The sequence below is a fragment of the Planococcus citri genome, chromosome 1 (genome assembly GCF_950023065.1).
Source record: "Planococcus citri chromosome 1, ihPlaCitr1.1, whole genome shotgun sequence".
NCBI classification, from domain to species: Eukaryota; Metazoa; Arthropoda; class Insecta; order Hemiptera; family Pseudococcidae; genus Planococcus; species Planococcus citri.
In genome coordinates this window covers 31,138,586-31,592,510 of record NC_088677.1, presented here as the reverse complement: position 1 = coordinate 31,592,510, position 453,925 = coordinate 31,138,586, and the positions used below count along the sequence as shown (strand labels likewise).

General features: G+C 34.2%; 10 protein-coding genes and 1 long non-coding RNA gene across 15 annotated transcripts in view; 9 read left to right on the top strand and 2 right to left on the bottom strand.

Annotated features, from left to right (window-relative positions):
* The window catches only part of Pdzd8 (PDZ domain containing 8), a 5,906-nt gene extending 312 nt beyond the window's left edge, over positions 1–5,594 (bottom strand). The window contains exons 1-14 of the mRNA XM_065343763.1: positions 5,137–5,594; positions 4,869–5,057; positions 4,602–4,797; positions 4,366–4,523; positions 4,099–4,297; positions 3,939–4,018; positions 3,637–3,757; positions 3,393–3,523; positions 3,109–3,311; positions 2,726–3,023; positions 2,458–2,655; positions 2,207–2,383; positions 1,933–2,124; positions 1–1,844 (exon numbers count right to left, since the gene is read on the bottom strand). The exon at positions 1–1,844 is cut by the window's left edge and continues 312 nt beyond it. Of these exons, the coding sequence (XP_065199835.1) occupies positions 1,632–1,844; positions 1,933–2,124; positions 2,207–2,383; positions 2,458–2,655; positions 2,726–3,023; positions 3,109–3,311; positions 3,393–3,523; positions 3,637–3,757; positions 3,939–4,018; positions 4,099–4,297; positions 4,366–4,523; positions 4,602–4,797; positions 4,869–5,057; positions 5,137–5,319 (2,538 nt within the window). The 5' untranslated portion in view covers positions 5,320–5,594 and the 3' untranslated portion in view covers positions 1–1,631. The remainder of the gene's footprint in view (positions 1,845–1,932; positions 2,125–2,206; positions 2,384–2,457; positions 2,656–2,725; positions 3,024–3,108; positions 3,312–3,392; positions 3,524–3,636; positions 3,758–3,938; positions 4,019–4,098; positions 4,298–4,365; positions 4,524–4,601; positions 4,798–4,868; positions 5,058–5,136) is intronic.
* A 166-nt stretch (positions 5,595–5,760) lies between these two features.
* Positions 5,761–6,966, top strand: LOC135831355 (uncharacterized). Its single transcript, XR_010556179.1, has 2 exons — positions 5,761–6,122; positions 6,528–6,966. It is a non-coding gene; the product is annotated as an uncharacterized LOC135831355 (long non-coding RNA).
* A 2,038-nt stretch (positions 6,967–9,004) lies between these two features.
* On the top strand, positions 9,005–26,577 carry LOC135831352 (uncharacterized). The gene is made up of 6 exons (XM_065343761.1): positions 9,005–9,113; positions 23,245–23,390; positions 23,463–23,617; positions 23,698–23,822; positions 23,902–24,060; positions 24,226–26,577. The coding sequence occupies exons 3-6, from the start codon at positions 23,479–23,481 to the stop codon at positions 26,227–26,229; spliced, it is 2,427 nt and encodes an 808-aa protein (XP_065199833.1). The 5' UTR covers positions 9,005–9,113; positions 23,245–23,390; positions 23,463–23,478; the 3' UTR covers positions 26,230–26,577.
* A 14,609-nt stretch (positions 26,578–41,186) lies between these two features.
* On the top strand, positions 41,187–180,613 carry LOC135831353 (uncharacterized). The gene is made up of 6 exons (XM_065343762.1): positions 41,187–41,318; positions 46,479–46,552; positions 130,931–131,081; positions 154,603–154,732; positions 162,699–162,760; positions 177,441–180,613. Exons 3-6 carry the CDS (start codon positions 130,967–130,969, stop codon positions 177,623–177,625), a joined length of 492 nt encoding a protein of 163 aa, XP_065199834.1. The 5' UTR covers positions 41,187–41,318; positions 46,479–46,552; positions 130,931–130,966; the 3' UTR covers positions 177,626–180,613.
* Positions 180,614–187,740: 7,127 nt separating this feature from the next.
* On the top strand, positions 187,741–189,051 carry LOC135834454 (uncharacterized protein K02A2.6-like). The gene has a single exon (XM_065348336.1). It carries the CDS (start codon positions 187,741–187,743, stop codon positions 189,049–189,051), a length of 1,311 nt encoding a protein of 436 aa, XP_065204408.1.
* Positions 189,052–189,865: 814 nt separating this feature from the next.
* LOC135831351 (uncharacterized) lies at positions 189,866–263,830 on the top strand. The gene is made up of 4 exons (XM_065343760.1): positions 189,866–190,320; positions 248,661–248,850; positions 250,883–250,940; positions 258,425–263,830. Exons 1-4 carry the CDS (start codon positions 190,248–190,250, stop codon positions 258,776–258,778), a joined length of 675 nt encoding a protein of 224 aa, XP_065199832.1. The 5' UTR covers positions 189,866–190,247; the 3' UTR covers positions 258,779–263,830.
* A 790-nt stretch (positions 263,831–264,620) lies between these two features.
* Ogg1 (8-oxoguanine DNA glycosylase) lies at positions 264,621–266,417 on the top strand. Its single transcript, XM_065343759.1, has 5 exons — positions 264,621–264,979; positions 265,069–265,386; positions 265,468–265,750; positions 265,823–266,017; positions 266,088–266,417. Exons 1-5 carry the CDS (start codon positions 264,906–264,908, stop codon positions 266,187–266,189), a joined length of 972 nt encoding a protein of 323 aa, XP_065199831.1. The 5' UTR covers positions 264,621–264,905; the 3' UTR covers positions 266,190–266,417.
* On the bottom strand, positions 266,338–268,706 carry LOC135831349 (small RNA 2'-O-methyltransferase-like). The gene is made up of 7 exons (XM_065343758.1): positions 268,451–268,706; positions 268,249–268,361; positions 267,930–268,177; positions 267,680–267,859; positions 267,463–267,604; positions 267,164–267,390; positions 266,338–267,074 (listed from the first exon to the last, which is right to left on the bottom strand). Exons 1-7 carry the CDS (start codon positions 268,521–268,523, stop codon positions 266,909–266,911), a joined length of 1,149 nt encoding a protein of 382 aa, XP_065199830.1. The 5' UTR covers positions 268,524–268,706; the 3' UTR covers positions 266,338–266,908.
* Positions 268,707–268,831: 125 nt separating this feature from the next.
* On the top strand, positions 268,832–272,720 carry LOC135831346 (U4/U6.U5 tri-snRNP-associated protein 1). Of its 2 annotated transcripts, none has more exons than XM_065343752.1 (16): positions 268,832–269,139; positions 269,213–269,569; positions 269,636–269,829; positions 270,032–270,160; positions 270,230–270,346; positions 270,419–270,566; positions 270,644–270,813; positions 270,889–271,078; positions 271,159–271,286; positions 271,351–271,506; positions 271,577–271,661; positions 271,735–271,936; positions 272,008–272,148; positions 272,216–272,297; positions 272,389–272,507; positions 272,595–272,720. In XM_065343752.1, the coding sequence occupies exons 1-16, from the start codon at positions 268,965–268,967 to the stop codon at positions 272,620–272,622; spliced, it is 2,421 nt and encodes an 806-aa protein (XP_065199824.1). In that variant the 5' UTR covers positions 268,832–268,964; the 3' UTR covers positions 272,623–272,720. The 2 variants fall into 2 exon arrangements, with proteins under 2 accessions (XP_065199824.1, XP_065199823.1); XM_065343751.1 differs by having other exon boundaries at positions 271,732–271,936.
* Positions 272,721–273,434: 714 nt separating this feature from the next.
* Positions 273,435–437,204, top strand: exd (extradenticle). 4 transcript variants are annotated; one of them, XM_065343753.1, is made up of 9 exons: positions 273,435–273,940; positions 274,302–274,375; positions 391,117–391,367; positions 408,454–408,644; positions 416,966–417,101; positions 421,981–422,077; positions 425,896–426,044; positions 427,432–427,479; positions 434,107–437,204. In XM_065343753.1, exons 1-9 carry the CDS (start codon positions 273,744–273,746, stop codon positions 434,254–434,256), a joined length of 1,293 nt encoding a protein of 430 aa, XP_065199825.1. In that variant the 5' UTR covers positions 273,435–273,743; the 3' UTR covers positions 434,257–437,204. The 4 variants fall into 4 exon arrangements, with proteins under 4 accessions (XP_065199825.1, XP_065199826.1, XP_065199827.1 ...); XM_065343754.1 differs by having other exon boundaries at positions 434,102–434,307; XM_065343755.1 differs by having other exon boundaries at positions 273,436–273,940; positions 425,896–426,009; positions 434,107–434,307.
* Positions 437,205–439,791: 2,587 nt separating this feature from the next.
* Positions 439,792–453,666, top strand: Raf (Raf oncogene). Its single transcript, XM_065343744.1, has 2 exons — positions 439,792–446,152; positions 446,260–453,666. The coding sequence occupies exon 1, from the start codon at positions 439,945–439,947 to the stop codon at positions 442,018–442,020; it is 2,076 nt and encodes a 691-aa protein (XP_065199816.1). The 5' UTR covers positions 439,792–439,944; the 3' UTR covers positions 442,021–446,152; positions 446,260–453,666.
* The last annotated feature ends 259 nt before the right edge of the window (positions 453,667–453,925 follow it).

The window sequence follows — 453,925 nt, the reverse complement described above, 5'->3', positions numbered from 1 at the left end:
AGGGTCCGGACTTGGTTGTAAATTGAACAAAACACCAGATGCTAACAAAGTAATTACAAACTATTACGTAACGCTTGAACAAAATAAGACTATTTTTAATTATCACTACGAATATGGGTGAAATTGAAATCACAGTAAGCTATACTATATAAATATATCACAATAAAAAACATTTCAATAAAAAGTGAATAAAAAACCTACACAAAATACGTAATCCTGAAATAGATAGGTAATTAACATAGGTACGTTTTCGATTGAGAAAAAAACTAATTTCTTATTAATTAATTGACAGAGATACTTTACTTATTTTTTTCACATAATTATTACAAACTTAGTAATGATTGAAAAAATAATATCGAATTTTTTTTTAGCTTATCTATGGATTTGTCTCTTTTCACTACAAGTGCCAATAGAATTAGAAGGATAATACTGTAAACAATACAAGAAAATTTGGTCGACATAATAATTTCGGAAATTCAGTTCATTGTCTAGGAATGAATATTGACCGAAAATTGGAAATGCTTTCCTCTTAATCTATTAGTAACACTTAAGCAAAATTATAGTAACTTTCGCTACGGTCAAAAAATTTCATATCATAAGATCAATTTTTAGCTTGGTAGCTGACACGTTGAAAACTTAGCATACAAAATGTTCATTAGGCTTTCTCGAGGAAACAAAACAATACATTTTTACAAAACAAAAAAAAAAATGGAAGAAACTTCATAGGAACGATATACATTAATGTGATGTGCAAAGTATAGATATTGGCACAATTGAGAGAGTCGATGGCAGTAGCTTTATACTAACTGTTACGACTAATACGTACTGTCTAATTTCTATTATATTTAATAACATCTAATATTCTCTAATAGTAAAACAAAATTTATTAATGATAAAAAAAAAATCAAACAACGTACTCAAATCATTAAATAATGATAAATGCAGTTGAGAAAACAGAAATATTTTTGAAACTATTTAGATATGTATGGTAATCTACAACTAAGCCGTTCAGTACTTTTCATCAGTCAAATTCTTTAAAATATTTCATAGTTCCAATAATAAACAATAAAACTTAACATTCAAATTAATGACTTAATGATATAAACAATGAAAAAAAATGGGAAAAAAACGTACATATAACATAATTAAGTACCGAAAAATGAAATCATTAAAATTCTAGATAAAATAATAGTGACGTAGGAATCAAGCAAAAACTAACAACGTGAATGGTATTTTGCTTTTGGTAATATAACTCGATGAGACATTTAGAGTTATTTAGAATAACTTTGAGAAAAAATAAATTTGTTAAGCTAATTACAAGAAATTACGTATTGAATTTCAATCAAAAAGACCAAAGAGAAAATGGAAACAAGGTAAAATGGAATGAATACTGATGTGAAAATGAAAATGAGCATTAGTATTGCTTCTGAAACAAACTATAACAGCTTTCAATCTTTTTTCTCATCTTCTTAGCTTAAAACGTACAAATACTTTTAGAAGTTTTAGAAAATCTTTGGTAGAAACGTTTACGAAGCGAATTCCTTCAATTAGCAATAACTATTCGAAATACGTCACACTGAATCAAAAAAAGAAAAAAAATCAGCTCGCATAATCATTCAATCAAGATCATATTAAATTGGTGTTCGCGCTGTATCTTGAGAGTCTTGCAGACCAGAACAGCAATGTAAAAGTAAGTTGGTTAAAGCTTGCAAACGATCTTCGGATTTTGCTACCAGCAGTACCAATTTCGCAGCTTCGTGATCATTTTCTGCGTTTTTCTTCTTTTCTTGTAATTCTTTATAAGTTTCGTTTTCGACGTCTATAGCTGCTTTTATTTTAGTTATCTGTAAAACGATATAATCCGGATTCAAAAATACGAAAATACACACGAAATAGCAATGTAAATTGAAATTAAGTCGAGTGAAAATTTACCATTTCATTAATTCGAAGTTCCCTTCTTTTGGGCGACAAATCCATGCATAACTTTTTACCACTGTTCTTGATAGATTCTAGAAACTGTTCGTTTTTCGGAACATTTAACAAATAATCGAGAGCTTTTTCCAATTCATCATCTTCTTCTTCGTCTTCGAATAACTTTAGGTCATCAGCAGCGAAAACAGAAGACTAAAAAAAAAATAAAATAAAATAAAAAATAAAAGTTCACATCTATAAAATATAAAATGGTGAAAAAAATGAATGTTCATACTTTTCGACTAGGACTCGGGGAATGATTAGGAGTTTGAGGTAGACTATGAGCCTGATTGGCAGAAACATCGGTACCGCTTGGAGGAGTCAAACTGGAAGCTGATCCAGATCTACGAATACCTTTAACGTTGGCTAAAAATGTACTTATTTTATTTTTACTTATAATTGGATTAGGGCTCTGGAACAGAAAAATTGAATTTACAATGCGGAATACTTATTTTTAAGCACCATACTTTGAAATACAATACTAACCCCACAATCTGGCGCGGTGGTAATGATTTCAGGATTTATGTTTATTGCTTGTGATGCTATCTCGATGCCGTCATCGTCTAGTGATGTTAGATCTGTTGTAGTAATGCGACATTCGGAGGTTTTTTCGCATTTGGCTACACATTTCTTATGACAGATTAAATGGCATTTCGAACACTGTGAAGCTTCTTTTAACCATATCTGGACAAAAAATAAAAGTTCGTAATATATTTCAGCGAATAATACGTTCGCCTAATATATAATCGTTTACCTTTTTTTGACAAAACTCGCATTTCGTCTGCTTGGTGTTGATGATGATTTTTTCAAATTCGTGTACACTTAATATTAATTCTGAATCAATATCTGATAGACTAGCGGTGGTTTCCAACAGTATCGGAGGCTGTTTTACTGATTTCGTGGGCGATAATGAAACAGGGGTGCTTTCATTTGATGATAAAGTAGGTGATAAGGCGAAAGAAGATCCAAATCGAACTCCAATCGTGATATCTCCGTAGCACAGATTATGATTAAAACCAGGATGCGTGGACAGTGATTGATACGCATGATTTCTACATTATACGAATGAAAAAAAATTATCAAGCGTAATCCTGAATCCCGATTTTAAGGACATACTTTAGAACTTGATTCACGAACCTGGCTGGACCCGGTGGATTGAGATGAAATATCCTACGTTTTTTTCCAATGCCAGGTGATATCAAGTTGACAAGCGGTACACTGATGTATCCAACAACGTTTTCAAATAACTGTCCATCTTCCGAATGATTCCATACAAGTATATTTGCGTATCTCGTAGACGGTCCAATATTGAATTTGAAGTGTTCGTTGTATGTGATCAACTAGGGGGAAAATGACGTTATAGCAATACATTTGTAATATAAAGTAAAAGAAATGTCAAAACACTAAACAAATAAACGTACTTCTGAATAAGGAAGTCTTTTAGTCTGCTGTATATTAAGTTCATCATTTTCAACTTGATTTATATTGTCAGCACTTAATTTATGCGAAGAACTGCCACTATCGGCGAATGATTTTCTACGAAAAATATCGTCTAGAATGATAAGGAAATATCGACAGTTGAAAAACAAATATTACAAGATAATCACGTTTTCAGCGATAAAAAATTCAAGTAGCCAATTATCAGCTTTTCATAGGCTTCCTTACCAATATTGGAGGACTCGTCCAATACAGTCATGGATTTCAAACGTTGCCTCAAACCATCTTGGTGTTTATCGAACCAAATAGAACCAGTTGATAATTTACGATTTTCAGCATTGTTTACATCCTGTAAATTGAATAGAGTGTTTACACTATGTTACTTGATATTTTGCAATACAATATTATAATCAAATAATATCCGATATCATTATCTAAGCGTTTTATTTTCTTCATGCAACAGATCGATATTAAATACAACCGTATGTGGTTTGAATAAAGAAAAAAAGTAATTACATAATATTGCTCACTTTATTAGATCTTCGGAAAATTTGAAGAATGTACATCTGATTATTAGTCGACTGCACATCTTCGATCCATGGACTATTATCTACGTACAAAAATATACCAATAATGAAACTCAGAAGAGTAAATAAATACCAATGATTACGAAATATTGTTTCAAATTACCCATTATTACTGTACATGAAATAGTGCCCTCTTGCTTCGCTATTCTTGAAACTGTCAATATTGTAATATGTAATTTACCGTTCGGAATACTTTCATTAATATTATCTTTAAAAGTCGCAAGGTTATGAGTGGGTAAAAATGGCTTCGAACGAATCTTGTAATAAGGCATGACGAACTTCCTATTGATTCTTCTTCTTAACTGAAAATTACGCAAGGGGTAAAATCCAAACGGTGTTATTTTCTTGATGCAATAAAGGGCAAATTTACCTGAATTCCAATAATTCTATTTAATTGAGGGACGCTATGTCCTTCCAATTTAGATTCTACCGTCAACTCTAATTCAGGTGGATTAATAAAGCTCATGCACCAGTACGTATATGGGATACGAGTAAACTCAACTCGAACTCTACCAACACATTTCACGACTGAAATGAAAGAAATTAGATTACCATTTGTAATGCATAAACTAAACTAAATGCATGCATGTGTACAATGTTTATTACCTTTTACAGAGACAAATGCAGCATTCGAATTGAATTTCATCACAGCATCTATAGCCATGTAAAATCCTCCAACATAACTAATATCAAATTCAAATACAAAATTATTCAAAGTGCTGAATTCTTTCCGGACATCGAATTTTTGTAACGAGACACAACTAATTGTCGGAGATTCGCTGCCCAATTCCACATCGTGAATCTGTAACACATTTAAATAATTATTTCATCATATACATATAAACACACCAAAGGTAAATAAAGCATTAGTACCTTCAAACTGCTGAAAATTCTTCCTAGAGAAGTGTTAGTAAGAAGTTCTGTTAACTCGGAATTAATTCTATCAGCTATCGACGTTAAGGTATTAACATCATATCGATTTTCGCGAAACCAAAACTGCAACAGCAAGTTTAGAAGAACAGTGCCTTCAGATGTGTTTTCTCCCAACTTTTCAGAGATTAGCTGCAAGAAATGAATTATGTAAGCATGCAAAATATTGATATGTGAATGTTATAAAGAGTATATACAGTGTAAAAATTACTTCAAGCAATTGCTGAGGGAAAGTGTAGCCATCGACTGAAGGAGTACTCGTCAAATGAGGATGGTTAGTTGTGTTTCGAAAAAACAAGAAATATATGATGGTAACTTCGATTACTAACAGAACAACTGCTCCACATATGAATGCGGTGATAAAAGAACCGGAAACCCAAAGTAAATTGATCATTTTCAACTCAAAAGAATTAGTAAAGAGGAAAAGAAAACATTTTAGAACACCGAAATGAGAGTAGATTCAATTTAAACGATATAACAATATAGCTCACGAAATGAATCCATGGAAATGGAGCTATGATATTCGCACACGTATAAACACATGTTGAATTACTTAATTAATGAAAAAATTCAAGAGATTAAACGCGAGTCTTATCATGATGACAAAGATAAAACAAATATTCTGAAAATTCAAATTTTCTTCGTGTGTGGTTAGTGTTTTTATCACAGAAAGCACGAAAGCTACCGAAAGTTCAGAAGTTCTGCCTTCAGCTGCGTGCCTTCTTTTCTTTTCTTTCAACGTTCAAGGAACGTGATAGAAATCTTGAACGTGTATGAAGACAAACATTAGATTTGCAGTTTTTAGAAATTATTTCACAGTAGAACAACAATTATATGTAAAAATAAATAATTTGTACAATTTTCTTCACAAATACATGCATATAAACAAAATAATTTATAGGTTGTTTCAATTAAAACTAAAATTGTAATTTCTTAAAGTTAAGACTATCAAACCAAATGACATTTTTCCTAATATACGCGGACATGTTTTCACCGGTTTATACTTGCTTATCAGCTTTCCTAAAAATTAAATTTTTTTATATTTTCGAACCACGTTGTTTGCAGTGCACTTTGCGTTTGAAAAGGCCCAGACGAAATTTTTTCCTTTCTTCGTAGTAATTTTATTCACGAAGTAGGTCTACATTTTGAAGAAAGAAATTGACTGCAAAAGGCGAACTATCGCAATAATCTTATAAGGTGAGTGAGTAGATATTATCGGTTAAGTACACATAAATGAATAGAGAACACAATTTTTCTGTTCAACTTGGTGAACAATGAACATAATTATTTGATTAGTGTTTCAATGATATTCAATTTGAATTTGAATGGATTACTCATCAGGCGAGTAAAACGGATTGTAGATGATAAGATGATAAGGATAACTACATATTGTCGTACTCGTCATTAATTTCGCTTGTCTACCTATTTTTCTATTGCTATTTCATTTTCCGTTCGTTTTGATATGAGCATACTTATAGAATATGTATCTATCTGGTCTCTGATCCATCTTCAATTTTCATTATCTTTACGACTTACAGACTTTGTGATCAAAATTGAATCAATTTTTTTTTTAATCAAGTATTTTTGTGTGTTTTTTCTTAGGTACTTACTGCTTACGTTTTACGATTACAAGCCACTGGACAGAGACGATATCAAGAAGACCTGCACAGTGCCCAGCACATCAATCAAGGAACGTAACCAATAAAGAGGCTAATTGGAGATTTTATTCATCTGTTTTTGTTCAAGTTCATTTATACATTTTGTCAAAATGCCAGATCGGAACGAATTGGAAAGACTGCTCCTCATTTGTATGGGATCTCTTGTGGTCGTTATGGCTCAACAAATTCAGCTAAACAAAAAGTTGTGTTATCTTGTGCTACAAAAGAAAAGACAACAGCGGATCACTACAAATAAACTTAAACGAATGCATCGTAGAAGGCTTTTCAAAAATTAATATTAGGTACTCGTTATTTGTATCGACGTTATTATTCAAAAATTGATATATTTATGATTATGAATAACTAATTTCTTTTTCTATTGATGTTGTTGATTTTGTTCACCTGTGATGTATTTCTCATAGCATTTTCCTGTTCTAATTCAACTGGGTAACTAGGTACTTCAAGATCAATCGGTGTTAAAATGCAAAATCCTGATGTGTCAAAATACAACTAAGGTATAGAAATAATTAATTGATTCATTAGCTCTTAGCTAGCTGCAAAGTATGTGTAAGTACATAGCTTGCGTGCTGATATGACGTGTAATTCCAAACCTGAGTTTCAAAATTTCTGTTTTTTTCTTGTTTTCAACCCTTGAACAATTTTCACTAAATTTCAGTCTTTCTTCTACTCTTCGTGACATAGGTAAGTTCATCCTTTACTACTTGCATGTTCTTACGTGGTCTTTTTTTGACAAACAGAATTGGTGTAGAAAGGTACGAGTAAATAGTTGATTTTATTTTCTGTAGGTACTCAAGTACAAGGTGCACATTCGATATTGAGTACGATTTGAAACGGAGTGGAAATACGAATATCTGTTTGGCTAAGCGTACCAATTCGTTCACTTGGTTCAGCTACTTTGCTTTTAGGAACAAAGTTCCAGTTATCAAAATCCATTGGTATGCTCGTCCTTAAATTATCGAAGTACCTACCTAAAGCTTTTCGAAGACTTGGATGAGTGTTATTACAGGTTAAATTTTCAATTAAATGCAGGATTAAGTCGAGTTTTTTTTTTGGGAGGATATTTTCAGAGGCTTAACTAGATATTTTTCAGAAGGACGCATGGCTTTATTTCGATACTTTTACTCCGTAACGGTCTTTTTGAAAGTTTGATAATGTCATTGTTATCGAAAGGTGAACCTGAGAGGCGTTTTTTCTACAACCTACGTTTTTCTTTATCCTTTTAGAAGGTGCTAATGTTAATTTTGTTAACCGTTCTGTAGCCTTACAATTCCTTTGGTAGTTTTTATTCCCAACACGTTAAAAGAAATGGCGTAGGCGGATGTGGATAGACAGGTACTTGTTTTTAAAATTTCACACTACTGGGCTACCTAATTAATATCAACTATCAAGTAAAGGGTAGGTAGTTTTTTTTTCATGGGAGATTTATATTTACGATTCACTTACTGGGCTGCAAACACTCAAGAACAAAGAAAACATGTAGGTAGGTATTTGTAGGTATCTCTTTCAACACCAATTTACAGCCACTTTCACCATCAGCTAATGATTTATTTCTGCAATTATTTGAAACCTTTATTATTTAACGTGAAAGGATAAAAAGATTTGCAAAATTTAGTACTAAATTATCACCAGAGTTAAATTTCCTAGTGATATATGCGGAACTGTAATGGAATTCGTATCACGAAAATCGTTTCTTGTGGTTAGCTGCGAAATCCCTTAAACGAAATAGCTGAAACCGAAAGCAAAAAAAGAATTATGACTCTGTTTAAACAATTTATGTGGTCCATTGAGAGATATTACCGCATCGGTTTCGTTTTTCTTGTACAGGTGATAATTTCAATTCTACCTACATTTCTTCACATATATTTTGGATTCCTTTACACCTTATTTTATATTTTGATACTGAAATAAAACACTCGTTGGTACGAAAAATACGTCTATAATATTTTAAAAATTATTCGCAGATGGAATATTTTCCAATACCTACGTAGTGCATTTTTAAGACTGAATCAAAATGTTGAATTTCAATTTACTTGGTCGATAATTATAAAAATGATTCGAGACTTGGCAAAATTACCAATTTTTATTTTTAAATGGGTAATAATTTTACATTTTAAAAGCAGAGGTCAAGCACATGTCAAACTTTTTTTTTTTTTTTTTTTTTAAATAAAATTTTTAGGCTAATTTAATTAGCAATATAATATATCGTCTAAAAATTATTCTATCTAATCACACGTAAATTTTGATGACAACAAATTTAAAAGGCAAAGAAAGAGTACCGTACTTTAGGATTTTACGAACATGCAAGTTCTGTTTATGGGGGTAACTGCATCGAGATTCTGCGCTCTATTCTTTCACGTGTTCGAGTGCTACGTCAACTATAGTACTTAAGAATCAGTAAGTTTTGGGTATTTCTATCGGCGAATTGTGTGGTATTTTCATTCAGTAGTGAAATAAATTCACGACAATCGCGTAAATTTATGTATTTTAAATTTTATCACCCCGAGCACAGGTAATTATTTATTTTTCAAAAAACATTTTTTAAAATAAATTTTTTTTAGTTATACGTACTCCTATTTACCTATTTACTTCCCGCTTTACAAATATTTTTTCGAGTTTGAAAAAAAAACGATCACTTTTCCCGGCATAAATTAACTGCGAATAATTAATTTGAAAATGTTCCTCCGATGGACCATTATAACTTTACTATTTTTTCCCCTCGGATCAATTATTACACCATTACCATAACGAGTTATTTATTACGAATAATTTCAAATTAAATGATTGATGGTGGCGAAATTTATTCGTGTATCGTTTTCATTTTTTATCGTGACAACTTTCAAGTGAATGGTTCGTTTGCGTTGGAAATATTTCCCTTTCTTTTTTTTGGTTTGATTTTAATCTAGTTATCAGTTATATGTTAATATTACGGTGGAATGTTTATTGTGAAAATTTGTGTTCATATTTATGTAAGCTTCGTTTCTTAAAAAATGAAAGTGATCCGAAGAGTTGACGAATTTTTATTTCATCGAAATGAATAATAAGTAAGTGTTTGAAAAAAATTATGGAGCAAGTTTTCCCTGAAAGGAAATGTTTTTGATATCACTAAGCTTAAAGTTGAAAAAAAAAACTTGGAGAAGTGTTATTTTTAAAGAATGTGAATTATTATTAACATGTACATATGATTGGTGGATTTCTAAAATAGAAAAAAACCAAATTGTTTCCGAATTTGAGTAACAATAACTTTTCAAATTTAAATCCTGGGTAAGAAATTTTCACGATAAAATTTATTCACTGTTCGATCAACTATTCGTTCATTTCATTAGTTCGATAATTTTTGGAAATCACGATATTTTTTGAAAGTCTATTCACAGCCTTTTCAATTTGTAATTTTTTTCAAAAATTCATTTTACCTGTTTTTTTTTTCTATTCATTATTATTCATGCATCATCATGGTTAAAAATTAATTTTCTCTTTTTTTTTCGTTCTTTATACAGAGTGTTAGTTCCTAATAGTTTCAAGATAGGCAACATATTCATCTTCACATCAAAACTGTAATTCCATTAATCCAGATTTTCAGTTTGGTTTTTACTCCCAGGACGTTCTGTATAAATTAACACTCGTTTCTCGTTAGAAGGAAACATAATAAAACACAAAATACCCAAAATAATTATCTCTTCATTAAAAATTCATAAGTTTCCCATTCCTCGTATAAAAAAAAAACTATCTTCGAGTTTTTTTCGAAATTTCAAGACATCTTCATTAAACTGATACAACTTTCGGTTGATACGTTTCCCTTATAAAATATCGTCGTGTTGTTAAAAATAAACATATAAAATTAATTATTTGTATCCTTTAAAGCGATATATCATTGCGAATCTGAATTCGTTTTTCGCCAGACTTGTGGTCGTATTTCCTGTTACAGGAATGTCGGTTTAGAGGAAACGAAAGAAATAATTCATTTTCTCCGGTTGGCCTTAAAAGGAGTGGGTACTGGATACCTACCAGCATGCTGTGTTCTGTATGCATATAGCCAAAGAAAGTCTTTTGGTTTTACCTGTTGTTTTATTTGAAAATAGGGTTTTCTTGCTGAGTTCAAATCTGCTCGTAATAATTTTCTTACCAAGGCGAAATCTTCTTAAAATTTAAGGCGTACAGCCATGTATTCCGGTTTGAGATTTTTTTGCCACAATCTTGCGGTGGTTTATTCTCGTTTAAATTTTCATGAAAGGCGGTCGGTATTTAGAGCTGAATGGGGGCGAGAAGTTTCTCCTAGAACGAGATATTGAAAGTTACCCATGTGGGTTTTAATTAGGGTTTTGTTCCAAATGATGAATTTTTTGAAATGTAGATATGCTAATTTTCCAGGTATACCTACACATATCTATTATTTTATTCGCTGATTTCTAGCCTAGTTTTGAAAAATGAAAAATGAAATAAGCAACAACATTTTAATGACCCTCTAGGAAAAAAATTGAGAAAATTGAACTAAGAAAAAAACCATAATAACACCGCATCAATTCTTAATTTCGAATAATCCAATTGCATCTTATTTGTATATTTATAACCGAGCTCACCTACTTTCTTACTATACTTTTTCAGACGTATTTCTTCTCAAAATTCACGAATACGTTCGAAACTTTTAATGCTGTCGTGCCGAGTGAAAAAATTGACCCGTCAATATTTTATGATAATTTCAAGAAAAAGGCATTTGTGTTGTTTCACTTTAATTTATTTTTGGTTTTACGCTCAAACTCGGCGGTAGGTAAACACAAGGAAAAAATAAAAATGAGAAAACGCGAAACAGTTCAATAAAAGTCCTCAGCGGTAGGTACTTATGCGATGGAATGGCACAGAATTTTCGTTATTTATTGACAATTTTCCTACAGTGAAATTGAATTTGGGTAATTTTTAATAGAACCAACGTGCGAATTTCAAAAATCAAAGGAGGTAATACATCATGATAAAATCTTAAAATGCTTTCAAACGATGCGATGTTTCATTATGATTCACCAAGGCGGATTATTTATCGCAAAAAAGTCAAGAATTTAACGCGGCGTTTTTTATCTTGCATTTTTTAAAATTATGAGTAATTACGAGCGAACAACGTTAAATCATTTTTCTTCGCATTGTTTCATTTTACAATTTGCATTTGTATAAGTTTTTAACAATTAAAAGTTTTCATTTTTTTTATTCTTCTTTTAATTGAATTGTCTTTGTTTTTTTGGGGGGTTTAAATTTGAATTTTGTTAACGTGAATGAAATTATGCTCGATGATTCTCAGAATTTAAGACCAACTGTTGATGTGTATTTTTATCAAATGAAAGAACCGTAAAATATTCTAAATTTAACGGTGTGCGAGTACATGTAATTTTTCAAACTGAAATGATTAAGAAGAGCTGAGTTTTTACTTAGGTATAGATACCTACTTGTAATTCGCTATTGAAAATATAATTTTTTGAAATAATATTGTGTCGAGTGCAAGAACATGCAGTTTGTAAAATCATTTGAGAATTTCAGAAGAGAAGCTGTTCGGTAAAATGTTGATACAAAAATCGAAATTTTAGGTATCTAATCAAATTTTTATTGGGAAATGTAAAATAAAAATAAACAAATGAACAAATAAAACACCTAAATATTAAAATATAAAGTACAAAAATCAACTTGAAACCCAATTTTTAGTACCTATACATATGGAATCAGCGGCAGGTACCTATATATTTACATCTTACATATACTAATAGACGATGGAGAGGGGCGATTTTATCGATATTTCTAAAATGCTCACGAAAAAAATAAGACAATCCATCGAAAAACTCAATTCATTTTTTCTACGAATAGAAACTATTCTGAAAGTACATACTATATTTTAAAAAAAAAAGGTACAATGAAGGCCAAATCTTTTCAAAAAAATATTCTAAAATTACAAAATGTTCGGTTAGGTGATTACAACGTTGGGAACTACTTTGTACACCATTTTCTAACTATACCAACCCGATTCATGAACCATTTTGGCGGGTGTGAACATAAAAAGTAGGTAGGTACCTATTTTATAATAATTATTTCACCGATATTTAAAAAAAAGTGTTGGCTCTGTTTTTTGCCAGTTAGGTACCTACCTATGTCAAAATGAGCCATTCAATAGTAATTTCAATTTAAATATTACACCAAATAAATGCAATTTTCTTTCAATTTTTTCATCAATTTAATATGCAAAACCTTTTGGGTAGGCATTTTATTTGTGTTTTGGAAGCTGCTCCAAAGGTCTTCAAGCGATCGGAAAAGAAGTACAGAGTACGTAAATGACTTTTTGAAGGGGGAGGGGGAGAGTGAATAGAGATGAATGTTTGATTTTTTAAATACTCAGAAAATTCTGTAGCAAATGCATGTTCCAAACCCAAACGAAAAGTAATACATAGAATAAATAAATATACCCAACTCAAACACAATAATATGCAAAATTAAATCCAATAAATAATAATGCTTGTATAAAAAATTAATAAAAAATGAATCCGAATTAAATACAATTATAGGTAGGTGCAGCCGTCAGTTTATAGTTTACCTACATATTCCAACGTTTATATGAAATTACCTTCTTTACTGTCTACGAATCTTTTTATTATTGTTTTCAGTAGAATCTGCTTCGGTGTTAGTGGATTTCTTGGGAGCGGAATTTTCTTCGCTGATATTCTCAATCACTCTTACTTCTTCTTCTTTGATGGGTACTGGCAAAGGAAAATCGTCCACTTCTAGGTTGTACAGCCTTGCTATAGTTCTGACAGCATCCTTGGCTTTGCAGTGAAATACACGCTCTTGCTGTAGCTCCTCTTGTAAATTTTTATTGCAGTTTTGCAATTCATTTTTCTCGGTTTCCAACTCTTTAATTTTCAATTTTAAGGTTTCGTTGTCTCTTTGTAGATTGTATTCTATTTTTTGATGTTTTTCATGTTGCTTTTTTAACACATTTTGTTGATCAAGAATTTTTTTTTTAGCATCGAGAAGTGTTTTGGCCGACTGGTCGATTCTCGCACAAATATCCATGTTATATTCTGAAACAAAAAAAAAAAAAACAAAACAAAATGAATAAAAATTGGTAACTGAAGAAAACCACAAGTCCATTTAAAAAAATTGAAAGTTTGCGAAAAAATGTGATTTTTTGATTTAAAACATGAAAAAAAGTTTTGACTGGTGAAGTTGACCCATTTGATCCCTATTTTTACGTATCCGATGAAAAAGTTGAAAAACCCCCTTCACTCGGCGAAATTAACTCATCACAAAAAAATCAAAATTCGAAAAAATTCAAAAAATAACGAATTTCAATTTTTTTGCGATTAGTGTGATTTTTATCAACTTTTTTATAAAATACGTCACAAAGAGGTCAAAATAAGACAACAGAATTTTAAACTTTTTTAAATGTTTGGATGGAATTGAAAATTGAATATTTTCAATTTTCAATTTTTTTGTGATGCGTTTATTTCATTGAGTGAAGTTTTTTTCAACTTTTTCAACGGATACGTAAAAAATAGAGGTCAAGTGGGTTAACTTCACCAATCAAAACTTTTTTTCATGTTTTAAACCAAAAAATCACGTTTTTTTTTCGCAAATTTTCAATTTTTTTAAATCGATTTTACGACACAATGCCATCCCAATTTTTTAATATGTTGTTCAGCATGAAAAGTTGCCCATAATATATTTTTTTCAGATTTTTTGAGAATCGGAACGATATGAAAACTACGTTTTGAAACTTTTCGAGATAATTTTTCGTACGAAAAAAAGTGGCAACACTGATTTTCACGATATCATCAAAAAGCCTTTCAGAACCCCTGACTATTGGAAAAAGTTCCAATTTGGTAGGTATCGCGGTTATCGAGTAATCCACTGCTGAAATGGATGATATTTCAAGTTCACTGAAAACTTTGACACCCCCTAGCAGCCTTTAAGAAAGGGCTAGAAGGCTACGATTTGCGCCATTGGTCATCCCTTAGAAAGGACTTTCCACAGGAAAAATTTCGAAAAAATCGCCGACTCTCTTTACCACCTTGGTCGAATTTACGATGAATAACCCTCTAAATAATCAACAATTATTAAAATTATAATAAGCACACCTACATACCTAAATAATGAGGGTTCGCGATATTCTGCTGGTTCAAGCTGTTTGAAACACCTATTTTATCAACAAAAATCTTCAGAATTTCGTCGTAGAGATCTCGAGTACCTTGTGATCAATTTTCTGCACTTTCTTAATTTTTAAAAATTCAACGAAAAATAAACTGACACTGAACTCGCGTTCTCCGGGTAAAAATATCTTGATGAACACCTTTCACGTTTATTTTAAGAAATTCTCAACATTGATTATTGCGAACTGATTTTAGAATTTGTCAATGAGACTGAATTGAAACTCATGATCTATTCTGTTCATCAACTTGTTAGCCATTTCCCCTCTTAAAAAGATAAGCGAATTGTTATCTTTACTATTATGCCATTCTTACTGTAATCACCCAGACTTTAGGCTTTTGTGTAAGGTACCCATACCCACCCACATACGTAGGCGATGGGAATTGGGAAAATATCATGTCTGAACAGATCTAATCGAAGCATCTGCAGCTGCACTAAGTACAAAGAAATATTGATAAGAAATTCATGGTAGGTAGTGGCACCTAGTACCTAGTCTACTTATGTACAGTTTGGAACCGTAGAAATAGCTCAAATTTTCTGATTTTTTGATATGTTATGTTGTAGCCAAGACCCTTGGGCACAACATATCGAAGGTTTCCATTTTATACCGGTCTACTTTTTATTTATTTTGAAAAAATTTTCATTTTTGTTCATTTTTTTTGAAGTCAAACTTTGTACCTAATCAATGTTTTATTTTAGGTTAAAAATATGCGCTTTCAAAGTCTACCTCATAGGTTAAACTAGTTTTTCACCTCATCCTTCGTACTGTGTTGACTTACATTATACCTTATTTAATTTTGTCAACTTGTTTGTTTGTTTTTTGAAAAAACAAAAATCTGATCAGATTCAGAAATTTTATGGATTTAATTTGACCTGTCCAGAACTTAAATCTAATCAGCTAGATCTGGTCAGATCAAAGTTTTTATTGAATTTTGGGACTTGATAGGATCTTCGAGATCTGAATGGATTATTAGATGCGGGCATTTTCCAGTGTACCCAATTTAACCTGACGAGATCTTATCAGAGCAGAGTTTTGATTGGATGACATCTGTTCATATTTCCAATCATTTTCCCCTGGGAAATCATAATAGATGCTTGAGAGAACCCATGAAAAAAGTCAATTTGGCGAATTTGCTCAAAATGGTGGTAATCCAAGTGGAAATCGAAGCATTAGAGCATCATAAGCGGAGCTGCATGGGATTTTTATGCAAAAGTATAATGAAAATATTATGAAAAAATTCCAGTTTGAGTGACGTATCTCTGAAAAAGATTTTTCAAGCTGATATACCTAGGTACATGAAAACTGTCAAGTAATTCAAAACAAAATGAACCCAGTGATCGAAAAATACATTTTTCTTTTTAAAAAATAGGAAGAACAAAAAGTCATAAGTAAATTCATAAATTATTTCGCGGAAAAAAATATTCTTGATGACATTTTAGCAGTGTTACGATTTTCTGAACAAAAAAAGTCTTGAAAAATCTAAAATATGCAATTTGGTGTGAAATATGCGGAGGGGAACGAAAAGTAATAGAATAAGTACGTAACAAAAACAAAATAAGTAAGTATAAAAAATTAAATCAAAATATTTTGTTTAAAAAATTAATAAAAAATGAAACCGAATTGAATAGGTACAATGAGGTAGGTGCAGCCTCTAGTCTAATATAGGTACATATTCTAAAATTTATATGAAATTACTTTCTTTATTGCATACGAATCCTCTTGTTGAAATTTTCAGTGGAGTCTGCTTCGGTATTAGTTGATCTTCTTGGGGTGGAATTTTCTTTGCTGATATTCCCAATCATCGTAAATTCTTGTTCTTCTTTGACAAGAATTGGGATAGGAAAATCGTCCTCTTCAAAGTTGAACAGCTTTGCTACAGTTCTGACAGCATCCTTAGCCTTGCTGTGGAATACCCGTTCTTTCTGCAGCTCTTCTTGTAAATTTTTATTGCAGTTTTGCAATTTATTTTTCTCGGATTCCAACTGTTTAATTTTTTGTTTTAAGGCGTCGTTTTCTTTGTTTAGATTATATTCTATTTTTTGGTGTTTTTCTTGCTGTTTTTTCAACTCATTTTGTTGATCCAAAATTTTATTTTTAGCATCGAGAAGTATTGCAGCTGACTGATCGATTCTTTTACAAATATCCATGTTGTATTCTACATATAAAACAAAAGCAAAAAATAAAGAAAAATTAGTAGCTGAAGGAAACCACATACGTAAGAATTTAGCTTGTTGAATTTTAAAAGATTTTTGGAATAGATATATCACTATATGTAGAATTCTGCAAAGAAACAGAAATCTATTCAATTACCTAAGCACTAAAAATATAAAAAATTTCCTTTGGAGGGACGAAATGATAACAAGGATAGGTAGGTAAATGGTACTTAATTTAACAGTCACATGTCACATGGTAATTGGTATCTATAGGTATAACATTAATTACTGTAGGTATAGGTATAGGTACTTATCTCCAATTAATCATAAATTTATCAAAATTAATACGCCTACCTAGTCTCGAGTTCCGTGTAGTCATTTTCTGCACTTTTTAACCATTAAAAACCCAATTTTTAAAAAAACGTGACACTAAATTCGCGTTCTCCAGATAGAAATATCTCAATGAACACCGTTCACGATTACTTTACTTGATTATTGAATTCTCAACGATTGATTTTTTCAAACTAATTTTGGAATTTTCCAACGAGACGGAATCGAAATAAAACATTAATCTATTTATCAACTTGTTAGCAGCATTTCCCCTCGTAAGAAGATAAGCGAATTGTTATTTTTACGTTTTTGCCATTCTAACTGTAATCGCCCAGACAGTCGTGTTACCAACATCTGGTACTTATGGAAACAAAGGGATTGAATAGGTACTTCTGAAGAGTGTGATCTTATTCGTTTTAAAACTCAACAGATGCTCAAAATAGAGGGTGTGGGCTAATGGGAAAAAATTTAACCAGTTACTTTCCAATGCCATATAAGTAAATATCTGACATGTTGTGATTTACTGAATTCGTACATTATTTTGTTGAGTTAAATCATCATTCTTTGTAAGTTGATCATTAATTTATGAGACAATATTTACCGATGAAAGCGAGAGAATAAAAGTGAAAAAATTGAAAATAGGTGCGACCTACTTAGTCTTTTTACAAGGGAAATGTATTGTGATGAACTTATTTACATTAGGTACTTATTTAGTTTTCTTAACTTGTTTGTTGTTGTTGTTTTTTTTTTAAAAAACAAAAATCTGATCAGGTTTGGAAATTTCATGGATTTAATTTGACCTATCCTGATCTCAAATCTAATCAGATCTGGTCAGATCGAAGTTTTAATTGGATTATGTCTATTCAGACCGGAGCAGATCCAATAGAGGGATTTGATAGGATCTAACAAGATCTGAACAGATAGATGCGAGTATTCCCCAGTACCCAATTTCACCTGATAGTCCAGTCATTTTAGCAACATTTTTAGTCGAACCTCGAAAAAATTGGGAGCAAGCTGAATTTCACATTATTTGTTCAGATTGGTCTCTAAAACAACCCATTAAAAGTTGCACCCCCCAACTTGCCGGCTACCCCCGCAAGAGGTCATTAACCTTCTTTGCCGATACAGGTTTTTCGGCTGTATCGCCAAAATGAAGGGTCCGAGAGGAAAAATGTTAGGACAAAAATTGTTCTACGCTAAATTTCCTATCAGCATGACCAGTCCAGCTTTTCCCAAAATAGTCCAGGAGAATTAACATTCTATAGGGAAAAGTTTGATAACAAGCTGAATTTTGGTATAGGGGGGTTTTTTGATACGCCGAACACGAATTTTGGGTGTCCGGGTGAATCCGGTGTACGCTTCCCCCTTTTTTGTGGACCTTTTGCCCCCCAAATTTGGTTTTTGGCGTATCACTCCGAAAATATGCATTTTAACGAAAAATTCCTTTCATGTTTTTTGTTCTCCTCTAAATTCCGCGTCGAATGAGGGGTCAGCGAAGTTTCCAACCCCAAGGGGGGTGGGGCTAGAACCATTCAAAAAAGGGGTTTCCTGAAAAATACATAATGGCTATGGGGGCCTAAGAGGGGTGAAATGGTCTCCAAAAGCGTTCGAGTTGATATTAGCATGGAAGATGGGTACCATTGAGAAACTTCCGCGTGAAAAATTTCAGATCCACACCACCTCCCCTTTTTGGGAACCCCCCTTTTCTGAAATTTCAATAACACTTTTCTCAGCCCCATTTTAACCGATTTTGAAAATTTTTCAGTATGTTATGTATATCCTTAGTAGGTATCCTCACAAAAATTTTCAACCCCCTCCCCTCATATTTACCCCTCAAAATGATGTAAAAATGAGTCTTAGGGGAAAGACACATTTTTACATCATGAACTTCATTTGATGAAATTTTGTGGAAATTTCAAATTTCAAAAATGTTCTGGAGGCTCCAGAACTGCTCAAAACGGTTTGAAATTGTTTCCAATCGATTCAGCAGGTCGAAAATAAGATATGTCCCAAATTTCAGCTTTATAGCTCAATTTGGTAAAATTTTGATTTTTTCCTCATTTTTGGCCTAAATTTGATTTTTAAAAATTCACCAGAAATTGAAAAATATATTTCAACTGAACTGGTCATGCTTATAGGAAATTTGACGTAGAATAATTTTAGTTCAATCACTTTTTTCCCTCCGACTTTTCATTTCGGCGATATAGCCGAAAAACGTAGATTGACAAAGATTAATGACCTTTTGCGGGGGGGGGGGGTAGCAGACAAGTTGCAGTGTGCAACTTTGGTCAAAATATTTTTGAATCTACCGTAAATCGGGCTCACGTTTTAAATTGCCGATTTTTATTTTTTAAAACAATTTTCATAAAATTGACAACTTTACCCCCTCCTCAAGTAAGGGTAAAATCGCCATTTTGGGAAAAGCTGGACGGGTCATGCTGATAGGAAATTTAGCGTAGAGCAATTTTTGATGGAACATTTTTCCTCTCGGACCCTTCATTTTGGCGATACAGCCGAAAAACCTGTATCGGAAAGGTTAATGACCTCTTGCGGGGGTAGCCGGCAAGTTGGGGGGTGCAACTTTTGATGGGTTGTTTTAGAGACCAATCTGAACAAATAGTGTGAAATTCAGCTTGCCCCCAATTTTTTCGAGGTTCGACTAAAAATTTTGCTAGAATGACTGGATTATGACGAAGTCTTTTCAGAGCAGAGTTTTGATTTGACATCTGTTCAAATTTCCAATCATTTTCCCCCGGGAAATTAGGTACTGTAGATGCTTGAGAGAATCCATGAAAAAATTTCTGCATTTATGGAAATCGAAGCAAATTGCAGCAATTGATTATATGGATAAAGCAGGAGTTAAATAATTGAAAAAATCATAGAAAAATTACTTCACATGTTCACATTGGTTTAAAATCTTTGATCTGGAATAATTTTTATTGGGGTCTAATTTTTTTCACCTTTTTTATTTTATTTTTTTAATTTGTCTATGTGTGTATTGTGAAAGTTATAAAAAATTCCTTGGAAATGAATTTGCTAGCTCTAAAAATTGAAGAGAAAAATTTTCGGTGTGTTTAGTGCTGATTCTTTAATTAGATCAACAAAAAAGGTCCTTTTAGATTCCAACTTTGTTTAGTGAAAAACGTTGACTGATGGTAATTCTAAGTATTAGGTAAACAATTGTCCTTTGCCGTCTACGTATTCATGCCATGATACCAAATTGAGTGCATGAATGATGCAAGCTGTTTTTGGAATAATATTGAATTATGTAGGTACCGGATTTTTGGCTACTGGCAGACTGCAACGAATTCTAATCGTATAGGTAGGTAGGTACTTCGATAGATACATTTATTATGGATAAATAGAAATGTCGCATGACAGTTATCATTTTCATATTTTAAATACGTTCCTTATTACTTCTCTATCATCTTTTAAAACACGCAACTCAAAAGCAGAAGTAGGTAAATAATACACCAAGAATGTACCTACCTGCCGATATTGGATAGTTTACATATATATGTAGGTAGTTAGGTATCTACCTACCAATATACCAAATTCGGTCAATCGATTCCATCCTTATTAGATGAATCGAAGGATGAAAAAAACGTACATAGATATACTTATCTTTCACATAAAAATCTGATACCCGTACCTCATTAAGGAAAAAAAACGACCAACGTCCTGCCGAAAATTAGGCGAAAAAGGAGCAAGGCGTAAGGCGATTGAAATTGATACATGTACAAAGTGACCGTTTAAATTTTATACTCGACGAAGAATGTGAACGATTCAATGTTTAACGAAATCTTCGTCTAATGAAGAACATATTTTGGTATAGGTACCTCGTACATAGACATAGGTACATGTGTGTAGTGCCTATATACAGGAAACACTAATAATTGATCCGTTGGAATTCTACTGTATCGGTACTCGGTGGTATAAAGTTTCGTATAGGTAAGCATTATTTTAGGTATGCGTTTAGGTGTAACGCAGCTCGTAAATGTTTTATCTGGCATCTAAATAGTAAGCTCGCTCTAAAAGGGTTTACCCTTTCACGAAATATGTATACGTATAATTTTGTCTTGTTTTTAAATACAAGTAGGTAGCGTACGTAAATTTCCTACTTTAATTTCTGCGAGCTATTTTTTCACGTGTGTGTAGAAAAAGTCTCTATATTCTTTCCGGCAATTTAACGTTCAATAAGTTTCACTCCATGTTCTTTGGTGTTGTCGCGTATTCGCAACCGCATGTGACGTTTTTCCACCTATAAGGAAAGCGTCATATCATACACAGTTGAAAGGAAAATTCATTGGCCAAATCCTAGGAGAATCGCAATAGGTAATTAGCTGATTCTGGAAATTTTTTGTAAATAATTTGAGCATTTAAATTTTTTTTTTTTTTTTAAATTGTAAAATTTAGAGAGAAAAACGAAATTTTAGGGCAAGTCTGACGTACCCACCCAACTTCCCCCCGAAAATTGCCACTGCACGAAGAGTACTTAATCGAATTACACATATACTCGGAACATGTTAGCTTCGAAATTTATGTACCAAGTTTTTCCATAAGCTGACAAATGTTATGCCAAAAACTTTTTCCCTAAAGGGGATACCCTTATTACCATATATTTTGTTACCTACATACATGAAAAACTTTAAACTGAAAATTAGAATTCGAAGGTAGCGCCTTTCATGTTTGGTTTAACCGAATATTTTCACCGTCTTATTTCATATAGCCTAAGTTATTACTCACCTACGTTATAGGGACATGGACTACGGGTATTTTCTTAAAAGTTTCTAAATAGGTAACTGACTTACCGACAGGTGTTTCAGGTTGTGAATCCCGCTATCTTTCTGTAAATTGTATGAGATTTAAGCTTACTTACCTATATTTTAACTAATTAGATGATTTTTTTAAAGTGATTTTTTAGAGTTCTCAGATTTTGTAGAAAGAAAATGAGGCAACGAGGTACAAACAAATTAAACTTTTAATTGGAAACCTCAACTTTACTTCTTGAAAATTCAATTTTTCTATTTTTCAAAAAGATTGTCGTTCAAACAATTTTTTATTTTTCTGCAGAATAATTTGCAATTTTTAAAAATTATTATCATTTTTGAAAAATTACCTACCTATCCAGGGAATGTCTGGATCTGATCAGGTCTCTCTGGTTTGGTCACGTGATCAAATATATTCAGATCTGATCCCATCAAATCAGACATTCCCTATTAGATCTGATCAGTTCTGAACAGATTTAGTCTGATTAAAACATTTGATCATTACCATATCGGATTAGATCTTATCAGCTTGGTTCACGTTGGATTGGATCCATGGAATGTCCGGATCTGATCACATTTGATCAGATACGATCACTTTTCTGCGCTGCACTTCTTCTGAGAAATTGAGCAGAATTGTATAAATACTGTATAAATTAGATAGGTATGCATCAAAGCGAACCAACAAAAAAATAATAAAACTTTAATGAGTAAGTAGACAAGTAAGTAGGTAGGTATAAGAACCTAAAACTGACAAAATTTACAAAAAAATGCACATATTAACAAAAACATTAAGATTACTTTTGTTAAAATTGTAGAAAAATACAATAAAAAGCATTAAAGTTAATAAAAATGACTAAAAACTAAAAAAATCTCAGAAAAAAATTATGCAAAATGTAGTAAAAATTGCATGAAATTTTGTTTGAATGACTTTGAAAAACGAGTAAGCATCAAAACTGCCACAAATCATTAAAAACTGATAAATTTGCTGTAAAATTTGGCAAAAATTGTACAAAAACTACTCAAAACATTTCTAAACGATATAATAAGTCCAATGAAATTTTAGTTGAGATATGCACAAAATGTTGCAATAATTTTAAAATCAATAAAAATCACCAAAAATGGTGGAATTTCAGTAAAATTTGTTATATTGTGCACTTTTTAAGCGGTCAAAAATTGGGCATCAGTCACTAGGATAGAGATGTTCTATGTTCACAGCACATACGGAACATGAACGAACGAACGATTGATTCAAATGTTCGATCACTGAACGTTTGACTTTGAACGTTTACATTATCAAATATTTACAGAGCGATTCAGCGAATTTGTAAAAATCATCGAAGCGTGTTTCCAATTTTCGAAAAGTGAGTATAAATTATCATTATTACGAAGTTGAAAAATTAGCAGATAGTCATAATTGACATTGACTTTTGTAGGTGAAAATGAAGAAAAATGGAGTCCACAAATCCAGATTCACCACCACAACCACAATTCCTCGAAATTGAAGGCCGGGAAAACTATTCAGATTTCATCAAAAAACAGAATAAAGATGGTTTCAACTTCTCAAAAAGAACTTCTAGGTTCTTGGAAGGTATGTGAATACTTTTATTTTATTTTCAACACAGCACACAAACCAAAAGCATTTAATAACTTCAATTTTCATTTTTAAAGGTTCCGTTCAAACGGAATGCAATTCCGATCCTAAAATTTGTTATTTTGGACATCCGTTCATTAAAATGTACACCAGTTATTCCCAATGTGCTCATGGACAGAAATATTATAAACTTAAAAATCAGGTGAGTACAATTTTTTCATCTGGTAATTATTATCATCATAAATGAATTTCTAATGTTCATACATTCATAATTTTGATAGAAACACCGCGATCATCCGATTGGTAAACAAAAAAGATTTCGCATCCAAAATACTAAAAAAAGGGACTGTCTGGCAGCGTTGAAAGTTTGCAGAGTAATATATTTTCCGGAATTTCGTTTGAACAAAGATGTGACCTGTTTCAAGAGAAAGAAAACTGAGGTAAAAAATATAATACATTACCTACGTATATATAGTCATAAGTAGATTAAAATAGGTATGCTGTGTAAGATATGAAGCCTTTAGGTAGGTAGTATATTGTTAATTGCAATTTATTATCGATCTTCTGACTATAATTTATCGAAAATTTTCTCATGTTCATTACAGATGATGAATAATCTACGAAAAAAACTGATATCTGGCGAAGTTGAAGGCAGAGAAAAGTATTATATATTCATCTCTCCTCAGAGTGCTCATAATCACCCAGTTATGACAACTTATCTAAACCAGAAATTAGATGATGGCGTAAAAAATGAAATTAAGAAGCTGGTAGATAGCGGCATCACAAGTACATTCTTCATAAAAGCATCATTAAACAAGTTCGTTTTGGAGTTGCCAAATGGCCAAAGTATTTCGAAGATGTCCAAAGCTTTTTACCCATCTAAAAAGATAATTGCAAACTACATCGCAAAATTCACCTTACAAAACCGAACTAGTAACATAGATCAAGTTGCTCTTCAGTCAAAAGTTGATAATTGGGCAGCTGATGAATCGGCAAATATTTTTTATCGTCCTCATGACACAGAACATGATTTTTTGTTGTGTTATCAGACAGCATGGCAACAGAAACTGCTGCAGAAATTCGGAAATATTGCTCTTTTAGATGCAACGTATAAAACGGTGAAATATGCATTACCAATGTTCTGTTTGGCTGTGAAAACGAATGTTAATTACTGCATAGTTGGAATGTTTATTACTTTATCCGAAACAGCTGATAGAATCGAAGAAGCACTTAGAATTTTCAAATCATGGAATAGTAGCTGGAATCCGCAATACTTCGTGGTTGATTTTTCGGAAGCAGAAATAAACGCATTGAAGGCAGTATTTGGATGTTACGTTTACTTGTGCGATTTTCATCGGGAGCAAGCGTGGGGAAGATGGGTAAAAAAGCGTGAAAATTTGGATTTTGTTGCTGACGAGAAAAAAATATTGGAAATATTTCGATGGATTGCGAATAGCCGTTCTGAGGTGCAATTTGAAGATAATATTGAGTCTTTGACATCCAACGAAGTTCATTTGCGGAATCCGAAAGCCTCTCGATACTTTGAGAACACCTGGCTAACTGTAAAAGATATGTGGATTCGTTGCTTCTTTCCAGAAGACTTTATTTTCAAAATCGTAACCAATAACGGAATAGAATCGCAATTTAAAATGTTAAAGTACGGTTATTTAAAAATTCGAAACGTTAAAACGCTCAGCGAATTGATGACTTTAATGGTGGATGACGTTTTTCCTGATTTATTGAACAAATATGTTCAAATGAATTCGGTGCTTGACTCAAATTACAAAGTGTATAATGAAGAGATACCAGCTTTTCTGCGAAATCGACCTGGACCATTTATTGAACATGTTTATGAACGCTATACTGCTGCACATCAGTTCTCTCTGAATTCAATTTTCTTTGAAGGTGATAAAATAAAAGTCAGAAGTGAAACGAATCCATTGCAGTCTTATGACGTGAACTTCAATAAGCCATTTTGTAGCTGTGAGGATTTTTGGAGATTTCGAATGCCATGCAAACACTTTTGTGCTGTATTTTTGCATTTACCTCAAGTACTTTCGTTCGAAGATTTGCCAATTGAGTACAGAAACCATCCTTATATTACAATCAATGAAGACTTCAACGCATTTGGCCATAATCAATTTATTGATAGTATCGGCGCGGATGATATACTTGTCCCAGAAACCCAGAAAGAAAATGTAAACCAAGATTGCAACCCTGATCAGCTTCATCACGATGTTGTGAATACCAGACCTGACCTCGGAAAAAAGGAATTATTCAAGATAAGGGAAACCTGTAAAATTCTCATTGACAAAACGTATAACATACAGATTAATGAACCTGAAGATGCGTCTGTACTGTCCGCTGTTGAAAATATGCTGCAGGAGGCGAGTAAAAAAATGAATGAATTGCAACGTGTCGATTTTCTTCCACTTCGAAGTTCTACCAACGATAAGAAACATCTTTTGGAGTTACCTACTCGTAGTCGTAAGTCTAAAAAACTTAAAAAATCCAAAGAAAATGAATGTACCCTCAACATTTTAGATGAGAATGAGAATACTATTTTCAATTCGATTGAGAATACCCTTATCGATAATACGATTTTCTAGTTTTCAACATTTTACGTAATTTGTGCCTATCTCTGTTTGATTACGTTTTATAATTATTATAAGCTACCAAATAACCAAAATGCGTTTACTCGGTTGATTATGTTTTAAGTTACTTTACTTTTACTCCTTTAGTCTTAGCGTTTGTACTTGTAGGTGTTACAATGGTACTGCAATTATTCATTTATCGTGCTTACCTTTCGCCTTTCGGCAAGTCAAATATTTTCACGTTTTTAATAATTATTTACATTTACGAGAAAATTAGGTATAGGTATAGTATTAAAATACTATTGTTCATTTTTCATTTGTTTATAAAACATAAAACTGAATAAATTTTCGTTATGTGCGACATACTTAGTTAATTCTTTGGGTATTAGGTATATACATAAAGAAGTCGTATTTATTTATTCAATCTCATAAAGTGCTTAATTACTTTCAATAGAGAAAATTTTTTAAAAAATGCCCTAAAAGTAAAAATGTACGTAAATCAAATCGTAATTATGCGTCGAATCATTTGTTCGAAGGTTCGAACAGAAAGAACGAATATTGCGTGATTCTTTAGAGTCGTGTTCCGTATGTGCTGTGAACATAGCACATCTCACTAGGATAGGTCGTCTTCGACTTTTTCTGGAAAATTGGAGGGGGATTCGATCAAAAGTTGTATGGAGACCTTAAAAGACGTTGGGAAAAATTTTGGATCTCTGACTTCGAGTCATCAATTTTTACTGGGTTTTCAAAATTTTAGGAAGGTAAGATTCACAGAAGAGAGTTTTTTCGAAATAAAAATTGTTGGTAATGATTAATCATACATCCACTTGTAGATGAGAAGACCATCTTTGAAATTTTTTCCAGGGGGGGGGGGGGTGAGGAGGAGGAGGAGGAGGAGGAGGAGGAGGGAGGATTATTTTAGACTACTTTTACATACTCGTAGGTTCAAAATCTTATAATTTTTGTAAGTCACGCAAAAGCCATGGAAAAATGTAAAAATTCAAAAACGATTTTTTTTTTACTTCCAAGTGGATGTACAGGGTGTACTGTCCATATGGAGTGGTGATACAAACTTCAGATTTGGATACAAGCAGGTATATACGAGTAAAAAAAAACATAAGTTCAATAGGTTGCATATCTTGAAAATTGAAGGGACAAAATACGTTGCCAAAATATGTACAAGAGCCCAAATCCAATGTTGACCATGAGGGTCGGTAGACGTAGGTACTTTGAAAAACGAACAAAATGGTTACCTAACCTACTTATTATGACTTTTTGTCTAACTTGCAAATTGAAGGGATTACAAATGATTTTAAGTACAAAAAATCGCAATAAAAAAATAAATTCGGAAATGAATATACCCACTACTTTAAAAACTAAACAAATTTTGTTATGATAATTTTTTTCTTACTCTAGAATTTGAAAAGTTTTTGAAGTTCAACAATTTTTAATTTGCTAAGAATCTCATTAAATTTGCAATTTTTGATCTTCAAAAACTTATTAAATTCTAGAGTACGGAAAAAAATGATAACAAAATTTGCTTATTTTTTGAAATTAAAAATCATTTGTAGACCTTTCAATTTTTAAGTTGAGCAAGCAGTCAAAATAGGTAATTCTGTCCATTTTTCAAGATACTACCGACCTTCACGGTCAAAATTGGATTTTGGCTCTTGGACTATGAAAACGTTTTGTACTCCTTCAATTTTCAAGATATGCAACTTGTTCATCTTAAGTTTTTTTTTACTCATACTCGGTTATATCCATATCTGAAGTTTGTAGTGCCACTCCTCGGACACCCTGTATGATAAATTGCCATCAAAAAAAATCAAAAAAATTCTTCAGAGTCCAGTAAAAAAAATTATGGTACAAGTCAGGAATTCAAAATTTTTCTTGCAAACTTTTGAGACCCACCCACAACTTTTTATCGTACCCCCCTCCCCACAATTTTCCCCAAAAAAGTCAAAGATGACCTATCCTTATTAGTCACATTTTTAGAGCAGCAATAAAATAGGACTTTGGCGCACATTCCTCAGGCACTGGCAATAAAGATGGGGCAGTCAAGAGTCCCATTGTGCACACGTTTCTCTGCAGTGAGAAATGGGATCTTTGCACACATTTCTCAGACAGCAAAAATGGTACACTTGGAGGGCTACGACGTGGGGAGTCTAAGTAAGATAAAATCAAAAATAAACCTCAAGCAGAAATTTAAACATTTCATTTTGGTTTTCCGTTACCTAGTCTATCAATAAATCGTAGGTATATAACCAGCTCTCTTCATTTCCAAATATTTAAATTCACTGCGAGCGTTTTCAAACAAACCAGATTTCAGAAACTTGTGTGAAATTTTCATTAGGTACATGCACAAAACTATACAAAATACAACACTCGCTACGAAGAAGGCATACATAATTCTAATGAAATATTCCAAAAAATACCCGCCATGCACCGATAACATCACCACTTATAGCTATAGCAAAGGTCGGTCTAGGGAGTCGCACAAAATCGTCGACTGTAGGTTAAATTTCATTAACCGGTGCGATGAAAGTTGGAAGTTTTTGAATCTTCGTGCCTATATAAATGTATACCTTATGGCGAAAGGATAGATATCAAATAAACATAAGAACTCGCTTTAATACCGAATAACTTAGGGGTCGACGAAATCCCATAAATAATGCAACGGCCAAACATACCGTTCTTGAAAAAGTCTTAATTTCATTTCGCACAAAAAAAAGCTACACCGCAGGATTAAGTTCGGCCTCTTCTCCCATTCTACCAGTATACCTCGTAGTAAAATACTTATCGCAATACACATGCGTGGTTTTTATTCCTCAGTTGTTAGCCAGCCTTTTGACGTCATAGTTGCATATACAAGTACGCGAATATTAAAATTTATAAGAATTAAAAATACGTTTGGAGCATTACACTTATGGTCTCGAATTTCATCGATATAATCTATACAGTTGAAAGTCACTCGTAAAAATAAATCATCCAACATCGTACTACATCATTCTCGTGTTCGATATCAATTTATTTTTAACTATGGAAAAAGCGAGGAGAAAGAGAGAAAATCACGACGCGTGTATTTCGTTGATAGCTCTACTTGGAATGTACCTACTTTATAATAAACTACATCGCTGTATCAATGTAACTTCGATTCGTTTTCGTTCCTGAAGCGTGAAAAAATTCCAATGATGTTGTTATTTTAAAGGTAAAAACGGCCGCATTTTCCAATTTTATACCATAAAGCTGTACCACTGTATATATTGTCGATTCTTTTGCATCGCCATGCGAAAAAAGAAAAACAGATGAGCGAATAATTTCTTCGTGAAAATGTTGCCGGATGTATAAGGTGTACGTAGAACGTGTACGTATGTACTATGCATGATATTTGTATCTCTATAGTAGTAGGTAGTAGTCCAAGAGCTATACCCACTGCGATTGCCCTGAAATAACTGAAAGTTGGGACCGGTCTCAAAAGTTAGTATTCATACCTCTATTTTGAAAGTACTCGGTCTGCCAATCCGCAGCTGCTGCTTTAAAGCTCAGCGAAAGCTCAAAAGTTCACAGTTTTTCTGAACTTTTGCCTGAGAAAACTGATGGCTCAAATTGGTGCCAAATTATAGCATTTTTCACGCTGAATCCGAATATGTAGGTCTGCCGACCCAAAAGTGCTGCCAAAGCCCCGCCAGACTGGTTCAAAGGGGGGGTCAAATTTCGCAAATTTCATCTTTTTGGGTTAAATTTGAATAAAAAGCTATAAAATCGGTTTAAAAATGATTTTCAAGCAGGTTAACTAAATGCTCTAAGGGTAAGATGATTTTTAGGTGCCAAAATTTTTCAAAATTTTCATTTTTTTGGGGGTGGGGCATGAGGGGAGTATCGATAAATTCACCAAATATGGCCTTGTGATACATCAAAATATATGTTCCTTGGGCCGTAGAATTCAATTATGGCAATATTTTTCACATTGGAAGGTTATTTGGTGAATGTATCAATACTCCCCTCATGCCCCACCCCCCATGAAAATTTTGAAAAATTACGGCGCCTAAAAATCATCTTAGCCCTACTGCATTCCGTTAAACTGCTTGAGAATAATTTTTAACCTAATTTTATAACTGTTTATAAGGATTTACCCCAAAAACACAAAAAGATGAAATTTGCCAAATTTACTCCCCCCTTTGAACCAGTCTGGCGGGGCTTTGGCAGCACTTTTGGGTCGGCAGACCTACATATTCGGATTCAGCGTGAAAAATGCTATAATTTGGCACCAATTTGAGCCATCAGTTTTCTCAGGCAAAAGTTCAGAAAAATTGTGAACTTTTGAGCTTTCGCTGAGCTTTAAAGCAGCAGCTGCGGATTGGCAGACCGAGTGCTTTCAAAATAGGGGTATGAATACTAACTTTTGAGACCGGTCCCAACTTTCAGTTATTTCAGGGCAATCGCAGTGGGTATAGCTCTTCTACTATAGGTAGGTAGGTACAGTATAATTTAAAAAGAAATTTTCCGCTTCCTCGTTCGGTTTGTGTGCAGCATGTAAATTAGCTAATTCTAATATTTACGTTGCATTCCTCGATTCTCAGGAGGATCCTACGTAAAATGTGTGAGTTTTAAATCTTCCTTGAAACGCGATTACTTGCATCATAAATTAAACAAATAACATTTCGCGCATATTAAATTATAGTCTGCGTATAATATCGCGTTACTCGCGAATATAATTTTCAAATTTTTCCTAAATCGGATTATGCAGCCTGTTTTCTACACCACCGATATCGCGCCGAACAGAATTAAACGGATTTTCTTTCTCTTCATTATGTCTCACTATACGAAAATTCAGAATGTTACAATGGATCAGCCAGTGAAATGAGGAAGAGTGTAGACTATAGGTAACCTTTATTCGTCATCTTAGAAATCTGTTTTGACAATTTCCAATCTTATTTGTTATACCTATTTACTACTCTACTCATCGTAGTAGGTATTAGGTTTATTTTTAATTTCTTCTCCTCCATATAAGCTGCTGAGAAGGGATGATCATTAGCTTCCTGGTCCCTTTAGACACATCATTAGTAGGTAACGAACCTATGCAGAAGTAGGAATTTTCCAGGTCACATAAATAATTTTAAACTTCATATATGTAGGATTTCGTACAACAGTTTTATTTAAAATTACAATATTTTTAATCAATCGATTCCACTTTCACATAAATAATTTCCCAATAGGCTACCAAAGGATAAAGTAAAAATTTCATTACCATAAATGAGACGTACCATAAAATACGAGAATTCAATTCTGACATAAAATATTTTATTACGTAATCTGTACGCAGCATTATATTTTCACCTGTTTTCAAAGGCAGGTATTAAAAAAAGAGGGATTACGAGTTAGCTACTTACTAGTAAAAAAAAAAAAAACGTAATTATGCGATTAAATTTAATCCATTAATTAAAAATGAACGTTTAAACTGGCAAATTGGGCGCATAAATTATTTTTTCTATTACTTTCTCGAGCTTAATAATTTTTTTTCACGCTGCTATAACAGCAAACTTCCGCGGGTTAAAACGAGCCATAGTTTTGATTTTTCAATGTTTTCTCTACACCCATTATCTTAAATCAAAAATTCTATTCGGTGCGATGAGGGTGAAGAAATTTACGTTTATTTGATTTCTGCATTCCGTTATAGTACTATATACAGTGTCGAAAAGCGCCGAGATATCGAAGCTTTAGGGATAGCGAAATTTTACTCAAACTCTCGACAGTTAGTAAAGTAGAAGTCTTTCGCGCTTTATGAGTATTATTATTAAAATTCGCCGACGAAGATTTTCAACAACTTCATTAATAATCACAAGCGTTTAATAAACGTCACGTTTTCACTTTGCCAACTTGAAACATGAACTTAATATATGCAATTATGATAATTAAAGAATACAAGGGTTATTCGGGGTTTGGTTTTGGTTTTGCAATACCCATTCGAAATATTCCCAGTGCCATTTTCTCGTATACTTATACGTATATACAGAGCTGTAAAAGAAGAAAAAAACCTTTTTACAATTGGGTAACCTTCCAAAAAACTTTTTCAACCTAAAAGAAATGCCAAGTGAAAAAAAGAAATTAAACCAAAAAAAAAAAAAAGAAAAAAAAAAAAAGAAAATGTACAGGAAAACTAGCGAAGTTTGCTCGTACATGTGCATTATAGTAAAACGAAAATTCACGATTGAAAAAAAAAACTCGTCTGATATTCATTCGGAGTGGCGTTGGTGGAGGATTATTTCGTTGGATTTTCTTTAATGCACGTTTCTAAATGCATATGTAGCTTTTCGACGAAGAAAAAAACCCAAAGTGGGGATTTCTCATAAAGAGCCTAACCGAGAAAGATAGTGAAAACAGACTTTAAAATCGTAAATTTCGTCGAAACTGGTCCATAATGTTATCTTTGTTGTGTGTAAACATTTCATTCAGATTTTTCGGCTTTAAATCCCCTCCCACTTTTTTATCTCGAAGAATAAATCTCGAGGAAAAATTCAGGTTGGGAAGTTGTGATTGTTCTCGGTTATTGGAGATATTTTCGATCGCTATTTTTTCCCCGTCTGGTCTGTTTTACAAGTTGACTATTATAAAAAGTTATACTCTTGACTTGGGGTTTTTAATTTGTCGCATTCCGCATCGAAAATGACAAGGGAGATATTTGTACTGCAATACAAAAATTCTAAGTAACAGTCGATTGATAGGATTTTTAGAAAACACTCAGTACAAAATTTGAACTTTTCGGACTGATTGTGAGTTGAGAAATGTGGAGTTTTTGGTCTTAATGAATGAGAGACAGTTTTAAATCATAAAATCGATCAAAAAATATTTGAATTGAACAAAGAAAAATGGAATAAACGGCACCCCAAAATACACCTAAACGCTGAGTTAGTTTTTTAATTTTTTTGTCAATTTTGGAAATTGAAGCACCATTTTCCATAAAAAAAAGAATTTGATTAAATCGAGGTAGCAAGCTAAAACATAATTTATACTCCATTAATTTTCAGTTTTTGGAAAAATTGTCATAAAAAGCATGGAAGGAAATTCTGCACTCATGAACTCTAACTCGAATTGGCCATCCTTGTGCCTTCTTAAAATAAGGCCAATTTGAGCCCATCGTTTCTGTCGATTCGAATCCATTATTTTGATTTTTTGTTTAAATGTTTAGGAGGAAAAAATTGGATTTGATCGGATCAAATAGGAATAAGAAAAAAATTCATGAGAGGCAAATTTTTCATTTTTTTTTCAAATCAAAAAACCTACGTAATTTCTCTGGTAAAAAATTTTGGATTTGAATCGGTGGTTAAAGATTTCAAAAATTTGGACTTGAATTTATCAAAAAGGTCACAAATACAATGAAATCTGAGTTTTCGTTGGTATTAAATTTCATTTTGATCGTTTTTATGACATTTTTTCCAACAAATTAAAAATCTGAACTCCACTAGAGGTTTTAAAACCTAATGTTCATTTTAGAAAATCTCACCAAATTAAGTAGTATTTTTAAAAGTAAAAAAAAAAAAAAATGAAACTGATTACATTTTTATTTTAAAAAAATATAAAGTGAGTTGGTGGAATTTAAATAATGAAAAATTACATGCATAAAAATTGAACAGTAAAATTCAGCGTTGGAATTTTGCTTGATGGTGCATTGGATCGTTTTCGGTTTTTCTGCCTGGTTTAAAAACTTTTCCATCGATTGGGATACCTCATTGTCAGAAAGCGAAAGATTGAAAAATTCAATAGGTAATGTTTGTAGGGACTTTGGAGCTGATAAGTTGCATATCGGTTGGTTGCAGGCGCAGGTTGAACGAAATTTTCATTTTTACAAAGCATGGAAAATAAGCTTTTTGTTAATTTACCGAATTATTGTGATATTGAAATATTCAATTGTTTTGTGGTCTAGGAGCTAAGCTCAGAATTGACCTTTTAAATGCAAAAAATTATTCATTTCTCAAAATAAAACACAATATTTTTTTTAGGTAATTGTTGTTGTTTTTTTTTTAATAAATGAAGTGAAGCTTTTCAGAAACTGGTAGACAGCATCAAATTATGTATTTTCAAGTAAAAAACATTATTCAAGTTATTGCAGAAAAAAAACTAAAAAATTGAAAATCAATCGATTTCTAAGAGCAGTTTTTCAAGTTTTGCTCCATTTTACCCTACTTCTTCTTTTGCAACCATGCAATAAAAATCCAATATTATTGCAATATTTTCATAATCAAAGTAATTGCTTACGTGAGAAAATTTACATAACTAGTTTTCGTTTTTTTTTTAAATTTTAATTAACTTGAAGCTCGATCAAGAAAAACTTATAAAAAACCTCGAGCCCGAAAACAATTCATTAGAATAGGACAGCGCAAGAAAATAAACAATACAAGATCGGCTCATTACATTTTCGCCGGTTAGGTAGGTACTTTTGTATAGTTACAACTTACAAGTTACAATCGATAGAAAACAAAATAAAATAGAAATTCCCATTCAACTCGCCTACCAAGTTAATCCCATAAAGTTGTTTTATAAGTTACATCGTTCATTAAGAAGACATGCAATAATAAACGCGTATTCAATGCTTTCATTAAAAACTTTTGACAACTCTTAATCGAAAACATTTCCTACAATTTTCTATTTGCATTTTAATCTACTTTCAGATTGCTGTAACATTTCTATTATCTTGTCGTTCGGCTTGAGAAACTTTCAAATAACGTAGACACGATCGTTTCGCAAATGACTTTTGCAAAATACAACCGAAGAGCAACGTAACGATTGATTGTTTATTTTATTTAATAAATAGATTTCAACTAGGACTAGACGAATGAAAAACATCCGCGTTCCTCGATTTCAGAGTATAGGTAGAAGATATACTCGTGTGTATTTTATTGTTTCTTTGCTCTTGGGATGTAAGTTTACAAATAACTTGATATAGGAAAAGAAACATTTCAACTCACTTACCTGCCCATTTAGTAACACTTTCATTTATAATTTAACGAAAAAGTTATAAGGAGTTAAGCATTTTGCAATTTAATACCCTAAAGTAATTCAATTTGGCGATGAATTTGAACAATCTTTCTTTTTGATTTTATTTCGTGCTGCAATTTTTGTAAGTACTTTCTCAAGTGTTTTAAAATAAAAGAATTTGATCTATTTTTTTCACATCCCCCTTCCCATTTAAGAAGTACCTTACCTACCTACCCGAACACTGAAATTCTTTTACAGAACCAATCTGTACGCGAATTCTTTTATATTCTTCACCTCTTTTTCTAAAATCTGCGCTCAAAAATATTCGGTGTGCATCGAACTAAAAAAATGTTAGCAAAAAACAATGACAACAGAAAAAAAATAGTTTCACGGATAAAATTACAGTTTAAAAAATTTTTCTGCCCTAAATTTTAAAAATTCCAATTAAAAAAATAATTTTTATACTTACAACAATTCATAGTACGAGTACATTTTTCTCGTTACATGGTTCAAAATTCACTTCTACCAGCGCCACTGATTTAGTAGCCTACATGTTTCGTTAATTTACGAAACAATTCATTTTTGATACTGAAAATATGTTTTCAACAGCCTTACCATACTTTATTATCCTCAAGTATAATTTTTCCAGCAACATTCATTTCAATTTTCAGTCATAAATTGAATTTCATTCCGGTACAGCGAATCATTTGGTTTTATGAGATTGCACTTAATAGCACAAGATGCACTGTTTGCGTATCAAAAGAGAACCAACATATCGAAGCGTAAAATCAAAAGCAAAAAATTTTTTTTCAACATTATATAGAGTAAAACACTCGACTACTCTACGGCGTTATCCACGAGGTCTCCCAAAGAGAGAAAATCAAAAGGCACCTTTGTGAGATAATAATCGTGTACGGGTACCTGGCCAGAGATACAGTAGCTCATAAACTTTGAAGTAGAATTTTTATCGAAACAACTTTTGGCAAATTGGAACAGGTAAACCGTTAGTTAACCTCGTTTACAGAGTTGGAGAGAAGCTTGGGTATATGCACTTGAAGTATCACTGGAATACGCTGCGAGTAAACTTTCATCTACATAGTTTACTATGCAGCAATCTTGTTTAAAACTTTTTAGAAAAAATTACAGCTAGTTTAACACATTTGGTTCATTTTCTCATTAAATGCCTTGAATAACGAAGGTATCCTAAAATAAATACAGTACGAACGTGTGTGTTTACATAACGTGTAGTTGGTAGGCACTGTGGCGCTATGTGTATAGGTAGGGGTATGAATGAATAATTTTCAAAAGCGTGTCTAAATGAAATACCCATTAACTCTCTAAGGAACTATTTTAACTCATTCGAATTACTATATTGTAACGACGCACGACGACCAAGGAATTCCTGGTGCAATAATTTCAGAGAGGGGACAATGGTGTATTTTATATCCTCAATTTGTTCGAAACGAAGGAATTCGCGGTGCAACAAATTGGAGGAAAATAACACGAGAGCGTTTTACATTTTATTCTCTTTATATATGGTGTTCACTTTAAAGCCTGCTGAGTGAGGCAGCACATTTACTTACATATGTGGGTAATCAATTGGAAATGTTTCCATATTTCTATCAATATCTTCCCAGGTGAAAAATCGGATCTGATCAGATTGGGAAAATAATCATCTCTGAGCAGATCTGATCACATATGCAATTATATCTGTTTGGATACCCACTTGACAATAAATTCGCCGCTTTCAGCCGAAACGCCGGTTGTTTTTGCATAACTGCCACTTAAAATGCGCTCAAAAACGACAGTGAATTTGCCGGTGAAAAAAACGCCGGCTACTTTTAAGAAAACAGCTACTTAAACAGCCAGCGAATTACAGTTTTTTTTTATTTGCCGAATCGCCGGTTAGCCCTAGTAAAAAGTCGCCGGCTACTTTTATAGAAACAGCCGCGTGTTGATTCGCTGATTACAATGCACATGCGCAACGTATGTTTCACAACTCATTTTCACAAAATTTAAAGGAAAGTACGAAGTGCGGTACATGTATACCGCTTGAAAACAAACATTTTAAGGATGCTGTGATAGCTGAATGGTGAGCGCTCTGGACTTCCACGCAGGAGTCGTGGGTTCGATCCCCGCTTGGGTTCAAAATTTTTTGTAGTTTGGTAGATTTTTCGGCGTTTTAATGAAATAAACAGCCACTTTAAACGGCCGGCGTTTTTTTACCAGCAAATTTACTGTCATTTTTGGGCCGGCTTTTTCACCGGCTTTTCAACCGGCGAATCTATTGTCAAGTGGGTATAGTTTGGATGAAAAAGTGGTCTAATAAGATCAAAAATCCAACCAGACACGTTCATATTTATTTTCTTTTGATATGTTTGATCGAATCTGGGTAGGTCAGATTGAAACGTTGGTGTATAACACATACTCACAGAGAATGCCCGGTTCCTGACGGGTCAATGACCTTAACAGGCCGGCCAGGCAGACAGATGACCTCCGGAAGCCATACCGACAGGTCAGTGACATTGAGATGCAATACTTACAGTCACACAAAAGAGCTTGAGAAGCTATCTTGACGGATCAATGACCTTAAGAGGACAGTCAGACAGACTAACTTAGCCACATCGACAGGTCACTGACCTTGAGAGGCTATATATGTTGACTGGTGACTTTGAGAGGCTAGACAGGTAGGTTAGTGACCTCAGGAGGCGAACCAGACAGGTCAATGACCTAAAGAGGACAGACAGACAAACAGACAACCTAAGCCAAGTAGACAGGTCAATGACCTTGAGAGGTCAGATAGGTTGACAAACGTCTTTTGAGAGTCCAGACAGATGGGTCAATGATTGAATAAGAAGCCAGACAGGCAGACGGACGACCATGAGAGAGCAGACAGGTACGTCAGTGATCGCAGAAGGTCATTCAGTCGGGTCAATGACCTTAAGAGGACAGACAGCCTTACAACTGTTTCACAGAGGAGAAAAGCTGCAATTTTGAAACTATTTATTTTGAGACGATTTGAAACACTTCTGGTACTTATTGAAATAGTTTCTATTGCATACGTTTCGAAACAGTCTTGAAACTGTTTCAAAACCGTGTTGAAATTGTTTCAAAACTGTAGTGGAACTGTTTCAAAACCGGTTTTGAAACTGTATTGGAACTGTATCAAAACCATATTGGAACTGTATCAAAACCACATTGCAACTGTTTCAAAACTGTATTGAATCTGTTTCAAAACTGTATTGAATCTGTTTCAAAACCGTATTGAAACTGTTTCAAAACCGTATTGAAACTGTTTCAAACCCGTATTGAAACTGTTTCAAAACCGTATTGAATCTGTTTCAAAACCGTATTGAAACTGTTTCAAAACCATATTGAAACTGTTTCAAACTGGTTTTGAAACTGTATTGGAACTGTATCAAAACCATATTGGAACTGTATCAAAACCATATTGAAACTGTTTCAAAACCATATTGAAACTGTTTCAAAACTGTATTGAATCTGTTTCAAAACTGTATTGAAACTGTTTCAAAACTGTATTGAATCTGTTTCAAAACCGTATTGAATCTGTTTCAAAACCGTACCTATTGAATCTGTTTCAAAACCGTATTGAAACTGTTTCAAAACCGTATTTTCAAAACCGTGTTGAAACTGTTTTAAAACCGTGTTGAAACTGTTTCAAAACTGTATGGAATCTGTTTCAAAACCGTGTTGAAACTGTTTCAAAACTGTATGGAATCTGTTTCAAAACGTATTGAAACTGTTTCAAAACCGTATTGAAACTGTTTCGAAACTGTATCGAAACTGTTTCAAAACTGTATCGAAACTGTATCGGAACTGTTTCAAAACTGCATTGAAACTATTTCAAAACTGTTATGAAACTGTTTCAAAACCATATTGAAATTGTTTCAAAACCGTATTGAAATTGTTCAAACCTGTCTTGAATCTGTTTCAAACCAGTATTTTAATTTTTATACAAATTGGTAAAATTTAGCCAATAATCTGAAAATGGAATTCAGATTTTGAAATATTGGCTGATGATATATTTTTAAGTCCTTATCTCTTCCCTTATGTTTGGTGCAAATTTTTTTGTATCAGTTAAGGAAAATTTCTCTCCAGTCTCTCCTCAGAATGTTAGAATAATTTGAGAGTAAATTACACAAATAAGCCCCCCCCCAAAATAGACCGGATCTGATGAAATTAGATTGATATGCGCTTATCTAAAATGAAAAGATTTAAATCTTATAACATTTTTTCAAGGGATAGTGATCAGATTTGATTGTTTGATGGCATTTGATCATATTTCTGAGACCGGGATCATTAGGTAAGTACCTATTATCTGGTGAGAAGAATTTAGACCTGTTCAATCAGATTTGATTAGATCAGATCAGATTCAAAAATTCTTCAAATCCAATTTGATCTCATTTCATTTGATTATATGTATATACATTCTTTTACGAAACCATCTCGAGCTCTGAGCAATAAACACAGAGTCGAGAACATTAATTGCAATGGGAAAAACCATTGGAAAAAATACCTACTTACCAAGAAACCAAGATAAATCCACGTCATAAAAAAAGTCGAGTTGCGCATTTCACACGAACGTAAAATGTTTTCGCTTTTACCAAAATTAATAATTAAAACTAGCGCAGAAGTTGTTTTCATTAGTCGAAAATGAATTTAATTTTATGCAGTGGTTACGACAACGAGACTTCACTTACCCTACAAATTCTAACGCGTTCTTTCATTTCGGCAACTATAAAAATGCAAAAAAAAACCTCAAAAGAATGGTGAAAAACGGAGTAAAAAAGAAGAATAGCCAGTAGCCTCATTAGAATGTAAAGAGCTCTTGAAAATAGACACTCGTTCATCAGTTTCGGCTGACATCATCTGTTTCCTGATGAGCCGGAAAAAGGGGAAGAGTAAAAAATGAATTTATTTTAAACTAATTCGCAGTAAATTTGCGGTACATGCGCCGAATATGAAATGAATTCTTTTACCCTGCTGGTTAGCTCGGCTTAGGTAATATGTACGTTCGCGAATGTAGAGAGAATGGACCCTTGGACGATATAGGTGGGTAAATATTACGAACACGTTCGTGGAAAATCTGACCACTGATCTCGCGTAAGGGGAATAAGCAAAGTTTACCCAACGTCTGCTTCATGCGACGCGTTTAATTATGAGTTTATTACGGTGTTACGGCTTAATTCTAGCTCGCTTATTTTTTCAAACGACGTGAGACAGCTTTGTGAGCACGATTTCTTTCATTTTTCTTTATTAAGACGCGAGACGAGGCGTTTCAAAGTTTAGATGAAAGGTATATCGTAGGTACAGGAAGAATAGGTAGGTACCTAGGAGAGTATAATGAACGAGAGATTTTTTTTGTAGATGATTGATTTTTTAAAAAGATTTGTTTGCTTTTTCAAGCTCAATTTTTGAGTAAAAAAAGGACCTACATGTAGGTCCTTGAATAACTTTTGTGACCAACTGCAGTTGGTCACAAAAGTTATTCTTCAAAGATACCTGTAAACTTTTTAATTACCTACGGGTTTTTCATGGAATTTGGGTAAAATAAAAAATTATCTGTATAAATTGGTAAAAATTACTCAAAATACACTTTCTGGGTAGGTGGGTACTTCCCTTCATTTTTATTGGGCCATTCCAGTCAAAAGTCATGACTCATGAATTAGATGGGTAGATCATCAAACACTTGAATCATTCAGATAAAATACATATGATCAGATCTGATTAGATCTCATCAGACATGCGCTGATCTGAAAAAAAAAAACAATTCTTCGATAAAAGTATGTAGGTACCTATTGAAAATTTTACTGTGCAACCTATTGTTGTCCTTTTTTAATTAGGAAAATTAAACACATGAAAAATCGAAAATATGAAACGCAACGTTCTAAAGCCAGAATTAGTTAGTTTTTTTTTTTTTTTTTTTTTGACAGACTCTTTCACCTGTTCTTTGTTCCGTTCCACGATCGGTTGATGGCTGATGGCAAGCGGGGAGGTTCCCGTTGTAATGTGAAAGTTTAAAGACATCGAAAGAATCGCACTTTTTTTTTTATAAAACATAAATTTTATACGGCCATCGTGCTCGCCCAGGGAAACCTTTTTGCACGACTGTAAGTATCCATTGTACCTGCATTTTTTATGTACCTACCTAACCATGTCAGTTATTTCACAAATTGGTTTTCTTCTGACATCTGACATTGCGATGTAACCTCAATTAAATATATTTTTGTCGAATAAGAAGGGAAAAAAGTACATGTACGTAAACTACAGAGTGAAAGAAAAAAAGGGAGAGAAAATAAACTTCCTGTATTTCGTATTATAACGTCTTTCGAAATCGTAATTTTTTTCTCCCTGTGTGTTTAAAAAATATAGAATGTGTACCGTATAGTTATATATATAGTATATGAGGTGATATCCAACCAATGATTCAATTCAGCTGCCAAGTCTGACAAAAATTTATACGAGTTTTTAATTTCAAAAATGGCACCAATGAGACTACGCCTTTGGGGTAAAATCGTTAGTCAAAGATCTGTATATAAACGAACAATGAAATTTTCGTCGTTCTTTCACGTTTAAATAACGACGTATCGTGTCATGCATTTCAATCGTCTATCTTTTTAAATTCGAAAAATCAACCAACTCGACAAAAACACTATAAGGGTACAAAAAGGACTGTTTTTATTTTATTTTTCATGAAAAAAAAAATGAATCTTCAAATGAGATTCTTCCATTTAGTGTAAATTATTCGCGAGGGAGAATTAAAAAAATACTAAAAAATAGGCCCGTTCTTTCATGAAATAAAAAAAAGTTCAACTCTCTAGTCTAGAGACCACAATATCCGCGGACAGAAATATTACAATGGAAATGAGAATTTACATTTTCACATAAATTAGCGAGCAATTAGTGAAATACCGAAAAACGCGCGTTCGTCAACAAATACCTTGGCAATCTTTTAAATCCCTTCGTAATCTGTTCCGTTAAAATAATAATTAATTTCTCAACAGCTCAAATCCCAAGAAAGCTATCCCACTGGCCAGCTTCGATCTGAAAACCCAACTTATAGGTACCTACTGTACAACCTGCAACGAACGATTAAGGTTAGTTTGTAAAAATTGAAAAGAAATTTGAAATTTCACCATGAACATCGTGTTATTCTATTTTCATTAGAAATCTCAAGCACGTTCATCAAACGTCTTCTCTCTCTCGATAAAACGCCCAAAGTTTTAATATTAAAAAATTACAAACAACAGTCGCAAAGTACTACTCGGTGTAGTAATAAATTACAAACAGTTAAAAATGCTATAAATTCACAACGAAACATCATGTCGAAAACTAAGTAAAGAAAGGTTGTTTTAACGAAAACACAAATAAGACTTAACCAACACGCGCTGACTAAAAATACTGCGTAAATTTTATAGTATCCACGCGGGATATTTGATAAGCTGAGCGCATTAATTTTGCCAACGTTTGTGGAGAAAAAAAGATTAAGCAATATGTTTCGCAAGAATTTGGCGAATTTTCACCTAATGATATATGAATGAACTTATTCCGTGGAAACAAAGTACCTATGGTTATAACAATTCCAATAATCTGCAACCTGTTACTGAGATGTGTAGGTAGGATACCTAATTACCTACCTCAATAAAATAAAAAATACTCAAATGTGAATGATTTTGGAATAAAAATTTTCCTGAATGGCCATTCAGCAAGGGCAGAGATTTTCTCATTTACATCCGACTAACTAGATCTAATTAGTTACCTATTCAGAATTTTGATCAGATTAGATCTGTTCAGATTTGATCAAATCCAATAATTTTTCCCTAGCTGATACTTAGATAGGAATTTCAAATTGCTTTGGAAGGGTCGAAAATAAACTTGGTCCCTATACCTAAGACTTTAGGTTGTGCTTTTACTGGAGATCCTTTTCCACTATTTGAGAGGCCATACTGATGGGTCAATGACCTTAAGAGGCCAGACTGACTGACAGACAGACGACCTACGGAAACCATACTGATGGGTCAATGACCTTAAGGAGGCCAGACAGACCAGCAGACGGCCTTGAGAGACCACACAGACGGGTCAATGACCTCAGGAAGCCGATCAGCTGGTCACACAGATGACTTTGAAAGGCCAGACAGACTGATCAATGACATTGAGTAACCTGATAGTCAGGCAGACAACCTTGAGACTAGCCAGGCAGGTCAGTGACCTTAAGAGACCAGACATACAATCAGACAGACGACCTCAGGAAGCCATAATGACGGGTCAATGACCTTAGGAAGCCGATCAGCTGGTCACACAGACAGTCAGTCACACAAACAGACGACCTTGAAAGGTCAGACAGACTGATCAATGACCTTGAGTGTCCTGATAGTCTGGCAGACGACCTTGAGACTAGCCAGGTAGGTAAGTGACCTTAAGAGGCCAGACATACAATCAGACAGACGACCTCAGGAAGCCATAATGACGGGTAAATGACCTTAAGAAGCCGAACAGACGACCTTGAGAGGTTAGACGGAAAGGTACATAGTGATCTCAAGAGACCAGATAGGTAGGCAGACGACCTTGGACCGCCAGACAGGCACTCAGACAACCTCGAGACGCCAGAAGCGAAAACAGACGTCTTTGAAAGGGCAGACAGATGTGTCATTGACCTGAAATAAATTTATTTGAGACTTTTCAAATTTTATTCAACTTGTATGAATTTATAAAAAATTGTGCTTTCATAAGGAACTCTCAAAATGTTACCTAATTACCAGACATTTAAAACGTTGAAAAAAAGAGCGATTTTCCACAATCAATATTATGTTAGAGTTTCTAGTCTCTTGTCTAACTTCTAAGAAATTGAAAAAAATTCAGTTGAATTCTCGAAATTTACAATTAAGTACTTAGTACCTACCTCATTCTTGGCATGAAGTAAAAAACATATCCATGATTTAAAAGTCTGACGTAGCAGTTGGCTTAACATGACAAATTCGACATTTTTTTGGAAAGTTTTCAAAAGTCTGGCATACCTAATACCGAAATTTGACCCTGAAAAAAGATTAATTAGGATTGGAAGGTTGAAACCGCCCAAAAAGCACATCTACAGGGTGCCCAGAAATATCGAGTACCACTAAGAAAGTTTTTCATTAAAAATATAGGTTGGCAACGTGAAATAGATGCATATGATTGGTGGAATGTTATCTCTCCAGTCCAACAACCAATCATGTGCTATCATTATTATCATTCACTGTGACCAACCAAAGTATTTTAGTAGAAAACTTTTTTAGGGGTACTCGATATTTCTGGGCACCCTGTACCTGTGACACCTACCCATCGTGCGTGCCAAATTGGAACTTCCTGGACCTTGGGAGGGGAGACTATAGTTTGGTCTGAAAGTCAGAAAATGCAAAAAATAGCACAATAATATTATTTGCAGTTTTAAGATCGACTTCTTATTGCAAGAGCCTAATTAGGATCTCTTACATTAGGTTGATGGGAGTGGAGACTGAAATTAAAAATGGCGGGAAAACCAAGTTTTTCCTCAAATCTGTACTTATTTAGGGTTTCACTTTTGAGCTTTTTTTTAGGTACCAAATTGAATTTTTTCAGTCTTTTACTAAATTGACATTTTTTTTGTTGTTTTCAACTTTGTCACTGTTCACTCCAAGGGTCGAATTAAGCTTCCAAAAAAAAACATATTTCCAAAATTTGATCGCATCACTAGAAAATACAATCTTTCTGAAATAATCTAGGTATTGCATTATCCTCGAAATGTTTGAATAGAAAAATTGATAACTTCAGCGGGTATTTTTTTTTTAATCTTGCGAATTTTAGGGCATCCTACAATGTATACGGGTTCAGTTTGATTTGACTATGTGACTTTGTGAGCTTCAAGTTCAACTTGTGGTGTGGAATTGGCAAGTGCAATATTGACCAGTACACCCTTGTACGACATGCAAGATTATAACCCCTTTTATCATGTTAAATGGGTTCCTACCCCCGAGAAATTTCCAATTTGCAAAAAAAAAGTATTTTTGAGTTCAATTGTCCTAAGAGGTAGTTTATAAAAACTTACTATACATATTCTAAAATCAAACCACGTTCGTAAAATTTTGTCGATAATCATAAATATTGCAGTTCAATTTCAATTCGAAAGTAAAAAAATTTGAAAATGTAATGCCTGCAGTGTTTTAAGACCACGCAGGGAATAACGACGAAACTCAAAACCGAAACATTGCCTTAAAACGATGGTCTTGTCCTGTGTCTTTACTGTTTTTCGTGAAACACATTTTGAAAATTGAAAACGTTTTTAGATTGTCTCGCCGTCGCAGTGCATTTTTGTCATCCTTTGTGATACATTACCCAAGTATTACGGTGAAAAGTTTTAACGTAAGAGCTTAAATGTTCTCGTACGGTTATTTATTTCACCATGCTGATAAATGATCGAGTATTATTATATATTTATTTTTAAAATTTAATTTAATTTTAAATGGTATCAACGAAATTTTGAAAAAAAATTATACCCAGGTAGTAAAAGTTTGACAGCTTACGAGCCGAATCGAAATCAACATCGTGTGTGAATGAGAATGAAAATTTATTCCTTTCGATTTCGTTATTTTTTTTATTCGAATTGTCATTTTATAGAACTATATATTTTTTACGATGACGAATAAATACCACAACGTAGTAATTGGAATGCTTGTAAAATAAACTACCGTTGATTAATTTGAAACATTTGTACATTTGGTCGTCAATTGAATAGCCATAATACGAGGTATTAATTTAGCCTGAAATGTATATAAAGAGAAAAATACCGTTATCAAGAAAATACCTCGTTAATGGAAAGTGTAGGATACGTACGTTGGTGAACGGTATAAATAATAGTAATGGGTGTGGTAATAACACCTCTGATAATAAAACTTCACGTATTCTATTTACGTTGTAATTTTTGTAAAAAGCTTTTTGAAACTTGTACTCGAGAAAATACCTACCCTTTCATTACGATGATTTTAAAATCACCCAGAAGAATTTTTTCTTTTGCATTGGCCAATATTCGATGCAGTTTTAACGTCCACTTTATTGTACTCCGATTCGAATAAAAGCGCGGACAAAAAAGCCCGATATCTTAAAAGATATTATCTGTCGTCATGTTCAGCGTGTACACCCTTTTAATCTTTTTTCAAACGGTTTGAGAATGGGACTTCGGTGTATAAGAACATAGCGCAGCAGTATCGTTATTACTTTAGCTTATTTTCAAAGATTTTTTTTCTCTCTTTTGGTTACAGGTTCATCTTGACGTTTTATACGAGTTCGTAGTATCACCGCAGTGAATGTTTACTAAAAGGTTGTGCATCTTATGGTAAACGTTTTATTTATTTATTTATTTTCCCTACCTCGAGTAGGTACCTATCTATACAACACAGGTCTAGCAATACCTTACTGCTGTTGGTTATTCTTGGTGTGAGTTTATTTTCTAACAAACCGTACAATAAAGAAACCGGAAAGTTGACTTTTTTTATTTTTCTTAAAAGAATTCGTTTTAGTTGTATTATCTGCTTCGACGAACGCCTTGCATGCTGTTACTGTTCGATAGCGAATGTTGGAATAATTTAAGCTTATTCGAGCCATTCGATGGCTGTTTTATAAAATTTTATTCCCGTGTAATCGCTTCGAATTGTCGGGTTTTTAGCGTTTTCCAACAACCTGATCTTTGAATATGTGCAGGGAAGATTTTTGCTAAACATAATCTCGATATAGTAAAATGGGCTGAATTGTATTCGAGTTGACGAAATTTTTTTATTCCTCGATGCAAACCTGGTGAATATTAACTTGCCTAAAATCGAAGAAAAAAATGAAAAAGTGTTGAAAATTTTCAAATTATTTTTTGGAAAAAATGATTACGTACCTATCAAGTAATTTTCAAGCAAACTTCAATTTAAAATGTCACGAAAGTTTTTTATTTTATTTTTAGATTTTCAACTATAATTAAATTTTTTGAATTAGATCAGAATATCACAAGAACCCTTGAAAGTTAGCTTAACTGAAAAGAATTTCAAAAATTGATCGAGTTAAACATATTGAATCGTCTTTCTCTACCACTTCAATTTTGTGGCAAGATTTCAACGAATTGCAATAATGCAACATAACGTAGTACACATACATACAAGTTACATCAAATTAATCTAAGCATCGCTAACAATCTTTTAAAAAGACATACATAGACAGGAAACACGAAGGGAGAAGTTCCGTACAAGTCGTGTTATCAGTTGACATATATTAAACGCGTCGACGTATTTGCGGCGTTACGGTATGCAATTTTATTAACATCAAAACCAGACACGAACAACTAACATCATACGAGTACGACCACGTTGTTGGATGAAATGGTATGCGGGAAAAAACGACTGTTTTTTCAAATGTACGAACAATATGTAGCTTGGAAGAATTCGACATGTTATTCGGCTATTTGCTACCTAGTTGGCCAGTTAACATGCATTTGATACTCGCCTATCGGTTTTAGGAAAACGCTGTTGCAGCAAAAGCTGACATTAATGGCTGGATTTCCCATTTCCCGCTGGGAAAAACACAGTATGTCGCCCGAAAAAAAAAACGCAAAATAATGCTCTTACTTAAATGTATTTTAGAGTATTTAAAAAGTAGGTTAGTACGTTTGGAAATTCTAAATTATGATCGAATATACATATTTAAGGATGATATGGATATCAAAAATATGTATACCTATTTAGTGGATTTACTTTAAAATAATCAGATGAGAAAAGTGTCTTAATTTTTGTAAAAGAGGAACTATTGTATAAAAATCATCACTAAAGATTTTCCTGGCATCAGTTTTTGTACCATCTACTTATGATTAAAATTACTCTCTTGTATGTAACTTTAAAATAATATAAATTGAATTCACTAGATAACAATTCATCCTTACGGTTACAGAATAATCTAACTGAAAACCACATAATAATGCAACAAGAAACAACTATATAATGTAGGCAATTAGGAAGCGCAAAGTGACCGAAACCACTACGCATAGGTACGAGTAAATGTTATGGAACCGAAGAAAAGAGAAGAAAATGCATTCTCACCATCTCTCGTGAAAGTTGAATCAAACCCACAGCAGCCTAGATTTTCGTTCATTTATGACATGGAAATCTGACAAAAAAACATTCAAAGGCATAGTCGGAACTTTTCACAAGGGAAATGATTCCTCGATAGGTAAACTTATTTGGATTGTCTCTAATAAAATAATAACATTGTATCTTTCAAATATTCACGTTTGAATAGCATTTCTGAAATGGTTATCCAACAAACTGCAGGTCTACCTCCGTTCTATTGATGTAGCCTATTTTGTTAGGTACGTTTGTTACGATAGGAAAATGGAATCGAATTTGGAATTCTGTTCGATTAACTGACCATCGATAAAGAATATTTGTACATGTACATCTTACGTTTTCTTTGAGCTTTTTTTTTCTTTCATTCATCGATGAAAAGAAAGAAAAAATACGAAAACATAAATCTACTTAATTATATGGTCACAAAGAATTCAGTTTTCAATTATCTGGTATACGTTTCATTTTTATTTTTCGAGAATTTTTATTCGGTAGGTATATCATATTTTTATACCTTCATCAACTTTCTGTCATCTTATGGGATATTATACTTACCCAAACATTTTTATATATTATCTATTTAATGTAGGTATTTCAAATAATAAGCAACCAAGGTTCGACCAATATTTTTTCGTTTCCTTCTTCATATACGTCGCTACCTACATATGTAGTTTGTAATAATGATATACATCACGTAGGCTGATTCGCTGATTAAAAAAACTCTTTATGAAAGACCCTTTATACCTATTTCCATCACATGTGATTAGGTATAGGTATTCTAGTTTGAGAAAATTTACTCCCCAAAAGTAGGAATCTGAAATTGCAATACGTACATACACATAGGTATATCGTGTATAAAATTTCAAATAATACCTATTGTGGGGAAGATGAAAAAAAAGGGTGGGGGATGGAAAAATTTTGAAAGCGTTATTTTACTCGGATAATTAAGTACATTAAATACCCCCTTCCTCGCATTAGATTTTTTCATATTTTCCTCATTTTCCTCCCCACTCCAAAAAATTTTGAATGGTGGGAGCAAAAAGGATGGGAGGGGGGGGGGGGGGTGGAAAAATTTCAAATACGCCATTTTTCTTGCCTAATCGAGTACATTACATATCCCCTTCCTCCCGTTCAATTTTTTATTTTTTCCTCATTTTCCTCCCCACCTCAAAAAATTTTGAATGGTGGGAGCAAAAAGGGTGGGGGGGTGGAAAAATTCCAAATACGCCATTTTTCTCGCTAATCAAGTACATCAAATATCCCCTTCCTCCCGCTAAATTTTTTTATATCTTCCTCATTTTCCTTCCCATCCCAAAAAATTTTGAATGGTGGGAGCAAAAAGGGTGGGGGGGTGGAAAAATTCCAAATACGCCATTTTTCTCGCCTGATCGAGTACATCAAATATCCCCTTCCTCCCGTTAAATTTTTTCATATCTTCCTCATTTTCCTCCCACTTCACAAAAACATCAAGTGGTGGGAGCAAAAAGGGTAGGGGTAGAAAAATTTCAAACGAGCCATTTTGCTCGTCTAATCAAGTACATTGAATACCCCCTTCCTCCAGTTCAATTTTTTCATTTTTTCAAGAAGTCGGAGAAAATTGATTTTTCAAGTTGTGATGGGAGCGGAAGTGGGGGGTCGCGGAAAAATTTTCAAAACGCCATTTTGTTCAGAATTTTCAGAATCGCCTTCCTCCTGATGCATTTTTTTCAACATGAATTTTTTGTTTCTTTTCTCAATATTTTTGTCTGTGTCACGTTTCAAGTATGGTAAAAAGGGGGGGCTTACACGAGGTGCGTTATAATTGTCACCTCCAATGTAGTAGGTACTAGAGCTGAAAAACGGTACTCACTGACAGTGGGTAACTACTGTACCCGTATCGTAAAGTCTCGCTTCTTGCTAGTAGCGGGTAGCGAGTTGAAAAAATGTCGCACCGGTTCACAATATAACTAGTAGCGCATTGAATGAGTAGCCGGGGTACCGGCATGACATCATCATTGTCATCAATCATGTCAAACGTCAATCACACATAGGAACGACAGGTGTCGAAGCGTAACTCCTCCCACTTACACATTATCAAATTTTGGGGTGCGTGCGCAGACCAAGTGCAAAAACATTTGGGTTGTACTTGCTATATGCTACTATCTATATCCGAATCAACCCGATACAACCACTAGCAGGTTTAGCCGGTATTTTAACCAGATACCGGTTAGCAGGTAGCGTAACCGTTTTCAGCTCTAGTAGGTACATCTGTGATAGTGAGTTACATTCGCATGATAGTGTGTGCGCGGGACTTACCTATTTTGTCGTTTGAACACTTTTTTTTTTTTTGTCAGGGTAAGCTCTTTACTGTGGGGAAATCACAATCCTTATATATTAAAAGATGTTTGAAGGAAAATCTTGATAGAGTCCGCCAGCCTTTTCTACTGAACCGATTTCAACAAATTTTTTTTTAAAACGTTCCTTTTGATGTGTAGATATGTCATCAAGAAAAAAAAATCGAAAATTTTGAAATTAAGGGCCGAAAAAATTGAAAAAACACGTTTTCTATTGTGTTAAAACAATAGAATTTCGAGTAGAAACCTTGATAGAGTTCGCCAGCCTTTTCTATCGAACCGATTTCCACAATTTTTTTTTCAAACGTTCCTTTTAACGTGTAGATATGTCATCAAGAAAAAAAATCGGAATTTTTCAAATTAAGGGCCGAAAAAATTGAAAAAACACTTTCTCTAATTTTGTGTATAAATGCATGTATTACAATGCACACCGACAACAATACACTCAGAACGTTGCTATGTGGGCGTGTTTACAGAGAAGGGGTGTTGAGGAGGGAATGATGTTGTTGTGTTGCGAGTTACATTCATTGCTATACCTACTATTTTATTTTTTCAAAACTGGAATGTGATATCTGTTAAAAATAAAATAATAAGGAGAGGAGGTTCTACACTTGAGATCATTTTTGGATTAGGATTTTATTTCAACAGCACAAATTTAAATGTTTAGTGGAACATTGTTTGTAAAAAAGTTAAAGTGAAGATGGAGAAGGGTTCAGTACAGTGTAGCCAGAATTTTCTCAAAGAGAGGGCAAAACCAGATTTTTAGGAATGAAAAATCGAAATTAGAATTAGTGTAATGGAAACCCTTCGTAATGTATGTTAATTTGTATGGAAATGAAGGTGCAATTACTGCTCAAGTGAAGTGAGAGTGAAAATTTGTTGAAAAAAATGGGTCGAAAAAACGAAAAAACGGTTCATTATTGCGTGCATTATTTCTAATTTTCACTCGCGGGGGGGGGGGTGGCTCAAGTCACGTCCCTCCCTTAGCTAAGCCACCACTGGTAGGGTTTGGGATACAAATTTGACTATCCTACCTCAGATTTTCATTTAATAGGATTGAATTACTCCAGCATACTCACTACCTACTCATTTTATGCCATCATTTTACAAGAATTTCAAACATTTTTCTACCCAATTTTACATACGGAATTTCAGAAATTTTACTCCTAAAAATGATGATAATTAACTATCAAGCTTACAGAAAGTATACCAGAGTAATTCAACATCCCAAGTATAAATCTGAAGTGAATAGATGTAAGTTTTTTGAGAAAAAAAATGTCGTTAATTCATTGTAGAAATTGATAGATATATTGTTCAAACTTGAATTTTTTAAAAATTGTACTTTAGAACCAGAGTAGTATTTGCTATTGACACATTTCAGCTGATTTGCATTTAGAAGCAGGGGCATGAGTTGAATTGTCAAAGAAGCGAGCCCCGAAGGGGCGAGAGGCCTGAGCGAAGCGAGGGCCAGGGCGAGCAGCACGAGCGAAGCGAGTGCGCGAGTCGGGGGGTCGAGGTCGCGGAGCGACCTAGTTAAGTTATGGTAATGACTTTCCCACCATGGAAGTGCCTATGCTTGTTGAGCTGGCGCCCTTCTTTGTTGTGGCCTAAAATCGCACCCAAACCAAAATCTAAGAAAAAGGCAATTTTGTCCCAATCATCATCATCATCATCATCAAAAGTATATTTTCATGACGTCCGGAATCTTGGCTTTTACAATCCAACTACAGAAATTAAATTAACAAATAAATTTTAGTTGACAAATTAATAACGAAAATATAACAACAAAATGACAAATCTCAACAAAAGTATAGAAAAATTCACAAAAATATAACAAAAGTTCAACAAAAATATAATAAAATTTTAACAAAGCAAAACAGATAAGTTATAACAAATCATAAATCCCCGCACAAATTAGGAACAAGAACAACTTCACACACATTTCTTCTTCATCTTCATGTACATATGTACTTGCATGTATTCAAAATTTACCCCAAGTGTTTTATTTTTGATTTTTTCATATATGTACTTTAAATGAATGTATAATTTATGTTGGATTATTGTCACATTCACATCATGTGTCACACTTGCTGCACTAAAGTCTTTGATTAGATTTGGTTGCAAGGAGATATCTCGAATGGTAGAAAATCTTTTTAGAAAGAGAATAAAAAATATACTTACCTACATCACTAGGGCAAAATTAAAAGCATGTACTCGTATTTAAAATATATTTCTCGATTTTTGGTGAATTTTTTGGAAATCAAAGGCCCAAAAATGTGAAAAAAACAAAATTTTTTCAAATTGACTCAGAAACTTGAAATTTGGTATGCATCCTATTTTTCATGTCCTTCCTCCTTCTCCTTCTCCTTCTCCTTCGTCAATTGGGAACAGTTATAAACCATTTTGAGCAGTTTGGAAGCTTCCAGCAGATTTTTGAAAGTTGAAATTTCCACAAAATTTTACGCAATGAAGTTGAAAAGCCGTTTACTTACATTACCTATACTTTTATTTCAACATACTGAGTTAATTGGAAGTAGTTTCAATCCCTGCTGGAGCCTTCAGCAATATTTTGGGAATTCCAGATTTTTGAAAAATGCCACAAAACCTGTCCAATTTAACTTGTGAATCTTGGTGGCGTGTGTGGGTGGGCGGTAGGGTGACCCTTAAAATGCAAAAGTAAATATTTTTTTGGTCTGACCCCCTAAATTTTTTAATTATATCATAAAATTCTCGAATACAAAATTTTAGCCCATTTGGAGGTCATTAACCCGTGCCGAATTGACTAGAATGTTTAAATGGGATTTAACATGGGTTTTTAAGTGAAAATTGCATTTAAATTCCTCTTAGGCGCCTAAAAAATAATTCCGAGGGTTTTTTACAAGAAAATGCTACAAAAGCATGTCAAAGACCATATAAAACAATAACAGGTTCATGGGGACCCCCCTGCCCTTCCTTCCTGCCCTAAAAATATAGGGGAAAATTCAATATTTCCAGGGCGGGAAGGAAGGGTAGGGGGGTCCCCATGAACCTGTTATTGTTTTATATGGTCTTTGACATGCTTTTGTAGCATTTTCTTGTAAAAAACCCTCGGAATTATTTTTTAGGCGCCTAAGAGGAATTTAAATGCAATTTTCACTTAAAAACCCATGTTAAATCCCATTTAAACATTCTAGTCAATTCGGCACGGGTTAATGACCTCCAAATGGGCTAAAATTTTGTATTCGAGAATTTTATGATATAATTAAAAAATTTAGGGGGTCAGACCGAAAAAATATTTACTTTTGCATTTTAAGGGTCACCCTAGTGGGCGGGGTTACTTCACATTCATAAGAATTTCTCAAAGTTTTGAAATCATTTTACATGCATGTATGTACAACCACTTTTGACATAGGTATGTATTCCACGAGAAAATATTGGATCAGATCAGTTCAAGAAATTAGAAGTTGACTGTATCTGATTTGATCTAATTTCTAAATTAAATGCTTAAAAAAGTTCACTTCTCGTTATTCTAATGCAATTTATGTACATTCTCGCATTTCGATCAATACAAAGTGACAGTATCTAGCTCAGTATAATCGACGAACATCTTTCGCAACAGTGGGTAGAACAATTCATCGATGACGTATTTCGTTCGAATATACCCTTACCTAGACGCTAAAAGACTGCAGCGATGGGTATCGGTAGGGAGCTATTCTGGGAAAAGTTCAATTTCTCGGAATATCCGGTTATAAATTTTATGTGAAAGAAAAATGTGTAAACAAAAATTAGTACGGTCTCGACTTGTCTTTTTTATAAACTAAGAAGTTATTTGGCGTGGTGGGAAAAACAAACGGAGACGTCTGCTGGAGATGAAATCGAGAAAAACGTGCTTGAACGATTAAGCAATTACAAACCGACTATGGCGAGCATAGTAGGTACACGGTACATTCTGCACTCACGTAGAGCTTTTATCTATTGATATGTTTCATATTTGTAAAGCTGGCGCAATTGGCGCACACCGTAGGGATGGGAGCAATTTACGATTTTTTAAATGGTGTGTTGACCTTTTTTTATCGCTTTTCTCGAGGGTAATATCGCACTGTACAATTCGCGACGATAATACGGCGATTTTTTTTTCTTCTTCAAATATGTTGAAACTCTTTAAGTATATTATATTTTTAAATGTGAAAGGTTATGATAAAATGGATCTAAACGTTGCTTTATCGCTCTTCATCTCCCGGCGTGGACAGCGGAATGTTTTTAATACGACGATGCGAAAGTTCTTCTTGGTCAGTTTTGTTGGTACTTATAGTCGAGTTGGTGTATCTACATTGGTATTTTATTAGCCTCAGTTTACCATTAAAACCATTTTATTTCGCTAAATCAAGAAATTGCGGCGAAATAATTTCTCGTGTAGCGCGTAAATACTTCTTTACATTGTTATTATGATTTTGTTCTTGAAAAGAAGCGTCTTTCTATGCTCTAATGTGTTATGGTTTATTTATGAGCTCGTTGCGAGCAAGTTATTTAATTCGTATTACGCCTTTTCAGCGTTCATTAATGCGGGGTTTCTTTACAAACCGTGTGGCATATAGTCTAAAATTCAACCATAAGGAATATTGTATAGAAAAATCTTGAGATTTTTCATCGATCAACTCCGATTGACAATCCTTCAACATAGACGAGCATCTGCTCTGATTTTTTTTTCACTTAATTTTCGTAAAAGTCAGTTTTTTTTCAATTTGGAAAAATGCACTCATCACAGGTGAAAATTGCAATACATATAATGTATTTCGAGTTAGTATTAGTCTGGGCATAAATTTTGGCCACTTGAGTGACCCGAAAAAGGCTTCAGTGGTTTGCAAAATTGCGCAATTTAGTTCTCGTAGTAAAAATTATTTTTAGAAAAAATTGACAAATGTTGTTCAAATTCGGGCTGATGGTGTAATTGGGCGTCTTTTATAATATGTGACGCGACCAGCGATACCATACCATATGTCGGCAAAAATTTTTTTCGTTTTATTATGGTTTCTGGTAGTGTTTTTCTTCCTCTTTTCAATGGTGCAAACAGATTTTCAAAATATTAAAATCTGACAAATTTGCAAAATTTCAAAGTTGCGTATTTTTTGAAATTCAAAAACCAAAATTCTGAGAAAAACGTTTTTGAAAGTTTGGGTTATTTTTGTAACATTTTTAAAAACCAGTGAACAGTATTTTTTTTTTTTTTGATTTTCTTCATCTTTTAATGGTTTTACATCATAATTTTTTTTTTTTTTTTGACATTTCTTTTGTAAAACCGGTTTTTCACCACTAAAACGACGTGTTAGAGATCGGTGGGTACACCCATTCCAAAGTATAGGCTTCATAGTATATGAATCGACAAAAAATTTTTTTTTGATATTTTCTGACTTTTTCCATGAAAACGCGATTATCTCAGAAAAAAGTTTTCCGACTTATGGTATGGTATCGCTGGTCGCGTCACATATGTACATTGCGAGAAATTTTTTTTGGGCCCAAATTGATCAATTTTGGCCGGAAAAATAGTGAGAAAAAGCAATTTTTTGCATTTTTGAGAGTCATAAAACAGGTTGGGTAGCGACAGAGCGAAAAACCACGATTTTTTTGAACATTCCTCCTCTCCTGAGGGTCCATTTCTTCCTTCCAGGGCCATCTTCGGAGCTAAAAGATTTTCTAACAAGAGGAACCTCTTGAGGTGTCACACTCCGATTTGAACGGGACTACAATTTTTGGAAAGAGCATAGTCTAAAACCCTCAAAACCAAATTTTCAACTGCCCAAGTTCATTTTTCGATTTTTGGCGAATTTTTGAAAATTCAAAAAGAGTGGTTTCTTGACCAGCTTTTTTCAAAATTGAAAAATCCGAAAAATTAAAAGATGACCGTTTGTGAGTAAATTTTTGAAATTTGCGCGAATCGCTGTATCTCTTCAAGAACTAACCCCCGGAGCGCAAATTCTAGCATTTCCAGTCGTTTTATATGGAGCGAGAGTGACAACTCTTGAGGTGTCACTCTCAAAATCGGCTCAAACGTGGATAAACTCGTTAAACAGGTAGAGTGTAATACATAAATCGATTTTTAGCTGCCCAACTGCATATTCACGCCTTCTGGAGCAAATTCAAAATTCTGGAGAAATTGAAAAATCGCGCTGGAGGCTCCAGAATGGCTAGAAATTGTGAAATTAGGATTTGGGGGGTTAGTTTTGGACAAAATACAGCGATTCGCGTGGATTTCGAAAATTTCCACACAAAGGGTTATCTTTTGATTTTGTGAATTTTTTAATTTTGAAAAAAGCTGGTCAAAAAACCACTTTTGAGGTGTCACTCTCAAAATCGCCTCAAATGTGGAGAAACTCGTTAAACAGGTCGAGTGTAATATAATATATCTACAACTCGATTTTTAGCTGCCCAACATCATATTCACACCTTCTGGAGCAAATTCAAAATTCTGGAAAAATTGAAAAATCGCGCTGGAGGCTCCAGAATGGCTGGAAATGGTGAAATTTGGATTCGGGTAATTAATATTATTTTTGGGACTTATTTTGACCATTTTTATTGATCACGTACGTACTTTAAAAAAAAATCATAAATCGCCAAAAACAGTCAATTTTGAATTTTCAAAAATTCGCCAAAAATCGAAAAATGAACTTGGGCAGCTGAAAATTTGGTTTTGGGGGGTTTTAGACTATGCTCTTTCCAAAAATCGCGGTCCCGTTCAAATCGGAGTGTGACACCTCAAGAGGTTCCCTTGTGAGTAACTTTCAACCCAAATTAAGGTCTTTGATGGATTTGGTTAAAATTCGCCGACTTTTTTTTTTATGGTCTACCCTAATGCACATTTAGGGAATCGACTTTTGGGGGTAAAAGTTTTGAATTATTTAATGTCGAAATATCTGGGTGATTTTGAATATTGTAATTTCACTGTACCAGTTAGTTTTTTAAAAATTTTATAAACTTTTACGATAGGTACCCAATTTGAAATATACATATATCGCACGGGAAAAATTCTCTCTTTTCTGATTGGGGATTTTCTAAACAGGAATTTGGTATTCATTGACCTTGATTGTGGCGAGAAAATAAAATGATCAAAAATTGGACTTGAACCACATTTTCAACCTCTTGAACCATATTAAAGCCTCCAGCATATTTTTTGCTCTCGAACAGCTTACAAACTGCCTGATAATTAGAATTTAAAAATATGTACATGCATACAATTAATTCATTTTGCTGATTATAGAATTCTGAAGGGGAAAAGTTATGCAAAAGTAAACTTGTGCTTTTCGAGAATTTTGTAGGTACGGATGATAAAATTTCATCATTTTTCCGACCTGCCTAGATAATAGGTATATTTTCATCAAAAATTTCACAAAGAAAATTTCATCTTACTTTGCCCAAATCTAAAATTGAAGGATCCACCAGACTTGAAAAATTAATACAGTGCATTTCATTTTAAACGAAAATTGAAAAATATGAGTTCTAACGTCTTCTCAAGTCCTGCAGCTCCTTCAATTTTGAGCAAACGATTAGTTCAACCAAGTACCTACCTAACCTGATTTGTTGAATTTTTCTTGTTTTATTAAACGACGACGTTGATTAAATTTCAGTCTTTTTTAATATCCACTTAATCAAGAAACTATTTCATAATGTACACATTTAAAAACAATTAAGTAAGCATGTATTTTATAATTTTGCCCCTTCATTTTTCAAGACTGGCGAATAAATTCACATTTATGCAATTTGGATTGCTGTGTAAATATCTACAAAACACCCGGAATATTAGACAGTGAAACAATATTTCCTCTTCATATTTTTAAACCAACAAGTTGATTAAAAAATAATTTCCATTTTACTACAAACGAGAACATTAAAAGAATACTTAAATACTTACAACATATTATTTGAAAAGCTGTAATTTCTACTTACTTAATTACGTCACTGTAAAGTTAACAGATATCGTTAGTTCGTAAAGCTGTTTTTGAAAAATATGCTTTTAACAAAATAAAACAATGCTTTTTCGTATGCCTAGCCTGTAGCTTCGCTTTGCGTCTGTACAGTTACCTATTTTTTAAAGCTACGATATTAATCTCTGACACGTCTGCTTTTAGGCCCAGCCTATGTTTTTTGACTCAGTTTACTTTAGTGAGTTGAAAATATTCGCACGTAGGTAAATATAGCAGGTAAATGATATAAATACATACAGGCCCCTATATATATACTGCGGAGAGATGTAGTCTAATTTGAAATACAAATAAAAATTAATCAGAGAATACGACCGTGAGAAATATTACCTCAGGGACTGGCGAACCTTTATCATGAAACATTAAATGCAAAAGAAGTGAAATGAAGAAGAAAATATTATCCTTAGCAATTTTAAAGATGCATTTAAATTTATCAGGTTGTTTTATTTTTCACCGGAATTGAATGTAAATGAATTTTTAATGACGCGCTTCGTTGTTTCTTCAATTTTTTTTTGTTTCGTGAGAAAAAAATACCGAGTTGCTATTTTTTCAAAATCATATCCTTAATGTTCGTCGAGCAAAAAAAAAAAAATGTATCATGCAAATTTCGTATTCTTTTTCGAGTGGAATTCACCTTGGGCGTTAGTGTATGCGAGAATAATTCATTTATCAAAGGTACACGCTCCGTTGTGTAATAGATTTTACCAATGAAAGTAATCTTCTTGGTTTAATTACCCATAAAGCAATAAATTACGGTCTCGAAACGTTTTCTACTTTATTGATTATGTGTAAGGGCGAACATATGATCGTTTAAATTGTGCAGTAAGAAGAAGATAAATCTTCGTACAGATTGGATTTTTGCACTGCCAAACCAATATAGTTAGGTAGGTAACTGTGTGAATTGTGACTTAGATGAATTAAAAACTACGCTCGAGTGTTGAGGCAAACATAGGTAGGTATTTTCCCCCCTCGTTCTTTTAATTTAATACTGTACAGCTCTTTATTTTTATCGCAGGTTGTACTATTTTTAATATTTGAATACTGACGGATTAATATCAATAGCGTTCGTTGGCGGAAAAAGTTTTTTTCTTCCAAAGCTCGAGAGTAGGTAAATAAGGGGCACGGGCATCGTTTTCAAAAGAGAATCAAAACGAAGGAATAATTAATTCTTCTTACATAGGTAGCTTTCATTAAATCTCGTCGTCGTGTATTTTACTTGCAAATTTTCTATTTAAAAAAATACCTACCTACCAATAGGAAAAGCGTCAAATTAAAACCCTACCCTGGTGTTTTGTATGTTAATTTCACGTTGTAAATTTAATTTTCATGCTGTTTTATTTTTTTTCGTTGTTATTAGAAAATGCATTCGACGTATAAATACCTTCACGAAAAAAAAGATACGAGTAAAAAAAAAAACGTCAAGTTGGAAAAAAATTCCTATTTCGTTATATTCTCCTACGTTGATCAAAGTTTAACGTTGTAAACGGTTTATTTGTTTGGAAAAAAATCATCCCTGGGATATATTCTCTGGCTGCGTGAAAGATACAAACACGTAGATACTTATAACTTTTTTTTTGTCAACTTTAAAGCTTAAAAATTACAAACGTTTTATTTGTAACAATAAAAACTTTTTTGCGGTAAATTTTGCTTTGCTTGTTTTTCCAACTTATTAGTAAAGTTGAAAAAATACAAACGCAACGACTGACTCCCGAAGCTCAAACGATCCGAGCGTTTTATTTATGATGAAAAAACTCCGACTTGAGATTTAATTATGCTGTTAAATTATCAACAGGTTTTTTTATGAGACATAAAAAAAATGATGTGCGTGAAAATTCGTTTTCGCGTGTTTCAATTTTACACGTATTTTGTGCGTGTAATTGGGTAAGTCCATGAAAATACCCGAATCGACGAGAATAGGTAATTGAATTCATGAATTTATTGATCATGTTCATGTTTTATTACTGCTATAACAGTTCTATTTAATTTTTTTTTACTATTTTTTGTTTCAGACGGTTGTTTTTAGGGCCATTTTTTTAAAACATGAATTTCTTAAATAAATATAATTATCTAGATACTCAATGATTACCTGACTGTATTCAATTTTAGCAATGATTTTTTAAGATTCAGGTTTAAGCTACTTAAATTTAATCTGTCACAATTTCAGAAAAATGGAAAAATTCTAGTATTTATGTTAAATGTTGATAACTTGAAGCATATGACAGTCTTTATTTTATTTACCTAATAAAAAAAAAATTAATAACACTTACATATAAAAATCACAAGATAAATTATTAAGAATAAAATGAAAGAATATGATTCAAAAGTATCAAAATATCCTGATTTACTAATCAAATAAAATAAGTTTTAATTTTTTTTTTTTTTAAATTTAACATAAACTATGATTAATTACAATTAAAATATCCTGATTTACTGATCAAATAGAATAGGTTTTATTTGTTTCATTTAACAAACTATGATTAATTACATACAAGTATGTACTTGAGAAATACATAGATAGGTACCTATACATAAAAATGATCGTGTTTCTTTTCTTTTCTTTTTTTTCCGAAGTCAATAATTCTATTTCTCTCTCTTTTCATTTTATAAGCTTAGCTCAAATTGTTTGTTTCATTATCGAAAACGAGTCGAATAAACAAGTAATCCTTTCAGTAGGCAGATATTATCTGTAGACATTTCTTTTTTCCTTGTCCTTTTTCTGGTATAAAATCAAAATTAATTAGTTTTTGTAATCGGATTCCGAATGTTGCTATTCCAAGCCTCAAATTATTCGGATAGGTTGTATTTTTATTTTTAAAACGTTTGAATTATTCGATACATCCAAAAAACAGACAGGGAAAAGATTTTGTGATCCCTTTAAAGCCCTTCCAAAAAAAAAAAAAATAGGTAGGTAGATTTGTTGAGTATACCTAACTTGTCCAGACATTATTATCATACTATGACAATTTGATCATTTCGTGTTTAGCGACCTTTTTTCATCTTTTTTTAATTTTTGTATTTCATTATAATAACTGCGGCGATTATCTATTCAACTCATTATAAGAAAAAATATTGGGGTTAACTTCAACAGATTACAAAATTTCTAATGTTCAATAGTGTGGAATGATAAGGAATAAAAATTGAATGGATTAATGTTTGTCAATATTGAATGAATAATATTACCTACCTGTAAAGTAGGTACAGATTTATAATATTGACAGAAAAGTCAGCTTCGTGATGGGAAAAATTTTTATTCTAAAAAAATTCCAACATTTTCTGATATTTTCAGTTTTTATTGTCTAAAAAGTAAGTAAGGGTAAGTAACCGATTTGGCCCGATTTTTGTTTTCAAAAGTAACAACTATGAAAGACCACTTGGATAGTTCACCACAAAATTTATAGCTGGCCAATCGCAAAACTACGAGTCTCACAAGGGACCAAAGGTATCAAATTTTCGATTTTTGGTCGATTCCTCCAACGAAAAAATGATGAAATGTGCCTAAAACAGTAAAATAATGGTTCCCGATATGATTAGTATTGTGGTAGTAAAATGAAGCACTCAATGGAAAATCATTCGATTTGATCATATCAAATCAGTAGGTACATTTTCATGATCCATTTTATTAAAGTTTTAGTCGGATTAGTTCTGCTCAGAACTCACAAATTTCTAGCATTAGATCTGGTTTGGTTATAGATTTGGATATTCCCTGGATTTAATTTAATCAGATCAGATGATTCAGAGGTCAGATCAAATTATATCTGTTCGAAAATCATAAGTTTCGGAAGCTCAAACTCACTTCTTTTCTACGTATTTGACACTTTGACTATATATACATGGACTGCTATCTTCTATTGTTCTTGAACGGGAATCGTGAAGCCAAAGCAATGGAGGTACTTAATCGGGACATGGGCTCTGAGCATGCGCGAGATTTCGTTGCAACGAGCAGTGCGGTTGTTGGAACGTAGGAGGGTGTCCGTCGCTGGTGATTGGAAGGTGTGAGCGCGGTTCGGATTCCTGCGCGCGCATGAAAATTCCCGATGCTCCCGATTAAGTACCTCCATTACTTCGGCTTCATCGGCGACAATGAAGATAGCAGTCCATGTATATATAGTCAAAGATTTGACACACCAAGTGGAAAATTATTGGATCTGATAAAATCAGATCCGGGCAATCCCTATATCCAACTTGACGTAACTCGATCTAATCAGACTTGTTGATCACTTCAGGTTCGGATGTAACCCGGTTCTAGTTTTTGATCGCATTAATAGGTACATTTGTTGAGATCTGATCAGTTACAGATATTCCATGGATCTAATTTGATCTTGATCAAAGTTTTGATCGCATTACCTATATATGTTCAAACTCGATCTGATTTTATCCAAATACATACAACGGGAGGGGAAACTGATTGGATCTGATTGATCAGGCTAGTTCAGACTTAATCAGATCCTGATATTCGCCGAAATAAATTAGACCTGACCGGATGCAATCAAATCGTGTTCAGAGTTTTGGTTACGATCAGATCCAATTTTTTTTCTTTGGGTGTGCTCAACTTGATCGATGTATCATTTTTTTGAAATTTTTCACCAACTTTGGGCACTGATAACAACTTGTTTGATGTTCAATACTAATAACCTAGGAAAAATATGTATCTACATATCGCATTTGCATCAAAATGTTTATTTATTTAGGTATATCAATAGAGTACATTTTTATTTTATATATATGTAGTACTTTGCTGCAACCGGTAAACTGCTAACATAGTAGGTTTAGGAATTGGAATGTAGTAAAATATTTACATAGTAGGTAAGGTACGAAGAACGGCAAGCGGAGGAGTTCCAAAATAAACGAATGTAACGGGTACCTACTTCTTTATACGTACCTACTTATCTGACCTGGGTCCGTTAGGATCGCCGAGCAAAAGTTCATCTGAACGATCAGCGTTAACCAGAGCATCTAAAAAATAAAAGGCAAAAAAAATAAAATTCTAGAAATTTTACTTTTTTATCAACAAACGCAGATTTGAAAAACTGTAGATGGATGATATGTAGCCTAGGTACAGTAATATTTGATCGAAATTTTAAAGAAACTTGCTATGAAAAACCAAAAATTGAAGAAACTGGAACACTTTTAAAAATCATTCGTTTCTTCATTTTGTTGTGTTTCGTTCAATTTTTTGTTTCGTTTCGTTTCTCGTTATGTTTCCAAAGGAAAAAATCGTAGTTACGTTTCGTTTTTACAGCCCTGTTCTAAAATAACAATATCTTATTATGAGCTCTATCATTCTTGACGATTTGAAAAAAGTCAATTGAAAAGTGCCAAAAATATATATATATATTTTTTTTACAAACCCTCCTTACATCAGCACAGACTATCCCTACAAATAGATGAAAGATCTCTATTCATACCAGACAACCCTTATGAAATAAAAAAATTCATAGATCTAATAAAAAAACTAAACCTTAAGAACTCGTATAGTATACTCATTACTCACACGACGGGTGTAATAATCATGCAATTACAAAGACCCCCCCCCCCTCAATAAAAAGTAGGTATCCTAAAAAACTTATTGAACGGATTAGCGATGGTTTTGAGCCGTTCTGAAAGACATCTTTATTTTTCTGTTTTTCTCAAGTTTAAAAAATGTCAGTGAGACACGAATTTTAGACAGATCCCAGATGCAAAAAACACGTTTATGCCAAAAGTCAGCTTTTGAAATTTGGTCTATGGTAGTGTGTTTTTAGATTATCTTTCATTTTTAAAAATTCTAAACTTGAATCGGATTTCTAGTCTGATTATTTTTCTCAATTTTAGTTCAGCACGCATCTCTCATCTACCTAGACCTACATATGATCAGAAAAACTTGAAATTTCTTACTTACTTTTAATTACAACAAGATGTAGTACTGAAATAAAAAATGTAATTACAAATTAGGCTTTGCTTTGGAAAAAAATTAAAATACAGTAAAAATGATGTCAGTAAATACAATTATTATTCTACCGTAATTTTTCGTACGATACAAACGTGTTGCTTTTAAAAGAGAAATCACTTACCAGCAACTAATAACATGAAGAATAAAACTTTGATAGAGAACATTCTAAAATTCAGAGATATAGGCAAATTCAATTTAGATTAGAATTTAAATAATTGAATGAGTAATGCTTCTGACAGCGAAGGTATCAACTTTGCGTCTACAACTATGTACTTTCAAAAAATATTTGTGCTTTTTACTCGAAAATGAGGTTGTATATATAGTCCAGATAGGTATACTGCGTAAGGTAATTATTTTTCCTCAACTTGAAGATGAATTGTTTTTCACAATTGTTTGCAAATCATCCGTCAAAATTAATGATTCGCACGTGTTTTATGAAACGAAAAAGTGATTTTAACGTAATGTTCAATAATATCAAGGTACCTAAATCAATCGTTCACTCATAATCAAAAAAGAGAGCGAGTTTACTTCTAGGTTCCTACCTACAGTTTCAATAGATGTACGTAGGTGATTTGAGTTTAAAATTCACCTTAAAATCTGAATTATAGGTGTTTTATGAAAAATACGTCAAAATAAATCATGCCTAAATGTTCTCCGAAGTTACCAAGAATCAATAAAAATTTTAAAAAGGCACGAATGATGACTTGAATGTGGTTTCATCGGAAATATATTTGTTTACCCAGTAGATCTACCTTATAAATCAAGTTCTATCGATGCGTAAATCGAAGACTAAATTCATATCAATTTTTTCACGACTACGTATTTCAATAAATTTAAGCGTTATTTTGACGTGACGTGTGCAAACGAGCATCGAAAAATAATGTACATAGTAGGTACATATGTACATAATGTTCTTACAAAGTGCAAGAAAATATTTTATTTTCATGTATGTACATACGAGTAAGTATCAAGTTACAACACAGATTTGCGGGGACATTTCGAGTTTTCATGAGCATAAATATAGCAAAAGTACTCACCTTCATTAAGTATAATCAATTTTTTTCCATTTAAGTCTGTAACCAAATATTTGAATAGGTACCTACTTTGAAATTTTTCAAAATATTTTTTAAAATGCTCGAGCAATAAGTAAATACTTGGTGCAAAAACTTTTTAAAAAAATTATGAGTAATTACAAAAAGAAAATTTTGTAATTTTAAAAATGACTCAATAATTTTTGAAATTCTCAAACACTTTTAAACAGTTTTTCGGAAAATTACATACCTACTTTCAAAAATTCTCAAAACAGATTGATCAAGTTTTCATTCAGATTTTAAAAACTTGAAACATATTTGAAAATACTTATTCTAAAAAGTAAAAATATTTCAAAACTTCAGACGTGTTCAAAAACGTGCCAAAAATTCTCAAGAAAGATAGTTACTCAAAATTGTCAACAAAAAAATCTCCAAACGGATCTAATCTGATCCAAAATACATATTTATGATCTGATTAAATAATTAGCTAATAGCTACCTACTTGGTCAGATAAGATTACATTGGGGGGGGGGGGGGTGTTTATAATTGCAAGATTATTACACCCGGGAAGAATAAGGGGTTCAGATTCGGTTTATTATATAGGTTGATGTTTTTTTTTAGTAGGGTTATGAATTTTCGGATTTCAGAAGGGTTGTCTGGGAATGGTCATTGAAATTGGGTCTATTTGGAGAGATACTTAGTCTTGTTTGCTGTAATTTAATTTAGGACAGGCGTGTTGGGTGGATTTAGGCTCATTTTCACAGAATTGACAGGGGGTGGGGTTAGGGATTTTTTGATAGAGATGGTTGTGTGTGGTTTTAGAGTGACCTATTCGTAAACGAGTTGTAATTATTTTCTTCTCTTCTGTTTAAGTGATCAAGGTTCTTCCAGGGGTGGATTGTTTTTTATGTTGAAAGAGTTTGTTAGATGTCTGAGAGGACCAGAAGTTTTGCCATCTAGAGTGAGCATTTTGTGTAAAGAAAGATTTTATATCATCAGAGGTGAAAATGGCCATTACATTTGAGAATTATTTTGATTTCAGCATATCACAGCAGATCTAATGCATCAATCAAAACATAGATCTGATCAAATTAGTGGTCACAATAATGTAGCTTGATCGTCAATGTGGGTTCGTTTTATAGATAACAATTTTCAAACATCCATTTTTTTATGAATAAATAAATTCAAGCTTGGAAAAGTTAAGGTAGATATCTCTGTAGAATTTGTTTCCAATTAAATACCTACCATGACACACTTTTCGATAAATTTCATTCGTTGAAAAAAAAATTCAACTCGACAATACCCACCGTGAATAAAACTCTCAACGTGAAACTCGGAACTCCAATTTTTAATTTTTTTAAATTAAAATATCGGGGAAACGTCGCATTTGTATTATCAGCCATACTCGTAAATTCTCCCTGCAATTTCGGGCGTTTGAGATTTGTGAAATATATCTACGTTACGTTAACGCTTTCAGCTATAAAAAGCCTCGAAGATATTAAAATTACGCCTGGAAATATTGCCTCGATAATCAGCTTTTTTTGTTGTAACAATGTCGTTTAGGTAGGTGCCTTTATTTTTCCAAATGTAAACAATGAACGAAAACAAGGATCCGTTTTTAGTATAGGTACGATAACTTTTAAGCCCTAAAATTAAGTACTCTGTTCAAGACGAAGTTTTATCACGTTACAAAAATCGAAACGAACTTAATGTCATAAAAAGGGTGACATTTGTAAATATCAGCTAAAGTAATCCAACTTAGTTATAGGTATAGTGTTGGCGCGTTCTTTTTCCGGGCAAATCGAGTTGAGGAAACAAGTAGGCAACACCTGGAACTCGGCGTTATCAGTGTAAAAACACCTAGCTATCTAGTAGTAGTATATTTTAATATATGACCATTCGTTATAAAATTTTAGCTCTTTAGAGACTATCTCACGTGCCTTAACACGATTATATAACCACGTTCTCAGCAAACAAATCGGTCTACCAGAAAGATCCTTACTACAAATAGTACAAGAGTATACGCACAGGCACAGAGAGAAACAGCAACAGCTCTTTTCTCGGCACAAATTATAATTAAAACGCAAAATATATTTACCACATACTTGGGCGGATATTAAAACTACCATAAATAGCGGGTTTGCGCGACGTGATAACGGCATACTATACTACAACCGATACATACGTAGTTAAGTAGAAAACCAAAAGTGTGCAGACAAGCTCAATGAAAAGTTTAAAAAGCGTGAAAACTTTTAAGCTTATTTTTTCGGCGCCTAGTTTTAAAACACATCTTCGCTCACTCCAATTCCATACCATACCAAACTTCTTAATGTTTTTTATTCGACGTGTACCAAAGGGTTGAGCTTTTAGCGTAAAATAAACATACCAACGATGTTTAAAGCTATGTATTTTAGTCGGCCGAAAAATTTACTAGAACAAGCTGACTTGCTTATGCCGTTAGTTACGAGAAATTCATTTTGAGCTATTTACCTTTAACTAGCTATACCACTACCTCTACCACATGCCTGTAAGTTTGCAATAGGTACGAAAGAGCTTTTAGGAATATTTGTCGTGTTTATCTTCAAGGTTAGGTAAGCTCTGGTATAGATTCTATACCACTATTGTTCTCGTATGCACGTTGTACACTACAATTCTATACCCATACGTTCGAAGACTGCAGATAAAGATAGGTAGTTCATTACGTGTCCAGCCATGTGATAAATAGGTAGTACGCGTATGTAGATGGCTTTTGAATGGATATCACGTGCTTAATGTTTAGCATTCACCAGTGACCAAATCACCGTCGCAGACTGGATAAAGTATCTATAGCTACCCTATGTAATGTTATCTCGATGATAAAACACGAGCTGTGCAATTCTGGAAATCTTTTTTTATTTCAAATCTCAATTATTCTGCAAACCCATCAGTGTAATGTGAATTCCTACCATTTTCTTTCCAACCAACCATCCTCGATTACGAGATGAGATTCCGTACTTATTTTAGTATTTTTGTTTGTTTTGCATTGTCGTACGAACATTGAGCATAAGTTGATTTTACAAAATTTAAATTAAGCGTACACATTAATTAGCCAGTTAAAACAAGAGTTTACAATACAGGTAAGGTATAGTCATCGCGTTGAAGAGGTACAACACATGGATAATTTCAAACATTTTCTTTAAAATTGTTTTTTTTCAAACGTTGATAACAATGAGGTACATTTTGAACCCAGCAAGATCAACGAGAGCAATTTTTAATTTTTCATTTTCGTTATCCCATTCAAAAATGCCTGAAAAATTAAATTGTCTGAAGTCGTGAGATTTTCGACCATTTTATGGAAATTTTTCATTTTTTTTGGTCAACTTCAACCTTTGTACGAACAATAATTTTTACTTTTTTCAAAATTAAAAATTTTTGGAAATTTTGGATGCATTATTGCGTTATTGTTTTTCAAAAAAAAAATCAGAATTTTAGATGTTGTTGACTCAATTTTTTTACCAGTTTATAAAAAAATTTGATAATTACAAATTTTTGGAAAAATTTTATGATTTGTTCAAACATACTTAAATTGTTTTTAAAAATTTTGACAATTTGGAATTTTTTCATGACTTTTTAAAATAAATATGACTGGGTCAAAAAATACGGGCTGATTTTTTTTTTTTTTTGAAGCACCAGAGAGTTCAAATGACCTTGAAGTTGAAAAATCGCCTAAAAATTCTGTTCGATGTTCATTTTACTAACAAGAAAATTTTTATCTGGACAAAAAAAAAATCGAAAAAGCAGGTAAAAATATACCATCTGTTAAAAATTCAGGGGCTTTGCAGCATTTTTTGTATATTGTTAAACTTTTGAAAATCAAATTCGGGCCAAAAATAAGGAAAGCTCAAAATTTTACTAAATTGACCTAGAAAGCTGAAATTTGATATGTGCCCTATTTATTCAGACCTGCAAAATTGATTGGAAACTGTTTCAAATCGTTTTGAACAGTTCTAGAGTCTACAGACGAATTCAATACTTGAAAATTTCACAATATTTTACCAGGCAAAGCATTGCAAACGTACCTGCTAAAGTTAATTTGGACAGACTTTAAGGCGTTTTTTAAAAAACTGGAATTTCCAAAAAGTCACTGTAGGCTTTGGATTGGCTTGAAACCACCGGAAATTGACTCGGAATGTGAAAAATGGGACGTATATTAAACAACAGGGTATCTGCAAATTTTTCAAATCTTTAATTATGAAATCTCAGGACCCAAAAAAAAATTAAGACACCAAACTGAAACACATCGATTTTGGCAAAATTGTCAGCAATCGATCGAGTAGTCCTGTATATCGCACCTCGGGAGTTATAAGGTCACATCTCAAAAAAGTGAAATTTTACAGGAGAGTGATTTTCTTTTTTTTAAAAACTTGAATCATTATTTTCATCAACTTATAATCAATTGTGAGGAATGAATAGCATGTCATTTTGAAGATTGGGTATCCTACCTTCATTTAGCATAAGAATATTTTGAAAAATAAAATCTTAAAGAGGAAATATTTCAATGTTTGGAAAACATTTTGAGTTATAACCTTTCATAAAAAGTGATCTGGAGGCGAAAAAACGCGTCCAAAAAAATTTTCATGATAACAAAATTGTAGAGAATTAAATTTCCAATCGACATAATGTCGTTAGTTTTTTTCTAGAGTGCTTATAGTAGGGGTACCATGTCGGTCTATCGTTTCAAAATCGCAAAAGAGTGGCATCGGAAAGATATAAAATTTTTGCGATATTCCTTCGAAAGGGGACCATTTCCCGACCCCAAAACCACCATTACATTTTTGAGATCGAATTGCAAAACCGATCCAGGGGTTCCCAAAGTTGTGAAAATTGAGCACCTTCGTTGTCATCTGTTATGACCAATAAATCCTAACCAAAAGGGGGTAGAGAGGTGTTTGTGGTCTCAATTAACTCGTATTGGATCACTCTTGAAATATCTACCCATGACCGTTCTCATTTAGCGATACCCGACATTTCAGTGGTTCCCAAAGTTGAATTTTTGTGTTCCAAGTTTTTGAAGTCACGCATTCAAACGAATATTGTCAGTAAATAAATTTTGCAATCAAAAAATGTTTCAGATAAAAAAGTTGCAAAATTTTATGACGATTTCAAAAATGTGTCATTTTTTTCCTTATCATTGATAGGGGCCGAGGTGAGGGGGTTGGAACGTCAAAAAACGTGATCTAACAAAGTTGCATTCAAACCTGAATTTGAATTTCTCACGAGGTTTTACCGTTGAACTGTTCTCTTCAGTTGAACTTGAGATTGTTCTCCATACACGCAACTACAATGCACTCCTCCACGCCTAACCCCCCTCACTGGAGCTTCAATAACTACTAAAAGTGCACTCTGAACCTGAAATAGTTTTACTTATGAGGTTATGTTGCTGAAGTGTTAACTCCAAATGAACTTTAGATACCTCTCGATGCACTTGGCCATGATATCCCCCTCCTCCTTCTGTTACTGCTCCATTATCATTAAAAGTACATTTTTGAACTTGAAAGCTTTAATATTTTTACAAAAAAATTATTCTATGAAACAAAATGAAAAAAGAAAAACTATATAGGATAGGATAGGATTAGGGGTTAAAAACTGAAATAAAATCATTTTTGGTTCTTGGTTTTGGCCGCATTTATATTTGGTTTCTGGTTTTTAGTTTTTCTGTTTTTTTATTTGTTTTTGTGGGTTTTTGGTTTCAGTTTTCAGTTTTTTTTTTTTTTACCAATTACAGCATTTTGCCGCCTTATTTTGGGTAGTATTAGTAATACATACATGTAAAGTGACAAGACAATCAGGTATTTCCTTCTTTAGGGGACGCTAAATCGTAAATTGAAGGTGCAAGTCCTCAATTTGCATAACCCCCCTGGTGGCTGGCACTGTGTTTTGAGAAAAAAATCAAGTACCTAAATACTTAATTGTTTTATTATTTAAAAAAATATTTTTGGAAATATAACCTTTTTGAATTGAAAAATGTTGGTCACTTTTTTCTGCTCTTCAGGTAATAATGTTTCATAATTCGAAATTTTCAATGTAGCAAACTCGATAAATTTTGTATGTATTTGGATAATTTTGACTTGAAAAAAATTCAAAAAATTTTTAAAAAGTTACCAGAATTTATTTTTCTCAAATTCTTTCTTTTAGTTTTGTATGGCAATTTTTCGATATTTTCGAACTTTCCTTTTGGGAAGACTACGACACTGCGTCCCTCCACCGCACTCCCTCACAAAATAAGCTCTTATGGGATTGGGTGACAATTTATTCCACTCACTTTACCTCAAAAATAAAAGATGGATGGGATGTTCTTAGAAATAAAATTTTTAATCAATTTCAATTTTTTTCCAAACTTTATTCTGCAACTTGTGATGAGCAGGAATGCCTCCACTACGTATAGTAGTGCTTATTGTACTCACCACGTTACCTAGTTATTCTTATAATAACTAGGTATCGTAGATATTAAAATATCTATCGTTTCCCGCGAAAACTACTTTTTTACCTCGTTGAGATTTGAAGGTTACGAGGTGATTTTTACCTACATTTCCCAGATTCGCATAGGGTACGTCTCTAGGTGAATTCTGGTCGATTCTCACTTTAAGTTCAATCCGCGGCCGCGATAGATCTTCTCGTCAACGACCGACTTCGTGTCAACTATGGACTATGTCCATCCTCGCTCTTTGATTAAATCTATTTTATTCTCCGCTTGTTCGGATAAAATTGTGTATTTTAACGTAAATATGTGGAATAAATCAAAGGAGTGACCCATATTTCGGTATTTAGGATCACCTCCCGATTTCCGGACTTGGGAGAGTGTACCCAGATGAATATGTACAACTTTAAATCATAGTTATCGATTGGCCTAGTTTTGGTGAGCCACCGAAGAGATAACTAACGTGAATAGTAAGGTAATGAAATAAAGCCTTTTCAAATTATGGAGTGCGTTCCTCCAGCTAGAATTAATTATAACCTTATCGTAATTAATTTAAATGACAGCGAGATGACTAAATACTGTCATTTATACTCGTTTCGTAATTACACTTTAAATGATAATTGATACTTGTATGATTATTATGTATCTTATTTTCTTTAGAGCTGTAGAGATTTGTTCCTCTACAGTCTCCCTTCTTAGACTTAGGAATAATGCATCCTTTATTCATAAGATTTTCGACTTGTATTGAATATAAACCTAATACAGGAGGTCAATACTGGTTGTTTTGAGTTTTATTTGGTAGCAATAATCTCAATTTATAATGTGTGGTTTTAGATAGAAAGACCAAGAGCCTTTTCACTGAGCTAGTCTGGTTCTTAAGAAAATATTCCCTCCCTAAGGAATATTTTTTGGATTTTTCACATAAGCATTTAAATTGTTAATGATCACGTCATGTAGTCATTAACGTAATTTTTACCTATATCACTCTTTCCCTCTTTAACCATTACATTATTGGCGCCTGAACGTGGGGCTTATGTTTCGATTTATGTAATATTGTGCACGAAAATTATCGGATATTTTCTGGCCAAACACTGATTTTTATTAAAGTCTGGATTTGGTCAGAAAACCTCTATGTTTCACATCACAATAATTACGTAAGTCGGAAAATAAGTAAAACACACGAATCCTTTTCAGATTTTATAATTATCCTAATCCCTTTTTTACAAAATTTAAATCGTTCATAAATACCAAAAAGCTACCTGTAAGCATTATTTATGACGAATTTTCTTATTTTTAGCCGAATTTGCGAATTTGTTCACAAATCTTGGCACCCCAAATTAAGTAATTTTTTACAATTACATCGTTAATATTGAACAGAGAAAGCTAAGAACAATAGCACAGTTCAATCCAAATTTCATTTCCATTAGGTTAAGTAATTTTTTCGAGTACGAAATATGTCGAAATTTCTCATAAAATTCATGTGTGCCTCGCCAATGATATTCCTTTGAAACACAATGGCGAGAGAATCAAACGAAATTGTTACCTTTAGGACTGACGTAATGCCAAAAAATTGCGACAAAAATTGTGTAATTGGAGTAATGACCCCTCTAATTGAGCAAGACTGTGTGTCTGACTAGTCTCAGAGGAGGATCGTCACCTCGAAAATCACAGTTTGAATCGTGAAATTTCAAATCATTACAAGTTGAAAAAGGTGACATTCGAGTTTGAAAAACCTTCTCAGAATTTTGGATGAAAATTGTAATTTCCCAATTGACGAAGTGTAGAAAAAGTTGCGACGTATACTGTGCAATTAGAGAAAAGACTCTTCCGAATTGAGCAAGACTGAGTGTCTGACTAGCCTCAATGGAAGACGATCCTCTCGAAAACCACAGTGAAATCGTGACTCTTCACATCACTTCAAATTGAGAAAGAAGCAATCTAATCTAAAAATTCAAAAACTGGAACGAATTGAGTAATTTCATCGACATTTTCGAGGCTCGAAAAAACAAGTCTATTCAATGGTAAGTTCTTTTTCCCTCTTCGTGAAGAAAAGGAATTGATCCATTCAATTCGACTGATGCATTGTTCCTAGTCATTCAAAATTAAACTTATCTAGACTTAAGCTTTTGATCAAGGTGACAAGTATTTCGAAACTTTGTAGATTTATTTTTGCAATTTCGAGATACTTCACACCAAAAATTGAAATTATCATAACCTCAACTTTTTGCTAAGAGAAAGTTCACGTTGGATAATTTCACAAAATTTGTCCCCTAATTTTAAATAAAAATTCAGGATTTGATGTTTCGAAACTTTGTAATTCAAAAAGCGAAAATTATAAACATTAAAAACTTGATAAAAATTGCCTTGAGGATCATTTTGGTTTTGTAAAAAATGACTCCATCAAGACAATACACTATAACTATGGCTAAAACCATCAGACACAGAGTGTTCAGATTTTTTAGTTTTTGTAACTCAGAGACGAAAAATTTCAAACACTCTCTGTATGGTCAGAATTTATTTTGAGGATCATTTTGGTTTCGTAAAAAATGATACCATCAAAATAATTCATTTTTTTTTTAGAACGCATTAATTATAAGTTCCCAAATAAATACTTCTTGTTTTTGGATTTTCACAATTTTCAAACACGAAAATCCAAAAATGACCAGCATTAACTTGAAATATTACCCAGAAATTGCCTTGTATATTACGAGAACAAATTTGGAGAATATTTCATCACCCCCTTAGATATTAGAAATATCTGTGATATGCACTATTTTAGGCATATTTTCACTCTTCCGAAACGCATTTTATCAAAATTTTACACCAAAAATTTCGAAATTTTGAGAGTGAATTTTTCATCTCTTTGTATTCTTAGCAGAGAATCATGAAAAACGTGATGAAATAAGCTGAAAAGACCACGTTTTAGGTCGTCCTTTTGTCCTTACAGACGAAGATGGCGACTTGAGGGTGACTTTAAGCCTATTTTTTCAAGGTGTGCATCACGCCATGTCTCACACACAAGCATGGAAATGTCACCCTGACCACCACAAACCCTCTCAAGGCTCTCTGATCAAAGAGATGCCGACAAAATTACATAATTTTATGACTTTTTCTTCCTATTGAAGTAAGAAGAGAGAACAATAGTTTTAAGCAAAATTATGGCTTGACAGTTTGTCTTCCCATAAGCTTTAGTATAATAAAATCTATTTTTAGGTCAAATTATGTACTTGACATTGGTACTAGTTTCTCAAGGTCTGGTTACTAATTAGCATTTGCGGCAAAAATCAAAGCAAATGTAAAATTCGCCACTTTTCTGGAAATTACAGGCGGCGAAACTGACCTAACTCAAAGAGAAACCATTACCTCTGTCAACTACATATGCATTGAGTGTAATAAAACTATCGCTTTATGACAAACAAAACCATCATTCTCGAACATTTTTGCATTACACTAAGCTTCATACCACCGCTTACCCCTTCCTACCACCCTACAGACTCTTTGTACTAATTGCCGAAATTACACTAATCACTTTTGTCAAAGCATAAGTTATAGATGTCAAAGAGCATGCCGTCAAAGATACCGCATATCCATAGGTAAAAATTGCATAAAATTCTGGAGAATTTTTTACGATCATATGCTCGGAGATGAACAGAACAGCCGACCTAGCAAGGCCATACGAATCGCGAACTTTTCATGGTCAAGTTCATCGTTAAAATTGGCCAACTGACACAGTAACGATGCCGACATTGTCCAGCATTGACACAGTGCCGAAAAACCACACCAGTCAGTCAAGGACATCCGAACCATCAGCTCACTTTTCTTGGTCAAGTTCAGTTTCCAGTTCGACACAAAAATCATTCTGTGCATCGATCTTGAGCCTGTCGGATCTCTCTCCTGCTAGTGTCTTATAACTTATATGAATACTCCTCCAGCATATAATACTAGAAGTAGGGTAAGTCAGTCGTTATCTTTTCAAGCTTTGAACTTTGATAAATTACGTCAAAGTCTCCCTTGCAATAAATCATCCGCGAATATGGACAATTCAAATAAAATTACTACAATTGATTCGGACACTTCGTCTTTTAGTGACCATTCTCACATCATAGACAAAGAGGGTTCATCCGAAGATGAAAATGCTCCTTTCTCCGTGATTGATGAGGGAATTGGTACTCAAAATGTGACTCCACCATTAGATTATGAAAAATTGCGCGATAATACCAACGATAAAGTTTACCAAGTTTTTAAGAAAACTTGGAAATGGAACGAAGCTATTCACAGTGAAGTTCGCGCGAATCATGTCGAGTTTAAAAATGAAACTTCTAAAAACGCTAAATTGATTTCGGAAACTAAAAATGACATGGATCATCTAAAGAATAAAATTTCGGAAGTAAAAATTTCAAGTGACGTGAATAATCAAATGTCCAACGCGAAATATGCCGAATTATCGAGTAAATTGGAAGATACCCAAAATAATATCAATGATGCGAATAATAACATTTTCGAAAATAAAATGGACATTAAAACAATTTCAGATTCGCTTCTTAAGTCGAAAATGACGCTAAAATTCGCGATGAAGGTTGCGACCAATTGGTGAATGATTTAAACATCGTAAAACAGGCAATTCGTCGGCCACTACATACGAAAACCGCGAAAGCTAAATCGTTAGCTATTGACGCAGGTTCGGTAAGAAACGCAGGAATTACATTTGCTGACGAGCACTTGCATTTTCCTCACGAATTCCTCCAAGAATTCGATGACTACTTTGCTGAGACAAATGCCGTCGAAAAGCACAAAATTTTCGCGTTTAAAGGCGTAATTGCCACTAAAGATCGTAAAGAATTTTTGGAAACCGTTCGCAACGTAAACAACTATCGTGAATTAAAACAAAAGTTCCTTGATTTCTACTGGGATCGTCGTGCCCAAAACGAAGCCATGAAATTCTGCCGATATGACTTTGTTGTTACTGAAAACGCAAAAGACATGGCGAATCAAATGACTCGTTGGGCTAGATCACTGAAACATCATCGCCACGGCAATGATGAAGAAATCATTGAAATTTTGATTGGAAAAGCACCCGAGCAATATCAATGGATATTGTCCGAAGAAGGTCAAACTTTGGACCAGTTTTTGACGAAATTGAATAAAGTATCTCGTATGCAACGCGATCCGGACAACGAAGTTCCTATTATTTTTCGTAGGAACCAAAAACTTTTCGATGATTATACTGATAAAACTCCTTCAAAACCGCGCTTCACTTCCACGCAAGCACTGGGTAACGACCAGTTGCAGTCTTTACTCGAAATCATTGCTAAGAAACTTAAGCCAACCGCGACCAATTCGAACTACAATCGCGGTAATTATCAAAACAACAATTCTGGCACACCGAAACCGAATTACGAACGTAATAATAATCCGACCACCACGAATTCGAATTACAACCGCGGTACTTATCAGAATAATAATAATAACGCTACTCATCAATCGAATAAAAATTCTACAAATTATATGCCGAAAGACAAGTCTGATCCGAAATCACCTACTCAAAGTACGTCTCAACCACCCAAAAATACGTCGAATTCCAACTCGACTAATTATCCAAAACCTTTTGACGTCGACAAAGGAGGTAACCTCGTTATGAAACGATTTAATCCAAAAAACTCCATCAACCATCCCACTTCCTGTCAAAACTGTTCAAATTGACGAAGAAGACGATGACGACGTGATTATTCAAACCCCTTTGGACGATTCTACTGATTTGACTGCTGTTTGCAATATGCTAAACACTCTTTTTGAAAATACCGACGAAATTGATTCTCAACAAATTACAGCCGCGGTTCAAATGCTTACGACGAAAGTTTCAGATTCCAACACCGAAGAAGAAGCGTCTTCGGGAAACGAGAGTCACTAGGCAGCCGAGGGGCAACTCCTAGTGTGACAAACGTCCCCAGCGAATCCCTATTGGACCAATATACATGGGTTGGCGATGGAATTTCCCATTACATGGCTCGAAGTGAAACACCATTTTCATCTCCATTGCCTAGATACCTACGAGATCAAATTCCTCTAGAAGACCTCCATTACTTTATCTCCTCTGCTCATTTTCCAGAGCAGGCGAATTTCATCCTTTCCGCCGCTCAATTGGAACTCAACTACTCAAAGAAACCCTACCGCGTAATTGAGAGACAACTTCGTGCAGTCATATCAGCTTTATTAGAAAAAGAACCAGAAAATATCATTCTTTTATTCCCGATTATAAAACCCAGATGTCCAGGTGATCCTGAGGTACGACTACATAGGTACATCGATTTCAAGAACATATTCATGAGAGTTGCAAATCATCCCAAAGTAATGTTTTGGCGCAATCCTGCGATGAAATTTTTGGAAACAGAAAAGATCCTGAATGGTCAAAAACAATTTTTGAGACCAAAAGTCGGCTCAAAAACAGAATTGCTACCTCTTGAATACAAATTTCACTACATCCCTGGACTCAAACGCTACTTTCCATCCATCACTGAATATCGAGATGTTCGAAACGCCTTACTTTCATCAGTTCACGCCCTCGATAAACTCAAAGAAAGTATGAATAAATTGAGACTCCGAAATGTTGACGTAATTCTGGAACCAGATAACGACTCTCTCGAAGAAAAAGAAAAAGAAGCTGAAATTTTGGAAACCAACAACATCCAAGTCAGCCCTCATCCATTAAAAATCGGATACACAAAATCACGATTTACTTCAAGACTCGAAAAAGTTGCCAAAAAACTTCAAAATGATCCAACGTTAACGAAAGATTCTCCCTTGCATCGTAATTTTGGCGACCTTTTAATGGCAAAAATCAATAAACAACAAGGTCAACCTTCAATGACGAAAAACCAATTGAAACGTGTTACCTGGAAAGCTCAAAAGCTCAACAAGGGGCATGAAATTCAATACATTGACGCTATAGACAATGTACCAATCGACCTTGAAGAACCAGATCCGTCAACAGCATCTCAACTCGTAACTGAAAAAACCAACGACCCAGCCTGCGTCATTCCAGTAATTATTGGTGCTCGCAAAGTTGCATTGCAACTGGATTCAGGAGCATTACCTAACGTTTTGACTCGACAAATGATCAAAACCTTCCTACAAGAAGCACCTAGTTGGGTAAGATTCATCAGAATTTCGAAAAATATCCAACTAAAATTAGCTGATAATTCCCTGATCCGTGCAGCAACGCATATTGTCGAAATCCAGATGATTTTAGGAACTGAGGAAATCAGAGTACCTTTTTACATACTCGACGCACCAGGTCAAACTTTCATCATGGGCCGTGTATCTATGGACTATTTGAAAATCTCGTTAAACGTCCACAAACGAATGGCAAAATGTAAACCTCCTTTTTGCGAGAAATTTTACATTCCATTCATGCACCCTGAAGAATTCCAGAATGCCCTGACTGTTTTTTCTCTCGTACTACACGCTGAAAATAATGACCAATTATATAACGATATCTCCGACGATATGTCAGATACAACTTACAGCGCTGAAGAACAGGAAATTTTCGAAGAGCGTCGGCTAGCACAGCAGACTTTCATACAAAATTTGCGAAATGACCTTCGAGAAGCAGCAGAAAATGGGCTAATAACACCAGTACAAGCGAATGAAGGATTCGATCGACTCAGCATTTTTGAAGATATTTTTGACTTAAACCCAGGTAAATACACTGGCGAACGTGTACACTTCAATTTCAAAGGAGAAGAACACCTTCAACCTTGGCGAGGTGAAAAGTTTCGTCCCAGCAAGAAACTTCTACCAGCTTTACGAAAAGCCATTAATAAAATGCTCACGCTCGGTATCATTCGTTATTCTCATTCGTGCTATATAAATACTCTCGCTCCTGTGGTCAAAAAGAATGGTGATATCCGCCTTTGTCTTGACGCAGATGAGCTCAATAAATACCTGATTAATGTCTTAACCGAACCTAATACTATCGCGAGTATGTTATACGATAACGCCGGTGACAAGTTCTTTTGTACGCTTGATTTTACTGCTGGTTTTTGGCAGCTCGTTCTTTCATTAGAATCGAGAAAATTCACTGCTTTTCAGGTTGAAGGTCAAGTGTACGAATTTACTAGGTTACCATATGGTCTCAAAATCTCATCAGGAGAATTTGTCCATATGATAAACCAAGTCATTCCTAACGAAGACGGTATCACGAAATACGTAGACGACGTAAAGGTCTCCGGTACGACCTTTGAAGAAACTCTTGCTCGTTTGGAAAAAGTATTCAAACTCATTCACGATCATGGTTTAAAATTAAATCCAACGAAAACGCAATTTTTTAAGAATCGCGCCGATCACCTTGGCTTTATCATCTCGAGCCAAGGAGTAGCCAAACAAAGCGAAAAAATCAAAAAACTAGATGAGTTTGAGAAAAAACACACCAAACGTGGCAAATTTTCGATCAATACAAAAAATGATATTTTGGCTTTGATAGGTAATACCGGACTCTACCGCGATTTTATACCCGAATATTCACAAATTGTGAATCCTATCTACCATCTCACGAAAGGTGACGTTCTTGTAGAATGGACCGAAGTCCAACAGAATGCTTTTGAAAAGTTGAAATCTGAATTTCGGAAGGATTTCAAACTTCAACCGGCTCCTAAAACAGGAGACCTTTATTTAGATACGAAATTATCCGATCATGCGATGAACGGAGTTCTATTCTACATGGAAGGCGACGAAAAACGAATAATTTTGTTCGTATCTATAGCCTTCAAAGAACATCAAAGGAACTTTACTCTCTTTGACCGCGAGACTATGTGTCTCGTTAAATGCGTGCAAAAGCTGCAAATGTGGCTACATGGACGCCGCATTCATGTAAGATCTAACCTTTTGCCTATAATTAATTGTTTTCGTGAAATTGCGCAGACACATCGAAAAGCTGCGCATTGGATCACTGTCTTAAATTGCTACGATCTGATTTATGACATGACTCACTCTAACAATGCTTTATATCGTATAAAAGCTCCTGAACTTGAGATAAGCTATCTTGACCATCTTAGAACAGAAGCTACAGAAGAAATTGAACAAGATTCCTCAGATGATCAGTGCCATCCTGAGCCTGATTTGCTTGACCTCGAGGAAAATGAGTTCAAAACTGCTATTGAACCTTACGAGCTTAAATTTTTAGCTGAGCACATACCTGAACTTCATCAACGCCTCAGGAATATTTCGTCATTTCAAAAAGACGACGAGATGTGTAAACGTCTCGTAGAAATTCTTGAAGAACATATTCCAGCAAATAATAAAAAGCAACGTGACATTCAAAAAATAAAGCTCACGAAATTCCAGATTGTAAAAAATGCGACTGGAGACAAAATTTTATGTAGAAAGCTCGAAAATGGTTCAAAAGCACCTTGCCTACCTAATACATTGTTTTACGATACGATTGATTATCTCCATTGTGCATATGGACACATAGGAGCAGCAAAACTCGATGTAATTTTTCGCCGAATATACTATCACAATAATTCGCTCGCTCACATTCGCGACATATGTAATATGTGTATAATCTGCAAGGTGAATAAAAATTACGCCATTCATAAAACACTTGAATATGCGCAAATTGAAGCTTATTCTATCGCCGATGTCTTATCTGTTGACCTTTATGGGCCTTTACCAGCGCTCAAAAATGACCCCAAATATCTTTTAGTCGTAAAAGATATATTTACAAATCGTACTTGGCTTCGAACCCTTTTTAATATAAAGAAGAGGTCTATTTGCCAACAGATGCACACAGTAATTCTCGATATCGAAAGTCATAAAGTTAAAATCAAAAAGTTCATTACAGATAATGGCACTCAATTTATTTCTAGTGCTTGGCATGACTTGCTTGACTCTTTTCAAATTCAAATTGCTCATACTAACGCTTATAATCCTCAATCTTGATCAGTTGAGCGAACGATGAGATGCATAGGTGACAAACTTCGAGTCAAAATTAATAAGACTTATGACCCATTTCGTTCGCATCGTGATTGGCAAGATCTAATCATTGAAGTTGAAAATGAGCTCAACAACACTCCTACATCATTCGGTTTTAAGCCTAATGAGGCCTGGGGCATTGCAGATACTATTGGTCTGCAACTTCCTCACGAAAGCTCAAAGTTCAATTTCGAGAAAGAACTTACAAAACTTAGAGAAAAAATGCTCAAACGCGACCTACCATCGGTCACATCTGCGAAATGTCTGGAAGAGAAATTAAATCCGGACATTGACCTCATAATCGACACTGACGGTTATGCTCGAGTCACCGCCGATGGTGCTTGCTCCAAAAATGGAGATGCGAACGCAATTGCGGGCATAGGTATTTGTTTTGCACCGGATTCAGTTCTGAATATTTCGGAACGTATCACTCATGATAGATATCCAATTTCTAATAATCTCGCCGAATTGATTGCAATTCGAGTAGCTCTGGAGATACTTCGAGCTAATGAGATCAAGAAAGTCAAGCTTTTAAGTGACTCGAATTACGCGATTAAAGCTTTAACTAACACCTGTTCCTTTTGGCAAACTAACAATTGGAAAAACTCGCGCAATAAGCCTGTACACCATGAATATCTTTTTAAAGCAATTCTCCAGCTATGCAAAGAATTCGATAAAGTCGAATTTATTCATGTTTTTGCAAGAAAACATGAATTTACGAATATCATCGCGGACTCTTTAGCTAAAAAAGCGGTCTATACCATCGAGCATAGTGAAACAAGAATCAGAGATATGACCTCGCGACAACAAATTGAAACATTCATCCGCGAGAAACGTAGGTTGAAGAAGATTGAAGACGAATACGCCTTCAATAAATGTCATCCTGATCCGACCTTCTTTAAGAAAGGTGACTGGGTACTTATGGCGAACCATAAGCAGTCATCTCACGATAAATACACTTCTGGCAAACTTTACCAAAAGAAGACAGGTCCCTTCATTGTGGTTCAACGTAACGGCCACAATTGTTATCTATTACAACCTACAGACGACTCAGACATCGATAGAGTTGCCAACATCCGACAACTAACTCTATTCATCACTCAAGAAAATCTTGAAAAGCTCAAAAATGAATCCTGTCTCAAATCCAGCATTGACTCAAGATCACTGGAACAACGTATAAAAGAATTCCTCACCGATTTTCAGAATGACGTCGAGGAAGAGAGTGAGGAGGAAGAACCATATTTCGACTCCGATTACGACAACCCTCCAGAAATTGTCATCAGTAAAAAAGATTTCAAACGTGCATCGCAAGCTGTACTAAAAGAAGTCGTCGAAACAGCTCGAGACCGACGTGGTATCGCTCGTGATAAAAATAAAAACAAGTCAACCTTGGACACACGTTTCACTGGAGGATCGACTCTCTCTCTACCTCAAGCCTCAACTTCAACCGGGGCATCTGAATCTCAGACTCTACCAAAACGAAGAGGTAGACCTAAAAAGAACCAATCAGAGACGGAATCTCAAGCTTCTCAGTCCAATCTTGAAGACAGCCTTGACTTTGATCCAGGCGACCCAAATGAAACTGACAACTCGATCATTTCTCAAAACACACCTGGAAATGACTCTCAAATATCAACCACTTCTCAGAATTCCATACCTGACTCTGGCTATACAGACTCTCAACCGAATTCTCAGCAACTCATCATCATAAGACGCACGACTCGCTCACAAGCCAAACGCCCTACTTCCCTACCATCTGGAACGCGAGCAGAACGAATCATGACGAGACGGATGCAAATGACTCCAGAGAAATGGAAAAAGCAACTCGAATTGAAATTTCTCGATTACGTTTCCGACGATGATCAGGAGCCATATGCGCGTTTCTATGACATGACACCTGATGAAAAATCTGACGACGAGGATAATCCACCTCAAATAGGTAATTAAAGCATTTGGGTATTACCTTCAAAACATACAAATGCCCTATACCAAAATGCTTTCCACCTATCGAATGCTCCATACCTGTTTTACCTACACATTACTATACTCAAACGCTTTAGATACTAATTCGCTCGGAGTCACTATGGAATTTACTTGTCAATACTCTATGAATGATCTATGCTGAAATAGGTCAGAAAATGCATTTGCATTCTCGAAATAGAACCAACCTACCTATTTATACTAAACATTGCAATGGTATCTCACTACGTTGACATTTTTTCCATATTAGAGAAAATCTCACAACTCGTAATATTTGCGAGCTGCATTTATTTCAACAGACATACCATTCCATCATGTAATATTAGCACGATAATGCGAGCATAAACCCTCGCCATATGTGTACAAATTACTCGTCGCATTTAAAGACGAGTCGTATAGACAAACAACCCCTATACCAAAACAGTAGCAATCGTCCATTGACGAGATCATTTTTACGACTTTGAACCTGTTACAATTCTAGTAACAAACACGACGCGCGGCCTTGTTATATTTCCTTTGAACATCACTTGCCGCCCGCGCTCGTTCATTCACCAACAAAAATACTACGCGACGACAAGTACTGTGTATTTACACACGTATGTCGCGTAATGCCTTGGTAATATTAGCCAAGATGAATCATACATGCATAATTATTGCATATTACGAGTTATTTTTCTGCACCTTTTAAATGTACTTCCTTCTCAAGTATGCACACATGACAATTCGATCAAATTGTCATTTCTTCCTTCACTGATATGCACGATCCTTCCTTTCACATAAATACTCTATCCTCAATTGATTTCCTTTCCATTAATCCTACAATCCAATTCTTTTGCATTCCTATTCTATCATTCTATCCATCCTCGAATCGTACATATCGCACATGGAACTATTTCGCTTCCAATACCTACTCATTCTCAAGGATACCCACTTGATTGAAAACAATCGATCATCGCTTTGGTAAACAACTTTATTTTTACAACTAGATCTTAGGTACCTGAACTTTACGTTGCTGTCGTTGTGTGTGTGAATATTCACCACCGAGTGTAGCGATATACGACTACCACAACGACAAATTTTCGTCAATCATTTTGCAGTTCATCTACAAAACCTTGAGCGACGAAGTTACGACTTACGCATACTCACGCATCGCGGTTTCCTATTACAAAGTTGTTAATCACCAACTCGCTACTTAACTAACCTTTTTTGCCCAAAATTACGAGTGTATATACATTCGACACGCTCGTAAAATTGCTGATACTGGCAATAGGCTTACTCTATGATGTACTCGAAATACGGTGGATATGCTATCCATCAACTGTGTACATACGAAGACTCGCAATACATAGATGAGATGTCTATGTATTATGCAGTTTTAATTCGATTATGAATGCAAATTCCACTGCAAAACGTCGTTCCTCATTCATTGTCAATTTTTCTGTCAATCTAGCTATTCTTTGATGTAATTTACTTCATCTGGATGGTACTGTCCAGACAAACCGTTGCCAGATTTACGATTCCTTCTTTCCTTTTTGAGTGTGGCAGCGTAAGCATTAAAAACGCGAAAACATCATTCTTTCTCTCTCTTACACATATACCCTTCTCACTTTTCTCATAAATGTCACCTCGATTTTTCAAAATACCACTTCGTCTCCTGCCACAAGCATACTCCAGCGTCCATTTTCAACTTGGTCGCTCGAATTTTATGTCTTGAGGTGGGGACATTTTTTTTTCAATTCCCTCTATTTTTCTTCTACAAAAATTAGCACGAAGCATTTAAAATCGTCAGCCACAAACCATTCTGTGCAACGACGAGCTTCGAGCTAGTAAGTATTCTACCGATCTTTTACCCGAACCTCGCGTTTTTAAGAATTTTGCTTTATTTGTGTACTTTTGATTCTTTCTATCGATTTTATCTATTTCACATAGACTAAACGATAGTCAAAATTGCGTCTTTTGCCGAATCACGCGTAACGATGTCGTACAGGGAAATCCTGTGCGAAGCATGTGAACGGACCCTGGCATTGCCAGGCCCTGGTGCGCCTCCAATTACCGATCCCGATTACATAGATTTGACTATTTGTCACCACTTATTCCATCATACGTGTATTTTCGATCGCTATCAAGCATCTACACAGATCGATGAAAATGATTGTCGTATTATCCAATGTCCCGCTGCCAATTGTAACCGAACTCTGACCAGTGATGATTTTTTCCGAATTAATCATCGTACACGTTTGTTCCGTGTACAAACCATCGTCGATGCGCATATTGCGCAACTATCTAGCCAAATTACAGCCCAGCGCGATTATTTGACCAGAATGGAATCGACTTTTATTCGCGAAAATTCTGCATTACGCAACCAACTAGAACATTTCCAAAGAGAATATGCTGCTCTCTTACATCGATTCAATTCTGTTATAGATCCGAACCAAAATACCCATTTTTCGGCATACCGCCAACAACCCATTCAAAGTTCCATTTGCTCCAGTACTGTCTCTCGTTTTACCGGATTTTACCCTCCATTGAATTATCAACATTCAATGCCTTCGACCTCGGGTATGCAATCCTCGGCACCCTCGAGTTTTACGAATTCAATACCTTTCAGTCCGATGAAACAACCCCCACCATATGAGCATCCTCCGCCATACGCCCAAGTTATCCAGCAAATTGGAAACCCGATTATTCATCGTAATAATCAGGCACCGATTTCGACTGTTCATCCGATAACCAGACCCGAACCACCGCGCGCTCCGGCTCCGGCTCCGGTTCATTCTCCTATTTCAGTCCAAACTCAAAATCCCATTTTGAACTCTATGCTATCTTCGGCTTCAATGCCAACATCTACTTCAGGCCCAGCTCCGGCTCCTATCACGGCACCACAGCTGACGCCCCCTCCAGCACCCACCAAGGCAAATAGCACCCCCAAACGTCCTTATAGCGCTATTTCCTCGTATGAATCTGACATTCCAACTGTTCCTCCACCACCGCCTCCTTCTGTGGCTCCGGTGAGGAATGCGACGAATACGATTCCGCCTAACCCTTTGCAACCAGCAAAACGTCCGCGAGGACGCCCTCCGAAAAAGAATTATTTCGCTAACAAGGGCTCTTATCACCGCCGTTATCTGCGCCGTTTCGGTACAGATGCCGCGGAGTTATACCCATATTATCCCATAAATACATACCCGCATTATTTTACTGCGGTAGGCTACGCTTTCGAAGACGATACCTACGTGGTTGCATACTTCGCGTACAACATCCTCATCATGGGGGATGGGCATAGCGAAGGCCTTGCACGATACCTAGGTAATAGTCGACCTATCGAGCGACGTTTGGACACGGACCTTTACAGACGCGACCTTTACCTTTCTGAACTTCTGCAATATTTGCTCACCTTCGAGCACTTACCTAGACGCATTATGCTGTCAATAGGTAATTACGACGTACATCGTCGTACGACATTTAAGACCTTTTATCGAGACTTCAAAATTCTTATGGAATTTTTCCGTTCATTAGGCGTACAAGAAGTCGTAATTTTACCCCTTCTCCCACAGAATTACGCCTACCAACATTCTTTCGCCATAATTTCGGGCATTTTAGCACTTGACTGGGCTTCGGTCCTTCAAGGTACTATAACCCGTATTCCGCAATGTTTCGAAGAGTTACACACCCTTCAAGGTGGACGTAACCAATTAGGACCTTTTTACCCAACTCACACGTACGCTGAATCAGCTCGCCTGATCAAGCAACGTTTCATTCCCCCAATAGTTCGACGCACTGTAGCAAGTGCATCTTCCGACTCCGAACCCGAACATACTTCCCCGCCACGTCTCTCTATTCCTTCGCCTCCTCGTAATACTAGCTCTGAAATATCTATAGACTTAACTAATGATTCTCCTAAGTTAGTTATAGATGAATCTGCGCCATCGACTTCGCAGCAAACGGCCATGGACTTGTCATCAATACCAGCCAATGACAACGATGACTTACGCCAACTCGGAAAGCTAGGCAAGATCCGCCGCCAAAGCCACTCTGATCAACCAATGGCTGTGGACTCGGAGGAATCATCGACGCGAGCTGAGCTTTTCCGCTCAATCGTACGCCAAGCGTTGAGTAACGATTCACCTGTTAATCAGGTCCCTTCATTAGATATGTTAAGCTCTAGAACCTTACGATCTCTAAATTTATTTACCATCAACATAGCTCAACCTTCTACCTCAGCTGCGGCGAATAATGCCCAAATAAATGTTCACGATAATGATGTGGTGCTCGAAGCACACGAGTTGGAAGCGGCCAGAATAATTGAAAGTCTATCCAACACCACTCTGAAGAGTCCAACACCTCCGAAGGAAAAGGAAGAGTAATGTATATTTGTATCAGCCTCGAAAGAGGAAAAATCACTTTCGATACTCGTAATTTGTAAATATTTGTGCATGTCCTTAATTATAATTTCCAGGATGCATTATTTTATTTTTAATCATTTTCTCTCTATTTTTCTGTTCACACCTTTCTTTTCTTCTCATTTTCTTTTCCTTTCTTCCCTCTTCTGTCATCTTTTTCTTCTCTTTTCTATCAACCATATGTGTACCTATATGTTAATTTCCTTGTGAAAAAGTTCTAATCTCATTTTGTTTTTTGTACGAGATAAAGCTACTGAGTGCACCTTTGGCCAATGTCGTATGATTGATGATAATGATAGACGACACTTTTGCGACGATGAACGACAATTCCAATCTACATATTGTACCGGCGATTACATCAACGATACACGACGAATTCTACCTACGTTCATCATGCAATTTTTCAAATTTCTTGCATAGATTCTTTCTCATGCCTGTATGCACATGTATGTTCTGTTTTTTCAGCTATTCTATTTTTATGCATAGAATTAAGTTAGAACTAATTCCCCAAAATGTTGTCAAATCCAAAGCCACTAAAATTACGCAAAATTGGTAATTTTATAACCTTCTTTGGGCTAATTTTAAGTATTTTAAGCAAAAATCTTGCCACCAGGGTGACGTTAAACTTCAGGCTTTGTACATACTTTTCTTACGCTTATTTGTAAGTTGCATAAACCTTTTTCTTTTTTCTATCCCATTCAAATCGTCACACCTGATACAGACTTTTTATTTCTTTTTACAAAGAACCACCCCCTTAATAATGCAGTATGACATAAAAACAAATTTAGATTTAAACACCAATGAACGCTTTCTTTTTCATTCGATTTTCTATAAATAACATCCCCAAAAGATTCCGGAATTTCGGACCATCGTCATACTTGCTATCAGAAAAATTATCACACCCCTTTCTTTTCACACAATTTTATACCGCATCGAGTGCAGTTGACATCGACGACTAGATCTATCAGTAAAGAAACTTACTTACTGTGGCTGTGACATTCGCATTTCATGATTCACTTTCGTAGTAATCATTCAGAGGCCACCTTTTTAAAATTCTTCTTTACTAGTATCTGTTACATTTCGCTTCGACCTTATCGCGCACCTTTGCTAAATATTGAAGCTTCATTGACTTGAAAAAGATTCGGTGCTAATACAGCTGTAAAATCTTTCACCCACTTGATTCTTTTTGAGCAAGTGTTCTTATACGAATAAACCGCGATATTAATTGACTAAACCTTGATACATGGAAAAATCAGATTTTTCCAGTTCAGATAAAAAGAGCTAGATATAGATTTCCTTCGAGGATATCTTGTGTTTTATCGATTTTCTTATGCTTCTTTTTCATTTTACGTGCATGTTTTGATCGATTTTTGTACGTAAGAGATCTTTGGATTGAAGGTCACAAAAAGGACCTTCCCTTACTTCTTTGCCACTCATTTCGCTACGTTTGATTTGTAACTTATTTCTTTCATACTTGCTCCGATTGGCCGAGTTTTCTTACTTTTTTCCTAATTATTCACTGAGGAAAAAGTCTCAGGAATACCTTCGTGTTTGAGCCACGCTCATTTCGATTCACTGGTAATTGAGTACATATTGGCATCCCCTGATGTTAAGCGCCAATATGTTAAGATATGGTCAGGAAAGCCGCAAAATGTGCTTTCCTATTTTAATTGAGAATCATTTTATTTCTTTTTAATTACACCCGTAACCGAAAAATCATTAAAAAAAAAATATAATAAGATATTAAGAAAATTTTCTTCTCATAAAAAATAATTAAGATTTTATTTTCCGAAAAAATTAGATTTTTTCAAGATTAAACATTAAATTGCTTTATTAAAACTTACAAAAAAAAGAGAAGAAGAAAATCCTTTTTTCTTATATGAAAAAATAAAAAAAATCAAATCTCATTAAACAAAAAGAATCGCTTACTTTGCTGCTTAATTCGCATACGAGGCACCTCGCTCATTTTCTTGGAAATTTCTCTACGCCTCTCACTTTCCACGAAATTTCACTAAGCCTTAAGTTGCTCCTTCAAATCGTTGATTTCTCGATTAAGTTTACCTCGAATTGGTAACTGTTTCAGCGATTTCATTCTCAATTTCGTGTTCCCGTACATTTCACAACCATAAAATCGATTATGAAATGCCACCAAACGCGTTGTGTTGCTGAATTTTACTTATTCTTGCCAGTGGACTTCCTCCGCTGAGTTAAATCTTATTCTTTAAAAACACTTAATTTTCTTTTCTACTCATTTTACCTTTTTCCGAGCCGTTTTTCTCAGAACTCTGATGGAATTGCTCGAAATTCGCAGTTACGTAGTTTAAATAATCCATAGAAGCAAAAATTTACTATTGGATTTGAAAGTTCTTTTTGGACTTGTTCTCATTTTTAAGCCTATTTTTTCGATAACACTTGTGAATTTGCTACCCGAGTCGAAAAATATTCTTGGGGTAGTTTTAATTTCTACGCGAACATTTTCTCTTTTAATTATGAATTTCTACTGCGTAACTTAAAACTCAATTACGACATTATCATGTCAATATTTCATTTTTTCAAGACTATTTAATTATCTTTCTTATAGTCTGACTATAACTTTTAATCACCTCGTCATAGACACAGACAAAATAATTACTTTCTGAGAACTTAAAAACGCTCTCATTTTTCTTTCTTACTTATGACTTTTTATTACCTTTTGAGTCTTTGTACTCCACACATGTTAATTTTTTTTTAATTTTTTAGTAGACCTTTCTTAGTCTTCTCTCTTTTTCGACCCTGTTAGTGTTACTGTCGTCCTTGTCGCATTTTTTGCAACCTTTTGATGAGTGATCAGTGCTCCCATTCACTTGGGCACTCGATGCTTTTCACTGTTGCCAGTATTTTTTTTTGCACAGGACTTTCAGTACACTTAGTAATTACCTGCCTTTGCTTTTCTTTCACTTTTGGCTTTTATTTTCATCACCTCAAAAAGCCTGTAGCCATCGCTGCAGACTAGGGAGGGGCAGGTGGTATCCCTAGAGGATACAGGATAGGACAGGGGGGAAAGAGAGGGGTATCGGCGGCATTCCACTCCTATCCTTTTGTTTCTTTTTCCATATTCTCCCCCGATGGCTTGGCTCATTGAGCGAGACTATGGGGGGCATTTGTGATGAGCAGGAATGCCTCCACTACGTATAGTAGTGCTTATTGTACTCACCACGTTACCTAGTTATTCTTATAATAACTAGGTATCGTAGATATTAAAATATCTATCGTTTCCCGCGAAAACTACTTTTTTACCTCGTTGAGATTTGAAGGTTACGAGGTGATTTTTACCTACATTTCCCAGATTCGCATAGGGTACGTCTCTAGGTGAATTCTGGTCGATTCTCACTTTAAGTTCAATCCGCGGCCGCGATAGATCTTCTCGTCAACGACCGACTTCGTGTCAACTATGGACTATGTCCATCCTCGCTCTTTGATTAAATCTATTTTATTCTCCGCTTGTTCGGATAAAATTGTGTATTTTAACGTAAATATGTGGAATAAATCAAAGGAGTGACCCATATTTCGGTATTTAGGATCACCTCCCGATTTCCGGACTTGGGAGAGTGTACCCAGATGAATATGTACAACTTTAAATCATAGTTATCGATTGGCCTAGTTTTGGTGAGCCACCGAAGAGATAACTAACGTGAATAGTAAGGTAATGAAATAAAGCCTTTTCAAATTATGGAGTGCGTTCCTCCAGCTAGAATTAATTATAACCTTATCGTAATTAATTTAAATGACAGCGAGATGACTAAATACTGTCATTTATACTCGTTTCGTAATTACACTTTAAATGATAATTGATACTTGTATGATTATTATATATCTTATTTTCTTTAGAGCTGTAGAGATTTGTTCCTCTACAGTCTCCCTTCTTAGACTTAGGAATAATGCATCCTTTATTCATAAGATTTTCGACTTGTATTGAATATAAACCTAATACAGGAGGTCAATACTGGTTGTTTTGAGTTTTATTTGGTAGCAATAATCTCAATTTATAATGTGTGGTTTTAGATAGAAAGACCAAGAGCCTTTTCACTGAGCTAGTCTGGTTCTTAAGAAAATATTCCCTCCCTAAGGAATATTTTTTGGATTTTTCACATAAGCATTTAAATTGTTAATGATCACGTCATGTAGTCATTAACGTAATTTTTACCTATATCACTCTTTCCCTCTTTAACCATTACAAACTCCAAAATTGAAAATTAAAATTCACATTTACAGAAAAAAATCACACTGAACATTTCATATTTTCTTTATGACTTTGAAGAACTCACTTTGTCAGCACTTAGCACTTTAGCAGCTACCTCATATGATTTTGTTATTTTCAAAGACACCTATACAGTTGAAGAAGAACTTAAATAATAGCTGAAAACTGTTCACCAAAATCAAATCAAACGCTTACCTATTTAAAAGTCGCTATCTTCTTCGTCATCATCTGTCAAAGTGGTGGATTCTTTTCTGCAGATCGCTTCTACCCTCTTTTGGTTAAGATTTATTGGCCAAAACAGATGACAACGAAGGTACTCAATTTTCACAACTTTGGGAACCCCTGGATCAGTTTTGCAATTTGATCTCAAAAATGTAATAGTGGTTTAGATGTCAGGAAATGGTCCCCTTTCGAGGAAATATCGCGAAAATTTTATAGGTACCTATCTCTCAAATCACCAGTAGCCGTTGGTATATATTTTCCATCTACTTATTTCTGGTGTGAAATGTAATCTTGGGGTCGAAAGTAGACTTCGAGTGATTATAGAGGCTTAAGTGGGGGTGCGGGGGTTTATTTTGGATACGTGCATCGGAAAATATGTAAAGTTCATTAATTAGAGTAAACACTTCAGCAACATAACCTCATAAGTAAAACTATTTCAGGTTCAGAGTGCACTTTTAGTAGTTATTGAAGCTCCAGTGAGGGGGGTGAGGCGTGGAGGAGTGCATTGTAGTTGCGTGTATGGAGAACAATCTCAAGTTCAACTGAAGAGAACAGTTCAACGGTAAAACCTCGTGAGAAATTCAAATTCAGGTTTGAATGCAACTTTGTTAGATCACGTTTTTTGACGTTCCAACCCCCTCACCTCGGCCCCTATCAATGATAAGGAAAAAAATGACACATTTTTGAAATCGTCATAAAATTTTGCAACTTTTTTATCTGAAACATTTTTTGATTGCAAAATTTATTTACTGACAATATTCGTTTGAATGCGTGACTTCAAAAACTTGGAACACAAAAATTCAACTTTGGGAACCACTGAAATGTCGGGTATCGCTAAATGAGAACGGTCATGGGTAGATATTTCAAGAGTGATCCAATACGAGTTAATTGAGACCACAAACACCTCTCTACCCCCTTTTGGTTAGGATTTATTGGTCATAACAGATGACAACGAAGGTGCTCAATTTTCACAACTTTGGGAACCCCTGGATCGGTTTTGCAATTCGATCTCAAAAATGTAATGGTGGTTTTGGGGTCGGGAAATGGTCCCCTTTCGAAGGAATATCGCAAAAATTTTATATCTTTCCGATGCTATTGTTTTGATAATTTTCACTTTGGTACCCCCACTATTAGTTTTTGAGTTTTTCCCAAAAAACTAAAATTTTAATATATATGCAAATTAATTTTTCTGAAAAATGTTCTATTTTAAAAATTTTTTGTTTTGGAACAAACCTACAAAAAATACACTCCTTGTGATTATTTTACATCTTAAAAACGTTCAACACTATCGAAACTGGTTTCTGACACTTTGTATGTGCAAATTTTACTCAAAGAAAGAGGAGTTTTTTGAGATGTGACCTTATAACTCCAAACAACTTGCAATGTTGTAGAAATTTTGAGTTAGGCCCTTTGCATTTTTTACATGATCTAAGCAGCATACCCGACTCAAAGTGTTATTTTTGGTTGCAGGGGGTCATGCAAACCCCAAAAATGCAAAAACATCAAAATCGATTTTTTTTGAGATGTGACCTTATAACTCCCGAGGTGCGATATGTAGTCCTATAACAAATGTGCCAATAGGAGACATACGTGCTAAAGTTCATTTAAAAAGATTTAATGACTTTTTTTGGAAAATTTAAATCCAGGGGTTCCCAAAGATGAGAGTAAAAAATGATTTTAGGAACCACTGAGCATATATTCCAAAAACTTTTTTAACGTAAGATATCTGTTTGAAGCCGATAAATTTTATGCGAGGGGGTTTTTTCATTTTCGACCCTCGGGAGCAGAAATTGGGGGGTTTTGATTTTTGGAAAACTTTGGAACCACCATTTTAAGCCCCGCTAAAAAGCTGTTTACAGTTTATTAGTATCTGAAAGACTTCCATTCAACCAAATTTGGAGCTCAATAAAAATTTTCGCTGGTAGGTACCTACTTAAAAACCCAATTTTCCAATTTTTTGTAATTTCGATATTTTGGGAATCCCTGGAAAACTGGAAACCTGCGATTTGCGCCAACCGTAACGTTTTGATGTAGGTATATATTCGATTATCTAGACGAAAAAGTTGAATTAGGCTCCCTGATTTTTCATTTTTTAAAATCAATTTTTAAAAAAAAGGGTGAAATAGTCTAAAGTAGGTAATAATATATAAACTGAGGAAAGACTGAGGCTCTGGAGAGGACTGGATGAGCCATCCATGAAATCTGGCGTCATATTCATGTTCAGGAGGTTCTATTCGTTTGAAAATGACACAAATATTATCAATTTATGCGTGTTTAGAAAATAGTAGAAATTGTGGTGAAAAACTAAGGCTCTGGAGGGAACTGAATGAGTGAGCAGAATCTAATGATGCGAAAACGAACCCTCATTTTTTAGTTAAAGTAATTTTCTAGTTACAAAATTTTCAAATTTTATCTCCCAACACGACACGTTTTCTTCAATTTTTGATCTTGACACACCGAAGAAAAAAGGATGGTCGAAGGGTCTGAAACTTTCCACTCAAAAGCTTCTCAACTAATACACTTGATCAAATTTTTGAAAAAAAATTATCTATCCATTCTAGAACATATTAACTACTGCATTATAAACAGTTGACCCAAGTTGGAACTTGCGATAACCAACATTTGCATCTTTTCCGTCGCGAGAAAATCCGGCCAAAAAAAAAATCAACTGGCAACTTTTCTCACATGTAAATCGATTGTGAAAATGAGCGGCAATATAACGCACTTGGTTTGAATATCATCAATCATTATTCTAATCTAATAATCTATCTAATCCTAAACAGGAACAGTTTTCATTTCCCTTCGGTATCAACGATTAAAAAGAATCGACTCATACATCATTGGCAGGCTGACATGAATGCTATATTTTCAAAAGAAATCAAATGACATCAACTTTTTTCTCTCATAAAATTGATATTCAACGCGAGAAACACGACGAAGAAAAATTTTACCAAAAAAAGAGAGAAAATTATTAAGGCTTTTCTTGCTTAACGAATCTCCCGTACAACTTTGATGTATCGAAAATTGCGCTACACCTACCTATCTACGTTACATGGAGCAGTTTGCTCTATATATATACCTACAAAGAAATTTACACTTTGATTTTTCAACGAAAAAAAAAAAAAAAGTATTAATGATGATGAAAGTCTTTGCATTAGGAAACGTGGAGACAGAAACACTTTAGGTAGATTCCTTCAAGTGAAATATAAATTAATGATTTTTAGCCAGTAATTTTCCATCTCGCAAGATTTTTTTTTTTTGGATCAATAAGTATAAATGATTGTAACAAAACGTTTTGAACAAAACTTTCCCAATCATTGAGTTTCCACTCGATATCAAACCTAACAGACTTTGAAAATGAGAAATGAGGTCTAAGACCTTTGGTGAAAGTGATACGTACGAAATGTGCGATGAAAAAACAAAAAGCAATGCGATGCTAGAAAATTCAGGTAAAAAACTAACCCTTTTAAAGTATATAGTAAGCTGTCCTTCACGGTTAGAGGTGGCTGTTATAAACTCGGTAAAATGTTTATTTTCATAAAAGGTTTCGATTATTCATTAATTTTCCATTAGAGCAATTTAATTCTGTCGACTTGCCCCTGAAGTATTATAACTTTATGCACACAGACAACTTATACATAAGTTGATGGGTATTTCCATAGACGACATTTGATTATGTTTGACGAAAAAAAAAAATCAACGAAATGCAATACAGAAAATTTTTTTCGTCGAGGAATATTTCAATTTCATATTCATAAGATAACGTGCGAGTACTACACTACTAGGCGATATTAGAATAGCCTGAAAAGGCAACGAAACCAAACCTTGTTGGGGAGAAAAGGTTGATATTAAATTTCTTTAATACGAGAAAATTATCTAACAAGTTTTTGTGGCGAATAAAAAAGTCGGCACGATTTTTTATTATCATGCCCAAAAAAATACCATAAATTTAATTACGAGAAAGGTGAATATATAGGTAGCTTTTCAAAACGTTTCCTTTTAATCGACGTTTCCAATTTTGTTTTTTTTTCTTGCACACGAAAGGTTCGAGTAGAGGTGGCAGTATTTTGGGGGTGAAAAAAAAAGGGATTCTCGCTCAAATATAATTTTCTATTCATCGTACAATTCCGCAGATGGGTACCGACGAAATTAAAAACACCGCGAATTAGAAAATTCATCGTGTATTTTAGTATAGTTTTCAAATTTCCCCAATGATGGTATACTTAGGTAGTAAGTGTAAAGGTATAGATATATAGGTATTCTTTACTCATGAAAATTTCCTCATCGCGAAATAAAAATTATAGTATCCTTTCTTTTTTCCTACGTGTAATCAAAAACATATTGTACCTGGCAAAAGTTTGGTACTATCACGTAGAACTTCCATTATGTGAAAACCAATTTCTTTTCTACGACAAAATGGGAAAAAACAGATAAAAAGCGCGACAGAGAGGAGAAAATTAAGAAACGGGAGTAATTTTTAACATTACATTGTCAGATTCTCGACGGTAATTTTCTTCAATTTAAAAGCTGATGGGTTTTAATGTTTGACAACAAGTTTTTCTAAAATTTAAATTAATGTACCCTGGCCTTATTAAATTCGAATTTATAGACAATTCGCAGGAAGCACAAGATTTACTTATTTTTTAAATTACACTAGGCTGGTAAATTTAAAAATAAAGCGACTTTAAAAGCTTCACATAATTTCAAAAAACAAAAACATACCAACTCGAATAATCTAAAAACAATTGCTCAAGTAATTTCGTAATTTTTAGAATACGTGTATAAAAAATGTACGAGTACTCGTAGGATAAAAAATTAAAAAACAAGCCAAAGAACAAATCGACGAGAAAAAAAACCGCGCATGAAAATAGTTGAAAAAAAATGCCAGAGAAAAACAGGAAATGGACTTGTTGAGATCACTCACAGGATAAAAACTTAGGCCGTATGGTACACTCGAGTATTCTGGCGAAACGATAACACAACGAAAAAAAGATGAATAAATAAATTTAGCTGTCACGCTATTCGGTAAATTTCCACACAAAAGGGCCTATGATTGAGGGAATTTATGTTAGAACTAAAGAAGTAGGTAGTTCAACTGCCATCTCCATTCTCTCCAGTAACGCACTATTATTCATCGGTGATGTTCTAATTCATCTTTCCCAATACGCGTATATTATACTCGAATTGCTTTCGTTTTTTTTCCTGTTTTGTATCTCTTAATTGTACTGTTTTCGATTTCGATTTCCACTTGTTTGCGAAAAGAAAAGAGAAATAGACGAATATATCGCCGACTGCGGTATTGTTATAGTGGGAGAAAATTTTTCGCGAAAAATTTCCACCGAAATGGCAATAGCGCAATTTTTACTTTTCATGAGTATTGAGAACGAGTATTTCTTCTTTTTGATGGACTTGTCTTTATTTCAAAAGAAATGCGTCATCTTTTTCGCACGACCTCGTGTGATGAAAAATCGTTTGCGGTAGGCAAGATGAATTGAAATGACCGCCAAACTGCATTAGGCTTACTTGGAGATATAATAAGTTCGGGGTTTCTAAAAGAAAAATGAAATATTCTCATTATCTAAGGAATTTTTTTATGGAGTTGTGCGAAAATTTGAAATAGCTGCAAAATTGAATTAGACTTACTTGTAGATATTAAGTTCACGCGGTTTCTAAAAGAAAAATGAAATATTCTTATTTTCTTATAAATTTTTTTATAGAGTTGAGAAAAAATTGCCCAAAGCAAAAAAGAGGCGAAATAAGTAATTGAAAAGTTGAAAAAAAAAACCACAAAAACGTGCAAATCATGAATCCAGAAAGCAACTGCGTGAATATTAAGTTACAGCATACGAGTGATCAAATGGCCTCTATGAAAATCTTTAACCAGGGAAGCAGGCGGGTTCTGCGCCAGGAAGAAAAATTTGGAGTTCAGAACGTATATGAATGAAATATCATAGTTCGTTCCTCTTTTCCTGCTATCAAAAAAATAATAATAATCTTCGAAATTGAAATTTTACGGATGAAAATTTTCTGTTAAGCAGGTACTCAGCAACTTTTCCCCTTCCTTTGATGATTACCTACATTACTCCTATGTTTTGTTATTTATGTATAGTGAAGGTGCATTTAGAAATTGAAAAAATAATGTGTTACGCGCACTAATAATGTAAGTATGTAGATTCCTTGGTCTAGTTTAGTGTCTGAAGCATATTTAAAGAGTTGTGATGAGAAATTTTGACTTTAAAGATAAGTGGATTCTGCGGAAAGGAATGAAAAATTTCTCTTTTGTACATAATTGCTTTAAAATGAACAAGAGGGCAAGGCAAGAGGCATTCACTCTACTTCCCTTTATGTTCCGATGTCCTTCAAGTTTGAATTTCGGGATAGGAAATTTTCTTCCATTCACTTTCCCCTTCCTCATACTCTCCCTTCTCCTTCAATGAATTCCATTTTCCAAAACAACCTGTAAGTATGTTACCTAATTGAAAATTATTTCAAATTTAATAGCTGTAGTTGCAAGGCTGAAATCATTCTGTATAGGAAATTATTTTGGAGGTCAAAAATGCCAAGAAGTGAAAATTGACTTTTTGACCCTTGGTCCCATTTTCTCATTTCATAATTTCACACCACATACCTATTTAATAAAGAACCTTTCATGATCTTCTTCTTCCTCGCTTGCTCATATCCGGACATTGCGACTACAAAATCCCCTCAACCAGTTTCTTCCAGTTATCTCATGTCTTTGGCTTTTCTAGTGTATTCTCCCAGTGACATTTTGGCAGATTTTTTGATTAAGTCCGTGTATAAGGTGGGTGATCTTCCCCTTCCCCTCTTGCTTTCTATGTGGCCCTGAGCTGTCAATTTTTCCAGGTTGTCTTGTCTCTCACGATTTGTCCAAAGTAGCCTAATATTCGTCTCCTGATGAAGTGCTTAGCCTTTCCTTTGCACCCAGTTGTTGAAGTATCAACGCACTTGTTCTTTTCTGGACCCACAATATCCTTAGCATGCGTCTGTAGCAGTACATTTTGAATGCGTTGATTTTGTCTTGATCTGCCTTGCATACACTGTCCAGCATTCTGACGCATAGTTACAGGAAGATGGAGAAGATTAGTGTTTTTACAATTTTCAGTTTTGTGGCCTTCGTAATGTTGTGGCTTTCCTATTGTTGTCTTTGCTATGGCCGACTTTATCCTGATTTCTCCAGCTGAGCTTCCCTGATTCGTTATTAATGAACCAAGGTACACAAAGTCCCGAACAACCTCTATACCATTAATCTCCGAGATTTCAGGTCTGTTCTTTTGCTCCCTGTCAATTATCATTATTTTCGTTTTTTCCTTTGTCAACCTTCAGACATGATAAAATAGTGAAATCTTCACTTTCTCCAATTTATATGAAACTTGTCCAAAATGTTAGTTTTGGTGTAAAACCATCCCAATTCTTTCTGAAACTTTCATAGAAGTGTGTATGAGAAATTTTTTCAAAATCTTTTTTGTGTACTTATTTAGAGGGGGTTTGGAGTGTGGAAAATTTCAAAAATTTGTATAAAAAAAGAAAAGGGGCCCTCTGCGAAATGTTTTCAGAAATATACCCTCATATGGGGATTTACCACTCACTATTCGACCAATGTACTTATAATTGAATAACTAGGCAGTAAACTACACAGATATATATTTAAAATTTTTTTCGGTTCCCAGACACACAAGGTGCCTGGGATTTTCTCTGAAAAGAAGAATATTTATTTACATCTTAAAGACTAAATCTAAAGGCTCATTTATAATGGTAATAGAAATTCACAAAAAAAATAAATGAAAAAGTTAAATCTGTGATTTTCAATAGTACCATTTATAATGGTAATTGAAAATATATGGTTTGTAATTGAAAAGTTGAAATTTTCAACTTTTCACAAATGCCAATTGTGAAAACTTATCGCTTCGTTTTTTCGTTTTTATACTTATAATTTTGTTTTGTAATCGTAATTTCGTACTTAAATATGAGCAGAGCGGCAGATTTAACAGCAGAACTGATCAAGAAAAGCTCTAAAGCACTGAAGATATCAGTGATAAGAATTTTATGCATTTTGATTGGTTTTGGCCAATAACAATGCACCAATAAGCTTCCATTTTGATAACTTTTCAATTACCATTATAAATGGCTGTTTTCAGTTTCAATTACTGGAGATTCTTTTCATTTTTCATTTATTTTTTTTGTGAATTTCTATTACCATTATAAATGAGCCTTAAATAAAATATAATATCTTAATTTATCGCCAATCCTAGATTTAAGATGGGGGGGGGGGTGGAGGGGAGAGGGAAATTGTTTCGTTTATTGGTGGGTTCTTCCAATTATAGGTACATCCCTCCACGCATCTGCAAGGACTAAGACTGAGGGTAAACCTTAGTAATGTGTCCTTATAAGCGACAGATATAAAACTACGAAGCAGACAGAGTCATCAGTTTTGGTCGTCGTCTCAATCATCAGATGAAACTAATCAGTCTAGAGTGCACTGACATCGCAGTGTAGTCGATGACCAAGGGCATAAATTCCCTACTATACCAACTACCAAGTAACCTGGGTCCTCATTTTATACCCTCTACAACTTTGAGTTATTTTTTGCCATGTTTAGACTTTCAAAGTCAATTTTTTTTTGAAAAAATAGAATTTGAATCAAAGTACATAAAAAGGTAGATACTAAAATAACATTTTTTCATTTTTAAGCCTCAAACCAAATACTATCAACTGACAATACTGGCAACTCCATCAAAAAATGGTGTCTTATCCTCCTTAGCGGCCTGGAGTGAACTTGAACTTTACCACAAGCATCTGATTTGCCTATCGAATCTCGCACGTCCACGAGATTCGAACCAGTTATATAAACCAACCAATCAGAGCATTTTTGATAAGAGTTAGTTTCAATCCAGACCGTTCAGATCGCGCTATTATTGCGACAAAAACGCTCAATGTACTTCAAATGGAGTTGCCAGTAGTATTGTCAGCTGATAGTATTTGGCACGCATGAGCACATTTCTCGTGTTGAGGTGGGTGAGGGTCGACTCAAACATTTTTTTAGGATGGTTTTACACTAAAACTAACATTTTGGGTGAGTTTCGTTAAAATTAGAAAAAGTGAGGATTTCACTATCTTATCCTGGAAGGCTCTATATTAATAAGTTTCCAATGAGTAATCTGATGCTGAGGAAACTCAAATTTCGTGACGTTGCATATAGACTTTCAGCCATCTTCAGCTAGGTATCCACTATCTTTTTAACATATTTTAAAGACAATTTTGTCAAAATTTGTGTGATTTTACAGAAACACAATTTTTAAAAATAATTTTGAGAAATTCTTTAACCAATTTTGAAAATTTTTCTTTTTAAAATATCTAGGTACCAATAGGCAATTTTGTAATGAGAACTTTGAAAACGAAGCACCTAAGTCTTGTAACAGTTAAAACACATTAAAATTATTGATGAATACCTAGGTAAGAGAAAATACGCGTATCAACGTTTAAAACAAGAAAAAAAAACATTTGCGGTTCGATGTAATTCGATTTTATTACCAACTTTGTACCTATTGGGTTAATTTTTTATGGAATTCCTGTACGAGAACATGGCATAGGTAGATGGCAGATACTGGTAGACTAAAAATAGAAAGACCAATGAACAGTACACTACACACATAGCAAACGCAGCGACATGCGAGCGAATAATTTGCTTGACCGCGACAAATACGTTAATTTAAATAAAACTGCGTCGAATTACCATTTTGCACCCTTACAACCGCGTAGGCCTAAATAAAATAAAATAATTTTTAACGCGGTGGTAAACCCGTTAACCATGACAAATACAACTGAAAATAGCAATTATTTGCAGTAAAACAACCTATTCAGTGCATTACTTTCATAAAGTGATTTTTATTTTCTAAACATTATTTTCACTCGGTTTATCTTTTTTCTACCCTCTCGGATTAATGGTACGGTAGGTACGGCGAGACGCCGCGCCGCGCTTAGGACACGTAGCTGTAAAAAAAAAATGTAACAGCTTTTTATTATTTTTGCTCTTTTATAAGGTTAAAATCGTTCTTCCGTTTAAATTTTCAAAAAAACGATGCGAACGCTAGCAGGTGTCACTTTTCTTTTCATTTGTTACCTAAAGAAATGGTCCAACTATTTCATTCATATTTTTTGTCGACCGCATTTTCCAAACTTATAATGCAGTGTGAAGTTAATTTATATACGGCAACCTTTTCAGCGAAGTTTTTTTCGCGTGAAAAACGTCACTTTTGCAACGCTAATCGTTTTGAATATTTTTCACACATGTTTGTTATACACGTCAAGCTCCCATTTTCCGTCAATTTCGCGTATACATTCGTTTCTCGTATACCAATCTTCTCGTTCTCTCGTATCAAAGTAAATAGTACATATACACAATATCTGCATAATATAACGTAGCAGCAAATGAAATTTGCAAAACTCCTAACGAACGCTAGGTACCTACGAGTATATCAGACTATAACAAACAATCGTCGATAAAACAAAACAAACAAGAAAAAAAAATAACTCGCTGTTTCACAGCTTTATTCAAAATAAACAGTTTATCATTGACGATTGTCTTTTTGACTTTTCCGATGAGCTTAGAATAAGCGTAGAAATAAGTTTTGGCGATGAGCGAAGATAGCTTTCCAAATAACTTTTTATAACCATTCGCACAAGACGTATGAGGACCATTAAACGTTAAACTGTGAAAGAAAAATTGCGTAGTTTGCATAGATATGTAAAAAACTGATGATATTACACTTTTTAATAATACATAGGTACCTATTGAGAATGTTTTATAATACTTCCTATGCTACTTCTAAGCTATAGTACGTTACGTAACACAGAATCATTTTTAGTTTCGAGTTATAGAGAACGTCAACTTGTACAGTATTTATAATACATTCAATGAACTTTGATAATCGATATGCATATATTTCCTTCTCTCTATCAGCCAGGAGAAACTTGACGCGAACATTTTCAGCCGAATTTTCAAAAACATTACAGTTTTCAATAAGGAAAGATTTTTCAGCAGATATCACATTCTGTTTACTTATCGCTTGAAACAAATAAAGGGTAAAGTTCCAAATACCAAGCTTATAAAGACTTAAGGGAAAATTGAGAGTATGCTGATAGAGTTGATATCCGCATAAGGTCCATGGTAGAAAAATATGTAGATGCCTTGAAAACTTAATTGAGAAATGTAGGCTTTTATTAAAGTATAGTTAGGTAACTGTGGATACGATGATGACCTTAGGAATAGTATGCAAGAACTGGACTATAATTATGGTCGCCGGAGGCTTCCGAGCGCTGAAAGAGCCTTAAAGGGGTGCCTCAAATGACAAGATGGCTCTAGTGAGACCTTCATTGGCACTTGGGCAATTTAATGCGTATTATAAGTTATTCAAATCCCACAAAATTGCCAAAAGTTAATGAAATTTCGGTGAATAAATTGAGCAAAATTTGAAAAATTTTTCTTGAAAATTCGTTAAAATAGGCACTCATTGCAAAAACAGCTGGAAATAATTGAGAATTAATGAAACATGACAAAATTTGACTGAAACAACGTCAATTTTTTTTTTTAAATATCTACTTGTAATAAAAGTTACTGGAAATTAGTGATAATGATTTGATCACAATATTCCATGATTTTTTTCAATCATAAGGAAAAGAAAAGCGAACGGTCTTCTTTTTTTTTCAAGTACCTATTTGTTCTGAGACAATCAGAGCCCAATTTTTCATTCCTGGCGCAGAACTCGCTTTCCCCTCCAGCTAGTACAAATTACATATATCATAATTTAATCAGACCTATCATTTTCCTGATTTTTCTCTCCTTTGCAGTGCATTAACGGATCAATACGAAAGTAAATTCATGGTAACGTGCCATTCGAGATAAATTTGTTCATTTTCATATCACAGATTTTGATCACATAACTTTGAAAACCATTCAAAATAGTACCTATGCTTATCGAAGTTTAATGTTTTGACAAGTGAATATACCGATAACGTTTATACCAGCGCGAGTACCGGTATCATATTTTACATGCACTGGTAAAAATTTTACCTCTCTATTGGATGGATAGTAGCCGCAGGTATTGGAGTTGAATTCTATTATTTTTCAACCAAAAATGATAAGTTACAGTGAAGATATTTCGATATTAAATCAAAACAACGGAGCGTGTTTTATTACAATAGCGGATTATTCCACCCATAGCTTTTTTGTTGTTGTTGTTATGGTTGGATAGCATGTAGCGAAATGATTATAATATACGTATATGAAAAATGCCTGGAATTTTTTTATCTATTTTCTTTGCCGGGTAAAGAATGAGTGGTGGGAGTAGCACACAAAATTATTCATGCATTGTAGAGGTACCTAGCTATAGGTACTTATATATCTTGCAATAAAATATTTAAAATACGTTATTTGTGTTTTGGTTTTTTTCCCTCCTCGGTTTAGAAAACTGTAAGTGCTTTTCGTTTCTTATAGCCAAATAATCATCAAAAATACATTTCTTCGCAATGTCTCTATTTAATTTGTAACCTTTACTTTGGCTTATGGCCAGTTCTTTTTGTGGTTTTCAGCACCAAGTTTCACATTATACATAAGTTTAAAATTCGTTTCTTTGCTGGAAAACAGGTCACGAATTACATTTCGAAAATATCTATGTGTAATGTTGGTGTATAATGAAAAGCTCATTTTGTATTCGAATACGGAAATGAATCTTTCGAATCCGGTATAGCGTTTAAAAGAGTGTTTCGTTGCACTTGAAGAGTTCCCAAAATCATTTTGATCTAGTTCGCAAAGATTGATAGAAAATTCGGATACGATCAAAAAACATCACAATAGTTTTTCACTAGACAAAACAATAAAATTATGGGAAATATATAATTGAACGATAAAAAAGGTGGTTAGCACGATAACCATTTGAACGATAAAAAGTGGCTTGGTAACGGTAGTTTTGGTGGTAAGCACAGCATTTTTCAACCATTAAAAAAGGTTGTTAGCCCGATAATTTTCATTGATAAACACGATATTTGTCATTGACAAAAGAAAACGCGGGCACACAGTGGGACAGATTCATTTTTTTGGGTGTCATAAAATCATATTTCAGAAATGAATGCAAATTTGAATGTCAGAGGCGCTGAATTCATTTTTGTCGTTATTTTGGTTCGAACCTTAAATGGGGGCCCCAGGAGGAGGGTTCAAAGGGGTAAATATTCTGGGTAAGTCGAGTGGCGGGGTATCGATATGTACGTTTTTTGGGCTCCAGAATTCATTTTTGACGTTATTTTGGTTCGAAACCCAAATGGGGTTCCAGAAGGGGGTGCAAAGACCATCAAATAGGTAAAAAAATTTATAATTTTTCGTAATTTCATTGAAAATTTGTAATTTTTCCAAGTCCAATTAGGGGAGAATCGGGACATTCTGAGAAAAAGTATTAGGCTCAGGTGAAAATTTACCGAATTTCAACTCTTCCTTGGCAGCAAAATCCATCCCATTGGGTCAAAAACATAAACGAGGTCGTCCTGCATTATCTCGTAAAGCTTTATTGAAATAGATATTTACTAGAACACTTAATTTTTTATTCACTCGCAAAAATCTTATACTTTTTGTCGTTAATTTATCCTTATTTATCGTGGAAATCACTTATTTATCGTTCATTCTGTCAAAAACTTCTCGTGGAAATTGTTTATTTTTTATTGTTCTTACTATCATATATATCGTGGATACCACCTAATTTATCGTTCGTTTTTTAAGAAATCGTGCAATGCATCATTTTATTGTGAAATACACTTTTTTATCGTGCAATCCTCTTTTTCATCGTGAATACTTATTTATCGTGATAACCCACTACTGTTATCGTGCTAACCCCATTTTTTAAAGTAACGATAAATTGCACCCTAAAATTATTAGGTATTTGGCTTAGCAGCAAGAACGTGTACGTAGCCATAACCGGATTTTCTAAATCAACACGAAAAAAAAGAACTCACAACAAAAAATTCATTAAAAATCAAAACCAAGAAATCCAATTTACCCAAATAAATCACCACTTGAGACATTCATTTGACATCAACATGAAGAAATGCAATTCAATATCAGCATAAAAAAATTTCACACTCAGGGACATGCACATTCCAGTAGTTTCCCGCTCTAGGCAAATTCTTTTTCCACCACCCCCTTCCCATCCACCCCGAAAAAAATTATTTTGGATTAAGCTAAAAAGAAGTCTAAAATCTAGAGAGCATACAGAAACACACCATAAAGACACATTTCAGTCACAGAATTCAATTTTTCAATTTTTGCCAAATTTTTAAAAATTCAAACAAGTACAAAATCGATTAACGACATAAATGGTCACTGGTAGGTGAATCTGTCACCATGAAGTCTCTAGGCAGTCACATACAAAATATTTTTTACATTTTAGTGACTTTTTGGTGACAGATTCACGAGGCAGTTACCATATGTGATCGCTTTTGTACCTGGTGAGTTTTGGTGAATCTTGGTAACTTCTGGTGAATCTGTCACAAAAAAGTCACCAGAACATAGAATATTCATATTAGAGCTTCTGATGACTTCTTGGTGACAAATGTACCAAGCGCTTACCATTATGTGATCAATTATGTACCTGGTGACTTTTAGTGAATGTTGGTGACTTCTGTTGAATCTGTCACCAAAAAGTCACCAGAACATAGAATATTTATATTTTACCTTCAGGTGAATTCTTTGTGACAAATTCACCAAGCAATTACCATTATGTGATCAATTATGTACCTGGTGACTTCTGGTGAATCTGTCACCAAAAAGTCACCAGAACATAGAATATTTATATTTTACCTTCAGGTGAATTCTTTGTGACAAATTCACCAAGCAATTACCATTATGTGATCAATTATGTACCTGGTGACTTCTGGTGAATCTGTCACCAAAAAGTCACCAGAGAGTCAAATATGAGTATTTTATCTTCTGGTGACTGTTTGGTGATAGATTCACCAGATCACCAAGATTTGCCAAGATTTACCAGTGGTCACCATAGATTCACTAAAAGTCACCAGAAGGTCAAATATGAATATTCTATGTTTTGGTGACCTTTCGCTGACAAATTCACCAGAAGTCACCAAGATTCACTAAAAGTCACCAGGTTCATAATTGAGCACATAATGGTAACTGCTTGGTGAATTCATCACCAAGAAGTCATCAGAAGGTCAAAAATGAATATTTTATGTTCTGGTGACTTTTTGATGATAGATTCACCAGAAGTCACCAGGTACAAAATTGATCACATAATGGTAACTTTTTGGTGATTTGGTGATTCTGTCACCTAGAAGTCACCATATGAATTTTCTATGTTCTGATGACCTTTTAGTGACAGATTCGCCAGAAGTCACCAATATTCACCAAAACTCACGCGGTACAAAAGTGATCACATAATGGTAACATCTTGGTGAATCTGTCACCAAGAAGTCATCAGAGGGTCAAATATGAATATTCTATGCTCTGCTCTGGGGACTTTTTGGTGACAGCTTCGTCAGAAGTCATCAAGATTCACCAAAACTCTCCAGGTACAAAGTCGATTACATAGTGGTAACTTTTTGGTGAATCTAACCTAGAAGTCACCAGTAGGTCAAATATGAATATTCTATGTTCTGGTGACTCTTTGGTGTCAGATTCACCAGAAGTCACCAAGATTCACCAAAAGTCACCAGGTACAAAATTAATCACATAATGATAACTTTTTGGTAATTCTGTCGCCTAGAAGTCACCATAGAGTCAAATATGAATATTCTATGTTCTGGTGACTTTTTGGTGTCAGATTCACCAAAAGTCACCAAGTACAAAATAGATCACTTGATGGTAAAATGCTTGGTGAATCTGTCACCAAGAAATCACCAGACCATCGAATATGAATTTTTCATTAAAAAAAAAATTCTTTGCAAGTCGAGTACTTTTGATGGAGGCAAAACTTGGAATTAGCTTTGAAATATCAATCAGACTCAAAATGAACAAATTTTAGAATCAGATCATCTTGCCAACAAAATAATCAATCTCAAAGAGTTTTGTGAGTAACTCATGTTGGGTAAAAAAAGAAAAAGTTAGATATAGTACAATTTAAAATTCAAAGATTGGCTTACAGGACTCTCTATGATTTTTTCTAAACTTGATTAATTCTTAGAACATGTTTCTGAATTTGATGGTACACATTTAAGCAAGCTGTGGTTACTAACCCAAAATGCAATTCCATACTCCATAGTTCAAATTGGAATGAAATACACCAAAGTACGTACCTATAAGTACGAGTATGCGATTTTAAATTTTTGATCTAGTGGTCCACTTGGTCATTCCATTTCAGATGAGGTGTATTGTGATTCCTAAAAAATTTGCCAACTCAATTTTCCAAATTCCAAGAAATTAGTTTTATCTACATTTTGTATTTGTTAAATTTTCATAAAAACGGTTGAATAAGCTCGAAAAATTACCTCATTTTTTTTCTCAAACCGAGGCCAATCCTGTGCTACGCACTAAAAACGAAAAGAAGTACTTTTAAATCACATCAAAAACGTTCAAATCATTTAAAAATTTATTAGTTTACGAAACGTTTACAGGAAAAAAGCAGGAAAACCCACATTAGTTGAAAAGTAATTGCGAAGGACCCGTTATTTTGGCCATTACAACAATATACTCGTACTTGGACAAACGAACACAAACTCGTTTTATGGACTGATTAAATCCCACTTTTACCCCATTTTCGTAACAGTTCCGGCCAAATTTTCTAGTAGAATCCGCCAATCTCGACTTCTCATTCTTTTTAACGATCACTTTTACTCCAAAATAAGTGCCGGTAATTTACACACTAATTTGTGTTTCGCTCTTGTGCTGTTAAATTTTTACACAAAGCGAGAGTGTAGCTTCGACAAAAGCAGCCCAGAAACGCGGAATTGAAGCGAAAGGCTGAAAGTTATAAATGAAAACTCGTCCGTATCAACGCAATACCTACTGCAGTAAGAATCGCTTTCATTATCGAACATTTGATGATAATTTAGGTTGGGTGTTGGTGTTTTTTTCTTACGCCAATCGTTTCGAAGAAAATGGGTTACCTTTTGTAGCGTTTATTCGTATATTATAAGGTATATACACTTGAAAAACAAGGCGGCTTTTCTTCATTAAAGTAGACAACAAACGAGCTATGAAACCTGATCCTGAAATAAAGACATCATTCGCTTATTTTTTTCTCCCTTTAATTCTCGAATTAAACTTGTTATATTAGGGTAAAGTAAACGAAACAAAGTCGACAAAAAAATAACAAAGAAAAAATTGTCTGTTTTTTCAGGGTAAACTTTTCATGTAAAAAAACCGTAGCAGGGTTTAATGAAATATTATTTACGACCCTAAGTCAATTTTACTCTGACAAAATGCCTAAACGAATGGAGAAATAATTTCCTCTGTAAATTGAGCGCTAATTACATAAATTCGTTATTGTATCAGAATTAATGTACTTTTGTCAAACATATTTGCAGTAATATTCGTAAAATATGAGGCTTTTTTCCCACTAGGAATGGAACCTTTAATACCGACGAATACTTTTGAATATCGTACAGATCAGAAGGCAAAATAGAAATTTAAAACGACTTGCAATGCGATTTTAAATTTATTAATATGATACCGACGCGACGCTCCTATCATTGAAAATACATACTAACAAACGCAGCATTAAAATCCACAAAAAACTTTCCTAATCATCGATAAAGTCGCTTTCAAAACATTTCAAAGTTGGAAAATGTGGACAAACTTTGTTACATAACTAGAGAAAAAAAACCTAGTGTCCTTTTATTTAGCCTACTTCACAATTTGAAATCCTCTTTTACTTATCGTACCTACCTACCTACCTACCTACCTACTTATACTGAGCATGCTTTTATGCTCACATGCAAAGAATATCCGTTTTAGCTACATACATACTACATTTGCTTTTTTCATTCGAAAAAAAAGTGACGCGGAAGCATCGTACGGTGTATAGATTGAAACTCGAAAGTTGTTTCGAATTAGACTTTTTATCTGTGTTTTTTCTCCGCTTGTTTTAGTATCTGATAAAAGTTGAATATTTATAAAGCAGTTTTTTATCACTTGTTTGCAACAATCTTTCAACAAATATGAATTGAATATTATCAGAGTACAACTTACGTACAAGTGAATCATTTTTTGAGGCTTTCAATGCAATGATTTTTTTCCTTCTCTTTCTTAAGAATTCATACAGAGAGTGTGTGGTGGAAGGCTCTTTTCAACAAACGTTGCGTTTTGTGAATGCAGTAAAACATAAGCACGTGGTTCGTTGAAGTGAAATATCATTTTATGCAAGTGGTTTGTTTTGAAATCTTTGCATGCTTATTTTCTGTATTTTTTCGTTGTTTCTGAGGTTTCTTTTTTAATGCCAAAGTAATTAATGAAAAATTAGGCGGGTATTCCTTTAGGCTTTATTGTAATAAGTTCAGTTACCAAAACTTCTATTAAAAAATAAAATTGGTTTTAAAAATTTGCACCGGATTTAGTGGTGTACCAACATAGGTAATCGTTAGATTAGAAAAAGAATTTTTCTAGCTTATTTAGAAAGTGTATAGGTATGTCGGAATGGTTATTCTTTTAAACTTTTTTCATCGCGAAAACTCTTAGGTTACAAACTTGTCGAATTAATAGGTACTTGGAAGTAAACCGATAACACGTTGGCTCTCGAAGTAATCCCGAGTTTGCTATTTTTCCCCTTGTAACTTTGTAATACAGCCGTTATCTCACCTGATACGATTTTTTGGCATCATTTTAGCCGTATAGAAGGCCTTATTAGACGTTTTGCGACTTTTATTATCTAGTCCTTATAAGAAAAATGAACCCGAGTCGCAGAGTTGAAACAACCAAGCGTGTACGAATCTGTTACAAGAGATACCGATCAAACTACCTTCTGTTTAGAAAAACTATCCACATCACTGAAGTGCTATCTAGCTACATCTTACACAGAAATCAATTTCCACCCATCAGACTGCATACTTATCTAGATTTTGGTTACGTTTTAAATTAAGTATTTTAATTTCGATGATAATGCTGTTGCTTTGAATTACTACCTACAATATAACAAAACGTCATAGTTAATTAAATTTTCAGTCATGATGTGGCGACACAATCTCTCGATCGACCTTCGCTAATGTAAAAGTAAAAACCTAATCATATTTATTAATGTTAACGTCGTCGACGTGTTCCCTTATTTTCATTAGTGCATCCAGGTATTCAAAAATATAAATTTCAACGTCATTACAACGTCATGCATTTACTATAACTTTACGTGGTTTCATAAGAAAGAACCGTACCATGGATTAAAAATAAGCACACAGTTGTCATTTTTTGGAAAAAAAAAGTGATATAGGAATTCAATTGCTTTGCGAAAATTATGGTATACTGATAGTAAAGTGTGGTTTCATTTTACCCCACTTTTCGCTTATACTATATTCATGTTTTTGCAGCAGAAGAGACTTTCTAAAAACAAGAAAACTAATGCAATGGTGAAGGAGCTCAGCTTGGTGCAAAATTTCAACGTTTAGATTTGATTGGCGTCTAAAATTCTACTGTGTCTTATATTATACTGAATTCACAATACTCGTATTTTGTTCAACTTTTAAAAATTTGGGAAAATTGTGAAAATTCTTGATATGTATTAGGTAGGTCAAATTTTTAAAAACTTTTTGAAAAAAATTACTATTGATATTTTGTGTAAAATTGAAAGTAAACTTATTTAGATATTATGTCAGACTTTTGAAATCTTGGAAAAACATGTCAAAGAGTTCTGCGCCAGGAGTGATATTTTGAACGAAAAAAGCTCGATAATGATACTTCGTTGATCGAAAAAACTGTTTTTGGCTAAATTTTTCTGTGGTTGTTCAGAATTTCAATTTTAGCCTCAAATTTTCAAAAAGACGTATGAAGGAGAAAGTAATGAAATTGAGTTCTGCACTTTCGATTGGTAATGGAAAAAAAGGACGAGGGGGGTTCTGCGCCAGGAGCAATGTTTTGAAATAAAAATAGGTATGTAATAGTACTCTTATTACATGATTGAAAAGGCTATTTTTCTAAAAATATCAATTCAGTGCTTCATTTTTTTTCTTCTCAAGCGGTTGTAAACGTAACAAAATTCTCCAATTTGCCACAAAACTACCTAATTAGAAAATAAAAAACTACAAATTTCAAAATCAATGTTTTTTTAACCCAAAGAACAGATAGATACGATTTTTTGAGCCACCACAACAGGATGGATTGCAGATAAGAAATCAAAGGATATTTAATCAAATTCTCTGAAAACCTTCATTTTGTAGTTGAAAATCATTCAGAAAATTGTTTTAGAATAATTGGTGGGACCGAAAAAAATCACAATTTTTTTGAAAATGCCTCCTATTATTGGAGGACCTACCATCTCCCCCCAGGAACACTTCATAGGATGCAATTTTTTCTGGCTGATTTTCCAACTCAAAATAAAAGTTTTTTGTTTTTTTATCCAGTGAGCAAATTTACGATTTTTTGTCAAGATTGCTCTTTTCAAATGTAAGTTTACTACACATCACTTTGCTGAAAATGACTTCTCTTTTGCTTTAAGGCTGCCGGTAGGAAGATCATGAGGTGGAAAAGTAAATATGAGGAAGCAATGGACGAAGGAAGATTCTGCTTTTCGAATAATCATATAAAACTTTTAAGACTTAGATTGTTCCAAGTCTTCCGATATTCAAATAAGGCAATAGAAGAATAGGGAGTTCTGCGCCAGGAGCAATATTTTCACAAAAAATCACCACTTTAAACTTGCAAAAATGTATACAAAAATGTGGTCATGTAAAAAAGAGACGAAGACGTAATGGGGATTCCGCCCTTTCAATGATCATATTGGTAAGTTATTTTGAATTCAAGTGTATTCAAATGATTCAATTTTAGAGATTTGAAATGATGGGAAAAAATAAAAAAGAGCATAGCTAAATTTTTCGACAGAAGTAATAATTAAAAATAACTACTTATTTGCGGTTTTTTTTTTTTGGTTTTCAAAGCAGAAAAATGGTCCAGTATTATATTTTACACTAGGCAGGTTCTGCGCCAGGAGTAGTTATTATAAACTGCCGTGATGATTTTTTCGTACACTGAAATGAAACAAGCATTCTTGTCGAAATTTCAAAACCATGTTAAGCTTCTTTAACGCCTGCATGCGCCCTTGGGTGTTTATCGACCTACCAAAAAAAATTGGCGGATTTGAAAAAAAATTGAACGAATAGAAATGATATTCAAAAAAATGAAGTAGATGTCACGTAGTTTCATAAGAATACAAGCATAAGTTGTTTAAAATCCTTCGAAATTGAATTTAAGCTTAGGTACCTATCTGAAAATGTGTTTTTTTTTTATTTGCAAAGATTGCAAAAAATTTATAAAATTCAATTTCCTTTTTTTATTTTATTTTTTCATTAGAAAACAAGAAATATTAGATATATAGACGAGTATAATAATTTTACCAAATGATTATTTTTAGTTCAATGTTGAAATTTATTTCGAATTAATAAGCACTCGTTGAAACATCACCACGGTATAAGGTTCAAAATGATAACCTTTCAAAAAGAAATTTCCATTCACCGAACTGGAAACTACAAACATACATATAACTGCTGCAAATAAAATCCGGACGTCTTTCTCATCGTTCCGTTTGTTAAAATCTGTACATCACATACGTGGTACGTACTCGTACATTTTTGGTAAAATAAATATATACGAGCATCATCTCGTTGATTTTACTGCGGTATAAAGCTAAGTCGGTTGTATTCACCTTCGTAGAGTGATAACGTTGGGTCAAGAATCGTTCAAACGAATACACGAACGTTGAAAAATATCGTGTACATGACGGTTCAACTTGCCAAACCTACCATACGTTTTACGTACACACTACACGTGGTAGAATTTCAACTTGTACTTGGCCGTCTGTTATGAATACTACATCATGTGCGGTTGGTAGGTACCTACGATGCGATTTTTCCTGCTTATGAAGTCTGATTGCTCAAGTTGTGAAATTTCAACTTTTTATTATACACATCGTGAAAGCAATATTTTTCTAGAAATTTTATTATGATGATAGATTTTTCTTCGTGTTTTCATACTCGTTCAAAAATCTGCCTTTTATGGAGCAGTTTCATGAAAATAAATTCCTCTGTGAATCTATCTAGGCACCGACTTACCAACATAAACGAATGAGATTTATAATTCAAATTGCGACCTACCTATCTAATTAATTGATATTTTAGCATCGGATAGACGAGCTGTTACAACTTTTGTGAGATTAGGAAGAAAATTATTGATGAGTCGTACAAAGTGTACCTACCTAATATCTAATGGATAATTGGAGGTGTAATTTATTAATCTGCGTATGTTGAGATGTATGTTAATTTATTCTCGAATAACTCGTGTTTAATTAGCTATGGTACATCGAATATATGTTCGAAAGAAAATCTCAACGTCATCTACATCGCATTCAAAATATTCATTATTCAAATTTCACTCCAGAATGAAGCCGACATTATCAAACACAAAAAAAAATAATAAAGCTGTTGAATGGTCGAAAGCCAATATATATCTCGCAACATTCAATAAAATGGATATTTTTTCCATTTCGTATTTGAAGAGTGAATTACGTAGGTAAGCATTTACCACTTCGTTGAATATATATTTCAAAAACACCGAAGAGTGCGTCCTTCTATCTGAAATCTGTTAGACATGAACGATGGAGGTGGGTATAAGAGAGCAACATACTCGTAATTTTCGTATACGAAATGACAAATGTAGGAGTCCGAATTGTGCGATGAAAGTCGTCGTCGTATACGTGAAAAGTTCATTCAATAAGTTACTAGAGACGTTAGGATATTTCAGTTTATACTCGCACTCCTTTATAAATGTTATATTTGAAATCTTTGACGTACGTTGAGCGTAGGTTTTAGTGACAAAGTAACAGAAAATCGCACAGATTATCGAGACTGGACACGATTTGATTTGTGATTGAATTTACGTGTTTTTATAGTATCTCGATGACGAGAAAATGAAACGTTGAAAATCTTTCTGCAAAGAGCTAGTATGTATTTTGAAGAAGGAGGAAAATCTATCGAATCACTCTGACACGCTTTCATTTTTCCGCAAACACATAACGCTTGATTCACCTTATACATATAAGGTCGGTTTTTACTCAACGAGTCTTACTCGTACCTACATTCGCTTAAACACCTATTTATCTGGGATCAGCTGGACGTCAAAAAATCTGTTCCGATGTAATATACTGTATAAATTATTGAAGTAGGTATAATTTAACGTTGATAAGCCGAGACGATTAAATGTTGTGAAAAATGAATGTTTCGAACGCTATAGATACTAATCCCATTGTCTAAATATTCGAGTCACGAAACACGATATAAATATATTTGAAAGTGGCGCTGAAATGCCTCTCCTGATATTTTATCACGCTAAAAAATTTCCATTTCGTTAATATCATAAAAACTACTTTTGTTGGGTAATATTTTTTGACGTTTATATTCTACAGTATGACACAGAAGTAGTGCCCGGTGGCTTTTATTTCTAAGTGGAAAGAGCTAGAGAGATGAATGAAGCGGCGTTGAGTAGGGAAAAATGAGGGCTTTCAAAAGCAACCTTGAAAATTTCAGGCCCACGCACAGGGTGTCCACAAATTGAAAAACCGGTTTGATCAAAAAATTCAAACTGGTTTTTATTGGCGCAATGTATTCTACACACTGAGGCGACAAAAACGTGATATGAATTTTTTGAAACCGGTTCGTTAAATTGCAACCAGTTAACAAAAAATACCCAAAAATTGTAGATAGAGAAAAAAGTTTGAAACAAAAGTTGTAGAGCGTGAAAAATTACACAATTCTGTCTAATCACATTTTGAAACCGGTTCATTGGTTCGCATTTAGCAACCAGTTTTTGACAATCACCTAAAAATTGAAGATACAGAAAAATGCTTGGAACAAAAGTTGTAGAGCGTGAAAAATTGAACCATTTTCACTGATCGGATTTTGAAACCGGTTCCTTAATTTGCAACCAGTTATCAAAATTACCTAAAAATTGGAGATCGAGAAAAAAGCTTGAAACAAAAGTTGTAGAGCTCGAAAAATTATACAATTCTGTCTAATCACATTTTGAAACCAATTCATTAGTTCGCATTTAGCAACCAGTTTTTGACAATCACCTAAAAATTGAAGACAGAGAAAAATGCTTGAAATAAAGGTTAAAGAGCGTGAAAAATTGAACAATTTTTGCTGACCGGATTTTGAAAATGGCTAATTTACTTACACTCAGGTAACTTTTGATGGCTCGCTGCGACTTGATGAACTGGTTTCAAAATCTGATCAGCGAAAATGGTTCGATTATTCACGCTCTACAACTTTTGTTTCAAGAATTTTTCTGTATCTTCAATTTTTAGGTGATTGTAAAAAACTGGTTGCTAAATGCAAACCAACGAACCGGTTTCAAAATGTGATTAGACAGAATTGTATAATTTTTCGAGCTCTACAACTTTTGATTCAAGCTTTTTTCTCGATCTCCAATTTTTAGGTAATTTTGATAACTGGTTGCAAATCAAGGAACCGGTTTCAAAATCCGATCAGTGAAAATGGTTCAATTTTTCACGCTTTACAACTTTTGTTTCAAGCATTTTTCTGTATCTTCAATTTTTAGGTGATTGTAAAAATCTGGTTGCTAAATGCGAACCAACAAACCGGTTTCAAAATGTGATTAGACAGAATTGTATAATTTTTCGAGCTCTACAACTTTTGTTTCAAGCTTTTTTCTCGATCTCCAATTTTTAGGTAATTTTGATAACTGGTTGCAAATTAAGGAACCGGTTTCAAAATCCGATCAGTGAAAATGGTTTAGTTTTTCACGCTCTACAACTTTTGTTCCAAGCATTTTTCTGTATCTTCAATTTTTAGGTGATTGTCAAAAACTGGTTGCTAAATGCGAACCAATGAACCGGTTTCAAAATGTGATTAGACAGATTTGTGTAATTTTTCACGCTCTACAACTTTTGTTGCAAACTTTTTTCTCTATCTACAATTTTTGGGTATTTTTTGTTAACTGGTTGCAAATTAACGAACCGGTTTCAAAAAATTCATATCACGTTTTTGTCGCCTCAGTGTGTAGAATACATTGCGCCAATAAAAACCAGATTGAATTTTTTGATCAAACCGGTTTTTCAATTTGTGGACACCCTGTGCGTGGGCCTGAAATTTTCAAGGTTGCTTTTGAAAGCCCTCATTTTTCCCTACTCAACGCCGCTTCATTCATCTCTCTAGCTCTTTCCACTTAGAAATAAAAGCCACCGGGCACTACTTCTGTGTCATACTGTATATGCAACCGTTTTCGAGAAAACAGGAATGAGAATATTTTAAATTAAATTTTATATTTCCAGTCGTTAAATTTGATAGAATACATATAAGGATGTGTTGCGTTGTCTTTTGTGTGTGTGTTTTTTTTAAAACCATACATTCGTGTAGGATTTGCATTTTAAAATGAAAATTCAAAAATGTCTACAAGTGAACGGTGCGCGGTTTTAAATTGTAAATGAAATTATCTTGATAGGTATGAGCATATACATATGAGTACCGGATGTTTTGTTTTAGGAAAAACACATTCGTTCGGGTTTTATGCGCTTAACTTAATTTCTTACTTAATCCATTTTGTTTTTTTGTACCTACTTGGAAATTTTATTACTTCCTGTCAAAATTTTATTTACATTATTATATTTGCTCAAATTCCAGTCAAGTACGTATTTTTTTTTTGTGAGTTGGAACCTCGTCCTTTCTACATTTCCAGGGAAAATGTCTGTCTGGACCGGTCTAATACATATATGATCAAAACATCTGATTTGATTACCTACATCTACTGAGATCACATTGGATCCGGTAAATATCCATGATCTGATAAAACAGGTCTAATTAGGTCTTCTCTACTGAATTTGATCAGGAGGTACCTACATTATATAAGCAGATATAATTCAACAATAGTTTTAATTTTATCAGATCCATTTGGAGATGGTTTGTTTTAATCAGATCAAATTGGATCCAAGAAACTTGTGAACCCGATCTGATTAGTTCAAATGTGTGTATTACTGTGTAAGCTCTGCCTTTCATTTGCCATGTTGAACAAGTGCCTAGGTATGTACTTTTTTAAGAGGCAAGAAAAAGTGTTGAAAGCGCGTTCGAACAGTCTAGAAACACTCAAAAAACGCATTAAAATGATGAAACATTACCAATAATTATAGAAAACTCAATTGGTAAAAATTGACAAAATAAATAATTTTATAATACATACTTACTGAAAACATGCCAAAAACGCGCAGAAAACCTTTTCTTTCTGGTCAAAATATCCAGATTTTTTTCACCCGGATTCTCAAAAATCCGGTTTTTGGACATTTTTTAAATCTCTTAGGTATTTAAACACTTTTTTACACAAACTTTTAAAACTTTGAAAGTCTTCTCTCTTTAAGTAAACTCAGTAAAATCCAAAATCCATTTTCAAAAGCTACTACCAAGCAGATTCTAGTGGATTTTTAAATCTGCTAAAATCCAGATTCTTGAAAATCTGCCAAACTCCGGGTAAAAAGAACAAATCTAATGTATTTGTGTCAGAATTGTGAACAAAAATCATCTTATTAAATGTCAAAATTCCAAAAAATTACATCTTTTTGAAAAAATTGCGTCAGAAATATCAAAACCAATAAACAACAATTTTTTTAAATTAAAATTGTCAAAAAACTTGCTTTTTTGCGAGGATCTCAGAAAAAAAATTGTTGTTGAAAATTTTCAAAAAGTCTTGATTTTTTTACCAAAAAATCTGGGTTTTGGATCAAAAAAATGCCTTTTTTTAAACCAAAATATTTCAAAAAATCCTACTTTTTGTGGAAATTGTAAGATCCATCCTCGTCAAAATTGTAGGTACCTATTACATTATAAAGTAGATTATCAGGTTTTTTTTTGTAACAACGATGAAAGCATTTGCTGCCAAATGCGATCAACTTGAGATCAAAAATATAGGGGTACCAAGACTAGGGTGCAGTCTGGATAAACTAGAGTGGCCAACAAGACCACTCAGTCACTGTCAGAGTAGGCACCCCGAAGGAGGAACAGCTTCAATCCTGGTTATAGACATTGCACCTGGGCCCTCTGGGAAGACATTGAACTGCAGACAACAGGGAAAAAGCAGAGATCAATGAGTACCTGGAGCCACAGTTCTTACATGGATCCGAAAATTACCCAGTTCCTATCCGGGTAGTGAAATTCTTGGAAAATGACGTAATTTTGAGCAGTTCATCTTTATATTGCTAGGATCGCTACATAAAGATGAACTTTTTTCATCAGTTTTATGTGGCAATGTCGCATTTTTCATTGTTTTCCACTATTTGGTTCTGTACCCGGGTAACTGGGTTGCTTTCTGGGTTGAACCTGGAAACCCAGCAATCCGGTACGTGTTAAACTCTGGAAAAAGGGATGGTAGTAATATTATTTTTGTGTTGTGCCAATTTCTCCCACTGGGTGCTCTTGGCTGCACTGTACTTCAGTCTGCAGGCAACGGGGAAAAGGAATGGTAGTTATACTCGTATTTTGTGTAGTTCCCATTTCTCCTGCCTGGTGTGTATTTTGTTCAAGATTTGACAACAGCGCAGCCAACAGCACCCAGCGGATGAATTTGGCATGACACACATAATTTAGCCAATATGGCGGCTAGTTCCATGTCTTCCCCTAGGTCCAGTGTCTATAATCCTGATCTAGACACCAACCCAACATGGACCTGAAGAAGCCCTGTAAATAACTTGTCAAAATGCATTACCTAAAGTTGTACTCGTAAATACACATAACTACTAGAGTTATATTTTTCAAAACCTATGCATACCTTACGCTTGGTGGCGTAGTGGGCTGAGCCACAGCTTTCTGAACAAGAGGTTGTAGGTTCAAATCTTGCTAGAGACGCAGGCGTTAACGTGTAATGTAACATTGTAGTGCATTTAACATCTATTACACGTTAAGCTCCGAGCACCAGAACAGCAGAGGCAACAGAAATGCACGCAATCTGTTGCCGGTATCAAAAAGCTGTAACTGGTTGAGCAACTATAGGTAGCGGTAATTACGGAACTCAGGGTTGTAAAAACCTGGCTAGTGATGTATGAGCTACTTTGTAGATAGCGTAGAAAGCAATGAGAAACTACTATGTGAAAGCTCAAAACAACGTTGATTCCCTAGAATAATCGCAGTGGCAATAGGCATTTGCCTCACCCTGTTAGGGTACCACATAAATGCGATTTCCCATGTCCTGTAAAGGACAAGGAACCGCGACGAGCTCCTTATTTTACTCATGAGAGGCATCATCATAAGGAGTCTTTAACCTGGAAAGAGCCAGAGCCGAGTGGGAGCCCACAAAATTTTTCAAGCTCTTTGGCTCCCTAAAAGTAGAAAAAAAAGTAAAAAAATGCGCACAATTTTATCAAAAATTGAACTTTCAACTCACATTTGTGAAGAAAATGAAGAATTTCTACATATTGTTTCCTCATTGAGAAATAAAATGAAAATAAATGTAGAATATTTTCATTTTTTTCATCATTTTTCACGAATTTTAAACTCTAATTTAAAGAGCCAAGAGCCAGAGCTGGAGCTGGAGTGGGAGCCGAGAAATTGGAAGAGGGAGCTGAGAGTCAAAGAACGGAGTCGGAAAGAATTGAGGAGCGAGCAAGGAGCCAAAGAGCACATGTAAAGAAAAAGAGCCAAGAGCGAGCCAGAGCTAAAACTTGCGGGGAGCTGAGCCAGAGCCAAAAGCGGGAGCCCTGAACTCAAGGCTCTTCCATCCCTGATAAAAATTCATTAATCAGGGGAAAATGTGCGAGAAAAATGTATTCCCTGAAATGGTCTATTCGGAGTGATGGCAGTTATGAAATTGGATAATGGATTCTGGGGATTGCCTCAGAATCCAGTTTTTGATTTGAAAGCATGAAGGAAGGGGAAATAGAAATCTCAATTTTAGAAGTAAGCCCGGCCCTTCTGAGTCGTCTTGTCATGTAGGCCTTTTTTCTCAGATCCGCCATTGTGCTCACATGAATTCTGAAAAAAACCGAGTGATATGAATCATCAATTTATTATCTATATCACCATTTATATCAATATCTACTTTTGTAACGTTATGGCACCATTTAGTTGAACGTCGTTGTGGCACCAGGTAGCAAGTGAAGAAAACTTAAGTCATTTACGCGAGCGTTTTTCTGGCAACGGTTTATTCATTAATTAAAACCAACTGGGGTCTCTATATTATATGAGTATAGAGTGATGATTAAGGGTATAAGCAACAGCGCCATCTAATCGAAACATTTTACAACGAATTTTTACAAAAGAATACATCGAAAACCAATGAGACCTGAAAATGGTGCCATTGCCACAACGTCTGTTGACTATATAATTTTACCAGTATATTAATAGGGACTTTTAAATGTCGTTGTGGCACCATTACAAAAATTTGCCTAACGACCCCTGGCAGTGCCCTGATGACATTCCACACGATTTTAATTAAAATACGTTGTGGCACCATTTGGTGATGCCACAACGTAAATTTTGGTGCCTGAACGTGTGTAAAGTATATAAAATGGTGCCACAAGTACATCAATTATGAGTATGCATTTTCAAACTTCACACATTACGTGACATACTAGATAACTTCAGTATTCACCCCTTTTATTCGTCCACCTCGCTCGTATTATAGCATATCAAAACCACCCAGAAAATGACTTTATTTCATAAAGGTAGGTGCCTGCACTACATGCTGAGATGTTAATGAAATTTCATTAATGGTGTCATATTTTGTTGAAGAATTTACAATAAATATCGTCAATTTATTATTTTCGCTCAAATATGCGTACCACGTTGAAAGAGCAACAGGATGCAGATAGTTTCAAAACTCGATATAACTTCTTGAATATGTAGTTAGGTACAACGTGAAATTTCAAAGCATTGCAATCACTTTTGTGCATCTTTCGTGTAATTTCCAACAGAGATCAGTTGCATATAAATTCTGCCAGTGGGAAATACATAGATATTATTCTAAAAGAAATAAAGTTATTACTCTTTGAAGTATATAGAAGTATATACTACCAAAATATGAGTGAATAAGAGAAACTGATTTTTAAATGATTATTTTAGGTAGGTACAAAATTAGTCACACACTAAGTAATATTGTCATTTAATTTTATTACAAACTGCAAAAGCCCAATCATTGAGAATAACGTTCAAACACCACTTTAACTTTCACGAACCTAAAAACTTACCAGAACCATATTTCCATGTAAAAAAAAAAAAAAAAAAAAAACAGAAAGAAAATAAAAAGGAAAAAATATCCCATCCAAATCATTCCGTTTTCCATAGCGTATAAAAATATACACTGCGACAACGCAGAAGACAATACAGCGTTTGAAAATATGACTGGCTAGCTATTTGAAAAAAACTTTAGCGACCGACCGTGGAGAGGAAATGAATAGAAAAACTGAACCGAATGATTTTCTCCATCGGGCATTTTGCGGTTTTTAAGCTCATCGCACGCTTTGATTTCAAACTAAGTATAAAAGGCGTACATTCGCATGACTTGATATCGCCGTTACTTCCAACAAAAGAAATTACAAACGCAAGAATTCGTCTGAATGCAAAGTCTCGCCTCTAATTCAATAATTTCAACTGCTATAACTACGTTATACACTACAAACCCATTTAAAGTCAACTTGCTAGTTGCTGCGACAAATGACAAAAAAGGCCAACGCAAGTTGACAGAAAAACTAGCTATTAAATATCGCTTCAAGTGTGTCAAGCTGTTTAAAAATACTCAAAAACACGAAAACATTAACTCTCGAGAAAAATGAAAAGCTAATTAAAATTTTCATATGTGGGTTAATGCGGAGGTTTTTTTTGCGAAAAAATGCTTCGCTGAAACCGTTAACCTATTTAATTTTTTTTTTCGCTTTTGAATAGATGTAGGTAAATAAAAAGAACTTTTAATTTTATTTTCTATAAAAGCCCTGAGTGCCAAAGACAGTTTTATTCAATTTACGTAGCAAAGCGCAGGCATTGTCTAAAAGTAGCCCCACTCTTTGTATGAATTTATTTTTAATGCGTATGCGATAAAATCTTTTTTATCATCCTGGACAAGTATTTCAAAATTCACTCTTTGTTTTTCTTATCCTGTTCTTTTTGTTTTTTCTACAAAGCAATCCGAGAGATTTAATTCGAATTAGATTTGCACATTTTAATTAAAATTATCCACCTACCCTGAATTCTATTTATCTATAAAATCGATCACATTTTGGTACTAGATCTGTCATTTGTCGCTGAGCTGTAAAGTAGGTATGGTGGGAGTAGATACGACTGTTATATCATAGCTTTTGAAATTATGCTGAATTTCAAGTGACAAATGATTGGTACCTACCTACCTACCTGTCTACCTGTATACCTACCTACCTACCTACCTATCTGATCATGAAGTAGGTATTTCTAATTATGTTAATATCAAATCTTAATCCATTCCTCAAACAACGAAACAACGCAAGTACCTAATTAATTTAGAGCGGAATTTTTAGACCCATTTTCAAAACAAAATAAAGATCAAATTTCAAAACAAAAACGTAACTATAAGAAAATGTATTCAAAGCATACTACACCTTCGTATTCATCGATTATACTTAAATTAGCAACGAAATTCGTATTATAATGAGGAAACTTGCAGGTAATTTACAAAAGTTATCGCGTTAAGTTTTATCATAAATTTTCTCGAACCTCCGATCCCAATAATTTTAATTAGTCACATTAGCGAATGGTGGATATAGGTAACTAAAAGAATATTCAATAGAAAGCGCTACGTTATAGGCATTAGAAAGTAACTTATTTACAATTTAATCACGGAAGGTCCATGTTTGGAAACTATTCAGTGCAACAATTTTAAGGACTTGGTAAGTTTTTGACAGAAATGTGGAATTCTATGAATGATATTTCGGTAGCTTATACCAATTCCTATTGAATATACCTTAGTTGCCTACTTTAAAAGATAATTTAAAAACAAAAATACTTGAAATTGATTTTCAAATACTGACCTAACAAGCTATCGGATTTTGAAATGGTTTTATAGATTCTTTGCTTTTCTTCCATATAGATTTAATCTTTCTATAATTGAAAAAAATCTCCATATTATCACAAAATGTTTCTGGTAAAAAATCTCAAACCTCAAAAAATTTGTGGAAAGGGGAAGTTACTTGTAAATGAAGAGCAAGTGGCCTATCTACGAGTACCTACATATGTTGTTCAATATTCTTGGTTTTTACGCTCTCAAAGCTTCCAAGGTTATCGAGCGACAACATTTTTTTTCGAAATTTTTCACTTTTAAATGATTACCCTGATGAAAGACTGAACCAATTTTTATGAAACTTGAAATCTCACAAGTCCATTCACCATTCCTACATATAATGTCGGACATTCACCATGATCCAAAAGTTCGCAGCTTTCGAGCGAATTCGCAAACAAAATTGCGATTTTGGAAATTTTCATGGGGTGACTTTGCACAAAAGTCATTAAAAATTGAATTTCTTAGCAACGGCTGAACCGATTTCGATCAAATTTGAAATTTCACAAGTAGGCTACTAACTGGACATTTCGCCATCATCATCATGTTCCAAAAGCTCAAATTTTCCTGAACGAATTCATCAATTTTTTGAAAGAACCATTCGCCAACGAATCGATCAATTCTTTAATTTATGAATCAATTCGTTCGCGAATGATTCACAAAAAATGATTCAATTCGTTCGTGGATGATTCACCAAAAATTGAGTAAATGAATCGACTCGTTCGCGAACGAGTCACTTATACGAATCAATTCGTTCGCGAATGATTCGTCAAAAATTGAGTAAATGAATCGACTCGTTCACGAACGAATCACTTATACGAATCAATTCGTTCGCGAATGATTCAGAAATTATTGATCAACTCGTTCGCGAATGATTCACCTATAAATCAATCAGTTTGTTCAATCGTCAATCCGTTGTGAATGATTCGATTTGATTCACTTACTTCGCTTGAAAAGAGATCAATTTCTGTACAATTGTTTCACAAAAACCGAATCAATCGTAAATCAATTGATTCGTTTGCGAATGATTCACCAAGAAATCAATCAACTCATTTATTTAATCGCCAATCGTTCGTAAATGATTCGACTCGATTGTAAACAGATTAATTGCTGCACAAAATATGTTTCAAAAAAAGTGAATCAATTCGTTCGTAAAGATTTTTATTTGAAGAAAAATCGGTCTTCTCATGCTAAATGCGTGAGTACCTACTTTTTTCGTATCTACCTATACCTATTGAATCGTTTAAAACTGCATAGGTAGATACGAAATAAATGTTCAAAAAAAAGTTTAGAGCATCAAGAAAGATGATTTTTTGCTGTTGATAAATTTTTTTATGAGGCTCATAAGGAGAGGGACAAAGTTGAAGTTTCTGAAAACTCAACGACGAACTGTAAAACATGCATGAAATCAGGGTTTAAAAAATCTAAAAAACATTTTGACCATATAATCACATGTTTTGATCGGGTTGTACCTGCTCAGATCTGATGAAATCCAATAGAGTAGACCTGATCAGATTCAGGAATTCTCTAATCTGGATCTGATCAGTTCTGAATGGAATGTGATAAGACCTGTTTGATTAGATTAGAATGGACCTGACAAAATCCGAAGTTCCAGATGCATTCCCCTGATCCGATTTTGATCTCATCAGATCTAACCAGATCATAGTTTTGATCAGAATAGATTTTGTTCAGTTGACCATTTTCACAATTTTCTTGAAAATCTCGGAAGAAAAATCCTCTTTGCGTTTTTGTTTCTATTAGCTATACAAAAAAGTAATTTTACCTAATGCTTTTTTTTGAACATCATTTTTAGATATTTTCAATGCATTGTAAATACTTTTTCTAGCATTTTGCGAAAATTTTACTGAAATTTTATTAGTTTTGGGCCATTTTCAGTGATTTTAATACATTTTCGGCAGTTTTTACATAATTTTAACATGTTATTTTTTCATTTGATGGAGCGTTGTACATAAGTTTCAATTTTTTTAATTGCGGAATTGCATTTTTAGTAGCTAGCTAAAATTTGAGCAGGGGTATTAAAAAAAAAAAAATTATAAATTGTTAGTTCAGTATCATAGAGTAGGGATTAATACCTTAACAATTATACAGGAATTTATGTTTTACATCCTGAAAAATGTTGGTTCCTCTTATCTCATAACCTGGCCTCAAGAATTACGGAAATGTAAAGTAAAAAACAGAACGTTCCATCTCACTCCAGTAGAATACTCGTAGCTGCGAAAAAATTAACAGCTAATGTTTTTAATTCTTGGCAAATATTTACCCAACTCAAAAATATATCGATGAAAGGTAAATATTACTGAAAGTTTCAATTTTCGCTTCACCAAGTACGTCTATACACTTCTCAGTCCGAAATCACCATCTCTAGGTGGAAAAGTTTTATTTTATTTCGGTGAAAAGTAACAAAAAAAAAATCAACCATCAAAACAATTCATTGTAGCCATTTTTCACGTCACTTTTAAGAAATATACACTTGAAAAATGCCAAATTACCGGGTAAACGAACATCGATCGATCATTTCAAAATTATAAGGTGCGGTTAAAACACAAAATTTCGTTTGTGTTTACTAAAGCGTAAAAATCAAAACGGAAATCAAATCGGTATCGTAGGCCTGACGTTGGGTGGTCGGGTATCATAGTGAAACTCGTCGAATACACCAACACTTTCTACAGAAATACATAGTAGGTACCTACAGTAGTACTATATTGTACACTGAATCATTTTTATGGAAAAATCAAACTTCATTATGTGCAAAAAATATTCTTTTTTTTTTGAAAATTTGAAATTACGTTCAAATTGGCAACATTTTGCTAACAAACGAATCAAACGTTCCTGGAATTAATGGATTTGTTGAATAATAAATTCCAATGAGATTTTTTGAAACACTGCTCGAGAAACAACATCCGAGAAATATTCTCAAATCAGTTTCAATATAAATTAATATCTATCATCCACCAAAATGTCCTAATAACTGACACTGATGAAAAAGAATGAGATATAAGAACGCTAGAAGGACGACGAGAAGTTAATCTTTTTTTATACATATTGATTACCAATCTAATTGACTGAAATTACCCGAAAAGTTACCTCAGGTAGTCGTAACTCGGACTCGCAATTACTTCGTTTCTAAACGTCTCGAACATTTTCTAAAACGGAGAAAAAAATTAAAACAAACATTTATACGACAAGTAAGTAAATAGGTATAGATATAGCAACGAAGAACATTAATCAATCGGAGAAATTAAAACATGTCTCGGCTTCGTTTTTCATTATAAATTTCGTTCATGAAAAATTTGAGGAAGTTGGTGACGAAAGAAACTAATGATTCGCTTTATTAATGATCTCGACGTAAAAAGAAAACCCCCACGACCACTGCGTGTTAAGCTTTCGCAGGTATGAAAAATTGATTATCATAACGCTACATAAATTCTACAATCACGTTTTAGCACACCTTGTATAGAAAAAATGTGCACGAAATCAAACGAGAAGATAGATTGAAGCATTCATACAATGAGAGGTAAATTTAATCACTGATCAGTGATGATTTTCGATATCATCTAAAACAAAAGTATGAAGGCGGAGCAGCAAGATTGAGATAATGAGATACCCATCATATTCCATTTTCAATTACTTAGCAACCTACGTGTAAATCAATCAACTTTATGTATCTACACCTACTCTTTGTATACAATTTATTTTAATTATTCATCGTACAAATAGGTATATCAAATGACCTGGATCGAAATTTTTGTAAAAGTAGGTATCCAAGTAGGTGGTTTGTTTCATTAAAAGGATCAAAAAAATCGCCACAGTATTCCTACTTTTTTGAAAAAACATACCAAAGGCATCTCTTATTTCCAAACATTTCATTAAAATATTGCAGCAGGTTGAAAAAACCAACAAAAATGTCGCTAAAAATTGAAAAGACGCGATTATTATAGCCATTATAGCTCGACGTAGGCATTAGGTACATTACGAAATTGGCTTATTTCACGTAAACTATACGAGTAATTCCCTTCCTATAATACGTTGGCTGATTTGTAATTGATTACTTTTGTTTTCACCATAATAAACTTTCGTAACTATTTGAAATTCTGATTCACCTACCGAATTTGCTATGGCCTTATATACCTAAAATCTGTAGCTCTGGATCGTACTCTTCAGCGAGGTAATTAAACTCGAGCGCCAACTTTATAAGCTTTTAATCTTCGAATGGTAATGCACTGTCTAACGTTTTCTTGTTTACTTTTATTTCTCAAGTTGAGAAATAATATAAGTTAGAATAAAATCTCGACTTGAGATGAAACCTGGCTGATGCTCGCTGGTACTTATTTAATTAATTAACTTTTTTTTTTCGTTGCACTTTTTGCAATTGATTTTGTTATAAATGTTTGTCAAGTGGAGTCATTTTTAAAAAGATTTTTTTACTATTTTTTAAAATAGAATTCTTCGTGCTTTTTGAGGATTGAAATACTTCAGAAAGATTGGAGTAATTTGTACATTTAAATTTTAAAAAAATAAAATAGAAATGACCAAAATAAAGAATATAATAATTTGAGGAATCAAAAAATAAAATTCACTCAGATAAAGTTAATTTTTTCATTTGGTCATTAATCCATTCTAGTTCCCTCCCCCAAGGTTTTAGTCGTTTAACTTGAATTTTCATTCTTCTATTTGGGGGAGGAGGGGGGGGGGGGGTTGTAATTGCATGATTATTAAACGACTTCCATTTTTTGATCAATCAAATTTAAACAAAGCAAAATCCAATATCAAAGAACAAAATCGTTTTCCTAGAAATAAAAATTAGGTATACCTACAGTTGGATTGGCGAAGCTGTCGTCTACAGTTTTCAATTATTTGTTTATCTCGTATGTAGATTGGGTTGCCTAAATTGCAAATTTTTCATTAGTACAGGTATCCTATGTGTACCTTCCTTTAGTAGGTAATCTGTACATAAGTTGAAAAAAATAGTATTTGACAAATGTAATAAATCGCAACTTGTTTATTCATCCTGCAAAAAATGTTCTTCGGTGCCTTTGACCTGGTTGTAAAAACACGAAAAGAGATACAAATTCGGCGATTTAATTCGAAATGATAGAAAGCGCTATTTTGTTTTTAATTTTAAATAATGATAGGTAGAAATGAAACACCTGGCGTTATTTTTCACGGCGAATTTTCTTTTCACAATCATCATTTGTCGTCGGTCTAAAAATTTCGTTATTGATTCGCTCATTTTTATGCACCACACGTTACCGCTAATTCGTCTATCTGTCATTTCGTTTATTTTTCAAATCGAAGCGTATTTTCGTTTTCGCGCGAAAATAGCAAGAGTTAAGCTGTTTATAAAACGAAAGTAATTTGTCATTTTTATTTTTGAATGTAATGCTCGTATCTTGGTTGAAATTATATCGAAATCGTTATTTCGTCGATATTCATTCCCAACGACCATAAATATAAGTGGATTCTACGGAATAACGTTGATATTGCTACAAAATGCATAAGTATACCAAGTAGGTAACTACCTACTTTGACAAGCGTGGTAAATAAGTAATTTTTTTTATTCTATGGTGAAATTAGCCAGAGTTAATTGTATTAGACGTACAATGGTGAACTACAAAATAAATATGTTTCATTTATCTGCAGTTAAATATCTATTTTATATGTACGTAGGTCGTAGGTATGTACCTACAACAAAAATCAATACGCCATCTATAGGTAAATGAAAGCTATATAAAATTTTCATCACGAATTTCAACTAAAATGTATGAAATTTTGTCGAAAAACTTTGTCTCGTAAAATATCGTTAATTATTATTATTATTAAAGTTTCTCGTATTAAATTACACGTTTGCGAATATGTTTCAGATGACAGAAAAGGAGCATCATTGAGAAACTTGTAAAATGATAACGCCATCGAGTAAAGCGTACACGCAGATTCCCAACAGTTTAACTGTAATGCCACCAATTGCAATGCCACATCAAAAGAAACCAAACACCATTATTATATATCCAACAAGTGAGCCATTTTATTCTTTTTGATAGGTACCTACTCGAGTACTTAATTATTATTATCTTTTAAATCAACAATTGAATAGCTACGTACATACCAAAACCTAATCTACTTTCAATTATCAATGAAATACACAATATTTTTGCATAGTTGCTGCGTTGGTTAATTCCATATTAGGTCTATTATTATACGAAGCTATGCTATTTTCAAAAGTTACCCTCGAATATTAAGCACCTATTTACTTGCGACGAGCGAAATTGAAATTCTTAACGAGTATTTTCAATCGGTTTCTTTCCAATTAATTTTTATTTCCCAATTTCGCGTCTATACAGTTGCTTTTACTCGTACTATACGTTTAGTGTCTAGGCATTTGAATTTATGCTGAATTTTTTTAACTTGGCGAAAAATTGAGTTTTTTTTTTATTCCGAGTACGTGAACTTTCGTACGGTTGCGTTTAATTGGCATACACATTCTATATTTTAAAAATAGAATTCGTTCTTTTTAATTACCTATCTATTCAATTCACAATTATAGCAGGAGGGTATACGAAAACGAATGTATGCCTATCATTCATTCTATTACGACCTTCGTACCTTTATCTAATGTGACATGTGACAATGAAAACGACCTTTGATTTTTTTTCGCTTTTCCTGAAATTTACAACATGGTCAAAAATTTACTTTCAAAGTGAAAGCACTTCTGGATTTTCATGGCAGTCACGAAAATAGTCAAAAAGGTGTCTAATGGTGTGGTAATCGGTTTTAAAGTTAATTTTTGGCCCCGCAATGAGATTTGACTCGCTGGGGCAGGCTCCAGAAAATTTGAATTATGATTGTCTCCAAGTCGAGTAGTTGTGTAGACACACCAGACGATATCTTGCAGAAAAGTATTGCTCGTTCTATGGGTAGCTACTTTCTTTGAAAATTTGTGTTTTTTTTCACATTTACACATCGGTCAAAAATTCACTTTTGGATTGGCACTTCTGGAATTTCATGTTAACCACCCAAATTGGTCAAAAGGGCCAATCGGTGGTAGTTTTAAGCACTTTGTGGTGCTTGATATAGTGAGGGTAGAAATTATCATTATGAGCGGGAATTACCTTTATTATTTCTATGGAGATGATGGCAAATAATTATTCCCTAGGTGGGGAATGATTACATATCTACCTCTTATCTGGATAGCTCAACGGGGGTAAAAGGGGGATAAATCCATCCTATAACTATAACACAGATGTATCCTAACTATAATAAAACACATTTGTAGAGACTACTAAAATGCTTTTATTAGTAATCTTTAATCAGCCCTGTGGGCACGTTTGGCACTCAGGACGCAATGCCAGCGTAAAAGTGCCAAAATGTGACACTAAAGTGTCAGATTTTGGCACTGAGTGTCAGATTTTGGCACTGAGTGTCATATTTTGACACTGGCACTGGCACTCAGTGTCATATCATGACATTAGAGTGTCATATTGTGACACTGGAGTGTCAAGTACGGGCACTGAGTGTCATATTCTGACACTGGCACTGGCACTCAGTGTCATATCGTGACACTGGAGTGTCAGGCGATGGCACTCGAGTGTAAAATGTTGGCACTGGAATTTACCTTTCAAGTTCTTACACTCGTAAATCGCGGTACCATTGTTATTATTGTTGTACCTACAATTTTTACCAAGTTTCTAATTAAAAAACAAAACAAAGAACAATTTTTTTTTGGTTTTATAAAACTTTGCTTAAACACCAAAAATTTAAAAAATCGCAAAATTTTCAATTTTTTAAAAATTGAATTTTGATTTAAAATTAAGTTAAAAAAATTTATGCATGAAAAGTTTGTTGATATAGGTACATTTTTTTTTGGTCTGCGTTTGAGTGGTTTAATTATTACCTTACAATGAATGAGACTGGTGAGTGGTTTTGGAGAAAATGACCCAGTTCTAAAAGATAAGTATTCAAGATTTTGCGTCGATCTAGGCCATAGCCTTCAAAATCCATTAGCACTTAGGGTCATATTTATAGACGTTACTTAGCAATTGCTTGGCTAAGTAGCGGATTTCTTTTCAATTTTTCTAGCAAATAAATTGAAAATTTCACATTTTTGAATTGATTTATGAATACTTCAGGATCCAATCTCTCAATTTAATGATAGATCCACTTTTAGAAATTCAATCATGACTGGAAAATTAACTTTGAAAATCATTACTTAGCCAAGCCATTGCTAAGTATCGTCTATAAATATGGCCCTTAGTGTTCCATAGGGCGATTGGAAATTTTCAAATATATTTTTGGGTAAATTCGTATTTTGAAAATTTTTCTTCGCCAATATTTCGCATTAATTAAGGTAGGTATGTCAATACAACATATTGAAAGGCATTATTCCTGAAATTGGGGAAATATTTCGAAATGCATAGTGACGCCAATTTTTTAGCCATAGCTATTGCCAATTTCAAAAAATATAAAAAAATTGATAGGAAATCAGCTGTTTTTTTCGAAATGTTTTTCGAAATTGGCGATATTATAAGTACCTAGCGATATTTTTTTGCAAATTTTTAATCGCTCAGAAGAAATAAATGGCCTAGATCGACTCAGAATCTCAAATACTATCTTTTGAAACCAGACTATTTTTCCTAAAACAGGTTGGGTTAGGGGCCAGAGTGGAAAACATAAGATTTTTTTGAAAATTCTCTCTCTTTGAGTACCAATATCCGTCTTCAGAGGCACCTCCAAAACTAAAAGTTTTTCTAAGCAAATTTCAACTTAAAATGGAGGTCTCCGGTGAATTTTCTCAAATAAAAGTTTTAAAATTTCTTCATTGCGTACTTCTTAATAATTACTTTCTTTTCAAAAAATAAAAAAAAATTTACAAAAAATTTGGAATTCTTGTGCTTATACTTGCTCGTTATTTTAAAAAATCTTTTTTGTTCTTCTTGAAAAAATCTCTGATTTTTGAAAAAAAAACTTAATATTAAAAAAAAAAGTTTTTAGGAGCAGCTTTTCATCATATTATTATGTTGATTTTTTTTTGAATATGAGAAAAAATTTGCTTTGAAACCTTATTGCAACTCTTTTCACAAAAAATTATCAGTAATTTTTTGTTGAACATGCGCTTTTTTAACAATAATGAAACTTCATTTTTTTTAAATATTTAAAAATTTTGAGCTTTATACTTTTTGAAAATTTTGATTGAGAAAAAAATTTTAATTTGAACTTTTCTAGTATTTTTTAGAAAAAAAAGAATAAAAATCAAAACTAAATCAGCAGATAAGAATTTCTGTAATCGGATATTAATTTTAGAATTAATACGTACCTAGTAATTTTCAAAAAAAAATAATTTGTGTAAAATTTGAGTGATGCATGCTCAAAATCAATGAGCAACTCACATTCTTTTTGCAATAAAATACTAACAGTCACTTTATTGCGCTTATGTATGTCTTACGCGGTGGCGTAATTGGTTAAGCAGCGGACTGTCACGCAAGGAACCCGGGTTCGAGCCCAGCTGGTGCCGGAAAAATTTCAAGTAAGTGATGCAATGGTGAAAACGAAATTTCTCTCATCGCCCTCTACCAAGACAACACTGTACAGAGAATGATCGAAAACGACAAAACATGATGAAAATTACATAGCTCTTATCAAAATTTTTCCGCACCGGCACTGGCACTGGCACTCTGGCACTGTGGCACTGGCATTGGTAAATTGACAATGCGTCTCAGTCTCACTTTGACGCATTGTATCAGTTCTCGGTGCCAGTGGCACTGACACTGGCACTGGAAATTGGCATTGCGTCTCAGTCTCACTTTGACGCAATGTCAAATACTGGCACTAAAGTGCCAAACGTGCCCACAGGGAGTCTCATTAAAGAAGATACAACCAATACAAAATAATCATAAAGATTAATCTGTACGCAGTGATGAGGCGATTACCTGCCACCTACGACCTGGAATATAATAGTTTAGACCAATCAACTATTAAGTGACTACTTAGTAATTAATCAATATAAATAATATGTACTAATAATTGAGATGTAGGTAGTTACAATTACTCCAAATTAACTAGATAGGTATCTCTAATGTAATTAACCCAATTCAGCCAAACTCCATTAATTAAGATAAAACTATATAATAGACTAGTTCATGGTGAGATATTCGGTTTTAATAAGCGTACGGGTACAGCGTGAATTTAACTAATATTTCATAGTCGAAGGGTTTTTTTCTTTTGTTGTGACGGTTCACCCGGTTCACCGGGTTCACCGGGACAACTTTTGCATAAGAAAAACAATGCTTAGACACCCACTATATTCACACAACACTTGTACGCGAATGGGTCTATTAATTAAGTGGACTTGCAAAGTCCAAATAAGCATTTCTCAATACTTACCAAATACCAAAGACACTGTACACCTTTCCTATCCTTTCAGATGTACTCACTTAAACTAGGTACCTTTTTTTTTTTTTTTTTTTTTTTAAATTGTTTATTTGGGAATAGAATTGACATCTTAGAATAATTTCTACCTTAGGTTTACAAATTGTTCTAAGAAATTCTAATAATATAATTTACATAACATTTACAAGAGTCATCATAATCGGCATTGTGGTAAATGATGGATTGGAGTTTGTCGAAGTTGTTCAGCATTCCAGAGAGAAATTGTTGTACTTCTGAGGTAGTTTAGATGTTCAGCATTTTGTAGATCAATTGGTGCTGGAGGTCTATTGCAAGCCCATTTTGGGCACTGAAGGAAAATGTGAGAAAGTGTTTCTTCCTCACCACATTCTCATAGAGCACTATCAGAGCGATGTCTTTCTAAACTAGGTACCTATGATGATAGTAACATAATACTTGAAGTCCAATTCGGACTGTGCATGACAAGAGTCTCCCCTAGCGGAAATAATGAACTACAACAAGCGGTATAGGTGCTGAATTTTTAACATTGTCTCTTATGGAAGGAGTTCGCTTTTGATACGTTTTTCAATAAAATCTTCAAAAGTGCTCATTTTAGAGAGAAAATGATCCGAATTTTTGTTTTCCTCGTGAAATTACCTTTAAAATGACGTAGGTATTGTAACTGTAATTTAATGGGCTCTGAATGTTTCTTTGATCATAAATGTTATGAAAAAATGGTGATAAGAGTCTAATTATAAATCACAAATCACAAGCGATAATTCACAATTTCACATCACATAACAAACAAATCAAAGAAGTAAGTACTTACATATTCTAGGTAGCAAATTTCACAAGGAATACAAAACTTCTACTCAAATTAGCTGAAAACATACTACCTATTTTTCTGCATTTTATTAAAAATTGAACAAAATCTGTAATTTTACATAAGAAGCAATGTTAAAATTCAAGTGGTATACCGCTTGCTTCATCTTATCAGTGGCAGCACACTAGCGCACCACAACTATGCACAGTCCGAATATATGAACAAGAAATGCTTTTGATGCATGGGTTGATCAAAATGCATCCAATTGAACCATGATGATTAAGCAGAATTGATCAACATGTTATAAAAAACACAAATTACCACGCTAAAAGTGGATAAAACAATAAAAGAAGGACATTGGTTAGTGCCAATGTGCATATACTTTTTGTGGCAAAAGGGTTAACACATCAACATTTTGACTTAGCTCTAGAGAGCTCAAGATTCCAATGCTAAGTGAAGAGCTTAGCTCGCAGTCTTTTGGTGGGTCACCTTTAGATCCACAAGCATGAGATTCCCCCATGTTACCATACTTTCAGTAGAAGGAGATAGAGCAATGAACTTTAAAGAAAGCAAGTAACGAAGCTTCTCTCTAAGAATAGATCGAATAATGCAGATTTACTAAAGGGGAATTATATCGCACCTCGGGAGTAATAAGGTCACATCTCAAAAAAGTGAAATTTTATAGGAGAGTGATTTTCTTTTTTTTTAAAACTTGATTCATTATTTTTATCAACTTATAATTAATTGTGAGGAATGAATAGCACCTCATTTTAAATATCTGATATCCTACCTTCGTTTAGCATAAGAACACTTTGAAAAATGAAATCTTAAAGAGGAAATTATTCAATGTTTGGAAAACATTTTGAGTTATAACCTTTCATTAAAGTTGATGTGGAGGCAAAAGGAAGCATCCAAAAAAAAATTTCATGATATCAAAGTTGTAGAGAATTAAATTTCCAATCGACATAATGTCGTTAGTTTTTTTCTAGAATGCTTAGTTTTTGAGTTTTTCTCAAAAAACTAAAATTTCATTATACATATGAGCAAATTCATTTTTCTGAAAAGTGATCAATTTAAAAAAAAATTTTCCATTTGGTACAAACCAATAAGAAATGCACTCCTTGTGACTATTTCTAACTGACAAACATTCAAAACAATAAAAACTGTTTGTTAACACTTTGTAAGTATGTACGAAATTTGCTCAAAAAAGGTGGAGTTTTTTGAGATGTACCCTTATAACTCCAAACAACTTGCAATGTTGTTGGGATTTTGAGTTAGTCCATTTGCGTTTTTTACAAGATGTAGATAATGTACCCAACTCAAAGTGTTATTTTTGGTTGAGGGGGGTCATACAAACCCCAAAAATGCAAAAACGTCAAAATCAATTTTTTTTGAGATGTGACCTTATTACTCCCGAGGTGCGATATTATCAACCTCTAGGTGGTTAAGGCATTCCTGCTCATCACAAGCTTCCCTCAGTAGATTTTTAGATTTTGCAGCTTTGGAAAAATTGTAAGAAAAAAATACATATTTTCAAAACAAGAAAGTATAAAGACCTTCAAGAAGCTCTAAAAAAACTCAAAACCGCCATCAATCAATTTGAAAGGTCAAAAATATGGTATAAATCAAGTACCAGATTTTTATCTCAATCAATTACCTATTCCATAAGAACCAGAAAATTTTGGATTTTTTCAAATTCACCACAAAATTAAGAAATGAAATTCAGTAATTAAAAATTGAAATCTGTTTGGCTTCGTGGTGTATTTTTTTACATTGTCAAATTTTCATTTTGTTTGATACAAAAACTGTCTTCTTTTTGGGATGTTTTTTGTGGGGGGAGGGGGAGATAGCCACAAAAAAAAGTTCACCTATGTAGGGCGAAAACACTGATGTTCGGCCCTGCTGAAATCAAAGTGAGAACGTATGTTGAAATAACGATTCAAGTCTATTCAATGGTGAAGCCTCTTTGACGTCTAATTCATTTCATACCAACGTATGAACGTACTACTTTGGGAACCCCTAGCTCTAAACACGTGCAAACGGACTATTAAAATCATGGGATATAATTTTTAACATGTGTGCGCAAATGTCCTTTTACCTTCAGAATGACCCAAAACCAGTAGTTGTTGATGTGTGGGAGTTTAATTAAAAGAATTATTCAAATTGGTTTACCTTGCTCAGAAAATTGATATTTTATGAAAAATGTTTAATTGACTTATTTAAATTTTTAAAATTTTTAAGAATTCGCTAAGAATCCAAAAATAAACTTTAGCTTTTAAAATCATGGTTTAAGATGGTTTTGGATCGCTCAATTCAGAAAATGTCAGTTCAGAAGGTTCTCTTATGAATGTGCATCTAATTGAATTTTTTCAAGAGATTGTTGTTCAATTCATCGTCAGTTAATAATAATCAAGTTTTACTTTACGTATCCAATATTTTTCTCAGTTCTTCTCTATTCCCTGTAATTACTTTTACTTTTTCCAATCCCTACTGAGTAAAGTAAGACCACAATACGACACCCAAAATAACCCACCCTATTCGAAAACAAGCTAACAATAACGGATACAGAATAAATATCAGGTGTGTTATTTCTGTTTCTATTGTATTGTTTTGTCAATCGTGCGAATAAACGAACATTTTCGACACATATTGTCATTTTAGTTCACAAATAGCAATACCCTTGTCAAACACGATGATACGTACATTCATTATATTCGAAATTCGTTGGGAAAATTTTTAAAAAAGCTTACCCATAAAAGTTTTACCAAAAATTAAACTTTTACTGGGGAAAACGCCACCAACTTGAATCTTGTACTATGCATTGTAATTCAATTTTTCCCCGTTTAAAAAAGTAAACCTTTCAAAGGAAATGCGAAAATAAGAGAAGTATGAGAATATGAATTATGGACATGGCTGGCGCTGCGATTCGAGACTTTCATTACAATAATTGAAATGCTTTTATTTAGTATTACGATCGTCGCGTCGAGTATCACGAAGAAATAGATTTTATAAACTGAACTGCGTAAACTACGAGTACCTACATAAGTATTTTATGCCAAATTTCTCGCAATTCTAAACAAATATTTTTTCAACATTTCAACAATAGGTAATAAATAATAATTTTTAGGTGAAAGGGAAATACCCAGATAGGAAAAACAATGAACCAGTGCATCTCTCTTCTAAGTATATGCAATTGAGGAGCGATATTCCAAAACGCCCTATGTCCATCAAAAAAAAAAAAAATTTAGTCTGGTAAATTGGCTATTTAGGTGGGTTTAAAACTTTATTTGGGTGAATTTATGATGTTAGGAGTGTAGCTATACACTTCATCCACCAGATACCGCTAAAAAAAATTCAATAAAAATGGACAAAGTGCGTTTTGGAACACTTTTTATTTTTAAAAACGCGATTCGAAAAAAATGCACGAAGGGGCGTTTTGGAATATCGCTCCTCAATTATAGGTACCTATACAGATAGAGGCAGGTACGTATATATATCTACACGTGTTGAATTTTCACACTTGGGTTATTTATATCAATTGCACACGGGAAATTTTTCATGCACGTAATAATTTTCGATAAAATGAGTGTATAAACTTGGCATAATGAAAGGAAAATACGGTACGCATAACTGAATACGCTTACGATTAACGAATACGTATTGCTACAAAGAAAAGAGCCCGCACATTTCAATGCGAACATGGTTCAAAAACGATTTCTGAACAGTAGATAAATGAATACTTAGTCGTAATATCATTTTTCTCGTTTGCTCACCTATCCCGTAGCTGAAGCTTATTTTAACATTTAGTTCGTTTCATTTGCGAGATTTTTCTCTTCTAAAATGTGTACCCGACTAGATATTTAATTCAGCGACGCGGCAGTAATTTAATAAATGGAATATTTTCCCATTTTAAAATGATCTTTCCTTTTGACGGTAATGTAATCTTGGTTTATAACGACGATAAAATTCCCATTTACTTAATAAACAAACAAATGAAAGCAACAATAGGCTAAATTAATGTACATAATTTTCGGCCAAAAAAGAAAATTAAAGAAAAACAACTGCATCAAAATGAATGAACTTCCAACGAGAGCGAAAAAATCCTCGCACCGATGTCTCGGATTAAGATTTTCAGATTTATGCGTCTCGAGACTTTACAGCTTTAGATTTTTTTTTTCTAGCAAGATTCTTAATTCGTTCTACAAAGCATAATATTTACATCGCGTGGTCAAATAATTCGAAAGAGCTACAGTGAAAATATTTTCCAACGTGAATCTTTGCGCGATAAATTTCATATAAAAAATGAAATTCATTTACTATAATTTATCGATGTGCGAGTAGATATAAGTGAGACAAATACGAGTATGATATGTTTATTGCCATTTTGAAAATAGTTACAGGTATACATTAATAACCTCATTAGTGTTGCGAGGTATTAATAATACCAATGCCGCATTATTACCTACCACGTTAGGTATTCAACAAATTTATAGAAGCTATCAATAACACATATTAAAAGCTTTAATAGTGTTTTGAAATAACGTACCAATGTACCTCTACCTACTTTCCTACCTACCCAAAAGCGATGTTGTTTCATCTTGTGTTAGATTAGATTTTTGCGTTTGCGGTGGGAAAAACGTCTATTGCACCTTGTGTGACAATAATGGGCGCTTTATGTCGTTTTTCGATTTTTTTTGGGGGGAACTTTGATCAAGCTTAACGAAATTCTACTTACGGCCAAATTATCTCAACAAGATGTATGTCGAATTTAAAAATTTTTGGCCAATGTCAGACACTTCCTCCCATCAACAAGGGCTCGAAGGTTGAAAAATTTGAAAAACTTTTCACATGTTTCAATTAAGTGTTCAATTTCAATTAAGTATACCAATTTTAGAGGTTAATCACAAAACTTCCAGAGTTTGAGAACTCTTAAAATTGACAACAAATAACTTCGAGCTTTTTTAATGCTCTGAACGGGGTAAGCTAGAAATACTAAAGACAACAAGAGACCCCCACAATAGAAAATAAAATAGAAACATGTAAACAATTATCATATTTTTCAAACTTGGAGCTCTCGCCGGAGAGGTTGGATAGATTTCGCCACTCTTATCAGTCTCAGGAGAGAAGGAGGAAACCCTTTGAAAATATGGAGCATCGTCAGAGCAATCCAGCTAAAATCAGCAAAAATTAACTATGTTACTAAAGGATAGAGCATCGATGGAGCTGTTTAGAGCACTCAATCCTGATGTTAGAGCACTTCTCTTTCCTATCACATCCCATTTTTTAAAAAAAATTTCAGGTAAGACTGATAAAATGGCAGCCATACCTATGCAGTCAAAGTCTGTATAAAACTTCTTTTTGCTAATAACATTATAAAACACGAACAACGTGGCCGAATAAAAGATAAATTTAGCCAGGTCTAGTCAAAAATGTTTGAAATTCACTTTCTCCAATTTTGGCCAAAAAATGTCCTCCTGTTAAAAATCTACAACTACCTATGTGAAACTAACACTTATTAACTAACTCTCGTGTCTAAATCTATTAGGTACCAGTGATTATTCGCACAATTCAGAAAAGTCGATTAGCCCCTCAAAGCTGTCTGTCGGTAGTCTGCCTATCTGGCCTCTTAAGGTCATTGAACTGAACTACCTGTATTGCTTCCCAAGGTTGTCCATCAGCCGGGCTGGCCTCTCGAGGTCACCGACCTCCATGTCTAGCCTCTTAAGGTCATTGATCCGTCAATATGGCTCGATTGTTTGCCTGTCTAGCCTATTAGGGTCATTGACCTCGTATGTTGGGATTATAAAGACTACATGTCTTTCTGTTTGACCCCTAATAAAGGCCATTGACTCGCCGGCGTGCCTCCTAAAGATCATCGACCCTCCTGTGTCACTTCTAAAGGTCATTGACCTACATGTGCAGTCTCTCAAAGTTGACTGCGTGCCTCTCTGACTCTGACTTCCCAAGATCGTCTGCATACCTGCCTAGTCTCTTAACGTCAAAGCTAAAAAATGCAACATTCAATTTCGTAATTTGGAGGCCATTCAAACTCCAAAAATTGACTCGCAGTCTGAACCTTAGAGCACAACCCCTTCTCCCCTTTTTTAAAAACAAAAATAAAAAAATGGGATGATAAAAAGTAAAACATGTTCTGAAGCTGTTGGGAGAAATTACAAAATTACACATTAAAAAAATTTAAAAAAGTAAGAAACAAAAAATATATCATAGATTTAGGTAAACATTAATAAATGATGATCCATCAGGAGCGAAAACAAAAATCAAAAGGAAGAGAAAAAAGAGAAAAAAAACAAAACAAAATACTATATAAACTAGAGAAAAGCTGGTATAAAGATTGCTCACAAGCAACTCCCACTGAACCCATGCCCCTACTCCCACACCATCCTCACCACACACCTGAAGGCCGACATACTCATACTGAAGACATTGGCATCTGAACACCTACACAGAGAAAAGCATCCGAGATAGTCATGATGTTATTAATCGGAGACACTTTCATCCTAGATATACAGGGTGCCCAGAAATATCGAGTACCCCTAAAAAACTTTTCTACTAAAATACTTTGGTTGGTCACAGTGAATGATAATAATCGTAGCACATGATTGGTTGTTGGACTGGAAAGATAACATTCCACCAATCATATATGCATCTATTTCACGTTGCCAACCTATTTTTTTAATGAAAAACTTTCTTAGGGGTACTCGATATTTCTGGGCACCCTGTATAGTAATTGCTCAAGGAGAATATTTTTTTGTCTAGAATGGATCTTTGGGGCCCAGAAATTAATTTTTCCCAGAAGATTACCCCATTGGGTGAAAATCTGCGGATGATACGCGACAAAAAATGCGGCAGGAATTGCAACACTTTCCGCCAATACTATTCTGCTCATTAATCAGCGCGTGTATTTTTTTAAGTGATAAATTCTGCCAATGTCCAATATTCATGAAAATTTTTTTGCCTCTGCCAAGGATCAAATCCGGGTCTCTGAGTTGGAGAGCGACTTTTCTACTTACCTAACCACCGGGATATGTGATAGAAAGCATGCAAATATTTCTATACTATGCTAAAACATTCGCGTAAAATACTGCATTTACGCACGTTATTTAGAAAAATGCGAAAGAATACACCAAAAAACAGGTTAGTGGCGTATTTTGTAGTTGGTTTCTTCCAGTGTGAAGAAACACACCACATATGTAATCTGAAAGTGCTGTGGCCTAAGCCTAATGCGAGAAAAATACACTACAAAATATTCACGTAGCGTATTTTTTAGCAGATTTTTTTTGGTGCACCAACCTGCCTTCTGAACAGCGCTTTTTCATGCAAATATTCAGAATACCTATGTCAATAAACGAGCTGATTTTGGCGTATTTTTCAGTGTACGGGCAGATTTTTCTCCAATGGGGTACCATCATTTATGTTACAGTGGATGAGATCATATGTAGAAACATTACTATAATTGTTTCTCTTTTCTTTTCTAACAAGTCAATTTCAAATCCTTCTAAAAGTTCTTTTTGTGAAAGGTCATAAGGATAATACTCAAAAGTCTTCAAATATAGGTATTTTAGAAATCTATTTCGGATTTTTGCAAGTTCTTTTATAAATTTATAGTAAAATGGAGTTCCTTATTCAATTTAAAAAAAAATTGAGTCACAATTCTCCCATTCTCCAGTTTACTACATCCAATGAATTGACAGTTGGCACGGTTGTGCCAATCAATTATTTTGCTCATTTGGAACCACGCATGAAGAAAAATCTGTTTCAACTTCAAAGCGGTGTGATTGAAAAACGAAGCGTTTTAGTACAAAATTTACTGTAGAACAAAAGTTACAAAAAAATAAATTTCCCACCAATAAAATTCCATTATATTTCTGTCAAGACGCACGGTTCGTCCAATATGTGCGAAAAACTAAACACTAGTAGGATTTCTGTTTAATTGAAGGAGCTTTGCTAAGCTTCCATGAATGTTTTTTTTTTTTGTTCAAACATGTTAAAAATATCTTGTAGGGTAATACTTACTCCCAGAATGACCTGCAGTTCCTGGAAAATAATCAACGATATTTCCATATTGAAAAAAATAAAAAAAAGAGAGAAACAGAAAACAGTGTGGGAGGTTCTGCGCCAGGAGTAATATTTTTTACTAAAAACTTGATAGTAGGTAACGCATTTCAAAGAAAATAAACATCAATATCATCGAATGATTGTTGAAATTCATAAAATTTTTATGAATAGAATGGTTAAAATGGAGTCTGGTTTGCTAATTCTTTTAGATAAAAATGTGTTTGATTACTGCTGAAGGGATTTTTTCCAATAGTAAATCCCTTGAGTATTTTGGAACACACTCTGTATCTACCTATATTTGAAACGTAGATGCTTCGAATAGAATTTACTCCCAGTAAATAACCCCGAGTTAGAAAAAAACAAAACAAAATAACAACAGTAATAGGTGGATAAATGTAGAAATGAATACCGCTCTACTAACAAATTATGTTCAACTCTCGACAACCGTAAAATTGTAAATTTTAACCTACATTATGTCATTACTAATAAAGGTAGCGCATTCGTTTAAGTAAAAATACATATATAACTTACTACCTTCTAGATGAGTTTTGAACTGGTACCTACTAACGTGGCTTGGTGACCGTATAGTTTACTGAATTCCCAACGCCGATTAGCAGCATCAACCAAGACGTAGCTTATTAACGCTGATAATTTAATCCCCTACCTATTATATCCGAGTCGCGCAGACAAAACGGAATGGATCTACCAAAAACTAACTTTATATGACTTAATAAAAACAAAATTCCCCATGACACAGTAAACGAAATGAGGAGGTGGAAAGCAAAGCAGGATAAGTCCAACTTTCACTTTTTGTGGAAAAACGCAAAAAACTGCTGTGAAGCTCTGGGTCAACCAAATTTCTCAAACTTAGGTAGTCTTAAATGAAAGGGGAGACTCATCATAATTAATCCCCCATATTTTGAACTTCAAAAAATTTGATAAGGGGGCGCCAGGGGCAACTTTGTATCAACTTATCCTGCTTTGCTTCAGTTTCAAAAAGTTATTACGTTTTGCTTCAGTTTAGCAGTTTCAAATTACGACAAAACTGCGACAAAATGTAATAAGTCCACTAATTTCAGTGGAAAAAATGAGAATGTTGGTAAAAAATGAATAATTTGGATGTTTATTTATCTTTTAGATTACAATATAGCTATATGCAGTACAAAAGATGATAAAAAATCATAATAGGACAGAATCGTCTTTAAAAAAAAATTAACAGCTTTCAGAATGATCGGAATCAATTTTTTTTTCGAAGAAATTTAATTAATACTGCTCAAAAATACTCACAAAAAAACAAAAGTGGCTTTGACAAAACTTCTTCCTCAAAATTTTATGAAAAAGCCAGGAGATAATTTTTTTGTTTTTTGACCACCCCATTTTTCAGTATTGAACACCATAATTATAAAATACCAAAACATTTTCATAATCGAAATTTAGCGTAGAATCCATTTCTGTTGTGGTCGGGGCATAATTTTACAGGTTAGACAAAAATAAACACAAAAAAGTAGCTGAGGAGGTGGACTTATTACGTTATGACGCACGATGACGTGGACTTAACTGGGTTTTGTCGCAGTTTCAAATCTTAATCACGAATTTTCACCCATTTAAGAGTACTTTTGGGTTTTGAAAGTTACACCACTGGATTCCTCGTTGAATTTTACTAAAGACAGTGATGCTAACTCAAAAATAAAAAAACGGGACTTATCCTGCTTTGCTTTCCACCTCCTCAAATAAAGATTTAATGCATGCGCATAATTTACGGTTAACGGCCGTCAACTCCACTTGCGACAAATTTTACACTCCTACAAGCGAATATTTTGACGAGTTGAAGAAAATAATAAGATACTTGTGGCATTTAAGGTTGCCAAGTGCCTCTGAAAGGCCGCTCAAACACAACGGGGTAACATCTGCTTTCATTAAAAATTTTCAAATAATGTCGCCTAGTTTTAATTTACCTTTTTTAATACGCTTATACTTAAATACCCTACCTACGAGTACCTACTCATGCTGCGAAAAATTATGTCATTTTTCATTCGCTTCACCCTCCAAAAGAGTATGTATAGTCTGCAGGTATGCATAGGCATATTGCAACTCGACAGCATTTTCAACAATTAGAAATAAGAACGTTGTACGGTAGGCTATAGTAATTAATGAAAATGTAACTTCTGACAAATGCGCCGTGCCATGTCGCCACCGTTTGGCTAAAAACTGCTTTTATATCGAGTAATTTATATTTTACCAAAGAACATAGATATCGATACAAGTGTTTTTGACAACTGCGCGTACAGAAAGCCGTCAAAAAAGGGTTTGATTCTATAAAAGAAAGGAAAAAACACTTGTTTTCAGATCTTTTTCAATGACAAATTTACGGTTTCATTATGTTGACTTTGGTAACAGATGAAAACTCAAAATGTTTACTTGTTTCACGGAACCAAAAGGAACCCGTTAATAATGGAAAATTCCAATTATTTTGGCACGATGGAAATTTCGAATGAGTTTCGAGGGCATAAGTTGACATAACACTTGATACTTCAGATTCACCTCTCAGTTTTGATCGAATTTTTTATACTCACATGCAGTGTTGTCATAACGTTATTCATAACGTAACGAAAAAACGAAAAAACGGAAAAAACCGGAATTTTTTCCGTTATAATAACGTAACGATAAACGAAAACGAAATTTGTTGCAGAAGAAACCGTAACGAAATTATAACGTTACAAAAAATCTTAATGCTATAACGAAACGGAAAACGAAAAAAATTCCGTTACTTTTTCGTTTTTTTCCGTTTTTTTTCGCTTTTTTCTTCAATTTTTTTGGGAAAAATGATTAAAAAATGATTAAAAAATGATTAATCAATAAAAAATTGAAAAATACTGTACTTGAAAATGAAATAATTGATGTAAAAATTTATGAGCAGAATTCAAATTTCGAAATTTTGAAGCTAATGGTAATATGAAATAAGTATTTACAATTGAAATTGAAGAATTCGACTTACATTTGATTTTAACTTTTAAGCAAACATGATGTGATATTAATTCATCAATTTTAAAATTGATGGTTAATTACTTAATTTTTAAAAATTCATCGCTAATAATAACTGCATGTTTTGTTTTTTTTTTCTGGTTAAAATTGAAAAATTAGAATAAAATTTCACATTTTTTGCAAAAGTTTGGTTAAGAATTTGAACGTAAATTTCAACACCACTGCCCCCCCCAAAAATTCCATAAGTGCTCGATAGATGACCTGCTGAAAGTCATACTAAAGTCCTATTTTGCCTTTTTTCAATAATTTTATTAGACATCCTAAAAAATAGAAGTACTGACAATTTGAAAAATAAAAATTTCATAAAAATAACTGCATAAAGTGGCTCAATTGACATAAAAGTTCACCTATTGAAAAACTGTTGCAAAAATAGAGAAAAGTGCTTAAAAGTTGGAATGAAATTGCATAAAGTTACTGAGAAATGAAGGTACACTTTAGGTATACTGACCAACGTTGTACTTTTTTCAGTTTTTTTCAGAGAAACCCCCAATTTGGGCATTTTTGTGCTATAACGAAAAACGAAACGAAATAACGAAATAACGGAAAAACAAAATGATGTAATAACGTTAAACGAAAAACATAACGTAACGGAATTATCTGTGCAACGAAATAACGGAAAAATAACGTAACGAAAAATTTCACAAATCTGAAACGAAACGATATAACGTAACGAAAAAAAAATTTCGTTATGACAACACTGCTCACATGAAAAAATATTTGTTTTATGTAGGTGGATAGATATTTATAGGATCATATCAAATACCTATTCCAAAAAGTTGGTGCCTTCAACTGAAAAGAACAAATGTTTTATTTTGGTTCTTCGATTTTTGGTTATAGTCGACTCGACTCCCTCTTCTCCTTCTCATCACCAAAATTTGTTGAAAAAAAAGAAAAAGTCAGCTGCAGCCTACAGCTCCAACTTTCGTAGATTCATTATGCAGCTATAGAAGACCCGTTCGATGACATTTCAACAAAACTGACGTTTTCATAAAAACATGAAGAAATTCTAGTCATGTGCTTATTCGTTTGTTAAATCGTCTACGTTGTACCTTCAACATCGGTAACTATAATTTATGTGGCGCGTTTTTAAAAGTATCTACGAGTAGTACCATCCGGAAGAGTACGTATTTTCAATTTATAAATCTTATCACTTAACATATTTCCATAGTGGTTTAAGCTGGAAGCGAACATTAATAAAATAATAGTTGATAGCTTTTAGAGTATCAATTTTCAATCCGTTTTAGAAAGATTATTTTTTGTTTGCACGGTTTATCTTGCAAGTAGCGAATAACTTTTAAAGTGCTTTAGGATAAATTGGTTTTCCACTATAGGCTTTTTTCCTACGGAAATTATGGTAAATGGTGATGAAAGTTCAGTCAGTAGTTTATGTTTATGCATTAATGTCACGCATATGTTTTGAAATTTAAATTTATCAGAATGACAATGAATCCATCATTAAAGTTTTTCGGTTTTTATACTCTTACAAGCGTTTACTTTTGGTGTGAACAAGTTTAACATTGGCGTGTTGCTTTCTTATACATATAAATGTATATTTATGATATCAAAGTGCATTGAAAATCTTCCCATGATGGATTGCGTAAATTTTTTCCGTCAAATAAACGCGCAACAGAAAAAGCATATAGAGGGATGTAGGGGATACGGTACGGTGTATCTTTTTATAGTTTTGTAGCTTTACCTTTTCACGCTGGCGTGAATTACAACGAAGGCTTATTATTGGGAATTGAAATTTGACTGTTGTACTCACTCTCGCTGTATTATACTAACTCACTATGCATATGTTGAGGTTCTCACATATGTTTTAAGCAGATTTATCCATTTTCTTTGTATGAAAATAACGTGAAGGTTGTTTTAAAGCGTAAAACCTTTCGTAGTTAACGTAAATTTCACGTATGTACAACGTTTGCATTTTACACATTCGTTTACCTACCTACGTAAAACAAGAAACCAAACAAAATATATAAGAAAAGCAAAAACGTTATTTTTAACGCAATATGAGAGATTCGACGTTATATTTCAAATTCATTTAGTCTAAAGTTATACGGCTGAGTAAGCTACGACGTTTATGAAATTTCGTTGCTGAAAAAACAGAAGAGTTTGACAATTGGATGGGTTTTCTATATTGAAAGTGTTACTGACTTTATTGAATTAAAACGCTGCATGGAATTAAAGGTTGGTTGAACATCAGTTTCGCAAATGTGAACATTTTTAGGGATCATTTTATAAAGAATTTTAATTATATTTTTAAAATAGTGTGAAATATGTAGTTTCAAAAATGAATGTTAGAATGAAACTTTCATTAGCCATTATTTTCCTCAATTTTTTAAATGAAAACTTGGAAGATTATTTATTCAAAAATTCCTATAACTGAAACTTGTGCAGGCAGACCAAGTTGATTTTTGTGATTTTTTGTGAAATTTTGGATATTTTGTTACCAACTAAAAATGGTCAATTTCATTCAACATTCTTGTATGTATCCAGACCAACCTATATAAATGAAACTAAAATGCAAGTTCCGAATGGATTAAATTTTGACGAGTTCACATTTTTTGAAATACCATAACTCCACTCTTGTCTCTGAAACTTTTGAGGAATTTTTAACCGACAACAACAAATTTTGAAAATTTCAGACTGAAATTAATCGATTGAAAGGGTCACAAAAATCTCTTGGAGATTCCAGAAAGAACGGTTCGAAATGACTAAAAATAAATTCGATGAGATGTCCAAGATATTCTGTACCCAATAAGTATCAAATTCAAACGACCCGAATTTGATTGAATTTTGAATTTTTAAAATTGAAAATTGGCCAATTTAAATTTTTACCTAGTGTGGTGCATTCTCTGATACTCTTTCTTGTCCCGTACAACATTTTTTTAGCCGTTGAGGATTCCGCAGAGAAGGTCTCTTCTCGGTCAAAAATTTCAATTGTCATACCGGGATTCGATGGGTTAGAATATTCCTCAATAATTCAACTATAATTTCAAATATTTCTTTTATCTTGTAAAATCTGCACTTCTTCTATGAAAAATCTGAACAAAAATTCGGTTTTTGAAAAATTGAACCAAATAATTCAAAAGGAGAAAAAAATAAAGAGAAAAAAGCACGGAGGGTTCTGCGCCAGGAGCAATATTTTTATCAAGAATTTGTTACTGATAATACGCCTATGATCACAAAGGATCTTTTTAAAGAATTTTTCAGTAAGTATGTTGTTCAGTTTTCGATTTTTTTAAAAATTTCCCACAAGTGAGTATTTGAATTATACATTATATAGGTAGTCGAAAATATCAACCCTTCTACCGTTAGCTTTCGTAAATATGAGAATGCATGGAAGGCTGATAAGAAAGAATTAGGTGTACTTCTTACAGAACAAAATCAAAAACCCAGCAATAACTGAAAAATCATTCAAAAAGATCCTTTGTGATCGTAGGCGTATGTATAGGTATTATTATAGTGTCAAGTTCTTGATAAAAATATTGCTCCTGGCGCAGAACTCTCCGTACTTTTTTCTCTTTTTTCGGATTATTTCGATCAATTTTTTAAAAATTGATTTTTTGTTCAAATTTCTTTGGTGGAAGTGAGACTCCTGGCGCAGAACCCTCCATGTTTATTCTCTCCTTTTTTTCTGGATTGTTTCGTTCAATTTTTTTAAAGTAGGTTTTTTGCTCCAATTTCTTATAACAAAAAAAAAGATTCACACGAAAACGAGATATTTGAAAAATAAATATTTACATGCAAACAGACATGTCAACTTCGATTGGCACCCATACTGACAAGTGAACAAAATTTTGAAATTTGGAAAACCACGTTTAATTCCTGTTATAAATTAATGATCAAAATTTTTATTTTCTGATTTGATGATTGATCCAATATATAAAAAATCTATGTCATAAAAAGTAGCCAGATTTTGGACTACATTTTGGAGGAAAATTTTGAAAATTCAGTTAAATCAATTTGAATTTTAAAACAGTTGTAATATCACAAAGAAGTTTGAATTGTACGAAGAATTTTAGTATCAATAGATATAGTAGATTAATTGAGGGATATTTTAACTCATTGAATCCTGATATGACAACAAAACAAATTTTTGACCGAAAAGAGGCCTCCTCTGGAGCAATTATTGCTCTTCTTTGGATAACTTTTTCCAATAATTGTTCAATTTTGAATCTTCAATCACTTCTTTTTTTTTAATAGGTACACTCATTTAAAAATTTAGATACTCAACAGTACCTATAATCACTCTTCTGCAATGAAAATGTTGATCTCAAAGGACCGCAAAGCAAAATGTTGACCAATAAATTCCATGGAACCGTTTATTTAAGTTGAAAATCTTTCAGAAAAATGTTTAGTTTTAAAGGAATTTCTGAAGAGGAAGTATAAACTATTAAGGAGGAGGTACATATTTTCATAATTTATGGGCGTATTATTGTTTTTCCACTTTAATTCCACCACGTGCCTTGCTTTGTGAAAAAATTATCCCCTCAAAAATCATCACTGACAGTTTCGAATCCACATTTTATTTATTTATTTTTTTGAACTTGAAAATTCAGAAATCCTCAAAAGCACAATCAATCGATGTCAAAAATAAGACTTTAAAACTTATTTCAGCCATGATATTAATACGAGTAATAGGATTGTGTTTGTGAATGAAGAATTTGTTGTTGAAAATTTGAAGAAATGGATTTTGAGAATTTGAGGGTAGATAAAATTATTGAAAAGGTTACAAAGGCACTCAATTTTGAAATTTGGACCTTTTTGTGAAAATTTTTCAAAACTTTAAAAATTTAAAAATTTATCGAGGGTTTTAGATTTTCTCAAAATCTCAATTGATTTGGCAGCTCGAAAGTATAGAGTATTTTTACCTATTTGTTAACAAAATATTAGTACCTATTAAGTATTCACCTCGATTTAATTAAATTTTGGTTACTTCATAGAAAATATACCAAATTTAGAATTATCGAAAATTCGTAATAAAATTCACTATACATACCTATGAACTTTGAACACTTTTCTCTGCTGCTGGGTATAGGTACCTACCCCTTTTTTGTCAAGTGAGCGAATATTGCGAATGCTTACATAAATTTTGAGTAATAATTTTTCAATTCTTCTATGCTACACACACGCCGACTTTTCATATTATTGAAAATATCTAAGCTACTCATGTATTATGTTCTTATGTTAGGTACCTAAGTATGTACTTAAATTTGGGTAGCTGAGTCCACATATTACCTACGTTCAAAAGGTACAATAACGAAAGTTATAAAACGCACGTGTATTTATGGAATCACATAAGCGTAAACGAGAATAAACGTAATAAGCTATTTGTTGCAGAGGTGGATAGGTATATGGGTAGGTTGGTAGGTGGTAGGTACCTTTGCTACTTCATATTGTTTTGAAATCCCATTTACTATTTCGGGATGGTCTCCAAGGATTGGAATAGTATTAGTTGAATGTTGACATCTTAATTCTTAATGCTTTGCTTTGATAATCTTCGATGTTACGCTGGTAAATCTGTAATGTTCGAAGTTCGATGCAGAAGGTTGTTTGTATGTATTTGCCGCCATTTTTTTCTTTTTTTTGAAAAATTTCGTGCGATGATTTATTGGTTTACGATAGGCTGGTTTTCAATTTTTTTTTCTTCAAAATTTCAGGTACATAAGTAGCCGAAATTTTATCACCCCAAAAAAATGTAAAAATTTGAGCTTTGGGAGTTGATCTCTATCTACCACTCCATTCCCTTCTTCCTGCCTGAAAAAGGAGCTTGCATTTTCGATATTTTGAAATATTTTGAAACGCTGAGGAGGAGGGATGGAAAGTTCTTTCCAATTGTCCTAAACATCACAAGGAGGCACCTTGGTGTCTGGTCAAATAGGTACTTGAGTGAAGTTTTTTAAAAAATATTTTTCTTGCAAGTGTGATCATTTTCTTGCAGTTATAGTAAATTATTTCAAATTCATAATCTTACAAAAGCAATTCGCGTAAAAATCAACAGTTAATTTATTCATTTATACAGAAACAGGCATTTTACAGCGTTTATGTTATGCAATGGACCATTAAATACGTAACCGCCAAATGTTTGAAATTATAATGGCCGTTTTATTTGATAATTATCACCATCGGTCTTTCACGGCGTCGTATAATATGATTTTTAATTGATTTATTAATTTTATTACAGGGCTACTGTGATGTATTATGTCCGAAGTGTTGTAATTTCCTATATCGTCCAAAATGATTAATAATTTTCACCATCGTTGTATTCGGCAGACAGTTGATAATTTATTTATGTTTCCGTTTGGTTGTGGTTTTATATACGTGTGCGTTACCACTTTAATATATCATTTTAATGTTGAATTTTCACTCGACCAGATACCATATAATGGAACATAATACCAATAATATGTAGCAACAAATATGTTTTTCATTTTCGATTAAATTTTGACGCGGCCAAATAAGAAAAGTAAAATTTTCCAATCGTCACCGATAACTACAACTATATTGAAGTTTGGATGAAATTTGCGACTCGTGTGGAACAATTTTCGAGCTAAATGTTGAAAAATTTGACGTTAATGCTTAAAATATCGAAAATACTGCGGGGTATTCGTAAAGTCCGATTTGTGTGCTTTTTCTTTTAGCACATCGAGTCACGAATGTCAATCTTCATTACGTCCTACTGACGTAAATAATCTATTCTCGCTTTTTGTTCGCTTGTTACGTACAAAACTGCAAATTTCTTTGACTTTTCGTTTTATTTTTATGGATTATTTATTCGAAGATGTTAAGCAGAGACGAGAATTAGAATTCTACTCATCATGTGTAAAAATCAAACACGTACTTGGTTGTTTATAGATTGTATAACCCTATTGTTGCGACAAATACCTACCTACTTACCTACTTACTTATTTCTGATGTTGAAAATAAATTCAAGGGTCGCCTTTTTATCTAGTTACTTACTGTGGGATTAATTTAGGTATTAAGATGAGTTACGAGTAGATACATGTTCCTTTAAAAAAATTAACATCCATATACCTACTTATCAGATAGGTGCACTAATTCAAAAGAAACTCAAACCATGTGACTTTAATTTTAAAACTGTTAAAAATTATAATTTTTTCTCTCATAATAGGTCTGTTTTTATTAATCAACGCCAGTGATTGAATTTAAGTAATAATCTAATCATGCATTATATGATTTTGTTTATAGTTGCTCCGGAAACAGTCGTCATTCCGATCGTGTCGTGTATATTTGGATTTCCTTTATTGGCATTGTTGATCATCTGCTGCTTGAGGCATAGAGCGAAATTGGCTAGAGAAAGAGATCGCAGACGTACAACGTGAGTTTTTTTTTACATTCCTAAATAATGTATACAGCGAAGTAAAATTTTGATTTTTGACGATAGTGACGAGATGCGACGCGACAACACGCGCTAGCTCAGTCAGAGATGCTGAAAGATTATTTATCTATGGATGTGAAAAACGAATGAACCCTTTTTGGTAGCATTTTATTAGTGAGAAACCTTTTAACATCGTGAACGCGGGCGACGAATGCGGTTTAATCAAAATTAAATTGATAATGTTGAATGAAACGTTGACAGAGTTTTTTCATCTTATTGAGGAAATGAAAGTGTCTCGTTATTAAATTTTTTCACTCGGTATTGACAACTCTCGGACGAATAAAAAAAAACGCAACTCTATACCCTCGTAGATTTTAAAATACAAATAAAAATTTTCGCTGCTAGGATTTCAAATCGGATCGCATCCGAGGGTAATATATTGAAAATATTTATCGAGAATTTACGTCTATTGAGGAATATCTTATATATAAAAACCCGAGTAATCTAATAATAAACATCAAGGTTGTTAAAGCTGATATCGAAACGAAAAAGACAATATTGCCCCGAAGTGCAATCTATTCGCCAAATAACGCTAGCTGGGATATTTTTTCGTTTTAAATTCCTCGTAATTTTCCGACTCGCGAGTGACGTATTTTTCGTGTATAAAAATGTGCTGACTCGTTAAATCAACCGAGAAACGAGTGAACGTTAACCAAAGCAGCGAAACGTTCGACTCTAGTAAAAATCTTAATTTAGTTCTTTTCAATTGAAAATGTCAGTTTGATAAATATCTTAATATTTCGTATCTGAAATTAACACTGATTGACAGATCTCGCTCAAATGTAATCTGTGTCGATTGGTTCGTAATCTTTTTCATGTTTCATTCATATTATAGATTGTCCCGAAGAGCTTTTTCCCAAAATTTTTGGGATAATCATCATCGGAACTGAGAAAAAAATTGTTTTAAGAAAAATTTTTGACGACATACCCAGCAGCATTATTTTGTTAAAAATTCCTGTAAAAGAGTTGAGTTAATTGTTCAAGTTTCTTCAAAATTTTGATCATTGTTTGTGGGTAATCGTCGTCGTGGTTCCTTGTCCTTTACAGGACATTGGAAATCGCATTTTTGTGGTACCCTAACAGGGTGAGGCGAATGCCTATTGCCACTGCGATTATTCTGGGGAATCGACGTTGTTTCGACTTTCGAGCTTCCACTAGTAGTTTCCCGTTGCTTTCTAGTGACATCTACACAAGCACCTTGGAGCTAGCCGGGTAGTTTAGAGACCCTCTTTGACTATATTATATACATGGACTGCTATCTCCTATTGTTGTTGAACGGGAATCGTGAAGCCAAAGCAATAGAGGTACTTAATCGGGACATGGGCTCTGAGCATGCGCGAGATTTCGTTGCAATGAGCAGTGCGGTTGTTGGAACGTAGGAGGGTGTCCGTCGCTGGTGATTGGAAGGTGTGAGCGCGGTTCGGATTCCTGCGCGCGCATGAAAATTCCCGATGCTCCCGATTAAGTACCTCTATTACTTCGGCTTCATCGGCGACAATGAAGATAGCAGTCCATGTATATATAGTCAAAGGAGACCCTGAGCTCCTCAGTGTTGACCTCTATAGACGCTCGAACCAGTTTCAGCTTTTTGATTCTGCTAACAGATGGCGTGCATTATCTGTTAGCTCAGCTAAACTGGTAGTCCCCCGGTACTTGGCGTGTAATGTTGATAATTGCACGAAAGATTTTTAATTACACGCACAAGCTTGCCTCTGTAGCTGGGTTTGAACCGGGTACAAGAAAATATGTTGAAATTACATAATTAAATTAAAATATGAAATAAAACGTGTTATAAAATAATAATACTTAACCAGCATTAAAATAATTATAAATTACAAAAAATATGGTTAGAAGGTTGAAACCTGCAAAAGGCACTTCGGATATATCCTCTCAATGTACTGTGAAAATTTGGACGTTCTAGGTCAATTTGAGGAAGCTGTAGGCTTTCCTAAAGGTCGAAAAACACGTAAAATGGCCAAAAAATCCACTTATTTAACCGTGAAGAGGGATCAAATAAGGTTAGAAGGTTGAAACCCGCCAAAAGCACTAGAGTGGCACCATCCCATTGTATGCTAGACATTGGGACTCCTTAGGTTAATTTTAAGAGTGAGGTGGGATCAAAATAGGGTCAAAATCAGGTTTTTTCCACTTTACATGAGGTGGGGGATGACCTAGGAATCTGAAATTTAGATATGTTGTTTACAATGGCAATACTCACCAATGGTATGAATTTGGGCCATTTTTATCTATTTGGAGCCAAATTATGCTTCTCTAAAAAAATGACCTTCCTGTAATTTTCAATTTTGACCCTCTAAACTGCAGGGATCAATTCTAGCTCCCAAGAGAACCCCATTCTCTAAGTTTGACTTTATTTGATCAATTAGAACAGGCTCCAGGTCATAAAACGTGAAAATCACATTGGACTGAAACTTATAAATAAATAAAATGACTGGCCTACCGCAAATAGCCCATTTTTTTACAAAAATTTGACTAAAAACTGATGAAATAAAATTCTAAAATTACCAATAAAACTTCTAATCGAAATTCTGGAAATTTCCAACATACATAAGTACAAAGAAAATATGGTACCCTCCCTCCTCTCCTCCTTGCCAAATACCTATCTGAATATTGTTAAGCTTACAACTAAAATTAGATCCACACCGATGTTGACGTAAAAGGTAGATAGAGAAACCTATTACCAGAAAATGCATTTCAATTTTCAACGCCCATTCGCCACTTTCAATTTTCCTATAAAGTTGATAAATTGAAATTAAATTTCAAGGTTGAACGAAAAATAAGAATATTTGCCAGCTTCACAGGCATGTGTGAATCTATCAACCTAAAAATGTATAGAAAAATGAAAATTTTAACGCTCTCGCGATATTCTCTCGACTATTTTCGCGACGCTGCGAAGCTATTTCACTTTTATTCACATAGGTATAGGTACGTACTACGAGTAGGTATATGTATTCGTACGTATTATACTGAGACGTCTCGCGACTGTGCCGAGCTATTTTATAAAAGGAAATACTTCGCTCGTTTCTCTTTTATTATTGTGCCGAGCCCGAATTGATGGCGAAAAGTCGTCTTTTTTATAGATCACTTATTCATCCAATTTTATATTTTATTAATTTTCTCTGCAGTGTGCAAGATACACCAACGAAAACAAAACGAAACTCAAACTCGTTCCCAAGAATAGTATACAGACTATTGAAAAGTAACGCCGATAACGATTCGCATGTCTGCGTACTGTAGCAAAAAAAAAAAAAAGCTCACAATGCCCAGTTCAAAAGTTTAGGAGTACGTTTTTTTATGAATGGTGTATAAATAAATTTTATTTGATGGTATCTGCTGTAAAAAGTTTTACGACACGATGGATCAACGTGTAAAGTGTAGACGCTATAAAAAAAAGTCGTTAATAACCTTTCTTCTTAAATGAAAGGTGTACCGATTACGGTGATGTACATTTGTTTGTGTCTGGCTTTTTCTTTCCCATATCCGTACTTTTTCCAAAAATTCCCTCGCGGATTTCCTAAAAACCGAGTTAGATTTTTCTAAACGACAGAAATACTTACCCACTTAATATATCGTGTTAGGCAGTTACCAAACGAAAAATTAATGGAGTATTAAGTACAGTACTACTCGAGCTTTGTTACTCACCTCAAATTACATAGGTAGGTATGTTTTGTTCTTTATTCTAGGTTAACCTACATTGTATTTTTTAGCTGTTTTACTTTTTTAAGACATCTGAAATTTATTTGATGTAAAGTTTGTTCATTTTAAAGTTGAAAGATTTTGGAGTTTACCGGAAAGTTAATAAAAAATCATAAGCTCATTTTATGGCCATGTGTTGTCCAACTTCTTCAAAAGTACATATAAGTTCATAACGTGATTCGCATTGAAATTATTTTTACTGCAGCAGATCACATCTCTAAAAAAACCAAAAAAATAGTATATATTTTTCCAAAGGTGAAATGGATAGGTATCTACCAACGTTTGCTTTGCTGACAAAGCAATGAAATGCAAAAAAAGTTAACAAATTACTTGCACACTCGAGTGAACTTTTTAACAAACTTATCTATCGTTAATCTTCCATTCCTCGCTATATTTCATTCTAAATATAGGTGAGCTTTTTCTTGTTGCTGGGTTAAATTTGATTAAAATTCTGTTTTCCAATTAACAATGTTGTAGAATAAGTTTGACGTCTATTGGGAATTTAGTAATGCAAAAATTATTTCTAAAAGTGCTACAGAAGGTATTTCTTCGGAATAATTTTTTTCTAGCATATTTTGAGGCTGAAATATCAGTTACCTGGATATAATAATTGACCAGAGGTATTTCGAAATCGTGAGTAAAATAAATACGATATCTATCTTCTTTTTCTTTTTTTTTGTATTTAATCCGTTGAAAAGTTTATGCTTTCAACTTCAATAACAACCTTTCCTTGTAGTTTTTGTTCCTGATAAGAGTATTATTACCGTTACACAATTAATTTATCTATTTCAACTGGCTACTAAACGACCTTTGATCACGCAATCCAAAAAGAATGGTATCGAAGTTTGACTTAGGTATTTTTTTCACTTGAAAACATTGTATATGTTCGAGGTGTGGCAATTGAGCTCGGAAAAACAACTCCTCCATAGGATTCAATAGCAAAGCTACAAAAATTAATCTTTGCTCGTTTGGAAAAGGGGGAATTTTTGTACATCTGCGCAAAATTTACAATCAATAGGCATACCTATAAGTAATTTTGATTTTTATCAAGGGGCAATTAAGGCAAAAGCAAATTTTACATCATATCAAAATGATACAATTATCCAAGTACCTAGATATTAATTAAATACCTAATTAAATATTTACCACCTCGAGCCATCTCAATGTCTTCTGACCATCTCTGTTTTTCAGACTTGACTCTCAGATCCCCTACAAATTCTTCAGTTGTAATTTTGACCGAAAATAAAATCTTCATGGCGTTTTTGTGCATAGCTGAAGCTGAAGAGCTGCTGTTCCAATTTTGAAAATTCTCTCTACGTTGAAGTACCTAGATTCGACTTTAAAAGCTCGAAAAAGATCAAAAAATTGTAAAAATTGTGTCAAAACGTTAAAAAAAATTTCCTGATATTTATAAATTTGGTATCGATTCAACTTGAGCAAAACACATCCATGATTTAAAACTTTTCTTAGAAGACTTTCCCCGACTTTCTGGTAGATAGCTGGTAATTTTCTGATTAAGTAGGTATCTACCTACTGGTAATTTTCTGGTAAATTACAGGTAGTTTTCTGGCAAAATACTGGTAGTTTTCTGGCAAATTACCTACTGGTAATTTCCTGGTAAATTTCTGGTAATTTTCTGGTAAATTATTGGTAATTTTCTGGTAATTTTCTTGTAAATTACTGAAAAATTTCTGGTAAGCTACGGGTAATTTTTTGGTAAATTACAGGTAATTTTTTGGTAAATTACAGGTAATTTTCTGGCAAATTACTGGTAATTTCCTGGCAAATTGCTGGTAATTTTCTGGTAGATTATTGGTAATTTTCTGGTAATTTTCTTGTAAATTACTGAAAAATTTCTGGTAAACTACGGGTAATTTTTTGGTAAAATACAGGTAATTGTCTGGTAAATTACTGGTAATTTCCTGGCAAATTACCTACTGGTAATTTTCTGGCAAATCACCTACTGGTAATTTCTTGGTAAACTGCTGGTAATTTTCTGGTAAATTGCTGGTAATTTTCTGGTAGATTATTGGTAATTTTCTTGTAAATTACTGAAAAATTTCTGGTAAACTACGGGCAATTTTTTGGTAAATTACAGGAAATTTTCTGGTAAATTACTGGTAATTTCCTGGCAAATTACCTACTGGTAATTTCCTGGCAAATTACCTACTGGTAATTTCCTGGCAAATTACCTACTGGTAATTTCCTGGCAAATTACCTACTGGTAATTTCCTGGCAAATTACCTACTGGTAATTTCCTGGCAAATTACCTACTGGTAATTTCCTGGCAAATTACCTACTGGTAATTTCCTGGCAAATTACCTACTGGTAATTTCCTGGCAAATTACCTACTGGTAATTTCCTGGCAAATTACCTACTGGTGTTAGGGTAAAACAGGGGGTTCTTATGGTTTGGGGGAAAAGTCTTACTTACGCCACCTGGTACCTTAACCCTAAAACAACCCAGTTCGTATAGAACACTGAACCCGCAAGGTATAAATACCTATCTCAGTCTACCCAACTACTACTCTCCACAACTCGTCGTAAATCAATGATCAACACAAATACATACGTTTCACCATATATTTATATCTCTCATTTGATGTACAGTGAATAAGAACGTTGCTACGATAACTATTCAATACCATTCGTTTACACGAAAGATTCTGCTGGGAATAAAGGCGTTTCCTAACAGACAGAGTTGGCATAAGCCAGCGTTAAACTTATTACTACTCTTTATGAAGATGGTTAGAAAACTGCAAGGCGGCTCGCTTCGGCAATCTCGGCCGTCGTCTCCACTGAACCAGTCCACCAGATGGCGCTGTACCGGTTGCAGTGTTGCCGCCTGCCTGGGCATCAAATTACCACTGTAGAGTGGTAACATGGAGTCCCAAGTACCCTCTACACTGGTAATTTCCTGGTAAACTGCTGGTAATTTTCTGGTAAATTGCTAGTAATTTTCTTGTAAATTACTGAAAAATTTCTGGTAAACTACGGGTATTTTTTAGGTAAATTACAGGTAATTTTCTGGTAAAATACTGGTAATTTTCTGGTAAATCACTGGAAATTTTCTGGTAAATTACGGGTAATTTTCTGGTAAATTACTGGTAATGTCCTGGTGAGTTACTGGTAATTTCCTGGTAATTTTTTTAGTAAATTACGGTTAATTTTCTGGCAAATTACGGGTAATTTTCTGGTGAGTTTCTGGTAATTTTCTAGTAAGTTACTGGTAACTTTCTAGTAAGTTACTGGTAATTTTTTTTGATAAATAACATAGTAATTTTCTGGTAAATTATAGATATTTTTCGGTAAATTACAGGTAATTTCTTGTAAATTACTGGTAATTGTTGGTAAATTACTGGTAATTGTTTGTAAATTGTTGATGATTGGTAAATTACCGATAATATTAAGTGAATTGCCAATAATTCAGTAATTTTAGTAAATTACCTAGGGCCGTAGGTACCTTTCGTATACAATTGGATGGTACATATTTTCAACAACTTGTTTTTATAAATTTCATTTCCAGGTGGGTATTTCATAATACAAATATCACTTTGATATTTTTAATCTCAACAATTGAGAAGGGTACCTACCTAAATAAATATCAAATAATATTACATGTTGAATAACATCACATACTACCGATCTGATCTTGCCACCAACTACTTGAATGCAATGTAATGTAAATATATACCTGCCATTGTGAGTAGAAATTATAATCAGATTTCGTCCCAGCCACTAAGAATATTTGCTTACAGGAACAGGATCATTTAACAGATAAGTATGTACTCAAAGACAAGATGTGGTTAACGCAGAGTACCTATTGTTAAAGTGAAATGTTTTCTCGAGAAATTAGCCTATATCTGGTAGGTGTGTACTCTTGCAATTTAGGTACATTCATTTGCACATACAGATACATTCATAGACCTTTTACTCTTTCAAATTAAACTTGTCGTAGCCTTCTCCGCGCTCGATTGTTGCGTCGCTCGTTTGGTTTAATTACGCGGGTATAATAATCTTAATTAAATTCTTATAAGTATCTATATTTTTGAAATAGAACTTTAAAAGGCTCAAGAATTCTCATTAACTAATTTGATTACCTACTTGAGTTTTTTCCATGCCTACTTGTTTTTTTTTCAAGGGGAGAAATTTTTTCATTTTGTAATTAACTGTTGATTTGTTTTGTATTTCAGAAATTTCACTAATGAGCATAGTGCGATGTCATTGGTACGGCTGAGCCCGATGCATAAATTAGGTAAGTTTTTCTATTAGGTACGCGAGTACCAGAGGATACTACGTGTTTTTTTTTCCTCCCCTGTACTTATACTACGAGTAGTTAGAGCTGTTGTTCGTGTACATTATTTTATGCGCTTAAATGCTTTGCGAAAAATGCTACATAAGCGTTGCTTCGTAGTAGGTAAATTGTGACGCTGGCAATTGTTGGTATAATTTTTTTTTCGCAATTGATCCGTAAATTGAATAACACGTAGACCGTAGACGTATTTGTCAAGCTTCATGTGACACTGCTGTACAGTAAAAAATAAAAACCTGGTTTATCGAATTTACAGAATGGAAAATCATGAGTTGATAATTACATTTTGATAGCTTAATTGTAATTTTCTACAAAGGATGGACTGTTTGATTAAGTATTTTGAAAACCAAAATTTGAAAATAATTTATTCTTTATTCAATCCAAATCCAAGTCACAATCGCAATACATGTGTGGGTCTAATCAGATTTAGAAAGGTTTAGGTACTGTTAGAATAAACATGTGCAATATGTAGTTAGATCCTCGGGTATAAATCGCGCAAAATAAGATTCTCGCCGTTATTCGGTGATGAATGAAATTTCCAACATTCATTTTACATGCCGAATGCCTCGATGGTTGTATAGTTGGAAATTTATAGCAAAACCTGTATTGCTACGTACTGTCGAATTCTTAATTTCGTTCTTGAAAGGTGAAGATTTATTTGAAATTGGACCAAGATAAACCCTTTTTTATTCTCGAACGCTTTGAGTATCTAACTTCTGGTTGCTAAGTACACACCGAAGATGCGTGCCAATATAAAATGAGCGAAATTATATCAAAGGGATAGGGGCACCGTAATAATGAATTGCTCTTCTGTAGATACGTAGGTATACCAAGGTGGGTACCACTCACATCCACTTCTCCACACGTTTTATGTATGAATAAGTAAATCCTATGTTAACCAGTGAATTCGTTACATATTCAACGATTTCTCGACAGTTGAAATCATTTCTGTAATTAAATTAGTTTTATCTCCAGATGATGCGCTTTCGTGACATCGCAGCGTATGAATAATATTCTATATCGTAGGTACCTACATTTTCGCAATTAGCCTAATTTTACGGAATAGCTAGTCAAATAAAGAACACGTAATGTGCAGGTATTATTTCCTCGACACACCTATCGTCATTGAATGAACGTTTTGAAATAATTTACATATCGTGTTATGTCTTTTTTATAAGTGTGAAAAATGCGTATTTATGTTATCTGCGTACAAGTATTCTTTGTACGTGCTACATATTTTAAAAAAATTAAATGACAAGGGATTTTTGTACAAACGTGGCCTTCAAAAGGTGGTGATGGTTGGAATATGTTCTAAGAAAAGATTCTCAACGTTGCAACTGGCCAATAGAATACTTGGAGATTTCAGAACGTTTTTTAGAAAAAAATTGGGTTCAAATATACGTTTTTTTTTTTTTCACTTAGGACGAATGTGGCTTTTAAAAAGTATCAACTGCACGTTTCCAGATTTTGAGTTGTTTTTTTTTTTTGAAAAAAATTTGGGCTAAAAAACACAATTTTTTTCAATCATGATGAATGTGGCCCTTAAAAGGTGCTGATAATTGGAATATAATCCGAAAAAGATTTCAAAAATTGTGACTGTCCAATCGCACATTTCTGGATTTTAAGGATTTTTTTCGAAAAAATGAGTCTCCAAAAAAACATTATTCTTCACTTATGCCAAAATTCGGTCTTTCAATGTCACTGTGATTTGCATATGATCAGAAAGGTATCATTTTTTGTTATGATAACGACCCTCTTTTTGATTTTTTCTCAATTTATGAAAATTCAGGATTGTTTTAAAAATTTGATTTTTTTGTGGAATTTTATGCTCGGGGAAAAAATGACTGAAGTCAATAACTGAGCAGTGAGCATCTTCCAATGCTCCTTCAGCCCTGAATTTGAAGAAAAAAACAATTCAAAAAATTATTATAATTTGATGTAACCTGTCAAGCCTGCCACTTTAAAAAAATTTTGTTGAACTTGAAATTGTTCGTATAAAAATTCACGAATTATATTCCTTTAGAAACTACCCAACTGACCATATTTTTTTGCAAGATTCGAAGACTTTTTGAATTGTGACAGTGTCTTAAATTTTAAAGACACGTAAAATGTCCAAAATTTTAATAAAAAGTATGAAATTTGCGATATTTTTTGAGTTTTTTGATTATAAATTTTCAAAAAATCATTTTCCTTCTTTTCTTCCGAAAATTCCACCCCTTGATCGTTTTAAATAGTAGGTAGAGGTACCCACCAGAAAAGCTTCAAAACTACACCAACTACTACGAGTTAATAGATTATCAGCTCGAAAAAATCACGTTAAAATTATTCTGGAAAATGTTACGTTGCATTTGTTAAGAACATCTTGGTAAATTTATTTATTTCTTCATTCGTTTAAATCGAGTTAAACATTTATTACATGGAAAAGGAACAAAATATATAATAAATCTTGTGAAATTGCTCGGTTTTAGGAAATGGTGAAGCATTCGCCGCGTTATTATTATACACTTACATTATAAAACTTGGTACATTTGCATTCACACGAATTCTTTAGACAAAAGAAAGAGAGAGAGAAAAAAAGACAAACAGAAATAAAAAAATTGAAAAGATTGAATTACTCAAGTTTTATACTTTAATATTCTTCAACTATTCCATTTTAATGAATTTGTAAGTAAGTTCCTCAAACCAAAATATTACGAGTATAATATCGACCTGCTTCCACCCTCTTCTAATAATGAAATTAATCTAATAAGAGAATGTTTTAATTACCTATCCATGATAGAAGTTTTGAATTTGAAAAATGCCTACCTATTAATCTGTCCTAAAAAAGAAAGAATAATTCACAACGTCGCAACCGACGATGTATGCACGAAAGTGCGAGTATGTATGGTACCCAAAATATTACGAATCCGAACCGTTGGTAATTTTTTAAAAACAAGATGAAATTACAAAGAAAACAAATTTTGAACCATTTTAGATTACAATTCGTTACTTTTCTTATTATCTACGTCGTAAAACAGGCTGAAGCGAATTTCATGCGTAAGCTTTAGCGAAAGCGAAACATAGTAAAGAAGGCAGAAATTTAAATTATGAAAGGTTAACGTTGTTGTCAAAGTTTTCTTCGAATAAAAGATAAAACTTTTTGCAGCAATTTTTTTCTTTCGGTAATAAATGACGAAAACTTATAAATCATTACCATACTTTACCATACTAGCTATTTTTAATATCATTCGCCATCACGTAAGCCATCGTTTTCAAGTCAGCAGCACTTTTACGAATCACTGCGCGTATAAAATCATCCATTTCGCGCAATTAAGATATATCTATCGTGCTCGATTCGCATATAACTCAAAAAAAAAAGGCTGAATTCTCCGACTGTATAGAGTAGGAAAAAAAACTAAGGGCTATGACCCTAATTTATTAAAATATACGAGAAAAATTATTTCAATTCGCAAAGCCGAGTTTTTTTTTCAAAATTTACTTTTTTGATACCACAAGCTGCTGGAAACGGTGAAATTCCTATGAACATGAGATTGCATACTTCAAGTAATCCCCATATTTTTTCGAATCTCTGCAGCAGTAAATTAGAAAAAGATAAAGCAAGATAAAGCCTTTTTTCCCTTTCACAAATCCCAAACATACCGTATATTGTTTATTACCCATTGAGGTGGTAGTATATCACATGCGAGTAACTTACCTATCTACGAGCAGTAACCAGACCTACCTATCTATGGTGGAACGATACATATATCTACATTTTAGGCTGTTTTAATGATCAAAAGTTCAAAAGTTACTTTAATGATATTCCTCCGCTCTCTGCGAATAATTCGTTAATAAAATTATAAAGGATTCAAAATCTTGAAAAAGGAATACCTCTAAATTTTTTTACATCAAAGGGACAACCAGATGGAAAATTGGCTATATATGATGCAGCATGCATTTCACCATCGTCTTCCGTAAATGATTTAAGTGGAAATGGATTAAATACCCGCACCGGAATCCAGATAGGTAGTTAGTTGACTAATGTTTAACTTCGCAAGAAGCCGACTATCAAATGCTGCGTGTTGATTTTAGAAGTAATGAATTGTTATACCATACTTACGTCGACGAACCTAAATGCTTTTGAGTTGGTAAATATGCGAATAATATATTATAGCGAATACTGTAAAGGGAAAAGGTTTCGTCTTGACATACTCCTCTCCTATCTTTTCCAATAGGCGTTACATGAAACAGCCATTAAAATTTGGCCTATACGATAAATATCTACTACGGTACTAAACCTAAAGTTAATTAATATTTATTGCATTTTTCACTCGGTCGAAGACACTTTCACTTTCGTTATTATTGTGGATTTTCTTCTCAATTGTAAAATTTTCTCGGCTACTTACAAAATCATTTGCTTCCATATTTCAAATTACTCGACCAGAGGCTCTACCAAGAAAATCACATTTTTTACGTAGATAAGTAAAAGGAATAGAACATCTAGCTATTTTACGTAGCATTCTAAGTGAATTGAGACAAAAATCCCATTTTCTCGCTTTGGAATCAAAAACAGTCCAAATTGAATTTAAATGATAATTTTGGCCTAATTCTTAACTTGCAGGGTTCACATTGAATCAACAGGTTTATGGGTACCTGCATATCAATTTAAAAGCTATTATTTTTCAAATTATTGTGATTAACTGATGATCTTAAGAAAGTTGGAGTGGTTGGTATAACTGTTATTTTGTTCAAATGGGTAGTTCTGCGCCAGGAGTGATAAGATTTTTATGGGACTCGATATGATATTGAATAAACTCTCTCTTTCTCACAGATGAACTTCTCGATCGACCAGTCCTCAGTTTTGAAACCTTTTTTGGCCACCACTTCTAAAGCAAAAGCTACATTGAAGTTTTTGAGAGGAGGAATGGTGTTGACTGGTGTGGGGGAAAAAATCAAGTTTACCTGTTAACAAATTCATGTGACTTGTTAAAATTTTAATTTTCTTTTTTGAAATTTTCGATGCATTAAATTGATTAGGTATTTTAAAACGATGAGAAACGATTCGCCGGAGCAAAAGTGAGAGTGAGAGCTTTTGAAAATTTGTAATTCGAGATGCCTAAAAACAATGTTTTTTTTTAATGCTAGGACGAGAAGCTTATTTTTTGGCTTTAAAATTTTAGAATTCGAATGATGTTTTTCTGAAGAAAGTTGATTTTGAAAAAAAGAGGGCAAAAAGACTTGAAAATTTGTATTTCGAGAGGCATAAAAATGATTTTTTTTTGTGAGGAACTTATTTCTTGGCTTTGAAACTTGATATTTTTTCAAAATTTCCATCTTGAGTTTGAAAAAGATAAGAAAACAATCCCGAGTAAAGCGAAAGCAAAAGGTCTCAAAAATTTGTGTTTCGAGAAGTAAAAAATGATGTTTTTCTTTCATCACAGGCAGTTATTTTTCTGAGCCTTCTGCAGAAAGTGCGAGCCTGAGGCAAACTGCCCCTTTTGCCCCTCCTCTCGACGGCTCTGAGGTAAATCAGCCAGTCTTCTACAATAATAATGTAGCTCAGGTAGTGATGTGATGAAATAAAAGAGAGGAAAACGAGCGATGGAGAAGACACAGAAAGATAATATGGAAGAAAGAGAGAAAAGGACATGGCGGGTTCTGCGCCAGGAGTAACTTTGCACCGAAAAAAAACTTGATAATCATAAACATTCTCAGAAGACTGATAGTCCTCTTTTGATAACTTTTCCAGTGCTTGAATTTAATCGGTTGGGGGTTCTGTGCCAGGAGTGTCATTTTTAGTAAAAACATGATCAACAATCAAGTTGAGCATCGACAACTATCAGAATTATCCGTTCTCATCTAGAAGTGAGGTTTCTGGATTTTCAGGAGTGCCAAAACGTGACCACTGTTCATCATTAACTTTTATAATATCACGTGGAATAGTTTCCCCCCGGGGGGGGGTTCTGCGCCAGGAGTAATATTTTCACCAGAAAATTGATTTAAAAAATTTATGGGGTGATTATAACTTTCCAAGTCCGGGAGTGAGTCATGTATTCTCAACATGATGCAAGGAGTCTAAACTTTGCCATGATTTATCACTAATTGTAGACTTTGACATCACACTGAAGGTTTTTCCCAGAGAAGTTCTTCGCGCCAGGAGTGATATTTTCACAAGGAAACTTTATGAGAAATCCAGTTGAGTGAACCATCTGTTCATCATTAACCTTTAACATCACAATGAATAGTTGTTTTTTCCTGGGAGTTTCTGCGCAAGGAGTAACATTTTCACCAAAAAAAAAACTGGTAAAAAAATTGGTGGTGCGATTATATCTTTCTGAATCATCTATTATCAACATGAAGCCAGGTGCCTAAGCTTTGCCATGGTTTATCACTGAGCTTTGACATTACATTGAAGGTTTTCCTCCGGGAAGTTCTGCGCCAGGAGTAATATTTTCGCAAAAAAGCTTTGTGAAAAATTCAAAATTCAGTTCAGAATGCTACAGATGTATGAAGAGTCGTCTCTCATCACGTGATTAATTTTATGATAACTCGCCTAAAGAGTGCGTATGTGGAAAAGATAAAAGCAAAAGATAAAATTTTTGATTTTTTTCCCCCCCGAAATACGTAAAATAATGTGTCCAAAACATTTTGGAATTTCAGTTGGTCAGTTCTGGTATTAATAAATAAATCAAAAATGATTTGACTACATATGATGAAATTTGGCATGAGTTTGAGATCAAATCTTCGCTCATTTTACTTAAAAAAATACTTACTGCATTTAAAAATAAAAAATAAAAAAAAAGCAAAAACAACATTTAGTTATATTTCTGCTAAATATTGCCATTATGAATAAATATGTTCAATTTTCAAAACTTTGCCAAAAATTGGAAAAATTTTAGTCGGTGTACTGAAATCTTAGTTGGCGGAATTTTAGTAGATACATCAGCCAAATCCAATACAAATTAATATAGAAATAAATACTTCTTAGGTCAATTTTTGAAAATTTCCAAGGCTATCAAACATTTTGAAGATCCTAATCAATCAAAAAAATTACTATAATTCTATCAAAATATCCATGGCACATATTTCACTTTTGTTAAAGTTCTCATAAAGACCAAAGAAGAACACAGATAAAAACACCTACCCAATCATGCGAACGAATCCCTTAAAAATTGAATTTTCGTGTCTTCATAAATAAAAGTCATTTCAAAATAGCTTGAAATTATTGCCGCCATAATGTTGCTTTCTTTGTAAATTGCTTAAAAAGATAACCGAAGACTGCCGAACGATGATTTTCAAAACAAATTTTCTCGCTGACAAAACGATATATTTGTTGAAATATTTTAAAACATTATACTTACTCACGTAATAAATGAGTAAAAATGAAACATTGGCAGAAAAATACGAATTAGCGGAATTTAAAAGAAGAAATAACTCATGCACATTTCTTCTTTCAAAGCAAAAGTACCTAACCAAAATAGTATTCTAAAGAATCGAAAATACGCATGTAATGACAAGTTTAAACTAAATGATTAATTTGCATTCATTCTCGAGTAAAAAAAAACTTTCTTAACAATTTGATGGTTGGAAGGAAATTACCGCAGAAAGTAAATTAGATATTTTTCGGCTAGTGGTTTTCTGCATTTCTCTTCTTCTCGTTTCGAGATACGCGATTTTTCAAAAGTGTACTTACTTCATACTTCGTCGCTCGGTTTTAGACTTCGACATTCTACTATAAAAATATTTCGTCGCGTTTTGTCAATAAAACATTTTTACTCGGGAATTCCTCCTCTTTTAAAATTAATTATGGTTTTTTATTCGACTCGGGTGATTAATGAGACGAGCAGTTTTAAAGTTTTACATTGTTTTTTAACAATTGAACTTTGACAGCGATAGCGTACGTATACCAACTTGCAACTAGAATAAGAAAAACTTTTCTTAGATTAATCGCAGCTTGGAATTATTTCGCGAGTATAACAATAAAAAGGTGAAATTAAAAAGGAAAAAAGAGAAAAAAAAGGTAGAAAATGGAATGGAAAACTGCGCGAAAGAAATAAATATTTCCGTTCTGATTACTTCAAACGCGAAAGGCTTAACTTTTTTAGTATTTTTCTTTTCTTACGTTTTAATGCATTGTTTAACGAACAATTAACCGGCGTAATTTATTCGAGACTTTTTCTCTCTCTCTCTTCGAGGTACCTAATCGTTCGAATCAGTATAACTATTTTTATTCTTTTGATGTCACGTAGGTAGAGCTAGCTTAATGATGACTTGTACATGAGGGCGTAAAAATTTACTTCTTAACTAGATAGGTACCTACCTATACATTGCGATGAAGAAACAAGCTCGTGAGAAAGTTTTCAAATTTAGCTCACGTGTAAACTGTAAAAATTACCAACGTATGCGGATTCGTGATAATAATAAATTATGTTTAGTTTCCATCAACTAGCTGGCTTGTCAACACGGTCGGATTCAATATGAGCTTTTTAAATGTTCGGGTTCCCTTCGAGCACCTTCATAATTCGTACTTGTTTAGAAGATTGAAAAAAATAAGCGAATACAGACAGCACGTAAATTCTGATATATCTGTCTGCGCCTTAGTACACCTCATATTAGGCAGCTTTATAAACACATTGCCTTATTGCACGAGTCTCTCCTAGCCTCTGGAGTTCGCACATGCAATGCCTTTCATCCATCAGACCATTACGCTGGTAAATTTTTTTTCCTTGCACTGTCCTTTTACAATGCGAGCCTACGAGTAAATTGAAAAGATTTTGCGATCTTATCCTAAATTTTCCCCCTCCAAAGTTCCTATAGGTAGGTATCTAGTTAGAATATATTTTCAATTCGAATATGTGAAACCGTAGTGTATCTAAATTTATCGCCAATATGATACCATAAACGCGAATAGAATTCCTAATTCCGAACAATTATAGGTAAAGGTTAATTTGCCACTTAAAACTATTACCGTAGTCATCCTTAACGAAAGTTTCACGTTGAATTGCGAATCCACAATTTCTACGTGAACTGAATTTTAAAAGCATTCCTTGAAATGTTTCATATAGGTACCTTAGTTACCTACCTAACGTTTTAAATAATTTATATTTAAAGTACAAATTGTACGTTTGCGTCTTACCCGTCTTGAATTTTAGTTCCATGTCAGTTCTTCTCTTTCTCTCGTTCGTGTAAAGAAACCCTTTTTCAGAAAAATTTTAAATTATCTACTTCAAAATTGCCAGCACTAAAGATAAATTGATGTCAGAATTTGCGACCTTTTTACTACCTGTCTTATTAAGTTGGCAAATAAACGTATAGTGGGTACTTATTTAGCTTCATTTACAAATTATATAGCGTAAGATAAAATAATCTATATCGAAAAATATCCATCCTAATAAGAAGAGTAATTTTTCAGCACCTATTACGAAGAAAAAAATGTTACGTGTGATTTATTTGAAATTTTTAGAAATATTTCGCCAACGAGCCAAGCAGGCTTATGCGCAATAAAAAAACATAATTTTTTAAAATTTTGCCCATCTGACTATATAAGAACATCGATGAATTATGGTGAAACATTGCCAAGATTTGGAATAAATTTTTTAAAATTTTCGAACAGAGAAATTGGGTATTTCTTTATGATGCCGAAGCCAGACTATGTAGAAGGCGTGAGGTCAACTCCCCTTCCCCTCCTACTTGGCTGTAAAACATGGAAAATTTGTGTAATGTATGGTTGAAATACATTTCGATAGATGATACCAGAGATGAAAATTATGGCAAACTTATTGAAGTCATTTACTATTGATCTCAGCCATAGATTAATTAATTGTAACAAACCCTTGAAAATTTTTCAAACGAAAATGGAGAAAGAACGGACACGAACTTTTAGAAACATGCCTACTCGTAGAAAAACTTTGAGCATGGAACAATTTCATTTCTTACATTCATTCCCAGCACAGAGAACAAAGGAATAATCCGATCAGATAAGGAACGACCATATTATCTGATTTGACGTGCACTTAACAGTCGAATGAAAAATTATTTAACTGATGGTATCAGACTCAGAAATTCTCTGATACAATTTCTTTTAACCTGCTCTAATCAGATCTTATCAGATAAAAGTTTTGATTATCTGCTCAGATCAGATCAGGTTCGGTCATTCCCTGGATTTGATTCAATTTGATCAGATCTAATTAAATCAAGGTTTTGATCTCATTAGATCTATTCATGATCCAATGATAAAACCTGATTGGGTCCTTAATCAAACCAGTTAGGTCCTGACATTTTCTAGATCCAATTTCATCAGACCAGATTTAACCTGATCAAAGTTTTAATCAGATAAGATCTGCACAGATCTGATCAGATCCAACGCGAAAACCCTGATTTGATCAGACTGAATCTGATCAGACTTCTCAAAGGAAAAAATCGGATGTGATCAGGTCTGAGCAGATCTAATGTGAATTTGATCAGATCAGGATCACATCAGATCAGTTGCAATTAGGTCTCTTATATTGAATCTGATTCTGATCAGTTTCAGGTCTCAGCCAGTGGCGTAGCCAAGGGGGGCGAAGGGGGCCATGGCCCCCCTTTCGAGCGAAAATTTGAAAGAAAACATGCAAAAATGGACGTTTTTTTGTTGTTTGGACCCATTTTTCCTAAAAATTATCGCTCTCGCTTCGCTCGAGCAGTAATTTTGCCTGCATTTTCATGAAATTACCACACATCACGATAGGTTTCCAGAAAATTACCCCACATTTCGATTTTTCATGCCTAAAAATCTGGTTTTGCCCCCTCCTTGGGAAAATCCTGGCTACGCCACTGGTCTCAGCAGATATATCTTTGATCTAATCAGATGTGATTAGATCTAGTCGTCTTCGAAATGGATCCCTGGAATGTTCGAATCTGATCTGATTTGATCAGATCGCAGTTTTGATTGGATTAAATCTCTTTAAGATCCGATCAGATCCGATCTTTCTCTTCTGGATGTGATTAAATCATATCTACCTAGGAAAAAAGTGATCAGATATGATTAGTGTATTAAAGACCTGTTTGATTAGATCTGATCTGGTCTGTTCTGAATCATCAAATCAGATCAGGTTGAATTATTTTCTCCTGAGGTTGATAAATATTTTTGATTAGGTATCAGTAAAATTTTCAAATGCAAGCTAATAATTTAAATTGTTCAATCTAATGAAAAATTCGAAAAATCGACCTTTTATTGAAATTAAGTAGGTATGTATTTAGGTTGTGAAATCAATCGATCGTTTTTTTTTTGTATGTGTGAATTTAGAGAAACACTGCTAATAATACATCTACTACATAGAAGCTTTATAGGGCACAATATGATTACCTACTTACTTGTACACATGTATCTTATTGTTTTCATCTTTGAAAGCTGAGCATTTCTACTAGTGCAGCAACTAGTAGTGTAACAGACTATAAGTAAAGACCATCTAATACATAAAAATGTCAAGCTTCATGCGATATTTCTCGATTAAAACTATTGTAAGTGCATGGAAGTACAAGCTTAGTTTGTTAGGTACTTTTATACTTTTCAACAGTAGGTAATTACCGTATAAGTTGTTTTTGCTTTCTCAACTTTTATAGCTTGGTTCATATGAGATAAAAGCTGACGATGACACTATTTAATCTGTGCTTTTCTTATACTTAAGTACCTATCATACCGTTCTACCATACTTAATTATTGCCAATAATTGTAATAAGCATGCGGTTCTGATAGAATAGATATTATTAAAGTTCCTTCCTCTATGATATCTTGTATATTAGAACCTTAACGTTGGCTGATCTTGCTGCAATATTTGATCTCTTTTGAATTTAATTAAGGAACGTACATACCAGTGAGATAGGTATTTCATTCGAGGTGTGAAATAATTTGCCTGATAACAACAACTCAAATACCACAATAATTGTCAGTATGTCAGTTATTGATATGTTTGTGTAGGTGTAACGTTGTTCCTTCAATTTCTGGGATCGGCAAACCAATTAATACGTACGCGATTTAGTTTGCTGTACCTATTACCTAGCAAATCTACCCTGTGGGCACGTTTGGCACTTTAGTGCCAGTATTTGACATTGCGTCAAAGTGAGACTGAGACGCAATGCCAATTTCCAGTGCCAGTGTCAGTGCCACTGGCACCGAGAACTGATACAATGCGTCAAAGTGAGACTGAGACGCATTGTCAATTTACCAATGCCAGTGCCACAGTGCCAGAGTGCCAGTGCCAGTGCCGGTGCGGAAAAATTTTGAGAGAGCTATGTAATTTACTAATTTTCATCATGTTTTGTCGTTTTCAATCATTCTCTGTACAGTGTTGTCTTGGTAGAGGGCTACGAGAGAAATTTCGTTTTCACCATTGCATCACTTACTCGAAATTTTTCCGGCACCAGCTGGGCTCGAACCTGGGTTCCTCGCGTGACAGTCCGCTGCTTAACCAATTACGCCACCGCGTAAGACATATATAATCGCGATAAAGTGACTGTTAGTTGGTTATTGCAAAAAGAATGTGAGTTGCTCATTGATTTTGAGCATGCATCACTCAAATTTTACACAAATTAATTTTTTTTGAAAATTACTAGGTAGGTATTAATTCTAAAATTAATATCCGATTACAGAAATTCTTATCTGCTGATTTAGTTTTGATTTTTATTCTTTTTTTTCTAAAAAATACTAGAAAAGTTCCAATTAAAATTTTTTTTTTCAATCAAAATTTTCAAAAAGTATAAAGCTCAAAATTTTTAAATATTAAAAAAAAAACGAAGTTTCATTTGTTGAAAAAGCGCATGTTCAACAAAAAATTACTGATAATTTTTTGTGAAAAAAGTTGCAATAAGGTTTCAAAGCAAATTTTTCTCATATTCAAAAAAAAAAATCAATATAATAATATGATGAAAAGCTGCTCCTAAAAACTTTTTTTTTAAATATTATGTTTTTTTTCAAAAATCAGAGATTTTTTCAAGAAGAACAAAAAAGATTTTTTAAAATAACGAGCAAGTAAGCACAAGAATTCCAAATTTTTTGTAAATTTTTTTTTATTTTTTGAAAAGAAAGTAATTATTAAGTATGCAATGAAGAAATTTTAAAACTTTTATTTCTTTAAGTATGATATTATGTTGATCACGAAAAAAAAAATTTGTAAGATTTTGAGAAAATTCAGCGGAGACCTCCATTTTAAGTTGAAATTTGCTTAGAAAAACTTTTAGTTTTGGAGGTGCCTCTGAAGACGGATATTGGTACTCAAAGAGGGAGAATTTTCAAAAAAATCTTATGTTTTCCACTCTGGCCCCTAACCCAACCTGTTTTAGGAAAAATAGTCCGGTTTCAAAAGATAGTATTTGAGATTCTGAGTCGATCTAGGCCATTTATTTCTTCTGAGCGATTAAAAATTTGCAAAAAAATATCGCTAGGTACTTATAATATCGCCAACTTCGAAAAACATTTCGAAAAAAACAGCTGATTTCCTATCAATTTTTTTATATTTTTTGAAATTGGCAATAGCTATGGCTAAAAAATTGGCGTCACTATGCATTTCAAAATATTTCCCCAGTTTCAGGAATAATGCCTTTCAATGTTGTATTGACATACCTATTACCTACCTTAATTAATGCGAAATATTGGCGAAGAAAAAATTTTCAAAATACGAATTTACCCAAAATTTCCAATCGCCCTATGGAACACTAAGGGCCATATTTATAGACGATACTTAGCAATGGCTTGGCTAAGTAATAATTTTCAAAGTTAATTTTCCAGTCATGATTGAATTTCTAAAAGTGGATCTATCATTAAATTGAGAGATTGGATCCTGAAGTATTCATAAATCAATTCAAAAATGTGAAATTTTCAATTTAAAACCACTCACTAGTCTCATTCATTGTAAGGTAATAATTAAACCACTCAAACGCAGACCAAAAAAAAAATGTACCTATCAACAAACTCAATTTCAAACTTTTCATGCATAAATTTTTTAAACTTAATTTTAAATCAAAATTCAATTTTAAAAAAATTGAAAATTTTGCGATTTTTTTAATTTTTGGTGTTTAAGCAAAGTTTTATAAAACCAAAAAAAAATTGTTCTTTGTTTTGTTTTTTTAATTAGAAACTTAGTAAAAATTGTAGGTACAACAATAATAACAATGGTACCGATTTACGAGTGTAAGAACTTGAAAGGTAAATTCCAGTGCCAACATTTTACACTCGAGTGCCGTCGCCTGACACTCCAGTTTCACGATATGACTCTGAGTGCCAGTGCCAGTGTCAGAATATGACACTCAGTGCCCGTACCTGACACTCCAGTGTCACAATATGACACTCTCGTGTCATGATATGACACTGAGTAACAGTGCCAGTGTCAAAATATGACACTCAGTGCCAAAATCTGACACTTTAGTGTCACATTTTGGCACTTTTACGCTGGCATTGCGTCCTGAGTGCCAAACGTGCCCACAGGGTAGAATCCTGCTGGTTTTTTTTTTCAAATATTGTATCAAAATAAAAACGACCATCATTGAAAAAAAAAAAAAAAAAAAGATCAAAACTAGAAAAATAATTATATTTATATTAATTACATCGATGAATAAAACGAAGCAATTTTTCCGATCCTGAAAATAATTTCAATAATTTTTCTCATTTCAGGAGTTTATCTCGCCGGAGCGCAACAACAAAAGACGAAAAACACCTCTACACGAAACGACCGAGCCATGAGCAGAAACTTCCAATCGCTAGAATTGGACACAGTGATCGAGGAAAGAAGCAGCGAACCGGACATCGAGAACACTCTATCATCAATGGAAGCCTTTTCGCAGTCATCACATAGTTAGCAATCAGTGCTACCGCCCGGGAAGAGGGTGGATGTTGGTGTTCAGACAGATAAGAAGAAAAAGCCACCACCAAGATCACCATTATGGAGTACGTTGACCAATAACAAAGATGACGAACCAAGTACTGATGGCAGCTGACAAAACGATTGCCCTTTGCCGGGGCCTCCTTTGTGATTTCATTTTAATCGACAATTAAAACTCTTTTTTTTTCATTTTTTATGTGATAAATTCGTATATGTTCGTTCATTTATTTATATACTCTGTAATATGTTTTTAATATCAATTAATTTGTTCAAACAAATCTTTGGAAAGATTTATTTGGTAGAGTCCACCACTTGTGTTACTGACAGAAAAAAAAAGAATCAAAAAAAAAAAGAATCAATCTTTTCATCGAAAATAACCCTATGTCAGGGTATAAATGACTTTCATGTAAAATAAGCGTTTTATTAAGTACCTATCTATTTACTAATGATTTCTAATCTGATGAAAATATGAATACCTACACTTGAGCGTACCTATGTATAAACGATTTATTTAAATGTTCACGTCTTTTTATTTATTTACTTTTTTAAATTTTAATGGATTAGTTACCTACCTACGTTTATGTATGTACTTATTTTAGCTTTCACCACAATGTTTTTCATTTATGTATTATCGATTCATTCTATAGACTTACAAGCGATTACTCGTGTATCAATGTAGTACCTAACTAATGTGAGTGTTTGGTCAAGGATCTGCCACAGCTAAAATTTGAATAAAAGTGGATGACATACCAACTATGTCTAAAAATAAGTACTGTAAATAAATGTCATAAATTTTTGAGCCATTTACCAAATTGAAATGATTATAATTACCTATGATTGATTGAATATTGTTAAATTATTGAAGAATCTCTGCAAAAAAAAACTTATTCAAATGAACATTTTTTTGGTTTTAGATCTTTCGCACATTTCCCTAGGTAATATTAAATAAATTCATTTTGATTCATTTTTTAAAAGGACGATAAAGTATTCCTTCAGTTACTAAGATAGACATTTATTCATTCACCTTTATTTTTTTTATTTTTTTTTTTTATAAAATGGATATTGACAAATGGCCCATAAATAGGGCAGATCGTTGAAAATCTTTTCTGATCCTGCTATAGATAAAAAAATACCATTTTTTTAATTTTGGGAAATTTTTGCAAATTTAAATTTGGTCTTGCTGAAAAAATCAAAAAATTTAATCGAACTGATCGTAAGATAATACGCTGAAATTTTATCAGTAGCTATCCAATTTTATTCTCTTGAAACAATCATTGGAATTTTCACGTCGTTCTGAGGCTTTTAGCAACTTTTCTAAACTAAATTTAAGCTTTCTAAACCAATTTCATGAAATTTTGATTTTTTTTTGTGGAAATTACCTAGATACCAAATTTGAGTTTTTAAAATATCAATTTTTCGAAATCAAAATACAAAATTTAATGCATTAATTTATGCATTATTGTGTTAGTGTGTCAGTACATATTTATTTAATATTCTTTCGATTTTTTTTTGTTCGGGTACAAAAATTTTTCTGCAAATTGGGATACTTTTCTTGGATTTTCCAATTTGTTAAATTTCAATACCTAATGGTAAGTATAAAATTTTCAAAATCCCAGGTGAAATTTTTGTTATTGATTCGACATCAATATTTTAAGCCAAAAAAATATATTTGGCACAATTTTTCACATTTTCTCCTTTTTTCAAAGTGATTTCTTTTGTTTTAAAAAATTGCAAAAAATTCATGGTTCGGTCATTGTAACTCAACAGAAATAATTTTTCTATTTTTAAAAAAATTAATCAAAATTTTATACCTATGGAGTTTAATTGATGACACTTTCTTTATTATAAAATTTTTTTTAATTGCTCGTAATTTTAAGACGTCTAAATATCATTTAAATTGAAAATTTGAAAGAGTACTGTCCAGATACTTTGCATGGGTACTACACGCCTCCTTTTCAAATTAGAGGTATTTAATAGGATGCATGCTATGCAATACATTCAACATAATGTTATTGATTGGCAGCGTAACAAAAAATAAAATAAATGAAAACAATCACAACCTTACTATTTAGAATTTATTCTTCAATGTCACAAATTTTAGGGTAAAATTTCTCAGTAAGTATTGTACTATTTGTAAATAATATTTCCATTTTAAAAATCTGAAAGTTTTTCTATTCTTCATTCTACAGCGTGCATTGGTTATTATTCTAGCATAGATATTATGTCTTCCCTTCATCATTTAATTTTTTTTAGTCATCATCATAAAAACTTTTAGAGCAGACCAATCTGAAAAAAAAAAGGAAAAACACTTACTCGTATTTACAAACAACATCATCATATTAAAATAAAATAACTTCATAAACCGTGAATTTTTCCGATATGCCAATTTATCAAGTAAAAAAATAAATAAACTTTCTTTTTAGTTGACCATAAAGTAAAAATTTTCTATAATCTGGTAAATTACAAATCATTAAAATAGTTGAACTGATACTTTGTTGGAATTTCATCTTTGGAAAAGCATTCTTTTCAAATATTTGTTTGAATAATAAATGTTACATATGTACATTTTTATTGCGTAATAAAAGTCTTAACATTTTGTCTGACGACTGAATGGTAATAATTTTTAATATTCTTCTGTCGCCTACATCATTTTTTTTTTCTCTGATCATCCTTTGCGTTATGTCTACTGTACGTTATAGTTATGTGTAGTTTGCAAGCTTACCTAATAATACTCGTACTAATGCGATGAATAACTTTGTGTACTCAAATAATTATGTAACATTTTGTTTCGTGTACTTACGACTTACGACGTACCTAACCTACGTATAGGTATAAACAAATTATAATTTTGGAATCTAGACGAATGGAACGTATGTTGCGAAATTACGTTAATTTTTTTATGTTTAAGAAGTAACTCGTTTGATGTTCGATATGAAAAAAATGAAAATATAATTTAACATTTTTATTTGATTTATTTCATTTTTGAGTGTTGCATTTGAAATTTAAAATTAGGTATACGTTGAGGGATGGCTCGAATGATGAATGCATGTTCGTTGCATGATATTCAAATACTTTCAGATGATATGATATGGTAATGAAGTTTCATAAAGAAATTTTTTTTCAAAAAAATATACCTTCATGGGAGACTTTTCAATTAGGTACTTAGATGTTTTGATATTCTTAATTGAAGTCAATCATCAGCCGAACTGTGCAGAAATATGACGAATTAAAAAGAGAGATATCTTAATTATTATAATCAAAGAACACATAAGGTAACTTTACCTACTGTTACATATGCTACGATATGATAGATGGCGACACCGTCAATTAGTTTAGTTTATCTTATAGCTCATGATGTCAAGATGACTTTATTCGAATATACTCTTAATGAATTCTTATATGTTATTATAAACACGTAACATGGTGTCAGAAGTGATAACTTGAATTTTTGAACATTTTTAATCTACTTGTGATCTACTTCATCACAACAATTAACATGGCTGAATTTACATCCTCGTTTAAACCTCCAGAACCATTATCCGATCCCTCCACATGGCGTTCGTGGAAACAACAATTCGATCTTTTCTTAATTGCTACGGAAAAGGATGCCAAATCTGATAAAGTGAAAGTTGCAACGCTAGTTACAGCTCTGGGCAAACAGTACATTGATGTCTACAATTCCTTCACCTTTACTACTACAACAGAAAATGCCACGACTACAACTACATCTCCGAAATACGACGATGTTTTGAAGAAATTCGATGAATATTTCGAGCCCACAACGAGTACTGTAGGGTAAAGTACCAGTTATGGCTCACTTTTTTCAACCGTTCATTACACCATGAAAATGACAAAAAATACTTTTTTTTTTAAATGCAAATGAAAATTCCATCCTTCTACTACACATTTTCAGCGTTGAAAAATTTTTAAAAATTTTTGCCTAAGCGCCACGATTTTTTGAAAAATGGTCCAAAAAGCCGCAACCGGGCCCGGGGGCCCGGTTGCGGCTCTTCAATATTTTGTAAAATTGAAATATTTCACAGCTTACCTACACCTTTCCATACAACAAGACAGCTGGAAAAATTTCGAAACGTTCAACTTCACATAGAAAAACGTGTTTGAAAAAGTACCAGTTGTGGCTCACAAAATCAGTGAGCCGCAAGCGGACAGATATGGATTTTCTTGGCCGAGCCGCTAGTGGACATTTAAAAATTTTCAATTTTTTTTTGGTTTGCTTTGGTTTGTGTTTAGTTTTTTATCATTTCCCGCCAAATAGCAAACTCCAAGTCCTATTGAGTATAAAATTTTGATGCTACATTCTGAAAAAAATCAAAAATATTTAGTACCACTTGCGAATCACCCAACTTTCTGTCCGCTTGCGGCTCGGCAAATTTCGTACCATATGCGGCTCACACAAAAACTTCTGAAATTGATCGATTTTCGAATGAATTTCGTTCCTAGCACATCTAAGCTACACTTTAAGCACATACAAGCAATTTCTTATTTAAAATTACTAGCGAAATTTGCCTCCGAAAAATGTTGAAATCAACGTTTTTGTGTGAGATCGCAAATCAACAAAAGCTGCTGAAAGTTCGCAAATGAGCATGAATGATGTTTTACTAGCCTTCTACTTCGCATATAATGTATTTGTTCGATAAATTTCAAGGATTAATTGCTAAATTTTTCGAAAAAACTAACATCACCTTTTTGAAGTATCAAAAAATCACGCTTTTTCTTCAACATCAACTTTGATATTTTTTATTGGCTGTGTTATTGAACAAAACGCGATGTAATGAGTTGTAATGTGTGGTTGGAGGACTTGGGTATTAGAATATGGCAAAAAATTTAACTTTTAATCAATAGCGCTCCACACAGAGTAGTGATTCTCAACTGGTACGTTGAGCCTTAACTGGTACTTTACCCTATACTGGCGTTATAAGTTCTTCACCCGAAAACAGTCTCCAGATGAACCTATTGACAAGTTTGTAACAGCTCTAAAAACTCTTGCATCGTATTGTGACTTCAAAGAAGGTGACTCTCTGATAAGAGATATGCTCATTCTCGGTATCAAGGATAAAAACGCTATGCAGAAACTGCTTGCAAGAGAAGACCTCACTCTAGATAAAACGGTAAAATTCCTGCGAGCCTATGAAACTAGCATCAACGAAACAAAAGAAATTACTGGCGAGACCTCCACTGATACCGGAGAATTTTCAAATGTGAATGCCGTGCGTAAACCATTCAAGAACTACGTAAACAAACAACAACCACCAACAGCACCAGCAAATGTAAACAAACAACCTCCCTCTAAAATAGATTGTTATCGTTGTGGTAAATCTCACATATATGGTAAATGTCCGGCGTATGGAAAAAATTGCACGTTTTGTAATAAACCAAACAGAGTTGGCGCGATTCCAGGAGCTTGAGAATCGGATTCCAAATGGTGTGATTCCACAAAATTTTGAGTCCCGATTCCGCTTATCAGATTCGCCAGATATAGGAATCCGAATCCGAATCGTAATTTTCGATTCCGATTCCTTTCGCGACTCCGATTCAGATTCCACTCACGACTCATCTTAGGATCCTCTCACAACTCCAACCAGATTCCTCTCACGACTCCAGCCAGATTCCCATCACAACTCCTTAAATTTCATAAAAATGAAGCATTGAAGATGAAATGAACATTCTAACAAACATTAGTAAATAAATATAAAGGCTCGCCGGTGTTATTTTTTTGTAGGAGTGGGGGGTGAGGCGTGGGGAGGGGGCAATTCTAAATTTTTCGTACATTATTGTGTAATATGTCGAATAATATGTTTTCGAAATCGTAGAATCCGAATTTGGAGTAATTTTTTTTGTAGGAGTGGAGGGTGAGGCGTGGGGAAAGGGAAAATTTCAAATTTCTCCTACATTATCCTTATCGTGTTATATATCGAATAATATATTTTCGAGGTCGTAGAATTCGAATCCAGAGTCATTTTTTATGGTGAAGGTGGAAGGTGAGTCGTAGGTTCGCATGGGTGGGGCCCTCTCCCCAAACGGTGATACTTGAATAGCACTCGACCCTAAAAACTAGCTCAAGATTCGAATTCTGCGACCTTGAACACATATCAACCAACATGTTACACAATATTATAGGCAAAATTTGAAATTTCTCCTCTCCTCTTGCCTCGCCTCATACCCCTGCGAAAAAATAACCCCAGATTCGAATTGTACGACCTCAAAAACATATCAATCGACATATTACACATTAATATAGGCAAAATTTGTAATTTACTCTCTCTCCCCTTGACTCACCTCCCACCCCTACAAAAAAAAAATATCTCCAGATTCGAGTTCTACGACCTAGAAAATATATTATTCGACATATAACACGATAATGTAGGAGAAATTTGAAATTTTCCCTTTCCCCACGCCTCACCCCCCACTCCTACAAAAAAAATTACTCCAAATTCGGATTCTACGATTTCGAAAACATATTATTCGACATATTACACAATAATGTAGGAAAAATTCAAAATTTTCCCTCTCCCCACGCCTCACTCCCTACTCCTACAAAAAAAATAACTGCAGATTCAGATTCTACGACCTTGAAAACATATCAATCGACATATTACACAATAATGTACGAAAAATTTAGAATTGCCCCCTCCCCATGCCTCACCCCCCACTCCTACAAAAAAAATAACTCCAGATTTGGATTCTACGACCTCGAAAACATGTTATTCGACATATTGCGCATCGATCAGGGTCGAATCCTAATAATACCAATTAATTTGTAGATTTTCTGACTTACCCCAAAGTGGGGTAAGTCAGAACAAGTTACATTTTATTCGATTGTGCGAAAGCTACTGCGACAATCGCGCTGAAATTTTCACCATAGGTTAAGAACCCTTATGGGAACCTACATACCAAATTTCAGCCATATTGGTTCATTAGTACGAGAGTAACAGCTGATCAAAGTTGAAATTGTGAAAAAACGTTCTGACTTCCCCCGGTGCACCTTATGTAAAATTTTCAACTCACCATGTTATTAGTAAAACAATGATAAATTCTAAATTCATCATTCAGATTCACTTTCACAACCACTTTTCAGCGCCAACCGGCAAAAATTAGATAAAAGAATATTTATGAAAATTACACTTTTTTGTATTTGTGCTTTTCAATTGAATTTGGGTGATTTCGTTCATTGTGAGAGTCTAGAGAATCGTAATGATGAGGAGTCGTGAGAATCGTAATGACTAATGAGGAGTCGCGAGAATTGTAATATCGGAGTCGAGAGAATCGAAATATCGGAGTCGCGAGAATCAAATTACCGGAATCGCGAATCATATTACATTTGCGATTCCTGCTTGAAAAGAGTCAGATTTCACATTTTTCGATTCATCTGTCAGGTGAATCGAAAATGGAATCCGATTCCGGAATCGGATTCATGCGATTCTCACGACTCCTTAAAAAAATCGGAATCGCGCCATCTCTGAAACCAAATCATTTCGCTGCTGTATGTAATGCTAAAAAGCGTCAATTGAACGTCCGAAACGTTACAACAGAGGCTGATAATGATAACGATTCAGATTCATCAGTAGACTTTAACGTTCGTGCTTTAAAATTGTCAAAGCTTTCTCATGACGAATGTGACAAAACCTTTACGGAAGACATACTGGTAAATGATGCTGTTAAAGTATCTTTCAAACTCGATTCTGCAGCTGATGTTACAACTATAGGAGAATCAGCGTTTTCCCAACTGAGCAACATTCGTCTTCATCGAACGAAAGTAAGATTAGAACCATATCAAAGTGAAAAAGTTACTCCTATCGGCTATTTTACAGCCACATTATCATATAAAAATCGTACAACAAAGGAACGTATATTCGTTATCAAGGAACTACAAGCAAAAGCTACACCATTACTAAGTTCGTCAGCCTGCGTTGAACTAGGACTAATAAAACGTACGTATTCTACCTCCCAAAATACTACGATGCCGTTAACAAAAGATATCATTTTTCAAAAATACGATTCTGTATTTTCTAAAAGCGAATCAAGATTGCCCTTCGAATATTCTATACAGTTATCAGACGATGCCGTTCCTACCGTCCATCCGATCAGAAATATACCTAGAATGATTCGTGATCAAGTCAAGGCAGAATTAGACCATCTCGTTGCAACAAAGGTTTTAGAACCAGTTGATGGCCCAACAGAATGGGTGCATCCCATGATTATTATCAAAAAAAATGATAAAATAAAAATTGGAATGGATCCTCGTTCTCTCAATCCGTTCGTGAAACGTCATCACTACAAGCTGAACACGTTCGATGATATCAGTGCCGATTTAGCCAACTGTACTCACTTCACCGTTGCTGATGCTTCCTTCGCATTCTCACAAATGCCAGTTTCCAAAGAAACATCTGATATTCTAGTAATAGGAACACCATGGGGCCGATTCCAATACTTGGTCTTACCATATGGATTAGTTAGTAGTGCCGAAGTATACCAGGCTGATATGGATAAGATTATTGAAGGTTTGAAAAATGTACGTGGATATATTGACGATTTTATCATTTATGGCAGAAATAAAAAAGAACATGACGAAGCTCTCATCGCATTCCTAGAACGAGCAAAGCAGTTTAATCTGACCTTATCAAAACAAAAATTCCATTTTTGTCAGAAAGAGTTAAAGTTCCTTGGTCACATAATTAGTGATAAAGGAGTTAGTGCTAATCCAGAGAAAATTGCTGCCATTACGGAATTCCCACAGCCCATGTCTAAGGAGCAACTCAAAACATTCATCGGTATGACTACCTACCTCGCTAAATTCTTACCAAATCTCTCTGATAAAACAAAAATATTGCGTGATCTTACATCAGAAAGAAACGAATTTGTTTGGACTGATAAACATACAAAGACGTTCGAAGATATCAAGAAATTAATTTGTACTACTCCAGTACTGAATTACTTTGACCCAAAAAAGCAATCAGTCGTTTCTGTAGATGCCAGCAGATATGGACTTGGGTTTGTTTTACTACAAGATTCAAAACCAGTTGCCTATGCCTCCGCTCGCCTTACGGATACACAGCAACGATATAGCCAAATAGAAAAAGAAGCACTAGCTATAGTGGCTGGAATTAAACGATTTCATTACTATGTATATGGAGCTAATTTTATCGTGGAAACTGACCACAAACCTTTGCTGTCCATATTTAAAAAACCTATCGATGAATTATCTCCGAGATTGCAACGTTTAGTGCTCAAAACATTGCCCTACCGATTCGAGTTAATTTATAAACCTGGAAAACAACTAATTTTGGCTGATGCACTCTCCAGAGCTCCGATAAATACTACTGTCAACATTGGAAAACTTGACTACGAAAATCTGCGTTTAAACTCCTTATCAATGACTTCACCTCAGCAAAATACTCTGAAGAATGCGTCCCTTGCCGATCCCCTCCTCCGAAAATTACGTCACTATATCAGAAACCAGAGTTGGCGCGATTCGAATCGCGTGAAAGAATCGAGAAAGAATCCGATTCTCACGATTCGAATCGGATTCGAATCGCGGTTCCCCAAGTCAAAAGAATCGGGAAATGCAGGAATCCGATTCCCTTTTATAGAGAATTGCACCGCCTCGATTCCCTGCGATTCCTTGCAGATGTTTTTCACGTGTTAAAACAGTGAAATGTACTGTTTTTAATGACTTTTAAGTGATGCATTTGCATTTTGTAGCTCGGGACTGATGACATTTTTTTAAAGGTTAGCTGTTGTGTGAAAATATCTTGAATCATCGATTCTATACAGTGAAGGAATCGCGCAACGTAAGAATCGGATTCAATTTAATGGAGAATCGTGCCTTCTCGATTCCCTGCGATTCCCTGTTCACAGCAACAAACAAAAGAATAGAACATGCAAAATGAGCATATACCAAGTTGGGGAAATTACTCATTTCATTTCAGATTCATTTGTGCAGTCCTGAAGTTGAGAAAAATTAGTATTTGGGAATCGGAATCGGAGGGAATCGAGAACCGCTAAAGAATCGGATTCAGAACCGGATTCGCTTTGTGAAAGAATCGAGACTGGAGAATCGCGATTCTCCCAAGTATGAGAATCGTAATTCAGGAATCCGATTCTGACGAACCAAGGAATCGCGCCAACTCTGTCAGAAACGGATTTCCTCACTACAAATCCGATCTACCTCAAGAACTGCACTTCGCATACAATTTTCAACATGAATTAAGTGAACAAAACGATGTCATCTTTAAAGATAACCGCATTTTTGTACCTCAAACACTTCGAGAACAATACCTTTCAGTTGTTCACAATGCGCATCAAGGTATACAATCATGCGTAAGAAAAGCTAGGAAAAGCTTTTATTGGCCTGGCATGGCGAACGACATAAAGAAATATGTTTCTGCCTGTGAAACATGTTGTTCAACGATCTCAGCTCAACCTAAAACGAAGATGATCCATCGTCAGCTACCTGAATTGCCATTCTCGGAAGTAGCAGTAGACTTCATGCACGTTGGTAAAGACCTGTACCTTGTATTGGTTGATATATTTTCAAAATACATCGAACTACGTAAATTGCCGAGTAACAGCACAGCTGATCAAGTAATTCGAGTTTTAAAAACCATATTCTATACCCATGGACTTCCTCAAAAATTATACAGTGATAATGGGCCTCCATTCACCTCAACTACGTTTTTAAAATTCCTTGAGTCGATTTCCTGCACACCAGTAACATCCAGCCCACTTTATTCACAATCTAACGGACAAGTTGAAAGGGCCATTCAAACTGCAAAATCACTGATTACTAAGGCACGTAAAGATAATCGTGATGAAGGTCTAGCTATACTAGAATACAACACCACCGATAAAGAATCTACCTCAGCGCCGTCAACTATGTTAATGGGTAGATATCTTCGTACAAACATACCTATCCATAACGATTTACTTCGACCAAATTATTCTACATCGGCTCACTCAGATAAACTGAATGAACAGCAACAACGCTCATCCCAGCAATACTCGAAATCCACAAAGGCTGCACCTTCATTCGTTTTAAAGCAACCAGTATGGATTAAAATCGCTCACCGACATTGGGAAAAGGCTATTGTGACTGTAATTCACCCCCATGATTCCTACACGGTTTGTACAAACGATAATCGAACTTTCCGACGAAATGTTAAGTGGCTGAGACCTCGCATCAGCTCAAATTCGAATACGTTTTGCCCAGAACTCGACATTGATATCGAAGATTCCGTCGATACAGTCGCCGCTGAACAAAACTCTGCCGCTAAAGCATCACCTCACTCGTCACCGTCACCTATACTCAATCCTCCTGTTGACAAATCTAAAATTGTTACTCGTTCTGGTCGATCAGTAAAGAAACCGGAGAAATTGAACCTTTAATCGGACTTCGTTCCGTTATTATTCTACTCGTTATTGTACTCGTTATCTTTAATTTTTTTTTTTTTATAAATTATTATTTTTAATTTTATTTTTAATTTTTTTTTAAAGAAAAGGGCATGTTACATATGCTACGATATGATAGATGGCGACACCGTCAATTAGTTTAGTTTATCTTATAGCTCATGATGTCAAGATGACTTTATTCGAATATACTCTTAATGAATTCTTATATGTTATTATAAACACGTAACACCTACCTATGTGTTTTGATCTTAATTAATTTGATTAGGTACCTATTAATTTGTGTATCCTGGTCGAGGAATTCAGATTATTTATTTTTTGGAAATAATTCTTGATAGGAATTCACCACTTGGTTCGAAATCGGAAAACCAAGATCATTCAGCACGACAAATGCTGCAAACAAACTCGAATAATAAAATAAAATGAGAATATTGGTATTTTAGCAAATTTTATTGTATAATATTTTGAATTAAAATTCGAACTTCTTCATATTTTTTAAGTTTGAAGAACAATGAAGATTCTGTATTTGAACACAGAAGTAGGTACTTCAATACCCAAGTTATAATCATCAAAAATCAAGAAAATGTGCTCGATACGAATAAAAAAATAAAAATTAAAAACTGAAACGAAACCTAGCAAAATTTCAAGAACCATTCCCAGTCAAAACTGTACTCTATGTCATCTCAGCATACGTACAGATAGCGACACAATAGCGAAAGAAAATCTATTTTCCGTCATCTAAAAGGTAACACTGCTCGTATAGAATTTTCCGCGATCGTTGGTAATGGGAAGTTTGCTGCAAATTGTACGTTTTTCGTGCGTAAGTTGAAACTTTGTTTACAATCTGTTGCCGGTGTACATGTATGAAAGCTCCGTATCGAATGTGCATCGTCGTGTACGTAATTGAAAAAATGCCATGATATTGTTTAATAGTGTAAGAAGTTTCGTTAAAATGGGTTTTCTTTTTTTCGTACATTATTAATAATTTACCTAGCGTGTTTGATGCCGTTTAATATATCGAATTTGTTCGAATTCTCATCGCCTTAGCATGGGTTGATGGTAAATTATCGTTTTAATTGTGTGCGATGTGAATTTAAAAGTTCAAAAGTGTTAAATTTCTCGTTGTTATAATTAATAAATGGGTATGTGTTCTTAATCATCAATTTGTCCACATAATGGGGTGCGGACAAAGCCAATTTAGTTTAATTTATCCGAAGAAATTCAAAAGAAAGGATAATAAAAACAAGGGTGAGTTTTTTTTTTTTGTGTTCCTTATAGAGTTATAGAATAAGTATCTCAAATCTAGAAAATTAATTATATTTGTTATATTAATGTATGCGTAAAAATAGGCAGTCTAGGTGATTTTAAACCACGTGGACTTGAATACCTACTCGTATTAATTTTTAAGATTTAAAAATTTCGTTGAGATGAAAAAATGTAATGTGTTGTACGATTTGAAGTGTTTTCTCGAATACTTTATCAGAGAACGTCTTAGCTGAACATGCTTTCGTACATTTTATACAAAGACCCTTTTCAAACCAATTGCGGTTATAAAAATTCTATTATTTGATCATTGATTGATTTCTCTTTCATTTGTTCGAAGAATTGACTTTAGACTTTGTTTTGAATTCTTTTGCGCCAAGAACATTCCATTGATTTCTAGGTAATTTTACTCAGTTTCTTATCACATGTTTCGATCGGGTTCAAGAATGTACCTACTTGTGTGAAATTAAAATTACTTATCAAGATGGGAACCAACTATTATGTTTTTACTCAATAAAATGGTGAAAAGAATACAAATTGGACACGAATTTGATCAGCTGTAGAAGAGTTTAAATACTGTTTCATTTTCAGAAATATTTTGTAAAATTGGAGGACGAGTTGTTCCTCCAGTTCTACGTGCAAGTAACTTACCTACCTATCTAAAAAGAACCTTTGAGCCATCTGTGAGTACCCAGAAGAAAATCTGGCGAGTATTCATCAAACCCTAAAAAAAAAAAGATTTTCTAAACCTTCGAATATCCCATTTATTCATTCACGCTCGATAAGAATTATTCTTAAACATTTTGTGTTGCACTATTCCAAAATCTCGAACACACAAAAATAAATTTGTAAATAATTTTTAATTACTTAACAATGTGCATACATATTATGCTTTTATTTAATTAAGAATTGTAAAGCAAATTTATGTGCAATTATGTATGATAATTGTGAGAAGGGCACCCATCATTTAAATATTCATCGTGTTTTTATGACGAAGGTGAAAACCAATTATAAAAGTGAAGTAGGGTATTACACAGTGTCTGAAAAAAGTACACCAATTTTCACTACCTACTTAATCTTTTATATAACTTGTTGAGTTTCATATTAATACGTTGAATTCCGAATAATCTATTTTTAAAATCCATATTTTCATTACGGATGTAGAAATTAGGCCCACTACACTTGTTTATTATGTCATTTGATATGTTTGCATAGCCAGTACTTTTCCTCTACAATCGTATTGTTAAATTAATGAACTACCAACCTATTCATAAAAACGACGATAAGATTAATACAATTATTTGTATGGGTGTAAGTAGTAGATACCTACAAAAGTAATCGCCATTGATAATATTTTTACCATTTGGTACCTATATACCTATACTTTGCAATCGCCTGAGTGTTATCGCGTTTACACTCCAAGTTTTATTTATTTTTCAATATCGTCGCAATATAAGCAGTAGATTAACACTAATAAGAAAGTGTAATTACGAAACTGTCAAAAGATTAATTAATTTGTTCAAGTAGGTTCGCTGCCAGGTTCAGATTAACGTTTTCGATGAGACAACTTTTTCAGCAGATTTTAAATTAAAATTCGTTCTTTATTTGCCTCTCTGTTGTTTCGAATAAATATTTACAATGAAAAATGCTCATTATTCGTTCTCCAGTTGACTTTTTGTAAATGATTTTTGTTCGAAAGTACAACCTATCTGGGTTGGTATGGGATTAGGTGGCTTTGATTTCGAATGAAAAATTATTTCTTTGCGTGAACTTGGATTGAATTTTTTTTTAGAGGTGAGGGGATTCGTATGAAAAAGAAAAATTCAAAAATATATGTATTATTTTTGGAAACATTTAGGTAGGGTACAATAAGGAAACATTCTATAATAAACGTAGGTGTTTCCCATTCAATTTAAAAAAAAAAAACAGATTTCAAAAAATGATGACATTCAATTTTTATACTGACTTGTGAAATATACCTTTGGCTTTTTGCTTAAATTGGGAAAAATTGATTTTTCTAAAATGTGATTTTAATGATTTTCAAAAAAATTACCATTTTTTACATTCAAATCCCAAAACTACCTCACGATTTAAAAGCTTAAGTATTTTTCTGGCGGAAAACGTGTAGTAATTTGTTAATGCTAATATCAATCAGCTCTTCACTATGGAGAATGGACAAGATTTGCGTGTTACTCGTGTTATTGAACTTAATTATGTAAATAGTCCCTTCAAAGGGACCATTAGGCAAACATTGCATATGTAATGAAACACATTCGTAGGATAGGTAGTAGGAATAAATGCCATTTAATGACATGCGTGGCATCGAAATGATTTCTATTTGGAACAGTTTTCACGCTATAGATATCTAGTTTTCCTTTTTTTAAGTAAATTTTTTTTGTTCTATTTTGAGAAGTTTCACGAGTGATTGTTTTCTTTGGTTTTTAATCTTTTTTTTTTGTGACTATGGCAGAATTTTTGATACAGGAGCGGAGAATTCAAAAAATACAGTTTTCAATATGTACCTATTTCTAATGCTCCTTCATCATTGAATTTTATTGGCGAAAATGAATTGCAGAAAATTACAAAAATTTAATTTAATCTCTTCAACTTTAAAGAGATTTTTTATTTTAATTGCAGAATAAGTACTTAATACAAAAATTTGAATACGGGTATCTTCAATTTTCCAAATCTTATTTCCAAGTAATGTAAATTTTTCAGCATTTTGAGACCTGCTTTTGGTAGAAAGTAATCAAATAAATGTTTTCAGTGTCCAATTTTTTGGAGAAAATTTCAGGAAAGTGACGAAACTTGAGTTCAGCTCCTCCAATTCAACTGTAACTTTCCATTTTCCATACAATTTGAGACCCACTGTTGATATGAGTAATCAAATGAATATTTTTAAAGTCCACATTTTTTTGATAAAAAATCAGAAAATTGAAAAAAATTTGATTGGGTTTCCTAGACATATTTTCATGTCATACTTACCTATTGTAAATTTTGTAGCATTTTGAAACCCTCTATTTGTAAGAAGTAATCAAACAAATAATTTTCAAGATCCAAATTCTTTGCAAAATATTGCAGAAAATGATAAAAAATTATATGTATTGCGTAGTCTTTTCAACTCGAAGTAATTTTATCGAAGATTTGAGTTTCATGTTCTTATTGTGATGATCATTATAACAAATTGCACTCTACATCCCTTGGTTTTTTGTATTGGAAGTGGGCCTCAGAACATATAAGAAATATTCATACATGATTTCACAGGGATTAATTTGTTGAGTTTTATACTAGCTGCGTAATCGATTTTCTGGTTTTGTTTATTGTTTGTTTTTTAAAATCTGTATAGAAATCCGCATTTTGTTCAATTTTGGAATAAAAACAACAACAACAACAACAACAACAACCTAAATTCGATTCAAAACATGAGCTCACTCACGTGGAATTCCCATGAGAGCTGGAGAATTTTCTAATTTTATTTCTCGTTTTGTAGCCATTAAAATTACGCGCATTCAAATTTAACTTGCTTATCTTAAAACAAATATACCTGATTTTTCAGTGGTTCTCAAAACGATAAGAATTAAAAAGTCGCCCAATAGAATTGCTTTTGAATTCTTAGAATTAAAGAAAAAATCGCTGTGTAGAAGTACGTACCATTTTGATCCAAATTCCAGAAAGGAGCAATAATCGAAAGCTAATCGAATGTTTTGAATTTTTTTGTGAAATTAGCACGAACCTGAGCTTTGAGACGAGATGGCTGATTTTTTCATTTTGGATTGGCCTTTAAGTTCTCTAATTTATGGAATTGACTACTCAAATGCAAATAATTTATGATCTTTTAAAGGTGTAAGTTTCATTTTCCAGATCCTTGTTAGGGAAACAGAAAATGTTCACGTCATACCAACCGAAGAAAATGGTAAAATTATCAGTAATTAAGTCAATAATAGATTTTTCACAAATTTTAACTCACCTACCTAAGTATATAGGCCAAATTATAAAGGAAAAAAACACTTAAGGCATCTTTGAATTTTTTTGATTCCCTGCTTAAATGTTTTTAGAGTGAATTCTACATAAGGTGAAAATTTCCAATTCTCAAGTTCTTGTCTACATAGGTATTTCATTTTTTAAAAAGTTGGAAAATACTGAAATTTCATTTTCATGAAAATTATCAATTTCCTTCGGAATACTTTCAACTATTGCATTGTAAATTTAAAACACACAACGAGATTGAAAATTAGCTACAGGAATTGATTTTGGAATTATGAGAATTCTCGTAGATAATTTAATATGATTATTGTTCGATTAATTTTTAATGGGAAGTAGATTTGAGAAAAACTTTGTCGAGTAGGTTCGAGGAATATTTGACGACGCATTTCATGATAACTTACAAACTTTATTTTATTGCTCTGTTCGTTTTTTTTTTCTTTTTTTTTCTCATTTCGCCAACGAATGAATTTTTATTGAAATCTGTATGGGAAATATACATTCGACGAGTATTATGAAGGCAGGGAAATCCATAAATATCGATCAGTATTACCAAAAACTTGCCTTGTGAAATAAACAATCCATATGTGTACTACTGTGTGTATAAATGTAGGTACATGTAGGTAAAGTGAAGCAAGTAGAAGACGAAACAAATTAATGTTGATATTTACACGACGCGACGCCTGTATATTGTACTTGTATACCATACGTGCTACGTCTATACAGCTTATATTATGTACACACATTGGCATCTAAACATACTTCACAAATTGTACTTACGAAGAAATATTTGGAAATATGTCGTCGATTCTTGGTTTAACACCATTATCCTAGTTTCATTGTTTTTCATCTCGTATATAAACGTATACGTTATCATTTGAAATTTCTTGTCAAAGTTTATTTTTCGAATGCCAGCGAGTAACTTGCGATGAATACAGAACGCGATGTTCTCAGCGAATGGCGTATGTACTTCATCGTCGTAATGATTTTCGCATATAAAAATTTTCCACGTGTATAAATTATTATACACCTTACACCTACGTTACACATTGAAACGTACTCTCGACGTTTATATTTCATTCAACGTGAGTATTTTTTTTCCTCCATGATTTAAAAACTCCCCAATCACGAGAGTTGGCGTTTCCAAAAACTCGGGTTTCTTTCAAAATGAAATTTCCGTTACTTTTTCCGCGCCGAAGTTGAAAATTTAATTGGGTGACTTTAAATTACAATCAACGAGAATGTTTATTCGTATAGCGTTTTTTTTCTCTATTTTTTTTTTATACGATGTAGATTGTAGGTATACTGGAAATTTATTTTGACGACGAACGGAATAAAATCGTCGTTGCGTTTATTGAATTTATATACCCTGAGAAATACATTTATGAAATTGCTGACCTTTTTTTTTCTTCATTTTTCCCGTCTTGTTTCGCAGACGTAGTGGTTATAAAACGTCGTTGCCGACGATAATATTCTAGTTATTGAAATTTCAAATGAAAATCTATTATAAATAGGTACCTAGTTTGTTAAAACGAAACCTGCCAAGTTGAATTGTGGAATGAAAATTTTTAAAACTCAAATTGCAACTGGTGTACCTCTCAATGAAGAAAAAAAGAGGTAATTTTATAGAACGAAAACGAGATTTGATGTAGGTAGTGATATTAGGGGAAAGGGAGGGAAGTCAATTCATTTTTATTCCACTTAAAATGAATATCGATCATTTTGGATCACCGATGCAGGTGTTGTGAATTTTCGTTAGGAGGTAAAGTGTAGAATTTTAACGTTCAAAAATAATAAATACTTACTCGTTTTCCATTGGTGTCCTGCAGATTATCCAAAACCGTAACATCCGTGAGATTTCCAAAGAAGCATCTAGAAATAAAAACACATCCGCTAAAAATGTACGAAAATTGATATTATTCCAAAATTTTATTTATACGTGCGGTAGTTTATTTGCTTGCTTGATAATGCTCTCGATGAAGAAATTATATCGTGGAGTGAAAACAATCAGAGCAATTTTCTAGAGTGTTTCGTATTTTTTTTTTCGTGTAAAAATTGATTTGATAAGTTCAAAACGTTTTAATCATTTCCTGAAAAATTTTATAAAAATTGAGTCTGATTCTTTTTTAAATTAGAAAGTCTGCAGTTGAGAAACAATTGCGAAAAATTGAAATTATTGTATTAAGCTTTCAAGTTGCCTGTTTCGATAATGATTAAGGATGCTTAGAGCTATCCGAGCCACGAAACTAGAAATGTTAAACGGAGGAGAGAAAGTAGCTTGTATGTCAAAGGATGAGGTGAACTTTTGTTTCAATATAATTTTAACAAAAAATGTGTTTCATAAAGAACCCTGTAACATGCTCTAAAATCGAGCTGAAAGGCTCACAAAAAGAACATGTCACTCTCGTCTCAGAACACAATTATTTCGAACTAGGTACTTAACAATGGTTATTTTTATCGATTTTTAGCGAATTTTTGAAAATGGAGAAAGCAGTTTAATAACTGTATAATTATCTTTTATTTCATTCGAAAAGATTATTATTCTTGAGATGAAATCTGAAAATATTCTCAGTTCAAATTCAACCCCTTCACTCAACCCCTTATGCCACTCTGAAACGATTGTGATCTTTTCTAAAGCCATCTGGAGCCTCCAGCTAAAGTTGAATTTTTTCCAACATACTTTTAAAAATTTTAAATTATCTTATTTTTCCGGAAAATTCACTCAAAGCTTTCCCTGTCTTCTGAAATTAGGTATTGCAGGTCCTCTGAATTGATGACGTCCCTTTTCAGAACCGATCAATCATCTCCTCGAAAATCATTGAGTAACCTTAAGAATATTAATTAGATACATCCAACTTCTCCTGAAGGGATTTAAAAAGGTTGGAGAAAAATCAGTCTTTGCTGGAGTCTCCAGATAGGCTGGAAAATGATCGCAATTGATTCAGATGATCGACTTCGGAGGGTAAGAAAAATTCCAGAACATTTATTTTTGTTGTAAAAATAGTTTGAAATTTTTCAAAAATATTCCAAGATTTTCATTTTGGAAAAAAGTGGGCACCTACTTGAATAAATACATAGGTTACTTAAGAAAAATAAATAAAATTCTGGGGATTCATCCGCTCTAATTGATTCATAATAGCAGGAGCGGATGGGCAACAGGGGGAACCGGGAAAAATCCCGGTAAAAATTGGATTTCGGCGCCAATTTTTACGCTAATTTTGACTCTAATTCGGCGCTGCAGCAGCGCCGAAAGTGTAGCTCTGATATGAAAAAAAAACATTATTTTTTTTACTTCTTGAAACACAAATTTTCAAAAGCTTTTGCCCTCGCTTCGCTCGGGCTTGTTTTATTTTCTTTTTCAAAATCATAGATGAAAATTTCTAAAAAAAAAATCAAGTTGAAAGCCGAAAAATAAACTCTTCATCCTCATATCAAAAAACCATCGTTTTTATGCCTCTCCTCAAAATACAAATTTGCAAGAGCTTTTCGCCCTCGCTCGAGCTTGTTCTTTTTTTTCAAAATCAACATTCCTAAAAAAACATCATTCTAATTCTAAAATTTAAAAAAGCAAAAAATAAACTCCTTGCATTAAAAAAAAACTCGTTTTCAGGCATCTCAAAATAAAAATTTTCAAAATCTTTTGCCCTCGCTTCGCTCGGGCCAATTTGTTTTTCATACTCCAAAATTGGCATGTTCAGCAACAAAAATAACAATTTTTACACCTTTCAAGTTTGGATTTTCCAAAATTTTCGCCCTCGCTTCGCTCTGGCAAAATGTTCACCGTTTCATATCTGTTTTAATCAACTTATTTGGCTCAATTTAGTGTAGGTGCAAGTACATTATTTTATTTTTTATAAAACTCTATATTTTTCAAAATTTTGTTTATCTTTTTACAAATACATACTTAGGTTGACTTAATTCAGCATAAAAATTCTAATTTACTCGTAATTCAGTAAACAAATCTAATATCTACAATTCTACATACACTCATTTCAACTTCGTCAAATTGTTCAATTTTTAAAAAAACCACCAACTTTTTGCGTTTTTCCCCCTCAAAAGTTGACGAATTTGTAATTTTTATACCCCCCTCAAATTGACCACATTGGCTAAAATATTCAAAGGTAAAAAAATTCAAAAAAAAGTACACATGATTTTATTCGTTCGTCACCCCTCCCCCTCTCCTCCAATCATCGCCCCAAAAAAACTGGCGTCACATCGGCACCGGCGCCAAATCCCGATAACTTCAAAGTGCCCCATCCGCCCCTGCATAATAGGTACCTATCTTCTTATGCTCAAAAAAAGTGAACATTTGCTAGAAGCTTCAAATGATTTCAAAAGTAGAAACAAATTGATATGGGGGGAGAACTTTGAAGAATAGAAGGAATTTCAGGAAATTTTCTGCTGAAATTGTTGCTTTTGGATTGGATTTTCTTGAGATTTTCAACTTTTTTTTTAATCAAGGATTTTTGTGATTGGTTCAATCGTTCTAATTAGTTCTCATTGTCAATTTCAATGTTAAAACGAGATCAAATTTTTTGTACATATTCGAAGTTTATTAGATGCTTATAGAGCAATCTAAAACAGTGTTTCAGCATAATAGCTGGAGAAAACTCAACTTTTGCTGGAGGCTCCAGATTGGCTCGAAAGCAGATACAATCGATTGAGGATGAAGAGTTCAATCAGCACAAAAACTGGATTTCAGATCTTAATCTCAAAACTTATTTTTTTGTTAACAATTTGTCACCAATGATATTTTTCTACCATCTATAAAAATTCGTCAAAAATCGAAAAATCAACCTTGGCAGTTCAAAGTGCGGTTCTGAGGTTTGTGAAATAAATCCTAAAAATCGTCAATCAAAATTTGTTTTCTTTGGGGCAAAAAATGAATTCTTTTCTTGTCCAGATACCATAACAATAACTTTCGGGTACACGCAGTTTTGAAATGTTTATATTGATCAAGTTATAAAAGCATACTTACCTAGGTAGAGTTTTCGTAGCTTCCTTATTTACCTACAAAGTAACGTGGGTACTTTGAAGCGTTTCACATCAAACAGAAGTCGCGCAGCCTAAATTTTGTTGTTAAGGATTATTTTGACAATGAGAGATAAGAGGAATGTACGAGTATGAATATTTTGTTATCACAAACGCAAAACGATGTCGTGTTATACTCACTTATTATGAACGTTGCAGAACTATTAGAAGATGAAATAGTTGCGTGTGATACGCTAGAAGGGGTGCTTTCAAAAAATGACAATTATTCAACATCCATTATGACTGAGTTAATGCGCAAAGTACAAACATAAAAACGAAAACAATAATGTCACAGTAGGTACCTAGTTCAAGACACGATAGCCAGATTTTTGTTTTCCTTTGAGATTTTAATTGAGGGCATTTTTATAAAATACGACTCTCTTCGATGTAGTAGGTACATATATTTTTATGGATACTTACTCGTACGTATACATATTTGGGTGCCATTTATCAGCACGACAGATTAAATCATTCGAACGACAGAAAAAAAGTGTTTTGCACGACAGATGCTAACGTCCCAAAACCACTTTTTTAACGACGGAAACAGTTTTCAACAATCGCACGACAACAAAAATTGAAGTGCACGCCAAGAAAATCAAATGAACGCCAGTGTATGCCCGACAAATAGAATGAAATACATCGACGACTTTAGGAAATGAACGACGACATAATGATAATAGCGACGAATTTATTCACAAAATCACAGGCTATAGGTGGATAAGGTAATAAGTATGGTGAATTTGCCCTGGAAGCTTCAGGGTTGATATTTTGCATGGAAGGTGGGTACTCTTGAGCACCATCCGTCAGGTAAGTTTCAGACCCCCAGACCCCTCCCCCGTTTTTGAGACCCCCCCCCCTGTTTCTGAAATTACAATAAAAAAATTTTCTCAGCCCCATGTGAACCGATTTTTTCAATTTTTTGACATGTTGTAAACATCCATAAGAGGTAACCCACAAAAAATTTCAATTCCCTCCCCATATTTTCCCCTCAAAATGGCGTTTTTTAGTTTTGTTTGCCTGTTTTAGCAATGATCATGATTCGGCACAAAAATGCGAATAACATTTTTAAGTGTGTTTTTAACCCCTAAAAAACATATATTTTTTTCAAAAAAAATTTTTTTGGTGGGCCGTGGTCAAAAATTGAAAATACCAACAGAGGGGGGTTAAAAATGGATTCTGGTGTAAATTATTGTTTTTGGTAAACGAGGTATCGTTTCCATATGAATCGAACCCCCCGAACACGAATATGACGTACAATTTTCCCTACATATTTTACTAGAATAAAATATAAAAATTTCCAGAACAGTAGCAAACCGAGATTTTATGAAATTTTTATAATTCCGAATGTACGCGGAATTTACCTAGATAGACTTACGGATACCTAAGATGATTACATACTCGTAGCAGAAGTGCATCTCGTAAAAATGTAGAAAAGAGCTGGAGATCTTAACGATGAAAATTCGAAAGGACTCGAGAAAACGATTATCCTTATGGTGAGGAGTGCTTATCAGAAGAAAACGAGAAATAAATGCGGAAGTGATACAGCGTAAAGAAACACGAACACCGAGGGATTTACAAACAACGTTGTGAATTCTGTCTTTATCTATACCCATAGAGTGCAGCTTTATTGTACATAGGTAATTTGTTCTTACTTTGAAGGGTGCTAACAAACGGTGCTCAATGTGCTATGACCCAGTCGCTCTCTTTCTCTTTCCAACTTTCGGTCATTGTTTCATTGGTCACTGATGCATCACTTTTCAAGCAGCCATACGAAAGTGCGTTGAGTAGCGTAATTGAAATCGTAATAATCCTTCGTCGTTTTAATTAATGATAAGGAGATTCAACGAGGTACTTTAGTCACTCAGTCGTCGACTTTGCTCATTTTTTTCACTGAACCATCTGCCATATCAAAAAAATAAATGAGTATCGTTCAAGATTTTGAATTTTTTTAAATGTCCAAAAAGTTGTAAGTATAGGTATAGGTAGTTAAATGGGTGAAAAAAATTGGGTGAATGACTCATACCACAAAGTTTTGAGGACCAATTTTGATGTCAGAGGAGTAAACAGTGTTTTTTAGGAACCATTTTACAGCTTCAATTGTTCAAAAAAAATCTAGAAAAAATCAAAGTGAAATTTGGCTTTTTGAAAAGTAAGTATACCCTCCCCCTCCCCTCCCCCCTGAAACCAAATTTTTTAGCCCCAAAAGTTGATTTTTCGGTTTTTGGTGAATTTTGAAAATGACAGAAATAGCCCATTACCTATAACAAATGAACTTTTCGAGGGTCTGTCTCCGATTTGAACCTGGACTGTTATTTTTGGAAAGAGCTGGTCTGAAACAACCATAACTAGAAGTTCACCTACCCGTAGGTATTGATTTTTTTTTCTGTTTTTGGAGAATTTTTAAAAATCCGAAATAGATCATTTTTCGGTTATTCGTGTTTTTTTGTCTTTTTTTTTATTGGTAAAAATCATGAAAATTGGTCTCAACTTCCCAAAACCGAATTAACCAATTTCAGGTCATAATGAACAGCTTAAGATCGAGTTTTACCTCGTTTTCTACCTATTTAACCAATTTATCCACATTTGAGCTGATTTCTTAGCGGAGACTCAAAATCCTTGAAGGCCCCCTCCCTCACCATCTTTACCACCAAATTTCAACATTTCAGGCTTTTTTAGAGCTTCCAGTGCAATTTTTGATTTCTCTAGAAAGGCGCGAAAATTAATTTGGACAGTTAAAAATCGAGTTGTGACTTATCCTCAACTTGAGTAACAGATTTTATCCTAGTTTCAGCTTAATTTCCAAACGACCTCCTCGATTGTACTTTTTGACCAACGGTTTGTAATTATTCATTGAATTTTTTTCACTGAGAATAGTACCTATGGTGTAAGAACACATTCAAAGTGGAAGTATCCACCTTGAAGTTGGCTCAGATGTAGATACACTCGTTAAACAGGTTGAGAATGTGGCACAACTCGATTTTCAGCAGCTCAAATTAATTTCCACGTTTTCTAGAAATCGTTTAAAATTTCTAGAAAAATCGCCAATTTCGCTAGATGATTCAGCATGACTTGAAATGGTAAAATTCGGAACCAAGAGACATATTTCTAAAGATTTCCAAATGCTTTCCTATAGCTAAACTGACTTTTTTTAATATGCTGGAAAATTCAAAAATTTTGGAGAAATTATAAATTGTACTGGAAGCTTTAAAATGTCCGGAAATGACGAAATTCCATTCGGAGGAGTTGATATTAGTTTTAAGACTACCTAATTTTTGTTATTTTTACTCAACAATCTTTTTAAAACATATAAATATCTAAAAATGGTCAATTTTAAATTTTCAAAAATTCACCAAAAATCGACAAATCAATTTGAATAGTTGAATTTTTGGTTATGGAGGTTTCAGACCATTGAAAAGTTCCTGAGTGGACATATTTTTTTACAGTATTCGAAATATGTAAGTACATATTGAAATAAAAACTCAAAAATTAGTTTCCATGCCAGTGTTTTTCTCAGAAATCAATTGCGACCATTTTCGAGCTTTTCTGAAATCTCTGCAGATAAAACTTGATTACTCGCCATAGCATTGAAATGGCTACAGGAGGTGGCTAAAATCAACTTCGGTATGGTAGGTCAAAGCTTAATTTTATTATGACATACCTACGTATAAATTTGGCATTTCAATTTGATAGAGGTGGATGAATTTCAAATCCGAAGTGACCAGTAGAAAAGTGTATGATTTTTTTACAGGTTAAAAATATCTCAGTTATTCATTTTTATGAAATTCCAAAATTGCCAATTTCAGCAGAGAATTACCTGCAAGAAACTTTCTTTAGATATACCCTTAAAGTTGACCCCTTCCTCTTTCAATCGGTTACGACCACTTTTGAGTTAATTTAGAACCTTCAGAAATAAGAAAATTGGTTACAATGCATTCTGGAGCCTTCCTGTATGCTATAAAAAAGTCAACTTTTGCTGCAATTGGCTTCAGATAGGTTTAAGAATCATCAAAATCAACTTTAACGCAGAAACCGATTTTTAAAATTTCGAATTCCAAAATTAGTATACATAGGTAAAAAGAACCTTTTAGCGAGAAGTTTGTTAGATTAGGAAGAAATAACTCTTGCTTCTCAGTTTTTACTATTTATTAGTGCAAAGCTTTTCAAACACCAAGTGTTCATCATCAGGCTTAAATCACTATTGAACAAAATAACCAAGTCTACAAGCTTATATACTAGTGTACAAGGGTGTGGTAGTTTAACAGTACAAGGGTGTGGCAGTACAAGGGTGTGGTCATGTGGAAGAGGGTGTGGTTGTAGGTGAGGATGTGGTAGGAGTCATGTCTTCAAGTTTGGTTTTAATAACAGAAAGTAGGATATTTTCTAAGGGTTTTAAGTCATTATTTAGTAAATTTGTTTTGTTTTTCTTCATGGCTATTGCTTCCCTAATGTTTAATTGAGATGGTTTATCTATTTTTTGTATGAGGTTCAGGTTTTCAAAGGAAGTAGTGTGGTTGGTGGCAATGAGATGATCTGAGAGAGCAGACTTATTTTCATATTTGTATTTAGCATAATAAAGATGTTCCTTGAACCTCTTTTTGATGTTTCTTTTGGTTTGACCTATATAAATTCCTTGGCAATCTTTACATTTGATTTTGTAGATGCCACTACAGTCTTCAGGTTTGTCTTTGTCTTTAGTGTTACCAAGAAGGTTTTTAATTTTGTTATCATTGGTGAAAATGGGTTGTATGTTGTGTTTTCTGAAGACTGTTTTCATTTTATTTGTGAGAGGGGGATAGTAACTGATCCTAACTCTTTTGACATCATCTTTTTCAGCAATAAAAGTTGTGGCATCTCTGATTAGTTTTTTGTTTTCATGTTTTCTTATAAGTTTTTGGATAGATGTTTTTGTGTAGCCAAGGTTGGAAGCAATAGACATGATGTTTTTTATTTCTTTATTTTGGTTATTTTTATTTAGGGGGAGATTTAAACACCTGTGTATCATGCTGTTGAAAGCAGCAAATTTTTGGTTCCAAGGCTGGAAAGAGTCTGAAGGAATGTAGTTATTGGTGTGGGTGGGTTTTCTATAGATATCAAATTCAAGATGGTCAGAATGTCTAATGATTAACATGTCCAGAAAAGGGAGTTTGTTTTGTTGTTCAAGCTCATAAGTGAATTTGATGGTAGGATAGAGACTATTTAAAGCATTGAGGAATTCCTCAATGTTGAAGTCTTCAGGAATGATACACAGGATGTCATCAACATATCTAAACCATGCTTTGGGAAAGTTTTTATTGTTCTTTTTGAATTTTGTCTCAAGGTGGCTCATGAAAAAATTTGCCAAAAAGGGAGATAAGGGGTTGCCCATAGCTGTGCCTCCTGTTTGTTTGTAGTAAGTTCCATTTATTTGGAAAATGTTTTGGGAAGTGCATAATTTTATAGTATTCATATAATGGGTTATTTCTTTTTTGTTGATATTTTGTTCTTTTAGCCAGTTTTCTATCATTTCTAAAGTCTCAGGAATAGGCACACTGGGGAAAAGATTTTGTACATCAAAAGATATGAGCCTGTCTGTGTCATTAATAGTAATCCCTTGCAGTTTTTCTGCAAGTTCATAATTATTTTTAACTTGAAGAGTTTCAGGAAAAGGAAGGTTTTGGAGGTTACAAAGGAGTTTTTTGGCAATGTTATAGGAAGGAGAGTTGATATTGGCCACAATTGGTCTCATAGGATAGTTAGGTTTATGGATCTTGGGAAGACAGTACATTTTAGGAACTTTAGGATTGGAAGGAAAAGGAGTGTTATTAAGGAAGGGAGTAGTTTTCACCAAACTTTTCACTTCTTTCACCATTTTATCCACAGGATCACTTTTTAACTTCTCATAAGGTCCTTCATTAAGAAGGGTTTCACACTTTTCCAAGTATTCATCTTTCTTCATTATCACTACGGTGTTTCCCTTGTCTGCTTTCATATAGTAGACACCTTTCTGTCTCAAGCTTTTGATGGTGTTGTTGTGGGGATGAAATGGAATTCTTGTTGGTTTATGGGTTTTGATGATGTCTACCACTTCTTTCTTTATGCTGATTTTTGTTTCTGAGGTCTCTCTCCACAATGAAGCATCCACATCAGAAATAATATCTTCAATAGGAGGCCTCATGGGTGGTAAAGAGAATTTTAGACCCTTGTTTAGAAGATCCAATTCTTCTTTGGAGAACACCACATCAGTTAGGTTTTTCACATACACAGTAGTCTCATTAACACCATTACTGTCACTGCCACTGACACTAACAACATTGCTAACACCACTATGGTTACTTTTTTCTTTTAACAGATTTTTCAACTTTTTGTTTTGTGAATTTCTTTTCTTTCTCTTTTTCTCCTCAATTGATCTGAACATCTTTCTTTCCATTTCATCCCACTGCAGTTTTGGTATGGTCTGGCTTAGTTTTTTGTGAAGTGCATATAGTTCCACTTCTATGCTGGATCTTTTTGCATACAGGCTGTGAAGCTCAGAGCTTAACCAATAGGTTTTGTTGTTCAATAGTGATTTAAGCCTGATGATGAACACTTGGTGTTTGAAAAGCTTTGCACTAATAAATAGTAAAAACTGAGAAGCAAGAGTTATTTCTTCCTAATTAGTATACATATTTTTTCAAAAGTGCAAAGATGCAACTTTCCTTTTTTTTCAACTCCAAAAATGAAAAAAAATACACAAATTATTTGCCTGTTCGTCTGCGAATATTTTCAACACTATACCATAAAAAGGATACCATACGCTTCAAGTGGACGGTTTAGCTGCTCGTCAACTAAACGAAGGAATTTTTTACTCTAAAAAAACAACCATTAAAAAATTAAATATTTAGACGCGGAAAATCTTTCTACACTGATGCAAATTACTTTCAACTTTTCTCCATTAATATTATTAATACACGATACGCTTTTAGCGACATATTTTCGATAGTTGAATACTTATTTTATCAATATAGCGGTATTGGTTGATGGCAGATGCAGAAGCAGATTTTCTAAAAAAAAAAAAAAGTGGTGGAAAAATAATGATAAAGGTATAAGTATCCTGAGCACAGGCAATCCGCACACAGAACGTTGTCAAGTATCGAACCGCTGGCGTGATAAAACATTATTAATTCTCTCAATTAATAAAAGAAAAGCAATAGCGGTTCGAGTGAAAATTTCTTCCAGAGACTTGAGTCTTGAGGTTAAAAATTGAAACGAACGAAGAACGACGATGCAAGTACTACGAGTATATGAAAAGTTGTAGAAGACTTGGCTGTGGTGATCGCGGTATCGCGTTTATCTCGCGGCGATTTTTACACCGAAAAAGTTCTTTTCTACGTAAAAATGACGACGGCGATGACGACGCGATGGAAAAGGCAGATGGCAGAAGGCAGAAGGCAGTAGGCAGAGCACAGTAACATAAACAAACATTAAATTTTCATCATGGCTCGTAAAATGCAGAACCCATGAAACGCAGAAACGCTGACATATTCTTGCTAGTCGATTAATTTTAATTATTCGCAGTCTAATAAGCGCGCGCCTAATAAATACCGCATATACGCAGGCAATTGGGTTATATACCTGTCTACTATTCATAATGTGACGTGTATATGCATTTACCATCCTGTACAAATTGCTAATTTCACGGTGACAGTCAACATTTAATGGTCTAACTCTGGGTAGGATATAATACGTAGGTACTGTATGAGTAACCCTTTAGGAAAAAAACAACAACAGTCGACGACTAATCGACCTTTTTCTGGGTTTTAATTATCAACATTTATCTTCGATTAGCTAGCTAGGTACATACTTATGGTACTTACTGTATGTGAAGTGCCGACTACCTGGTCTATCATGTTAAATAAACTTACCTATACTGATTAAACCACGTTTTATTATGTTTACATACGAACCTCTCAATCACTCAGACATTATTCTACTCATTTGCCTGCCGGAGCATGGCGATCTTAAGTTAGCTCACAAGGGTAATAGGTATAGGAGTATAGGTACCTTTTGATCTGATACTCTCCGAATTGAACAAAATCAACAGATATGTAGGTACGAGTAGATCGAAAAAGCATGTTCTGAAACCTTTGTAACCAAAATTTCAGAAGCTGAGGTTAATTTTTGGATTTCATGTAAATTTTTAAAAATTTATGAAATTCAAAGAACCTGTTTAAAGACTTATTAAAAAATGTTTCATGAAATGTAATTGAATTTTTTTAGCATAAAGTTAACCAATGCGAATAATTTCTTTAATTTAACTACCTCACATCAAAAACAACATGGTTCAGGTCATGCGATTTTTAAATTTTCGACGAGAAATTTCAAAATCCCTCTACAGAGGCCAGAAATAAACCTTTGAACCTATAACAGACCAAAGTTATAGGTCACAAAGTTCATTTTTGACCTCTCTAGCACGATTTAAAAATTCTGGAAAAATGTGAAAACTCACTGAAGGATCCAAAAATGTCCAATTTCGATTATTCTCGGATTGGGCGATCGTGTGGAAATCACCAGACGATGCCTTGCTAAGAAAACTGCTCGTTATGTGCCTTTTTTGAAAATTTGATTTTTTTCACTTTCTCTGGAATTTACAGAATTCCCAATAAGCACCGACCAAAGTTGTAGTGCTAAAGTTCATTTTTGAGCTTTCCAAAGTGATTTGAAATTTTTGGACTAAAAGTGATAACTTCCTTAACACATCAGAAAATGGAAATCACCGGAGGCTCTGAAAAATGGCACAGAATTGTAATCGTTAATGTGTGTGAATTCAATTGAAAGAGTTATCCACATTAGTTCACCTTGTTCAACAAAATTCATATTTCATATAAACGATAAAAAATCATTTTTAGGTAACACAGTTTTTTAGAATTTTTCAACTTCCAAAACTTCGCCAAAAATCCAAAAATGAACTTTGACAATGTATCAGAAATGGTACTGGGCTACTTTTGAAGTAATTAAATTACAAAATGTAACTTTTGTTCACTTTTTCAACGTTTTGGTTGCTAAAAATGCTAATAAGTATAAGTACACTAATCAGTGATTTTGGGAAAGTATGCACTTTTATTCTTTCCTAACTGGCTACATTTTTTGTGAAAATTGACAAATAATCTCATTTTTTGCAAAAAATTATCGCTATTTTAACAAAAAAAAGTCTTGCTTATCTATACCAAAAAGCTGAAAAAAGTCTGCATTTTTCAACAAAAATGTGAAAAATTGTCAATAATAAAAGCCAGGGTTTTTAAAAAATTGTCTGTCTTATTTTTTGCCAAAAATTGTCGAAAAATCTCGTTTTCCAAAAATTGGAAAAAATTTACCATTTTAAGAAGAATTTCCAAGTTTTTTTTTCTAAAAGTATATTGCAAAAAAATTAATCTCACTTTTTTTCCAAAAATTACCCAAAAGCCTCGCTTTTTCTGCCAAGTCTTGTTTTCTCAGTTTTTTTAACAAAAATTTTGTATAAAGAAGTCTCGCTTTTTTCGACGAAAGTTGTGAAAAAGTGTATTTTTTGCCAACAATAATTTCCAAAAAGCCCAACATTTTATTAAAATTGTAGAAGTTTTGCTTCTTGACAAAAAATCTCCCTCTTTAGCAAAACTGTTGAAAAGTTTCGTTCCTCTTTCTTTTCCAACAATTATCTGGAAGTTTCGTTTTTTTGCCAGGAATTGTCAAATTTTTGTATTTATAAGTCTTCCTTTTTTAACAAAAAAATTGCAAAAAATATTCTGTTTCCCAATAATTGCCCATGAAAGTCCTGCTTTTTTCTAAAATTGTAAGAGGAGTTGCTGTTTGACCAAAAATTCTTGCTTTTTTGCGAAATAAAATTGCTAAAAGAGTCGCAACTTTTTTCCAAAAATTTTCACAAGTCTCCCTTTTTTGCCAGAAATAGCAAAAAAAGTTTCATTTTTTTCCAATATACCTATTTCTAATTGCCAAAAAGGCCTGCGTTTTGCTAAAATTTTCAGTCTTTATTTTTTCCAAACATTGTCAAAAATTTCCTTTTTTCAAAAATTGACAAAAATTTTCACTTCTGTGCAGAATTGCTGAAAGTTGTAGTTTTTGCAAAAGTTCCAAAGTCTCACTTTTTTCTATAAATTGTCCAAAAAATTGACAAAATCTCGCTTTTCTTTATTTATCAATAAACGTTTGCAAAATGGTTCGAATGTTTAAAATTAAAAACCAGAACAGGCATTTCATTTTGTAATGTTCAATTTTTTTTTTTGATTTTTTTTCTAGGTTGCTTCTACGTATCTATTGACACTTTTATGATTACCTTGATGAAGTTACTTTTTTTTTAATTGGAAAAAACCGAGTAAGAGCTCATGATAATTTTGGCAGTAGGATTTATAGGGCATGTTCTTTCGATCTAACATGGTTTTGTTCAGAGTGAAAAGTGCTAGTTCAAGACTAAACGTAAGATTGAGGATTTTTTTGTGTTTCTCCTATCAACGTTCAACAACTACAGACACTTTTCAGTCAATCAAAAACAGTACAATTATTCTCTATCTCTTCCTACCTGCAAAATTTCATAAGGCATGCAACCTTGTAAGGAATCAACTCACCATAAGCCATAATTTGGTCCTTTCTAATTCTGAGCTCTGCAAGCTAATCAACTTCAGCGCAATTTGAGTTGCTGTACCTATTCGTTAGGCGAGTTATTCGAAACCTTGAACTGAACACCCAGCATAGCTTTCGATCCTTTTTCTTATGAACTTTTTCGAGCAAGAATCAAAAGACCAGGGTATTCTTTTCATTTGAAACCATCATGGTCAAATATAGCGACACGGCCTTATGAGATATTTCTTTCCACTGAAATAAAACCAATATGAAAACACAGGCAAGGGCACATACCAGAGCAGCATCTTTCGAATAACGAAAAGAATAATAAATTGGTTACAAATGAAATAAGAAATGATGCTACTTCGTACCTATATTACACAATAGACCCATGTACGAAATAATACAAATACGTCTGTTTCGTTTGAAAAAATGCGGGAAGAGAAAAATGTAGAAATTTATATTAAAAATTTCCGACGAACGAATATATATCTCTGTTGAGTAGATATACTTGTTGCTGCACGAGGAATTTTCAAGGTACCTATGTTTAGTATTACGTAGGTAGGTACACGGCTACACAAGATGGATGGACAAAGCAGGGAAGTAATATGTAGCCAAAGAAATTAATATTAGTCCTAGCCGGCGAAAAATCCCCCCCTCCCCGCCGCCCTCGCCAATGTTGAGAATAATGTAGAAAATAAAAACAGGCTGGGATATTAAACAGGTGCTGCGAAGTGGAGATTGCCGCGACGCCGAGTTCGAATTAAACACATTAAGTAATGAAAATTCTGATCGATAATACGTGGCTAGCCACCGTATTCGCAGTTTTCGTACCCGCAAAACCATCGCTCAATTTCCTCCGTCCTGCTTGGACGATTTGAAATGAAAAAACGGCGTTTTTTTGCCTCGGTTTTCAACTTTTTTTTTTCAAATTCAATTTTATAGCGTTATTCTCGATTGCATTGATTAGTGAACCGATGTCATGTCAGCTGTATTTGAGGCGCGATATCATTTGTACGGGAGCGCGATGCGATAAGAGTTGGCGGATTTGTCGAGTCGCGAAAATTGATTTTATTCCGGCGTTTGGGTGGCGAAAATTCGATAATTTTGACGGCTTTTTAAACGAGAGAATAATAGCTCTCGTTCGATGAGTGGTCGGCTTTGCAGAACTGACCGACGTGTATGCTATATTGAATCAACGAGTGTCTCGTTCGTTTTAAATATTCGATTAATTAATATTTAGGGTAAAAGAGTAACTTAATTATACGCCGATATTACACCAATTTACGTGTACGTTTCAATTTGTTGTACATATATGGTCAATTTTGAAAGCAAGGAAAATTCGTTATCGTTTTTACAACACGAACGTGTAGGGGATTATTCTGATTTTATTTCATGTACCTGCAGCCTACACACCTTCGACGTGTACCTATATTATTTTCCTAATTACCTATACCGAGACTTACCAACCAGTCTTGTGATGTGAAAAGTTTTAAAATTGAATAATTATAGATGTTTCTGCTCACCTACCTGTTTTGTTCAATTCGTCGAATAGATAAGACGTAATAACCTCAAACTCAGAAGAAAAAAAAATGTCAGCAAAAATAAAGGAAACAGATATACAACATTCGATGAAAAAAAAATAACAGAAGTCAATCAGTCAAAGGAATTGCATATTAGTCATTATCATACAAATGCATAATTTGAGAAAAGCAAAAAATCCTATTTGTTTGGAAAATAACTCTTCATTCGAGAGAATATCTACATCAAAGATATAATAAACGCATTTCAGCGTTTATTTTTCCTCTAATTTATATCCACATCTGCTCGTTTTTCACGGTAGGTATTACGTCAATAAAAAGGAATGTACCTTACCTAGGAAGCTTCGATAACATGGTAGCATTTTCCTCTGCATTCGTTTACCGAAGCCCAGAAACACTTATCCTTTAGCTTCGTGTAATTCGATTTATGTACATTTCATTAATGACCGCGTTGTCTGAATAAAATTCTTTCTGCGAAGTTTTAAAGAATAAAAAATGCTAATTACTTAAACAGACCACAAAAACTTTTATCACAGAGCAAAATGCATAGTCACTGAAAAAAGAATTAACTTATGCAAGGTTAAGTAATACTATAAATAGATGTTTCTGTATTTTCAAGCAAAATTCAGTACCTAGTTCACTGGTTTAAATTCTGGAAATTTGACATTAATCGTCATTTCACCTATTTTTTTTTCACAAAATTTAAAAAATAATAAAACGTGTCTATAGATACACATTTTTGGACCAAAAAATTATTCAGATTAAATTGCATAAGCACAGTTAATTCAAAATGTACGAAAATTGATCAAAATTCCTGATTTGTCCTCTGCCCAATTTTAAATTTTTTCCAAGTGCTTGCTAAATGCTGTCTGGTATTTGACTGGCCTGAGAACGTGGGTGTCATTTTTTTCTCACACCAGAGTGTGAGACATCGAAAAATAGATATGAGAGGTAGAGAATAGAGGTACTATTTTAGTACTGAATTTTCTATCTTCTCGAGTTTCTATTCATTTTTTTTTTCAATTAAGTAGGTACCTATAAGAGGCAGAGATATTTAAGGTAGGTAACTAATAAAAGTCTTGAATTTCTTAATAATTTTCTGGACCACTAAAATGACCTCGAAATGACTTTGTAGACCATAATTTTTCTGCTGACAGGTCAAGAAACATGATTGTTATACTTTCAGCAGAGTCTTAGGGATTTTTGATCAAATAGGTAGGTACATACGAGTACCTAGCTAATATAAAATTTGGCGCATACTTGAGTAAAAACTCTCTGCTTAAGTACATTTTTTTTAAAAACATTTTTTTACCTTCAAAATCAACTTTGAAATCGACAAAAAAATTTCGAATGAAGAAATATGTTCAAACAATTTTAAAATGGTTTTTCAAGAACGTATCTAGGGCTCGTACTTATATTAGTTACTTTTAGTATGTCAATGTTTCGGTTAAAGAAATTGTTTTTTTTCACAAATTTTTAAGAATTAATTTTTTTACAGGTAGGTACATTTTGAAGAATAGAAAATTTTCCCTACCTAATAATATCAATGAGAAAACCTTTTTCTGCACTTTCTTAAAGTTGTCAAAATCTCTGCCAAAAATAGCACAATCTCGCATTTTGTCAAAATTACCAAATACATTCTCGTTTTTTGCTGAAAATTGTCGTTTTTTTGCAAGAAAAATTCCAAGAAGTTCAAATTTTGTTTTCCAAAAAATACCCAAAAGTCTAGCTTATTTTTCAAAAATTATACTAAAAAGTTTTGCTTTTCTACCAGAAAATTTGAAAAAATTCTCGTTTTTTCAACATTAATAATTGTAAAGAAGAATGTAGATGTCTTTTTTGGCCAATAGGTATCTAATTGCTAAAAAGTCTTGCTTCGTTAAAATTGTCAATCGTTTTGTTTTTGCCAATAAATTGCTAAAAAGATCTGCTTTTTGCTGAAATTGAAAAATGTCTTGTATTTTAACAAAAAACCTTGCTTTTTAGCAAAATTGATAAATCTTTTTTTTTTACTAAAAAATCCGAAAATTTGCGAAAAAGTCTCATTTTTCAACAAAAATTGCTTGTTTTTTGCTAAAAATTCTTGCACTTTACAAAATTGGTAAAAATTTTTACTTTTCTCCAAAAATTTGATGCCTTGCTTTTTTGGTCAGAAATTGCAAAAAAAACCTTTTTGCTGAAATTGTCAAAATTCCGTTTGTTGTCGAAAATTCTCTTTTTTGATATTACTTTTTTGCCAAAAATTGTCAAAAAGTCTCTTTTTTATCATTTTTCTATGCGTTAAAATGTTTTGCTCACATTTTGCCACATTTTTGGTTAGGTAGGTATACCTACCTACTTTTTTCAGTTTTTTTGGTGATTGTAGTTTTTTGGGGGGGAGGGAGGAGTACCAGCCCTGCTAATCAGATTGATTTTTTATGAGAAAAAAAATCAAAGATTGATCAAATTTGCCTAAATTTGGTTTAACCTCACTTCTGATCTCTTGAAATCATTGGTAGTGTTTCAAGCGATTCTTGAGCCTTCTATGTAGTTTCGTATATTTTTTAACGATTATTTTTTTATTATCTTATACCTAATTTTTGGTCTCACATAATCAAACATTCGTGGGTCTGAGCCATTCTGGAATTTCCAGTGGATTCTTGAGTCTTATTCCTGTCCCAAAAAAATATTAAGTAAGTATAAAAATATATATGAATTTTAATCAACAAAATCGAATTTTGAAAATTAAGCTCGAATTAGTCGAAGAGTCACAAAAACGGTCAATTGCAGATGCTGGATTTTATTTGGATTAGGATATCTTGAGGACATAAAAAAATTCTCAAATCCGTTAAAAGCTTCGGATTTGCTTCAAATGACTGGTACATTCTTGTGGATAAAAGGAAAGAGAAGGTTTAAAATTAGGACATGAATGAGTAAAACTTCACCTTTCTACTTCAATTTGAGTGATATTATTTTTTCATAGATGAAATTTAGATCAAATTATATTGTATCGCCATTTCAATGTGTTCGAATTAAACTCGTAAGAATTAGCTTATGATCATCGCAGGGTGAAACTGAAAATAGTGATACAGTATTCGTGACGCAAGTTACGTCGGTAAGTATAGAGCCGGAGGTGCATACTCGTATATGGTAAATTGGTAGGTACCTACCTAACTTACTCGACTATTACGAACACGCTGGATGTAGAAATAAGCTAAAAAATATTGATACGAGTACGCGATATACGAATAAGATGAATGAAGCCAATTTTTGAAACCGATCCAAGTAACAAAATATTGGCACTTGGGCGTCTGCTCGCATATGATAGTGAAATTATTATTTTACGGTTTATAATCCAATTTCGTAATAAAACCGTGCTAGCTCGCTGCGTTAGTTTCCTTCTTTACGAATACGTCTTGTAAAATTTGTTTTAATGTTCGACCAGAGATTAATTTTATAAGAAAGATGTTTCGATTCGACTCGATTGTAGGTATGTAAATAAATGCGTCATCCTTGGTACGATGACGTTCGAGGTGTACGACTGTATAGGTACATACGTGCAGTTAAAATTTACCGATTGGTTACGAACTGCGAACAAGGTGCGAATTGTTTTGTCGCAAAGTTGTGAATATTCTAACCAAACGATGGTAAAAGTTTTATCGAGTTGGAGCGATTGTTGAACGTAGGTATAACCTACGTTTTACATAAGGTACATAGTATAGATATATATATATCGGATATTCTTCAGGAAAAAATAAGGTACCTATAGAAAAAACGGATATTTAATAAAATCAATCGTACAAGTGGGCGTATTTTTTTACACTTTGAAAAAAAATCTAGTTACGATGAATGTTTTGTTTGGTGAATTTTTTATGCACGAGTACGATTATTCGACGGGTATAAAACCCTGAAAACGTTTTTTTTATCGTTCTACATCATTACGAATAAAAAACAGCAGAAATGCCTATCTTTGATGTATAGGTATATAATTCTACGTGCGTAAAAAAACACTAAAAAACGACCACAGATCAGATACTCGTACATGATAAATATTACTTACTATAAGCCCTTAAAAATTGCAATAGAAATATGCTATAGGGTGTTTATTTTCCTGGGGATCACTCTCCAGTGGGTGGCTCCAATTTCGGGGCTGAGAGCCACAAGGTTGTGCTTTCAAATCCATGAAATAATTCAGCCTTTCGAACAGTCTTTTTTGGAGGGGGCGTAAGAGCAAAAATGTCAAATGGTGCTTTTTGGTACTTTTAAGTATACCAAAAATATTTTAAAATGAATAAAATTAAATGAAAATCAGCCAGAGCGAAGCAATAGCAAAAGCTTTGTAAAATTCATAATTTTAAAAGTGAACGAACGTCGTTTTTAATACAAGAAGCTAATCTCTCTGGTCTTGAAATTTTTCTTTGAATGATACCTAATTTCCTAAAAAAAAATAATTTAAAAAAAAGCAAATTAGTTGAAGTAAGCCGAGAGCATAAGCTCTCGAAATTTCCTGCTCCAACGAGTATAATAACAACCCTATTAAATTTCAATCTGTCTAAAATTATTAATAAGTCGATACCAATTTGAATTTTTTTGTCAAGATTTGGAAAAAAATTTTCAAATTTTGGAATTTTATTTTTCAATCAACTGGAACCTTTTTACCTATCGAAGTATCGATAATATTAAAATGTAAATTACTCTATACTGTCCAACGTACTTTGAATTGATTAAATATTTTCAAAAATTTTGTTCATTATTAATTTTTTAAACATACAAGATTGTGGAATCGCAGATAAGAATTTGAAATTGATTTTATCATTTTTTCATGTTGAGATACATACACAGATCGTGAACGTCCATGGCTTTTTTGCTTCCCTTTTCATTTTTTTAAATCTGTCGGAGATGGTATAGAGGTTTGAAGTACACCTTTACATAGTTCGACTGCTACCATGAGCTTGGTTCTCTTCAATTATTTCTCATTAACGTAGGTACGTCGGTACTTTCGCTATTTAAAGTAAATTTTAAAGAGTTTACGATTCGTGCAAGGTATACTCACAACTTCGTCCATATCTCGTATAATCAACAGGTGGTCACTTTTTTCTATTGAATTCATATGTACTTACATATTCATTCGTTTTATACGTATAGGTACTCGTATTTTGATGACCTTGGTGATGATTTGACAACCATTCATTATAAAAGCATTTCAGCGACAGGACATAATTTTATAGACAAAAAGTAATGTCTTAAATATATATTTCTATGCAGTGGACAAAAGTGAACGATTTCTTGTCATGAGCTTATTGACGGAATGAGTTAAAACTGAAGGCAAGTTTAGCCAAAATTGAGATAGGAAATGATTTGCTCCCGATTATAACTGCATATCTTATAAGATACCTACCTACTTACCTAAGCATTTTTTCATTAGATAAAGTTACAAAAAATTGAGAATTATCAATATTACAGTATTGTAAAATAAAGAATTCTCGTATACGTGTAGTAAAAAAACACATTTTGGTGCAATTTCACTAATTAAAGTATAATGAGAAGTATGTAACTATGTACATATGTAATTTTAAATTGGGTTGTCGCGAGTTCAACTTTGGTTACATTTTCAATTTCAATTCATTAGATATTAATATTAATCTCGTTCTCGTGAAAGTGGTGAAATTAATGAACCATGATGTATAGTAGAAGCATACACCTATGCACTGTGTAGTCCTGTACAACATACACGTTGTCAACAAAGTTCAGAAATATTTCCGAAATAATTCATCACATTTTTGGCACGATTCAACGAAACGAGCATGAAACCCGTCGCATTCGATAAAACATTACTAATTCAACATAGTTCCTCTTCTGTACAAAGTCTCCATAGTGTTAATAAATTTCTTCGGAGGAAGTTTTCGCGGTTCAAAAATTTGATATTGTATGTACGTCTTTTCGAGAAAAAAATTTTAAATGTCAATATTTACTGCCTAATGTTTTGCCCTGCTCCAACACGTATTCTAAATTTTTTTCAAATTTATGATTGAGCCATTGTTTTCAAATATAAACTGAATGTTGTCATAAACAATAACACATTTTGATTAATCAACGCAATTGTTTCGTAAAACTCTTGTCATTTCCTCAACAGCTCTTTCCTCTCTCTTTGATCATCATGAAACGACAAAATTTCGACTTCTTTCTTTTGTGCTTTTCTTTGGTCCCACGATGGGCATGTGAAACTCAGAATAGTGACGAAAGTGGAAGAGTTGTCCCTCTAGAGTTTGAAATTTCGATAAAAAGTTGGGGAATTTGGTGAAAAATTAATAAATTGAAACAGACGATGAAACAAAAAAATTAATTTTCAATGGAAAAATGAATAATTCAATTATGCAAAGTCCAATTTTCTCAACAAAAAAAAAAAATTTAACGAAAAAAGGAGAAAATTTTCAATGCATTTTTGAATATTATAAAATCTTGATGACTAAAAAGTGTATGGAGTTCAATGACAAAGTTTTATGATGGACTTGAAATTTCTTATCAAAAAAATCATAGCCAAATGACCTCAATAAAACTTGGAAAAAATTTCAAATTTTGGGGCTAATGCTTAAATTTTCTTCCTCCTACCAGGTGAGAGCTCAAAATTTGAAAATTCGAAAAAATCTTTATTTCGATATATTAAAAAAAATGTAAGTATTATTTTTATTTCGAAAAATTTATGTAATTTGAACATTTTGAAATTTATTTGCTGAGAACATGAGTCAACGAAACTTCAAATATGTAGGTAATTTCCAAATTATAAGGTTTGACTGAGGAGTCTGAAATTTGAAAAAAAACGTGCTTCTGACATCATGTCATCATTTTTTTCAATACCCACCTCTAACTTTTTCATTCTGGGAATCATTAAGAACATAATGGTACATATCTGAATTTTCATTGCGTTCACAGTATTTTCGGTCTTTATGTCAGCTTAAACTTACCAATTAAAGCATTTTAAATTAAGGAATTTCCAAAACAGATACAGAGCAGCGAAAATCACACATTTTTGCTCCTTGTGGTAAAAAAGGAGGCAAATTATTATACATGATTCGTTTGAATTTTTAAATAATAACGAATTTGGAAATAAACAGATTTTTGGAGATGTCTGTCATGTGCTTATTTGCTGTTTTGATTGACTAAATTGTTTCTCCTCATATTGATCATAGAAGGTCGTGATTGGCCTCGAGTAATTTTTTTCGAAATGTTTTCCAAAGAGCGATAAAAATATTGAATACAAATTTGAAGACTCCGAAGTGTGACAGTGTACCCGATCTCGTTAAAATTCCTTTCTAAAATAACTCAAGAAAGAAATCATATTTTCAAGTAGGTACCTACCTATCTGAATCTTGAAAAATATGAAGCATTGAAAATAAGCAATATGGACCTAAAATTGTACCCACACACATTTGGTGCCTATCGAAGCAATCAAATGCATTAAGGGTCGATTCAACACGTTTACCTTGAACTAAATAGCCCTTTTTCATCTGATATCATGCTGCGAAAATTGAACCACGTTGTAGCAATGACCTACCACGTATGCTTTTTCATTCTAATACGTCAGATAGGTAGGTAGGTATACGTTGATGGTAACATACACCAAATTTCAAGTGTGAGAACAAGAACCGTTATCACTTACAAAATAACGCGTATTATATGTACCCATACGATGTATACCTGCCATAGATAGTAGTATAAGGGTATTTTTTTCTCGATAGGTATACTATAATATATAAGAAAAAGAGATACTTCATTTTGCTCGTCTCGAAGTGAAAAACTTTTTCCCCAAATCGATTCGGTTACTACGCTAGAATTTCGATACGGTTCCATTCTCAAGTGGATGATACCTTTTACTATACTTAAGATAAACTCTTTTCATTTGTAGAAATGAACATCCTTTTTGCATTTGTGGTTGTGATTATTTGCGAATAGAACAAATTTTCGAAGGGACTGAGAAATCGATTTTTTTCTCTCTCAAACCCTCGACTCGACCGAGTATCTGCCTATATCATATCTATCGTTGCATGAATCGCAATTATTCAACGTATATCTCGCGTTTCTATCTTATATAGGTATGTTGAAAAAGATAAAAGGGAAATTTATTCCACAGATATATATATTTTTTCCACCAACTGTAATGGGAACTTTTGACTGAATATAAGTTTACTTCATTGAGTGACGTTTTTCAATATTTTACGTCTAGTCGTAAAGTATACGTATTTCAGACGATATGATAAATTTTATGCGAAATTATAGCCGGATTAGTGTCGTTTACCAACGTCGAAATTTCAATAATACCCTTATGAATAATTCTACAAATTCGCTAGCAAAACAAATGAGATGGTTTTTGTTTTAAATGGTCGGTTTTATTTTCTGATAAATTTAATTTTTTTCGCGAATCATTGAAACGGCGCGGAATAGAATGCATTATTATGCAAATTTCTATAGAACCACACGATAGTACATATTTACTCGATGTAGTCACAGTCACGTGTCTGCCTATAAACCCATCTGTGGTGTATCTCTGAGAATTCACAGAGGACGGAATATCAAAATTTATTCCATCAGAAAGTCATTCTCCTTTGTTACCCTTTAATTACTCGATTTCAAATCTTGTAAAGTTGTTTATATTCCAGTTGCTTGTTCCTAAAACTTGTATTGGAAATTAAATGCATTTGCAAATGACTAGGATGTACTTGGTGTTCGGCTCAAGGTGTCGCATCAGTCGCTTTGTAATACGTAGGTATAATAACACGAAATACTATTCTTGTGTAAATTGGTTTACTGACCTCTGAAATTGAAGTGGCAAAGTTACGTGTTGTTGATTCTTCAAGGTTGTATAGCTGCATGTTTGAATATTGCAAATAGGTCGAATGGACGCCAGCTACGCTGCAAAACTTTAAATGAAGTACCAAAAAAAACTAAAAAGAAGTGCTCAAGGATCAGGAACTCATTTTACCCAACCGAAGGCGCTACGATGAATTGAACTTTCAAAAGTGTTTCAGTCGTTTTCGAATGATTCGTCGTTTCTGAGCGAATCGTTCGCAAAATCGCAATCGAATCAGCTCAAATTTCTGTTGATAGAATTGACGATGTCAAAATTTGTAGTAAGTACGTACCTATAATCTTTGATCTGGTTTGGTTTATATAGCGATTCATTCATTCGTAGTCAAATGGTCGTCTGTGATCAAATCGTTCGCGAACGTATCATCTTCAAGTGTCGATGGTAAACCCTACGATTCATAAGAACAGAAAAAAAATGAAGAGTTCATGATTATTATTCGAATAGGTATTACAAAAATTGCTCAGATCAGCTCAGACAATCGACAACATTTTCCATTGAAATTATTCAAAAAAGCAGCAACAAATGAGCAGAGCAATGCTCAAATTTGCCAAATATTACAATTACTGCTACCATAAAACACGAATAAATTTGCGTAAAATTATCAAAAAATCAGTGAAACTATCGAAAAATTGAAAAAAGATGTAAGTGAAAATTTTTCCAATTTTGAAGATATTTCATCGATTTTTTCTTAATTTTCAACAAGAAGAATGCACTTCCTCTTCAAGGCTGCTATTTATTTCGGTAGAAAAATTTTCAGGTTTCTATATTGCTACCAACTCGTGTAAGGTATAATTTGGGAATAACTTTTGCCCTCATGGAGACTGTTTTGGATTATGCCCCAAAAATTTTTGAAAATAGTGAAAATTCTCCTGATTGAAAATTTTTTTTACTGAAAAATAGAAGTAAATATTTCAATCGTGTTTGAGGCATAAGAATTGGCAGAGACTGGAAGAAGGAGAATTGAACGCGTCAAAATGTTTAAAATCATTTTTCTTCCATTTAAAACACTTGTGAGGTTGTAATGCCACAAAATTTTTAAAAACTGCAAAAATTCGTCCAATTCGAGAATTTTCGATTCATTTTTTGGCTAGTTCCCATGGGACCTAAAAGAATTGAAATGAGCGGGGAGGAGGCTTGGACGTCGTCAAGTTTTTTAAATATTTTTTTGGTATAGGGTGGTGCTCGATGATTTTGGAATAGAAAAGGTTATTCCGTCAACAAAATGTTTTGAAATGACTAAAGTAAGTGCTCATTATTATTTTAATGGACAGGACATCTATTGTGTGCCTTGCTAATTTAAAGACAAAATAGACATTTGAGATTCGGATTTATAGTGGCGAGGGAGGGGGGAGGGAAGGTGGAAAAGTATTTGACGGGCCCCTAAATTTAAAAAAAAAAATTGTTGAATGAGTAAAGTTTTGTTTTTTGTTGCGCATAAATGTCCAAATGGGCTTTTTGAGGTAAATGGATCATTCCCTCTGTCAATTCAACCAAGAAGTGATGAGACTCGAAGTGTAATTTTCAACGTTTTCAGGGGATAAATAATTCTATTCTCCCTCAGTTCGTTTTAAGATCTTTGATACAAAAATGTACAACAAAATCAAAATTGAAAAAGATTTGTTCATGCACTTGAATTGAATTTATACAAATGAGAGCTCGAAACATCGATAATTCAATAGTTCTTCTTTGATTATCTGATTCCAGAATGATAACTTATAGGTACCTTACCTACCTAATTAAAAACAAATTTTGAATTGTAGGATATTTTAATTTGACACGATTGAACAGCGAATTGTTGGCAAAATATGGTGATTTTCTCTGAAAATTTCATAACCATGTTACCTAGTTACCTAGTTACCTATACCTACCTACCTATACCCAAAGTTAAAACTAATCCGCCAGTTACAAAGCTCCTTTTTCTTCGCAGTAACGAAAGAAAAATCCGCAAAAAAATATTTCTCTTCTCGTGGCTTTCAACGTTGATTATAAAATAGTAAGTAGATAGCAAGTACCTGTGTCAACCAGCTTTATAAAATTCGTATAGAGCACCTTGGCACAGTATTCTTATTTTAAGCTGAAGTTGAAAAAAAAATGAAATGAAGCACGAGTAAAAGGAAAGGAAAGGCGAGGAAAGGAAAAGCGACGTAATGAACTGTCGTATATATACTTTCATTTACCACGAAACCTATAACCGCGGTAAAGGTGAAGCTTATACCTGTTGAAAATGAATTACATTTGCGTCTAACCGTTCAAGGTACGCGGTTCTCATTTTCGTACGCGAATCGACCAGAATTTCCTGCCCGGTTAACGGAGATTTAAACGCTAAATGATCCGGTACGTCTACGCGAAGCTGTGGCAAAGGCCAACTTGGTAAACAGCAACAGTTCAAACCTTACATATTACACAAAGTAAATCGACGCGACGACCGGACTTACTCGTATTTTTACGTTATCTCACACAGTGGGTTTAAATGGGGTGGGGGGAATTAATAATTTCAAAAGAACGAAACACGAGATGAATGAGGTATATAGGAAAAGAACCGAGAAAGATGGAATAAGAGGGGGATGGGGGAAAAAGATAAAAGTGGGCTGTATATTGAAATCCAGGCGTTACTTAAACTAATCCTGTACTTTTTTCTCTTAAATGACAAACGATTAATCTTTTGTCACGTTTCCACATAAAATAATAAATCATCTTTTTCGCCAACGATGTGAAAAAAAATTTACTCTATAACAAGGCTGTTTTTTTTTGCCATTTCTAGCTCATTAATATAGTTTCGTTGAGCGAAAAATTACGATGGCGAAACGAGTGGAACTGGAAAGCTTTTAAAAATTTTAAATCGCGTTAGCTCGTGTATCGTCGTCGCAAATCTCCCTTTTCGATGACACTATTAGGTAGCTATATATTTCTTACAACACAACCCCTGTTTCTTCCTTCTTCCATCAATGGTCAGGACTGTCAAAAGTGGTTGAGTAAATGAAAGTCGAGTGTTGTGTTCTTTTAAGTGTTTGAAATGTAAAAGGAAATAGGTATACTTTGAAGTTGAAATTTTCTCAAGTTATGTATATATGTGAAATTATCGACTACATCAGAGAATTAATTTAGCTACGAAAATTCTCATGTTATTTGAATAATTATTACTCGTACGAAGATATATTTTCATTTTAAAATATACCAGTGACGTAATTTCTCGTTTGCTTTTTTGCATTGAAAAATATGATAGAAGATTGTAGAAAAGTATTTTAAAATGTAAACAGGTTAAGGGTATAATGAATAACGTGCTTTGAAGGTTCGGTAGATTGCTTTTTGAAGCGTACCAAGTGTTCCCTTGTGTTGAAGTAATGTATTTGCTTTTAAACATGTACACAGGATAGTCGTATTGTTGGGGTTATTCTATCCCAAGATTCATTTATTATTGCTCCCAAGTACATATAGGTACAAATTTCACCAACGACGAGCTTGCGCAGTTCGCTTTTTCTCGTCGTATATCGCAAAGGTTAATTCCCTTGCTCTATTCTTTTGTCATTTTTTTGTGTGATGCGTCGTCGTCGTCGTTGTTATAGTAAATATATAGGGTTGTTTTGGTCGTGTTTTTGTATGTAGGAAATCTTATGATAGATCTTTAAAACTACCGTAATTCGAAAGTGTTGGAAATTGTTTTTTTTCTGCAATATTCTCTTTTACTATTTTTATTGATATAATGTTTATTTTTTATGAAATCCTATTCTTTCGAAGAACAAATGCTCATGAATGAGGGCACGTTTGCGGATATTTTTCTTTCAGATTACAACTTTTGAAGATGCGTTCATTAATTATGGGAAAAATTTTCAAAATTCCATTTGAAACTGGTGAACTTTTGGTACGAATATCATGATGAAATGCATAAAAGAAAGAGAAAAGACCATGGCGGGTTCTGCGCCAGGAGCACCATTTTCACATAAATTTTGAAACGAATAATTGGGTGGTGTGACGATTTTGCAAAATTCCTAACGTAATACCATTTCTTCAAGGACAAAAGATGCCTAAGACTGGATGGAATGGAGCGGACTGCGAGTAGACTTTGCCCTACCTTAGGTGTCTCGCAGATATTCTTTTGTAAACAATTATAAAAATAGAGATTTTCTAATTTGTTTTTAAACCACTAAATCGCGTTAGGAAATTCTGACCATTTTTTTTTACCAAGTAGGTACATATTTATTACGATATTTTTTTAAGGAAGAGGAGGGAGGCCTGCGCAAACTCCCATGATTGAAAAAGTTTTGTGTGATTTTTTCAAGTAAGTAATTGCTCAGTCATTTATTTTTCTTCGAAAATTTTCATTATTTGAGCTGCATATGAAACCTGAGTCATTCCAGCTCAATTCGACCAACATTTTTGAGTCATGTCCTTCGATTTCCCTCAAATTTTGTTTACAGTGTCTACCCACCCAATACGTAAGAAACCCGCAATCAGTTTGGTCCCAGCCTCCTCAGGCGGTGGCCGGGTGGGGGGGGGCTTCAATTATTTTCACATTGTCTCGAGGTACTCAACTTCAGCAGCGTATTCCTCCAAAGCTATGATACTTTGATAAAAACTGATTTCACAGTTTAAAAGGGCATTGCATTTTAAACTTTTCAGGTGTTTTGAAATTTTCAAAAGTTGAAAGTTGAACTTTCAAATTGAAAGTTCAAATTTCAAAATGGAGCTGTAAGTGGGAGCTAGCATTTAAAATTCTGAAAAAATTTCTATAGATGTAACTTTTGATGTTTTTTCTAAATATTAAATTTTCCAGATGGGATCTTTCAATGGAAGGGAAGCACCCCCTCCCCCAAATTTGGGCAAAACTTTCAAAAAAAATCTGGGACATGTGATATATTGAATTGTATGTTTTTGGTGACGCTGAACACGAATATGACGTCAGATTTTTGATCGGACCCCGTCCATGGCCCCCAGCACCTCCACAAATGGGGTAAAATTTTAAAAAAGTGTTTTGTTCGGGCGACACATGAAATAGTATGTTTTTGGTGATGCCGAACACGAATATGACGTCAAATTTTTGATTGGACCTAATGAAACAAATTTTTTGAACTATTACCTATTGGGGAATAAGGTTTCGGGGGCCATGGGTGAGGGTCAATTTGAAAAACTAAGGCTATATTCGTATTCAATTCAATTCAATTCAATTTATTCGGTACGTTTATGCCTTTTGGCTTTGTACAAGTTATACTTATAATATAGGTAGGTAGGTATTGTAGGTAGTATAAATAAACTTAAAATTGGTTACAAAGTTGGGGGGTTTAGAAGTTCCTGCACTGTGTAGAAAGCCTTTACCTCTAACCATCCTTTTAAATATTTTTTAAAGGTTTTTACTGAAGTTATGTTTTTTAGATCTGGGGATAAAGCATTGTAGATTTTTACTGCCATTGTATCGATATTGGATTGTAAAGTTGTTGTTTTAAAGTAGTTTACTGCAAGGTTGTTTCTATTTCGTGTGGGGTACTGATGGCTTATTGTGGATGTTTTTATTGTTTTTTTCTTCACCATAACTCCAATTTCAAGAATGTACAAGGAAGGAAGGGTTAATATTTTCTCTGACACAAATAAATCTTTACATGATTCGGTACAAGTTAGGCCATAAATTTTACGCAGAATTCTTTTTTGTATTAGGAATATCCTGTTTAACAGAGTTGGGTTATCCCCCCCCCCCAAAAAGCTAAATTATAAGTTACAGTGGATTGGAATAGTCCAAAATAAGCAATTTTCCTTGTCTGAGTTGAAGTGATATGGCGTAGTTGTGTCATGATATACACTGTTGTAGAGAGTCGACTTGCAAGTTTGTCAGTTTGTACTGTCCACTTTAGGTTATTGGAAACCACAGTGCCGAGGAATGTGGTATTTTCACAAGTTTGGGCAAGACCAAGAGAAGAAATTAAAGATGAGGGATGGGTGGTAGATATACAAAATGGCATAATTGTTGTTTTATTAAGGTTTAGTTCCATGCCATTCACTATGAACCAAGTCTGCATTTGTAGGAGGGTTTTTTCAGTTTCCTCAACTGCTAGGGTCCAGTTGAATCCTTTTGTAATTGCTGTGGTGTCATCTTCAAATTGTATAGTTTTATTTTTGGTGCAGTGGGGAAAATCATTTACATACATAAGAAAAAAGTATGGCCCTAGGTTTGAACCTTGTGGTACTCCCATGGTAATGTCTTCTGGGTCGGATATAGCAATCCCTTTTTTAGAAACTAGTTTTACTCTTTGTGTCCTATTGGTTAGATAGGATTTTATAAGTTTTTTTGCGATACCTCTAATGCCATAGTGTTCTAATTTAGCCACAAGGATATTATGTTTTATTCTGTCAAAAGCTTTAGAGAGGTCACAAAATATACCAATAGGTTTTTCATTGTTTTGTAGCATATCAGAGATTGTATTGACTAGTTCATAAATAGCATCTGAAGTACTAAGTTTTGATCTGAATCCAAATTGATTTGGGCTAAGAATATTTTTGGAGTTGACATAGGATGAAATTCTCACATAGATGATTTTCTCAAAGATTTTGGCAAAGACTGGTATTATAGATATTGGTCGGAAATTTGATATGTTATCTTTTTGTCCTTTGTTCTTATATACTGGGGTTGTTATGCTGTGTTTTAAGCAATCTGGGAAGACCCCTTGTACTAAACAATCATTGAATAGCCTAGAGAGGACCTCAGATATAGCATATCTGACATCCTTTACCAGCTTTACATCTATATTGTATACATCTTTTGCTTTGGAGTTGTTCAAGTTTTCTATAGTTTTACACACCTCAATAGGTGTAGTAGGGTGGAGGAATATGGAGCCTTGCACCTTTTCAGGTAGGAATGAGAGAGGGGTATAACCTGTACATGAAGAGTTTGGTTTTTTTGTGGTTTGTTGGGGAAGGTGGGTGAAGTATCTATTAAAATCATTGGCTAATTCCTCATTAGTTACTCTATTCATTAGATCACCAATCAAAGGTTTATGTTTGGTACCATTGATTATATTCCATATAGTTCTATTTTTATTGGATGAGTTTTGTATTCGCTGTGCATTGTAGTTTTTTTTTTTCTATAGCAATGGCAATTGAATATTCCTTCTTTATTTGTTTATACTTGTCCTTGATGTACATGGAATTGGGAAACGTTTTACAGAAGTCCCATAAGTTGTGAAGTTCTTCTTTTAGTTTTGAGATTTTCATATTTTTGAGAGCAAATTTTGTTCTTCTTCCATTAGAGTTTGGCTTAGATAGAGGGAATGTACTTGTATATAGGTTTAAAAAGATCGTTAAGAAGTCTTGAAAATTTAGATTTGCTTCTTCTCTACACAACAGCATATCCCATTCTTGTGATTGTAATGAATTAATAAACATTAACATGCTGTTTGGGGTAATTTTGCAGTGTAAATGGGATATAGGGGGAGTAGTTTTGATTTTATCGAGTTTCAAGTGTAGAATGACACCATCATGGTCTGATATATGCGATCTACACAGTGCAGGAGTACATAAGAGATTTGTTGAACAAATGAAGTTATCTAAACAACTGGTGGAGCGGGTAGCATCATTATTCTTTACAGTAAGGTTATAAGAAGTAGTTAAATCTAATAATGAACTTAGATTGCTTGTATCCTTTAGAAAATTTACATTAAAATCACCACCAATAATGACTCCATGGCCAATGTGTAAGCAAGAAAGGATCAATTCCAATTTGTCTAAAAAAACTGCAAAAGTACCTTGGGGGGGTCGGTATATGGAAATTACATAGAGCCTAAGATCATTAGATTTTATCCCACATACCTCGATATGCCTTTCTATTGAGTGAGAGTTAATAGTTGCAATTTCTACAAATTTTGATGTCATGTGTTGGTTAGTGAGAATTAGCGATCCCCCTCCTTTCATCTGTTCCCTGCAATATGACGTAATTATCGAATAGTTGTCAATAAAAGTTTTATCAACCTTGTTTTGATCAAGCCAATGCTCTGTGATGCAAGCAATATCTACTCGATTATCTGATAAGAGCTGGAACAATAGTGGCTGTTTCTTATTTATTGATCTGAAGTTTTGGGTCAGTAAGGTTATCTCTTCTGTTCCAGTGCTTTGGGCCACCCCATTTAAAGAAAATTTTGACTACTTATCATTGGCCACTGAGTCATTGGGTTGAACATAGGGTAGGTTGGAGTATGTGGTTGGAATAATGGAATTCCGATTGCAGTAGGATGTGCTGAGGGCCACATAGTACTAGGGAGGGATGAGGAAGTTGATTGTTGCGGTACAGGTGGATGGGTGTGGGATGGAGTAGGTTTTCCATTTTCTGGATGAGAAAAACTAGAATGTTGGGTGTAGGGATTGCATGAAGAACCTTGGAAGGAATTATTGGAAGTTACTGGGATTATAGGTTCTGTGGGAATAGTACCTGGGATATCCGATCGTATGGGGAGAGATAGTTTGGTTTTAGGACTTTGTTGAGTAAGGGTTTGTTGAGAGAAGGTAACATTTGAGTTGGAGTGGTTTATAGGAGGGGGGGAGGTAGTGATGCTCATTAAGGATGGTATTTTAGATTTCGTGGATAGGTTATTTTTTTTCTCAGGTGTAGAGGATTTTAACTGAGATAGTTTGGATGAATGGTAGGAAGATCGGCCAAATGACCTAGAGTTTGGGGATTTGGTAGGCATGGTATGTGCTTTCAAAATACTAATACGTAAAGGTAAGTATTCTAAATTAAACAATTTACATAGATAAGAATAAATGTTAGTGCATAGAGCAATTTTACCAGTTTGATTAAAGTGAATGTTATTTCGCCTGTAATATCCATTTGTTGGCTTGAAGCAACGAAAAACAATGTTTGGATTATCAGTTACTGAGATTATTGATCTCATATGCGCATTGACTACTCGAATGTTAGAATCTCTATACTCGTTCCCAGTTGGAGGTATTTCATACTGCACGATGCGTGTTTTACTGGCAGCAGATACGACGTTTTGTAAGTGCTCACTGATATTCCTAATGGTAGGTGAATTCGTACCTCCAAATATAATCACCACATCGTTTTCATTGTAATCTCGAACACGTTCCATGATATGTGAGCTGCATTGCACCAGCGGCTCCCCTGGTATGAAGTAGGAATCGATTGTAAAGTAGGTGTTGAGATAACAACTGAGAATGTTCTCTAAATTCCGAATATGACTATCGCCAATCAGCAAGATTTTACGATGTTTCTTATCAGTACCTTTATTGTGATGGTCGTTTGTGGGTATTTTAGAAGACGGTGGTGTGTTAGGACTGGTGGATGCTTCGTCACTGATTGTTACTGTCGGTAGTAGGCTACGTAGATAAGTATTCGATCGTTCCAACCATGCAATTCTATCTTTCAAACGTTGTATTTGATCTTGCTCGTTATCCACTGGTACTGAAGAGGTAGGTAATTTCTGTAAAACCACATCTAATTTCTTTTCCAAATCATAAAGCCTACTTGAGAATGATAACTCTTGAGATAACATATCAGTTGTTTTGACACTAGGTGAGCTTGTTAAACTGACAAAATCGCTTTCATCTACCGATGAGGCAGTGGGAGAGTGCAGTGAGCTAATCGATGTCCCATTATTTGCATTGTTATGGATATGGTCACGTGAGTTTGTTCGTAGTACAGATGATCTGCTGTGGTCTAGGTAGATAAGGGATGGGCAACCGGTAGTAGAACATCGATAGGAGTAGGTACCTTCTTTTAGTTGAGCTTTTTCTTGGTAGGTATTGCCGTCATGTATGAATGTGTTCATGGTTAAACATAATATGTACAAACTACAATATTATCACAATACACAGCTAACGAACGAATGAACGCGGAAACGCACAACTGTACGACGGAAGAACATCATGAGTTGGGTAAGCCGCTTGAAAATTATTTGAATCGACTAAGACTGAAGAGCTTGAAATTTTCATTTCTGAGTGTTTTGAAATATTACTTGGTGAATACCTCAATTTTTGATTAGTCGATTTCAGGAAAACCAAATAAAGAAGACATTATAGTGTCCATCACAAGTGTTCAAGATGATGACCACTTTTCAAGTTAATTTAACCTAACTTAACCTAGAAGAATTGTGAGAATTTCCATTGAGATTATTAAATTTTTATTTGGAAAAATACTCCTTTTTGTGACATTTCTGCCCTTCCTATCATACTTTTGCTCGATGTCCAATATTTTTCAGAATCCATCTCAGCAATACAATAGTATATTCATCAAATCAGCAACTACATAATATTATTTGATACCTACGCGTTGAATTCGTTACATTCTCGGACAGTGTAGTTAGGGTTGAAAGTTTCAGTATTGTGTGTGGAATTTCACAGCTAATAAATCAAAACTTTTGATTAAAAACAAGTTTGAAATATTTCCTAATAAATTCGATAGGTAGTAGATATTATTATTTTCGAACAACGATGGGTTCAAAAACATTCGTAGATACCTACGTATTTCGAAATTTTTTCATGTTTTCACGATTCCTTTCTGGTCCCTGATGTTCAAACTACAGTGGGAATTTCATTTCCTTTTCTCGCCATATAGGTATTTGTACGAGTAGAAAGGTATAGGTATTTCATCAGATCACATACCATACTACGTCATCGCACCAAATCAATTAAAATTTCATAGCGTTAAAAGAGACATCTTTGAATGTGCTTTTTTAAACAGACACTCGTACACCACGTACTTGTCAAGTTAAGTGCTCTTCTATGTTACTAACAGACTCGACTGTACACCAAGGGCCATGCCACGATCAATGAACATCTAACAACACACTACACGACCACGTTATCGCAGTGCTCGTTTTTCCTACTTGTAAACCTCGTGTGAACATTGAAATTATGAAAAATCGCCTCGTTTATTATCTTTTTTCGAGAGAAAAAAAAACTAACCGACGAAGGGAAACTTACCCCTTGGTGAATACACCTCCAGTATACTACGAGTATATCTGTGAATCGACTACGTTCGTCGTCCGCTTTCACATCACGCACGTTTCCCACTTAGATATACCTATACTCAGACGCGGCAAACCGACGCGTGTAAATCGATTCCACATCGAGTACATTTTTCTAGCAATTTTTCTTAGACCTCATCGATAAGTGAAAATGTTACCTATATAAAGAGCTGAATCAATAATTTTTAACAAAACTCCCACAAATAAACTTTCAAGCAGCCGGAAAGAAAAATCAAGAGATACGTGCTTTGTCCGTTTCCAACCAACCAATAGGTATAAGTCGCGCAATTCGATCTAAAAATTATTTTTGCCAAAAAGATAAAATACTTTTAAAACTCGCTTTTTTCGCTGCACACAAAAAAAGAACATCGCATCGCGTAGGGTACGGTAATTTTTTATTATATTTGTCTTCGTTTGTCATTTTACCATACTACCATAGTATTTCAACGCGGAAACAAACCATGGTTTCAGAACGTTTTTTTTATACAGACAACTTTCGAATTCCTAGCAACTTTTTGCCGCCGATTTATAAATTTAATAGAAGTTTAGTTGAAATTTGGACCGAGTTTTATTGTTGAGGTTTTCTTTTGCGAAATGATTTCACGCTGCGAGTTTTTTTCCTCTTATTTATTCTTTGTGTTGGGTGGGTTAAAATATTGATAAGGAATCATTTAGGGGTTGAAAGCTGTGAGCGAGGACAAATCGAGATTCAGCAACACAAACCGGAGAAAAATTAGCTGCGACGCAAAAAAAATGAAAGTTAGATACATACTGGACTTGGACTAGAATTTACAACTGAAAATGTCTGTTTTTACAGAGGTATAGAATGTTAAAATATTTATAATATTATTAAATGATCCCGTTTTTCATACTTTTCGCTAAAAGTTTTGGTCTTCAACTAAGTAAACATAGATAAAGACTTGAAGACGTTCAGGTGTTGAAAATTTTTTTTCAAGTGCGAATTTCTACCTAAAATTGCAAAACAAAATTTCGATTTTTATCACAGTCCTCACAAAGTTGCAATAGAAATTCTACTTTTGTAAAATTTATAAAAAATTCTGGTTTTGTTACAATTTTTCCTAAACTATAACAAAATCTCATTCTAAATTGCAATAACTTCCGTTTTTGTGTAAAAATTTCAGAAAAAGTTGTTGTTAACAAAATTGTACAATATAGTCTAGTTTTGGTCATAGTTGCAAAAAAAGTCCTGTTTTTATAAAAAAAAATTAAACAAGCAAATGTTTTTTCCGAAATTACAAAAAAAAACTCCCGTTGTAAAAATTGCAAAAAATATTACATTTTGTCACTCATTGTCAGTATTGCAAAAAAGGGCTGCCGTGTCTTAAAAAAATTGCATTTCTGTCAAAATTGCAAAAAAAAAAACTGTAAGTATGTGTTTGCCAAATAATTGCAAAAAACCTCCTGATGTCAATCTTGTAAAAAATCCTTCTTTTTCAATAAATTGCTAAAATTTTCCAATGTTGCATTTTAAAAAATCTTGTTTTTGCCAAAACTGCTTAACTAACACTTTTGTTGAAATTTCAACCATTTTTAGCAGTTTTTTCAAAGTTGCAAACAAGACCACTTTTGCCCACACTACAAAAAAAAGTCATGTCCAGTCAAAGTTGCAAAAAATCCTGTATTTTTGTAAGCATTTCAGAAAAAGCTGTTTTCAACGTAATTGCTAAAAAATGTTGTTCTTGTCAAGGTTGCAAAAAAGTCCTCTTTTTGTAAAAAAAAAATAATATAGGTATTATGAGCAAAAGTTTTTTCCGAAATTACCAAAAAAAATTCCCGTTGTAAAAATTGCTAAAAAATATTAAATTTTGTCAAAATTGCAAAAAAAGGCACGTGTTTTGAAAAAATTGAACAATTTTTGTCAAAATTGGAAAAAAACAGTTTTTACCAAATATGTAATTGCTAAAAAACCTCCTGATGTCAAACCTGCAAAAAAATCCTTTTTTTCGATAAATTGCTAAAAATGTCTAATGTTGTACATAATAGTGACATACTTATTTTTAAAAAGTCTTGTTTTTGCCAAACTGCTCAAGTAACATTTTTGTTGGATTTTCAACAGTTTTTAGCACAGTTTTTTCAAAGTTGCAAAAAAGACCAATTTTGCCAACATTACTCAAAAAAAGTTCTGTCTAGTCAAAATTGCAAAAAATGCAGTTTTTTGTAAAAATTTCAAAAAAATTTGTTTTTGACGTAATTGCCAAAAAATTTTGTTCATATCAAGGTTGCAAAAAAGTTCTGTGTTTTGCAAATGAATAAAAGGTAATTGTGAAATCTCTTGATGTCAAAATTATACTTAAATTCTTCTTCCTCGCTTGCCTGTATCCACATTGTGATACAAAATTCCTGCAACCAGTTCCCTCCAGTTATCTCTGTCCTCGGCCTTTCTCGTGCATTCTCCCAGTGACATTTTGGCAGTTTTCTTAATCAAGTCCGTGTATCAGGTAGGTGATCTTCCCTTTCCCCACTTGCCTTCTATGTGGCCTTGGACTGTCAGTTTTTCCAGGTTGTCCTGTCTCACGACGTGTCCGAAGTAGCGTAATATTCGTCTCTTGATGACTATGCTTAGCCTTTCCTTTACACCTAGTTGTTGAAGTATTGACGCATTTGTTCTTTTCTAGACCCACGATATCCTTAGCATGCATCTGTAGCAGTACATTTCAAATGCATCAATTTTATCTTGATCTGCCTTGCGTACTGTCCAGCATTCTGACGCATACAGGAAGCTGGAGAAGATGACTAGCGTTTTTACGATTTGTAATGTTGTGGCTTTTCCATATCCGGTAGAGCTTTCCCATTGCTGGGTCGCAAACAATTTCTGTGTGTTTTGCAAATGAATAAGAGGTAATTGTGAAATCTCTTGATGTCAAAATATTATATTAATGCCCCTTTTTTTGGCATAATTGCAAGAAAAGATCACGTTTCTTTCTAAAATTCAAAAAGGATTAATTTTTATAAATTTTGCAAAAATTCTGTTTTTTAAATTAATTAAAATTCCATAGCCCCAAATTTGGGGGGGGGGACATTTGTAATTGCATGATTATTACACCCAATCATGTGAGAGTTTATCAAAAAAAAGTTGTGTATTTGCCTAAATTCCAAAAGAGCCCATTTTTATTAAAAGGTTTTCCCAAAACTTCAGTAAAATCATGTTTTTGCCAAACTTCCAAAGAAAACAAAAAAAAAGTCTTGTTTCTATCAAACACTTTCAGATGCCAAAATTTCAAAAAAGCCCTATTTTTGTAAAAAGCGAATCAATGTTCTACATTTAAACCAGATTGTAAACATTTTTTTAAATTTTCATTTAATTTTTTTTATGTGGATATTTTAAAATTTTATTTATTTTTCAGTTCTTCATTTTTTTCTGTTTTTTTTTTTAAATGAAAAAATTAAAATTTGAATAAATTTTGATTCCTTCTCCTTCCGTCTTCTCTTCTTTCTTTTTCCTGAACCTTTAAACTTTTTTCTGCTAATTTAAAGTCTTGAACTACATACAAAAAAGTCTAGCTATACTAAGGTAGATATACTTTTCCTTTAAAAAAAAACTCTCAAATTTTCCATTTATTTTCTTGTTTTGGAATTTCGAGTTTTCCTCGATTCTTTTCTAAATTTCATTGAAAAATGGAACTTGAACAAATTCTGAACCGACCCCTTCCCTTCCCTTTCTTTCACTTCCCTGGAAATATTTCCTGAAAAATTGACGAAAAATTTTTGTACGTTTTCACATCTTCGCTGCCTATTTTGAGAATGTGTTTCACTCCTAACTCACTATTCCAGCTTAGGTATGCTCCCATTTGATGGAATATTTTCCTTATCGAATCAATTCGACTTACGCGCCAAAATGCTCTACACCGTTGCATTTCTCAATCGGCGATTTCATCTTATTTCACCGTACCAAAAAACAGAACACAACACATCTCAATTGACACTTCATTACCGATGAAAGCATTTTGTGAATTCATTTTTTTTTCATTTTTTCTCCACTATATCGCATTTCCGAAAAGAAATGAAATGTCAAATTCACAAAGTACCAATAAAATATTTTGGTTAAATGTGTACCTTGGGCTACAACGCTACGTGTTCGAGCGACACGAATACCTCGTGTAATCCATCATCGAGGGGTACGAGCAGGGTAAGATGAAGGGAAAAATATACGCGAATCATCCTCTAGCATAGGTAGTAAAAGGTATAAGGTAGCTAGGTACCACGATATGTCGTCGATTACGTACACAGAAGAAATAGGTATGGTAAAAAAAAAGAGAGAAAAATTTTACGTCGTACTGAAAAAGGCGACGACGATTATCCGACGTAAAATTCTGTGAAAAGCCACGCGTAAAAGAAATATCTGTCAAGTTTTCCAGTCGGTCGTCGACAAAGTAACGCATTAAAGCGTTTATATAGCGATGATGTTAGCACATCAAAAGATTAAAGTCTGCTTGTACGAGAAATAAACGAATCAAAGGCAAGATATTAGATAAACTATACGTCGAAGTAAAAATTAATCTTTACTGTCGGGTATACGTATATGGACGAATTTTTCGCAGGAAAAATTTTTTTCTACAATTTTATAGTCGCAACTGTTGAGCGAATATTTGACCTAATTTTCTAGCAAATATTTCGTTTTATTTATTCGTGCTTGAATTTCTTCTGCTGAATTGTTGCGGAAACCGTGCAAAATGTATATGTACTTACTTACGTTCTAGAATGGGAGAAAAAAGAAGAGAAAAGGAATGAAAAACGCAGTTTCGGTTAATATTGTGTATATGGTTTTCCATTAACCAGGGTACATGAAATGAGAAAAAAAATCATAGCGGTGTTTCCTTTTCTTTGATAATACGTTAGCGAAAATCATTATTTCTTTTTACGCTGAGGGGGAAAAAGATGTCAGTAGTTGTGTTTCGAATGTGTGCAATTAAGGAATCTGAGCTGTATGTTTTCTGTGGATATGCTTTAGCGCAGTTATAGGTACCTATTTTTCAACTTTTTATTTATTTTTCAACCCTTTTAAAAATCCAAACGCTTGATCAAATTTTCTCTCGCAAATTTTCTAAGTACATTTTAAAATGAAAAAACGACATTGAAATAATTTTAGAGCGAAAAGATCGCAGTTTGTTTTGTTTTTCCATTTGATTGATTCAGGTAACCTTGAACTTGGAACACATCCAATTAGGTATACTAAGTACCTATCTATGTTTTAAAAAATCAATCGCAGATCCTTTACAATTGCATAAGCGAACTTTTCTCCAAAAAAAGGACTTTATTTTGCGAAAAAATAAAAAGTTGAAGAAAATAAACACGTTAGAATGGCGAAAAATAGAAACGCAACTCGACACGCTAACGAAATTATACGCGATGAAAAGGTTTGCGTTGAAAACTCAATTGAACATACTGCCACATTTAACTACACATGGAAGTATAAAAACTGTCATCGGAGTTGAATTTAAGACGCTCGATTCGTTTGTGCCATTTAACGTTTTAATATCGTTGGTATAATTTATGAAAACGTAATAAAACAAAGATTCGCGCAACTTTGTCGTCGAAGAAAGTGCGTTTTGTTTGCTGGTAAGTATAAGTATATCGAGAAGCTTTCAAAAAGGGGTAATTTACAGACATCGAGACGTTGTTCTGTGTATCGACTATGACGTCACAGAATTAGCTTTGACAAAATACGAAATCTTATCAAGCGAGTTTAATTCGCCTTGGCATTGCGAATGAAATTATTGACCATAATATGTAGTATTAAATTTCTCATAAACGTGGGCGAATCTGTATCCACTATACAAGAAGAAAATCGCCGTTAGTGGTGTTATTGTGTGGCCTTTGGTCAGCTTCGCTGCATACGCAGCTCGCTCCTCTGTCTTGTCCTTTTAAATGGGGCGAAAAGTGTCACTTTTATTCGAATATAAACGTAACATTTTTTTTTCTCATCGGCCGCATTCGCTAGCCAAATGAAATCGTAGCGATGGCAAATAAACAATTCATGGAACGATTTAAACGCGTTAAAGCTCGTGTCTTTCACAAGAGGTACAAGTTTACCCAAAATATTTACAACACGGTGAAATTTATTTTACGTTCTCTAGCGATTACTGCGAAAATATATCGTAGTATTTTTGGTTCGAACGGGGTGATAAATACCTATACGAGAGTTTCATTTTGACCCCAATTTAATTACGTCGTTCTCTGCGTCGTAGTCGCGGTGCTACACGATAAGAACGAATTTTTAAGGCATTTTACTCGTAGATAATACTCGTAATACCGATTCGAAAATTTCAACATGTATTATTTTTCTTCTTTCAAATTTCAATAGAATGAGGGTCTTTTTGACAGTTTTAGCAAAAAATGAACACGTTCAAGATATTTTGACAAAGAACAAGACTCTTGTTTGGTGGTTTTGGAACAAAAAGAAGACTTTTTAGTCAGCTAAGACAAAAATCAACGCTTTTTGGATGTTTTAATAAAAAGAATAAACGTTTCTTAGCAGTTTTTGCAAAAATTACAGCTTATTCGACAATTTTTATCAAAAAATGACTTTTCGACAATTTTTTTAAGAAATCAGACTTCTCAAGAAATTTGGAAAAAACAGGACTTTTTTCGCCAAGTGGTCATTTTGTATGAAGTTTAGAGTAACTACCACATTTTTTTCACATGTAGGGGAAGGTGTTGTACCACGGAACGATTTTTCGTTTTTTGCGTCCAGCGTTGAGAATTCAAAATTTTAGTAATTTCTGTTTAGCCCATGTGAAAGAGCGTTTAAAAAGGAATAAATTATGTGTATAGAAAATTTCATTCATAACATACTATGGCCACAATTTGCATTCAAAAAATTGAAAATTTTCGTTCCGTGGTACATTGGGGTAATGTACCAGGGAACACCGCATAATGCACTGTGAAACGCAATAAATTTTTCACTAACATTTTTTTGGAAGCTTCTGATTAACTATTCGAAACTATTGCTTATCGTTTTTAGACTTCAAAAACACTATTTGAGGTTTTTAAATCTCAATTTCATCAAATTTTGAGTTTTTCATAAAAAATGGGTAAAATTTGAATTTTTGAAAGTTCAAAAGTCAAAAAATGAAACTAATTTGTACTGGTGGTAAATTTTCTGAAGCAATGTGTACCCATTTACATTTTTTGATGCTTTACTTCGTGGCATAGCTTAAAAAAAGTAGTAAAAAATGCAAAAAATTGGTGTTCCGTAGTACATTAGGTCACTTTGTTCCGAGGTACAAGACCCCATGAAAATTTGGAAAAAAAATTATTTTGAAAAAAGTTGATGTTTTCAAGCTTATCCAAGAACGCTAATCGGTAGCTGGTATAATGTACTAACTTGCAACAGTGAAACAATTTTGAAATATTTCAATCTCTTATTGTCAGTAGGTTTAACAAAACCATTAAAATAATTACTTTTAATTTCATATGATCGGAAAATGAGTAGTTTCCTAGACAGTTTTGTGGTTGGAAAATACGTCTTTAACGCAGCTATCAAAACAAGTGCGGAAAGTAGTTACTTTCCTCCCTAGGGAGGAAAGTAACTGTTTTCCGCATATGTTTACAAATTCAAAATTAACAATTTTTTAAAATTTCAGCATTTATTTTCCTCTCATATGAAATTAAAATAGTATACGCGATAGAATTGGACAGTAACGCGATTAACTTGTGCAATTTAAGTCGCTCGGCTTCGCCTCGCTCCTTAAACTTCGCACTCGTTAATCGCATACTTTCCGCTCCTATCACGTAATATACTATTACATGCATAAAATACATTTTATCAATTTTTGTCACGAAGATGGCCACCAATTTTTATGAAATTTTATATGGAGGGACTCATAATACTACTTCACATGTGTGTTACGTCAAATCGCCGCCAGGAGCGCTGTGAGCTTCACACCAGCAAAGTGTTCCCTGGTACATTATGGTCAGGGTACAACAGTCTCCAAGTGAAGCGTCATTCATATCGTCTCACCGAGCGATGTTTGAGAATCATCAAAAATAATTTATGGAAAAAATTTAATTTGATCAGCGTATGGTTAGGAAATTTAACATATGCAAAGATCACACAAACAATCTTTCAGAATTTTTTCGTCTGGGGGACGGGCAATGAAGGAGGGGTGTCGGACGATTCAGCAGTTTTGTGTTGTACAGCATATTCTTTTTGTATTTTTAGAGGCCAGGTAGTCGTAAAAATATTGAAAACATGGCACATTTACTTACTTGATTCAGTAAAAGATTTTTAGAACCTTTAAAAAAGGGAAACAATTGGGAAAATTTTCTTCTTCTGAGGGTTTGGTATAAGATTATACAATCAATTAGCTACTATCCCCTTCATTGAGATTTTTTCATGTTACATATTTTTTTTACAAAGAGATTCTTGAAATAAGTACATAAATGTAGCTTTTATAACATCTGCAAATAAGCAGAGAAAGTTATGGAAAAAATCCCATCAATGTGTAAAATGCTTCAAGATCATTATATTGTTTTTTTTTGGTAAAATTAATTACTGATGACAGCTTTGAAGGCGATCCCTTTCCTATACCTTTCTGTCCCTCCTGTAGCTACAGTTTGAAAATTTGAACAACGGTTTTTACTTGCCCATAATTTCAGAACTCAAAGAATATTTTTTTATAGTGGTTGAATTTAAAATGTTGTTTACTTTGATTCAATATAAAAGTCAGTATAGGGTAGAGTGAATAAAAAGTCCTTATGGCCAATGGATTCTGACGAAAATTGGCAAGCAAGTTTACTTTTAGTAGGATACCATCCAGAAAAATTTCGAGCCCCTCATGCCACGCAGGGCGTTGAACCAGGTGTCCTCAATAGAGCGAGCAAATAGCGGTTTCAAAAAGGAAAAAATTGCCACATAAATTTTTTCTTCGGGAATGTGTTCAGATGAACCCCCTGAACTACCAAAAAAAAACCGAACCTCCTACCCCTGGAGCTAATTTTTTTAGGGGGCTAAAACCAGTTCCGATTCACGTTTTTTGCGATTTACTCCGAAAATATTAGGTTTACGAGAAAAACTAACATGACTGAAAATGTTCCCCTTCAAATTCTCGACAATTTGATACTATACGCTCGATACCCATCCCTCAACAGCCACGTTTTCGCTCAAATTTTTTTTATAAAGTCTACTCACCCAACTATTAATCACACTACCATTGATTGGTCTTCAATTCTCCCCAGGGGTTGGTGGGGGGGGGGGGGGGTGCTTGATTTTTCAAGTAACGCACAACTGAATCATATTTGAAAAACGAATCTGGACATGCGATATATCGAATAGTAGGTATACGAATGCCAACTTTTTTTTTGGTCCAACTCCTCAAAGCCTCTCTGTGCCCCAAAAAGGGGGTTAAAATTTTGAAAAATCGTGAAAAGTCGAGTGATATATCGAATGTATGTTTTCGAGATCGCCAAGTACGAATATGAACTTATTTTTGGGGTCGCACCCCCAATGCCCCTCGTGCCCCAACAAAGGGACCAAAATTTCAAAAAATCATCAAAAAGTCGAGTGATGTATCAAATGGAATGTTTTTGAGGTCGCCAAGCATAAATATGAACTTATTTTTTGGGTCCCACCCCACAATGTCCCTATGTGCCCCAAAAAAGGGTCAATTCAAAGTCGACTTCTTCATTCATTTTCGTCAAAATTCAGGACATGTCTTCATTTCACTTTTTTACTCGCCTTCAGATCCTTCCCTTCTTTCCTACCAGTAAAATTTGAAACTACAGATGAAAATTTTCAAAGAAATTAAGTAGAAGAAAAATTCATCGAAATCGGTCACACTGAATTTAATCGAAATTTTTTTGAATACCTAATCGATAACTAGGTAGTTAATTACGACATAAAAATTTATCAAAATCTTGAAACTAGCTGGTGAGATTTCGGCTGCAAGATTAATTAATTTGATTTTAAAGCTTAATTTTTCAAAATAATTTCTCTAAAACAAAAAAAAATTGAAAATCAGCACACCTTAACTTCACCAGAAACCTTAATCAGAAGGGGAAAAGCAGGACTCATTTGTGTCTGTTAGTATCAATATGCATTTTTAAAAAAACAGTTTGATATTTCTATGAAAAGTGAAGGTTTAATACACGCAACCACAATGTAACGTGAAACACTTCCACTTTCCAGTTTTCATCGACGTAATGTAAACGATGATTTTTCATTATTACTTTCCGCCTCATTCGTCGTTTTCTTCCTTCCAAAGGTTCATTAACTCGCTGACGTGTACGAGTAAACAAAACGCCGCCGAATCGTTAAAAAAAAATAAGGAAAAGGTGTGGAAATACGAGAAAGTAAAAATGATTGATATTTTATGCGAAAATCGCGCGCTTTCGAAACAGTCAACGAGTAGCCATCATATTGGGGTTTTGTGAAATCGATTTTTAAGCGAAATTAGCGTGCTCATGAAAACGTAACCCTCGTATTATAAATGATGTTAGATGTGTAAGGTACAAAAGACCATCTTGAGATCGTTTCACCGCCGCAGGACGTGGCGGTGCGCTTTTAGAAAGTATAATGTACTCGAATTTCGTGCCAAATTAAGGTAGGCCAAGCTTGTAGTATGTAGGTACTATACTCGTATAGTATGAAAGAGAAAGGACTGCAGCCCACGTTAGGGTTACATCGCGGGTATATCGTATACGCGTAAAGATTTTCGCAGAGTGTTTTCATTATAATATGTATTCATATAGCGAGATTTCATGCGTCGACACGCGTGTGTATGTTTATGAAAAAAAAAAGAAGGCGGAAAGAAAGAAAAAATGAAGCACGATAGACGGGAAACCCGTAGGTAGGTATGTAGGTATTTTGCATTTTATTTTAAAAACACGGACGCGACGCATATTTGTAGGTACATAGGTAGTGAACTTGCCGAAGCCGCGACTACAATTTCGTCGTGTATCATCAAAACCGCATTTAGTACTTTTGGGGTTTTGTTTTAGCCGATATTAAACTTTTTGACAACCTTTTAAGCTTTTACGCGAAACAGGTTAAGCGGCAGACTTTGGTAAAATAAAACAACCCTCTCTTTAATACTTCGTTTCGACACAACCTCCAACTCGAAGCGAACGTTTGCTTTTTTCAAGAGTAAAGAGGGAGGAAATTTATGGAGAGTAAAAGCGCCACGCCGCGCCGTGCAACGTTGAGCCGAGCCGCGCCGCGCCATGTCGTATTTAAAAAACGTATTTTTCAAATTTAATCTCGAAAAAGTCTGAATATAAAAATCGATTCCGTTGAGTAGCGAGAAGTCTTAGCATTTCAGCCTTTTCCAAATGAAGTGTTGGAATTTTCCAACGATTCGTCGATGAAAGATTTAGTATGTGGGATTCGTCGGCGGTATGAGGATTCAAAGTTTTTTACCCTTTTGAAGTACCTACCTATTCCTATTCTGCTTCTCTACGTTTCCCTTTGTCTCACTGGCTTCATTTTCTGCACCTTTTAGCGGATTAGCTCTAACATGCCTTTTCGATGTTTTTCGGGAAGCTTGTACCCTACTTGCTATTTGGTATTGGTTGGTAGGTAATTAAGTGATATACATATATGAATATTTCATCATGTAAATACATACAAATGAATGTGCAATATAGTACAGTCGAACAAACTCCATTTTTGACCGTATTGTTCAAAAAATAATAGTTGATGGGTTTTTGCGAATATTGCCTATGATGCTTAATGGTCATGGTCTACTATCTACTAAATAGTCCATTGAAAAATCTGCAATGTAAGGGTTGAGCTTTCCCTGAGAAGTGAGTGAAACCTAAGTGGTCTTAAGAATTGAACTGAAAATTAATAGTGCAGAGATCCCTTCCCCCTCTTCGGTTGAAAAAAATCCAAAAAACAAGTTTATTGAAAATTCTCAATTTACTTATGCTTCTCAATTATTTCTACAAAAAATCACTATTGGTGCCTCAAGCTACATTGCACCTCCAGTACATTGAAAAAAAATAAAAATCTCGAATATTTTTCAGAAATTTCGAATTTCTCAAAGGGTGCCATTTAATCGCACGACCAAAAAAACAATTATCACGACAAGCGTTTCAAAGTTTCACGGCTGAAAAATGCATTCCCGACCAAAAAAGGTTTACCCGACCAAAAATGGTTTCGCACGACGAGATAAGTCATTCAACAACAAATAAATAAATTCACGACATTTTATTACTTTCACCTGTCATTAAAGGCGAACAACGACGACATTTCAAAGTCAGAAAAATACATATCACCGACGAAATTAAAAATTTAAAAAATGCTAAAATGTGATTGGAAATACAAAAAAAAAGGTTAAAAAATAAGAACAAATAATATTTATTGAATTAGAAGGGCTTTTGTAGCCTTTGTGGGTCGACCCCTCTTCCTTTTCTGCCCCAATGGAACGCATTTTGCGGCTGGTGGAGGGTCGACGAGCTTGCGGCGAATTCTCATGCCAATTACATGTTTGCATGTCAAATGTTTCGAGGTTCATCTTCGTCAGCAGGAATTTCAGTCCTTCCATACGGGATTCGGTTTTTGGATGCCTTCTTCGAATTTCTCCTTTACGAACTTTCTCAATTCAGTGGATAAACCTCTCTTTGGATCTGAATGGTGGTCTTCATGTTCACAAATCGTTTGAAATAAAGTTACTTTCAAATTCGTTGTTTCGTCGTGAATAATATTATGTGGTCGTGTTTATTGTTATCTCATACTACATCTTCCGTCGTTCCTACCTACTTTACCGTCGAGCTTTATCCTGGCGTGAAAGTTGGTGTTTGATTGTCGTTCATTCAACCTTTTTGGTCGTTACGTATGCTCGTCGTGATACTTGTTTTTTTGGTCGTGCAAAATATTAGTACCCTTTCTCAAAATAGGTAACTTCCAATTCAAAAAAAATCGTCCCCTGGTTCCGCAAGTCGTTTTGGACTTTTGGCCACTGTTGTGGGCAAGCTAGGTGCTAAAAAAACGAAAAATAATAGTGTGCTACTCGACACAGGAAATTTTTAAAGAATGGTTGGGGGAGTGAGCGAGGTTTTTCGCCGGATCCTGAAAACAGAGTTACGTATTCAGAGAAATCCTGACATAAGAAAAATTGAGAATTATCAAAAAATGTTGGTTAAAATTTTTCTTTTAAGGATTTCATTTTTTTTAAGCATTTTATTTTTTTATTTTGGGGGCTTTATACACAGGGGAACAAAGTTGCTTAGTGAACTGTGAAAATTTCTAGTAGAAAACTGTTGAGGTAACCTGAAAGAGTTCCATCGCAGAAATTGTAAAGTTTTGATTCATTACATATTTTGATTTTTCTCGGTGGGGAGGAGGGAGAAGAGAAGTCCAAGGCACGATCTAGGTATCACGCTTGACCGAACCCTCACATATTAGAGGCATTGTGAGAACACAAAAATGAAGGTGGAGGCTAAAAACAACTTTCTTCAGAGACTTGTATTAACTAGATGGGGAGCAAAACCAAAGACGTTGAGAACAACCATGGCACTGTGCTACTCTAGAGCAGAGTAGGTATTGTTGTGCTGCGTGGGGCCAATCTGCACATGTTAAGAAGATCAACATCATCCTCAACACTAGCATGAGAATTGTGTCTGGCTGCCTCAGACCATCGACCTTTTATATTCCTTATCTGGACCGCTATTCCAATGGGACATTTTGATGCGAACCTTCCAAATTAAGTTTGCAAAGAATGCTTCTGCTCATTGCACGAACTCGTCTCTTACCTTACCCCGCGTGTAATCAGATGTGACAGTTATCACGTCCTTCCACACACTATTATACAAGGGGTTGGGTAACCGCACGTTGAGGGTGCTATTTGATTCTTTAGAAACTTGACTTGGAAGGTTTGCTTCAAGTATTCAAGTGATTTCCTATTGGAATAGCAGTCCAAATAAGGAGAATAAAAGGTTGATGCCTCAGAGTAGAGCCCTGCGTCGCTGCCGCCACCAATTTTTCAAACATTTTTTAAGCCGCAACTGCCATTTCAAAAATTACTTCAGCTGCTGCAGCCACTATCTGCTTGGCTGAGTCGGCTTAACTCACTCAAACAGCAAATTTCAGGGGGATTTTTCGATTATTTTGACTTTTTCAAAAATCAAAACTTTTCATCATTGCTACACATTACAAAAATAGCCTCTTTTCTCAGCTCGGAAAAAATAGGTATTTTGAGAAGTTGAAGTTGATTTTGCATACAAATTTGTATTTTGGGGTAATTAATTTTATGATTTATGAAAAATTACCCCAAAATTTCATCTCTGTAGCCGGCTGAGCCGCTGCCGAGTGAAATTTTTGCAGCCACTATAAGACCTTTGGCTAGAATTGGCTCCGCCACCAGCCACAGTGCTGCCCACTTGACAATAGATTCACCACTGAAAAAGCTGGTGATAAAGCCAACTCAAAATTAACAGTAAATTTGCCGGTAAAAAAAAATTCCGGCCAAAAGTGGCTGTTTAAACCATTGACCTTTTAGTTATCTAGACGGCTACTCATATGCTCAATTATCCCACTGGTTATGTTGCCAACTCTGGCGATTTCAAACTGGGAACAAACGCATCTACGCATGTGTCAGTAAATGTGTGTACTGTGTATTTTGTTGTGACTTGTTAGTGGATTAGTGGTGGTACTGGTGATGGTTCTGGTTATGGTTTTTGAGGGCGAGGACAAGCGATGAGCGGAGCATCAATTCCTGAGACATGTGCAGATGCGTTTGTTCCCAGTTTGAAATTGACAGAGTTGGTGACATAACCAGTGGGATAATTTTGCGTATGAGTAGCCATCTACATAACTAAAAGGTCAATGGTTCAAACCGGCTGTTCAAGTTCTTAAAACACAAAAAATTCTACCAAACTACAAAAATTTCTAACCCAAGTGGGGATTGAACCCACGACTCCTGCATGTGAGTTCATAGCTCTCACCTCTCAGCCATCACAGCAACCTAAAGAACACTGTTTTCAAGCCAAATACATGTACCACACATTGTACTATCATTTAATTTAAAAAAAAACAAAAAAAAAACGAAGTTGTGAAGACACGTTGCGCATGTGCCCTGTAATTGGCGAATCAGCAAAAAATGAAAAACTGCTGCTTAAAATGCAGCTCAAAAGCAACTGTTTTTATAAAAGTCATAAAAGTAGCCAATTCTAGCTGGCAACTTTTAAATTGTTGCTATTCGCTGGTCAAAAGAGGCTGTTTAAATGTCTGGTTTTATAAAAGTAGCAGCTTCTAGCCGGCGCTTTTTCTGCGGCAAATTTACTGTCATTTTTGCGCGCCTTTTAAATTGCAGATTTACAAAAAAAACCTGCCAGCATTTTGACTGAAAGCGGCAAATCTATTGTCAAGTGGGTGTGCTTACCATAGCCGCCGCCAATCATTTTGTTGTTGGTGCAGGGCTCTACCTCAGACCAACCAGTATTAAACTCCTACCAAGAATATGTGGCATCGCACCTTCTGGGACAAGATGGTGTGTGGCAGCTAATGTGGAGAGGACAAAAAAAGAACAATACCCCTGTTATAGAAACTGCCTGTCCCGGGTTTGATCCCCACCTGGGGCAAATTTTTTTCAATTTTTCTTTCATTTTACATTCTTTAACATTACTTTTACTCATGCTATTCGCAGGCTGAATTGCATGTTTTTTTTTTTTTTTTTTTGAAAAAAGTCCAAATTCACACATACGCATCTACATGCCTGTTTTTATGCATAATTTTGTCAATAGGGTTATGTCATTTTCAATCAAAAAGAAGTGACCCCAAGACTGAAGTTCAGGAGGAGTTTTATGAGGGAGACATATGTAATGGATGTAGATCCGGTGGAGGGGAGAAAAACAAGATTGTTGGATGTGGAGGAGACCACATTTAACGAGAACTTGGCAAATGGACACAAACTGCCATATGTAGAGTGGCTCACACTAAACTGGATCTGAGCTGGATGCACCCTGATGGCACTGGCAGTAAACCTTACTAGAATGGGGTATACAAGATGATGCAAAGTGTCCAGATTGCGGGCATACGTAGAATGAGGACCACCTCCTCCTATGTGGCACTTGCACTGCATACACTAGAGAAGAGGTGTGGGGAAAAATGAACAACTGCACTGAAGACCTAGTGCAGAGATGGAAGGGAAGAATAATATGAGGAAATCCAATTGTCTCTGACATGAGAAGAAGACGAAGACAAAATCCTTGCAATTTGATGAGATGGAAGCATAAAAAAGTAAAAACTTTGAAGCAAGGGGGTAAGGGCCCCTTCACCCTTAAAACTGATATCAACTTTCAACTTCCTTGAACCCAATTTCACCATTTTTGGCCGTTTTGGAGCCTCACCAGTCCAACTGACTTTTGGATTTCTCTAGAATTTTTCTATATCTCCAGGAGACATAAAAATGATCTTGAGCTGCTAAAAATCTAGTTATGGCGAATCCTCAACTTCCTCAATGAGTTTGTCTTCATTTGAGCCAATTTACAGGTGGACACTTTGAGGAGGTTTTGACAAGAATTATGTATGAGGGAAAAAATTGGAAAAATCAAAAATTTCCTAATTTTAGGTACCTACATAATTAAGATGAAAGTAAATACGAGTATTATTGCAGATTTATAAGATGTAAATTAGATGTGGCACACAGGAACAAAAAAGAGGAGAAGAAGAGAAAGAAGAAGAAAACAAAATCCAGACAATCCTATACGTAGAAATTTTTATGGCTCCTAACTCTTGGAAGAAACATATGAACAGACGCTTTTAAGCGAGGCGATAACTCTTGCTACAATATTGGAAAATTTTTCAAATTTTAATAAAACGCACAAAAATATTAAATTTTTGTAAAATTCAAAAAATTCCAAATTTCTATCATTGTTCTATTCGTTTTACGTGATGAATGTCAAATGGCGAGTTGAAAAAAAATACGTGCCGTTAAGATAAACCATTTGCGGTATTCGTATTATTTGAAACATGGTCAGCACTGTCGGACTTGGGTGATTTCACTCGTGGAGGGTTTTATTCGAAAGTTGGTCGGATTTGTCCTTTTTCGTGCTAGTTTATTTCGTTCGATAAGTTTGTGATGTGCGTCTACGACTCCACATATACCTACATAGTCCTGTTTCTCGAATAGACTCGTGTACTTACAAGTATCTATGACTCGAAAAATCCTAATACCACCTACGTTTTTGAGAGAAAAAAAATTACTACGTAATACTTCTTTGAAATTGAATAGAAATCCTTATATAAAGAAATATATAGGAATCACGTGGTGTAATAAAAAAATTGTCATCATATTTTCGAGATGAATTTTCGAAAGAAAAAAGAAAAAAAAAGAGATTTGTTGAAATTATAGATCGATATGAAATATTTCTTACATGTGTAGAGTAGAAACGAAAAAATGTGTACCTAACTGGAATGTGTGTTTTTTTTTCTTGCAGATGGTAAAGAAGATGAAAGCGACGAGGAAAATGATGATGATAAATTGGTCGGTGGACGTTTAATTAGCAATAAATCGATTCCAAATTTGGTTGCTGCTGCGGATAAAGAGGAGAGCAATCTAGATAATTCAAAGTTACCAATTAATAGCTCCAGTGAAGTATCGTCCGGTACTTCGTTGCTTGCTCATAGGTAAATATATTTACTTTGATAGGTACCTATCTAGCCATTTAAGTAGCTGCCTAGCCGTGTGAAAACCATGCTGACGAGACACCTTATGAATACCTACTTAATTGGGTATTTTTAATATTAGACAATATCATTATTATGTGGGTTTAAAAATTTACCAAAATATTAAAAATACCAGTAAAAACAAAACAAAAAATACTAATTTTGAAAATTTTATTTTATTTTTTCGCAAAAAATTCTCCTACTGAGTCTTCGTGGTATAATTTTTATAAATCCAACATCCTACAATTTCTGAAAAATATAATACTGTAATTGCGACCAGTTTAGAAAAAAAAGAGTCTAGAAACCTAGTTACCTACAAGAGCACGTAAAACCGTATAAAAAGTAATGTATCCGAGTAAAGTTCCGTAATTTCTTTCCATTCTCTCGTAATACTTTCTTATTATTATTTCACGTATTATTGATCCTATGAATGATGTGAAAATATACTTAAAGTGGCGAATTTCCTTCTCAACAATTTTATTTGTTATAAATTTTTCTCTCGAGTGTCTCTTTTAGCGGAAGAGGGTCGAAACGCAGAGTAAATTTTTCAGTTTCTCGTATACTCGTATATACCTTATACACATAGGTGCATTTGTACATACGCTTTTGTTGTTTTATGTGAAAAAAAGCCACTTGAGAAAAATTCATAAAAACTCGAATGAATATTACGAGGGAAAAAATTTACTACGGTCGTTGCTATGAAGGCGTAATGCAGGGTGCCCCTTCGTAAGATGATTTCCTTCCACTTGTAACGTAGGCAAACTATTCTGCATGCATGGTTTTCAAAGTATGGGATTACCTACGTCTCTTTTGAATATGCCCAATGTCCAATTTGTTATGAAACTCATAACTTTATCTGCCTGCCCTCCGATAAGATGTCGAAAATTCATGAAAGAAAATGGGGATCTTACTAGAGACTCCATAAGCCATAAATTCTTGACAAGGATGCCAAAATCTAATTTCTCTGAGTCCAGTTTGATTTTGAAGTCGAACAGTTTCCAGAATTCGAATTGGAACCTTCGAAAATCTATAACTTAATACCCTTCTCAACTCACCAAGTTTTTCTGATATTTGGCGAAGCGAGTAAAAAGGAAAGAAAGGAGAAGAAAAAAATTATTATTAAAATTTTTTTAAAAATCACGAAATTTTGTAAATATTGGCTCCTTCTAAAAAGACGTTCGCGATAATAAAGCTGAAAAAAAAGGCTTTTGAAAATGAGGAAAAATTGAATGGAAACAACGAAAACTCGAAAATAAAATTTTCCTCTGCGAGGTGTCTTTTATCTGAACCGATAACAAACAAATGGTGAATTTTCTTTATTATTTTATTCGTCAAGATGTCACGAAGATTGACTTGTAGAGTCGATTTCGATCGATTCGAACCATTTTTTTATTACCTACGTTTGGAAGTACGAAACGAATAGGTATCTGCCTAAATAAATAATAGAATGTTTTGCTTTATAACTAAAAATCAAATGATTTTCTACAAGTTGGATTGCAGAAGGAAAAAAGCTAGACTTTCAATTTACCACGTACAAAATTTACGTTGTATTCATATAAAGTATAAAGGTAAGGTATTCGTCGCTCGTAATATTTCGAAATGATGGAAATAACTAACTTATACATCGAGGGTAGTAATCCCTGCGCAAAATTTCCATTTCGCGTAAACCAACTTTTACGATGTTTTTTTTTTGACGCGTGAAGAAAAAAGTCAGTTTTTTTCGCTTCATTCGCAAACTTCATTCTTTTCTTTCCGCTTTTTTTACCCGATTGCTTTAAAATTTACGATGGAAGGAGCCATGCAGCTAGTTGTTAATTATTTGCAAAACTTGTTAACGAAGTTATGCACGTGGGAGAATCTGCTGGTATATAAATTGGTTATTGCATTACGCGACCCTATACGTTCACGTTCGTTGGATTTAAATATAAGTAAGGAATTTCGTTGTTTTTTGTCAAAATTTTACGCTAATGTTTTTATGTTTTAAATTTTACAGGGAAATGACTTCTAGTCAAATCGAATTTTTTAGGATGTTAGACGAAAAAGTGGAAAGCGTAAGTATTTTTTTAATTGTATCTTGCGTTAGTATTTATAGATGTTGCCTAATAATTTTATTACACCTTTTGATCGCCGTATTAGCGTAGGATGAGATGTTTGTTTAACTTTGAGATTCGAATTTTCATAAATAAAGTCGATGCTTTTAAAGTGGTTTGTTTTCGATGAAGTTGCGGTTTTCAACGGTGACGTAAGAGTAGATAGGTACCTAATCGAATGGACTTTGAAAAAGCATCCGTAATGTGTAATAAAATTATAAGCAAGTAAGTACCTAATTTGGTGAAAAGGTAACGGAAGAAGGAAAATTAGTGGGCGATGAAACTGATCCAACTTCCATCTATGAAGTATGAGTGAGGAAATTATGAAAACTGAATGGATCTAGTGGATTTATTTTAGATAAATTTCAAATTGTTGAATCCTAACATTTCTCTCAAATAGGCTACACGAATATAAATTAGAGCCATTAAAAATTTTAAAAAGAACTCCTCACGTGGAGGTAGGCTTCAGCTGCCCTGAATAATTTGTTAGTGTTTTTGAGAGAAATTCAAAAATTCTGTTTAAAAAATCTCATTTGAAGAAAATGTTAATTTTCAATTTAAATTGTCAATTTTTGATTTTAAAAAAATGTGAATTTTTGATTGGAAAAGGTTGATATTTGATTGAAAGGGGTTGGTTTTTGATTTTAAAATACCAATTTTAAGTTTGAAAATGTTTATTTTTGATAAAGAATTATCAATAATTTTGATTTTAAAGGAAGTATTATTTATTTGAAAATTGTCAATTTTCTGAAAGAAAACTGTTTATTTTTCATTTTAAAAAAGTCGATTTTGATGATAAAAATGTAAACTGTTGATAGAAATCTTTGTTTTAAATTTTAAATTGTCAATTTTTAATGATAAAATGTCAACTTTTGATTAAAAATGTTTTTTTTTATATATATATTTAAGAAAAACTTGAAAATTGAGAGTTGCTGAACAGTGTCTGTGAAAAATTATAGTTTACTTACTTACTTGGTTTTAAAAATGAAGTTTCCTAAAAATTATTTTAACACTAAAAAAAAAAAAAAAAAAAAAAAAAAAAAAAAAACGTTATAAGATGACAATTTTTGATTTTTTTTTTTTAATGATTTTATTTAACGTCGCTCGACCTTTCGATCATTTGCGACATTTTGTAACAAGAAATACAGTATGTTATTTCAAAACTAAAGGTACCTTTAACTAAACATTTTACAGCTTATCAATAATGTTACATTCATTTAAGTATTCAAAAAAGTTATTATGTAAATTATCGTCTAAAATATCAGCCAGTTGAATATCAAAACCAAAAAGTCTTTTTCTTTGATCAGTATATTTGCCACATTCTAGAAGTAGGTGATTTACTGTAATTCTTGATCTACAGCTTTCACATTCTGGAGGTGGTTTGTGCTCAAAAATGAAAGAATGGGTTATTTGACAATGCCCAATTCTAAGTCTAGCTAAGATGGTTTCTTGTTTTTTCTTGAGTCTTGGTAAGCAGATAACCATTCACCAAGTTGAGGTTTTATGATGTAGAGTTTACTGTTTTGGTATTGTGTCCCACTCATTTTGCCATAGTTCATTGACTGAGACCTTTATTTTTCTGGATTCCATTTCAATTTTCTTTTGAAGTATTCTTGGAGAAAGATTTTGAGCTTCGTTTTGCAGGCTTGGAGGGTTATAGTTGAGTTCTTCACAGTATATACCACATCTTATACCAAGGGGTTTTGGCTTATTTGAGCGTCTTGAGTATACCTATTCCAATATATTGAGGATGATATGTGTTGTTGTGAGTTGGTATTTGGGATTTATAATTATGCTAATTTGGCATAATACCTTAGGCATAGGAGCATTCTTCTGTATTGTAGTGGCAATATGTTTGCTTCTACATGTAAACTTGGTATTGGACTAGTATACATTATTCCACTAATTAATCTGATGGCTGTATTTTGGATTTGATTTTAAAGTCACTTTTTGGAGGAAAAAGGTAGCCTAACATGAGTGACAAGTTTTGAAATTCGATTTTTTTTGTTTTTTAAATGGCATTTCAAAAAATTAATATTTTTATTGAGTAAAAATAGTAATTTTGGCAAGAAGTCACGGTTGGAGCGAAAAAACGCAATTTTTTCATAAAAAATTAAAAAAATGAATAAAAGCAACTTAATTTTAGTTGCAAAAATTTCGGATCAGCTCTTTCCAAAACCTACTTCTTTAAAATTTTCCTCAACACATAGAAGAACATCATCATTTGACAAATAAAAATTCACTAGGAGAAATTTTCACTTTTCAATTCTTTTGAAAATAATTCTTCAAGTGCACCTTGTCCATTATTTAAATTTCTTTATTACATAGTGTGTCTATTACTATGGGGTACCAAAGAACATGTAAACAAAACAATATAAACTCGACGTTTAACCCAACTTATGTCTGAATAGGAAAATTTTTCGCGACATTTTCGCATTTGTGCTTTCTACAATAGTGAAAGCACAAAATTCCAATTTTCTTTGACTCGGCAATTTTTTTTGTTATCGTATTTATCGGAATGCTGTTAAGTGTATAGCTTTCCTTTCACCTTTGATCCGATTTAGGTAAATGTAAAATCGATGTTTTGATGGAAATGTTATTTTGAGGTTTTTTTCCTCTCTTTTTCTATACCTACGTAATAAAAGGAAAATACTTACTTCAAAGAAATACGCGAGGCCACAGAGTTCAGCTATAGACTTGTATTTGTATATAAGTTGATTTCTCGCTTGGAAATCGTGTTAGATTTACCTCGGGTTTATGCAATTAAGAGTGAGATGTTTTGATTTGACATAATGTGGTCGTTTCTATTTAGAAGTATTTTGTGTATCTAACATGTTGTCATATCGCGTTTGTCATATTTCATCATTTGAAGATTTTTCGAAGCGATGAAAACTGATAGATTAGGAGAAGCGTAAACGCCCGTGTTAAGGATTTCACGGTTATCGGATTTTGCAAAAGTGAAATTCCATTATGTTTAACTATATCCAGACTTTACCTACCTGATGCTCGGTATACCTAATAGTTTTAATACGAGTTAGCATCCTCTGATGAAACATTTCCCAATATTGGCACTCGTGGAAAATTATTGAAAATTATTAGTTTAGAGTAACTTGCGGCTACATAGTATATATGTAGGTATACCTACCTATTTGTTAGCTGTAGGTATAGCCTAGTAGGTGTGTGAAGATGAAAACTTTCCAGAACAAAAGTGACTAATTAACGACAATTGTAAACAAAATGGCTGACTTTTTCTTTTTTTTTGTGAAAACTTCATCGAAAACAAACTGCGTGCGATAAAAATGAACGTCGAAACGTGTTTGAGGAACTTTTCGAGCGATATGAAATCTGCAGGAGAAATTTTTAAATGGGACTTTACTGAATTCTGTATATTATAGATATCACTAGTTTGACCCATTTCGTTTTTATTGCGTTTTTATAATGTTTTATAAGATGGCTTTTTTTTCTTATATTTTTGTTATTCTAAAGCAATAAAAGTATGGGTGGAAGTAAAAAAACGCGGCATTGTCAATTGTCATAAAATAAAGATACGATCGGTTTTGAATTTCTAGTTTGATAGAGATAAATTATAATTTGGTGAATTTTGATTACGGGTAATTTCTCACGTTTTATCGAATGGTGTTACGTAGCATTTGTGTGCTTTTTTGTTGTTTGTTCGTTTTTTTTATGTTTTTATAATATGATAATTTAGGTGAAACGTACCTAATGTATCCGGGTTGATACCCAGACGTTGGTACCTACCTTTCCTACCAATACCTAAATTTTCTTGATAGTTTTTCTGCTCAACGAGACAGGATGAGGGAGGAGTTTAGAATTTGATGCATTTGATAAATTATTACTACTTTTAATTTGATATTAGCAGCTTACTTTTGTTGCAACACGTAAAACTCCGTTTTGATAACGTTATTGGTGAATTGAAGATGAGATTTTGAATTTTGGTTGTTGATTTTAGAGTTTGTCCCCCGCCTCAGCTCCTCTTTAAAACTGCATTTTCAAGATTTGGAAATGGGTACATATATACATATATGACAGGTTTCACACCTCCCCGTCTAAGTCCTCTCTTCCTCATCCTCAAAAAATGCGCTCTCAGCATTATTTTGATACGAACATTTGCTCGAAGGATTTTCCCTTTAAATTTCATTTTAGAGATTTTCAAAACAAAATCGATTGCCCATATTTTCTATTTTAAATAAATGAAGTTTATTCAATAAAAAATTAACTCACCTACCTACTTTAAAATTTTAACTCAAAAATTGAAATGAGTCAGAGTATATTCCTCACAAAAAAAAGTGTTCCTCCTAACGAAATTTTTGAACTACGTAGAGAGAAAAATTGAAGGAGCATTCGAAAATATGCCACCTAGAGGCCAAATTTCAATTAATGAATTTCATTTTTCAAGCGTAGGTAAACCTAAAAATTCAGATTTGGTACATATATTTTCAATTTAAAAAAATTAGAGTTTTGATTGGATTTAGGTAGGTATAAAGCTAAAATATTTGATTTTGTGTCACATTTTTTTTACCTCCAAAATCGATCAATAGACCTTTCAAAGCTATTCTGGAGCCTCCGGCGAATTTTTGAATTTTCTGATTCTTAAAATAAACAATGAAAATATGAAATATGAAGTGACAAATTTTGTGCAAAGTGAGTTTATAGGGGCTGAATTTCATTTTGGTCTTTTTATAGCAATTTTCTATGTACAGCTGGAAATTCAAAAAAATACTTTACAGGCTCCAGAACGATTCAAAGCTATCACTCATCGATTCTGGAGGTCAAAAATAGGATAAAAACTAAATTTCAGCATTCTACTTTTGAATCGATAACATTTTTTGAGTTTTTTGTGGGGAAAAAGAGCCAGATTTGAATTTTTAAAAATTCAACAAAAATCAATTGAAATTTGCCGTGGTGGTGTATTTTTGGATATTTTTTCGAGTGATCTTATAACCTGAAAAAATTAACCATTGGTTCTCAAAGTGAAAATAAGCTCAAAATAGAGGCAGGTACCTATACCTACTTGTGAAAAATTAAAATTTCAATTCCTGTCTTAATGATACAATTTTTGTGTTGATAGGATCTTTCCATTCAAACAATGGAATTTTTAATCTGACCTGGTCTTTGAAGGGTAAATACTTCATCCCTCTCTTATCTTGGCAAAAGATTTGGTTCAGGTCAAGAGAAAGAGTCTTCAAAAAATATATACTTAATTTAAAAAAAAATAATTTAATCAAGTAGGTATTCATAACTTGGACCCATTGTACTTATCGTAAAATTCACACCAACTTTAAAAATTGATAATTTTTGGATTTCAGGGTGAGGAAAAAGAATCATGATAGCTAATTTATTCCATTTTTCCTTCTCCTCTCAAATTCTGCTAGATCGCTCCAAAATTCAAACCACACCATCCACCTTATGTGTACTCCTAGTCATGTCGGCATTGAAGGAAATGAAATTGTTGGCAACTATGCAAAATCAGCCACTAACCCCCCCCCCACCCTTCACCATTTTCACCGCTGACGATATAAAATCCTTCTTTACACAAAATACCTTACTCTAAATGGCAAAACTTCTGGTCCTCACAGACATCAAACAAACTCTTTCAACACAAAAAAACAATCTACCTCCGGAAGAACCTTGATCACTTAAACAGAAGAGAAGAAAAAATTATAACCTGTCTACGAATAGGTCACTCTAAAATCACACACATGACACAACCATCTCTATCAAAAAATTTCTAAACCCTCCTGTCAATTCTGTGAAAATGAACCTACATCCATCTAACATTTACTATTCACCTGCCCTAAATTACAGCAAACAAGACTATCTCTCCAAATAGACCCAAATTCAATGACTATCCCAGACAACCCATCTGAAATCTAAAAATTCATAACCTTACTAAAAAAACACCAATAACCTAATAAACCAAATGCAAACCCCTTTCTTCACGGGTGCAATAATCCTGCAATTATAAACACCCCCCCCCCCCACCAAATAAATTATTTTTTGAAGAAATTTTGATCGTTTTCATGCACCACTCATCTTCACAGTCAAAAATGTCATTCATCAATTTTTTCCTTAGGCATTTTCCCCTTCAAATTCGAGGTAGGCAACATGTTTATCAGGGTGGATCACCCAGAAACAATGTCGGAAGATTTTGACCAAACTCTGTAGAGACCATCATTTTGAGTTGAAGGTCCTCTCAAAAATTTTTAGCCTCGAATGCACACCAGGAGGGAAGATATGGGTGCTCCAAGAGGGGACATTTTTTTAAGAAAAAAAAACGTGGTTTTTTCGTTTTAGTTCCAACCTATATTGTTTTTGGTAGAATGACCCAGTCTCGAAAAATAGTATGTACCTATTTAAGGTTCTACGTCAGTTCAATGCTATTGTCATCAGAATCCACGACCACTATCTGTATTCTGCTGAGCGTTTAAAAATTTGTAAGTCGTGTTTTTTTTGGAAAATTTACGTTATGAAAAAATATTTTCTTTCCAAATATTTTGCATTAATTATGCAAAAATATCTAAAAATATCATTTTGGAAACTGGGGTAGTTTGGAACACTGCAGGTGCTAGTTTTCTAGTGATTATTTTCAATTCTTAAAACCAAAAAAAATTAATCCAGTTTTTTGGTATTTTTCTTAATTTTTTGAAATTTGCGAGAATTACCAAAAAATGGCACCACTTGCTCCAAAATAGTTTTCAGTAGACACCTTTTGAGAGTGGACCATTTCCCCCAAAACAGGTGGAGTAGGTACATAAGTATGGATTAGAGCGAAAAACCACGATTTTTTTAGGACCAATATTTTCCCTTCTGGGAAACCTCCAGAGCTTAAATTTTTTCCGAGAGACTTTCAATTCAAGATGAAAGTCTCCGCTGCACGTGGTCAAAATCCTCTGATATATTTTTTCGCGATTCTCCTCAATAATATGCATGTGAACACTAAAATGATTTTCCTTCGTTGGCTCGTTACCCTACCTACTCAATATTTCTTGGTTTATATGTAGAATATAGATACATATTCTTAATGCAGTTCCGCTGCTATTCTGCTGTTCATAATACTCAAGTTCTCATTCAGCAGTTGCCCACGTAGGTAACTTACTCAATGAGATAGTCCATTACCTATCTGTAGCTTTCTATTCGAATGATTTTTGTAAAACGAGTGAGACTGGAATTCAGATATTACAAATACACTTACGTGTAACATTTTCAGTTAGCTTGTAGTACCTATCGTCTTTACGGTCGTAAGTTGGCCCATTAAATAAAGGCTACGTGGTAATAATCTCGTTCTAGATGCTTGTCTCGTTGTAAGTAGGTACCTAGCTGTGCAGTACGTGCTTAATGTATAACATGTACCTACCTATACCCATTTCGAAGAATATTATTATTACTATTACCTTGACATTAACCAGAGCTGAATTTGTTACCAGGGGCCGGATTACGACGAAACGAACGAAAAAGAAAGATTACTCGAGTGCGCCAGATTGAGGCATTTACTAACCGAATGGGAACGAGCTAAGCAGAAACGTATGACTAGACAGCAGACGATGGCCAATCAAACGGTGCAAACATCGACGTCGAGTCAGCAACCCAGAAAACATAGATTTTCGATGCCGCATTTAAACGGTGACGTTAATAATAAACAATATCAATATCCTCCTGTGTGTACGATAAGACAACATGTGCAATATTATCCTAATTCTCCGACGAATCAATATACGTTAAGTAATTCGGTCGTGATGTACGATCAAGTAAGGGGGCAATATTACACCGAGTTAGCATGATCGTTGCGATCACACCTACGTATTTTTTTCCATTATGATCTCTTTTCCACAATTCAATGTTGTACCTACCTATAATACGACCCGCTGTGTATATATCTACGATTTTGTTTTCTGTTTTGTTTTGTTTTTTTTTTCGTCTCGTATACCTATTCGATGGATTGAATTTTTATTCTAATTGTGTACTATAATTTGTGAAATGTTTTGAACGTGTTTTAAAAAAATATTTTTGCATTTATTGAAAAAGACTGAATTATTTTCTGCGAAACGCTAGCCAAAGATTTTATACGCGTATTGGCGGCCATTAAGTATTGTGAGATTCGAATTTATTTGTTTTATTTTATTTATTCAATACCAACCCTTTTTTTTTCTCTCTCTCTATCGTTTTAAAACGTTTGTCTGTTGTTTTCTTTTTCTATAATTTTTAGATGAGATTTTTTTCGTTCGTAATTTAATCCTGGCGGTGGTTTCGATTTATGTTGGAGATGATGTGCGATAAAGTTACACTTTTGGACGTTGCAATTGAAACTTGTTTAGTGTCTGCTCTCTTTCTCTTCCTCTGTCTCTCTCTCTATGGTGTGATATTCGTTTAAAATTCAATTACGAATGTATGAAATTGAATTTACGCGTTTTGCGTGACATGATCTGTGAAACGTTCATTTTGTGCAGTCTACCTACACCTACGTCTGTATGAGATTCGTATAGAAATGGCGTTTGGGCGATGCTGGTGAAAGCGTTGTTCTCAAAATTTCAATTAATTTTCGTTATTGTTGTAGCAGTTCTTCAACCGAGCTGTGAAATAGATTTAATGTACGAGTAATTACCTAATTACGCGATCGGTTTCGAAATTTCGTTGCAGGTACGTGGATAGGAAATAATCAGGAGGTTCGGTTTTAAGGGTATTTTTTGATTATTGTTAGGCAATCAAGGGATGAAAATTACAATTCAATATATTGTAAAATAATCAAAAGAAAATTTATCCTGGCTTGTATACTGTTAGGATCGACAATCAAGGACAATCACTTTTTTTTTGTTTTTAATGGCTTGAAAGTGGGCAGGGATTTGGTAAAATAACTAAGATCAATGCGAAACTTTCAGGTCTTGGACTTATTCAGCTCGTTTCCTCATCATCTTGAATACATCTTCGATTTTTTCAAAATTTTTTCGTTCTTTGCCTATTAACTGAAAACAATTGTTCCTAAACAGAAAAAAATTGACCAAAATTTTAATGTTTTCATGTACCTACTTGGTAAAATTATACACTTTCTCCCCCTCCTCCTCCCCCCTTTTTTTTCATCAAAAGTCAATACAACATTTCATAATAGCTGTATTCACTCAAGGAAAATTCAACTTACAAAAACCTTCCAGTAAAAGGTGGAAAAAAGCGAGGAAAATGAGTTATAATGCAGCCCACTTGGTTTTTTTTTCAATTTCACCATTTAAAAAAGAGAATAAAAATACTCGTATACTATCGCGAAAACGAATCACTTATGTAAAGAAGCCACTCTGACGATATGTTTGAAAAAAAAAAAAAAATGCGCATGGCAAGTTTGCAAAGCTTACGATTATTTACAAACGTTGAAGTAAATTTGGGAAAATTTAATAGCGCTCACGTTCGTGCATCATGTTTAATATATATGAATTTATTCTGTGGTAGTGAAATTACTTTCCGTTTAACCTGAACAGTTTAGGATAAGAGGATAAAAGGATAAATCTTTTACATAGAGTTACGATTGCGTTACTACGTTATGTCGCTTTTGGTTATTACTGTTACAAAAGCAAAAATATTACGTCAGGGGTACGTTAGCTCGTTATAATTTTGGTAAATGTGTGCTAAGTAGCCGAGCGTACCGAAAGGTATTAACATTAGTAATTTAATGCGATATATTTGGGATTACTTTACGGATTTCTAGTCTGCAGGGAAAAAATTACTTCGGTGTGTAGGTATATCTATGCTGTATCTAGGCGAAATATGGAGAAGTTACTGTAGTCGTTTCGTAGTCTAGTAGGTAAAGGTGCCTGGACCTACTCTACTTGGTATCTTTGTTTTTCATCTACATATATGTAAGTGTTTTGGTTAATTTAAAAAAAAAGAGTAAACTTACATAGAAATATATGTATAGGTACCTAATCCGTCAGTTTTTCATAAATTTTGTACGCTGGGTTAGGTCAAGGTCGAAATTTCTACCTCCTATGAGAAGGAAGGGCGTCAAAATCCATTAAAATACTAAAAGAATACCTATAAATTTGCAATAAGCCTAGAAAAATGTAAAATTTTACTCTCAGTCTGAAGCTTGGATGAGTCCATACGTAGTCGTAGTCTCGAAATTCCACTTTGACATCAGCTGAAAGTGTAATTCATTAGTATAAAGCTCTACGTATCCTGAACCGGTAATTTTTCCCTTCTACTTGCCTCTTCATCATAGATTTTACTTCAGGACTTGCTTTATGTTAAGATATCCGTTCTTCTTTGGTTATTTCTTACATTGGTTTTCATTGTACACAAACCTATGCGAAGAAAATTATCACCATACGAGTTTAAATTCAAATAAATTGAATATAATTCTCAGAGTGCGCTCTTTTCGCTACAATAAAAATTAAGGAATGGGTTCATCGTATTCGCATTTGAGTCAAGTACCCAACTTATGGTAGTTAATTTCCGTTATTCTTTCTTTCTTTTCGAATTAATTCAATTTTCCTGATTGGATGATAAAAGAAACGCGAAACTGTCCTAGCATTTAAAAATACGTGTGTCTGGTTATGAATTTAGAATAAAAAATAAATCTCGTTAATGTAACCAAACGGGTACAATATGAATGATTTTATAATAAATTTTTATGTATTTTGCAGTTCGAAGATTTTTTCATTTACCATCTGTAACAAATTGATACAGATCGAATCAATTAAAGGTATTAATATTTATTTGCCTTTCGCGGTTCTCATAGCACCGCTTCATTTTGTATTATACAAAAGTGTAAAGAAAAAGGGTGAGATAATTGAAGTTTGAACAAGTAGACTGCACCAGCACGCAAAACTTGGGTTTAGTGTGACACTTTTTTTTTCTGCGAAAAAATGTTCGATTTTTATTAAGTAGGTATAATAACACGAATAACGCAGTCTTCTCGCGTCAAGTTTTGATATTACATGTATAAAACGTATCTACACGTAAACGATGGATTATCCAATTTCTTCCGATTTCGTTTTTATTTCTTGGTTTTACGTCAATTACGTATAGCTTTATTGACACATAAATGATTTTCATCGTATATCGCTGCATATCGAATCATTATTTTGTTTTCAATTGTTTTGAGTTAGGTTTTTTGTTATTTATTCATTTTGTGTTTTTTTTTTGAAACATTTTTTTAAAATGTATAAATTTTATCAATAATTTATGAATTTTTATTTGTTGATATTCAGCCATTCCAAGTATTTTTTTTCTGTTTTTTGTGTGTGTTTTTAAGTATTATTTTTGATTTTTAATTGGGGTTTTGTGAATTCTTCAAGCTTTGTAATTTATAAAATATGTATGTACATAGTGTAAATAAATAGATTTTTTCGCTTAAGTATTTAGGTACCTAAGTAACCGTAGGGTAATATTTTTTTAGTATAAAGAAGTAAGTACCTTACGGAGTTGAAGTGTTGGATTCAATGGTGAAATTGTAATTGAACGTGTAGTATTTCCTTAAGCGAAAAAAAAAAAAAAAAAAATAGAATTACAATTTCAACGTGTTTGAAAAATGAAATAAAATATGTATAATAATGTCGACCTTTTCCTAGCTTTTTCTTTGTAAAAATACTGTCGCATGAACTGGTGCTTTTTAGTGAATCGAGTTTTCAGGAAGTCGTTGATATGTACTTTGTACCCATCTAATTTGCATGGCTTGCTTACAAAAAATTCAACACTTGTTGAAATGACGAAAGAAATACTCATCTTGTTATTTCACATTATTTTTCGATTAGTTGACTGCAAACGTTTGAAGATTACAATTTTATCAACTACCTATTCTCGTGTTTTTCTGCATTAAATATTTGTTTTCACGCATAGACACAATCTTTGTAAATGCTGTATTGCATCTTATTATGTTGTTGGGTTTAGAAAACGTTTTTTAGATATTGATTTTTTTTAAATGTAAAAAACTATCTACCTTGTTACGCTATCAACTACATATTGCTGAATTAAACCAATTAATTTTTATATTTCAATCCACCTGCGTTGAAAATTTTTTAATTATTTATGTGAGGCTATAAATGTTTTACTGTACGTAACGCACATTATTTTGGCACAATGTTTTTTAAACATATTTTACCTTTGCAATTCGGATGTAATAAGATAAAATTAGAAAACGCAGGAGTTAGCATTTCGTCCTGTAGTTCTCTCCGTGTAAATAATGAAACAGTAAACTTGTTACCAGGAAATAATTCTGTGATAGATTACTTAAACGTTCTGAATAAAAATTACTTTTAATTTGCATTCACCATTTGAAATGTAATGTAATTCTTTGTCAGAATACACTTCTTGTAGTTTGTAGTTACCCTTTTTCTTGCCTGCATTACCTATCTGTCAGTTTGATGCGTATAAAATTGAAAAAATTACCTATTTATGTTTTGTTTTTTAAAATAAAAATACCTACATGTATAATTATTTAAATGCGTATTTTTGTGTGGTCATTATGTTTTATTATTATTTTATATTTTGTTTGATTAGGAAAATCGAGAATTTCAAGAAATGGAAATCAATGTATGCTTAAGATATCCTTTTGCGTTGTGTAAAATGGATTGTGTTACAATTTTGTATAGGATTGAAAATGTAAGCTAACGTGGTACCAACTTATCTACATCAGCTCTAAATAATAATAATTCAATCAGTTGTGTAGTATACGTTCGTGAGTGAAGAAAATCTTTTAAATTGAAATAACTGCCAATAATGGTTCTCTTTTGAATATGGCATTTGTTTTATTCCTTGTATTTCATTTGGAGAAATTGTTTTATGTACCTATTTTATTTTAATTTTTTTTGTAAACATATGATAGCAAATAAATAGTTTCATGTTGTGAATTTTGGTGAAGTTTATTGTGTTATTCTTCGTGTTTCAAAATTCTGATACAAAATTAAAGGAACCGTCTTCCATCTATTATAGAAAATACGCAACACGTACTGAGTTCATGCAAGTACATTCATCTACCCTGTTGACCACAGGCGCAACGTTGTACCTACTGAAGTTTCACATTTTAATCATTTCGTTCAACAGTTCAACATTTTTTTGTAATTGGATGCGTAAGCTTTTCCCCCAAGACTTTCACTTTACATAAAATAGAATGAATGTTTAAGGCAAACATTCGTTAACGCGTAACGCAACGCATTTTTTTCACACACTTAATTATGAGTACCTAGGTACTTAGTAGTTAAGTACTATTCGTCAAGTCACAAGAGTGAACTAGAGCTTGATAATTTTGAAAATGTATTTCATTCTTTTATTTCTAGTACTTCAATGTCAGCGAAATTCTGTCTGCTGTCCCATCCTATGTCCATGTCCCCCTGTTTCCAGTAGTCCAGTAACTCAAATTTTTATTCTATAGTCTCGCTTCAGAATGTTTGAGCTTCGGTACTCATAGAAACGAGATCTTTAATGCTCGTATTTTTAGGCCACTTCTAACAAACAAATGAATTGTATACTGTATATCATTTTATGATTTATTGATTTTAAACATATTTCATTTTTTCATGGTGAAAAACAGAAGATCCATGAGCTTTTTGTGGACTTATCGCTTACGTGCATCTACGCGCCTGCGTGTTTGAACTTTCAAACGTTAGTCACGTGGTCCATCACTTCTCAGCTGATTAAATCTGAAATGATAACAAAAGTAAACAAACAAAATTGAAAAAGATGAACGTTCGCGCTAAAAACAATCTCATGAATAGGTGAATAACAATTAATGAGTGATTGTACCAAATGATCATTATTTAAGTCCTCTAGTTCTTGATATTCGCAATTTCAAAAGAGAATGCGGCTTTTTGTTACCATTATTCAAATACTCAGAACCGTCATTTAATAGCAAATCGTCTTCCATTTCGATACGTTGAGTTTCAAATCCATCTGTTTTCGGTATACTCGGCTCCACGTGCTTAAAAAATGATTAGCAAGATAAAATTTCCAAAATCGGAGTTACACTGCGATTACACTTTTAATGGAGGCCAAGCATTTCGGTAAGATACATTTTTCTATTAATTAGATTCTAGATAAAGGACAGAACTAATGTGGCATCGATTGATAATGTTCGTGTAATTGTTTACAGCTGGAAAATCGGCAGCGATGGTAAATGGATTGGTGTATTTGCCCATCGTGTTTGGAAATTATGGCAAGACGATAATTTCATATTCTACGAAGTATATCCGCCCAAAAACTCAGCTTCTGCTTCTGCTGACGAAGAAACACTTCTGAAAGAATATTTACGTTCAGATGAATCATTATCAGATTTATATAAAGATTGGTCCAAACGTGACCGCATGTTTGAAGAAGCTGCTAAAAAATTTACTGGCGTTAGAATGCTTAAACAAGATCCAGTCGAAATAATCTTCACTTTCATTTGCTCATCAAATAATAATATTACGAGGTAAAGTAACGCTCAAGTGTGAATCTTGCAACACTTCTAGCTTAATAAATACACATCTTTTGATAAAATTTATTGTTATAGGATAAAATCTATGGTCGATAAAATGAGTAAATTCTATGGCAATGAAATCGCTGAGGTAGATGGGGAAACATATCATGATTTTCCAACCGTCGAAAAACTAGCCCATCCTTCTGTTTTGAGCGATTTACAGAAGGCTGCTTTTGGATACCGAGCGAAATTTATTCAACAATCTGCGAATAAAATTATGGAATTTGGAGGCCAAGAATGGATAAATCGTTTGGAAAAATTACCATATAAAGAAGCGAAAGCCGAACTGATAAAATTACCTGGTATTGGAGCGAAAGTACGTCTGTTTGCATTAAGAATAAATATAATTATCACTTTTCTTTCTCAAGTAGCTAATAGTTGTGTTAAGGTTGCAGATTGTATTTGTTTAATGTCGCTAAACCATTTGGAAGCAATTCCAGTCGATACACATGTTTTTCAAATCGCTGCGAGATATTATTTACCACATTTGAAAACCATGAAATCTGTAACGGAAAGAGTGTATAACGAAATCGGCGATCATTTTCGAAGCGTTTTTGGTGATTATGCTGGATGGGGTCATAGTGTTCGTATATACTGATATATTGTATTATTTGTTTTTTTGAATTAGATCTAATCTTGTGCGTAATTTTTAGGTATTGTTTTGTGATGAGCTGAAGGGATTTAAAGATGAAACGAGCGGTAGCAAGAGGAAAAAATCACAGACAAAGGAGAACAGAAAATGTTCCAAAAACTAGTCATTTGCAGCCCTTAAAGTTTTATTTCACGCGACAAATTTTAAATGCGCATTATTATTATTATTATTATACTAATTTATTTTTCGTCTCATTTTACTACTCGTACATACGATTCGGCTGTGCATGTGAATTAACATCAAGGTATTAATTACGTTCAAGTAATGAAATATTTTATTCAAATTTCAAATCATAACATAATAAAAATACATATAAAATAAACATACAAAATGGTGTTCTCATTTCACAATAAGTAAAAAAAAATATCAAAATATCTTAAAATATAAACAATAAAAAACGCTTGAATTGGTGAGAACAGAAAGGGGCTAAGTCCATTTTCGCATTTTTCAGAAATAACAAACAGACTGCTATCTCGTTTAAATTGAGTTTTAAAAACCCCTTGAGGTGTAAAATGTTTTGCCCAAGTTGCTAATTTTTTCGTCTTTTTTCAGTACAGAGATGAACTTGAATTTCAAAAAATGGGTTTCTCAAAAATGTTTGTTATTTTTCAGGGAATTCAAAAAATTCAACAAAAAAGTCATCAATGCAGATCCGCCCTTTTTCTGCGCCCAAATACTACTTTCCCGGCAGTTTTGCGGAAATCTGACATCACCAGTCGATCCGCCATATAGCAAAACCCACATATCCGTGAAAAAAATCCGAAATTGTGACTTGGTCCCTTTCTGTTCTCACTGATTCACTTTTTGATCACAAAATAAATTTTACCAATTTTCTTCCAAAATATTATCGTCATCCATTTTACCTTCAATTGACGTAACACTGTCGCAATATTCATCAGAATCGGAATTCTCCTCTTCTTGAATTATCGATAAAACGTGTCCATTATCTTTCTCGAAAATTTCGTAACCTTTTTCCCGCAAAATTTCTCTGAAATTACAAGACATTATATTGTAGCGAAAAAAAACGACATCACTAACAATAATAAGTCATATTAAGTTAGTAGATTTTTCACTAACAGAAACTTATTCAGATTTGGACATATTTCTTGCATGAATTCCCATAAGTAATCAACCGGTATTTCAAATTTTGAATCGTCCTCCTCACTGACGAATAATTTGTTAACGAACACTCTGTTGATACGACTGACCAGCATTTCGGAAAACTTTTCTTCTGGAGATCGATTATCTTCCTTATATGGGTATGCAAACGTCTCGATCAATTCGAAAGGTTCGTCCACTTCTACCTTGAAACATACAGAATTTTTAATTGAAGGCAAAGGAGCTCTGAAGATCCTAAAATGAATATAAGTACATACTTTGAGAATTTTTTCTTTAGAATCGATCCTGCGAAATATGGCCATTTGAGAACAACATCCCAAGTGCTCTGTACCTTTTGGACCTTCTCCTATTCCTCTGTACTCGACTTCGTAAGGATATTTATTAATTATTTCACAACACCTGTAATCAAAATCATGAATGTACGTTCGATATATAATTTTGGTTTTGCGCTCAGAAAATAAATTGGATATGTACCAGTCTTCAAATTCTTTCCTGGTCCATTCAAATTTATGATCGTCGTGTCGAAATCCTACCATATTGAATAGTACATTGAAGTCAGCATTAGGAGTGGTAAAAACAGCTAATTCCGGCTGTATGAACTCGAACACAGTAGACGGCACTTTTTCAAGTACATCTGGGTACAAATGTTCTATTCTATTAAAAAAATATTGAAGAATTTAAATAGTTAATTATCTCTTAAAATAGAACAATTGACTATACTCACAATTCAATACATATCACAGCATTTGCATCTAAAAGTCTTTTATCAGGAACTGCTATACTTCCGGCGAATAATTCAACGGTCAGCGGATGAGAAAATCCTAAAACGTAATGAAATGGCAATGGACGTGCCTCATATTTTGATCGCGTGACTAACTGTTTATCCAAATCTACTCCGCATATATGAGTAATATGGAGTATTTCCTTTATGTGCTTAAATAGTTTAAATTCGGCACACCCGAAATCTATAACCTGGAATTGGAAACATACTTGATTTAGTAATCGAATTAGCATGATACGAATTAGATTTTATACAATCGTACTTTTTTAACTCTTTCCCGAGACCATTCTTCATCTAGAACATCGCTAATTGCGTTATAACGTTGTATGTACACTGGAGGATTGAACGACAAATTGGAAGATAGCTCACTCTCATCTGGAGAAATTCATCAAAGCATTATTAACGATTAGTTCTGAATCAGTTCTACTAACAAATTAAGAATATTAGACAGCTAAAACATTCACCTTTTTCGAGAGATGTGTTTTCCTTATCACCGGATATTTGTTCGACTTCGAGATTCATAATTTCACTGGCCATTGTTCATATGTGAAGCTGAAAATTAAAAGCTGAGACTTCAGAGTAACGAAAGTTGTGAATACGCCATCACTAATCACTTCTTTTAACCAGAAATAGTCTAGTCTAGCATTTTCCGAAAACTGAAAACAAAATGAATTTTTCCAATTTCCATCACCAACCAAAAGAAGAGTGATAACGAAAATGGGAATTTTTTTTACGCAGGAGAAATTTTTTGCTAGAATGAAAAAAACCTGCACTTTTTGGTTTCAGAGCGGAAATTCTACACCACAAAGCCAAAACTCAGTACAGAGACAAACAAAACAACAACCGACAACGTCGCATTGAACGAAAATAACCAAAGTGCAAGTGGTGAAATAATTACACTTCCAATTAAAAATGTAAAAGATTTCCGATTATTTAATTATTTGTTGTTAAAGTCGTGTAATTTCATAGTTCTCAAGAATGGGTTCCAATAAACACAAGCATAAGTCCAAGAAAAGGAAGCATTACCGTAGTTCGGAATCATCAGAACGGGAGCTCGAGAAAGAACGACGCCACCATAAAAAACACAGCAGAGATAAAAAGGAGAAACATTCAAGTTCAAAATCAATTTTAGTCGATGATTATGACAGTTCAGGTAATTTGATTCACATTTTCTTAATTGTATACTGATAATAACAACGTAACTTGTGGTATATTCTATGTCACAGATAGCGACGATGTAATCATCGTAACTACACCTCCGCCACCAAAAATTTCAAGAAATATTTCTCCTTCACCACCACCAGCAAAAAGATCCAGACATTCTCATGCACCAACACCACCTCCGGCTGTTATTCGACGAAGATCACCGTCACCGCCTCCGGCGTCTTCGACTCGTGAGAGCAGAGCTACCACAAATTCATCTGCAGAAGCTTCATTATCGATCGAAGAAACCAACAAAATTAGGCTTAAATTAGGTTTGAAACCATTAGATGTGAGTTCTGCAAAACCTCAAGAAAATGATAAAGAAAAAAAAGAAACGTTTGGAGGCACTGATATGGGCGAATTCGTGCATAAGCCCGCAGGTAAGTTATCTCATTATTGGATTTTGATTCGTAGAAACTATCTTTTAAAATTCTGTGTTTTATTAGAAAATATTGCTACTAAGACTTTCAACGAGAAATTGAAAGAGAAAATTGCCCTTAAACGAGAAAAACGATTACTGGAGCAGAAATTAGCCAAGGTCAAGACTCTGGGCGATGAAGATGATTCTGACGACGATGTATCCAAATGGGTTGAAAAAAATCGGAAGATTGTCAACGAAAAGGAGCAAGCTGAGAAAAAAGTAGGTATTTTGTTATGTTTCCAAATATCTGTTGTACCATTTTTAATGTAATCGAAATTGTTGGTCTAAAGTGCTTAAAATAGATTTAGTATTCTAATTGTTGTATTTTCATGTACCTAATATTCTGCTAAATAGTTTGAGTAAATTATGCATTTCTCGAACAATTTAATGGTTGTTTTTAGTGTGTATTACTTGTTTACAGGCTAAAGAATTGGACGCATTGGATGAAGTTTTCGGTATTGGTGACCTGATAGAAGAAGATAAAAGGGTCCAGAAGAGATTCATGTACACTTCCAAGGATTTAAAAGGGCTCAAAGTTGGACACTCTACCGTAAGTGCAAATTTTCTTTTTCAATACTGATTTTGTTTCGTTATTCTGAAGTTACCTTGAATTTCTCAGGAAAATTTTGTTGAAGGACGTGATGTCATTTTAACGTTAGAGGATAAAGGAATACTGGAAGACGAGGAAGATACTTTAGTGAATGTTAATATTCAAGACGATGAACGATATAAAAAAGTAAGTGAAGAATACTTCGTTTTTAAGAAAGTTGAAAGTATACAGAGGAGTAATTTCTGCGTGTTTTTCCAGAATATTGATCGAAGAAAACGGAAACCCGGTTATAACGCTTACGACGACAGCGCTGAACTTGAAGAAGAACTTCTTGACGATAAGAAAAAAGTACTCACCAAATATGACGAAGAAATTGATGGAGAGAAAAAATCTAGCTTCAAATTAGGTTTGTTAGATACGCTATTTTAAATTACGTATTCGATAATAAGGAGATTTCTTACTTATATATTCCATCTTTACCAGGAGTAAACGCTAAAATGGAAGAAGAAGCTAGGAAAGAAGCTATCCGTAAAAAATTACAAGAACGACAAATTGGTAAACGATTAGAAACTTTGGCCATGTCTTTAACTCCTGCCTCTGAATATTACACGGAACAAGAGATACAAATCAAATTCAAGAAACCCAAGAAAAAAGTAATTTTGTCGCATTCTCAATTTTATTACATTAGTACCAGATCAAAATTTTACTAATTCAATTTTATGAAATAGGTGAGGAAGATTCGTAAAAAAATTCTAAAAGCTGACGATTTGTTACGAGATGATTATTCCATGAAAGATGAACCTGAAGAAGATCCTTCTTTAAGGGGCATCGGTACCAGAAGACCTAAGAGTCGCTCGAAAATTAAAACTGAAGTTAAAGATGAACCTATGGACGAGTTAGACTTTGACGATCTACCAGGTAAGTTTCACTCCTTAGATTGTATTTCTATAATACCTGATTAGGTTTATTAATTCGTTCAACATGCTTGTATTTTTCAGTTCCTCCTCTTATTGACACCAGTAAAATTAAAATAGAAGATGAAGATGATGATCAAGATTTACAACTTGCTTTAGACAGAGCTAGGAAATTAAAACAGGAGAGAGCGTTGAAGCCGAGTGCCGTAGAAGTATGATTGTATTTCTCTCGTTATCTTCCCTCTAGTTGATTCCTAATTGAGTAATATTTTCTAGACCTCCTATGACGAAGATATGGAAGACGTGAGTAAAACAGGACCTCCGGGTAGTTCAATTGTTTTAAACGCAACTGCAGAATTCTGTCGAACTTTAGGAGATATTCCTACCTATGGACAAGCTGGTAATCGTGAAGAAGATGCTCAAGAATTATTGGTATGTTTCTTCGCTTTCAATAACATACGTTGTACATAAATTGACTCTACAATACTGATTTAACCTATAGGATTTCGAAAGGGAACTGCAAAAAGAAAGAATGCGTAGAGAAGAAATAGATGCATTGACTACGGGCTGGAATGAAGTAGCTATGGGTAAATGTTACTTCTCAATTTGATTCCATTTTACTTCTACGATTAACTTATTGACTCGTTCAATTTCAAGCAGATTCAACGCCGGTGGATATAACTCCCGCTGAAGTTCCTATTCTTGACGCCGAACCGGATATAGTCACAGGTGTCGCAGGAGCTTTAAAAATGGCTATCGTCAAAGGTTACGTGCAGAACGAAAATGAAAAAAGACCATCCGCTTCTAGATTCGCTCATTTACAAGCGCAAAACTATTCTATCGAAGATAAAGCTCATTCGATGTAAGTATTCTACAAGTAGAAGATAACAACATGCCTTCGAATCGTATTAATCCTTATTTTATTTCTAACAGGGAGGATGATAAACATGCTCGAAGAGAACGATATTGCGGTCCTACGTCTGATTTCAAAGAGAAAGCTGGTTACAAACCAAACGTTAAATTGGATTATATTGATGATGACGGCCATAAATTGTCGGCCAAGGAAGCGTTCAGGTAACTTTCTTCAAAGAAAAGTGTTAACCTTTGGCGAAATGTGTTTGTAAAATATTTTCTGTTTCAGGTATTTGTCGCATAAATTTCATGGTAAAGGTCCTGGTAAGAATAAGATAGAAAAAAGAATGAAGAAAGGAGAACAGGATGCGGTAAGAAAATAATATTATGATTTTACTTTTGAAATTATTGAAACCGTAATGACGTTTTTTTAATTGTAAATTTTATTGATGAATTTTATAGTTGATGAAACAAATGAGTTCTACGGATACTCCATTGGGTACTTTGAGTATGTTGCAACAGAAGCAGAAAGAAACAGCTTCGCCGTTTGTTGTTCTCAGTGGAAGCAAACATGGGCATTCGTAAGTTTAATTTTGATTTTTGTTGTTACTCAAAATTGTACGATTCCGGTCGTAAGTAGAAATTAATGAGTTTGTATTCTTTTTCAGAACTGCAATTTCCAAGTTGAAGATGTAATTGTAAATGTTGCCGGTGTTGATTGTCAGCAATAAGTAATCAATAATTATTGAGGAATGTACATTATATTCATTAGTGTAATAAATACTTCTAAATTATCTTGTGTTTTCCTGACTCTTGAGATGATATAATCAATGATTAGCTTGTGAGATCATGTCGGTACTCGAAACGTGATCGTGTTTTTTCAATCAAAGCTCCAAGATTTCGACGAACTAGGACTCTTCTAAAAGGTTTAGTTTTGGAAAAAATGTTCTAAAAAATTCTTTAAGTTTTTCAGACTTGGATTTTTTTAATTTTTCGAACTGAGAATTTGAGAGAATCTGTTGGGCTATTATACCATTAGTAATTTCGATTTTGAATTTTTGAATAGGCCTAAGGTTGGTAAGGTTATTGATGAAACGATTGTCATTTTGCTGATTGCTAACTCGCTGTTTAATTAATAATATGGATATGTGACGGCGATATCGTAATTTTGCGAATAACAATGAATTTTAAACAATTCACGAGCTTTTTCCGTCATAAAAACGAAAAATTTTACGACAGATAATAAGGAGAAAAGCCAAAATCTCGTCCGATCTTGTCCGAATACGTCTACGAGCTACAGATTACAACGTTGCCAAACGTAACTTCGAATACAGCGCACCCTGGCGATGTTGTAAATAACCAACAACGAACCATTATGATTGGCGGGTTGTGAAAAATCTGTCTGTTTCTGTTGGCATTTCTCGTAAAGGTTGTATCTGCAACAAATTCGTAAGCACCTTCCCACCTCGAGCGTTCAACCCCCACCAACCGAAAGTTAGATGTTCGGCCATATTTTATTTTTGTCATTCGGAGTGTTTACGAGGAAACACGTGTGATGTCTGGTGCTGTGCGAGAACAAGTTTTTGTTTCTAATCCGTTATTCGTTGTTTACAATTTTTGATTTGATAGTTTTGACATTTTATTTATTAAAATTCGCGTCCATAAGAGTCAAAATTTTACGTGTTTCGAATGATTAATACGCTAAGTTATTGTTAATCGGTATAAATCATGTTGAAAACCGTGTAATATAGTATTTTTTTCATATTGAAAGTTTGCATAACCGCGAAAATCGTTATAGTGTTTGATTTTATTATATTATGGACGATCAAAACCGCATGATGCATCCGAGTGGTCAAGTCGGCGTTATGCCTCAACCTTATGGAATGCAACCTGTAGATCCAAATCATGGTACTCCTACGACACCCGATCAAGAAACAAGAAGACAAGATATCGGCGAAATACTGCAACAAATAATGAATATCACGGATCAGTCACTAGATGAAGCTCAAGCTAGGTAGGTTTAATGGTTTGGTATTTTTTTTACACCAGATCTAAAATGAAACCCTCGCTCATAATAAACATCTGTGTACCATTATGCCTAAATCTAATATCACGCTACAAACTATGCCGAGTAATAATTAAAGTACATATAAACACCACTCGTAGGCGTATATTCTGAGCCGATCGGCTAATCAATTGTTTTCTCTACGTAATTATTATATTTGAAATAATTATCATCGATAAGTAGGCTTTGTTGTATTTTCAATATCCTTTCAGGTACCTCAAATTTAATTGTACGCTTCTATGTATACAGTAGACGATGATACCCATGTAATGTATACTCGTTGAACTAATGCTAGTTTCTCGTTTTACAGAAAACATACATTAAATTGTCATCGGATGAAGCCATCGTTATTCAGCGTGTTGTGTGAAATCAAGGAGAAAACAGGTAATTGCTCGATATTACTTTTTACTTAGTTTTTTCCTTTGTCGAAAACACCTGGGGTATTTTTGTTGTGAAATTTTTTCAAACACGTTTCTCCCTTGCTTTTAGGGTTGTTTATTGTCCGGGTACAGAGAATATGTCACCATGTTCGATTTATTTTATTGAAGTAATTCTATTTTATTTGCTCGACCGTCGTTTTGCTGAAAATTTAGATCAGAATCGAAAGGCTTAATTTAGTTTAGTGTGCTCTTATCAGTGTTGAATTGAGTCCAGAAATTGTGTGTTTTGTTCTCGAAGTCGGTGTTATTTACCTTCGTGTGTGGTTGTGATTACTGATTAGACTGCTGAGTACTGATAACAGCTAAGAAGTGATGTGCAATTGTAGTCTGCTCTCCTTCTGAATTTTTTCTAAAATTTGTGGAAATAAATATCAGTGTCGGTGACATTATTTACCTACTCCATTTTTTTTTTTTTTTTTTTTTTTTTGTGAAAAAGTGAAAAAATTGTCTTTGATTTACTGTCGTTCTTCTGATATGCATCATCAAATCCACGTGACCAGTGTCTGGAGCATTATCAAAATAACGAAAAAATTTCACCATCGAGCATTTCAAAAACAAAAATTTATTATACCAAAAAAAATCTTCTCGAATAAATACAAAAGTGAAGGACCTTAGTTAAATGCACGAGATATCTTCAAAGGTGAAAATATTATCGATGTTAATATACGCAGCATTGACGTTGATAGATGACAGCGTAATTATCTTCCAACGTTGTACACCGATATGTGTATGGAGAAATAAAAACTAAAATGGTAACCAGATTGGATTGTTTTATAGATGGAATGAAAAAAAAGAGGAAAAAACCTCTTACCATGAAGATGTATACGATTGACGCTTTATTGATTCATTGTCCATCGCGTTCGCGTCTGCGTTACCCATTTTTAGTACTCTGTTGCGATGCGAGTATTGTTGTTTCTACCCGCTGCGTTTATTTTTCGTGTTATTATTACTCTTTTATGTACAGGAAAGCAAAACTGACAGCTTATTAGTCGGATTTTTCTGATATATCGCAGATATAACACGAGAATTGTTTTTTACCGGTAACCAAACGAAGGAGTTTTAATTGCCGGTATATATGCCGAGTGCCGATTATACGTTTAATTCTCACAAGAGTGTTTTTTATGAGAGACGATACGAGGTATAAGCAATATACGTACTGTCTGTAGTCTGAACGTCGTGTAATAGAGATGACTTTTAACGAGTGTCGATTACCCAAGTACATCTGACAAAATACACGATGGGTTATTGAAGCGAATACATCATGCATCGTGTATTAGACTAAATAAGTATGTGCGATGAGGACGTGACATTCGTGCTGAGAAGATTCGATGATTCGATTAATGAGTCGTTGTGTACTTTCGTGAGAGAACTCGATTGGAAATGAGAGCTTTGTGTGTGTTGTATACTTGTCTGAATAGTGTTCCAAACATACTTGAAATTAGAGCTGAGAGCTACGAAAATGCTGAATAGTCTAGAAAAAATTTTCAAGTTCAGAAATGTAATTTTTTTATAAGTAACTTTAAGGATGAAGTTTCATCTTTCGTGATTATTTTCAATTTCTGTCATGTTATTGGAATTCAAAAATTGAAAACAATGATTCTTGTATCTCGATATAAGTGCCCCTGCTGTTCTCCAAAAAGCTCAATTGGTTTTCTGAAATGAGAGTAGGTATTAAAGTGTTTGATAAGGTTATAAAGTTTGATAGAAATTAGGTATTAGAAGAAATTAAGAGCGAATTATAGGCCTCACATGAAGGAAATTTTGAGATAATTCGTTGAAAAATTGATAAAATCAGTATGAGTGAAATAGCAAAGTTCGAAAGGTAAACCAAAATTATTTTTTGCAAAAATTTATTTTTTTATAAAAATATACAGGATGTCTAACGGTCATAAAAGTCATTAAAAGTCGTGAATTTTGCTCAAAACACAGAAAATTTTTTGAAAAGTTCATAAAATGAAAAAAAAAATCAGAAAAACTGCCTAATTTTTGATCCTATAAAAAATGACACCCTGTTCGACAAGTAAATAGGCTATTATTTGGGTAAAAATGTGAAAAAATAAGTCTTGAAAAAGTCATGATTTTTTGTCTGGGAGCTTTGTTAGACACCCTGTGAAAATGAAAAAAGTCCTATATTTGCCTAGAAAACTGCTGCATTTTTCATCGAACATATATTTTTTCCTAAATGAATTCACCAGAAACAATAACTTTTAAAAATGAAAAAATTGAGCTACATAGTTTTATTCTTTGATGAATTACGATTGAATTTTATTTTTTCTGGTTTTTGGTTTTGTTCATTGATAGGTAACTTTTCTTTTCAAAATTTGCAATTTTCATGGGAATAAGATACGTACACATACATTAGAGTAATTGGAAGGGAAGTTTAAAAATAGCTACCTAAAGGTCCTAAAAAATAAACAAAAAAAATCTGAAAAGTTTATGCTACAGTCCTGCATTTTGAAGAAATCCTGTTATTTGACAGATACTGAGATAGGTCGAATTTCGATTTTTTTTTTTTGAAATTTGATGGAGCCTAGCGAAAAATTATGGCCAAGTAACCTCAGCAAGACTTAGGTAAAATCTCCATGTCAATGCCTAATTCCCCTCTCCACGAGTTGCTAACTAAGCCAAGTTTTTTTTGTGAATTTTTTCAAAAAAGAGATAGGTATTTTTGGCTCAACAGAACTGAAATCCAAGCAGTTTTTTCGAGTTTCAAAACTTGATTTGAACGATTTACTTTACGTCGAATTATAGACATGGTCAAAAAAATAGTTGAGAAACCAAATCGGATCAATTTTTAGGTTAAGAAAATATCGGATTGAACTGGAAATTTAAAGCAAATACTGGTAAAAGAGGAAGTTCGACAATCCACACGTTTATTCGCATAGTGCATAATACATTTAAAATATTTGAAAAAATTCTACTCGTTCAACATTTCGGTACCTATGTTTGCAATTGTGTAAAGCTACGTTTATACGAGGATAGTCAATTGACCTCCGAATAAGAAATATGTTAACCTGCTGGGGGTGTTTTCTTCAATATGTATCTGTTCTGATCTGTTGATAATCGATAATTTTTAGGCTGAATATGAGCTGCTGTAAATTCTGAAAGTTGCTCATATCATTGAAAAATGAAACAGTCAATAAAGGCGACGAGGGAAGCAGAATTTGAACTTTTTATGTGTGAAGGGACGTTGAAAAGAATTATTTTCCGATTTATAGAGATGTCAAAGAAGTGAAGATGAAGAGCTGCAGATTGTAGCATTGTGTTCAGAGACGAGTCTTGACTAAATATGCCAAATTTTGTGGAGTTTGACTCATGTAAACGTGTACCAGCATCAAAAAATGACAGTGAGGTTTGGCAACCAAATTGAAGCCATGTCCAAGGTTCTGATTCCAGATCAGATTATCAATTTAAATCTTCAATATTTTTCATCTGACGTGAAATGTATCTTCTCTCACTTTTTTTGTGCATCTTCGGCCATAAAAAATTCAAGATTGGCACCTACAGTCGATATTTTACTCTTTTGCATTTTGGGGGGAGGGGGGGTTATTTTCAATTTCCTACTGTGTATGTATTTTTGGGTCAATTTGTGATTTTGTTGGCTGTTTTAGTTGTTGCTATCAAATAAAGACTATTCGACTATTTCACGCCTTGGTACTTTTGGTGAGAACAGAAGGGAACAAAAAAAAAGATAATTTGAATTGTTTTCAATTTTTTTTTCTTACAATATGAACGTTGAATGACACCAAAAAAACGTTATTCAATCAAACCAAGTCATTTTGAAAAATCCTGCATGCATCTCTCCTCACTCGGCTAAAGATTTATTTTTTGGCAGTGCACAACTTCGTGTATTTTACGTTTGTTTGTAATATCGCTCGAAAGATCATTCAGCAATACTGATCATTGATAAAGAACATCTGTGTTGTATTCCTTCTTGAAATGCCAATATGATTGTAGAATCAATTTTTAAATTTAGGGACACAGCATCGATTACAATCGCAATTGTTCCATCAAAAACAGCTGAACTTTGAGACAAGTATTTTTTCAAAATCCAAATTTATTTACTCGTCTGTCCTCGCCACTGGTTAAATTCTCCATGCTTTAAAGCTCAATTTCGGTGCCCAGACATGCAAACTATCCACGTGTAAACGTAGCTTAATATACATTTCCGTAAACGTGACAATCAAATAAAGCTGTTACCTTTCTCGTCTCCAGATTCCCCATCTTTCTCGGTGTATTGTTTTTATTCGCAAGAATGGGGAAAAAGTACAAGATTGGATTTTATTCGAAATATAGTTTGTTATACTACGATTCGACAAGACAGGAGAGAAGTTTTAAAAAAGAACATTCGCGGTCGTTATACGAGCGATACGTTTCCGAAAAGCTTATTTCTCATCGGGATGAGGCGCAGGCGGCGGCGGCGGGGCGGGTGCAGTTCTTCGGCAGTATATAGTGCAGACTTTATAAATAAAATAAAGAATTTCAGCGGATTAGTGTGAAGTTATGGGAGGCTTATTGCAGCGTGGATGTGGCGGAGATGGGGCGAATGCGTGGTGAAATGCTATTTTTACATCGAATGTAAACCGTGTAGTAATATATAACGCGTGGTTGTAAATTTCGTTAACTCGCGGGTTTTTGTAGATAGTGATGATAATTTACCAACTACTGTTTATAGTATAATGTACTCTATCGTATACTCGTGCCTTGCGTATATGTCTATGTAGATGTATGTAAGTAAGGCTACGTAAAAATAAACGAGATGATTTTCTCGCATTTAGAAGAACCAATTCGTCAATTTTTTAATCAAAAATTCACCTCATTTAATATGCAATGTAAATAAAAGCTTTGATGATTTACGCGTCTTGGAAAAATACTCTATCAATAGAGTATTGTTGATATTAGTGTAGTTCGTAGTGTAATGTTGATTATGCCATATAATTTACGAGGATCTACGTACCTATACGTACGTATGGGACTTATAAATCAAATCGTCGACGTTTATTAAATAGATAATAGGAATAAATCATTATTATAATTGAGCTAAGGTGTCTCTTTATTCCAGACTTTTTTTTTTTATCAAGTACGAATTTTTCGGTCTCGATTCTTCTTTTGCAATGTTTTTTTTTTTTTCTTTTCTTTTCAATCAGCGTGTATGTATTTGGGTATTCGTTATGTGTTCGATATCACCGTACGCCAATTATGGACTTGTTTTTGATACCGAATAACACGTATTTACCTATACACGACTCCTCCCAATTTTTACCGACTTTGGTATTCGAACGTGCGATTATTTCTACATTTCAATTGTACGGTGTGCGTACGTATTTTGAATGTAACGCCCATTAATTATTAGCGCCAATTACGTCGATAATTTTCGTCCCAAGTGGCTAATTTTGATAATGTTTTTAGTATTTTTTTTGTGAGATTTTCATGCGAGATGTAGAAGGGATCGAGCCGAGTGGATTGGATTGATTTTTGATGTGTTTGTAAAGCTTTTGAGTCATTAAGTATGTGGATTTAATCATTTGAATCATATGATTATAGGATTTTCAGCAGAGTCCAGTTGAAATTTTCATGTTTTTTTTGGAGAATTTTTTTTAATTTGTTCAAGTGCAGACTGTTTTTTGCCAAAAAGCAACCCCTCGATCCAAATTTTACCCAGAGTGATTTTTGATTTTTTCAGAATTTCTCAATTTTTCAAAAATGGCGAAAATTGATTTGAGTGACTAAAAGTCGAGTTGTGGGATATTCTCGACTTATTTGAAGAGTTTATTTACATGGGAGCCAATTTCCAAGCGAACACCTCTAGAAATAATCAGTTGGTCGAGAATAAGTGGCAACTTGATTTTTAGCTGTTGAAATTAATTTCCGTAATTTCTGGAGAAGTCGAAAATTGGGCTAGGAGCTTCAGAATGATCGAAAATGACAAAATTCAGTTCGAGAGAGTTAATATTAGTTTCAGAACTAATTTTGATAATTTTTATTGAATAACTATTTTTAATTTTTTTAAGCACGAAAATGATCAATTTCGGACTTTTGAAAATTCGCTAAAAACGAAAAAATTAATTTGGATGGCTGGAATTCTAGTTATGATGATTTCAGATAGTGAAATTTGGTTTGAGAGAGTTGATATTAGTTTGAGGATTAATTTTCGCCATTTTCACTGATCAAATAATCGTTTTTACAAATTATATGTAAAAAAAACCTAAATTACCAAAAATGGTCAATTTTGGATTTTCAAAAATCGAAAAATCAAAATTTGAGTACCAAGCTGAAATTTTGGCTGTAGGTTTTTGAGTTCTGTGGTGAAAAATAATCATCTCGAAAATCAATCCGTATAGCACAAAAATTCCTACCTTAATTTTCAGAAAATTGTGGAGAGAACTGGCCTAAAATTATTACAGCTTAATTCCACTTCAAGGAATGAATTACCTAATTTAACATTCTTCTCTTTGTTTATTTCCTTCAAACAGTAGATAATTTCCCTACCTACTGTCCATGGACGTCGATTTTCGCTTAGCTTCAATTTTTCTCATTCATTTGTTAATAAAATTGGCGAATATTTAAAGTAGAATTTTAATCTGTGTTCGTGACTCTTGTAACTTTTTTACGACCGCTCCGTCGTAAATCATTATTTTTTCGTAGTTTTTATTATTTTTATGCCGCTGAAATACCTCCGGTGTGATTATACACTGTTAAATACAACGTGTATGCAATATTTATGAATTTAGACTATATAGTCTTAACTTTGAAAGATTTGGGTATTTTTTCAACTTGACGTACTTACGAGTATAAAAAGATACGTCTCCTTGTGCAAAGAATAGAATTATCTCAAACTCTGAATAATTCTCCAAGTATGCTGAAATTTCGCAATCTGTTTAATCGATTCAGTTTTTTGTACTTCTCGTTCTCGTCGTTTCTGAGCAGACAAATTGCGCTATTTAAATAATAAAACGACGATATCGCGGTTGACATTTTTATTCATTATACGTTATCTTATGATTGTTTTTCATCATATGTCGTATTTGTATTTGCTGAGACAATTGTCGTGTATAATTTTTTTTTTCGTGGTTGACTCGTGTATGATGATAAGTGTATGATAGTTTTCCTATGTGTAAGTATACATTGTGCAAGATGACTTGGTTTGGTGGGAATGGCAGATTGATACGATTATGAGTGAATTGTTCTTCATTCGTGTAAATTTTTTTCTTTTTGGGAAATTCTTATCGTTGAAGTGTAGTTTGATAAGCAATATTGAGCTCTGTGTTCTCGTGATTTTGTGAACTGTGGAGGAATTAAATCTTGGAGCTGAGTTGTCAACATTTGAGGAGCTTTGAAAAAAATGTGAAGCTCTAACAACATGGGAGTGTGATTAATACAATATATTATAAGTAAATGTTTAGCGATCATTTCAAGAAATATTGACAAAATTGGAAATATGCGTGAAAATATATACCATTTTGAATTACGTCCCCCACCACCTACTGATAGGTTCTTGGTGTTGGTTTATACCTTCAAGGCAAATTGTTTTTGAATTTTCTAGTGTGGGTGGTCTTTGCACTCGGCGCCAATTTTATACTGAATTTTTAAAAATGTACTAAATAAAATCTGAATGCGATCAACTCTAGTTTCGAATTCAAATTTGAGGGTTATTCGAGCTTGCTTTTTCAATCATCCAAGTTTCGTCAAAAAAAAAAAACAGGGTGACTGACAATTATTACTCGTGCAGCGGTTCCCTTGTTGGATGGGAGGCGAAGAAGAACGATAATTATACGCTGGTAATAGGAAGGAAAACCCCTTCTTTGTCGCTTGGCACAGCCACATACACTGGGAACTATAAAGAATAAGCACAATCGAAGCGGTGGTCGCATTTGTATGCGTGAACACGTGGCCGTCATCGTATTATGTATATGTGTAGTCTGTATCTATGTACATATAATGTAATGTACCAATTCAATTCCATCAGCATTGCTGAAATAGGTACAATACTGCGTTTTATGGGTAAGGGTCTGTGCTCGTGTATACTCTGCCTGTAGTACAGTGACGAGCTGACGGCGGCGTGACGCGATGCGACGTTGTATGTAGAAATGAAATAATGAAGTTGTTTTGCGCAAGAGCAAAGGCAAAAGTAAGCGAAAAAAGCACACGAGTGGAAGAGAGAGAGAGAGGTGAAGAAGGAGTGCACATGTAATGCATTTTACTGCTGCTGGTACATACGCGATGACGATAGTCGGTACGAGCGAGAGTATACAGGGTAGGTAAAGCTACACAAACACATATCCACCTAGGCTATAGGAGTAAATGCTGCGAAAAAGAAACACAGCAGCCGCGACGAGTTGATGGAAATTATTGAATTATACGTTTAGTTGGTCGCGTATTTTGAGAGTATAGTATACTGTTGTAGTATAGTATATAAGCTGTGTAAGCGAGCATTGATTTTTGACCGGGGTTGTTTTCACGCCGTTCATCCCTCGTGTTGCGCCAGCACCGCGCCGCCCTCTTCGTATTCTGGCAGAATATGCGCTTAGTGAGTCATTGAAGAAAATCATATTTAACTGATGGATTGACGCGCGCGTCTGCGTCTGTATGTTCTCAATTCTGTTAGTACATGGAAATGTAATTTTTTAGGCAGCGGCGCTGTGCATTTTGGTAAATTAGTGATGGCTTGGCACAGAGAGAGAGAATCGCGTTGGAATGGTTTTTGGACAGTTGCGGTAGAGATATGGTTTTTGTGATGATGATTGCATGCATACATAGTATTCTAGTTTGGCTCTATGTGAACTGCGAGTGTGATATCTGTCGTGGAAATTCGCAGAAAATTTCATATGAATGTAAATCATTCATAAAAAGATGCCATGAATGCAGAAGATTCACAAAAACCAATTTTTTCACAAACCTATTTCAAGTGAAACCTCATTGCCAATGCTGACTAGGTGGGGGAGGGAGGGGGGTTCAGAGGCTCAGGGTATCTAGTGCAGTCTCAAGTTCAATCAACCGAATAATAAGTTTGTTTTTTTTCACATAGATTTTGGCAGATTCTCGAGAATCTGGATTTTGGCCGATTTAAAATCCACTAGAATCAGCTAGGGTTGATATTGTAGGTTTTGAAAATGGATTTTAAGATTTTACTGTCTCCTTAAAGGGAGACGACTTTTAAGATTTTGAAAAATTGTGTTTGGAATCAAAGTGTTTAGAAAAGAAGTTGAAAAAACTTCCAAAAACCAGATTTTCTGCTTTCAAAAAAACATACGATTGTGTGACTTAGAAATTATGTACCTAATGTTGAGAACCCCCAAAATGGTGAAAATCGCTAGGTGTCGAAAATGGTCCAATATCTGTTATTTGAGATTACAACCATCCCCTACCCCCTTTCTGTCAGGACATGAAGGTCAGAACTGATATGACACCGAACGGAGGTGCTCACTGCCCAATTTTCACAACTTTAGGTATCCTTGACAGGGTGTCCACACTTCTAAAAAAACCTGGAAAAGTCAGGGGATTTCAGAAATTTCGAGCAATTTTCCCTCGTGCGAAAGTCAGGGAATTTTTTGAAAGTGTTAATCTGTAGTTAATATTATTTTGGAAAAAATTTCCCTCGCGTCGCTCGAGTAATTTCGTTTTCGGGCCTGGAACCGAACGTATTGAAAAACCTGTTTTTTTCAATTCTAAGGGGGAGGAGGTAATTTTGAAAATACGATGTTTTTATTTTGAAAAAAAAGGTCTGGAAAAATGGGAAAATTGGTCCGGAAAACCTGGAAAAGTCAGAGAAAATCATTTCCAGAAATGAGTGGACACCCTGCTTGAGGCCCTGAATTGGCTTGACAATTCGATTTAAAAAATCTGATGATATTTCAGGATAAGGAAAAGATGCCCGTTTGACAGTATATTGCAAAAATTGATGAATTTTTTTTCGCAAAAGTTGCATTTTTGAGGGTGCTGTGATGGGAATTGGGGTTGATTTAATGGGATCACGTTTGATATCATTTTGTAAGGAATTTGATTTTTTGCTGATTAATTTTTGTATGAGGTAGGTCTACTTTTTGCTTAGCTGCTGTAGCTTTCACGCTATTGTCGAGAAGAACTGAAATTGTGGACCACTTTTGCCCCCTCCCCGATGGGTTAGCTCCTGGGCTAAGGGTAGTTATTATATTTCACTTCTCAAATCTTGATATACATGAATATATTTTGTAAAAAAGAAAAATGAATGGTGGTTGATAAACCTAACGAAAATTCCCTGTTTAAGTGTTTTAAAGTGTTGTTTTTTTCTACAAGTTGTAGTGCTTTTTTATGTGGTTTTTTGCCATTTTTTTGATAAAATTTTGAATTATGTACTTTGCGAGTTTTTTTCCTACTATAAATGGTTATAGTCGCCCATGAATTGGTGGGTTTGTGAACATGGTCGTGATGGGCATTGTAAACGATAATTAATGTATTTTACAACTGGAAACATTCGCAAATGTGCCATTTTTAACGTAAAAACTTACGATTTACTCATTTTTTTAAAAAAAATTATCAAGTGTTCGTATAGGTTCATGAACTTTTCCAATAGTACGTGTATTTTTCGATTATTTCTACTTTTCTTGAAACTTTTGAATATTTTCTAGTTTAGATGCGAGTTTTTTGTTATGAGTATATCTCTGGTTTGTTGAACTAACCGGGACACCCTGTATATTTACCTAAAATACATCCATCGAGTTGCTCTGGATCTCCTTGTCAAGTGATTTTTTTTAAAACACATGCAAGTATGTAGATGTACCTACAGTTGCGCATGTTGAAAAAAAAATCTAAACCAAAACGAATCTACATTTTTTGGTAATTATTTTAAAATATCAATTTACATTAAGTCGAACGTCGAGTTGCACGAATCAACGATGTGTTTTCTCATTTTGAAAATTCTTCCACAGGCAATAAAAACATAATTAAAGAGTCGTACTCGTATACGAAAGAAGCAATACAATAACCTTGCTCTTACCCACATATGCACGAAGAGGCGATACTATTTCGATTATATGCTCTTTATTTTTGATTCTTTTTTTTTCAACTCGTAAACGATGGCTACTAGGCTGTGCGGTAATTATTATGCATTACTCGAAGTCGAATTATTTGAAAGACCGACGGCGCGTGTTGCTCATGTTATGCGTATATTTTAGAGCAGGGGTAATCGATTGTGAGCAGTGAGCAGGGTAGGATCAGTTTGCTGCCACCAATCAGATTGGTCTATGATTAAAATAGAAGTCATATTTTTGTACGTGGATAGGTTTCAATGAATCGCGTCTAATTTTCGAGAGTACCTCTGCACAACGTGTATATGTTGCATTACATGTTGAACGAACACGTGTCGAGTTATTTATCGAGTGTTTTTGAAACGTCGGTGTGTGCAAATTGAACTTCACCTGAACTGATACGAAAATGAGTATGTTTGCGGGTAATAGGTTGGTTAAAATTAGAATCACAACGATGAACAGTAAGCAGAGGGAAGAAAGAAATTGGTTTTATTTGCGTAAAGAAAATAATTCTGAACTCGAAAGTTTATTGCTCAAACCAATTTTTGAGGAAAACTGATTAATAGTCGTGTTTCATTTTCATCCCTTAATTTTTATGCCTATGCTATAAAAATCAGTCAATTTTTCAAAATAGACGACATTCGTAACCTCAATAATATGTTTCTGTATCACGTGCTCGTTACGTCGGTATAAACACTAAACAGCAGGAAAATATTATACATGTTGCCTACTTTAACGCTGGTTAGATTGTTTTAATCTTGATTTTCAAAATTAATGTTAATCTAGCTGAAGCTCGCGCGAAGGCGTGCTTAAGTGAAAGTAAAAAATTAGCATACTTATGGTCGACGGTTACAGGGTGACAAATTTCATTAGTACGCGTACCCGCAGATTTTAAACGCATTATTACCTTTACTACGAATGCGCAATTTTAACATGTCACGACCGACGACTCATTTTTTGGCAATTTTTCAACGAATGCATTTTGCAAAAATTATAAGCGTGAATTTTTTTCTATGTACCAGACGCGTGCTCTGCAGAATAACTAAAATTCGTCGGGAATTTTTTTGATGCATGAATCGTCAAGTAATCTGTTAATTAGGTAATTTGAATAATAAAATTTACTCGAGATAGTCAAAATATGCGGAAAATTAGCGAAAAAAATTTATGAGGTTATGCAGATGGTCTTATATCTTTTATTTTATGGGAAAATTTTAATGTGCTATTTTTAATCATTTTTTTCTCCTGTCTGGGATTAAGTTTGCGATGAGATGATGATTTTTTATCGGTGGTTTGAACGAGATGAAGAAATAGGTGGAGAAATTGAAAGATCAGGTCTTTTGCATTTTTCGAAGGTTTGAAATGAATATGGAAAATTTTGAGGTTTTGAAACTGAAAAGTCAAAATGTGCAATCATTTGAAAAATTGAAAAAAATTCATGTGGGGCCCGTTGTTTCCCTCTTTGTAACAAATTAATTTTCAAAACGAGATTCCAATGCCCCTAAGGTTTGCTAAAAGCCTCAACTTATAGTTGATCAAAATCCAAAACGTACTTACGTTTTAAAGGTGAAAAAATGTATGGATTGTAACTATACCTAACGAATATTTCGTCAAGTTTTCAGGGATGCTGAGTTCAAATATCTGCGTATTTTTTAAATGCAATCCTTCAATGCCTTTCCAGCTGTCCAATTTTGAAAAATATTCTGAGAATAGGGAGCAACATGTTCATTTTTACAAATTCGCCATTTAAATGGTCCTTCTATTGCCCCAATTTTTCGTATTTGTTCAATTGGAATCTGCATACTGAAGTAATTAACATTTTGGTAATACTTTATGAATATTTTCATTTAGCCTGACTCGAGAAATTGTTCACAAGTGTAAAAATTTAGACTAGATGCAAAAGTGTGAAGTAATCATGTTTCGCTTCGATGTGTGATGAAGTGATATGAAAATTATGGTTACGATACTGCATTTTTATCACGAGGTAATCAATGTCAAAAATTATCGATAATGCTAATCTCTATTGATCTTATGTTTCTACCTGTGCTAAAGGATCTAATCTTCGAACCATATTTTCATTACCCGTGAGGTTTAGATTATCATCGGATTAACGTACTCGCGCGCATTTAGCAAATAAAGACGACCTACCCTTCTCTCTCTCACTCATACTTGTTGAGAAAATCTTCATATTGCTTTACCTATCGTAGGTATATAGTCCTCCTAATGTACAAAATCATTACCGAACCGTAATATACAAGTTATTAGCCGACTCAGTCGGTAATTAATTTTTATCATCAAAAAAATAAGGCGGATTATATACCACATACGTACTACAGATGAATATGTACACTCTACACACTGCTCAGAAAAGCTATAGTGAGATAGACGAAGAGAGGCAAAGGTAAAGACAGAGATGGACTTATACGCTAGAATGAAAAAGAACCACACCACTTGCCCACTATGACTATGGTTTAATAAACGTACGAACGAGACCGCAGTTGAAGAGATGAAGAGAAAAAAAAATCAAACGCACAAGACGGGTAAAAAGCAATAGTAAAGGTAACCGGTTCGTTTGTGTTATGCAGATGTAAATCTGGTCGTCGATGGATTTTTCAAGGCTTCGGTTTCTTCGAAACGAGAATTCCATTTCAGTCGGGAGTTCTAAGAACGAGTTGTCTATTTGATAAGAATGGAACGGTCAACGGGGCGAAATATTTATGTATTGGAATGACGACGCTTGTTTCAAGTGTATTTCGAAATTCCGATGAAACTACACTATATTATTCTCTTCTCAGCAGTCTTTGACTTCTCTCTTCGCTCCGAGTTAAATCTTCTCTGCTTTTTACATATATCGGTCCATGGCGCGAGTTTTTTCCCTCCTCCAGCTCGGCACCTCTTCACTTTTTTTTCCAAACGATCGATGCACTTAGTTTATAAGTATGTAGGCTGTGTTATTCGATCTCAAACCAAATGTACTCTGATCATTAGAGTCGATGACCAAAAAAAAGAAAATCCTACCAAAATCTTCCATTATGTCGTACCACAACTCGCGAATCGTCGCGATATACGAGTGTATTTGCATATACGTACCTAAATGCTTCATTCCTTCATTCAGGTGAACCTCATTGCCAAGTACTTATACGAGAATCAAACATGCATGCAAAGAATCCCTTTTTCCTTAATTAAAAAACGCGTACGTATATAATATACCTACTCCTTACGTTGAAAAAGATAAACGTCGTCGTAATTAACGAATCGATGTGAAATATGAGTGCGTTCGAGTTTTATAATTAAACAATTAATTCATTTTTCACTTTTTCGTATTGTTTCTTTTCGGCTTAACGAAGGTCAAAATAGTTAAAAACATCGAAACCGAACATAAACTTAATTCGTAATTGCGCTCGAATGACAGCTCGAATTTTCTTCCAGCCTTTATTTACCAAAATGTTTGCGAGCAGCTTGGTGTAGGTACTCGTATGTATTTATACCATACATACATACTCTGTATGTGTATTGTGTATGCTACTTATCCGACTAACAATTTTCCGGCACATGTGTACTGTACGCCTGGCGCTAATTAAAATACGTACGTACGATATGTATACGATACGAACGAATACCGGCAAATTATAAACGTCACAGAAAAGTCACCCATTTGCCCGGGCGAAAATGGCGAGCAGCCGATTTTAATTAAAATTCACCAGCCAATTTGCCCCCCATCCTCCCACCTATATCTCTCGCTCGGGTCCGGGTCGTCGTGGAGTTTTGTTGTTTCCATTCGCGATGCGTTTTTCTCTATGCACATTTTCAGTTTTAGTTTACATTTGCATGGAATAGGAGTCTGGGTCCTTTTGCATTTGTGAGATGGCTGGCTATTATCGTTCAGTTGAGAATTATGACACGTGTTTTGGAAGAAATTGAAAAGTTGTTGTCCTAAAAGTTCACTTATAGATCGATATAAGATGGACGATCTGGTATCTAATAGAATTTTTTGGTTGTAAAATTCCCTTTCTGAGAACAAATTAATTAAATTTGAATGAAGTTGAGGTAAATTTTGCAGAAATTTTTCATTAGATACTTATGCGAGAAAAAAATCTTGTAAATATCATCATCAAGGTTGGGAAGATGCTATTATTATTGATTGAAAGATGATCAAAAATGTTCGAATGATGTGGGTTTTCTTTAAAAAATTCCCAATTCTAACTGAAATAAGCATTTTGATACATGTAATTATGATTTAAAATTGTTGAATGCTGAAATATTTTTAATGAAATCAACTAATCTGAAATTTTATTTATCTGTTTCAGGTGAGCACGAATTTTTTGTTCATTTACTTTACCTAGGAGATGTGAAATGCTTGAACCTACGTATGTTTGAGAATAAGTAAGTTTTTTTATGATTAATGAACGAATATAATTATGTCGTTTTTCAATTTTTGCTTGAAATTTGACGGATCAACGTAGGTAGAAACTATAGAGATTACTGTCTTTTTGTCGCTCCAAGTTCTGAAGAACCGCTAACCGTTCTTGGAATTTCAGCAAAATTTGGCAAATTTGTGAAAATTGCTCAAAACGTTATTAAAACATGTCAAAGACAACGTAAAAAACCATTTTCAACAAAGTTTTAGTAAAATTTTGTAAATTTTGGCAAGATTTGTAAAAAAATGTAAATATTTAGAAGGCGTTAAAAAATCATTTAAAATTACCAAAAACTGCTGAAATTTCATCAAAAATTTCGTAGAACATCGAAACATGTCACGAAAATACTTTAAAAGGGGTTAAAATAATTTTCAAATAACCAGTAATTGAAAAATTATAGCAAAATGTTGTAAAAAAATCAAGAGAAACTATAAACAAAACGTAGTTAAAAATTATGCCAAAATAATAGAGAATCTCTAAAAAACCATTTATAGCGAAAACTTGTCAAAAATTGCACGAGAACACTGGATGAAAACAAACAAAAAACATTGAATTCAATGAAAATTTTTGAAACCAATATTTTAGTCAAATTCGGCAAAAATTGTATAAAATATTGTCAACATAGGGATCCCGTTTAAATACGTTTAAAATGATACAAAAACTCTCGAAAAGCACTAAAATCATTAAAACTTACCAAAATGATGAATTCAAGCTAAATTTCTCGAAATCTAGCCGAAATTGTGTTAGATACTTAGGTATAGTTAAAAACATTCTTAAAAAAATGAAATTTCCGAACAGTTATCAAAATTCAACAACATTTTGCATAAAACATCGCGAAAATTTGTTTAAAATGACAAAAACGCTATGAAAAAAAACATTAAAATCAGTAAAAATTATCTAATGAAATTTGGCTAGATTTAGCGAAAATTGCATAAAATACTATTAAATTGTGTTTAGATTATTAAAAATTACCAAAAATTGATGAAAATTTCAGTAAAATTGAACAAAATTCAGTAAAAATTGCATATAAAAAGGTTCAAACATATTTCCAAAAATTAATGAAATTATTGTAAAATATTATCGTCAAGACTGTTCCCCTAGATTTTGAAATATTTCCGGGCAGAGTCGAAAAATTGTGAATGTTTAATGTAATACTAGGAAAGGTCGAACGGTGTGGAGCCAGTTGTCACTACCTGATGTTGTCTAGGTCAGGGCACACTTTCATGCGTAAAATTTAGCTTGAGATATTTGTAATTCGCGGAAAATGGTCTGCTGCTCTGATGAATCATCGAGTCAGAGCAAGTGCTACAATTATTCCTCTTTGGGAAATTGATTGAAGTGGTTCTTGTGCGATGTGGATTGAAATGAAGAAGAGTGAAACAAATTTATTTTGCGAAAGGATTAAGTATGCAAAGGTCGTTTAGTCCTTCTATTAATAATTTCAAAAGCACCTTTAATCGATTACTGAAGGTACGAGTATGTACCTCTACCTACCGTACTTGAGGTTGTCTTTTTAAAAGATACGAAAACTAACTCTAATAATTTAATTAATGCTTTGACACGAGAGAAATAAAAATATACGCATGGCATTAAAAAATCAGCTGGAAAAAATTTAAGATAAAATCATAAACGGAAGTAAATTTCATCACCTGATGATTTTTAGAGCCAGTTTCCATACATATAATTTTCTTTCGACGATCGAGAGATGCCAAAGAAGCAAACAAATGGTAACAATCCTAATTCGTTGAAGTCGTATATTATCGAGGAGAAGTATATACTCGTATTTTATTATCGATGAAGGTGAATAAACCAAAGATGGTGAGCTTGTTTGCAAATTTTGTTGCTAGATGGTTCTTTTTTTTTCTAAACCTTTCAACATCCGAAATTTAATTACTAGTAATTCGCGCCCGTCTCATTATTGTATACGAATATCGAGTCGAATCCATTGGCATGCGGGTAAATGTAAACATAGGTTTTTCGGTTTTAATTATGGGGGATTGTGTTCCAGTTTTTTAATTAATAGACGAAGTGAAGAAAAAAAATGAAATAAAATTTACTCACGAAAAATTTTTATAATCTTATAAAAACGACTGTAACGATCATTAAAAAAAAACCAACGTCATAATTCAAACGCGTTGCGGTTTAATATTCAGTCTCGCGACTGTTATACATTGTTAATGTGTTTATTCGTGTTAGAAGGGGCAGACGGACGCGGACGGGTTCAAGTGTCTGTACTATATGCAAAGAGGAAACAGGTGAAATTTTTATTGCCGTATTTTTTATGTAATTTTTTTTCGGTAGTTTTATTTGATTTTAAGGGGTACCGGAGGAGGCCGGGCCGTGGTGTTGAAAATGTAGGTTCGACAATGTACCTCACCTACTATAGTTCGACGCAGAAATTATATAATTAATTTGCAAGCTCGTTTCGAGCCAAGCGATTAATGCTACGAATTATTTCTAGGATTACGATTGAGGTTTCTTTTTTGTTTATCGAATCCTTATATATTAAAAGATGTTTGAAGGAAAACCTTGATAGAGTCCGCCAGCCTTTTCTACTGAACCGATTTCAACAAATTTTTTTTTTAAACGTTCCTTTTAACGTGTAGATATGTCATCAAGAAAAAAAAATCGGAAATTTTGAAATTAAGGGCCGAAAAAATTGAAAAAACACGTTTTCTATTGTGTTTAAACAATAGAATTTCGAGTAGAAACCTTGATAGAGTTCGCCAGCCTTTTCTATCGAACCGATTTCGACAATTTTTTTTTCAAACGTTCCTTTTGACGTGTAGATATGTCATCAAGAAAAAAAATCGGAATTTTTCAAATTAAAGGCCGAAAAAATTGAAAAAACACTTTCTCTATTGTTTATAAATGCACGTATTACAATGCACACCGACAACAATACACTCAGAACGTTGCTATGTGGGCGTGTTTACAGCGTAGGGGTGTTGAGGAGGGAATGATGTTGTTGTTTGTTGTGTTGCGAGTTACATTCATTGCTATAGTATTTTATTTTTTTCAAAACTGGAATGTGGTGTCTGTTAAAATAATAAGGAGAGGAGGTTCTACACTTGAGATCATTTGGGTTAGGATTTTATTTCAACAGCACAAATTTAAATGTTTAGTGGAACATTGTTTGTAAAAAAGTTAAAGTGAAGATGAAGAAGGGTTCAGTACAGTGTAGCCAGAATTTTCTCAAAGAGAGGGCAAAACCAGATATTTAGGTATGAAAAATCGAAATTAGAGGTAATGTAATGGAAACCCTTCGTAATGTACATATGATAATTTGTATGGAAATGAAGGTGCAATTACTGCTCAAGTGAAGTGAGAGCGAAAAATTTGTTGAAAAAAATGGGTCGAAAAAACGGTTCATTATTGCGTGCATTATTTCTAATTTTCACTCGCGGGGGGGGGGGGCTCAAGTCACGTTCCTCTCTTAGCTAAGCCACCACTGGTAGGGTTTCTACACTTGGGATACAAATTTGACTATCCTACCTCAGATTTTCATTTAATAGGATTGAATTACTGCAGCATACTCACTACCTACTCATTTTATGCCATCATTTTACAAAAATTTTAAACATTTTTCTACCCAATTTTACATATAGAATTTCAGAAATTTTACTCCTAAAAAATGATGATAGCTAATTATCAAGTCAGTAAGTATACCAGAGTAATTCAATACGCCAAGTATAAATCTGAAGTGAATAGATGTAAGTTTTTTGAGAAAAAAAATGTCGTTAATTCATTGTAGAAATTGATAGAAATATTGTTCAAACTTGAATTTTTTAAACATTGTACTTTAGAACCAGAGTAGAATTTGCTATTGACACATTTCAGCTGATTTGCATTTAGGAGCAGGGGCATGAGTTGAGTTGTTAAAAAAGTGAGCCCCGGAGGGGCGAGAGGCCTGAGCGAAGCGAGGGCCAGGGCGAGCAGCACGAGCGAAGCGAGTGCGCGAGCTATGGAGGCGGAGGTCGCGGAGCGACCTAGGGGGCGAAGCCCCCTAGTTTTTTTCTATAAGGCGTTGTTGTCTCGCGCGTAAAGGTCGTTAGTGAGTAATGAAGATTATACAGTAGCTAACCATAAGACCGGATCGAGCGTATTGATTGTTTATTAGGATTGGGTAGCGCTAGTATCTTGAAATTCGGTGCAATGGTGAATTACTGAATAATTTTAAAGTCGTTTTCATGATGAAGATAATAAAAAATACGAGTAGGTATAACGGAAAATTGTGCCAATTTCCGATTATCAGTTTTCAATTCGATCACATTTTCGTCCAGGACAACTAGCGCTTCAAGCGGATGAGCGAAGCCCTGTTTGATTTATCGAGTATTATTATTAATGAAATTTTTCTCAAGTTTCTCGTTCATTGGTTTTTTTCATCCGCGAACCCAGTTTTTACGCGGCGTTTGCTTTTATCTATTTTATCAATGAAGTTTAGGTATGTGCAGACGATGACGATGCGTGTTCGAAACGAGCTTCTAGTTCATAAAAAGCTTTAGGTAAAGTACGACGAGTTGGCAAATATGACAAAAAATTTTCAAAATCTGGCAAAATGTATGACTTGTGTAACGATATTAAAATGAAAAAAAAAATTATAACTGTGACAATCAACGTCATACGACCGTTCGCAGGTGTAACTTTATGCTTATATCAATAAGTTGCGTCATTTTTTTTTTACCTAACGTAATTTTTTTTGCTCTTTATCCTAATACTTAGTGCACCTGTGGAAACGAATTATTACGAATGTGATTTTTTGGTGGTTTATTGAGAAATCGAATTCGCGTTGAAAGAAAATTATAATATGGTCAGGGTTGTTTTTATGAAATAGGGTGAATAGGGTGGGTACCTGCAGAGCAGATTAAATGAAATTATGGAATTCATATGTGAAATTGTAAAATTAGTGCGAGAACAAAAACCTGTAAGTACGTACATACCAAAAAAACCACAAATTTTGAATGATTTTAAATTTTATCAAAAGTTTTAGGAAAATTTGAAAAATGAAAATTCTGAATGGTAGGACGGTACATTTATGGTATGAAAAGTAGGGTTTCCAGAGAATTGAAAATCACCCCCCCCCCCCCATGAATTTTAGTACCTGGAGGCTCAATTATGAGAATTTGTTCAAATTTTGACTGAAATTCAAAATTTTTAGGTTTAGCTACTCGTATTTTGAATGCCTCTTATGCTTGATCTATTTTTCAGAGAATATTGTGTATCACAGGTTTGCCAACCTCACAAAAAGTTTTTTCAAACCTGCAAAAAACTTTTTTTTTTATTTACTTAGCTGAAAAAAATTAAAATTGTATTGACATAATATGACATATCGAAACATGTTTGACCATTCATCCTTCTAGAAAAGAATCATTTCTCCGGAACCTTTCGTTGTATATTGCTATTGAGAAAAAAATCCATTAGTGGACCAATCCCCCCTCTCTCCTCATTCACCCGGAACCATCTTTCGAATCGTTGATCATTTATTTATGGATACTCTTTTGTGGTTTTTGTGCGAATAATATTAATACCCAAGTGGGAAATTAATTATTACCTACTATAGAAAATTCTATTTCTGTTTATGCGCATTATAAACGAAGTATTTCAACTATGTATAATTTTTTTCCTTTTTTTTGTCGTCGTCGCTCGTCGGCGTTTCGTCAGTGTAACCATCTCCCGCTGGTATATTTTTTGGCAAGATTTGTTGTCACGGTACGTTAACGAAAATGTGTGTATGGAGTGTAAGGTGAAAAACCTTCCGAAGTGTATTAAATCGGCGATGAATTATAAACGAAACGAGTATACGATTATGTTAAATGACTTATATTATGGTAATTTTCGATGAATCACTTGTTGTTCAATAGGATTTTGGTTGCTAAACTTGAAAACGATGATGATTTTTCTCAATTATATAATCGTCATTTATAGACTAATTATCGTCGATGTATTCGGAGTTAATTATTTTTCGAATCGAATTAATCTTCAATTTAGTATAATACTTATACCTGCAGTGCTTACGAGGATGTTAGTGTTTTGAAAAAACGTTATGAAAAATTGATTAAGAATTCTAAAAACTGGCAATGAGATTGAATAATATGAATACTTGTTGTTCAGATATTTGATAAGTTTCAAATTAGTCGATATGGTGGGGTATTTTTTCCCAAACCATCTGCTGATGTATGTATAAAATTAGTTCTAATTCTTCAAATAATAAAATACGTCGAAAAATGCATTGTTCTCGTCTCTACTCGACGTATACGATATAAATTTGCCGAGTAATTTCAACTATTTGGCTCTATACAACATATACTCATCGTCATCGCGTATATAGTCTATAGGTTTTCTATGCGCCACGACGATGAAGAGAAAAAGGCACTAGCACACTAGCTGATTCCGTAGGTGTTGAAATGTTAATGCTCTTGGTTTTTGGAGATGCTTGTTATTATTATTTTTCTTTCTTTCGTCGTATAACAACGATACGAATAATTATTTATGGCTAGACGAATGCCTGCGTATACTTGTTATTGAAAATTTGCGTTTTTCGCTTTAAGCAAATTGCATTTTAGTAGTTCTTGCGGATGTCTGGGTAATACTCGTACGAGGCAGAGAATGAAATCGACGCGACCGACGCGACGGTTTAATAAACTCGAAGCGAAGAAAAATACCTTGTTGGTAATGATGATTCGTCATTTGGGCGCGATTTTCGTTTGTTTTATTTTATTAAAGCATATTAGCGTAGGTGTGAGTGATTTCCTAGGTAGAATTGTGGGTTATTTCTGACTGACAGTTGGTTGAAATGTGTTGAAAGCTGAATGTGTGATGTTTTGTTGCGAAGAAGAGAGAAAAGCTGACAAGTTTTTTTTGTTTTAGTACATTATTTAAATTTAAAAATTACTCTCGATTCGAGGCTCATTTGTGTTGAAACATTGACCAAAAATACTTAGTAGATAATTTCAAAATTTTTCAATACCATAATGAAAGAATAGGAAAATCACACTCACTTCAGATGGCCAAATTTTTCTTGAGTAAATTTATTTTTGGGATTTTGTCCGATTTACAAATCGTATTTTCATATCCTTGTGTAACTCGGGTCTATCTATGTATTTGAGGATGGTGGAAAGAGGAGAAATATTGAAAATAATGGAAAATTGTCATTTAGCTGATTTAAAGTGATTCATTGACAGTCATTAATTCAATTTATTTTTTGAATTTTTTCAATCATGAAAGGCAATCAGTTTTTTCCTCGAAAAAATGGTTTGAAAATCCAGGGTTTTGGAGAAAGGAAGAGGTGGGGGAGGGGGTGTTCCTGAATTAAAATGTTGAACAATGGATGACTGAAATAATTTTTCTCTTGTTGAGATTTTCATTTCGGTTTACTCCAGATATGTGTATATTTTGGATCATGGTATGTATCATTTGTGTGGTTCATCAACCCATCATTCCAGTGATTACCTTTAGACACCTCTATGGTAAAAAAAAAAACTATATTAAAATATGAAACATGAAATTAATGGAACCAATAACCTAAAGAAAAAGGCACACTAATTAGAAGAAGTTGACATCTTGTTGATGAAGATGGAAAATGAGAAGATTTATTCGTATTTTTTGGTAGTTTTGTCGGGTTATTGTTGTAGTATATGTTGTACCTAGGCATAGGTTCCACACATTGGACAGAGATGGAATCTCAGCAAGGTTAACCGGTAAAGAGAGAGATTAGTCGCCAGGTAAACTGGTTGTGTAATGCGTATGGAATAGTAGCTCAGCTCAGACTACCCACTCGATGAAGTTTAATTTCCATTTGTCGTACATTCTGGGACTCTTGACAGATTTGTCCACTATGAGTGTATAAGTATTTTATATTATGAATATACGAACCGAGTTTCATTATCAGATGTAGTCCTAGTCCTAATAATGCGTAATGTATTCTTCCTTCTCGTCGTTGATGGCTGATGAAGCCCCCGCGAGAGGAAGGTAGGTGCATCTGCATATATGCTTATGTTCTGTAATTTCTTGATAAAAAGTACAATTTATACAGTATTTCATTTCTCGGATTCTCGTATATATCGTATGTACGTATGATGGATGAAAAAATGCGAGATGATGAGAAGAAGAGTGAAGAGAGCTGACCTTTCTGTGGGGAACCGTGCGTACTAGTTGTTGGTTGGTCGAATCTGATTGAAAATGTTGAGAGGGTACGCAGATACGAGGATACCTGCTTGGTTTGATTTGGAAGATAGCGTAAGGTTGGTATAGATGTATGTTTTTTTAACCTGTACACGAGTAATCGGTAAATATCATTTCGAATTTATCGTATGTTTTGAAAGGTAAATACGATGGAAAACATTTATCACATGCTAAAAGTACTGTTTACTGGTTAAACGCGCGTTGCTATATGAAATGTATGTACGTAATGTATGTACTATGTATATGTACGATGCTTGATAGAATGTAACACAGGTTACAATAAATGTTACTTTTTAACATTATACCACTCGTACATGGCGATGGCGGTGTTAAAAACTCGTCGATAAGGATATTATAGATTTGTTTTATCGATGAAACTGCTCGCGCTGCTGGTAGTTGGTCGATCTTACCTTTTCACGTTTGAGTGCATCATTCAAGCTGTCATTCGAGTCGTTATGAAAGAAACGTAAGAATATTAATTTGACGAAGTAAAAGAGTTGATAAATTTATCAATATTATAGGTTTCTCTTTTGTGTATAGCTGTCGAGACAATTTGTCATTTTTTTTAGGTGAGGGAAGGGTTGGAATTTTTTTCACATTTTTTTACGCGCAGAACTGCGGAATGCACCTATATTTAAAGTAATCTTCGATTTAATTGCCAATTGTCGATACAATAATGCAAAACCTTTGGACTCGACTCCCCCCCCCCCGACACCCAAACACAGTTGAATTTTTGAATAATCTGCCTCTCCTGTAAAGCCCATTTTGTGGTTCGGGGTCTGATGAATTTTTAAAAAATTCGAGTGGAAGCATTCCACGAACACTTCGCGCCTGATAATGAGAAGTTTTAATGATACTCGTGTGTGTGTGAGAGTGTCTATCTCTATGTGTCGTGTCTTTAAAATGAGAGGACCAAACGACTGGCAAGTCGTCGAAATGTATACGCGTACATAAGAAGAAGAGTCGTTGAGATTTTTAGTGTCTTTTTATGCCCCGTTTTATCACTTTGATAGGCTCTTATCCGAATTGATTGCGCGCCATAAATGACATTGAAATGGCTTCTTAATTCCGCCAGTAATAAAACCGCGTCGTCCGTCGTTGTGTTTCGTGCGAACTAAAGTTTTTAACAAGTTTCTGGTTTCTTTCTTTTCTCTCTTTCTTTCTTTTTTCTGTTGGAAACATTTTGGTGGCGTTCAAATTCAATATTTCCCGGAATGTCATAATTTTTTTCTTTCGAATGTGTCTCTTTATTACTTGTAATTGGCGGAGAGGTCTTTTTTTTTAGTTTCTGATGTAATCAGTTTTATGAAGACGTTTTTTTATTGGATAGATGCGGTAGATGTGTGTTATTATGGTATATGGTATACGCTCCTGCGGTGACCTTTTTTTTTCAGAAGTGTTTTTTTATCGTTTATGTATTAATTTTTTTCCCCGTTTTATTGTTGTGAGTTTTCGATGTTATGGTTTATTGGTGCAGCGTTTTTTTTGAAAGTGAAATTGTATTGATTCAGTTATACATTGCATGACTTAATTTTGAAGGTAAATTGAGAATTTTTGTTTTTTGACTTATCAGCTAGGTATGATACATTATAGTTTGAATTTTTTAGATTTTTTTGTTTTCTGGTTAATGGCTGTTTTTATTCTGTACATTCTTCTTTTATTTACTGTAATTTTTAATGTTTTTTTCTTCGGCTTATTTTGTTTCATTTTCTGTCTAAAATTTCTCTCCTTCCTTCTTTCCTTCTCACCCCCTCCCCCCCTCCTCTAAAAAAAGAGAAGAGAATTGAATTTGAGCATGGTCTTCAGAAAAAAATTACAGTTCAAAATTTTTTGCTTTGATTCTAATTCGAAGCATTTGGAAACAATTTCTATGTTTTGGAAGCTCATCATAGTTAATTCAGCGTGAAAAATAAATTTTGTTCAAGACAATTTGCTTAAAGACGCATCGGAAAAGTCATATAACTTTTTAAATTACTTACCCGGACTTGACCCAGACATACCTAGAAAAAGTATTCTAACAAAAGTTGTACAGCATCAAAAAAGAAAAATATTTTTCATTGTTAATTTATTAATGAGGGCTCATAAAGAGGAGGTGCAGCGTTTGGGAAAATGTCATTTTTGACAACTTCTCACCTACACAAAAAATTAATAAAATCAGTCAAATCGACTTTTAGAGGTACATAGTTCATTTACATATTACTTCCAACTGATATGTAGAAAGAAAAAACACAGTTGAAGGAGGGGATCCTCGATGGAAAAATTTAAATTTTGTCCAGTTTCAACTCCTTTGTAATAGAAAATTTAAACCGACCAACGTGGATGTAGAGCAATTAAAAGAGGAACAATTTTCATTCTTGAATTTTTCCCCCAAGTGGTGACGGGGAAGCTGAGTCCAAGTATCAACTTGGATTTTTCATTTGATCCTTCCAATCATTACCACAACCCCCGCCCCCCCATTCGGTTCTCAAAATGAAAAAAATTATGATGTCGTGTAATCGTATCGTTTTAGGTTTTTTGAGGCATTTAGTCCGAATATCTATGTAGTTATTCCATCTGAAGTAGTCTATCTTCAAAATTGTAAGAACTGCATATAGGCTCAAACATGAAGAGGCACAATTTGCAGTGCCTGTTAATAGTTTCCTAAGTTTTTTCTGTAATTTTTTAATGAAGGTTCGTAATTGAAACAGTTTTGAAAAAGGATTAGGCGATATTTTGTCCCTTCGAGTGATACACATAGACGAGAAGACTAAAAACGGATCTATGTAATATACGCGGAACAACGTGCTTGATGACCATGTACAGCAGATAAAAAATATACTATTAAACTTTTGCGCGTTAAATATAAGTACATTATTTTTATCAAAGGTTCGATCGTAATTTTAAAATGACACTATCGCTAAATCGGCCCAAAAAGAGTGCTAATTTCTCAGGTTGTGCGCGTTGTTGTAAAACGAGCGACGATAATTTAGAATTTCGCGTTCTTTGTTCGACGTGTTTTAGAATATTTTACGAGCTTTTGCAAACATTATTTTTGTTGATAACATTGCAGACAGTTAAGCTTCTGCGTCAAAGATAAATATTTGTCTTTCGCTATTACCATATTATGTTCGCAGCGTGGTTAGAAATTTTCGCGTAATATTCGATTAATATTTACATGTTGAATGAAAACTGGTGCAAGTCTGTGTAGCTGCGAGTATATATAGGTACGTGTACCTGCTGCGGTATTTTATGTACCTGCTGCTGCTGTACAGTGTACATGTAGGTAGGTATACCAGTAGGTGCTGCTTGTGCCTGCCTATCTAACTGAATTACGACCTTATTTTCAACGAAATCGGACGCGAAAAGGAAGTAAATATTATGAATATCGATTGCATGGAAAATTTCCCAAACAAATGGGAAGAAATGTGTATTTTTTTCATAACTCGTCATACGCTGGCTGCATGACGAATTTCAAACACGTCGTACAGTATATAATATGAAGCGAAGTATAAAATAAAAATAACAGCAAAAAAAAAGAACGCAGTACAAGTTGCTCGCGAACAAGACTATCGAAAAAAAAATAGAGAGAAAAACTTCGAACATCATTAGGCTGACATGTTCTCAAGAGTACCTTCCTTAATACTCTATGAGGCGAATGGACGCTGTATCTGATCATGGGCAATACGCCATATTGTTATATGCGAATTGATATCAGGGAGAGATAGCGGCTACTGTTACTTGGGGTCAGTACCTGAAAAAAAAAACGTAAAAAAGCGAAGGAAAAAAAATCATAATTTGAAACGCTTGTCGAGAAAAATTTGTCGCGTGAAGTCGTTTCATGTGGTCGATTTGTTATCGATGTGCGGCGAAGCGTGTAATTCGTCCTCATAAATCGAACTAACCGGATAGGATTATTTTGCCGAATTGTTGATAACAAACACAGAGTTTTTGAAAACCCGACAATTATGGTCGCGTTTTGAACGTTAAATATAGCCGATTTAACGAGCGATTTGTTCGTCGTTTATGACTTTTCACTCGCGTGTTTCTTCTTCCCCTTTGACTTATAAAATGTGATGTGCGTAAACGTATGTACGCGATTATCGAGTATATACTCGTACGGTATGGGATAATGATGGTGTACTGTACCATACTGTGGTGTACATTACATATACGCAATGATGGTTTTTTACGAGAGTTTTGTGGCCTTCTCGTCCTCCTCGTGTAACAGTATACCTCCTCAGCCTCCTCCTTCTGGTTGTCGTGTGCTCTTTGTCGGTTCTTGGTGGTTTGGTTGTGCCCTTCCGCATCTCACTCTATCTGCCTCTTTATATCGATGTATTTCCGTCTGGACTTCTGAATAACGCGTTTTACTCGGATCATTGATTGATCAGCGATTAGAAATAACCAAAGTGTGTGGTTATCAGATTAAAAAGGCGGTATTAATGATTGTAATCGACGATGGGTGATGGGTACGCGCCAAGTGGTTTAGATGGACTCGTAAGATTCTTCAACAGCGTGTTAATGGTCGATAAAATAAATAGTAAGTGGTTCAAAGTTGGAGGTATGTGGTTTTTTTAGTCGTTTTTATTTCACTGTTTGAGAAGTAGTGATTTGACGTGGAAAATGGGACAAAAAGAGGAAGTACTCCATTTATGCAGTGTTCAGCTCAATTTGTGGGAGGGGAATGAGTAAATTTATAATGAAATGGAAAAGTTCAAGATTTTCATTCTTTGCAAAAACACCTAAGTAAAGGAATGCTATTTCCGCCACCTGAGAAGAATTTTTTTCAAAGAAGAAAATTCTGAAACTGAAAATTTTGAAAAATTCATCATATTACAAGAAATTTGGTGTTTTACTATCTTTCATTTAATATTCCTAAGATTTTTTGTACGGAAATTATTATCACATTTTTTGTGGTTTTAATTGTCAGTAAGTTCCATCGATAGCTGTTCTAGATTTTGTGCATCAATTTTAATGAAAAAGCCCAGCATTTGACAGAGTGGTGCGAAAATAGATGATTTTGACATTTTTTGATGATAATTCTCCAAAGACAATTACCTAAGTATTTTTTCTCAATTAAATGCCTTTTTTTAGAAGAAGGGACGAGATATTTGAGAAGCCTGTGTGGTTTTTAAATGTCTTCCTAACTATTTGAAGTGCAGTTTTGCTCTTACTAAAGATAAAAAATCGCTTACCTTCGCCCCTGAAATTTTCGACTGATCCAAAAAAATCTCGAGGGGCAGCCACAGGTGCATATTTTCTCCTTTAGAAAGTACTTATCGTATCTGTTGAATTGAGTAAAAAATTGGAATCTTTAAATTTCTTCAGTTTCAATTGATACTTGTCTAATTTTTTGCCCAGTGGGTCATCTGAAATGTGTGGTTGAAGGTTCCTAAAAGGGTATGGTTTTAATTTTCTGATTGTCCATTCTTCAGAAAGAGTTCGGGGGGGACGATGGTTGGAGCTGAAAATTTTTCCACCAATTTTGTAGATCATCAAGATCGCATTTGATTTCGCATGGCAGTTTTAAAATCCGAGAACAGGAGCTTTCCACGCCTCTTGATCTGCCACACTCTTCATTAAAAATGTCATGAGACTGATGAAAGGCCCTCATCTTCAAATCTATCGACATTTTTAGGAATAATTTCAAAAGTTTGTAATTTCTTTTTATTTTCTTGAAATGAATGCACTTTTAGCGATTTGACTGGTAATTCAACTATTTTCTCAATTTTTTCTCACTTTTTTTTTGAAAACTTTCAATGTTACTGACTTATCATATTAGTGTATAGAGCATTTTGAATGGTGCTTTTATTTTAATTTCTTGAAATTCCTTGTAATTTCAAACATTGATCCCCTGTATTTCTAGTATTAATTATTTGTAATGATTTTTTTTTTTTTTTGGTTGGTAAGTTTAGTACAATATTTTTAGCTTTTATTTTCCTCGATTTTTTTTTTCATCATTCACATTGAAATCCTCTGCCTTTTGATCATAACTGTGATTATTATTTTTTTTTAATGTGGAGAAATGTATTCCTGCATTTTAAAAATTAATCTCAGAACTTAAAACAATGTTGAATTCTGGTACTTTTGTTTTGTTGTTTTTTTTTTGCGAATGTTGGGACAGCATGCACGTTGCTATGTATGAAATACGATTATGGTAGTTTTGGCTTTTACCCGAACCCGTACGCACCCGGCAGCATTGTGGTTGCCGCTTGAGTGACAGCATTTTGCGGCCGAGATAATAATCCAGGTACCTGGGGTTGGAGCACTACCGTGTGTTGTGTGTATGTGGTGGTCTTTGTTATAGCATATAATTTCTTGCGGTACGCGATCGCGTTATATGTATAGCTTTGAAAACGGGAGGTAGTGTTTTGATAATATTTCGCGTGTGTAGGCTACGGGTTTCAAGTTTTGAAAAATATGAGCGAGTTAGTCAAGGCCCCGGATGAAAAGGATCGCAGGTTCGCACTGGCAAATTGAAGTGTTGGCTGTGTTAGCTGGTGGTTTAGGAATTTCAAGAATTTTCACATTTTAACCGAACGATACAAGAGGTTGCGGAAAGGTTAACCGTACACTATACGTATGCTATACAGGATATTAATACGTTTACTTATAGTGGTAGGATTTTTTCCTGATATTTTTTTGATGCATGGATGAAGGGAAGAGAGAGGAGTAATTTTGTTAATTTTGTTTATGCGACGAGTGACAAATACCGTTGTACCTGAACAGCTGGCTTTTCGAGTTGACCGAAGATCTTATATGTGAATAGATTGAATAGAGATATGTGAGAAAGAAGGCATTTCAATAGATCCTATGATGGGGTTCCTTTACTTTCTAGGCTTTTATCTTATTATCTATCGTGGTTGAAATGGAACTGAGGCGGTGTGTAATGGAGGCGATTACCGTAATGGATTTTTTTTGTGTTGAAGGATTACATGTAGTTGATTTTTCGTCTGTTCTGTATTACCTAGAAAATGGGAATATTTAAGGATATTATAATCGTAGGTCTATTGTGAAAAATTTTGACCTTCGAGGTCTCGAAGGTATATCGATTTTATTCTATTTTTCTTTGTTATAGAGAACATTTTAAATGAACTTTTTGTCCTCCATTCTCAATTACGTGGACACACGAGAGGATATTGCGAAAATTACTTATTATATTTAGGAAAGACATCGTGACAAAAACAATATGTACGAACATTGGGGAAACAATCGCCGCCGTTCTAACTCGTAAGCATGAAGTTGTACGTGTATAGGTAATATAATGTAAAGTGAAGGAAAATGGACCGGTAGGAAAGTACGAGAGTATCAAGACGAAGCAAGTTTTTCATTTCTTTAGCTTTTGCTCAAACTTATACGCTCGTCTCGAGCAAATTTAACGAATTGTTGGCGGAATAGTTTTGCGAATGGTATAAAAGATGGGTACGCCGCCGAGAGTTTAGGTATAAAGAAAAAGCTCTAGAATTTCTTTCCTTTTACTCGACGTGTACGATAAGCAGGCGTTTCAACTTATACACAGAGAGCAAAAATAGAACGTTGTTCCAAAAGTGTGGGTTCGGTGTACGTTGCTTGTGTATCAAGATGTAGACGTGAACTTCGAGGAAGGAATGCCAGACCTGAGATTTGATGGTAAACCGAGCTCTGAAGAATAGAATGTGAACGTCAAAAATTCTAAATTATGTTGCAATATTTACCGCCTAAAATGGCAAAAAAGTAAAAAAAATTACGGATAAAATGGTCCTATTTTTAATTTTTCAGTTTTCCGGCTCTATATAGAGCTTTTTTTCAGCTGTGAACTTGATTTACGAACCGTTTTCTACACGTGACTCGTGCATAAAAACATCGCGGATGTGGTACACCTTTGACTGAGCTCATTTACTAGCTCGAATATTGAACAACAACGAAAAACGAGAGCGGCGTTTTGTTACCCCTTTTGGTAATTCTAGTTTGTAAGGGTTGCCAACGTGCTGTACTAATTTCGGAAGTTGATCTCGTTCAAACTTAATGAATACGAAATATTGTAATTATAAACGTACAAGAAAGAGAATACACGATGGAAAATGGAGTGTGCTGGCGCGAGTAACAGAGAGAAAAGAACGTTATGAATAAAATGTCAGCGCTTAGGGCGAATTTCCACTTCAGAATACTCTTATATTATAACATTTTAGTTTTGTATAAAACGTTAAATCTGCCGGTTTTTTTATTTCCACGTTTAATTTCGTTATCGAATTTTTTTTGCTACGTTTCGTCGATTTAAATACGCTTTTGTGGGGTATCTTTTTGTTTTTACCAACTTATAGGAATGCGAGGAGGAAATTTAGTGGTTGAGAAAGGGTGTAGGGGACTGAATTGACGTGGCAAATTTCCCCGTTGTTATTGAGTTATCTGCATGGAGCATATTGTTTTAAGGTTTTTTTGTGTTATTTGAATGAGTAATGTATTAAATTTAATCATTTAGGTATATTGCGATACGAATTTCGTATTGTTCAATTCAGTGGAAGAAAAATTCAAGCTTGAGTGGTTTCAGAATATTATTCGAAGTTTTTTTTAGGTTTATATTTTGATGCTCCGGAAGTGTTTGGTAACACGAGTATACAAAGTGTCCAATGAAACATCTGTCATATTTTGGATTTGGATTCAAGTCTAATTGGGGTAAATTGGAATTTGAAGGTATGGGCAATGAGGCCATGGGGGGTTATAAAAATGGACGTGTAGACTACACATTTTCACCTCTGTTGCGAAATTTTCGATTTTTTTTTCAAATTTCACGAATGGAATTATACTGCATGTTTGAAATGAAATAACCTGATACCCAAATATCTCATCGAAACAAGTTTATTTTTACAATTAATTTTACCGAATTGATTTATATTCATGTTATTTATGTACTTACATACGTTATACTAACATTTTATTATTTTTTATTTTGTTGCAGGTAAGAATTTTTTATCAATTGAAAAAAAAATTCATTCCATTACTGGCATTTCTCGCGAAAAACAGGTAAATGTTGTCTCGCAATTTTCCTAAAATGTTTACCTCGTTACGGTAGCCTGAAAAATATGCATTAATTACAAAAATTTGGTGGTTTTTCCGGAAAATTGGCGGGTGCTTTTTGTAAAACACTGATGTGAGCTAGGCAGCTAGGCAAAGTAATACATAATTTAAAAAGCTCCTGTGTAAAGAAGGTTGTTGGCGAATCGACGCCGATGACTTTGTACGAAGTGGAGATAATGACGTAATGAGGCCGATGAGGATTTTTCAAGAGTGTAAAAAAGTAAAGTGGTAGTACCTACGTGGTGAAAATTTTCAACGTGAAAGGCTGAAGTTTCATTTTTTTTCCTAAGGGGAACCTCGAGGGTATGAAGGTTTGTATTTTTTACGATGTTTGTAGATCTTTATGTGCTACGTTGATATAATGAGATGACTCCTGTTGAATTGATGCTTGCTGATTAGGTTTCATTTTACCATAAGCTGATAAACATCGAAGTAGATATTAAAAAAAAAAAGAGGAAAATCTTTTCAAGTATTGAATTCTGTCGTTGAATATGATTGTTTTGTTACACGTGTGTTATTGTGCATGAGTACATATAAATTTGAAAAAAAATGGATATACAGTATCTAGTTTATGAAATACGAGAACACAATGGTCTTCTTTAAAAAATAACCCAAGATAGAAAAAAAAAAGTGTATGGAAAAAAACTGAAAATATACGAATATATTCACACCCTTCTCAGACACATACATACACACGTTGATGTCCATTTCTAGCTTATTCCGTACCTAATACACGGTCTAGTGGGCGATTCGTTTTACTAGATGTGGTGTTAGTATTCTTTACTCACCACAGGAGCCCTTCTTACATCGAAGGTTGAAGTTTTACTCGGTCTTTATTGTATGTATATGTCTCTGCGTTCTCTCCTCGGACCTCTGTCCTGGCTCCGGCGATGCGGTTCCGCCTTGTTTTGAATGGACTTCTTCTCAGAAAAGCAAGATGCCATGTGTTAAGAATTTGTTTCTTTTTCGAAAAAATCATGCAACGGGTGATTTTTTGTAACAAGATTTGGTCCCTTTTGTTGAATGCTTTATGTGCATCGAGTGCGAGTTTTCAAGTGAAAGAGATGATTCCCAGAATCATTGTGATAGTGTGACCATACAGAGACTCAAGGTTCGTCTGGATGTCGAATTTGTTGTGAAGAAATGTTTTCATAAGATGTGTTTTGACTATTCAAGTGATTATGAATTGTGTTAAAGTGAGAAGAACCACGTTCGGGGTGATGAAATTTTAATCTGAGTCAAGTTTTATGGTTATGATGTCAAATTTCAAATAGTTAGCCCGAAGTGGAAGTATTAATAGCTACAAACATAGAATTATGGCAGTACTTTGTCCAGTTTCGAGTTGGAAAAGCATTGCTTTTTGTGTCAGGGGAGAGAGTGGAAGTGAAGTCGATGAGTTGAACGTTTCGTGTCGAATTATTCAGATGAATGCATCTATTTCAGGTGTAATGATTTGCCTGTTCTCAAATTTGAAGGAACAGATCGCGTTGGGAAATCAGATGCTCATAATTTAATATAGGACCTCGATTTCCAGCAGGGTTTGATAATGAACCATCAATAAAAATTTATTGTTTCGGTGATTCTGATAGTCTAAAATGTATCGAAAAATTTGTCCAATGGTCATCTTACCCCAGTACTTTACTTACCTGTATTCGAGGACGAATTTTCCACGTTTCGTTTTGGTGTCCGCATCAGTAAACACATCTTGACGCGGGTACCTCAGCTTCCATCTACTTGTAATACTTGTCGAGCTGTGGTAAATACATTTATGTATACTCTCAAGTGAAGAGATAGAGACAGAGAATGAGATAGAGAAGATCGTCTGTCCATAGAGAGTCTAATCCGTTGAGAAAATTTAACGAAGCGAACAGACGTGACTGAATTTATGGACGCGAAGTTGATTAGGTTTGTTTGGAGTTGAAATAAACGCGACCTTGGATTTCGAATGTTGAAAAGAACGCGTTAAAATATTACATGTTGGTGGGCGCATGGATTAAGTAAAATGGAAAAGAATTGATTACTGCGGTCGCAGTCGTATCGTCAATATACGTCCAAACGATATGGTATTAAATGATGGAAAACGAGTCAGAGTCGTCCACGAGCGAGCATCTACATACATATGTGTACCATAAAAATGTGTTATACATATAAAACCAAAGTATAGAGAACAAAAAAAAAAGATCAGCAGAAAGAGTATAAGATGAGAACTGGTATATGTATAGGTATAGTAGAGGAGCAGGAAAGAGATGCTGCGAGAGAATAAAGTATCCAGAGCGAGCGCCGCAGCTTGGCCGGCCGGTCTCTCTGTGTTCATTTCTGACTTCACTTAGAAGAGGTCAACACTCATTTAAAGTACAGTCCGTTCGGGGCGTATAACTTCATTATGTGTATCTTGTAGTATGGATATGTATTTTTTCTCTTTCGTTTTCTTTCTCTGTCGCTCTTTTTTTATAATATATTATTGATGTACAGTCGCGTAGCAAAGTTATATCTTCAGGTCGGTTTGCGCGTCGAATTAACATATCCGTCGGAACGATCTGGTTTTTCTTCGCCTTAATGACGCTATTCACGATGGTGCATTGTTGAAAAGCGATCAGAAACGTTCAAATGATGAGGTTTTGTTTGGCGAAACGCTTACGCTTCGTCGTCGTATAGTCGTCTTGTCATCGCTAATGAACATACATAGTGTTGCAGAGTAAAAAAGATACATGGAGGAAGAGATGTAAAGAGAGACGTGTGTGCACATGTACAGAAGATATCGACGTGGTTCGTGGAAACTTTCGGTGTATGTACTGTATGTTGACGAGACACTAGGAAATGTTTTATATTTTTCTCACCCTGTTGCCTTTCAGTGGTAAAGGTTTCTTCTACGTTCCATACATTGCGAGTAGTCGTACTTCGTCGAGAGTAAATGCACATAGATCGAGCTGGGAATACAGAAATGTCGAATCAAAAACTTCTTCCGTCGTTAGCACCGAATTGATGCTGGCTGCCGGGTAGAACACATACATTACATACGTATTTCTATGAAGTATTACAAGACTCTGTTGTTAATTTTCAAGAAACGTTTTAAAACGAACGTTATTTATGACGTGAATGTAAACACAAAAAATACGAGGAGGACGAAGCATCTTATACGACGAGATGCTCGCGAAGACGACGACAACGACGACGAAAAGAGAACAACTCGACGACACGATGATTTTTCGTTAAAATCTTTCTCTTTTTTTTTGTCTCTCAAGTCGAAAATGGTGTTTGGGTAAACAAAATGTACTCGTATTAAAAGTATTTAAGTGTAAGTATTGCTCGGAAAAAATATATAGAACAAAGTTTCGCTGCGATCAAAAAATATAAAACCGACGAGTATCACTCGAAATTAGATTTACGAGTCTGGTGCCTTTAAAGCAAATACAACAGCAATAAATGGTTAAAATGGGCGGTTAAAGTTGCAGTTTGTAAACTCGACTCGTTCGCTGTAAGGCCGGGGGCTGGGACGAAATTATCTCCGTAAAAGGTTTCACGAACGATTTAAAGATGAAATCTGCAATGAGAAATGACCATCTTAGTTGGGAAAATTTTTTCCATAACTTTGTTAACTTTCTTCATCTCTCTCTCTCTATCTTTCGCCGGCTTTGAATTGTTTCAAAAGTTCAATTATTTAACGAAATGTCGCTAGGCAGACGTTAGGATTGGTTTGGTGGCGGCCGTCGTCGTCATCGCGTGTAAACTAAGGAAATATATGCTGAGGGAAGCCTTGTGAGGCGAAATTGTGGCTTTGAAAAGGGTTACTACGCTGGCAGGATTTGATTAATAATTTTTCTGTATCAAAGTTTCAGAGATTTGGGATCAAGTATTGAAAAGAACGAGATGTGAGATGTCTTTTAGTCTCATTTTGACTTGATCTTTCTTCTCATTATCTTATCTTGTTTTTCACGTAATTGTTTCAATCTTATCAGAACTTTTCAAATGAATCAAATCAACAATGTAAATATTAAACTTATAAAATGGAAACTAATCAAACCACGACACTTCGAATTCAATGAATGTGAAAAGGGAGCAATGGTACAGAACTTGATGAAAAATAACTGACACATTATTTTGTGTACTTGATTAATTTTTTGAATTTTTGGTAATTTTTTAAAATTTGATGTCATAAAATGAAATAATTAACCACTCCGACCAGAGAGGAGGAGAATTTCTCGTCTGAAGGGGTCAAAATTTGAGACCAAAATAAATTCGAAAGTATTGAGCGCAGTAAAAAAAATAGACATTTTGAATTAGTTAGCAAATTATGTTCAAAAATTGATTCAACACTGTAAAAAACGTCAATTTTGGCGCTATATAATTTTCATGATTTTGGATTTTTATCCCGATATAAAGTAAGTGGGTGGAGTTTCCCAAAAGATATCAGATTAAAATGACCCTAAAAATGAAATTAGTGCCATAAAAAACGTGCGTTTCGATTCTCAACCATATTTTTCCATAATCCTAGAATTTCATCTCCCTTTCCCTGCTCCTCTCCTGGGAAGGTTGTTATCAGAGAGGTCAATAGACAGCTTGAACATAGGTTTAAAAAAAATCGACGCACTAAGCACAATATTTTTAAAATTTGTATCCGCCTCAAAATGGAGGGTTACTCGTGAAAAGGAACTAAAATGAGTTCAAAAATGAACCTTTCGTATAAGAAACTCCTGTTTGTGACCATGTTTTTTTCAACATTTTTTTCATACCTACACTTTTGGCAAATTTCGTTGAAACTTCATCATTGTTTATTGATTCAAATTTAAAGTGTTTTTGATGCTTTTCTGAGGGTTTGTGCATTTTTGAAAAAATAGTGATTTTTAATGCTTGTTTGAGCGTTTTTACATCATTCTCACACGTTTTTAATAATTTTTTCTGCATTTTTTGCAAATTCAATTTTTACTTCACTTATGATGATTATTGATAATTGTGATGCATTTCATTATTTTTTTCAGTAATTTATATTCATTTAATCATTTTTTTGAGTGTTTTGACGTCATTTTAAATTATTTTTCATCCATTTTTTACAGATTTTACTGGTTTTTTTTTTGTTTTTTTTTGTGAATTTTAGTGACTTCTTGTTTGATCGAGTGTTTTCACATCATTTCAAGACATTTTAAGCCAATTTCGTTAAAATTTCATCACTTTTTTGTAATTTTTAATGATTTTGAAAGTTTTTACATCATTTTACCTATAACATGTTTTTAATATCTACTTTTTCATGCCTTTTTTGAAAAAAATTTTAATTTCACACTTTTTGTAATTTTGATGCATTTTTGAGTGTTTTTACCTTATTTTAAAACTTGTGGTGAAAAGATGACTTGATCATGTAAAAACTACCCCTAAATGCATCCAGATATCTTACTTCAATTGGTTTTTCGAAATTGAGAAATCTCAACTTCCCCCTTTTCTCGTTTACACTCATAAAAGTCATATCTTGGAAAATCTTCGCTTCAATTGATTAGACACGATAATTTATCAGATGGGTAAAGCAAATAATAATTACAGTGGATGTTGGCATTAACGTGTCAAAAGTAGACGTGTATTGCCGCCAAATACAAAGATTAAAGTCAACCCTGCAGTGCCATCGATCATTTTCACAATCGGTCAGCCAGATACACTGTGTGATGGAACATGAAACAAGAGAGAGGAAAACAAAAACGCGTCGCCTTATAAATGCAATTAGTTAATAGCTCTAGAGCTCGTAGTAGTACACGGAGAGACAAAAACGTAGAGTGTACGAGGAACAAGTATAGACAATATGAAACGCAAACGAGCGAATTTTTTTACGACGTCGAAATGTTTATTTTTTCGTCGTTTACGTAGCGAGATAGAAAGGGAAAGAAAGTATGCGCTTACATGGCGTTGTTATTACATAATATTCGAAGTGTAAATCGCTGAAAAAAATTCTAAACGGTGGGTAGAGAAGGAATGGAAGAGGTAAAACATCGCGTAGTACACGTTTATGTGCTATAGGTAGGAATTGACGCCCGCGTCTCTTCTCCATTCACGCCGCGAGTCGAGCGATTAATTAAAATGAATGACGTGTAGAGATTGCGCGTGAAAATAATCTGACAAAAATCGGCGAATATTTTTTTTTGTTCGATTGTTAGCCCAATTGAATATTGCTTACATTACTCGACGTGTTTTTCATTCATCGGACGGACGATCCATTAATTATTAGAAGCGTCGATTGTGTCAGCAGCGGTGCTATACGATAGTTGATGTTAAACGTCGCTTACAAATTATAGATTAACTTGTATTTTATGGACGTTTGCGGTTTTCGCGCTTGAGAATGTGTCAGTCGGATAAAGAAAACTTTTCAACGAGGTGGTAAATTAACGAAACGACGTTTACGTTTTTAGGTGTAGGTAATATAGGTATACGATACGTTGTGTGGCTTAGGTCGCGATGGTTCTAGATTTGGAATCGGATTCGGGCTAAAGGTGGAGTAGGTAGGATAGGTACACTGTGTACTATGTGTATAAACAGAATACAGAAGAGGAGGGAGAAAAACGATTAAATTTTTCATCTGAAATGGATTACAGGTATAGCTTATACAGGTCGTTTTTTTTATGAATGGAAAAGTGGGCCAGTTATGACGAAATGACGAGATTTGACCCCAAAGTGTTGATTTCGGTTTGACTTAGGGTTTTTCTTGAGGTATTTTTGATGATTTTCGAAAATGTATCTGATTTTATCAAAATGAAAATTTAAGACATGTGATTGATTTGAGTGATCAATTTCTCAAATGTCTGTGATGAGCTTTGAAGATTAAAGGTGATTTTTTAAATTTTTTTCTGGTTTTAGTATTGATGTTTGAAAATTATTTCCAATTTTTTTAAAAATTTCAAAGCTTTTGACTTGAATGTCATTTTGAAAGAGAACAGGATCAGCTGCAATTTCTCAACTTTTTTTTTGGCATCATTTTCATATGGTAATAATTCACTCCATCTGTGTTTGCTTCAGACAACCACGATCACTGCTCACCAATTTGAAAAAAATGTGGCCTCGAGGTGAAAACTGCTTGAAAAAGTGGCCTGAATACGTTTTATGCTAGATAGAAAACTCAGTTTTTTTTTTCATCGTCACATCGACTCACGTATGGTTCTACGCGAGTGCTGTGAATCGAGTAAAAAATTGACAAGTGTAATATATGGCCATCTGGTATTCGATTAACTTGTCTGTTTGCTTTTGGCTTATCTGACAAATTCGTCGTTATAACGTTAGTTTGGGATGTATTCGTAAATAATCATTTGTGTAGCCGTTAGAATGATGTTTTTTCCCTCTTGTTTTTCGATACCTATGTCTAGATGTTTTACATAATTCTAACAACTGCCGATACGATGCTGACTTCGTACCAATAATTATACACGATGGATAGCCTATTCGTATATCCAGCAAGGTATATATAATAGAAAGAGGAAAAAAGTTGATTTTTTTAATAGGTGGTGTCGTTGAGCTGTCATGTATACGGAAAGAAATTTGTGATGGAAAAGTAAAATGCACGATTATTGAGTCATCTCGTGTGACTGGTTTTTAGTTATAGGCGTTAAATGGTCGCGTTATATTTAACAGCTTTTGCGACGCGATTTTTTTTTAATCACCTGTCTTATCTAATTAGTTTTTATTACGTATCATAATCAGTTTTTAAACGCGTCTTGCGAACGGCACGTTCGTCGTTGCGTTTTGTTGTCCCTACACGATTCGGATGCGTCGTCGTTGTCATTTCCCGAAATTTCCATAATTATCGATATTTTTTTTTCAACACCATTAATTCAAATTAGCCGAGTTTAATTTTTACCGATTTATACGCGCCCGCTGCCGGTGTTCCTTAAATCTCATCGTTATTGATTTTTTTCACGTACAAATATTTTCGCTGAGAACTCTACGTATCTAAGTTCCATACCGGTAATTCTCGTTTTATGCGCGATTTTGTACTCTCAGATAATCTTTTTTTAATGACTTATCGATTTTTTAAATATTTTTCGTCGGTATAGGTAACGTGTTTGAATTGTTCGATCGATTATTCGCGGCTGTGGATTTATTGAGGATTATCGAGATGTTTCAGAGATGAAGCATTTCGAATTAAATATTATGTTGAAAGTGAGCATGAATTCGACGAGAGAGGGTAATTCGAATTGGCTGATTGAATGAAGATGGGATCAGTGAAAGGACCATGCTGGAAAATATGCAGAATTAAAAGTATTTATAGATAGATGCTGGGATTTCTGGAGAGATTTTTTGCAGATTTTTGGATAAGTAACTGGGATACGAAATGTTGAAAAATTTTGTGAAATGAGGAATTCTACATTTTCATGTCAAAATAATTGCTGGAGAAAATGTTTGATTTGAACATACAGAAATACTTGCCTAAATTAATCGAAAAAGTTATTTAAGAATGCTGATTTTTCCAAAACTAGGAAATCTCAGAATATACCTCATGATGTAGAGGCTTCAGAATTGGCCAAAAACACCGCCAAACGATCAGGGACGTCAAAAATAGGGCATAAGCTTTTATTTCAGCTTTGTCAGTCTCTCTCCTGTTTTCAATTTTTATAAATGAAGTTGGAAATTTTTTCATTGTTTTTGATTCAGTTTTTCAGACTAAGTAACCAAGCATCTCACGAAAAAATAAAGGAAAATGAAATTGATGGGCATAAAATTTCTCATCTGTGAAGTTTTATTACTTATTTTTCTCTAGGGAAGGGTAGTTTTCGAAAAATTTTCTCTTCAGGCTCAAAAGATTTCTGCAAATATTTCAAGAACAAAGCTTTTTAGCAAAAAAAAAAAAAAACTAATTGGATTCTACTTGTAGGAAATTTTAATCTGGCCTACAATTTTGTTTCTATTCATCTTTTTCGTGCAAAACTATCTCTTTGTCCAAAAATGTTTTTTTTTTGATAATTACGATAAAATTTGGTATTGGAAAATTGATTTTTTCGGGTAAGCAAAATGATTCAACGAAAAAATGAATGGTTGTAAGACGTGAAATTGCCTATCAATAAAGTTCTATCGCTCATTTTACCGACTTTGCCGTGAAACGGAAAGTCAAGGTATTGTATTTGTCATGATGGTTCAAGAATTGGGTGGGGGTGGATTTTCTTGACGTTTCGGAGTGTGCTGATCACGATAAGACGTATGGCGCAAAACGAGATAAGTTTATATATATACATATTTATATATTGATTTATATATTGATTTATATATCAATTTATGTATAAATTTGTGCCGGGCTGAACTCAAAAGCTCCGAACTTTAAGTCGAAACTGATGATGGCAAAATATTGCTTTGATACTGAACTAGAGAAATTTTTAATTTGGTCGAAATCGGTTCAGCCGTTTATGAGATATGAACGTTTAAGTGTGTTTCAACGTTATGGGATAAGCTGAAATTTGTGTAAACCCTTATATCTCGCAAACGGGTCACCCCCAACAAACAGATGGGGTGGTTAGGGTGTGTAGGTTGCAGATTGGTGCGCCGGAGATCGGGTGTTCGAATCCCGCGCGAGTCAAGAGGAGAAAATTTTTTGTTGATTTTTTTGTTAATTTTTTTGTTAATTTTATCCGTCCAAAATTTTTTTGCCTTAAAAAATCAAAATTTTTCAAAAATTTCTAGTGTAATTTTTGTTTTAACAAAAAACATTAAGTTTTTGGTAAATAGCCAGTAAATTTTGATAATTTTTTTTTTTGGTGAATTAATAGTAATTTTTAGTAGGTAAATAAAATGATTAGTTATTTTTGGTGAATTACTCGTAATTAAAGTTGGTCGAAAATGTTGGTAAATTGCTTGGGTAATTTTTTTAGTAAATTGTTAAAAACCTTTGGCAGTAAATTACTGGGGTAATTAAAATTCGGTAAAAAATTGGTAAATTAGTGAGGAAATGTCTGGTAAATTACTGAGATGAATGGTGGTAAATTGCTGGGGTAATTCTTGGTAAAATGGAAAATTGGTAAATTAGTGGGTAATGTCTGGTAAATTACTGAGGTAAATGTTAGTAAATTGCTGGGGTAATTTTTGGTAAATTGGTAAATTTTGGTAGATTGGAAAATTTTGGTAGATTGGTAAATTTTGGTAAATTGATAAATTTTGGTAAATTGGTAAATTTTGGTAAATCGGTAAATTTTGGTAAATTGGTAAATTTTGGAAATTGGTAAATTTTGGTAAATTGGTAAATTTTGGTAAATTGGTAAATTTTGGTAAATTGGTAAATTTTGGTAAATTGGTAAATTGGTAAATTTTGGTAAATTGGTAAATTTTGGTATACTGGTAAATTTTGGTAAATTGGTAAATTTTGGTAAATCCGTAAACTTCGGTAAATTTGTTTATTCTCCTATATAACAGAGCAAAGTCGGTTAATCTTGCCTACTGCGCAAGATGTTTTTTTCTTTAGGCCTGATTATCGGGATATTTTTGCGTCAAGTTTAAAAGTTGAAGTTTCAACTTATGTTCCAAATATCCTGAAAATTGAATTTTTCAAAGTATTTTTTCTAAATAAAGTTTTCAAGTTACTTCCCTCTATCGTTTCACAACAATTACCTGCATAATTAATTCCAATTTAGCAATTACTGAGTATTCGTGCACCGTCAAGATGAGAGAGAGTAAGGGGGAGGATAAGTATTTGATTCGTAACTCCTTTTGCAGCTTTTCCAGTAAATGAAGGGGAAAAAAATAAGTCTGGAAAAATTAGAATGAACAAGAAGAAAACACACACAGAGTATAAAATTCTCTTTTCCTCGAGTATACCTACTACCGCAAAACAACTTTCGTTTATTCATTTATTTTTTTATTTTTTTGAAAAGCTCGTCGCTATAGAAATGCAGGCTCGCCAAAAAGACTGTGATAAATTACAGCCAGCTTGTAAAAGTTGGAGAAGCGACGCATATATTTTCAGCTTATACAACTGCTAACGTTCGTTAGACGTCCAGACTGATTAAGTACTTCATCTTACGGTTTACTTCTTACCGCTTTTAAGGAGGCTTTTTAACCTGTTATAAATTACACACGTACTGCGTATTTTAAAGCGTAGGTAATAGTTATACACCATGCACAACACACACGCGTTCATTTTAAGCGATATTTGGCTGTATTTATGTTTACAAAAGAAAACGAGACAATGTTGTATGCATTTGCGAAAAACATCGCGACGATTAAGTATAGGGTGCGTTCACACTGAAGAGTTGAAAATGGGCGAGTGATTTACATCGTGATTTTTTTTTTTAGCGAGTCGCTGATCGCGATTATATTATTATGTAAGGTGGTGCTATTGGAAGCTGTCTTGTACGTATTATAGTATGTAAGGAGGAGGGAAATAGTGATAATAATTCACTTATTAGAAGAACTCGATGCTGCGCGTTGTGTTATTTTAAATGTGTTTTGGCGATCCACGCTCGAATGATGTATTACTCGGAAAGTAAATTAAATGTAAAAACGATTATAACGAATGTTCATTAAGAGAAGTAGAGAAGAAGATTTTAACGTTAATTAGAAGTTAATTATGGCCATTCATAAGCGAACGCGAAAGGTTTATCCGTTCGAGTGGGTGCTGCCGGGTTATAAATGAATTATGAATATAATCGCTGCCGAGCTCTCTCGACTATACGTATAATACACGTTGTTGGAAGCGCTGGCCAATGAAGCCGACCACCAGTACCCCTTTCCTCGCCAAGGACGTAATGTAATTTCCATTATTTTAACGTTAACCCCGCTCGATCGTCTCGACACGTATGTAAATATGGAAAAAAAGTCCCTCGCGTTGAAGGGGAAAACAAAAAGAAAGAGTGAGAAAAATACGTTGTACTTTGTAAGGTGTGTGGTGTGCTGTGTGATGACAATGTGGACAATGTGTCAGCCCTTCCTGTCCCCGGCCCTTGATCGTCTCAAGAGCTGAAGCGTGGCAGTGCAGTATTTTAAAACGGCAACGATCCAAGTACAAGGTTAATGACAGATGTATCGTCAAACGTCTTCAACGGCGTTCAAGTTCGCCCGAATAAATCATCGGGTACGATTTATTCATTTCTTCCGAAATAACCAGGCTTCAGACGACGCGCGACGCTGTCTTTTCCACTCCGCAGTAAACTGTGTTGGCCCGTTTGTTTACGATCGTAAATCATAGTCTTGGCGGTGGCGGTTCGAAGAATAGTTTTTCAGACGTTTTTTCTTCTCGTTTTTTTTTTCAAGTCGATTTTTATTAAAGAGAATATCGCTATTTATAAGGGTATTGACTTGTGATGAAAGTGAACTTGATGGCAGGGGCAGGGGAAACTAGTACGGTTTATTTTATGGCCCTAGTGACCTATTCGTTACATTTTTAGCTCATTTGATGTTGGTCATTTTTTTTCAGTGTTTGATTACGATGAGATTTATCATTGATTAAGGATCCCTTGGTATTTTCCTAGTTTCTTACTTTTTTCAAAATGGGGTAGGCTTGCTCTAGGGACGTCGAGAGGTTGAATCCAAAAAAATCGATTGGTATTCGAAATCAGCGAATAAGTGAAAATTGACATGTCACGATCGTATTATTTCAAAACTAGACAGCTGGAAGAGCCGTGCCCAAAAAATGAATGAATATTTGAACTCAGCAACCTCAAAACCTCTACAAACAACATGTCGCATGTCATTTTCAATTTTTCGGTAGTTTGATCACGTTTAAGGGTCTTTGAAGGAGTGTGTGATCAAAAGTGATTTGCTGCTTCATTTTTAAATTTAAAATTTTTTATTCGATCTGGAGGATTTTGCATTCTCGAAATCATTTTTGACCAAGATCTTATCTTCGATTAGTCTTTTCAATTAACGAAAATTCTGAAAGTAATTTTTTGAAGTTTCCAGTTAATTTCGTATAATTTATTATAAATTCAAAAATTCTTTTCTCCGGCTCTAGCTTCCTCACCTCTGCAGTAGTTGATTGCAAGATTGGTGTCTCACTTTGGATTTTTTTTTCAGATATTCCAACTGTCTAATCTTTGACCTTTCCAGTTATTTAATTTCCAAATCTGCGCCGAGCTGTTTTTTTTTCGATTTCATTTCATCCATCTGCTACTTTATTAATGGATAAAAAAATTCATACAACGAATACGATTAACACGAAGACGACGAGTATTCGAATGAGTAAACTCGAATGCCCGGATGCGATTAGTTGTCTGTAAAAATTGTGATTTTTAGTCGAGATACGGCGGCGAGGGAATGTAGCGTGTTTATTAATCGATCCTGCTGAGCTATTCGTTTTGTTATGTGTACTGATCGAAATCACGAATTATAAATTGTTTTTTGCTTTTGGTACATTGTAAGAAGATTGTGTATTTTTTTCAACCGGTTTATGGTATTAATGACTACGCACGAGAGAACCAAGAATCAGTTTCGTGATGTTTTTGAAAATTTTTTGGGTGAGGTTCGACGTTCGAGGTATTTCACCGAATGAAAGATGCGGTATGTGGTTCTAGTTGACATTTAAACTCGCATATGTACCGATGATGATGATGAAGTTGAGGGCGAGAGAGAGGCGAGGATGAGCATGAAGTGTTCTCCTGAGGTGCGAGAAGTGGATCCATAGGGCGGCCGTAGCATAGTCGTCGTGGTATTATGTATCGATTTCGACGATAACCTTTGTGGCTTAGGGACCGTGTGGTCTGCAACGTTAATTAGCTTTGACGTTGTGGCCGACTGCGAACTGCGACGACACCTCGGTGACTTTGTTGGTCTATGGTCTCTGCGAATTAACGATGTATCTGCAGGAGGATGAGGATTTATTAATAGTTTAACGGTATATTAATACGGAGGATCGTATAAAATAGTTGTCGGATTGTACACTCGTGTGTAGTACGCATTTACATGCTGTAATGTGCATATAGTCAGATTTCAATAATGAGTACTACTATGTAAAAACCTGCGAACACGTCGTCGTCAGCTCGACGGTAATAAAATACACACCGTCAAGACGACTGCATAGAATCGTCTTGCACGAGATAAAAATGAAGATTATTGTACACGTTGAATTGGAAATGACAATTTGGTAAATTTTTACGAGCTTGTAGGAGAAAAGAAGATAAGTATCACGGTTGATTTTCTTCGCCTTTTGTCAACTTGTTGCACGCAAGCGTCAGCATCATTTGAAATTGTTACGACTGTGCAATGGGTCATATCTTCGTTTGTAGAGCTGTTTTTATAGGCGCGTAAAATTTTGCAACGCTCATTTTCTCGCCGCACCGCCTGTTTCGGTCGATCCCTCTTTTTGCTAGCGTATGTCTCTCTCATTATTAGGCGATTTTTGTCTTCATTTATGACGGTCGTTTGAAGTATTTGTATTTTGACATTTTTTTTTTACACCCCCGATGATCATTTTTTTCCTCATTTATTCTGGCGTAGTACGTGTCTACGAGCTATAAAATTTATCGTGCGGGGTATTTTTTTTGCGTCTTTTCTTTATTCTTTATCGAAATTGTCGACTTTGCGAGTGTACTTTTTATCGTATATTTTTTTCTTTCTGGTTTTGTATGCATGGTGGAGGTACTTGTTGAGAACGATTATATACGTGTATTAGTGTTTTATGTGGATATTCTCATTCTCTGAATAGACCCTCCTTCTGTCCCCTAATCATTGAATCGAAGATGATAGGGTTGCTATGAGCTTACAGATTTTCAAGTACATATAACTCATCTACCGATCCAAAAATTATAAGAAGCATAAAGGTCACAGTTTAGGTCGATTAGTCGAAAAAAAAAATCAAAAACATCAATATATATTTTTTAATTTTTGAGAAATCTCATTTTTCAAAACCTTTGCCCTCACTTCATCGCTCGAATTGATTCGTACTTTGAATGATTTTTTTGTGAATTTTCTTGAAACAATTTCCGTTTTGATAGTCCTCGATAAACACCTTGAAATATTATTTCAGTTTCGCGATCAGTCTTTATGGCAATACGTGTTGATTCTGACGCCTAAAACATTTTTCAATAATGTGCCATTTCTGACTTAAATGTCAATATAACTTTGACGCATGTGCCGATTTGTGAATTTTTACATGTTCAATTTCAGTAAGTCGCGTCGATGCACCTGTCAATATTGCGTTGATATTGATACATGTGTTGATATTTTAACATTGACGCATTATCATCTAGATCGCTACCCTTGAAATTATGATATTTTGATACACCTGTGGCACGTTGTCTCGTCTACCAATAAGGTAGGAGTTTTGGCACATGGCAAATGTCTGAATTCTGTCAGATGCATTGATATTTTTTTTTTAGCAGGGTTGGTCATCCTGAGTCAAATTAGTCGATTCATCACTATATTATTATTTAATTATTCAATTGTGAAATGAATGAATGAATGACATAAACTAATGTACAATTTTATTATTTTTTTGTTGCAGGTGAGAACAAATTTTCATTGTAAGAGTAATGGAATGTTTACCTTCGTATCACAAGTATAAGTAAGTCATTTTATGATTTTATCATTGCGAGAAAAAATGGATAAAAATTCAGTAATATGAAGAAAAAAAGGTGGATAATGAGGAGAGTACATAGAGTAAGTGAAATGAGGAAAAAGTAATACAAATGTACAAAAGGTGAAATTGCTCTGGCGAAAACGTACTCCATATAAGATAAGAAGAAAATCTCTATAAACTATACACGTAGTTTGTAGAGTATAGAGTAGGTACTGCATAGTACATATTCTACGACATATCAGAGAAGTTTTGATGCTCTCTGCAGGATGCTGTATCGTTTTCGTTTTAACTTTTGTTCCTTTTCCGGTACGAGTAAAAACTCACAAGTGCTGTGCGGAGCAGGGTAAGGGTAAGTTGGTCGCCATTATGTCGGTACAGCTTCTTGCACTCCCGCTGATTTCTTAACGACTTTCCTCAGCGGTCGGGCAGTTATGTTTTTCCTGAGAATGGTCGTTTTAACTTTGCTGCTTCTTTTAGTTCTTCTTACTATATTTTTTTCCTCGTCTTGTTCGTCTCTTCTTTCCTTGGCTAGATGATCTGTGTAAATGCTCCTGGTCGACGTACTACGAGTACATTTTCGTTCATGTTCTTTTATTACGCTATTTATGACGTGAAATTTTCTTTTCGAAGGGTATGTTTTGAGGTAGAGGAAATTTCTGAGGGTAAATGAAGTGTGTGGAGTGATTTGTTCAAATTTGAGATGTCTTAAGTGCGATCTATAAAAAAGGGGGTATCACGATGGTTTCCTATAGTCTTGGTATTTTCAAAGCTGGTTGTCTGGTCGACTTGATAGAGTACCTAGAGTTGGTGAAAGTGATGTTTTATGTACGGGTTGGAGTTATCTTGAAAAATGACTCGACGATGATGGGTGGTGTCTGGATGATAATTAATACTGTTATTTCCCTAGAATAGTATTTGATTTGTCATCAGGGCGAGATTTGTCGCGAATGTATACCTGTATGTCTATGTGCTAGTGCTTGTATTATGTTTGCGAATGTGCCAGTGTTTTTCACAGCTGTTGACCTATAATCGAACTCGAAAAGAGAACCCATTTTAGCACAGTTGTAGGATGTAGGTATTTATGTTGATGTGCTAAATTTGTATTGAAAAAAGGGATCGAATTTTCAGCTTTGAATTGCGAAGATTGTTCGATGAGGATGTTGGTAATTTCTGGTTGATCGAAGGTTGTATCAATTTCCTGTGTTGATCGAGTACATGATGAAGTCGTAAAATTTATCAGAAAAAGCTTTCAGATCAATTTAGAACACAGCAGAAATTATTTGCCATCTTTTTACTGAAATTTATTTGGTTTTCAAATTCAATTATTGGCTGGAATTTTAGATTAGGTTAATGATATTAGAGGGAAATTTTTTGAGAGATGAGAAAAATTAGCGATCATGAATTCGAAAGAAAGGACGGAAAAAAGAAAAAAAGTGCAGGGCTGATCACCCTTAATTTTTTGCAGGAGAAGTTGTGAAAAATGTCTTTCCAAAGATCCTGCAAAAATTCCAAAAAAATAAACATCCTGATTTGAAAATTTTGTTGAACATCCTCAACCTGATCTTATTTAGTACGAGTTACTGTGTGTAAAAAAAAGGATATTGTTACATTCCAAGACCTCCTCCCCTCCCCCTCCTGTTCAAATCTTAACTTTCGTTAGGCCATTACTGTTTATTCGGTCGAGATAATAGCAATAATAAAAGTCTGCTTTTTCAGCATCCAAAAAGTAACACAGACAGAGTTTTCGATGCAATTAAATCACCTAAATTGTTTCGACTTTCCACGCGACGATGCTCAACTTCGAAACCAAAAAAAAAATTACTCCACACGAAAAAGAAAACTCACGTTCGCATTTTGTATCCACTTGTAAAGTTTGGCCTGGTCCCAAATATTTTGATGATTCGTTTTACCCTCAGTTTTGTATTCGTCGTAGTCGTCTCTTTTTTTTTCACTCTACTAACGCCGTTGTCGTGTTTCTTGTTTATCCTCGCGCTACTGAAATATTTATACGAACAAACGATTATTTTATGCTGCGGAGCGCGTACTAGGTACGGGCTACCCGGCGGCGTATAGCGATTCGCTTTAAGCTCGGGCTTTTTATTATTTGTATACGACTACGACAACCAAAGACGACGTTTTAGTATTTGTATACATGTATGTAGAAAAGTACGAGTACGGGCTTTTTTTCTCCCCGAATTGCGCTTTGGCTGGTATTTATATAGGTATATAATGCTGCGGCTCTTTACCTCCGCCTCTGTATCTTTTTCCTATCGTATGGCGTTAGAATGTTTTTTATACACATTTCGCGTAGGTTACGACCTTTCTGGTGTTTATGAACCATTCGTTTCGGTGGTGTTTTTTTTTCACATACGTGTACGAATGTTATAATTTTGGAATGCGTTCTCTTCGCTGTTGTACGAGGAATACGATGCGGCTGTGGTCGGTTCGACGAGAGGAAATTCCATCGAATTTGTTAAAATGACGACGCGATGTGACACAGCTTCCACGAATAAATTTAACGATCGTGGCGGAGATGGTTGCGATTCTATAATTTCACATACGTACTCTTTTGTAAATGAATCGAGCTCTCGAATTGACGAAATTATTGTCCATTTGTGATGTTTGTGGTTTACTTGTTAGATTGGTACTCGTGTCATGTACGTGAATACTGAATATAGGTATACAAACATCCAATCTTATATAGTAACGTAGATGGATGGCGAACCCCTTGCTATATATAAGCTTTTCATGCAATATTGGTGAAAAGTTCGACGAACGGTGTGGAAAGTATAGAAGAAAATCGATTTCCACTTTTTACTCATGTCTGCGGTACCGGCGTTCTTTTTTCAAGTTGTATCTACTTTTATATAGCCGAACGACGAATTCTTCCGGGTTGTTGCGAAAATGCAGGGTGATTCGGTATACTTTCGAAATATTTTGCCAGCTGATACGTAGAAAGGACACGACGATGAAGAGATATAGGGACTGAGATGTAAAAATACTGTTCAAGTTTTCCCTCGAGAGGAAAAGCTTTCAAATTATTGACTCATTTTTAGATCTTGGATGCAAAAAATTGGTACCTAGTGTTGTAAGAAGTCGTTAGATCGTCAATTTAATAATGCCACAACAGTTCTTACTGTCGTTCCTTTTATTCAAAATTTGGTCCACCTCCCCCCCCCCCCCTCAAATGCCTCCATTCCAGTATGAAGTCGTTGAATCGTGATTGATATTAATCATTCATCAACCCATGATTGAAGTTCATCCTCTCTTACGTTTTAAGACTGAAAAAAATGAACTTGGCAATTCTGAGAAAGGTGCGAGAAAGCTCTGTTTGGTGAACAAAAACGATTCTAGGAAAAAATTCTTGTATTGAAGAACTTATTGAAAAATGGAGGCTCAAGAATTGAAAATTCAAAACAGTTGAAGGATGAAAATGCATTAAGAAGAAGAAGTTCAATCTTGTAAAAACGCTCCCAAATTTTTGGAATGTATTTTTAAGATGAAGTGCTGAAATCTGAAAAACATTGTGCCTTGAGCTCCACAAAAATTTCGAAAAAATGCTCCCGAAGTTCTAAGCTGCGTTTTTGATTTGGAGATTTGTTTTAGACTTGTTGAGTCAACTGAACCAGGAGTCCTCAAAGCAAGGTAATTTCTGATTAAAAACTTTTGATTTTTTTGCCCTTTGCCATTTTTTGGTGTTCCAAAAAAGGGAACGATTTCAGTTCCTGAATCTGCCTGGCTCACTGACTTTGAAATTCAATACCATTTTTGGTGTTCTGCAGACGACTTGAGGATTGATGGATGGTAAAAAATTTTGATTTCATCGCATTTTTCAATCATTTTGAAACACCAATCCAAGATTAATACTCAGATCACTGCTGTATCAGTCTTCTTTGCGGGGCTCAAAATTTTTCTGAGAAGTCTCCTACTCTTGAGTAAATTTTCTCACCAATTTTCATCAAAATCCAGGATGTTTTTTGGATACATCTACTTCCTCTCTATGGGCCTGCGGACTCTTCCATGGGTACAGTACAGATTTTCAGCCTTCTCTCCCACCCCTTTCATCTATTGAGATGCATCGAAACATTCTGACGAATCACACCGCACAATTTGTTCAAGAAGAACCGTGCTAGTTGGAGGCAAAATTAATGCTCGCGAAACGTACGAAACGTATGATATGCTCAATGTATTTTGTACATATATCAGAGTCGTTGAGTCATCCGGCATGTAAAGACGAACATATTACTATAGCGACGACGATAACTATCAACTCAATTGCGCGACGTAATTACTCGGCCATTTAAAATACAAGCTTTCGGTAATTGTACATTGAATATGGTCTAGCTGAAGTGGTCGTCATCGTCGCGTCGTATCGCCTCTCGAACTAATTTGCCTCTCTAGCGAGTCGATTGGACTCGTAGACGAAAATATTTTCATTTTCATCCCGCATACCCATCGCAAACGTCAAATTACTCGTCATGATCGAATACTATGTAGATGTAGAAGTCCTTTCACGTAACCGAGAGTGTTGATTTATGATCGCTTCATTTCGCTCTAATCAGCATATACACGACCGCGAGTAGGTATCCATTTCCAGCAACTTTCATACGAGCAAATTTTTCAATGAATTGCCAAGTTTGCGAATACCTATTTCATAGTAGTTATAGTACATATAGGAAAACTAACAGCACGTATTTAGTTCGAAGTCGAATAATTAATCGTCGAGCCATATAAGTGTTTGAATACGATTGTAATACGCTTATTAGATTTTTTCTCACGCGTTTCATCGTGTAATAGGATGTAAATTAATCATACAGACAACGACGTTCGATACTGAAATATCTTAAACGATGGTGTTCGCGGTTACTTGCAAGTTATACCTCGTTTTTTTTTTTTCGCCACCGATAGTCTGAACGACTGGTCTTGTACGTAGTATACCTTATAGTCCTAAAACAAATAGCCGCAGTTATTATTTGTATGTGAAGTCACCGTATATGCAACTATCCAACTCGTTAATTGAATAATAAGTATTTTGCATCTAGTACAAATAATTAATTAATTTTTTTAATGCCGAAATTACTTCACTTAAATGTCTATTCTGTATAACTATTAACTATACGTAATATAAATACACGGTACACAATGCTGTAGTAATTACCAACGAAGGACGAATAATTATTTGATGATGTACGTGACGTGAATTATAAGTATTCCATTTAGCATCTATTTCTACGTTATTTTACTTCTCTTTTTTTTTAAGAAGAATGAATTGAAGGAAGTTTGTAACAGATTCGAGATTGTTTTGAACTTCGAAATGTTGGATGGTTTGTTCATGGTTTGAGTTTTTGAATTTTGGGGAAATATTTTTGAGTGAACAAATTTAATTGAGGGTGATTAGAGATGTGCACTTTTCAGAAAAGTAATTTTAGTGAAATGAAAAGTGAAAAGTTCATTGAAAAGTGTGAAAAGTTGTGAAAAGTGTGAAAAGTAAATCGTGTGAGTCTCATTTTAAAGCTCTCTGTAAGAGCTTCAAATTGATGTATTTTATGCCTATTTAAAACACACAAAAAAACAAAATCATTTTTTCACCTACTTAATCGAATAGTGGTAGTTTTGAGCCTTTCAAGAGCCTCTAACATTTTTGGGTTTTTCAGTTTTGAAAAAAATGTTGAGAAAAATATCAAAAATGGGTGTGGACTGCGAAGGGGAGGAGTGGAGGAGTGAAACTTGATATTTGACTTCATCAATGAGGTCAGTGATCTCTGATGAGTAAATTGATTGGTCACTCGCTTTTTTTTTTAGTAAAAACTGAAAAGTGAAATGAAAAGTAGGAACTTTTCTTTTCAACTTTTCATTGAAAGAAAAGTACTTTTCACTTTTCACACCGCACATCTCTAAGGGTGATCAAAACGTGTATATTTTTGGGCCCTTGGAAACAGGATGTTTTCTCAGATAGGTCTACCTTTGCTGTTTCTGGAAACTTGTTGGGGTTCTGAAGTAACAAAAAATACGATGAAATGAGAAACGAGCAAAACGGAAACAAATAATCCTCAGGTAATCATACCTGAACTCACGGCGGTGGTTTTTCGTTAATTTTGGAGGCAGAAAAGCAACCAAAAAAGAGAGAAAAAAGTACGATGAAAAAAGAAAAAGAGATGGAAAAAAAGGAAAGACCGAATAAATAAGTAAAATAAATGCAAAATTGTACAGACGAAGTGAGTATACACTGTGAGGATGCGAGCGAGCGAAGGGTAAGAAAAAGCAGGATAAAACCGACGCAATTTGCCGTATTCTCGGAGCCTGTTTTTCCCGAGATAATAATGGAAAAGTTGACTTACGTCTAGGGATTACGATGCGAGAGGATTTGTCGGTAAAGCAGAGCACATAGCACAGCAACGAACGAACGGTAGCGTTGCTGGCGAAGAGACGAAAAGATATAACGTCAGCCATTTTGTTGGCGGAGAATTTTCTGTGTGTATAGTTGCGAAGTGGTGAAGTTTTAAATTGTCCAAAAAAAGAAAAAAGAAGAAAAAAAACTGAAACAAGCTCGGTTGTGTGTGTTGCGGGGTGTTTCGGCGCCCCGGCGTGTCGTTGCAAATCCGCGCGCCTTCTTTTTCCCATTGGCGCTTTTTGTATTCTCGGGCTCGATTCTTAACTTATTAAAAAGTTTAACTTCTTTCCGTTGAAAAAGGTCGTCCGCAGTTTCCAAGTACTTTGCTTTTGATAATGGAAAAGTCGTGGAATGAAGCTTTTTTCCCGGCCTCTGCGAAAACGATATTATATAGAAAGTCTTTTTTCGACTCGTTTTGTTCTTCGCAAAGAGCGCGCGTCTTCTTCGTCGACGACTAGCGAGAGTTTTTTCCAGGAGACCCCTCCGTTCTGAATCCGACGAGCTTTTTCGAAACAGTTTATTTAAAGTTTACGCGTTCGAAATATTCGTACGATAAGTTTTTCGAGAGAAAAGTTTGCTCTAACTCGAAAATGGCTTATTTTCCAAATACCATTGTGTATGGTTTCGCTACCTACGTTGTTGTCTCATAGCTAAAGCATGAGAGGAAGGACTGAGTGAGGGGCAGATTGTATCGCTATTGTGCCAAGTCTATGATTTGGTCGATCATCGTTCGAGTAATTGAACCGATCATTTTTTTATCATGCATTACAGCAAGTATCTCATCAAAATTGAATTCGAGCGAACAAAAAATCAAATTTCCAAAAATAAGTGCTGTAGAATATCTTCTTCCTAAAGCTCTTTCTCTCACCTTTATAGATAACCGTTGTCGAGTATAGAATTCTGCACATTATAAGATGAAAGTGCCACGAAAAGTTATACTATAATTTCACGTACGAGTACGAACTACGAACAAGTTCACGATGTGCCGAAGAGAAGAAAAACGCTTCGCAGAAAGGAATCTGTTGTCGATGTTCGCGTCGTCGTCGAACGAATTACACTAGAAATTTCCCACGGGCGTGTATAGCACGAAAAGCGTATACTTGTTTCGACCCCGGTACTGCAGTACGTGTCCCAAAAGTCTAATAATGTTTGACAGAGTTTATATGAATGTACGAACTTATGAATAGCTTTCTGAGGAAAGTTCTTCAAAAGATAGGTAGATTAGGTAAGGAGAAGAGTCGCCTTCAGGGATTTTATGGAGATTATCGTTGAAAATATCAGCAGATATAGAACCAGAGAGATGACTTTTTTCCCTATTCCGGATTTTTTGTTTTATTCGGACGAAGCCTATTTCTTTCCTTTTGTAAAAAAACAATCCGTGTGTTTTGAACGTCGAGTCCATATACTGCAAAGTGTGTGATTTATCGCTAGCTTGTTCATTTCTTTTGCTTTTGAAACGCCATTTTGATTCTTGAATGAAATCCAATTTGTCGTTCATTTTTCAGTTGAGCTGTACATGTGTACAAGTCTTAGTTAAAGTAACTCCAGATTGACTTTTTTTGAAAGGATATGAGCTCAATTCAGCAGTCAAATTCATAGGTAGGGGGTCAGGTGCATTTGGCTTTGATTCCTCGATGTTTATTCGAGACTGAAAAAACCCTCCCTGACGTAGTCCTGCACTCTGCATCCCCAATTTGAAACATGATCTAGAGCAGGCATTTAGGCAAATGGGTCTGAAGTTGGAATTATAGGAAACAAAATTTGCCTATCGCATAAAATCGGTATAAAGTTGAGTGTGTTTTCATAATTATTCACTCGAAACGCGAGGATGAAATGAAACGAAAATTTTTAAACGTGTATGAAACAATGGGAATAAAATAATCAAAAGACGCATATACGCTTCAAACCGTCGTCCATCGTCACAAGGGCTTTAATAATTTCGCAAATGCCACGCCACTCGACGTATAGTATTTGTATTCGGCGGCTTTTAGCGAACGAAAAATACGAAAAGGCATTTGTCCGGCGGTCTTTTCCCCCTCCTCGGATCGACCAATCTTTACAAAAGCCGCATTTGAGAAGTGGAAACTCGTCAGCGAGACATTTATGCGGCGACCGGCGGCATCAGTTGCGTAAAGCTCGCGCGAAAATTAAAGTAATGAGAAAATTACAGTGTAGCGTTTCATTGGGCGAGCGAACGAGAGTGAGAGTGAAAAAAGGGTCAGTGGCTTTTGCATTTATTTTAAAACTATGGCTGCTTCGATTTGACGTTTTTTACCCCTTTGCTTACGGTGTGCAGACGAGAACAAGGGGCCCGTCTAAATTAACATTTTAATTGGATAATGCCGCGCGCCAAATCACCCGGGTATAAGTAGAGAATTGATTTTTCCAATTAAGTCACCTCGTATTACCTTAAAATTCATATCGTGACGCGTAAAGAAAATGTAATTACTTTACCCCCCGCCTTGTGGCCGCGTTAACTGCACGCGGTACTGCGAGTCGTGTGAAGTTTTTGTTTCTTTCGTTTCTTGGCGAGTATGAGGGATGAGTTCGAGTCACGATTTCCGCGTGCTTAGATTTCCGGCCAAATGAGAACGAAAAAAACGAATTATTTTTTTCAAAGGGTTGAAACGCATGCTTTATGGTTGTTTTGAAACTTACGATTTTTTCGACGCGTGGTCGTTAAAAACGAGGGAATGTAGCCTGATTTTTTTTGAAGAAATTTGGGCTATTTTTGTGTCGAAATGCCAAATGAAAAACATATTCTGTGAAGAAGAAGAAGAAGGATAAAAATGAGCCTTGGTGAATAACAATTTGTTGAAGAGTAGGGAGGAAAAAAGGTACCTATGCTTTGAAACGAAGCAAAAATATGCAGTTGTATTGATAAGCATACTATCCCCCACCGCACCGCCCGTCCATCTGTCTTCTCACCCTCCTAATTGAAATGAGGCGTGAAAACTGTCAATTGACCATGCTTTTAGTGACGATTATGATCAATAGTAGCAGATTATCTTTGAATTTAAAAGCTTGTTTACTGGCGTTGAACCTCAAGTACAATTTACGATTTCAAAGGCCATCGTTTTTTTGGAATGTAAACCAGCCACTCGAGTTTTTTTTGTAACGTCAGTGTGCCAAATGAATGAGACTGAGAGTGATTCCTCAAAGTTTTGTATCAAAATACAAATACACACATTTGAGAAAAAAAATGGGGGATCGTTCTGTGTTTTTAGCTGAAAAATATTTTTGACCTGTTTACAAGCGTTGGACCTCAAAAAATACTATATTGGCTTTCTGGTCGTTTCATTTTTTTTTGGAATGTAAACCAGTCACATGATTTTTTTTGTAATGTCAATGTGACAAATAAATGAAAATGATTCTTTGAAGTTCTATATCAAATTAGATGACTAATTTTCAATTTTTTATTTTTATTTTTTTTTAAAGGGAAAGTCTCATGCCTTTTGCTCTTACATGTGCTCTAGACTTTGTTTTCACTTGGTTCATCGCACTGGAGTTGATTTGAATCCATTTTATTCCAATACTGTGTCAATATTTTGGCTGACACCTCGACTATTTCAGCTAAACTCCCCTCAGAAGGTGGCCTTATTACCTCGAATACGATGTTAAGGATGCTAACAGTTGGCAAAATTGTCAGTAGGGATTTCATGCATCGATGAAGGCATACCATGTTATCGTCGCTTCCATATCAAATTTCGTACGTACGAAAATATAATTTTTCTGCGCAAATGTTGTACACTCGAACGAATTTCGCATTTTGTTTATTTTTTTTCTCTCATACCTACCGGGCTGAAAATTTCATTGCGAGTATTTTCTACAAGACTGCATCATTATCATCGGATGAGCCCATTCATTCGGCCAAGTCTGACGAACGTAGATATAACTAGTAAGAGAAAACGGGCCAAGCTAAGGATGGCGAAAACAAAATGGGCGCGCGTACGAAAATAGAAAATTCGTTTCCATCCTGATGAGACGTCATTCGACTGGAAAACGTTGAAGAGGAAAAAACACGTATATATGTGTACGTATATGTAGTATACCTCGGTATACGAGTATCGTACATGACGATGATGATGATGATGGTGACGACGGAGGTAGTGGTGAGTAGCAGTATACTCTGTACACATGTACGGCGAACATATCCAATCCACCGGCACATACTACTATGCTCCCTGTGAACGAAGGGGTTGGTACGCGGCGCGGCACAGATAAAAGCTAGGAAATAGCAAAACGACGAGCAGGAAGAAAAAAAAGGATGATAAAGAGAAGAAAAGGAAAGACATAAAAGAGATACGACTCGCTTCACTCGGTTTGGTTGCTTCTCATGAATTATTCATAAGCTGCCACACTACACCGAATCGAATTTAAATCCCTCCGCGTTCCAGCTTCTCTCGCACGCTCACTCTCCGTGCGACCTCCCCAACTTTCGTTCGTCTGGAATATTTGTCATAACATTATTTCAAAATGCACCAAACACATCAGACCGGCGCGGCGGTCGCGCGCCCGCTGCGGCGAGGTAAACCGGAGCGCGTCGTATCGCGCTGGACCTTTCAGGTACCACCACCGGCCCCAAAGTTGCCAGCAACGCCGATCGTCGCGTCGTCGTTGTCGTCGTCGTCGTCGCTGTGCTCATCTTTCTCTCTCTCTATCTATCTAAAATAAACCATTATCATTATTACAAATATATGATAATGTTGCCGCACATCAGTAATTCTCGATGTGTATTCCAAGATACACACTCTCCGATACATGTATTTAAACTATATCTTTACTCTGCGTGCCCCCCTCGTCTCATCTTTTTCGTCCTTCGCACACATGCATTGCGGAGCTGAGTAGCATAATACGACGAGCAGCAGATCCTCCGCCATCGGGCGATATATACCTATCTTTCTCGCTCTTCGCTTCTCTGTTACACTAATTCCACCGAATACATTACCATAATCTTGTATTTAAATAACCTTTCTACTCTAAATGTAGTTTATATTCGCCATAATAGTATAGTGACGTTTCCGATAATATGGAATTGAACTTTATCTACTCCACTGTACCCCTTCTCTCATCCCTCATTGGTGTATACGTATATTAACATCATGTACTGTACCAATAATGTAACCTCTTCGTCGTCTTCATCGCCTATATTTGCTTTTAATGCCATATTCGCCGTACAAACACGCATTATTGCATTCTGCTATCAATACCCCCCCCCCAACCACGCTTCCTCCAAATCATTAGTCTGCTTGTCCGTCTTATTCTTCATGTTGCCTTATCGTCGTCAGTGCAAAAGTTGTCGATCGGTGGAATTGAGGAAACTTTTACTCGCGGTGCTGAGAAAATATTCAAACAGGTTGTCTTTTAATCATTTAGCTGCTCCTTTCTTCGCCCTCCTTCAAAAGTTAGCATTTTTTGTGATATTTCAGCTGACAATATGTAGTTACTCCAAAGCTAATGGAAGTTCCTCCAAAGTCTGGTTGACTGTTGGATAACTTTGATTTTCTATAGATTTTGACTCTTTCAATCTTTTTCGCCCCCTCCATCCCCTCGCCTAGAAATTTGGATGTTTACGAATTTTAAATCAAGGTCATGCCCATTCAAACTCCTTCGGGCTTCGAATGTTTCAACTTCAGACCAAGCCTAAATACCAAATTTAAGCAGATTTTGTTAAAATTCTTTCGGCTAAGATGACCCTTATAATTCAGTAAAGAAAACAAAAAATATGGGTAAAATTAATGAAAATGAGCTTCTAAGACCCCAAACCAGGTTTTGTGAATGGTCCCACTCCTGAATTCCAGAATCGTGATAAGTATACTATTTCTGGCTCTCTGTTTGCTTTCAAAAAAATCAGGCTAATCAGCATAAGCTGATTTGAACTCGACTAAAATTGATCTAAAATGGGCGAAAAGGAACTCGAGTGTGTAGAAGCTGACTAAAATTCATCCACAGTCAACTGAAATTCACATCATAAAAAATTGACCTTCAACTGCTGTTGAACTTGCAGCACATGTTCTTTCAGCCTCTGTCAACGAATCAGCAAATTTCACCGCCAAAAATGAATGCTAAAAAAGGATAAATACTTGTAATAGAGATACAGGTAGATGAGTCTTTAGCTGCGATGGCTGCGGTTGCCTCGAAGTTACGTGTTATTTCCTTTTCGTGTACTGCTGTTACTCAGTTTGGCGCACACTAGTTGTAAGAAACCACGAAATTTCGAACACCTGCCTTAGTTAATGTTGTTAGTTTACGGTGATTTACTGTCTGAAGTTTGGAGAGAGGTTCGGTTTAAATTTAAAGTCTTAAGAGAGCTAACAGTCGATAATACGCATACAAAGCTGCACTATGAATGCTCACGAATAAAGGAATATCAAAGTACCCAGATTTACCTGTATCCTTGTAGTACCCATTGTACGCAATCTAGACGCTGACTTGGGGGAATAAAAAAAGGATACCACCTATTACGATGTGTCATTTCAGTCTCGAGGTTTTCGATTTCAAAAATACCACAGTCGTATGAAAGTGTCCCAACTCTTTATCGTGTTGAGCTATCTATATCGTTGTTGAGATAAAACTTTCGGTAGCGTTGATTGGATTATGTAGGTACTTGAAATATTCGAGTTAAAGTTGTTCCCTTTATCTTCATAATATACGTATGCTCGACAAGTACTTTAGTAATTCAATTTTTTATTTTCCAACTAAATAAACATAATAATGGTACGAGTAATTTAGTGGAATAAGTATTTCAAGCGTATATATCTACGATTACCTTCTTTTATTTTTTTTATCATTTCGAGTGGAAAATTTACACAATACGTCGAATACTAATGTGTTTGGTTTTTTTTTGTTTTTCTATTTTACAGGTAAGAATGGAAAATGATCACTGATTAATCGATACTCGAAAGTTATGAGTCAGAATTATCCAACTTTTCGACAAATTTGTCACCGGAGAGGTAGTTATGTACTTGGAAACAGGTTCGTCAGAAAATCCTATTAAACGATTAGTCGCCACGCTGCGCCGCGCTGGTGAAATAGCAAAGTAGCTCGGTAGGTGGTCGAGTGGATTTTTGGGTATATGCAAAATTATTCGTGACTTGTTATCATTGCGAATAAAATAACGAAACGACTTGGGAATTTGTGAATAAGACTTCCCACTCCCCCCAAATCTAAAAAATCTATCTATATATATTAAAAGAATCTTGGAAAATGTTGTTCCAGTCGGTGAGCCTCTCCCACTGGACCGATTTCGCTATTTTTTTTTTTTTAAATGTTCCTCATGACGCGTAGATATGTCATCAAACATTTAGAATTCAAAATTTTTTAGTTTTAGCCCAAAAAATTAAAAATTCACAATTTTGGATTATTGTAACTTTAAGCTTTCATTTCACGGCCGAATATTTCTCATTTGCTAGGCATTTTCCTTATCATCAAATAGTAAACAAAACATCCAGCTTATACTTCACAGCCAACTATTTCTCCTTCTAATTACTCATTTTGTTTGAAAATTCATGATTTTTGAAGAAGTGAGGAAATCTGAATAAAATGAAACAAAGGAAAAAGATAGCAATTGAGAATGAGAGTGTGTACTTCTAAGTATATAGGTAAATAAATTGAGAAAGTAAGTAAACCAGAAAAAAAACAGAAAGAATGAAGAAAATTAATATGGACATTTAAAAAAATTGAAAACGAAAATAAAAAGTAAGGTAAAAGTCATGAAACATAGAACGAAAAGTAATGGAAAACAAATGCATAAGGAATAAAAGAAAAGAAACAAATTGATGAATTAAACAAAATCTAAATTGAAACCTCATCAATCTTGAAAAAACTGAATGAAATAAACGGAAAGAAATCAGATCAAAAATCTTTAAAAAACAAAAAAAAGAAATGAAAGAAATTGAAATATTTGAAAATTAAAATTAAAACACAAGAAAAAATGATGATGATGATAAATGTAAAAACAATTGGAGAAAAAATTGAAAGATATCAAAACAAAAAAAAAACTAAAATTGAATGAAAAACTGACATCAAGAAAAAGTGCAAAAATAAAACTGAAGACAGAAAATTGAAAGTAAAACATTAAAAAAAAGAAAAAATTATTATAATAAATGTGAATTTAAACAAATAAAATTGAACGACATCAAAATAAAGAAAAACTGAAATTGAATTGAAAACTGAAACTAAAAATGGAAACCTTGAGATGAAGGATTTTTTACATTGGAGAAAACCATTGCCAGTTCATCAACAATTTTGAACTTTCAGGGGAAATATTTTCAACTTTTTTGAGGGGGAGGGTCGTGAGCCGGGGTTGGGGCTGCGGAGCAGCCCAGGGGGCGGACACCCTAGTAATTTCTGAAAAAAAAACAGCTGTAGAAAAATTGTGATATGAATTTTTCAACGAGTGGTATTTCTTATCAGTACCTAGTTTTTTTTCTGTTATCAATTCCATTATGTTGTATAGGGCATAGTTTACCACGTGGAAATAATTTTTTTCTCTTTCGTTTCGTTTTGTTTGATTTCACCTAACGTAAGAATGAAAAAAGCTGAACGCGCAGACCAGGAAATGTTTTCATTTCGTGCTTCGGCTCTTTCTATTTTCGAACGATTTTATCAAAAGTACCTATATTAGAATTTCCATACAGAAGAAGAAGGAGCGAAGAAAATTTATGGTTTGAAGAAAACCGCGTCTCGTAAATAGTCTTCAAGTATACGCCGTGGAAAAGATGGAGAAAAGCGACGAAAAGGAGAAAAGTAGAACGAAAAATAAAAACGACAGGAGCGACGAGAGAAGTATAGGAAAAAACCAGCAAACGGCGTCGTTATTGAAAACTAAGAGCATGTTTAGCGGGCGATAAAAATACGCGTTAAAGGCGATCGAACGACTGTTATAATCGGCGGCGAACGACGACGCTACCAAAACCATAATCGTTTATACGGATCATTCGGAAAGTTGTATGACGGACTTGGCTGGGATATGGGGAAAGTTGCCGGAGGCGCGGAACGGGGGGAAAATATCTTCAGTTGGAAGTTTTTACGAGCGTGAAATAGCAGTCAATTTGGTCGTAAAAAATGTGTATTGTGTGGTGTGTATATGCAAGATTGGACTACACTTTTCGCCTTGCTGTAGTAGTCGTACAGTCTCCGTACACAGACTTCCTCCTCGTATAGATGTACTTACTTGGGTTTTTACGACGATGGAGGTTTCCAGAGTACGAAAATAGAGATAATGAAAATTAATTTCGATTCGAGTGATGCGTTAGCGCCACCGAGGTTAATGTATTAGGTGAGAGATCACCTTTTGGCTTTTACTTATTGTTAAAATTGTGGAATTTTTTTTTGTTCCTTTTTGTTTTTATATTTTATTGATGAAAAGGTTGTTTGAAATAATCGGTTTGAAACAAGGTGTTTACAAACTCCAAAAATGCTTCAAGTTTTATTTTTGAATTTCCGACAATTTTTTGAACATTCAAGAAAGCTAATTTTATGGCGAATTATCAAATTTTTTGGACAAATTACTAAAAATTGTTCAAAAATTGCACGAAAACGCGATAAAAACTTGAATTAAAAGTCTATAAAAATATGAAAATATCATTTACTTGAATCATTAAAAATTACCAAAAAAAAAAAAAAAAAAAAAATGATCCAATTTCATTGAAACTTGAAATAATTCTTTAAAAATTGCATAAAACATTATTAAAATATCTAAAAAATGATATAAAAATATTTTTAAAATCATTTAAAATTTCCAAAAACCAATGGAATTGTGATGGGTACAATTTGGCAAAAATTGACAAAAATACATGAGCATTCTGACATAAAAAGCACCAAAACCATTAAAATCGTGCATAATTGATAAATTCAAGCAAAGAAAATGTGTGGTTAAAAATAACATTTTTTACATCTTGAAGAACCACGTGAGTCATTTCAAATGTGAGTTAATTCATTCCAAGCCTCATAATCGAAACAACCTTTGACTACTCTAAAGCCTACAGCACGTTTTAAAATTTCTTCAAGATTTCAAAATTACTGTGAAAAGGTCAAAAATAAACTTGAGGTCCTGAAACGTTGTTTAATTGTCAGTGGGGACTTTCTCGGTCATTTTAGACCACTTTTGTGAAGTTTTGGGGCTATAAATTCCAAACTGAATATTTATTTGTGTTCGTAGAGGATGCAAAATAATCTAGACGTTTCTTATTAATTTTCAAAGGATCAAATGACGAATTTTATATAATTTTTTTGGGATTCAATTAGTTGCTATCGAATGTAGTCCTTGAAAAATTACAAAGCTGTGTCAGCATTGTTGAAAAATGAGGAATCAAAATGATAAAATTTCGAAAAATCTGTCTTTTGGAGTTGAGATGGTGATGAGTAAAGAGTTGGTCCCTTCAAAATGTCACTTATCAGGTAAATTTTTTCAAATAATTTGTTGGATGGAAAAAAAAACTTCTATACTGAATTGACATAATTAGCTTATACGTATAAGTATAGTAAGTATACGTAAAGAATGGGAAAACTGTGGGAAAGGAAAAGCGACCCAGGGTGCAGCGCTGCGCTGTGCTAGGGCTCGAGGTCGGACTCGGTAACGCGATATAATAAATTAAAAAGTTTCCGATAAAACCGTCGCACGAAATGTTATTCGTCCATGTGATCAGTGAAAAGTAGTGAATTCATGCCCACGGGTAACATTTTCATTTGGAAAACGCGTGGCAAAGTTTAAAATTACAGTTTACAAATCGTAAACTTCTCGTCGGTACCTGAATGTTAAAACGGTTCAGCTCATTAATGTTTAAAAGCTTCATTACCGGCATCGAAGGAAGAAGATAGAAAGTTTAACTGTTTAGAAGGCGCGTACTACAGGATGGGAGGCGGCTGGCAGAACAGCCCGTAATTTAGCGAAGTGCACTTGTACCAGAAGTTTACAAGTGAACATAAATAATGTAAGCAACAAGTTGAAATTCGTGCCGTGGAATGGGATACGAAAATCGTCCTCCGTCCTCCCCATATACGTGTACCTAGTACCTTACCGTGTCGTCCTACCTAGCTGCTCCCGTAGTGTGTATCGCGATATGGTGCGGCGCGCCGCCCGCCGCCGCTGTCGTCGTCGTCGGTGGCCACGATGACGACGATGGCGTCTTGCAAATTATGTAGGTACGTAATCATACTTACGCGGTACGTAAAGCATGTGTAAATTTTAGTTATGTATACAGGGTGTCCTGGTGTCTAATTTAATGTTGGTTATGCTTGAAATTTGGTTGTAATCAGAAGCATTTAATCTAGTCCGTTGGTAATTGAAAAAAAATAATTTTAAAAAATTGAAAGAAAGCAGAACTATGTGAAGTTATTCAAAAAAATTATTTTTTTGAAATTTTCAAACATTAAGCTGTCATTTTAAATTTCAAATAATTTCTCACTATCGATTACATCCAAATCTGAGGTATGACAGCTGTTTGAAAGGGACACCCTGTATATTTCTCAGTTTCATATTCTCATTTTTACCTTACGTCAATATTCGTGCAAAATATTTTACCTGAAAGTGATGCTTACAATCGGTACGAAAGACGTCAAAAAATATCCCTTACGGTATTCGAGTTGAACTTGAGCTCATTTCAACGCTTTTACGAGGCTTACTTATACGTATATACCGATGTAGTCTCATTTTCGAACGACGACGAAAATTTCAAACAAGGTGGCGATAATTAACTCGGTAAAAGCGTGTTATACGACGTTACGATAGTTTTCAGTTCATTTTGTTGGTACCGTGCAACGAAAATATTTAAAACTAATGACGAGCTCTCGCAGTATCATCTCCCTCGAGATGCAAGTTGTGCTGGAAAAGCTTCGCTTGTGTCACGGATTGCTGAGTTTTTATTCGTGCGTGTTATTACGGTAATCTCTCTCGGGCTTCTCTAGGTTTCGTATCGTCGTCCTATCTTATACCAGTATATAAGTTTCGAAAGCTTACGACGACTGCGAATTTCGCTTTTCCTCCGCAGCATTTGAGATTTTCCAGTATAGTAATGTGATCGTTGAATCGGAAATTTTACACATATAGGCGAAGGTATACTAGATAGTACGTTTGCATCGTACGTATAGTTTGATTGGAAAAGCTACCGATAGAAATTGAATTTGTCGTACGTTGAAGATGGATTGATGCTGGGGCTATTTATCTATACAAAAGTAGAGCTTTCTTTGTTACCATATATAGGCAGACCTTAATGAACGCGAAGTTGTGCTGCTTTTATTGTTACCAAGTTATGTAATTTTTCCGACATTGGAAAGAAAATAAAGGATGAGGAGAAATGCAGGTTGAAAACTGAGTACAAAGCATCGTTGAAAGAAAAACTATAGCGAATTGAATCTCGCCATTTTTATAGATTGGGCGTTTTGATAATACGTTAATCGATTTCGATTAAACATTTCCCAAGATAAGTGGTAGTAAAGAAAAATTGTAGTGATGGATGAAGGGATAGGTATTGTAATAAATCAATACCGTTGAGGAGAAATTTAACCTACCGATTCGAATCTTATGAACAGAATACCCTTTTTGGCGTAAATTTGTGGTTTGTTATTCCAAGTGCCATAAATGAACTGCTTGTGCTAGAATTATTAATTACCAAATTTTAAGTGCTTTGGATTGTCATTTTGAAATTTTCTGTATCTAAAACAAATGTATTAAAAATAAATAAATGAATAAGTTGAATAAATTTTTTGAAATTTAGCCATCGCGAAAGTGACTGTTATTGGGTGACTTCAGCACAGAGATGAGGGAAAGGAACGGTGGACGTTTAATTTGACCCGCCATCTAATGCATTCAATAATCCCGAGTGAAAATGAAATTTCGTTAGTTTTTAATGGGCTAAACGTGTCCGTTTTTATCGGGTTTTTGTGGTTGTACGACGAGTATATTCAACCTAATTTCATAATTTATAACGAATTTTTGTCGTCGTGATAAACACGAGAAAGAACTACGTCGATTGTAACAACAATACCACAAAGTTTAAACTTTCATTTCCAAATGCATTTTTGGTGTGAATTTTGAAGTGAATAATTTTCAACTGAAAATAATGTAATACCTATACAAATTTTTGAGGCCATGTTGAGTACTAATATAGATACCTAATTTGGTAGTAATTGTAGATTGAACTTTATTTGACAGCTCACAAACCATTACTGGAAAGTTTTCGAAAATTGTAACACTCTAATTTTATTTTACAAATTCACACCTCCTGGGTAAATTTGGAGAAGTTGCAGAAAATCGACTTTTTCGATTTTGGAGAGGGGTCTCGTAGAAGCGCTTAAGAATAGAAGAAAATTGGTTTTTTCCACCTTGAATGAGGTGGCGATCACTTGGAATACTGAAATTTGGATTTTGGGCCGAAAAAAAAGATCTTTCTGTAATTTCAAACTTTGACTCTTTTCACTTCAAGGGGATCCCATAAGAAACCTATTCCCCAAGTTTGACCTTTTTTGGTCCATCAGAACATAAATGTGGATATTTTCCTCGACTGATCCAAAATAGTGCTTGAGATGGCATTTTGAAATAATGAAAAAAATTTAGGGAAAAGCTTTATACTCTCTTAGATCATTTGAATCAATAAACTCCCAAAATTACATACTCAAATCTCCAAATGCTCAACAAAAGTTCTATTTCCTCAGTACATATTAAAAGACTGAAATAAAGACGGCAGAACCCCATTACAGATTCAGATATCTCGACGCAGAACAACTTTTGATTAATAGTACAAAGTTCCAGAGGAGTCAGTGCGATTAAAAACCCCCTTTAGAATAGAAATTATGACATAATATTTTTTTTTTTAAATTTAAAAATTCAAAAGTACCTGTTTACAATTTTTTTTTGTAAATTTCCAAATTTGAAGCTCATTTATTTTAACCAAAATTTGATGGGTATGTAACTAACTCGAGGATGAAGCAATCATAGATAACATGTTCTCTACGCAACACTCCTTGCACCAAAAGAAGGGTATAAAAAAATGAAAAACACAATCGAGGGTGAAAAATATGAGACATCGTATAAACCTATACCATTCTATAACGATATGAAGAAACACGTCGAGTTTTATTTGTGAATTTTCGCTGTAGCTCGGATACACAGTTCTGTGTACCGTTGGCTTTCGTTCGTCGTCTTAATCCGATAGTTGGTGTACATTGTTATAGTATAGTGTATACAGGGTAGATATATATATAAAACGAAAGAAGAAAACAAATGCTTTACTGTCTAGGTTATTATCTTGCGGATAGTAGGTATGAGTCCTTAGGGATGTCGTTATAAACAGCATCGGCATTAGCGGCGGCAACAGCTACACGGCGATGTTTGACGGGGGTAAAGTAGCACTGTTATAAACCGTCATCCCTCTAGCATCGCGTATAACGCTGCTGCAAAACGAACATCGTAGTATCGTTCTCAACTTTTAACTCACCGTCGTCGTCGCCCCCGCAAGTTTGTGTCGCTGTCGCGGTGTCTTCGTTATCGCGAAGGAACGAAAATCGCTTCACCTCATTACACTTTACACTCCGGTTACACTTCTTACGTTTTATTCACTGTTTACCCTTTTCTCTCTTGTTCGTATAATTCGTCGTCGTAGTCATCGTTGTGGTGATACGATGGCTTTTTTCATTTATTGTACTAGGTACTTATTGCTTTTACCTTTATTAGGCTGGGAAAAGTCTTGATGAAAGGTGAAGGTATTCAGAATAGGTGCCGTTTGGGGTGAAAGATAATTATGTCAAATTTGTGAAAAATATGACCAAGTACAAAATACGAATCAACGTATTGGAATATTAGCATCAAAGACCCGAGCAGGCTCACAGCTAAACAAAATGTCATAAAAAGGAGTCGAATCTGGAAAATTCCTATTTCAAATACGTTTATTTGAATTGAGAGAATTTTCTAGATGAGTTAATTCCCTAGAGAGAAATGTTGTCCAAATTCTCATGATCATTTTTGAGGGTGAGCATTTTTAATTAGTCGAGAGGTGTATTTTGAATTCTACAAAAGCTCATGGAGGGAAATTTTCCAAATTTTCTACAATCAGCGTAACATATCAACTATGCATTGATTCGAGAAAGGGTAAGAAACTTTTTAAGGAATGAAGGGGGTCGATTTGCTATAGATATTGTTTCCTTTTGGTGGGGGTTTCAAGTTACGTTGACAAGCTATGGTCGTTAATACATATCGCGTGTTATATTATGACAAAACACTATTCGTCAAGTTATATATTGGTTGAGCTACGAGTATATACCCGAGTATCATGTATAGGTTATAGCCTGTATAGCATAATGTACATTTACATGTATTGGTACGCAGATGTATTGTAGTAATGGTAAGTATATAATTTCGATGACATTTAGCAGCAAGTTGAATGGGCCCTTTTAACAACGTTCTCACTCTCTCTTTCTTTCTCGCTGACAAATTGATTATTTCACATGTTTACATAAGATGGCTTTCTGACATTTTTGAAACGAGCGACGCGACGGGTAACTCAGCTACCAAATTACTAACCTCTCTGTCTCTGAAACCCCCTTCGCTTCCCCCTGAAAACCCTCGTGTCGAAAGAGCTTAGCTATTTTGATGTCATAGTATTTGTCTGCAAAGCGTTAACTAGCTGCAGGTCAATTTATCATTGTCGTCGATGATTTTGTACTATGTTTTTGACTCGTACTACAAGGTTTTGAGTGTTGCGGAAAGGGGTTGATGAAGGGGGGGGGGTGAGTTTGGTATAATGCTAAAGAATGAAATAGGTTCTGATTCGTGCGTGTGGATTGATTGAGTAAAATCATATGATTTTTTCTGAATGAACTTGGTTGGTCAACTGATTGAAATCGTCGACTCGTCGTTTATCGATAAGTGATGTTGTTCTGGATGGTGGTGAGGTGTTGGGGGGAGGGGGGGTTGAAAAGTTGAAAACACGAGCGCGAGGATAAAAGTGTATAGGAGAAAAAAAAACGTAATCGAAAGTGTAAAATGCGCCGTGTTCGCGTAGGAGTGAAAGAGAGACGCCGCGCCGCCGAACGAATAAAATGAGAAAGAGGACGAACGGTTGGAGGGTGGGTGCGGGGGTGGGCTTGAGAGAGAAAACGCGAGAGGCGCTTCGACAAGCGCGCGCGGTAAAACACCCCGTTTAATTACAAAATATACGGTTCGTGCCTGAGCATAATAATTCCCTTGTTATGAACGAGTTACTAGTTCGCGCACTAGACGGCGAATGCACGAGCGTTGGTTGCTTTTCGCATTTCTCTTGTAACCTCTACGGAGAGCGGTGAGAGACCCAGGTGACGTTTGCGTTCCATCACTCATCCCTACGAAATTCGAACCCCGACCCCTCGCTGATCCGTTTTGCCTTTAGCCTTTTTCGTCGTAATAACCCTCTTATACTGGTATACGCTCAGTGATTCGTAAAATTGCGCCGTGCTGCCGGCTCCGAGCTGCTGTGTCGACGATGAATGATTTTTATTGTTCGACGATATGAAAATAATGACGACGAGGGTGTTGGCGAAGTTCGCAATTACGAAAATTTGCACGGCGGATTGTGCGCCAGGAGCGAGGGTAGCTAGGTATGGAATTTTTACTGCTCGAATGAAGCGATAGGTATAATAAAAGTTGACGAAATGGCTGCGCGAGGATCGGCAAATTCAGCAGCCAGAAATGACGAGCCGAAGTATCGAAGTATGTGAGCGATAATTTCACCACGACGAGTCGAAATACTCGTACGAGTATCAGAGAGCGAGAAATGTTTCATTAACATCGCGTAGGCGTCGCAGGCGGATGTAATTTCCAATGTACCCGGTATGAAAAGATACGAGCTAGGCAGAGCGTAGGGCAGCCGGAGAGGAATGAAAAAAGGTCGACTCGAACCGATCACAGGCTATAGAACACGATGGCCGTCATCGTGTGAAATGGAAATGAAAAACGAACCTACACCGATGAAATCAAGAGGAAGGAAAATATACGTGTAACGTACGTGTACCCGACGACAACGACAACGACTACGATGATGATGACGACGACGACGGTGGCAGCAGAGCGGATATTTGTGTGTGTACGAGGATGCCGGTTTTTAGCGAAAATTTCGAATAAACGAGCCCGTTTTTGAGGTGCTTTCGAAAGCGAGGGTCGCGGTCGCCGTATACACGTAGTAAGAGCGAAAGAGAAACAGAGAGCAAGTGCGAGCTTTTGGCAGCAGGGCGAGCGGAATTAGGAAAAGTGTCTGGGCGTTATGTTTAATTAGAAATACCTACACGAAATGACGATAAAATTGGGAACGAGAGGAAAACGCAGCAACCCCGAAAAAGGGAGAAATTACACCAGTAGCTGAGTTCGTTACAAGGGTTGCCACATTCTGACTGTAAATAGTGAAGAGTGAAAATGTAACGTTGTTGGGTACCCAGTGGTAGCTAAAATATGGCCTTTTGTCGTGTTTCTATGGTGTACGAGTCGACGTGTCAGCTTTGAAAGTTTTTGCATTAAAATGAATTGGCTGTGAGATGATTTTTGGGCCAATTTTTTCAAATGATTTAATCTCAGGAGGGGGGGGGTACGTTTGAAGAATAAAATGGATTTGTGGCATACTTATTAATGATTGGAAGAAGATTGAGGTTTTCAGTAGGCCAAGCCTGAGCTACCACAAATACGTACTATAAAAAGATGAATTCTTCAAAAATATTGAAAACCAATGTGTATGAGATTTCAGTAAAATTTGGCGAATTTTGGCCATGTTTCGTGTAATTTTCTCCCTATATTATCCAATTTTCAGTAATTTTCCATTGATTTCAATGCTTTTTTGTGTGTATTTTCACCTGTTAATAATACTTTTTTCTATGGTTTTTTGCGACGATTTTACCAAAATAATTTTGGTAGTTTTAATTAATTTTATTGTTTGTTTTTTTTTGTGTTTAACATCATTTTGAAATGTCTCCAACACTTTTTCATGCAATTTTTGCTAAAATTAGCCAAAACTTGGCAATGTTAGATTGATTTTGATTTTTTTGTTTTTACATGTATCACTTCAATATGTTTCCAAACTATTTCATGCAATTTTTTCGAAATTTTACTAAAATTTTATCAGTTTATGGTATTCAGAAAACGTTTTATTAATTGTTTTAAGGAATTTTAGCTAAATTTTGTTTAAGGTAGAGTGGGGTAATTGCAAAGCACTTTTTGATTAGTGACACTTTGAGAGGGCGCTGTGAGAAGACTATTGCACGGATGAAGCTGAAATTTGTACCACTCATACTTCAGGGGGTTCTCTATCAATGGTAAAATTTTGGTACAATTTGGTCCACAAATCGTGGAGAAAATTGCAATTTGAAAATTTGAAAATCGACTTTTGCATTTACCCCATGTTAGGGTAAATGCAAAAGTAGGCAATATTTTTTTTATTTTTTTGAATTTTCAACACACTCACTGTATTCTACGTGTCATTTGCTAACTTTTGATGTATTCGTGGTCTTGATTCGGTAAAAAATTCGATAACTTTTCCACTTCCCAAAAAAATTTTTAGGGTAGTGAAAAAATGTTGAAAAATTATTTTTTTAAAACTCGCTAAAATGAACAAAAAATCAACTATTGATCATTTCTGATGTTTTTTATGTAAAAAAACTCGTCATAGAACTACATTTTTCGTCAAATATATTAGTAAAACGTTGAAAAGGAGCAATAATTTAAAAATTCAGTAAAACTGTTGATCATTTCTCTAACGTGTAACTCATCATGTGACGGTGGAAGTTTATTTTTTTTGTAATTTCGAACCATTTTCAAGTTATATAGGGCAAAAAAATATTTGTGGTAAGTGCAAAAATGAAAAAAAAAAATCGTTTTTGCAATTACCCCGAGTCGATTTTTTCTGGGGTAATTGCAAAAACGCAATTTACGGCCAAAATAAAAAAAAATTTCAAATTGCGATATCTTACCTTAAACTTCAATTCTTCATGACCCTAAATCGTGAAAATTCCAGATAAATCGATAGTTTTTTCTATTTCACATGCATTTTTTAAAAAAACACCTCTCACTTTACTTATGAGTGGTTTCAACATGTTTTGATAAAAGTGTTTGCTACGGAGCGACAAGTTGAACCCCGCGAGTTGTGACCAGGTGAATATGTCGGTAATGGTTGTTGCTTCGACACCCCCTAGTTGGCACAACCAGAAAATTGATATTTGTTAGCATGAGATCACAATTTTGCAATTACCCCGTTTTTGCAATTACCCCACTCTACCTTAATTTCATTTAAATATGCCCTTTTTTGTCGATTTCCAAAGGTGCTGATGGTTGTTCGCGGTTTTAAGGCATTGACGATGTTTCATACAATTTGTGCAACATTTTGTAAGATTTCACTGACATTTTATTCTTATGCAATTTTCACCAAATTTTGCTTTGATGATTTGTATTTCAATACTTCTAACTTGAATATAGAGGAGGTTCCAATGTTTTGTGGAATTTTTGCTAAACTCTGCCAAATTGTATGATGATTTACACCCACTGATTGAAACAACAGTGTCCGTCTGAACCACAGTTGTTTTTAATTCTGATTGCTTGATTTTGACCAGAATGTGAAGGAGGTTTCTTGTTTGTTTTTTAAACATTTTGGAAATATCGAATTTGAGATTCTCACTGTGTTTGTCTCAACCATAGGTCCTTACTTGAATCTAAAAACACTCACTGATTGAAATAGTGTCTGTCTCAAACACAGGTCCTAACTTGGGTCTGAACACATCCACTGAATACTGATTGAAACGGTGTCTGTCAAAAACACAGGTCCTAACTTGAGTCTGAACACCCCCACTGATTGAAACAGTGTCTGTTTCAAACACAAAAGATGCTGAAATCTGGACATATTTATTCGATACTCAAGAACTCTTGATTTTCTTCATTATTCAATTTCTGTCAAGCGTTATCATTTCTGTCTGTTTGATTTCTCTGTCACTAAAAACAAGTTGAAGCAAAATAACTTGAAAGTTGCTGAAGTGGAAACTGGAAACTGTCCTCTGTAACCTCGATTTTATACATGAAAATGTAATTTACTCCATAAAAGTTCTCACTTGAAATACGAGTGAAGTAGGAGATCGTCAATTGGTGAATTGTCCTGCTTTTAACATAGAAGATGTGTTTGTGTTTCCTACTTGTTTGCTAAGATTGAAGATTTTTTCAAAATTTCAGATTGTTCAATTATTAATAGAGCTTTAAAAAAGCTCTCAATTATAGACATTACCAAAGCATCACTCGATTTGATTGTTGATAAGTTTTGCAGGTCTTGAAAGGGATTTTTAGGCATACTTCTCCCTTATCCTTCTACTTCAATCACAGTTCAATGCGCCGTACCTAATGATGGCGTTTGAACGCATAAAATTAGGCTTAAAACAGAGGGAAAATGCGTTGGAAAGGCGAATAACAATAATCAGGTTCTTACGGATCGACGATAATTTATATTAACGATGGTGTGCGAAGTATTAGAGTATGAGAATTAACGAAGGTAACGTTTACCTTAACTGTAGAAAAAAAAGAAAGGTTTTTAAGGATATTGGCGAAGAACAGTAGTGGTAAGATGAATGTTCTCGCCAGCTATTTAATTCGCGTTACATAGTACGAGATATTAATAGCGCTGAGAGCATTTACAAGAGGAGGAAAAAACCCACCAGCGTATAACGTTTACTTTGGAGGAATGAAAAAGAGAGAAAAAAAAGTATGAAATAAAATAAAGGAATGTTTTTCCGTTGCTTTACAATATCGTTGGTTTCTAGTTAAAGATGAAACTATTTCATTATTTAGCTAAGCGGCTGCAGAACAGCTACATATTTTCCTCGTAATTACGCGATTAAAACAGAAAAGGAAGAAACCAGACCCGTTTTTCCCCTTCATCATGTCTCACCACTTTTCCTTCATCGTTGGTAGTGTGCGCGACGAACAGTCTTCGTCTATCTTTGTTTTTCAGCTCGCATTTCAAGCGTACTCCGATGTTACAATCTTTCTCGGTCTTTCTCTTTCATCGCCCGCGTACTTCGACTTTTCCTCGGATGGCGCGCGCGTTTGGCGTTTCCAAGCACAAATCCCAATCCTTTAATACATTTCCTCCATCCCGATCTTCATCATCTACTTCACCGCTGTCTGCTTTATTATTCAAGAGGATGTCTGATGAGGTACGTTTTGCAACTTCTCTTTTCTAAACCCGACCGTGGACCGATTCCTCATCCTTCGCCCCCGGTCGACGCTTCGCTACGCGATTTTCTCTCCAGTCTTTCCAGCTCCGGTTGTGTTGTAATTACTCCCGGTATAGTAAGAGAGAAAGACAGACGGGTCGGCGACGGGCGCGGTTCGACGCAGACTTCGGTGCTCATGTGTACTGCGAGTAGTATAACGTTTCTGCCGTGCGCTCGTAATTAAACCTTTTTATCCATCTCCATCTCGCTCTGTTTATCGTGTAATTTCGTCATCTGCTCTTCTGGCCTTTTCCATACTATAGCGTGTTCGCGTTCCGTTCCGTTCGATTTCTGTACGTACTCGTATAAAGGTGGCGGTGTTTTTGCGCGGCTTTCTCGCCTTTTTACTTTTGTAATTTGTGAGCTCGCTCCGTCGCCCGCAACCAAAGGAGCAAGAGGTGTGTTTTAGAGTTTAATTTTTCGCTTGTTCTTCGACCCTGCAGCGTTGTTGTGTTTGCGTGTGAGAGAAAGCGGCTAGGCGGGCGCGGCGGGGGCGAAAAAAGTAGGTAGAAAAAATTGTGAAAAAAGGCGCAAAAGCCGGGTAACACGTTGCGTGAATTTAAACGATCCGTTTCTCTAATTGCCGTTATTAATCGCGCCGGTCGTCTGGTAGTATGACGTTTATTGCTGTGACGACGATCTAAAAAAAAAAAATAATAGTAATTTGCATTTATAAAGCGATTAAATTTTAGGCTACGATGGGTACGAAATTTACCGATTTTTCCTACTCGATGGGTTGAATTTTAATAACGAGTATTCCTTTCAGTATCTTCGTGAGGCTTTTAAAGTCTATCGAACGATGATCTGGGATGAATTTGAATTTTGAATGAGTTCGGTGGTTAGATACGTAGACGTACTACGAGTTATAGAAAATTGGGAAAAATTTAATTTTGAATGAATAAATGAAGGTTTTGTATAGACAATTTATTTCGTCCCATCTTCTCTCAAAATTCATTTTCTACGTCCCGTCCAGGGCATTGAAAAATTCATGAACATTTTGATCAGTTTGTTTAAAGATTAGTTTGTATGATTGACAATGTTGCCATTTCCTGGGTAATTCTAGAAGCGAAGAAGAATTCAGTTATCATGAAACGGTCAGAAGAATTGACAACTAGAAGGGTATTTGGAAGGTGGAGAAGAGGGGGAACATCTAAAAAAAAACACTGTAATTTTTTTTGAAAATCAAGTCCTGCATTTTTTGTGAAAAAAAAAGTAATGTTGTATTTCTTGGTAAATATTGTAATTTACGAGGTAATTTGTTGTATTGCTCGTAAAATACGGTAATTCACATTGTAATTTGTCATAATTTGATGTAAATACGGTAATTTACGATGTAATTTGTCGTATTTTTTGATAAATAAATACGAAAGTCTGTATTGTAAAGTGTCGTAATTTCAGATGAATATAGTTATTTACAACGTAATTAGTCGTATTTCTTGGTAAATATGGTAATTTACGGGGTAATTTGTCGTATTTCTCTATGAATACGGTAATTTACCGGATAATTTATTGTATTCCGGGTAAATGAGGTAATTTACGATGTAATTTACCATATTTTGTAATAAGTATGGTAATTTTGACCACGTTTCTAGGTAAATACGGTGATTTACAACGTAATTTGCCATTCACACGGTAATAACAGAAAAATTCATAACATGCAGAATGATTTACGACTTGAATTGCCATTTGTTGCTTAAATTTCGCTAATAACGAGAAAAAATGACGTGATTCACGCGAATAAGTAATATATTATGGTGTAGTTGATCACATTTGAAATGATTAATCGAAAAAAAATTTAAAGTTTTTTTGAAATTTATGGTGTTATTGGTGTTGTATGTGGAGGTAATAATTCAATGGGAAATCATAAATTTCATGCGTGGAAAACAAACAATTTTGAAGAAATTCAGAGTTAAAGTCGATATCAGTATGCAAAATCTATCTACTATTCATCATAAAATGATGTTTTTACTCCTTCAATGAATTTGTGAATTGTGGCAGTTCCCTTCCACCTGTTATTTTTTTCTACAATACATACGAATTTATTTCTGGAAATGTTATCGTGTTTCTCATTACTTGAAAAATGAATGAGTTTGTTGACGATTACGGATGAGAAAAAATGTGTCTCTAGTAGATTAACGACAGTTTCAGTGGGAAATACTTTCGCGATTTTCGATGTGGCAAGTGGCGACAAAATCCGCATAAATAATATGGTATTTGATGTTAGCTACTTGCTGTAGACATAGAGTAATTTTTATGACGTTTATTTGCCAGTGACGTATGAATTTGTGTATTTTACAGTATACCTGGTATATGCACTATGTAAATTGTGATACATACATATACATACGCACGTTAGTGCGCAAAAAATGTGTGATAATTGTTAACCATAATCGTAGTATAATTTCGGAAGGTATCGAAGAAAGAAATTACACACAAGTCTCGTTTGAAGTTCCCAATTATTTTGTAAATGACGTAGCAACCAACGTATCGTGTCGAAGCGAAATTCACTTTTTTCATTTTGTGCAATAAAATAGGAAAAATTGTAAAGACAATACGAGGTGTTTTATGTCTCTATTTTGTATTGTCAGCGCAATATGACTAACGAACGATGCTTATGGGATGGTATGCAAGGTAGTTGGAATTGGATGAGATTTTCTTCTCATCGCGTATCAGCGCGAATGATTTCTTGCAAGTTGAATATCTCACGTATTTTGCGGCAGGATCGAGCGAATAAAACGTATACCTGGCCATATTTATGCACATATGTTTCAGATCTAGGTTTTTATATGCCTATCAGAGAAAGGCGCGAGATAAAATTATGAAAAAAGGTAGACGACGGGCGGACGAGGGTGTTTTTGGGGCAGAGTAGGGCAAATGAGTCGGGAATTTTTAGCATTTGGGAATATTAGTAGAGGCGAATAGGTAGGTACGAGCTTTACCGGCTGAGGACTAATTTATCGCAGGGTACGGCGGTAATACGTGCGTGGAGTGCACATTATACGGTTTAAGTTCACCGCGTATCGACCTTTAACCTCAATAACGCAACACTTGTATTGTTTACCACGCTTCGAATCTCGCTGCTGTGTATAGCTTTATACCACTATAGTTCGGATGTTACACTCTTTGTATCATTCTTTCACCCTTTTTCTCGGTCTCGTGTATATGTATAGGTATATGGATGTAGTATGTGGCTCGTTTTCCTCAATCTATTGCTGTATTTCAGATTTTCTGTGCGTACAAGGGTGCCCAAAATTTACCCTTTTGTAAGTCTGCAATGGCACGTCGTACCAATGATGCTGTGGTTCGAGTATATGGTGTAAAGCTCTCAGGTATATGTGGTCGAAGTTGTATCGATTTTTTTTTCTGCACTATCAGCAACGGCGTCGTTGGTACTTCCGAGAGAATTTTTTCCCGGTGAAAATAGCTTCAATAATGGGTTGGTTAGTTGATGCTTTTTTCCCCTGTTCTGCAGCTATCGACGCGACGATTTCGCGAAAAAGTTTATAGCATTTTGGTTGTTATGTAATTCAGCCGAACAGTGTTGTAAATTAGACGCTGTAATCAGCGAATAGTTAAGTAGAACGGGTTCTTTATGGGACGTAAATAGTGTAAAAGCGAGGTGCTCGTACTCGTATCAGAGACGGTGTATTGATAAGCGAAGGTTTTTCCTTGTCTTGGTCGCGGCCTCGATCGTGGTCTTTGTTACGAAGGAAAACGCCTGGTTCGTTGAATGGGACGCGGACGGTGTGGTTGGTTGCTGAAAGTCATTTTTTTTATATTATAAGAATCGATAATGTAATTCGAAAGATACCCACTACCCACAGCTGCGGAATTGGCGTTCGGCATGTGTCTCTTTTCTTTTTCTTCTTTGGTAAAATTTTATTTTCAGGAATGAGGGAATAGGAAAACTGTTGTGATAGGAGACAAGTCTTTTGAGATGACGAAGAAAAGGGTGGGCACATGTAAAATTAGTCGTTTGTATTTTATTTGGTTTTGTTTCAAAAATAAAGTGAGAAATTCGTTTTTGGAGCTTAATAATATCAATATTTATTGTTCCTTTCTCTGTCTATATCCTTTGCAATCCTAATACCATTGAAATTTTGGAGTATAACACGTGGATTATCAAATATTTCCAAAACTAGGGTGAAAATGACTCCATAACTGATTATTTTATCCATTTTTATTTCAAGTTGTATGTAAGTTGTACTGTTGACGAGTCTCTAAGTTACGTAGAAGGGAGGGGGTATCGTGGCATCATCGCCAAAAAAAAGAAAAAAAAAGGCTGAAACCGTCATATGTAGGTACTTTTGAACCACTATTTCCAATTCCTGAATTTGAACGTTCATGTTCAGTTCTCTGGTCAGACAGAAGTTACATTGTTAAGCTGTGAATCCGAGAACTTGGCAAAAAATCTGGAAAACCATTTACGTTTTAGGAGCTTCATAGATATATTGATAGGTATTCTACAGTTTCAGAAGAGTTGAGATATGTTGGGAAGAGTAGGGAAAGGTAGTGAGTCGAAAACCATGAATGATGATATTTTTGGTCACTTTCGGTCGAAATCCGTTCAAGGGCCTTCCTGTATCTCAATTTGCCATTTTCGCCTCTGAAATTCCCAAATGTCAACCATAGCTCAAATCTACATTCAAGTGTTTTGAGAGCTCGTCGTTGAAAATGTGGTCGATGGTTTGAAAAAAAAATAATCGCGTTGCAGATACGACTGGTGCTGGTGTAAATGAAGTCGAAATTGTCATTACGTTTGATTTATAGGTTTACGAAGCAATAATAAGGTCTTGCGAATATTTGGCGAACCAACCAAGTTGATGAACAAATTTTCGGAATGTTTTTCCGCGTATTTGAAGTACACATACCACATACCTTCTGTACAATGTGCCGAGCACATATTTTTTTCCTTCGTGAACTGAAGAGAATTTTGAGTCACATTCGCGAGATTCAATATTCCTAGCCTACGTGTTAGTTTCAGTGGAGGTGAAAATCAGTCTACTTTGCCATTCTGTATGATGCATGCATATAAGTTGTAGGTACATATTTTAAATTTATTAATTTAGCACGCGCTTGACTAAAGGGCATGTTTTATTTTTCATTTCAACTAAATTTTTCGTACAATTATATTTCCCAAAAATTATTCAAATTATTCATTTTCGATGTAAATTTGAGTAATCTTTGAGAGATGTAATATAAAAATTTTGTTGAATGGCAACATTAAAAAAGTCCGTTTTGCAAGAGCGTGGGTCAGAATTTTCCCACGACAACACCGTGGGAAAAACTTGAGCGTCGAAGTAGCGATTTTTGAAAATTTGAAAATTCAAAACTTTAGTGTGGAAGTTAAATTTAAAACTGGCAGCTAAAATTTTAATGGTGTGGTACTTGAGCTGAGAGCTACCGCTGAGACCGCTTTCTATCCAAATCCCCGAGGGACATTTCACGAGGTTCCTTGTAAAAGATGAATTTTGACGAAATAATATTTTATTCCAAAATGAAAAAAACACGAAATAAGGTAGAAAAAGAGAGAGAGAAAAATAATATGCACTCGATATGAATTATTTTCAATTATAGTACGTTGCATCGCATACAAGATGGTACTATATTCGACTATACACGAGAGCGAGACGTAGCCTAACATTAATATCGTTTACATTTTAGGTACGGAACCGATAAATCATTTTCGTGTTTTTAACCTGCCTGTTTGGTAAAGAAACGTATCCGTTTAGGTTGTTTTATTCACCTCTTCTACGGGGATAGCACGATGATGACGTCATTTGGCCATCATCAATGAAATAATTTTCCAAAAAATTCGCCAAACTGGTGGGAAAATTTTTCAGGGACCGAGGAAGTGGGGAAGGGGGTACATTCGGATCGGTATGGTACCGGCGCGGACAATTGATGAGATATTTTTACGGTTGTTGCGTGCCAGGCGTACTGTGAAAAGTATGACCATTAGCGAAAGCGGAAAAAGTTGTAAAAATTTTTTTTTGGTAAACCCTGCGTATTTTAGTTGTGCCATTTTTGAAAAAGAAAAGAGAACTCCGACGCGCATTATTTTGATTTATGGCCCATTATTGCGGCCGAATATGAAATCGGATAACTATAAAAACCGTATCACGTCTCTAACGCTCCCTTTAACTTCATATTCTTATACATGTGTGCTGGAATACAACGACGACGATGATGGTATGCTTGTTGTACGTAGTGCTCATATGTGCTGAGGGAGTGAGTGAGTGAGTGAAAGGGAGAGACTATCTCATATATGATACTCTGTGCGGCTCGTCGACGTTCGCGCGTCATCTTCGACCTCAGAGATATTAAACATTTCCGAATACGCCGCCATCCGTGGCATATTGCTAGAGTATATATTGTTGCTGGCTGTATTGAAAAAACTTTTCGTACGGTGCGGCGAGAACTCATGTGTGATCCGAATATCATATCGTGTAGAGACGGCCTGTCGTGGTAACAGATGATGGAAATTACACGTATACCAAGTATCATTTGCATGGGTAAAAAGAGACGCCATCGAAGGATTTTTATTAAAAAAAAAAAATTACTCGTAATGCGACGGTATTTGATGAGGTGATTTGTAAGGTCTTTTAGACGCCGGAATGCAATAACTAGAGTGCGGATTTTTATGCACGAAAAATCTCAAATTATGCACATAATTTATGCATTGTAAAAGCCTGAAATATGTCATTTTTATGCATTAAAATGCTGAAAAATGCAAAATATGCACAATTGAGATGGGTGTTGTTGGAAAGCATTTTTCAATCTGAGTACAATGGTAGGACTCATTTTTTGTTATTCTCCAATTAAATTATATAAAACACACAAAAAAAGGAAAAAATACAAACAGCATGTATTGAAAATCGTCATAAATTGAAAAATCACAAAATTTGTTGTAAAAAATTTTTATTTTTATTTTTTTTTGTTTTGGCAGTCATTTTGATTTTAAAAAAAAAACTTGGAAAACGAAAATTTTGGTCAAAATTTTTGAAATATGCTGAAAATGGCCAAAATATGTCGTTTTATGCACATTTAATGCTAGAATTATGACGTTTTATGCATTTACAGCCAAAATATGCAAAATATGCACAATCAAATTGGGCTCATTTTACTCAAAATGTTCCGAATCACAAAGATCAATGCGATATGCTCAATTATCTCGTACATATCAAAATATGCAAAAAATAAAAATCCGCACTCTAGCAATAACTGATGGCGTATGTGGTGTCGGAATTCTCAAATTTGAATCTATTTTGATGTGGAGATATGGTAATGGCTTTTGGAAGTCAGTTTTTGGAGGTGTTTTCCAGAAAAAATTGAACCGTCATTTTCAGTCATTTGTGTTGAGATTTAAAAAAAAAAAAAAAAAAGCAAATAGCCAAGAAATGATCATGGACTCGAAGATTTTTACCATTTTTATTCCAATATTTCCAGAGATTAGAAGTTCTGGATCAGCTGAAAATTCAGAAGTTTTGTGTTCAAAAATTCGATAATAAGAACTTTTTATATCTTGCCCTTGGTAGCTAAATCACTGGATTCTACTTTTTGGGATGTTTTTGAATGAAATGCTGATCACATTTCATTCGCTGTCCATCTTCTCTTCTCTCCCTTCCACCCGGTGACAAATCACTTCATAAATAATTTTTAGAATGTATTATAATTTTGTCTGGCCTAGCATAGTACTAATACTTGAATTTAATTTCTGTTACAGGTAAGAAAATGGAACATTTTGAGTTGCTATATAATTTACGAGTACAATTTGGGCGAATAAGTTCCTAGACAGACCGACCTGAATATGCAAAAACTCGTATGATTTATTCTTATTATGTGAGTAATTTTTTTTTAATTACTAGTGCTCTTTTTGTTACGTTTTCTATTTAAAAAAAAAAACAATTTGCAACTTTTTTTATTTTGTGCAAATTTTGCTCGACTTTTTGACAAAAAAAAAAAAAAAAAAAATGAGAGGAAACTTTATTAAATATTCAAAATCAAAATTCAAAACTTTTGCGTTTTTCTTTCGCCGAGGGTAAGATTTCGTTCGTTATGGCGGTAACGTCAGAGTTCAAGTCTTTCATATTTTTATGACAGATTTAAGGATTGTTTTAAAATTATTACGGTTTATAAAAACTTATTTCAACGTTAAAATGTAGTACGGTAGAAACAACGAATGATGAATTTTCACGCGTTCTCGCCGGAATATCGAAGATGGAAAAAGCCTAGTTAATTTTACGAGATAAAGTTTAGGTCGTGAAAATTGTATTGCTGCGTAAAAAAAGATGGGTATATTTAAATCAGAATTGAAATAGGTGAGAAAATCATTTGAAAAGTATCTCGGTTTTAAATGGCTTCAAATCTGTATTTTTTTCTCTGTAATTCAACACGTTGAATTTTCCTTTGCGTCGAAATGATCTGCTTTCAAGAATAAATGCACGGTGTCAGCATGAAATTTGACATGACGGGTAGACTGTTTTTTTCAAAATGAAACTAATTTGTTTCGTCATTTTTGAACCGAAGGTATTTGTTTAGTTCGAGCTGAGGAGTATTTGCTTCGTGTAAGTGAATCAATTACGATTACTGAATTGGTAAAGGAAAAATCGCAGAGTGAGAAATTTTTTTCTGGGTGAATTTTTTTTGAAAAAAATTGTTGGAGTGAAAGTATTGAAATTTTTTATTGGAGTATTTTTTTTTAATTGAGTATTTTGTACTTGAATTTGGGAAGAGGGGTAAAAGAAGAGAAACAAATTGAATGAATGTGTGTATGATTTATCGATGTTTTTAGTCGAATTTTCCCTGCAATGAACTGGAATAGAAGGTTGTAACTGTACCTATTAGTTTCTGTTTCAGTTTTCAATTTTTAATTTTTTTTAAATTTTAATTTAGGTAATGAATTTTTATTATTTGATTTTTTTAAATTCTTGTTTTTATTATTTTTTTCCTTCCAACTGAGCAAAAATTTTTTCCCTAGACTTTGTCCAATAATATATAGGTCTAAAAATATAATTCAGCCTTTTTTTTTGTTGTTAGAAACGCTAGAGATGAGAGGGTGGAGTTGAAGATTGTAACACGTTTCGAAAATTATGGAAAGGAAAGATATTTTCAAATATGATTGCACATGTTGTTTGTACGTTCACGTGTGAATGTTTTCGTTTACGTGTAAAGATGGGATTCGTATCTTGAACTGGGAGTGACAAAGACAGAGACAGAAGCAGAGAAAGAGAATAGCTGCGGATGGTTGAAAATCGTTGGATTTTGAACGGGATGACGACGAACGAAATACATATATACACAGAAATGGGATAAACGCCGCAGTTGAGAGTTGCATCACGAGAAGCCATAAATCAAACATTTAATCTGGTCTATTCGTGCTTGGCAAAATATTCTACTCTTTTCGGCCGTTGTTTTTGTCCTCCTCTTCGCACTTCTCGTTTACAGTATTAGTACAGTATTCCCTCCTTTTCTGACTGTTGAGAGGGTGTAAAAGAAGGGCGAGATGAAATTTTCATCTCATATTTGTACGAGTATGACCTAGGCTGGCAGGGCTGAGGCGTAAGAGAAGGTTATTATTGTTCGATTGCAGTGGTCTTTGCATGTACACGTTATTAAAATTTTGAGAAAGTTGTCTTTCATACGTGTATTATTATTATACAAAAAGGCAAGGTGATCGTAAATTGAAATTTTTTTCTCTCTTTGTACACGTAACTAAATTACGAGCGTTTATGTCAAATACAAAGTGGATAATGGTTGGAAAATAAAAGAACGGTTATGATTTATTACGACGAACGCTGCTGCTTTCGAATAATGTGGAAAAAAGTATCGAAAAACGCGTATATAGTAATTGAGTTTTTAAACTAGGTAGGAAAGAGAGGGCAGAGGCAGGGCAGAAAAAAAAGGCCAACGTTAATCCGAAGCCGCGAGCATGGGTTTAGATACTCGTACCTCCTCGTATACGCGTATATTTTATTATTATACTCGTTCGAAAAATATTTTACGAATAATTTTTTTTCTCTATACCTCTCCGTTCTCCAGCTATATGTAGAATATGACAACTGGAAACACTATGTACTCGTGTGATGTGATTAACGAACGTGTTAGTCTGTACATGTAAATAAAGGTAATGCAACTCGTTTTAAATAATTCGAAATTTACATGTTAATCCATTGAAACTGATTACATATTCACGATACGCGACAACACAGTGGCGATGGCGGAATATAAACTACATTTATATGTTTACCTATTAATAATATCATGTGTGTGCAATGCACAGATCCGCGTGAATATTACGAACGTAAAGTGGAAAAAAAATCTTCTCGATGGGTTTTAAGGTATACGAGTATACGAAGCTGAAATTTATTTGTATGTCATCGTAAACTACGCGATTATCTGTTAGTTGGAACTTGGGATGCGAAAAACGTGCTGATATTAGGTGTTGGCAGTGGCTGAGGTATTTCGTGATAACAGGTTGGTCAGATTTTTTTTTTCTAATATTGGTGGAAGAATACGAGTAATTTTAGGTGATTTTGACAAAAGTGTTTGATGGAAAGAATCATCTGGGTGTTATTCTAAATGATATTCGTGTAAGTTCTATTTAAAAAATCAAAAACATTTTTTTATGCATTTCTACATTATTGTCTGGGTGTTTGAGGGTTAGAGAAGTGAAGAATTGTTGCTTTGCTAAATGACCTTTACTTTTTTTTATTCCATTTTTTAAATCAAACTTCAATATTTATTTTCTTAACTTCTGTCAAAATTTTGAATTTACTTTGTATTTTTCATGTTCTCTTTAAAAATCGAAAAATTTTGAGTTGAGTAAATTTCGACCCAAACCTCACCCTTCCTCCTCTAAAGTCATTTTTCAGAATTTTATGTCAGAAGAAGTCCTATTCTATGTCTAAGTCCAGTTTTTTTTCTCGTTCATTTGTTTTCTCTTTCCGTCATAATTTCAAAGCTTTTCATTTTTATTTTTTGAAAATGAAATTTTGACCTGAAAACATTTTGAGGTGAATAAATGTTAGCCCACTCTGGCCTTCTCCTCCTCTTCGAAATCTTCGAAATCATTTTAAACAATTTTATTCTAAAAGTTCTGTTTTTTTTTCAAAAGTCAACATTTTTTTCTCTTTCTTTTAGAGTTTTTCTGTTTTTTTTTCACGTAGAAAAACTTTGAATTTTGACCCAATTTCTCCTTTTCTTCTCCTTTCTCTCCCCCCTCCCACCCTCAAAAAATAAAACATTCGAATGTGAATATTGCAGAAGAAGTATAACCTTGAATTACACTTTCTTTCATTTGCAAGTTTGCGAAATTGAATGTGATAAACGCTGCGTATAGAAATTGGTTCAATAATATCAACATTGTTGACGTAAAATGGAATTAAAAGTAAAAATATTCGTAAGGAAATTTTCAATTGTCTTTTGCAAATTTGAAAATTATTCAGTTTTATTCAAATTATAATCTTAGAATTACCTAATTAACGGGTAATGATATAAAATTAAAGCTGCGGCGCTGATAATTGTGTACGTTTTCAAGGTTTTCGCATTTTGTGTGTTTATTGCGGTATGTGGGCTGACTTAGTTTTTGTCGTGTGTGTATTTTCTTAAATGATTTTTTTAAAAGGAAAAACGCGTTTGCTGGTTGGTCGGATGAATTACGACGAATATGCGTGTTCAGCTTGGCTTTACTCGTAGAAAGGAATAGTAGTATAGGAATAGGAAACAAGGTATATAGAAGTTGGAGTAGGCATAGGCACGCAGGGCGACGTAATTATATTTACTTGTAGCGTATTTCTTTGTTTGGTTTACTCTGTGGTGCAGGTTGTAGTAGTGTAGTTGTTGGTTTGCTAGGCTAGGTACGATGTATGATAATTTCTCGACAATTGGTTTAATTATTTCCATTTGAAAGTTTCATTGTTCGCCACCAGGTAGTACACCGAAATTCCTGTTTATCGGATGTACTGCGAGTAAGTAATTCTGTCGGCTGGCAAAATTTAAGATGCGTGAAGCCGGTTAAAATATTTACGTGAATTAATTTCCTGCACTTGATGTAGATATAGATACGATCATCAAGGAAAAATCTTACACGAAGATGCAACTTTATTTTTGTTTCGTTTTGTTTTTATTTTTAGAACGATTTATGCAGATTTATTGCATTGGTATTGCGTATGAGCCACGATGAGATTTTTTAAAAATGCAATGTGCGGAGTTCATTGAGAATTTGTATAATTGATCCAGTGCGTATTGAGATAGGAATGAAAAAGGGCAATGAATGTTGCGAAGAAAAATTTAAAAGGTATAAAATTAATAGCTGTCTGCGATGGCGTGCAAAGTGCGACATTGTAATACACAGGGATGTGAAAACTGCTGTTACGGAATGCCGAATACCGCGGAGGCAGAGACGCACGCTGTGTGCCAACAATAAAACTGATGGCAATCGTATTATTTGCGAAGATGTGTACGCGGAAAGGCGACGATTTCGGGGCGGAAAGTGAGGGAGGGGGAGCTGAGAATCGAAACGACGACGACGCACGTTAAAGGGATGCCTGGCACTTGAGGGTTTTATAAAATGCGAAGAGCGGGGATCAATATTGCTGATGTTGCTACCCTGTCGCTGACTTTGCACAACTCCGTCCTGAGAAGAGTGTTTTGGAAAAAACTCTAATTTTGTTTGCAAAACTATGTGTGATTTAGTCATTTTTATCGAATTTACGTTGTTGGTTTTTTTGTAGCATATTTTTCTGTTCGATGAAAATATTTTTTATAAACAATAAATTTGCTAAAAATGAATACTTACGGTATTTTAAAATATGTATTGTATGATAGGGTAGGTCATGATGAAATACGTGTGATGGACAAGTTGCTTTTCTGTTCATTTGAAGGGGCATTTACATGAGAAAAAAAAACATCAATTTCAGATGAATTTTTGAGGCTGAAAAATGTAATGTTACAAAAATAGAAAAATTTTGGTGAGGTGATTTATTGGTCAAGGTCGAATTAAAGAGGTCATGTGGGTTTTTAAAAAAAGCTCGTTTACAGAAACGTATTCTTCGTCTTCAAAATTTTGAATTTTGGATGATAAAATTATACCTCAAGTTCTCCATCTACAAAAGTTTTGAAAAAGTGCAGATTTTCACAAACATTTTATGGAAAGTTTGTTTTGTTTTGGGCAAAAAATTTTTCCCATAAAGTTCAATGTTTTTTAAGACAGTTTTTATAGCTTTTTCGGAGTAATTTTTTTTAAATATTGCTTTCGAGTTGAATTTACGAGTTTGAATTTCTTACTGTCCAGGATAAATGATGTTCAAAAACGTGAAAATAGCAGGATTTTACATTTTTCAAATCCAGTGAACAGCTCTGATTTCAAATTTTTTCAAGTTTGACAAATCCCAGTTTATATTAGCCGTATGTAAGTTATTGAAAACTTAAAAAAAAAAAAAAACAGGTAAAAATTTGAGTTTTTTAAAATCAATTGAACATTTTATCTTTCTCCTCTTATCAGGGCATGTGAATCGAAAATCTTAGATAAAGAATCATAAAGTTTATTTTTTGCAAATTGGAAATCTCAAATTTCAAAAGTCGTCAACTTTTGCAACAAATTTTGTGATATTTTTTATTTCAAGTTTTGAAATTTTTCAACTAAAAAAATATTTTCTCAAATTGCCACCTAATGAATAAAAATTTAACAAATTTTGAAATTTAAAAACGTCATGGATTTTACATAAAAGGAGGGAGGACCTTGAAGAACTAATATTTTTACAACTCTACAGGGACAGGCTTAATGGAAAATTTTCCAAAGATGTGAAAAATGTTACAATACCCCCCCCCCGGTCCTTCAAAAAAAGTGTTTGCAAAGTTGTCAAATTTCAAAACTTGACAATTTTTAATTTCGAAAAAAAAGTTGAAATTGGAATAAATCATAATAAACGTATTTTTATTGAAAATCCATCAGAATCGTTTAATTCTTCAGAATTTCTCATCTCGACTTCCAAATGCAGCTTTAAGCCTTGAAATTTTGATTTTGAGGATTTATACAGTGCAACTCAGATTCTGAAAAGATTTTTTCGTTTTGACTGCCGTGGATTGATTAACCCTTGAGATTCCTCGCAAAAATGGGTCCTATGTTAATATGCATCTGAAGAGTTGAAAATTGGCATGCTTCATTTTCTTACAAAATGGAACTCTTCTAAAGAGCATTCTGAAAAAATGTTTCAAAATTTTCAAGTTTTTTTTAGGAATTTAAAAATTGAAAATTTATTGTTATCTACGAATATTCTCACTAAATTTTTCATCAAATTTAATTACTTTTTGATGTACATTTTTTTCAGTATAAGTTGATATTTTTTTTTTCCTCCAAAGATTTATGAGAACATCGTGTAAAAGATATGACGAACTTGGAGGATGTGATAATATAGTCGAGCTGGATGTTTCGTAGTGCTATGTACGAGCATTCACGAGGTGATGTTTTCGTAATGAGTTTTTTGTCGTCTTCGTCGTCGTCTCAGCTGTGGCACGACATGCTGCGTATATTGTGTATAGCATAGAGCTTCGGTAGGTAAGATAAAATGTATGGTATATAGTACGTCGTTGTATGGAACCTGTAAGAAAAAGGTTATTGTAAATTTGCACCCGGTGGAGGGTTTTGTCGTGCTTCGAAAATACGCGTTCGTTTCCTTATTTCAACGCTCGCGACAACGAATTGAAACGTCGTCGTCCTCGTCCTGTAGCCCTTCGTCGTTCTCGGGGCTGGTTGCTTTTTCATCCCTTTAGTTTTCCTGCTCTGGTATTCCTGTTTCGTTTTCACGTTGCTTTCTCATTTCCCGGCTGATAACCATTATTTCTCGTTTCAGCGCAACAAACTTCGGATTTATTACTTACTGTAAGTTGATGTTCTTTCATTACAATATACATTGTATCCGTCCAACATCTACAAATAGCAAAATGTCGTCGTCTTCCTCTTCGTTGTGTGTGTACCTTTTTTTCTCTCCTTTTTCGCTATACTGTGTGCGTGGAAATTGTGTTTACCCCGCTTCGCTTTTTTTTTCGTCTTTCGTTTTTCGTCGCATATTATACGCGAATTTACCGCATAGAGCGGAGAAATGGGTATGATGATAACGTCGTGTTTTGTACTCAAACACAGCCGTAGTAGTACGTAATACGAACACGGATGAAATTTATGTGAGGTTGGAAAATTGCGAAATTAAGGTTTAGGAAAAAAAATTTCTCATGCTCGTAACGTACAATTTCAATTTCTCTTTTTCTGCGTGCGGTAATATAGAGACTTTATACGGTCTTAATCTCGTGTCGGAGCTGGTTAAAATTTCTCGCTCGCTGTGGAAATTCGAGGCCGGAATTTGTAAAAGGAGAAATTTTACTCTTGAGAGAGAAGTAATATAAATTAATAGATATTTGGCGTAGATTTTGAGCGGATAAATGTTATTCCTTCGTCAAAATGAATTTCTAACTTGGCTCGATGCGAAGTTTGCTCATTTCTGCGGAGCTTTATAGTAACGCGCGACGGATGAGTTTAATGGGTATTATGATAGATGGATTTTTTTCCTACTTCGATTTCGTGTGATGCTGTATGAATGAAGATGAGATTAACCAAGTGTTCGGGGTGGTTTTTTGCGCGTGAAATTAGCCAAGTTTGTTTATTCGGCGAATTTGTTGGTAATTGGTGTGTTTCGATTGTCGAGGTTTTATTTGTAAAAAAGTAGATGTAATAAAGTATGTATGTATTTCGATGAAAAAATCTTCAAAATTTATTTGTAAGTCAAAAATTCTGTAATTTTTGTCAAAAAGAACAGTTAGAATTTTTTTTAAAGATTTTTGAAAATTTACTTCTTAGTTTTCAAAATTTTCTTATTTAAAAACACTGCCTTTGGCAGAGAAAAAAATCAAAATTTTGCTTTCCAAAACCGATGCAGGGATTGAATTGATGATTTGAAATTCACCCCTCTCATCGATTAATTTCATGGAACAATGTGGACACAAATCAGTGTCAACGACCCGAAAACATTCGATACGTCGATTATCGAAAAAAATGACGCCAAATGACCACCCCGCGGATGATTATTTTCACCCAGTTCCGCGTTCATCTGCTGTAGATGTGTAAAATGTGCGACAAATTGTCGTATTGCGGAAACATCGTCAATGAGGTGCTTTTCCGACGTACGTGGTCGGGTCCGGGGTATGAAAAACAAGCGGCTGCGATTTTGCGAGAGGAGTTGGGAAAAAAATACTGTGAGAGGTGTAAATATGGCAGCTCTACATAGCACAGCGCGCTCTGCTCACCTTCAGTTAGTTTTTCATGTGCATTGCGGAAAAGGCTGACGTCGAGAGTGTAGCATACATTCACATGCCAGGAGGAGGCAGCGGTGCATATAATGGAGTGGTGCGGAACGTACTCGACGCGCAGTCTCTGGCGCTGTTCACCCCTTGACATGTATCTGTTCGATGCCGTCGGGGGCGCAGACGTCCCGCTGCGACCGACTTATAACCCATTCATTATAATAGTGACTTCATCCTTGCCTGTGTAACTTCAGTTGTTTATATAATTCATCAGGCTTTTATATACGTACCTATAGCTTGTCTTTTAGGTGTTTTTTTTTTTCATCCCCTTTCGTTACATTCGATATGACGAAAGGATACCTGTTAAGTCGATTCGGGTTTTTTCTCTTTATCTGATTTTCTTTCACGGTTCGATGATTTTTATTGGTAATTTACGTATTGGGTGATAGACGTGGTTCTGGGAAAGGCTTTTGTAGAGTGATTATGGAAATTTTTGATTTTTATTTATGTATGCGTTGATTCGATAATGGACGTATTTGTGCATTTGTGCCATGAGTGCTCCAAAATTATGTACTTGTTTGGTTATTTTCTCTCCTATGGCGAAAAAATGATATTCGATTCTCGAAATGAAACATTTTTTCTCGAATGAATTTAACTCCTTCAAACTATCCTGTAAACTCCAGAAAATTTAAGTTTTTCCAGTTCTCTGGAATCGCTTTTGTACTGCAAGTTTGAGGTACTTACTCGTCGTTTTTCTGAAGGCCTCGAGGCTCAAATCAGTACTTACATAAATGGCCTGAATCGGGGAAACTTTTAATTATTAAGTTCGGCTTTTGAAAACTTGGACTTTGAAAAGTTGGAAAAATTCTTGTCGAGTTGAATTAAGTTATCTTGGGAAATTATGTGAAACATTTGTTCAGGCTTCTGAAATTTTGGAGATGATGCTGTCAAGTTCATAACTACTTTGTATTTGAATTTACCACGTTCAAAATTTGAAAACTAGGAATGAATTAAAGAGTTTTGGAAAAATGCCCCCCTCCATTTTCAAAAAAAAAAAAAAAAAAAAAAAAAAAATTTCATGTCGTTTTCTTGGCAGATCCATGGCCAACAATTGGATGGGTATTGGACTTCTTCGGTCACCTCTCCTTCTTCATCCAATTTTATTTAAAGTTTGATTTTTCTCCCTTTTTTGTTAAACGTCTCCATTGCTTACCTCCTCCTTTCTCTCCCACCACCCCCCCCCCCCCCCATAAAAAATATGTATCAAGAAGATTGCATAATTGAAATTCGTGGTTGTTCTATCGGCAGGAGGTAATAAGAGTTAAGAGCTCGTACGAGATCAATCAACAACATTTTTGAAACATCCTTTCGTACCTAAATTGAAATTATGATCTTGGTGGTCTTGAAAATTTAACGTATCGCTTCCAAATTCCTTCATATTTTGATCTGGTTCATGTCTTTTGGGAAAAAATTGATGTAAGCTAACGGTAGTAGTTTGTATTACAGTATTCTGATAGCACGAGCGGAGCGGAATCTCTTGGCTGATGGTTTTTTTCTTAGCAATTAGATTAAGTTGTGTAGTAAATCGAAGGAATTTTTTATCTTACTTGGTGTTTTTTCTCTTACTTTTTAAATAGCTTTTCGTTATCACTGCCAAAAATCTTTTTAACGGTATTTTCTATACTTTTAACGGAGTTTTTTGGCCACATTTTTAGATTTTTTTTCTGCTTCACTCCGGATTCTCTCTAAGTACAGTTTAAATTGTATACGATGAAAATCGTTTCGTTGAAATTGTCAGAGCCAAAGATCTATAATGGGAATTGTACAATGAATAAAAATGGCCGTAGTGTTGTTTTTTTTTTGTTCGTTTTTCCAAATGTAATGTATATAGTCGTGTAATATGACGACGGCGGCGTTGTTTTTTTCTCCATGTTTTCCCTCTTTTTTTCTGTTCGGCGAGCTTTTACTTTAATCGAGCGAATGTGAAAATTACTCAAATCGTGCGTTTCATGTTGAAAACGAAGACAACCCTTTTCATTATATTAATGAGGTCTAAAATTCTACTCTGTAATTTTTTTTCCTGCGTTTGTGTGCTAGGTGTGTTTTTTCTCTCTCTTTTGCTAGAACACGGTGAAAAGGTAGGCAAAAAAAAAATATGTTAGGAAAAAAAGTATATATAGAGAACGGTGTAATTACATTTGGTGTAGTCGTTCATCGATTACGTCAACAGACAGCACACTGTGTTCCTTGGTTTTTATACTAAAAACTATAGGGTAAATTGTTATTCGGGTACGTGGGGTAGGTATACGTATTTATACTGAGAGAAATGTAGAGATAAAACGAGCAGAATTTTAGTTAGAATTTCTCCGAGTTGAACGTTTGTGTTGTTACCTACATCAGCACACAAAGTGAGGAATGAAAAAGCTCGGTACGATTGATTTTTTTTCGCTTTTTCGCGCGGAAAACGAGCATCGGACTACAATGGACTTTTTCGCGCGCGGGGTCCAGTTCTAATAAAAACAATGGATTCAGTCATTTCGTTCGGAATTCATTGGGCTTTTTGTGTCTGTGTACGTGTGTGTTAGTTTCCGGTACGACGACGGTGGTATTACGGTGCTGTGTGTTTTTTCCCTATCCGTTGTTTCGCATTTACTTTTTGTCCTTTCGCACACAATATTTTTCAGAGCCTTTTTTCCAATTTCGGTATCGTACTTTTATAATTGAATTCTCATGTTTCTTAGATTCAACGTGGGTCGATTTTTCTTTTCGTTCTCTCTTAATAAAGCGTATATACTAGGTACCTACTGCCTACCTTCTATACCTACCTTTATAATGTAACGTGGGCAATAGGTTTTCGCTGCTGCTGTAGGAGTCGAGCCGCCGGTGCGTTTAATATGTGAGCTGCACGATGGCAGGGGTTGGGTAGGGGGTCGATGTGTACTATGTACAGTACACCGGCTTGTATTGCGGCTTTTATTGATTAATACGTCGGTATTTATCGCGCTTTCGGTTTTCCGACGATGCGAAGTGAATGGAAAATGGTGAATTAAAGGGAAATTCGCTCCGGCGACTGTTGGGAATACCGCACACGCGGATAGGAAATTTTCCCAAGTCGAGCGAACAACTGACTTGAGTGAAATTCACGAAACGTGGCCGTGGTCGGAGTCCCCCTCTCGTTTCATCCTCGTCGAGCAGTTGGTGCTAAGGGAAATTAAACAACTTGTTCAATACGTAGTAAATAATAAATTTCTCGAGTAATTTTCATTCGACAAATCAGAATCGTTTCGGCTCCTGGCGTAGAACTGCTCGTGTAGATGTAGGTATAGGTAGCTAGATCTAACGATCCGTTGGGTATAGAATGTTTGAGTTCCGCTCAAATGCAGGTACATATCTAGTCTGTGATACTAGTGTATTGAAAGTGAAGAGTTTTCAGGGCAAATTAAAAGCTATTTTTGGGTGTGGAGTAGGTAAACGTCCGCCACAGTAAATCGATCGCCGAAAATGCATGCTTCCATTTTAGAAAAACATTTATGCCTAAAAAGTGGTACCAATTGCTTTGTTTGAGGTTTTCACGCTTGAAAACTTCAAATCGTGAAAAAACCATAAAAATGTGAACCAAAATATTGAGAAAAACTAAGAAATGTAACTTTGTGCCAAAGAACAGAAATTTTTCTTCGTTTTTACCAAAATGAAATGAGAAAAAAAATTCTCAACGCGATAAAACAGTTGAAAGTGGAAGAAGAAGGGTGAGGAAGGAGGGAGTCAAAATTTTCTGGAATTTTTTTTCTGAAAAATCAATTTTATTTGTTTGGAAATCATTTGATGTAACAAAATATGTGTACTTTTTCTTACAGGAAGCACGACAAAATCTGCTGTTAAAACTTTAAAGCGAATATTTTTTCTTCCTTCTCCTTTAATCCAGTAATTCTGACGAATAATTAAAATTAGGGCACTATATTCTGATGGTTTTCTTGATCTCTAGAGTCGACGGTGAACTTGAATGGGCCCCAAGTAAATTTTATTCTACCCCCCCCCCTCCTCCAGCCTCCACACATTGGAAAACTCTCGTGAAAAAGCGATAGAATTACAAACTTGGAAATATCCAATTCAAGGTGGACTGGGACCTTGATTATTACGAAAGTATAATACATAATCAAGGGACTGGAACTAACAGTTCGTAATTCGTAACATTTTGAACGTGGAAAAAAATTAAATTAAATTTTTATTGTTGAAAAAGAAAATGTTTGTGAATTTGAAAGTTGACACCTTCAAATTTGATCATTGAGTTTTGAATAGTTTTTATTTTTGACCAGGTACCTATTTCAATATTTTGTTAGATATGTTTCGTTGGCCTAATATCGCGTTCCTTTCCACTTCCTCTGAACTTGAAAATGTCACCTGTTTTAGCAACATAGTTGAGATTTATTTTAAATTAGGAAACACGTATTATGAACTATTTAATAATAATTTCTTCAATTTGTCAAACTATTGACTTATGTATAATTTTTCTTGTATTATTTTTTTGTTGCAGGTAAGAAAAAAAATTTGCGAATTCGATGTTTATTTTCTCCACATGTGTGCTTTTTGTGGACGAGGGTGAGATGATTCATGCGGTATAAGTACGTAAAATCCTATTATAAATTTTCGAAGCCGAAACGACGACATGTATAGTCGATTTTTATTTCGATTACATCATTTTTTAGTAGATCGGATCAATTGTGGAGTACGTAAAATGTATAGAGTAGTATGTAGGTATGTGTACGAATGGCCGTAAAGACTGACTGAGACTGACTGAATGAAATGTAGAAGAAATAAAAATTACCAACGTGTATTTTACAAAGGGGATTATTATAAGGTGGAGAGGAAGATTTAAAAGCGATTTTTAAAGACGTTTTAATTGCCAGTTATTTATGGTCGAGTTTTATAGCGTTGTTAGGTTGCTGTTTGTGTATATATAGCCAGGTTCACCGATATCCTATCCCTATCCCATCGTATCGGTTTTGTAATGATAGAAGTTCGATTTGATTAGATGATACGTTTACGTATATACGCGGTATGATGCTTGGTAGGAGTATTTTTATGGACGAGTTTTTGACGCGGATTTTAGCCTAGGTACCATCTGGACTGGTTGGGGTGATTTGTATGTACTGCGGTTGAAATAATTTTTCAACGATGAAATTGGTCTCGACTGTAGAGAAGATTTGTTGTGTTTGCTGTATACCGACAACTACGACAATTGACCCGATTCGTTGATACTTTTAACGATACTTGCGAGGATATTTATCGTCGCAGGATTGGATAATGTTTTTAGATAAAGAAAAAAATATAACTAGATGGGAGAAATACACGCGCGGTATTATCTCTGAAATAAGTAGTTGTAGTAGGAAATATCTTAAATGCCAATTTTACTGCTATTTAATGTTTTATTAATAATCCGTTACGATCTTTTCTAGTTCATAAGATTCGTATTTTCAGATCATTTAAAGCGTATTATGTGGCCGTTTGGCAAAATGTACTGAAATCTGATCGCCCATCTTCTTGCCCTGCTCCTCGCTCCATTTCACGTTGACTTTGACGTATAAAAGTTGCGATTGTTTTTTTTTTCTGTGTGTATAGTACGATGTTGTGGATGAGTAATTCGAATAGCTATAAAATGTATATGGTTGTTTTGGATTTTGTATGGAGACGAGGAAGAGAGGAACGTGGGATGGATTATTTTTTGACAAATGTGAAATCGTTGTTTCGATGACCATGAATTTTGAACTTATACAGAATATAGAATAATATGGTTGTTGCAATTTTTCTTCGGTATTTTTGCGAAATTCTCGTAAACATAACGATAGGTGATGATACTGATGATGGTCGAATACTATTATGTGTTGGTCTACGAAATCTATGAAAAAAGAGATTGAGAGAGTTAGTATAAAGAATAATCTGTCATAATTTGAAGTTGTCAACTTTTTTAAAAGTATCACTGGAATAGAGAGGGCACTGAGGATGTGTGAAAGTGGTTGGATCCAAAAAAATAAGGTTATATTCGTGTTCAGCACTTCCAAAACATACCATTCGATATGTCACACTACTTGGCCAATATTTTCAGGGTTCGACCCTTTGGTATAGGGGAGGGGGAGGGGTGGGGGTGCTGAGGTTGTACATATGTAAGGTTCGATTGAAAAAATAAGGTCATATTCGCGTTCAGGACCTTTGGAAACATTATATTCGATATATCACATGACGTAAACATTTTTTCACTTTTGTCCCTAAATTAGGAGTTATGGTTACTCCTTTTCATTAAAAGCGACCAATTTGAAGATGTGATATTTTGAACAGATGAGGTCATGTCATTCAAATACATGCATCCAAAAATTAATCGAGTGCAAACTTTTTATTGTTGTTAAAATATTTTACTCGAATTGTAGCCTATACGAATCATTGCAGTAGTAGGTTTTCCCAACGAGATGAAAAAGGATATCTCGCTAAGTATATATTTTAAGAGGGCTCTCATAAAGAAAAGATAATTGCGTAGCATATGTCAAAAGTACACATTTGATGGTCCATAAAACGAACTCAATGAAGAAGAAAGTGCGAGACGATGTCTCCCTCTCGAAAAAACAAAAACAAAAACGAAACGAAAAAAAAAGCTCGACGACGATGATTTTATTCGGGTAAATAGTTTTTGAAAAGGCGAATTCAGAATATAATCCACGCATTAAGAGTACTTTGGAAATGTAATCTTCTCACTCGGAAAACTTGGATGTTCATTCTTTGAGCACTTAGGAAGAAGAAGAGATAGGAAAAGGGTTAAAAGAGTCGGCGGCTCGGTGGGAATACATAAGCAGATCGTCGTCGCTTTAATTAGAATGTTCTTCTAATTGGCGAACGTTACCTCTTTTGCATTAGGCGGTTGTCTGTGGCGTGTTGGGGATATTCCGCGCGCCTCTCGTCTTTTGTCATTATTATACGCCGCCTTTTAAAAGTTCCAGGGCTTTTAACTGGCCCATGAATTATTCAAAATGTTTCGCTTATTTGTAATACTTTGAAAGTTTCAAAGAACTTGGCTAGTTTTTCTGGCTGTTTGCATTTTCATTAATATGTATTAAAAGCAGCCTGCTTTTACGCGTGTGTGTGAGAGAGAGAGAGCGAGACGTACGTACGAGTACCACGCTTCGACACACGACGACGACGCCGAGCCAGAGCGGAGTTTTTATTGAAAATTGAAATTACCAACGACCGTATGCGTTTTACTCGCGTAGGAAAAGTCGTCGTATTTTTTACTCGACGCGTAAGGTCTTATAGTATTTAATTTACCGAGTATTATTTTCATTTTGTTTCCACGTCTCTGTTTTTTGTTTATTTTCGTTCTATTTTTTTCTCTTCTGCCCCTATATAAAGTTTCGTTTTGAAGGGAATTATGTTTATTGCTTAGTTCGATTTATGAAGTTCCCTCGGATATTTTATGCGGAATGCGAGATACGATGTTACATTAGGGATGCAAGTAACTGAGTTGCGGATTTGTATGCAGGGTCTTATCCGGCGAAGCTGAAGAATAAGGAGTTTTTTTTTGACTGGCGTGTGATCGAATAAAAAAATATATTTAAAAGATTATTTCTTGAATTGAGAGTTGATTATGATTTAAAATTCTGCTACTTGTGGTCGAAGTTCTAGAGGAAAATTGTCTCAATCTCAAAGTTTATTTTAGTTTGATTCTCAACCCCCCCCCCCCCCTCCATCCACGCTGAATGTTTGAGTTTTATTCCATGATAATTTTTTGAAAGATTCATAATGTCATAAACAATTTTGGTTTTTTGAAACTTGTTAATGATCAGAAAAATTAATTTTAAAAAAGAGCTATTTTCAGCAGAAAAATTTGAGAAATTTCCTCATGAGGCTGAATTTTCAGAATAATTTTGTTCAAAATGTTGCCCTATTTTCAAGCTAAAAGAGCAAATTTATTCCACATCACGTTTGATTTTCCAATTTCTTGCAATTTTTTCACAAATACTAGTAAAATAACCACCGCCATTTCCGTAATCTTCCAGGGGGTTGATTTTCTGGCATGTTAATAGATTTGCATAACCAGTTCGCCGTATATATGCGATTTACATATAACTTGTGAGGGAGGTACCCCAAGTGGCGGAAAAATTTGTGAACCGGACTACCCTAAATCGAAAGAGCATGCAAAATTTGTACTCAGCCTAAATTTCAGGTACTAAATTTTTTGAAAATCAAAATTTTGCCAAACTGACTCAGAAAGCTAAAATTTGATATGTGCATTATTTTTGACCCTTCGAATCAATTGAAAATGGTTTCAAATCGCTTTGAGCAATTTTGGAGCCGCCAGCAGATTTTTGAAAGTTGAATTTTCTCAAAATTTTACGCAGTGAAATTGGAAAACTAAAATTTGTTTCTTGCCAAGTCAATTGGAGGCGATTTCAAACCATTTTGGAGCCTTCACAAACTTTTTGGAATTTTTAATAGTGCACCCACTCACGATGCAATTTTAATTTTTTTGAATTTTTGGCTCAAATTTGATTTTTAACGATTTGCCAAAAATCGAAAATGAGCTTCAACAGTTGAAATTTTGGCTGATGAAGTATATATTTTTGAATAATGCTGTTTCCATTTAGCCAATATCAACTTAAATAAAAAATTATATTGGATCCTCCTGTAATATCGAATGAAAAATCAATCAAAACAACCCTTTTTCATCCTCTTCTCAGTAGACCAATTTTCAAAATAGAATCTCATCAGCCTTGGGAGAGAAAGGGGTGCCCAATTTTCCTGAAATTTCGTAACATTTTTTAAAGTGAAGTGGCATACTGATTGTTATTTTTATTTGAATGTGCTGAGTTGGAATATTTTTCTTTCTATTCAACTTCTATGACTCAACCCCTCCTACAGCTCTAATGAGAAATGATCTTGAACTTGGTGAAAATGATGAAAAATTAAAACTGACGAGTATTTTGTCAGGTACCTATATGTCTTATCATGGATATAACCCTTCAATGCTCATCCAGCCCTCCAATCCTGAAAAACAAAATTCGAAAAATTTTGAAAATGTGGTGTGACGTGTCGTTTTCTAGTGATTTGAAGTCGCTGAGCTCAAATACATATTTCACCACTTGTTCGATTCAACTTCTCAGTTTCCCTTCAGTGGCTCAGGCTCAAGGCTCATGTTTTCAAAAAGTTTCATAAAAATCTATTTGCATTCACTTCATGAAATGAGAAAACTGCCCTTCAACGTAACAACATTAAAATTCACCCAATGCAAATTTTTCCTAATTTATGTGTGGAACCTCAAAGGTATCTCATCGTGGTGAGATGGAACCCATAACGATCCTCCTACTCTGCTCCCTCATTCCTTTTCGCGATCCTCTAGAATGAGGAATATTTTTAAAAGATTTTCTACCGGCGGCGTAATTTTTGCTTTCAAGATAGAAATTTATTACGAGTATAATTCGGCGAAAAGCACGAATGGGAATATTGACCGCAGCAAGGATATGCGAAACGATACACGTTGAGTAATCATTTCACGTAAGGCCATTTTTCTTCTAGGTACACGGTAAAAATTGCGTTCTCGTTATCGAGGAGGTATTTTTTTCCTATCCTTAAAATACGTATTTATTTTTATAGTTTCGTATAAGCTAGACGGTCAGGGTTGGTAAAAGATGTAGCGAGAGGTGGAGGAATTTCGGTCGAACCGAAGCTGAGTTGATGGTGGAGAGAAAACAGCTGAAGAAAGTTCTCGTTTCACTTTACCTTCCTTTGCTTTTATTTCTTCGGTATTCGTTTTGTACTATGTACCTACCTACGTAGTACGTGTGTTATTATGGTACATGGTATACACACATGTAAGGACTTGAGGAAGAGGGAGACGCAACTATACACGGCAAGAAGGATGGAAAATAAAATGCTGGAGCAAGCCACGCGGTGCGCAAAGGAAGTATACGTATGTACTATGGCGAAAGAGGTAACTCACAAATGAATGAAAGCAACTTCGATGAATAAGAATAAGAGAAGAAAGATGCGTGGTTGTATGTGTATATACTATAGCGAGAAAGACGACGATGATGGCTGCAGGATGAAGGCAGCCAAGCAAGGGCACAGCGAGAGCAAGAGCGCGCGCAGTATTCGACGGAAGGGTATGAAAAGCTGAGATAGGAATTGAATAAATAGGAAAAGCTTGAACTAACAGCAATTCAAAACTCATCCACGAATACCCCTTTTATAATACATGTTGTGCCGCATGACGAATGAACGAAGAACCATTTTCCCATATGTGTATGTCTGTACATTAACATTTCCTGCCCGTTCGCGTTTCCTTTTGCTATATCCTCCGACGATGCGAAATACATTTTTTTTTCAGTCGATCTCTCCGTCTCTTTTTCGCTGTATTTGGTCGTCTTTCTCTGGCATTCGCTCGTTCGTTCGTTCGTCGGTTGGGGGTTTCTTTCTATTAATGATTTATACGTATGATATGGGGGACGCGAATGTAACCTTTTTTTGCGGTTTATCGTATACGTACGTTTATTTCGACGAGAGCAATACCTATACGCAAAATGGTAAAATTGGGTTAAAAATTTCTGTAAAATGTTTTCAATAATGTTTACTACGTGAAATTGGATTGAATATGCAGAAGGGTGAGGGGGTGGGTAGATCTAGGTACCGGTTTTTTGGTGGATAGGTTCGCTGGATTGGTTGTTGTCGTTTTTTTGGAAATTTCCAAAATCAATTTTTGGTAAAAAAAAAAAAAGGTCATATCGAGGAGGCGAAGGAAAACAAAATTTTAAAGCGTAAAATTTCCCACTTGTAGAGTGTAATAAATTTTTGTTCAGAGGCTATATTTCTGAATGTTTCGAGCAGAAATTGAAAAGCTTAAATTTATTGAACGAATTTTAATGGAACCTCAAACTTTAGCCACCCTGTATACTATTCTACTAGAAAATATCACCTTTTGGTATTCTGGTGCAGCTCCCCTCTCCTCGACGTCAAATTTTGAAAAAATTAGTGAAGTAAAGCAGAATATACTTAACCGGGGCTGCTAGAAAAATTTAAAATAACCCCTCTTTCTCCATCCCTCCCTCCATATTCTTCTTCAACTTCGAGACTACCATGAAATTTTCAAATTTGAATTATGGAATCATTTCAGGCCTTCAGGGATTCTCAATGCTGTTACCCAATTTTCAGTCTAAATAATAGTTTGACAACTGAATTTTAATTCAATTTGATAAGGGGTAGGGGAAAGGTAGGGAAATAATTAATTACTCTTTAACTATTTTATGGACCTAGTGGGTACTAAATTTTGGAACCTCTCTCAAATTACTTCATTTTGGTGCCCCTTTGATTATGAAATTTTGTCATAAAAATAATGATGACATCGCTCATACTTCTCAAACTATACTCGTTCGTCATCCAGGTCTTTCTAATCACGTGTATGCAGATGCTGATGCACACGGAGAAACAAGTTCATCATACAGAGAACTGGACAATGCGATACCGCCGACGTCGCTTTAAAATGGCGAGAGAATACGGTGACCTTTATGAACCGTTAAAAGTCATGGTACACGAATTGTCCGCGTATACTCGACGCTTTGATAACTGCTACGATAAACAAAGACATCATGTGGCGACGTTATAAGCGCGGACACGTTCGCATTCTAGTGGTGCCGTTATACTTATGATTAGATAGTTGAGGAAAGGAAATTTCTTCAGGCTTTGGCTAAAACCTGCGTTTGGGATTGCTGACGAAGGCCTGTGAGTTGAGAAAATTGTGACTTTGATTCGAAATTAGCTCAAATTATGTGTATCCGGAGTTTGAGGTAAATCTCAAGTTTTTCAAAAGCGATAAAGTATCTAGATCTCAATTTTTCATTTTGACAAAAGAAAATTGAGGCATAATTCAGATTTGTTTATATTATGTACCTATATATTTCTTTCAAATTTTCAGTTGTTTTTATGAGTGATAAGGCTTATTTTAAAGCCATTGATGTCTTAAAAATTTTTTTGAATCACATTTTATCCAATTTTATAAATTTGGAAAGTGAAAAAATTGAATTGAAAAATCAAAAATCGACTAAATATGAAAATAAACCTCCCAAAAAATTGAAAAAAATTGATATTCTCACCCCCAAAACAAGACAAAAAACTGCAGAATTAAAAAAAACGAAGAAAGAAATAGACTGAAATTAAAATCAACAGAAAAAAAAGAGTAACGCATCAACGCAATGAAGAAGCCCTTACGCATAATAATTCCACCCTCAACAGTTGAACCCGAGGAAAGACTAGCGGGGTATATTAATTCGCCATTAACGAGATAAAAAGAAAGACGAAAAAAATGTGCGATCTCAACAGAAGGCTTAATCGACTACGAGATTTGTGACATAATATATACGGTTGCGCTGCGCGTCTTTTTTACTTTACCGTTAAAAGAAAAACGAAGATATATGACTGTCGCAGGAAGCGCCTTAACGATGAAACGGCATGGGAGCGATATAAAATTTAAAAGAAAAGAAAAAGTAGAAAGACAAAATAAAAAGCAGAAAAAAAAAGGTTAACGAAGGGTCGCACAAGATGGTGAAAAGATTGTAAGATGTATAGTATTTTGGAAAAGTAGGGGTTTCAGCGGCGCGCTTCTAAATGTTTTCCAAGTCATCGTACCCTTAATTTGGTGGAATCTCGTTGCTCATATATGCGCGACGACGACGAAGACGAAGACGAAGGGACAAAGTAGGCAACCGAGCGACCCCGAGATAGGGGGGAGGCGCGACTGCGACGCTGCAGTGCAGATAGACCCCTAATGAGAGAAATATTAACGGTGTATAGTTTTCTTTCCACACCCGACATGGAGAAAATGCGTTTTAAATGAGTTTACCGCCCGATGACTCTGTCTTTCTCTCTTTTTCTTTCGCCGAATGTCCTAGTCTCTTTGGCAAATATGTTAGCAGTCGCGCAAAAAGCCTCAATTTTCGAACCGGAGACGCCCATTCATCCTTTGCCTGTTTCGTTTGTACGGTGTACGGTGTGTTTGGACGTTGCCCCCCTCCCTCTTGCTCGTTAAATTACAAATTAAACGTGTATCTTTGTCACCCACTAACCTAATATCACCATAAGCAAGCTGTGTAGGTGTTGAGGAATCGTTTTGAGGATGATGATTTCATTATTCTGTTGTAGGGCCGAGGTGAGTCCTTACCACTTATTAGATGACATCAAAAATGAAAATAAAAGTGAATTCGACTTGGGATCAAAAACATTAATTTTGATATGTTAAGCGATTTTTTTTTAAATTTTGGATTTTCAGACAGACCCAAGACCCAAAAAACAATTTATGCATGTAAAAAATAGAGTAAAATCAAAACTTAAACTCTCCATAAAAATAAAAAGCGAGCGAAAGAGACAGATCAAAATTTTTGAAAAATGCCATCGGTGTCAAAATCAAGGTTTTTGGAGACGCTGATTCTGTTCTGATGACTGTTCGCCTTCGAAACCAAAACTGAGTCCTATAGGCTGGAGTTGGGCTCATAATTTTGAAAAATTAAATTTCGATTTGAAATCTAATCCATTTGTGGACTTCACTAGCATTTTTTCACTTCCGTTTTGAAAAACCAAAAATATGTTTTCTTTTGATTTTGAAAATTTTGAAAACTTTGTCCAAAAAAAAGTCGAACGTACATTTCGGTTCGTGTTTCTTGATTCGAGTTGATTGGCTAGATGAGTGAAGGAAGTTACGTCCGGATCGAGCTAAAGGGATGAAAAAAGCCGATGAACTTTCGGGTAAAGTTGAACGATACCGCAAGTAGGTTTACCTCATACTGGTGTACGTATAATATAAATGCGATTTGTAAGTTTACATCGCTGGTTAAACATTTCGCCTGTCGCTGAAGAATTCGTTGTCGAGAATAGAAGGCAATACCGAGTTGTGGTCCTATCGTATTTCATGCCTGGAAGAATGTGGTTTTCATTTCTCTACTCTGTGTGTATTCTGAGTACACACAGTCTGTGTACGTATAGTACACGCCAACTTAGTTGGTTCGCAGAATGTTATCTGCTTGTCCAATGTCCACGTCGCGTCGTCGTCGGGATTACGCGATTATTAAGCATTCCATTTGTGTATAAGAAGTTGCAATATTGTTGTATGACCAGGTGGAAGTTGATATTTCACCGGTATCGTGTTTTTTTTTGTATTTCTGTATAGACGAAGCAAGTGTTCTCCCTCAGCAGGAATCGTCTTTTTTAATAGATGAGATCGATAATCGAAAAAAATTTCGTCGAGGGCGATACTCCACCTCTACTGGCCGCCTACCCTTATCTGAACTGAACGATGACGCGAATGGTACATTTTTCGGATATTTCGTGCTGCGCTACCGCTGATGATAATCGATTTGATGAAAATTTATTGAAACGAGTCGGCGGTGGCGATAGAAGGAAAGCTAAAAAAATACTCCCGTACCAGTCGTATTCGTTCACGAGAATTTTTAATTCGAATAAAATTTAAAAGTTGGAAGTTATGTGTACGAAGAAGGGTAGTCGCGATCGTCTTTAATGGAAATTTCTCTTTCAATACGATGCTGAAGCGCACCAGTCGAATAAATGGCAAGAAAATAAATATTTTTTTCACAACTTTTTAATTTCCGAGGAATTTAATTGAGGAAAGTCGACTTTTTTTCATTCTCGTTCGTTCCGAAAACGGTTCCGAGCTCGGTTTGATAAAAGAGAAAAAAGGTGAGTAATAAAAATGGCTGGAAAAAGAACTGCAAAAAATGGGGTAAATAAAGGTGCGGAATGCCTTACCTATATCTATACGCGCAGAGTCGCTGAATTCTCGTACCTAGTTGTATATTATTTGAAATGAATAGCGAAAGAGCAGAAAGTACACGTGAGATGGTAATACGCAAATGGAACTTGTAATTGAGAAAATGCATAATGTATGGAAAAGTAAGAAGGTAAATGGTAGTAAAAAAAAAATTGAACGATGTTCCAATATATCTATTTCTCGATGTAAGTTTCCTGTCCTGAGTTTGGGAGGGGGGGAGACGTTTTATCGAATTTCAGCGAGCTGAAAAAATAAAGTATTTTCTCGATTTTTATAAAAAGTGCGACGTCGACGCCTGTAGCTTTTGAAATGTAAATTATTACAAATCCGCAAACGGCGATGTGAACGTCAAAATTGATGCTAAACTTTTAACGCGTTTAATTTGCAGAATATTCGGTGCCGCTGAGTAATTGAAGTATAAGTTTGTGTACGTCTCTGTCGGAGAATAATGTGAAAAGATTGATCTTTTCCTCGAATTGTGTTTTCTTATTAAAATCGATAAAATTCTCACCACGGTGAATTTCACGCGTAGTCTAACCGATGACGATGAAATGCCACGATATTGTGCTATTGCGAAGATGTACACGAGAGGACTATAAATAGGCATGCCATATGATGTTGTGTTCTTTCATTTGTACAATTGTATTGGCGTATAATTTGTTCGTATGAGTTGCAGTTGGAAAAATTTTTTCGACGAAAAAATTCTGATCGGATGTTGGCTTGTTTTGAAGTGATTGAGTTGTCAATTTTCAAAAATTGTATGTAGTTATCGTACCAAAGAGGAGAAGTACAATTTGGGTCAAAATGTTGAGCAGGGTCATCGCGTCTTCAGAAATTTTGCTATCTATAAACTCCTCAAAATTGAAAGAATATTCGACGTTAATTGCAAAACGCATTCGAATGTACATTACCGAAATTGATTGAGAAAATAAACCATATCTATATAGGGGTTGGTAACCAACCACCATACTTTGAAACCCCCTAATAAAAGAGTTAGAGAAGGCGACGAACCGTAAGCATTATTAAAGCAAGATTGCGTTTCGGGGGCGCGCTACTTCTCAGTTCTCTCATCCTGTTCCGGATTTTTGAAAACACTCTGCCCTTCACATTTTATCGAAGTCATTCGTTCTTCAATCCGTCCGTATATAGAGTTCAGTTGAGTTGGGAGTGTTCGAAGTATATAGGAGCAGCATTCGGGGTCGGCAAGCTTAATCGAAAATCGGAATGCCAAATATTTCCAAGTCCCTATTTCGGATGGTATTAATAATAAACCTCGCTGTACGGCTCGTAGCAGCGTTCACTTTGCTAGTTTTGGCTGAGTATTCGCATCTTATTTGTATAATTTCGTAAAATTGCTACAGTCGAGGAAGAGACGAGAATTTGTATAATTCTACGACGTCGACGACGACGACGAATACGAATACGGAAGATTGTATCGAGATAGAAATTTAAAATTGAAACGAATATGTGTTCCAAGTGTGTACGGATAATGATTCGACGACGAATACCGTAGAAATATTTGGGTAACTTGTATGTTGTTGGTGTCTAAAAACGTAGCAAAACGATCTGGGTTTGATGGGATTTTGAATCTTTCATGCTGAGATGTTCAGAATTTGTAGTTTATGAGTTATTTTGTATTTACTTTCGATTTTCATGTCTGTGTAATTGGGAGTGAAAAAGACGAAGAGAGAATGTTTGATTTTCTCTTTGATATTGTAAATGTTCAATTTGTGTTTGAGTATTGAGTTCAAATACCTGTATAGAAGGGTTCCTAGACCGAATCTCCTTAAAAAAAAAGAAAAAATTGAGCTCTTAATCTAAATCGATGACTCTTTTCTAGAAGTTCGATTTTTTTTTAAATTTTGGATTCTTTTGCTCAACAAAATATTTATCGATAATTGCATAGCATCTTGTCCTTCTGAAGCATTATGATGAAAAAAAGTGTTTGAATTCGAAATGGAACACGACCAGATTCGGAAATCTTTCAAAATAATCATTTTCGAAAGAAATGAAACAAGGACTTAATGCAGAGTTTGAAATGAAAATAATAATTTGACGAAACAATAATTTCAATGTTTTGCAGAGATGTTGAAAAATTCGGTTTTTTTTACTCGAAACAAAAAAAAATTAAAATTGAAAGAAATTCATTTGACAAAATTACTCATTTTTTGTGAATATTTTGTCAGCACGTTTCTGAATAATAGTAATTTAAAAAAAAAAAAAAAACGAAAAATAAGAAATATTTTTTAAAAGTAAAATATTGAAGAATTTATAGGAAGTTGACATAATACATAAAAAAGTTGAAGTTTTTTTTATTGAAGAAAAACTAAAAAGAAACAGTTTTTTTTTAATTTAAAAAAAAAAGTTGAATTTTGTTTCTAATTTGAAAGGAAAACATTTGATTGAGTAATGTTTTCATTTATTTGAAATTATAAAAAATGTTTGAAAATTTTCAATGCCTAAAATTAAAAAAAAAAAATTGAGAAAAGTTGCTAAAATGCACATGAATTATGAATTGTGTTAACAAACAGCTGAGAAAATCAGTTCAAATTGACTAAAAAGTACATACTTCTTTATGTTGAAAACTCAAAAAAAAGTAAAATTATTTTTTGAGTACAATTTTCTATCAACTTGCCAAAAATCAACTTTGATGATGAAAAACGGGAATTTTTTGACAATTTTGGCACAAAATTGTGTCTTTTTGACAATTTTACCTAAAATGGACACTTTTAAACAATTGTGCCAAAAAAGGCACTTCTTGTCTATTTTTCAAAAATTGACGCTTTTTGACTGTTTTCCCCAAAAATCGACACTTTTTGATAAATTTTCTTTGAAAAAATTTCTCAACTTACCTGTTTGAAAAGTTAACGTTAAAAATATGTTAAGTATTCTAAAAAACAATTGAAAAAAAGTCAACTCCAATCTAACTCCAAAAAATGACACTATACAGAAATTGAAAACCTAAAGATCACAGCTGTTTTCTCTCTTCCCTCCCCCCTCCTCTTGTTACCTAATGATTCTTCATCCATCCGTCTCTAGTTTCAACCAGTTCTATCGTCAAATTCCATCTTGCCAATCCAAACTGGGACACCTTGAATAATATTTCACGTCGTTTAATTGGTAATTCCTTCGTATTCGTATACCGAAGGTTCCGTTTATTAACCCCCTTTTTTTATCTGCTTTAATTTGGAGAATATCGGCGTACGTGTAGGTAGATGTATATCTTGTAAGGATGTGCACGAATTGCAGCAGGCTGTTGGAATCGCGAGCGAATATGATATGGCAAAAAGTACTCGCGCTGGCGATGGCGTTCGCATATCTCGTTGTATAATTTCAAATATCCGGCGATTAATTGGTACGATGATTTGTACATCCGTTGACAAATATTTTCGCCGAAATAGTGTTATCGCGAGCGGTTAATACACCTGTCTGGCGTATACTAATTACCATAGCGCTAAATTCGAACGAATTTACCTGTGAAACCGAAAGGTTTTTAGTTGTTGCGATGACTATATTCGAAATGCCTCCTTTAATCGAGATATAAGTAGATGCAACTGAGAACTTGCGATGTTTTTTTCTCTCAGGGATCGAAGTCGCGTAGGAGGATGGCGATTTAATCGAACGACAATTTGAGATTTACAAATAGCTGTGAATATTCGTAGGATACATGAGAAGCGTATTTCCGTTTTATGAAATGTGAGTAAATGCAAAGGAAAAGCAGGAAAATAGAACGTTATTTTTTTTCTCTCGTATAATAATTACAATATTATGTACAACAAATGGGAGAAACGAAATGGCGGAAATTCCGAGCAGCGTGCGGTAATTACAAGAAGAAAAATTTTCTGAAAGATTTGTCGCGACAAATGGCATTATTAGCCGACGATAGTGCGTTTTTTTTTTTCATCGCCTTCTGTTTACGTGGTTGTTGCGGTGTGTGCGAGGGAGAAAGAGGGAAAAAAGAGGAAAAATGGTGTCTGAGTTTTTAAAAGAAATGAAACCCGTCTCAAGAGTAATACGTCTTTGCCGCAGTCGGCTTTTTATGAACAACGTCTCACGAGACTCATCAGGGAGTCTTTTCTCAGTTACCTGCTACCGATATAGAGATAAATAGTTTATTACCCTTTAATAGAAGAGATATTTCTTTTTACGATGAAATATTAGTTTGTTAGGTCTTATTTGCGGTATTGTTGTACCTTTTTTTTGGCTAAAAATGAAGGGGACCGGAGGGGGCGTTGAGTTTGTTTTCTTTTTATTTTTCGTCAAAGTATACGAAAGTTTTCCTTTCCTCTGTTGGAAGAAAAACGTGCGACGAGAATTTGGTTGATTGACAAATTACACTTGTGGTGGTATTAAAGGTAGTAGAAGTGCAGACGGATTAATATGACGTGAAAGGACGACCGAAAGGGGGAAGCGAAGAATAGCTCGTTAAAAAGTACACATAACAGTTTTTGAATAATAGATAGGGAGTCGAGAAAGAGGAAGAACTTAGCGTACAGTGCCTTACCTATCTTACTGCGGGTTCTATGATAAATATACTAATATTTCAAAACTTCGCTTCCTTTGCCCCACATTATACTGGTAGTAGTTGACTTTATATACTACATTGTGTCTATGGTGTTGAAACGCGAATATTGCTCGTCTGTGTGTCATACTCAGCGTGTTTGTGTGGCCCTGGCCTTAGATGGATGACGACGGCGGCGCGTTGCTCTGCTGCCATGAAGCCAATATCGCTGTGCATACGGACGACTATGTGTATGGGTTGTCACCGCTTGTCGACCATGTCGATTGATTTAATCGACGATGGCAGCAGGTTTTCCTTTTCTTCTTTCCACGACCTGCCGTAATACCCGATTGTATCGAGGTGTTTGATGTTGACGCGTGTTTTCTGTGTCTTCGTTTTCTAATTGGAAATGTATGAGTCACCTGGTGAAAAAAAACGCTGTTAGGTTGGCTTAAATTTTTTACGTTTAGTTCTGGAAAATTTGAAGGTGTTGCGTCGTGAAATTTGGATCAAGTTACATGGGCAGCTCATTAAAAAATCTCACAGCTGTTTTCTTGAAGGGAAACATCACTGAGCTACTGATGAATCACAGACGTTTTCAGCTCTTGAATTTTTTTCCCATTTTTTTTTTTTTTTTTTTTTTTTTTATTGATCATTTTTAACCAATTTCAATTTTCTAACAAAAATATGGTCCCAACGAACAGAATTAGGAGTTTGAAATTTTGAATCCTGGAATAAGAATGTTGGAAATTTCTTCTACGAGTAAAAATGAGCCAAAACAATTTTCCTGTCAACGAATAAACCTACCTACTTGTACTTCAAGAAGTTGTTAATTTAAAAAAAAAATCCCAACGTTAAAATAATAGAAACGGAGAAAAAGGCGAAAAAACAAGCTGCAGTAACAAAACTTGAGAGGAAAAAAAAAATGTTAATTCGTTGGAATATTTTTCGTTGGTCGTATTATTCGGCTTCCGGTATCCAAAAAGGTTGTTTTTTCGAACCGTTTACTAAAAACGTTCTCGCTTCACTTTGGAGTTTTTTTTTTACTCTCTTTTTCTTCGTATGCAGAAAAATAGGGAGAAAAATTCAACGCACGCCGAGGCAGCGAGTTTACAAACTCTGGTGGAAAGTTAAATACTTTAGATCCGGCGAAGTACCCGGTACTAGGCGAAAAGCGAGAGAGACCGTCCGACGTTGAATTTAAAATGGCTTTTCGCTGGGTGAGGATCGAGTGAGTGAAGCGAAGTTTTTATTAAAGTCTACTACACGGTGGCTGGACATTTACGATGTTTTTAAACCAATCCTAGCTTGAATTTTTTCACCGTGCCCGGTCCGCGAGCCGAGATTATTCAACTTTTATTCGTATGCCGGAGTCGTAGTGTGCGCACGTGTAACTGTTGTTAGACCTGACATTGTGTACCGTTCTTATCAAGAGTACGTAATGACGAAGGTGTTTGGGATGTGTGAAGAAGAGGAGGGTCGCGATGGTTTTTTCGTGGTCATTACGTCATTTGGAGCTAAGCTCTGTATAAGCGTAAAACAGCAGGAAATCCTTTGTCGATTGTTTGAAAGTTCCAAAAGTTATATGTTTTGTGAAATTTGTTGACGATTTTGCTGTTTGCTGATCTTAATTGAGAGGGGAAGAAGGCGAAGGGGTATTTTTCACTTTTTTTATTGAATTTAGAAGATTATGAGAATTTTAAACAGGGTAATCCTTGTAACTTGTTTCAATCCAAAAGTCATGAAAATATAGCAAAAATCTAAAAACCTATCAGAAAGGTGAAAAGAGGGTGTTTATCCACATGAAATGAAAACTAGTGTAGTAACACCTGTCTTTGAAAATGGAGAGAGAGATAAACTGAATAATTACAGACCAATATCAATTACCCCAGTTTTCTCTAAAGTATTTGAAAAAATATTCCACAAAAGATTATCAGATTTCTTTGAAAAACATAAATTACTCCACCCATCCCAGTTTGGCTTTAGGAAAAATATGAATACCACTTATGCAATCTATAAATTTGTTCATGAGGTACTGAATGGTCTCCAACAAAAGAAAAATCTATTAGCAGTTCTTTGTGACTTGTCTAAGGCTTTTGACAGGGTTGACCACAACATTCTGCTAGAAAAATTGGAGAGATATGGTGTTAGAGGTATACTATCAGATTGGGTCAAAAGCTACTTATCTGATAGAGCCCAAATTGTAAAAATCAACAATAGCACATTTTCTGATGTGGAACCTATTAAGCAAGGGGTACTTCAAGGATCCATCTTAGGTCCACTGTTCTTTATTATTTATATCAATGATTTATCACCTTATTTTGGATACAGTCTCACAGAATTTGCGGATGATACAACAGCTCTTCTAGAAATAGATGAAGGTATTGATAGTAGTCACATTCAGGGCATCATGAATAGGTTGATAGCTTGGTTTTCGGCAAACAAAATGATACTAAATTTAAATAAAACACATTTCTTGGGATTTGGTAAGGTACCTTCTTCTATAACAGAAAGTTACAGGATAATAGATTCAACTAAATTTTTAGGAGTTCTAATAGACTCTGACTTGAAATGGAATAACCAAGTGGACCATTTAATCAAAAAACTTTCCACTTATACCTACTTACTACGACAGCTCCGTGAAATAACACACTCTCACACTTTAAAACTTGCATATTTTGGCCTATTTCATTCTAATCTAAGCTATGGAATAGCACTTTGGGGTGGTAATCCCAGTCTACTCCAACGTGTACTATTAATACAAAAAAGAGCTGTAAGAATAATGTTTCGAAAACATCCAAGAGAATCCTGTAAACCAGTCTTTATTGAAAACAAGATACTGCCAGCTCCCTGTGAGTACATACTTCAACTGTGTATTATGATAAAGAATGGAATAATAAATCTCAAGGTCCCTTCTCACACATATGAAACAAGATTCAAACATTTGGCAATAGGTGAAAATTTAAGAACAAAAATTATGCAACGTAACGTTGATTTTATGGCCTCAAAAATTTATAATAAAATACCACAAGAACTAAAAAATATACAATCCAAAAACCTTTTTAAGAAGAAGTTGAAAAATTGGCTACAGAGATATGCGTTCTATGATGTTGAAGAAATGCTACAGCTAAACTCATAAGCTTACTTTGTTTTCCTGTGTTTTTTTTTTTCTTTTTTTTTTATTTACTTGTTTTTTCTCATTCAGTATTCTACTTCATTTATATTCATATTTTTATTTTTTATTTTTCAATTTTCAATAATTTTTATCGTTTTAAACCCTTCTATAAATGTATGTAACATTTAAAAAATGGCCTGTATGCTAACTGTTATTCATACCTACCTGTATCTATTAGTACCTTTTTGTATGACATTGTAAATGCAGCGAAAGCTGTGACCTGCAATAAATATATTTGATTTGATTTGAGAATTGGCCAAAATTGTAGAAGTCGTATCATTTTTTGACTTAGTTGAAAGAGTACTGTTTTTTTTTTTTTTTTTGTTAAAATTGACAAAAAATCCCATATTTGACAAAATTGTCAGAAGTCATAATTTTTGCTAAAATTACTCACTTACCTGATTTCTGATTTTTTACCTTAACATCTAAAAGAGCCAAAAATTCTGTTTCGTGCTTAAATTTGAAAAAAAATCAAATTTTCTGCCAAAATTGTCAAAGTTGCTGGAAAAAGTCTCGCCTTTCGTCAAAGTTATCAAAAGCTCTATTTTTTGCCAAAAATTTCCAAAATTATCTAAAACTCTCTCTCACTTTTTGTCAAAAAAAAAAGTCAAAAAGAGATGTCCCAGAGAACTGTCAAGACCTACAGTGTTTAAAATTTGGACAGCTTAGGTTAATTTCGAGTGGCGGGATTCGAAATGTGTTTGGAAATCTGGTGTTTCCCACCTGAAATGGGGTGGGGATGGTCTTCTAGATCTCAAAAGAATCCATTAAGTTTCACCTCCTTTGGCCCATATCCATTGGTTTATTTTTCAATTTTGTTTGTTCGTTCATCTTTGGATTTTTTTGAGGGAGATGGGGAATAAATGACACCTGACAATGCATTTCTGCTGATGAAAGGAGTATCAACATGTGAACTTGAACTAGACGTCATCGCTGGAAAAAATTTTTAAACCAACTTCGTACAAAAACTTTTTAAAAAGTAGAAAAATGTAGTCAAGAGTGAAAAAAATGATGTCGTATCATCAGAGGTGAGAAAAATGATACGTACTGCGCTCTTTCTACCGTGCAGCAATAAAGTTGTACACTGCAAAAAAAATTATAAAAGCTCGATAACAACGTTTTCGCTTGTCGTCGTCGTCGTCGACGAAGGAGCGTTTTTCATGCTGTATATAATCTGAAGTCGAGTCTTTTCAAGGATAACCCTCATAAAAAACACTTAGAAACACGTGCTTTCATTTAAAATTTAGCACATTGTCAAGCGACAAGCGCGTTTGTTCGATGCAAAACACGGTCGGTTGTGAGGCGAAGGTAGGCAGGGCGAAGCTGTTGAGAAAAAGGGTTACTTACACGCATACCTCGTCCGCCCCCAAACTTGTGTCGGGTATACGTAAAATAGAGATAGAGAAATTGTAGTATACTCGAGTATACTTACTGTTTAGGCCTGGACAAGGATATAATTTCACCCTGCTGGTGTCTGTCGTCGTCGCAGATGTATCGTTAATTAGACAACAGGCCTAAACACCACGGTGGTGTACTGCTCATTTCTTCTTCTTTTTTTTTCGGTGACAATTTATTGGCTCGATGATGGCGGTTGTTGTATTGCCATATTAGAGGTATAAGCATCTCGTGGTTTTTTTTTCGGCGGTCGTTATACTCGTACCTGCTGTTGATGGCGTACCCCTGTGAAAGAAATTCGATTAAATGAACGAGCCCGAGCCGACACGTGGGTTGAGAACCACTGACTCGCCACCGCACACCTTGGCTCGTCGTAAGGGTTTTTTATAGCCTACCGTACTCGAAAAACATTACCATCGAAAATACAACCCTTCAACGAATTCTTTTTAAAAGAAAATGAAGATTTTTTATTGCGTTCTTTCTTGCTATCTTGATGACTATTTTCAAATAAATTTCGCGTTATGTATTTATTTCGGCTATGCATACGCGATAAGAGCAGCGTGAAGGAAAAAAAAGAGGAAATTTCTTCACTGTACGTGCGTGTATTTGTTGTATGTATTATACGAGTTGTGAGTTTAAATTTTACATTCTTTTGTCGATGGAGAAGAAGAGGTTATGTGAGAGACGTTTTTAAAATGGCAAATCTTATTAAACGAATCGCTCTCGCGAAATTTTACTCCTATATGATGTGGTTTTGCCAACCTTTTTTTGTTGAATACTCGTCGTCTAATATTTGAATTATTTTCAATTCTGTTGCAGTATTAAGTTTACGAAATACACAAGAAGAAGAGCCACCAGATCCGCAGCTGATGAGGCTAGATAACATGTTAATCGCTGAAGGAGTTGCCGGACCAGAAAAAGGAGGTGGTGCAGGTGCCGCCGCCAGCGCATCGGCCGCCGCCTCAGGAGGTCCAGGCCAACCCGATAATGCTATCGAACATTCAGATTACCGAGCAAAATTGGCTCAAATTAGACAAATTTACCATCAAGAATTAGAAAAATACGAACAGGTAAGAAAACACGAGTTTTTAATGGGGTGCTGTAGAAATATAGGGGTGATTCCGATGACCAATTTTGAATTTAGCCCATTTGTTGGGTATGACATCCTAGGAATATAGCTTTTGTGAGAGAGAGAAAAACAATATGGCTTTAGTCAGCTCCCATAAGAAATTGTCGAGACTCAAAACCGTAATTGAAGTTTAGTATAAAAAATTCAAGGAACTAAAACTTACAAGTTTGAAGGTTTCTCAAGTTCGTAATAATTTTGCTTCAAAGGGTTGAAAATTACAAAAAATTTAAATTGCGGATTCATTTAGTCTGTAAATAATTGTATGAAAAAAATTGAAATATTTTCTTCTTTTGGATGGTGGGGGGGGGGATTTGATTTATTTTTAGATTGGAATCGCACTATGCAATGTTTTTGGAGTTTTCTCGGTTCGTGATTTTCCCAAACATTTTTTTCCATCCTTTAATGAAAAATGTCTTACAGCCGAAAATTGACGCTGGATTTTAAAATTTAGCACCCCTAAAACAATCCTTTTTTTCAAGTTTTTATATTTCATATGTAGACCTTGGAATGATTTTTTTTGTGTGACTAATCAAAGCATTGGTCGATGGGGGGGGGGGGGAGGTAGTGAAAAAATCGGGAAAATTCGAAAGGTGTCTCAAAATCCTAGAAAACCCGAATTCAGAAGACAATTAACAAGGTTGTTGCTGCTTGTCGAATTTTTTTTTCAATAAATTGAAATTTTGGAGACACTTTTCTACATATTCCATGAAAATATGTGCCTCAAAATGGTAACAAAAAAGGAAAAATGGTTTAAAATGGTTTGAAAAAACTGCCTAGGTACAAAGTTTCAGCTGCCTACTTAACTTAAATTTCTTAATTCTGTTTTTTTTTTTTTTGCAAAATTATTGCAAAAATGTATCTTATGAAAACTACAAAAATTTGCAAGACCCTAAATTTGTTGACGGAACTGCTAAAATTGTAACTGTGAATTACTAAGCAGAGGGTGGGAGGGGGGCGAAAAAGGTGACCTTCGATTTTTTAAAAAATGACTCAATTTCCATCAATCATGAACCTACCTGAAGTTACCTTCTATTTTTAAGCCAATTAAATACCTACACAGGGAGAATTTCGAACTCAATCTCACATTTGTGCGTGAAAATTGGTATAACGAAACTCAACATATGTGAAACCGTCCCTCCCTTCCCTTCCCATTGATACTTCCTCCCCCAGGTAGATTCACTTTCAACCATTGAGGACTATGGTAAGCTGCAAGGCTACTACAATTTACTATATACAAGACAAGTACATCGTAAAGCATTTATCTACACACATATTCTGCATCTCGAAAAACATTGTCCACGAAAGGGACCGGGGAGGGGGGTAATCAGTCGTGTATAACGTAAAAAGTACATTATTACAATGCACTTTTTGCTTGCTCAATACGCCAACAAACATTACTCAGAGTTGATAAAAAATATTGCAACACTTTATCACCTAATGTACTCTGTAAAAAATGAATAAATCAAGACAGATAAACCTTGTCAACGAAAGACGATGTGAAAAAAAAATAAATTCAAAACGTACAAAGTATTCACAAAAATAAAACAAGTGTACCTACCGGGTTCGATGTTAGCTATTTAATAATAAGTACATACTTGTTAATCGTGATTCGTAGATACATTGGTATTTAAAATTGGTGAAGTAAAAAGGTCTAGAAAAGTAGCAGGTAGTTGGAAAATTCGTCGAACTGGACGAAGATGCTGCTGGGGTGGAGGGGATTTTCGATAAAACCGAAACCGTTCACATGCGTTGTATTTTTCGCTTCTACGATATAGTATTAATAATCATCGCAGTACACAAATCGAGCATTTAGCAATTAATACACACAGACCTGTAAATGTAAAACAGTTTCGTGATAAAAACTGTTATTATTTTGGTAAAAACAGAAATTACTCTGTAATTTTACATCTCCACCTAACAATAACGTGTAATTATTGGCGAACATATTAAATTACAGATTAACCCCGACGATGTAATAACTTAAAGCAGTATCGTGCTTAGCGGTATAATTAGCAGCCTGTTTTCAAACCCATTATTTCAATTTATGATAATTTAAACGCTGCGTCGATAAATGCTCATGCTTCCAAGATTCCATCGCGTCTGTGACTCTGACTCGGGCTCCGTTGCCCGTCACTTTTCAATCCGGGCCACTGTGAAATGAAACCTATTCGATGTCGAACCACCGACGAAGATTTCGTCTTCGTGTAGGCCTAGTGCTGAGATACGTTTTTTGTATCTCAACATCCGAAACTCTATTTCCAAAAATGATGATAATTTTTGAAAAACTAAACTTGGGTGGGTGTGATGTATATTTTTAAAGCTCGGGGTGTTATGTTTATTATGGGGAGGGTTATAGTTTGCGACAAGAACTTGAATCTAATTCGAAGTGACATTTCATCTACCTTTTTCCTTATGTTTTTTTTTTTTTTTAACAAGACGTGTAAAATGAAAAAGTAAAATAAAATGTGAAATTGAATAGGAAAATATGGTTTGGTTTTTGTCCATTATAGATTATTATTTTTATGTGTATTTGCACATTACATTATACATAGGTAAGTTACTGTACCAGGCAAGTACACATATAAATAGATTGTCGTCGGTCGCCGGTTCTTTGCGGTAACAATATATGTATAATAGTATAAGTGAAAACGACCGTCCAGAACATTACCTCGGTAGCGTACACATTGTGTACACGTTTCGAGAAGCTTCATGGCAGTTGGTAAAGTAGAATACACCTTTTGCGACTTAAACTCGATAGTTTCTTCTGTCAAAATGTCACTCACAACCGACGGACCGTAACTTTCCAAACAGATACACGTCGGATAAGTTACAACGCTCTATCGTTTCCAACGCTATCGTTTCGCCATACCGGCGTGAATATTTTATGAGAAAATTCTTCCAAGAAAACGACGTTTAAAATGAAAATCCCCTTCCCAACCCCGACCGCCAGCTTCTCTCGGTCTATTCGATATCGTAGTATATACGTGCGAACTACGCGAAACGCTCAAAATTACATTACGTCCGCATTTTTGATTCGTATTTTCTAGTCTTGTTGCACTCGCACGTCGTCTCGTACCGGTCATAAAACAAATAAACGAAAAAAAATTGCGCAAAAATACTCGCAGAGGAAACTATTGCGATAAGGGGGTAATTCTACTTTTACGAGGGGGGGGGGATATAAGATACGAGTATGTACAAGCTGTATACTTTTATGAACGTCGTGTTGGTTTTGAAATTTTATCGGATAGTAATTTTTTTTTTAAATTTTCTGGAAAATTGGTAGACTATTTTTGAAATTGAAAAAATGTATTAGAATGAACGGATAAATAATTTTATTTCTTGAAAAATTTACGAATTCAAAAAAATTCGATTTTTTACAGAAGTTTGGACAGCAGTTTAAAATGTGTGCGTTCATTTTTTCAGCATGATGAATTTAGGATAAGATTTTCATTTTATTTTTTGATCCATCTTTTTCATTTTTCTAAAGCAAGTAGGGCGAAGGAAGGGGAAATTGATTGACATTTATTTCAAGAACATGTCAGTAGAGATACGATTTTGTAGGCTTATTAAATTTTACCAAGAGTAAGTTGATTTGAATTTTTTTATGAGAAATTTGATCTTTTTCCCCGATGTTTAAATTTTGGGGCACACAATTTTCAAATTTGTGGAGCTTATAGGTACACAAGGTTTCAAAAAAATAATTCAGTTGAGCTACAGGTATAATTTTTTGCCCGAAATACCACAAAAACAATGCCTTTTGGACAGACCACCTGATCATCTTTGAAAAAATTAATCATTCGTAGTTCAAATCGGAACTAAAAACATTGATTTATGAAAAAACAAACTGTAATTTTGATCATTTTTGACCTCCCCCTCCCCCTCCCAAAAAAAAAGAAAACAAAGATGAATTTGAAAAAATCGATCGATTAACCCTTTGGAGGTTCTCTAGGTTTTCGCGTTGGAAAATTGAAGTGCCTTAATGAGTGTGATAGGGTACCTCGCCCAATTGGCCAAACCACAAACAAGTCGAGCTTTTGATGAAAAGTTTTATAGGAAAATGAAAGTTTCCAAAAAACACAAATGTGACATTTCCTAAAAAAAAATTGAATGTATGCAGAATTTTTTTTGAAAAAATGAACCAAAAACATGTGTCAAAAACATTGAACAAAAGCACTCTTTCAAGAAATGAAATAAAAATTGAATAGGAAAAAAATAAAAATACAAGGTTGAAAAAAAGTCATCTGGCAGTTCACAAATTCAGCGAGAATCAAATCTTGTTGGCAAAAATGCCTTTGTTTAAAGCATGAAGAGAAGAAAAATCTATGTCGCTAAGAGAGGATTTTTTATCAAGTCATAAAATCTTTTCGGAAATCGAGCCGAAATATGGGACAAAATTTAGCAAAATTGCGAGCTTTCTGGTAGGAGGTAACTAATTATAAAAACATTTTCGCCTTTATTCACGAGATGTAGCATAGAATTTTCTTTCATTTTGGGAAAAAATGAGTATTTTATCACTTATTGGAGTATCTATAGTATAAAGCTACAAGCAAAAAAAGTTCAGCAGGCTCTCATTTGGCTCCAATTATACCTAGGAAGCTAATTTTTTTTTCAATAGAAAGCTCTCGACGAGTACTTGATGCGAAAAATATAGCGAAGCCCAAATTTCGATTTTTAGGGCCTAAAATTTAAGAAAAAGGGGGCTAAATTCAACATAAAAAAATTTTGGAAATATGTTTTCTTCTAAATTGCATTATAAACCTAATTCCAAAATTTGAACCAATTTGGTCCCATACAGAGGGAGAAATGGCCCAAAAACTAATTTTTGGGCCCCCTCCTCTAAATTTATGAAAACTGAACCGATTTTGCTCATTTTTTTTTCAAAATATTCCTTATGACGTGTAGATATGTTATAAAACATTTGTAATTCAAAATTTTTTAGTTTAAGCATGAAAAATTGAAAATCAAAAAAGCATTATTTTGAACAATCATAACTTTGAACTTTAATTTCTCAGCCGAATATTTCCAATTTGCTTAGCATTTTATTTATCATCAAAATAATAGTAAACAAAAAATCCAACTTATACTTCTCAGCCGAGTATTTCTCTTTTCAATTACTCATTTTGCTTAGTAATATATAGTTTGTTGTAAGGAAAGGGACTTGGGGGCAACCTTGAAAAAGCGAGCTCTAAGAGAGAAAAGGGAGAGTGATGGGGGGTTTGGGGGCGCAGTCCCCAAGAGCGAGTTCCGAGGGCGAAGCCCGAGGAACGAGTACGGGGGTGAGGCCGCGAAGCGGCCAGGGGGCGGAGCCCCCTAGTAGGAATATGAAGATGAAGATGAAGAGAAATAGTGAACAAAAACACAAATCCGGAGCATAAACGAAATGAAAGACTGAACTCGTAGATGAATTTGGATTTTTATTTACTATTTTTACTATTTCTCTTCATCTTCATCTTCATATTCCTATACTCCAATAAGTGATAAAATACTCATTTTTCCCAAAATGAAAGAAAATTCTATGCTACATCTCGTGAATAAAGGCGAAAATGTTTTTATAATTAGTTACCTCCTACCAGAAAGCTCGCAATTTTGCTAAATTTTGTCCCATATTTCGGCTCGATTTCCGAAAAGATTTTATGACTTGATAAAAAATCCTCTCTTAGCGACATAGATTTTTCTTCTCTTCATGCTTTAAACAAAGGCATTTTTGCCAACAAGATTTGATTCTCGCTGAATTTGTGAACTGCCAGATGACTTTTTTTCAACCTTGTATTTTTATTTTTTTCCTATTCAATTTTTATTTCATTTCTTGAAAGAGTGCTTTTGTTCAATGTTTTTGACACATGTTTTTGGTTCATTTTTTCAAAAAAAATTCTGCATACATTCAATTTTTTTTTAGGAAATGTCACATTTGTGTTTTTTGGAAACTTTCATTTTCCTATAAAACTTTTCATCAAAAGCTCGACTTGTTTGTGGTTTGGCCAATTGGGCGAGGTACCCTATCACACTCATTAAGGCACTTCAATTTTCCAACCCGAAAACCTAGAGAACCTCCAAAGGGTTAAGAATCGATTTTTGAAAAAAAAGGTCATTTTTGCGAAACAAACACAAAGACGACTTTGAAAACATCGAATTGTAATTTTGATCATTTTTTACCTTCTCCTCCCCCTCTCCAAAAAAATGATGAATTTGAAAAATGGATCGATTAAGAAATCGAAAATCGACCATTCTTTGTAATCATAATCGAAAATTGGAACCGTCGATCAATCGAAAAAATCGATTTTTGAAAAGTCTGTAAAATTGATTTGTTATTTTGAACATGATCGATCATGCGAGATCGAATGCCTCAAGAATCGTAATAAATTGACTTTCGATCATGGTCGATGTTTGTTCGCGAAGTCGAAATCGATTTATGTGTTGGAAAAGGCAGTCGATTTTTTGCCTGTAGAAATCGATTCCGAAGGAAGTTTCTTGCTTCAGCTAAAGATATCTCGATAACAAAGCCTTGTGAATGGAAATGAACCACCTCTACTGATGTGGAATTTTATTCCCAACAATTTTGTTCCCTTCTTGTTTTTCGTGGGACCTTGTTTTTCTTTTTAAAAAATTTTTATCATTAGAAAAATTTAACACAATTCAAAATTTCTTCAGCTCACAATCAGTTTAAATTTATTTTTTTGAATGAATTGAGGGTGCGGCGGAAAAAATGGAGGGAAATGAAATGTTCTTTATTCATGGCTTAAATTTCTCATTTTTACAGTTCGATTAGTTTCTGCATTCTTTTGTTTTGGGGTATTTTTGGGGAAATTGGGCCTTGAAGGGCAGAGGTAAGTTTCAAGTCAGGATAAAATGATATGGGTATCGAATCACAAAATTGAGTCTTCCGGAGGGGAGAGAATTGAAAAAATTTTTTTGGAAATTCCAATGCAGGAAAAAAAAGTACACTAGAAGGTATCTGGGGCCCAAAACTTTGAAAAATGCAATATGTGTGTCAATATCTTTGTCTAGTCTCTTTGAGCGACTCGGCAGCTCAACGAAATTTTTTATTTATCGACTGTGGTCGTTTGTTAAAAATATTGAATATGTACTCGTATTTCTGTGGAAAAAAATTTCAAAAACAAACATTTTTTCATGTTTGGAAGAACTCGAGTTACTCACGAATATATAAATTTAAATGAAGGCGTAACGATGAGAGAGAAAAAAAAGGCAATTCCAGTAATTCGGTTTGGGCGATTTATTATTGATTCTCGCGTGTCGTAGCGGATTTTTTTGCTTTCTTTTTAAAGCAAAAAATTCTCTTTATTGGCGTAATAAGACGTCGGGACAAAGACGAAGACGAGGGCGAGAGACGAGTGCAAAACCAGCACGTTATTTCCGCACATTCGATGAATATTTTAAATACGCACGAATGACGCGGACGCGTCACGGTGCGCCCACACGCACGCACCCTTCACCCCTTGGGCTTCGCCCTTATTCAGGTCGTAAGGTAGTGTATGTATATGTCGGTATCGAATTTCGTGCTAAATTAAAAGTTGCCCGCGAAAGTTTCAATGCTCGTGTGTAAGTTAAACACCAGCTCCTGCTCCGGCCTCCGTACAGTACAGTCTTATCCGAAGTTAGGTTATACCGCTGTGTAGGAATCAGCTGCGATGACGTTTTCCTTCAGCCCTAGAGACGTGCAGTTGCACGCTATATTTTGGGTGCAAGGGGTACGGGTGGGCTGGCGAAGGTTTTTAACAACTCTAATAGTATTTTTGTCGCGCGCACGAGAGTAAAAAAAAAAAACAATATATCACGCGATTTGGAAAAATATCCACTTTAAAGTACTGTACTACATTAAAGGTAGATATAATAATGTAAAGGAAAAAAAAACAACAAACAACGATACTTGGCGGCGTGCACGAGGACGATGAGGATGAGAAGAAGGTGGAGGAGAACTGTTGAAATTAATAGTAACAGCATGTGAAAGAAAGGGAAAACCTATATAAGCACTAAGCAGTCCCTTTGGTAATGAAACGTTTCCTCGGTAATGATAGCTCTACGTAATAAACGGTTACGCCCGCTTACCGCCCATTCTTAGCGTTAGATTCGCCGTCAATCATTATTGTCAGTTTACCATAAAAATCAAGACCGAAGTATCGAGGTTTTAACCTTTTTGTTTTCGTTCTCGTTGTTCTTTTTTTTTCTATTATTACGAAGCTTTCCTTGTACCCCTCAGTACCCCTTCGTATTATGAGATCCTGCAAACCCCCTTATGGGGTTAGAAAACAAAGAGGGAAAGGTAAGCAGATAAGGTATAGAATGGATTTTCTAAGAGTTTAATTTTTCGCCACAATAGATAAGAAGATAAAAGAGCAGGTTGGTTGGAGGAAGGGATAATTTCATTAGATATTGTATCTGTTGGTGTAGTAGGAACTCGCGGAGTACGGATGGATGGGCATTTAGCCATTGATCCGGCTAGTGGTGGTGGTCGGTGCAGCGTTCTGGGTTGCTGCTGTTGTTGTTGTTGGTAATTTGATTGCGATAAGGTTGCGGACGATGTGCTTGATAATTGGATAAAAAGAAGGCGGCGTTTATAAGACAGTTTATACCATTTGTTACATTAAGATAATGGATGTAAGTTTCTTTAATCCAAATAAATATCTTATTACGTTGGTTATCCTGCGCCGTCTCTAGTCGCCCACATAATGTGGGAGAAAGATCGTAAAAGCTTGTAATTTCGAAAAAAACGGTCGTGTAAAGTGTTATCGATGAGCCGGGCCTTTTATAACGTCGAATCGTAAAAACGACGTTTTTTCCCCCATTTCGTCAGAAGTTACGATTTCATAAAAGCCTCGTAAAATTCTGCTTTTTCTGCTGCTACTGCTGGTGGTAGTTGTACGTATGTACTTGGAACTTACGCACGAGTATAGCAACCAGAAACAGAAGAGATGTCTATGGTTGTTGTGATGGTGGTGTTCCTCGAAACGATTCTATTTGTAAGGAAGGATGCTGCGATCGTTTACGTGAAACTGCCAAACGAGAAAAATTTTTCGTTTCAGCTAAAAATTGAATTATGAGAGAGGTTCTGCTAAGCTGTCTGCAATTCATTGTTGAGAGAAAGTAATGGCCAAGTGAGGGTTGTTTGTGGTGAGAAGGGGGTGGATTTAGGAAGTTTTTGAAAGATTCTGGGAATTTTGATTTAGAAAATTATTACCATTCGTAGTGTGAGGGTGTAAAAGGGGTCATCCCAAAAAATGTTCAAAAAATTTTGAGGAATGACAACCTGAAGGGATGGAATAAGATCAGTGAGATGAAATGTCAAGAAGTCGAGGTGATGTATTTTTTGGAAGTCTCAATCAGTACTTAATATAATATTTGAAAAAAAGGAAAGTAACATACGTACTAAAAGCTTATAAAAATCAAAAATTGATACTTTTAGACCAACTTCAAAAAAAAAAAAGAATAAAGATGATATTTTAATATTTTGTTAAAATGCCGAAATCTTGAAGCATTTTTCTGAAATTGAGGAAAAAACTAAACATTTTTTTTTTTTTAATCTAAAAGAACACAAAAAAATTGAAAAAACCAAGTAAGTATTTGATTTTCAAAAATGAAAAAAAAATCAGTAAAATAAAACAATTTAAATTTACTAAAATTATGATGATTACCTAATTTCCAAATAAGCCGAAAAAAATATCTATTTGAATAAATGGAAAAGCAATATTTTCAAAAAAAAATTATGGTTTTTTCTAAATATTTTGCTAATGTCGAATAATTGAAGGATTTTTCTAAAATTACATAAAAAATGTGGTTAATAAGGAACAAGTTTGAAAAAATTCAAAAAAACAAAACAGTTTTATCTGTTGAAAATGATGAGCAGATTTTTTTGTCACAAAAAAACACTGAAATGACTGGAAGGGGAAAATCTGTCGAAGTAAGTCGAGATACAGAACAATGTTGAGAGAAAACACCAGGAGGAAATATTTTAGAAAATTTTTCAAATAAATGAATATTTTTTAAAAATTATTAATTTTTGGGAAAATGTATAAAAATTGCGTGAACTTCAGACCATCGCCCTTCTCCTTCCTTCTTCGTCTTCCAACTTGTGAATTAATGAATTGAGAAACAATTTATAACTATCAAATCCTATACTTACTGGATCGCAATAATCAAATGATTGCTTCAGTCACGTGTTGAGCAGAATGATTCGTTAGAATTTTCATCTTCACCCTCATCTGCCTTCTTGTAATCCATAGGCAAAGTAGAAAGAAACCTGCTTGTCGAATATCGATGCTCAATGAGATGCATTCAAGTTCTAAAGCATAATGCGTTGGAGTCGAGGCAAGGAACAAAAGACCTTTCTGAAGTTTCTGCGGTCAATTGTCGTTTTGAAAAGCGCTTCTCCGGAGCTGGTTTTCTTTTCGCTTTTATTTTTAATCACCGCACCGCGTGTTAGTATAGTATACGAGAATGAATATTAATCCCAATTATTCGTATAAGTAGCGCGTATTTTTACCTTTTTTTTAACAATGTAGTCTGATTTATAACTCTGTACCGGTTCTCGAACGAAGCGCGTACATCGAGTAGTTCATTGTTTCGTGTGTAATTGCAAGAAGCGCTGCGTATGCAAAGAGAATGATTGTGAGAGAAAGAAAGATGGAAGACGAATCAAGGTACATATTGAGTGAGTTCGTGGACGCGTTTACCTTTCCGATGCGATTAATAAGGTACAGGAAAAAAAAGAGTTTAAACGATACCATTGTAAAGAATGTACTCACTCTTATACCTTTACCTACCTACGTATAGAGACTGGCCTACCTACGGTTTTATACGCTGTATTGACGAGCGTGAGCAACTGGGGAATAATTTGAATAGTATGCTGGGTTCGACTGCACCAATGTTGTTGTTTTTTTTACTCCTTTGAATCGATTACGCGAAGTAAAAGAAATGCTTTTAATGGGGTTTAATTAGGCTTCGAAAAGTGTGGGATTTTTCCATAGATGTATCGGTCGGGTATCTCAGTTCTTCAAAGTGCCATCTATTTGTATGGATATGGAAAACAAGTACGAAGATGTGTAAGAATTCAAATCGGTCACGCGAAATGAAATTTTACCTTTTCAGCTGCGATTTTTGCCATTATACCCGCCAACGCAACCATTTACAAAAGGGTGGTGCAAAGCGCGGAAATGGAAAGATATTGTTACTGTTAAGTTTACTGCTTAGTTAAACGATCCGATTATAGCGTCTTTAATGGTGGCATTTTTGTCACTTTTTATCTGTATTACATTATCACACCTCTCCCCTTGGGCACATCTGATTGCTGGTGTGGTGCGTCGTCTTCGTCGTCTTCGTATTCTCTCTTTCAACCCCTAGTTTTTGCACATAAACGGCGCAGTGATCTGCTCCCTTTTGCTTTTTTCTCTCCATCGGCGTGTATTTTAGTATGTGTCGGTCTGGGTGTTCTGGATTTTGTGGGCGAAACTGAAAAATAAAACGAGAAAACGAATATACGATATCGTCTAGTCGTTATCTTTACGCCGTCGTTTATTTATTATCCGATAGTTAAACGTTTTACTGTACTGATACCTTACTTGTGATTGCCTCTGCTCCTTGCCCTTTCCTCCTTTGAGTAGAGGGCGATACAACTTTATTGTAGGATAAGTATTGTTGTTTCGAGTTTGGTGTCAAATCAGTGTGGAAGGATGAAGGATGAAGGTAGCTTTGGAGAAGATGTTGGTACCTGGCTCACTGTAAAAAGAAAGCTCAGAAGGAGAAAGTGAGCATCTAAAATGACGAGAGCCTTTTTTTTTCCTCAATGGCTGTGTTCGCCAACGATGAAAATACACGTTTTACGGGGTTGAATTGAATGTACATTCCGGAAAAGGGTGCTTTAGGGATGTGGTTTCTTGGTATAATTACCGAATTGTAGATATAGAAGATGGCCGTAGTAACGCCTTTTAGACATCGTCGCTGCATTTTATTAGGAAATACTTAGTCGTATTTGCCGACGAGTTGAAGAACATTGTCATTATGCGACAACGACTCGAGATGGCGATGTGTTTTTGTTATTATATACTCGTGCTGGATGGGTCAAATTATTATACTATGGATGAGGAAAGAAGATGCGTGAAAACCACGTGAAATTGATTGCGGCTGGTGTTTGACGAATTGCGACGTGGTACATGGTGTATAATTTGTTTTGCGATTGTGGTTTCATCACTGTCGTCGGTGTGGGTTATTGGGATGAGAACGAATTGTATCGTGGTAACGGAGAGGGATTCCATTTGACGATATTGGAGGTGACATCTACGAGCTTTGGAGGAAATTATGGTTTCGATTTTTTTTGAAGATTTTGAGTGTTTTGTATTTATCTGTGTGAACTATTTACTTTGGTTTTCGGATCGAAGGACTCATAAGTTTGAAAAAAGTGTCGTCTACTTACTGTAAAAATTCAAACTGGGGCTTTTTTTGAAATTTTCTCGATCGCTCGCAATTTAAATTTCATCTTTATATAGAAATGAAAGTATGCTGAAACGCTCAAAAAAGGCGAAAAAATGCCCGTAATTGCTTAATGAATTATTTAATGGGCAACTTGCAATTTTTTTTGGAAAAATTTCACTAAGAACAAAAAGGAAATTTGCAATTTGTTTAATTGATAAAGAAATGGTCAAAAGATATGATCGCCAACTAAATCATATGATGAGGGAGGGAGGAGGTAACATGCTCTGCACCTGATATTCGATTCATCTGGAGTGGCCAAGCCTAAAAATTAGAAAAAATTTGGGTCCGGTATCAATTTTGCATAATTTGAAAAAATGTTCTTTTACATAATGATCCATTTAAGAAACTAAAGTTATAAATTATATTTTGAGAATCAAATGATTTTCAGAAAATACAAATATGGTCCTCAAAATTTTCGTAAGTCGAACTTTTGTCAATTTTGGTGGTAAATTCTAGTGTAATTTTTTGAAACGAAAAAAAAAATGTTATTTCGTAAAATTGCTTACAAATTCCTACCTTGGAAATTGAACGAGCCGTGGGCAGTGATGTGAATGGGATCAAATGAGCATTCCAAAAATACAAATTTGCTGCTGTCATTTGGAGCAAGATTTAATATACTTTCAGGATTTCAAGAAGAAGTATTATTTTTGGTATTGTTTTCGATTTTCAAAATTATATTTGGATTGAAGATGAATTAAAACTACCCTCTAGTTTCTAAAATAAAACTTAAAGAGACGAAAAATTTCAGAAAATTGCATTCATAGGCTAGGAACTTCTTTGCATTTGATGGAGTGATACACGTATTTTTGGAACCATTGAATGCAATTTCTTGGAGTTTTTGAGCCATTATCAATTTTTTGAAAATTAGAAGATGGTTTTTATCCTTTTGTAACTCATACTTGTATGATTTAAAATAATAACCCAATAAAGATTTTAAAGATTGAAAAAAATGAAAATAATAGTGTCAAAAATGGCTTCCTTTTTAAATTTTTAAATCGTGAAAGGTCTGGAATTCTTGGCACGTTTATTTGAGCTTATTTTCCAATCATTGAGACTCCCTGTTTGAAAATTTGAAAAAAATCCAAAAATCCAAAAATTATTTGAATGGCTGAATAAAATGAGTAAAACAATGTTTGAAAAAACTATAAAATTTCGTTGAGATTTCATGAAATTAGCAAAATGCTTCCTCAACGGAATTTGAATTAGCTCATCTAGAAGTTATTAACATTTTTATGGATTTCTTCAAAACTCGGTGTAATTAAAAAATAATAATTTGAACAATTTTCGTCCTATTTTTCGTAATTTGTAAATAGGAAACATAAACAACGTTTTATGACATTTTAATCTATTTTCAAAATGTTTGCAACAATATTTTCTGGAATTTTGAAAATTTTATGATGTTGTAACCATGGGTAAATTATTTGTATATGGATATTTTATGCAATTTTTGTGTGCTGATTCAACAATTCTCGTTCAGATTTTGGCAGGTTTTATTTTTTTCGATTTGTTTTGTATTTCAATTAGGTACTTTTATGGCGCTCTGAGGCACCTCAAACAATCACCTTTTTTTCTCATAAATGTCTGAAAGGCACTTTCTTGTGATTTCTTCATTTAAAAAAAAATCATTTCCTCGCTGATTCGAGCCTCTCCTCTTTTCGTCTATAGTTGAAGCCTTTTGTTTTTTTTGCGTTTGTCCCCTTGAATTTCAATGACTGTATTCATTATGTTTCTTTGAAATTTTTTATCAAGAATCTCGTCATTTGTGATGTTTCCCTTTCAGATCTTTTCTTTTTGATTTTTTTACCACCTACTTCAAGTTGTGTGGTCATTACTTCTCTTCCATTCAAAATTGATCATTTTTGAGTGATTTGCGATCATTTTATTGATAAAAAAAGCTTACAGACCGAGTAAATTCGAGACAAAGACGTACTTAACATCTCTACCAGCCGAAATTCGACTAGAAAAACATCACAGCTTGCTGCTGGTTTTCCTCGAATAATATTTTAAATCTTTTAAAATTGTAACGGAGCCGTGTGTCGTCTACCCCCTTCCTGCCCTCCCATCAGAAAAAAAACCTATTCGATACGCCATAATACCGTATAATTCTAGTGTACATATAATATTTTAATAACCTTCTTTTAACGTCTCGTAAGGGTCAACTCCAATACAACTGACTGAGTCACGATCCTTCATCACGGACGTTAGTATATCAGATCATGGCTTTTTGAATAGCGCGTTTTTTATAGCCTCGAAGGCCCGAGACTGTGTTTCTCTCTTTCTTACGCTCTCGTATAAAGCGGACCAAGTCTCGCGTTTTAAATTAATGGACCAGTATTGACGAAGCGAACATCTCGCTTAAATTTTAATCATCTCGTGTCCGCAGCGCCGCTGCTAGTTTCCCCCTCGCTTCATCACCACGCATGTACCTAGACCTACAAGACTGTACGAGTATAGGCAGAGCACATCAGACACATGTATGTGATACCGCTCCTTGTAGAGGAGTCGATCATCTCAGGCAAATAGTTTTAATTCTTAATACGTGTATGTGGGATTCAAAAAAAAAAAAAAAAGCTTCGAAGGTAATACCTAACGGTGAATTGGAATTGGTCTGATGTCTTGGCTGGTGGAGGTGAAGGTGGTGGCTGTGAAAAGTTCATCGCCGAGGTCCGTACGCCATCTGAACGAAATACGAGAAAGAAATACTATACCGGGGTATAGAGTATAAGATACAGCTATAAAGAATTAACGAGCTTACAGCTTTATCGAAGAAGAAAGCTTAGAGAAATCCTAGCGCACACCGACGGTTGAGGAAGAAAGAGTGAGACGAACCGAGAACCGCGTCGAGCGAGTAGCGAGGAGCACGATAACGATGAAGTTACTCTCTTTTTGCAAGACTCCGCTCCGCTCTCGACGAGCACACAGAGAGAAAAAACAGTTAGAAGGTCTGACATTAATCCTTAGCCCGAGCCTTTCGGCTCACCAAAAAAGAAGGATATTTCTTCTTCGAAGCGCGATGCGATGTTGCTGAATCTTCAGAAAATTAACTACGATCGGAGGAGGCGAGGGCGATGGCCGGTTTTTTTCTCTCTGCTGCTCTTCTCGTAGCTTTTATGTATTTTTTTCGCTTCTTTTCTCCTCCGCACTCTCGCTCTGTCTGTCTTTTGGTTCGTTTTTAAAACTCGCTTTTTCGGTCAAGATAGATCGTTTCCAATTTTACAACGCCTAGTCTTCGCCAAGCTGCGTATATCCGCATCGTCCACCAATACGCTTTTAATGGTTTGGTTCGTCGTGGTTTCGCCTCCGCTCGCTTATGGATGTACAGAAAGGCTTGCGAGGCCAGGATGGAGCTATAGTTGTGTTTGCCCTCTACCCCCTATAAGCTTACCCTTACTTAGCAGTCGATTCAGACGCGATAAAATCGATCGAATTTTTATCCCGCTTTAAAAACAATTAATATGTCCGAGGAGCGTGGGAAAAGAAAGAATTAAACACCAACTGGTACTTTGAAAACAACGCCAAAGTCTAAAGTTTTCTTCGAATAGTCTATAAGTTGTGTAGTTTTACTTCAAACCCTCCCTAGTATACTTTCTTTATTCTTCTCTGGACTGGGTTGGGCTGTTAACTCGTAAAAATTTCCCACTTGTGAGTTCTTTTTGATCAGTGTGTTCTTTAAATTGAGAGAAAAGCTCAAAGTATGGCTAAAAAATGACTCAAGTACCTTTCTGATGTTAAAAATTGTCAAAATATACGTTCAGACCCTCATCTGTCCACTTTTTCCAATATTTGTATTTTTAGTCTGAAATCATTTTATTTTTCCGAAGACAAATTCAGCTCGTAGAACAAAACCATCAAGTCTAAGACAAGTTGACTGTGCATATCAGACGTAGGATGTTTTAATTTCTTTAAAGGCATCAATAGTTAAACGTTTGAAATTAAATATCTCGAGTATTATTGGTCATTTCCGCACAAACAACAGTATGCTTTTAATGGTCGTTTATTGAAGAATTGTTTCTCATGTATATCGCTGGAACTTCCGTTAGATTTATTCGTATATATTTTCGTGTACTGCACGTCTCGGTCCCTTGAGGTCTGTCGGCCGCTCAGATGACATTTAAATGTCGACGGGTTGGATATTTCTCTCACACACAAAGCATAGAGAGATGTCCGATGTCCACGTTCTCAACAGCTAAAAACCCGTATTAATGAAACATAATGTCACCAAAATCAAAGAGACGAAAATTTAAAGTATCTCGTATAGCGTAACAAGTTAGCACGGAGAGTATGTCTTGTGTGTGAATTATGTACCTCTATGTCCGAAAATTATCGTGGAAACACGATAGCGGTATTTTATAAGACCGCGCGATTATTTATTTATTATTTCTTCTTTTTTTTTTCATACCTGTATATACGTATTTTTATACGCGAAACCTATCATTATAAATTCGTTTGATAGACACGCGTAAAAAGGTAGAAGAGTTTTTGACTTTATTTTATTTTTTATGATACGCGGTTATAATATTGTCTTGTTTTTTATGTACGAATTGCAGGCATGCAACGAATTCACCACGCACGTAATGAATCTGTTAAGAGAACAGTCACGGACCAGACCGATTACGCCTAAAGAAATTGAAAGAATGGTGCAAATAATTCACAAGAAGTTCTCATCTATTCAGATGCAGCTGAAACAGAGCACGTGCGAAGCTGTTATGATCTTACGGTCCAGGTTCCTTGATGCGAGGTTAGTCTTCATTTATTGTGGTTTACGGTTTTTTTTTCTTTCTAGATACTTAGTCTGTATCTTTGATATGTCTACTTGGACGTGTAATTTTTTTTAGAATGTAGCGTTATTTTTTATGATATTAGAATAGTTGGAATTTGATGTCGGTTTTTCAAGAGTCTGAATGCCGAGTTATTTTTATTGGTGGGGGAAGTGTGATTACTTGAGCACTAGAGCGATTAATGGGAGGAGGGCGAAGTGGAATGTCTTACTTTTGTTGTCAAAATTGTCAACATCTCGTTTATTGTCACAATTTTTCAAAAAAAAAAAGTTTAATTTTTACGAGTTATTTTCAAAAAGTTTCGCTTTTTACCAAATCACTAAAAATGTTGCTATTTCAACTAGAAATTCAAAAAAATGACAAAAAGTTTGGTTTTTGTAGTCACAAATTGCTGAAAATTGCTCATTTTTTGCAACAAAATTTCTAAAAACTTCAAATTTTGTGCCTAAAACTACTTGATAGTCTCGCTTTTGTTTTGCCAAAAATTGCTTTTAAAAAAGTTCTGCTCTTTACTGAAAATTATGAAAGTTTGCTTTTTTTCGCAAAAAAGGTTGTTTTTTCGTCAAAATTGGTAAAAATCCTACTTGTTTGTAAAAACTGCAAAAAAAACATATTTTGTAAAAATTTCCAAAGAGGCTTGCATTTTTATCAAAATTGCCAAAAATTCTTGTTTTTTGTCAAAATTGCAGAAAAATGACTTTTTTGGTCAGAATTTCTAAAAAGTCTTGTTTTAGTTTTTTTTTTCATCAAAATTCTGCATTTTTATCTAAATTGCGAATAAAATTTGTATTTTTCCAAAATTGCAGAAAAATGAAATTTTTTGGTCAGAATTTCTAGAAAGTCTTGTTCTAATTTTTTCTTCATCAAAATATCCAAAAAATTTTGTTTTTTGTCAAGATGGCAGAAAAATGACTTTTTTTGGTCTTTGTTTTGTGTCAAAATGGCGGAACAATGACTTTTTTTGGTCAGAATTTCTAGAAAATCTTGTTCTAGTTCTTTTTATCGAAATTCCAAACATTTTGTGTTTTGTCAAAATGGCAGAAAAATGACTTTTTTTGGTCAGAATTTCTAGAAAGTCTTGTTCTAGTTTTTTCTTCATCAAAATTGCCAAAAAAATTTGTTTTTTATCAAAATGGCAGAAAAATGATTTTTTTTGGTCAGAATTTCTAAGAAGTCTTGTTCTAGTTCTTTTTTATCAAAATTGCCAAAAAAATTGTTTTTTATCAAAATGGCAGAAAAATGACTTTTTTTGGTCTGAATTTCTAAGAAGTCTTGTTCTAGTTCTTTTTTATCAAAATTGCCAAAAAAAATTGTTTTTTGTCAAAATGGCAGAAAAATGACTTTTTTTGGTCCGAATTTCTAGAAAGTCTTGTTCTAGTTTTTTCTTCATCAGAATTGCTAAAAAATCAATTTTTCAAAAAATTACTTTTTTTGTCAAAATTTTAAAAAATTCTATTTCTTGTAAAAATTGTAAAAAAAAATCCAAGTTTGTCAAAAATTCTGAAAAATACAGTTTTTTGCAAAAAAGTTGCCAAAAAATCCTACTTTTTTGTCAAAATTGCCTAAAAGTTCTATTTCGTTTCTGAAATTGCCAGAAATTCTTTTATTTGGTAATAATGTTTGGGAAAACTTTAATTGAACGACAGAAAAAGTGAATTGCACGACAGTAAAATCCCACGACGAAATCGTGTTTTTGAACGACAGGGATTTAACGACAGTTTTGGTCATTAAAACGACAGCATTGAACGACAGACCTTGAACGACTAGCATAGAAAATTCACGCCACGAAAAAGGGAATGCACGACGAACATGGGAAAGCCCGACGAAATTATTTCAATTGCCCGATACCCCAAATTTTTGTCCTCTCGTTTGAATTAGTGAACATGAATGGAGCAGTATTTGTGAATAATGAATGGTACGCTTGTTTCAATAAGTGATATCTTATCATTTTCGTTTCATTCATGTCTTTGTTGAATAGTTATATCCGAAGTTTTGGCGATGTAGGTACGTGCTCAGTACACATAAGTACATTGAACTACGTATAACATTACCTAAATTGGACTTCATATTCGTGTTCGGGGTGTTCGAGTCATATGGAAACGACACCAACATTATGAAAATATCTGAACTTTCAATATAGTGAAAATTGAGTTGGGGGCAGAGGCACTGGAAGGGTGTGGATGCGGGTAGCAAAAAATTGCACATTCGTTTTCGGGGTGTTCGTTTCATATGGAAACGACACCAACATTATGAAAATAGCTCAATTCTTAATTTAGTAAAAATTGAGGTGGGGGCAGGGGCACTGGAGGGGTGTGGATGAGGGTAACATGAAATTGGACGTCATATTCGTGTTCGGGGGGTTCGATTCATATGGAAACGATACCTCGTTTACCAAAAACAATAATTTACACCAGAATCCATTTTTAACCCCCCTCTGTTGGTTTTTTAAATTTTTGACCACGGCCCACCAAAAATTTTTTTTTGAAAAAAATACCTATATGTTTTTTAGGGGTTAAAAACACACTTAAAAATGCTATTCGCATTTTTGTGCTGAATCATGATCATTGCTAAAACAGGCAAACAAAACTAAAAAACGCCATTATGAGGGGAAAATATGGGGGGAGGGAATTGAAATTTTTTGTGGGGTTACCTCTTATGGATGTTTACAACATGCCAAAAAATTGAAAAAATCGGTTCACATGGGGCTGAGAAAATTTTTTTATTGTAATTTCAGAAACGGGGGGGTTTCTCAAAAACGGGGGAGGGGTCTGGGGGTCTGAAACTTACCTGACGGAAGGTGCTCAAGGGTACCCACCTTCCATGCAAATATCAACCCTGAAGCTCTCGAGGGCAAATTCACCATACTTATCCACCTACCTATAGCCTTTGATTTTGTGAATAAATTCGTCGCTATTATCATTATGTCGTCGTTCATTTCCTAAAGTCGTCGATGCATTTCATTCTATTTGTCGGGCATACACTGGCGTTCATTTGATTTTCTTGGCGTGCACTTCAATTTTTGTTGTCCTGCGATTGTTGAAAACTGTTTCCGTCGTTAAAAAAGTGGTTTTGGGACGTTAGCATCTGTCGTGCAAAACACTTTTTTTCTGTCGTTCGAATGATTTAATCTGTCGTGCCGATAAATGGCACCCATAATGTTTTCAGAGAAAGTTCATTCGGGAGAATGATCGTTTGAGAAATTTGGGTAATCTGATTCGATGATTCAGTTAGACAGAAAATAAAAACGTTTGGGAAAAGTTTATTTGGGAAAATGGCCATTTTTTAGATAAGTTACATAATATGTATGTTGTTCAGATTTTACGTGTCAGAATCCAAATTGAATTTGAGGTTCGTAGATTGTGTAATGAATAATAATGGGCTAAAAAATTGAAATCATATCTTTCATTGTTTGATGGTCAAAAATTTAAAAAGAATATTCCAAATGGACACAATGATCTTTTAAAAAATGCTTCCTACTTCCACTGGAATTTTTTCGAGTTCTCATTTTTGAAAAACACTCATCTAAGGTCTCGAAAAATTGCAACCTAAAGTCAAGATGAATTTCTCAACAACGCAACGTTGTTTTATCTTGGTGAAAAATTGCGCCGGCGGTTTGAGAAATTTTCTGGTATTTTCCTAATGACAAAAGTAATTTAGAATCGAATTTATAGGCAATCGATATACGGAGTATTTTTGGCAATTTTTTTATTTTTATTGTAACCGAGCCAATTGAAAGGCGAATGTTTTTTCTAAGTTGATAAATTTTTTCCTGCGGTTCTTTCTTGGAAGTTTCCATTATTAAACGATGAAGAGCAGCAATTAATTTGATGAATTCGAGGAACTTTTTTCGACATACTATTCTACGATTTTTGGTTTCCATTCGTGTCTGGATAGTGTTGAATATCTTTCTTCTCATGTTGAAAAAAAATGTGATTCTGAGTGTTGATCGATTTCGTCTGGAATTAGGTCGTTGGTTAACCTTATGCTGAGAAATGCGGGTCGAAAAAAGAAACATCATTTTCAGAATTCGAAAAATAAACGAATGAAAAAATTTTTACCCAATGCAGGGAACACCCTTCGAAGTTTGAACGATATTTTCTCCACTCAACTAGATGCTTTTTAAATCAAAATCTTCAACGTCAGTATTGATCCCGTCTGAAGTTGGCTTCTGTATAAATGAAGAAATTGCCGCGACAAAAGATATTTATATTCGTCTTCTTTCTCTCTCTCTTCGCCTCAAAAAACTACGTATAAATTCACGGTCGACGTATTAAAATGTCTGGCGGCTTTGTTCGCGCCGCATCACCGTCGTCTATAAATTAAGCCATTAAATTCGTCAGAGATTTACTGTTCAAAGTTTTTCGACTCGGTATAAACGCGAAGTCGAAGCAAGAGAGCTGAAAAAAATCCTAGTATAACTGAGAAGACGAGGGAAAAAAACATACGAACGGGAAAAATTTAATAAAGATTCGAAGCATAAAAAATTTTTCGCCGCTTGTCGAAAACCGGCATTTTTTGTATTCGATCTCGAGCGGCGTCGAATACGAAATACGTATAAATTGCGCTTCGGAAAAAGCGGAGAAAAAAAATGAAGCGTGAAAAAAATTACGAAAAAGGTAGTTTTGAAAATTTTTTAACAAGTTTTTTCTTCTTTTTTTTTGTGCTCCGGTACAATATTGTTATAATATCCGGTCTTGTATACATCACGCTTGGCCGCCTTTCGCTACTACATTTAACATGGTTGCTGCTGGCAGAATAGTAGTCTTTTGAATGTTTGAGTCGGAGCTTTGGCTGTCTCTCGACGAATATACGAAAAAATATGAATGTATAGAAAATACTTACTCGTGTAGTCAGTGGTTGGTAAAAAAAAAAGTTATAACTGCGAGCTTTTACAAAAGCTTGAGAGAAAAGTTGTTATCGCGTGTGTAAAGCTATAGTCGTCTACTCGTTAGCGTATGTCTACGTTAGCTATATACGTATACCTACGGTGTAAAATGTTGACACTTGAGAAGCGCGCAAAAAAAAAGAGAAAAACTTGAATTATCATTTGTCACGTTTCGCCAAATTACTTCTGATCATTAAAAGCCAAGGTTCTCGTCGATGTCGCTATGGTAGTTGAAACGTGATGTTTCATCGGAATATTTTAAACGCGTGTATGTCGTTTATATCGATGATACAGAAGATGAGACACGAGTATTAGAAGAGAAATACGTACGTACGTACGAATGGTGTAATTAATCGCAATGAATATACGAGATATGTGCGTGGTTGTGTGTGTGGTGATGGCTCAGATTCTGATGAAACCATTTGTTTGAGTGATGGTGGAATTGTCGGATGTTTTGCTTCGTGGTCAACTTGAATTTTTTACTTGAAAAATTTACGGAAACAATCCTGCTAAGAGTTTTGAAATGGAGGATTTTTTATTTTTAGGAATGGATTCTGATTTTCTTTCGAGTTTTCGAAATTGTTGAACCGAAACTATATACGTTCTGTGATTTTAATTGTTCTTAAGAGATAATTGGGAGGAGTGAAATAACACAAAATAAATACACGATGTCAATCGTAAGAATTTGTGTGGCTAAAATTCAGGACGAAATACTGGCTCGTCAGATCACCTGTATCTAACACCTCTGCCTGCGAAAAATTTTCAGCTTGCTTGAAAACTTTCCCTTTCTCGAAGCCTTTATTTGAGCTCTTTTTCCTATTTTGAACAGCTTCAAAAAAAATTATTGTGAGATCTCATCCCCTCGATCATTTTTGGAGTGATGATTACTTTTTTGAAAAGTGGTGTCTAATGGACTCTTCAATTTTCCAGAAAAATCAAATTCATTTAGAGGAATTTGTACTTAATTTTCTCTACTTTTCGCGATCAAAATTTCGATTTGTAGGTATGTTCTTTTGAAATGTTATTTACGCCTCGAAATTCAACTTGCTAAATAAGTAGGTACCTAATTTAGAAAATTTCGATAAAATTCGAGAAAAAATGCGAGAAACGTAATAAAACGTGTATGAATCAGGGTGTCTAACGGTCATAAAAGTCATGAAAGTCACAAAAGTCGTGAATTTTGGTAGGTGGTCATGAGAAGTCATGAAAAATTCATGAATTGTGCTCGAAACACACTTAAAAATTTGTTTAAAAGCCCATAAAAGGAAAAAAATCACAAAATAAAAAATTTGTTCAAAAAAGCAGAAAAATTAAATAACTCAAATACCTAATTTTTGATCCTGTGAAAAATGGCAACCCTGTTTGATTTCCTCGCAGTTTCAAGTTATTAAATATTTGGGGGGTGGGGGTATTTTCATGCGGTAATTATGTGAAAAATAAGTCATGAAAAAGTCATGATTTTTGTCTGGAAGTTTTGTTAGACACCCTGTGGAAATGTGTTCAAATGATGTAAAAATACTATTAAAAAAAAGATTTAAAATCACAAAAAGTTATCTAAGATTGATGAAATTTTAGTAAAATTTATCAAAATTTCATGAAAAATATGTGGTGAAAACGCATTGAAAATTGAAATGATGTAAAAAAAAAAGGATCAAAAAATTATTAACATTAAAAACACTGTAAATCATTCACAATAATGATGAAATTTGAGTAAAATTGGTCAAAAATACGTGAAATGATTTTAAACAAGACGTGTTAAAATCATGTTAAAAATCTCTAAAAGCCTTGAATCACTAAACATTGACAAGAAGTATTACAAACTTCAACGAAATTAGCTAAAAATGCTTTAAAAAGTGATTAAAAAATAATGAAAAAGTGTGATGTAAAAACACTTCAAAAAAAAAACACAGAAATTTTCTAAAAATTACCGAATAGATATCTCAACGAAATTTACGCAAAATGCACGGAGGAGTTGAAAATGTGTCGAGAAGATGCAAACATACTCAAAAATTGTTAAAATCACTGAAACTGAAAATCACCTCAAAGTAATGGCTTTTTGATGGAATTCAGCAAAAAAAAAAAAGAAAGAAAATGTGTTGAGGACGTTTTGAGTTGATGTAAAAATACTCAAAAAACATTGAAATTGCATTAGAATTTTTGATTTTGAAACAAAAAATATGGAAAAAGCGAACCTCAAAGAATAATTTTGAATTCACATGAACAAATATTGGGGGAGGGGGGTATGTGTCCTAAAATGTTGGGTGAGATAAATGCCTCAACATTTTTATGGGTTATGTGTCTTAAAATGGGATGGGAATAAATTTCTCAAACTTTTGGTATCTTTTCACATTTTTAAATTCTAAAACTACAAATTATTGTCAAGAATTGAGCTTCTGAAAATCGTTTTGATTCAAGGGAGGGAAATGGGAAGAGGGGTTGACTCGGTCCCTTTTGTATGTCTTGTTTTTGAGGCTTAAAGTTATTTTTCACAGTGAGTGCCTAGATCTAGTTTTAGAGTTGAAATAGTCAGCGGAAAAAGTGAATTCATTTCCCTTCCCCTTCCAAGGTGGTTTCCAGACCCACACCCACATACCTCAAATATGATGAAAGTATTTTTTTTGTAGAAGGATACCTACCTATTGGTCAAAAAAGGGCGAATTTTCGCTTTTTAAAACAAAATTCAAGGCACGTAGCACCTCCTCCTGCAACCCTCATATATACAGAATAATTGAAGCACTTAAGCACATTTTTACTATTTGAAAATTTTTTGAGCCGGGTATGAACACCGGCCCCGTCCACCTAGTAGGTCTATATTAGGTTAAAATTATCTTTCAATGTTCTTCTCGTGCAAATTTTTACGTTTTAGGGTCAAAAAAGTTGATGGAACCAAGATTCATGCATAAATTAATCATTTTCTCATTTTGGCCTCAATTTTAGACAGCTGCAGATTTCTTCCCTCCCTTTAATCAATTATCTTTTCGGGTTTAATTGGTACCCACTCGTTTGTAATTGAATGTCCTCCGACTCTGATCACAATCTTTGGGACACCTTGTATAAAAAAAACTTGAAATTTTGAAGCAAAAATTTCAATTTTTCGAAAGATTGAAATAAAAAATGAGTGTTTTTCGTGTTCTGCATGCAAAAAACTAGTGATCGATTCTGAATTCTTCCTTTCCCTCCCCGCTCAGAACCCTTATCATTTCTGAACTTGGCTACGTTTTCATGAAAAATTTCTCACTACGTTGCTGTCTTATGAATAATTATGATGTAATTTTACTTGTTATTTATTAGCAATACATAGAAAATATTAGCACCTATTACTTACGTATCAAAATGCACCTGTTTTGTTATGACATAGTTTTCTAAATTTTAGTGATTTTGTGTTTGTTTTTTTAGGAGAAAGCGACGAAATTTCAGTAAACAAGCGTCAGAAATTTTAAACGAATATTTCTATTCACATTTAAGTAATCCTTATCCTTCGGAAGAAGCTAAAGAAGAACTAGCCAGAAAGTGTAGCATAACAGTATCACAAGTAAGTCAACGAGAAATTTTTACTTCGCTATTTTGAAAATATGTTTAGGTATTGTTGCTGCTGTTGTTTATAACATCCGAGTACACCATAGCATAGCATAGGAGACACAAAGCGTAAATTCGCAAACGATGTTAACGTATTCCTGCGGGAACGAGAGAAAGGAAAAAGGATGAAAAAAATTGGCCTACGTATACGAAACAGGAAATGGCAAAATCGTTCGCATTCGCCTTTCCAGTTGTTTTTTCTTCTCCTCAGCGCAGCATCCCTACTATATCCGAGTTTATAAAAAAATATTCGTTCGGTTGGTGTTTTTCGCGTTATTTGTCTACGCGAAATTATATTATTTACTCGGTCGCTTCTCCGCGTGAGGAACGTACAAGCGTCTTTTTGACGGGTGGCTCTGCCTGCATCCTCCATATATATGTAGTATACGAATTCGAGATGGCGAATACGTTTACGTATATTTTTAGTATAGAAAAAGAGAAAGATAGAGAGAAAAAAAACGTCGAAACACGTTCGCCGGAGCTTTTTTTTATATTCGTATATTTTATTGTTGTAAAGTTGCCGGCGCGATTTTGGCGCGTGAATTAAATTTACAAAAAAAAAAGCAAGCCCCCCAAAAAAAAATATAGAAGAAGAAAATGCTACGCGAAACCCATTGGAGTGTTGAGAGAAGGCGAAAATAGAGTAAAAAAAGTTTTTGTATAAGCCGTATAGAAAAAGAAGAAAAAAAAGAAAGAGAAAAAAAATATAGGAAAATGAGAAAAGCGCGTATATTGGGAGTTTTTCTTTTCTTTTTCTCCCTATTGTATAAATACCGGGGCTTTTTCGTGTCTTCTTTTTCGCAGTGTTGATGGTGAAGGTGGGGCATGAAGCAGGGGGGCAGACACGTCGAAGAGAGACGCAGCAGCAGGGAAAAAAGAAGTAGCAGCAGTTTAATTTTCGTCGTTATCTAAAGCAGAGAGGAGGAATACGAGCGGCGGTATAAAGAAAGAAGCGAGACGGAGGGAGGAGACGGGAGAAAAGGGGGATGGAAGAAAATTGTACTCAGGGAAGTAAAAACATCCGAAGCATTTTCTTGAGAAATTTGATTAAAACTGAGTATTAAAGCTTGCCGACACCTCCTACTCTATTTCAACGTGCTCGGTTCGTCGTTTCGGGTTGTTCGGTGTGTTTCGCTATCTCTGTCTGTCTTTGTTCGGCGTTGCTATTTTCTCTTTTTGACTTTACGGCGCGATGCTGCGCCGCGCCGCGGCACGAAACGCGAATAGGAGAGATCCGTTTTTCTTTATCCAAATTACCCTTTAGATTTTATAATCAAATGAAATCTTTTTCTTATCGCGCTTATCTGCTTAATATATTTTCTCGGGCTGCTGTTGAATTATCCCTGCGATGCTGTGCTGTGCTGGCTGGCATGGCTGGCTGCTGCGCGATAGCTGAGTGAATTTATTTTTCATTCGCCCAACGAGAAATGTTACGCTGCTGAGTGCACACAGGGTGCAGGGTCATTTGAATTTCTAAAATGAAGTTAATTATTCTGTTTCTCGGGATAGTGAGTTTTTTCTCCCGTCGACTCCGTATACTCTCTCATCGGTGTGCTGTGTAGCGAGTGTTTTTTTTTCTTTTTGCTCTGTTCATCTGTGTCTTGGTATTTTTTTTAGAGAGAAGTGGAATGAGACGATGTCGACGAGTTGTAGATTTATGTAATGTGGTGTTGAAGGTGTTGAGTGTGTTACTAGCCTACTGTTTTTGATGTTCAAGTTTAGGTGATGGATCGAACTTTTCAAAAAAAAAGTCGATCTTTCAGTATATCATCAAATAATGAGAAATATAATGTCAAAGAAACGTCGTTTTTTTGAATTTTCGTGTTTATGGGTGTAATTTTTATCAAAATGCAATTGATTTTTGAATTTGTACAATCATAGAAGGAAACGTCCTGGAGAAATTGAAAATTATGGAATGAGTGACTTTAAAATGTAAAAATTCTTCGACGATGGCCAGAAAAGTTTTCAATGGGGCAGGGTAAAAATGAAGTAACTATCTGGTTAAAATTCAAAAGGAAAGTGGAACACGAATTGTCGAGTAGTCGTCACAGGGTGACCCATCTCATTACGATGAATCGAATTAATGATTTCGAACCCTCCCCCCTTCCCCAGGCAAATACGTTCGAATTCAACGCAACTTTTTACGTGGAAAGCATGAGTTGAAAATTTTCAAATCGCGACAATCGACATTTTTTCGTCCTAAAAAAATGAGAAAACTTGTTTTTCAACTCGAAAATTTGATCTATCATTTCTAGATTTGTATTCAGTTAGTTAAGTTGCTCCGATCTGGGTTCATTAGGCAGTTGTTTTGCTTAAAATTTTACGTTTCACTTTTTAAAGTAGGTACTCCTGCTTCTAATTTTCAATACTTGGAAAAATTTAAAAAAATTTTGAAGTTAGCCAAAACAAATTTTATGATAAAATTTTTAGTACATAATTTCCAAATTTTTCACTAGCTGAAAAAAATCAAGAATTAGGTGTACGAAGAAAATGAAAAAAAAATGCAGGGCATATCCCCTCCCCCCACGAGGAGGTTCTTATGTAAGAGGTGTAGCTTTCGTAACATTTTGAGGAAAAGCTGGAAAATTCAACTTGAATTAATTGTTATTTGTTTGTGATGAAAATTTTAATCTATAAAGAATTTTTTTGTTTTGAAATAATTTTTGGGAAAATTCTGCGAAAAAAAACTGGAGGCAGCTCGTCTTGAAGTGTCTATGGGACCATGATTTTTATGGAAAGAGCATGCTCCTGGGCCTCTGGAACTCCCTTAACCAAAATTTTAGTCATTCAAATTGATTTTTCGATTTTTGTTTTGGCGAATTTTTGAAAAATCAAAAATTGACCATTTTTGTGAATTTATGCTTTTGAATAAAAAACGAACCTATTTAACCAGTAAAAATAATGGAAACTAGGAAATTAGTCCCTTAGTATTATCCCCCCTCTTCCTCACAGAATTTCGCCATTTCAATCCATTCTGGAGTCTCCAGCAGGATTTTCGATTTCTCCAGAATTGTTGAATTTCTCGAAGAAGTCATGGTAAATTGAGCATCTGAAAATCGATTTGTGGCATATTCTCCACCTGTTCGTTGAATTCAGGCGCATCTGGGTCGATTCTCAGGCTGACACTTCTAGTGTATTTTTTTGACCAGCTTATTTTACAGTTGGGGGGGGGGGGGCAGAAATCAAAAATTTTTAAAATTGCGAGATTTTCAATTTCTCCCAAATAAGAGGAGTTGAATTGAGCAGCTAAAAAATTGAGTTGTGGCTTATTCTCAATCAGTTCAATGAATTTATTCACATTTGGACCGATTTTCAGGTGGAAACCATGAAGTGTGTTTTTTGACCATAACTTAGTTATCACTTGATGAAAGTTACATTGTTATTTAAACAAAATTTTAATGATGCATCGATATTTTGTTTTTATTTTCCAAAATCATATTTCAAAGCAGTTGAAGTGAATAATTATTATTGTTATTTGTTTTTAATTAATTAATCGGTAGACACATACTTTCAATGAATTACTGCCCATTTGCCAACATTCGAGCCATTTTATTAAAAATATTGATTGTTAATCAGTGCGATTAGTTTGTTTGTTATCGATTTTGAGAAATATGGCCATAAGTATTATGCTGATTGCACTGATGCCATAACGTGAAAAAAAAAGTCAAATCAACTTTTGAATTCCACATGATCCCTGGCAACAAAATAAATTAAGACTTACGAGAGAGGAAAGGGAGGGGTAGTACCCAAAACTTTCAAAATTTCAATTTGATTCTCGAAGTATGATTTTTTTTTAAAATCAAGACATCGAATTTTCGCATTTTATTTTTCTTTCAATCACGAAGTGAGTTTTATGGAGCGATGGGGGGGGGGGGGTTCTAAAAATTTTAGTTAAAATTGCTGAATATCAAAACCTCAATAACGCCTTTGAATGGTAATATTTATTTTTGGTTCGCAAAAGATTTGAAAAATTCGGAACATTACACGTATCACTTATGTCAAATACTGAATAACACAGACAACTTGATCAGATGAAATCCACAGGTTTATTGATCTGAATATTCTGCATGAAGGTCCCAATTTTCTATTTGTTAGATTAGGTTATAAGTGAATAGGTCTATGTGGATCAGTTATGCAATTTATTTTCCCATTACGTTATCGTTCGGTTTCCATTATTACGAATGCATTTATTCCAGATGCATTTGTACGATAATTATTGCGATTTAAAAATTAATTTGTTTTATCCGTTTATCGAATACGTAAATTGGAATAGTAAAAATACACCTATCCTACCTATTTAAATAAACTCGAAGAACGTAGGTAATTGATTTATTAAATATGGTAGACAACGTGTACGTCGTGTCATGCATGACTGATGAATTGTGAAATAAAATAAATATCAAGCAGACCGGTCGAGTTTTTGAAAATTATACCTACACTATGCGTGCTGTCGGTATAAAGAAAATTATATTGTATATTTTTACAACGTGATCATTCGTGTTATTGGCACAGATTCTGATAAACGACTAGCGATGTCTCAATTTACGATTAGAGGTTTTCCTACCATATAGGGTATTTTGTTCGGAATAAATAATTTTTCATATTCGATCCTCGTGGAATTTTAATTTAAATCCTATGTGCGCTTGCATGTGTGTGTATATGTGTGTGTGTGAGAGAGAGGGATAGGTACCTGTGGAAATGTTTATGCGAATCTCGCGTACTCGATGTTATCGTGTATTTATCTCGAATGAAATGATCGATTATGTATACCTGCGTTTTTATTACTTTATATGTGTACTGGGTAATTGTATTACTAATATTTTTCGTGTTTATAGGTTTCAAATTGGTTTGGAAACAAGCGTATTCGATATAAGAAGAACATAGGCAAAGCTCAAGAAGAAGCAAATTTATACGCTGCGAAAAAAGCTGCCGGTAAGATTAATGATTAGAATTTTCTGTTCATCTAAGGGTTGGAGGGAGGAGCTATGAGAGGGTAAAATGCATGAAATAATAAAAGAATAGGTAATCAAGTTAGCTTGCCCAGTCATCTTCCTGGTCTGACGTGAATCGTTATCAGAGAATGCAATTAAACTCCAAATTTCCCAACACTCGACTGCAATGAGAGCTCTATGAACTCAAAAATTACAGAACCGAACAAATCAAAGTGAAAATATCATCAGGACCAGAAGCAGGTCGTTTGGCAAGCTGTATAAAAGGATAAAGGACGAAATTTAATATGTAGAGTAGATAATAATGTACCTAACTGGAAAAAAAATAAATGAAAATGCACCGGAAAAATACGCTGGAAAAGTCTAGATAGGTACCCGAATGTAATAAAAATAACGCACGCGAACTACGGCGGAACGCGTATGTACATGACGGGAAAACTAGGGCACATTTTAACGGGCAGAATGTTTCATTTAACAAAGAACAATTATATAACATATCGGTGGAAAAAAAAAGGGCCGAAGCATGAGAAAGTGGTAGTGTATTAAGAATGAGGGAAATACTAAAGCACACCTGTGACTACCAAACAGAGTAGTGTACGAGAAGAGGGATTAATACAATAGGATTCGTGTGTATTTTGAAACGAAAGAGCTGCAGTATACATTACATCTACTATAGAGATACGTAGCTATATTGTATGTAGAGATTGGTAGAGATGTGTAAAGGTATAGTACGATGTATAATATGGTGGAAAAGGAAAGAGATACATGGTAAGAAGCAGGATAACGATACACTTTTGTGAGCCTACTGCTCGAAAAACCCATCTCGATGTATCGAGTTGAGTGAAAAAAAGTCACAACTCGAATGAAGTTCACCTCAGAAAACTCTTTGCAAGGAGTGGCTCTGTGTTATTTTTTAGTGCAGGATTGAGGATGAGGTAGGAAGGGTGGAGGAGACGTCGATGGTTTGGAAAAATTTATTCTCTTTTTCTGTTGAAATATTTTGCACTTTCTAGAAAAATACATGTTTCACTTTTCTGAAAAAAGGTTCTCTTCTAGAAAAATATAAAATGTTTCACTCTTTCTAAAAAAAAAAAGAAAAAAAAATGGTCTCACGTTTTCTAGGAAAACAAATTTTCTGGGAACGTGAATATTTCATTTATTCTGGGAAAATGTTTCATTGTTTTCTAAAAAAAAAAGAGAAAGGGTTCACTTTTTTTAGAAAAATGTTCTACTTTGAGAGAAATATTTTATGCTTTCTAGGAAAACAAATTCTTCACTTTTTCCAAAATCTTAAATATCTATGTATTTCCCTTTTTTTGGAAAAATATTTCACTTTTTTTTCTAAAAGGAGGGAAGTTTCACTTTTTCTGGAAAGATGTAAGTATAATTTTTTCTTGAAAAATAAGTCTTATTTTATTTATTTATTTTTTTATTGAATAATCTTTCACTTTTTTTCAAAAAATGAATGCATTGCTAGTTTTTAGGAAAATGTTTTAAGGAAACAATTTTTGCTTTTTATGGGAAATGTTAAATCTGCGAATAGTGGGGGGAGGGGGTTTCTGTTATCAGGGCTTATTCTAAAAAAAATTTTGCAGCTCACAAAGTACTTACAAAAATCTAAAAATTATTGTGCCCTCCCCCCCCCCCTCTCCACCTAATAATCAAAGATCATCTGCTCGATATAAAATTGAAAATTTTATCAAATCGATTTATTTAAAATCAATTTTAGTTGAATTCAACTCTTCTTCCATCCCCCTCTCAACTTCGAATCAGTATTTGAACAATGTTTTGTATACGTTGAGGTAATCTGCCCCCAATACTTGATTTCCCTAAAACGTGCCTAATTCTGAAAATTGAAAAAAAAATTCATTTGAAAAATAGCTTGACTTTAAAATTGAAGGTGTTGAAAAGCAATTACATTTTTGAAAAAAAATCTCCCAGTTCATTTAAATTTTTGAAAATTGAAATTTGTTGACTTCGAAAGTTATTTTGAGAAATTGTCTATTTTTGATGTTGAATGTGCTATATAAGGGCGATGAATTGTAAAAATTTTGGAGGTGCTTTGAAAAATTCATCTCTTGAAGTTCATAAAACTTTTTAAGAATGCTTCTTCATCTTAAGTTTAAGCCGTTGTATAGTTGCAAAAGAGTGATGGAAAATCCTTTTAAAAAAATTTGTTTGTTTGATATTTCAAATCAAGATGGTTTTTGATCCAAAGCTTTGTAGATGAGTATTTTTCTCCAGAATAATGAATTTTTTTTGAAATTTTCATTCCCTCCCTTTGGAAATTAGTTCGTTATATTTGAAGTACAGTATATTTCCATCCTAGAAAAATTTTCCTTTGTATTTGTCAAAAACACGTGTTATTTCTAGTAAAAAAAGTTTTAATTTTCTTGGAAAAATGTTCTCGTTTTCTGAAAGAGTGTTTTATTGTGCTCTTGGAACAAGGTGCTTTTCCCCCATTTTCAATTAATTACCGATGATGTTAATTGTTAGTTGATATGTCAGTCAACATTAGATGTAAAACTGGGATAAAAATCGAAACACCCTGTACAGAACCATACACAAATATCTTGAACATTGAGTTTCACAAGCTCATACATTCGAATACCTTGATATTGCTATAGAAGAGAAAATCCTTCGTAAAGCTTGATGGTCTCGTTATGAAGCGCATACTAGTATATACCATCGGCACATGTAGAAAATAGAGGTCAACGAAAAAAGAAATAAACGGTGGCGGTGAAATAGGAAAAGAAGAAAATGAAAGGTGGTACGATGGCGTGTGTAACTCGGTGAAAAAAGAAGAAAAAAAAAGCTGAAAAGAAAAAGAAAAAAGAAGTAGCAAATCTGACTCTGTTGTCACCTAGAGGAACGAAATTAAAATGGTACCGTCGATGAAGACGAAGAAGGATATAGGAAACGGCGAGGCGAACATAGAAGAGAGGTGAGGTACAAGGCGAGGGATAATAAGAAGAAATGTAACCTTATAGTACAGAGTGTGGCGAGAGAAACGAGAGAGACAAAAATAGAGTGAAATAGGAAGACCGGAGTATAAGCGCGCAAACCAGAGAGTGAAATACAGAGAGAAGAAAGTAATAAAGGCGGGTAAAGGAGGAAGGACGGTCCAGTATAAAGAAACTCGGGTAAGAAGCAGGACTAAGAAAACCCATTCAAGCTGTCAAGAGCAACCCTTGCATCCCTTCTAACCGTTTGATATATTAACTCCATTTCAGTTGGTTGGTTGTCTCTGCCAACTCCTCCTTTCCTCCAGGGACCATTTCTGCTCCGCTAGGCAAGCTACATTTTCGTGAAACACATTTCAAGCATTTTCTCTCCGGCATGAGACAAAAGTCAAAACATTAACAGCATGCTGCGCCACCAACCAGCTCAATAAAAGATCTCATTTTTTTCTTTTTTTCGCCCGTCGACGTCGACGTCGCCGCCACCGTATGCCCCGTCGCTGCGTGTCTCGCCTCGCGTCGTATGCTGCGGTAGAGGTAGGGCGGGAGGAGGGAGGGAGTTTGGACGCGAAAGCAGCAGAAATTTCCGTTTTTCTGTATCGCGCAAATCTCAGATAACTTTTTATTTATGTCGGGTTTATTGCTTTTTTCGTCAGACCCTCCCCCTCCCCTCTCTAGTGTCTTTCAGTAGCCTGATCTGCAGTTCTGCTTGAGAATGATGATGTACGAAAGTGGTCAAGGTTTTCCGATATTTCTCGAGATTTTGAACATTTTTTTGTAAATTTGAAAATTGATGCGAAAATTTGTGTAATTAATGTGTATTTTTTTCTTTTAATTGCAGGAGCGTCGCCGTATAGTATGGGTCCTACATCGCAAGGTACTCCTACGCCAATGATGTCACCTGCACCTCCTGGTGGTCCGCAAGATAGCATGGGCTACAGTCTCAATATGAATGGTAACGATTATGCTTCTCCAATGTCTGGTTCGCAGGTACAAATTACTTTTATTACGAGGAAAAAAAGTGTGCCCTAGTTGGAAACCATGTGGAAGATGGAACGAGTGCTCTGTCGTGAACGTGAAAAAAGAGGTTTTCGAGTAGAAACATACCCATCAAGGAGGAAGAAAGCAGTGCCTCTGAGGCTCTGATAGTCTTGTTGAGTTAGAATGGCTACAATTAGGTTCCTCCTCAATTTATTTTTGCTCGTGAATTATTTTTTTTGTTAGGGAGAGGGATATTTTTTCAAAAATTCTGAAAAGTTCGAAGGGTGTAATTTTTTGAACGTCCCATGATGTTAATTATCGGTTAAAAATATTGATAGTAAATTTTTCCTGCAGTCAATATTAGTTTTGAAAAATATTCATTTTTTATAATTTCTTGCATTGATATTTCAAAAGGCAATCTTTCTCGGATGAATTTCAAAATTTTCAACAAAAAAAAATCGTTCTCAGTTTTGGAATTTGTGAGAAAAATTTCTTATCTATCTTGGTTTAAAAAATTGAAAGAAAATCAAGGATCCCACTTCTGTATTTAAATTGTCATTGGCTTCGATTTTAAGTTACCCCCCTCCTCCTCCCTATCTTCCCCCTTTATCCCAACGCTATTATTGCTGATGTCAGCTGTATGAGTGTAAAATTATGGCCCGGTGAATTTTTCAAAAACCAAGTCACTCCCCCTTCTTGTCCCACCCTCTTCCATCTTGTAGGTACCTGCGTCATTCATCTCGTGATTTTGAAAAAAATTCAATCAGTCGTTAATTAGCGAAAATTTTCGCGCACCGCGTATAAATCATTCGCGTAGTATTTCAAAGTAATCTGGAAAAAGAATAAACAATGAGCTAATTGAATCAATCAAATGAAAACGAGTACGACAGCGCGAGTGTTACGATTATATTGTATGTGTGTGAGTGCATACAACTACGTGTAATAAGCTTAAGCGGCTTCTCTCTGTTCCTCGAACGATATTTGATAAATGCTGAAATGAGTTTTGAAGAATAGGGTAATTAAAAATTTTGACAGGAGCTGGTTTGCGCGTATAGAGAGCGTTTATTGTGTGTGTTCTGGTTGATTTTGCTACAGGTCTGCCAACCTCCGCCGAACCAGAAAATATAATACATATTATAAAGTTGGCGTATACATATAATTACGTAATCTCTTATATTTAGGCGCTTCAACTAATTAATTTAGCGCTTACTCTGTATAACAATGAGAAAAAATTTGTCTTTACGAGTGCCCAACTTGAACGACGAATTCTTTTCTTATACGCCTATAAATTGGTACGCGGTTAAATTATAGAAAGAAATTAATACTTATGCTTATTTTATAGAAAATCGACGACGTGTTTTGTAATGTATTTTTTTTTCTTTTTTGTGTGTTACAGCCACCATATTCTGATGGAGGGATAGGGTACGATCCGATGGGGCACCAAGTAAGTTTAATATTTGACTAATAAATGCGACTATGACGAGTTTCGAAGAACCAAAATGTACGCCTCATAGGCTAAAAATAATGTTGCTAGAAGTTTTGTTCGAAATTACTCGAGAATTAGCTCCAGAGGTGTCCCTGGAGGGGAAGTAGGGCTCTCAAATGAGGGGCATTTTCGAAAAAAAGTCGTGGTTTTTTCACTCTAGTCCCTACCTAACCTGTTTTGAGAAAAATTGTCCAGTCCCAAATGAACGAATTTGCGATTCTGCGTCGATTTGTGCTATTGAAGTCGAAATTCAAGACCACTTTTAGAGTTCATCTACTGAGTGGCTGAAAATTTGTAAATTGCTTATTTTTTGGGTGAATTCGTGTTTTGAAAATTTGTTTTTTTGCAAAATATTTCGCATTAATTAATTATGCCAATATATTGAAGGATATCATTCCTGAAACAGAGGAAATGTTTTGGAACGCAGTAGTTCCAATTTTTTGGTCATTATTGCTGATTTCAAAAAATCGAGAAAAATAGCAAAAAAAAACTTATGAAATTTTTTCGGTTTTTCGAATCGTCAATTTTGATGGAAAATTTTTTATCGAATTTTTTGTCGAATTCCTATCTTTAGTATTATTTTGAACTCCTTCTTCTCAAAAATTCATTTTTAAAAATTTCAACTTTGAACGTTCATATCTCCTCAAAAAGTGAATCGAATAGGCTCGTTTTGGTCTTACTTTTCTGCTGAATTTTATCGCCTTATATGCCCATCTCAATTTTCCCAAATCCGGCTTTTAAAAAATTGCATAAATAGGTATGTCGAGATATTGAATCAGAAATGATGTGAGAAGTTAGAACATTGATTAAGAGAGCCAGTTCTAGAGTGGGATACGGGGGGGGGGGTGTCACTCACCCGCAGTCATTTCTCAGTCGGAATTTTCTTCAAAATTTCATTCAAGTCGGTCAAATTTTGGACGAGTAACCGTTGAGTTATGCCAATTTTATCCAACAGCTACCAACTAACTGCTTAAAATCCAAAATTTTGAATGAAACTCCGACTGGAAAATTTTCAAAAACTCGAAAAAAAAATTTCACCAAAATTTCTGCTTTTCAAAGCGTTATGATGCCATGAAAACGTTTATTTCAATGTTGAAAATACTGAACATTTTTTTAAAATTTTGTGCCTTTGCGAAAATTTGCGATTTTTTTAAATCTGTATTCATTCAAGATGTTTTCAAAGGTACCTCCAATCTGGAATCAGCTCGAATCGTCTTTGTGATGAAAATGGAAATATCAAGATGCAAACAGGAAATTTTTATAAAATCACATTTAAAAGTTGTATTTCAGAATGAATTTGAAAGTCACGGTTTTTGCTCGAAACACACTTGAATTTTTTTAAAAATTCATAAAATGAAAAAAAAATATTAAAAATTTGTTCAAAAAATCAGAAAAATAAAAAAACTAAAATACTTACTTGGCTACAAATTTTTTAAAAAAATTCCACTCAGTTTTAAGCTATTCAATTTGAGGGGGGAGGGGGTATTTTTATGCGGTAAAAAATGTGAAAAATAGATCATGAAAAAGGTCATGATTTTTTTTCTGGGAATTTTGTTAGACAGTAGACACCCTGTTTCATCCAGAGAATTTCGATCAAAACTTGAGATATTAGGACCATGTGAGTCAAAGTTTCAAACATTTATTGGACTAGTTTTTCATTTCAATTTAGTAAATTGGATGTCGATTTATTCATTTGTTGATTTTTCCATTTTTTGTTTTTTGCCTGCAACTACCTAAATCGAACAGACCTACCTCTGGCCCTTCACCTTCGTCTACCCATTCCTCAATATTGATGAAAAAAAGCTGAAAATGCACTTTCACCTAACATGTTGCAGTATTGAGTTTTATTTTTTTTGTGCTTGTGTCAACTGAGAACATGCTCTGATTATTTCTGTTGAAATTATTTACAATTTCTAATATGTAGGTAGTCAGATGGACTTGAGGCGAATCCCAAAATTTTGAAAAAAAAATATACTTGAAGAATCGAATCAATGAGAATTGAAAAAAAAAACAGAGAAAACCAATGTATACGAGTAATAGAACACTACGTAATTGTAATTGTAGTACATCAGAATAAGACTAAAGATGAGTGGAGTTTTCGACTCAGTATAGTCTGTAGTGTATAGACGCGTAGACACGAGTTTGATTAATTGATCGCTCGACGCGTACATACGCGCAATGAAAAGATCCGCAGAGAGAGGACATTATAAATAAGACACAGTAAAAACAGATCGCGCCAAGGTTTTGATAAATGACAAATGCTTTAACATTAGTTAGGTGGCGCTAGTCTTTCTTCTTTTTTTATTTCTTTGTAGTGAATTTTTTTTTTCTTATGGTCTTTTTCAAGATACTTCTTACGTTCTCTCGGTGTGCTTATGTGCTACCTCGTTTACAACTTGATTAATTTCAAACGTTGATGAAACATTCGCTGTCATTGGATTATTGCCGTTGGTTGGCTGGTTGGTTGGTGCTGCGCACGTAGCTTACCTACTCTGCGGGTACCTATGGTTTTTGGCGTGCCTATTTGAGACGATATATACGGTTACCTGTACGTTAACACGTCCAATGATATAGCCATTTTTTTGCCTTATATTTCTTCCGTCTCGTGTAAATAGGTGTCTAAAGAATGAACGAAAAGAGAGAAAAAAAGAGTTAAATTTCAACGTGTTGATGATAATATTTGGCTCATTTCGTTGATACCTACCTACACCTGTTAATCTATATAACGAGTTGAATTATTCCGAATGTAATTAGAAGAAGATTGTGAGCTGTGTGAGGTATATATATACGAACGAGTACCTACGATACGAGAATAAGGCGCGCGTTGTGGGTGTGGGTGTAAGGGATCGAAGTATAGTACAAGAGGAGGAGGGGGAGGAGGAGGACGAAGAGTAGAATAAACCTCGCGTATAAATTACACGGTTTCGTTGTTGCAGGTGATTTGTAGTACTAATCTGGAAAAAAGCTCATTTCGTAATTATACTAAAATAGAAAAGGTAAGCTATGTGTCGGTGTAGATAGCTGGGTTGGGTAAGGTATGGTATACCTACAGAGGTAGTATATTGCCTGCTTGCGTAAATTTCAGCGCTGTGTGAGCTTCGGTTCAAATAACTATAACACACAAATACATACAACGAGTACGAATATAGGAGAAGGTACAATGGGGTACGTATACGTAGACGATGGTGCTTTGTCGAAGAAAATGAAAACGCGCTTCATTATATAGGATTTTTGCAGGCTGTTAGTCTTACGTTTTTAGTCTTTTCGTCTACACGAAAACCGTAAAAATTTATGGTATGGTTTTCGTTGTTGTTGGCAGCGAAACGTGGATATTGTGTCTATTAGCGAATTGCTAATGCGCCTCCAAGTATGTAGGTTTCCATTTCTTTAACTGTGTTTTAGGGTGGGATTTTCATCGGCGTGGATTTAAAGGTTGTGTTCTTTTTTTTTTCCTTCGAAAATGTCGTCGACTATAGATGGAGGAGGACGAGGACGAAGATTTGCAAATTTGCTGAATTGGGGTGTTATTAGGGTAGAATGTACTTTTAGTATTCTAATAGTTGGTAGAATTGGTTGAGAAAATCGAAAAAGGGTTTTAAGATGTGATGGCTATTGAAATTGTTTTATGAGAATGAGTCAATGGTGACGTAAATGGAGGTCAAAATTCTTTATCGCTGGATTTTTTTTTCTTTTGAAACTCTCAAAAGTTCATTTCACAATTTTTTTCGAGGGATGTCCGATATTGAAATCTCCCCCCCCCCCTCCAAAAAAATGTGTTCATAAACATCTTGCTGCAGCAAATTTGTTAGCAAATTCAATGAAATTAAGTGAGAATGATCTAACACAAAAATTTATCCGATGTTTTAATTTTTAGGAGAGAAGAGATTCAAAATCTTCATTCAAAAAAGTTGAAACAGGAATTTACCCAGAGAAAATCGAGAGTTGACTGGCAGAATATTCAAAAATTGGATTTTAAGAAATATTAAGGGGGAAGAAAGTAATTTTTTAGACTTTCTTTGTGCTGAAAGTTCTGGGGCCATGCTCCTTTATGAACTCATAAAATTATAGCACGAAAAATGACTCGTTAATTCATTGACAAATTGGGGAGGGAGGGGAATTTTTTCACATGTTCGTCTACACATTGGTAAAATATCTCAAAAATGCAAAATTTTTCATTTTTTAGGTTTCTGACGGTATTTTTGCAATATACATAATATATATGTAAGTGCCAATCTTGTAATTTTTTTCCCCCGAAACATAAAAAGGACTAAAACTAAGATTTTTCAGAATTTTAACTCGTGAACATTATAGTTATACATATTTGAATTACAAGTTTTTGAGTCGATTTTTTTTTAGGTTTTTGAAAGTGGCAACGCTGATTTTGACATCATTCGTCGATTTAGTCGATTAAATACCCTCTAAAAGTACTACTTACAATTTGAAGAAAAGTTCAAAATTCTATATCACATACAACCGGAGCTATTTCCAACTGACTTTTTTCATTTTCGGCCATTTTGAAGAACTTTGAAGCTCCATAGCTCCGCCAAAAAAAAAATCGTGTCATTCGTCATTGTTTGATGACCTCTACACATGATCTGATTTTTTTAAAAAATCGAATACACATCGTGCAGAAATCCGCCGATTTGACATGAAATGACCCATTACAAAACGCCTAAAAAATTGTTAATTGGTTCAAAAATGGTTAAAAATTGTATTAAAGTACTGAAATTGCATAAAATTATGAAAAAATGTATTGAGAGTTGAAAAAAACTACTTAAAGGCAACGAATAATCAGAAAAATTGACACAAAATTGATTAATTAATGGTGAAACAGTTATCCAGATATTGTCAACTTTTTTCAAAAATAATGTAAAGTTGTACAAATACTCAAAAAAAAAAAAAATTGAAAATATTCAATTCAACAAAAACTTGTTAGAATTTACGAACAAAATAAAAAAGTTGATGAAAATGCTTAGTACTGAAATTTCGTGTTGAAAAAGTTGCCCAAAATATTAACAAAGTTCATAAAGTTACTAGCAAATGAGCAAAAATTGTAATATTTCTGACAAATCGAAATGAAGTTGAAAAAAAGTCGCTGAAAAAATGGCCAAAAGGTCGAAAAAAATGATGGAACTCAACGGAAGTCCAAAAAGTTTGACAAACATAGTAGAAAATTGTGAAAAATTGATGAAATAGTGCCAAAAATTCATAAAACGTTTGAAGTTGCTCGAAATATCAAAAACGTTGAAAAATCAGCAAAAATGGCAGTGTTTGCTGAATTAAGTATCTTTGATGACATTTGAAAAAATACAAGACTGTGTAAAATTATAAAAAGCTTTTTATAAAAAAAAAATTTTTTCAAGTTGAAAAAATTACTAAACTCATTGAAATTTCATCTGTTGGATTTTTGGAGACAGCATATTCCAAAATTCCCACAATCAAAATTTCAGGTGCTCAAATTGGTTTTTCTATCATTTTTCGTGAATTTTGAAAATTTAAAAATTGTATGATTTTCATCTAAAGTGGCCAGTTTTTAGTTGAAAAAATTAAAAACTTTTCTGATGTCTAATTTTCTGCAAATGTTGTGCCCTTGCTTGACTGTTGAAAAATTGAGTTGGAGAAAAGAGAGGGGGTGAGAGGCGAGTAGCACAAGGGAAGGGATGAAAAAATTTTTCAATTCTTACTGCACCTTTGCTCCGCAGCCCATTCTGCAAAATGTCGAAATTTCGATCTGGATTTCATAATTTCATCATCTGTACGATTGTTAATAAATTATTTCATTTTTAAGTTCCCAAGAGAGCTGATGCTCGAATCAGAATGCTTCCTTTGCCCCCCAGGCCCCCTTCTCGGTAGCCTGGCTGAGAATTCTAGTCAAAACTCTTAATAAAAAATAATTTGAAAAAATGAGAATGCTCTGGCGTAAATTGGGGAAAATATTTTTCATATAATATTTTGTCCTTCCAATTCATTATAATTTCTTTTATTTTAAAAAAAAAAAAAGAAAAATTAAATCTGATCCAAAAATGAGAAGATGATTGGTATTTTTTCGAAGGGAGCTAAAGTTGCTATAAATTTTTAAAATTTTAGTCTTCAGTCGATATTAGATAGAGAAACAGGAGAAGGGAGGTGCATAACAAAATTGAAATTCTCAACTAAATATCTCTCCCTCCCTTCCCCTACATATTAACCAGTCTAGAATGATATTTCCAACAAAAAATTATAAATTGAGTGAGTATTGACAACCTGAAGAGTGTAAATGAATTGGTCAAATTCCTCCTTCACCTCCAAGAATTGATTATTCTCTCTCGATCAACTCGCTTTTATTGCGTAATCGATAAAGAAAAACACACCAAAACCAATTTCCCTGCTTTTCCTCGTTCGAATCCATTTAGTAAAAAAAAACACACGATGACATGAACAACACATTGTGTCCTTCGAAACTCGTCATATGCCGAAATAGATCAAGACACGTGGACTCGTGGTAGACGTGGTGTAAAAAAAAATTACACGACACCTACGCAGCCACTATGGCAACTAGTACCTAATATTACTGTATAATTCAAAATATTTGTAATTTTTGTCCAGGGAGTTGTAACACCAAAAACATCCGGTTCTCCACCGATGAGATCAGACGGTTGGAATCCACCGAGAGAGCAAATACCAGACTTTCAACCATTGCACCCGGACGATAGCGGCGATTCTTCCGATATCGATATTAAACGACCTAAAATGTAGACTGTATCGCTCATCAATCCAATTCCACTACAAGCCATCTTCTTCGTATGTGTACATCATTCGCGGAACCTGTATACTAAAAATCTTCGTATTCTGTTCTTCGTGTTAAACTCATCTCATTTGGGCAATTTTTATGGAGCATCTGTCTGCTTGTTTAGTTCGTGTATATCGAGATGATCAAGCTTTCAAATCATCACAACAACGAAAAAAAAACGAAAAAAAAACGTTGCACGGTATTCAGACTTCTATCTTCGTTTCCACACTTCTACTACTCGTATTATTTTACGCACACACATACACTTGCGTGATAATTTAAACCCAGTATACCTACAATTTTTTTATGATATTTTTCTTCTTGTGTTCTTTCACACTTGTATACGACAAACAAAATCAAAGGTTAACTATGTATACTTATTTATTATTATTTTTTTACGTGTTTTAATTTATTCGTTTCTATTAGGAAATTTACACGGTATTTAACTATACTGGAATTGAAATGGCTATTTTTTTTTTCAAGTTGTTACCATATTCAATTGACATAATTCGTGCTTCGAGTGTAATTTGTAAATTTGAAATTTTAACATATTGACGAAGCAAAAAAAAAACTGTGCTCCGAAGACCACCATATTTTAATTTTTGACTTTCCAATCACAGTATACAAAATAACTACGCTTGGATTAATTTTGATTTTTCATTCTTATTCTATCTGTTCCTGTATTTTTTTTAATACGTGCCTTTGTAAGGAAATTTCAGTATACGAAATTATTGTTTTCTGTTTTTTTATAATTTATAAGTTTATCTTGCCTTTCCAACTCACCCAGTCATAGCACTTCTTTTACCTATGGAATTGTTAAAGGTTTATTTATTTATTTTTTGTTACTCGTTCGATACGAGATACGACACTGTACACGTAGAATTATTGTTATCCTCTCTGTTTCGGGGGGTGTTTGAAAGCTTATTTATTCGAATGAAAATTTCGCCAGAGTAATCGCTCTCATCGTTTGATCTTAAATGGTGTGAATCATATGTAAATGTGTACAATTTGTCGAATTTTCCTACGTTTTGGCTAAAAACGTATGACGGAATTTATCGACGAAGAATTTTTTTGTAAAGTATTTCGAATTTTTAATGTAATGTTTTTAATACGATTGTATGTATACATTTTTGGTAGTTAATTGTCAAGGTTTTTTTTTTTTTTTGTAACTATGCTAGGATTTTAAACATTAAGAGAATATTAAATTGAGAGATTTCATTGGTAAAACCATTTAATTTGTACACATAATTCTAATTGTAAATTGTTTTACTTTTTTTCAATGTTTGATTTTCTTCTTCGTTTTTTTTCTTTCGTTGCATCCTATTCCTTTTTTAAGAGCTTATGGATAGATCCATTGTTGAAATACCATTTTCAGAACTCTGGATCATCCATTGGTAACCTGAGTATACGTACTATATACACATCACTTTTATTGTATATTCTTTGTTATTTTACTATTTTACGCGAAAAAAAAATCATTAATGTTGATCGAATTTATACGTCTGAAGGGTTTTTCCATCCCCATGATGGATTTTTTTTGAAAAGAAAGGTGCCATACGTGTGGATTTTTTTTTTTGAAAAAGAACGAAATTTCTCCGATTTATATTGATTTGTTAATTGATTAGGAACTACTTAATGTATTCGTATAAAAAAGAAGTTTGATTTTTTTGCAAATTTGAAAATGAAAAAAAAAATGTGAAGAAATCGAGAAATTGGAAAACGAGAGTTTGATTTTGCAAGGTTGCCATTTTGCCTCGGGTTGGACCGAATCGCGATCAAAAACAACGTATAAATTTGATTAACTTCCCCTATCCCCCCTGTCCCTATGCTGTAGGTCGTTTTGCAATATATAGATTATGTGGTTTGTATTGTGGAAAAAAAAAATTAACATGGTGAATGAGTGCTCGAATGAAAAGGCATTCATTCTATTGTGATTTTCTGTATACCAAGATAAAGGCTACACGTCCTTTATTCTATTCGTATACGACCTTTATTGTATTTTAAAAGTATTAAATTTTTATTAAAAGTTTTACTATTGATAAGGCATTGTGTATAAAGAGAAAAAAAGTATTACGTAAGTTTATAATTTGTGCTTCGTTCTGTAGTTAATTAATTTTCGTTACACGAATGCGCGCTGAAGCTTTCTGTACTTTTAATGTGTATTTAAGCACAAATAAATTAATTTTTATTTTTATTTAATATAGTCTTATGTACCTCTACTTCTCTCTCAAAAAGCTCTTTTTATGGAAACAGTAAACATAAAAAAAAAAGAAAGGCAACTATAGTCGACATTTTTTTCTTCTCAGTATTGATAATCCGATGAATTATAATTATGAAAATTTTTCGTAGACGAGTTACCATTTTGACGCACATCGTACTTGTATTATTATAATTATTATTTTATTTTTTATTTCATTTTCCAATATCTAAAAAGTAGCGAATGCATTTTTTTTTATTCATATCAATTAGAACGATTGAGGTAAATCGTCTCCTATCGTTTTATTATGATTGTATTAAATTTTTAAAATCCAAAATTTAATTTATGGCTTGTTTTTTTTCCACCAAAAGAAAAAAATTGTAATCGGATTATTACGTAATATTAATTTTAATTTGCTTTTGATATATAATGTTTCTTTTGTTACTTATAATTTTTGGGATACGTTTTATTTTTTAAATTTTATTGTTCCATGTGTGTTTTTTTTTCTCGGCATTATATGTGCATGTAAAAGATATAATGTTTTAACTTATTTAATTCTTTGCATAATATGTTAATTTTTATCTGTGAATTATAAAAAGAAACGATTGTATACGAAATAGCCTTTAATCTGTTTTAACATTGTATAAAACAGTCCGGATATTGTTATTTCATGTTATGTACTTTTTTTTTGGACAATAACAATGATTTCTTGCAGTATGTGTTTTTAATTATATCACCGAGTGAAACAGTGACCTTTTTTTAGCAGGGCTGAAGGCCTGGCCCTGGACCAGGATCCGAAACCCGAAAAAGCCCCGATTATTTCCTTGAAGCCCGAATGTCCAAGCCCCGAAACCTTAAAAACTGTAATCTACAAAGCCCTGGCGGCTGGCCTAAAGTCCAAAACCTTTTCCTCTGAAAACCAAGCTCTGAAACCCAAACTGTGATCAGGGCTTTTCGGGGCTTGTGTAACTTTTGTAAATTACTATTGGAATTACCGTTCTGTGCATCTCAAAACTTCGAAAGTCAAAAAAGATGATTTTCAAAAAAAAAATTTACAACTTCAGCAAAAAGTTTAATATTTTCAAGGTGTTTTCGGTACATTATTTACATATAATATTCTGTAGGCACTTAGTTTATTATTCTTTGAGAAATGATTAAAAATTCCAAAAAAAATTTTATTCTGATTGAAAAAAAAACTGTTCTATTCAAATAATTTTGAAAAAAAGCAATCGGAATCTGCCCTTAAAATGGTTTCTTTTTTTTCAACAGAAAATCAAATAAGATTTCACTTTATTGTCCATTTAAAATTGCAATTGAGGGGCTTCATGGAAAAGGGGCCTTAGTTAATTTTTTTCCACTGACTTTTTCAAGTTCAAAAGGACTTAAAAAATGTTTCTACATGCTAAAATTTTCCAATTCGTTTTTTTTTTCATGGAAGAACAGTTCAATATCACTGAATATGGTGAAATTAAAAAAAAAATTTAATACTAATTAAAAATGAAAAAAAAACCAAAGAAAATGATTAAGGCCCCTTTCCCATGGAACCCCTCAATTTCAAGCCCCGGAAAGCCCTGAACACTTCATTCAAGCCCTGGACACTGAGCCCTGAAACCCAAACCCAAAATTTCCTGGGTCCCAATCTAAGCCCAAGACTTGATAAATTTTCGATAGAAAGCCCAAGCCCCGAAACCCGGAACCCGAAAACAAATTGTTCGGGGCCTCATCTCTGCTTTTTAGGGAGAAGTGTACTTATAAAAAATCAAAATACTGATACCAGATGTATTTTCATTATTTATTTATTCATTCATTCATTCATTTTTTTAAATCAAAGAGTTTAGAAAAATACTGAACATGCAATTCAGTTCAAATAATCGATATTTTTCATGGTAAGTTGGCATCTCTGATATAAATGAATTGTTAATTTGAAATCTGACACCTTAATTTAGCCAAAAATCATTCCATCCTTTCAATATAGGTGGTTCAACTTAAATGAAGAAAATATCATAGGTACCGAAAATTCTAACCCTGTCGAAGAAGTTGCCTACTTTCGAGGCGCAAAAATTACCCATGCAAAACACTGTGTTTTTTCGAGATTCAAAAAACATGATAATTTTTGAAGCACTGGTATTTTCAGCAGTTGGAATCGGTTTTTCAATATATATAAAATTATTTTTTTAATACCTACGTTTTTATATTGTTCAAACGTGTTTTATGAAAATTTTCCTGCATTACCCAACTTTTCTGAAATGGCTTCGGTAGGTATTTTATTTAGCTATTTTAAACGACTTCAGGTAATTATTTTTTTTTCTGCGTTAAGCGTTTTTAATTTTACACCCACTTTACGTCTTGTTCTCAAGATTTTTTCATGCAATTTTTGCAAAATTTTACAGAAATTTCATTTTAAAAAAACTAAAATTAGTCCTGAAGGCTGAAACTAATATCAAGACTTTCGAACCAATTATCATATCAACATTTTCGGTCATTCTGGAGGCTCCAGCATGATTTTTGAATTACTCTAGAATTTTAAAATATCTTCTAGATGAGAAGGCAACTTTGGGAAGCTAAAAATCGAGTTGCGGCCTATCAATTTTATTTTATTCTTTCTGGAGTATTTGTAAACTTTGGATTTGGAGAAAACGAAACCCGCGTTGGAGGCTCCAGAAGTCCAGAATGACGATGACCGGAGATGGTGAAATTTGGTGAAAAGATAAACAGTGTAAATTGCTGAAAAAAATGGTAAGTGTATTATTGTGAAAACTCAAAAGTCAAAAATTTAGGTTCCTAACTAGTAGAACAAGAACTAGAACTTAGAAAAAGAAATTGAAACTTGAAACTTGAAACTTGTTTCAAGATCAAGATGATTCAAGATTTAAAGAATTTATTTTTAGATTTTAGAGTTTAGATTTAGACCAATGTTAATGTTCTTTTCTTTTCCAAAATTGCGGTCCCATCGGCCATCTCCCATTCAAATTTCAAATCGGAGACGGATACCCGGGATACCTCCTCAAAGGCTCAAACTCAAAAAGATCTTTGTGAGATTGATCAAATTAGTTTTTCTTGTAATTTTCAATTTCACTTTTTTTTTTTTATATTTAAAAATTGAATTTTACATTGAAAAACAAATTTGAAAATAAAATTTTTGAAAAAACAATAAATTTTAAAAAAACGAAAAGAGAAAAATAAATTTTATTTTTATAGTTTTGCAACCCTGCTAAGCTGAACTTTGATACTGCCTGCAAACTCCATACCGTAAGCTAAACGAATAAAATAAAAAAACACGATTTGGCAACGCAGCATTCGAATCTTCAAACTGTTGTGTTTTAGGTTTTGTAAAATCACAAAAAAATCATTTTTGAGTAAAAAATAATGGAAAAGCGCTTAAAGAGTGGTATAGTGTTGTTTGTTGTGCGAAATAATTGACGCGATTCGGCGATTAAATGTGATAAATGGTGAAATAATGATTAAAATGTACGAAGCACTGGAACAGCGTTTCATTGAAAAGGAACTGGATAATATTCGAAATGTAATTCAGTTGACGAAAGATAATCTGTCAGCCTTGGAGGAGAAATTCAAAGTTTCGAGTTCGAAAAATGCACCTTCGTCGTCGTTGTTCCTGAACGAGCAGCAGGAATTGATGACCAAGCTGAATGAATTGAAATCGAAGGAAGACGAGCTGATGCTTCAGCTGAAAGAATCCAGAAGACCGAGTACGAAAAATATATCCAATTGCAACGACCAGGTATTTGTAAATCAGCATGAAAAAACATCTAAGCTCATCCGAGCACATCTACCCAACCAACAACGAACCGGAGTCAAGGTGGAAACCGGTATAACTCTACGTGTAGCTTTGTATAAAGCTCTGAGGTTACGAAATCTTGAACCGGAGATGTGTGTTGTACGCGCAAAAGACACTGATAAGGTGATACCTTGGGACGAAGATATATCAGCTTTGAAAACCGAAGAAATTAGAGTGGATATAATCGATCGATGTCCCATTCCGACTAGTATTTCGCATAATTTCGCGAGGAAGACTTTCTTTTCGTTGGTGTTTTGCGAATTTTGCCGACGATTGTTGTTTCAAGGCTTTTACTGTCGAACTTGCGGTTATCGGTTTCATCAGCGGTGTGCGACAGGTGTACCAGCCACATGTAAGCAAATACGCCACTATAATACGTATTACCATAAACTATTATCTCAAAATACCGAAATGTCGTCCGCCGGAATTTTACAAATTCCTACGGCTTACGGTAACATGACGCCGAGGAGACATCCGAAGACGCTTGGACATAACGAACGTTCGAGTTCGGCGCCCAACGTGTGTTACAATTTAATCAATCTCAATAGCCACGACGTCATCACGATGGAAGATTTTTCCTCGAATTTTACCAGAAACACGTTGATGCCGTTGGTAAACAATAGATTAACGCAAAGCCAAAGCGCTCAAGCTTCGCCGACCAGCGCTGTGCGACCATGGCGTCCTCGAGCCCGCAGCGCTGACGAAACCGCCAGCAATACTAATAACAAAAAGGTCCACAAGGAAGCCGGACCTCAGGAATCGATCGAGGATTGGGAGATACCTTCGCACGAGGTGAAATTAGACAAACGTATTGGTTCCGGTTCCTTTGGAACGGTGTACAGAGCCCTTTGGCACGGTCCAGTCGCCATTAAAACTTTGAACGTGACCGATCCGACGCCAGCTCAACTGCAGGCTTTCAAAAACGAAGTAGCTGTTTTGCGTAAGACTCGACACGTGAATATTCTTTTGTTCATGGGTGTCATCAGGAAACCAAACTTGGCCATCGTAACGCAATGGTGCGAAGGTTCCAGTCTGTATAGATGTCTTCACGTGCACGAGAAACGGTTCGAAGTGCAGCAGATCATCGAAATAGCTCGACAAACGGCTCAAGGTATGGATTACTTGCATGCTAAGAATATTATTCATCGAGATCTTAAATCGAATAATATTTTCTTCAACGACATGGTAGTAAAAATAGGCGATTTCGGTTTAGCTACGGTAAAAACTCGCTGGTCCGGTGGTCAGCAATATCATCAGCCTTCCGGTTCCATTCTATGGATGGCTCCGGAGGTAATCCGTATGAAAGACGAAAACCCTTATAGTTTTCAATCGGACGTCTACGCTTTCGGTATTGTTTTATACGAATTATTATCAGGGCAATTACCTTATGGGAATATTAATAATAAAGATCAGATATTGTTCATGGTCGGTCGTGGCCATCTTAGGCCAGATATTGGTAATATATCCGCCGATACTCCTAAAGTTCTCCAACGTATTATGGAGGATTGTATTAGTTACAATCGCGACGAAAGGCCGCAATTTAGGCATATTTTAAGTAGCGTCGAAAGTCTGTTGTATTCTTTACCAAAATTACATCGTTCGACATCCGAACCTAATCTGTATCGAACCCACTTTCACTCTGACGACTTCCTTTATCCTTGTTCTTCGCCTAAATCTCCGGGTAATTTTCAGCTTTACGATGAATTTCACTTGGTTCCCAACGCGGGATTCATTTAATACTCTTTTCAGTGTACATGTTTCTCTTCTTGTTTTTTTTTTTAAAAGTATTTTAACATTTTCGATTTATTGTACTGTTCTCCTCTTTCTTCCTTCATTATGTTATTTATTCGATCAAACCTTCGTTTTGTTTCATTTTTTTTCTTCAAATTTTACTATTTTATTAAGGGTGTAGTTTAGCTTCTAAAAATCCGAGAAAATAGGTAATGGGAAATTTTTATTGAAAAATATTTGGCTGCCAAATCGAGAGTTAAAAATTTTACTTTTCAATTTTATCAGTAGACAAATAACTGATTTGTTCGCGAACGAAAAATTGGATAATTGTTGAGAATTTATGAATTTTACTTTAAACGAATTATTGAAAATTGTGCGTGCGCATTTTTTCATTAACTGTTGCCATTTGTTGCACTCACACTCGTACACGTTGTTATTTATTCATACGTATGAAGCGTTGCCAAATCGAATTTTTCGTTTCATTTCGAAAAATTTCCAAAATAATTCCGACTTTTGATAGTTACGAAGAAAATAATTTCTCTTGCGAAGCCGGGCCAAGCGCGTCACCACTTTTTCTCCACGACGTTGTCGTGGAAAAGTGTAACCAACGCGCTCGGCCGGAGAATTAATTTTCATTTTCATTCAATGCCAGTTCTAATGTGCCATAATATTGGATGGATGCATTCACGAAGTATTTTTAATAAATGGAGGATTTGTTTGATTTTCCTAATGATTTTTTTCAATTTTTTAAAATTTAATGTTCTGACAAATTTCTTATAAAAAGTTTTTTTTGTGGTGGCACGCAATGCCTCCGAAGTAAATTCCAAAAATATCAAAAATTGGTCATAAAAATGTATAGAAATAAAATATGGGATGGGGGAAGGGGAATTGAAATTCTACAAAAATAAGCTTTCAAGCAATTTTGTAAAAAACAGGGCTTGTTAATTATAAAAAGAGGACTTTGTAGGTTGGAAAGAGATAAATTATTGATTTTTGGATGTTTCGGCAAACAAATACAAGTCTCTTAGCAATTTTTACAAAAATTACGAATTGCGACCATTTGACTACTTTATAAAAATAACTACTTCCTGAGAATTTTGACGGAAGCTAGAACATTTCAAATTTTCATCAATTAGCCAAAAATTGACACTCTCTGACAATTTTGTCAAAAAACGAGAATCTTTTGACAATTTTGACGAAAACAGGATTTTTTTAGCCAACCTTGACAAGAACAGAAATGTTTGACAATTTTGGCAAAAATTGACCCTTTTTGAGAATTTTACCAAGATGATCATTTTTTGACAATTTTGACTGAAATGGATACTTTTTGATTATTTTAGCCAAAAATGGCGAAAATCGACGCTTTTTAACAACTTTTTCAAAAAAATGACACTTCAACTTGGTTAAATTTGGCAACAAAACTATAGAACCTTGTTGGCCCGACTAGTTTTTTATACATGTTATTGAAAAAATTGATAAACAAGACAAACAAACCAGCTCACTTAATGCATTTCCAGTGCTCAAAAATTTTGGTCAAACAGTCTGTACTAGATACCTAATCTACCCATACCATCATTGGCCGGATCCGGCCTTCCGGTCAAAAAACAGGATTTTTTTCATATTTTTGGAGAATTTGAAAAATGGCATTTTCTCCCAACCACATCAACTTGAGCAGCTGAAATTTTGGGCAAAGGGTCTATGCTTGATACTTAATTGACTAATACTACTGTCAGCAGGATGTGGAATTATCATCAGAAAACAAATTTTTTCACATAACATGAGAAAAAGCAATAAAAATTTTTGTTTTCTGAACGGACGGTCGGATCCGGCCAATGATCGTATCGATTGATTTGGTATCTAGCACAGACCTTCCAACCAAGATTTGAGCTCCTAAAGTGCATTACAAGAACTGATTATACAGATTTTTCAAATTTTCCAAAAACATTATAAACCACCAAATGGACAGAAAATTCGATTTCTGACGATAATTTCAGATCTGGCCGACGATAGTATTAGTCGATTAGGTATCAAGCATAGACTCTTTGGCCAAAATTACAGCTGCTCAAGTTGATGTGGTGGGGAGGAAATGCCATGTTTCAAAATTCTCCAAAAATATGAAAAAAAGTAAAAAATCATGGTTTCTGACTGGAAGGCCGGATCCGGCCAATGATGGTATGGGTCGATTAGGTATCTAGTACAGACTGTTTGACCAAAATTTGAGCACTGGAAATGGATTAAGTGAGCTGGTTTGACTGGTTTTTCAATTTTTTCAATAATGTGTATAAAAAACTGGTTGGGCTAAAAATATGATTTCTGCTGATAATTCCAGATCCGACCGACGGTAGCATTAGTCGATTAGGTATCAAGCATAGACCTTTCAACCAAAATTTCAGCTGCTCAAGTTCATGAAAATAAGAAAAAAACAGTAAAAAATCCTGTATACTGACCGGAAGGCTGAATCCGGCCAATAAATTTGAGCTCGGGAACTTGATACGCGGGAGAGATACCTATTTGTAATTTTTCCCCGTTTTTTGAGTTCAACACACGAAACTTCAAACACTCGCTAAGAATCGAAAAATCAACTTGAGCAGCTGGAAATTGGGGGATGGGTGTTTTTTGAGGTCCTCTTTCCAAAAGTCCAAGTTTCAATCAAATCGGAGATTATCATGTGGGGGGCTTCCCTTGTCAGGTAAGATAGTCTTCCAAAAATGATCAAAAAAATATTTTCGTTGGAATATTTGAATTCCCCGCAAACTTTTTTAATAATCCCACAAATTCAAACCCAATTTCAGGCCCAATTCTTCGAAAATGCTCAAAAAAAACAGTTTTGTCGTTATCAAAGTTGAACAAGAATAGCAAAAAAAAATTGTTGAAAATTCTTCAACCATAAGTAAAAGCTCTAATAACACTGTGTACTTTCAAAAAAATAAGGAAATTCTATCACAAATCCCAAAAATATGTGAAGAGTGTTAAAAACGTGTCAAAATAACACAAAAAGCCTCAAAAACAATAAAATTGCTGTAGATCATTGAAGAAACGATAACATTTCTGTCAAGTACATACAAAGATGAAATCTTCAAAAATTCTTTAAAACATCGTTAAAATTACCTAACAACATGAAAATCACAAAAAAAATTCTGAATATTCAACGACATTCACCTAAAATTCATGAAGAAGTGTTGAAGATGTGTGTAGAAACACTCAAAAAAGCATTAAAATTACCCAGTCATCAATCAGTGAGAAATGAAAATTATCAAAATTGGATGAAATTTCAGTAAAATTTCAAAAAGTACAAACAAAATCAAATAAAACTTCGCCTATTGAGAAGACGTTCAACTGTAACTGAAAATCAAACCTGTATTGAATTGTGTTTTTTTGCCCATTATTGTCATCTTGGTTTAGTGAGATCAAATTTTGAACTTTGAGAAATGAAGTACACTAACGAGATGTTGACATTTTGGGAAAATTCACAAGGTAGCAAATTTTTGAAATGAAATAATGAGAGGTATAATTTTGAGATTTTTAATTTGTTCAAAGTTGGAAAATGTTTTCACTTACTTTGAATCTGAATAAATGAAAGTCGATAAGCACCTCACATATAAACTTGAGTGAATAAAATGTAAGCAAGCAAGTAGTAGGTAAGGTACATGGTTTATTGGTTGTTGAAACGGCGTGAAATTTATTTTGGAATACTTTGATGAAAACTATTAATAATTATATCAAGAATAAATGCAATTTGTTTTTACTTCGAAGTGATAATTGATAACTTTACGAAATTGTTTTTGATTTTGAGTTAAAATAAATGTGGCCAGAAGGGTTTATGACGAAAAGAACGAAAAATACCATTCTCAAAATGCAAAAATTGCAAAAACTACACAAACGCTCTCTTTATTGAAAATGCTTCAACTAAAATATGTAAACAAACGAAATTTGTTTACTTTCATGGCGACTTTTCGATAACTTCAATCCATTCAAATAATGTTCGTATTTTCCATTTTTCACGCTCAAAAATGATCAAATACTGTTCATTTTTGGATATGTTGTTTAGAAAGGTTATATCTCGGCGAGTACAGGCTCGGTTTTTTGAAATATCGTCTCATAAATGAATAATGCTCGCATGAAAATGACCCTAAATTACGTAAGTTTAAATCCAATTTATTTTTATTATAAAGCAAATTTTAAAAAAACAGCTCTGTACTCGCCGAGATATAACCTTTCTAAACAACATATCCAAAAATGAGGCAGATCCATTCGTCCGTTTTTGTGTAATTTGGAAAATAGAATTCGTCATATTTTACCTACTCATTTACCTACTAAACTACACCCTTAAGTGTTATCGACGCCTTGTTTGTAATCTACGTTCGATGTATATTTTGTGTATTTACGTGATTTTTTTTTTCTTATTTTTATCGATTATTTTTTTATTTCGACTTTTACGTCTTGCTGACATATTTTACGTAACTTTTTTTCTTTTTTTTTGTAATTCAGCGATCTCTCTTCGTTTCGTTAAAGCTAATTTTATTCTTTTAACGCCGATCGTTATTATTGATCGAATCTTGATGAGGATTTTAACGAAAAGTAAAAAAATCAACGGTCCCCTATCTATTTTATTTTATTTTTATAAATTTTCAATTTCGCTCATTACCTATTTAAATTTGTATGATAATTACTCGAATGATCTTTATATGCGTATTTATGTTTAAAAATTTATTGGTGTTTGTCCTCGTCGTTGTCGTCGTTATGTATCTTTGTTTACACGCTATTAGGTTCGGTTTCCCTAATTTTTTTCTCCTATATGTTTTGAGTTAGAAAGTAAAATGGCTGTGAGTATAAAGATGAGTTATTTAAGTAATTACTACTCCTGTGTTGTGTGTCGTCGTTCGTTTCGTTGAATTTCGAATGTAATTATTTTTATTTTAGCGTATATATATTTTTTTTCTTTTTCATTTCCCCTCCTCTTTTGTCTCTCTTCTTTTTATGTTATAAGTCGATTAATTATGTTAAAAATTGGAAACTATAAAGCGGCGTAGATCAGTATCTGTAATAATATTACCTTTTTTTCTTTTTGTTTTTCCCAATTTTAGTATGTATTAAGGCACAGGGGAATAAATGTAGTTTTATTCGAATATTGAGCAATGATTTAATACCTATCTAAATGAAATGTATTTTGATCCGTGTAGTAAAATTTGTTTATTCGATGAGAATTTTTGAAACGATGCTCTAGAGTTTTGAAATTTTCTTCGTACAAATTCATCGATTTTTTGGAGTAGGAATAGAATGTTCTGTGGTGAATAGGAATTCGTTGGAAAAGTTTTCCGTTGTTTTTTGACTCCCATCGCGAAGGTGCGATGGTGTTATGAAAGTGGGAAAGGGAGAATTCTAAAGGTTTTCTTTGGAAAAAATTGATGGAGATATGTAATAGGGTTCAAATTTTCTAGTGAACCGCAAAATATCGCCTGTAGATTTTATTTCGAATACAGGCTATTTTTACAGAACTTTTTTTGGCTATTTTCTATTTTTTTTTCACCATAAATTCAATTGAAATGCTGAAAAAATTCATGTTGAAAGTTCGGAATTTTTGAAATTTTTTTGTAAAGTTTAGTTGGTGACTGCTCTAATTTTGGATATGAGCCATTTTGACTGAAACCTATTTTTATTTATCATGAAAAATTACCTATGCCTTGTTTTGTACTCAAGAAATTTACATTCTCGAGCGTTTTGAAATAGAAATTTCTTCACTTTCTGATCCAGAAATTTCAAAAAAATCGAATACCCGGTATTCGCATGATTTTGCTCAAATTGAGAGTGACCACTTTTTTTAGTGTTTCAATTGGATGAAATTTACAGTTCGGAAAAATTTGAAAAAATGACTGAAAAATTCGTGAAATTTAGAAAAGCATTAGAAAATTTTACTGATTTCATTGTGTTTCGATTCCTGTTCCGAATTTCGCAGGATTTCAATGATTTAAAATGAGGCAGTACGGCAGTAGCTTTTCCTCGAAGTTTATTCACCGGTTACAATATGAATTCTTATCATGCCTCGAATGTAATAATTTATCTTGAATTAATATCAGCTGAATTAAATTCCAGTTTTGGTAAAAAAAAAAGAAAGAACTAGAAAATCTGATAAAGGTAGAGTTTGTGAGAAAAGGACTGTGGGTGTATTTTTCAATCAGTTTGAAAAATTATTATTTTTTTAGCCTTTCAAATTGATTTTTAAAATTTGAACTTTTTAAAAAAAATTCAGCACATTTGTTCATTAAAAAGTGATGTGCAAGGCTTCGAAAACTGAATTACTTTCGTAATTGCGTCAATCTGAACGAACCCTTTGATTATAGATATTGATATTTGATACAACTTTGAAAATTCATTCTTTGTGAAAACCTCACCTCGTTATTTTTCATGTCATCCTTTTTTGTATACTTCTGTGGTTTTTTAAATTACACCATCCAAAAAAGTGCTTGTCAAAATATGTATTATAATTTCACACGATTGGTTATTCTGCAATTCCTTCGGTACAATTGAACCAATTTTCTGGTGTTTCATTTTTTTTTCTAATTTAAAAACAATTTCAGAACTTTGATTTTTTTTTCGATTTTTTTAAACAAAATTTTATCACTTTTTTGAGTTTTGATTCTAATTTTTTTTATGATTATTTCTTCAATCTTTCCACGTTTAAACCAAAGTGTTAACATTTAGCTATTTGAATATTTGTTTGCACTTTTTTTAGTGATAGTTTTCATTCTGAAGAACTCTATCTCTTGAAGTGGAGGAGAATATGGAAAGCTTATACCTCTGCAACTAGATTTTCAAAGAAATGCGACAAAATTTTAAAATTCAAAGGGGAAATTTTCTAGATTTTAAAATTGTTGAAAATAAAACTTCCACAACCAAAATATCAGCTGGCCAAATTGGTTTTTCGATTTTTTGACAAATTTTTAAAAATCCAAAATTGCTCATTATTGGGGATTTTTGGTTTTCCCATTTTTTATATCGAAAAAAAAAATACCTATTCATTTTATATGTAAAAGTGAAAGTGATGGAAATCAGTCCTGAATCCAATATTTACGTCACTATTTCTGGCCACTCAAGTTGAGTTTCTATGTGTTAATCGTATTAATCAAACAAAATTAATATTATAAGTAATAAGAAAATAAAAAATGAACTTATATTTTTATTCCTTATAAAAATGCTGGTAAAAACGCTCTCGACAGAGCTGTGGGACCGAAACAATTTCAGGATTGAATTCGTTTCGAGATTCATTCTTCAAATTTTTATTTCGTTTTCAGAATTCGTTTTGGGATTGAAAAATTTGTTTTGGTTTCGGGGTGAAATCGGTTTCGGTTTTGGGATTTTCATTTCAACCAATTTTGAGCCCAAATTCATTAATGGACCTTGCAGGGGTCTAAAAAATGGGAGGTTTTGGCGTGAAAAATCCAATGGAGTGATTACTTTAACGTTTTAAGTGCATATTTTGCTGAATTAGTCGAGTAATTTTTATTGTAATCTGAATAATTTACAATAAATGATGTAAAATGACCATTTTTCTAAATTAAATCGTGGAAAAAAGGCAGAAATTGAAATCCCGAAACCGAAATGATTTTGTTTCGGGTTCAAAATTATATCAGTTTAGGGATTTATCGGTTTTGGGATCAAGAAAAATAACGATTTTGGTTTCGGGATCGGATTTGAATCGGGATTTAATCAGTTTCGATTTTGGGATCGTTTCGGTCCCACAGCTCTGGCTCTCGGCCGAGTTGTCTTTCTGGAAATTGGCTCAAATATGGATAAAGTTCTTTAACAGGTTGAAAATAAGCCACAACTCTTATTTTTAACTGTCTAAATGAATTTCCACACCTTCTCATTAAATCCAAAATCGCATTGGATGCTCCAAAATGGCTCGAAATTGTGAAATTTGGATCAGAAAGGTTGATGTAACTGATGTAAAATCCAGAACTAATTTTCATCAATTTCACTAAATAACTAAATCAGTACACTCAAGACTGAAAATTAAATTTAAAAAATGAATCAAAAAAATTCCCAAAAATCTAAAAATCCTTTCGAGCTGCTGGCATTTTGGTTGAGAGGATTTCAGACAACTTCGTTCAAATGAGGGGCTGATTTCTCGTGATGGTCCTCGGTGAACTGATCCTTTTTTTTTTACAAACAAATTACTAAAAATTGACGATTTCGAATGATGCATTTTTTTATTTTAAAAAGTGAGAAAATAAAATATTTGTTTGAATTTGAGAAAAATTTGCAACTTGAAACGTTTCAAAAAACTTGGATTTTTTTTATTTTTTTTGAAATTTAATCGCTGATTGACCTTTTAGTTTTTGAATTTTGTCATCATTTCATAAAAAGTTGAAAATTTGAAAATGTTAAGAAAGTATCGTACTTGGCTCAAAAGACCTGCATTTTTCATTGAAATTTTGTTGATTTTTTTTCCTGATTTGGTGAAAAAAAAAGATTTGATGCCAGGCAGCCTTATGAAAAAGTTCAATTTTAAGTACATAATTAGAATTTTAAGGGAGGAGTATCGTCCCAACTCGAGGAATTTTTTGAGAAAGGAAGAATTGAAATGTGAAAAAAGCTCTAAAATTATACCTGGCCAAATTCCTGAACCTTTTGAACGAGTTTAATTTCAGTTTGCAAACTTCAACTAAACTTGGTGAACTAGTTTACAATTTTTGATGAACTTAAACTTCATTATTATGATCAACTCATTCACTTTCAAGTTAAATGTTTACAATTTTGTATTGCACGTATTTTTCAGCGAAGAACTTGTCTTATTCAGTGCTTGAAAATCGTTAACCCAACCTAAAATTCAAAAGAAACTTGAAATAAACTCGTTCATGAACTGAACTCTTAAGTTGATACCAAAAAATTGGGTCGAACGTGCATTTTTGGATTTGATTTGCACTGAACTGACTTGGTGCTCGTGAAGAAGGTTCGTTTAAAACAAAAATGTAATTTTACCAACATTTTGCTCAAGGCCCAAAGGACTCTGCATAACAGAACCATTTCGTTGTCTTTGTCGATAGAAGTATTAATTTTTGTTCAGATGATATCTAACTGTGGAATAAAAATACTTCCGAGATTATTTTTGTTTAAAATTGGTTGAAATCGTATCAGAAATTTTTCTACAGCATCGTTTCAAGTTCTACGTACAATAATTGAAACATCTCTATAACTTTTTTCTCATTTTTCAATTACAAAATTCGAGTATTACCTACTACATATAGTTAGAAAATGCCTAACAACATTCGGTTGCAATTCTTCCGTATGAATTAAACCTTGTACCTATTTCTTTGCACAAAAGTATAATAATAAGATGGGTTTTAATCGTGTTCTATAGGTACAATAACTTTGTTCACATACATTACCTACTTGTTAGTTCTTACCTTTTCTAAGCTCTTCAAACTTTTCATCTTTTAATATTTTGCCAGCCTTCGTTGTCCTACTTTATCTCGAGACTATTACGAATATTCGAGCATCCGTATAAATGAAAAATATTCAACTATACCTATACGTATGGTTGAATGTCGTGTTGTGAAAGCATGTTAAAAGTTACGTTGTACTTATAATTTTACTTTAAATATTTTTTATCTCGTATTTGTGCGTCGCAACGTTGTGATATTGGAGCTTTTTTTATCGATGTATGAAATATTTTAAATGTCTGTGAATTTGAAATCTTTTATGCTTTGTTGACGATGTTCTAAGTTTCGTTTCTTATAATATATACATGCTGTAACTTATATATATTATATACCTTCTTCTCCCCGTCTTATTTTTCTCTTTCTCTCTATCATATATGTATAACTTTCTTTTTCGTTATATTCGTACAGTTTAGAAGTAAAAAAAAAAAGAAAAAAAAATCATCGACGACATTTATAGGTATCGAGTTAATAACACGAAAATATTCGACGAATATATTTTGACGACGTGGGAAAAAAACACATTCTCGTATATCGTTGATGAAAAAAGAAAAATACGTGGACGATGGGTTTCGTTTTGAAAATTCGAAAATACCTACATCGATATATGTAGGTATTTTCTCGACCATCTTCGTCTATTCAAATGGGTATTTTTATTCGAAACTCGAGGTGGGATTGGTGTCAAAAGAAAAACCTTTCGTCACCTACGAGGATTTCGACCAGTCTTATAGTTGTTTTTCAATGTTCATTCGGTTCTATTCTTATCGAAAATATAGAAAAAAAAATTCGCTACGATGACAATTATGAAAATAGCCATTTTTTTTCGCCATTACCTCGAGCTAGATGTTTATTAAAAATCGAGAAAAAAAATCTCGTTCGTTTGTTTTTGGATAAAAGAACGAAATTAGATGTTGATCTCAGCTTTTTTGGCTGTGTCAATTCACCTACGTGTGTTTTTTCCGAAACAAATTATTTTTGTACTCGTATTTTCGAAAAAAAAAAAAAAAAATGAGAAAGGAAAGGTTATATAAGATATGAAATATTATAGCTATATATATTTGTCGTCGTCTTACCTACGTTATAACTTTCTATGTAAATAAAGAAAGAATTTAATTTCAGTAGTATAAAAAATTTGCTATTTCAAAGTTTAATTAGTTACTCGTTCGGGTTAATTACCAGGGTAATTTTATTTCACTTTGCTGATTGAAAATATTAAAGTTTTAATTGAAGCTTGGACAAATTTTATATTAAAAATTTCAAAAAAACACACTGATTATTAGAACGAGACAGTATAAAGTGTTGGATGGTTTGAATAATATAGCACATTTTATTTTATTTTAATTGTATTGTTTTTTGTGTTAAAATTATATTGTTGTAATGTAAATTTATTCGTCGTGTTGGATTCACAAGGTATTAAAAAAAAAAAAATTCGAATGTACGAAAGTATTAAAAAAAAGGTATTTAAAGTATCGAGCTTGATGAAATTTTGGTTTTATTATGTGAGACTGACATGACGTTTTTCATTCTTCTTTTGTTTCGAAAATTTAGCTCCCTGATTTTAACTTGAAAAACAAAATGACTCTACGCTGTTTGTTGATTTTTTTCTAATTTATTATTGTGATATATATTTTATTTTACGTAAGTATATTAGCGAGTTATAATATTTATTATTATCACGTTTATAATCGAATACGATGAGGTCATGAGGATCGATTGTTTGTGAACCAGTTCGATGATTCAAAATGGTGGTACAAAATGGTTCCGCATAAAATGCGAATTATCAAATTTGACTAGTCAAGATGTTGTTGTTACCAGTAACAAGAATTCTTATTTTACACAGCATGTTCATCGTGGTATGGTTCACGAACAAGTCTGCTCACTTTATTCTTATTAATTATAATATGTTGAATGTTTCGGTGTAATATCTATATTTCGTATTATTTTTATTTTTCTCTCCTAATTTACCTGGTCGCTTTTCGTTCGCCGATTTTATTTCGATTTTTTCCCTTTTTTTTCATTTTGAATTTTATTATTGAAAGACATATTAATATTTTTATCTATTTATAAATCTTTATCTTTAATGTGTTTTTTTTTTTTTTCATTGTTCAAAAATTCTTTATTTACGATATGTTCAAACTTGTACTATATGTAAATTACGTCAAATTTGATTAATTTAAATAATTTAATTGAAAATATATTGTTATTCAATTTGCGATTTCGTTTATTTTCTTGTTTGTGTTGGAGGAGTTGGAGTGAAACATCTGGAAATTATTTTTCGCGAAAAAATCGTCGCAGTTTTCACGAAAGAGTGACTGAGGCCCAAAATAAGTCAGAAAATGTGTTTTACTTGTATTTTTTTAGAAATATAAAAATGAAAAAGTCTAATTTTCTTAGAGAAAAAATTTCTGTTTTATTTTCGCGAATCGAGTCCAAATTTGGGGCAGAGGGGGTTTTCTGACTCGGCAAATTCGTTT

What these genes read in the sequence shown, in the direction of transcription:
- LOC135831352 (XM_065343761.1), top strand. Translation starts at nt 23,479, where the DNA reads ATGGAGTCCACAAATCCAGATTCACCACCACAACCACAATTCCTCGAA. An exon ending in AACTTCTAGGTTCTTGGAAG is followed by an intron (nt 23,618 to 23,697) that starts GTATGTGAATAC and finishes TCATTTTTAAAG; the next exon opens with GTTCCGTTCAAACGGAATGC. An exon ending in ATTATAAACTTAAAAATCAG is followed by an intron (nt 23,823 to 23,901) that starts GTGAGTACAATT and finishes TAATTTTGATAG; the next exon opens with AAACACCGCGATCATCCGAT.
- LOC135831353 (XM_065343762.1), top strand. Translation starts at nt 130,967, where the DNA reads ATGATAACGCCATCGAGTAAAGCGTACACGCAGATTCCCAACAGTTTA. An exon ending in AGAGATCGCAGACGTACAAC is followed by an intron (nt 154,733 to 162,698) that starts GTGAGTTTTTTT and finishes TTTGTATTTCAG; the next exon opens with AAATTTCACTAATGAGCATA. An exon ending in GAGCCCGATGCATAAATTAG is followed by an intron (nt 162,761 to 177,440) that starts GTAAGTTTTTCT and finishes TTCTCATTTCAG; the next exon opens with GAGTTTATCTCGCCGGAGCG.
- LOC135834454 (XM_065348336.1), top strand. Translation starts at nt 187,741, where the DNA reads ATGAGAATCGTAATTCAGGAATCCGATTCTGACGAACCAAGGAATCGC.
- LOC135831351 (XM_065343760.1), top strand. Translation starts at nt 190,248, where the DNA reads ATGGGGTGCGGACAAAGCCAATTTAGTTTAATTTATCCGAAGAAATTC. An exon ending in AAAGGATAATAAAAACAAGG is followed by an intron (nt 190,321 to 248,660) that starts GTGAGTTTTTTT and finishes TTTTTCTTGCAG; the next exon opens with ATGGTAAAGAAGATGAAAGC. An exon ending in TAGACGAAAAAGTGGAAAGC is followed by an intron (nt 250,941 to 258,424) that starts GTAAGTATTTTT and finishes ATTTGTTACCAG; the next exon opens with GGGCCGGATTACGACGAAAC.
- Ogg1 (XM_065343759.1), top strand. Translation starts at nt 264,906, where the DNA reads ATGATTAGCAAGATAAAATTTCCAAAATCGGAGTTACACTGCGATTAC. An exon ending in TCAAATAATAATATTACGAG is followed by an intron (nt 265,387 to 265,467) that starts GTAAAGTAACGC and finishes TTATTGTTATAG; the next exon opens with GATAAAATCTATGGTCGATA. An exon ending in TACCTGGTATTGGAGCGAAA is followed by an intron (nt 265,751 to 265,822) that starts GTACGTCTGTTT and finishes AGTTGTGTTAAG; the next exon opens with GTTGCAGATTGTATTTGTTT.
- LOC135831349 (XM_065343758.1), bottom strand. Translation starts at nt 268,523, where the DNA reads ATGGCCAGTGAAATTATGAATCTCGAAGTCGAACAAATATCCGGTGAT. An exon ending in GCTGTGATATGTATTGAATT is followed by an intron (nt 267,860 to 267,929) that starts GTGAGTATAGTC and finishes TTTTTTTAATAG; the next exon opens with AATAGAACATTTGTACCCAG. An exon ending in CCAAATCTGAATAAGTTTCT is followed by an intron (nt 267,075 to 267,163) that starts GTTAGTGAAAAA and finishes TTGTAATTTCAG; the next exon opens with AGAAATTTTGCGGGAAAAAG.
- LOC135831346 (XM_065343751.1), top strand. Translation starts at nt 268,965, where the DNA reads ATGGGTTCCAATAAACACAAGCATAAGTCCAAGAAAAGGAAGCATTAC. An exon ending in TCAAAGTTGGACACTCTACC is followed by an intron (nt 270,161 to 270,229) that starts GTAAGTGCAAAT and finishes TGAATTTCTCAG; the next exon opens with GAAAATTTTGTTGAAGGACG. An exon ending in AGAAAGGAGAACAGGATGCG is followed by an intron (nt 272,298 to 272,388) that starts GTAAGAAAATAA and finishes TGAATTTTATAG; the next exon opens with TTGATGAAACAAATGAGTTC.
- exd (XM_065343753.1), top strand. Translation starts at nt 273,744, where the DNA reads ATGGACGATCAAAACCGCATGATGCATCCGAGTGGTCAAGTCGGCGTT. An exon ending in GTAGCATAACAGTATCACAA is followed by an intron (nt 417,102 to 421,980) that starts GTAAGTCAACGA and finishes TCGTGTTTATAG; the next exon opens with GTTTCAAATTGGTTTGGAAA. An exon ending in CTCCAATGTCTGGTTCGCAG is followed by an intron (nt 426,045 to 427,431) that starts GTACAAATTACT and finishes TGTGTGTTACAG; the next exon opens with CCACCATATTCTGATGGAGG.
- Raf (XM_065343744.1), top strand. Translation starts at nt 439,945, where the DNA reads ATGATTAAAATGTACGAAGCACTGGAACAGCGTTTCATTGAAAAGGAA.